This window comes from Heterodontus francisci, unplaced genomic scaffold, assembly GCF_036365525.1.
Source record: "Heterodontus francisci isolate sHetFra1 unplaced genomic scaffold, sHetFra1.hap1 HAP1_SCAFFOLD_377, whole genome shotgun sequence".
NCBI lineage: Eukaryota > Metazoa > Chordata > Chondrichthyes > Heterodontiformes > Heterodontidae > Heterodontus > Heterodontus francisci.
Window position 1 is genome coordinate 500,521 of NW_027142041.1, and position 576,716 is coordinate 1,077,236.

Consider the following 576,716-nt stretch of genomic DNA (forward strand, 5'->3'; position numbering starts at 1 on the left):
GGGGTGCACTGGGTGGAGGGGGATCAGGGGGTGCACTGGGTGGAGGGGGATCAGGGGGTGCACGGGGTGGAGGGGGATCAGGGGGTGCACTGGGTGGAGGGGGATCAGGGGGTGCACTGGGTGGAGGGGGATCAGGGGGTGCACGGGGTAGAGTCCGGGGTGTTTAGCCAGTGTATCTCGTGCCACTCTGAAACCCCGCCCCCCCAACCACTTACTGCTCACGTGCACATAATCTCGCGAGAAGCTGCCTGGCGATGTTTGGGATTGGAGTGCGGTATCGCGAGGTTTGAGGGAGTTATGGTGAATGTGGCGGCCCGGGAGTGGTTGTTGTGTCCGGGGCTTTGAGGAGGAGGGCCAGGGAGAGACTGTGCGAGGCACCCGGGTCTCGGTGCTGACCACGGTGTTGCTGTGGGAGCTGGAGCCGGCTGGTGACAGCGCTGCTCTTAGTGAGTGAAGCGGCAACCTGTCACCATGGAAACCAACGTGCAGAAGCGGAATGAGATCAAGAGGCCGCTGCGGGTGAAGGTGATCAGCCTGGGAAGCGCCGAGGTGGGCAAGGTGAGGGCGGGGCCAGGGGAGTGGGCGGGCATGGGGCGGGGCCAGGGGAGTGGGCGGGGCCTGGGGTGGGGCCAGGGGGAGTGGGCGGGGCTTGGGGTGGGGCCAGGGGCAGTGGGCGGGGCTTGATGTGGGGCCAGGGGAGTGGGCGGGGCTTGGGGTGGGGCCAGGGGGAGTGGGCGGGGCTTGGGGTGGGGCCAGGGAGGTGGGGCCAGGGGGGTGGGCGGGGCTTGGGGTGGGGCCAGGGGGAGTGGGCGGGGCTTGCAGGAGTTCAGAATAGTGAGGGGGGATCTCATAGAAACCTATAAAATTCTAACAGGACTTGACAGGGTCGATGCAGGAAGGATGTTCCTGATGGTGGGGGAGTCCAGAACCAGGGGTCATAGTCTAAGGATACAGGGTAAACCTTTCAGGACTGAGATGAGGAGAAATTTCTTCACCCAGAGAGTGGTGAGTCTGTGGATTTCGCTACCACAGAAAGCAGCTGAGGCCAAAACATTATATGTTTTCAAGAAGGAGTTAGATATAGCTCTTGGGTCTAAAGGGATCAAAGGATATGGGACGAAAGCCGGAACAGGTTACTGATTTGGATGATCAGCCAAATCATAATGAATGGCGGAGCAGGCTCGAAGGGCTGAATGGCCTACTCCTGTTCCTATTTTCTGTGTTTCTATGTTTCTATGAATCCTACATTTGGCCTGTTGTGTCCCTATTGGCTCTACGATATGCGACGCTACCATGCATACGCGATAAACACACAAGCAGATAGAGATAGAAAAAGTAGAAAAGAATAAAGGGGAAAAGTTTGAGGAAATATCTGTTAGTTATTTACTGTCCTTTGAGCTCAATGTGGAGTCTTCGGTTGCTGGTTAGTCCTGCTGTTTGTTGGGGCCCATTTCATGCTTCAACTTTGTTCGATGTCGGATCTTTTTCTCTCTTGAAGTTTACGGGTCTTCTGTGGGTCCGGTGAACAAGAACAAAGAACAGTACAGCACAGGAACAGGCCACTCGGCCCTCCAAGTCTGCGCCGATCTTGATGCCTGCCTAAACTAACACCTTCTGCACTTCCGGGGCCCATATCCCTCTATTCCCTTCCTATTCATATATTTGTCAAGATGTCTCTTAAACGTCGCTATCGTACCTGCTTCCACCACCTCCCCTGGCAGCAAGTTCCAGGCACTCACCACCCTCTTTGTAAAAAACTTGCCTCGCACATCCCCTCTAAACTTTGCCCCTCGCACCTTAAACCTATGTCCCCTAGTAACTGACTCTTCCACCCTGGGAAAAAGCTTCTGACTATCCACTCTGTCCCTGCCGCTCATAACTTTGTAAATCTCTATCGTGTCGCCCCTCCATCTCCGTCGTTCCAGTGAAAACGATCCGAGTTTTTCCAATCTCTCCTCATAGCTAATGCCCTCCAGACCAGGCAACATCCTGGTAAACCTCCTCTGTATCCTCTCCAAAGCCTCCACGTCCTTCTGGTAGTTTGGCGACTAGAATTGCATGCAATATTCTAAGTGTGGCCTAACTGAGGTTCTGTACAGCTGCAACATGACTTGCCAATTTTTATACTCTATGCCCCGACCGATGAAGGCAAGCATGTCGAATGCCTTCTTGACTACCTTATCCACCTGCGTTGCCACTTTCAGTGACCTGTGGACCTGTATGCCCAGATCTCTCTGCCTGTCAATACTCCTAAGGGTTCTGCCATTTACTGTATACCTCCCACCTGCATTAGACCTTCCAAAATGCATAACCTCACATTTGTCCGGATTAAACTCCATCTGCCATTTCTCCGCCCAAGTCTCCAACCGATCTATATCCTGCTGTGTCCTCTGACAATCCTCATCATTATCCGCAACTCCACCAACCTTTGTGTCGTCCGCAAACTTACTAATCAGACCAGCTACATTTTCCTCCAAATCATTTATATATACTACAAAGAGCAAAGGTCCCAGCACTGATCCCTGCGGAACACCACTAGTCACATCCCTCCATTCAGAAAAACACCCATCCACTGATACCCTGTTCTGTGACTGAGCTAGTTCTGTATCCATCTTGCCAGCTCACCTCTGATCCCGTGTGACTTCACCTTTTGTACCTGTCTGCCATGAGGGACCTTGTCAAAGGCTTTACTAAAGTCCATATAGATAACATCCACTGCCCTTCCTTCATCAATCATCTTCGTCACTTCCTCAAAAAACTCAATCAAATTAGTAAGACATGACCTCCCCTTCACAAAATCATGCTGTCTCTCGCTAATAAGTTCGTTTGTTTCCAAATGGGAGTAAATCCTGTCCCGAATAATCCTCTCTAATAGTTTCCCTACCACTGACGTAAGGCTCACCGGCCTACAATTTCCTGGATTATCTTTGCCACCCTTCTTAAACAAAGGCACAACATTGGCTATTCTCCAGTCCTCTGGGACCTCACCTGTAGCCAATGAGGATGTAAAGATTTCTGTCAAGGCCCCAGCAATTTCTTCCCTTGCTTCCCTCAGTATTCTAGGGTAGATCCCATCAGGCCCTGGGGACTTATCTATCTTAATGCTTTGCTACTGCTCTGGTTCCCACCCCCCTGCCACACTAGTTTAAACCCTCCCGAGTGACGCTAGCAAACCTTGCAGCCAGGATATTTGTGCCCTTCCAGTTTAGATGCAACCCGTCCTTCTTGTACAGGTCCTATCTGTCCCTGAAGAGAGCCCAATGGTCCAGATATCTGAAACCCACCCTTCTACACCAGCTGCTCAGCCACGTGTTTAGCTGCACTATCTTCCTATTTCTAGCCTCACTGGCACTTGGCACAGGGAGTAATCCAGAGATTACAACCCTAGAGGTCCTGTTTTTTTAACTTACTACCTAACTCCCTAAACTCCCCCTGCAGGACCTCATCACTCTTCCTAACTATGCCATTGGTACCGATGTGTACCACAACCTCTGGCTGTTCACCCTCCCCCTTCAGAATGCCCCCTGTCCATTCAGAGACATCCTTGACCCTGGCACCAGGGAGGCAACATACCATCCTGGAGTCTCTTTCACGTCCACAGAAGCGCCTATCTGCGCCCCTGACTATAGAATCCCCTATAACTATTGCTCTTCTGCGCATTGTCCCTCCCTGCTGAACAACAGTGCCAGCCGTGGTGCCACTGCTCTGGCTGCTGCTGTTGTTTTCCCCTGATAGGCCATCCCCCCCAACAGTATCCAAAACGGTATACTTGTTAGAGAGGGGGATAGCCACAGGGGATTCCTGCACTGACTGCCTGCCCCTTCTAGCGGTCACCCATCTATCTGCCTGCATCTTGGGTGTAACCACTTCTCTAAAACTCCTGTCTATGACGCTTTCCGCCACCTGCATGCTCCTAAGTGCATCCAGTTGCTGCTCCAACTGATCCATGTGGTCTGTGAGGAGCTGCAATTGGGTACACTTCCTGCAGATGTAGACGTCCGGAACGCTGGAAGCGTCACGGACCTCCCACATCTCACAGGTGAAGCACTTCACCCCTCTAACTGTAATTTCTAGCACTAATTAGTTAATTAATATAAAATAAATAAATACTTATTAAATCCTTACTAAATTATGATACACTTGGGAGAAAGTGAGAGAGAGACAACCAGGAGAGAGCCTTCCTTGTTCCAGCTTCAGTTGCAAACTGCCTTCTGTTCCTTACTCTGTGGCACAATTCAAATAAAAATCCCAGGTTGCCAACAGGTTAATCATGCGACTGGCCCCTTATTTGGAACAGTCTCTCCTGTGAGGTTTGTGGATTGCATTATCTTAGCAGTTCCCGGAATGCGCTTCCTTGCACCTTCAGTGTCTGGCGATCAGAATTCATTTGGGTTAATTGGAGTTGGGAATAGCCCTTTGTCTCCACAAGCAGTGTCTCTTAGTTTGCAAATGTCCTTCCAGCCCAAATGTCTGGTGATCTCTTTAACAAGTCATTTCTTCACTCCAGTAACAGTTTAAAATTAATGTTCATATGATGATTCTTAGCAGGTGGGGGTCTGCATGACGCAGTGCATTCCAGATCCTAACTCCTTGCTGCGTAAAAAGTTTTTCCGCATGGCGCCATTACTTGTTCCAGACCCCTCATGTTTTTGAACACCTCAATCAAATCTCCTTCATCTTCTCCAAGGGGAACAGACCCAGTTTCTCCAATCTACCCCTGAACCGTTCTTGTGAATCTTTTCTGCACTCTAATGCCTTCACATCCTTCCTAAAGTGTGGTTCCCAGAACTGGACACAATACTCCAGTTGAGGCCGAACTAGTGTTTTATATAGGTTTATCATAACTGCTTTCTCAACTTGCCCTGCCACCTTCAATGATTTGTACACATATATCCCCAGGTCTGTCTGCTCTTGCACCCTGTTTAGAATTGTAGCCTTCAATTTATCTCAGTGACTCCTGACAACGCAGAACATGCGCAGAATGATCGTGGACGTCATCAGTACATACAAACATTTGCCAGCTTGTAGTATGAATGCGCATGCACGTGCTGACGTCACCACCCCTCAATAGCTGTGATCACTGGCTCCATTTCCCCCGACAGTACCATGCTCCCTCCTGCCATCCCTGCTTCAGTCGCTGCTTTCAATTTCCTGCTGCCTTTCCTCAGCTACTCACTCCTGTCCTTGCGCTTCCCCCCTTCGGCCTGTCGCTCCCCACCTCGCCGCTTCCCCACCTCGGCTGCTCGCTCCTTGCCTCGTGGCTTCCCCCCCTCGGCAGCATGCTCCCCACCTCGCTGTTTCCCTGCTGCGCTGCCCGAAGAAGGGGTGGGGGCGGGGAACTAGCCGCCGAATCGGTAAGGCGGGGAGTGAGCAGCCGAGGGGTGACAGGGTAAGGCAGAGCGATCGGCTGAGGGGGGGACGCAGCGAGGTCTGGAACGAGCAGCTGGGGTAGGGGAGAGGAGGAAGTGGGGAGTGAGTAGCTGAAGCGGCAAGGCGGGGAACAAGTGCCCAGGGGCGGTGGAAGTGGTGAGGGCGCAAGTGATTGGCTGTGGGAAGGCAGCAGTGAGGCGGGAAGCGAGCGGCCAAGAGAAGTGCAATGGCAGGGGGGAGCAGGCTACTGTTGGGGGTGGGATGGAGGCGGCGATTGCAGCCATTGAGGGAATTTGGGTTTAGTTTGTTTTTTGTGACAAATTGAACAGTGCCTTTTTTATTACTGGCAGCTGTCTGAGACGTTGCAGACAGTGAAGTTTCAGTCAGTGAGGCTGCATTTGTGTTGTGCCAGTGCTGCACCACCTAGAGATCAGTAAACGCAGCCTTAATTTATATTGTCTCTGCTCTTGCAGCCCTGCAACCCTCCCAGCATTTATCCAATTCTGGCATCATATGCATTTGTGAGTTCTATCGCCTATCCTGATCAGCTGTACATTCAGCTGCCTGGGCCCTAAGCTTTGTAATTTCCTCCCTAAGGTTCTCTGCCTCTCTACCTTCCTCTCCTTTTAGAGGCTCTTTTTTTTTTATTCATTCACGGGATGTGGCCATCGCTGGCAAGGCCAGCATTTATTGCCCATTTCTATACAATTGAATGGTTTGCTCGGCCAATTCAAAGGGCAGTTAAGAGTCAACCTCACTGCTGTGGGTCTGCAGTTAGATAAGCCAGACCAGGTAAGGACAGCAAATTTCTTTCCTTAAAGGATATAGTAAACCAGGTATGTTTTTATGACACTGCTAATTTCATAGTCACCGATACTGACTGTAGCTCTTTAAAACTTACCTGTTCGTCCAACCTGTCCGAATGTCTCCTTTCAAGGCTCAATTGTTGTGATTTACATTTCCTGTGAAGCAGCTTGGGATGTTTAACTCTGTTAAAGGTGGTATATAAATGTACATTGCTGTTGAAAGGTCCAGACTTGATTAAAAGATGTGAGCTGGAGAGGAAGGATTGGAGTGAAGGGTGAGAGGAATGTACATACTGGGAATTGGACAGTAGCAGACTTTTGAATACTTTGAACAGTGACACATGACACTCTGCAAACTTGCCTTGTAGAGTTTTAAATAGTACAGGATAAATTGGAGCAATGTCAGAAATTCAAGCCGACTGCAAGATTTCAGAACACAATTCAGACTGACATTCCAGTCCGGAGCTGAGGGAGTGCTGCAGTATCAGATGATGCGCCGTCATTCAGATGATGTGTTCAACCATCTGCTTATTCATGTGGACATAAAAGATCCCAAAATGCTATTTGAAGAACAGGAGTGTTTTCCCAGTGCCCTGCCCAATATTTACACCACCAGAACAGATGAACTGATCAGATTATCTCATGTACTACTTGCTGAGACCTTGTTTGCCTGCAAAATTAATTCATTAGCTAAGAAGTGCTTTGGGATGTCCTATGATCATGAAGGACACTATATAAATGCAACAACGTAGGGATGAAGAGGGATGTGGTCCTGCAGAAAAAGTTTAGGGAGCTAGGGAAGAAATTAGCAAGCTGGACCTCAAAAGTAGTAATCTCCAGATTACTCCCAGTACTACGTGCAAGTGAGTATAGAAATAGGGGGATAGTGCAGATGAATGCGTGGCTGGAAAGATGGTGCAGGGGGGAGGGCTTTAGATTCCTGGGACATTAGGACCAGTTCTGGAGAAGGTGGGACCTGTACAGGCCGGATGGGTTGTACCTGAACAGACCTGAGACTAATATCCTTACGGGGCGATTTGCTAGTGCTGTTGGGCGGGTTTAAACTAACTTGGCAAGGGTGTGGAAACCAGGAGATACTATAGGAGAGGAACACCAAGGTGCACAGAGAATTGAAAGAGACAGTTAGCAGTAGAGTAGTGTCACGCATACCGGAAGTGCAATGATATAAATTATGGACTAACTCTTCAGTTATGAACCTTTATTTTGAAAAGTGAACAATGGTCCAAAATGGCCACTGAAAAAAGATTGGCCTTTCTGAATTCAAACTGTCTGACAAAGAGAAAGGACAAGTCTTGAAAGCTAAGAGGTGTCAGTTACACCCCATCCTAAAACATTCCAGAATTGAATGTCTCCCTCTGAAACAAAGAAGGTGTGAAGTAGCCACGTCCTGGGCCATTATGGGGATGCAGTGGCGTAGTTGTATTATCACTGGACTCGTAACCCAAGTTCAAGAGTTCACCTACCTAGGCTCAACTATCACCAGTAACCTGTGTCTCGATGCAGAAATCAACAAGCGCATGGGAAAGGCTTCCACTGCTATAGCCAGACTGGCCAAGAGAGTGTGGGAAAATGGCGCACTGACACGGAACACAAAAGTCCGAGTGTATCAAGCCTGTGTCCTCAGTGCCTTGCTCTACGGCAGCGAGGTCTGGACAACGTATATCAGCCAAGAGCGACGTCTCAATTTATTCCATCTTTGCTGCCTCCGGAGAATCCTTGGCATCAGGTGGCAGGACCGTATCTCCAACACAGAAGTCCTCGAGGCGGCCAACATCCCCAGCATATACACCTGACTGAGCCAGTGGCTCTTGAGATGGCTTGGCCATGTGAGCCGCATGGAAGATGGCAGGATCCCCAAGGACACATTGTACAGCGAGCTCGTCACTGGTATCAGACCCACCGGCTGTCCATGTCTCCGCTTTAAAGATGTCTGCAAACGTGATGTGAAGTCCTGTGACATTGATCACGTCAGTTGCCAGCGATTGCCAGAGCTGGTGGACAGCAATAAAGGCGGAGCTAAAGTGTGGTGAGTCGAAGAGACTTAGCAGCTGGCTGGAAAAAAAGACAGAAGTGCAAGAGGAGAGCCAACTGTGTAACAGCCCCGACAACTAGTTTTATCTGTGGCACCTGTGGAAGAGTCTGTCACTCTAGAATTGGCTTTTATAGCCACTCCAGGCGCTGCTTCACAAACCACTGACCACCTCCAGGTGCTTACCCATTGTCTCTCAAGACAAGGAGGCCAAAGAAGAAGAAGTAACCCAGAGACCCAGGTATTGATCTGGGGATATGGGTTCGAATCCCACCACAGCAGAAGGTGGAATTTGAATTTAATTAATAAATCTAGAATTAAAAGCTAGTCTAATGATGGCCATGAAACCATTGTCGATTGTTGTAAAAACCCATCTGGTTCACTAATGTCCTTTAGGGAAGGAAATCTGCTGTCCTTACCTGGTCTGGCCTACATGTGACTCCAGACCCACAGCAATGTGGTTAACTCTTCCATGCCCTCTGAAATGGCCTAGCATGCCACTCAGTTGTACCTAACCGCTACGAAGTCAATAAAAAGGAATAAAACCAGACGGACCACCCAGCATCGACCGAGGCACCGGAAACGATAACGGCAAACCCAGCCCTGTTGACTCTTCAAAGTCCTCCTTACTAACATCTGGGGGCACGTGCCAAAGTTGGGAGAGCTGTCCCACAGACTAGTCAAGCAACAACCTGACAGTCATACTCACGGAATCATACCTTACAGAATGTCCCAGACACTGCAATCACTATCCCTGGGTATGTTTTGTCCCACCGGCAGGGCAGATCCAGCAGAGGTGGCGGGACAGTGGTCTACATTAGGGAGGGAGTTGCCCTGGGAGTCCTCAACATCGACTCTGGACCCCATGAAGTCTCATGGCATCAAGTCAAACCTGGGCAAGGTAACTTCCTACTGATTACCACCTACTGCCCTCCCTCAGCTGATGAGTCAGTACTCCTCCATGTTGAACACCACTTGGAAGAAGCACTGAGGGAGGCAAGGGCACAAAATGTACTCTGGGTGGGGGACTTCAATGTCCATCACCAAGAGTGGCTCAGTAGCACCACTACTGACTGAGCTGGCCGAGTAAAGGACATAGCTGCCAGACTGTGTCTGCGGCAGGTGGTGGGGGAACCAACACGAGGGAAAAACATACTTGACCTTGTCCTCACCAATCTGCCTGCTGCAAATGCTTCTGTCTTTGACTGTATTGGTAGGAGTGACCACCGCACAGTCCTTGTGGAGACGAAGTCCCGCCTTCACATTGAGGATACCGTCCATTGTGTTGTATGGCACCATCACTGTGCTAAATGGGATAGATTTCGAACAGATCTAGCAATACAAAACTGGGCATCAACGAGGCACTGTGGGCTATCAGCAGCAGCAGAATTGTACTCAACCACAATCTGTAACCTCATGGCCCGGCATATCCCCCGACCAATACCATCAAGCCAGGAGACCAACCCTGGTTCAATGAAGAGTGCAGGAGGGCATGCCAGGAGCAGCACCAGGCATACCTCAAAATGAGGTGTCAACCTGGTGAAGCTACAACACAGGACTATCTGCATGCCAAACTGCGTAAGCAGCATGCAATAGCCAGAGCAATGCGATCCCATAACCAACGGATCAGATCTAAGCTCTGCAGTCCTGCCACATCCAGCCGTGAATGGTGGTGGACAATTAAACAACTAACTCGAGGAGGTGGCTCCACAAATATCCCCATCCTCAATAATGGGGGAGCCCAGCACATCACTACGAAAGATAAGGCAGAAGCATTTGCAAGTCTTCAGCCAGAAGTGCCAAGTTGATGATCCATCTCGGCCTCCTCCTGAAGTCCCCAGCATCACAGATGCCAGTCTTCCGCCAATTTAATTCACTCCGCGTGATATCAAGAAACGCGTGATATCAAGAAATGACTGAAGGCACTGGATACTGCAAAGGCTATGGGTCCTGACAATGTTCCGTCAATAGTACTGAAGACCTGTGCTCCAGAACTTGCCGCACCCCTAGCCAAGCTGTTCCAGTATAGCTACAACACTGGCATCTACCCGGCAATGTGGAAAATTGCCCAGGTATGTCCTGTACACAAAAAGCAGGACAAGTCCAACCCAGCCGATTACCGCCCCATCAGTCTACTCTCAATCATCAGCAAAGTGATGGAAGGTGTCATCAACAGTGCCATCAAACAGCACTTGCTTAGTAATAACCTGCTCAGTGATACTCAGTTTGGGTTCCGCCAGGGCCACTCAGCACCTGACCTCATTACAGCCTTGGTTCAAACATGGACAAAAGAGCTGAACTCAAGAGGTGAGGTGAGAGTGACTGCCCTTGACATCAATGCAGCATTTGACCATGTATGGCATCAAGGATCCCTCGCAAAACTGGAGTCAATGGGAATCAGTGGGAAGACTCTCTGCTGGTTAGAGTCATACCTAACACAAAAGGAAGATGGCTGTGGTTGTTGGAGGTCAATCATCTGAGCTTCAGGACATCACTGCAGGAGTTCCTCAGGGTAGTGTCCTCGGCCCAACCATCTTCAGCTGCTTCATCAATGACCTTCCTTCAATCATAAGTTCAGAAGTGGGGATGTTCGCTGATGATTGCACAATGTTCAGCACCGTTCACGACTCCTCAAATACTGAAGCAGTCCGTGTAGAAATGCAGCAAGACCTGGACAATATCCAGGCTTGGACTGATAAGTGGCAAGTAACATTCACGCCAAACAAGTGCCAGGCAATGACCATCTCCAACAAGAGAGAATCTCACCATCTCCTTGATATTCAATGGCATTACCATCGCTGAATCCCCCACTATCAACATCCTAGGGGCTACCATTGACCAGAGACTTACATGACCTGCGGGAAGAACACGGAGCGGATAGAGCCTGAGGATCGTGGACTAGAGCACTTAGCTTCCGGGAGCGGAGAGGAGTTCAGGAGCGCTGGAGTTTGAAAGCCAAGTGAGCAACTGGAGGGCGGCACAGTGGCGCAGTGGTTAGCACCGCAGCCTCACAGCTCCAGCGACCCAGGTTCAATTCTGGGTACTGCCTGTGTGGAGTTTGCAAGTTCTCCTTGTGTCTGCGTGGGTTTCCTCCGGGTGCTCCGGTTTCCTCCCACAGCCAAAAGACTTGCAGGTTGATAGGTAATTGGCCATTATAAATTGCCCCTAGTATAGGTAGGTGGTAGGGGAATATAGGGACGGGTGAGGATGTGGTAGGAATATGGGATTAGTGTAGGATTAGTATAAATGGGTGGTTAATGGTCGGCACAGACTCGGTGGGCCGAAGGGCTTGTTTCAGTGCTGTATCTCTAAATCTAAAATCTAAACAATACCGTGGCTACAAGAGCAGGTCAGAGGCTCAGAATCCTGCGGCGAGTAACTCACCTGACTCCCCAAAGCCTGTCCACCATCTACAAGGCACAAGTCAGGAGTGTGATGGAATACTCTCCACTTGCCTGGATGGGTGCAGCTCCAACAACACTCACGAAGCTCGACACCATCCAGGACAAAGCAGCCCGCTTGATTGGCACACCATCCACAAACATTCACTCTCTCCACCACCAGTGCACAGTGGCAGCAGTGTGTACCATCTACAAGATTCACTGCAGCAACGCACCAAGGCTCCTTCGACAGCACCTTCCAAACCCGTGACCTCTACCACCTCGAAGGACAAGGGCAGCAGATGCATTGGAACACCACCACCTGCAAGTTCCCGTCCAAGTCACACACCATCCTGACTTGGAACTATATCGCCGTTCCTTCACTGCTGCTGGGTCAAAATCCTGGAACTCCCTTCATAACAGCACTGTGGGTGTACCTACCTCACATGGACTGCAGCGGTTCAAGAAGGCAGCTCACCACCACCTTCTCAAGGGCAATTAGGGATGGGCAATAAATGCTGGCATAGCCAGTGATGCCCACATCCCATGAATGAATTTAAAAAAAAAAAAATTGCGATCACCATGGGTTAGAGATCAGGATATCACCTCCCAGGAGATTAGAACTAACACAGCTTTACCTTTGTTAAAGAGAGAGAGGCAGAGAAAGAGAGAGAAGCAACATCCAGCAGCTTGTTTTCCAGCAAGCCAGAAGGTACTTGCCCTGCTGTAAAATCCTACATCTACATTAGAAAGCAGTGAACTACAAGTGTCCCACCATCTTCAACTGAACTTTCAATCAAGAGAGAAATCTACAATCATCGCAGGCCTGCACTCATCGAGAACTTAATTTCCAGGAGAATTCAACAGGTTTATTCAGACCTCCCCCCACCCCCCCCACTTAAAAAAAGGCTTTCCTTTTTTCCATTCACTATCTGTCTCTTCTTGTGTGTGTGTGGGAGAATGCGTGAGTGGATGCGGTTGTGACAATTTTGGGATAAGGCGTATTGATCAATAAACAATTGATTTTCTGTTTTTTTTTAAACCTACAAGAAAGTCTGTTGCTATCTGCTTATTTGAAAAATACAACACCAAGTCGTCATACCATTAAGAAGGCTAGTGGTATGTTAGCCTTTATTGCAAGAGGATTTGAGTATGGGAGTAGTTAAGTCTTGCTTCAATTGTATAGGACCTTGGTTAGATGGCACCTGGAGTACTGTGTGCAGTTTTGGTCCCCTTACCTTCAGAAGGATATTGCTACCATAGAGTGAGTGCAACGAAGGTTCACCAGACTTGTTTCCGGGATGGTGGGACTGTCCTATGAAGAGAGATTGGGGAAACTGGGCCTGTATTCTCCAGAGTTTCGAAGAATGAGAGGTGATCTCATTGAAACCTACAAAATACTGAAAGGCTTAGACAGGGTAGATGCAGGTAAGATGTTTTCCCTGGTTGGGGAGTCTAGAGCCAGGGGACAAAATTTCAAAATAAGGCGGAAGCCACTTAGGACAGAGATAAGGAGAAATTACCTTCTGGGAGAGCAGTGGAGAGGAGCGGACCTGCGGGAAGAACATGGAGCAGATAGAGCCTGAGGATCGTGGCCTAGAGAACTTAGCTTCCAGGAGAGCAGCGGAGAGGAGTTCAGGAGCGCTGGAGTTTGAAAGCCAAGTGAGCAATGGCGTCACATGAAAGCTACAAGGTGATTGGTTGGTGAGTAACTGCTGTTAGGGAAGAACTCTAAATAGCTGAGTGAGTATACTGCTGTTAGGGTGAGTATGTAAATCGCTTAATAAGGAATAAGTGAGTAGCTGTTTATTTTTGAGTAGGGTTAATTTTAATTCGTAAGTTGTATTGATTTTTAGTCGGATTTATCAGTACTAGTAAGGTTTTATTAATTCTAAGCTGTTGTAGTGTTGGTAAGGTTTTTCGGGGCAGTAGCAAAGAGTCAACTTATAAATGAAGAAATGGCAGGGTTGCTTCAACATCGAGAGTGCCCCTGCTGTGCTATGTGGGAGCACCACCTATAAAATTCTAACAGGACTTGACAGGGTAGATGCAGGAAGGATGTTCCCGATGGTGGGGGAGTCCAGAACCAGGGGTCATAGACTAAGGATACGGGTAAACCTTTCAGGACTGAGATGAGGAGACATCTCTTCACCCAGAGAGTGGTGAACCTGTGGAATTCGCTGCCACAGAACGCAGTTGAGGCCAAAACATTGAATGTTTTCAAGAAGGAGTTAGATATAGCTCTTGGGTCTAAAGAGATAAAAGGGTATGGGGCGAAAGCAGGAACAGGCTACTGAGTTGGATGATTAGCCACGATCATAATGAATGATGGAGCAGGCTCGAAGGGCCATATGGCCTTCTCCTGCCCCTATTTCTATGTTTCCAGGATGCCTCCCGTATCTTGGAGAACTATTTGTGCAGGAAGTGTTGTCAATTGAAGCAGCTTGAGCTCCGGGTTTTGGAACTTGAGCGGCAACTGGTGACACTGCGGTGCATTCATGAGGATGAAAGCTATGTGGATAGCACGTTTATAGATGTGGTCACCCCACAGCTTAAGAGTATGCAGAGAGAGAGGGAATGGGTGACCACCAGACAGTAAAAAAGAAGCAAACAGGTAGTGCAGGAGACCCCTGAGTGCATCTCATTCTCCAACAGGTATTCAGTTCTGAATATTGAGGAAAATGATGCTTCACCTGGGGAGTGCAGCCAGACCCAAGTCCATGGCACCACGGGTGGCTCAGCTGCACAGGGGTGTACAGGGAAGACTGGAAGAGCCATAGTGATAGATGATTCAATTAGGCTGGGAACAGACAGGCATTTCTGTGGCCGCAGACGTGAATCCAGGATGGTGTGTTGTCGTCCTGGTGCCAGAGTCAAGGATGTCACCTAGCGGCTGCAGAGCATCCTGAAGGGGGAGGGTGAACAGCCAGCAGTCGTGGTCTACATCGGAACCAAAGACTTGGGGACAAAGAGGGATGTGGTCTTGCAGTCAGAATTTAGGGAGTTAGGTAAGAAATTGGCAAGCAGGACCTCAAAAGTAATAATCTCCGGATTACTCCCAGTGTCACGTGCAAGTGAGTATAGAAATAGAAGGATAAGACAGATGAATGCGAGGCTGGAAAGATGGTGCAGGAGGGAGGACTTCAGATTCCTGGGACATTGGGACCAGCTCTGGGGGAGATGGCATCTGTACAGGCCGGACTGGTTGCACCTGAACAGAGCTGGGACTGAGTTCCTTGCAGGATGTTTTGCTTGTGCTGTTGGGGAGGGTTTAAATAAGTTTGGCAGGGGAGGGTGGGAACCTGAGGGTAGAATGAGCTGGGACAAAATCAAATTAAAATGGAAGGTGGAAAATTAATGGATGAGTCTGGAAGACCGAGGAAAAAAGGGTTAGAAAATAAAAAAAAAAGAGTTTGGCAGTGCTCAAAGGTATCTAGTTCAATGCAAGGAGTATAGCAAATACAGCAGATGAGCTGAGGGCACAGATAGACAGGTGGCAGTATGATATCATAGCTATTACAGAAACATGGCTTAAGGAAGGACAGGAATGGCAGCTCAACATTCCTGGATTTTCAGATGTGATGGGGAGGGGGAGTGGCAATTTTGGTCAAGGAAACTATTACAGCTGTGAGGAGGGATGATATGTTGTAAGATTCATCAAATGAGGCCATACGGATTGAGCTAAGGGACAAAATAAAGGGTCAATCACACTGCTGGGAGTGTACTATAGACCCCCAAACAGTCAGAGGGAAATAGAAGAGCAGATGTTTAGGCAAATCTCTGAGAAGTGCAAGAACAATAGGGCAGTAATAGTAGGGGATTTTAATTACCCCAGTATTACGTGGATAGTTTTAGTGTGAAAGGAATTGAGGGAGCAGCATTCTTGAGATGCATTCAGGAGAACGTTTTTGCCCAGTATGTATCAAAGCCAACAAGAGAGGGTGCAGTTTTAGACTGAGTTTTAGAAAATGAAGATGGGCAGGTGGAAGGAGTGGCAGTGGGAGAGCATTTTGGTGTAGTGATCATAATTCAGTCAGTTTTAGCATAATTATGGAAAAGGACAGAGATAGAACAGGAGTTAGAGATCTCAATTGGGGCAAGGCCAATTTTACTAAATTGAGGAGTGATTTAGCGAAAGTGGACTGGAAACAGCTACTTGAAGGTAAATCAGTGTCAGAACAGTGGGAGGCATTCAAAGGGGAGATTCAAGGGGTTCAGAGAAAACATGTTCACACAAAGAAAAAGGGTGGGACGGCCAAATCTAGAGCCCCATGGATGTCAACGAGCTTACAGGGTAAGATAAAGCAGAAAAGGAAAGCTTATGTCTGACACCGGGAACTCAATACTACAGAATGCCGAGAGGAGTATAGAAAGTGGAGAGGTGAAATCAAAAGGAAATCAGGAAAGCAAAGAGATGGCATGAAAGAATATTGGCAAACAAAATCAAGGTGAACCCAGAGATATTTTTTCAGTACATTAAGAGTAAGAAGATAACTAAAGAGAGAGTAGGGCCCATAAAAGAACAAAAAGGTAATCTGCGTAGGAGCAGAAGCTATTGGTATGGTTCTTAATGAATGATTTGCATCCGTCTTCACAAAAGAGGGGGATGATACAGATATTGTAGTTAAGGAGGAAGAGTGTGCAGTATTGGATGTGATATACATAGGGAGCGAGGAAATATTAATGGGGTTAGCATCCTTGAAAGTTGATAAACCACCAGGGCCAGATGAAATGTATCCTAGGCTGTTAAAAGAAGGAAGAGAGGAAATAGCAGAGGGTATGACCATCATTTTCCAGTCCTCGCTGGATACAGGTGTGGTGCCGAAGGATTGGAGAATTGCTACCGTCGTACCTGTGTTTAAAAAGGGAGCAAAGGATAGACCAAATAATTACAGGCCAGTCAGTCTGGCCTCCATAGTGGGCAAATTATTGGAATCTATTCTGAGAGACAGGATAAACTGTCACTTAGAAAGGCAAAGGTTAATCAAGGCTAGTCAGCATGGATTTGTTAAGGGAAGATCTTGTTTGACCAACTTGATCGAATTTTTCGAAGAAGTAACAAGAAAGATAGATGTGGGCAGTGTAGTTGATGTGGTCTGCATGGATTTTAGCAAGGCTTTTGACAAGGTCCCACATGGCAGACTGGTTTAAAAAAAAAAATCCTATGGGATGCAGGGAAATGCAGCAAGGTGGATATAAACTTGGCTCAGTGGCAGAAAACAAAGGGTAATTGTTGACAGCTGTTTTAGCGACTGGAGGGCTGTTTCCAGTGGCGTTCTGCAGGGCTCAGTACTGGGTCCCCTGCTTTTTGTGTTGTATATTAATGATTTGGATGTAAATGTAGGGGGCATGATCAAGAGTTTGCGGACGACACAAAGATTGGCCGTGTGGTAGGTAGCGAGGAGGATAGCTGTAGGCTGCAGGAAGATATTGATGGTCTGGTCAGATGGGCAGAAAAGTGGCAAATAGAATTCAACCTGGAGAAGTGTGAGGTGATGCATTTGGGGAGGTCAAACAAGGCAAAGGAATACACGATTAATGGGAAAATACTGAGAAGTGTAGAGGAAGTGAGGGACCTTGGAGTGAATGTCCACAGATCCCAGAAGGTAGCAGGACAGGTTGATAAGGTGGTTAAGAAGGCATATGGATTCCTTTTCTTTATTAGTCGATGTATAGAATATAAGAGCAGGGAGGTTATGCTGGAACTGTAGAATTCATTGGTTATGCCACAACTTGAGTACTGTGTGAAGTTCTGGTCACCTCATTACAGAAAGGATGCAATTGCACTAGAGAGGGTACAGAGGAGATTTACAAGGATGTTGCCAGGACTGGAAAAATGCAACTATGGGGAAAGACTGGATAGGCTGGTGTTAGCGGGAATGAATGTAGAAGAATCACTCAACACTCAGGTCTGCTCCAATGTCAAACAGTTTATTTAGTTATGCCAGCGGGGAGCAGGTCACTGGTCTGTCCAGATGCCTCTCCACCGAACAAAGGAAAATCATCAATACTTATACATTTTCAAACAGTTACTCAGCCCATCCTGGCTGGACATGGTCCAATCACAATGATTATAGATCATATACATTGATTATTAGAGCCAACAGAAGTGGTTACTAGGCATGGAGGGACTGTACAACCGCCCCATAGACAGATAGGGGATTACTCATGATGTTTTCCATTCCCTCTTATCCAGTATCCCTGGTTCTCATGTACGCATACCATCTTATCTTGACCTTGTTACAGGCTGGTACCTTTGTCAGCATTCCACAGGGACATCTGCTTTCCATTTAATGAGTCTTTGTTTGAATTTATGTTACTCAGCTCCTGTGTGGAATGTGGTCAAGTTGGCTAAGCCCTATGATGCCTTGCAACCTCTTCATTGTTCACTAAGATTATACGTTACTGGTTATTCAAATAACATTTAAACAGTATGATATTTACTGCAGGTGCCTCTGCGCTTGGGAATACCCTACAACAGCTGGGGTTGTTTTCCTTGAAACAGAGAAGGCTGATTGAAATTGAAATGCCTAGATAGAGTGGAGGTGAAGGGTCTACTCACCTTAGCAGAGAGGTCAGTGATGAGGGGGCATAGATTTAAAGTGATTGGTAGAAAAAATAGAAGGGTGATGAGGAAAAACCTTTTCACCCAAAGGGTGGTGGGGGTCTGGAACTCGCTGCCTGAAAGGGTAGTTGAGGCAGAGACCCGCAACTCATTCAAAAGAAGTCTGGATATGCACCTCAAGTTCCGTAGCCCTGCAGGGCTACGGACCAAATGCTGGACGTTGGGATCAGAATAGATGGATCATTTATCGGTTCGCACAGACACGATGGGACAAGTGGCCTCTTATGTGTCTTAAACTTTAGGGCATTATGAATCTTTGGAATTCTCTACCCCAGAGGGCTGTGGAAGCTCAGTCATTGAGTATGTTTAAAGCACAGATTGATAGATTTCTAAATACAAATGACATAAGGGCGACATGAGGTTAGTGTGGGAAAAAGGCGCTGAAGTGGAAGATCAGCCATGATCATATTGAATGGCAAGGCAGGCTTGATGGGCTGAATGGCCTACTCCTGCTCCTATGTTAACTCTAATAAAACACTTGCTGCGGTCTGATTGGGAGTTGAACAGTAGGAACCACCCACATCGCACCACATGGCCATAACAGTAGGAAATAGTAAAGTATTAGGTGGGGGCAGAGTGACAGCATTAGTACTAGAGAAGGGAGTAGCTCTGTATTAGATGGGAGTGTACTGAGAAGAACTACGCGGAATGCAAAGACAGGATTACAATGCATGTGTATAAATGCCCAAAGTGTGGTGAATAAGTTTGGTGTTCAAATAGCTGTGTGGGAATGTGATGTAGTGACAACAATGGAAATGTGGCTTAAAAATGATGAGTACTGGGAAATTAACATTCAGGGATACAAAGTGTTCAGAAAAGATAGGGTAAGGAAAAAGGGAGGTGGTGTGGCAGTCCTGATTAGAGAAGGCATTGCAGTCCTGGAAAGGGAGGATGTCCTTGAAGAGGAACGGACAGAATCCATCTGGTTAGAGTTGAGGAGCAAAAAGAATATGATCATGGTACTAGGGGTATTCTATAGGCCTCCAAATAGTGAGTGATAGAGGAGCAAATCTACAGGGAAATCACAGAGATGTGCAAGAACTATAGAGTGGTGATATTGGGGGACTTTAATTACCCAAATATCTATTGGGTTAATTTTAGAGTAAAGGGCAAGGAGGGGGAGGAATTGTTAAAATGTGTTCTGTCGAACTTCCTTGATCAGTATGTTCTCAGCCCAACTAGAATAGTGGCATTTCTGGATCTGGTGCTGGGGATTGAGGTGGGCCAAGTGGACCAAATGAAGCAGCGATTTACTTGCACTTCTTTCAATTTAGTTTACTGTATTCGCTGCTCACAATGCAGTTGCTCCCACATTAGGGAGATCAAATGCAGATTGGGTGACTGCTCTGTGGACACGTCCGCTCAGTCCGCAAGCATGACCCTGAACTTCGGTTGCTTGCCGTTTTAATTCGCCACCCTGCTCTCATGCTTACATTTCTGTCCTTGGCCTGCTGCAATGTTCCAGTGAACCTCAAAGCAAGTTTGAGGAACAGCACCTTCTCTTCCGATTAGGCACTCTACTGCTTTCTGGACTCAACATTGAGTTCAACAACTTCAGAGAATGACTGCCTTTTTAAAAAGTTTTTTTTTAATCATGTGCCTGTCTTAGACTTGTTTTTCATGTTTGTGTTTTTGGACAGAGCTGTTCATTATTCTGCCATTAACACTCCCTCTGGACTAAAGGCCAGTTCGGGTCTGCAAATTAAAGCTGACTTGAGCCCGACAGAACCACATCCGACCCTGAGCCCGACCCGACCCGACCATCAGTTTGCCTACCTTCCGTTTTTCACTTAGCACAAGCTTAAAATAACTATAACAAAACCACCTTTCAAGTCCAAAAAGTACATTAACATTGGAGCCACTTGCCAGAGGTGGTGATAGAGCGTGTCTGACCCTACCCGGCCCGAATGCCAGACCCGGAAGTGCGACCCAACTCGATCCAAACCTGACACATCATGTTGGGATCGGGTCAGGTAGCTGGCCTTTACTCTGGACTAATGCTTTGTCTTTTATTACGACTATTATCACTCCCTTTGCCTTTGTTCCATGACAACTTTGTTATTTAATCTCTCCTGCCCTCTGCCCGATCATACACCTTACCTTTTGTTCTTCTTCCCTTCCCTCTCCCCTTTTGCTTGCGCAGAGCTTATTACATTTCGAACTTTTGCCAATTCTGATGAAAGGTCACAGAACTGAAATGTTAACTCTGCTTTTCTCTGCACAAATGCTGCCAGACTTGCTGAGTATTTCCAGCACTTTCTGTTTTTATTTCAGAATATGAGAATAGGATGGCAGTCAACATAAAAGTGAGCCCAAAGATCTTCTATCAGCATGTAAATAGTAAGCCAGTAGTGAGAGGTGGAGTGGGGTTGACAGGGGACCAAGAGGGTAATATATGCTCAGAGGTGCAGGGCAAGGCTAATATACTTAATGAGTACTTTGTATCAGTGTTCACTAAGGAAACAGAAGCTAGCAAAATATCAGTAGAAGCAGAGAGAGTAGAGGCATTGGATAGAATAAAAATTGAGAGGGGTAAGGCTGGCTATGCTTAATGTAGGTCAATCCGGATGGCTCGCATCCTAGATTAGAAAGGAAGTGGGGATGGAGATAGCGGAAGGGCTTGCCATAATCTTCCAATCTTCCTTGGATACGGGGGGAGGTGCCAGAGGATTGGAGAGTGGTGAATGTGGGCCCCTTATTCAAGGAAGAGTGTAGGGACAGTCCTAACAACTACAGGCCAGTTAGTTCAACATCTAGTGGGTAAGGTTTCAGAAACAATAATCGGAAAATATCAACGGTCACTTGGAGAGGTTTGAGTTAATAAAGGAGAGTCTGTATGGATTTGTAAAAGGCAGATCATGCTTGACTAATATAATTGAATTTTTGATGAAGTAACAGAGAAGGTTGATGAAGGGAATGCAGTGGATGTTGTTTATTTTATTTTATTTAGAGATACAGCACTGAAACAGGTCCTTCGGCCCACCGAGTCTGTGCCGACCATCAACCACCCATTTATACTAATCCTACCACATCCCCACCACCTATCTATACTAGGGGCAATTTATAATGGCCAATTTACCTATCAACCTGCAAGTCTTTGGCTGTGGGAGGAAACCGGAGCACCCGGCGAAAACCCACGCAGTCACAGGGAGAACTTGCAAACTCCGCGCAGGCAGTACCCAGAATTGAACCTGGGTCCCTGGAGCTGTGAGGCTGCGGTGCTAACCACTGTGCTACCCATGGATTTTAAGAAAGCATTTGATAAGGTACCACATAAAAGGCTGGTTAACAAAATTGTGGCTCATGGAATAAGAGGGTAAATGTCCAATTGGATAAAAACTTGGCTTAAGGACAGAAAACGGCGAGTTGCAGTAAATGGTTGCTTTTCACACTGGAGGATGGTAGACAGTGGCGTTCCCCAAGGGTCAGTGTTAGGACCACTACTTTTTTTCCTATATATAAATGCAGAGGCACTAGAGGAGTATAGAAAGTGTCGGGGGTGGGGGGGTACTTAAAAAAAAAAGTAATTAGGAGAGTGAAGAGGGGACATAAAAAAACACTGGCGGACAAGATACAGGACACTTCTCAGGCATTTTATAAGCATATTAAGGGCAAGAGGATAACCAGGGAAAGAGTAGGGCCCATTACGGACCAAAGAGGCAATCTGTGTGTGGATCCGGAGGACTTAGGTGAGGTTTTAAATGATTACTTTTCATCTGTGTTCACTCTGGAGAAGGACGATGTAGGTGTAGAGATCAGGGATGGGGATTGTGATATACTTGACTGTATTAGCATTGAAAGAGAGGAAGTATTAGCTGTTTTAACAGGCTTAAAAGTGGATAAATCCCCAGGCCTATATGAGATGTATCCCAGGCTGTTATGTGAGGCAAGGGAGGAGATAGCAGGGGCTCTGACACAAATATTCAAATCCTCTCTGGCCACAGGAGAGGTACCAGAGGACTGGAGGACAGCGAATGTGGTAACATTATTCAAGAAGGGTAGCAGGGATAAACCAGGTAATTACAGGCCAGTGAGTCTAACATCAGTGGTTGGGAAACTATTTCACTCAGAGGGTGGTTGGAATCTGGAATGCACTACCTGAAGAGGTGGTAGAGGGGGGAACCCTCACAACATTTAAGAAGTATTTAGCTGAGCACTTGAAATGCCATAGCATACAAGGCTACGGGCCAAATGCTAGAAAATGGGATTAGAATAGTTAGGTGCTTGATGGCTGGCACAGACACGATGGGCTGAAGGGCCTGTTTCTGTGCTGTATAACTATGACTTGGATCTTGGAATATAGAGTAGAAACTCAAAATTTGCTGATGACACCAAACTTGGAGGTGCGGCAAACAGTGAGGATGATATGAACCGCCTGGAACAGGGCATAGATTGGCTAGCGGAATGGGCAGATGGAATTTAATACTGACAGGTATGAGGTGATGCATTTTGGCAGAAGGAATAGGGAGAGGCAATATGGACTTAAAGAGTGCAGGAACCGAGGGACCTGGGGTTGCACGTGCATCGATCTTTGAAGTTGGCAGGACATATTGAGAGAGTGGTTAGTAAAGCATATGGGATCTTGGGCTTCATAAATAGAGGCATTGAGTACAAAAGCAGGGAGGTTATGCTGAACCTTTGTAAAGCTCTGATTAAGCCCCAACTGGTGTATTGCGTCCAGTTCTGGTCACCACAATCAGAAAGGATCTGAGGGACCTTGAGGGGGTGCAGAGGAGATTTACCAGAATGGTTCCAGGGATGGGGGATTTTAGTTACAAGGTTAGGTTGGAAAGGTTGTGTTTGTTCTCCTTACAACAAAGGAGATTGAGGGGAGATTTAATAGAATGTGTAAGATTATGACAGGCTTAATTAATTTAGACAAGGAAAAAATGATGCCATTAACAAATTGTCCAAGAACTAGGGGACACAGATTGAAGCTTTTGGCCAAAAGATGTAGGGGGAATATGAGAAGCAATTTTTTACGCAGTGAGTGTTAATGACCTGGAACTTGTTCCCCACAATGCTGGTGGAAGCGGAAGCAATTAATCACTTCATGAGGAAGTTGGATGGCCAATGGAGAGAACTAGACTTGCAAGGCTACGGGGATCAAGCGGAGGAGTAGGACTGACTGCATAGCTCCATGGAGAGCTGGCACGGACTTGATGGGCTGAATGGCCTCCTTTTGTGCAGTAAATTACTGAGTTCCCCTCTCCAATGTTGCAGTCCAGTGAAGTATAGAAATACCACGGTTGCCGAACATCTGGAACTATAACAGTACTTTTACACTGATGTACACAGCTGTTATAAACTCTGACTCTGTCTCTGGTGACAGTTTTGAACTATTTGCATATGTGACTTAAAAGCAGAAAATGCTGGAAATACTCAGGTCTGGCAGCATCTGGAGAGAGGAACATAGTTAACGTTTCAGTTCTGTGACCTTTCATTGGAATGTAAAAGACCCAATAGCACTATTTCAAAGACGACCAGTTCTGATGAAAGGTCACAGACCTGAAACATTAACTCTGTTTCTGTAACAATTGATACTTGCAGACCTGCTGAGTATTTCCAGCATTTTCTGTTTTTAATTTCAGATATCCAGTATTTGCTGTATTTTGCGTTAGTATTAGTCCATAATATGACTGCTGTTTGTGTCTAAAATTTCTGTACTACAGTTCAAACATACAAGCTCCTCAGTTTTGCTGCTCAGCACAGTACATATTTAACCTTACGCCACATAGGAAAGAAGAAATGCCACCAGAAATACAGTCTCACTCCCCCTCTGCTGCAGTTATCCAAAAAATGCCACTGACTAAAATGACAAAATGCAAAGGGGAAAAAAATTGCATTTATATAGCGGGACCACCAGACATCTCAAAGTGCTTAACAGCCACTGAAATATTTCTGATGACTGCATAGTGTTCAGTACCATTCGCACTCCTCAGATACCGAAGCGGTCTGTGCATGCATGCAGCAAGACCTGGACAACATTCAGGCTTATGCTGATAAGTGGCAAGTAATATTCACACCACACAAGTGCCAGGCAATGACCATCTCCAACAAGTGCTGTTAGATGCAGACTAAAAATTCCATGGTTTTTCTTGAAGTACAGAGAGTTTTCCTGGGTACCAACATCAACAAACACCAGAGGAACTGCTTGCTCGCTCATTTGTTTGCTGGGGTACAATGGCTGCTGCATTTGCAAGCGTTCCTGCACTTGACCAAATATTGGTTGGGAAAATGTTCGAGTAAAGGGAAAAGGGAGGTAGTGGTGGAAATTTCTGAAATGCATTCAGGAGAACTTTCTTGTCTGGTATGGCGTGGTCCAACTAGGAAGAAGGCATTGCTGGATCTGGTACTGGGGACTGAGGTCGACCAAGTGTCTCGGGGAACACTTAGATAAGAGTGATCATCGTATCATAAGGCTTAGATTAATAATGGAGAAGAGCAAGGAACTGTCTAAAGTAAAACTTCTAAATAGGATGAGAGGGGATCTAGCCAGGGTAAAATGGAACCAAAGACTGATGGGAAAAACTAATGGAACAATGGGCTATCTTTAAGGAAGAGATGCTTCAGGTACAGGCTAGGTACATTTCAATAACGCTGAAAGCTGGGGAAACAAAGCTAGGCTCCTTGGATGTCGAGCGGGATAGAGAATATGATGCAACTGCCCCACACGATCCCCTTAGCCCTGCAAGTTTATTTTCTTCAAGTGCCCATCCAATTTCCTTTGGAAACCATTGATTGTCTTCGCTTCCACCACCCTCATAGGCAGCGAGTTCCAGGTAATTACCACTTGCTGCATTAAAAAAAACTCTTCCTCACATCCCCCCCTGCATCTCTTGCCCAAAACCTTCAATCTGTATCCCCTCGACCTTGCACCATCAGTTAATGGGAACAGTTTTCCTTGTGTAACTTATGTAAACCTGTCATAATCTTATACACCTCTTATTAAATCTCCCCTCAATCTCCTTTGTTCCAGGGAGAACAACCCCTGAGCCTCAATTTTGTTAACCAGCCTTTTATGTGGTACCTTATCACATGCTTTCTTAAAATCCACATAAACCACATCCACCGCATTACCTTCATCGACCTTCTTTGTTATTTCATCAAAAAATTCAATTATATTAGTCAAGCATGATCTGCCTTTTACAAATCCGTAGTGGCTATTATTAATTAACTCAAACCTCTCCAAGTGCCTGTTGACTTTTTTTCTCTGATTATTGTTTCTAAAACTTTACCTTCTAAAACTTTACTAAAACTGATGTTAAACTAATTGGTCTGTAGTTGTTAGGATTGTCCTTATACCCTTTCTTGAATAAGGTCGTCACATTTGCCACTCTCCAATCTTCTGGCACCTTCCCCCATATCTATGGAAGATTGGAAGTTTCTAAGCTCCTACCATTGACTTATTTTTTGGGTTCCCTTGTACTGCTCTATGTCGGAGATCTAACATGTCAATGTTGGGTTCATATCCATTTATGTTGTGTTTAGCCTGTATGTACCTGGTTTGGGTGAGCTTGATGTTGCTGTTGGGTGACAGTTACAAAAAATCATTGATTCTCCAGCACAAAATTTCTAGTCCCCTTAATTTCTGTAATTTGCTCACAACTGAGCTCCTTGTGAACTATGTGGCTCAGCTTTCTTGCAGCTGGATCTTAGCTTTCCTTCCTGTGCCATCCTCACCTGGTCTGGCCGACATGTAACTCCTTACCCACAGCAATGTGGTTGACTCTTAACTGCCCGCTGAAATAGCCTAGCAAGCCACTCATGGTTCAAGGACAGTTAGGCAACAAATGCTGGTCTTGCCTGTGACGCCCAGATCCCATGAAAGAATAAAAAAAAAGTAGTAGGATACTGTGATAATATGGAAGGGTTGAAATTGTGGAAGGAGAAGACTCAGTGGGCTGAAGGGCTGTGTTCATTCGTTGTGATCGTGTGATCTGCTGGATGGAGACAGCATGCTGAAGTTTTTGGAAGTTTATATATTATACACACTGGGGTAGTTTTTTTTTGCTTCAGTGTTCTAGGTCGGGAGCCTAGCCCACTGTGAGTGCATTTGGAAATTCAGGTGGAATTCAGCACAGACTGTCCAACTATGGGGCCAGCATTGTAAGTCCACTGTTCATACCCTTCTACCTATTACTGTAAATAGCCTTTTCTGTCAAAACAATGATCTATGAAACAGTTCAATTTTATAAATGTAACCAAGCTGGTTTCACAGATGCAATACTGAAAGTTGGAGTCCTGGAGGGTGAGGGGTGGCATAAGAATCACTTGGCATTTCTTCGCAGACGAAGATTTTGGGAAGGTTGCAGGCCCGCTGGTGGCTAGTTAGGCCTATCTGTGACCGGCAGATTCTCCCACAATGAGTAAAAGTGAAGTTGTAGTTGCTGCTGGGAGAAATAGGATCTATCCTTCTCCTTTTCTCCTTCATGCTGGTTCTTCGTTCAGTCTCAAAGGTGTCTATAGCCCTCCTGATGTAGCATCTCCAGGCATCATGATCTATGGCCTGCGTCTCCCACTGCCGATGGTCAATGTGACACACAGAGAGGGACTTCTTCAGGGAGTCCTTGAAACGTTTGCATGGGGCCCCTCTGTTCCTTTTACTCATGGTCAGCTCTCAATACAACACGATCTTGGGCAGGCGACTGTCATCCATCCAGGCAACGTGACCCGCCCAAGCAGTTGGCTTTGCAGGAAGATGGCCTCGATGCTGGTGATGTTGGCTGTTTCCAGGACTTCAATGTTTGAGATGCGGTCCTGCCAGTGGATCCTGAGAATGCTGCAGAGGCAGCGCTAATGGAAGCACTTTAGAAGGCGTACATGATGGCGGTATAGGACCCATGGCTCGGCGCCAAGCAGAAGAGTGGTGAGGACTATGGCTTTGTACACTTTGAGTTTAGTCTGTGCTCTGAGGCTGTGGTTGCTCCACACACATTTGTACAGTCTGCCGAATGTTTTGTTTGCTTTTGAAAGCCTTTGGTCCACTTCCTTGTCTATGGTGGCATCAAACGAGATGATGCTCCCCAAATACGTAAATTGCTTGATGGCATTCAGCTCGGATCCCTCGATGACAATGCTTGGTGGTCTATATTCTTCTTGGGGTGCAGGCTGATGCAGGACTTCAGTTTTCTTTGAACTGATTTTTAGTTAAAAAAGGGTTGTGCTGCCTTGGAAAAATGTGTTGTTATAAGTTGCAGGTCTGACTGACTGTGGGCCAGGAGAGCAGTCATCGGCAAAAAGAAGTTCACGGATGAGTTTTTCTTGTGTCTTTGTGAGAGCCTGAGGTTGGAAAGGCCTCCATTAGTCTGGAAGCGTACATAAACTCCCTCATTGCGGTCTTAAGTTGCCTGCTGCAGCATCATGCTGAAAAAGATGGTGAATAGGGTCGGAGCCAGCACACATCCCTGCTTCACACCATTGGAGATTTGGAAGGGACTGGAGAGGTCGCTGTTTTGCTTGACTTGTCTACTGATTTTCATGAAACTGCTTCCCCATGGCCAGGAACCTGGGTGGGCATCCAAGTTTTACAAGGATTTTCCAAAGTCCATCTCTGCTCACAGTGTCGAATGCCTTGGTGAGGTCTACGAAAGTGACATACAGGCCTTTGTTTTGCTCACGACACTTTTCTTGTAATTGCCTGAGTGCAAATACCATGTCTGTGGTGCCTGTTTGCTCTGAAACCACACTGGCTCTCTGGGAGGTTTTCTTCCGCAATGGTAGGCACAAGCCTGTTCAGAAGTATTCTAGCCAGGATCTTCCCAACGATAGAAAGGAGGGTGATCCCACAGTAGTTGGAGCAGTCTGATTTTTCTCCTTTGTTTTTGTACAAGGTGATGATAATGGCATCACGAAGATTCTGTGGAATCCTGCCCTGTTCCCAGCAGGCGGTGAAAAACTCATGGAGCTTGGCGGATAGGGCAGGGCCAACATGCTTCAAGGCTTCGGATGGAATTCCATCGGCTCCAGGGGCTTTATTGTTTTTCATCTGGTTGATGGCGGTCACAGTTTCCTCCGGAGTTGGGCTTTCATCCAGTTCTTCTTTGACAGGCTGTTGTTGGATGTGATTGTTGGCAGTATCATGCACTGGGCACTTGGCGCTGAAGAGAGTTTCAAATTGCTCCGACCAACGATCCAGGACTGACTCCTTGTCGGTATGTAGGGTCTTGCCATCAGTGCTCCTCAAGGGGTTTTGGGTTTGATGTGCTGGTCTCTAGACAGATTTTAGTGCTTCATAGAAACTTCTTATGTTGCTAGTATCAGCGTATAGTTGAGTTTTTTCCACAAGTGCAATCCACCAGTCGTTTTGGATGTTCCTCCGTTTACATTGAAGGGTGCTGCATGCTTGACGATAGGCTGTCTTTTTCTCTTGGCTGGTGGCTGAGCCAGGTGGGCCTGATGAGCTGACACAGACATTAAAACACAGAAACTGTCCAATCCACCCAACCAGTAGGACTACTGGATGACGTCATTACCAAACCTAGTCCCATCCTTTCCTGACATCTACATGCACACTGGAATCACTGGGTAATGAGTACAGGCCAGGGATAGAGCCTGGACACTTCCTGCTCTGTGTGGGGCTCAGTGTCACACTGGGTGAGATCAACGAACTCAGCAAAGACCAGGGATGGAACCTGAGTACTTTAAGTTCTGTGTGGCTCAGGTAAGTGGTGCTTTTTTTGGTGTAGATGGAAGTGCTGACTGTAATTTATTTTCCAGAGCTGTATCATTAAGCGATACTGTGAGAAGAGGTTTGTCCCAAAATATTTGGCAACTATCGGAATCGACTATGGAGTTACAAAGTGAGTACTTTGTGGGATGCTAATTTTCTCCCCATCTTTGGTGATCTGGGTTTGCTTATAGTAAATTGTTTGAGTGTTAATTATCATAGAAACATAGAAAAATAGGAGCAGGAGTAGGCCATTTGGCCCGTCGAGCCTGCTCCACCATTCAATACTATCATGGCTGATCATCCAAACTCAGTAACCTGTTCCCGCTTTCTCCCTGTATCTCTTGATCCCATTAGCCCGAAGAACTATATCTAATTCTTTCTTGAATATATTTAATGATTTGGCCTCAACTGCTTTCCGTGGTAGAGAATTCCACAGATTTACTACTCTCTGGGTGAAGAAATCCCTCCTGATCTCAGTCCAAATAGCTTACCCCTTATCCTTAGACTCTGACCCCCTGGTCCTGGACTCCCCTGTCATTGGGAACATCCTTCCTGCATCTAGTCTGCCCAGTCCTGTTAGAATTTTGTAGGTTTCTATGAGATCCCCTCTCATTCTTCTAAACTCTAGTGAATACAAGCCTAATCGACCCAATCTCTCTTCTTACGTCAGTCCTGCCATCCCAGGAATCAGTCTGGTGAACCTTCGCTGCACTCCCTCCATAGCAAGAACATCCTTCCTCAGATCATGACTGTTAATGAAAAGAGAATTCATACACTTTACTTATTTGAAATAGGCATGTGTTTGATTTAAATATGAGAATGCATTATTACTGATTGGAAACGTGGTTAGAGATGCAGTTACCCCAGCTATGGAGATCAGGACGCTCCCCCTGCCCCCCCACCGTACCATTCCTGATCTTTGCTGATCTGGTTACTCTTGGCTCGGGTGGTGTTTGGGTGCTATAATTGGCCTCAGTTCTCTGTGTTAGGGAGGGGAGCAATCAGTCAGTGTCCTGTTCCAAGATAACAGAATAATTAGAAGTAACACAGCTGCATTTATATAGCGCCTTTAACAGAAAGTTTCACCATGGCTTTACAAAGAGGCATTGGGAAACCAGTCCCAGGATATCACTGCAGGAGTTACTCAAGGTTGCGTCCTAGGCCCAGCCATCTTCAGCTGCTTCATCAATGACCTTCTCTCCATCATAAGGTCAGAAGTGGGGATATTCGCTGATGATTGCACAATGTTCAGCACCATTCGCCACTCCTCAGATACTGAAGCAGTCCGTGTCCAGTCCGGATCTGGAGTGGCGGCTGGGGACACTGTGGAGCATCCGCGAGGCTGAGATCGTGGATAGCACGTACAGGGAGGTGGTCGCACCGCAGGTAAAGACTGCTCAGGCAGAAAGGGAATGGGTGACCACCAGGCAGAGTAAAAGAACTAGGCAGTAGTGCAGGAGTCCCCTGGTTCCATCTCCTTCTCTAACAGAGTTTCCCCTTTGAATACTGTTGTGGGAGATAGCTTCTCAGGGGAGTGCAGCAAGAGCTAAGTCTGTGGCACCACAGGTGGCTCAGCTGCACAGGAAGGGAGGAAAAAGAGTGGGAGAGTTATAGTGATAGGGGATTCTATCGTAAGTGGTACAGATGGGCGTTTCTGTGGCCACAAACGTGACTGCAGGATGGTATGTTGCCTCCCTGGTGCTAGGGACGTGGTTGTCATGGAGCAGCTGCAGGACATTCTGAAGGGGGAAAGTGAACAGTCAGAGGTCGTGGTTCACATTGGTACCAACGACACTTTGGCAGGGGGTGGAAGTACAGTAGGGGGGTATGGGTGTGGATGCACAGCAAATCATAGAAAATAAACTAAGTCAGTCTGGAAGGCAGAGCAAATATAGACCTGTTAAGGCACAAGCGAATAATGCAAGGCTGGATTGCATCGATTTTAATGCCATGAATCTTACTAATAAGGCAGAGGAATTGAGAGCAATGATTAACATATGGGAATATGATATTTCTATCACAGAGACATTGTTGAGGGAAGGGCAGGACTGGCAGCTTAACATTCCAGGGTATAGAATCTTCAGGTGTGACAGGGTGGGGGAGGGGGTGTGTAAAAGAGGAGGTGGCATTGCACTATTGATCAAGGAGTCAATTACTGTAGTAAGGAGGGATGATATCTTAGATGGTTCCTGAAATGAGGCCATATGGGTAGAACTTAAAAACAAAAAGTGGGCAATCACTTTGCTGGGAGTGTACTATAGGCCTCCAAACAGTCAGGAAGAGATAGAGGAGCAGAAATGTAGGCAAATCTCACAGAGGTGTAAAAATAATAGGGTAATGATAGTAGGATATTTCAACTTCCCCAATATTAACTGGGATAGTCTTATTGCAAAAGGCTTAAAGGGGGCGGAATTCTTAAAATGCATCCGGGAGAGCTTTTTGAGCCAGTACGTAGAAAGTCCGACAAGAGAAGGGGCAGTACTGGAACCTAACCTAGGGAATGAAGCTGGACAAATGGTAGAAGTGTCAGTGGGGGAGCATTTTGGGGAGAGTGACCATAACTCTGTAAGATTTAAGGTAATAATGGAAAAGGACAAAGGTGGACTGAAAATAAAGGTACTGAATTGGGGGAAGGCCAATTTCAATATGATAAAACAGGATCTGGCCAAAGTGGACTGGGAGCAGCTACTTGTAGGAATGTTTACATCAGACCAGTGGGAGTCATTCAAAAAGAAATAGTGAGAGTTCAGGGCCAACATGTTCCCGTAAAGGTGAAGGGTAGGACCAATAAGTCCAGAGATTCTATCGACTCTGGAACAGTTCCTACAGATTGGAGGGTAGCTAATGTATCCCCACTATTTAAAAAGGGAGGTAGAGAGAAAGCAGGGAATTATAGACCAGTCCGCCTGACATCAGTAGTGGGGAAAATTCTAGAATCCATTATCAAAGATTTTATAGCAGAGCACTTGGAGAACAGTGGTAGAATTAGGCCGAGTCAGCATGGATTTACGAAAGGGAAATCATGCTTGATAAATCTACTAGAATTTTTCGAGGATGTAACTAGTAGAGTTGATGAGGGGGAACCAGTGGGTGTGGTTTATTTGGACTTTCAGAAGGCTTTCGACAAAGTCCCACATAAGAGATTAGCATGTAAAATTAAAGCGCATGGGATTGGGGGTAGTGTATTGCAATGGATAGAAAATTGATTGGCGGACAGGAAACAAAGAGCAGGGATAAATGGGTCTTTTGCCGAATGGCAGGCAGTGACTAGTGGGGTACTGCAGGGATCGGTGCTCGGACCCCAGCTATTCACAATATATATGAATGATTTAGATGAGGGAACTAAATATAATATTTCCAAATTTGCAGATGACACAAAACTGGGTGGGAGGGTGAGTTGTGAAAAGGGTGCAGGACAAGTTGAGTGAGTGGGCTAATGCATGGCAGATGCAGTGTAATGTGGATAAATGTGAGGTTATCCACTTTGGTAGCAAAAACAGGAAGGCAGATTATTATCTGAATGGCTATAAACTGAGAGAGGAGAATATGCAGCGAGACCTGGGTGTTCTCGTACACCAGTCGCTGAAGGTAAGCATGCAGGTGCAACAGGTGGTAAAAAAGGCAAATGGCATGTTGGCCTTCATAGCGAGAGGATTCGAGTACAGGAGCAGGGATGTCTTGGTGAGGCCACACCTGGAATATTGTGAAATGTGTGAAATGAAATCCTTATCTGAGGAAGGATGTTCTTGCTATAGAGGGAGTGCAGCGAAGGTTTACCAGACTGATTCCTGGGATGGCGGGTCTGACGGATGAGGAGAGATTGAGTTGGTTGGGATTATATTCGCTGGAGTTCAGGAGAGTGAGGGGGGATCTCATAGAAACCTATAAAATTCTAACAGTACTTGACAGGGTAGATGCAGGAAGGATGTTCCCGATGGTGGGGGAGCCCTGAACCTGGGTCATTGTCGAAGGATAGGGGGTAAACCTTTCAGGACTGAGATGAGGAGAAATTTCTTCGTCCAGAGAGTGGTGAGCCTGTGGAATTCACTACCACAGAAAGCAGTTGAGGCCAAAACATTATATGTTATCAAGATGGCGTTAGATATAGCTCTTGGGTCTAAAGGGATCAAAGAGTATGGGGCGAAAGCGGGAACAGGTTACTGAGTTGGATGATCAGCCATGATCATAATGAATGGCGGAGCAGGCTTGAAGGGCTGAATGGCCTACTCCTGCTCCTATGTTTCTATGTTTAACCCTGGACGTCAAGGGATATAGAGGATTGGATAAGGGGAAAAAAAGGAGGCTTATGGCATATTCAGAGCCCTGAAAACAGCGGAGACCCTAGAGGAGTATACAAAGTATAGGGGCTATAACTTTAAAAAAAGTAATTAGGTAAGCAAAGAGGGGGCATCAAAAACACTGGCAGGCCAGAGAAAGGAAAATCTCAAGGTAGTTTATAAGTATATTAAGGGCAAGAGGATAACCAGGGAAAGGGTAGGGCCCATTAGGGACCAAACTGGCAATCTGGCAATCTGTGTGTGGAGCCGGAGGACATAGGTGAGGTTTTAAATGATTACTTTTCATCAGTGTTCTCTATGGAGAAGCACGATGTAGTTGTAGAGATCAGGGATGGGGATTGTGATATACTTGAACAAATTTGCATTGAAAGGGAGGAGGTATTAGCTGTTTTAGCAGGCTTAAAAGTGGATAAATCTGTAGGCCTAGATGAGATGTATCCCAGGCTATGTGAGGCAAGGGAGGAGATAGCAGGGGCTCTGACACAAATTTTCAAATCCTCTCTGGCCACAGGAGAGGTGCCAGAGGACTGGAGGACAGCGAATGTGGTACCATTATTCAAGAAGGGTAGCAGGGATAAACCAGGTAATTACAGGCCAGTGAGTCTAACATCAGTGGTTGGGAAGCTATTGGAAAAAGTTCTGAGGGACAGGATTAATCTCCACTTGGAGAGGCAAGGATTAATCAGGGATAGTCAGCATGGGTTTGTCAGGGGGAGATCATGTTTAACAAATTTGATTGAATTTTTCATGGAGGTGACTAGATGTGTAGATGAGGGTAAAGCAGTTGATGCAGTCTATATGGACTTCAGTAAGGCTTTTGATAAGGTCCTGCATGGGAAATTGGTCACAGAGTCATACAGCACAGAAACAGGCTCTTCGGCCCATCGTGTCTGTGCCAGTCATACAGCACCCAACTATTCTAATCCCATATTCCTGCACTTGGCCCGTAACCCTGTATGCTGTGGCGTTTCAAGTGCTCATCTCAATACTTATTAAATGTGATGAGGGTTCCTCCCTCACCACCTCTTCAGGCAGTGTGTTCCAAATTCCAACCACCCTCTGGGTGAAAAAATGTTTCCTCAAATCTCCCCTAAACCTCCTGCCCCTTACCCTAAATCTGTGCCCCCTGGTTCTTGACCCCCTCCGCTAAAGGAAAAAGTTTCCTCCTATCTAACCTATCAATGCCCCTCATAATCTTGTACACCTCAATCATATCTCCCCTCAGCCTTCTCTGCCCTAAGGAAAACGACCCCAGTCTTTTCATTCTCTCTTCATAGCTGAAATGCTCCAGCCCAGGCAACATCCTGGTGAATCTCCTCTGCACCCTCTCCAGTGCAATCACATCCTTCCTAAAGTGTGGTGACCAGAACTGTACACAGTACTCCAGCTGTGGCCTAACTAGCGTTTTATACAGCTCCATCATATGCCTCGGCTAATAAAGGCAAGTATCCCATATGCCTTCCTAACCACCTTATCTACCTGTGCTGCTACCTTCAGTGATGTATGGACAAGTATACCAAGGTCCCTCTGACTTTCTGTACTTCCTAGAGTCCTACCATCCATTGTATATTCCCTTGCCTTGTTAGTCCTCCCAAAATACATTACCTCACACTATTCAGGATTAAATTCCATTTGCCACTACTCCGCCCATCTTACCAGCCCTTCTGTATCTCCCTGTAATCTAAGGATTTCCTCCTCACTATTTACAACACCACCAATTTTCATGTCATCTGCGAACTTACTGATCATACCTCCGATATTCACGTCTAAATCATTAATGTACACAACAAACAGCAAGGGTCCCAGAACCGGTCCCTGTGGTACACCATTGGTCACAGGCTTCCAATCGCAAGAACAGCCCTTGACCATTACCCTCTGCCTCCTGCCACTAAGCCAATTTTTGATCCAATTTGCCAAATTGCCCTGGATCCCATGGACTCTTACCTTCTTAACCAATCTCCCATGCGGGACCTTATCAAAAGCCTTACTGAAATCCATGTAGACTACGTCTACTGCTTTACCCTCATCGGCACATCTAGTCACCTCCTCAAAAATTCAATCAAGTTAGTTAGACACGATCTCCCCCTGACAAAGCCATGCTGACTATCCCTGATTAATCCCTGCCTCTCCAAGTGGGGATTAATCCTGTCCCTCAGAATTTTTTCCAATATTTTCCCAATCACTGATGTTAGACTCACTGGCCTGTAATTACCTGGTTTATCCCTGCTACCCTTCTTGAATAATGGTACCACATTCACTGTCTTCCAGTCCTCTGGTACCTCTTTTGTGGCCAGAGAGAGGATTTGAAAATTTGTGTCAAAGCCCCTGCTATCTCCTTCCTTGCCTCACATAACAGCCTGGGATACAGCTCATCTGGGCCTGAGGATTTATCCATTTTTAAGCCCACTAAAACAGCTAATATTTCCTCCCTTTCAATGCTAATATGTTCAAGTATATCACAATCCCCCTCCCTGATCTCTACACCTACATCGTCCTTCTCCATAGTGAACACTGATGAAAAGTAATCATTTAAAACCTCACCTATGTCCTGCGGCTCCACACACAGATTGCCACTTTTGTTCCTAATGGGCCCTACTGTTTCCCTGGTTAACCTCTTACCCTTAATATACATCCCCAGCATATACACCCGACTAAGCCAGCGGCACCTGAGATGGCTTGGCCATGTGAGCCGCATGGAAGATGGCAGGAGCCCCAAGGACACATTGTACAGCGAGCTCGTCACTGTTATCAGACCCACCGACCGTCCTTGTCTCCACTTTAAGGACGTCTGCAAACACGACATGAAGTCCTGTGACATTGATCACAAGTCGTGGGAGTCAGTTGCCAGTGATCGCCAGAGCTGGTGGGCTACCATAAAGGCGGGGCTAAAGCGTGGCGAGTCAAAGAGACTTAGCAGTTGGCAGAAAAAAAGACAGAAGTGCAAGGGGAGAGCCAACTGTGTAACAGCCCTGTCAACCAATTTTATCTGCAGCACCTGTGGAAGAGCCTGCCACTCTAGAATTGGCCTTTATCGCCACTCCAGGCGCTGCTTCACAAATCACTGACCACCTCCAGGCGCTTACCCATTGTCTCTCGAGACAAGGAGGCCAAAGATGAGATGCGATGAAGATAATATACTTATAAAACACCTTGGGATTTTCTTTTATCTGGCCTGCCAGTGGTTTTTTTCATGCCCCCTCTTCGCTCACCTAATTACTTTTTGAAGTGCCACCCTACACTTTCTATACTCCTCTACTGCCTCCACTGTTTTCAATGCTTGGGATCTGCCATAAGCCTCCTTTTTTTTTTCCTGATCCAATGCTCTATATCCCTTGACATCCAGGGTTCCCTGGGCCTGTTCGTCCTACCCTTCACCTTAACGGGTACATGTTGGCTCTGAACTCTCACTATTTCCTCTTTGAATGACTCCCACTGCTGTGATGTAGACTTTCCTACAAGCAGCTGCTCCGAGTGCACTTTGGCCATATTCTGTTTTATCATATTGAAACCGGCCTTCCCCCAATTCAGTACCTTTATTTCTGGTCCATCTTTGTCCTTTTCCATAAGTACCTTAAATCTTACAGCGTTATGGTCACTATCCCCGAAATGCACCCCCACTGACACTTCTACCACTTGTCCAGCTTCATTCACTAGGATTAGGTCCAGTCCTGCCCCTTCCCTTGTAGGACTTTCTACATACTACATTCTGCATGGGGAGGCGGTAGCATCGTGGTATTGTCACTGGACTAGTAACCCAGAGACCCAGGGTATTGCTCTGGGGACATGGGTTCAAATCCCACTACAGCAGAAGGTGGAATTTGAATTCAATTCATAAAAAATCTGGAATTAAAAAAAAAGCTAGTCTAATCTAATCTAAAAAGCTAGTCATCTAATGATGGCCATGAAACCATTGTCAATTGTTGTAAAAATCCTTCTGGATCACTAATGCTGAAGGCTAATTATAATAATATGAGGCAGAAACTGAAGAATTTCGATTAGGGGCAGCTGTTTGAGGGTAAATCAACATCTGACATGTGGGAGTCTTTCAAACATCAGTTGATTAGAATCCAGGGCCAGCATGTTCCTGTGAGGAAGAAGGATAAGTTTGGCAAGTTTCGGGAACCTTGGATAACAAGGGATATTGTGAGCCTCGTCAAAAAGAAAAAGGAAGCATTCGTAAGGGCTGGAAGGCTAGGAACAGACGAATCCCTTGAGGAATATAAAGAAAGTAGGAAAGAACTTAAGCAAGGAGACAGTAGGGCTAAAAGGGGTCATGAAAAGTCATTGGCAAACAGGATTAAGGAAAATCCCAAGGCTTTTTATAAGTATATAAAGAGCAAGAGGGTTACCAGGGAAATGGTTGGCCCACTCAAGGACAGAGAAGGGAATCTATGTGTGGAGCCAGAGGAAATGGGTGAGGTACTAAATGAGTACTTTGCATCAGTATTCACCAAAGAGAAGGACTTGGTGGATGATGAGCCTAGGGAAGGGAGTGTAGGTAGTCTGGGTCATGTCATTATCAAAAAGGAGGAGGTGTTAGGCGTCTTGCAAAGCATTGATGTAGATATGTCCCCAGGGCCTGATGGGATCTACCCCAGAATACTGAGGGAGGCAAGGGAAGTAATTTCTGGGGCCTTGACAGAAATCTTTGTATCCTCATTGGCTACAGGTGATGTCTCAGAGGACTAGAGAATAGCCAATGTTGTTCCTTAGTTTAAGAAGGGTAGCAAGGATAATCCAGAAAGCTATAGGCAGGTGAGCCTTACATCAACTGCACTACCCTCTTCTACACACCTGGTCACATGCTCAAAATATTCAATCGAATTTTTTAGGCATGACCTCCCTCTGACAAAGCCATGCTGACTATTCTTAATCAAATTTTGCCTCTCCAAGTGGTTATAGATTCTCTCCTTCAGAATTTTCTCCAATAGTTTCCCTACCACTGTCAAGTGCCAGGCAATGACCATCTCAAACAAGAGAGAATCTCTTCCGAAGAAGGGTCACTGACCCGAAACGTTAACTCTGCTTCTCTTTCCACAGATGCTGCCAGACCTGCTGAGTGAATCCAGCATTTCTTGTTTTTGTTTCAGATTTCCAGCATCCGCAGTATTTTGCTTTTATATAAGAGAGAATCTAACCATCTCCCCTTGACATTCAGTGGCATTACCATCGCTGAATGCCCCACTATCAACATCCTAGGGGCTACCTTGGACCAGAAACTGAACTGGAGTAGCCACATAAATACTGTGGCTACAAGAGCAGGTCAGAGGCTCGGAATCCTGCGGCGAGTAACTCACATCCTGACTCCCCAAAGCCTGTCCACCATCTACAAGTCACTAGTCAGGAGTGTGATGGAATACTCTCCACTTGCCTGGATCGGTGCAGCTCCAACAACACTCAAGAAGCTCGACACCCATCCAGGACAAAGCAGCCCGCTTGATTGGCACCCCATCTACAAACATTCACTCCCTCCACCACCGACGCACAGTGGCAGCAGTGTGTACCATCTACCAGATGCACTGCAGCAATGCACCAAGGCTCCTTAGACAACACCATCCAAACCCGTGACCTCTACCACCTAAAAGGACAAGGGCAGCAAATGCATGGGAACACCACCACCTGCAAGTTCCTCTCCCAAGTCACACACCATCCTGACTTGGAACTACATTGCCGTTCCTTCACTGTCGCTGGGTCAAAATCCTGGAACTCCCTTCCTAACAGTACCGACCCCACATGGACTGCAGCGGTTCAAGAAGGCAGCTCACCACCACCTTCTCAAGGGCAATTAGGGATGGGCAATAAATGCTGGCCTGGCCAGCGACACCCACATCCCATGAATGAATAAAAAAAAATACTGGCTCAAAAAGCTCTCCTGCATGCATTTTAAGAATTCTGCCCCTTTTAAGCCTTTTGCACTCAGGCTATCCCAATTAATATTGGGGAAATTGAAATCCCCTACAATTATTACCCTATTATTTTCACACCTCTCAGAGATTTGCCTACATATCTGCTCCTCTATCTCTTCCTGACTGTTTGGAGGCCTGTAGTAGACACCCAGCCAAGTGATTGCCCCCTTTTTGTTTTTAAGTTCTACTCAAGCGGCCTAATTTTAGGAACTTTCTAAGATGTCATCCCTCCTTACTACAGTAATTGACTCCTTGATCAACAGGACATTGCCACCTCCTCTTTTACCCCCTCCCCTGTCGCGCCTGAAGATTCTATACCCTGGAATATTGAGCTGCCAGTCCTGTCCCTCCCTCAACCATGCCTCTGTGATAGCAATCACATCAAAATCCCAAGTGCTAATCAACACCCTCAATTCGTCTGCCTTACGAGTAAGACTCCTTGCATTGATGTAGATGCAATCCAACCTTGCATTTTCCCTTGTGCCTTACCAGGTCTATATTTGCTCTGCCTTCCAGGCAGACTCAGTTTCTGTTCTATATTACCCGCTACTTTACCTCCACTCTGTATCCCATCACCTTGCCAAATTAGTTTAAAACCCCCCCCCAACAGCACTAGCAAATCTCCCAGCAAGGATGCTTGTCCCATTCCGGTTCAGGTGCAACCCGTCCAACTTGTACAGGTCCCACCTTTGCCAGAAACAGACCCAGTGATCCCGGAAACTAAAGCCCTCCCTCTTGCACCATCTCCTCAGCCACACATTCATCTGCTCTATCCTCCTATTTCTATTATCACTAGCATGTGGCATCGGGAGTAATCCAGAGATTACAACCTTAGAGGTCCTGCTTTTTAATCTGCTACCTAGCTCCCTAAATTTTTGTTGCAGGACCTCATCCCTTTTTCTACCTATGTCGTTGGTATCAATGTGTACCACGACCTCTGGCTGCTCACCCTCCCCCTTCAGAATGTTCAGCAGCCACTCCGTGACATCCTTGACCCTAGCACCAAGGAGGCAACATACCATCCTGGAGTCACGTTTGTGGCCACAGAAACGCCTATCTGTACCCCTCACAATAGAATCCCCTATCACTATAGCTCTTCCACTCCTTTCCCTCCCCCTGCTATGCAGCAGAGCCATCCTTGGTGTCACGAACCTGGCCGTTGCTGCTTTCCCCTGGGAGGTCATTTACCCCCCCCCCCCCAAACAGTATTCTAAGCGGTATATCTGTCAAGAAGGTAAGAGCCCATGAGATCCAGGGCAATTTGGCAAATTGGATCCAAAATTAGCTTAGTGGCTGGAGGCAGAGGTTGACGGTCGAGGGTTGTATTTGCGATTGGAAGCCTGTGACCAGTGGTGTACCGCAGGGATCGGTGTTGGGACCCTTGCTGTTTGTAGTGTACATTAATGATTTAGACGTGAATATAGGAGGTATGATCAGTAAGTTCGCAGATGACACGAAAATTGGTGGTGTTGTAAATAGTGAGGAGGAAAGCCTTAGATTACAGGACGATATAGATGAACTGGTAAGATGGGCGGAGCAGTGGCAAATGGAATTTAATCCTGAGAAGTGTGAGGTGATGCATTTTGGGAGGACTAACAAGGCAAGGGGATATACAGTGGATGGTAGGACTCTAGGAAGTACAGAGGGTCAGTGGGACCTTGGTGTACTTGTCCATAGGTTATTGAAGGCAGCAGCACAGGTAGATAGTGGTTAGGAAAGCATATGGGATACTTGCCTTTAATAGTCCAAGCACAGAAAATAAGAGCAGGGAGGTTATGATGGAGCTGTATGAAAGGCTAGTTAGGCGACAGCTGGAGTACTGTGTCCAGTTCTGGTCACCACACTATAGGAAGGATCTGATTGCACTGGAGAGGGTGCAGAGGAGATTCACCAGGATGTTGCCTGGGCTGGAGCATTTCAGCTATGAAGAGAGACTGGATAGGCTAGGGTTGTTTTCCTAAGAGCAGAGAAGGCTGAGGGGAGACCTGATTGAGCTATACAAAATTATGAGGGGCATAGATAGGGTAGATAGGAAGAAATTTTTTCCCTTAGCGGAGGTGTCAATAACCAGGGAGCATAGATTTAAGGTAAGGGACAGGTGGTTTAGAGGGGATTTGAGGAAAAAAATTTTCAGCCTGAGGGTGGTTGGAATCTGGAACACACTGCCTGATGGGGTGGTAGAGGCAGGAACCCTCACAACATTTAAGAAGTATTTAGATGAGCACTTGAAATGCCATAGCATACAGAGCAACGGGCCAAGTGCTGGAAAATGGGATTAGAATAGATAGGTTCGATGGCCGGCGCGGACATGGTGGACTGAAGGGCCTGTTTCTGTGCTGTATAACTCTGTGACTCTCTGAGATGCTGCAAGACCTGGACAACATGCAGGCTTGGGCTGATAAATGGCAAGTAACATTCGCCACACTAGTGCCAGGCAATGACCATCTCCAACAAGAGAGAATCTAACCATCTCCCTTTGACATTCAATGGCATTACCAACGCTGAATCCCCCACTATCAACATCCTAGGGTTACCGTTGATCAGAAACTGAACTGGACCAGCCACATAAATGCTGTGGCTACAAGAGCAGGTCAGAGGCTAAGAATTCTGTGGCAAGTAACTCCCCTCCTGACTCCCCAAAGCCTGTCCACTATCTACAAGGCACAGTCAGGAGTGTGATGGAATACTCTCCACTTGCCTAGATGGGTGGAGTTCCAACAACACTCAAGAGGTTCGACACCATCCAGGACAAAGTTTGATTGGCATCCCATTCACCACCTTCAACATTTACTCCCTTCACACTGCTGCCACCGTGCATTGGTGGTGAACCTAATGCAAGATGCACTGCAGCAACACACCGAGTCCAGTGTCCAGAGCCTTTTGGGGGAGAGAGTTCCAAATTTCAACTACCATTTGCGAGTAGATGTGCTTGCTGACGTTACCCTTGAATAGCCTAACTCTAATTTTAATATTGTATCCCCTTTTCCTGGATTTCCCCAGCAACAGAAATACTTCGTCATTTTAACTCATCAGATTTGCCCTCATCCTTCTATATTCTAGGGAACAGAAGCCTAGTTTGTGTAACATTTTAAGTCCCGGTATCATTCCGGTGAATCTGTGCTGCACCCTTCCTTCCTGAGGTACGGTACCAGGAACTGAAGAGATTTTTTTAGGGCCGGAGATGGGTGGGGAGAGGTGGAGAGATTTAGGGAGGGAGTTCCAAGGTCTGTTAGCATGGTTGAGGAAGAGAAGGGGGCTAGAATGCACGAAAAGGCCAGAATCACGGAAGGGCAAGGCCATGGAGATGAGGAACATGATGATGTAAAATTTCATGTGTTGGATGAAGGGGAGGCAGTGCAGGTCTGTGAGCACAGGGCTGTTGGGTGAGCGGGATGTAGTGTGGGATGGGATATGTATTTTGGATGAGCTGAAGTTTTTCGAAGGGTATAGCATGGGAAGCTGGCCAAGGGAGTATTGGAAGAGTCGAGTCTGAAGTTAATGGACATGAGTGTTTCAGGGGTTGAGGTAGGAGCAGGTGTACATAGTGTTCTGGAGGTGGTCTTTGTGATGGGTGGATATTGGGCTGGAAACTCAGCATGGTGTTGGGATAGGATGCCAAGCTTGTGAACAGTCTGGTTTAGTTTACAAGATTGGAGGGACAGGATAGGATCACTGGAAAAAGAATGGAGCTTGTGGCGAGTGCTGAAGTCTCTCGTTTCCTGCTTCCCATACAAGCTTGGTGATGCTATCCAGAGACAATTAAAGGGCAGCAGTGTACTTGTAACCTACAAGGAATCATAGTAAAACATGGACTGCAGTATGAAGAGGCCTTGAATATTCAGTCTAATTAGGTGTCGACAGTGGTTTAGCAGTTGGGCTGAAGCCCCGTTTTTTGTAGAAAAATATCATAACTCCATGGTATCGTCAATATCCAAGAGTGGATCCACTGAAAGCAAGGGGAATTACAAAATGGGACTGCAGGCCCCTGGGATAATGTGTTCCCAGCCTAGGGGAGGTTCCAGTCCCATGGGGCCCTGGGAAAGTGCGTTCGTTCAAGGAGAGTTTCAGTCCCACAGGACCTGAGGAAAGTGTGCTCCAGTTCAGGAGAGGTTCTGGAACAACGGGGCCCTGGGAAAGTGCTCCTAGTCCAGGAGAGGTTCTGGAGCCTTGGGAAAGTGTAGGCTGGAGATGTAGTTTGGATAAATGTTGCAGGACAGAAGTGTAATTGAGCACCAGTAATGCAAAGCTGTTCACCAGATGGTTTCATTTTTGTTTTTTGCCCCCTCAGGGTACAGGTGAGAGATCGAGAGATTAAAGTTAACATCTTTGATATGGCAGGTCATCCTTTCTTCTATGAGGTAGGTAAGATAGATAAAGATTGTGCATTTGTATGGCTGCTTTCACCTCCAGGGGTGACCGAAGTATAGTCACTATTGTGTAGGCAAATGCACGAGCCGGTTTGCACACAGCAAGGTCCCATAGCTTGCAATGAGATGACCGGTTCATCTGTTTTAGCTGTTGGTTGAGGGATAATTATGGTCACCAGGAGAACTCTCCTGCTTTTCAAATAGTGTCATGGGATCTTTGACATTAAAATTACACAGATATTTTATCAGAGCTGGCTGTTCAGCCTAGCAAGTCCTTGTTGGTGGTTATCCTCCACACGAGCAGTATCCTAATCCTGTGTACCCATCTTATCCCTTTATCTCCCATTCCATCAACTGCCTCTCTAACCTGTGCTTAAATATTGACCTGATCTCTGCTTCAATCACTAACTGTGGGAGTAAGTTCCAAAGCCTCATAATTATCATTTTTTTTACAAAGCTTATCCTGCTTTCTGTCTTATTTAATCTTGTATCTATCATCCCAGTTCAAGACTGGAATCGTTCTGTCTCCTTTATCTTATCCCTTCATAATTTTAAACATCTCTGTCAAATTATCCTTTTATCTGCCTTCTAATCAAAACAACCCCAATTTTTCAAGTCTTCTGTTTATTCCCATCACAGAATCACAGAGTTGCAGAACTATTACTATCGTATTTGCACCAGCTCGCTCAACAAGCAGTACACTTAGTGCCATTCCCCCGCCTTCTCCCGAAACCCTGCACATTCTTCCTTTTCAGATAACTGTCTAATTCCCTTTAGAATGCCTCGATTGAACCTGGCTGCACCAAGCTCTCAGGCAGTGCATTCCAGACCTTAACCACTCACTGCATGAAAAAGTTTTTCCTCATGTTGCTTTTGTTTCTTTTGCCAATTACTTTAAATCTGTGCCCTCTTGTTCTCAACCCTTTCACAAGTGGAAACAGTTTCTCTTTATCTACTCTATCCAGACCACTCATGATTTTGTATATCTTTATCAAATCTCCTTTCAGCCGTCTCTTCTCCAAGGAAAACAGTCCCAACTTCTCCAATCTGTCTTAACAATTGAAGTTACTCATCCCTGGAACCATTCTTGTGAATCCTTTCTACATTCTATCCAATGCCCTCACATCTTTCTTAAAGTGTGGCGCTTAGAACTGGACACAATACTCCAGCTGAGGCCAAACTAGTGCTTATATAAGTTCACCATAACCTCTTTGTTCTTGTACTCTTATGACCCAATTAATAAAGCCCAGGATACTGTATGTTTTATGAACCACTCTCTCAACCTATCCTGCCATCTTCAATGACTTATGCACATCCCCACCATTCTCCTACCACCTACCTACACTAGGGGCAATTTACAATGGCCAATTTACCTAACAACCTGCAAGTCCTCCTTATCAATTACAAGGACGCAAGAGGGCACTGGCAAGCAAGAATTTGGTTTAAAGTGTGTCTACTTCAACGCCAGGAGCATCCGGAATAAGGTGGGTGAGCTTGCAGCATGGGTTGGTACCTGGGATCTCGATGTAGTGGCCATTTCGGAGACATGGGTAGAGCAGGGGCAGGAATGGATTTTGCAGGTTCCGGGATTTAGATGTTTCAGTAAGAACAGAGAAGATGGTAAAAGAGGGGGGGGTGTGGCATTGTTAATCAAGGAGAGTATTACAGCGACAGAAAGGACGTTTGAGGACTCGTCTACTGAGGTAGTATGGGCCGAGGTTAGAAACAGGAGAGGAGAGGTCACCCTGTTGGGAGTCTTCTATAGACCTCCAAATAGTTCCAGAGATGTAGAGGAAAGGATAGCGAAGATGATTCTCGACAGGGGCGAGAGTAACAGGGTAGTTGTTATGGGGGACTTTAACTTTCCAAATATTGACTGGAAATACTATAGTTCGAGTACTTTAGATGGGTCAGTTTTTGTCCAGTGTGTGCAGGAGGGTTTTCTGACACAGTATGTAGACAGGCCAACCAGGGGCGATGCCACATTGGATTTGGTACTGGGTAATGAACCCGGCCAGGTGTTAGATTTAGATGTAGGTGAGCACTTTGGTGATAGTGATCACAATTCGGTTAGGTTTACCTTAGCGATGGGCAGGGACAGGTATATACCGCAGGGCAAGAATTATAGCTGGGGGAAAGGAAATTATGATGCGATTAGGCAAGATTTGGGATGCGTAGGATGGGGAAGGAAACTGCAGGGGATGGGAACAATCGAAATGTGGAGCTTATTCAAGGAGCAGCTACTGCGTGTCCTTGATAAGTATGTACCTATCAGGCAGGGAGGAAGTTGTCGAGCGAGGGAGCCGTGGCTTACTAAAGAAGTTGAAGCGCTTGTCAAGAGGAAGAAGAAGGCTTATGTTAGGATGAGACGTGAAGGCTCAGTTAGGGCGCTTGAGAGTTACAAGCTAGCCAGGAAGGATCTAAAGGGAGAGCTAAGAAGAGCAAGGAGAGGACACGAGAAGTCATTGGCGGATAGGATCAGGGAAAACCTTAAGGCTTTCTATAGGTATATCAGGAATAAAAGAATGACTAGAGTTAGATTAGGGCCAATCAAGGATAGTAGTGGGAAGTTGTGTGTGGAATCAGAGGAGATAGGGGAAGCGTTAAATGAATATTTTTCGTCAGTATTTACAGTAGAGAAAGAAAATGTTGTCGAGGAGAATACTGAGATTCAGACTACTAGGCTAGATGGGATTGAGGTTCACAAGGAAGAGGTGTTAGCAATTTTGGAAAGTGTGAAAATAGATAAGTCCCCTGGGCCAGATGGGATTTATCCTAGGATTCTCTGGGAAGCTAGGGAGGAGATTGCAGAGCCTTTGTCCTTGATCTTTATGTCGTCATTGTCGACAGGAATAGTGCCGGAAGACTGGAGGATAGCAAATGTTGTCCCCTTGTTCAAGAAGGGGAGTAGAGACAGCCCTGGTAATTATAGACCTGTGAGCCTTACTTCGATTGTGGGTAAAATGTTGGAAAAGGTTATAAGAGACAGGATTTATAATCATCTTGAAAAGAATAAGTTCATTAGCGATAGTCAGCACGGTTTTGTGAAGGGTAGGTCGTGCCTCACAAACATTATTGAGTTTTTCGAGAAGGTGACCAAACAGGTGGATGGGGGTAAAGCAGTGGATGTGGTGTATATGGATTTCAGTAAGGCGTTTGATAAGGTTCCCCACGGTAGGCTATTGCAGAAAATACGGAAGTATGGGGTTGAAGGTGATTTAGAGCTTTGGATCAGAAATTGGCTAGCTGAAAGAAGACAGAGGGTGGTGGTTGATGGCAAATGTTCATCCTGGAGTTTAGTTACTAGTGGTGTACCGCAAGGATCTGTTTTGGGTCCACTGCTGTTTGTCATTTTTATAAATGACCTGGAAGAGGGTGTAGAAGGGTGGGTTAGTAAATTTGCGGATGACACTAAGGTCGGGGGAGTTGTGGATAGTGCCGAAGGATGTTGTAGGGTACAGAGGGACATAGATAGGCTGCAGAGCTGGGCTGAGAGATGGCAAATGGAGTTTAATGCGGAAAAGTGTGAGGTGATTCACTTTGGAAGGAGTAACAGGAATGCAGAGTACTGGGCTAATGGGAAGATTCTTGGTAGTGTAGATGAACAGAGATATCTTGGTGTCCAGGTACATAAATCCCTGAAAGTTGCTACCCAGGTTAATAGGGCTGTTAAGAAGGCATATGATGTGTTAGCTTTTATTAGTAGGGGGATCGAGTTTCGGAGCCACGAGGTCATGATGCAGCTGTACAAAACTCTGGTGAGACCGCACCTGGAGTATTGCGTGCAGTTCTGGTCACCGCATTATAGGAAGGATGTGGAAGCTTTGGAAAGGGTGCAGAGGAGATTTACTAGGATGTTGCCTGGTATGGAGGGCAGGTCTTACGAGGAAAGGCTGAGGGACTTGAGGTTGTTTTCGTTGGAGAGAAGGAGGAGGAGAGGTGACTTAATAGAGACATATAAGATAATCAGAGGGTTAGATAGGGTGGATAGTGAGAGTCTCTTTCCTCGGATGGTGATGGCAAACACAAGGGGACATAGCTTTAAGTTGAGGGGTGATAGATATAGGACAGATGTTAGAGGTAGTTTCTTTACTCAGAGAGTAGTAGGGGCGTGGAACGCCCTGCCTGCAACAGTAGTAGACTCGACAACTTTAAGGGCATTTAAGTGGTCATTGGATAGACATATGGATGAAAATGGAATAGTGTAGGTCAGATGGTTTCACGGGTCGGCGCAACATCAAGGGCCGAAGGGCCTGTACTGCGCTGTAATGTTCTAATTCTAAAAAATCCTTCTAATGTATTAATTACCTCTTCTTTCACAGTGGCCTGGGTAGCATCTTCTTCCTTGGTAAAGACAGATGTAAAGTATTCGTTTAATACCTCAGCTATTTCCCCTACCTCCATGTGTAAATCTCCTTTTTGGTCCCTAATTGGCTCTACTCCAACTTTTGCCACCTTTTATACTACTAATTTGCCCATAGAAGACTTTGGGATTTCCTTTTATGTTAGCTACCAGTCTGTTTTCATACTTCCTCTCTGCTTCTCTTATTTGCTTTTTCACTTCCCTCTGAACCTTCTATATTCAGCCTGGTTCTCCATTGTATTATCCACCTGACATCTGTCATAAGCACACTTTTTCTTCTTCATCTTAATATGTATCTCTTTTGCCATCCAGGCAGCTCTGGATTTGTTTGCCCCATCTTTCCTTCATGGGAATATACCTTGTCTGTGTCTGAACTATCTCTTCTTTGAAGGTAGCCCATTGTTCAGTTACCATTTTTCCTGCCAACTTGTTGTCCCTTCCTTCCTGGTTTACCTGACTTCATTTCTTCATAATGCACTTGGGGAGGGCAAACAAAGTGAGGGAATACACAATAAACGAAAGGATATTGAGAGGGGTAGAAGCAGTGAGAGACCTTGGAGTGCATGTCCACAAGTGTCTGAAGGTGGCAGGACAGGTAGACAGAATAGTGAAGAAGGCCTATGGAATGTTTCCCTTTATTGGCTGAGGTATAGAATACAAAAGTAGAGATGTAATGCTGGAACTGTATAAAATGCTGGAGTATTGCATACAGTTCTGGTCACCACATTACAAGAAGGACATGGTTGCTATGGAGAGAGTACAGAGGAGATTCACAAGAATGTTGCCAGGGCTTGAAAATTGCAGCTGTGATGAAAGATTGAATCGGCTAGAGTTGTTTTCCTTAGAACAGAGGAGGCTGAGGGGTGACTTGATTGAGGTGCACAAAATTATGAAGGGCCTAAATAGAGTAGACAGGAAGGACCTGTTTCCCCTAGCGGAGAGGTCAATTACTAGGGGGCACAGATTTAAGGTGAACGGTAGAAGGATTAAAGGGGACATGAGGAAAAACCTTTTCACCCAGAGGGTGGTGGGTGTCTGGAATTCACTGCCAGGATTGGTGGTGGAGGCAGAAACCCTCAACTCATTTAAAAGGTACCTGGACATGCACCTGAAGTGCTGTAACCTGCAAGGCTATGGACCAGGTGCTGTAAGGTGGGATTAGATTGGGCGGGTAGTTTTTTCGGCCGGTGCAGACACGATGGGCTGAATGGCCTCCTTCTGTGCCGTAAATTTTCTATTATTCAATGTATCGATTCTTCCAGTTTATTAGCTGCTACCCCATTCAGATGTAACCTATCTTTGCGGAATAGCGCTCATCTTCCTTACAACTGGTGGTAATGAGCCATTAGTTGGAAGGCCTGTTATTTTGTGTCCAGCTATGGCTCAGTTGGTAGCATTCTCAACTCTGAGTCACAAGGTTCTTGGTTCAAGTCCCACTGCAGGGCTTAAACACAAAAATCAAGGCTGGCACTCCAGTGCAGTACTGAGGGAGTGCTGCTCTGTTAGAGGTGCCGCCTTTCAGATCAGATATTAAACCGAGGCCCCATCTGCTGTTCAGGTGCTTGTAAAAGATCCCATGGTGCTATTTTGAAGAAGAGCAGGGAAGTTAGCCCCAGTACCCTGGCCAATATTTATCCCTCAATCAACATCATAAAAACAGATTATCTGGTCACTATCACATTGCTGTTTGTGAGAGTTTGCTGTGTGCATACTGGTTGCCATGTTCCCTGCATTACAATAGTGATTACACTTCAAAAAGTACTTCATTGGTTGTAAAGCACTTTGAGACGTCTGGTCATGAAAATGGCTATATAAATGCAAGTCTCTATCTCTATCTCCCCTGCCCCCTCCCTCCCTGCTTTGTGCTCCCAAATACTCCCATTCTGGACTGCAAAAGATAACACTCACTCATCTATCGGGACCCCCATTTCCACTGCTAATGTTAGTAGCACTGCTTGGTTTAAATTGCTTGATTTTTAGTCATGGTTTTGTTCGTAACAGGTGCGCAATGAGTTTTACAAAGACACTCAAGGGGTGATCCTTGCCTATGATGTCGGACAGAAGGACTCCTTCGATGCGCTGGACACTTGGCTCGCTGAGATGAAGCAAGAACTGGGGCCTCATGGGAATATGGAAAACATTGTGTTCATTGTCTGCGCTAACAAGGTAACAAGTCATTGAGCCAGCTGGTTTCGCTCTCTATTCAGACTTTGGACAGTGCAGAGGGAGCTTTACTCTGTATCTAACCCATGCTGTACCTGTCCTGGGAGTGTTTGGGACATGGGGTGCTTGGAATGAAAAATATTGCTTTCTCTGGTGCTCACCTTCCCATTTCAGCACGAAAGGAATCGAAGAAATGAAAGCCTCTGCCTAATGTGTGTGGAATGGGCATCATTTTCCTGTTCTTATGTTGTGTGATTTTTCTTGCCGTAGGTTGACTGTGGGAAACGGCGTGTGGTCGATGAGAGCGAGGGGCGGCTCTGGGCAGAGAGCCGGGGCTTCCACTACTTCGAAACGTCAGCGCAGTCTGGAGAGGGCATCAACGAGATGTTCCAGGTACCCACGTAGGGTGGAGTTGTTCCCACAGTGCCAGTGACTAGAGGAAAGTTGGAGAGGTATCTGAGGCTGAGGAGCATTTGGGAGCAGGGAGCCACAGATTGTGGGTGGCCTATTCATGTGTCTGTGATCAGAGGGCATTCACATTCCCTACTTTGGGCATAATACAGAATCCCATTCCCATATAAGCATGTCCCCTTGCTCCCCTCCCCCTGTCTATGATTCCCAGGAGCGGGGTGTCTGGGCAGCACTGTGACCCATGGGAGCGTCACGCTGTGATTCCCAGGAGCAGGGTTTTGGGCAGCATTGTCATCCTTGGCAGCTCCATGCCGTGATCCCTGGGAATGGAGTGTCCGGGCAGTGCTGTGACCCTCGGAAGTGGGGGATTTGGGCAGTGCTGTGATCCTCGGAAGTGGGGGATTTGGGCAGTGCTGTGATCCTCGGAAGTGGGGTATTTGGGCAGTGCTGTGATCCTCGGAAGTGGGGTATTTGGGCAGTGCTGTGACCCTCGGAAGGGGGTATCTGGGCAGTGCTGTGACCCTCGGAAGTGGGGTATCTGGGCAGTGCTGTGATCCTTGGAAGTGGGTTAACTGGGCAGTGCTGTGACCCTCGGAAGTGGGGTATCTGGGCAGTGCTGTGACCTTTGGAAGTGGGGTATCTGGGCAGTGCTGTGACCTTTGGAAGTGGGGTATCTGGGCAGTGCTGTGACCCTCGGAAGTGGGGTATCTGGGCAGTGCTGTGACCTTTGGAAGTGGGGTAGCTGGGCAGTGCTGTGACCTTTGGAAGTGGGGTATCTGGGCAGTGCTGTGATCCTCGGAAGTGGGTTAACTGGGCAGTGCTGTGACCCTCGGAAGTGGGGTAACTGGGCAGTGCTGTGACCTTTGGAAGTGGGGTATCTGGGCAGTGCTGTGACCTTTGGAAGTGGGGTATCTGGGCAGTGCTGTGACCCTCGGTAGTGGGGTATCTGGGCAGTGCTGTGATCCTCGGAAGTGGGGAATCTGGGCAGTGCTGTGACCATTGGAACTGGGGTATCTGGGCAGTGCTGTGATCCCAGGAAGTGGGGGATCTGGGCAGTGCTGTGATCCCAGGAAGTGGGGCATCTGGGCAGTGCTGTGATCCCAGGAAGTGGGGTATTTGGGCAGTGCAATGATCCTCGGAAGTGGGGTATCTGGGCAGTGCTGTGATACTCGGAAGTGGGGTATCTGGGCAGTTCAATGATCCTCGGAAGTGGGGTATCTGGGCAGTGCTGTGATCCCAGGAAGTGGGGAATCTGGGCAGTGCTGTGAGCCTCGGAAGTGGGGTATCTGGGCAGTGCAGTGATTCTCGGAAGTGGGGCATCTGGGCAGTGCTGTGATCCCAGGAAGTGGGGTATCTGGGCAGTGCAAGGATCCACGGAAGTGGGGTATCTGGGCAGTGCTGTGATCCCAGGAAGTGGGGTATCTGGGCATTGCTGTGATCCCAGAAAGTGGGGAATCTGGGCAGTGCTGTGATCCCAGAAAGTGGGGTATCTGGGCAGTGCAATGATCCTCGGAAGTGGGGTATCTGGGCAGTGCTGTGATCCTCGGAAGTGGGGTATCTGGGCAGTGCTGTGATCGCAGGAAGTTGGGTATCTGGGCAGTGCTGTGATCCCAGGAAGTGGGGTATCTGGGCAATGCTGTGATCCCAGGAAGTGGGGTATCTGGGCAGTGCTATGATCCTTGGAAGTGGGGTATCTGGGCAGTGCTGTGATTCTCGGAAGTGGGGTATCTGGGCAGTGCTGTGATCCCCGGAAGTGGGGTATTTGGGCAGTGCTGTGATCCCTGGAAGTGGGGTATCTGGGCAGTGCTGTGAGCCCAGGAAGTGGGGTATCTGGGCAGTGCTGTGATCACAGGAAGTCGAGTATCTGGGCAGTGCTGTGATCCCAGGAAGTGGGGTATCTGGGCAGTGCTGTGATCTCAGGAAGTGGGGTATCTGGGCAGTGCTGTGATCCCTGGAAGTGGGGTATCTGGGCAGTGCTGTGATCCCTGGAAGTGAGGTATCTGGGCAGTGCTGTAACCTTTGGAAGTGGGGTATCTGGGCAGTGCTGTAAACTTTGGAAGTGAGGTATCTGGGCAGTGCTGTAACCTTTGGAAGTGGGGTATCTGGGCAGTGCTGTGATCCCAGGAAGTGGGGTATCTGGGCAGTGCTGTGATCCCTGGAAGTGGGGTATCTGGGCAGTGCTGTGATCCCTGGAAGTGGGGTATCTGGGCAGTGCTGTGATCCCTGGAAGTGAGGTATCTGGGCAGTGCTGTAACCTTTGGAAGTGGGGTATCTGGGCAGTGCTGTAAACTTTGGAAGTGAGGTATCTGGGCAGTGCTGTAACCTTTGGAAGTGGGGTATCTGGGCAGTGCTGTGATCCCAGGAAGTTGGGTATTTGGGCAGTGCAGTGATTCTCGGAAGTGGGGTATCTGGGCAGTGCTGTGATCCTCGGAAGTGGGGTATCTGGGCAGTGCTGTGATCCCAGGAAGTTGGGTATTTGGGCAGTGCAGTGATCCTCGGAAGTGGGGTATCTGGGCAGTGCTGTAACCTTCGGAAGTGGGGTATCTGGGCAGTGCAGTGATTCTCGGAAGTGGGGTATCTGGGCAGTGCTGTGATCCCAGTAAGTGGGGTATCTGCGCAGTGCTGTGATCCTCGGAAGTGGGGAATCTGGGCAGTGCTGTGATCCCTGGAAGTGGGGAATCTGGGCAGTGCTTTGATCCCAGGAAGTGGGGTATCTGGGCAGTGCTGTGATCCTCGGAAGTGGGGTATCTGGGCAGTGTTGTGATCCTCGGAGGTGGGGTATCTGGGCAGTGCTGTGATCCTCGGAAGTGGGGTATCTGGGCAGTGCTGTGATCCCAGGGAGTGGGGTATCTGGGCAGTGCTGTGATCCCAGGGAGTGGGGTATCTGGGCAGTGCTGTGATCCCAGGAAGTGGGGTATCTGGGCAGTGCTGTGATCCTCTGAAGTGGGGTATCTAGGCAGTGCTGTGATCCCAGGGAGTGGGGTATCTGGGCAGTGCTGTGATCCCTGGAAGTTGGGTATCTGGGGAGTGCTGTGATCCCAGGAAGTGGGGTATCTGGGCAGTGCTGTCATCCCAGGAAGTGGGGTATCTGGGCAGTGCTGTGATCCTCGGAAGTGGGGTATCTGGGCAGTGCTGTGATCCTCGGAAGTGGGGTATCTGGGCAGTGCTGTGATCCCAGGAAGTGGGGTATCTGGGCAGTGCTGTGATCCTCGGAAGTGGGGTATCTGAGCAGTGCTGTGATCCCAGGGAGTGGGGTATCTGGGCAGTGCTGTGATTCCAGGAAGTGGGGTATCTGGGCAGTGCAGTGATCCTCGGAAGTGGGGTATCTGGGCAGTGCTGTGATCCCCGGAAGTTGGGTATCTGGGCAGTGCTGTGATCCCAGGAAGTGGGGTATCTGGGAAGTGCTGTGATCACAGGAAGTGGGGAATCTGGGCAGTGCAGTGATCCTCGGAAGTGGGGTATCTGGGCAGTGCAGTGATTCTCGGAAGTGGGGTATCTGGGCAGTGCTGTGATCCCAGTAAGTGGGGTATCTGCGCAGTGCTGTGATCCCTGGAAGTGGGGAATCTGGGCAGTGCTTTGATCCCAGGAAGTGGGGTATCTGGGCAGTGCTGTGATCCTCGGAAGTGGGGTATCTGGGCAGTGCAGTGATCCTCGGAGGTGGGGTATCTGGGCAGTGCTGTGATCCTCAGAAGTGGGGTATCTGGGCAGTGCTGTGATCCTCGGAAGTGGGGTATCTGGTCAGTGCAGTGATTCTCGGAAGTGGGGTATCTGGGCAGTGCTGTGATCCTCGGAAGTGGGGTATCTGTGCAGTGCTGTGATGCCAGGAAGTGGGGTATCTGGGCAGTGCTGTGATCCCAGGGAGTGGGGTATCTGGGCAGTGCTGTGATCCCCGGAAGTTGGGTATCTGGGCAGTGCTGAGATCCCAGGAAGTGGGGTATCTGGGCAGTGCTGTGATCCACGTAAGTGGGGTATCTGGGCAGTGCTGTGATCCTTCGGAGGTGGGGTATCTGGGCAGTGCTTTGATCCCAGGAAGTTGGGTATCTGGGCAGTGCTGTGATCCTTCGGAAGTGGGGTATCTGGGCAGTGCTTTGATCCCAGGAAGTTGGGTATCTGGGCAGTGCTGTGATCCTTCGGAAGTGGGGTATCTGGGCAGTGCTTTGATCCCAGGAAGTTGGGTATCTGGGCAGTGCAGTGATCCACGTAATTGGGGTATCTGGGCAGTGCTGTGATCCACGTAAGTGGGGTATCTGGGCAGTGCAGTGATCCCAGGAAGTGGGGTATCTGGGCAGTGCTATGATCCTTGGAAGTGGGGTATCTGGGCAGTGCTATGATCCTTGGAAGTGGGGTATCTGGGCAGTGCTGTGATCCACGTAAGTGGGGTATCTGGGCAGTGCTGTGATGCCCGAAACTGGGGTATCTGGGCAGTGCTGTGATCCCAGGAAGTGGGGTATCTGGGCAGTGCTGTGATCCCAGGAAGTGGGGTATCTGGGCATTGCTGTGATCCTTGGAATTTGGGTATCTGGGCAGTGCTGTGAGCCTCGTAAGTGGGGTATCTGGGCAGTGCTGTGATCCCAGGAAGTTGGGTATCTGGGCATTGCTGTGATCCCAGGAAGTGGGGTATCTGGGCAGTGCTGTGATCCCAGGAAGTGGGGTATCTGGGCATTGCTGTGATCCCAGGAATTTGGGTATCTGGGCAGTGCTGTGATCCCAGGAATCTGGGTATCTGGGCAGTGCTGTTATCCCAGGAAGTGGGGTATCTGGCCAGTGCTGTGATCCCAGGAAGTTGGGTATCTGGGCAGTGCTGTGATCCCTGGAAGTGGGGTATCTGGGCGGTGCTGTGATCCCTGGATGTGGGGTATCTGGGCAGTGCTGTAACCTTCGGAAGTGGGGTATCTGGGCAGTGCAGTGATTCTCGGAAGTGGGGTATCTGGGCAGTGCTGTGATCCCAGTAAGTGGGGTATCTGGGCAGTGCTGTGATCCTCGGAAGTGGGGAATCTGGGCAGTGCTGTGATCCCTGGAAGTGGGGAATCTGGGCAGTGCTTTGATCCCAGGAAGTGGGGTATCTGGGCAGTGTTGTGATCCTCGGAGGTGGGGTATCTGGGCAGTGCTGTGATCCCCGGAAGTGGGGTATCTGGGCAGTGCTGTGATCCCAGGGAGTGGGGTATCTGGGCAGTGCTGTGATCCCAGGGAGTGGGGTATCTGGGCAGTGCTGTGATCCCAGGGAGTGGGGTATCTGGGCAGTGCTGTGATCCCAGGAAGTGGGGTATCTGGGCAGTGCTGTAATCCTCTGAAGTGGGGTATCTGGGCAGTGCTGTGATCCCAGTGAGTGGGTATCTGGGCAGTGCTGTGTTCCCTGGAAGTTGGGTATCTGGGCAGTGCTGTGATCCCAGGAAGTGGGGTATCTGGGCAGTGCTGTCATCCCAGGAAGTGGGGTATCTGGGCAGTGCAGTGATTCTCGGAAGTGGGGTATCTGGGCAGTGCTGTGATCCTCGGAAGTGGGGTATCTGGGCAGTGCTGTGATCCCAGGAAGTGGGGTATCTGGGCAGTGCTGTGATCCTCGGAAGTGGGGTATCTGGGCAGTGCTGTGATCCCAGGGAGTGGGGTATCTGGGCATTGCTGTGATCCTTGGAATTTGGGTATCTGGGCAGTGCTGTGAGCCTCGTAAGTGGGGTATCTGGGCAGTGCTGTGATCCCAGGAAGTTGGGTATCTGGGCATTGCTGTGATCCCAGGAAGTGGGGTATCTGGGCAGTGCTGTGATCCCAGGAAGTGGGGTATCTGGGCATTGCTGTGATCCCAGGAATTTGGGTATCTGGGCAGTGCTGTGATCCCAGGAATCTGGGTATCTGGGCAGTGCTGTTATCCCAGGAAGTGGGGTATCTGGCCAGTGCTGTGATCCCAGGAAGTTGGGTATCTGGGCAGTGCTGTGATCCCTGGAAGTGGGGTATCTGGGCGGTGCTGTGATCCCTGGATGTGGGGTATCTGGGCAGTGCTGTAACCTTCGGAAGTGGGGTATCTGGGCAGTGCAGTGATTCTCGGAAGTGGGGTATCTGGGCAGTGCTGTGATCCCAGTAAGTGGGGTATCTGGGCAGTGCTGTGATCCTCGGAAGTGGGGAATCTGGGCAGTGCTGTGATCCCTGGAAGTGGGGAATCTGGGCAGTGCTTTGATCCCAGGAAGTGGGGTATCTGGGCAGTGCTGTGATCCTCGGAAGTGGGGTATCTGGGCAGTGTTGTGATCCTCGGAGGTGGGGTATCTGGGCAGTGCTGTGATCCCCGGAAGTGGGGTATCTGGGCAGTGCTGTGATCCCAGGGAGTGGGGTATCTGGGCAGTGCTGTGATCCCAGGGAGTGGGGTATCTGGGCAGTGCTGTGATCCCAGGGAGTGGGGTATCTGGGCAGTGCTGTGATCCCAGGAAGTGGGGTATCTGGGCAGTGCTGTAATCCTCTGAAGTGGGGTATCTGGGCAGTGCTGTGATCCCAGGGAGTGGGTATCTGGGCAGTGCTGTGTTCCCTGGAAGTTGGGTATCTGGGCAGTGCTGTGATCCCAGGATGTGGGGTATCTGGGCAGTGCTGTCATCCCAGGAAGTGGGGTATCTGGGCAGTGCAGTGATTCTCGGAAGTGGGGTATCTGGGCAGTGCTGTGATCCTCGGAAGTGGGGTATCTGGGCAGTGCTGTGATCCCAGGAAGTGGGGTATCTGGGCAGTGCTGTGATCCTCGGAAGTGGGGTATCTGGGCAGTGCTGTGATCCCAGGGAGTGGGGTATCTGGGCAGTGCTGTGATCCCAGGAAGTGGGGTATCTGGGCAGTGCAGTGATCCTCGGAAGTGGGGTATCTGGGCAGTGCTGTGATCCCCGGAAGTTGGGTATCTGGGCAGTGCTGTGACCCCAGGAAGTGGGGTATCTGGGCAGTGCTGTGATCACAGGAAGTGGGGAATCTGGGCAGTGCAGTGATCCTCGGAAGTGGGGTATCTGGGCAGTGCAGTGATTCTCGGAAGTGGGGTATCTTGGCAGTGCTGTGATCCCAGTAAGTGGGGTATCTGGGCAGTGCTGTGATCCTCGGAAGTGGGGAATCTGGGCAGTGCTGTGATCCCAGGAAGTGGGGAATCTGGGCAGTGCTTTGATCCCAGGAAGTGGGGTATCTGGGCAGTGCTGTGATCCCAGGAAGTGGGGTATCTGGGCAGTGCTGTGATCCTCGGAAGTGGGGTATCTGGGCAATGCTGTGATCCTCGGAGGTGGGGTATCTGGGCAGTGCTGTGATCCTCGGAAGTGGGGTATCTGGGCAGTGCTGTGATCCTCGGAAGTGGGGTATCTGGTCAGTGCAGTGATTCTCGGAAGTGGGGTATCTGGGCAGTGCTGTGATCCTCGGAAGTGGGGTATCTGGGCAGTGCTGTGATCCCAGGGAGTGGGGTATCTGGGCAGTGCTGTGATCCCAGGGAGTGGGGTATCTGGGCAGTGCTGTGATCCCCGGAAGTTGGGTATCTGGGCAGTGCTGAGATCCCAGGAAGTGAGGTATCTGGGCAGTGCTGTGATCCACGTAAGTGGGGTATCTGGGCAGTGCTGTGATCTTTCGGAGGTGGGGTATCTGGGCAGTGCTTTGATCCCAGGAAGTTGGGTATCTGGGCAGTGCTGTGATCCTTCGGAAGTGGGGTATCTGGGCAGTGCTTTGATCCCAGGAAGTTGGGTATCTGGGCAGTGCTGTGATCCTTCGGAAGTGGGGTATCTGGGCAGTGCTTTGATCCCAGGATGTTGGGTATCTGGGCAGTGCAGTGATCCACGTAATTGGGGTATCTGGGCAGTGCTGTGATCCACGTAAGTGGGGTATCTGGGCAGTGCAGTGATCCCAGGAAGTGGGGTATCTGGGCAGTGCTATGATCCTTGGAAGTGGGGTATCTGGGCAGTGCTATGATCCTTGGAAGTGGGGTATCTGGGCAGTGCTATGATTCTTGGAAGTGGGGTATCTGGGCAGTGCTGTGATCCACGTAAGTGGGGTATCTGGGCAGTGCTGTGATGCCCGAAACTGGGGTATCTGGGCAGTGCTGTGAAACCAGGAAGTGGGGTATCTGGGCAGTGCTGTGATCCCAGGAAGTGGGGTATCTGGGCATTGCTGTGATCCTTGGAATTTGGGTATCTGGGCAGTGCTGTGAGCCTCGTAAGTGGGGTATCTGGGCAGTGCTGTGATCCCAGGAAGTTGGGTATCTGGGCATTGCTGTGATCCCAGGAAGTGGGGTATCTGGGCAGTGCTGTGATCCCAGGAAGTGGGGTATCTGGGCATTGCTGTGATCCCAGGAATTTGGGTATCTGGGCAGTGCTGTGATCCCAGGAATTTGGGTATCTGGGCAGTGCGGTTATCCCAGGAAGTGGGGTATCTGGCCAGTGCTGTGATCCCAGGAAGTTGGGTATCTGGGCAGTGCTGTGATCCCTGGAAGTGGGGTATCTGGGCGGTGCTGTGATCCCTGGATGTGGGGTATCTGGGCAGTGCTGTAACCTTCGGAAGTGGGGTATCTGGGCAGTGCAGTGATTCTCGGAAGTGGGGTATCTGGGCAGTGCTGTGATCCCAGTAAGTGGGGTATCTGGGCAGTGCTGTGATCCTCGGAAGTGGGGAATCTGGGCAGTGCTGTGATCCCTGGAAGTGGGGAATCTGGGCAGTGCTTTGATCCCAGGAATGGGGTATCTGGGCAGTGCTGTGATCCTCGGAAGTGGGGTATCTGGGCAGTGTTGTGATCCTCGGAGGTGGGGTATCTGGGCAGTGCTGTGATCCCCGGAAGTGGGGTATCTGGGCAGTGCTGTGATCCCAGGAAGTGGGGTATCTGGGCAGTGCTGTGATCCCAGGGAGTGGGGTATCTGGGCAGTGCAGTGATTCTCGGAAGTGGGGTATCTGGGCAGTGCTGTGATCCCAGTAAGTGGGGTATCTGGGCAGTGCTGTGATCCCAGGGAGTGGGGTATCTGGGCAGTGCTGTGTTCCCTGGAAGTTGGGTATCTGGGCAGTGCTGTGATCCTAGGAAGTGGGGTATCTGGGCAGTGCTGTCATCCCAGGAAGTGGGGTATCTGGGCAGTGCAGTGATTCTCGGAAGTGGGGTATCTGGGCAGTGCTGTGATCCTCGGAAGTGGGGTATCTGGGCAGTGCTGTGATCCCAGGAAGTGGGGTATCTGGGCAGTGCTGTGATCCTCGGAAGTGGGGTATCTGGGCAGTGCTGTGATCCCAGGGAGTGGGGTATCTGGGCAGTGCTGTGATCCCAGGAAGTGGGGTATCTGGGCAGTGCTGTGATCCTCGGAAGTGGGGTATCTGGGCAGTGCTGTGATCCCCGGAAGTTGGGTATCTGGGCAGTGCTGTGATCCCAGGAAGTGGGGTATCTGGGCAGTGCTGTGATCACAGGAAGTGGGGAATCTGGGCAGTGCAGTGATCCTCGGAAGTGGGGTATCTGGGCAGTGCAGTGATTCTCGGAAGTGGGGTATCTGGGCAGTGCTGTGATCCCAGTAAGTGGGGTATCTGGGCAGTGCTGTGATCCTCGGAAGTGGGGAATCTGGGCAGTGCTGTGATCCCTGGAAGTGGGGAATCTGGGCAGTGCTTTGATCCCAGGAAGTGGGGGTATCTGGGCAGTGCTGTGATCCCAGGAAGTGGGGTATCTGGGCAGTGCTGTGATCCTCGGAAGTGGGGTATCTGGGCAGTGCTGTGATCCTCGGAGGTGGGGTATCTGGGCAGTGCTGCGATCCTCGGAAGTGGGGTATCTGGGCAGTGCTGTGATCTTCGGAAGTGGGGTATCTGGTCAGTGCAGTTATTCTCGGAAGTGGAGTATCTGGGCAGTGCTGTGATCCTCGGAAGTGGGGTATCTGGGCAGTGCTGTGATGCCAGGAAGTGGGGTATCTGGGCAGTGCTGTGATCCCAGGGAGTGGGGTATCTGGGCAGTGCTGTGATCCCCGGAAGTTGGGTATCTGGGCAGTGCTGAGATCCACGTAAGTGGGGTATCTGGGCAGTGCTGTGATCCACGTAAGTGGGGTATCTGGGCAGTGCTGTGATCCTTCGGAGGTGGGGTATCTGGGCGGTGCTTTGATCCCAGGAATTTGGGTATCTGGGCAGTGCTGTGATCCTTCGGAAGTGGGGTATCTGGGCAGTGCTTTGATCCCAGGAAGTTGGGTATCTGGGCAGTGCTGTGATCCTTCGGAAGTGGGGTATCTGGGCAGTGCTTTGATCCCAGGAAGTTGGGTATCTGGGCAGTGCAGTGATCCACGTAATTGGGGTATCTGGGCAGTGCTGTGATCCACGTAAGTGGGGTATCTGGGCAGTGCAGTGATCCCAGGAAGTGGGGTATCTGGGCAGTGCTATGATCCTTGGAAGTGGGGTATCTAGGCAGTGCTATGATCCTTGGAAGTGGGGTATCTGGGCAGTGCTATGATCCTTGGAAGTGGGGTATCTGGGCAGTGCTGTGATCCACGTAAGTGGGGTATCTGGGCAGTGCTGTGATGCCCGAAACTGGGGTATCTGGGCAGTGCTGTGATCCCAGGAAGTGGGGTATCTGGGCAGTGCTGTGATCCCAGGAAGTGTGGTATCTGGGCAGTGCTGTGATCCCAGGAAGTGGGGTATCTGGGCATTGCTGTGATCCTTGGAATTTGGGTATCTGGGCAGTGCTGTGAGCCTCGTACGTTGGGTATCTGGGCATTGCTGTGATCCCAGGAAGTGGGGTATCTGGGCAGTGCTGTGATCCCAGGAAATGGGGTATCTGGGCATTGCTGTGATCCCAGGAATTTGGGTATCTGGGCAGTGCTGTGATCCCAGGAATTTGGGTATCTGGGCAGTGCTGTTATCCCAGGAAGTGGGGTATCTGGCCAGTGCTGTGATCCCAGGAAGTTGGGTATCTGGGCAGTGCTGTGATCCCTGGAAGTGGGGTATCTGGGCAGTGCTGTGATCACAGGAAGTGGGGTATCTGGCCAGTGCTGTGATCCCAGGAAGTGGGGTATCTGGGCAGTGCTGTGATGCCCGAAACTGGGGTATCTGGGCAGTGCTGTGATCCCAGGAAGTGGGGTATCTGGGCAGTGCTGTGATCCCAGGAAGTGGGGTATCTGGCCAGTGCTGTGATCCCAGGAAGTGGGGTATCTGGCCAGTGCTGTGATCCCAGGAAGTTGGGTATCTGGGCAGTGCTGTGATCCCTGGAAGTGGGGTATCTGGGCAGTGCTGTGATCCTCAGAAGTGCGGTATCTCGGCAGTGCTGTTGTCCCTGGAAGTGGGTTATCTGGGCAGTGCTGTGATCCATGGCACCGAGGAGCACCATGATCTGGGACGGACTGTGTACCACATCCCTGTTTCACCTCTGTTTTTCCTTCCTCTACATTCCATCTGGATCCAGGTGTTCTTCTCGGCGATTCTTGACTTGTGTGAGAATGGTAAACGGCCTCAGTCCAGCGTGAGCCTGGGATTTACCAAGGAGCAGGCAGATACCATCCGCAGGATACGAAACAGCAAGGATAGCTGGGAAATGCTGGGAATGAAGCCTGGAGCATCCAGGTAAAGCAAACTCCCATTGGTCCTATCACCACTGGGTAAAGAGAAATTTGTCTGAGACAGTAGAGCTTGCTTGTGGCTCAGTATCAGTTCCAGAACATGTACAGTATGCAATGAACAAGCTTTATGACCATATACATAGGAACGTAAGAAATAGAAGCTGGAGTAGGCCATTTGGCTCTTCGAGCCTGTTCCACCATTCGACAAGATCTTGGATAATCTACCTCAGTTCCACCTTGCTGCTTCATCCCCATATCCCTTAATTCCCAAATATCTGTTAACTTCAACATTGAATACACTTAATGACTGAGCATCCACAGCTCTCTGGAGTAGAGAATTTCGAAGAATTTCTCCTCATCTCTGTCCTAAATGGCCGACCTCTTATTCTGGGACTGTGACACTGTGTTCTAGATTCCCCAGCCAGGGGAAACATGTTCTCAGCATCTACCCTGTCAAGTGTTACGACCGAGGTGGGAGGAGCGCACTGTTCTCGTTCCACTTCTCCACAGCTCCCAACATATATTTAAAATTTTTCCCACTTACGAATACGGTCAATCATAGACTCTATTTTTATCCCAGAATATAACACACCAACCAGGTTTCTTTAATAAACAACACAAATTATCCATTTATTATAAAACAACTCTTAACCAGTAATGAAGCAAAGCATATAAACACAGATTGAAATATAGAAGTTTCCTTTTTACCTTAGCCCCTCACACACACACCAACATACACACACATGCACATAGACTGGTTAGCTGAAAAAAAAGAGATTGACTCTTTCGAGCTCTAGTCCAAAAAACACTGAAAAAGAATAAGTTGGCCAAAATACTTGCTAATTCTTGAAGAAAAAAAAGAGATGTAAAAGTCCTTTTTTGTTTGGCGTCCCAATTATGTATAGACCACTGCCACTGGGATCTTCTGAGCCTAGTTCTTGTAAAGCGGCGTTGTCGATCAGTTTGGGCAGGCTTTCCAGGGAAAATGCAGTATCAGGGGTTTCAGGCAGTTTCTTATACTTGCTTGATTAAGAGTTGCTTGCAAGATTAAAAAATGTTATAACATTTACACACTCATGCTCATTCACTTTTTATCTGTAGTCAATACAATTCTTCTTTGTACCATCTTTGCATTCAGATAGCTCAAAGCAGCATTAGATTCTAGATAAAGCATCTGCAATGACATTATTTTTTGTCCGCAATGTGGATAATCTTTAAGTGATAGGGCTGTAATAGTAAACCCCATCAGAATTCTGGCATTCTGTTTTTTAAATGTTTCCACAAAAGCTGGGGGGTTATGATCAGTATATACCAGTGTCTCTCTATAGTCGTGGTGGACATAGACTTTAAAATGCTTAAGAGCCAATAATAAACCTAGGGTTACTTTTTCCACTACTGAATATCTTTTCTGGTATCAATTTAGCTTTTTGGAAAAGTATTGCACTGGCTTTTCTATGCCGGATTCATCATTTTGTAACAGGACTGCAAGGACCCCAGGTCACTAGCATTAATTGCTACCTTGAATGGCTTAGTGAAATTTGGAGCAGCCAACACTGGTTCATTAATCAAAATGGCTTTCAGCCTCTCAAAAGATGCTCAGCACTTGCCTGACCACTCTACCTTGGTTTTCTTTCTCTGGAGCAAATCTGTCAGTGGAGCAGCTAAAGTACTAACATTTGGTGCAAACTTTCGGTAGAAACCACACATCCCCAAAAACCTCATGATTTCTTGCTTAGTCCTAGACTAGGGAACTCCACCAATGCATGCACTTCTGCTGTTCTTGGCAACAATTGTCCTTGCATTACTATATGCCCGAGGTAGGTCACTCTCCCTTTCGCACATTCACTTTTGGCCAGGTTTATTACTAAATCAGCCGATTTAAATTTTCTAAACAGAGCTTCTAGTTGTTTCAAGTGATCCTTCCAAGTGTCACTGTATACCAGCACATCATCAAGGTAAACTACACAGGAGCACTGGCTACCACTTGGTTCATTAGTCTCTGAAAGATTGCTGGGGCATTTTTTAGCCTGAATGGCATCACTCGGCATTGGAAAAGACCGTCTGGTGTGACAAAGGCCGATATTTCTTTAGCTTGGGTTGTTAAAGGAACTTGCCATTATCTCTTTAACAAATCTATTTTTGTAAGGAATGTTGCACTGCCCACTCTGTCAATACAGTCTTCCAAGTGAGGAATTGGGTAGGAATCTGCCTTTATTACTGCATTAACCTTTCTGTAGTCTTTGCAGAGTGTAGTTGAACTGTCAGGTTTAGGCACCAATACCACTGGGGATCTCCAGCTGCTTTGACTGTGTTCAGTTCGGTGGTTTTTGAACATATATTGGATTTTTGCTTTTACCTGGGCCTGTTTCTCTGGACTTAAATGATAAGAATGCTGTTTCATAGAAAAGGATTCCCCTACATAGGGTGGCGCAGTGGTTAGCACTGCAGCCTCACAGCTCCAGCGACCCGGGTTCGATTCTGGGTACTGCCTGTGCGGAGTTTGCCAGTTCTTCCTGTGACCGCGTGGGTTTCCGCCGGGTGCTCCGGTTTCCTCCCACAGCCAAAGACTTGGAGGTTGATAGGTAAATTGGCCATTGTAAATTGCCCCTAGTGTAGGTAGGTGGTAGGAGAATGGTGGGGATGTGGTAGGGAATATGGGATTAATGTAGGATTAGTATAAATGGGTGGTTGTTGGTCGGCACAGACTTGGTGGGCCTAAGGGCCTGTTTCAGTGCTGTACCTCTAAATAAAAATAAAAAAATAAATAAAAATACATCCATATCATATATGGCTGAGGTTGGACATCCTGGCTTATCCCTACAAACTCTTTTAAATGCTGTGAGTAGCCTTGTTAGGTCTTCTTGTTGTTCTGCATCTAAATATAAAAGCATTGTGTCCAATCTCCCTAACAATTCAGTATTAGCTATCCGGATAGTAGGAGGTTCAATTTGAGAAATGTATAGGCCTCCTTCAGCCTCATCCTCACTATCCCTTTCATCTTTCTCTGTCCTTACTATCTGACATACCTGTGCTTGCTTATCCTCCTCTTGATGATAATATTATTTCAACATATTAATATGACACAGCCGCTTCTTTTTCCGGTGATCTGGGGTGTCAGTCAAATAATTTACTTTACCAATTCTTTTGACCACCTTATATGGACCACTGAACCGTGCTTTCAGTGGTTCACCCTGTAAAGGCAGTAATACTAATACCTCATCCCCTGGTTGAAATGTCTGGGTCTTCGCATGCTTGTCTGCTCATTTCTTCATAGTTATTTGAGACGCTTTAAGGTGTTCCTGAGCCACTTAGGCTCTCATGCGCAGCTCCCGGAACACAGATACATAATCTAGCACAGAAGATTCATCCCTCTGCTATAAAAACCTTTCTTTAATTAGTTTTAGAGGACCTCTTATCTCATGTCCATAACTTAATTCAAAAGGACTAAAACCGGTAGACTCATTAGGTGAATTCCTAGTGATAAAACAAAAGAAATTCTAGCCCTTTATCCCAATCATGGGGATATTCATGACAGTATGCTCTGATCATCGTTTTGAGGGTCTGATGGTACCTTTCTAAAGCACTTTGTGTTTGTGGGTGGTATACTGAAGACTTTAACTGTGTTATACCCAAATTGCTCATAGCTTGCCGAAAAATTTTAGACATAAAATTGGAACTTTGACCCGACTGAATCTCAATTGGTAATCCATATTTGGTGAAGAACTGGGTTAACGTCTCTACCACCATCTTAGCAGAAATTGTTCCCAAGGAATGGCCTCTGGGAACCAAGTAGCCATATCCATGATATTGAGTATATATTGGTGTCTCACTTTTGTTTTCGGTAAAGTTCCTACACAGTCTACCAACACGCTACCAAATGGTTCACAAGAACACAAGAAATAGGAGAAGACATAGTCCATATGGCCCATCGAGCCTGCTCTGCTATTCAGTACAATCATGGCTGATCTTGGGCTTCAATTTCACCTTCCTGCCCACTCCCCATATCCCTTGATTCCCTGCAAGATCAAAAATCTATCTATCTTCGCCTTAAATGTATTCAATGATGGAGCATCCACAACCCTCTGGGGCAGAGGATTCCAAAGATTCACAACCCTTTGAGTGTAGTAATTTCTCCTCATCTCAATCCTGAATGATCAGCACCTTATCCTGAGACTGTGTCCCCACGTTCTAGATTCCCCGACCAACGGAAACAATCTCTCAGCTTCTACCCTATAAAGCCCTTTCAGAATCTTGTATATCTCAATTAGTTCAGAGAACATAGGTCCAATTTACTCAGCCTCTCATGGTAGGACAACCCCCTAATCCCAGGGACCAATTTAGTAAATCTTCACTGCACTGCCTCCAGTGCAAGTATATCCTTTCTTAAATGTGGAGACCTGATGCGGTCTCCCCAAAGCCCTGCATAGTTTTAGTAAGACTTCTTTATTCCTGTACTCCAATCCCCTTGCAATAAAGGCTAACATGCTATTTGCATTCCGAATAGCCTGCTGCACCTGCATGTTAACTTTGTGTGTTCCTTGTACGAGAACCACCAAGTCTCTCTGAACATCAACACTTACCAGTTTCACACCTTTTAAAAGATATTCTGCTTTTCTATTTTACAACCTAAGTGAACAACTTCACACTTCCCTACATTATACTCCATTTGCCATCTTGTTGTCCACTCACTTAACCTGTCTATATCTCTTGGCAGCTTCTCTATGTCCTCCCCACAGCTTACCTTTCCACCCAGCTTTGTATCATCAGCAAACTTAGATACATCACTCTCTGTCTCTTCATCCAAATCATAAATATAGAGTGTAAATAGCTGAGGCCGCAGTACTGATCCTTGTGGCACCCCACTATTCACTTTCTGCTAACTTGAAAATGCCCCATTTATGCCCACTTTCTGCTTCCTGTCTGTTAACCAATCCTCTATCCACACTAATATATTACCCCCAACACCATGCCTATTAATCTTTTATATGGTGCCTTATCGAATGCCTTTTGGAAATCCACATATACTAGATCTCCTGGTTCCCCTTGATCTACCCTACTAGTTACATCCTCAAAAAACTCTAATAAATTTGTCAAACAGGATCTCCCTTTAGTCATAAATAATAAAAGCAAAATACTGCAGATGCTGGAAATCTGAAATAAAAACAAGAAATGCTGGAAGTACTCAGCAGGTCTGGCAGCATCTGTGGAGAGAGAAGCAGAGTTAACGTTTCAGCTCTGTGACCCTTCATCTCCCTTTAGTAAAACCATGTTGACTTGTTCTAATCATACTATGCTATTCCAAGTGCAATGTTAATACTTCTTTAATAATCGTTTTCAGCTTCTTTCCAACAACTGATGTTAGGCTAACTGGCCTGTCGTTCCCTTATCCATATATTGGGTCTCGAATATTGAGGGGTATATCACATTCAAGAAGAACAGGAAGCTAGGTAAAGGTGGAGGGGGAGCACTGTTAATCAAGGATGGCATTGGTGCAATAGTTAGAGATGACCTTGGTTCAGGAGGTCAGGATATAGAATCGGTTTGAGTGAAGATGAGGAATTGTAGGGGAAAGAAGTCACTAGTGGGAGTGGTCTACCGGCCCCCTAACAGTAACCACAATGTAGGACGAGGTATACAAGAAGAAATATTGGGTGCTTGTGATAAAGGGACGGCAATGATTATGGGTGATTTTAATCTACATATAAACTGGAAAAATCAGATTGGCAATAGTAGCTTGGATGAGGAGTTCATAGAATGCTTTCGAGATAGTTTCTTGCAGCAGCACGTTCTGGAACCAACCAGAGAGCAGGTTATATTAGATTTGGTTTTGTGTAATGTGACAGGATTAATTAATGACCTCAGAGTAAAGGCACCTCTGGGTAGCAGCGACTACAATATGATTGAATTTTACATCCAGTTTTAAAGAGAGGAAAATGGGTCTAAGACGAGTATTTTAAACTCAAATAAGGGCAACTACGTAGGCATGAAAGCTGAGCTAGCTGAAGTGAGCTGGGTTACTAGGCTAGGAGATAGATCAATAGAGAAGCAGTGGCAGACATTTAAAGGGATATTTCAGAATACTGAGGATAAGTGTATTCCTACTATAAAGAAAAATTATGAAGGAGGGAAATCATGTTTAACCAATTTATTGGAGTTCTTTGAAGGAGTAACATGCGTTGTGGATAAAGGGGAGCCCGTTGACGTAGTGTACTTGGATTTCCAGAAGGCATTTGACAAGGTGCCACATAAAAGGTTACTGCACAAAGTAGGAGCTCATGTTGTAGGGGGTAACACATTAACATGGATAGAAGATTGGCTGGCTGGCAGAAAACAGAGTATGCAGAAATGGGTCCTTTTCTGATTGGCAGGATGTAACAAGTGGAGTCCTGCAGGGGTTCTGTGCTGGGGCCTCAACTTTTTACAATTTATATCAATGACTTCGATGAAGGGAGTGATGGCATGGTAGCTAAATTTGCAGATGACACAAAGACAGGTAGGAAAGTATGTTGTGAAGAGGACATAAGGAGGTTTCAGACTGATATCGATAGGTTGAGTGAGTGGGATAAAAATCTGGCAGATGGAGTATAATGTGGGAAAATGTGAAGTTGTTCACTTTGGCAGGAAGAATTAAAAAACAGAGTGTTATTTAAATGGAGAACGACTGCAGAATTCCGAGGTACAGAGGGATATAGCTACTGCCTGATCTGCTGTACGCTTGGTCAGGGCCCCTTTCTCTACATGAGCTTTGTGTACCTCAATACATCCCATGGGTTTACCCAGCCACTTCCAGCATTCTGCACGAAGGTGTCCTACCTTGTGACAATGGTAACAGTTAGGCTTGCGGACGTCTCTTTCATCCTCAGCATCTTCCTTTTCTGGCCTGAGGAGGAAATCGCGGAGCATTCCCAGCTGTCCCTTCTTGTCCCCGCTTCTTGCCTTCCTTTCACCTTCCCACGTTCTCACCTTCTATCCTTCTCGGGTTTGTGGGGGTGACGGACAAAGTGTTTGGGCTTATAAACAAGCTCATAATCATCATCAATTTCAGTTGCCTGTTTGGCTGTTGAAACCTTCTGGTTCTCTACATGGGTTCTTATTAATGGAGGGAGTGAACTTTTAAATTCTTCCAGGCAAATTAGTTCCCGAAGGTTCTCATACGTGGCCTCTACCGTTAGTGCCCGTATCCAATGATCAAAATTAATTTGCTGTATCCTCTCAAATTCTATGCAAGTCTACCCAGACAGTCTCCAGAGGTTCTGAAATTTCTGCCTATACACTTCAGGGACCAGCTCATAAGAAGTGAGAATGATCTTTTTTGCCATCTCATAATCTGCAGAAGCCTCCTCAGAAAGCATGGTGTAAACTTGATGAGCTCTGCCTGTGAGCCTACTTTGCATAAGCAGTGTTCAGCTTTCCTTTGGCCACTTCATCTGTTTGGCAATCTTTTCAAAAGAAATGAAAAATAGAAACATAGAAAAATTACCGCACAGAAGGAGACCTTTCAGCCCGTTGTGTTGGTGCTGGCCGAAAAACTAGCCGCCCAATCTAATCCCACCTTCCAGGACCTTGTCCATAGCCTTGCAGGTTACAGCACTTCAGGTGCATGTCCAGGTACGTTTTAAAAGATTTGAGGGTTTCTGTCTCTACCACCATTCCTGGCAGTGAATCCCAGACACCCATCACCCTCTGGGTGAAAAGTTTTTCCTCATGTCCTCTCTAATCCTTCTACCAATCACCTTAAATCTGTGCCCCCTGGTAATTGACCTCTCTGCTAGGGGAAACAGGTCCTTCCTGTCTACTCTATCTAGACTCCTCATAATTTTGTGCACCTCAATTAAATGACCCCTCAGCCCTCTGTTCCAAGGAAAACAACTCTAGCCTATTCAATCTTTCCTCATAGCTGCAACTTTCAAGCCCTGGTGATTCTTGAGAATCTCCTCTGCACTGTCTCCAGAGCAACCATGTCCTTCCTGTAATGTGGTGACCAGAACTGTATGCAATACTCCCTGGTGGCTGAACCAGCAACTTATACAGTTCCAGCATTGTTTAGTTTAGTTTAGAGATACAGCACTGAAACAGGCCCTTCGGCCCACCGAGTCTGTGCCGACCATCAACCACCCACTTATACTAATCCTACACTAATCCCATATTCCTACCACATCCCCACCTGTCCCTATATTTTCCCTACCACCTACCTATACTAGGGGCAATTTCTAATGGCCAATTTACCTATCAACCTGCAAGTCTTTGGTTTGTGGGAGGAAACCGGAGCACCCGGAGGAAACCCACGCAGACACAGGGAGAACTTGCATCCCTTCTTTTGTATTCTATACCTCGGCAAATAAAGGAAAGCATTCCATATGCCGTCTTCACCACTCTATCTACCTGTCCTGCCACCTTTAGGGATCTGTGGACATACACTCCAAGGTCTCTCACTTTTTCTACCCCTCTCAATATCCTCCTATTTATTGTATATTCCCTCACTTTATTTGCCCTCCCCAAGTACATTATCTCACACTTCTCCAGATTGAATTCCATTTTCCACTCAACCAAACTGTTATTCTGGAGTCTACAGCTATCCTTTTCACTATCAACTACACAACCAATTTTTGTGTCATCAACACATTTCCCAATCATGCCTCCCACATTTAAGTCCAAATCATTAATATATACCACAATCAGCAAGGGACCCAACACAGAGCCCTGTGGAATGCCACTGGAAACGGCTTTCCATTCACAAAAACATCCGTCCACTACTACCCTTTGCTTCCTGCCACTGAGCCAATTTTGGATCCAACCTGCCACAAAATGCCTCTATGACCCTTTCCTCAAACTTAGGGAGGGCTTGCACAAATTTAAACAGCTCTCCAGGGGGTCCTGGGCTGGAGCCAGATCTTTCCTCACCAGAACTTTCACCGGACTCAAGACCACCCCTTTGTCTTAGTTCCATCTTTTTATCTTCGAATTCGCTTCCTTTTCTTTCTCCTTGAAATGCTTTCTCTTTTTCCCTTTCCTCTTTTTCAACTTCAAGCTTCAATTCTCTTTCAAGCTCAAGTTTTTCAATTCTATTTCCTCCTTTTTCTGTTCAAGCTTCAGTTTTTCCATTTCCTGTTCCTGCTCAGGTTTTCTCATTTGTAATTGAATTTTAACTAATTCAACTGCACTCACCTCCGGTTTGCCACCTCCTCCTTCCAATTTCAAATGTTGTGTTATTACTTCAATTATGTTTACTTTCTTAACTCCTGGTTTAAACTCTAACACCAACAGGTCTGCCAAATCCTTTAGTTTAGCCTTGGTTATGTTTCTCATCACTCAGGGATACATCCTCCTTCTCCAGAAAAGTCACAGCAAATGATAAGACAGTCTGGTATTCTGTTACTGGTATTCTGGTAACTTTATTCTGTTGCACAAGAAACCTGTTTGTTTTCCTTTACTTTTCAATTATTATTACAATTGCATGTCGTTGGCATTGGATTATCCTGCAAAGAGGCATATTAATTCTGCCACATGGACATTAAATTTCAAATTGTTGCTGGGAAGAAGAGAAGGCCTGTTGCAAGGGGTTGCCAGGCCCCTGGCTGGAAAGACATTTTTGCATATTAACAGACAGTGCTAGTAGATAAAGGAGCTATTCCCTGCTCCAATTCAATCTACAAACAGACGTGGTCAGACCAGTTGGTCACGTGACTGGCTGGCTGTTGCAGAGTTTTGAACTGAGAGCCTGCAGAAAGCTCTTTGCTCCTGGATTGAAAAGACCTCTCCTGGCTGGCTCGCCACAGCCTCTCCTGCCTGCTCCAATCTCTTTCTTACAGAGCTCCATAAAACCGACTGAAGACACATGAACCCCCAAGAGAGAAAAGTCTCCTACAGTGAACAAGTTTTAAGAAGAATAGTGGGCCCCAACGAAAAGCAAGATCCACCTACAAACAAGGACTCTTCAGTGAACTCGAAGACCCGTAACAAAAACTCTTCAGATATTGCCTCAAACCTTTCCACTTTATTTTTCTTTTCTGTCTCTATTTGCATGTGTGTATCGCGTATGCAGGCTAACGTGGGCGCATTATGTATCCGCAGGTGTGAACCAAATTAGAGTTTAAGTTTAATAAAATTTCACCTTTCTTCTTTAAACCCAAGAAAGCTTGTTTGTGCTTATTTCTTCACCTTATAAATGGAAAGCGGTGAACAACGATTCACCAAGGGGGAGCTAAAAACAGTGTGTTTAAAAAATAAAACCCTGTTACACTAAGACCAGGTGAAGGCTGAAAGACCCTCGACCTCTTTCTCAACTAGTTGTAACAAAAATTTGGGTGCTAGCATCCAGAATTGACCCTCAGACAAATGAGAGAAATTGGAAGTGGGAAGCCAAATTGTTTCCAATCAAAAAAAGAGCAAGTTTTCAATACATGTTTTCTTGTGGTTGTGTGCGATTGAATACTAACATGTCTGCAACTGAAGCGAGTAGCTCTCCAAGCCAGGGTGAAGTAACTTGGGATAAGTTAAAAACACTGTCTATGGAGGAGTTGAGGAAAACAGCTGAGCAGTGTGGGGTCACTGTACGTGGCAAGGCTAGGAAGTCTGACCTCCTAAGGCTAGCGGCCAACCATTTTTCCCTTGAATGTGAAGAAGCAGAAACAGGGTTAGAAGCAGACTCCGACAGGGTATTGTTAGCAAAGATACAATTGGAACAGAGGAAACTTGAATTAGAAGAAAGAGAAAGGGAGAGGGAGAGAGAGCCTTCCAAACGGAAAGTGAAGAGAAAGAAAGAGCCTTCCAGAAGAAACGTGAAGAAAATGAAAGGCAGAAGAGAGAGAAAGAATATTCCAGAAAGAATGCAAAGAAAGAGAGTTGAAGCAACTTGTGTTAACTAGGGGGCAACAGAGTAACCTCAGTGATAGCATGTCCAAAATGGAGGAGCGTAATTCAGGGCTGGATACGGAATTGTTAAAATTAGCTCATCTAATCCCAAAATTCAATGAGGAGGATATAGAAGTATTTTTTGTGTTCTTTGAGAAACTGGCAAGGCAGCTAAAATGGCCAGCTGAGATCTGGTCTCTTATACTACAAAGCAAGCTAACTGGAAAAGCCCATGAGATTTATTCCCTGTTGCCAGATGAGAGTTCATCGAATTATGAACTGACCAAAAATGCTATCCTCGGGGCATATGAATTAGTACCCCAGCCTATCGCCAAAATGTTAGAACCCTCAAGAAGCAAGCTAATCAAACCTAACTAGAGTTTGAAAGAGGTAAGCAGCTGGCTTTTGACCGGTGGCTGAGAGCTCTTAAAGTACAGCTCAGCTATGAGAATCTCAGAAAAGTAATTCTGTTAGAGGAATTTAAACACTCCCTCCCACTCTCCATAAAGACCCATGCAGAGGAGCAATGGGTTCAGAGATCCCGGCAAGTGGCCGTTCTGGCCGATGAGTTTGCTTTAATTTATAAGTCGGTTTCCAAGGGGAGAGCCTTTTCTAATCATCCCCACAAATCCAAAAAGGACAAACAGTAGGAAGGTGCTATCCGCTCAAGCAGTCCTGGGAGAGAAAGGAAAGCAGGAGACACAGAGGGCCCTCCTCCACCCAAAAAGGAAGGTGCTGTGAGCAAGAGTGAGTCTCGGAGACCTGTGTGCTTCCATTGTAATAAAGCAGGGCATTTAAAAGCTGACTGCTGGAAACTAAAGGGAAGTTAATCAGGGCACACCCGTTCAGTGAAGGGGAGAACCTGATGGAAAGCACAGCAGAACAAGCTGTGGCTTTAACTGCAGTGAGAGAGAGACCCAGGAAGCTTATGGCTGCAAGTGCAGGAAAATTTAATAGGATTCCTGAGGGTTATCAAGGTTTTGTGCCTGAAGGGAAAGTAACCGCATACCCATCAAGTGGGGCAAGCAAGCCCATTTTCTTGGGGTCACAGATTCTCAGGGACACGGGCCACTAGATCCTTTTACTGGGAAAAGGCCTGACCTTTCTCCAGGAGAGTGCAGTGAACACCAAAATGATGATGAATGGTATTGGAGGGCAGTGTATGCCCATACCTGTACACCGAGTGCACCTGGAGTGCGACCTAGTTTCGGGACCGGTGACCGCAGGGATTGTCCCTAGTCTGCCTGTGGATGGGGTTGACTTGCTCCTAGGTAATGATCTGGCGAGAGTGAAGGTGGTAGCCCCCTCCCCCAGTCATGAAAGAAAGAGGGTAGGAAGTCAGAGAAACAGGGCAGTGGCGGGAGACAGACCCCTGCAGTTTCCCTGAATGTGTAGTGGATCAGGCCATGATCAAACCCAGAGGACACTGAAGTAACACTGCAGGAACGTGATCGGGTCTGTCTGTTTGAGACTTTTTTTGGAAAGTTAGGAGACCCAGGGAATGAATTAAATGGATTTTCGTTAGCTGAGGCTCAGCAAGCCGACCCAGTATTATGAGAGTTCCGAAGAAGGGTCACTGACCCGAAACGTTAACTCTGCTTGTCTTTTCACAGGTGCTGCCAGACCTGCTGAGTGATTCCAGCATTTCTTGTTTTTATTTCAGATTTCCAGTATCTGCAGTATTTTGCTTTTATATTATTATGAGATTTAGCACAGGCTACCCAGTCTGAAAGTGAAGCAGAGGGAGTCCCTGATTACCACTATTTAAAGAATGAGGGACTGATGAGGAAATGGAGTTCTCTTCACACACCTGAGAGTAAGGGGTGGACAGTAGTTCACCAGTTAGTGGTGCCACAGAGATACCAGAGAGAAATATTAAGAAGGGCTCAAGAGACTACAGTGGCTGAACCTGCTGGTATACGAATGACCAAAGCCCGCATAAGACAGCAGTTTGACTTGCCAAAACTTCACAAAGATGTGGTGGAGTACTGCAGGAGTTGCCACATGTGCCAGGTTGAGGGGAAACACCAAGCTACAGTGAAACCTGCACCCCTAAATCCTGTACTGGTGTTAGGAGGATCCTCCAGCAGAGGGCTGGTGAACTGTAAGGGACCCCCACCGAGAACAAAAGGGGACAGGCAGGTACACAGCTGGCAAAAGTTTAGAAAGGGAAGGGGAAAAAGTGACCAAGAAGGCAGGTTAAAGGAAGTCTGGGAGGAATCACAGATGAAATCCCCCTACTGTCCGGTCAGCCAACCCCGAAAAATGTGAAAAGTTAGACCCCACCTCCTCCTATGTAATGCAGACACTAGAAGCACCCCACCGGAATTGCTAACACCATTTAAAGGAACGGGCAGAGACCTCGAGGGAGCACAGAAACCTGGAGGGTGATGCTTCACCTAGTCGAAGTGTTACAGGGCAGTGCAGTAGAGTCTGCACAGATACCTGCAGGCAGGACTGTCCCAGAGAACAAAGGGGAGAATCCTCCCCTACAATCGGAGAAAAAGGGAACCACCAGTCCCTTGAAGTCAAAAGCCTTTGCATGAATCAGCAAAGCCCTGAAAGCGAGTTCAGGATAGACCTGCCCACTACTGCCGCTCTTGGGAAAAATTCCAATTTCGGGCTCATTAAATTTAGGATGCCAAAAAGGGACAATTAAAGCTGCACTGTCACCAAGAAAAGGCAGGCAATTTTAATATGTTTTAGGATTTATGAATGAATGGGAGAAATCCATTTTTGTTCCTGTATCTTATATTTTTTATCAAGCCTTTTAATGAAATGTGCCTTTTCTCAATTGGCATTTCATTCCCCTGGATGTGGAGGTGTCATGTAGGCCCCCACCTGCCAAGAATGAGGCATATTAATTGCGCCACATGGATATTAAATTTCAGATTGTTGCTGGGAAGAAGAGAAGCCTGGTACAAGGAGTTGCCAAGCCCCTGGTTGGAAAGACATTTTTGCATATTAACACAGTGCTTGTAGACAAAGGAGCTATTCCCTGCTCCAATTCAATCCACAAACAGACGTGGTCAGACCAGTTAGTCATATGACTGGCTGGCTGTTGTCGAGTTTTGAACTGAGAGCCTGCAGAAAGCTCTTTGCTCCTGGATTGAAAAGACCTCTCCTGGTTGGCTCGCCACAGCCTCTCCTGTCTGTTCCCATTTCTTTCTCACGGAACTCCAAAAAACTGACTGAAGACACATGAACCCCAGAGAGAGAAGTCTTCCACAGTGAACAAGCTTTAAGAAGAATACTCGGCCCCAGCGAAAGGCAAGATCCACTGACAAACAAGGACTGTATAGTGAGCTCGAAGAACAGTAACAAAAACTCTTCAGATATTGCCTCAAACCTTTCCACTTTATTTTTTTTCGGCTCTTTTCTGTCTCTATTTGCTTGTGTGTATCGCATATGCATGCTAACTTGGGCATGTTTTGTATCCGTTACCGAATTCGAGTTTAAGTTTAATAAAATGTCATCATCTTTAAACCTTAGAAATCCTGTTTGTGCTGGTTTCTTTGCCTTTTAATTGGAACGCGGTGAACAACAATTCCCCAAGGGGGAGCTAAAAACAGTGTGTTTAAAAATAAAACCCTGTTATGGTAAGACCAGGTGAAGGCTGAAAGAGAACCCGAGGCTTCTTTCTCACCTGATCATAACAGCCCCCAATTCTAATTCCCCACTATCAACATCCTGGGGTTACCATTGACCAGAAACTGAACTGGAGTAGCCATCTAAAAACAGTGCTGACAATAGTAGGTCAGAGGCTAGTAATACTGCAGCAAATAACTCACCTCCTGACTCCCCAAAGCCCATCCACCATCTACAAGGCACAAGTCAAGAGTGTGACAGCATGGTTTTGTATCCTCATTGGCTACAGGTGAGGTCCCAGAGGACTGGAGAATAGCCAATGTTGTGCCTTTGTTTAAGAAGGGTGGCAAGGATAATCCAGGAAATTATAGGCCGGTGAGCCTTACATCAGTGGTAGGGAAACTATTAGAGAGGATTCTTCGGGACAGGATTTACTCCCATTTGGAAACAAACAAACTTATTAGCGAGAGACAGCATGGTTTTGTGAAGGGGAGGTCGTGTCTTACTAATTTGATTGAGTTTTTTGAGGAAGTGACGAAGATGATTGATGAGGGAAGGGCGGTGGATGTTGTCTATATGGACTTTAGTAAAGCCTTTGACAAGGTCCCGCATGGCAGACTGGTGCAAAAGGTGAAGTCACACGGGATCAGAGATGAGCTGGCAAGATGGAAACAGAACTGGCTTAGTCACAGAAGACAGAGGGTAACAGTTGATGGGTGTTTTTCTGAATGGAGGGATGTGACTAGTGGTGTTCCGCAGGGCTCAGTGCTGGGACCTTTGCTGTTTGTAGTATATATAAATGATTTGGAGGAAAATGTAGCTGGTCTGATTAGTAAGTTTGCGGACGACACAAAGATTGGTGGAGTTGCGGATAATGATGAGGATTGTCAGAGGATACAGCAGGATATAGATCGGTTGGAGACTTGGGCGGAGAAATGGCAGATGGAGTTTAATCCGGACAAATGTGAGGTAATGCATTTTGGAAGGACTAATGCAGGTGGGAGGTATACAGTAAATGGCAGAACCCTTAGGAGTATTGACAGGCAGAGAGATCTGGGCGTACAGGTCCACAGGTCACTGAAAGTGGCAACGCAGGTGGGTAAGGTAGTCAAGAAGGCATACGGCATGCTTGCCTTCATCGGTCGGGACATAGAGTATAGAAATTGGCAAGTCATGCTGCAACTGTACAGAACTTTAGTTCGGCCACACTTAGAATATTGCGGGCAATTCTGGTCGCCACACTACCAGAAGGACGTGGAGGCTTTGGAGAGGGTACAGAGGAGGTTTACCAGGATGTTGCCTGGTCTGGAGGGCATTAGCTATGAGGAGAAGTTGGAAAAACTCGGATTGTTTTCACTGGAACGACGGAGGTGGAGGGGCGACATGATAGAGATTTGCAAAGTTATGAGCGGCATGGACAGAGTGGATAGTCAGAAGCTTTTTCCCAGGGTGGAAGAGTCAGTTACTAGGGGACATAGGTTTAAGGGGCGAGGGGCAAAGTTTAGAGGGGATGTGCGAGGCGTTTTTACACAGAGGGTGGTGAGTGCCTGGAACTTGTTGCTAGGGGAGGTGGTGGAAGCAGATACGATAGCGACATTTAAGAGACATCTTGACAAATATATGAATAGGAAGGGAATAGAGGGATATGGGCCCCGGAAGTGCAGAAGGTGTTCGTTTCGGCAGGCATCAAGATCGGCGCAGGCTTGGAGGGCCGAATGGCCTGTTCCTGTGCTGGACTGTTCTTTGTTCTTTGTGATGGTATACTCTCCACTTGCCTGCATGGGGGCAGCTCCAACAACATTCAAGAAGCTTTATACCATCTAGGACAAAGCAGCCCGCTTGATTGGCACCCCATTCACAAACATTCACTCTCTCCACCACAGCTGCCACACAGTGGCAGCAGTGTGTACCATTTACAAGATGCATTGCAGCAACACACGAAGGCTCCTTAGACAGTCGAGCATGGCTATCCGATCTGAACCGAATGGGACCCGATGACGTGTCGGGCTCGGGTCAGGTCACTCTTCTGGGTCCGGCATTCGGGCTCGGCTCGGGTTGGGCCGGGTCGGACACACTCCATCACCTCCTCCGGTACATGGGAGAGCATTTCGGTGATAGTGATCACAACTCCCTGACCTTTACTATAGTCATGGAGAGGGACAGGAGCAGACGGGATGGGAAAATATTTAATTGGGGGAGGGGGAATTACAATGCTATTAGGCAGGAACTGGGGAGCATAAATTGGGAACAGATGTTCTCAGGGAAATGCACGACAGAAATGTGGAGGTTGTTTAGGGAGCACTTGCTGCGACTGCTGGATAGGTTTGTCCCGATGAGGCAGGGAAGGGATGGTAGGGGGAAGGAACCTTGGATGACGAGATGTGGAACAGCTAGTCAAGAGGAAGAAGGAAGCTTACTTAAGGTTGAGGAGGCAAGGATCAGACAGGGCTCTAGAGGGTTACAAGATAGCCAGGAAGGAACTGAAGAATGGACTTAGGAGAGCTAGAAGGGGACATAAAAAAGTCTTGGCGGGTAGGATTAAGGAAAATCCCAAGGTGTTCTACACTTATGTGAGGAACAAGAGGATGGCCAGAATGAGGGTAGGGCCAATCAGGGATAGTGGAGGGAACTTGTGCCTGGAGTCGGAGGAGGTAGGGGAGGTCCGAAATGAATACTTTGCTTCAGTATTCACTAGTGAGAGGGACCTGGTCATTTGTGAGGACAGCGTGGAACAGGCTGATATGCTCGAACAGCTTGAGGTTAAGAGGGAGGATGTGCTGGAAATTTTGAATGATATGAGGACAGATAAGTCCCCGGAGCCAGACGGGATATACCCAAGGATATTACGGGAAGCGAGGGAAGAGATTGCTGCGCCTTTGGCGATGATCTTTGCGTCTTCACTGTCCACTGGAGTAGTGCCAGATGATTGGAAGGTGGCAAATGTTGTTCCCTTGTTCAAGAAAGGGAATAGGGATAACCCTGGGAATTATAGACCAGTCAGTCTTACGTCGGTAGTGGGCAAATTATTGGAGAGGATTCTGAGAGACAGGATTTATGATTATTTGGAAAAGCATGGTTTGATTAGAGACAGTCAGCATGGCTTTGTTAGGTCATGCCTCACAAGCCTTATTGAATTCTTTGAAGATGTGACAAAACACATTGATGAAGGAAGAGCAGTGGATGTGGTGTATATGGATTTTAGCAAGGCGTTTGATAAGGTTCCCCATGGTAGGCTCATTCAGTAAGTAAGGAGGCATGGGATTCAGGGAAAGTTGGCTGTCTGGATACAAAATTGGCTGGCCCATAGAAGTCAGAGGGTGGTAGTAGATGGAAAGTATTCAGCATGGAGCTCGGTGACCAGTGGTGTTCCACAAGGATCTGTTCTGGGACATCTGCTGCTCTTTGTGATTTTTATAAATGACTTGGATGAGGAAGTGGAAGGCTGGGTTAGCAAGTTTGCCGATGACACGAAGGTTTCTGGAGTTGTGGATAGTGTGGAAGGCTGTTGTAGGTTGCAACGGGACATTGACAGGATGCAGAGCTGGGCTGAGAAGTGGCAGATGGAGTTCAACCTGGAAAAGTGTGAAGTGATTCATTTTGGAAGGTCGAATTTGAATGCAGAATACAGGCTTAAAGACAGGATTCTTGGTAGTGTGGAGGAACAGAGGGATCTTGGGGTCCATGTCCATAGATCGCTCAAAGTTGCCACCCAAGTTGATAGGGTTGTTAAGAAGGCGCATGGTGTGTTGGCTTTCATTAACAGGGGGATTGAGTTTAAGAGCCGCGAGGTTATGCTGCAGCTCTATAAAGCCCTGGTTCGACCACACTTGGAATATTGTGTTCAGTTCTGGTCGCCTCATTATAGGAAGGATGTGGAAGCTTTAGAGAGGGTGTAGAGGAGATTTACCAGGATGCTGCCTGGACTGGAGGGCATGTCCTACGAAGAAAGATTGAGGGAGCTAGGGCTTTTCTCATTCGAGCGAAGAAGGATGAGAGGTGACTTGATAGAGGGGTACAAGATGATGAGAGGCATAGATAGAGTGGATAGCCAGAGACTTTTTCCCAGGGTGGAAAGGGCAATCACCAGGGGGCATAATTTTAAGGTGATTGGAGGAAGGTTTCGGGGAGATGTTCTTTAGGTTCTTTACACAGAGAGTGGTGGGTGCGTGGAATGCACTGCCAGCGGTGGTAGTAGAAGCAGATACATTAGGGGCATTTAAGCGACTCTTGGATAGGTACATGGATGATAGTAGAATGAAGGGTAGGTAGTTAGTTTGATCTTAGAGTAGGTTAAAGGTTCAGCACAACATCGTGGGCCGAAGGGCCTGTACTGTGCTGTACCGTTCTATGTTCTATGGCTCCAATCTTAATATACTTTTTAAACAACCTTTCAAGTCCAGTTACAGTTTTTGTTGCTTATCTGCACAAGCTTAAAAGCTGAAAAACGGAAGCTAGGTTTCACTGAACATTCCAATGGTTGAGTCGGGCATGGGAAAAAATGAAAGGACTCGGGCCGGATCTGGCTCGGGTCAGCTGTGGTTATGTCGGGCATGGCTCGGGTTTCATTTGCAGACCCGAGCAGGCCTTTATTAGACAGCACCTTCCAAACCCATGACCTCTTCCACCTAGAAGGACAAGGGCAGCAGATGTTTAGGAACACAACCACCTGCAAGTTCCCCTTCAAGCTGCACACCATCCTGACTTGGAACTATATCACCATTCCTTCACTGTCGCTGGGTCAAAATCCTGGAACTCTCTTCCTAACAGCACTGTGGGTGTACCTACCCCACATGGACTGTAGCGGTTAGTGATGGGCAATAAATGCTGGCCTAGCCAGTGTCACCCACATCGAAAGAATGAATTTTTAAAAATGTTATGACTGAGGCAGGAGGAACAAACTGTTTATTCTCGTTCCACGTCTCCACAGGTCACAACATATATTTACATTTTTTCCCACTTACTGATGCGGTCAATAATAGACTCTATTTTCATCCCAGAATAAAACACACCAACCAGGTTTCTTTAAATAACAAAAATGACCAGTTTATTCTAAAACAAGTTTTAACCAGTAATGAAGCAAAGCATAAGCACACAGATCGAAATATAAAAGTTCCCTTTTATTTTATTTTTTTAAATTTAGAGATACAGCACTGAAACAGGCCCTTCGGCCCACCGAGTCTGTGCCGACCAACAAGCACCCATTTATACTAATCCTACATTAATCCCATATTCCCTATCACATTCCCACCATTCTCCTACCACCTACCTGCACTAGGGGCAATTTACAATGGCTAATTTACCTATCAACCTGCAAGTCTTTGGCTGTGGGAAGAAACCGGAGCACCCGGCGGAAACCCACGCCTCTTCACCTCTCACGCAACACACATACTGAAAAAACGAGATTTACGCTTTAGAGCTCTAGTACAAAAACACACAAAGAAAAGAACGTGTTGGCCAAAATACTTGCTCATTCTTGAAGCAAAAAAGAGAAGATATGAAAAGATGTCAGAGTCCTTTTTTGTTTGACATCCCAAATACATACAGACGGCTGTCACTGGGACCTTCCTGGAACAGTGCTTGTCAGGCGATGTTGAAGATCAGTTTGGGCATGCTTTCCAGGGAAAATGCAGTATCAGAGGTTTCAAGCAGTTTCTTACACTTGCTTCTCAGCTTTTCAAGAGATGGAAAACTGGCAGGCTTTTTCAAAGAGCTGGAACAGACTGAGGCGTGGTTTGGCTTTCTTGGCAAGTTTTCTCCAACTGTCTTTTCAAACAATTGTCCATATCTCAACTCGCTGTCCAAATGAAACCATAAACAGTGTCACATGAGTCAAGCCTCCTGACCCCTCTAAATCTTGACCTGTCACTTCTCTGTAAACATCTTCTCCAAGTCAAAAACAACCCCCACTGGGTAATTATTTGAAAACAGGTGCCTTCCAGTAACTGTTTACAGTCCAGACCTTTCAGTGACTCTTGTAAAAAGAAAAATCCATGGACTGCTTTTCAGTTTTACACCACAAATCATCAAAATTTAATTTAAAAAATGGAAGCACTCGTAACACAAGTCATTTAAGCATTTTATATGTTTCAATTAGATCACCTCTCAGTCTCTCAACTTCAGGGTATACAGGCCTTGTGTATGCAATATGGTGCTCTGGAGGGCTTCACCACTCATCTTGTCCTTGGTTATGTGTACTTTCTGCCAGCAGTCACTTCACAGTGATCAGATTGGCAATGCATGCTGGTGCCCCTCCAAACAAAAAAGACACTGAAGCCAATTGTAGTGCCCCCCAAAAAATCCGTTAACTCAGTACAGGCCAGGGATAGAGCCAGGCCTTTTCCGCTCTGTCTTGGGCTCAGTACCACACCGGGTGCAATCAGCTAACTCAGCACAGGCCGGGGATGGAGCCTGGACCTTTCCTTCTCTGTTAGGCCCACCGAGCTGTCTGCGCACAATTGCAATTTGTCCTTCCTGTGGATTAAAGGTGCCATTATATCTCAAAAGCCGACCCCTAACTCAGAGCTTTGGCTCCAGGTTATAGCTCTGTTTGTAAACTTTGAACATTTGGAATTGATCATAAAAAATTTATAGATGTGATTGGCAGCTTGTATTTGTGACTTGAGCTTTTAATCAACTGTTTTATAGAAGGACTTGTGCCATGCCTCAGCCCACTCCCAGATGGAATGTTTGTTTAACTTTTTGATTGCTGGTATGCAATCACTAGAATTGAATGCAATAAATCAGATCATTTGTGACTCACATTAGAAAAAGGACCCCAAAACTGCTGGATTTTGTAAAAACCTATTTGGTTCACTGAGGGACCTGACACACAGCAGACTGATGGTGGGTGAGAGTGAACTCCATCACATCACTGAAACTGCAGAACACAGTACCATCCGCCACCCTTCCCGCCCACCCCTCCCCCCGTTCCCCTAGAACACTACACCACGAGATACAGCTTCCACAGGGCCACTGGAGGTTACCTGAAACTTTGCACATGGACACTTTTAGTGTTGGCACTAGCACGCCAATTGCGCCTTTCAGCATGAGATTAGAGAACTGCGGACTGGCACTGATTGTTTAACTCCTGCCGTCACCTGCGATTACCAGGTTGCAGCTGTATTTTATACAACTGTATGTGGCTCCAAATACACCTCTATGAGGTATAGGCACCCAATAGGCCTGGACTGCAAGACTGTTTCCTCTCCTCCCCACTGAATATCCACCTAACTGTGGTATCTTAGTGAGCTATAAAAATGATAAGGCCATTTGTTTACATTCATTCGTGGGACATGGTTATCACCGACCAGGCTGGCGTTTGTTGTCCATTCCTGGTTGCCCTGGCAAGGTAGTCATGGACCACCTTCTTGAGCTGCTTGTGATTTTATACAACTGAGTGGCTTGTTGGGCCATTTCAGAGGGAATTTAAGAGTCAGCCACATTGGTCTGGGACTACAGTCACATCAGCCAATCCCAATAAGGATGGCAGGTTTCCTTCCCTTGAGAACATTAGTGAACCAGTTGGGTTTTTAATGACAATCTGACAGCTTCTTGGTCACTTTTACTGAGACCAGCTTTTTAATTTCAGATTCTTTAAATTAAATTCAAATTCACAAACTGTCCTGGTGAGATTTGAACTGATGTTCCAACCATGTTCAAACTCATTGATTATTAGTCCAGTAACAGAACCACTGCAGGGATCACAAAAAAAGAAAATAATGGAAAAACACAACAGGCCCATAAGCGTTGGAAAGATGGAAGACCATTTGAGATCAGAACTGAGTTGCGTCCAAAATGTTTGTGCTCCCTGTGTCCTCTCGTACTAAGTGAGCATCTGTGTATTTTAAGCTATATTATGTGTAATGGGGTTGAGTGTGGATCCTGAGACTGTCACTTTTACAGGGACGAGGTAAACCGAGCCTATCGGAAGATGGCCATGCTCCTTCACCCAGACAAGTGCCTCGCACCGGGGAGCGAAGATGCCTTCAAAGCAGTCGTCAACGCACGGACTGTGTTGTTGAAAAACATCAAGTAAAAAAGGGGAGTACTATCAAAATCCACTTTGACTAGATAAGAAACCACCCATTCCCTGGACTGAGTGTTACACCATCTGCACATTGGATTTCAGTGGAAATAAGGACTAAGAAAATGTCATTTAATTCTTGGATGTAGGTTGCAGGATTAATAAACCTGAACATTTACACTTAGTGTAATTCTTACACTGATTGGCATAACTATGCTTCATTCATCCAAAAACCTTGTAACGGGAGGCAAGTGGCCACTATGTCCTTTAAAGGGAAAGTGGTTCAGAGAAGGTGGGCCACACATGAAGAGCATTAAAGGGGCCCAGTGTTGGAGGGAGATTTGCATTCTGGGTTGACAAAGGCAGAGGTTGAAAAGGAACTTTAGACATACCGAAGCAAGCATTTCAAGAAGCACAGACAAGCATTGGAGCAATGTTATATGCATTCTTCTCCATCTCAATACTCGCTATACTAATTCAGGTGTCCTACTTAGAAACCTCCTTCCTTCAATACACAATCTCTCACTGATATCAGCCAAAGAGCTTCAACACTCTACATTTGCCTAGATTTCATGGGAGGTTTTTCTGCTGTTGCAGGATACAGTGCAGGTGACGGTAATGGCAGCAGCTGCCTGATGTAGCACAGATGGGCACTTGTCACAGCGGCTGCATTGACAGGTGCTAACTCAAGTCTCCTACACAAGATACCTGAGCCACTCAAGGGAAGAGGAGGTGAGCTGCTTTCCCGTGGTCTTCATCACGATTTTATCTTCAGGGAACCTTCTGCTGCAACTAAGGCTAAAGAGCCCATCTTCCCTATAATATGGAGAGGGCATCCACATCCATCGGACACAAGTATCTCCTGCTGCTTGTTGAAGCTGATGTCCCAGACACTGGTCGCCAGGACTGTCTGGAGTGGGGTTTGAACCCTTCACCCCTGAGCTAGTTGTCACTCCATGATGTGTTTTTGCCTCTTTTGAAATGTTCTTCATCTTTCCTTACTGTTCATCTGGTTTGCACCTTTATTACCTGCTGAAAGTTGATTGAATTGATTTGGAGGATGTTTCTGCTTTAATTTTTTTACATTCCTGAAAGCACTCAGTGTTGCTGGCTCACAGTTACGGGTGATGCACCTTTCCAGTACCTTTGCTGATTTACCTTTTTTCACTTGTGACCAAGACATCGAATATCGCCAGATTGTTTAACAGCTGATCCAACCCTATCGGACTCTGTCTGCACATGAATTCACTGACTAGCAATCGGGAGAAACAATTTCCCTCCCCTCCCCCATAGGAATCATAGCACTTCACTCGGTGCCCTATCTGAATGCAGAACAGGCCTCCAGCCTGCAGTCTTTTGCTGTGAATAACTTAGTGCTACAGTGGAGAGTGTGTTTATCACTAATCCATTGGGGGCCCTGACCGCATGGTGTCTTCATGATGAAGTAGTGCTGGGTTGGACATTAGGAATTAGAATAGAATAGACAGGATCAGGCTGATGAAATGCCAAGATTTTAAAACAATTGCAAATAAATAGTCCATAATACAACTGAGAACCAGGTGGTGTATAGAAGGTTCAGAGGGGAAGCAGAGAGTATAAAAGAGACTGGCAGCTAATATAAAAGGGAATCCCCAAGTCTTCTATGGGCAAATCAATAGTAAAAGGATGGTGAAAGTAGGAGGGGGGATGATTAAAAAGGAGATTTACACATGGAGGCAGGAGACATGGCTGAGGTATTAAATGAAGACTTTGCAACTATCTTTACCAAGGAAGAAGATGTTGTGCAGGTCATGGTGAAAGAGGAGGTAATTCAGACACTTGGAGGCAGTATTGGACAGGCTAGCTGTACTTAAAGTTGATAAGGCACCAGGACTGGATGAGATGCATAAAAGGAGACTGAGGGAAGTGAGAGTGACTAGTGGTATTCCGCAGGGATCAGTGCTGGGACCTTTGCTCTTTGTAGTATATATAAATGATTTGGAGGAAAATGTAGCTGGTCTGATTAGTAAGTTTGCGGATGACACAAAGGTTGGTGGAGTTGCGGACAGTGATGAGGATTGTCAGAGGATACAGCAGGATATAGATCGGTTGGAGATTTGGGCGGAGAAATGGCAGATGGAGTTTAATCTGGACAAATGTGAGGTAATGCATTTTGGAAGGTCTAATGCAGGTGGGAAGTATACAGTAAATGGCAGAACCCTTAGGAGTATTGACAGGCAGAGAGATCTGGGCGTACAAGTCCACAGATCACTGAAAGTGGCAACGCAGGTGGATAAGGTAGTCAAGAAGGCATACGGCATGCTTGCCTTCATCGGTCGGGGCATAGAGTATAAAAATTGGCAAGTCATGCTGCAGCTGTACAGCACCTTAGTTAGGCCACACTTGGAATATTGCATACAATTCTGGTCGCCACACTACCAGAAGGACGTGGAGGCTTTGGAGTGGGTACAGAAGAGGTTTACCAGGATGTTGCCTGGTCTGGAGGGCATTAGCTATGAGGAGAGGTTGGATAAACTCGGATCGTTTTCACTGGAACGACGGAGGTGGAGGGGCAACATGATAGAGGTTTACAAAGGCATGGACAGAGTGGATAGTCAGAAGCTTTTTCCCAGGGTGGAAGAGTCAGTTACTAGGGGACATAGGTTTAGGTGAGAGGGGCAAAGTTTAGAGGGGATGTGCGAGGCAAGTTCTTTACACAGAGGGTGGTGAGTGCCTGGAACCTGCTGCCGGGGGAGGTGGTGGAAGCAGGTACGATAGCGACGTTAAAGAGGCATCTTGACAAATACATGAATAGGATGGGAATAGAGGGATATGGTCCCCGGATGTGCAGAAGGGTTTAGTTTAGGCAGGCATCAAGATCGGAGGAGGCTTGGAGGGCCAAATGGCCTGTTCCTGTGCTGTACTGTTCTTTGTTCTTGTTCTTTTGAGAGTGAAAATTGCAGAGGCATTGGCCATAATTTTCCAGTCTTCCTTAGCCTCGGGTGTTGCCAGAGAACTGGAGAATTACAAATGTTACACCCTTGCTCAAAAAAGGGTGTAAAGATAAGCAACTACTTGCCAGTCAGTTTAACCTCAGTGTTGGGGAAGCTTCTAGAAGCGATAATTCAGGACAAAATTAATAGTCGCTTGAGCAAATGTGGGTTAATTAGGTATATTCAGCACAGATTTGTGAAGGGCAAATTGTGTTTAACTAACTTGCTGGAGTGTTTTGGTGAACAAAGAACAAAGAAAATTACAGCACAGGAACAGGCCCTCCGGCCCTCCAAGCCTGCGCCGATCCAGATCCTCTATCTAAACATGTTGCCTATTTTCTAAGGGTCTGTATGTCTTTTCTTCCTGCCCATTCATGTATCTGTCTAGATACATCTTAAAAGACGCTATCGTGCCCGCGTCTACCACCTCCGCTGGTAACGCGTTCCAGGTACCCACCACCCTCTGCGTAAAGAACTTTCCACGCATATCCCCCCTAAACTTTTCCCCTCTCACTTTGAACTCGTGACCCCTAGTAATTGAATCCCCCACTCTGGGAAAAAGCTTCTTGCTATCCACCCTGTCTATACCTCTCATGATTTTGTACACCTCAATCAGGTCCCCCCTCAACCTCCGTCTTTCTAATGAAAATAATCCTAATCTACTCAACCTCTCTTCATAGCTAGCGCCCTCCATACTGAACCTCCTCTGCACCCTCTCCAAAGCATCCACATCCTTTTGGTAATGTGGCGACCAGAACTGCACGCAGTATTCCAAATGTGGCCGAACCAAAGTCCTATACAAAGAACAAAGATAATTACAGCACAGGAACAGGCCCTTCGGCCCTCCAAGCCTGCGCCGATCCAGATCCTCTCTCTAAAAATGTCGCCTATTTTCTAAGGTTCTGTATCTCTTTACTTCCTGCGCATTCATGTATCTGTCTAGATACATCTTAAAAGACTCCATCGTGCCCGCATCTACCACCTCCGCTGGCAATGCGTTCCAGGTGCCCACCACCCTCTGCGTAAAGAACTTTCCACGCATATCCCCCCTAAACTTTTCCCCTTTCACTTTGAACTCGTGTCCTCTAGTAATTGAAACCCCCACTCTGGGAAAAAGCCTCTTGCTATCCACCCTGTCTATTCCTCTCATGATTTTGTACACCTCAATCAGGTCCCCCCTCAACCTCCGTCTTTCTAATGAAAATAATCCTAATCTGCTCAACCTCTCTTCATAGCTAGCGCCCTCCATACCAGGCAACATCCTGGTGAACCTCCTCTGCACCCTCTCCAAAGCATCCACATCCTTTTGATAATGTGGCGACCAGAACTGTACGCAGTATTCCAAATGTGGCCGAACCAAAGTCCTATACAACTGTAACATGACCTGCCAACTCTTGTACTCAATGCCCCGTCCGATGAAGGAAAGCATGCCGTATGCCTTCTTGACCACTCTATTTACCTGCGTTGCCACCTTCAGGGAACAGTGGACCTGAACACCCAAATCTCTCTGGACATCAATTTTCCCCAGGACTTTTCCATTTACTGTATAGTTCACTCTTGAATTGGATCTTCCAAAATGCATCACCTCGCATTTGCCCTGATTGAATTCCATCTGCCATTTCTCTGCCCAACTCTCCAATCTATCTATATTCTGCTGTATTCTCTGACAGTCCCCTTCACTATCTGCTACTCCACCAATCTTAGTGTCGTCTGCAAACTTGCTAATCAGACCACCTATACTTTCCTCCAGCAGTAAGGAGGTAACAGAGAGGGTTGATCAGGGCAATGCTGTTGATGTGGTGTACATGGACTTCCAAAAAAGCATTTGATGAAGTGCCGCACAACAGACTTGTAAGCAAAGTTATAGCTCATGGAATAAAAGGGACAGTAGCAACATGGATATGGAATTGGCTGAGTGACAGGAAACAGAGTAGTGGTTAATGGATGTTTCTCGGGCTGGAGGAACGTTTGTAGTGGAGTTCCCCAAGGGTCAGTGTTGGGACCCTTGCTGTTCCTGATATATATCAATGATCTAGACCTTGGTGTACAGGGCACAATTTCAAAATTTGCAGATGATACAAAACTTGGAAAGATTGTGAACTGTGAGGGGGATAGTGTAGAATTTCAAAAGGACATAGACAGGTTGATGGAATGGTTATACAAGTGACAGATGAAATTTCATGCAGAGCACTGTGAAGTGATTCATTTTGGTAGGAAGTCTGCAGAGAAACAATATAAAATAAAGTGCAATTCTAAAGGGGGTGCAGGGGCAGAGGCAGCTGGGTGTATAGTGCATAAATCATTGAAGGTGGCAGGACAGGTTAGAGCAGTTCATAAAGCAGACAGCATCCTAGGCTTCATTAATAGGGGCATAGAGTACAAATGCGAGCATGTTAAACTTGTATAGATCACTGGTTAGGCCTCAACTGGAGTACTGAGTCCAGTTCTGGGTGCCACACATCAGGAAAGATGTGAAGGCATTGGAGAGACTGCAGAAAAGGTTCATGAGAGTGGTTCCAGGGATGAGGAACTTCAGTTACGTGGATAGATTGGAGAAGTTGGGGCTGTTTTCTTTGAAGAGAACGTTGAGAGGAGATTTGATAGAGGTATTCAAAATCATGAGGGGTCTGGAGAGAGTAGATAGGGAAAAACTGTTCCCAGTTGTAGAGGAAATGAGAACAAGAGGGCACAGATCTAAGGAAACTAGCAAAAGAAGCAATAGCGACATGAGTAAGAACTTTTTCATGCAGTGAGTGGTTAGGATCTGGAATGCTCTGCCTGATAGTGTGGTGGAGGCAAGTTCAATTGAGGCATCTAAGAGGGAATTGGATTGTTATTAGAATTAGAACATTACAGCGCAGTACAGGCCCTTCGGCCCTCGATGTTGCGCCGACCTGTGAAACCATCTGACCTACACTATTCCATTTTCATCCATACGTCTATCCAATGACCACTTAAATGCCCTTAAAGTTGGCGAATCTACTACTGCTGCAGACAGGGCGTTCCTCGCCCCTACTACTCTCTGAGTAAAGAAACTACCTCTCACATCTGTCCTATATCTGTCACCCCTCAACTTGAAGCTATGTCCCCTCGTGTTTGTCATCACCATCCGAGGAAAAAGACGCTCACTATCCACCCTATCTAACCCTCTGATTATCTTATATGTCTCTATTAAGTCACCTCTCCTCCTCCTTCTCTCCAACGAAAACAACCTCAAGTCCCTCAGCCTTCCCTCCATACCAGGCAACATCCTAGTAAATCTCCTCTGCACCCTTTCCATACCTTCCACATCCTTCCTATAATGCGGTGACCAGAACTGCACGCAATACTCCAGGTGCGGTCTCACCAGAGTTTTGTACAGCTGCAGCATGACCTCGTGGCTCCGAAACTCGACCCCCCTACTAATAAAAGCTAACACACCATATGCCTTCTTAACAGCCGTATTAACCTGGTTAGCAACCTTCAGGGATTTATGCACCTGGACACCAAGATCTCTCTGTTCATCTACACTACCAAGAATCTTCCCATTAGCCCAGTACTCTGCATTCCTGTTACTCCTTCCAAAGTGAATCACCTCACACTTTTCCGCATTAAACTCCATTTGCCATCTCTCAGCCCAGCTCTGCAGCCTATCTATGTCCCTCTGTACCCTACAACATCCTTCGGCACTATCCACAACTCCACCGACCTTAGTGTCATCTGCAAATTTACTAACCCACCCTTCTACACCCTCTTCCAGGTCATTTATAAAAATGACAAACAGCAGTGGCCCCAAAACAGATCCTTGCGGTACACCACTGGTAACTAAACTCCAGGATGAACATTTGCCATCAACCACCACCCTCTGTCTTCTTTCAGCTAGCCAATTTCTGATCCAAAGCTCTAAATCACCTTCAACCCCATACTTCCGTATTTTCTGCAATAGCCTACCGTGGGGAACCTTATCAAACGCCTTACTGAAATCCATATACACCACATCCACTGCTTTACCCTCATCCACCTGTTTGGTCACCTTCTCGAAGAACCTGAAAAGGAAGAATGTGCAGGGTTATGGGGAGAAGGCATGGATGTGGCACTCGGTAATTTGCTGTTTCATAGAGCCCACGCAGACACGACGGGATGAATGGCCTCTTTCTGTGCTGTAACAGTTCTGTGATTCTGTAAACCATGAGGTAGTATGACAGGAGTGATAGCTAGATGAGAGTAGTCCATTCACGGACAGTGTCTCACTCCTCTTGCTATTCATATTCATGGCATCACTGCATCGGGCCAGACCCCTCTCTCCCCCACCAGACCTGGTTTTAAGATCAGGGTGCCAGTCAGTGCCAATGTGATGAAGGTTGGAAACTGCTGCTTGTTGCAGAATGGTACTGATGATAGTTACATCCACTTGTGCCACCAGTTCTTGCCCTGGCACATTTTATCAAGTTGAGGGTGTCAGACATCTATTGCCTGTTTATGTTTGACCAGGAAGTCCACTCGCATGCCTGCTTGTTAAATAGGGAATACCTGATCCATTCTGATTTTTGGGCTTGAGAACTGCTGATCCACAGAGAGGACTAGAAAGGTAAATAGGTTTTCAGCACAAACTATACTGTGCAGTGAAGACTTGCTTGGTGCTGCTGATTACTGGTTTTTATTAACATGATTGATGTGCACTGTGTTCAGCATTCTTTGGGGAACTGTATAGTGAAAGCTGCTTTTCTGATCGAGGGAAGCATTAAAATATGTGATTACTACAGTGAGGGTTGCAGTGCCCCCTTTCAGTTTACTCTGTGCTTGTCAGTTTTTTTTATTCATTCTTGGGATGAGTGTCGCTGGCTTGGCCAGCATTTATTGCCCATCCCTAATTGCCGTTGAGAAGGTGATGGTGAGCCACCTTCTTCAACCGCTGCAGTCCATGTGGTGTTGGTTCACCCACAGTGCTGTTAGGAAGGGAGTTCCAGAATTATGATCCAGCCACAGTAAAGGAACAGTGATATATTTCAAGTCAGGATGTTGTGTGACTTGCAGGGGAACTTCCAGGTGGTGGTGTTCCCATACGTCTGCTGTCCTTGTCCTTCTAGTTGGTAGAGGTCGCGGGTTTGGAAGGTGCTGTCGAAGGAGCCTTTGTGTGTTGCTGCAGTGCATCTTGTAGATGGTACACACTGCTGCCACTGCGTGTCGGTGGAAAAGGGAATGAATATTGAAGATGGTAGATGGGGTGCCAATCATGTGGGCTGCTTTGTCCTGGATGGTGTTGTGCTTCCTGAGTGTTGCTGGAGCTGCACACATCCAGGCAAGTGGAGAGTATTCCATCACACTCCTGACTTGTGCCTTGTAGATGGTGGACAGGCTTTGGGGAGTCAGGAAGTGAGTTACTCGCCGCAGGATTTCTAGCCTCTGACCTGCTCTTGTAGCCACAGTATTCCTGTGGCTACTCCAGTTCAATATCTGGTCAATGGTGACCCCCAGGGTGTTGATAGTGGGGGATTCAGCGTCATAATGCTATTGAATGTCAAGAGAAGATGGTTGGATTCTCTTTTGTTGGAGATGGTCATTGCCTGACACTTATGTGGTGTGAATGTAACTTTCTTGTTACAATATAGTTTATTCATTCTGATGAGTGCAAAGTTTTACAGTCTGCATACAGTGTGTACGGTGCTGTGTAACAACTAACAGTAGGATCTGGAGTGAAGTACTGGTGGTTACAGGTCAGTCGCTGTATAATGTGAATACAGTACTGGTGGTTACAAGTCTGACACTGTATAACACTTGGGTACAGTACCGTTGGCTACAACTCTGTCACTGTATGACACTGGGATGTAGTGTCATTGGGTACAGGCCTGTCGCTCTTTGACACTGGGGTACAGCACCAGTGAGTACAAGCCTGTCACTGTATGACCTTGGGGAACAGCACCAGTGGGTACAGGTCTTACACTGTTTGACCTTGGGGAACAGTACCAGTGGGTACAGGTCTTACACTGTTTGACCTTGGGGAACAGTACCAGTGAGTACAGGTCTGTCACTTTGTGACACTCGGGTACAGGTCACTATAATACTGGGCTACTTTAATGGTGGGTACGGGTCTAAGACTGTGATGCTGGAGTTCAGTAAATAGGGGTACAGGTCTGTCACAATATACTGGGTACAATTCTGTCACTGTATGACAATTGGGTGCAGTACCGGTGGTGCATGTCTATCACTGTACACCGGGGTATAGGTCTGTCACTATATAACACAGGTGTTTCCAGTATTGATAGGTACAGGTCTGCCACTGTATAACACTGGGGTTCAGTACTGATGAGCATAAATTTGTCACGGGGTGTAAGTGGCAGAGCAATCTGAAGAAATGTCTTGGGGAATTTCACAGCCATGAATTGCACCATTCATGGACATTGGCTTAAATGTGATCATTTTCCCTGTGGACTCATTGGTGTCAATATAATATCCCAGTGGTCACTGCTTAACGCTCTCCATAAGTATCATTCTGAATGCTAATTTGTGAATTGTTCATGATAATAAATGGTGGCAATCTCCTCAAGCTGTTTGATTGTGCTGTGTGTGTCAACAATACTGTAGCTGAGGGATGAGCCGTACGATGCAGGGTTGAAACGTAGCGAGAAGGTTGGGAGCACTCCTGACTACTTCACAACTTAACAAAGGTAAGGCGTGTTGAGAAACTTTTGCTGAGGTGTATCATAGATTCAGTAATTTTTACACATTTAGTTCTAGCTACTAACAGTTTTACTTTTTACAACAATAATGAATGATTAACTCCCACTCCTAATAGAGCAGATTTGACAACTGATGACGAGGCCAATGACTTTGCTACCTCATCAGCTGAAGTCAAGCAAGCCTTTGACCTGCTCATCTACTAAACAAAGTACTATTAAGGTAACAAAAGGGAGGGAGTGCTGTTAAATGAAAGAAGGCAGTCTTGAAAGTTGAAGTCTTTACAGGACAACCAAGAGCTGCTGCAAAAGTGGGTTTTGATGCAATTTGTCTTGAGACCAGGAGGGTTCTCAGGGAGATGAAGCAAGATCAGTGAAAAGAGTGAAAAATTCCACAAAAATGATCCTAGATTATTTTCTGCTAGTTAAAAGTCTGTTGTTAACCATGGTTAACAAAATGGTTCCTCTAGTCTAATGCCAATGGCTTACGGGTACGGTACCTGTCAACATCTCCATCACAGGATCCTTGGGTCTGGAGAGAACACCATGCTGGTGACTGACCCAACAGGCTATTGCAAGGAACCATCCCATCTGTGTCAAGGTTGAAAAGGCTGATGGAGTGTGTTGCACAAAGTGGAGGTCTTAAAGAACAGTTCAATGGGAGAAAGTGGACTCTAGTGTTGGTAATGAGGTTACAGAACAATGCCAGGAGCTGCCAACTCACCTTACAGTTTCCCTTCAGAGGCTTTATACAATTCTAAATGAACCACAGAGTGTTGCAGAGTACAGTTGTGGTTCCTACCTGCAAGAAAAGGGATCCTACTGAGCCTGTAAATAACCACTGAAGCCCATATTTAGCAGTGCCTTTTCTGGGTCGCCTTGGTACCTATGTCAGAAAGGAATAGGCAGAGTTTTAATCACAAGTATGTAAGAGGAGGTTGTGGCTTTATAGAGTCATTTCAGCACAGGAGGAGGCCATTCGGCCTAGCGAGTCCATGCCAGCTCTCTGTATCACAGTCCAGTCGGTCCTATTCCTCTGCTCTATCCCCATATCCCTGCAAGTTTATTTCAGTCAAGTACCTATTCAATTTTGTTTCAAAATTGTTGATCATTTCCGCTTCAACAACCCTCCTCGGCAACGAGTTCCACGTCATTACAGCTCGCTATGTAAAAAAAAGTTCTTCCTCACATCCTCCCTGCATCTCTTGTCGAAAACCTTAAATCTGTGTCACCTAGTCCTTGTACCATCAGCTAATTTTTTTTTTGTTTGTGGGACATGGGCGTCGCTGGCTAGGCATTTATTGTCCATCCCTAATTGCCCTTGAACTGAATGACTTGCTAGGCCATTTCAGAGGGCATTTTAACAGTCAACCACATTGCTGTGGGTCTGGAGTCACATGCAGGCCAGACCAGATAAGGACAGCAGATTTCCTTCCCTACAGGACATTAGTGAACCAGATGGGTTTTTACAACAATCGACAATGGTTTCATGGTCACCATGATGGGAACACTTTTCTTTGTCTATCTTATCTAAAGCTGCCAGAATCTTGTACACATCTTTCAAATCTCCTTTACTCCAAGGAGATCAACCTAACCTTGTAGCTAAAATCCCCCATCCCTGGAACCATTCTGGTATATCTCCTCTGCACCCTCTCAAAAACCCTCACATCCTCCTTAAAGTGTGGTGACCAGAACTGGATGCAATACTCCAGTTGTGGCCTAACCAGAGCTTAATAAAGGTTCAGCATAACTTTCCTATTTTTGTACTGTTACGACCAGGTGAGAAAGATGTCTAGGGGTCTCTTTCAGCCTTCACCTGGTCTTGCCGGAACAAGGTTTAATGTTAAACACACTGTTTTTAGCTCCCCCTTGGTGAATCCTTGTTCACCGCTTTCCAATTATAAGGCAAAGAAATCAGCACAAACAGGTTTTCTTAGGTTTAAAGAAGAAAAGTTGAAATTTATTAAACTTGAATTTAAACTCTAATTCGGTTGACGCCTACAGATACACACCGCACCCACGCTGGCATGCATATGCGATACACACATACAAATACAGAGAGAAAAGAGCAGAAGAAAAATAAAGTGGAAATGTTTGAGGCAATATCTGAAATGTTGTTGTTATGGTTGTTTGAGCTCACTGTAGAGTCCTTGATTGTAGGTAGATCTTGCTTTTCGATGGGGCCCAGTATTATTCTTAAACCTTGTTTTTTGGAGGACACTTTTCTCTCTTGGGGTTTATGTGTCTTCAGTGGATTCAGAGGCTTGTCAGAAAGAGATGGTAGCAGACAGGAGAGAAATCTTCTCAGTCCAGGAGCAAACAGACTTTCTGCCCAAACTGTTTCTACAAATTCAAAAAACTCATGTTGCCCAGCAGGTTAGTCAACTGACTACCAGGTTTGACTATGTACTTTTGTGTATTCGGCCATCTGGACAGCCAACCTGGAATGTGAGCTCCCCCACCTTCAATGTCTGGTGATCAAAAGTTCATTGTGGGTTGAATGTGTCAGGGAATGGCTGCTTTGTCCTTCCAAACACTGTCTGTTAATATGCAAATGTTTTTTCCAGCTACAGCTGATCTGTTTAACAAGTCCTTTCTTCACTCCAGTAACAGTTTAAAATCAACGTTCATGATGTGCCTCATTCTTGCCAGATGTGGGCCAAGCATGACAGCTCCACACCCAGCGGAATGAAATGCAATTTGAGAAAAGCGCATTTAGTTAAAAGGGTCGAGAGAATAATATAAGATACAGAAAAAAAATATGTATTTCTCTCATTCATTCACAAATTCTAAAATGAATTAAAATCGTTGCTTTTTTGACATCCCAATAAACATGTGGTTCTTTTTTGGGGAAGTTTCTCTTCCGTTTGCCCATTTCCCTGGCTGCCTCGGGTCTTTGTTCCTGCTGAGGTAACTTTTTTTTTTAAAAAGGAGTCAGTAATGGGTGGGTTTATCCTGAACTCTCTTTCAGTGCTTTGCTGAGTCATGCAAAGGCTTTTGACTTTAGGGGGGATGGGGTTTTTTTTCTGACTGTGGGGGAGGATTCTTTGCTAATCTCTCCTTTGTCCCAGAGGACACACCTGCCTGCAGGTATTGTGCAGACTCTACTGCACTCCCCTGTGGCACTTCAACTAGGTGAGGCATCACCCTCACGGTTTCTCTGCTCCCCAGAGGACTCTCTTTGTCTCTGCAGGTTCCTGTAAATGCTGTTAACAACTTTGGTGGGGTGTTTTTAGTGTCTGCATTTATGTAGGAGGGTGTGGGATCTAACCTTTCACATTTTTGGGGTTGCTGACCGGACAGTAGGGGTTTACATCTTGGATTCCTCCTGGACTTCCTTTAACTTGTCCTCTTGGTCACTTTTCCCCTTTCCCTTTCTAAACATTTGCCAACCTTGTGTCTGCTTGCCCCCTTTTGTTCTCAGTAGGGTCCCTTATAGTTTACCAGCCCTCTGCTGGAGGGTCCTCTGAACACTGGTACAGGGCTTAGGGTGCAGGTTTCACTGCAGGTTGGTGTTTCCCATCAAACCTGGCACATGTGGCAACTCCTGCAGTACTCCTCCACATCTTTGTGGAGTTTTGGCCAGTCAAACTGCTGTCTTATGCGGGCTTTGGTCTTTCTAATACCGGCATGTACAGCCACTGTAGTCTCGTGGACCCTTCTTAATATTTCTCTCCGGTACCTCTGTGGCACCACTAACTGGTGAACTACTGTCCACTCCTTGCTCTTCGGTCTCTGAGGAGAACTCCATTTCCTCATCAGTATCTCATTCTTTAAATAGTAGCAATCAGGGACTCCCTCTGCTTCACTTTCAGTCTGGGCAGCCTGTGCTAACTCTCGCAAGACTAGGTTGGCTCGCTGAGCCTCAGGTAGGGAAAATCCATTTAATTCATTCCCTGGGTCTTCTAACTTTCCAAAGAATGTCTCGGACAGGCAGACCTCATGGTCATCTGCCTGCAGTGCCAATGCAGTCTCCTCTGGGGGAGCTGGTTTGATCATGGCCTCACCCACTACACATTCAGGGAATCTGCAGGGGTCCATCTCCCGCCATTGCCCTGTCTCTCTGACTTCCTGTGGTCTTTCACTACTGGGGGTTGGGGGCGGGGGGGCGTGGTGGCTACCACCTTCACCCCGCCAGATCATTACCTAGCAGCAGGTCAACCCCGTCCACAGGCAAACTAGGGACAATCCCTACGGTCACCGATCCTGAAACAAGGTCGCACTCTAGGTGCACCTGGTGTACAGGTACAGGCATACACTGCTTACCACCATTTTGGTGTTCACTGCACTCTCTGGGGGAAAGGTCAGGCCTTTTCCCAGTAAAAGGGATCTAGTGGCCCCTGTGTCCCTGAGAATCACTCTGGGCTTGCTTGCCCCACTTGATGGGTATGGGGTTACTCTCCCTTCAGACACAAAACCCTGATAACCCTCAGGAATCCTATTAAATTTTCCTGCACTTGCAGCGGTAGACTTCACTGAGTGGGTGTGCTCTGATTAACCCGAGAGGCTTTCCCTTTATTTTCCAGTCTTCAGCTCTTAAATGCCCTGCTTTATTACAATGGAAGCACATGTCTCCGGGTCTCGCTCTTGCTCACTGCATCTTCCTTTTTGGCGAGAGGGGGCCCCCTATATCTCCTGCTTTCCTTTGTCTCCCCGGACTGCTTGGGCTCCTATCACCTTCCCATCCTTTGTTACTTTTCGATTTGTGGGGGTGACTAGGAAAGGTTCTCCCCTGGGAAACCAACATAAATTAAAGCAAACTCATTGGCCAGGACCTGCTGCTCCTCTACATGGGTCTTTATGGCAAGTGAGAGAGAGTGTTTAAATTCCTCTAACAGAATTACTCTCTGAGATTCTCATAGCTGAGCTGTACTTTAAGAGCTCTTAGCCACTGGTCAAAAGCTAGCTGCTTACTTCTTTCAAACTCCAGATAAGTTTGATTAGCTTGCTTCTTGAGGGTTCTAAACTTTTGACGATAGGCTTCGGGTACTAATTTATATGCCCCAAGGAAAGCATTTTTGGTCAGTTCATAATTTGATGATCTCTCATTTGGCAACTGGGAATGAACCTCATGGGCTTTTTAGTTAGCTGGCTTTGTAGTAAAAGAGACCAGATCTCAGCTGGCCATTTTAGCTGTCTTGACAGTTTCTCAAAGAACACAAAAAAAACTTCTTCATCCTCCTCATGGAATTTTGGAATTAGTTGAATTAGTTTTATCTATTTTGTATCCAACCCTGAATTATGTTCCTCCATATTGGCCATGCTTTCACTGGAGTTACTCTGTCACCCTCTAGTTAACTCAAGCCACTTCAACTCTCTCTCTTTGCATTCCTTCCAGAATATTCTTTCTCTCTCCCTCTCCTCAATTTCAAGTTTTCTCTGTTCCAATTGTATCTTTGCTAACAATACCCTGTCGGAGTCTGCTTCTAACCCTGTTTCTGCTTCTTCAGGTTCAAAGGAAAAATGGTTGGCCACTAGCCTTAGGAGGTCAGACTTCCTAGCCTTGCCACGTACAGTGATCCCACACTGCTCAGCCATTTTCCTCAACTCCTCCATAGACAGTGCTTTTAACTTATCCCAAGTTACTTCACCCTGGCCTGGAGAGCTACTCGCTTCAGTTGCAGATATGTTAGTATTCACTCACACACAACCAGAAGAAAACCTGTATTGAAATCTTGTTCTTTTTTGACTGGGAACAATTAAGCTTCCCGCTTTCAATTCTCTCGTTTGTTTGTTTGTGGGTCAATTCCGGACATGAGCACCCAAATTTCTGTTACGACCAGGTGATAAATGGGTCCCTTTCAGCCTTCACCTGGTCTTACCAGAACAGGGTTTAATTTTAAACACACTGTTTTTAGCTCCCCCTCGGTGAATCCTTGTTTACCGCTTTCCAATTATAAGGCAAAGAAACCAGCATAAACAGGCTTTCTTTGGTTTAAAGAAGAAAAGTTTAAATTTATTAAACTTAAATTCTAATTCGGTTGACACCTACGGATGCACGACGCGCCCAAGCTAGCATGCATACATGATACACACATACAAATAGAGACAGAAAAGAGCAGAAGTAAAATAAAGTGGAAATGTTTGAGGCAATATCTGAAGCGATATTGCAATGGTTCTTTGAGCTCACTCTGGAGTCCTTGATTGTAGGTAGATCTTGCTTTTCATTGGGGCCCAGTATTCTTCTTAAACCTTGTTTGCTGTATGACACTTTTCTCTTTTGGGGGTTCATGTGTCTTCAGTGGATTCAGATTCTTGTGAGAAAGAGATGGGAGCAGACAATAGAGAAATCTTCTCAGTCCAGGAGCAAACAGACTTTCTGTCCAAACGGTTTGTACAAATTCAAAAAACTCATGTTGCCCAGCAGGTTAGTCATGTGACTAACTGGTTTGTCCATGTCCAAACTTGCCCATGTTTCAACTTAAACAAGGGCAATTATGGAGGTATGAAGAAAGAGTCGTCTAAAGCAGGCTGGAAAGATAGACTACAGGGGAAGTCAGTAGATGAGCAGTGGTAGACATTTAAGCTGATATTTCATAATACACAGCAAACATTTATTCCAGTCAGAAGGAAGGATTCGAAGAGAACGATGAACCACCCGTGGATAACAAAGGAAGTTAAGGAGTATCAAATCAAAAGCAAAGACGTACAATGTGGCTCAAATAACTGGTAGGCCAGAGGATTGGGAAGCTTTTAGAAACCAGCAGCGGATGACTAAAAAACTAATAAAGAGGGAGAAAATTGATTATGAGATTAAGTTGGCAAGAAATATAAAAACAAACAGTAAGAGCTTCTATGGGTATATTAAAAGGAAGAGAGTAGCTAAAGTAAGTGTGGGGCCCATAGAGGATGAGAATGGGGAATTAATAAATAGGAACAGGAAAATGGCAGATAATTTAAACCAATATTTTGCATCAGTCTTCACGGTGGAGGACACTATAAACATCCCAACAATAATAGATGAACAAGGTGCAAATGGGAGGGAGGAACGTAACAATCTCTATCACAAGGGAAAAGGTTCTGGACAAACTGATGGGACTAAAAGCAGACAAGTCGCCAGGACCTGATAGCCTGCATCCAAGGGTTTTAAAAGAAGTGGCTGCAGAGATAGTGGAGGCATTGGTCATAATATACCAGAACTCACTGGATTCCGGTAGGGTACCAGCAGATTGGAAAACCGCTAATGTGACACCCCTATTCAAGAAAGGAGGGAGACAAAAAGCAGGAAACTATAGACCAGTTAGCATAACATCAGTCATTGGGAAAATGCTTGAGTCGATTATTAAGGAAGAAATAGCAGGTCATTTAGAAAAACATAATGCAATCAAACAGAGTCAACATGGTTTTATGAAAGGGAAATCATGTTTGACAAATTTGTTAGAGTTCTTTGAGGATATAACAAGCAGAGTGGATAAAGGGGAACCAGTAGATGCGTATTTGGATTTTCAGAAGGCGTTTGATAAGGTGCCACATAAAAGGTTATTGCACAAAATAAGAGCTCAGGGTATTGGGGGTAATGTGTTGGCATGGATTGAGGATTGGCTAACACACAGAAGGCAGACAGTCGGGATCAATGGGTCTTTTTCAGGTTGGAAAGCCATAACTAGTGGGGTGCCACAAGGATCGGTCATAGGGCCTCAACTATTTACTATCTACATTAGAGGAAGGGACAGAGTGTAGAGTATCTAAGTTTGCTGATGATACAAAAATAGGTGGGAAGCATGTTGTGATGATGACACAAAGAATCTGCAAAGGGTTATAGATAGGTTAAGTGAGTGGGCAAAAAGTTGGCAGATGGTGTTCAATGTGGGAAAGTGTGAGGTAATCCACTTTGGTAGGAAGAATAAAAAGGTTGATTATTATTTAGATGGAGAAAGACTACAAAATACTGCAGTACAGAAGGATCTGTACATGAAACACAAAAGGTTAGCATGCAGGTGCAGCAAGTAATTAGGAAGGCAAATGGAATTTTGGCCTTTATTGCTAGGGGGGTTAGAGTTTAAAAATAGGGAAGTCCTGTTACAACTGTACAGGGTGTTGGTGAGGCCACACCTGGAGTACTGTGTACAGTTTTGGTCCCCGTATTTAAGAAAGGATATACTAGCATTGGAGGCAGTTCAGAAAAGGTTCACTAGGCTGATTCCTGGGATGAAGGGGTTGTCTTACCAAGAGCGTTTAAGCAGGTTAGACCTTTATTTATTGGAGTTTAGAAGAATGAGAGGTGATCTTATCGAAACATATAGGATTTTAAGGGGGCTCGGCAGGGTAGATGTTGAGAAGATGTTTTCACTAGTGGGGGAATCTCGAACTAGGGGGCATAATTACAGAATAAGGGGACACACATTTAAAACTGAGATGTGAAGGAATTTCTTCTCTCAGAGGGTGGTGAATGTCTGGAATTCTCTGCCTCAGAGAGTTGTGGAGGTTAGGTCACTAAATGTATTTAAGGAGGAGGTAGATAGATTTTTGAAGTCTCGGGGAGTCGAGGGTTAGGCAGAGCAGGCCCGAAAGAGGAGTTGAGGCCTGGGACAGATCAGCCGTAATCTTATTGAATGGCGGGGCAGGCTTGAGGGGCTGAATGGCCTACTCCTGCTCCTATTTCTTATGTTCTTATGTCTGTTTTTGTATTCGGCGATCTGGACAATCAACCTGGAATGCGAGCTCCCCCACCCCTTCAACGTCTGGTGACCAAAAGTCCATTGTGGGTTGAATGTCAGGGAATGGCTGCTTTGTCCTTCCAAACACTGTCTGTTAATATGCAAATGTCTTTTCCAGCCATGGCTGATCTGTTTAACAAGGCCTTTCTTCACTCCAGTAACAGTTTAAAATCAATGTCTCCCGACAAAGTTCATGTGCCTCATTCTTGGCAGGTGGGGGCTGAGCATGACAGCACTTAATAGCTTTATTTAAAAAGCCCGCAATCCCATATGCTTTGCTAAGTACTCTCTTAATATGTGCTGCCACCTTCAAAGATCGATGCACATGAACCCCGGGTCCCTCTATTCCTGCACTCTGTTCAGAACTGTACCATTAAATCTATATTGTCTCTCCCTAAAACCTTCTGCCAAAATGCATCCCCTCACACATCTCTGTATTAAATTCTACCTGCCACTTGTCTGCCCATTCTGCTAGCCTATAAATGTTTTGTTTCAGTCAATTGGTATCGTCCTCACTGTTTTCCACACCTCCAAGTTTGGTATTGTCCACAATTTTTGAACTTTTACTCTATTCCAATAAAGTAATTTGTCTGTATCAAAAAAGCAGTGGCCCTAGCACTGTCCCTTGGGGAACACCACTGTCTATCATAATCCTGTCTGAAAAACAACGATTTACCATGCCTTGATGAAGGGTCACTGACCTGTTACATTAACTCTGCTTCTCTCTCCACAGATGCTGCCAGACCTGCTTAGTATTTCCTGCATTTCTTGTTTTTATTGCATTTACCACGCCTTGCTGTTTTCTGTCCTTAAGCCAATTTTTTTATCCAAGCTGACACTAATCCTCCTATTCCATGATTGTCAATTTATGAGATTGCAGGGTTTTATAAGGCTAGGTAAAATTCCAGTTCCATGGTCTCCAATGAATTTTGTAAGGCTTTCTCTGTGGGGCTTTGATGCATATGTGAAGAAGCTGGAAACTATGGACATTGACAGCCAAATATTTGGATCTTACACAGCATGTCCCTCTGTAACCAAGATTACTGTAGTGGTAGATGATACTCACTGAATCGAACTGGTGAAAGAGTGAGGTCTTAAAAGTTTAGAATCTGTAAATACATTTTACTCAACCCATGGCTTAATTTTTCAATCATGAATCAGTGGTAGCACTTTTGCCTCAGTCAGAAGGTTATAGGTTCAGTTTACACTCCAGACTTGAGCACATAATCCAGGCTCATACTTCTAATACTTCAGAGGTGCTGCCTTTGAGAAGTGAGACCGCAGCCCTGTCTACCTTCTCAGGTGGGTGTAAACTATCTAACAGCACTATTCAAAGAAGAGCAAGAGAGTTCTCACTGGTGTCCTGGTCAATATTTTTCCTTCAATCAACATCATTAAAGCAGATTATCTCGTCATTTATCTCATTGTCATATGCTCTGTGCAAAGGCTGCAGTGATATCTTCATTACAACAGTGGCTACATTTCAAAAGTACTTAATTGGCTATAAAGCATTTTAGGATGTTCTGAGGTCATGAAAGGTGATAAATAAATACAAGTCTGTTTTAAAATCATGAAAATCAGAAAAAGAAGAAATACTGAATTCGTTTCACATTTCATTGCCGATACTTTTACCTGCGTTGCATGTTTGATGTTTTCAGGCTTAGCTTTGACACTTTCCACATCTTAGAATGATGGTGTTCCAACTGGTATCACTTAGTTGCGCCTGTTGACTGTACCGTGGGCTCCATTGCTATCAGTAAATCATAACAGCAAAATACTGCGGATGCTAGAACTCTGAAATGAGAACAGAAAGTGCCGGAATTACTCAGCAGGTCTGGCAGCATCTATGGAGAGAGAAGCAGAGTTAACGTTTCGGGTCAATGACCCTGTAACAGAACTGTTCTGCCTGCAAGTGTTAATCCATCTGAGAGGGTCTTATTACTGTACCACTATGTCGCCAACAGAAATAACCAAAAGAAACTTCATCCTGACCAATACGTGTGGAACTTCCTTATGTCTGCCCCAATCTCAAACAGCATTTGATGCCTTACCACTATTGTGAGTAATTGGTTTTAGTTGTCCATGTAGGATTGGAACTTTCACTACTGTGAATAGTCGGTTACATTCAGGGTGTGAGAGTACTGGCGTTGCTCATCGTGGCTCTTCGTCTCTCTGGTTCTTTCCCCGCAGCCAGATCCTTCATCGACCCATTGCACGTGTTTATTCTAAACCAATGAGTTCAGGAGTTAGCTGCCCAATGGGATTTAGCCATGTCAGAGCTTTAATCTCATTGGCGCTCACCAATAGGATCGGCCGACGCCAACAATGGGATTTGGCGTGTGAGCTGAGACCCTGAGCAATCGCATTGTGACTGGTTAACGGTGGGTTAGTGTCGCAAGTGAGGTGTGGGCAGTAGCAGAAGAGAATCGGTGGAGTGAACATCTTAGTCAAGGGGGGGTAACCACTCTTCAGCACCCTGGATAGCGACAGCTCTTCACAAACCGTGGCAGCCCCCACAAGGAATCATCGAATGGCTCAATGGAGCAGCTGAAACACACCAGAAAGTGGGCGCACGACTTTTGGTCTTATTTAAATACCTGAACTTCGTTTTAATAAAACATGTAATTCAGTCTCAAATCATTTGATTTGAAGTTGGCAGTTAATTTTGAAGTGTTTTGATGTTAATTTAGGTAAACAGAAGTTGGGAGCAGTCGAACAGTCCTTGAAGAATGATGTCGTTTCAGAATTCGGCAGGATTTGAAGATTGAGAAAGCGGTTGTTTCCCCCTCTCGCCCTCATTGTGTTTTTCGATAGTCACCGGGACAGCAGATTGAAGCCATTAATCGGCGGTACATTGAGAGTGTGAAATATGCAAACCTTAGTAGAGTCTACGGAACTGGAAATCCTCTCTGACCCAACCTCTCACCAGAGCCCCACAACTTCCCGGCAGTGGCAAAATATCGTCAATGTTATCAGTCAGCCCAAAGAGCTGTTGACTGACATTGACGGGGTCCCAAAACACAGTTTCACAATCAAAAATGAATACATCCACGACATCAACCGGCAAATTCTGTCCAAGCTCACCGGTAAGGACAGGGGCTCTATCTACCCAACCCTGCAGCAATCCACCGTCAGCCGGAGGATCTCGGATGTCTTCGTGTCGGCCGGCTACACATGCCGGGGAGTGCTGCTGCCCACCTTCCAACTGACCTTCAGGTCCAAGGAACTAGAGAAGCTATACCAGCGCTACTTTGCCCGTCAGAGACGGATCTCTCTCATAATGATGAACTTAATAGACTCTTTCACCAAGTTTAACATTTTAATGGTGTTTTTTTTTGTTACGCCCGAACTGATCGAGCCTATACTGAGTGGGGTGTCGGGGCTTTTCATCCTCTTGTCCTCCGTGCTGTGTTTTCTAGTCCACGCCGGCAAAGATGCCGTATCACACAACTATCTGCAATATATCGGACTTGCCACCTGGTTCTACCAGACTCTGCAGGTTCTCGCGAACTTGGGCATGGGCTTGTACACCAACGAGACCTGGTACATTTTATTCATTGTATTCGGCACTTACACCATGCTCCCGATCCCACTGCTCTGGTGTATCCTTGTTAGTTCCATCTCCTCAGTAGCTCACTTGCTGATAGAAGGATTCCGGTATCTCAAAGGCATCATTCTCCTCCATCAGGTACTTTTTAATTTTTACCTTTTTTCTCCCAATCAGCTTATAACTCCAGGTTGGCTTCAACTAATAATTTAGCTTAATTACAGAGCTGTTTTAATCAGCCACAGAACCCAGGCTGGCACCTAGCTAAATTAAAGTTTGATTGCAAGGCAAATTAGATTATATAAAATTAATAAAAAATCTGGAATTGAAAGCTAGTCTCAGTAATGGTGCCATGAAACTATCATCAATTGTCGTAAAAACCCATCTGATTCAGTAATGTCCTTTAGGGAAGGAAATCAATACATTAAGAGTAAGAGGATAACTCAGGAGAGAGTAGGGCCCATAAAAGACCGAAAAGGTAACCTATGTGCAGAGGCGGAAGATGTTGGCCTGGTTCTTAATGAATACTTTGTATCTCTCTTCACAAAAGAAAGGGATGATGCTGTTACAGGGAGTTCAGTCACCCTCCCTTGCCTTTCGGGAGTTCAATCACCCTCTCTTATTTGCAACCCGTGCGGGAGTTCAATCAGTCTCCCTTATCCCTGGTACTTGCAGGAGTTTAGTCACCCTCCCTTGTTTTGCTACCCATGAGTGTTCGTTCTTCCTCTCCACGTGCAAGTGGTTACCAGGCAAGACTCAAGACTCAAGTTTCTTTTGTTTGAACACCGGTTTATTCAAGCATGCAGGGGAGCCACACGAATCAAGTAGAAACGTGCAAGCTCACTGAAACACAATGGACAAACATGTTTATCAGACATCGTTTACATACACCAATCAGATTATACAGAGTGATTTAAAAGAGCCAATCACGACTCATATATCCCTGCGCCACATTTGACATGGTCAAGGAAAAATAACTAAGTAGTTAGTAGATAGTGGGGCCCCTCGATGGCTGTCCTGTCGGCCTATACAAAGCTCCAATTAGCAATTGACCTAGGCACATCTCTTGAGCACCAGTTTATTATCAGAAACCCACTCCTCTCCCCTGCTGCTCTGTTCCTGCCTGCCTCAGCAATTTCTTACATCCAAGGTCTTTTTTAAAGTCTGTTCTGTGTTTGATGTATCCTTCAGCTAATTCTTTGTGTCATTTATCCTTTTAGCTTATTCTTGTAATTTTCTTTTGCCATGAAACTATCATCGATTGTAGTAAAAACACATTTGATTCACTAATGTCCTTTAGGGAAGGAAATCAATACATTAAGAGTAAGAGGATAACTAAGGACAGAGTAGGGCCCATAAAAGACCAAATAGGTAACCTATGTGCAGGGGTGGAAGATGTTGGCCTGGTTCTTAATGAATACTTTGCATCTGTCTTCACAAAAGAGGGGGACGATGCAGATAGTGTAGTTCAGGAGGAAGAGTGTGAAGTATTGGATGTGATAAACATAGGGAGAGACGAAGTATTAATGTGATTAGCATTCTTGAAAGTTGATAAATCACCAGGACAAATGAAATGTATCTTAGGCTGTTAAAAGAAGCAAAAGGGGAAATAGCAGAAAGTCTGATCAGCATTTTCCAGTCCTTACTGGATACAGGTGTTGTGCTGGAGGATTGGAGAACTGCTAACGTTGTACCTCTGTTTAAAAAGGAAGTGAAGGATAGACTGAATAATTACAGGCCAGTCAGTCTAACTTCAGTAGTGGGCAAAATATTGGAATCTATTCTGAGAGACAGGATAAACTATCACTTAGAAAGGCACAGGTTAGTCAAGGATAGTCAGCATGGATTTGTTAAGGGAAGATCTTATTTGACCAACTTGATCGAATTTTTTTGAAGAAGTAACAAGGAAGATAGATGAGGGTAGTGCAGTTGATGTGGTCTACATGGATTTTAGCAAAGCTTTTGACGAGGTCCCACATGGCAGACTGGTTAAAAAAATAAAATCCCATGGGATCCAGGGAAATGCAGCAAGGTGGATACAAAATTGGCTCAGTGGCAGGAAGCAAAGGGTAATTGTTGACGGCTGTTTTAGCGACTGGAGGGCTGTTTCCAGTGGCGTTCCGCAGGGCTCAGTACTGGGTCCCCTGCTGTTTGTGGTATATATTAACAATTTGGATGTAGATGTAGGGGGCATGATCGAAAAGTTTGCAGATGACACAAAGATTGGCCGTGTGGTAGATAGCGAGGAGGATAGCTGTAGGCTGCAGGAAGATATTGATGGTCTGGTCAGATGGGCAGAAAAGTGGCAAATGGAATTCAACCTGGAGAAGTGTGAGATGATGCATTTGGGGAGGTTAAACAAGGCAAAGGAATACACGATTAATGGGAAAATACTGAGAAGTGCAGAGGAAGTGAGGGACCTTGGAGTGAATGTCCACAGATCCCTGAAGGTAGCAGGACAGGTTGATAAGGTGGTTAAGAAGACATATGGAATCCTTTCCTTTATTAGCCGAGGTATAGAATATAAGAGCAGGGAGGTTATGCTGGAACTGTATAACTCATTGGTTAGGCCATAACTTGAGTACTGTGTTGCAGTTCTGGTTACCTTAGTACAGAAAGGATGTAATTGCACTAGAGAGGGTACAGAGGAGATTTATGAGGATGTTGCCAGGACTGGAAAAATGCAGCTATGAGGAAAGATTGGATAGGCTGGGGTTGTTCTCCTTGGAACAGAGAAGACTGAGGGGAGATCTGATTGAAAAGTACAAAATTTTGAGGACCTGGATAGAGTGGAGGTGAAGGATCTATTCACCTTAGCAGAGAGGTCAGTGACGAGGGGGCATAGATTTAAAGTGATTGGTAGGAAAAGTAGAGGGGAGATGAGGAAAAACCTTTTCACCCAGAGGGTGGTGGGGGTTTGGAACTCACTGCCTGAAAGGGTAGGTGAGGTAGAGACCCGCAACTCATTCAAAAGGAGTCTGGATATGCACCTCAAGTTCCGTAACCTGCAGGGATATGGACCAAATGCTGGACGGTGGGATCAGAATAGATGGATTGTTTTTCGGCCGGCACAGACACGATGGGCCAAGTGGCCTCTTTCTGTGCCATAAACTTTCTATGATTTTATGAAATTTGCCGTCCTCACCTCGCCTGACCTACATCCAGACCCACAGCAATATGGTTGAATTTTAACTGCCCTCTGAAGTGGCCCAGCAAGTTGTCAAGGGCAATTAGGGATGGGCAACAAATGCTGGCCTTGCCAGCGACACCCACATCCCATTAAAGAATAAAAAAAAGTTTAGTTATAGAGGCATTGAGATTTTAGTACTGAGAGAGGGTGGTGCCTCTGTTAGCCCTTCCACATGGGTTGTCTACTCTATTCCCATTTCCCCGCTCTTCCAGTATTTTAACAGTTGTTTAACTAATTCCGTCTTCAATATTTTGACTGAGTTGGCCACAATTGCTACTTCCATTGAGCAGTCTTTGGTTTAGTCCCAGCATTTCTGCCTCTGTATCAGGAGGTGGAAGGTTCAAATTCAGAGCTGGTACTCCAGGTTTTCCTTCTTGTTTTTGCTCCTTTTTTGGAACCAATTTTCTCCGCTCCGCTGAAGGGGTTGACTGCCTGACTTGGTACATTTCACCAATACTGCTCTTCCTCTTGCACTAAGTGACCATTCTTGAATGAGATTAGACAATTGAGCCGAGATTTCTGTAATTAGTGTAACTTAGGCCTGAATGGCTGTAGGTAGGTTTTAGTCAGTATGATAGAATTATGGTGTTTGTAAACAATTTTCTGAGGTTATCTCATTTACATGGAGTCATGCAATGATACAGCACAGAAGGAGGCCATTCAGCACATTAAGCCTTGCTGGCTCAAGGTAGATCTATACAATTAGAGTCATAGACAGAGGGTCATTGCAGCACAGAAAGAGGCCAGTCAGCCCATTGAATCCATGCCAGCACTTTGTAGAGCAATTCAGTTAGTCCCATTTCCTCACTGTATGCCCAAAGCCCTGCAGTTTATTTCCTTCAAGTGCCCATCCAATTTCCTTTTGAAATCATGAATTGTCTTTGCTTCCATCACCCTCCTAGACAGCAAGTTTCAGGTCATTACCACTCACTGCATAAAACAAGTTCTTCCTCACATCCCCTCCTACATCTCTTGCCCAAAACCTTCAATCTGTGTCATCTAGTCCTTGCACCATCAGCTTATCATTGCCTACCTTATCAAAAGCGATCAAATCTCCCCTCAATCTCCTTTGCTCCAAGGAGAACAACCCCAGCTTATAGAAACATAGAAAATAGGAGCAGGAGTAGACCAATCGGCCCTTTGAGCCTGCTCCGCTATTCATTATGATCATGGCTGATCATCCAACTCAGCAACCTGTTCCCGCTTTCGCCCCATACCCTTTGATCCCTTCAGACCCAAGAGCTATATCTAACTCCTTCTTGAAAACATAAATGTTTTGGCCTCAACTGCTTTCTGTGATAGCGAATTCCACAGGCTCACCACTCTCTGGGTGAAGAAATTTCTCCTCATCTCAGTCAAAGAACAAAGAACAGTACAGCACAGGAACAGGCCATTCGGCCCTCCAAGCCTGCGCCGATCTTGATGCCTGCCTTAACTAAAACCATCTGCACTTCCGGGGACCGTATCCCTCTATTCCCATCCTATTCATGTATTTGTCAAGATGTCTCTTAAACGTCGCTATCGTATCTGCTTCCACCACCTCCCCTGGCAGCAAGTTCCAGGCACTCACCACCCTCTGTGTAAAGAACTTGCCTCGCACATCCCCTATAAACTTTGCCCCTCTCACCTTAAACCTATGTCCCCTAGTAACTGACTCTTCCACCCTGGGAAAAAGCTTCTGACTATCCACTCTGTCCATTCCACTCATAACTTTGTAAACCTCTATCATGTCGCCCCTTCACCTCCATCGTTCCAGTGAAAACAATCCGAGTTTATCCAACCTCTCCTCAGAGCTAATGCCCTCCAGACCAGGCAACATCCTGGTAAACCTCTTCTGTACCCTCTCCAAAGCCTCCACATCCTTTTGGTAGTGTGGCGACCAGAATTGCACGCAATATTCTAAGTGTGGCCTAACTAAAGTTCTGTACAGCTGCAGCATGACTTGCCTATTTTTATACTCTATTCCCCGACCGATGAAGGCAAGCATGCCGTATGCCTTCTTGACTACCTTATCCACCTGCGGTGCCACCTTCAGTGACCTGTGGACCTGTACGCCCAGATCTCTCTGCCTGTCAATACTCCTAAGGGTTCTGCCATTTACTGTCTACTTCCCACCTGCATTAGACCTTCCAAAATGCATTACCTCACATTTGTCCGGATTAAACTCCATCTGCCATTTCTCCGCCCAAGTTTCCAACCGATCTATATCCTGCTGTATCCTCTGACAATCCTCATCACGATCCGCAACTCCACCAACCTTTGTGTCATCCGCAAACTTACTAATCAGACCAGCTACATTTTCCTCCAAATCATTTATATATACTACAAAGAGAAAAGGTCCCAGCACTGATCCCTGCGGAACACCACTAGTCACATCCCTCCATTCAGAAAAGCACCCTTCCACTGCTACCCTCTGTCTTCTATGACTGAGCCAGTTCTGTATCCATCTTGCCAGCTCACCTCTGATCCCGTGTGACTTCACCTTTTGTACCAGTCTGCCACGAGGGACCTTGTCAAAGGCTTTACTGAAGTCCATATAGATAACATCCACTGCCCTTCCTTCATCAATCATCTTTGTCACTTCCTCAAAAAACTCAATCAAATTAGTGAGACAGACCTCCCCTTCAACAAAACCATGCTGCCTCTCGCTAATCAGTTCGTTTGTTTCCAAATGGGAGTAAATCCTGTCCCGAAGAATCCTCTCTAATAGTTTCCCTACCACTGACGTAAGGCTCACCGGCCTATAATTTCCTGGATTATCCTTCTTAAAGAAAGGAACAACATTGGCTATTCTCCAGTCCCCTGGGACCTCACCTGTAGCCAATGAGGATGCAAAGTTTTCTGTCAAGGCCCCTGCAATTTCTTCCCTTGTTGAGACTATCGACACTCCCTTCCCTAGGCTCATCATCCACCAAGTCCTTCTCTTTGGTGAATACTGATGCAAAGTACTCATTTAGTACCTCGCCCATTTCCTCCGGCTCCACACATAGATTCCCTTCTCTGTCCTTGAGTGGGCCAACCCTTTCCCTAGTTACCCTCTTGCTCTTTATATACGTATAAAAAGCCTTGGGATTTTCCTTAATCCTGTTTGCCAATGACTTTTCATGACCCCTTTTAGCCCTCCTGACTCCTTGCTTAAGTTCCTTCCTACTGTCTTTATATTCCTCAAGGGATTCGTCTGTTCCTAGCCTTCCAGCCCTTACGAATGCTTCCTTTTTCTTTTTGACTAGGCTCACAATATCCCGCGTTATCCAAGGTTCCCGAAACTTGCCAAACTTATCCTTCTTCCTCACTGGAACATGCTGGTCCTGGATTCTAATCAACTGACATTTGAAAGACTCCCACATGTCAGATGTTGATTTACCCTCAAACAGCCGCCCCCAATCTAAATTCTTCAGTTCCTGCCTAATATTGTTATAATTAGCCTTCCCCCAATTTAGCACCTTCACCCGAGGACTACTCTTATCCTTATCCACAAGTACCTTAAAACTTATGGAATTATGGTCACTGTTCCCGAAATGCTCCCCGACTGAAACTTCGACCACCTGGCCGGGCTCATTCCCCAATACCAGGTCCAGTACGGCCCCATCCCTAGTTGGACTATCTACGTATTGTTTCAAGAAGCCCTCCTGGATGCTCCTTACAAATTCTGCCCCATCCAAGCCCCTAGCACTAAGTGAGTCCCAGTCAATATAGGGAAAGTTAAAATCACCCACCACTACAACCGTGTTACCTTTACATCTTTCCAAAATCAGTCTACATATCTGCTCTTCTACCTCCCGCTGGCTGTTGGGAGGCCTGTAGTAAACCCCCAACATCGTGACTGCACCCTTCCTATTCCTGAGCTCCACCCATATTGCCTCGCTGCACGACACCTCCGAGGTGTCCTCCCGCAGTACAGCTGTGATATTCTCCTTAACCAGTAATGCAACTCCCCCACCCCTTTTACATCCCCCTCTATCCTGCCTGAAGCTTCTAAATCCTGGAACATTTAGCTGCCAATCCTGTCCTTCCCTCAACCAAGTCTCTGTAATAGCAACAGCATCATAGTTCCAAGTACTAATCCAAGCTCTAAGTTCATCTGCCTTACCTGTTATACTTCTCGCATTGAAACAAATGCACTTCAGACCACCAGTCCCGCTGTGCTCTGCAACATCTCCCTGCCTGCTCTTCCTCTTAGTCTTTCTGGCCTTATTTACTAGTTCCCCTTCATTTATTTCACTTGCTGTCCTACTGCTCTGGTTCCCACCCCCTGCCACACTAGTTTAAACTCTCCCGAGTGACGCTACCAAACCTCGCAGCCTGGATATTTGTGCCCCTCCAGTTTAGATGCAACCCGTCCTTCTTGTACAGGTCCCACCTGTCCCTGAAGTGATCTCAATGGTCCAGATATCTGAAACCCTCCCTTCTACACCAGCTGTTCAGCCATGTGTTTAGCTGCACTATCTTCCTATTTCTAGCCTCACTGGCACGTGGCACAGGGAGTAATCCCGAGATTACAACCCTAGAGGTCCTGTCTTTTAACTTTCTACCTAACTCCCTAATCTCCCCCTGCAGGACCTCGTCACTCTTCCTGCCTATGTCATTGGTACCGATATGTACCACAGCCTCTGGCTGTTCACCCTCCCGCTTCCTGAAAGGTTTTCCCCGTATCCTTAGACTATGACCCCTGGTTCTGGACTTCCCCACCATCGGGAGCATCCTTCCTGCAGCTTCCTGGAGGTTCCAAGTTGGAAGGTAAGTAAAGGGATGGTTGGGTTGGGCTTGGGTCGGGGTCGGGCTCGGTCCAGGTCGGGTTGAGCTCGGGTCTGCTGTGGTTCGGTCGGGTTCGGGTCTGGTTCTTTTTCCCGGCCTGAGTCGGGCTTTACCTCTGTCCCTGCACTCTCTTTAGAACTGTGCCATTAAATATATATTGCCCCTCCCTATTATCTTTGCCAAAGTGCATCACCTCACATTTCTCTGTATTAAATTCCATCTGCCACATGTCTGCCCATTCTGCTAGTCTGGCCCTGTTCTTTGCAGTTGATTGGTATCATCTTCGCCGTCTGCCACACCTTCAGATTTGGTATCATCGGCAAATTTTTAAATTTTACTCTGTATTCCAATGTCCAAGTAATTTATATATATCAAAAAAGCAGTGGTCCTAGCACTGAACCTTGGGGAACACCACTGTCTACCTTGCTCAAGTTTGCAAAACAACCATTTATCATGACTCACTGCTTTCTGTCCTTGAGCCAATTTTTTTTTCCAACCTGACACTGACCCTTCGATTCCATGTGCCTCAATTTTGTTAACCAGCTTTTTACGTGGTCCTTTGTCAAAAGCTTTCTTAAAATCCATATCGCCAACATCCACTGCATTTCCTTCATCGACCTTCTCTGTCACTTCATCGAAAAATTCATGTAGATTAGTCAAGCATGATCTCCCTTTTACAAATCCATGCAGTCTGTCCTTAATTAACTCAAACCTCCCCACTTGTCTGTTGATTTTTTCCCCCTGATTATTATTTCTAAAACCTTACCCACCACTGATGTTAACCAGACTGGCCTATAGTTGCTCGGAATGTCATTATACCCATTCTTGAATAAGGGGTCACATCAGCCACTTTCCTATCCTCCAGCACCTTTCCCATATTCTGGGATGACTGGAAGATTATGGCCAGTCTTTCTACTATCTCCACTCTTACTGCCTTTAGCAACCTGGGATGCAAGCTATCCAGACCAGGCGACTTAACCATTCTGAGCATAGCCAGCTTTTCCAATACATTATGCCTATCAATTTTCACCCCATCTTTTGCCTTTACCGTCTCTGCTTCTACTGATATTTTATCAGCACCCTCTTCCTTAGTAAATACCGATACAAAGTACTCATTGAGTATTCTCACCTTGTCCTGTGTGCCTCTAAGCATATATCATCTTGAGTATTCCTGAATAGATTCTAGCATTTTCCCAATGACTGATGTAAACCTGACAGGTCTGTAGTTCCCTGTTTTCTCTCTCCCTCCCTTCTTAAATGGTGGGGTAACATTTGTGACCTTCCAATCTGCAGGAACCACTCCAGAATCTATAGAATTTTGGAAGATGATCACCAATGCATCCACTATCTCCATAGCTACCTCTTTCAACACACTGGGATGTGGAATATCAGGTCCTGGGGACTTATCAACCTTCAGCCCCATTCATTTCTCTAATATAACCATCTTAGTAATACTAATTTCCTTCAATTCCTCATTCCTCATAATCTCTTGGATCTCTAATTCTGGGAGATTTCTTGTATCTTCCTCAGTGAAGACAAACACAAAGTAATCATTTAGCTTCTTTGCTATTTCTCTATTCGCCATTATAAATTCTCCTGACTCTGCCTGTAATGGACCCATATTTGTCTTAGCCAAACATTTCCTTTTTACTTACCTAGAGAAGATTTACAGTCTGTTTTTATATTTTTTGCTAGCTTACATTCATATTCTGTTCTCCCTTACTTTATCAGTTTCTTTGTCCTTTGCTGTATTCTAAAATCCTCCCAATCCTCAGGTTTATTACTATTCCTGGCAACTTTATTGGCTTTTTCTTTTAGTCTTATACAATCCTTAATTTCCGTTGTTATCTACGGTTGACTGCCTTAACATTTGGGGTTTTTGTGCCTTGAAGGGATGTATAGTTGCTGTAAACTATGTAATATGTCTTTAAAGACTATCCATTACCCATGTACTGTCACACCTTTTAATGTATTTTCCAAATCCACCTCAGCCAATTTTCTCCTCATACCTTCATAATTTCCTTTGTTCAAATTTAACACCCTGGCTTCAGATTGAACTACCTCACTTTCAAGCATAATGTAAAATTCTACCATATTATGGTCACTCATCCCTAAAGGTTCTTTTACAACAAGATTATTAATTAGCCCTTTCTCATTACATAATATTAGATCTAAAATAGCCTGCTCTCTCGTCGGTTTCTCAGCATACTGCTCTAGAAAACCATCCTTAACACACTCCAGAAACACGTCCTCCACAGCATTCGTGCTCATTAGGTTTACGCAGTCTATACGCAGATTGAAGTTCCCCATGATTACTGTATTACCCATGACACATACTTCTCTAATCTCCTGATCAATGCCGTGCCCTACACTACCACTACTGTTTGGTGGCCTATAAATAACTCCTACCAATGTTTGCTGCCCTTGCTGTTTCTTAGCTCCACCCAAACAGATTCCACATTTTGTTCTTCCGATCTGAGATCCTCCCTTATTAATGTACTGATCCCATCCCTTATTACCAGCGCAACACCACCTCCTTTTCCTTTTTGCCTGTCCTTCCTAAATGTCAAATATCCTTGAATATTCAGTTCCCAGACTTGGTCACCCTGTAGCCACTTTTCTGTTCTGTTCAGTTAGATCATACCCATTTACCGCGATCTGGATCTTTAAGTCATCTACCTTGTTGCGAATGCTGTGTGCATTCAGGTAGAGTGCCCTAAACCTTGTCTTCTTGACAGTTATTCTAAGCTTAGTTGATGCTCACCTTTGTTTTGCCGGCCTTCTAATGTCACTTGCTACTTTTCTACCTCCTGTTACCAGCTTTGCTTCTAATTTGAGCTACCCCTCAGGTTCCCATCCCCCGGACAAGCTGGTTTAAACCCTCCCAAAAGAACTAGCAAATCTCTCTGCAAGCATATTCATGCTGGTCCTGTTAAATAAATGCTGGCCTAATGATATCCACATTCCACATGCGTAATGAGGCAGGGTTAATTAGTAATCTCATAGCAAAAGATCCTCTGGAAAAAGTGATCATAATACAGTTGAATTCCACATTAATTTTGAGTGTGACATACTGGAGTCCAAAACAAGAATCTTAAATTTAAAGCCAATTACATAGGTATGAGGCAAGAGCTGGCTAAGATTGATTTGAGTAAATAGACTCAAAGGTTTGGCAGTAAATAAACAGTGGGAAACATTTTTTTAAAAAGGTTCAAAATGTTCAACGAAAACATGTTTCATTAAAAAAGAAACAAAATCTCAGTGAGAAAGATCCATCCATGGCTTAGGAGGCAAGATAAGGATAGTATTAGATTAAAAAAAGAGGCTTATAATATCGTGAAGAATTGTAGTTATCCTAAGGATTTGGAGGGTTTTAGAAACCAGCGAAGGGTGACCAAGAAGTTATTATAAAAAGTAAAAACAGAATGAGAGTAAACTAGCCAGTAATGTAAAATCAGATTGTAAGAGCTTTTACAAATAGAGAAAAAGAAGAGTAGCTAAAGTAAATATTGGTCCCTCAGAGGCACGGACAGGAGAAAGTATCATGGGAAATGAAGAAATTCCAGAGATGCTGAACAAATATTCTGTATCTTCACACTCCTGACTTGTGCCTTGTAGATGGTGGGAAGGATTTGGGGACCCAGGAGGTGAGTCACTTGCCACAGAATACCCAGCCTCTGACCTTCTCTTGTAGCCACATGTAGCTGCCACCTGCCATGTGTCTGGCATTTCACCTATGTATCCATATCCTCCTGATGTTTGTACCATCCACCTCATTGTTTACTATATTTCTGACTTCTGTATCATCTGTAAACTTTGAAATTATGCCCTGTATACCCAAGTCCAGGCCATTAATACATATCAAGAAGAGTTGTGGTCATAACACTGACCCCTGGGGAGCACCACTGTATACATCCGTTCAGCCTACAAAAAAACATTCATCACTACTCTCTGCTCCTGTCCATTAGCCATTTTTATATCCATGTTGTCACTGACCTTTAATTCCAGGGGCTTTAATTTTGATATTTTATCAATATGTGGTACTTTAGTCAGGCCACACTTAGAATATTGCGCGCAATTCTGGTCGCCACACTACCAGAAGGACGTGGAGGCTTTGGAGAGGGTACAGAAGAGGTTTACCAGGATGTTGCCTGGTCTGGAGGGCATTAGCTATGAGGAGAGGTTGGATAAACTCGGATTGTTTTCACTGGAACGACGGAGGTGGAGGGGCGACATGATAGAGGTTTACAAAGTTATGAGTGGAATGGACAGAGTGGATAGTCAGAAGCTTTTTCCCAGGGTGGAAGAGTCAGTTACTAGGGGACATAGGTTTAAGGTGAGAGGGGAAAACTTTAGAGGGGATGTGCGAGGCAAGTTCTTTACACAGAGGGTGGTGAGTGCCTGGAACTTGTTGCCGGGGGAGGTGGTGGAAGCAGGTACGATAATGACGTTTAAGAGGCATCTTGACAAATACATGAATAGGATGGGAATAGAGGGATACGGTCCCCGGAAGTGCGGAAGGTGTTAGTTTAGGCAGGCATCAAGATCGGCGCAGGCTTGGAGGGCCGAATGGCCTGTTCCTGTGCTGTACTGTTCTTTGTTCTTTGTTCTTTATCACTCGTCTGTTGAAAGTCCAGATACACAATGTCAACTGCATTACCTTTATCAACCCTCTCCATTACTTCATAAAAGAACTTAATCAGGTTTGCTTTAACATTCTCCACCTCTTCACCTCGCTTTCCTCCTTTAAGACACTCCTTAAAACCTACCTCTTTGACCAAGCTTTTGGTTATCTGACCTAATATCTCCTTTTGTGGCTCAGTGTCATGCTTTGTTTTATAAATAGGTGGCACAGTGGCGCAGTGGTTAGCACCGCAGCCTCACAGCTCCAGCGACCCGGGTTCAATTCTGGGTACTGCCTGTGCGGAGTTTGCAAGTTCTTCCTGTGTCTGCGTGGGTTTTCTCTGGGTGCTCTGGTTTCCTCCCACAGCCAAAGACTTGCAGGTTGATAGGTAAATTGGCCAATATAAATTGCCCCTAGTGTAGGTAGGTGGTAGGGGAATTGTGGGGATGTGATAGGAATATGGGGTTAATGTAAGATTAGTATAAATGGGTGGTTGATGGTCAGCACAGACTCGGTGGGCCGAAGGGCCTGTTTCAGTGCTGTATCTCTAAATATAAAATATAGAATAAATAAAAATATAAGTGCTCCTGTGAAGCACCTTGGGACACTTTATTACGTTAAAGGCGCTATATAAATATAGACTCATAGAATGGTTACTGCACAGAAGGAGGCTATTCAACCCATCATGTCTGTGCTGACTCTCTGAAAGAGCAACTTGCCTGGTCCCAATTCACTGGCTTTTCCCTGTAGCCCTGCAAATTTTTTCTCTTCAGTTAAATATCCAATTCTCTTTTGAAAACCATGATTGAATCTACCTCTACCATGCTCTCGGGCAGGAGATTCCAGATTCTAACCACTTGCTGCGTAAGAAAGGTTTTTCCTCATGTCGCCATTGCTTCTTTTGCCAATTACCTTAAATTGGTGCCTTCTGGTTCTTGATCCTTTCACAAGTGGGAACAGTTTCTCCGTATCTACTCTGTCCAGTCCCCTCACGATTTTGAACACACCTATCAAATCTCCTTTTAATCTTCTCTTCTACAAGGAGAACAGCCTCAGCTTCTCCAAACTATTCAAATAACTCTAGAACCATTCTCATGAATCTTTTCTGCATCCTCTCTAATGCCTTCACATTCTTCTTAAAGTGTGGTGCCCAGAACTGGACAATCCTCCAGTTGAGGCCAAACTAGTGTTTTATACAGGTTTATCATAACTTCCTTGTTTTTATACTCTATGCCCCTATTTATAAAGCCCAGGATCCCGTAAGCTTTATTAACAGCTTTCTCAGCCTGCTCTGCCACCTTCAATGATTTGTGCACATATACCCCCCCCAGGTCCCTCTGCTCCTGCACCCCATTTGAATTGTACCCTTTATTTTATATTGCCTCTCCTTGTTCTCCCTACCAAGTGAATCACTTCACACTTTTCTGCAATAAATTTCATCTGCCACATGTCTGCCCATTTCACCAGCCTGTCTATCTCCTCTTCTGTGACATAACTGACTGAGTACCTTCAGAAAATCAAAATATAGTATGGACCAGAATCTCCTCCACCCTTGAACAGAAGGAGGGTAGGACTTCCATCCGCCCATGTGAACCACAGCCAACTTTACTGTGGGGGTGAAGGGGCTCATTTTATGCATTGTTTCTTTTGATTTACTGGTTGTGGGAGAGAAGGAAATGCAGTGCAGCTGCAGCATTTAAAATGCTGCAATTTCTTGGAGAACCAGAAGCACAGGAAACGGGAAAAAATGACAGAAGGAGGAGCTGGACCTGGGGCTAAGACTCTTTAGCTGATGTGTTAATTGATAGGATAAAGGTGAGGAGAGATAATCTCCTCAGCATTTAAGAAAGGCAGCTACAGAAAAAGGTCTTGGGGACTTTCTGGAGGGAGGTGTCTGAGGCAGTGGGTGCCACCTCCATCACCCATCAGATTACCACATAGTTTTTAGTTTTTTAGTTTTAGAGATACAGCACTGAAACAGGCCCTTCGGCCCACCGAGTCTGTGCCGACCATCAACCTCCCATTTATACTAATCCTACACTGATCCCATATTCCAACCACATCCCCACCTGTCCCTATATTTCCCTACCACCTACCTATACTAGGGGCAATTTACAATGGCCAATTTACCTATCAACCTGCAAGTCTTTGGCATGTGGGAGGAAACCTGAGCACCCGGAGGAAACCCACGCAGACACAGGGAGAACTTGCAAACTCCACACAGGCAGTACCCAGAATCGAACCCGGGTCGCTGGAGCTGTGAGGCTGCGGTGCTAACCACTGCGCCACTGTGCCGCCCATAGTGCAGGAAAAGGCTTAGTTGCCTTACGGGACTGTGAAGGCACCAGCACCTTGCAGATTTTTGGAATGTTGTTAGAAGCATGACTTACCAGCTTGTTAATTTGTAAATAACAGAATGGATATTACAGGAAAATATCAACGTCCTCACCGTCATGGTGAGCCAGTGACTTCTGCCTGAGAGCAAAGGTGGCAGTGTAATGCTCCCATGAGGGATGATTGATGCTACACTGAACCTGGAAGCTTTATTCCCAGAGAATGGAGTCAGATTCCTGATAAAAGGTTAATGTCATGCTAAGAAAGTGCCATTCTCGCTCTGTGTTCTCTTTGTAAAGGAGAAAATGGCCTATGATAGGCCATGAGGTGAGCAATATCTGTCCTGAGAGCCCTGGCTGCTCAGGAGGAATAGGCTGTGCAGTTAACTGACTGTGGGAGAGGAAGTGGGAGATGAGGAAGTGGGAGTTGAGTTGCTTGGATTGGATTGGGAAATGATGCTGAAAATCTGCAGTTCAGTAAGGAAAATACCTGGTCTTATGTCAGAGCATAGAACCATTGTCTACTTAAGCAATGAACTGTTTCCTTTGATACTGTCAGGGTCAGTCTGAGCTGCACAGGGTCACTGCTTTGCCCACACCATGGTGGCACCTTATTCACTCAGCTACCAGTCTATATACACACATTAAGTGGGTTCCTGGGGGTGAGGGGGGGTGGTGGTGGGTTGGGAAGTGGAGAGAAATGTTTTAGTGAATCAAAGGGAATGTAGAAACCGGAATAAGCCATTCAGCAGCCCCTTGGGTCTGCTGTGTCTAACCGATTCCTGCTCCGCCTGTACTCGGCCCAACGGTCCCCTGCTCCGCCTGTGCTCGGCCTGACAGTCCCCTGCTCCGCCTGTACTCGGCCCAACGGTCCCCTGCTCCGCCTGTGCTCGGCCCGACAGTCCCCTGCTCCGCCTGTGCTCGGCCCAACAGTCCCCTGCTCCGCCTGTGCTCGGCCCAACAGTCCCCTGCTCCACCTGTGCTCAGCCCGACAGTCCCCTGCTCCGCCTGTGCTCAGCCCAACAGTCCCCTGCTCCGCCTGTGCTCGGCCCGACGGTCCCCTGCTCCGCCTGTGCTCGGCCCGACAGTCCCCTGCTCCGCCTGTGCTCGGCCCGACGGTCCCCTGCTCCGCCTGTGCTCAGCCCGACAGTCCCCTGCTCCACCAGTGCTCGGCCCGACGGTCCCCTGTTCTGCCTGTGCTCGGCCCGACGGTCCCCTTCTCCGCCTGTGCTCGGCCCGACAGTCCCCTGCTCCGCCTGTGCTCGGCCCAACAGTCCCCTGCTCCGCCTGTGCTCGGCCCGACAGTCCCCTGCTCCGCCTGTGCTCAGCCCGACAGTCCCCTACTCCGCCTGTGCTCGGCCCAACAGTCCCCTGCTCCGCTTGTGCTCGGCCCAACAGTCCCCTGCTCCGCTTGTGCTCGGCCCGATGGTCCCCTGCTCCGCCTGTGCTCGGCCCAACGGTCCCCTGCTCCGCTTGTGCTCGGCCCGATGGTCCCCTGCTCCGCCTGTGCTCAACCCGACGGTCCCTGCTCCGCCTGTGCTCGGCCTGACGGTCTCCTGCTCCGCCTGTGCTCGGCCTGACGGTCTCCTGCTCTGCCTGTGCTCGGCCTGATGGTCTCCTGCTCCATTTGTGCTCAGCCCGACAGTCCCCTGCTCCGCCTGTGCTCGGCCCAACAGTCCCCTGCTCCGCCTGTGCTCGGCCCGACGGTCCCCTGCTCCACCTGTGCTCGGCCCGACTGTCCCCTGCTCCGCCTGTGCTCGGCCCAACAGTCCCCTGCTCCGCCTGTGCTCGGCCCGATAGTCCCCTGCTCCATCTGTGCTCAACCCGACAGTCTCCTGCTCCGCCTGTGCTCGGCCCAACAGTCCCCTGCTGCACCTGTGCTCGGCCCGACAGTCCCCTGCTCCGCCTGTGCTCGGCCCGACAGTCCCCTGCTCCGCCTGTGCTCGGCCCGACAGTCCCCTGCTCCGCCTGTGCTCCGCCTGACGGTCTCCTGCTCCGCCTGTGCTCGGCCCGACGGTCTCCTGCTACGCCTGTGCTCGGCCTGACGGTCTCCTGTTCCGCCTGTGCTCGGCCCAGTGTGCTCCCTCAGGTGAATGTGAAATATCTCACAGGGTTTTGGAAGAACAGCAGGTGGAGTTCTTCCCAGTGCACTGGGGGATATTTATCATCACTAAAACAAATTATTAGTGCATTATCACATTGCTATTTGTGGGATCTTGCTGTGTGAAAATTGGCTGCCACGTTTCCTATATTGCAGCAGTGACTATGCTTAAGTGCCAAAGTATTGAATTGGCTGTAAAGAGCTTTGGAACGTGATAGCCTGGATAGAAATGCACGTCTTTGTTATTACCATTCTCTATGTAATGCAGCTGATCTGGACTAGCAGTACAGCCAACTAGTGTTAGATATATGCAGCAAGGGTGAGATGCCTTGCCATTGTCTTCACATTTTCTAATCAGAATGCTCTTTGTTGCTGTGGCAGGTTTTTGTCAAAATGCTGTTGCTGGTTTGTTTGAATATAGCCAGTCTTTGGATAGGCTACCTCTCTGTCCGGGCACAACGAATAGCATTCCTGGAGACGAGGAAAAATATTGAGGGCCGACTGCTATTGGAAGATGAAAATGAAAGACAGGTAACACAAGAGGGGAAGAAGAGAGATTTCCACATGACACTGTTTCATAGAGTGCACCTGCTTCTGAGCATCTCCCTCAATCCCACCCTCCTTCTCACCGTATCCCTCAGTCTCACCTTCTCACCAAATCCCTCAGTCCCACCTTCTCACCAAATCCCTCAGTCCCACCTTCTCACCGAATCCCTCAGTCCCACCTTCTCACCGTATCCCTCAGTCCCACCTTCTCACCAAATCCCTCAGTCCCACCTTCTCACCGAATCCCTCAGTCCCACCTTCTCACCGCATCCCTCAGTCTCACCTTCTCACCAAATCCCTCAGTCCCACCTTCTCACCAAATCCCTCAGTCCCACCTTCTCACCGAATCCCTCAGTCCCACCTTCTCACCGTATCCCTCAGTCGCACCTTCTCACCAAATCCCTCAGTCCCACCTTCTCACCGAATCCCTCAGTCCCACCTTCTCACCGAATCCCTCAGTCCCACCTTCTCACCAAATCCCTCAGTCCCGCCTTCTCACCAAATCCCTCAGTCCCGCCTTCTCACCGAATCCCTCAGTCCCACCTTCTCACCGTATCCCTCAGTCCCACCTTCTCACCAAATCCCTCAGTCCCACCTTCTCACCGTATCCCTCAGTCCCACCTTCTCACCAAAATCCCTCAGTCCCACCTTCTCACCATATCCCTCAGTCCCACCTTCTCACCGTATCCCTCAGTCCCACCTTCTCACCGTATCCCTCAGTCCCACCTTCTCACCAAATCCCTCAGTCCCACCTTCTCACCATATCCCTCAGTCCCACCTTCTCACCGTATCCCTCAGTCCCACCTTCTCACCAAAATCCCTCAGTCCCACCTTCTCACCAAATCCCTCAGTCCCACCTTCTCATCAAAATCCCTCAGTCCCACCCACCTTCTCACCAAAATCCCTCAGTCCTACCTTCTCACCAAATCCCTCAGTCCCACCCACCTTCTCACCAAAATCCCTCAGTCCCACCTTCTCACCGTATCCCTCAGTCCCACCTTCTCACCAAATCCCTCAGTCCCACCTTCTCACCAAATCCCTCAGACCCACCTTCGCATCGTATCCCTCAGTCCCACCTTATCACCGTATCCCACAGACCCACCTTCTCACCAAATCCCTCAGTCCCACCCAACTTCTCACCAAAATCCCTCAGTCCCATCTTCTCGCCAAATCCCTCAGTCCCACCTTCTCACCAAATCCCTCAGTCCCACCCACCTTCTCACCAAAATCCCTTAGTCCCACCTTCTCACCAAATCCCTCAGTCCCACCTTCTCACCGTATCCCTCAGTCCCACCCACCTTCTCACCGTATCCCTCAGTGCCACGTTCTCACCGTATCGCTCGGTCCCACCTTATCACCGTATCCCACAGTCCCACCTTCTCACCAAATCGCTCAGTCCCACCTTCTCACCATATCCCTCAGTCCCACCCAACTTATCACCGTATCCCTCAGTCCCACCCACCTTCTCACCGTATCCCTCACTCGCACCTTCTCACCGTATCCCTCACTCGCACCTTCTCACCAAATCCCTCAGTCCCACCTTCTCACCAAAATCCCTCAGTCCCACCTTCTCGCCGTATCCCTCAGTCCCACCTTCTCACCAAATCCCTCAGTCCCACCTTCTCACCAAATCCCTCAGTCCCACCTTCTCACCAAATCCCTCAGTCCCACCTTCTCGCCGTATCAGTCCCACCTTCTCACCAAATCCCTCAGTCCCACCTTCTCACCAAAATCCCTCAGTCCCACCTTCTCGCCGTATCGCTCAGTCCTACCTTATCACCGTATCCCACAGTCCCATCTTCTCACCAAAGGCCTCAGTCCCACCTTATCACCGTATCCCTCAGTCCCACCCTCCTTCTCAACGTATCCCTCAGTGCCACCTTCTCACCAAATCCCTCAGTCCCACCTTCTCGCCGTATCCCTCAGTCCCACCTTATCACCGTATTCCACAGTCCCACCTTCTTACCAAATCCCTCAGTCCCACCTTATCACCGTATCCCTCAGTCCCACCTTCTCACCGTATCCCTCAGTCCCACCTCACCAAATCCCTCAGTCCCACCTTCTCACCAAATCCCTCAGTCCCACCTTCTCACCAATTCCCTCAGTCCCACCTTCTCACCGAATCCCTCAGTCCCACCTTCTCACCAAATCCCTCAGTCCCACCCACCTTCTCACCAAATCCCTCAATCCCACCCACCTTTCACCAAATCCCTCAGATCCACCCACCTTCTCACCAAAATCCCTCAGTCCCACCTTCTCAACGTATTCCTCAATCCCACCCACCTTCTCACCGTATCCCTCAGTCCGACCCACCTTCACACCAAAATCCCTCAGTCCCACCTTCTCGCCATATTCCTCAGTCCCACCTTCTCACCGTATCCCTCAGTCCCACCTTCTCACCAAATCCCTCAGTCCCACTTTCTCACCGTTTCCCTCAGTCCCATCCACCTTCTCACCATATCCCTCAGTCCCACCTACTTTCTCACCGTATCCCTCAGTCCCACCTTCTCACCGTATCCCTCAGTCCCACCCACCATCTCACCGTATCTCTCAGTGCCACCTTTTCACCAAAATCCCTCAGTCCCACATTCTCACCGTATCCCTCAGTCCCACCTTCTCACCAAATCCCTCAGTCCCACCCACCTTCTCACCAAAATCCCTCAGTCCCACCTTTTCACCAAATCCCTCAGTCCCACCCACCTTCTCACCAAAATCGCTCAGTCCCACCTTCTCACTGTATCCCTCACTCCCACCTTCTCACCGTATCCCTCACTCCCACCTTCTCACCGTATCCCTCAGTCCCACCTTATCACCGTATCCCACAGTCCCACCTTCTCACCAAATCCCTCAGTCCCACCTTATCACCGTATCCCTCAGTCCCACCCTCCTTCTCAACATATCCCTCAGTGCCACCTTCTCACCAAATCCCTCAGTCCCACCCACCTTTCACCAAATCCCTCAGATCCACACACCTTCTCACCAAATCCCTCAATCCCACCCACCTTTCACCAAATCCCTCAGATCCACCCACCTTCTCACCAAAATCCCTCAGTCCCACCTTCTCGCCATATTCCTCAGTCCCACCTTCTCACCGTATCCCTCAGTCCCACCTTCTCACCAAATCCCTCAGTCCCACTTTCTCACCGTTTCCCTCAGTCCCACCTACTTTCTCACCGTATCCCTCAGTCCCACCTTCTCACCGTATCCCTCAGTCCCACCCACCATCTCACCGTATCCCTCAGTCCCACCTTCTCACCAAATCCCTCAGTCCCACCCACCTTCTCACCAAAATCCCTCAGTCCCACCTTCTCACCAAATCCCTCAGTCCCACCCACCTTCTCACCAAAATCGCTCAGTCCCACCTTCTCACCGTATCCCTCACTCCCACCTTCTCACCGTATCCCTCACTCCCACCTTCTCACCGCATCCCTCACTCCCACCTTATCACCGTATCCCTCATCCAACCTTCTCACCAAATCCCTCAGTCCCAGCTTCTCACCGTATCCCTCACACGCACCTTATCACCGTATCCCTCAGTCCCACCCACCTTCTCACCGCATCCCTCAGTGCCACCTTCTCACCGTGTCCCTCACTCGCACCGTCTCACCAAATCCCTCAGTCCCACCTTCTCACCAAATGCCTCAGTCCCACCTTCTCACCAAAATCCCTCAGTCCCACCTTCTTGCCGTATCCCTCAGTCCTACCTTATCACCGTATCCCACAGTCCCATCTTCTCACCAAAGGCCTCAGTCCCACCTTCTCACCAAATCCCTCAGTCCCACCTTCTCGCCGTATCCCTTAGTCCCACCTTATCACCGTATTCCACAGTCCCACCTTCTCACCAAATCCCTCAGTCCCACCTTATCACCGTATCCCTCAGTCCCACCCTCCTTCTCAACATATCCCTCAGTGCCACCTTCTCACTAAATCCCTCAGTCCCACCTTCTCACCAAATCCCTCAGTCCCACCTTCTCACCGAATCCCTCAGTCCCACCTTCTCACCAAATCCCTCAGTCCCACCCACCTTCTCACCAAATCCCTCAATCCCACCCACCTTTCACCAAATCCCTCAGATCCACCCACCTTCTCACCAAAATCCCTCAGTCCCACCTTCTCGCCATATTCCTCAGTCCCACCTTCTCACCGTATCCCTCAGTCCCACCTTCTCACCAAATCCCTCAGTCCCACTTTCTCACCGTTTCCCTCAGTCCCATCCACCTTCTCACCATATCCCTCAGTCCCACCTACTTTCTCACCGTATCCCTCAGTCCCACCTTCTCACCGTATCCCTCAGTCCCACCCACCATCTCACCGTATCTCTCAGTGCCACCTTCTCACCAAAATCCCTCAGTCCCACATTCTCACCGTATCCCTCAGTCCCACCTTCTCACCAAATCCCTCAGTCCCACCCACCTTCTCACCAAAATCCCTCAGTCCCACCTTCTCACCAAATCCCTCAGTCCCACCCACCTTCTCACCAAAATCGCTCAGTCCCACCTTCTCACCGTATCCCTCACTCCCACCTTCTCACCGTATCCCTCACTCCCACCTTCTCACCGTATCCCTCAGTCCCACCTTATCACCGTATCCCACAGTCCCACCTTCTCACCAAATCCCTCAGTCCCACCTTATCACCGTATCCCTCAGTCCCACCCTCCTTATCAACATATCCCTCAGTGCCAGCTTCTCACCAAATCCCTCAGTCCCACCCACCTTCTCACCAAATCCCTCAATCCCACCCACCTTTCACCAAATCCCTCAGTCCCACCCACCTTATCACCGGATCCCTCGGTCCCACCTTCTCACCAAATCCCTCAGTCCCACCCACCTTCTCACCAAATCCCTCAGTCCCACCCACCTTATCACCGGATCCCTCGGTCCCACCTTCTCACCAAATCCCTCAGTCCCACCCACCTTCTCACCAAATCCCTCAGTCCCACCCACCTTGTCACCATATCCCTCAATCCCACCCACCTTCTCACCGTATTCCTGAATCCCACCCACCTTCTCACCGTATCCCGCAGTCCGACCCACCTTCTCACCAAAATCCCTCAGTCCCACCTTCTCGTCATATTCCTCAGTCCCCCCCACATTCTCACCGTATCCCTCCGTCCCACCCACATTCTGACCGTATCCCTCAGTCCCACCCACCGTCTCACCATATCCCTCAGTCCCACCCACCCTCTCACCGTATTCCTCAGTCCCACCTTCTCACCATATCCCTCAGTCCCACCCACCCTCTCACCGTATTCCTCAGTCCCACCTTCTCACCGTATCCCACAGTCCCACCTTCTCACCAAATCCCTCAGTCCCACCTTATCACCGTATCCCTCAGTCCCACCCTCCTTCTCAACATATCCCTCTGTGCCACCTTTCACCAAATCCCTCAGTCCCACCCACCTTCTCACCAAAATCCCTCAGTCCCACCTTCTCGCCATATTCCTCAGTCCCACCTTCTCACCAAATCCCTCAGTCCCATCTTCTCACCATATCCCTCAGTCCCACCTTCTCACCATATCCCTCAGTCCCACCTACTTTCTCACCGTATCCCTCAGTCCCACCTTCTCACCGTATCCCTCAGTCCCACCTTCTCACCGTATCCCTCACTCGCACCTTCTCACCAAATCCCTCAGTCCCACCTTCTCACCAAAATCCCTCAGTCCCACCTTCTCACCGTGTCCCTCAGTGCCACCTTCTCACCGTATCCCTCACTCGCACCTTCTCACCGTGTCCCTCAGTGCCACCTTCTCACCGTATCCCTCACTCGCACCTTCTCACCAAATCTCTCAGTCCCACCTTCTCACCAAAATCCCTCACTCCCACCTTCTCGCCGTATCCCTCAGTCCCACCTTATCACCGTATCCCACAGTCCCACCTTCTCACCAAATCCCTCAGTCCCACCTGATCACCGTATCCCTCAGTCCCACCCTCCTCCTCAACATATCCCTCAGTGCCACCTTCTCACCAAATCCCTCAGTGCCACCTTCTCACCGTATCCCTCACTCGCACCCTCTCACCAAATCTCTCAGTCCCACCTTCTCACCAAAATCCCTCAGTCCCACCTTCTCGCCGAATCCCTCAGTCCCACCTTATCACCGTATCCCACAGTCCCACCTTCTCACCAAATCCCTCAGTCCCACCTGATCACCGTATCCCTCAGTCCCACCCTCCTCCTCAACATATCCCTCAGTGCCACCTTCTCACCAAATCCCTCAGTCCCACCTTCTCACCGTATCCCTCAGTCCCACCCACCTTCTCACCAAAATCCCTCAGTCCCACCTTCTCACCAAATCCCTCAGTCCCACCTTCTCACCGAATCCCTCAGTCCCACCTTCTCACCAAATCCCTCAGTCCCACCCACCTTCACCAAATCCCTCAATCCCACCCACCTTTCACCAAAATCCCTCAGTCCCACCTTCTCACCGCATCCCTCAGTGCCACCTTCTCACCGTATCCCTCACTCGCACCTTCTCACCAAATCTCTCAGTCCCACCTTCTCACCAAAATCCCTCAGTCCCACCTTCTCGCCGTATCCCTCAGTCCCACCTTATCACCATATCCCACAGTCCCACCTTCTCACCAAATCCCTCAGTCCCACCTTCTCACTGTATCCCTCAACCCACCCAACTTATCACCGCATCCCTCAGTCCCACCCACCTTCTCACCGTATCCCTCAGTGCCACCTTCTCACCATATCCCTCAGTCCCACCGTCTCACCGTATCCCTCACTCGCACCTTCTCACCAAATCTCTCAGTCCCACCTTCTCACCAAAATCCCTCAGTCCCACCTTCTCGCCGTATCCCTCAGTCCCACCTTATCACCGTATCCCACAGTCCCACCTTCTCACCAAAATCCCTCAGTCCCACCTTCTCGCCGTATCGCTCAGTCCTACCTTATCACCGTATCCCACAGTCCCATCTTCTCACCAAAGGCCTCAGTCCCACCTTATCACCATATCCCTCAGTCCCACCCTCCTTCTCAACGTATCCCTCAGTGCCACATTGTCACCAAAATCCCTCAGTCCCACCTTCTCACCAAATCCCTCAGTCCCAGCCACCTTCTCACCAAAATCCCTTAGTCCCACCTTCTCACCAAATCCCTCAGTCCCACCTTCTCACCGTATCCCTCAGTCCCACCCACCTTCTCACCGTATCCCTCAGTGCCACGTTCTCACCGTATCGCTCGGTCCCACCTTATCACCGTATCCCACAGTCCCACCTTCTCACCAAATCGCTCAGTCCCACCTTCTCACCATATCCCTCAGTCCCACCCAACTTATCACCGTATCCCTCAGTCCCACCCACCTTCTCACCGTATCCCTCACTCGCACCTTCTCACCGTATCCCTCACTCGCACCTTCTCACCAAATCCCTCAGTCCCACCTTCTCACCAAATCCCTCAGTCCCACCTTCTCACCAAATCCCTCAGTCCCACCTTCTCACCAAAATCCCTCAGTCCCACCTTCTCGCCGTATCGCTCAGTCCTACCTTATCACCGTATCCCACAGTCCCATCTTCTCACCAAAGGCCTCAGTCCCACCTTATCACCGTATCCCTCAGTCCCACCCTCCTTCTCAACGTATCCCTCAGTGCCACATTGTCACCAAAATCCCTCAGTCCCACCTTCTCGCCGTATCCCTCAGTCCCACCTTATCACCGTATTCCACAGTCCCACCTTCTCACCAAATCCCTCAGTCCCACCTTATCACCGTATCCCTCAGTCCCACCTTCTCACCAAATCCTTCAGTCCCACCTTCTCCGTGTCCCTCACTCCCACCTTATCACCGTATCCCTCAGTCCCACCTTCTCACCGTATCCCTCAGTCTCACCTTCTCACCAAATCCCTCAGTCCCACCGACCTTATCACCGTATCCCTCAGTCTCACCTTCTCATCAAATCCCTCAGTCCCACCCACCTTCTCACCAAATCCCTCAGTCCCACCTTCTCACCAAATCCCTCAGTCCCAGCCACCTTCTCACCAAAACCCTCAGTCCCACCCACCTTCTCACCAAATCCCTCAGTCCCACCCACCTTCTCACCAAATCCCTCAGTCCCACCTTCTCACCAAATCCCTCAGTCCCACCTTATCACCGTATCCCTCAGTCCCACCCTCCTTCTCAACATATCCCTCAGTGCCACCTTCTCACCAAATCCCTCAGTCCCACCTTCTCACCAAATCCCTCAGTCCCACCTTCTCACCGAATCCCTCAGTCCCACATTCTCACCAAATCCCTCAGTCCCACCCACCTTCTCACCAAATCCCTCAAACCCACCCACCTTTCACCAAATCCCTCAGATCCACCCACCTTCTCACCAAAATCCCTCAGTCCCACCTTCTCAACGTATTCCTCAATCCCACCCACCTTCTCACCGTATCCCTCAGTCCGACCCACCTTCACACCAAAATCCCTCTGTCCCACCTTCTCGCCATATTCCTCAGTCCCACCTTCTCACCGTATCCCTCAGTCCCACCTTCTCACCAAATCCCTCAGTCCCACTTTCTCACCGTTTCCCTCAGTCCCATCCACCTTCTCACCCTTTCCCTCAGTCCCACCTACTTTCTCACCGTATCCCTCAGTCCCAACTTCTCACCGTATCCCTCAGTCCCACCCACCATCTCACCGTATCTCTCAGTGCCACCTTCTCACCAAAATCCCTCAGTCCCACATTCTCACCGTATCCCTCAGTCCCACCTTCTCACCAAATCCCTCAGTCCCACCCACCTTCTCACCAAAATCCCTCAGTCCCACCTTCTCACCAAATCCCTCAGTCCCACCCACCTTCTCACCAAAATCGCTCAGTCCCACCTTCTCACCATGTCCCTCACTCCCACCTTCTCACCGTATCCCTCACTCCCACCTTATCACCGTATCCCTCATCCAACCTTCTCACCAAATCCCTCAGTCCCACCTTCTCAACGTATCCCTCACTCACACCTTATCACCGTATCCCTCATCCAACCTTCTCTCCAAATCCCTCAGTCCCACCTTCTCAACGTTTCCCTCAGTCCCACCCACCTTCTCACCGTATCCCTCATCCAACCTTCTCACCAAAATCCCTCAGTCCCACCTTCTCGTCATATTCCTCAGTCCCACCCACCTTCTCACCGTATCCCTCCGTCCCACCCACCTTCTCACCGTATCCCTTAGTCCGACCCACCTTCTCACCAAAATCCCTCAGTCCCACCTTCTCGCCATATTCCTCAGTCCCACCTTCTCACCGTATCCCTCAGTCCCACCTTCTCTCCAAATCCCTCAGTCCCACCTTCTCAACGTTTCCCTCAGTCCCACCCACCTTCTCACCGTATCCCTCATCCAACCTTCTCACCAAAATCCCTCAGTCCCACCTCGTCATATTCCTCAGTCCCACCCACCTTCTCACCGTATCCCTCCGTCCCACCCACCTTCTCACCGTATCCCTCCGTCCCACCCACCTTCTCACCAAAATCCCTCAGTCCCACCTTCTCGCCATATTCCTCAGTCCCACCTTCTCACCGTATCCCTCAGTCCCACCTTCTCACCAAATCCCTCAGTCCCACTTTCTCACCGTTTTCCTCAGTCCCATCCACCTTCTCACCATATCCCTCAGTCCCACCTGCTTTCTCACCGTATCCCTCAGTCCCACCTTCTCACCGTATCCCTCAGTCCCACCTTCTCACCATATCCCTCTGTCCCACCCACCTTCTCACCAAAATCGTTCAGTCCCACCTTCTCACCGTATCCCTCACTCCCACCTTCTCACCGTATCCCTCAGTCCCACCCACCTTATCACCGTATCCCTCAGTCCCACCTTCTCACCAAATCCCTCAGTCCCACCCACCTTCTCACCAAATCCCTCAGTCCCACCCACCTTCTCACCAAATCCCTCGTCCCACCTTCTCACCGTATCCCTCACTCGCACCTTATCACCGTATCCCTCAGTCCCACCCACCTTATCACCGGATCCCTCAGTCCCACCTTCTCACCAAATCCCTCAGTCCCACCTTCTCACCGTATCCCTCACTCCCACCTCATCACCGTATCCCTCAGTCCCACCCACCTTATCACCGTATCCCTCAGTCCCACCTTCTCACCAAATCCCTCAGTCCCACCCACCTTCTCACCAAATCCCTCAGTCCCACACACCTTCTCACCAAATCCCTCAGTCCCACCCACCTTCTCACCAAATTCCTCAGTCCCACCTTCTCACCGTATCCCTCACTCGCACCTTATCACCGTATCCCTCAGTCCCACCCACCTTATCACCGGATCCCTCAGTCCCACCTTCTCACCAAATCCCTCAGTCCCACCTTCTCACCGTATCCCTCACTCCCACCTCATCACCGTATCCCTCAGTCCCACCTTCTCACCAAATCCCTCAGTCCCACCCACCTTCTCACCAAATCCCTCAGTCCCACCCACCTTCTCACCAATATCCCTCAGTCCCACCTTCTCACCATATCCCTCAGTCCCACCTTCTCAACGTTTCCCTCAATCCCACCCACCTTCTCACCGTATCCCTCAGACGCACCCAACTTCTCACCGTATGCCTCAGTCCCATCCACCTTCTCACCGTATCCCTCAGACGCACCCAACTTCTCACCGTATCCCTCAGTCCCACCTTCTCACCTTATCCCTCAGTCTCACCTTCACACCAGAATCCCTCAGTCCCACCTTCTCGCCATATTCCTCAGTCCCACCTTCTCACCGTATCCCTCAGTCCCACCTACTCACCGTATCCCTCAGTCCCACCTTCTCACCAAATCCCTCAGTCCCACATTCTCACCGTATCCCTCAGTCCCACCTTCTCACCAAATCCCTCAGTCCCACCCACCTTCTCACCAAATCCCTCAGTCCCACCCACCTTCTCACCAAATCCCTCAGTCCCACCCACCTTCTCACCAAATCCCTCAGTCCCACCTTCTCACCGTATCCCTCACTCGCACCTTATCACCGTATCCCTCAGTCCCACCCACCTTATCACCGGATCCCTCAGTCCCACCTTCTCACCAAATCCCTCAGTCCCACCTTCTCACCAAATCCCACACTCCCACCTCATCACCGTATCCCTCAGTCCCACCCACCTTATCACCGTATCGCTCAGTCCCACCTTCTCACCAAATCCCTCAGTCCCACCCACCTTCTCACCAAATCCCTCAGTCCAACCCACCTTCTCACCAAATCCCTCAGTCCCACCCACCTTCTCACCAATATCCCTCAGTCCCACCTTCTCACCATATCCCTCAGTCCCACCTTCTCAACGTTTCCCTCAATCCCACCCACCTTCTCACCGTATCCCTCAGACGCACCCAACTTCTCACCGTATGCCTCAGTCCCATCCACCTTCTCACCGTATCCCTCAGACGCACCCAACTTCTCACCGTATCCCTCAGTCCCACCTTCTCACATCCCTCAGTCTCACCTTCACACCAAAATCCCTCAGTCCCACCTTCTCGCCATATTCCTCAGTCCCACCTTCTCACCGTATCCCTCAGTCCCACCTACTCACCGTATCCCTCAGTCCCACCTTCTCACGAAATCCCTCAGTCCCACCATCTCACCGTATCCCTCAGTCCCACCCACCTTCTCACCAAATCCCTCAGTCACACATTCTCACCAAATCCCTCCGTCACACATTCTCACCAAATCCCTCAGTCACACATTCTCACCATATCCCTCAGTCACACATTCTCACCAAATCCCTCAGTCCCACCTTCTCACCAAATCCCTCAGTCCCACCTTCTCACCAAATCCCTCAGTCACACATTCTCACCAAATCCCTCAGTCCCGCCTTCTCACCAAATCCCTCAGTCCCGCCTTCTCACCAAATCCCTCAGTCCCACATTCTCACCAAATCCCTCAGTCCCACCTTCTCACCAAATCCCTCAGTCCCACCTTCTCACCAAATCCCTCAGTCCCACCTTCTCACCAAATCCCTCAGTCCCACATTCTCACCATATCCCTCAGTCACACATTCTCACCAAATCCCTCAGTCCCACATTCTCACCAAATCCCTCAGTCCCACCTTCTCACCAAATCCCTCAGTCACACCTTCTCACCAAATCCCTCAGTCACACATTCTCACCAAATCCCTCAGTCCCACCTTCTCGCCGCATCCCTCAGTCCCACCTTATCACCGTATTCCACAGTCCCACCTTCTCACCAAATCCCTCAGTCCCACCTTATCACCGTATCCCTCAGTCCCACCCTCCTTCTCAACATATCCCTCAGTGCCACCTTCTCACCAAATCCCTCAGTCCCACCTTCTCACCAAATCCCTCAGTCCCACCTTCTCACCGAATCCCTCAGTCCCACCTTCTCACCAAATCCCTCAGTCCCACCCACCTTCTCACCAAATCCCTCAATCCCACCCACCAATCACCAAATCCCTCAGATCCATCCACCTTCTCACCAAAATCCCTCAGTCCCACCTTCTCAACGTATTCCTCAGTCCGACCCACCTTCACACCAAAATCCCTCAGTCCCACCTTCTCGCCATATTCCTCAGTCCCACCTTCTCACCGTATCCCTCAGTCCCACCTTCTCACCAAATCCCTCAGTCCCACTTTCTCACCGTTTCCCTCAGTCCCACCTTCTCACCAAATCCCTCAGTCCCACCCACCTTCTCACCAAAATCCCTCAGTCCCACCTTCTCACCAAATCCCTCAGTCCCACTTTCTCACCGTTTCCCTCAGTCCCACCTTCTCACCAAATCCCTCAGTCCCACCCACCTTCTCACCAAATCCCTCAGTCCCACTTTCTCACCGTTTCCCTCAGTCCCACCTTCTCACCAAATCCCTCAGTCCCACCCACCTTCTCACCAAATCCCTCAGTCCCACTTTCTCACCGTTTCCCTCAGTCCCACCTTCTCACCAAATCCCTCAGTCCCACCCACCATCTCACCGTATCTCTCAGTCCCACCTTCTCACCAAAATCCCTCAGCTCCACATTCTCACCGTATCCCTCTGTCCCACCTTCTCACCAAATCCCTCAGTCCCACCCACCTTCTCACCAAAATCCCTCAGTCCCACCTTCTCACCAAATCCCTCAGTCCCACCCACCTTCTCACCAAAATCGCTCAGTCCCACCTTCTCACCGTATCCCTCACTCCCACCTTCTCACCGTATCCCTCACTCCCACCTTCTCACCGTATCCCTCAGTCCCACCTTATCACCGTATCCCACAGTCCCACCTTCTCACCAAATCCCTCAGTCCCACCTTATTACCGTATCCCTCAGTCCCACCCTCCTTCTCAACATATCCCTCAGTGCCACCTTCTCACCAAATCCCTCAGTCCCACCCACCTTCTCACCAAATCCCTCAATCCCACCCACCTTTCACCAAATCCCTCAGATCCACCCACCTTCTCACCAAATCCCTCAATCCCACCCACCTTTCACCAAATCCCTCAGATCCACCCACCTTCTCACCAAAATCCCTCAGTCCCACCTTCTCGCCATATTCCTCAGTCCCACCTTCTCGCCGTATTCCTCAGTCCCACCTTCTCACCGTATCCCTCAGTCCCACTTTCTCACCAAATCCCTCAGTCCCACTTTCTCACCGTTTCCCTCAGTCCCATCCACCTTCTCACCATATCCCTCAGTCCCACCTACTTTCTCACCGTATCCCTCAGTCCCACCTTCTCACCAAATCCCTCAGTCCCACCCACCTTCTCACCAAAATCGCTCAGTCCCACCTTCTCACCAAATCCCTCACTCCCACCTTCTCACCGTATCCCTCACTCCCACCTTCTCACCGTATCCCTCAGTCCCACCTTATCACCGTATCCCACAGTCCCACCTTCTCACCAAATCCCTCAGTCCCACCTTATTACCGTATCCCTCAGTCCCACCCTCCTTCTCAACATATCCCTCAGTGCCACCTTCTCACCAAATCCCTCAGTCCCACCCACCTTCTCACCAAATCCCTCAATCCCACCCACCTTTCACCAAATCCCTCAGATCCACCCACCTTCTCACCAAATCCCTCAATCCCACCCACCTTTCACCAAATCCCTCAGATCCACCCACCTTCTCACCAAAATCCCTCAGTCCCACCTTCTCGCCATATTCCTCAGTCCCACCTTCTCGCCGTATTCCTCAGTCCCACCTTCTCACCGTATCCCTCAGTCCCACTTTCTCACCAAATCCCTCAGTCCCACTTTCTCACCGTTTCCCTCAGTCCCATCCACCTTCTCACCATATCCCTCAGTCCCACCTACTTTCTCACCGTATCCCTCAGTCCCACCTTCTCACCAAATCCCTCAGTCCCACCCACCTTCTCACCAAAATCGCTCAGTCCCACCTTCTCACCAAATCCCTCAGTCCCACCCACCTTCTCACCAAAATCGCTCGGTCCCACCTTATCACCGTATCCCTCATCCAACCTTCTCACCAAATCCCTCAGTCCCACCTTCTCACCGTATCCCTCACACGCACCTTATCACCGTATCCCTCAGTCCCACCCACCTTCTCACCGCATCCCTCAGTGCCACCTTCTCACCGTATCCCTCACTCGCACCTTCTCACCAAATCCCTCAGTCCCACCTTCTCACCAAATGCCTCAGTCCCACCTTCTCACCAAAATCCCTCAGTCCCACCTTCTTGCCGTATCCCTCAGTCCTACCTTATCACCGTATCCCACAGTCCCACCTTCTCACCAAATGCCTCAGTCCCACCTTCTCACCAAAATCCCTCAGTCCCACCTTCTTGCCGTATCCCTCAGTCCTACCTTATCACCGTATCCCTCAGTCCCACCTTCTCACCATATCCCTCAGTCCCACCCACCTTCTCACCAAAATCCCTCAGTCCCACCTTCTCGCCGTATACCTCAGTCCCACCTTATCACCGTATCCCACAGTCCCACCTTCTCACCAAATCCCTCAGTCCCACCTTATCACCGTATCCTTCAGTCCCACCCACCTTCTCACCATATCCCTCAGTCCCACCCACCTTCTCACCAAAATCCCTCAGTCTCACCTTCTCACCGTATCCCTCAGTCCCACCTTCTCACCAATTCCCTCAGTCCCACCTTCTCACCATATCCCTCACTCGCACCTTATCACCGTATCCCTCAGTCCCACCCACCTTATCACCGTATCCTTCAGTCCCACACACCTTCTCACCATATCCCTCAGTCCCACCCACCTTCTCACCAAAATCCCTCAGTCTCACCTTCTGACCGTATCCCTCAGTCCCACCTTCTCACCAAATCCCTCAGTCCCACCTTCTCACCATATCGCTCACTCGCACCTTATCACCAAATCCCTCAGTCCCACCTTCTCACCAAATCCCTCAGTCCCACCCACCTTCTCACCAAATCCCTCAGTCCCACCCACCTTATCACCAAATCCCTCAGTCCCACCTTCTCACCGTATCCCTCAGTCCCACCTTCTCACCAAATCCCTCAGTCCCACCCACCTTCTCACCAAATCCCTCAGTCCCACCCACCTTATCACCGTATCCCTCAGTCCCACCTTCTCACCAAATCCCTCAGTCCCACCCACCTTCTCACCAAATCCCTCAGTCCCACCCACCTTCTCACCAAATGCCTCATTCCCACCCACCTTGTCACCATATCCCTCAATCCCACCCACCTTCTCACCGTATTCCTGAATCCCACCCACCTTCTCACCGTATCCCGCAGTCCGACCCACCTTCTCACCAAAATCCCTCAGTCCCACCTTCTCGTCATATTCCTCAGTCCCACCCACCTTCTCACCGTATCCCTCCGTCCCACCCACATTCTGACCGTATCCCTCAGTCCCACCCACCGTCTCACCATATCCCTCAGTCCCACCCACCCTCTCACCGTATTCCTCAGTCCCACCTTCTCGCCGTATCCCTCAGTCCCACCTTCTCACCGTATCCCACAGTCCCACCTTCTCACCAAATCCCTCAGTCCCACCTTATCACCGTATCCCTCAGTCCCACCCTCCTTCTCAACATATCCCTCTGTGCCACCTTTCACCAAATCCCTCAGTCCCACCCACCTTCTCACCAAAATCCCTCAGTCCCACATTCTTGCCATATTCCTCAGTCCCACCTTCTCACCAAATCCCTCAGTCCCATCTTCTCACCATATCCCTCAGTCCCACCTGATCAACGTATCCCTCAATCCCACCTACTTTCTCACCGTATCCCTCAGTCCCACTTTCTCACCGTATCCCTCACTCGCACCTTCACACCAAATCCCTCAGTCCCACCTTCTCACCAAAATCCCTCAGTCCCACCTTCTCACCGTATCCCTCAGTGCCACCTTCTCACCATATCCCTCACTCGCACCTTCTCACCGCATCCCTCAGTGCCACCTTCTCACCGTATCCCTCACTCGCACCTTCTCACCAAATCTCTCAGTCCCACCTTCTCACCAAAATCCCTCAGTCCCACCTTCTCGCCGTATCCCACAGTCCCACCATCTCACCAAATCCCTCAGTCCCACCTGATCACCGTATCCCTCAGTCCCACCCTCCTCCTCAACATATCCCTCAGTGCCACCTTCTCACTGCATCCCTCAGTGCCACCTTCTCACCGTATCCCTCACTCGCACCTTCTCACCAAATCTCTCAGTCCCACCTTCTCACCAAAATCCCTCAGTCTCACCTTCTCACTGTATCCCTCAACCCACCCAACTTATCACCGCATCCCTCAGTCCCACCCACCTTCTCACCGTATCCCTCAGTCCCACCGTCTCACCGTATCCCTCACTCGCACCTTCTCACCAAATCTCTCAGTCCCACCTTCTCACCAAAATCCCTCAGTCCCACCTTCTCGCCGTATCCCTCAGTCCCACCTTATCACCGTATCCCACAGTCCCACCTTCTCACCAAAATCCCTCAGTCCCACCTTCTCGCCGTATCGCTCAGTCCTACCTTATCACCGTATCCCACAGTCCCATCTTCTCACCAAAGGCCTCAGTCCCACCTTATCACCGTATATCTCAGTCCCACCCTCCTTCTCAACGTATCCCTCAGTGCCACATTGTCACCAAAATCCCTCAGTCCCACCTTCTCACCAAATCCCTCAGTCCCACCCACCTTCTCACCAAAATCCCTTAGTCCCACCTTCTCACCAAATCCCTCAGTCCCACCTTCTCACCGTATCCCTCAGTCCCACCCACCTTCTCACCGTATCCCTCAGTGCCACGTTCTCACCGTATCGCTCGGTCCCACCTTATCACCGTATCCCACAGTCCCACCTTCTCACCAAATCGCTCAGTCCCACCTTCTCACCATATCCCTCAGTCCCACCCAACTTATCACCGTATCCCTCAGTCCCACCCACCTTCTCACCGTATCCCTCACTCGCACCTTCTCACCAAATCCCTCAGTCCCACCTTCTCACCAAATCCCTCAGTCCCACCTTCTCACCAAAATCCCTCAGTCCCACCTTCTCGCCGTATCGCTCAGTCCTACCTTATCACCGTATCCCACAGTCCCATCTTCTCACCAAAGGCCTCAGTCCCACCTTATCACCGTATCCCTCAGTCCCACCTTCTCACCAAATCCCTCAGTCACACATTCTCACCAAATCCCTCAGTCACACATTCTCACCAAATCCCTCAGTCCCACATTCTCACCAAATCCCTCAGTCCCACCTTCTCACCAAATCCCTCAGTCCCACCTTCTCACCAAATCCCTCAGTCCCACATTCTCATCATATCCCTCAGTCCCGCCTTCTCACCAAATCCCTCAGTCCCACCTTCTCACCAAATCCCTCAGTCCCACCTTCTCACCAAATCCCTCAGTCCCACCTTCTCACCAAATCCCTAAGTCCCACCTTCTCACCAAATCCCTCAGTCACACCTTCTCACCAAATCCCTCAGTCCCGCCTTCTCACCAAATCCCTCAGTCACACATTCTCACCAAATCCCTCAGTCCCGCCTTCTCACCAAATCCCTCAGTCCCACATTCTCACCAAATCCCTCAGTCCCACCTTCTCACCAAATCCCTCAGTCATACATTCTCACCAAATCCCTCAGTCACACATTCTCACCAAATCCCTCAGTCCCACATTCTCACCAAATCCCTCAGTCCCACCTTCTCACCAAATCCCTCAGTCCCACCTTCTCACCAAATCCCTCAGTCCCGCCTTCTCACCAAATCCCTCAGTCCCACATTCTCACCATATCCCTCAGTCACACATTCTCACCAAATCCCTCAGTCCCACCTTCTCACCAAATCCCTCAGTCACACATTCTCACCAAATCCCTCAGTCCCACCTTCTCACCAAATCCCTCAGTCCCACCTTCTCATCAAATCCCTCAGTCCCACCTTCTCACCAAATCCCTCAGTCCCGCCTTCTCACCAAATCCCTCAGTCCCACCTTCTCACCAAATCCCTCAGTCCCACCTTCTCACCAAATCCCTCAGTCACACCTTCTCACCAAATCCCTCAGTCACACATTCTCACCATATCCCTCAGTCACACATTCTCACCAAATCCCTCAGTCCCACCTTCTCACCAAATCCCTCAGTCCCACCTTCTCACCAAATCCCTCAGTCACACATTCTCACCAAATCCCTCAGTCCTGCCGTCTCACCAAATCCCTCAGTCCCACATTCTCACCAAATCCCTCAGTCCCACCTTCTCACCAAATCCCTCAGTCCCACCTTCTCACCAAATCCCTCAGTCACACATTCTCACCAAATCCCTCAGTCCCACCTTCTCACCAAATCCCTCAGTCCCACCTTCTCACCAAATCCCTCAGTCCCACCTTCTCACCAAATCCCTCAGTCACACATTCTCACCAAATCCCTCAGTCACACATTCTCACCAAATCCCTCAGTCCCACCTTCTCACCAAATCCCTCAGTCACACATTCTCACCAAATCCCTCAGTCACACATTCTCACCAAATCCCTCAGTCCCACCTTCTCACCAAATCCCTCAGTCCCACATTCTCACCATATCCCTCAGTCACACATTCTCACCAAATCCCTCAGTCCCACATTCTCACCAAATCCCTCAGTCCCACCTTCTCACCAAATCCCTCAGTCACACATTCTCACCAAATCCCTCAGTCCCGCCTTCTCACCAAATCCCTCAGTCACACATTCTCACCAAATCCCTCAGTCCCGCCTTCTCACCAAATCCCTCAGTCCCACATTCTCACCAAATCCCTCAGTCCCACCTTCTCACCAAATCCCTCAGTCCCACCTTCTCACCAAATCCCTCAGTCACACATTCTCACCAAATCCCTCAGTCACACATTCTCACCAAATCCCTCAGTCCCACATTCTCACCAAATCCCTCAGTCCCACCTTCTCACCAAATCCCTCAGTCCCACCTTCTCACCAAATCCCTCAGTCCCACATTCTCATCATATCCCTCAGTCCCGCCTTCTCACCAAATCCCTCAGTCCCACCTTCTCACCAAATCCCTCAGTCCCACCTACTCACCAAATCCCTCAGTCCCACCTTCTCACCAAATCCCTCAGTCCCACCTTCTCACCAAATCCCTCAGTCACACCTTCTCACCAAATCCCTCAGTCCCGCCTTCTCACCAAATCCCTCAGTCACACATTCTCACCAAATCCCTCAGTCCCGCCTGCTCACCAAATCCCTCAGCCCCACATTCTCACCAAATCCCTCAGTCCCACCTTCTCACCAAATCCCTCAGTCATACATTCTCACCAAATCCCTCAGTCACACATTCTCACCAAATCCCTCAGTCCCACATTCTCACCAAATCCCTCAGTCCCACCTTCTCACCAAATCCCTCAGTCCCGCCTTCTCACCAAATTCCTCAGTCCCACATTCTCACCAAATCCCTCAGTCCCACATTCTCACCATATCCCTCAGTCACACGTTCTCACCAAATCCCTCAGTCCCACCTTCTCACCAAATCCCTCAGTCACACATTCTCACCAAATCCCTCAGTCCCACCTTCTCACCAAATCCCTCAGTCACACATTCTCACCAAATCCCTCAGTCCCTCCTTCTCACCAAATCCCTCAGTCTCACCTTCTCACCAAATCCCTCAGTCCCACCTTCTCACCAAATCCCTCAGTCCCGCCTTCTCACCAAATCCCTCAGTCCCACCTTCTCACCAAATCCCTCAGTCCCACCTTCTCACCAAATCCCTCAGTCACACCTTCTCACCAAATCCCTCAGTCCCGCCTTCTCACCAAATCACTCAGTCACACATTCTCACCAAATCCCTCAGTCCCGCCTTCTCACCAATTCCCTCAGCCCCACATTCTCACCAAATCCCTCAGTCCCACCTTCTCACCAAATCCCTCAGTCATACATTCTCACCAAATCCCTCAGTCACACATTCTCACCAAATCCCTCAGTCCCACATTCTCACCAAATCCCTCAGTCCCACCTTCTCACCAAATCCCTCAGTCCCACCTTCTCACCAAATCCCTCAGTCCCGCCTTCTCACCAAATCCCTCAGTCCCACATTCTCACCAAATCCCTCAGTCCCACATTCTCACCATATCCCTCAGTCACACATTCTCACCCAATCCCTCAGTCCCACCTTCTCACCAAATCCCTCAGTCTCACATTCTCACCAAATCCCTCAGTCCCACCTTCTCACCAAATCCCTCAGTCATACATTCTCACCAAATCCCTCAGTCACACATTCTCACCAAATCCCTCAGTCCCACATTCTCACCAAATCCCTCAGTCCCACCTTCTCACCAAATCCCTCAGTCCCACCTTCTCACCAAATCCCTCAGTCCCGCCTTCTCACCAAATCCCTCAGTCCCACATTCTCACCATATCCCTCAGTCACACATTCTCACCAAATCCCTCAGTCCCACCTTCTCACCAAATCCCTCAGTCACACATTCTCACCAAATCCCTCAGTCCCACCTTCTCACCAAATCCCTCAGTCCCACCTTCTCATCAAATCCCTCAGTCCCACCTTCTCACCAAATCCCTCAGTCCCGCCTTCTCACCAAATCCCTCAGTCCCACCTTCTCACCAAATCCCTCAGTCCCACCTTCTCACCAAATCCCTCAGTCACACCTTCTCACCAAATCCCTCAGTCACACATTCTCACCATATCCCTCAGTCACACATTCTCACCAAATCCCTCAGTCCCACCTTCTCACCAAATCCCTCAGTCCCACCTTCTCACCAAATCCCTCAGTCACACATTCTCACCAAATCCCTCAGTCCTGCCATCTCACCAAATCCCTCAGTCCCACATTCTCACCAAATCCCTCAGTCCCACCTTCTCACCAAATCCCTCAGTCCCACCTTCTCACCAAATCCCTCAGTCACACATTCTCACCAAATCCCTCAGTCCCACCTTCTCACCAAATCCCTCAGTCCCACCTTCTCACCAAATCCCTCAGTCCCACCTTCTCACCAAATCCCTCAGTCACACATTCTCACCAAATCCCTCAGTCACACATTCTCACCAAATCCCTCAGTCCCACCTTCTCACCAAATCCCTCAGTCACACATTCTCACCAAATCCCTCAGTCACACATTCTCACCAAATCCCTCAGTCCCACCTTCTCACCAAATCCCTCAGTCCCACATTCTCACCATATCCCTCAGTCACACATTCTCACCAAATCCCTCAGTCCCACATTCTCACCAAATCCCTCAGTCCCACCTTCTCACCAAATCCCTCAGTCACACATTCTCACCAAATCCCTCAGTCCCGCCTTCTCACCAAATCCCTCAGTCACACATTCTCACCAAATCCCTCAGTCCCGCCTTCTCACCAAATCCCTCAGTCCCACATTCTCACCAAATCCCTCAGTCCCACCTTCTCACCAAATCCCTCAGTCCCACCTTCTCACCAAATCCCTCAGTCACACATTCTCACCAAATCCCTCAGTCACACATTCTCACCAAATCCCTCAGTCCCACATTCTCACCAAATCCCTCAGTCCCACCTTCTCACCAAATCCCTCAGTCCCACCTTCTCACCAAATCCCTCAGTCCCACATTCTCATCATATCCCTCAGTCCCGCCTTCTCACCAAATCCCTCAGTCCCACCTTCTCACCAAATCCCTCAGTCCCACCTACTCACCAAATCCCTCAGTCCCACCTTCTCACCAAATCCCTCAGTCCCACCTTCTCACCAAATCCCTCAGTCACACCTTCTCACCAAATCCCTCAGTCCCGCCTTCTCACCAAATCCCTCAGTCACACATTCTCACCAAATCCCTCAGTCCCGCCTGCTCACCAAATCCCTCAGCCCCACATTCTCACCAAATCCCTCAGTCCCACCTTCTCACCAAATCCCTCAGTCATACATTCTCACCAAATCCCTCAGTCACACATTCTCACCAAATCCCTCAGTCCCACATTCTCACCAAATCCCTCAGTCCCACCTTCTCACCAAATCCCTCAGTCCCACCTTCTCACCAAATCCCTCAGTCCCGCCTTCTCACCAAATTCCTCAGTCCCACATTCTCACCAAATCCCTCAGTCCCACATTCTCACCATATCCCTCAGTCACACGTTCTCACCAAATCCCTCAGTCCCACCTTCTCACCAAATCCCTCAGTCACACATTCTCACCAAATCCCTCAGTCCCACCTTCTCACCAAATCCCTCAGTCACACATTCTCACCAAATCCCTCAGTCCCTCCTTCTCACCAAATCCCTCAGTCTCACCTTCTCACCAAATCCCTCAGTCCCACCTTCTCACCAAATCCCTCAGTCCCGCCTTCTCACCAAATCCCTCAGTCCCACCTTCTCACCAAATCCCTCAGTCCCACCTTCTCACCAAATCCCTCAGTCACACCTTCTCACCAAATCCCTCAGTCCCGCCTTCTCACCAAATCACTCAGTCACACATTCTCACCAAATCCCTCAGTCCCGCCTTCTCACCAATTCCCTCAGCCCCACATTCTCACCAAATCCCTCAGTCCCACCTTCTCACCAAATCCCTCAGTCATACATTCTCACCAAATCCCTCAGTCACACATTCTCACCAAATCCCTCAGTCCCACATTCTCACCAAATCCCTCAGTCCCACCTTCTCACCAAATCCCTCAGTCCCACCTTCTCACCAAATCCCTCAGTCCCGCCTTCTCACCAAATCCCTCAGTCCCACATTCTCACCAAATCCCTCAGTCCCACATTCTCACCATATCCCTCAGTCACACATTCTCACCCAATCCCTCAGTCCCACCTTCTCACCAAATCCCTCAGTCTCACATTCTCACCAAATCCCTCAGTCCCACCTTCTCACCAAATCCCTCAGTCCCACCTTCTCACCAAATCCCTCAGTCCCACCTTCTCACCAAATTCCTCAGTCCCGCCTTCTCACCAAATCCCTCACTCCCACATTCTCACCAAATCCCTCAGTCCCACATTCTCACCATATCCCTCAGTCACACATTCTCACCAAATCCCTCAGTCCCACATTCTCACCAAATCCCTCAGTCCCGCCTTCTCACCATATCCCTCAGTCCCACCTTCTCACCAAATCCCTCAGTCCCACCTTCTCACCAAATCCCTCAGTCCCACATTCTCACCAAATCCCTCAGTCCCACATTCTCACCATATCCCTCAGTCACACATTCTCACCAAATCCCTCAGTCCCACCTTCTCACCAAATCCCTCAGTCACACATTCTCACCAAATCCCTCAGTCCCACCTTCTCACCAAATCCCTCAGTCCCACCTTCTCACCAAATCCCTCAGTCCCACCTTCTCACCAAATTCCTCAGTCCCGCCTTCTCACCAAATCCCTCACTCCCACATTCTCACCAAATCCCTCAGTCCCACATTCTCACCATATCCCTCAGTCACACATTCTCACCATATCCCTCAGTCACACATTCTCACCAAATCCCTCAGTCCCACCTTCTCACCAAATCCCTCAGTCCCACATTCTCACCATATCCCTCAGTCACACATTCTCACCAAATCCCTCAGTCCCACCTTCTCACCAAATCCCTCAGTCACACATTCTCACCAAATCCCTCAGTCCCACCTTCTCACCAAATCCCTCAGTCCCACCTTCTCACCAAATCCCTCAGTCACACATTCTCACCAAATCCCTCAGTCCCACCTTCTCACCAAATCCCTCAGTCCCACATTCTCACCATATCCCTCAGTCACACATTCTCACCAAATCCCTCAGTCCCACCTTCTCACCAAATCCCTCAGTCACACATTCTCACCAAATCCCTCAGTCCCACCTTCTCACCAAAGCCCTCAGTCCCACATTCTCACCATATCCCTCAGTCACACATTCTCACCAAATCCCTCAGTCCCACCTTCTCACCAAATCCCTCAGTCACACATTCTCACCAAATCCCTCAGTCCCACCTTCTCACCAAATCCCTCAGTCACACATTCTCACCAAATCCCTCAGTCACACATTCTCACCAAATCCCTCAGTCACACATTCTCACCAAATCCCTCAGTCACACATTCTCACCAAATCCCTCAGTCCCACCTTCTCACCAAATCCCTCAGTCACACATTCTCACCAAATCCCTCAGTCCCACCTTCTCACCAAATCCCTCAGTCCCACCTTCTCACCAAATCCCTCAGTCCCACATTCTCACCATATCCCTCAGTCACACATTCTCACCAAATCCCTCAGTCCCACATTCTCACCAAATCCCTCAGTCCCACCTTCTCACCAAATCCCTCAGTCCCACCTTCTCACCAAATCCCTCAGTCACACATTCTCACCAAATCCCTCAGTCCCGCCTTCTCACCAAATCCCTCAGTCACACATTCTCACCAAATCCCTCAGTCCCGCCTTCTCACCAAATCCCTCAGTCCCACATTCTCACCAAATCCCTCAGTCCCACCTTCTCACCAAATCCCTCAGTCCCACCTTCTCACCAAATCCCTCAGTCACACATTCTCACCAAATCCCTCAGTCACACATTCTCACCAAATCCCTCAGTCCCACATTCTCACCAAATCCCTCAGTCCCACCTTCTCACCAAATCCCTCAGTCCCACCTTCTCACCAAATCCCTCAGTCCCACATTCTCATCATATCCCTCAGTCCCGCCTTCTCACCAAATCCCTCAGTCCCACCTTCTCACCAAATCCCTCAGTCCCACCTACTCACCAAATCCCTCAGTCCCACCTTCTCACCAAATCCCTCAGTCCCACCTTCTCACCAAATCCCTCAGTCACACCTTCTCACCAAATCCCTCAGTCCCGCCTTCTCACCAAATCCCTCAGTCACACATTCTCACCAAATCCCTCAGTCCCGCCTGCTCACCAAATCCCTCAGCCCCACATTCTCACCAAATCCCTCAGTCCCACCTTCTCACCAAATCCCTCAGTCATACATTCTCACCAAATCCCTCAGTCACACATTCTCACCAAATCCCTCAGTCCCACATTCTCACCAAATCCCTCAGTCCCACCTTCTCACCAAATCCCTCAGTCCCACCTTCTCACCAAATCCCTCAGTCCCGCCTTCTCACCAAATTCCTCAGTCCCACATTCTCACCAAATCCCTCAGTCCCACATTCTCACCATATCCCTCAGTCACACATTCTCACCAAATCCCTCAGTCCCACCTTCTCACCAAATCCCTCAGTCACACATTCTCACCAAATCCCTCAGTCCCACCTTCTCACCAAATCCCTCAGTCACACATTCTCACCAAATCCCTCAGTCCCACCTTCTCACCAAATCCCTCAGTCCCACCTTCTCACCAAATCCCTCAGTCCCACCTTCTCACCAAATCCCTCAGTCCCGCCTTCTCACCAAATCCCTCAGTCCCACCTTCTCACCAAATCCCTCAGTCCCACCTTCTCACCAAATCCCTCAGTCACACCTTCTCACCAAATCCCTCAGTCCCGCCTTCTCACCAAATCCCTCAGTCACACATTCTCACCAAATCCCTCAGTCCCGCCTTCTCACCAAATCCCTCAGCCCCACATTCTCACCAAATCCCTCAGTCCCACCTGCTCACCAAATCCCTCAGTCATACATTCTCACCAAATCCCTCAGTCACACATTCTCACCAAATCCCTCAGTCCCACATTCTCACCAAATCCCTCAGTCCCACCTTCTCACCAAATCCCTCAGTCCCACCTTCTCACCAAATCCCTCAGTCCCGCCTTCTCACCAAATCCCTCAGTCCCACATTCTCACCAAATCCCTCAGTCCCACATTCTCACCATATCCCTCAGTCACACATTCTCACCCAATCCCTCAGTCCCACCTTCTCACCAAATCCCTCAGTCACACATTCTCACCAAATCCCTCAGTCCCACCTTCTCACCAAATCCCTCAGTCCCACCTTCTCACCAAATCCCTCAGTCCCACCTTCTCACCAAATTCCTCAGTCCCGCCTTCTCACCAAATCCCTCACTCCCACATTCTCACCAAATCCCTCAGTCCCACATTCTCACCATATCCCTCAGTCACACATTCTCACCAAATCCCTCAGTCCCACATTCTCACCAAATCCCTCAGTCCCGCCTTCTCACCATATCCCTCAGTCCCACCTTCTCACCAAATCCCTCAGTCCCACCTTCTCACCAAATCCCTCAGTCCCACATTCTCACCAAATCCCTCAGTCCCACATTCTCACCATATCCCTCAGTCACACATTCTCACCAAATCCCTCAGTCCCACATTCTCACCAAATCCCTCAGTCACACATTCTCACCAAATCCCTCAGTCCCACCTTCTCACCAAATCCCTCAGTCCCACCTTCTCACCAAATCCCTCAGTCCCACCTTCTCACCAAATTCCTCAGTCCCGCCTTCTCACCAAATCCCTCACTCCCACATTCTCACCAAATCCCTCAGTCCCACATTCTCACCATATCCCTCAGTCACACATTCTCACCAAATCGCTCAGTCCCACATTCTCACCAAATCCCTCAGTCCCGCCTTCTCACCATATCCCTCAGTCCCACCTTCTCACCAAATCCCTCAGTCCCACCTTCTCACCAAATCCCTCAGTCCCACCTTCTCACCAAATCCCTCAGTCCCACATTCTCACCATATCCCTCAGTCACACATTCTCACCAAATCCCTCAGTCCCACCTTCTCACCAAATCCCTCAGTCACACATTCTCACCAAATCCCTCAGTCCCACCTTCTCACCAAATCCCTCAGTCCCACCTTCTCACCAAATCCCTCAGTCACACATTCTCACCAAATCCCTCAGTCCCACCTTCTCACCAAATCCCTCAGTCCCACATTCTCACCATATCCCTCAGTCACACATTCTCACCAAATCCCTCAGTCCCACCTTCTCACCAAATCCCTCAGTCCCACCTTCTCACCAAATCCCTCAGTCACACATTCTCACCAAATCCCTCAGTCCCACCTTCTCACCAAATCCCTCAGTCCCACCTACTCACCAAATCCCTCAGTCCCACCTTCTCACCAAATCCCTCAGTCCCACCTTCTCACCAAATCCCTCAGTCACACCTTCTCACCAAATCCCTCAGTCCCGCCTTCTCACCAAATCCCTCAGTCACACATTCTCACCAAATCCCTCAGTCCCGCCTGCTCACCAAATCCCTCAGCCCCACATTCTCACCAAATCCCTCAGTCCCACCTTCTCACCAAATCCCTCAGTCATACATTCTCACCAAATCCCTCAGTCACACATTCTCACCAAATCCCTCAGTCCCACATTCTCACCAAATCCCTCAGTCCCACCTTCTCACCAAATCCCTCAGTCCCACCTTCTCACCAAATCCCTCAGTCCCGCCTTCTCACCAAATTCCTCAGTCCCACATTCTCACCAAATCCCTCAGTCCCACATTCTCACCATATCCCTCAGTCACACATTCTCACCAAATCCCTCAGTCCCACCTTCTCACCAAATCCCTCAGTCACACATTCTCACCATATCCCTCAGTCCCACCTTCTCACCAAATCCCTCAGTCACACATTCTCACCAAATCCCTCAGTCCCACCTTCTCACCAAATCCCTCAGTCCCACCTTCTCACCAAATCCCTCAGTCCCACCTTCTCACCAAATCCCTCAGTCCCGCCTTCTCACCAAATCCCTCAGTCCCACCTTCTCACCAAATCCCTCAGTCCCACCTTCTCACCAAATCCCTCAGTCACACCTTCTCACCAAATCCCTCAGTCCCGCCTTCTCACCAAATCCCTCAGTCACACATTCTCACCAAATCCCTCAGTCCCGCCTTCTCACCAAATCCCTCAGCCCCACATTCTCACCAAATCCCTCAGTCCCACCTTCTCACCAAATCCCTCAGTCATACATTCTCACCAAATCCCTCAGTCACACATTCTCACCAAATCTCTCAGTCCCACATTCTCACCAAATCCCTCAGTCCCACCTTCTCACCAAATCCCTCAGTCCCACCTTCTCACCAAATCCCTCAGTCCCGCCTTCTCACCAAATCCCTCAGTCCCACATTCTCACCAAATCCCTCAGTCCCACATTCTCACCATATCCCTCAGTCACACATTCTCACCCAATCCCTCAGTCCCACCTTCTCACCAAATCCCTCAGTCACACATTCTCACCAAATCCCTCAGTCCCACCTTCTCACCAAATCCCTCAGTCCCACCTTCTCACCAAATCCCTCAGTCCCACCTTCTCACCAAATTCCTCAGTCCCGCCTTCTCACCAAATCCCTCACTCCCACATTCTCACCAAATCCCTCAGTCCCACATTCTCACCATATCCGTCAGTCACACATCCTCACCAAATCCCTCAGTCCCACATTCTCACCAAATCCCTCAGTCCCGCCTTCTCACCATATCCCTCAGTCCCACATTCTCACCATATCCCTCAGTCACACATTCTCACCAAATCCCTCAGTCCCACCTTCTCACCAAATCCCTCAGTCCCACCTTCTCACCAAATCCCTCAGTCCCACCTTCTCACCAAATTCCTCAGTCCCGCCTTCTCACCAACTCCCTCACTCCCACATTCTCACCAAATCCCTCAGTCCCACATTCTCACCATATCCCTCAGTCACACATTCTCACCAAATCCCTCAGTCCCACATTCTCACCAAATCCCTCAGTCCCGCCTTCTCACCATATCCCTCAGTCCCACCTTCTCACCAAATCCCTCAGTCCCACCTTCTCACCAAATCCCTCAGTCCCACCTTCTCACCAAATCCCTCAGTCCCACCTTCTCACCAAATCCCTCAGTCCCACATTCTCACCATATCCCTCAGTCACACATTCTCACCAAATCCCTCAGTCCCACCTTCTCACCAAATCCCTCAGTCACACATTCTCACCAAATCCCTCAGTCCCACCTTCTCACCAAATCCCTCAGTCCCACCTTCTCACCAAATCCCTCAGTCCCACCTTCTCACCAAATCCCTCAGTCACACATTCTCACCAAATCCCTCAGTCCCACCTTCTCACCAAATCCCTCAGTCCCACATTCTCACCATATCCCTCAGTCACACATTCTCACCAAATCCCTCAGTCCCACCTTCTCACCAAATCCCTCAGACACACATTCTCACCAAATCCCTCAGTCCCACCTTCTCACCAAATCCCTCAGTCACACATTCTCACCAAATCCCTCAGTCCCACCTTCTCACCAAAGCCCTCAGTCCCACATTCTCACCATATCCCTCAGTCACACATTCTCACCAAATCCCTCAGTCCCACCTTCTCACCAAATCCCTCAGTCACACATTCTCACCAAATCCCTCAGTCCCACCTTCTCACCAAATCCCTCAGTCACACATTCTCACCAAATCCCTCAGTCCCACCTTCTCACCAAATCCCTCAGTCACACATTCTCACCAAATCCCTCAGTCCCACATTCTCACCATATCCCTCAGTCACACATTCTCACCAAATCCCTTAGTCCCACCTTCTCACCAAATCCCTCAGTCACACATTCTCACCAAATCCCTCAGCCCCACCTTCTCACCAAATCCCTCAGTCACACATTCTCACCAAATCCCTCAGTCCCACTTTCTCACCGTATCCCTCAGTCCCACCCACCCTCTCACCGTATCCCTCACTCCCACCTTCTCACCAAATCCCTCAGTCCCACCTTCTCAACAAAATCCCTGAGCCCCACCTTCTCACCAAATCCCTCTGTCCCACCCTCTCACCGTATCCCTCACTCCCACCTTCTCACCAAATCCCTCAGTCCCACCTTCTCACCATGTCCCTCAGTCCCACCTTCTCACCAAATCCCTCAGTCCCACCTTCTCACCATATCCCTCTGTCCCACCTTCTCACCAAATCCCTCAGTCCCACCTTCTCACCGTATCCCTCACTCCCACCTTCTCACCGTATCGTTCAGTCCCACCCACCTTCTCACCGTATCCCTCAGTCCGACCCACCTTCTCACCAAAATCCCTCAGTCCCACCTTCTCGCCGTATCCCTCAGTCCCACCTTCTCACCAAATCCCTCAGTCCCATCCACCTTGTCACCATATCCCTCAGTCCCACCTTCTCACCAAATCCCTCAGTCCCACAATATCACGGTATCCCTCAGTCCCACCTTCTCACCGTATCCCTCACTCCCACCTTCATCACCAAATCCCTCAGTCCCACCTTCATCACCAAATCCCTCAGTCCCACCTTCTCACCAAATCCCTCAGTCCCACCTTCATCACCAAATCCCTCAGTCCCACCTTCTCACCAAATCCCTCAGTCCCACCTTATCACCAAATCCCTCAGTCCCGCCTTCTCACCAAATCCCTCAGTCCCACCTTCATCACCAAATCCCTCAGTCCCACCTTCTCACCGTATCCCTCACTCCCACCTTATCACCGTATCCCTCAGTCCCACCTTCTCACCATATCCCTCAGTCCCACCTTCTCACCGTATCCCTCACTCCCACCTTATCACCGTATCCCTCAGTCCCACCTTCTCACCGTATCCCTCAGTCCCACCCACCTTATCACCGTATCCCTCAGTCCCACCTTCTCACCAAATGCCTCAGTCCCACCTTCTCACCAAAATCCCAGTCCCACCTTCACACCAAAATCCCTCAGCCCCACCTTCTCACCAAATCCGTGTGTCCCACTTTCTCACCAAATCCCTCTGTCCCACTTTCTCACCGTATCCCTCACTCCCACCTTCTCACCGTATCGTTCGGTCCCACCCACCTTCTCACCATGTCCGTCAATCCCACCAACCTTCTCACCGTATCCCTCAATCCCACCTTCTCACCGTATCGTACGGTCCCACCCACCTTCTCACCATATCCCTCAGTCCCACCCACCCTCTCACCATGTCCCTCATTCCCACCTTCTCATCGTATCCCTCAGTCCCACCCACCCTCTCACCGTATCCCTCACTCCCACCTTCTCACCAAATCCCTCAGTCCCGCCTTCTCACCGAATCCCTCAGTCCCACCTTCTCACCAAAATCCCTCAGTCCCACCTTCTCACCAAATCCCTCAGTCCCACCTTCTCACCGTATCCCTCAGTCCCACCTTCTCACCGTATCGTTCGGTCCCACCCACCTTCTCACCGTCCCTCAGTCCCACCCACCTTCTCACCTTATCCCTCATTCCAACCTTCTCACCAAATCCCTCAGTCCCACCTTCTCACCGTATCCCTCAGTCCCACCTTCTCACCGTATCGTTCGGTCCCACCCACCTTCTCACCATGTCCGTCAATCCCACCCACCTTCTCACCTTATCCCTCATTCCAACCTTCTCACCGTATCCCTCTATCCCACCTTCTCACCGTATCGTACGGTCCCACCCACCTTCTCACCGTCCCTCAGTCCCACCTTCTCACCGTATCCCTCAGTCCCACCTTCTCACCAAATCCCTCAGTCCCACCTTCTCACCGTATCCCTCACTCCCACCTGATCACCGTATCCCTCAGTCCCACCTTATCACCGTATCCCTCAGTCCCACCTTCTCACCGTATCCCTCAGTCCCACCCACCTTCGCACCGTATCCCTCAGTCCCACCTTCTCACCGTATCCCTCAGTCCCACCCACCTTCGCACCGTATCCCTCAGTCCCACCTTATCACCGTATCCCTTAGTCCCACCTTCTCACCGTATCCCTCAGTCCCACCTTCTCACCAAAATCCCTCAGTCCCACCTTATCACGGTATCCCTCAGTCCCACCTTCTCAACGTATTCTTCAATCCCACCCACCTTCTCACCGTATCCCTCAGTCCGGCCCACCTTCTCACCAAAATCCCTCACTCCCACCTTCTCGCCGTATCCCTCAGTCCCACCTTCTCACCAAATCCCTCAGTCCCATCCACCTTGTCACCATATCCCTCAGTCCCACCTTCTCACCAAATCCCTCAGTCCCACAATATCACGGTATCCCTCACTCCCACCTTCATCACCAAATCCCTCAGTCCCACCTTCATCACCAAATCCCTCAGTCCCACCTTCTCACCAAATCCCTCAGTCCCACCTTCATCACCAAATCCCTCAGTCCCACCTTCTCACCAAATCCCTCAGTCCCACCTTATCACCAAATCCCTCAGTCCCACCTTCTCACCAAATCCCTCAGTCCCGCCTTCTCACCAAATCCCTCAGTCCCACCTTCATCACCAAATCCCTCAGTCCCACCTTCTCACCGTATCCTTCACTCCCACCTTATCACCGTATCCCTCAGTCCCACCTTCATCACCAAATCTCTCAGTCCCACCTTCTCACCAAATCCCTCAGTCCCACCTTCTCACCGTATCCCTCACTCCCACCTTATCACCGTATCCCTCAGTCCCACCTTCTCACCATATCCCTCAGTCCCACCTTCTCACCGTATCCCTCAGTCCCACCTTCTCACCGTATCCCTCAGTCCCACCCACCTTATCACCGTATCCCTCAGTCCCACCTTCTCACCAAATCCCTCAACCCCACCTTCTCACCAAATCCGTGTGTCCCACTTTCTCACCAAATCCCTCTGTCCCACCTTCTCACCGTATCGTTCGGTCCCACCCACCTTCTCACCATGTCCGTCAATCCCACCAACCTTCTCACCGTATCCCTCAATCCCACCTTCTCACCGTATCGTACGGTCCCACCCACCTTCTCACCATATCCCTCAGTCCCACCCACCCTCTCACCATGTCCCTCATTCCCACCTTCTCATCGTATCCCTCAGTCCCACCCACCCTCTCACCGTATCCCTCACTCCCACCTTCTCACCAAATCCCTCAGTCCCGCCTTCTCACCGAATCCCTCAGTCCCACCTTCTCACCAAAATCCCTCAGTCCCACCTTCTCACCAAATCCCTCAGTCCCACCTTCTCACCGTATCCCTCAGTCCCACCTTCTCACCGTATCGTTCGGTCCCACCCACCTTCTCACCGTCCCTCAGTCCCACCCACCTTCTCACCTTATCCCTCATTCCAACCTTCTCACCAAATCCCTCAGTCCCACCTTCTCACCGTATCCCTCAGTCCCACCTTCTCACCGTATCGTTCGGTCCCACCCACCTTCTCACCATGTCCGTCAATCCCACCCACCTTCTCACCTTATCCCTCATTCCAACCTTCTCACCGTATCCCTCTATCCCACCTTCTCACCGTATCGTACGGTCCCACCCACCTTCTCACCGTCCCTCAGTCCCACCTTCTCACCGTATCCCTCAGTCCCACCTTCTCACCAAATCCCTCAGTCCCACCTTCTCACCGTATCCCTCACTCCCACCTGATCACCGTATCCCTCAGTCCCACCTTTTCACCGTATCCCTCAGTCCCACCTTCTCACCGTATCCCTCAGTCCCACCCACCTTCGCACCGTATCCCTCAGTCCCACCTTCTCACCGTATCCCTCAGTCCCACCCACCTTCGCACCGTATCCCTCAGTCCCACCTTATCACCGTATCCCTTAGTCCCACCTTCTCACCGTATCCCTCAGTCCCACCTTCTCACCGTATCCCTCAGTCCCACCCACCTTCGCACCGTATCCCTCAGTCCCACCTTCTCACCGTATCCCTCAGTCCCACCTTCTCACCAAATCCTTCAGTCCCACCTTCTCACCGTGTCCCTCACTCCCACCTTATCACCGTATCCCTCAGTCCCACCTTCTCACCGTATCCCTCAGTCCCACCTTCTCACCAAATCCCTCAGTCCCACCTTCTCACCGTATCCCTCAGTCCCACCTCACCAAATCCTTCAGTCCCACCTTCTCACCGTGTCCCTCACTCCCACCTTATCACCGTATCCCTCAGTCCCACCTTCTCACCGTATCCCTCAGTCTCACCTTCTCACCAAATCCCTCAGTCCCACCCACCTTCTCACCAAATCCCTCAGTCCCACCTTCTCACCAAATCCCTCAGTCCCACCCACCTTCTCACCAAATCCCTCAGTCCCACCTTCTCACCAAATCCCTCAGTCCCACCCACCTTCTCACCAAATCCCTCAGTCCCACCTTCTCGCCATATTCCTCAGTCCCACCTTCTCACCGTATCCCTCAGTCCCACCCACCTTCGCACCGTATCCCTCAGTCCCACCTTCTCACCGTATCCCTCAGTCCCACCCACCTTCGCACCGTATCCCTCAGTCCCACCTTATCACCGTATCCCTTAGTCCCACCTTCTCACCGTATCCCTCAGTCCCACCTTCTCACCAAAATCCCTCAGTCCCACCTTATCACGGTATCCCTCAGTCCCACCTTCTCAACGTATTCTTCAATCCCACCCACCTTCTCACCGTATCCCTCAGTCCGACCCACCTTCTCACCAAAATCCCTCACTCCCACCTTCTCGCCGTATCCCTCAGTCCCACCTTCTCACCAAATCCCTCAGTCCCATCCACCTTGTCACCATATCCCTCAGTCCCACCTTCTCACCAAATCCCTCAGTCCCACAATATCACGGTATCCCTCACTCCCACCTTCATCACCAAATCCCTCAGTCCCACCTTCATCACCAAATCCCTCAGTCCCACCTTCATCACCAAATCCCTCAGTCCCACCTTCTCACCAAATCCCTCAGTCCCACCTTCATCACCAAATCCCTCAGTCCCACCTTCTCACCAAATCCCTCAGTCCCACCTTCTCACCAAATCCCTCAGTCCCACCTTCTCACCAAATCCCTCAGTCCCGCCTTCTCACCAAATCCCTCAGTCCCACCTTCATCACCAAATCCCTCAGTCCCACCTTCTCACCGTATCCTTCACTCCCACCTTATCACCGTATCCCTCAGTCCCACCTTCATCACCAAATCTCTCAGTCCCACCTTCTCACCAAATCCCTCAGTCCCACCTTCTCACCGTATCCCTCACTCCCACCTTATCACCGTATCCCTCAGTCCCACCTTCTCACCATATCCCTCAGTCCCACCTTCTCACCGTATCCCTCACTCCCACCTTATCACCGTATCCCTCAGTCCCACCTTCTCACCGTATCCCTCAGTCCCACCCACCTTATCACCGTATCCCTCAGTCCCACCTTCTCACCAAATCCCTCAACCCCACCTTCTCACCAAATCCGTGTGTCCCACTTTCTCACCAAATCCCTCTGTCCCACCTTCTCACCGTATCGTTCGGTCCCACCCACCTTCTCACCATGTCCGTCAATCCCACCAACCTTCTCACCGTATCCCTCAATCCCACCTTCTCACCGTATCGTACGGTCCCACCCACCTTCTCACCATATCCCTCAGTCCCACCCACCCTCTCACCATGTCCCTCATTCCCACCTTCTCATCGTATCCCTCAGTCCCACCCACCCTCTCACCGTATCCCTCACTCCCACCTTCTCACCAAATCCCTCAGTCCCGCCTTCTCACCGAATCCCTCAGTCCCACCTTCTCACCAAAATCCCTCAGTCCCACCTTCTCACCAAATCCCTCAGTCCCACCTTCTCACCGTATCCCTCAGTCCCACCTTCTCACCGTATCGTTCGGTCCCACCCACCTTCTCACCGTCCCTCAGTCCCACCCACCTTCTCACCTTATCCCTCATTCCAACCTTCTCACCAAATCCCTCAGTCCCACCTTCTCACCGTATCCCTCAGTCCCACCTTCTCACCGTATCGTTCGGTCCCACCCACCTTCTCACCATGTCCGTCAATCCCACCCACCTTCTCACCTTATCCCTCATTCCAACCTTCTCACCGTATCCCTCTATCCCACCTTCTCACCGTATCGTACGGTCCCACCCACCTTCTCACCGTCCCTCAGTCCCACCTTCTCACCGTATCCCTCAGTCCCACCTTCTCACCAAATCCCTCAGTCCCACCTTCTCACCGTATCCCTCACTCCCACCTGATCACCGTATCCCTCAGTCCCACCTTTTCACCGTATCCCTCAGTCCCACCTTCTCACCGTATCCCTCAGTCCCACCCACCTTCGCACCGTATCCCTCAGTCCCACCTTCTCACCGTATCCCTCAGTCCCACCCACCTTCGCACCGTATCCCTCAGTCCCACCTTATCACCGTATCCCTTAGTCCCACCTTCTCACCGTATCCCTCAGTCCCACCTTCTCACCGTATCCCTCAGTCCCACCCACCTTCGCACCGTATCCCTCAGTCCCACCTTCTCACCGTATCCCTCAGTCCCACCTTCTCACCAAATCCTTCAGTCCCACCTTCTCACCGTGTCCCTCACTCCCACCTTATCACCGTATCCCTCAGTCCCACCTTCTCACCGTATCCCTCAGTCCCACCTTCTCACCAAATCCCTCAGTCCCACCTTCTCACCGTATCCCTCAGTCCCACCTTCTCACCAAATCCTTCAGTCCCACCTTCTCACCGTGTCCCTCACTCCCACCTTATCACCGTATCCCTCAGTCCCACCTTCTCACCGTATCCCTCAGTCTCACCTTCTCACCAAATCCCTCAGTCCCACCCACCTTCTCACCAAATCCCTCAGTCCCACCTTCTCACCAAATCCCTCAGTCCCACCCACCTTCTCACCAAATCCCTCAGTCCCACCTTCTCACCAAATCCCTCAGTCCCACCCACCTTCTCACCAAATCCCTCAGTCCCACCTTCTCGCCATATTCCTCAGTCCCACCTTCTCACCGTATACCTCAGTCCCACCCACCTTCTGACCGTATCCCTCACTCCCACCTCCTCACCGTTTGCCTCAATCCTACCCACCCTCTCACCGTATCCCTCAGTCCCACCCACCTTCTCACCATATACCTCAGTCCCACCCACCTTCTCACCGTATCCTTCAGTCCCACCCACGTTATCACCAAATCCCTCACTCCCACCTTCTCACCGTATCGTTCGGTCCCACCCACCTTCTCACCATATCCCTCAGTCCCACCCACCCTCTCACCATGTCCCTCAGTCCCACCTTCTCACCGTTGGAGAAAAACATGCTGTTGCTCATGTTCCCCTTTCTCATCCTCTTCAACTATTTATCCAACTCTCTTGTGAAGGTTGCTGTTGAATCCATTTGCACCAGCATTTCAGAGCTCCGTGTAAAAAAAAAAGCATGTTTTCTCATCCCATCTCTTTTTGTTTTGACAATTAACTTAAATCTCTGTGCTCTGGTTACTGGCACTTTTTAAAAAAAAATTACAGCATTGAAACAGGCCCTTTGGCCCACCGAGTCTGTGCCGACCATCAACCACCTATTTACATTAATCCTGCACTGATCTCATGTTCCTACCACATCCCCACATTTCCCTATCACCTACCTATACGAGGGGCAATTTATAATGGCCAATTTACCTACCAACCTGCAAGTCTTTTGGCTTGTGGGAGGAAACCAGAGCACCCAGAGAAAACCCACACAGACAGAAGGAGAACTTGCAAACTCCACACAGGCAGTACCCAGAATTGAACCTGGGTCGTTGGAGCTGTGAGACTGCGGTGCTAACCACTGTGCCGCCCATAACCACTTCTGCCACTGGAAATAGTTTCTCCTTAGTTAATCAACGTTCAGGCTTCGGCTGATAAGTAGCAAGTACACTCACGCCACACAAGTTCCAGGCAATGACCATCTCCAACAATTGAGAATGTAACCATCTTCTAGGTGGTTGAAGTCACGGGTCTGGAAGGTGCTGTCGAAGGAGCCTTGGCGCATTCCTGCAGTGCATCTTGTAGGTGGAACGTGCTGCTGTCACTGTGTGTCTGTGGTGAAGGGAGTGAGTGCTGAAGGTGGTGAATGGGATGCTGATCAAGCAGACCACTTTATTTTGTATGGTCATAGAGTCATGAAATAATAGTTATTCCTTGAGTGTTTGTTGGAGTGCACTGATCCAAAAAGTGGAGAGTATTCCAACATGCTCTTGACTTATGCCTTATAGATGTTGGACAAACTTTGGGAAGTCATGAGGTGAGTTACCCGCTGCAGAATTGCCAGCCTCTGATCTGCTCTTGTAGCTATAGTATTTATGTGGTTGGTCCAGTTAAATTTCTGGCCAATGGTAACCCCCAGGATGTTGATAATGGGGCATTGAGTGATGGTAAAGCCATTGCATGTCAAAGGATGATGGTTAGATTCTCTCCTGTTGGATATGGCCATTGCCTGGCACTTGCATGATGCAAATGTTAATTGCTACTTATCACCCCAACCCGGAATGTCATCCAGGTCTTGATGCATGCAGGCATGGACTTGTATTGGAGGCAGTTCAGGGAAGGTTCACTTGGTTGATTCCTGGGATGATCTCTTGGCATTTCTTCATGGACGAAGATTTTGGGAAGATTGTACTCATCGGTTGCAGGCCCGCTGGTGTCTAGTCAGGCCTATCTGTGACTGTCAGATTCTCCCACAGTGGGTACAATGAAGGTGTAGTCACTGCTGGGGGCAATTGGATCAATCCTTCTCCTCCTTTTTTCTTTCATGCTGGTTCTTCTCTCTATCTCAAAGATGTCTGTACTACTCCTGATGTAGCTTCTCCAGGCATCACGATCTGCGCTTCCCACTGGCAATGGTTGATGTGGCACACAGAGAGGGGCTTCTTCAGGGAGTCCTTGAAACATTTGTGTGGGGCCCCTCTGTTTCTTTTATCTGTGGTCAGCTCTCCATACAACACGATCTTCGTCAGGAGACTGTTGTCCATACAGGCAACGTGACCCACCCAACACAGTTGGCTTTGCAGGAGGCTGTCTCAATGCTGGTGATGTTGGCTGTTTCCAGGACATGAATGTTTGTGATGCGGTCCTGCCAGTGAATCTTGAGGATGCTGTGCAGGCGCGCTGATGGAAGCACTGTAAAAGGCGTCCATGATGGCGGTATAGGACCCATGACTCGGCGCCATACAGAAGGGTGATGAGGACTATGGCTTTGTACACTTTGAGTTTGGTCTGTGCTCTGAGGCTGTGGTTGCTCCACACACATTTGTAGAGTCTGCCGAATGTACTGTTTGCTTTTCAAAGCCTATTGTCCTCTTCCTTATCTACGGTGGCATCAAACGAGATGACGCTTCCCAAATAAGTAAATTGCTTGATGGTGTTATGATCCTGTAATTTTTTTGTGAAGAATGCGGTGTGCCTATAAGGCTGGAAAAAGAACTGTACTGCTTTAAGGCAGCGAGCTCTAAAGACTGAGTCATAGGGTGCATTCTCATTGCCTTGGATACAGCCACTCGGATTGAGCATCGAGAGATACATTTGTTACAATTTAATTTTGAACTGGCTTATAGTGCAAAAAACCTGTTCTAACAGAGGAAACAGACAGACAGCTGCATGTTAGCACTTGAAAGAAGAGCTCTCAGCCCATTTAAACTGAAGAAACAGAATTTAGTCTGTTTACTTATTATTCTCTCTCAAAATTCTAAAAAGTCAAGCCAAAACAGAGACCTCTGATAATTTAAACTGAAGGAAGTTAGACTGTGACAATCTTTTGTCCCTCAAACATTCTAAAGCCAGATTGATTCTATTGAGCATGGTTGCGAGTTGTTGATCTACTGTGGTGATCGCTGGAAGAAAGAAGAGTTTGAAACTTCGGGTGTTGGACTGTTTTCCTTTCCTCATCGGACCCCGGAAGATTGCGCGTGGACTTTAATTGTTCATCGGGAAGTGTAAATTTGCAAGGACTGTAATTTTTTCTATTTTAAATGTTGTTTATATCTTCATAGTGTTTAAGAATTTAGTTTTTCTAATTAAACAGTTAATTTGTTGATTTGAAGACACCTGGTTTGGTTAGCCTCATTTGGGGGTTATTAGATGGCTGAGTCTTTCTTTAAATTTGGAAAGTTTAAGATGATAAGTTAGACGATCAGTGGAGGGACGGGATTGAATTAACAGTGCGTTTCTCTCACCACAATCAGAATTGTATATTTTGATTGGGGACTTTGACTGGAGTGGTCGGTCGTAACAACGGCATTCAGCTCGGTTCCCTCGATGACAATGCTTGGTGGTCTATATTCTTCTTGGGGTGCAGGCTGATGCAGGACTTCAGTTTTCTTTAAACTGATTTTTAGTTCGAAGAGTTGTGCTGCCTTGGAAAAATGTGTTGTTATATGTTGCAGGTCTGACTGACTGTAGGCCAGGAGAGCACAGTCATCGGTGATAAGAAGTTCATGGATGAGGTTTTCTTGTGTCTTTGCGTGAGCCTGAAGACACCTAAGGTTGAAAATGCCTCCCTGGGTTTGGAAACATACGTAAACTCCCTCCTTAAGGTCTTCCGTTACCTGCTGCAGCATCATGCTGAAAAAGATGGTGAATAGGGTCGGAGCCAGCACACATCCCTGCTTCACGCCATTGGAGATTCAGAAGAGACTCGAGAGGTCGCTGTTTTGCTTGACTTGTCTACTGATTTTCATGAAACTGCTTACCCATGGCCAGGAACCTGGGTGGGCATCCAAGTTTTACAAGGATTTTCCAAAGTCCATCTCGGCTCACAGTGTCGAATGCCTTGGTGAGGTCTACGAAAGTGACATACAGGCCTTTGTTTTGCTCACGACACTTTTCTTGTAATTGCCTGAGTGCAAATACCATGTCTGTGATGTCTCTGTTTGCTCTGAAACCACACTGGCTCTCTGCGAGGTTTTCTTCCGCAATGGTAGGCACAAGCCTGTTCAGAAGTATTCTAGCCAGGATCTTCCCAACGATAGAAAGGAGGGTGATCCCACAGTAGTTGGAGCAGTCTGATTTTTCTCCTTTGTTTTTGTACAAGGTGATGATAATGGCATCACGAAGATTCTGTGGAATCCTGCCCTGTTCCCAGCAGGCGGTGAAAAACTCATGGAGCTTGGCGTATAGGGCAGGGCCAACATGCTTCAAGGCTTCGGATGGAATTCCATCGGCTCCAGGGGCTTTATTGTTTTTCATCTGGTTGATGGCGGTCACAGTTTCCTCCGGAGTTGGGCTTTCATCCAGTTCTTCTTTGACAGGCTGTTGTTGGATGCGATTGATGGCAGTATCATGCACTGGGCACTTGGCACTGAAATGTTTCAAAGTGCTCTGACTGGGTCTGGTGGCCTCGTTGGAAGTATCCAGTACTGCAGCTTTGATGTGTTCTCAGAGTTCTTCTGGAGTGGAATCAGCAGTGAGATCAGGATGTTCCAGTCTAGTCTGTAAGGTTGTTTGATATCTATCTCTGCAAGATGAGGTTTGCAGGTTGCTGACTCAAAATTTCTTTAATGGGTCGTCTCTAGGCCTGTTCTTGGGCTTAGGCTTGAAGTGGAAGTTCAGCTTTGAAAGAACGAGTCAGTGGTCTGTATGACAGTCAGCGCTGGGCATGACTCTAGTATGCAGGACATCCTTTAGGTCACACTGTTGCACCAAGATGTAATCTAAGACCAGCATGATCTTATTGAATGGCAGAACAGGATTGAGGAGCCAAATGGCCTACTCCTGCTCCTATTTCTTATGTTCTTATGACATAGTGAACAAATTTTTGTTCTGTCTACAAAAAAACAGGACTACTCGAATTCTGCCAATTACCTCCCCAAAAGCCTACTTTCAATCATCAGCAAAGTGATGGAAGGGGTCATCGACAGTGCTATCAAGCAGTACTTAGAGCTCAACAACCTGCTCACTGATACTCAGTTTGGGTTCCACCAGGACCATCCAGTTCCAGACCTCAACACAGCCTTGGTCCAAACAGGGACAAAAAAAGCTGAATTCCAGAGGTGAGATGAGAGTGACGACCGTTGACGTCAAGGCAGCTTTTGACTGAGTCTGGTATCAAGGAATCCTGGGAAAATTCAAGTCAGTGGGAATTGGTTGTGGGGGCTGGGATGTCTTCAATAGCTCGATGGCTGAATGGCTTCCTGCTAGGCCATAAATGGCTCTATGACTCAATAACTCATACCTAGCACAAAGAAAGATGGCTGTGGCTGTTGGAGGCCAAACGTCTCAGCCCCAGGACATCGCAGCATGAATTCCTCAGGGTAGTGTCCGAGGATCAACCATCTTCAGCTGCTTCATCAATAACCTTCCCTCCATCATAAACTGAGAAGTGGGGATATTCGCTGATAACTACTCTGTGTTCAGCACCATTCACAACTCCTCAGAGACTGAAGCAGCCCATGACCGCATACAGCAAGACCTGGACAACATTCAGGCTTGGGCTGATAAGTGGCAAGTCATATTTACGCTACATAAGTGCCAGGCAATGACCATCTGCAACTAGAGAGAAAATCTAACCACCTTCCCTTGACATTCAATGGCATACCATTGCTGAATCCCCCATCATCAACGTCCTGGGGGTTACCATTGACCAGGAACTGAACTGGAGTAGCCATATAAATACTGTGGCTACAAGAGCAGGTCAGAGGCTGGAATTCTGCAGCGAGTAACTCACTTCCTGACTCCCCAAAAGCCTGTCCACCATCTACAAGACACAAGTCAGGAGTGTGATGAAATACTCTCCACTTGCCTGGATGGGTGCAGCTCCAACAACACTCAAGAAGCTCGATACCATTCAGGACAAAGTAGCCTGCTTGATTGGCACCCCATTGAACACCGTAAACATCCCCTCTCTCCACTACTGCCACATAGCAGCAGCAGTGTGTACCATCTACAAGATGTACTGCAGCAACTCACCAAGGTTCCTTCGACAGCACCTTCCAAACCCGCACTCTCTATCACTTAAAAGAACAAGGGCAGCAAACGCATGGGAACACTACCACCTGCAGGTTCCCCTCCAAGTTACACCCTGTCCTGACTTGGAACTATATTGCTATTCCTTCATCTTTGCTGGGTTAAATTCCTGGAACTCACTCCCTAACAGCACTGTGGGTGTACTGACACCACACGGACTGCGGCTCACCACCACCTTCTCAAGGGCAATTAATGATGGACAATAACTGCTGGGCTTACCAGTGACGCTCACATCCTGTGAATTCATAACACAAAACTTGTGCCACCTACATGACAAAAGTGGCTGACATTCCAACTGCATGCATTTGTTCTGAATCACTTTGCATTGCTCAAAGCTGTGATGAGATTGATGAGATGTGATACAGGTTCAGGATTTTTTTTTTGTACTGCGAGGTTCATCTCTGTCTCTGTGAGAGCTCCTTTCCATTAATTCTGTACATTATCTTGGCGTCCAATTTGACCTCACACTGAACTTCTGACTCCGTATTCTTTCCATCATAAAGATTATCTACTTCCACCTAGGTAGCTGGTAGTTTCACCTGTCTCCACCCCTGCCTCAGCCCATCTGAGACTGAAACCCTCATTCATTCCTTTATTACCTCCAGACTGAACTATTCCAATATTCTCCTGGCCAGCCTCCCTTATTCCACCCTTTGCAAACTTCAGGTCATCCAAAACTCTGCTGTCAATATGCTAACTCGCACTAAGTCTTGTTCCCCCAGCACCTCTGTGCTTGCTGGCCGATATTGGTTCCCAGTGCACCATCGCCTCAAATATAAAATTATCATTCTCGTGTTTTGATCCCTCCATGGCTGTCATCCCTCCTGTCTCTGCCCCCTTCTCCAATTTACAGCCCTCCAAGAACAGTGCACTTTTCCACTTCCGGTCACTTGCACACCCCCGCTTCAATTGCTCCATCATTGGTGGCCATGCCTTCAACTACCTGGGCTCTAAGCTTTGGAATTCCCTCCCTTATCCTCTCTGTCTCTCTGTCTCCTCCTTCAAGACACTCCTTAAAACCTACAACTTTGACCAAGCTTTTGGTCACCTGTTCTAATATCTCTTTATTTGGCTTAATGTTAAAGCTCCTGTGAAATGAAATGGGACTTTTTATTACCTTAAAAGTGCTATATAAATGCAAGTTGTTAAAAATGCACATTCCTTTCTACCAAAGTGCACTGTTTTCAGTGTTTGATTTCATTTGATTTTTGCACAATTGACCAAGTGTCAGGGGTTCCTTTATACTAGTTTCTGGGTGTGAAATGGCCACCATGCATGGAGGGTACACACTGCAACTAGAAGGCCCAGGGCAAGCCTTAAATTGGGCTTCAGGCCCCATTAACATTATTTGGGTGAGCAGCTGGGGCCTGGAACGTCGCCACAGGCAGCTTGCTTTATTTAAAATCATCAATGTTGACTGTTTAACATGCAAGCAGAGGTCTCGAATTAAGTGGGGGAGGTGGATGAAGAGAGGAGAACTGCGGGGGGGGTGGGGGGGGCGGGGGGGTGAATGCGAGCTATTACAGGGCCCAGGGTAAAGCCCGCGAACAGGTGGAGTGGTAATGGGAGGGGTGTTGTGGAGTTGAGGGAGCACACTTGTTCCTCCTGGCTCCACAGCAATGATTTTGTTTTTAAATGTGCCCAACAAGGGCCAGTGTCTCCCCCTAGATCTTTCTACAGATCCTTTTCATGCACCCTCAGCCTCTTGTACTCTTTCTATTTTGTTAACCTTGAGCTGTTTTGCTCCATTCTCAGAACTGTATCAGTTCCGTTAAGACGCCCAGCTGCTCTCTGTCCGAAGCTGATCAACTTCCATTGCATTCCGGACAAATTTTTTTTGCTGCGAGTATTTGTTTGCATTATTTTTACGTCTGGAAGATGAAGGAAAAATGATTTTTTTAAAAATTCATTCATGAATTCCTGTGCTTCTACCTGGTCCCCTTCTAAAAATAACTTTTCTGTATCTTGTCATTTTTTTGAACAGGAGAGGTTGGTTCTCTCAGTGCTGCCGCGGTTTATGGTGTTGGAGATGATTAATGATATGTCTGATGCAGTGGAAAAGCACGGAGCATTCCACAAAATCTATGTTCATCAATATCACAATGTAAGGTGAGTGTGTGTAGGAGAACATTGAGATAGAGCTAAACACTGTTTAAAAGTAGGGCCAGACAGGCGTCTGTAGGAGTTAGTCATTAAGGCACAGGAGGAGGCCATTTGGCCCATCGAGTCATGCTGGCATTCTGGAGAACAGTCCATCAGTCCCATTCCCCCTCCCTAATTCTGTCGTCCTGCAAGTTTATTTCCCGCAAGTGTCCATCCAATTTCCTTTTGAAATCATTCATTGTCACCACTTCCACCACCCTCGTCGGGAGCAAGTTCCAGGTCATTACCACTTACTGCATGAAAAAAGTGCTTCCTCACATCCCCCCACATCTCTTGCCCAAACCTTAAATTTGTGTCTCCTTAATCCTTGTACCATCAGCTAATGGGAACAGCTTTTCTTTGTCTACCTTAACGAAACCTGTCATAATCTCGTACACCTCTATCAAATCTCCCCTCAATCTTCTTTGCTCTAAGGAGAACAACCTCGGCTTCATCCCCCTCTCCAATCTAATCTCAAATGCTGACATTGTTTCTGCCTCAACCACTAACCCTGGAAGTAAATTCCACAGCCCATAACCCTCTGTGTGAAGAAGTTTCTCATGTCCTCTGTTCTAAAATTCTTATATTTAATCTTGTATCTATGGCCCCTCATTCTAGACCCTTCAACTACAGGCAACAGTCTGATTCTACCTACCATCTCATCCTTACAGAATTTTACACATCTTGATCATATTGTCCTGTAATAGGTATTGTTCAAATGAAAAAAAATCCCAGATTCATAAATATTTATGTCTGGCCACCCCATCCTACCAACACCATCAGGCCCAGTGTCTGGTTAGGAAAAGGAAGCTGAAGGGATATTGGGATCAGGAGGGGTAAATATGATTGAAACTATTTGCTCATGTGGAGGGTAAAGGTCAACATGAACTGGTTGGGCTGAATGACCTGTGTCAGACTTATGACTACTGTGCTGTGTATTTTTATGATTTGGCTGCTTCAATAGGGAGTGTGCTGTAGATGCTGGAGGTTGCTACCAGTGTCTGTATTGGGGTCATTTGTCCACTGGTGCTGTTTGGATAAATGGAATTTGCTTTCAGGTAATTGAACAATTAACCTCTACTCCCACTTTCAGAGGGATATTCTCTGCACAGACTCAGGACTGCATGTTTTTTTGAATGGTAGGAGGTGGCAGCAGGGGTTGGGGAGTGGTGGGGGGTGGAGGGAAATTAACCTTCAAAAGGTCATTGTAACCAACAACCTGTTCTTCAGCATTTTATTTGCAGATATCAAGGGTTTCACCAACTTGTCGATGGTTCTGACGGCACAGGAGTTGGTCCACTTGCTGCATGAACTTTTTGTGCAGTTCGACGATCTGGCTGAGGTTAGTTGAGTTCTGTTCTCTACGTCTGGGCCTGTGTGATGGGTGATTCAGTGATTGAGCCAAAAGTGAAGCTATGTGGTCACCCCACTTAACAAAGTGGGAGGGAGGCTTTCCTGTCCCAGTGGGAGAGGTTGGAGCAAGTACAGCGGCTCCTGGGGGAGCAGGATGGTTAAACCTAGGCAGCTTGACGATTGGGAGGCAGGAAGTTGGGTGCTAAGGTAGGTTCTTGAAGGGTTTGCGGCATTCTAAAGGGGAGGTATGTATTTCCTTTGTCGTCAAAAGAAAGAAGCTCAACTGTGAAGCTCTGGGAAGATGTCTGGGCAAAAAAACATCCAGCGGGCCCTGAGTTTTTCATGTGGAGATGCGGGTGGAGTAAGAAAACAAAAGGGGACGATCTGATTACACCTGTGATTCCATGGCAATTGATGGACAGTCCTAGCAAGAAGTGGCACAATATGTCAATGCAAGCACATTATCTCCAGGATCTTTAGGGAAGGAAATCTGCCATCCTGACCCAAAGTGATGGACTCTTATCTGCCCTCTGAAATGGCTTAACAAGCCATTCAGTTGTCAAGGGAATTTAGGGATGGGCAACAAATGCTGGCTTTGCCAGTGACACCCACATCCCATGAAAGAATAATTTAAAAAATAATTAGTTGTTTGGTAGTGCAGAACTTATTTTGTTTAGCTGAAACAGATGCAAAGTGTGTACATGTTCTTTCTGTCTGCAAAGAACAGGGCCCTGTGTATTAATATATGCAGCTTCTAGTACGCGCAAATGCGCCACACTGCGAGCCCAACTGACAATCTTAAATTGGTTGTTATTGTAATTCCTAGCACACTGAGGATTATTTAGCAAATGTTGTCCAATCGCTGACAGCATGTCCCTTTCACTGTTCGCAACGGGTGAGGTACAGACCGTACCCAACCAGCCCGTGCTTGCAAAACACAAAACACAGTGTCCAACATTAGATGTTAAGTGACAGCCATTTGCTGGTTCATTCCTCAGGGCAATGCCTTGACCAATCAGAGCCAAGCTGCCTGGCTTAAATTTCAAACAAGACTTGGCAGTTAACTGGAAGTCACCATAAGCTGGTGCATTCTCCATGGCAACGCCTCTACCAATCAGAGTCCACTTGCCAACCAATCAGCACTGTCTTCTCCTACAGTATAAATTTGTTACTTTCCCTTACATTGGTATTCTTGCAAATTGTCCTGATGAATGCAAGACGAAAAGCTTGGACAAAATGTCTGTTTTCAGGCATACTCAAAAAACAAAATTACTTGGGTATGTGGGGGGAGCTGGCTAAGGTTGATTGGTTTACCAGACTAAAAGGTATATCGGTAAATAAACAGCGGGAAACATTTTAAGAAATGATTCAAAATATTCAAAAAAAGTTCCATTTAAAAAAACAAAAACTCTGAGAAGGATCCATTCGTGGCTTACGAAGGAAGTTAAGAGTAATAAATTAAAAAAGGCTTATAAAGTTGCTTCTTCTTTGGCCTCCTTATCTCGAGAGACAATGGATACGCGCCTGGAGGTGGTCAGTGGTTTGTGAAGCAGTGCCTGGAGTGGCTATAAAGGCCAATTCTAGAGTGACAGACTCTTCCACAGGTGCTGCAGAGAAATTTGTTTGTCGGGGCTGTTGCACAGTTGGCTCTCCCCTTGCGCCTCTGTCTTTTTTCCTGCTAACTGCTAAGTCTCTTGGACGCGCCACACTTTAGCCCCACCTTTATGGCTGCCCGCCAGCTCTGGCGAACGCTGGCAACTGACTCCCACGACTTGTGATCAATGTCACAGGATTTCATGTCACGTTTGCAGACGTCTTTATAGCGGAGACATGGACGGCCGGTGGGTCTGATACCAGTGGCGAGCTCGCTGTACAATGTGTCTTTGGGGATCCTGCCATCTTCCATGCGGCTCACATGGCCAAGCCATCTCAAGCGCCGCTGACTCAGTAGTGTGTACAAGCTGGGGATGTTGGCCGCCTCGAGGACTTCTGTGTTGGAGATATAGTCCTGCCACCTGATGCCAAGTATTCTCCGGAGGCAGCGAAGATGGAATGAATTGAGATGTCGCTCTTGGCTGGCATACATTGTCCAGGCCTCGCTGCCATAGAGCAAGGTACTGAGGACACAGGCCTGATACACTCGGACTTTTGTGTTCCGTGTCAGTGCGCCATTTTCCCACACTCTCTTGGCCAGTCTGGACATAGGAGCGGAAGCCTTTCCCATGCGCTTGTTGATTTCTGCAACAAGAGACAGGTTACTGGTGATAGTTGAGCCTAGGTAGGTGAACTCTTGAACCAGTTCCAGAGCGTGGTCGCCAATATTGATGGATGGAGCATTTCTGACATCCTGCCCCATGATGTTCGTTTTCTTGAGGCTGATGGTTAGGCCAAATTCATTGCAGGCAGCCGCAAACCTGTCGATGAGACTCTGCAGACACTCTTCAGTGTGAGATGTTAAAGCAGCATCGTCAGCAAAGAGGAGTTCTCTGATGAGGACTTTCCGTACTTTGGATTTCGCTCTTAGACGGGCAAGGTTGAACAACCTGCCCCCTGATCTTGTGTGGAGGAAAATTCCTTCTTCTGAGGACTTGAACGCATGTGAAAGCAGCAGGGAGAAGAAAATCCCAAAAAGTGTGGGTGCGAGAACACAGCCCTGTTTCATACCACTCAGGATAGGAAAGGGCTCTGATGAGGAGCCACCATGTTGAATTGTGCCTTTCATATTGTCATGGAATGAGGTGATGATACTGAGTAGCTTTGGTGGGCATCCAATCTTTTCTAGTAGTCTGAAGAGACCACATCTGCTGACGAGGTCAAAGGCTTTGGTGAGATCAATGAAAGCAATGTTGAGGGGCATCTGTTGTTCACGAAGGGAGAACAGCATGTCAACGGTCGATCTCTCTGCACGAAAGCCACACTGTGCCTCAGGGAAGGCGCGCTCGGCCAGCTTCTGGAGCCTGTTCAGAGCGACTCGAGCAAAGACTTTCCCCACTATGCTGAGTAGGGAGATTCCACGGTAGTTGTTGCAGTCACCGCGGTCACCTTTGTTTTTATAGAGGGTGATGATATTGGCATCGCGCATGTCCTGGGGTACTGCTCCCTCGTCCCAGCACAGGCATAGCAGTTTATGTAGTGCTGACAGTATAGCAGGCTTGGCACTCTTGATTATTTCAGAGTTGCTTATGATATAATGAATACTATCGTGAAATAATGTTGTAAGCCTGAGGAATGGGAGAGTTTTGGAAACCAGCAAAAGGTGACCAAGAAGTTGATGAGGGAAAAGATAGAATGAGAATAAACTAGCCAGGAATATAAAAGCAGATTGTAAGAGCTTTTACAAGTAGAGACAAAGGAGGAGAGTAGCTAAAGTAAACATTGGTCCCTTAGAGGCCGAGACAGGAGAAATTATAATGGAGAATGAGGAAATGGCAGAGATGTTGAACAAATGTTTTGTATCTGTCTTCACCGTAGAAGACACAAATTATCTAACAGAAATAGAGGGTAACGAAGGGGCTGTTAAGGGTGAGGAACTTGAGGTAATTAATATCAGTAGCGAAAAAGTATTAGATAAACGTAAGGGACTTAAAAGTGGACAAATCCCCAGTACCTGACGGCCTACATCCTCGGTTTCTAAAATGGGTCACTTCAGGGATTGTGGATGCTCTGGTTGTGGGTTTCAAAAATTCCCTGGATTGTAGAATGGTCCCAGCGGTTTGGAAGTTAGCAAATTAAACACCACTTTTCAAGAAAGGAGGGAGAGAGAAAACTGGGAACTACAGGCCAGTTAGCCTGATATCAGTCATTGAAAAGATGCTGGAATCTTCTGGAGAGTCATAGAATGGTTGCAACACAGAAAGAGGCAATTCGGCCCATTGAGTCTGTGTGAGCTCTCTGCTTTCAAAAGACATTTGATACAATGCCACACAACAGACTTGTGAGCAAAGTTATAGCTCTTGGAATAAAAGGGACGGAAGCAACTTGGATATGAAATTGGCTGAGTGACAGGAAACAAAGAGTGGTGGCTAAAGGATGTTTTTCGGGCTGGAGGAAGGTTTGTAGTGGAGTTCCCCAGGAATCAGTGTTGGGACCCTTGCTTTTCCTTATATATATTAATGACCTAGACCTTGGTGTACAGGGCACAATTTCAAAGTTTACAGATGATACGAAACTTGCAATCATTGTGAACTGTGAGGAGGATAGTGTAGAACTCCAAAAGGATATAGACAAGTTGGTGGAATGGGCAGACAGGTGGCAGATGAAGTTCAATGCGGAGAAATGTGAAGTGATCCATTTGGTAGGAAGAACATGGAGAGACAATATATAATAAAGGGTACAATTCTAAAGGGGGTGCAGGAGCAGAGGGACCTGGGTGTATATGTGCATAAGTTATTGAAGGTGGCAGGGCAGGTTGAGAGAGCGGTTAATAAAGCATACAATATCCTGGGCTTTATTAATAGGGGCATAGAGTACATAGGAAGGAGGTTATGTTGAACTTGTAGAAGACACTGGTTTGGCCTCAGCTGGAATATTGCGTCCAGTTCTGGGCACCGCACTTTAGGAAGGATGTGAAGGTGTTAGGGTGCAGAACAAATTCATGAGAATTATTCCAGGGTTGAGGAACTTCAGATATGAAGATAGATTGGAGAAGTTAGGACTGTTTTCCTTGGAGAAGAGAAGGCTGAGAGGAGATCTGATAGAGGTATTCAAAATCATGAGGGGTCTGGACAGAGAAGATGGAGAGAAACTGTTCCCACTTGTGAAAAGATCGAGAACAAGAGGGCACAGATTTAAAGTATTTGGCAAAAGAAGCAAAAGTGACATGAGGAAAAACTTTTTAATGCAGCGAGTGGTTAAGGTCTGGAAAGTGCTGCTGAGAGATTGGTGGAGGCAGGTTCAATTGAAGCATTCAGAAGGGAATTAGACAGTTCTATGGAAAGGAAGAATGTGCAGGGTTGCAGGGAGAATGCGGGGGAATGGGACTGAGGGAATTGCTGATTTGGAGAGCCGGTGCAGACATGATGGGAGGAATGGCCTCCTTCTGCACTCCAACAAATCTGTGATTCTAAGAACATTTCAGCTGGTCCCACTCCCCTGTCCTTTTCCCATAACCCTGCACATTTTTGAAACTTCAGTTGCTGATCCAATTCCGTTTTGAAAGCCTCGATTGAACCTGCCTCCACCGCACTCTCAGACAGTGCATTCTAGATCCGAAACACTCACTGAACCTGCCTCCACCACACTCTCAGACAGTGCATTCTAGATCCGAAACACTCACTGAACCTGCCTCCACCACACTCTCAGACAGTGCATTCCAGATCCTAAACACTCACTGAACCTGCCTCCACCACACTCTCAGTCAGTGCATTCCAGATCCTAAACACTCACTGAACCTGCCTCCACCACACTCTCAGACAGTGCATTCCAGATCCTAAACACTCACTGAACCTGCCTCCTCCACACTCTCAGACAGTGCATTCCAGATCCAAAACACTCACTGAACCTGCCTCCACCACACTCACAGACAGTGCATTCCAGATCCTAAACACTCACTGAACCTGCCTCCACCACACTCTCAGACAGTGCATTCCAGATCCAAAACACTCACTGAACCTGCCTCCACCACACTCTCAGACAGTGCATTCCTGATCCTAAACACTCACTGAACCTGCCTCCACCACACTCTCAGACAGTGCATTCCTGATCCTAAACACTCACTGAACCTGCCTGCACCACACTCTCAGACAGTGCATTCCTGATCCTAAACACTCACTGAACCTGCCTCCACCACACTCTCAGACAGTGCATTCCTGATCCTAAACACTCACTGAACCTGCCTCCACCACACTCACAGACAGTGCATTCCAGATCCTAAACACTCACTGAACCTGCCTCCACCACACTCTCAGACAGTGCATTCCAGATCCAAAACACTCACTGAACCTGCCTCCACCACACTCTCAGACAGTGCATTCCTGATCCTAAACACTCACTGAACCTGCCTCCACCACACTCTCAGACAGTGCATTCCTGATCCTAAACACTCACTGAACCTGCCTGCACCACACTCTCAGACAGTGCATTCCTGATCCTAAACACTCACTGAACCTGCCTCCACCACACTCTCAGACAGTGCATTCCAGATCCTAAACACTCACTGAACCTGCCTCCACCACACTCTCAGACAGTGCATTCCAGATCCTAAACACTCACTGAACCTGCCTCCACCACACTCTCAGACAGTGCATTCCAGATCCTAAACACACACTGAACCTGCCTCCACCACACTCTCAGACAGTGCATTCCAGATCCTAAACACTCACTGAACCTGCCTCCACCACACTGTCGGACAGTGCATTCCAGATCCTAAACACTCACTGAACTGCCTAAACAGTTGCTGCACAAATATATATTTTTTCTGATGTTGCCTTTGGTTCTTTTGCCAATTACCTTAAATTGGTGTCCTATGGTTCTCGACCCATCTGGCAAAGGAAATAGTTTATTTCCCTCTAATCTGTCCAGACCTCTCATTACTTTGAACATTTCTATCAAATCTCCTTTCATCCTTCTCTCAGGAGAACAGCCCCAAATTGTCCAATCTGTCCTTGTAGCTATATTTCCTCATCCCTGGAACCATGATTGTCAATCTTTTCTGCACCCTCTCCAATGCCTTCACATCTTTTCAAAGGTATGGTGCCCAGAATTGGACACAATACTCCAGTTGAGCGTTTTATAAAGGTTCATCATAGCTTCTTTGCTTTTGTACTGTATGCCTCTATTGAGAAAGCCCAGGATCCATATGCTTTCTCAACCTGCCCTGCTACCTTCAATAATATGTGCACATATACCTCCAGGTTTCTCTGTTCCTGCACCCCCTTTAGAATTGTTCCCTTCATTTTATATTGCCTTTCCTCATTATTCCTATCAAAATATATCACCTCACATTTCTCTGCATTAAATTTAATCTGCCACTTGTTTGCCCATTCCACCAACCTGCCTGTGTCCTCTTGAAGTTTCTCACTATTCTTCTCATAGTTCACAGTACTTCTAAGCTTTGTGTCATCTGCAAATTTTGAATGTGTGCCCTGTACTAATATCATCTTACTATTATTAAGGAAGACTTAAAAATGCACTTTGAAAATCATAGTATGATCAAAGTCAACATGGTTTTTTGAAAGGGAAATCATGTTTGCCCAATGTATTAGCAATTTTTCAGGATGTAACTAGATAAAGGGGAACCAGTAGATAAAATATATTTAGATTTCCAAAAGGCATTCGATAAGGTGCCACGACTGAAACGACTGAAGGCACTGGATACTGCTAAGGCTATGGGCCCTGACAATATTCCGGTAATAGTACTGAGAACCTATGCTCCAGAACTTGGGGAGTCCCTAGCTGAGATGTTCCAGTACAGCTACAGCACTGGCATCTACCCGGCAATGTGGAAAATTGCCCAGGTATGTCCTGTACACAAAAAGCAGGACAAATCCAACCCGGTCAGTTACTGCCCCATCAGTCTACTCTCTATCATCAGTAAAGTGATGGAAGATGCCGTCGACAGTGCCATCAAATGGCACTTGCTTCGCAATAACCTGCTCAGTGACACTCAGTTTGGGTTCCGCCGGGGCCACTCAGCTCCTGACCTTATTACCTTATTAATGGTTCGAACATGGACAAAAGAGCTGAACTCAAGAGGTGAGGTGAGAGTGACTGCCCTTGACATCAAGGCGGAATTTGACTGAGTATGGCATCAAGGAACCCTAGCAAAAATGGAGTGTGATGGAATACTGTCCACTTGCCTGGATGGGTGCAGCTCCAACAACACTCACGAAGCTCGACACCATCCAGGACAAAGCAGCCTGCTTGATTGGCACCCCATCCACAAACATTCACTCCCTCCACCACCGATGCACAGTGGTAGCAGTGTGTACCATCTACAAGATGCACTGCAGCAACGCACCAAGGCTTCTGAGACAGCACCTTCCAAACCCACGACCTCTACCAACTAGAAGGACAAGGGCAGCAAATGCATGGGAACACCACCACCTGCAAGCTCCCCTCCAAGTCACACACCATCCTGATTTGGAACTATTTCGCCGTTCCTTCATTGTCACTATGTCAAAATCCTGGAACTCCCTTCCTAACAGCACTGAGGGTGTACCTACCTCACATGGACTGCAGTGGTTCAAGAAGGCAGCTCACCACCACCTTCTCAAGGGCAATTAGGGATGGGCAATAAATGCTGGTCTGGCCAGCGACGCCCACATCCCATGAATGAATAAAAAAAAGTTTACTGCTTTCTGTCTCCCTCCCTTTTTGACTAAAGGAGTTATGTTGGCTATTTTCCAATCTAATGGAACCTTCCTGAATCTAGGGAATTTTGGAAAATTAACACCAATGCATCTCACTAGCCACTTCTTTTAAGACCCTAGTTTGAAATCCATCAGGACCTGGGGACTTGTCAGCCCACAGCTCCCACAATTTGCTCAGTACCACTTCCCTGGTGATTGTAATTATCTTGAGTTCCTCCCTCCCTTCCATTTCCTGATTTTTCTGGAATGTTACTTGTCTCTTGTCTAGTGAAGACTGATGCAAAATACCTGTTCAATTCATCTGCTATCTCCTTATTTTCCCTTATTAATTCCCCAGACACACTTTCTACAGGACCAACACTCACTTTGTGAACTCTTCTTTTTTAAATATCTATAGAAACTCTTACTATCTGTTTTTCTATTTCTAGCTAGATTTCTCTCATACTCTAATTTTTTCCTCCTTATCAATCTATTTGTCATTCTTTGCTTTTTTTATATTCTGTCCAATCTTCTGACTTGCCACCTATCTTTGCGTAATTATATGCTTTTTCTTTAAGTTTGATACTATTCTAGTTAACCACGGATGGCGGGTCCACCCCTTGAAATTTTTCTTTCTCGTTGGAATGTATCTGTGTATTCTGAAATATCCCCTTAAATGTCTGCCACTGCATCTCTATTGACTTATCCCTTAACCTAATTTGCCAGTTCATTTTAGCTAGCTCTTTTTTCATGCCCTCATAATTCCCCTTATTTAAGTTATTTAATCACAAACATGAATCTTAAACATAAAGCCAATTACGTAGGCATGGGGGAGAACTGACCAAGGTAAATTGGGTAAATAGACAGTGGGAAACCTTTAAAGAAACAGTTCAAAATGTTCAATAAAAATACATTCCACTGAAAAACAAAAAACTCAGCAAGAAAGAACCACACCTGGCTCAGTCAGGAATTTAAGGATATTATTAGATTAAAGAAGATGCTTACGATGTTGCAAAAAAGAGTAACACGTCTGAAGATTGGGAATGTTTTAGAAACCAGCAAAGGGCCACCAAAAAGTTGGTAAAAAAGGAAAAAAAATGAGAGTAAACTAAACAGTAATATAAAGACAGATTGTAAGAGCTTTTATAGGTATATAACAAGTAAGAGAGTAGCGAAAGTAAATGTTGGCCCCTTAGGAGCAGAGACGGGAGAAATTATCATGGGGAATGAGGAAATGGCAGAGGCATTGAACAAATATTTTGTGTCTGGCTTCACAGTAGAATTCACAAGTTTTATACCAGAAATAAATGGTAACCGAGGGGCTAATAAGAGTGAGGAAATTAATATCAGTAGAGTGAGGAAATTAATATCAGGTTGATGGGTAAATTGGCCATTATAAATTGCCCCTAGTATAGGTAGGTGGTAGGGAAATATAGGGACAGGTGGGGATATGGTAGGAATATGGGATTAGTGTAGGATTAGTAAAAATGGGTGGTTGATGGTCAGCATAGACTCGGTGGGCCGAAGGGCCTGTTTCAGTGCTGTATCTCTAAATAAAAATAAATAAATAAATAAAAAATTGTTGGAGAAACTTAAGGGACTAAAATCTGACAAATCCCCGGGACCTGATGGCCTACACCCTCGGGTTCTAAAAGCAATAGCTGCAGAGATAGTGGATGCATTGGCTATAATTTTCCAAAATTCCTTCGATTCGGGAACATCCCTTCAGTTTGGAAGTTGGCAAATGTTACACCGCTTTTCAAGAAAGGAGAGAGAAGCGGAACTGCAGGCCAGTTAGCCTAACGTCAGTATTTGGGAAAATGCTGGAATCTGTTATTAAGGAATTCTTAACAATGCACTTAGAAAAACACAGTATGATTGGAACAAGTCAACATGGTTTTATTAAAGGGAAATCCTGTTTGACAAATTTATTAGAGTTTTTTGAGGATGTAACGAGTAGGGTAGATAAAGGGAAATCAGTCGATGTAGTTTTCCTGGATTTCCAAAAGGCATTCAATAAGGTGCCACACAAATAGGCAAGATAAAGGCTCATATTAGCGTGGATAGAGGATTGGTTAATGGACAGGAAACAAAGAGTGGGTATAAACAGAGCATTTTCAAGTTGGCAGGCAGTGAATAGTGGAGTGCTGCAAGGATCAGTGCTGCGACCTCAGCTATTTACAATTTATATTAATGACTTAGATGAAGAGACAGAGAATAATGTATCTAAGTTTTATGATGATACAAAAATAGGTGGAAAGGTAAGCTGTGGGGAGGATGCAGAGAGGCTTCAAAGAAATGTAGACAGGTTAAGTGAGTTTATTTATTTATAATTTAGAGATACAGCACTGAAACAGGCCCTTCGGCCCACCGAGTTTGTGCCGACCTTCAACCTCCCATTTATACTAATCCCATATTCCTACCACATCCCCACCTGTCCCTATATTCCCCTACCACCTATCTATACTAGGGGCAATTTATAATGGCCAATTTACCTATTAACCTGCAAGTCTTTTGGTGGTGGGAGGAAACCGGAGCACCCGGAGGAAACCCACGCAGACACAGGGAGAACTTGCAAACTCCACACAGGCAGTACCCAGAATTGAACCCGGGTCGCTGGAGCTGTGAGGCTGCGGTGCTAACCACTGCGCCACTGTGCCGCCCTAGATGGCAACTAGTTGGCAGATGGAGTATAATGTAGGGAAGTGTGAAGTTATTCACTTTGGTCGTAAGAATAGAAAACCAGAAAAGTTTTTAAAAGGTGTGAAACTTGTAAGTGCTGCTGTTCAAAGAGACTTGGGTGTGCTAGTACAAGGAACGCAGAAGGTTAGCAGGTACAGCAAGCAATTAGGAAGGCAAATGGCATGTTGGCCTTTCTTGAAACGAGATTAGAGAACATGAATGAAAAAGCCTTGCTACAATTGTACAGGGTTTTGGTGAGACCACATCTGGAATACTGTGTGCAGTTTTGGTTTCCACTTTTAAGAAAAGATATACTTGCATTGGAGACAGTATAGCGAAGGTTTACTAAATTGGTCCCTTGGATGAGAGGCTGAGTAAATTGGACCTATATTCTCTGGAATTTAGAAGAATGAGGCAATCTCATTGAAACACAGAAGATTCTGAAGGGGCTGAATAGGGTAGACACTGAGAGATTGTTTCTGCTGGTCAGGGAAATTAAAACACAGAGACACAGTCTCAGGATAAGGGGCCAATCATTTAGGACTGAGATGAAGAGAAATTACTTCACTCAAAGGGTTGTGAATCTTTGGAATTCTCTACCCCAGAGGGTTGTGGATTCTCCATCGTTAAATGTATTTAAGTTGGGATACAGTTTTTTGGTCTCTCAGGGAATCAAGGGATAGGGCAGCTGGCAGGAAAGTGGAGTGAAGCCTAAGATCAGCCATGATCGTATTGAATGGCAAAGCAGACTCGATGGGCCATATGGTCTACTCCTGCTCTTAGTTCTTGTGTTTGTGAGTGCCACTAGGATCGGTGCTGGGGTCTCAACTGCTTACAATTTATATTAATGTCTTAGACGAAGAGACTGAGAGTAATGTATCCCTGTTTGTTGACAATACAAAGTTACGTGGGAATGTAAGCTGGGAGGAGGACACAAAGAGATAGAAAGAGACAGGTTAAGTGAGTGGGCAACAAGGTGGAAGATGGAGTTTAATGTGGGGAAGTGTGAGGTTATTCACTTTGTTAGTAAGAATAGAAAATCAGAATTTTTTTTAGAAGATGTGCAAGTTCTAAATGTTGATGTTCAAAGAGACTTCAATGTACTCTTACAATTAATACAGAAAATTAGCATGTGTGTACAGCGAGCAATTAGGAAGACAAATGTTAGCCTTTATTGCAAGGGGATTGGAGTACAAGAATAAGGAAGTTTTGCTATGGTTTTATAAGGCTTTGGTGAGACCATACCTGCAATACTGTGCACAGTTTTTCTCTCCATATTTAAGGAAGGATATACTTGCCTTGGAGGTAGTACAGCGAAGGTTCACTGGATTGGTTCCTGGGATGGAGTGTTGTCCAGTGATGAAAGGCCAGTTAAATTGGGCCTATTCTGTTTGGAGTTTAGTAGAATGAGAGGTGATCTCATTGAAATGTACAAGATTCTGAAAGGGTTTGACAGGGTAGACACTGAGAGGTTGTTTCCCCTGGCTGGGGAATCGAGAAAAAAGGGGCACAGCCTCAGGGTAAGAGATAGATCATTGAGGACTTTGAGGAGAAACTTCTTCACTCAAATGCCAAATTCCAGAAAGCTTGTTATGGAAGGATAATGCTGGAGCCTATATTTACTCAGTTTCACATTTATTGTGCAGAATAAAAGGATTACAAACATGTAGCTCCTCACTGAAAACCCTCCACCAGTCTCAGTCAGTGTTCGCTTATAAGTGCTGAAGTAAGACCCCAATTAACACCCTCCACCTACATATAATCAAACAATTGATACACAATTAACAGATAAACATCTGAGGCTTGCGAACCTTTGAAATTCTCTATCCTAGAGGATTGTGGGTGCTTCTTTGTTGAGATAGGCAGATATTTGGGGAGCAGGCAGGAAAGTGGAGTTGAGGCAGATGATCAATCACAATTGTATTGAATGGCAGAGTAGGTGAGGGCTATAAGGTCTACTCCTGCTCTGATTTGTTATGTTCTTATGTTCGCTTTACCTCCCCACCCCACCCCACATACACGCACACACATTGCAAACATATGCTCCAGAACTAGCCACGCCCCGAGCCAAGCTGTTCCAGTACAGCTCCAACACTGGCATCTACCCAACAATGTGGAAAATTGCCAGGTATGTCCTGTACACAAAAAGCAGGACAAATCCAACCCGGCCAATTACCGTCCCATCAGTCTACTCTCAGTCATCAGATAAGTAATGGAAGATGTCATCGACAGATCTATCAAACAGCACTTACTCATCAATAACCTGCTCACCTGTGTTCAGTTTGGGTTCTGCCAGGCCACTTGACTCCAGATGTCATTACAGTCTTGGTCCAAACATGGACAAAAGAGCTGAACTCAAGAGGTGAGGTGAGAGTGACTGCCCTTGACATCAAGGCAGCATTTGGCCGAGTATGGCATCAAGGAGCCCGAGCAAAACTGGAGTCAGTGGGAATTGGGGAAAGCTCTCCACTGGTTGGAGTCACACCTAGCACAAAGGAAGATGGTTGTGGTTGTTGAGGGCCACTCATCTCAGTTACAGGACATCGCTGCAGGAGTTCCTCAGGGAGGTGTCCCAGCCCCAACCATAGAGTCATAGAGTGATACAGCACTGAAACAGGCCCTTCGGCCCACCAAGTCTGTGCTGACCATCAACCACCCATTTATACTAATCCTACATTAATCCCATATTCCCTACCACATCCCCACCTTCCCTCAATTCTCCTACAACCTACACTGTGGGCAATTTATAATGGCCAATTTACCTATCAACCTGCAAGTCTTTGGCTGTGGGAGAAAACCAGAGCACCCGGCAGAAACCCACGCGGTCACAGGGAGAACTTGCAAACTCTGCACAGGCAGTACCACTGCGCCACTGTGCCGCCCTGTGCAAACAGGTTTACAGGTGAACAGATGTGCGAACCATCTTCAGCTGCTTCATCAATGACTTTCCCTCCATCATAAAGCCAGAAGTGGGAATGTTCGTTGATGATTGCAGAGTGTTCAGTTCATTTCGCAACTCCTCAGATACTGAAATAGTCCGTGCCCACATGCAGCAAGGCCTGGACAACATCCAGGCTTGGACTGATAAGTGGCAAATAACATTCGCACTACACAAGTGCCAGGCAATGACCATCTCAAACAAGAGAGAGAGTCGAGCCACCTCCCCTTGACATCTGACCGCATTATCATCGCCGAATCCCCCATCGTTAAGACAGCGGAGGTCACCATTGCTCAGAAACTTAACTGGACCAGGTGCATAAAGCCTGCAGCTATAAGAGCACATGAGAGGCTGGGTGTTTTGTGGTGAATGGCCCACCACCTGACTCCTCAAAGCCTGTCCACCCACATACAAGGCTCAAGGTGAGTGTCTCCACTTATCTGGATCAATGCAGATGCTAAAACACTCAAGAAGTTCCACACCATCTAGGACAAAGCAGCCTGCTTGATTGTCACCTCTTCCACCGTCTTAAACATTCACTTCCTTCAGCGCACAGTGGCAGCAGTGTGTACCATCTATAGATGCACTGCAGCAACTCACCAAACCTCCTTCGACAGCACCTTCCAAACCCATGACCTCAACTTCCTAGAAAGACAAGGGCAGTAGACACATGGGTACACCGCCTGTAGGTTTCTCTCCAAGTCACACACCACCCTAACATGGAAATATATAACTCTTTCTTCACTGTTGCTGGTCCAAAATCCTGGAACTGCCTCCTGAACAGCACTGTGGATGTAGCTACACTACACGAACTGCAGCAGTTTAAGAAGGTGGATCACCACCACCTTCTCGAGGACAATTAGGGTTGGGGAATAAATGCTGGCCTTGCTGGCGTGACCACATTCCATGAACAAATAATAAAAATAAATAATTTAAAGGCTCTTGTCTGTTTGGGATGAGCGCTTCTCATCTGCTCTGCGGAGGCTCCTGGAAATGTTTGTGAAATGCAAGGAAGGTAGTGGCCCAGACCACTCGAACTTCCTTTGCTGAACTTCCAGAACCAGCAGAAACAGGGTGTTAAAACCAGCCTGGATAGAAAGTGCATAAAGATCTCTCCATTTTCTTTGACAGACTGGGTGGGTCAGATATGCTGTGGGATACTCTCTGGGCTGAAGGACTCCTGTATCTAGTTTTGTGACACTCCAATAATTTAAGTTAACAAGGGACAAAACCCTGCAGCTCTTGAAAAAACCCCACACAAGTTGACCAAAAAAGTGAGATTGATTAAAAGAAGAAGCTGCTTTTTGTGATAGACATGTTGGTGACAGAATAGTGGAGTTATAAATTCTACCTTTCTGCTTAACAGGAACACAGCTGTCTGCGAATAAAGATTCTGGGAGACTGCTACTACGCTGTTTCAGGACTGCCTGAACCACGCGATGATCATGCCCACTGCTGCGTGGAACTGGGCCTGGGGATGATCCGAGCAATTCGGTAAGAAAGCAGATCAACATCCACTGCATGGCCACTTCACTCTGGTATCTGTATTATGTCTGACTTGGTACAGTTACTGGAAACTCAACTTGTACTGTTTTAAACAAGAATCATTAATTTCTTTTGTTTCTCAGAATCACAGAATTGTTACAGTGCAGAAGGAGGCCATTCGGCCCATCATGTCTACACCTGCTCGCTGAAAGAGCAATTCCCTCAGTTCCATTCCCCTGCCTTCTCCCTATAACCCTGCACATTCTTCCTTTTCATATAATTGTCCAAGTCCCTTTTGAATGCTTCAATTGAACCTGCCTCCACCACGTTCTCAGGCAGCTCATTCCAGACCTTAACCACTCGCTGTGTGAAAAAGTTTTTCCTCATGTCACTTTTACTTCTCTTACAAAATACTTTAAATCTGTGCCCTCTTGTTCTCAGTCCTTTCACGAGTGGGAACAGTTTCTCTCTATCTACTCTGTCCAGACCCCTCATGATTTTGAATACCTCTATCAAATCACCTCTCAGCCTTCTCCAAGGAAAACAGTCCTAACTTCTCCAATCTGTCTTCATATCTGAAATTCCTCATCCCTGGAACCATTCTCGTGAATCTTTTCTGCACTCTCTCCAATGCCCTCACGTCTTTTCTCAAGTGTGGCGCCCAGAATTGGATGCAATACACCAGCTGAGGATGACCTAGTGTCTTATACAAGTTCAACATAACTTCCTTGCTCTTGTGCTCTATGCCCCTATTAATAAAGCCCAGGATACTGTATGCTTTATTAACCGCTCTCTCAACCCATCCTGCCACCTTTAATGACTTATACACATATACACCCAGTTCCCTCTGCTCCTGCACCCCCTTTAGAATTGTACCCTTTATTTTATATTGTCTCGCCATGTTCTTCCGACCAAAATGAATCACCTCACATTTCTTTGCATTGCATGTCATCTGCCACCTGTCTGTCCATTCCACCAACTCCTTTTGAAGTTCTACACTATCCTCCTCACAGTTCACAATGCTGCCAAGTTTCGTATCATTTGCAAACTTTGAAATTGTGCCCTGTACAGCAAGATGTAGGTCATTAATATATATCAGGAAAAACACTGATTCCTGGGGAACTCCACTACAAACCTTCCTGCAGCCCGGAAAACATCCATTAACCACTATTCTTTGTTTCCTGTCACTCAGCCAGTTTTGTATCCATGTTGCTACCGTCCCTTTTATTCCATGAGCTATAATCTTGCTCACAAGTCTGTTGTGTGATACTGTAACAAATGTCTTTTGAAAGTCCATGTACACCACATCAACAGCATTGTCCTCACCAACCCTCTCAGTTACCTCCTCAAAAAACTCCAGCAAGTTAGTTAAACATAATTTTCCTTTAAGAAATCCATGCTGGTTTTCCTTAATTAACTCACATTTGTCCATGTGACTTGATTTTGTCACGAATTTATCTTTTCTAGAGGTTTTCCGACCACCCGAAGTTAAACTGACTGGCCTGTAGTTGCTGGGCTTAACCTTACAACCTTTTTTGAACAAGGGTGTAATGTTTGCAATTCTCCAGTCCTCTGGCACCACCCCCGAGTCTAAGGAGGACTGAAAAATTATGGCCAGTGCCTTTGCGAATTCCATCCTCATTTCCCTCAGTATCCTTGGATGCATCTCATCGGCCCTGGTGTTTTATCCAATTTAAGTTCAGCCAGTCTGTCTAATACTTCCTCTTTATCAGTTTTAAACACCTCTAGTGTCTGACTTATCTCCTCTTTCAACGTTGTCTGGGTTATTTAATACCTCAGCGACAGCCTCTGCCTCCATGTGTAAATCCCCTTTCTGGTCTCTAATCAGCCCCACTCCTCCTTTTACAACCGTTTTACTATTTATATGCCTCTACAAAACTTTGGGATTTCCTTTAATGCGAGCTGCCAGTCTCCTCTCATGCTCTCTCTTTGCTTCATTTATTTGCTTTTTCACTTCTCATTTGGACCTTCTATATTCAGCCTGGTTCTCAATAGTATTTTCTACCTGGCATTTTTCTTAAGCACACTTTTTCTTCTTTATCTTAATCTTTACTTCTTTTGTCATCCAGGGAGTTCTGGATTTGTTTGCTCTACTTTTCCCCTTCGAGTGTACAAACCTTGACTGTGCCCGAACTATCTCTTCTTTGAAGGTAGCCCATTGTTCATCTACTGGTTTTCCTGCCAGCTTTTGACTCCAATTTATTCACCCCAGCTCCATTCTTACCTCATTGAAGTTGGCCTTCCCCCAGTTAATTATTCTTACCCTGGATTGTTCTTTGTCCTTTTCCATAGTTAGCCTAAATCTTATGATACAGTGTCCTCGAAATGCTCCTCGACTGATACTTGATCCACTTGGCCCACCGCATCCCAAGAACCAGGTCTAGCAGTGCCTCCTTTCTTGTTGGACGAGCAACATGCTGTTGTAGAAACTGTTCCTGAAAACACTCAAAGAACAAAGAACAAAGAACAGTACAGCACAGGAACAGGCCATTCGGCCCTCCAAGCCTGTGCCGATCTTGATGCCTGCCTAAACTAACACCTTCTGCAGTTCCGGGGCCCATATCCCTCTATTCCCTTCCTATTCATATATTTGTCAAGATGTCTCTTAAACGTCGCTATCGTACCTGCTTCCACCACCTCCCCTGGCAGCAAGTTCCAGGCACTCACCACCCTCTGTGCAAAAAAAACTTGCCTCGCACATCCCCTCCAAACTTTGCCCATTGCACCTTAAATCTATGTCCCCTCATAACTGACTCTTGCACCCTGGGAAAAAGCTTCTGACTATCCACTCTGTCCATGCCACTCATAACTTTGTAAACCTCTATCATGTCGCCCCTCCACCTCCGTTGTTCCAATGAAAACAATCCGAGTTTTTCCAACCTCTCCTCATAGCTAATGCCCTCCAGACCAGGCAACATCCTGGTAAACCTTCTCTGTACCCTCTCCAAAGCCTCCACGTCCTTCTGGTAGTGTGGCGACCAGATTTGCACGCAATATTCTAAGTGTGGCCTAACTAAGGTTCTGTACAGCTGCAACATGACTTGCCAATTTTTATACTCTATGCCCCGACCGATGAAGGCAAGCATGCCGTATGCCTTCTTGACTACCTTATCCACCTGCGTTGCCACTTTCAGTGACCTGTGGACCTGTACGCCCAGATCCCTCTGCCTGTCAATACTCCTAAGGGTTCTGCCATTTACTGTATACCTCCCACCTGCATTAGACCTTCCAAAATGCATTACCTCACATTTGTCCGGATTAAACTCCATCTGCCATTTCTCCGCCCAAGTCTCCAACTGATCCATATCCTGCTGTATCCTCTGACAATCCTCATCATTATCCGCAACTCCACCAACCTTTGTGTCGTCCGCAAACTTACTAATCAGACCAGCTACATTTTCCTCCAAATCATTTATATATACTACAAACAGCAAAGGTCCCAGCACTGATCCCTGCAGAACACCACTAGTCACATCCCTCCATTCAGAAAAACACCCATCCACTGCTACCCTCTTTCTTCTGTGACTGAGCCAGTTCTGTATCCATCTTGCCAGCTCACCTCTGATCCCGTGTGACTTCACCTTTTGCACCAGTCTGCCATGCGGGACCTTGTCAAAGGCTTTACTAAAGTCCATATAAATAACATCCACTGCCCTTCCCTCATCAATCATCTTCATCACTTCCTCAAAAAACTCAATCAAATTAGTGAGACACGACCTCCCCTTCACAAAACCATGCTGTTTCTCGCTAATATGTTTGTTTCCAAATGGGAGTAAATCCTGTCCCGAATAATCCTCTCTAATAATTTCCCTACCACTGATGTAAAGCTCACCGGCCTATAATTTCCTGGATTATCCTTGCCACCCTTCTTAAACAAAGGAACAACATTGGCTATTCCCCAGTCCTCTGGGACCTCACCTGTAGCCAATGAGGATGCAAAGATTTCTGTCAAGGCCCCAGCAATTTCTTCCCTTGCCTCCCTCAATATTCTAGAGTAGATCCCATCAGCCCCTGGGGACTTATCTACCTTAATGCTGTGCAAGACACCCAACACCTCCTCCTTTTTGATAATGAGATGACTGCGACTATCTACACTCCTGTGCTCATCATCCACCAAGTCCTTCTCCTTGGTGAATACTGATGCAAAGTACTCATTTAGTACCTCGCCCACTTCCTCTGGCTCCACACATAGATTCCCATCTCTGTCCTTGAGTGGGCCAACCATTTCCCTGGTGACCCTCTTGCTCTTTATATATGTATAAAAAGCCTTGGGATTTTCCTTAATCCTGTTTGCCAATGACTTTTCATGACCCCTTTTAGCCCTCCTAACTCCTTGCTTAAGTTCCTTCCTCCTGTCTTTATATTCCTCAAGTGCTTCATCTGTTCCTAGCCTTCCAGCCCTTACAAATGCTTCCTTTTTCTTTTTGACTAGGCTCACAATATCCCATGTTATCCAAGCTTCCCGAAACTTGCCAAACTTGTCTTTCTTCCTCACAGGAACATGCTGGTCCTGGATTCTAATCAGCTGACATTTGAAAGACTCCCACATGTCAGATATTGATTTACCCTCAAACAGCCGCCCCCAATCTAAATTCTTCAGTTCCTGCCTAATATTGTTATAATTAGCCTTCCCCCAATTTAGCACCTTCTCCCGAGGACTACTCTTATCCTTATCCACAAGTACCTTAAAACTTATGGAATTATGGTCACTGCCCCCAAAATGCTCCCCCACTGAAACTTCGACCAGCTGTCCGGGCTCATTCCCCAATACCAGGTCCAGAATGGCCACATCCCTAGTTGGACTATCTACATACTGTTTCAAGAAGCCCTCCTGGATGCTCCTCACAAATTCTGCCCCATCCAAGCCCCTAGCACTAAGTGAGTCCCAGTCAATATAGGGGAAGTTAAAATCATCCACCACAACAACCCTGTTGCTTTTACATCTTTCCAAAATCTGTTGACATATCTGCTCCTCTACCTCCTGCTGGCTGCATGACCTCTCTGAGGTGTCCTCCCGCAGTACAACTGTGATATTCTCCTGAACCAGTAATGCAACTCCCCCACCCCTTTTACATTCCCCTCTATCCTGCCTGAAGCTTCTAAATCCTGGAACATTTAGCTGCCAATCCTGCCCTTCCCTCAACAAAGTCTCTGTAATAGCAACAACATCATATTTCCAAGTACTAATCCAAGCTCTAAGTTCATCTGCCTTACCTGTTATACTTCTCGCATTGAAACAAATGCACTTCAGACCACCAGTCCCGCTGTGCTCGGCAACATCTCCCTGCCTGCTCTTCCTCTTAGTCCTACTGGCCTTATTTACTATGTCCTCCTCATTTACTTCACTAGCTGTCCTACTGCTCTGGTTCCCACCCCCCTGCCACACTAGTTTAAACCCTCCCGAGTGACGCTAGCAAACCTTGCAGCCAGGATATTAGTGCCCCTCCAGTTTAGATGCAACCCGTCCTTCTTGTACAGGTCCCATCTGTCCCTGAAGAGAGCCCAATGGTCCAGATATCTGAAACCCTCCCTTCTACACCAGCTGCTCAGCCACCTGTTTAGCTGCACTATCTTCCTATTTCTAGCCTCACTGGCACGTGGCACAGGGAGTAATCCCGAGATTACGACCCTAGAGGTCCTGTCCTTTAACTTTCCACCTAACTCCCTAATCTCCCCCTGCAGGACCTCGTCACTCTTCCTGCCTGTGTCATTGGTACTGATGTGTACCACAACGTCTGGCTGTTCACCCTCCCCCTTCAGAATGCCCTCTGTCCGTTCAGAGACATCCTTGACCCTGGCACCAGGGAGGCAACATACCATCCTGGAGTCTCTTTCACGTCCACAGAAGCGCCTATCTGTGCCCCTGACTATAGAGTCCCCTATAACTATTGCTCTTCAGCGCTTTGTCCCTCCCTGCTGAACAACAGTGCCAGCCGTGGTGCCACTGCTCTGGCTGCTGCTGTTGTTTTCCCCTGATAGGCCATCCCCCCCAACAGTATCCAAAACGGTATACTTGTTAGAGAGGGGGATAGCCACAGGGGATTCCTGCACTGACTGCCTGCCCCTTCTAGCGGTCACCCATCTATCTGCCTGCATCTTGGGTGTAACCACTTCTCTAAAACTCCTGTCTATGACGCTTTCCGCCACCTGCATGCTCCTAAGTGCATCCAGTTGCCGCTCCAACTGATCCATGCGGTCTGTGAGGAGCTGCAACTGGGTACACTTCCTGCAGATGTAGTCGTCCGGAACGCTGGAAGCGTCACGGACCTCCCACATCTCACAGGTGAAGCACTTCACCCCTCTAACTGACATTTCTAGCACTAATTAGTTAATTAATATAAAATAAATCCGTACTAAATTGTTATAATTAACTATATGGTCCCTCGTGCTAGATTTCTACTATAAATATTAAATGCTAACTAAATACAGTAATCTCCTCCCTCTGGTTTAGTTACTCTACTTATTAATTAGTTAATTATTGTTTTTATCAATTTTTATCAGTTTTATTTTCAAATTCGGTACAGATTCCCTACCAGCCAATCAGAAACTCTTGCCCTTCACTGCCCTTTACACTACTATTATCCCAGTCTATATTTGGATCATTAAAGTCCCTCATTATAACTACCCTATAATTTTTGCACCTCTCTGTAATTTCCTTGCAAATTTGTTGCTCCAAGTCCGTCCCACTTAGCTGGTATCCTGTAGACAACACTGAGCAATGTAACTGCACCATTTCTGTTAGTTAGCACTAGATAAATAGATTCTGTCCTCGACCCCTCCTGGGCATCCTTTTTCTCCAACACTGCAATGCTCTCCTCAATCAATACTGCCACCCCTCCCCCCTTTTCCCTTTCCTAACTTTCCTGAACACCTTGTATTCAGGAGTATTTAACACCCAGTCCTGCCCTTCTTTGAGCCAGGTCTCTGTTATATCCACAACATCATATTTCCACATGTCAATCTCTGCCTGTACCTCACCAGTCTTATTAACCACACTCATTCACAAACATGCACATTAACCCTGATTCAGACTTTATTACTTTCTCCCTTACTCTGACCCCACCTAATAATGTACTATTCCCTACTCTTGTGCTATCTACCTTCCCCAGTATTCTGTGCACCTTGGTATTCCTCTCTGATACTAGCTAATGGTTCCCACACCCCTGACAAGTTAGCAGTTTAGCTTCCCTCCAATCTGAGCTCCCTCTCAGGTTCCCATCCCCCTGACAATTTAATTTAAACCCTTCCCAACAACACTGGCAAATCTCCCTGGAAGGATATTCATCCCAGTCCTGTTAAACTGCAACCTGTCCATCTTGTACAGGTGCCACCTGCCCCAGAACTGGTCCCAATGTCTCAGAAATCTGATGCCCTCCCTCCTACACCAGTTCTCCAGCCATCTGTTCAATCGATCAATTCTCCTATTCCTATGCTCACTAGCACATGACACTGGGAGTAATCCTGAGATTACTGCTTTTGAGGACCTTCTTTTTAATTTCCTTCCTAGCTCCCTAAAATCTGCTTTCAGGACCTCATCTCTCTTCCTACCTGTGTCATTGCTACCAATGTGGACCACGACCTCTGGCTGTTCACCCTCCCCCAGAAGGATGTCCTGCAGCCGCTTCGTGACATCCTTGACCCTGGCACCAGGGAGGCAACACACCATCCTGGAATCATGTTTACTGCCGCAGTAACGCCTGTCTAATCCCCTAACTGATGAATCCCCTATCATTATTGCCCTTCCACTCTTCTTCTTCCCCTCATGTGCAGCTGATCCACCTGTGCCTGTTTAAGTTTAAATAAGCCATTCTGTTGCACGGTAGAAGTTATAAATTGGGAATAAAAGAAATGGAAAGGATTTGCATTTCTGTAGCTCCTTTTACCACCTCAGAAAGTCCAAAAGCATTTTAAAGTCAATGAAGTACATTTGAAGTGTAGTTACTGTTGAGATTTCGGAAATGTGGTAGCTGATGTGTGCTGAACAAGGTCCTGCAAACAGCAAAGAAATAAATGACAAGATAATGTGTTTCAGTAATGTGGACTGAGGGATAAATGTTGGCCACAACACCAGGAAAAACTTTCTCTGCTCTTCTTCGAAGAGTACCAGAGGATATTTTATGTCCACCTGAGAGAGTAGATGGCACCTCCAACAGTGCAGCACTCCCTCAGTACTGCACTGAAGTGTCAGCAAGGGTTATGGGCTCAAGTTTCTGCAGTGGGACTTGAACCCATTGACCTTCTGAGTCGGGTGATGATATTTCCAATTGCCAATGACATCCTTCACCGACCCCATCAGATATCATGGGGTCAGCTCATTTGCTTATTATACACAGAAAACGTCCCATGTAAGATAGGAGCACATTTGCTGTGGCGAGGATGCAGTTACAGGATTTAATTTAGTGACAGCAGCTTTCTGCAGGGAATGTAAATAAGTTACTGGGGGAATCATCATGCCTCATTTCCAAGTCTAGGACGATGGTATCAATGCCCAGCACTGGCAGAGCAACCCAATACCATTCTCAGGAAACTGGCAGGAGGCCAAAGTGGCCAAATCCACAACTTTTTGTGATGCAACACCCCCCAGCTCCTCACAGGTGTTAGTGCAATGGAGGAAAGACCGCCTACCAGACTCAGAGGCTGGAAGTCAGTGAAAGGAGTTGCCATGGGCAGGTGGATGGAAGTGATGCTGACAAGGGCGGGCAAGGTTTGAAAACTGATTTCTCTCTTTCACTTCATGGGATCCTCCAAAACTGATCACCTTCACTCCTTAAATGGAATGTCAAATCATCCTCTAACCAATCAACCAAATCAAAGCCTCTTTCAGTGGAGATTGGTGGTAGACAATAAAGCAACCAGTAGGAGGAGGAGGCTGCAGTCCTGTCCTCGACCATGGTGGAGCCCAGAAAGTGGGTACAATATATGAGGCAGAAGTGTTTACAAATGTCTTCATCCAGCTCTGGCTCCTTCCAAGGTCCCCACCATGATTGATTCCAGTTCACTTCATGTGACATTAAGAAGCAGCAGAATGCACTAGACACAGTAAAGGCTTAGCACTCAGACCACATCTTAGCTGTAGTGTTAGATCTGATGTTCCAATACAGCAATGACACTGAGATCTACTCAAGAATATGGAAGATTGCACACGTATGTCCTATCCAGTAGAAATCTAACCTCCTTCCAATCATCAGTAAAGTGATGGCAGTAGTCCTCAATTGTGCCACCTACTCAGGAGCTCAAGCAATTTTTTTTTTATGCAGCAAGTTGTTGTGATCTGGAATGTACTGCCTGAAATAGTGAGAAAGCAGATTCAATAGTAACTTTACATTAGATTAGATTAGATTAGAGATACAGCACTGAAACATCTACTGCTGAAACTCTCCATACTTCTATTATCTCCAGACTCGTCTATTCCAATGCTCCCCTGGCCAGCCGCCAACCTTCCACCCTCTGTAAACTTCAGCTAATCCAAAACTCAGCTGCCAGTGACCTAAGTTGCATCATCCCATTCATCCATCACCATGCGTTCATTGACCTAGATTGTTCCCTTGTCTGGCAGTTCCTCAAATTTTCAATTCTCATTTTTGTTTTCAAATTGCTTCCTGTCTCTGTAATCTCCTCTGTGCCCCTCTAATTTGGAGGATGGTTGGTGCTTCCCAGTTCTCATAAGGAAGGTTTTGTTTGTATAAGGATTCACGGATTTAATTAGCATTAGCTTTATCGGCTTACCAGAGTTCAGTCTGTCTACTAACTCTACTTTGAGGGCACATTTAATAACTACTTGCATTTATATAACATCTTTCACATAATAAAACATCCCAGGATGTTTCTCAGGATCGTTATCAGACAAAAATTGACATCAAGCCACATAACACCGAGTCATTTATGGCGCAAAAGGAGGCCATTCAACCCATCAAGTCCATGCTGGCTCTTCACGAAGTTATCCTGTCATTCCCACTCCCGGCTTGATTCCCCGTAGCCCTGCAAATCTATTTTTCTCAGGTGACCATCCAACTTGCTCTTGAAGTCATTGATTGTCTCCACTTCCACCAACCTTGTGGGCAGCGAGTTCCAGGTCATTACCACCCGCTGTATAAAAAATTGCTTCCTCACATCCCCCCCTCATATCTTACGCAAAACCTTCAATCTGTGTCCCCTCGTCCTTGTACCATTTGTTAATGGGAACAGCTTTTCCTTGTTTAACTTATCTAAGCCTGTCATAATCTTGTACATTTCTATTAAATCTCCACTCAATCTCCTTTGTTCTAAGGAGAACAAACCTAGCTTTTCCAACCTAACCTTGTAACTAAAATCTTCCATCCCTGGACCCATTCTGGTAGATCTCTTCCGCACCCTCTCAAGGACCCTCACATCCTTCCTAAAGTGTGGTGACCAGAACTGAATGCAACACTCTAGTTGGGGCCCAAGCAGAGCTCTACAGAGGTTCAGCATAACCTCCCTGCTTTTGTACTCAATGCCTCCATTGATGGTCCAAGTTCCCATGTGCTTTACTAACCACTCTCTCAATATGTCCTGCCAGGTTCCTCTGTTCCTGCACACTCTTTAGAACTATGCCATTAAGTATATATTGCCTCCCCCTCTTCCTTCTCCATATTAAATTCCATCTGCCCATTCTGCTAGTCTATCTATGTCCTGTTCCAGGCGGTTCATGTCATCCTCACTGTTTGCCACACCTCCAAGTTTGGTGTCATCAGCAAATTTTGAGATTCTACTCTGTATTCCAAGATCCAACTCATTTATGTATATCAGAAAATGCAACAACAACTACTTAGATGTATATAGCTCCTTTAACATAACAGAACGTCCCAAGGTGCTTCACAGGAGCTTTATAAAGCAAAATTAGGCAGAGCCACATAAGGCGACATGAGAGCAGATGGCCAGAAACCTGATCAAAGAGGTAGATTTTAAGGAGCGTGTAAAAGAAAAAAAAAAGAAAGGTAGGGAGGAGAAGAGGTTTAGAGACGGAATCTTGGAGCTTGGGGCCCAGGCAGCTGGCGGCACGGCTGCCAATATTGAAACAGTTAAAATCAAGGATGCTCAAGAGGCCAGATTTAGATGAGCACAGATATCGAGGATTGTGAGGCTGGAGGTGATCACAGAGATATGGAGGGGCGAGGCCATGGGTGGATTTGAAAACAAGGATATGAATTTTGTAATCAAGGCTTTGCTTGACCAGGAGCCCATATAGGTCAGCGACTACAAGGGTGGTAGGTGAATGGGACTTGGTGTGAGTAAAACAAGGGCAACCCAGTATTGGATGGCACCAGTTTGTGGAGGGTAGAATGTGGGAGGAGAGCAGTGCAATAGTTAAGAGGTAACACAGGCATGAATGAGAGTTTCAGTAGCAGATGAACTGTGGTAGGGCGACGTTCTGGAGATGGGAATAGGCGGTCTTAATGATGGCGCTGGTTAGATGGCTGGAAGCACATTTCCGGATCAAACATGACACCGAGATCCTGAACAGTCTGGTTTCATCTCAGACAGTTACCAGTAGCTAGGGAATGCATTTTGGAGTGGGAACTGAAAACAATGCTTTCAGTCTTCAAATATAATTGGAGGAAACCTTCTGCTCATCCAGTACTGAATGTAGGATAAGCTGTCTGATAACTCAGCAACAGTGGAGAGAGGGAGAGAGTGTGAGTGGAGAGAGAGTGGGAGAGTGGAGAGAGAGAGAGATTGGGAGAGTGCAGAGAGAGAGAGCGTGGAGAGAGAAAGTGAGTGGAGAGAGAGTGTGTGGAGAGAGAGAGTGGGAGAGTGGAGAGAGAGAGATTGGGAGAGTGCAGAGAGAGAGAGAGCGTGGAGAGAGAAAGTGAGAGATTGGAGAGAGAGAGAGTGAGAGATTGGAGAGGGAGAGAGAGATTGGAGAGAGAGAGAGAGTGAGTGGAGAGAGTGAGCAGCGAGAGAGTGGGTGAGTGGAGAGAGAGAGAGTGGGAGAGAGAGAGAGCGGGAGAGTGGGTAGAGAGCGGGAGAGTGGTGAGAGAGAGCGGGAGATTGAAGAGAGGGAGAGAGATTGGAGAGCGAGAGAGAAAGAGATTGGAGAGAGAGAGATTGGAGAGAGAGAGAGATTGGAGAGTGGAGAGTGAGGGTGGGAGAGTGGAGAGAGTGAGGGTGGGAGAGTGAGGGTGGGAGAGTGGAGAGAGTGAGGGAGGAAGAGTGAGTGGAGAGAGTGAGAGTGATTGAGTGGAGAGTAAGGGAGAGAGTGATTGGAGGTAGAGAGTGATTGGAGGGAGAGAGAGAGTGAGTGGAGAGAGAACGAGTAAGTAGAGAGAGAGAGAGAGAGTGAGTGGAGAGAGAGAGAGAGAACGAGTGAGTGTGGAGAGAGAGAGAGAGTGAGTGTGGAGAGAGAGAGAGAGAGAGAGAGTGAGTGTGGAGAGAGAGAGAGAGAGAGAGAGTGAGTGTGGAGAGAGAGAGAGAGAGAGAGAGAGTGAGTGTGGAGAGAGAGAGAGAGTGAGTGGAGAGAGAGAGAGTGAGAGAGAGAGAGTGAGAGAGAGAGGGTGAGTGAAGAGAAAGAGTGAGTGGAGAGAGAGATGAAGAGTGAGTGGAGAGAGTGAGAGTGAGTGGAGAGAGTGAGAGTGAGTGGAGAGAGTGAGAGTGAGTGGAGAGAGATGGGAAGAGAGAGTGAGTGGAGAGAGAGAGTGTGGGGAGAGAGTGAGTGGAGAGGGAGCGAGTGAGTAGAGAGGGAGAGAGTGAGAGGAGAGAGAGAGAGTGAGTGAGTGGAGAGTGAGTGAGTGGAGAGTGAGTGAGAGAGTGATTGGAGGGAGAGAGTGAGTGGAGGGGGAGAGAGAGAGAGCGCTGAGTGGAGAGAGAGAGAGAGAGTGGAGAGAGAGAGAGTGAGTGGAGAGAGAGCGGAAGAGTGAGTGGAGAGAGGAAGAGAGTGTAGGGAGAGCGAGTGAGTGGAGCGAGTGAGAATGAGTGGAGAGAGTGAGAGTGAGAGGAGAGAGTGATGGTGAGTGGAGAGTGATGGTGAGTGGAGAGTGAGGGTGAGTGGAGGTTGAGAGTGTGGGTGAGTAGAGAGTGAGAGTGTGTGAGTGGCGAGTGAGAGAGAGTGATTGGAGAGAGAGAGAGAGAGAGAGAGATAGTGGGTGGAGAGAGAGAGAGAGCGCGTGAGTGGAGAGAGTAGTGAGAGTGGTGAGAGAGAGAGAGAGTGGTGAGAGAGAGAGAGAGTGGAGAGAGAGAGAGAGAGTAGAGAGAGAGAGTGAGTGAATGGAGAGAGAAAGTGAGTGGAGAGAGAGAGTGAGTGGAGAGAGAAAGTGAATGGAGGGAGAGAGAGAGTGAGTGAGTGGAGAGAGAAAGTTAGTGTGAAGAGAGAGAAAGTGAGTGGAGAGAGAGAGAGAACGTGAGTGGAGAGAGAGAGAGAACGTGAGTGGAGAGAGAGAGAGAACGTGAATGGGGAGAGAGAGAGAGTGAGTGGGGAGAGAGAGAGTGAGTGAGTGAAGAGAGAGTGAGAGAGAGAGTGAGTGGAGAGAGAGAGAGTGAATGTAGAACTGAGACAGGATTTATATGCATCTGGAAAGGCAAGGTTTGATTAGGGATAGTCAGCATGGCTTTGTGCGTGGGAAATCATGTCTCATGAATTTGATTGAGTTTTTTGAGGAGGTGACCAAGAGGATTGACGAGGGCAGGGCGATGGACGTTGTCTACATGGACTTTAGCAAGGCCTTTAACAAGGTCCCGCATGGTCGGCTGGTTCAGAAGTTTCGAACACATGGGATCCAGGGTGAGCTAGAAAATTGGATACAAAATTGGCTTGGTGATAGGAGGCAGAGGGTGGTAGTGGAGGGTTGTTTTTCAGATTGGAGGCCGGTGACCAGTGGTGTGCCGTAGGGATCGGTGCTGGGCCTTCTGTTGTTTGTCACATATATTAATGACTTGGATGTGAATGTAAGGGGCATGATTAGTAAGTTTGCAGATGACACCAAAATTGGTGGTATAGTGGACAGTGAAGAAGGTTGTCTCAGGTTACGACAGGATATAGATAAACTGGGAAAGTGGGCAAGGGATTGGCAAATGGAATTTAACGCAGACAAGTGCGAAGTGATGCGTTTTGGGAAGTTAAACCAGGACAGGACATATAGTGAATGGCAGGGCCCTGGGGAGTGTTGTTGAGCAGAAAGACCTTGGGGTGCAAGTACATAGTTCCCTGAAAGTGGCAACACAGGTAGACAGGGTGGTGAAGAAGGTGTATGGCATGCTTGCCGTTATCGGCCGAGGCATTGAGTACAAGAGTTGGGACGTCATGTTACAGTTGTACACAACGTTGGTTAGGCTGCATTTGGAGTACTGTGTGCAGTTCTGGTCGCCGCACTGCAGGAAAGATGTGTTTAAGCTAGAGAGGGTGCAGAAAAGATTCACAAGGCTCTTTCCTGGTTTGGAGGGCTTGAGTTATAAAGAGAGATTGGATAGGCTGGGTCTGTTTTCCCTGGAACGAAGGAGGCTGAGAAGGGACATGATAGAGGTATATAAAATTATGAGAGGCATAGATAGGGTAGATTGCCAGAGTCTGTTTCCCATGGTAGGGGGTGACTAAAACTAGAGGGCATAGATGTAAGGTGAGAGAGAGGAGGTTTAAAGGTGATCAAAGGGGTAAATTTTTCACACAAAGAATAGTGGGTATCTGGAATGAGCTGCCAGAGGAGGTGGTGGAGGCAGGAACAGTAGCAACGTTTAAGAGGCATCTGGACAGGCACTTGAATGAGCAAGGCATAGAGGGATATGGAATTAATGCAGGCAGGTGGGATTAGTATAGATAGGCTTTATGGTCAGCATGGACACGGTGGGCCGAAGGGCCTGTTTCTATGCTGTACGACTCTATGACTCTACTGAATGTAGGATAAGCAGTCTAATAATTCAGGAACAGTGGAGGATTTAGAGAGAGTGAGTGGAGAGAGAGAGAGAGAGTGAGTGGAGAGAGAGAGAGTGAGTGGAGAGAGAGAGAGAGAGTGAGTGGAGAGAGAGAGAGAGAGAGTGAGTGGAGAGAGAGAGAGAGAGAGTGAGTGGAGAGAGAGAGAGAGAGAGTGAGTGGAGTGAGAGAGTGAGTGGAGAGAGAGAGAGAGGAGTGAGAGAGTGAGTGGAGAGAGAGAGAGAGAGTGAGTGGAGAGAGAGAGAGAGTGAGTGGAGAGAGAGAGAGAGAGTGAGTGGAGAGAGAGAGTGAGTGGAGAGAGAGAGAGAGAGTGAGTGGAGAGAGAGAGTGAGTGGAGAGAGAGAGAGAGAGTGAGTGGAGAGAGAGAGTGAGTGGAGAGAGAGAGAGAGAGTGAGTGGAGAGAGAGAGAGTGAGTGGAGAGAGAGAGAGAGAGAGTGAGTGGAGAGAGAGAGTGAGTGGAGAGAGAGAGTGAATGTAGTACTGAATGTAGGATAAGCAGGTTGATAATTCAGGAACACTGGAGGATTCAGGGAGGTGGTGCTGAGGTGTTAGCAACATTCATGTTAAAAATAACAGTTTTCAATTGGTGTCGCTGAAGGGCAGCATGTAGATGAGAAATGTGAGGGGGCCAAGGATTGATCTTGGGCGACACCAGATGGAAGAGCGTGGGAGTAGGAAAGAAGCTATTGCAGGTGATGCTCTGGCTATGATTAAATAGATAAGAACGGAACCAGGTGAGTGTAGTTCCGCCCAGCTGGACGACAGTGGAGAGGTGTTAGAGGAGGACGGTGTGGTGAACTGTGTCAAAGGCTGCAGACAGGTAGACAAGGAAAAGGAGGGTTAGTTTACCTTTGTCACAGTCACGCAGGATGTCATTTTTTACTTTGAGAAATGTGGTTTTGGTTCCGTGGTCGGGGCGGAAACCTGATTGGAGGGATTCAGACATGGAGCCCTGGAGATATTAGGACAGGTGAGGTTGGTTTTAAAGCAAGGCGAGAGGAATAGAGAGGCGGAGACAGTTTGGGCTTCAGCATCTGAAGGCACGTCTGCCAATAGTGGGGCGAATAAATCTGGAAAGCACAAGAGGCCAGTGTCTGAACAGGGTTATCAGGGGAAAACTGTTCCCATTGGTGGAGGGACTGAGAACAAGAGGGTGCAGATATAAGGTAATTGGAAAAGAAGCAATAGCGACTTGAAGAAGGCGGCACAGTGGTTAGCACCGCAGTCTCACAGCTCCAGGGACCCGGGTTCAATTCTGGGTACTGCCTGTGTGGAGTTTGCAAGCTCTCCCTGTGTCTGCGTGGGTTTTCTCCGGGTGCTCCGGTTTCCTCCCACAGCCAAAAGACTTGCAGGTTGGTAGGTAAATTGGCCATTGTAAATTGCCCCGAGTATAGATAGGTGGTCGTGAAATATAGGAACAGGTGGGGATGTGGTAGAAATATGGGATTAGTGTAGGTTTAGTATAAATGGGTGGTTGATGGTCGGCACAGACTCGGTGGGCCGAAGGTCCTGTTTCAGTGCTGTATCTCTAAATGAATTTAAAAAAAAATAAAAACATTTTCACTCAGCGAGTGGTTAGGATCTGGAATACACTACCTGAAAGTGTGGTGGAGGCAGGTTTAATCAGGGCATTCAAGAGGGAATTGGATTATTATCTGAAAAGGAAGAATGTGCAGGGCTACAAGGAGAAAATGGGGAAATGGCACGAGATAAATTTCTCCTTCGGACAGCCAGCACTGACCTGATGGGTTGAATGGCCTCCTGTGCAGTAACACTTGTGTGATATGTCCAGAAGTCCCTGGGACCTGATATAATACTTCCTAGAGTGTTGATAGAGGTAACTATGGAGGTAGTGGATACATTGGTGATCATCTTCCAAAATTCTATAGATTCTGGAACGGTTCCTGCAGATCTGAAGGTTGCAAATGTCATCCCACTATTTAAGAAGGGAGGGATGGAGAAAACAGGGAACTACAGACTTGTTAGCCTTACATCAGTAGTAGGGAAAATGCTAGAATCCGGATGGATGTGATAAATGGACACTTGGATAATAATGATCTGATTGGGCATAGTCAACATGGATTTATGAATAGGAAATCATGTTTGACGAACCTGTTGGAGTTTTTTGAGGATGTTCGAACAGAATTAATAAAGGGGAGTCGGTGGATGTGGTATACTTGGATTTTCAGAAGGCTTTTGATAAAATCCCCCACAAGAGGTTGGTTAACAAAATTAAAGCACATGGGATAAGAGGTAATATACTGGCATGGATTAAGGATTGGTTAACAGGCAGAAAGCAGAGAGTAGGAATAAACTGGTCATTCTTGCATTGGCAGGCTGTGACTAGTGGGGTACCACAGGTGCTTGGGCCCCAGCTGTTCACAATATATATCAATGATTTGGATGCAGTTCCAAGTTTGCAGATGACAGAAAACTAGGTGGGAATGTGTGTTGTGAGGAAGATGCAAAGCAGCTTCAAGGGGTTTTGAACAGACTTTGTGAGTGGGCAAGAACTTGGCAGATGGAATATAATGTGGAAAAATGTAAAGTTATCTACTTTGGTAGGAGGAATAGGTGTGCAGAGTATTTCTTAAATGGTAAGAGATTAGGAAGTGTAGATGTATAAAAGGATTTGGGTGTCCTCATCAATAAGTCTCTGAAAGCTAACATGCAGGTGCAGCAAGCAATTAGGAAACCTCATAGTATGTTAGCCTTTATCACAAGAGGATTTGCGTGCTTCAATTGTATAGAACCTTGGTTAGACGGCACCTGGAGTACTGTGTGCAGTTTTGGTCCCCTTACCTTAGGAAGGATATTATTGCCATAGAGGGAGTGCAATGAAGGTTCACCAGACTTGTTCCCGGGATGGTGGGACTGTCCTATGAAGAGAGACTGGGGAAACTGGGCCTGTATTCTCTAGAGTTTCGAAGAATGAGAGGTGATCTCATTGAAACCTACAAAATACTTAAAGGGATAGACAGGGTAGATGCAGCTAAGATGTTTCCCCTGGTTGAGGAGTCTAGAACCATGGGACACAATTTCAAAATAAGGGGGAAGCCTCCTAGCACCGAGATGAGGAGAAATTTCTTAACTCAGAGGGTTGTGAATCTTTGGAATTCTGTACCCCAGAGGGCTGTGGAAGCTCAGTCATTGAGTATGTTTAAAGCAGAGATTGACAGATTTCTAAATACCAATGACATGAGGAGATATGGGGATAGTGTGGGAAAAAGGCATTGAAGTGGATGATCACCCATGATAATATTGAGTGGCAGGGCAGACTTGATGGGCTGAATGGCCTACTCCTGCTCCTATATTCATAAGTGTTTCTATCTCATTACTCTGTCCGAGTGCTGCACATCTTTCTTAGCTCATTGGCTCTCTCCACACATCAACCACAGCTGTCGGCAGTAGGGAGGGCAGACAATGTTGAGAAGTATGAAGAAGATCAGAACTGTTGTCTGAAGATATTTAAATGGTGAAAAGCTAAAAACAATGAAGGTCCAAAGAGATTTAGAGTGCATGTACACAGATCGCTAAAAAAAGTCAAAATTGCTAATGGAATGTTAGCCTTTATAACTAAAGGACTGGAATATAAAGGGGAGGAAGATTTGCTGCAACTATACAAATGCTAGATTCTGGAAAGGTTCCAGCAGATTGGAAACTGCAAATGTATCACCTCTGTTCGAGACAGAAAGCAGGAAACTACAGGCCAGTTAACCTAATATCTGTCAGTGGGAAAATGCTAGAATCCATTATTAAGGAATTAGTAGCAGGACATTTTGAAAATCATAATGCAATCAGGCAGAGTCAACAGTTTTATGAAAGGGAAATTGTGTTTGACAAATTTATCAGAGTTCTTGGGCCAAGTGGCCTCTTTTTGTGCTGTAAACTTTCTATGATTCTTTGAGGATGTAACAAGCAGGGTGGATAAAGGGGAACCAGTAGATGTATTGTATTTGGATTTCCAAAAGGCATTTGATAAGGTGCCACACAAAAGGTTACTACACATGATAGGAGTTCATGGTGTTGGGGTAGTATATTAGCATCGATAGAGGATTGGCTAACAGGAAGCAGAGCATTTTTAGGTTGGAAAACTGTAACTAGTGGAGTGCCACAGGGATCAGTGCTGGGGCCTCAACTATTTGCTATTTATATTAATGACTTGGATGAAGGGACTGAGTGTATTGTAACCAAATTTGCCGATGAAACAAAGATAAGTGGGAAAGCAAGTTATGGGGAGGACGCAGAGCCTGCAAAGGGATTTAGATAGATTGAGTGAGTGGGCAAAAATTTTGCAGATGGAGTATAATGTGGGAAAATGTGAGGTTGTTCACTTTGGAGGGAAGAATAGAAAAGCAGACTATTACTTAAATGGCGAGAGACTGCAGAATGCTGCAATGCAGTGGGATCTGGGTGTCCTTGTACAGGAATCTCAAAAAGTTAACATGCAGGTACAGCAAGTAATTAGGAAGGCAAATGGAATATTGGCCTTCATTGCAAGGGAAATGGACTATAAAGGTAGGAAAGTCTTGCTACAAATGTACAGGGCATTGGTGAGACCACACCTAGAGTACTGTGTACAGTTTTGATCACCTTATTTAAGGAGGGATATACTTGCCTTGAAAGCAGTTCAGAGAAAGTTCACTGGGCTGATTTCTGGGATGAAGGGGTTGTCTTATGAGGAAAGGTTGAGCAGGTTGTGCCTATATTCATTAGAGTTTAGAAGAATGAGAGGTGATCTTATTGAAACATGTAAGATTCTGAGGCGGCTTGACAGGGTAGATGCTGAGAGGATGTTTCCCCTCGTGGGGGAATCTAGAACTAGGAGGCACAGTTTCAGAATAAGGGGTCTTCATTTAAGATGGAGATGAGAAGGAATTTCTTCTTTGAGGGCCGTTAATCTTTGGAATTCTCTTCCCAGTGAGCAGTGGAGGCTGGGTCATTGAATATATTCAAGGCTGAGTTAGACAGAGTTTTCATCTACAAGGGAGTGAAGGGTTGTGGTGGTAGGGGGTGGGGGTTGGGGGGTGGGAGTTGGGGGGTGGGAGTTGTGGTGGTAGGGGGTGGGGGTTGGGGGTGGGGGTTGGGGGGTGAGGGTTGGGGGGGTGTGGGCGGCGGTGGGCAGACAGGAAAATGGAATTAAGGCCATAATCAAATCAGCCATTATCTTATTGAATGGCAGATCAGGAGCTGAATGACCTCCTCTTATTTCTTAAATTCTTAGGACCTCTCATTAGACCATATCTGGAGTATTGTGCACAGTTCTGGACACAGCACTTGAGCAAGGATCTATTGACCTTGGAGGAAGTGCAGTGCAGATTCATCAAAATGTTCCTAGGGCTCCAAAGGTTAGATTCCAAGGATAGATTGCATAAACTATGTTGGAATTTTTTTCATTTGTTCATGGGATGTGGGTGTCGCTGCCCAGGCCAGCATTTATTGCCCAACCCTTTTTACCCTTGAGAAGGTGGTGGTGAGCTGCCTTCTTGAACCGCTGCAGTCCATTTGGGGTAGATACACCCACAGTGCTGTTAGGAAGGCAGTTCCAGGATTCTGACCCAGCGACAGTGAAGGAACGGCGATATATTTGGGTCACCACTGAGATTAGTGACTGGAAATTTTATTTGATGCAAAATGGTGCCTGCATTACAATTTTACCCCATGAAAAATAGTGAGTAATTTCCAGACCAGCATTTGCAATTTTAGAATTTTACCTTCAAGAGGATGTGGCTGAGCTGAAGCAAAAAGTCATGCACTTGTGCAGCATTTTATCACATGCCAAAGTATAATCACTTTGAAGTACAGCCATGGTTATGCAGGCCAGCGCAGCAGTCAATAGGGAGGAAGTTAGAGTAAGACCGCAAAAATAGTAATCTCTTGATTATTGTCTGCGCAGCGTGCTGGCGAGAGTAGAAATAGGAAGCTAGGGAGGATCAATGTGTGACTTGAAGCAAGGTGCAGGAGGGAGAGTTTCGGATTCGTGAGGCATTGGGACCAGTTCTGGGGCAAGAGACACCAATACAAAACGGTCGGGTTGCACCTCAACGGACTGGGACCAGTGTCCTCGCTGGGAGGTTCACCAGTGTGGTTGGGGAGGGTTTAAACTAAATTGGCAGGGGGGGAGGGGGTGGGCACCAGCATATAGAAATAGTAAAGAGGAATAAAAGATGTATAATGTGAGAGTGTTGGACAAATCCTGTCGGGACGGGATTCACTCCCATTTGGAAACAAACGAACTTATTAGCGAGAGACAGCATGGTTTTGTGAAGGGGAGGTCATGTCTCACTAACTTGATTGAGTTTTTTGAGGAAGTGACGAAGATGATTGAGGAAGGAAGGGCAGTGAATGTTGTCTATATGGACTTCAGTAAAGCCTTTGACAAGGTCCCTCATGGCAGACTGGCACAAAAGGTGAAGTCGCACGGGATCAGAGGTGAGCTGGCAAGATGGATACAGAACTGGCTCAGTCATAGAAGACAGAGGGTATCAGTGGAAGGGTGCTTTTCTGAATGGAGGGATGTGACTAGTGGTGTTCCGCAGGGATCAGTGCTGGGACCTTTGCTCTTTGTAGTATATATAAATGATTTGGAGGAAAATGTAGCTGGACTGATTAGTAAGTTTGCGGGTGACACAAAGGTTGGTGGAGTTGCGGATAATGATGAGGTAATGCATTTTGGAAGGTCTAATGCAGGTGGGAAGTATACAGTAAATGTCAGAACCCTGAGGAGTATTGACAGGCAGAGAGATCTGGGCGTACGGGTCCACAGGTCACTGAAAGTGGCAACGCAGGTGGATAAGGTAGTCAAGAAGGCATACGGCATGCTTGCCTTCATCGGTCGGGACATAGAGTATAAAAATTAGCAAGTCATGCTGCAGCTGTACAGAACCTTAGTTAGGCCACACTTAGAATATTGCGTGCAATTCTGGTCGCCACACTACCAGAAGGACCTGGAGGCTTTGGAGAGGGTACAGAAGAGGTTTACCAGGATGTTGCCTGGTCTGGAGGGCATTAGCTATGAGGAGAGGTTGGATAAACTCGGATTGTTTTCACTGGAACGACGGAGGTGGAGGGGCGACATGATAGAGGTTTACAAAGTTATGAGCGACATGGACAGAGTGGATAGTCAGAAGCTTTTTCCCAGGGTGGAAGAGTCAGTTACTAGGGGACATAGGTTTAAGGTGCGAGGGGCAAAGTTTAGAGGGGATGTGCGAGGCAGGTTCTTTACGCAGAGGATGGTGAGTGCCTGGAACTTGTTGCCGGGGGAGGTGGTGGAAGCAGATACGATAGCGATGTTTAAGAGACATCTTGACAAATATTTTTAGAATTTTAGAATATTACAGCGCAGTACAGGCCCTTCGGCCCTCGATGTTGCGCCGAGCTGTGAAACCATCTGACCTACACTATTCCATTTTCATCCATGTGTCTATCCAATGTCCACTTAAATGCCCTTAAAGTTGGCGAATCTACTACTGCTGCAGGCAGGGCATTCCACACCCTTACTACTCTCTGAGTAAAGAAACTACCTCTCACATCTGTCCTATATCTGTCACCCCTCAACTTAAAGCTATGTCCCCTCGTGTTTGCCATCACCATCCGAGGAAAAAGACGCTCACTATCCACCCTATCTAACCCTCTGATTATCTTATATGTCTCTATTAAGTCACCTCTCCTCCTCCTTCTCTCCAACGAAAACAACCTCAAGTCCCTCAGCCTTTCCTCGTAAGACCTTCCCTCCATACCAGGCAACATCCTAGTAAATCTCCTCTGCACCCTTTCCATAGCTTCCACATCCTTTCTATAATGCGGTGACCAGAACTGCACGCAATACTCCAGGTGCGGTCTCACCAGAGTCTTGTACAGCTGCAGCATGACCTCGTGGCTCCGAAACTCGACCCCCCTACTAATAAAAGCTAACACACCATATGCCTTCTTGACAGCCCTATTAACCTGGTTAGCAACCTTCAGGGATTTATGCACCTGGACACCAAGATCTCTCTGCTCATCTACACTAACAAGAATCTTCCCATTAGCCCAGTACTCTGCATTCCTGTTACTCCTTCCAAAGTGAATCACCTCACACTTTTCCGCATTAAACTCCATTTGCCATCTCTCAGCCCAGCTCTGCAGCCTATCTATGTCTCTCTGTACCCTACAACATCCTTCGGCACTATCCACAACTCCACCGACCTTAGTGTCATCTGCAAATTTACTAACCCACCCTTCTACACCCTCTTCCAGATCATTTATAAAAATGACAAACAGCAATGGCCCCAAAACAGATCCTTGCGGTACACCACTAGTAACTAAACTCCAGGATGAACATTTGCCATCAACCACCACCCTCTGTCTTCTTTCAGCTAGCCAATTTCTGATCCAAAGCTCTAAATCACCTTCAACCCCATACTTCCGTATTTTCTGCAATAGCCTACCGTGGGGAACCTTATCAAACGCCTTACTGAAATCCATATACACCACATCCACTGCTTTACCCTCATCCACCTGTTTGGTCACCTTCTCGAAAAACTCAATAAGGTTTGTGAGGCACGACCTACCCGTCACAAAACCGTGCTGACTATCTCTAATGTACTTATTCTTTTCAAGATGATTATAAATCCTGTCTCTTATAACCTTTTCCAACATTTTACCCACAACCGAAGTGAGGCTCACAGGTCTATAATTACCAGGGCTGTCTCTACTCCCCTTCTTGAACAAGGGGACAACATTTGCAATCCTCCAGTCTTCCGGCACTATTCCTGTCGACAATGACGACATAAAGATCAAGGACAAAGGCTCTGCAATCTCCTCCCTAGCTTCCCAGAGAATCCTAGGATAAATCCCATCTGGCCCTGGGGACTTATCTATTTTCACACTTTCCAAAATTGCTAACACCTCCTCCTTGTGAACCTCAATCCCATCTAGCCTTGTAGCCTGAATCTCAGTATTCTCAACAACATTTTCTTTCTCTACTGTAAATACTGACGCAAAATATTCATTTAACACTTCCCCTATCTCCTCTGATTCCACACACAACTTCCCACTACAATCCTTGATTGGCCCTAATCTAACTCTAGTCATTCTTTTATTCCTGATATACCTATAGAAAGCCTTAGGGTTTTCCCTGATCCGATCCACCAATGACTTCTCGTGTCCTCTCCTTGCTCTTCTTAGCTCTCCCTTTAGATCCTTCCTGGCTAGCTTGTAGCTCTCAAGCGCCCTAACTGAGCCTTCACGTCTCATCCTAACATAAGCCTTCTTCTTCCTCTTGACAAGCGCTTCAACTTCTTTAGTAAACCACGGCTCCCTCGCTCGACAACTTCCTCCCTGCCTCACAGGTACATACTTATCAAGGACACGCAGTAGCTGCTCCTTGAATAAGCTCCACATTTCGATTGTTCCCATCCCCTGCAGTTTCCTTCCCCATCCTACGCATCCTAAATCTTGCCTAATCGCATCATAATTTCCTTTCCCCCAGTTATAATTCTTGCCCTGCGGTATATACCTGTCCCTGCCCATCGCTAAGGTAAACCTAACCGAATTGTGATCACTGTCACCAAAGTGCTCACCTACATCTAAATCTAACACCTGGCCGGGTTCATTTCCCAGTACCAAATCCAATGTGGCATCGCCCCTGGTTGGCCTGTCTACATACTGTGTCAGAAAACCCTCCTGCACACACTGGACAAAAACTGACCCATCTAAAGTACTCGAACTATAGTATGTCCAGTCGATATTTGGAAAGTTAAAGTCCCCCATAACAACTACCCTGTTACTCTCACCCCTGTCGAGAATCATCTTCGCTATCCTTTCCTCTGCATCTCTGGAACTGTTCGGAGGTCTATAAAAGACTCCCAACAGGGTAACCTCACCTCTCCTGTTTCTAACCTCAGCCCATACTACCTCAGTAGACGAGTCCTCAAACGTCCTTTCTGTCGCTGTAATACTCTCCTTGATTAACAATGCCACACCCCCCCCTCTTTTACCATCTTCTCTGTTCTTACTGAAACATCTAAATCCCGGAATCTGCAACATCCATTCCTGCCCCTGCTCTACCCATGTCTCCGAAATGGCCACTACATCGAGATCCCAGGTACCAACCCATGCTGCAAGCTCACCCACCTTATTCCGGAAGCTCCTGGCGTTGAAATAGACACACTTTAAACCAGGTTCTTGCTTGCCAGTGCCCTCTTGCTTCCTTGTAACCATATCCCTGACCTCACTACTCTCAACATCCTGTACACTGGCACTACAATTTGGGTTCCCATTCCCCTGCTGAATTAGTTTAAACCCCCCCGAAGAGCACTAGCAAACCTCCCCCCCAGGATATTGGTACCCCTCTGGTTCAGGTGAAGACCATCCTGTTTGTAGAGGTCCCACCTACCCCAGAAAGAGCCCCAATTATCCAGGAAACCAAATCCCTCCCTCCTGCACCATCCCTGCATGAATAGGATGGGAATAGAGGGATATGGACCCCGGAAGTGCAGAAGGTGTTAGATTAGGCAGGCATCAAGATCGGCGCAGGCTTGGAGGGCCGAATGGCCTGTTCCTGTGCTGTACTGTTCTTTGTTCTTTGTTATTTGTTCTTAGTACTAGAGAAGGGAGTGGTTCCATGTTAAATAGGAGTGGACTGAGAAGGACTACGAAGAATGCAAAGACAGGATTACAATGCACGTGTGTAAACACACTAAGTGTGATGAATAAGGTTGGTGAGCTGCAAACACAAATAGCAGTATGGAAATATGATGTAATGGCAATCATGGAAGCGTGGCTTAAAAATGGTGAGGACTGGACGCGAAATGCACAAGAATGTAAATTGTTCAGAAACGTTAGAGAAGGTTAAAAGGGTGGTGGGGAAGACATCGTAGTTTTAGAAAGAGGGAAAGAGAAACATTCAGGGTATGATGAGAAGGAAAAGAGAGGCTTTTAGCAAATACAAGGAGAGCAAATCAATGGAAGCATTAGTGGAGTACAGAAAGTGTAGGATGGAGCTTAAGAAAGCAATTAGGAGAACAAAGAGGGGTTATGAGAAAGCTCTGGCTGGTAAAAGTAGGGAAAATCCCAAGATATTCTGTAAGTATATCAATGGGAAGAGGATAAGCAGGTAAAGAGTAGGACCCATTAGGGACCAAGGGGGAAATCTGTGGGTGGAGCCAGAGGACATTGGTAGGGTGTTAAATGAATACTTCACATCTGTCTTCACCCAAGAGAATGAGGATGTAGATATGGAACTTAGAGAGAGAGACTGTGAGGTTCTTGAGCAAATTGTCATAGGGAGTGACAAGGTATTGGAGCTTTTGGAAGGCTTAAAAGTGGACAAATCTCCAGGTCTGGACGATTTGTGTCCCAGGATGCTGTGGGAGGTGAGGGTGGTGATTGCAGGGGCTCTGACCCTAATTTTTAATTCCTCTCTGGCCACGGGGGAGGTGCCAGAGGACTGGAGAACAGCTAATGTGGTCCCACTATTTAAGAAAGGTTGTAGAGATAAGCCAGGGAACTACAGACCAGTGAGTGTCACGTCAGTGGTAGGGAAACTATTGGAGAAAATTCTGAAGGAGAGAATCTATCTCCACTTGGAGAGGCAAAATTTGATTAGGAATAGTCAGCATGGCTTTGTCAGAGGAAGGTGATGCCTAACAAATTTGATTGAATTTTTTGAGCATGTGACCAGGTGTGTAGATGAGGGTAGTGCAGTTGATGTAGTTTACATGGATTTCAGCAAAGCCTTTGACAAGGTCCCACATGGGAGACTTATCAAGAAAGCAAATGTACATGGGATACAGGGTAACTTGATAAGGTGGATTCAAAATTGGCTTAGCTGTAGGAGACAGAGAGTGATGACAGACGGCTGTTTTAGTGACTGGAAGCCAGTGTCCAGTGGCGTACCACAGGGATCTGTGCTGGGTCCCCTAATGTTTGTCATTTATATAAACGACATAGCTGACTATGTGGGGGGTAGGATCAGTAAGTTTGCGGATGACACAAAGATTGGCCGAGTGGTTAATAGTGAGGTTGAGTGTCTTGGGTTACAGGAAGATATAGACGGGATGGTCAAATGGGCAGAAAAGTGGCAGATGGAATTTAACCCTGAAAAGTGTGAGGTGATACACTTTGGAAGGAGTAATGTGACACAGAAGTATTCAATGAATGGCCTGACACTGGGAAGTTCCGAGGAACAAAGGGACCTTGGCTTGTTTGTCCATAGATCTCTGAAGGCAGAAGGGCAGGTTAATAGGGTGGTGAAAAAGGCATATGGGACACTTGCCTTTATCAATCGAGGCAAAGATTTCAAAAGCAGCGAGGTCATGTCGGAGATGTACAGAACTTTGGTAAGGCCACAGCTGGAGTACTGTGTGCAATTCTGGTCGCCACATTAGAGGAAGGATGTGATTGCGTTGGAGGGGGTGCAGAGGTGATTCACCGGGATGGTGCCTGGGATGGGACATTTAAGCTATGAAGAGAAGTTGGATAGGCTTGGGTTGTTTTCACTGGAGCAGAGAAGACTGAGGGGTGACCTGATTGAGGTGTACAAGATAATGAGGGGCATGGACAGGGTGGATAGGGAGCGGCATTCCCCTTAGTTGAAGGGTCAGTTACGAGGGGTCACAAGTTTAAGGTGAGGGGCGGGAGGTTTAAGGGGACTTGAGGAAGAACTTTTTTACCCAGAGGGTGGTGACGGTCTGGAATGCACTGCCTGGGAGGGTGGTAGATGCAGGTTGCCTCACATCCTTTAAAAAGTACCTGGATGAACACTTGGCACGTCATAACATTCAAGGCTATGGGCCAAGTGCTGGCAAATGGGATTAGGTGGACAGGTCAGGTGTTTTAATGCATCGGGTGCAGACTCGATGGGCCGAAGGGCCTCTTCTGCATTGTATTATTCTGTGATTCTGTGATTCTGTGATGTCTTTGAGGGGGGAAGGACAGAATCCATTTGGTTAGAGATGGCAAGCAAAAAGAATATTATCACACTACTAGGGGTATTCTGTAGGCCTCCAAATAGTGAGAGAGATAGGGGAGGAAATCAGAGATGTGCAAGAACTGTAGAGTTTTTTTTATTATTCCTTCATGGGATGTGAGTGTCATTGGCTCGGCCAGGATTTATTGCCGATCCCTAATTGCCCTTGAAAAGGTGGTGGTGAGCTGCCTCTTGAACCATGCAGTCCTTGGGGTGTAGGTATCTCCACAGTGCTGTTCGGAAGGGAGTTCCAGGATTTTGACCAAGTGACAGTGAAGGAACGGCGATATAGTTCTCAGTCAGGATGATATGCGTGTGATGGAATATAGGTATAATAGGCTCAATTCAGTAGAATTTGGAAATAGTTAGTATATTATGCCTTTGAGAAGTAATGATTGAATAAATGGTCAGTTTTTAGAACTTACTGACGTTCCCCTTTAAGGAGGTAGGGTTAAATATTTCAAGGTCCCTGTTAGAATAGAATTTCTGTTGCCAGGGAATTAGAAGATAAACACACACATTGAAATATCCTGTGTGGGATCAGTAAGAGGTAGCAACAAACTTAATTAGTTTTTGGGGTTGTTGATGCAGACAAATCGGCTCCAGAGGTTACTTTCAGGCACCATAAAAAAGGCAATTATAGAAAATGGACTCAACAGGAATAAGAGGTGAAGTAAACACAATTATAAACATTTTGACCAGATAAAGGCTTACAACTTCAGAAAACAGGGGGTTTCCAGTAAAACATTAAGTGGAGAGTTAGTTCATGATATTATCAAATATGGATTTTAAAAGGAACACAGGAAGGTCACATCAATGCTGGAAGTCAGATGACACCTTAGAAATAGTATTAAAAGGAGAGGTTTTGAAAGCAAAGTTTAGGGGTGTTGTATCCTCAAACAATACTTCTCATCCCATGCCTTGTTTGGGGGATTTAAAGTAAAAGTTTACTTTAAATTTTGATGGATATTCTGGATATTCCAGGATAATGTTGGTGTAACATTAGCAAGGTTAAACGTTTGGATTCTATGTTAGAAATAAGAATGTGTGTTACATCTCTCAGTAATGCTTGATATTGTGATATACTCATCCACTTAAGAGGTTTATTACATGTTAAATTCTTTAATAGATCTATAAAAGTTAATAGCCTCATGTAGTATTCTGTATACAACTACAAGAACCTCTTTAAGTGGAGAGATACATATTGAAGAGAGCTTCCCAGACTCTTATAATATCTGGGATATTTATGACTTCGCCATAAATAATAAAAATAGGCTATCCGAAAGATGGAAATATTCTCTGTTGGTTTTCTTTCTTTGAGGGAAAGTTAATACAGTTCTTTGGACCCAGATAAGTGTCTGAGAATTTGTCTGGTTTGATCTTGATTAGAGGAGATTTATCGGGATGTACTCCTGATTTGGTTTAGTCCCTATAAAGAGTTAAAGCCATAAATCACTTCATGCGGCTTGGAGGGGAGCTTGCTGATGGTGCTGTTCCCATGTATTTGCTGCCCTTGTCCTTCTAGTGGGTAGAGGTCGCTGGATTGGAAGGAGCTGTTGAAGGAGCCTTGGTGCGTTGCTGCAGTGCATCTTGTAGATGGTACACACTGCTGCCACTGTGCGTCAGTGGTGAATATTTGTGGATGGGGTGCCAATCAAGCAGGTTGCTTTGTCCTGGATGGTGTTGAGCTTCTTCGGTGTTGTTGGAGCTGCACCCATCCAGGCAAGTGGAGAGTATTCCATCACACTTCTGACTTGTGCCTTGTAGATGGTGGACAGGCTTTGGGGAGTCAGGAGTTGAGTTACCCACTGCAGAATTCCTAGCCTCTGACCTGCTTTTGTAGCCACAGTATTTATGTGGCTGGTCCAATTTAGTTTCTGGTCGATGGTGACCTCCAGGATGTTGATAGTGGGGAATTCAGCGATCGTAATGCCATTGAACATTAAGGGGAGATGGTTAGATTTTCTCTTGTTTGAGATGGTCATTGCCAGGTACTTGTGTGTACTTTTGGGGGAGATGGTGGCATAGTGGTAATGTCACTGCTAGTAGTAATCCGGAAGCTGGGGCTAATGCCCTGGGGACAGTGGTTCAAATCCCACCTCGGCAGCTGGTGGAATTTAAATTCAATTAATTCAAATCTGGAATTGAAAGCGACTCTCAGTAATGGTCCCATGAAGCTATGGGTTGTAAAAACCCATCTGGTTCACTGATGTCATTTAGGGAAAGAAATCTGCTGTCCTTACCTGGCCTGGCCTACATGTGACTCCAGACCCACAGCAATGTGGTTGACTCTAAATGCCCTCTGAAATGGCCTAGCAAGCCACTCGGTTCAAGGGCAATTAGGGATGGGCGACACATGCTGGCATGTCAGTGACACCCACACCCTCAGAACAAATAAAAAAATATGTTACTTGTCACTTATCAGCCCAAGCCTGGATGTTGTCCAGGTCTTGCTGCATCTGGACACGGACTGCTTCAGTATCTGAGGAGTCACGAATGGTGCTGATCATTGTGCAATCATCAGCGAACATCCCCACTTCTGACCTTATAATGGAGGGAAGGTCATTGATGAAGCAGCTGACGATGGTTGGGCCTAGGACATTACCCTGAGGAACAACTGCAGTGATGTCCTGGGACTGAGATGATTGACCTCCAAGAACCACAACCATCTTCCTTTGTGCTCAGTATGACTCCAACCAGTGGAGAGACCCCCCCCCCTGCTGATTCCCATTGATTCTAGTTTTGCTTGGACTCCTTGATGCCATATTTGGTCAAATGCTGCCTTGATGTCAAGGGCAGTCACTCTCACCTCACCTAGAATCATAGAACGTTTACGACACAGAAAGAAGCCACTTGGCCCATTGTGTCTGTGCCAGCCAAAAAATGTTCCATTCATTCTAATCCCACCATCCAGCATTTGGTTCGTAGCCCTGCATATCCAGACTTCTTTTGAATGAGTTGAGGGTTTCTGCCTCAACTACCCTTTCAGGCAGTGAGTTCCAAACTCCCACCACCCTCTGGGTGAAAAATCTTTTCCTCATCTCCCCTCAAATCTTTCTACCAATCACTTTAAATCTATGCCCCTTTGTCACTGACCTCTCTGTTAAGGCCCTTCCCCTCCCCTCAGTTTTCTCTATTCCAAGGAGAACAACCCAGCCTATCCAATCTTTCCTCATAGCTACATTTTTCCAGTCCCAGCAACATCCTTGTAAATCTCCTCTATACCCTCTCCAGTGTAATTTCTGTAACGAGGTGACCAGAACTGCACACAGTACTCAAGTTGTGGCCTAACCAATGAGTTATACAGTTCCAGCATAACCTCCCTGCTCTTGTATTCTATACCTTGGCTAATAAAAGAAAGGATTCCATATGCCTTCTTAACCACATTATCAACCTGTCCTGCTACCTTCCGGGATCTGTGGACATTCACTCCAAGGTCCCTCACTTCCTCTACACTTCTCAGTATTTTCCCATTTATCGTGTTTTCCTTTACCTTGTCCGACCTCCCCAAATGCATCACCTCACACTTCTCCATGTTGAATTCCATTTGCCACTTCCCACCTGACTAGTCCATCAATATCTTCCTGCAGCCTACAGCTATCCTCCTTGCTATCTACCACACGGCCAATCTTTGTGTCGTCTGCAGACTTCTTGATCATGCCCCCTACATTTTTAGATTAGATTAGAGATACAGCACTGAAACAGGCCCTTCGGCCTATATACCACAAAAAGCAGGGGACCCAGTACTGAGCCCTGCGGAACATCACTGGAAACAGCCCTCCAGTCGCTAAAACACTCGTCAAAAATTACCCTTTGTTTCCTGCCACTGAGCCAGTTTTATATCCACTTTGCTGCATTTCCCTGGATCCCATGGGATTTTATTTTTTAACCAGTCTGCCATGTGGGACCATGTCAAAAGCCTTACTAAAATCCATGTAGACCACATCAACTGCACTACCCTCATCTATCTTCCTTGTTACGTCTTCAAAAAATTCAATCAAGTTGGTCAGTCAAAATCTTCCCTTATCAAATCCCTGCTGACTATCCTTGATTAACCTGTGCCTTTCTAAATGACAGTTTATCCTGAGTCTCAGGATAGATTCCAATAATTTCCCCACTACTGAGCTTAGACTGACTGACCTGTAATTATTTGGTCTATCCCTCACTGCCTTTTTAAACAGAGGTACAATGTTAGCAGTTCTCCAATCCTTCGTCACCACACCTGTATCCAGTGAAGACTGGAAAATGATGGTCAGACCTTCCACTATTTCCTCTCTTGCTTCTTTTAACAGCCTGGGGTACATTTCGTCTGGCCCTGGTGATTTATCAACTTTCAAGGATGCTAATCCCATTAATATGTCCTCTCTCCCTATGTTGATCACATCCAATACTTCACCCACTTCTTCCTTAACTACAATATCTGCATCATCCCTCTTTTGTGAAGACAGACACAAAGTATTCATTTAGACTAATGCCAACATCTTCCGCCCCTACAAATAGGTCACCTCTTGGAGTTCAGCTCTTTTGTCCATGTTTGAACCAAGGCTGTAATGAGGTCAGGAGCTGAGTGGCCCTGGCGGAACCGAAACTGAGTGTCACTGAGCAGGTTATTGCTAAGCAAGTGCTGCTTGATGGCACTGTTGATGACACTTTCCATCACTTTACTGATGATAGAGAGTAGGCTGATGGGGCGGTAATTGGCCAGGTTGGATTTGTCCTGCTTTTTGTGTACAGGACATACCTGGGCAATTTTCCACATTGCCGGGTTGATGCCAGTGTTGTAGCTGTACTGGAACAGCTTGGCGAGGGGTGTGGCAAGTTCTGGAGCACAGGTCTTCAGTCCTGTTGCTGGAATACTGTCAGGGCCCAAAGCTTTTGCAATATCCCGTGCCTTCAGTCATTTCTTGATATCATGTGGAGTGAAACGAATTGGCTGAAGACTGGCATCTGTGATGCTGGGGACTTCAGGAGGAGGCCAAGATGGATCATGCACTCGGCACTTCTGGCTGAAGATTGTTGCAAATGCTTCAACCTTGATTTTTTTCAATGATGTGCTGAGCAGCCAGGTATGCCTGGTGTTGCTCCTGGCATGCCCTCCTGCACTCTTCATTGAACCAGGTTGGTCCCTTGGCTTGATGGTAATTGTAGAGTGGGGGATATGCCGGGCCACGAGGATACAGATTGTGTTTGAGTACAATTCTGCTGTTGCTGATGGCCTACAGCACCCCTCATGGATGCCCAGTTTGGAGTTGCTAGATCTGTTCGACATCTATCCCATTTAGCATGGTGGTAGTGTCACACAACACGATGGAGGGTATCCTCAATGTGAAGATGGGCCTTTGTCTCCACAACGACTGTGCGGTGATCACTCCTACCATTACTCTCATGGTCAGATGCATTTGCACCAAGCAGATGGGTGAGGATGAGGACACATATGTTTTTCCCCTTTTTGTTGGTGCCTTCACCATCCTACAATCCACCATCCCAGAGCCAGTCAGCAGCTATGTCCTTTAGGACTCGGCCAGCTCGGTCGGTAGTGGTACTACCCAGCCATCTTGGTGATGGACATTGAAGTCCCCCACCCAGAGTACAATCTGTGCCTTGCTACCCTAAGTGCTTATTCCAGTTGGTGTTCAACATGGAGAAGCACTGATTCATCAGCCGAGGTGGGGGGGGGGTTTGCGTGGGGCAGTAGGTGGTAATCAGCACATGTTTGACCTGATGCCATGAGACGTCATGGGGTCCAAGGTCGATGTTGAGGACGCCCAGGGCAACTCCCTCCCTACTGTATACCACTGTGCTGCCACCTCTGCTAGCTCTGTCCTGCCGGTGGGACAGGACATACCCGGGGATGGTAATGGCAGTGTCTGGGACATTGTCTGTAAGGTATGATTCCGTGAGTATGACTATGTCAGGCTGTTGCTTGACTAGTCTGTGGGACAGCTCTCCCAACTTTGGCACAAGCCCCCAGATGTTAGTAAGGATAACTTTGCAGGGTCGACAGGGCTGGGTTTGCCACTTTGTTTCTGGTGCCTAGGTCGATGTCAGGTGATCCATCCGGTTTCATTCCTTGTCAACTTTGTAGCGGTTAGGTATAACTGAGTGGCTTGCTAGGCCATTTCAGAGGGCAGTTAAGAGTCAACCACATTGCTGTGGGTCTGGAGTCACATGTAGGCCAGATCAGGTAAGGACAGCAGATTTCCTTCCCTGAAGGACATTAGTGAAACAGATGGGTTGCCAGAATGTGTCTACTTTGTCACCTCTTTGAAGGCCTCCAATTGCTCGTTTACTGTTTTGCCTACCAATCTTTGATTCAAACCCAACTGGGCCTTTTCAACTCATTAATAAAAGCTCTCCTAAAGTTGAATATTTTTACATTTGATTTCTGCTTATTCTTGTCCTTGTTTAGAGGGGATTTGAGGAAAAACTTTTTCACTCAGAGGGTGGTTGGAATCTGGAACACACTTCCTGAAGAGGTGGTAGAGGCAGGAACCCTCACAACATTTAAGAAGTATTTGGATGAGCACTTGAACCGCCATAGCATACGAGGCTACGGGCCAAGTGCAGGAATATGGGATTAGAATTGTTAGGTGCTTGATGGCCGGCACAGACACAATGGGTCGAAGGGCCTGTTTCTGTGCTGTATAACTCTTTGACTCTGTGACTCTATAATAGAAACATAGAAAAATAGGAGCAGGAGTAGGCCATTTGGCCCTTTGAGCCTGCTTCGCCATTCAATACGATCATGGCTGATCATCCAAACTCAGTACCCTGTTCCTGCTTTCTCCCCATATCCCTTGATTCCTTTAGCCCTAAGAGCTATATCTAACTCTTTCTTGAATATATTTAATGATTTGACCTCAACTGTTTTCCGTGGTAGAGAAATCCACAGGTTCACCACTCTCTGGGTGAAGAAATCTCTCCTCATCTCAGTCCTAAATGGCTTACACCTTATGCTTAGACTGTGACCCCTGGTCCTGGACTCCCCCGCTCTAAACCTAATGAAGGTTCGTTCGACTCCTTCCTCGGATGAGGGTATTGTCCTATTAGGAGAGATTAAGTAAACTAGAGCTGAGAAGATTTAGAGATGAAACATAAAATTCTTTAGGGTGTTGACAGGATAGCTGCTGGGCGGATGTTTGCTCTAGCTCGGGAATCTAGAGCACGGGATCAAAGCCTAAGCATGAGGTTGGCTATTTCGGACTATGATGAGGAGAAATTTCTTCAGTCAGATTTGTGAACCTTTGGAATTCCCCACTCCAGAGAGCTGTGGATGCTCAATTGTTGAGTATAGTCAAGTCAGAGATGGAAAGATTTTTGGGCACTGAGGGATTCGAGGGATATGGCGATAGTGTGGGAAAGTGTAGCTGAGATAGAAGATCAACCTTGATCTTAATGAATGGTGGATCAGGCACGAAGGATGAATGACCTACTCCTGCTTCGATTTCTTAAGTTCTGATATTCTGATCACTGTTTCCTAAATGCTCTCCCACTGAACCATGATCCACTGGGCCAATTTCATTCCTCAGCATTGTTTCCTTCCTCATTGGGCTGGAAAGACTCTGATCAAGAAAGTTCTTTGGTATACATTGCAGGAATTTCTGCCACTCTCTGCCCATTATCCCATTATTTTCTCAGTCGACACTATGTCATGCAGGCCCCCACCTGCCAAGAATGAGGCACATTAATTTCACCACATGGACACTAAACTTCAAATTTTTGCTGGGAAGAAAAGAGGGCCTATTACAAGGAATTGCCAGTCCCCTAGCCGGAAAGAATTTTTTGCATAATAGCAGACATTGTCGGAACAAAGGAACCAATCCCTGCTCCCAATGCACAGAACGGACGTGGTCAGACCAGATTAGTCACATGAATAACTGGCTGTTGCAGAGTTTTGAACTGAGAGTTTTAATTTGTAGAGAAAGAATTTGAACTCAGAAAGCTGTTTGCTCCTGGACTGAAATGACCTCTCCTGGCTGGCTTGCTGCAGCCTCTCCTGCTTGCTTCCATCTCTCTTTCATCAGCTTTGGAATCCGTTGAAGACAGATGAACCCCAAGAGAGAAAAGTCTCCTACAGTGAACAAGGTTTAAGAAGAATAGCGGGCCCCACCAAAAAGCAAGAATTATCTACAAGCAAGGACTACCTACAAAAGAACTCTACAGTGAGCTTGAAGCACGGTAACAAGAAATTGTTCAGATATTGCCTCAAACTTTATTTTTCTTCTCTTTTCTGTCTCTATTTGCATGTGTTTATCGCGTATATGCATGCTAGCTGGGGGCACGGCGTGTATCCGTAAGCGTTAACCGAATTAGAGTTTGTTTTAATAAGTTTCAACTTTTCTTCTTTAACTCTAAGAAAGCCTGTTTGTGTTGATTTCTTTGCCTTATAATTGGAAAGCAGTGAACAAGGATTCAACAAGGGGGAGCTAAAAACACAATGTGTTTAGAATTAAACCCTGTTGCAGTAAGACCAGGTGAAGGCTCAAAAGGACCCCTGGACACCTTTCTCACCTGGTCATAACAATTAGGATATTAGAAGACTCCATTACCGCCACTCCAAAGTGACTTACGAACTTTCAGTAATGCTAATCTTGGTTGAAAAGGTTGAAAATGCTCTTTAGGTATAGATAAAATAACTTGCTGTTTTACAAGAGCAAAGTGCTGTGGATGCAGATGTTTTTATTGCTCTTTTACAATGTGTTCTTATTTATTGCCCATCTCTAGCTGCCCTGAGGGCATTTAATGTCAACCATTTAGTGCGGGCTGGAGTCACGTGTAGGTCAGACCAAGTAGGGGTTGAGGTTTCGACTCCCTGAAGGACAGTTATGAACCAGTAGGCTTTATAACCTGTTTGCTTATTGATGGAATAGAGAGATAACGATCTAGCTATATACCCTTGGATTGAATATATTGCAGTTAACTAGACCATTTTGCCTGGACTTTGGCTGGAGCTGCTGTGGTAGATCTGGGGTGGTCATGAGCAGAAGTGTGCTTAGTAACACACTTTGCCAATCTCCTGCCTACTGATGCGTGCACCCATTACCTAGTGGTCGGCGTGTGTTTGTGTTTGCTCATTACACAAATGTCAAAGAGGGAAATATGCCCTTTTCATTTGCATCATGGTTGCATCCTGGATTCCAAGGATATCTGTTGGGCCAAGGCACCTGGTATTGGATGGTCAGCAGGGATTGGGGAATCTATCTGCCAATGCCTATACAAGTGCTGACAGAGGATGGGCTTGTACTCAGGCAGGTTGAGATAGGCAATAAAGACTAATCAGCCAGTGTTATTCACTGGAGAGGTTTTGGTTTTGCATGTAGCCCCCAAAATGAGGCAGGCCACAGGGAATCATTGTGGTGGGAAGGTCGGCTGGGTTAGGGGTTTCATCGGGATGGAATTCCTGCTTTCCTCCAAGATGCATCCCAGTCTGTGGAAAAACAATTGTGGGGTTGGGGGTAGGGGAAAGGGAGCTGAGACTCCAGAATAAAATAAATTGGAGTTTATAGATAGAAGAGAACTGGAGTTAAAATACTTAGAAATTGGATTACACCTGAATTGGTGCTGGGAAGGGATGGTCATTGATGTTGACTTCAGGTAGGCATTAGGCTGCTGTTTAAATGACCATTTAACTCCTGGGCCTCATGTTGACTTACCCTTCGCCTCAGTTGTAAAAGGGGCTATCATCTCCGACGCTGTGGCATATCCTTGGCCTTCTCTTCCTCCGACAGTCAACAGGCGTTTAATTCTTGCCCTGGTGCCAGCAGATCACTAGTCTCAGTTTCTCCATTAAAAGAAACATATTGGATAACAATTCTCCCACTTGCATTTCTCTGTCATTTAGGAAGATTCGATCGAGCTTTCAATCAGATATCGATATGCGGATAGGGATCCACTCCGGCTCTGTCCTGTGCGGAGTACTAGGCCTGCGGAAGTGGCAATTTGATGTGTGGTCATTGGATGTGCACATTGCTGACAAGCTAGAAACTTCCGGTGAACCTGGGTAAGAGTGAACCAGGGTTGGAGAGACAAAGAGTTAAAGTGAGCGTGCATGACCGAGAAACAGAGAGTGTGACTGAGGCATAGATGATGTAACTGAAGGACAGAGTAAGAGTCAAAAAGAATGATTTGCATTTATATTGTTCTTTTTCTGACTTCAGGCCATCCCAAAGCATTTCACAACCCATGAAGTACTTTTGAAGGACAGTCACTGTAGGAAAGTTGGCAGCCAAACTCCATCAAGTAGCAATGTGATAGAGACCTCTCCCTGATAATCTGTTTTGAGAACTCCCCTGCTCTTCTTGGATCATTTACATTCCCCTGAGAGGCCAGATCAGGCCTTGGTTTAATATCTCATCTGAAAATGACATCTCTGACAATTAAGTGCTCCCTCAGGATTGCATTGGAATGTAGCATAGAACATAGAACCTAGAACATAGAACAGTACAGCACAGTACAGGCCCTTCGGCCCACGATGTTGTGCCGAACCTTTAACCTACTCCAAGATCTAAGTAACTACCTACCCTTCATTCTACTATCATCCATGTACCTATCCAAGAGTCGCTTAAATGTCCCTAATGCATCTGCTTCTACCACCGCTGGCAGTGCATTCCACGCACCCACCACACTCTCTGTAAAGAACCTACCTCTGACATCTCCCCGAAACCTTCCTCCAGTCACCCTAAAATTATGCCCCCTGGTGATGGCCCTTTCCACCCTGGGAAAAAGTCTGTGGCGATCCACTCTATCTATGCCTCTCATCATCTTGTACCCCTCTATCAAGTCACCTCTCATCCTTCTTCGCTCCAATGAGAAAAGCCCTAGCTCCCTCAATCTTTCTTCGTAGGACATGCCCTCCAGTCCAGGCAGCATCCTGGTAAATCTCCTCTGCACCCTCTCTAAAGCTTCCACATCCTTCCAATAATGAGGCGACCAGAACTGAACACAATATTCCAAGTGTGGTCGAACCAGGGCCTTATCGAGCTGCAGCATAACCTCGCAGCTCCTAAACTCAATCCCCCTGTTAATGAAAGCCAACACACCATACGCCTTCTTAACAACCCTATCAACTTGGGTGGCAACTTTGAGCGATCTATGGACATGGACCCCAAGATCCCTCTGTTCCTCCACACTACCAAGAATCCTGTCTTTAAGCCTGTATCCTGCATTCAAATTCGAACTTCCAAAATGAATCACTTCACACTTTTCCAGGTTGAACTCCATCTGCCACTTCTCAGCCCAGCTCTGCATCCTGTCAATGTCCCGTTGCAACCTACAACAGCCTTCCACACTATCCACAACTCCAGCAACCTTCGTGTCATCGGCAAACTTGCTAACCCAGCCTTCCACTTCCTCATCCAAGTCATTTATAAAAATCACAAAGAGCAGAGATCCCAGAACAGATCCTTGTGGAACACCACTGGTCACCGAGCTCCAGGCTGAATACTTTCCATCTACTACCACCCTCTGTCTTCTATGGGCCAGCCAATTTTGTATCCAGACAGCCAACTTCCCCTGTATCCCATGCCTCCTCACTTTCTGAATGAGCCTACCATGGGGAAACTTATCAAACGCCTTGCTAAAATCCATATACACCACATCCACTGCTCTTCCTTCATCAATGTGTTTTGTCACATCTTCAAAGAATTCAATAAGGCTTGTGAGGCATGACCTGCCCCTCACAAAGCCATGCTGACTGTCTCTAATCAAACCATACTTTTCCAAATAATCATAAATCCTGTCTCTCAGAATCCTCTCCAATAATTTGCCCACTACTGAAGTAAGACTGACTGGTCTATAATTCCCAGGGTTATCCCTATTCCCTTTCTTGAACAAGGGAACAACATTTGCCATCCTCCAATCATCCGGTACTACTCCAGTGGACAGTGAGGACGCCAAAGGCGCAGCAATCTCTTCCCTCGCTTCCCGTAATATCCTTGGGTATATCCCGTCTGGCCCCGGGGGCTTATCTGTCCTCATATCATTCAAAATTTCCAGCACATCCTCCTCCTTAACATCAACCTGTTCGAGCATATCAGCCTGTTCCACGCTGTCCTCACAAAAGACCAGGTCCCTCTCACTAGTGAATACTGAAGCAAAGTATTCATTTAGGACCTCCCCTACCTCCTCCGACTCCAGGCACAAGTTCCCTCCACTATCCCTGATCGGCCCTACCCTCATTCTGGCCATCCTCTTGTTCCTCATATAAGTGTAGAAAGCCTTGGGATTTTCCTTAATCCTTGGCCTATCTACATATTGAGTCAGGAAACCTTCCTGGACACACCTGACTAAAACTGCTCCATCCAAACTATTTGCACTAAGGAGGTTCCAATCAATATTAGGGAAGTTGAAGTCACCCATGACAACAACCCTGTTACTTCTGCACCTTTCCAAAATCTGCCTCCCAATCTGTTCCTCCATTTCTCTGTTGCTATTGGGGGGTCTATAGAAAACTCCCAATAAAGTGACTGCTCCTTTCCTGTTTCTGACTTCCACCCATAATGACTCAGTAGACAAACCCTCCTCGATCACCTCCCTTTCTGCAGCTGTGATACTATCCCTGATTAGCAATGCCACTCCCCCACCTCTTTTACCTCCCTCCCTATTCCTTTTGAAACATCTAAACCCTGGAACATCCAACATCCATTCCTGCCGCTGTGATGTCCACGTCTCCGTAACGGCCACAACATCGTAGCTCCAAGTACTGATCCATGCTCGAAGTTCATCACCCTTATTCCTGACACTTCTTGCGTTAAAATAGACACACTTCAACCCATCATACTGGCTGCAACTTTGTCGTGTCAATTGTCTAACCTTCCTCACAGACTCTCTGCACTCGGTATCTGCCTGTTCAACAGCTACCCCATCCACTGATCCGTAGCTCCGGTTCCCATCCCCCTGCCAAACTAGTTTAAACCCTCCCGAAGAGCTCTAGCAAACCTCCCGCCCAGGATATTGGTGCCCCTCCAGTTCAGATGCAACCCGTCCTTCTTGTACAGGTCCCACCTTCCCCAGAAGGTATCCCAATGTTCCACATATCTGAATCCCTCCCTCCTACACCAGCTCTGTAGCCACGTGTTCAGCTGCACTCGCTCCCTGTTTCTAGCCTCACTAGCACGTGGCACCGGTAACAATCCTGAGATTACTACTCTGCTCGTCCTGCCTTTCAACTTCCAACCTAACTCCCTATATTCACTTTTCAGGTCCTCATCCCTTTTCCTAGCTATGTCATTGGTCCCGATATGTACCACGACCTCTGGCTGCTCCCCCTTAAGAATCCTATAGACTTGATCCGAGACATCCCTGACCCTGGCACCCGGGAGGCAACATACCATCCGGGAGTCTCGTTCGCGACCACAGAATCTCCTGTCTGTTCCTCTAACCATTGAATCTCCTATCACTATCGCTCTCCTATTCTCCCCCCTTCCCTTCTGAGCCACTGAGCCAGGCTCAGTGCCAGAGACCTGGCCACTGTGGCTTTCCTCTGGTAGGTCCCCCCCCCCCCAACCGTATCCAAAACGGTATACGTATTATTGAGGGGAACGGCCACAGGGGATCCCTGCACTGTGCGCCGATTCCCTTTCCCTCCCCTGACGGTCACCCAGCTACCTTTATCCTGTAACTTAGGTGTCACTACTTCCCTATAACTGCTCGCTATCACCCCCTCAGCCTCCCGAATGATCCGAAGTTCATCCAGCTCCAGCTCCAGTTCCCTAACGCGATCTGCGAGGAGCTGGAGTTGGGTGCACTTCTCACAGGTGAAGTCAGCAGGGACACTAGTGGTGACCCTTACCTCCCACATCCTGCAAGAGGAGCATGCAACTGCCCTAGCTTCCATCCCCTCTGCTCTAAATTGACAACAGAGATTTTAAAAAAAGGAATTCCTTACCTCACCAAACCCTCCACGCAAGAGTCCTTTTTTTTGGTTAGAGGAGGAGGATTGGTGGGAGACACTACACGTGTAGTGTTTCGGGTTTAGCCACTGCCCAAATATATAGGTTTACTTACCCAGCATTCCCCTGGTCCGCCGAAACAAAAGGTAATTTACTTTAAGCTGAAACTCACCTTCCCAGCTGATACCTCGCTCGCACTATCGCTGCTTCAGAAAAAGCTGCCTAAATCTTTGTGGTCAAGTGGAGTGGGACTTGAACCCAGAACCTTCTGATTTATAGGTGAGAGTGCTGCTCACTAAGCCACAGCTGACACTGAAAATAGGTGATGGCGGGACGGAGAGCATGGGGTTGGGGGTCTGTGAGAGAGAGACTGAGAAAAGGAGGGCAGCCGAAGGACAGTGTGTCTGAAATTCAATGGAAAGTCAATGGGCTGAATTTTATGGGCCGCCTCAGGACAGGAAATGGAGGCGGGGCCCCCATAAAATTGTGTCGGAAGATTGGGGGAGGAGGTGGTGGTGGGTCGCAGTGTTTGTCGCCTTCCCAATGTCTTCCAATTTAGTCCAGGGCAGGGAAGGCCGAGGGCGGCCTACCTTCCCCAGGCCAATTAATGGCCACTTACGTGCCACTTCCCACCTCCGTCTCAATTTAATGCAATGCAGTAAATACTGGCGGCCTCCTAGCGGGGTCATGGGGTCCCTCCTTTGGGGACAATCCAGACACCCAGATGGTCACTACCCCGGCAGCAATTGCCACCACCCCAGCTAGAGCCCCTACCCACCCTGTCACCAGGGCCTGTCTGAATGGCCCCGGCGAACCTGACCCCACTCATCTCTCCCGGGGTGTCCTCCTCTCTTGTGGCCAATGCTCCCAGTGGCGCTGCTGACACTGCAGAGCTGCCAGCCTTCCGATTGGCCCTTAGCTTTTGGAAGCAGGAGCAAGTCCCTTAAAGGGACAGTGGGCAGCTCACTATGGAATTGCAAAGGCAGTTCCATTGAGGGGCAAGGCAAGGTTTCCCGCCACCTTCCGGCCCACTGCCGGACCCCTGTCTTCAGAACAAAACTCAGCCCAATGTAACTAATGAACAGAGAAAATCTGAATGATGGAGAGCAGCTGCTGTACAGGAAGGAGAGATGGTGGTGTAGTGGTAATGTTACTGGGCTAGTGCCTAAAAGGCCAGGCTAATTCCCTGATGACATGGGTTCAAATTCCAGCACAGCAAGTGGGATTTAAATACAATTCATTCATAAAAATCTGTAATTGAAAGCTAGTCCTGGTAATGGTGCTATGCAGTTATTATTGTTTGTCATGAAAACCCATCTGGTTCACTAATGTCCTTTAGGGAAGGAAATCTGCCGTCCTTACCTGGTCTGGCCTACATGTGACTCCAGACCCACAGCAATGTGGTTGACTCTAAATTGCCCCCTGAAATGGCTTAGCAGGTCACTCAGTTCGAAAGCAATTTGGGATAGGCAGTAAATGCTGGTCTTGCCAGTGATGCACACATCCCATGAAAGAATTTTTTTTTTTAAATGCGTGACTGAGGGATAGAGTGTAACAGTCAGACAGAGAGAGAATAGATCAGAAGACAGAAAGTCATAGCGTCATAGAGAGATACAGCACTATCAAGAGAGCAGTCAGAGGTGCAGAGAGAGAGACTGAAACAGAGACCTGGGACATTGAGTGACTGGAGACCGAGAGGGACAAAGAGAGGACAAACAAAGGGTCTAGAGTCAACAAACAAAAACAAAGAACAGTACAGAACAGGAACAGGCCATTCGGCCCTCCAAGCCTGCGCCGATCTTGATGCCTGCCTAAACTAAAACCTTCTGCACTTCCAGGGACCGTATCCCTCTATTCCCTTCCTATTCATGTATTTGTCAAGATGTCTCTTAAACGTCGCTATCGTATCTGCTTCCACCACCTACCCTGGCAGCAAGTTCCAGGCACTCACCACCCTCTGTGTAAAGAACTTGCCTTGCACATCCCCTCTAAACTTTGACCCTCGCACCTTGAACCTATGTCCCCTAGTAACTGACTCTTCCACCCTGGGAAAAAGCTTCTGACTATCCACTCTGTCCATGCCGCTCATAACTTTGTAAACCTCTATCATGTCGCCCCTCCACCTCCGTCGTTCCATTGAAAACAATCCGAGTTTATCCAACCTCTCCTCATAGCTAATGCCCTCCAGACCAGGCAACATCCTGGTAAACCTCTTCTGTACCCTCTCCAAAGCCTCCACGTCCTTCTGGTAGTGTGGCGACCAGAATTGCACGCAATATTCTAAGTGTGGCCTAACTAAACTTACGTACAGTTGCAGCATGACTTGCCACTTTTTATACTCTATGCCCCGACCGATGAAGGCAAGCATGCCGTATGCCTTCTTGACTATCTTATCCACCTGCGTTGCCACTTTCAGTGGCCTGTGGACCTGTACGCCCAGATCTCTCTGCCTGTCAATACTCCTCAGGGTTCTGCCATTTACTGTATACAAAGGAACAACATTGGCTACAGGTGAGGTCCCAGAGGACTGGAGAATAGCCAATGTTGTTCCTTTGTTTAAGAAGGGTAGCAAGGAGAATCCAGGAAATTATAGGCCGGTGAGCCTTATGTCAGTGGTAGGGAAATTATTAAGAGAGGATTCTTCGGGACAGGATTCACTCCCATTTGGAAACAAACGAACTTATTAGCGAGAGGCAGCATGGTTTTGTGAAGGGGAGGTTGTGCCTCACTAATTTGATTGAGTTTTTTGAGGAAGTGACGAAGATGATTAATGAAGGAAGGGCAGTGGGTGTTATCTATACGGATTTCAGTAAAGCCTTTGACAAGGTCCCTCATGGCAGACTGGTACAAAAGGTGAAGTCACACGGGATCAGCGGTGAGCTGGCAAGATGGATACAGAACTGGCTCGGTCATAGAAGACAGAGGGTAGCAGTGGAAGGGTGTTTTTCTGAATGGAGGGATGTGACTAGTGGTGTTCCGCAGGGATCAGTGCTGGGACCTTTGCTTTTTGTAGTATATATAAATGATTTGGAGGAAAATGGAGCTGGTCTGATTAGTAAGTTTGCGGACGACACAAAGGTTGGTGGAGTTGCGGATAATGATGAGGATTGTCAGAGGATACAGCAGGATATAGATCGGTTGGAGACTTGGGCGGAGAAATGGCAGATGGAGTTCAATCCGGACAAATGTGAGGTAATGCATTTTGGAAGGTCTAATGCAGGTGGGAAGTATACAATAAATGGCAGAACCCTTAGGAGTATTGACAGGCAGAGAGATCTGGGCGTACAGGTCCACAGGTCACTGAAAGTGGCAACGCAGGTGGGTAAGGTAGTCAAGAAGGCATACGGCATGCTTGCCTTCATCGGTCGGGGCATAGAGTATAAAAATTGGCAAGTCATGCTGCAACTGTACAGAACCTTAGTTAGGCCACACTTAGAATATTGCGTGCAATTCTGTTCACCACACTACCAGAAGGACGTGGAGGCTTTGGAGAGGGTACAGAGGAGGTTTACCAGGATGTTGCCTGGTCTGGAGGGCATTAGCTATGAGGAGAGGTTGGATAAACTCGGATTGTTTTCACTGGAACAACGGAGATGGAGGGGCGACATGATAGAGGTTTACAAAGTTATGAGCGGCATGGACAGAGTGGATAGTCAGAAGCTTTTTCCCAGAGTGGAAGAGTCAGTTACTAGGGGACATAGGTTTAGGTGAGAGGGGCAAAGTTTAGAGGGGATGTGCGAGGCAAGTTCTTTACACAGAGGGTGGTGAGTGCCTGGAACTTGCTGCCAGGGGAGGTGGTGGAAGCAGGTACAATAGTGATGTTTAAGAGGCATCTTGACAAATACATGAATAGGAAGGAAATAGAGGGATATGGGCCCCGGAAGTGCAGAAGGTTTTAGTTTAGACAGGCATCAAGATCGGCGCAGGCTTGGAGGGCCGAGTGGCCTGTTCCCGTGCTGTACTGTTCTTTGTTCTATTCTCCAGTCCTCTGGGACCTCACCTGTAGCCAATGAGGATACAAAGATTTCTGTCAAGGCCCCAGCAATTTCTTCCCTTGCCTCCCTCAATATTCTGGGGTAGAGCAACTAAGGGGCAACTACAATGGATAGCGAGTAACTGAAAAACAGTTACCAATTGTTAGAGAGAGACAGTGAATGGGAGGCAGAAAGAGATCATGAAAGAGATGGGGAAGCAATCAGATAGATAGGGAGAAAAGATGTAGCTGAGAGATGGGCAGAGAGAAAGAAGCAGTTGTGATAAATTTGTAAAATAAGGTTTTAAAAAAATGTTGTCTCTTGTGTCTCAGGCGCATCCACATCTCTGAAGCAACCTTGAACTGCTTGGGTGGTTACTATGAAACTGTAGCAGGTCATGGCCAAGAACGCAATGCTTTCTTGGAGCAGTATAATATTAAAACTTTCTTCATCGAGCAGAACGATGATATCTATGGGGAACTGCCCCGATTACGAGTCAGCATTGCGAAATCAGATACTGCGCCTCCAAGAACACTCTTTGAGCGTAGGAGAACAGAGACCATATTCAGCAGCACTTTTCACATTGATGCCAGTCTGATGCACCTCATGGAGACTGAGACCCCATGGAGGCTTGACCATCCCTTCAACAGAATAATTGGCTTGACTAACGTGAGTAAAATCAGATAGCCTCCAGGATTATTTTTGCCCTCCAGCTGTCCTTTGGCAGCTGCACAGCACCGTGTCACTGTGATTCCCTTTTAGTCCTTGGGATGTGATTGGGAAAGAGTAATCAACAATATACCTTTAAACTAAACAGTGTGGATTGGACAAGACAAACTATTGAAAAGACTGAGATTGTGAACTGTGCAGTATGCTGACCACCTGGCCAAACTGGGAGGGGTAAGATGGGGACACCGGTTTTGACTGGTAGTGAGTCATGGGGAGGTTGTGGGGAATGGACCAATGGAAGGTGAGGCCTGAATCCAAGCACATCCATGTCATTTGCAACAGGGCTCACTTGATCAGAGACTGGACCTTTGACTGATTTTTCCTCTTCCCTACTCCATGGCACAGTGAGGCCAATTGTAAAGAAAGCAACATCAGGATTCCCAAAGCACTTCACACCCAATGAAGCACCTTCTGAAGTGTAGTCACTGTTGTAAGGTAGCAGCAGGTTTGAGCACAACAAGATCCTACAAACAGCAATGAGATAAATGATCAGATAATCTGTTTTCTGGCGATGTTGATTGAGAGGATAAATATTGACTGGGGCACAGAGAGAACACACCTGCTTTTTTTCAAAATAGTGCCATGTAATGTTTTATATCCACCTGAGAGAGCAGAAGGTGCCTCAATTTGATGTCACATCCAAAAGCCACCATCTCTGACACTCCAGTACTGAGGAAGTGCTGCACTGGGAGTGTCAGCCTGGATTTTGCTCAAGTCTCCTGAGTGGGGCTTTGAATCTATGACCTTCTGATGGAGAGGTGTGAGCTCTGCCAGCTGAGTCACAGCCAGTGCTAGTGGTACCTCAACCTGAGGTCGGTGAACTAAGCACAGAAAGGGGGGATTGAAGCTGACACCCTCCTGATGTGTATGACCTCATAACTCTCAGTCCACACTAATTAAGCCACTAGTTCTATAACTGGCTCTCCCTCTGCTCCACGATGGTACATAGTTAAGAACTTTCAGGTGCTTCTTTTCCTTTTTGTTACTCCTCCAGATCATGGCAGGTCTGCTGAGAAAACAATCTCATAAATCCGACAAGAACTTGGCCAAGGTTCCCACATCCCCCAGGTTTGAGGAAATCAACAAGAGAGTCGAGCATGCCATTGAGGTGCGCAGCAGTGACAAGCTGCGGGCTGCCTACATTAATGAGTTCACACTGGCTTTTAAAGACTCTGATATTGAAAGGAAGGTAATACGACTGCATCTTGTTGGGTGCCTGTTTGAAGGTGTGAATTATAGTTTGACTCAAATATAGTCCAATGATTGCAAGACCAGTATATGTGGGCAAAGGGGTTGGAAATTCCTTGTGGCGTGTTTTTGGGCTTGAAATGAGTTACACGCACAAAGTGCACTCTGACTGGGAGACCTGGGGCCAGCCAGAAATAAACATTATTTCTGTGAGCTTTTTTCATCCTTATCCAATTTACCAGCGGGGTTTAAAACAAACATTCAAGCTGCTCATTTATCTATGTAATGCCTGTTTGAGGTGACTGCCAAATGAGGTCTGCAAAATGGCTCAACCTAATATTTTTGGTCCCCAGATTTTGTCCCCTTGTTGCACCTATTTGGCTTTTTCAATTAATTTTTTTCTAATTTCCATCCCTGTGAATGTCTATCAGAGCAATAAGCCTTTCAAGGCAGGGGAGACCTGCTTCTCCACCCATCTGCATCCGTTGTGTGAACTACACGATTGGCTGCTTTTTCTTCCATTCTCTAAGCAAATCCAACTGAGGTGGGAAAAATCCTTGCTTATGAAATGGCTTCAGTAAAGCTAAGATGGAAATGTAATACTCTGCGTTCAGAGATTTATGCTCTGTGCTGGAATTTGTATCTTTTCAATCAATCCTCAAGGGCTCTGCTTGTTTTAAATAGCCACCAGAGAATTTCTAACAAATACATGACGAACAGGAGAATTTTTGGGAACAGGAAAAAGATGACTGACACATCAAATCCATCTGATTCTCAGTAATAGGAACAGGAGTATAATCATCGAATCATAGAAAGTTTACGAGAGGCCACTTGGCCCATCGTGCCTGCACCAGTCAAAAAAATGAGCTACCCAGTCCAATCCAACCTTCCAACATTTGGTCTGTAGCCCTGCAGGTTACAACATTTGAGGTGCATATCCCGACACTTTTTAAATGAGTTGAGGGTTTCTGCCTCTACTACCCTTTCAGGCAGTGAGTTCCTGACCCCCCACTACCCTCTGGGTGGAAAAGAAATGTTCACATCTCCTCTCTAATCTAGAGTAGGCTATGTCTTGAGCCTGTTGCACTTGAGACTGATTTGTGACCTAATTCCATATATTGGACCCTTTTCTCCAAATCTGTTGATAACTTTGATTAATAAAATCTATTAATCTCTGACTTAAATTTAATAATTGATCTAGGATCAATGGCCATTTGCAGAAGAAAGTTCAAAACTTCTACAACCTTTTGCATGTAGAAGTGTTTCTTAATTTCATTCCTGAAAGGTCTGGCTCTAGATTTTCGACTATATCCTCTAGTCCTAGACTTTGCAACCAGCAGAAATAGTTAATAAAAACAGAAAATGCTGGAAATACTCAGCAGGTCAGCCTCCAAGAGCTACTGGCCATCGGAAGGCTGGCAGTGCCATCCTCGGCCTTCCCAGTCCTGGACTAAATTGGAAGGTGTCGGGAAGGCAATGGGCACTCCATTCCCTGCCTTCCAATACATTAATATGGACCTATCTCCCTTTTCTTCCCAAGCCTCCGCTCCCATCCCGAGGGGGCCCATAAAATTCAGCCCAGTGTTTCAGCTCGATGACACTTCGTCCCATGTAGGCCAGACTGGGTAAGGCTGGCAGATTTTCTTGGCTAAAGGATATTAGTGAACTAGATGGGTTTTTAATGACAACCTGGTAGTTTCATGGTCACCACTACTGAGACGAGCTTATTTTGTTAATTCCAGATTTATTTAATTTAAAATAATTGAAAACTTGCATTTATGTAGCACCTTTTCATGACCTCAGGACGTCCCAAAGTGCTTTACAATGAAGTTCTTTTTGAAGTGAAGTCACTTTGCACACAGCAAGCTCCCACAAACAGTAGTATGGTAATGACCAGATAATTTGTTTTTGTGATGTTGATTGTGGGATATATATTTGCCAGGACATCAGGGCTAACTTCACTGCTCCTTTAAAGCGGTATCATGGGAATCTTTTACGTCCACTTGGGAAGGCAGACAGGACCTCGGTTTAAGGTCTCATCCAAAAGACGGTCTCCAGCTTCTGTGGTGAGATTTGAAGTCACGTCTGCCAGATCATTAGTCAAAGCTTCTGGATTACTAGTCTAGTAACACAAATTCTATGCTACTGAACCCCCATCTGTAAATGAATGTGATGCTGAGTGCTGTAGTTTGCTCTCAGGCATGCACTAAGCTGCTCCACACAGTTTTCCTTTCCTGTATATTTTAACCTCTTCATCACTGATCAGCTCTCTCTATTCATTCTCCCAACTGCTTCTCAGTTTCCCAATCGCTCTGTCCTCTGTCTCCATTGCTTTCACCCATCTGTCTCCCAGTCTCTCACTGCCAGTCTGAGCAGGGCTGGAAGAAATAGTGTACATTAACACTCTGAGGAACTGTATTGAGTGATGAGAGCATTTTCTGGGGTTTGTCGGGGTGCATGGAGTTTTCAGCTTTCTGGTTTGAGAGCAGAAGGCTGACGGGTAATGCCTTATGTCTCAGTACGTAGAGAGCCTGTGTTCTTTTTCTAAATGGCATAGCCAGTGTTATGATGTGGCTCTGATCACTAAATGAAGTCAGTATTCTGGGCACTCACTGTATGTTCTTTTTGATATTCAGTATCGCAAGGTACGAGATGAGGTTTTTGCGTCTAACTTGGTCTGCTCCTTCATCGTGGTGCTGTTTATTGTCGGTACGCAGACCATGTTCTCAGTGCCTGAGTGAGTATTAACTGTCATTGACTCATTCTGTATACGCAGCCCAGACTAAGGCCCACTCCAGTGTAAGTACAGTCAACACTAGAGTGTAAAGTACATTGGTGAGTGACATCTATGAAACAGGAAACCTCAATGGGTTTCAAGAAGGAGCGTGACAGATTCTGGTCAAAATAGGATTCTGGATTATTATCTGGATGGACTGAAGGTGATCTTCTGCCTGAAAAGGTACTATATTACTATGTTGCTATGTCACAATCTCACTACAACTTCTGGTCTTTGAGAGGCTGCAGAGTAGTTTAGAGATACAGCACTGAAACAGGCCCTTCGGCCCACTGAGTCTGTGCGAACCATCAACCACCCATTTTTACTAATCCTACACTAATTCCATATCCCTACCACATCCCCACCTGTCCCTATATTCCCCTACCACCTACCTATACTAGGGGCAATTTATAATGGCCAATTAACCTACCAACCTGCAAGTCTTTGGCATGTGGGAGGAAACCGGAGCACCCAGAGGAAACCCACGCAGACACAGGGAGAACTTGCAAACTCCACACAGGCAGTACCCAGAATTGAACCCGGGTCGCTGGAGCCATGAGGCTGCGGTGCTAACCACTGCGCCACTGTGCCGTCCTGGGAGAGCAGTTTAAGACTAAATGGAATTTGCAGTGTAGCTTTTCTATGCCAGACTATAATCAAGAATGTTTTGATCACATGAAATCATACTCTGATAGGAGCCAGTTGGGTTCTGTGCTAATTTTGCTTTTTTGGGGAAAAATATGATCTGTGCCCATGTCATTGGCAAATTTAATAGGGAGGAAGTGGGATTTTCACAATATTGTGACAGAATCAAACCCATTTCTCTGGAGATCCTTCCAGATTGATAGAAATACTTGGATATGCATTTGGAGTGCCATAACCTACAGGGCAATGGACTGAGAACTGGAAAGTGCGATTAGGCTGGATATTACAGTTAGGATGGGCCAGATGATGTCCTTCCATGACATAAATTTCTATTATTAATATTTTATAATTATTATCATTATATATGATGGATTTACAAAAGGGAAATCATGCTTGACAAATCTACTGGAATTTTTTGAGGATGTAACTAGTATAATAGATAAGGGAGAACCAGAGGATGTGGTGTCTTTGGACTTTCAGAAGGCTTTCGATAAGGTCCCACATAAGAGATTAGTGTGAAAAATTAAAGCACATGGGATTGTGGGTAAGGTACTGACATGGATAGAGAACTGATTAGCAGACAGGAAACAAACAGTAGGAATAAACAGGTCTTTTTCCGAGTGGCAGGCAGTGACTAGTGGGGTACTGCAGGGATCAGTGCTAGGACCCCAGCTATTACAATATATATTAATGATATAGATGAGGGAATTAAATGTAATATATCAAAGTTTGCAGATGTCACAAAGCTCGGTGGGAGTGTGAGCTGTGAGGAGGATGCAGAGAAGCTCCAGTGTGATTTGATCAGGTTGAGTAAGTGGGCAAATACATGACAGATGCAGTATAATGTGGATAAATGTGAAGTTAACCACTTTGGTGGCAAAAACAGAAAGGCAGATTATTATCTGAACGGCGATAGATTGGGAAAGGGGGAGGTGCAGCGAGACCTGGGTGTCCTTGTGCACCAGTCGCTGAAAGTAAGCATGCAGGTGCAGCAGGCAGTTAAGAAAGCAAATGGTATGTTGGCCTTCATAGCGAGAGGATTCGAGTACAGGAGCAAGGATGTCTTGCTGCAATTATACAAGGCCTGGGTGAGACCACATCTGGAGTATTGTGTGCAGTTTTGGTCTCCTTATCTGAGGAAGGATGTTCTTGCATTGGAGGGAGTGCAGCGAAGGTTCACCAGACTGATTCCTGGGATGGCAGGACTGACGTATGAAGAGAGATTGGGTCGATTAGGCTTGTATTCACTAGAGTTTAGAAGAATGAGAGGGGATCTCACAGAAACCTACAAAATTCTAACAGGACTGGACAGACTAGATGCAGGAAGGATGTTCCCGATGGCGGGTCCAGGATAAGGGGTCACAGTCTAAGGATAAGGGGTAAGCCATTTAGGACTGAGATGAGGAGGGATTTCTTCACCCAGAGAGTGGTGAACCTGTGGAATTCTCTACCACAGAAAGCAGTTGAGGCCAATTCATTAAATATATTCAAGAAAGAGTTAGATATAGTTCTTAGGGCTAGAGGGATCAAGGGATACAGAGAGAAAGCGGGAACAGGTTACTGAGCTTGGGCGATCAGCCATGATCGTATTGAATGGCAGTGCAGGCTCGAAGGGCTGAATGGCCTACTCCTGCTCCTATTTTCTATGTTTCTATGATTGATTATCTCTCCTCCCAATCCCCACTCCTCATTCCTGTCCAGTTCTGGACTAGGTAGTAAGTGGCAGCATTATTTAGCACAGTCCTTTAACCATTGTGAGCTGGAGTTGAAATCCACCCACAGTCATTGATGAAAGTCTCCTCGACTCTAATGAATAATCACACATCAGCACTGATCATTAATTCGAAGAAAGACAGGCATGTGTTGGTGTCTAGTGCTTCTGGGCAAGATGCGCGCGATGTTTCAATTACATTCCTTTCGATAAGGGGTGAGGCCATGGAGGGATTTGAACAAGATGAGAATTCTAAAATCAAAGCATTGCTGCACTGGGAGCCAATGTAGTTTAGCAAGCACAGGGGTAATGGGTGAATGGGGATTGGTACGAGTTAGGACACGGTCAGTAGAGTTTTGGATGAATTGAGGATTATGGAGGGTAGAACATGGAAGGCCATCCAGGAGCGTATTTGAATAGTTGAATCTGGAGGTGACAAAAGCACAGAGAAGGATTTCAGCAGCAGATGAGCTGAGGCAGGGTCAGGGATGGGCAATGGTATGGAGCTAAGATGTTTCCCCTGGCTGGGGAGTCTAAAACCAGGGGACACAATTTTAAAATAAGGAGGAAGCCATTTAAGACAGTGTTATGACCGACTGCTCCAGTCAAAGCCCCCAATCAAAATATACGATTTTGATCGTGGTTAGAGAAGTGCACTGTTAATTCAATCCCATCCCTCCACAGATCACCTAACATATCATTTTAAACTTTCCAAATAAAAGAATGACCCAGCCAAATTGTACCATCCATTAATCCCCGAATGAGGCTAACCAAACCAGGTGTCTTTAAATCAACAACTTAACTGTTTAATTAGAAAAACTAATTTCTTAAACACTATGAAGATATAAACAACATTAAAATAGAAAAAATTAAGAGTCCTTGCAAATTTATGGTCCAGTGTTACTTGAAGTCCTCACAGCCGTCCGATGGGGAGAAAAAGGTTCTTCCACAGTAGAACAGTCCGTAGTCTAATTCCAGCAGTAAGTGATGCTTTCCTTCTCCGGTGACACAAAACACATGAATGTGCAGAAACTGAAGCAGGAATAATTGACAGGTCTTGCCTGCAGATGCCCACTCATCCATGGTACCTGGGGAGCCCTGCCATGCCACAGACTCCACCCGGAGCTCAGAGAGTGGGCCTATGAGATGGATACACAGATGTTGTTCAGTGCCTTGCATCCTCTCCTCCAACCAGTAGTTTATAACACTATTCCAGCAAACATTGACTTAGGAGTCATCGCAGAGCAAAGCCCTGGGCTGCCAGTCGGTCCTTCACCCTGACAGAGGCGCCAGTTGCATTGCTCCTGTTTGTTAATCGCTTCAGCGAAATCCCTGTTTTGTAGAATGCAGAGGAGGGATTTGGTCTTTTCCAGCCTGTACCCCACTTGCAGCCCAAGGGGCTGAACATAACACACAAGAAATAGGAACAGCAGAAGGCCATTCAGCCCCTCATTAACAACTTGCAAACACTTTCAGTAGAATCAATCTGACTTTAAAGTTTTTGAGGGGTAAAAGATTGTCACAGTCTAACTTCCCTTTCTTCAATTTAAATTATCAGAGATCTCTGTTTTGGCTTATCTTTTTTAGATTTTTGAGAGATAATAAATAAACAGACTAAATTCTCTTACTTCAGTTTAGTGGTCTGTTTCTCCTTTCAGGTGCTAACACACAGCTGTCTCTCTGTTTCTCCTGTTAGAACAGGCTGTTTGCGCTAAAAGCCAGTTCAAAATTAAATTGTAACAAATGTATCTCTCGATGCTCAGTCCGAGTGGCTGTATCCAAGGCAACGAGAATACACCTTCTTGGTAACTCCTGAGGCCTGATTATTCTTAAAGCAGTACTGATCCTTTGCTGTCTTAAAGACACACCACATTTCCCGAAAAAAAAACTACAGGATCATAACAACTGAGATGAGGAGAAATTTTCTGCCTTGAAGGGATGTATAGTTCCTGTAAACTATGTAAAATTTCTTTAAAGACTATCCATTGCCTATGTACTGTCATATCTTTTAATGTATTTTCCCAATCCACCTCAGCCAATTTGCTCCTCATATCTTCATAATTTCCTTTGTTCAAATTTAACACCTTGGCTTCAGATTGAACTACTTCACTTTCAAACATAATGTAAAATTCTATCATATCATCCCTAAAGGTTCTTTTACAAGATTATTAATTAGCCCTTTCTCATTACATAATAGATCTAAAATAGCATACTGCTCTAGAAAACCATCCCTAACACACTCCATAAACTCGTCCTCCAAAGCATTCGTGCTCATTAGGTTTACCCAGTCTATATGCAGATTTAAGTCACCCATGATTACTGTATTACCCATGCCACATGCTTCTCTAATGTCTTGATTAATGTCATGCCCCACACACTACCACTACTGTTTGGTGGCCTATAACTCATTCCAACCAATGTTTGCTGCCCCTTGCTGTTTCTTAGCTCAACCCAAACAGATTCCACATTTTGTTCTTCCGATCTGAGATCCTCCTTTACTAATGTACTGATCCCTTCCCATATCAGTGCAACATGGCCTCCTTTTCCTTTTTGCCTGTCCTTCCTAAATGTCGAATATTCAGTTCCCGGTCTTGGTCACCCTGTAGCCACGTTTTTGTTATGGCAATTAGATCATACCCATTTACCTGTATTTGGGCCTTCGAGTCATCTACCTTGTTGCGAATGCTGTGTGCACTCAGGTCGAGTGCCCTTAAACTTGTCTTCTTGACATTTTGCATTCTAAGCCTTTGTTTCACCTGCCTTCTAATGTCACTTTCTACTTTTCTACCTCCTGTTACCAGTTTCACTTCCTTCCAATTTGAGTTACCCCTCACGTTCCCATCCCCCGGACAAGCAGGTTTAAACCCTCCCTAACAAATCTCCCTGTTAGTTAGTTCCAGTCCTGTTAAGGTGTAGCCCATCTATCTTGTACAGGTCCCACCTGCCCCACAACCGGTCCCAATGCCTCAGATGTCTGATGCACTCCCTCCTACACCAATTCTCCAGCCATGTGTTCAATCGATCAATCCTCCTATTCCTATGCTCACTAGCACTTGGCACTGGGCACTGCTTTGGAGGTCCTGCTTTTTAATTTCCTTCCTAACTCCCTAAAATCTGCTTTCAAGACCTCATCCCTCTTCCACCCTATGTCATTGCTGCCAATGTGGACCATGACCTCTGGCTATTCACCCGCCCCCAGAAGGATGTCCTGCAGCTGCTCCGTGATATCCTTTGCCCTGGCACCAGGGAGGCAACACATCATCCTGGAGTCATATTTACTGCCACAGAAACGCCTGTCTGATCCCCTGACTATCGAATTCCCTATCATTACTGCTCTTCCACTCTTCTTCCAGGGGTGGGGTTTGGCAGGGGTGTTGGAACCAGGGGTTAATACAAGAGAGGAACACCAAGATGCACAGAGAATTGGAAGAGATAGGTTGCACTGGAGTAGGAAATAATAAAGTATTAAATGGGGTGAGAGTGTGGGACAGTATTAGAGAAGGGAGTAGTTTCGTATTAGCTGGAAGTGGACTGAGAAGGACTACGAGAAATGCAAAGACAAGATTACATGCATCTGTGTAAACATGCAAAGTGTGATGAATAAGGTTGTTGACAACGGAAACGTGGCTTAAAAATGGTGAGGACTGGGTGCTTAATATACAAGGATATAAAGTGTTCAGAAAGGATAGAGAAGGAAAAAATGGAGGTGGGTGGCAGTCCTGATTATGGAGGACATTGTAGCGTTGAAAAGAAGGGATGTCCTTGAAACGGCAAGGACAGAATCCATCTGGTTAGAGTTGTGGCGTAAAACGGGTATGATCACTTTACTAGGGGTTTTCTACAGGCTTCCAAATAGAGAGAGAGAAGAGCAAATTTGCAAGGAAATCAGAGATGTGCAAGAACTATAGAGTGGTGATATTGGGGGACTTTAATTACCCAAATATCGATTGGGATAATGTTAGTGTAAAGAGAAAGGAGGGGGAGGAATTTTTGAAATGTATTCAGGAGAACTTCCTTGATCAGTATGTTCTCAGTCCAACTAGAAAGGAGGCATTGCTGGATCTGGTGCTGGGAAGTGAGGTGGGCCGAGTGGACCGAGTGTCTGTGGGGGAGCACTTGGGCAAGAGTGATCATATTATATGGTTTAGACTAGTAATGCAGAAACGCAAGGAACTAAATACAGTAGAATATCTAGATTGGAAGAGGGCTAATTTCAACGCGATGAGAAGGGATCTAGCCAGGGTAATATGGAACAACAGACTGGTGGGAAGAGCTGTATTGGAACAATAGGTTATCTTTAAGGAAGAGATGTTTCAGGTACTGGCTAGGAACATTCCAATAAGGGTGAAAGGTAGGGGAACCAAGAATACAGCTCCTAGGATGATGAGGGAGATAGAGATTATGATGAAACTAAAAAGGCGGGTGTGCGATACATGTCAGGTGAACTCATCAGGTGAGAATCAGGCTAAATACAATAAGTTGTGAGGGGAGACAAAGAGGAAAATAAGACTGGCAAAGAAAGAGCATGAGAATAGAATGGCAGTCAACGTAAAAGGGAATCTTCTACCGGCGTATAAATAGTAAGCGAGTAAATGGTGGAATGGGGCCTATTAGGGACAAAGAGAGTAATATATGCTTAGAAGCGCAGGGCAAGGCGAGAATACTTAATGAATACTTTGTATCAGTGTTCTCTAAGGAAATGGAATCTGAAAAAATATCAGTAAAAGTGGAGAGAGGAGAGTCAACAGGATAAAAATTGCAAAGTGGGAGGTACTAAAAAGGCTGGCTGTGTTTAGGGTAGATAAGTCACCTGGTCCAGTTGGCTTGCATTCCAGGTTGTTAAAGAGGTGGGGATGGAGATAGTGGAAGGGCTTGCCATAATCTTCCAATCTTCCCTGAATATGGGGAAGATGCCAGAGGATTGGAGAATGGAAAATGTGACCCCGTTTTCAGGAAAGGGTGTGAGGACAATCCCAGCATCGACAGGCTAGTTAGTTTAACATCAGTTGTGGTATGGTTTTAGAAACAATTATCAAGGGAAAGCATCAACAGGCAGTTGGAGAGATCTGGCTGACATGTGACTCCAGACCCACAGGCCTAGCAAGCCAATCAGTTGTATCAAACTGCTACAAAGTCAATAAGGAATGAAACCGGACCGAACACCCGACCTAGGCATCGGAAACGAGAATGGCAAACCCAGTCCTGTGGACCCTGCAAAGTCCTCCTTAATAACATCTGGGGGCTTGTGCCAAAGTTGGGAGAGCTGTCCCACAGACTGGTCAGTCAACAGCCTGACATAGTCATACTCACGGAATCATACCTTACAGACAATGGGCTGAATTTTTCCCACTCGGCGGCGAGCTTCAAAAATGGCGGGGCGCATACGCAACATTTACTGCACGGAGCTGCCACAATATTTAGCGCGTCGGCACATTTACATGGCCGGGGCTGACTGCCGCCGCTGATGACGTGGGAGAGGGCGGGGGTTCCGTCCTCGGCAACGGAGTCCGCTCCACCGTGCAGGTGCGGCGCCATTTTTAAAGGGCTTCAAGCCCTTCCAATTCATTTAAATCTTTTAAATTATAGGGAATGTGGTTATAAAATGGGAAATTTAATAAATGTTTCGATACCCTCTCCCACCATCCCCCAACGACAAAACAAATCATTATTTGCCCTCCCTGCAAAAAAAACTTACCTTTCGGTCCTGACCTCCCCCCGACCCCCACCAAAGTTGATAAACTTTGAACCTCACCCCTTTCCACAACTCCCGAGACCAATAGGAAATGTTTCACTCTGTTCCCCCTGCCTGCCCTGAAAACTTACCTCCTCTGCCTTCCCCACCAGTGTCCCACATCTGATCTCCAGTTGGAGATCTGAAGGCGCAGGAGTCCTGGCAACCTGAATATGGCAGCGGTATGGCCGATGGGAGCAGGATCTTTAATTCATTAATGACCTATCTTTAAATCCTGCTCCCGTCGCCGAGCGGCAGGGGACCACCATGAGGCCTCACTGCCACCAGTAATATGGGGCGGGGCCTTCTTGGCATAAAACCCCTTGGCAGGCCTCTCCTGGAGGCATTTTCTGGGCCATGGCCCCAATGTCCCGGACACCGCCATCACAATCCCCGGCTATATCCTGTCCCACTGGCAGGACAGACCCAGCAGAGGTGGCAGCACAGTAGTAGACAATCGGAAGGGAGTTGCCCTGGGAGCCCTCAACATTGACTCCGGACCTCATGAAGTCTCATGGCATCAGGTTAAACATGGGCAAGGAGATCTCCTGCTGATTACCACCTACCGCCCTCCCTCAGCTGATAAATCAGTACTCCTCCATGTTGAACACCACTTGGAGGAAGCACTGAGGGTAGCAAGGGCACAGAATGTACTCTGGGTGCAGGACTTTAATGTCCATCATCAAGAGTGTCTTGGTAGCACCACTACTGACCGAGCTGGCTGAGTCCTAAAGGACATAGCTGCTAGACTGGGTCTGTGGCAGGTGGTGAAGGAACAAACAAGAGGGAAAAACATACTTGACCTCATCCTCACCAGTCTGCCTGGTGCAGATGCATGTGTCCATGATAGTACTCGTATGAGTGACCACCGCACAGTCCTTGTGGAGACAAAGTCCCATCTTCACATTGAGGATACTCTCCATCTTGTTGTGTACATTACCACCGTGCTAAATGGGATAGATATCGAACAGATCTAGCAATGAAAATCTGGGCATCCATGAGGCGCTTTGGACCATCAGCAGCAGCAGAATTGTACTCAACCACAATCTGTAACCTTGTGGCGTATTCCCCACTCTACCATTACCATCAAGTCAGGGGATGAACCCTGGTTCAATGAAGAGCGCAGGAGGGCATGCCAGGAGCAGCACCAGTCATACCTCAAAATGAGTTATCAACCTGGTGAAGCTGCAACACAGGACTATCTGCGTGCCAAACTGCGTAAGCAGCATGCAATAGACAGAGCTAAGCGATCGCACAACCAACGGATCAGATCTAAACTCTGCAGTCCTGCCACATCCAGCCGTGAATGATGGTGGACAATTAAACAACTAACAGGAGGAGGTGGCTCCACAAATATCCCCATCCTCACAGATGCCAGTCTTCAGCAAATCCGATTCACTCAGTGCGATATCAAGAAAGGACTGAAGGCACTGGATACAACAAAGGCTATGGGCCCTGACAATATTCCAGCAATAGTACTGAAGACCTGTGCTCCAGAACTTGCCGCACCCCTAGCCAAGCTGTTCCAGTATAGCAACAACACTGGCATCTACCCTGCAAGGTGGAAAATTGCCCAGATATGTCCTGTACACAAAAAGCAGGTCAAGTCCAACCCGGCCAATTACCGCCTGATCAGTCTACTCTCAATCATCAGTAAAATGATGGAAGGTGTCGTCAACAGTGCTGAGCAATAACCTGCTCAGTGACGCTCAGTTCGGGTTCCGCCAGGCCCACCCAGCTCCTGAGCTCATTACAGCCTTGGTTCAAACATGGACAAAAGAGCTGAACTCAAGAGGTGAGAGTGACTGCCCTTGACATCAAGGCAGCATTTGACCGGGTTTGGCATCAAGGAACCCTAGTGAAACTAGGAACTAGGGGGAAAACTCTCCGCTGGTTGGAGTCGTACCTAGCGCAAAGGAAGATGGTTGTGGTTTTTGGAGGTCAATCATCTGAGCTCCAGGATATCACTGCATGAGTTCCTCAGGGTAGTGTTCTGGGCCCAACCATCTTCAGCTGCTTCATCAATGACTGTCCTTCAATCATAAGGTCAGAAGTGGGGATGTTTGCTGATGATTGCACAATGTTCAGCACCATTCATGACTCCTCAGATACTGAAGCATTCCGTGTGGAAGTGCAGCAAGACCTGGACAATATCCAGGCTTGGGCTGATAAGTGGCAAGTAACATTCTCTCCAAACAAGTGCCAGCCAATGACTATCTCAAACAAGAGAGAATCTAACCATCTCCACTTGACATTCAATGGCATTACCATCACTGAATCCCAACCTATCAACATCCTGGGGGTTACCATTGACCAGAAACTGACCAGGAGTAGCCATATAAATACCATGGCTACAAGAGCAGGTTAGAGGCGAGGAATCCTGCGGCAAGTAACTCACCTCCTGACTCCCCAAAGGCTGTGACCATCTACAAGGCACAAGTCAGGAATGTGATGGAATACTCTCTACTTGCCTGGATGGGTGCAGCTCCAACAACACTCAAGAAGCTCAACACCATCCAGAACAAATCAGCTGTTTGATTGGCACCTCATCCACAAACATTTACTCTCTCCACCACTGACGCACAGTGGCAGCAATGTGTACCATTTACAAGGTGCACTGCAGCAATGCACCAAGGCTCCTTAGACAGCACCTTCTAAACCTGCGAGCTCTACCAACTAGAAGGACAAGGGCAGCGGATGCATGGGAACACCACCACCTGCAAGTTCCCCTCCAAGTGGGACCCAAAGTAGTAGTCTCTCAGATGAGATAGTTGAGGCAAATGTAGAGGTTAAAGCAAGCAAGTCCAGTAGGCAGGCCGGGCAGGGGCAGGACAGGGAGTGTGGAAAGTCTGGTAGGCTAAACTGCATTTACTTTAATGCAAGAAGCCTTACAGGTAAGGCAGATGAACTCAGAGCATGGATCGGTACATGGGATTGTGATATTATAGCTATTACGGAAATGTGGTTGGGGGATGGGCAGGACTGGCAGCTCAATGTTCCGTGGTACCGATCTTTCCGGCATGACAGAGGTGGAGGTATGTTCCTGTTAGATGGAAGGGCAAGGCTGGCAAGTTTAGGGAACCTTGGTTGACGAGGGATATTGAGGGTCTGGTCAGGACAAAGAAGGAGGCATATGTCAGGTATAGGCAGCTGGGATCAAGCGAGTCCCTCGAGGAGTATAGGGGATGTAGGCCTACACTTAAGAAGGAAATTAGGAGGGCGAAAAGGGGCCATGAGATTTCCCTGGCAGATAAGATAAAGGAGAATCCTAAAACATTCTGTAAGTATATTAAGAGTAAAAGGGTAGCTAAGGAGAGAGTAGGTCCCCTTAAGGATCAGTGTGGTAATCTATGTGTGGAGCCACGGGAAATGGGCGAGGTCTTAAATGAATATTTCTCGTCCGTATTTACCGTGGAGAAGGTCATGGAAGCTAGTGAGTTCAAGGGAGGGAACAGCGATATCCTGGAGCATATCAACATTACAAAGGAGGTTTTGAAGCGCATTAAGGTGGATAAATCCCCAGGGCCTGACCAGGTGTATCCCAGGATGCTATGGGAAGCAAGGGAGGAGATTGCTGGGGCCCTGGCAGAGATTTTTGTATCATCGTTAGCCACGGGTGAGGTACCGGAAGACTGGAGGATAGCTAATGTTGTACCTTTATTTAAGAAGAGCAGCAGGGATGAGCCAGGGAACTACAGGCCAGTGAGCCTTCCATCAGTGGTGGGAAAGTTATTGGAAGGGATTCTGAGAGACAGGATTTATATGCATTTGGAAAGGCATGGTCTGATTAGGGATAGTCAGCATGGCTTTGTGCGTGGGAAATCCTGTCTCACGAATTTGATTGAGTTTTTTGAGGAGGTGACCAAGAGGATTGACGAGGGCAGGGTGATGGACGTTGTCTACATGGACTTTAGCAAGGCCTTTAACAAGGTCCCGCATAGTAGGCTGGTCCAGAAGGTTCGAACACATGGGATCCAGGGTGAGCTCACAAATTGGATACAAAATTGGCTTGGTGATAGGAGGCAGTGGGTGGTAGTGGAGGGTTGTTTTTCCGATTGGAGGCAGGTGACCAGTGGTGTGCCGCAGGGATCGGTGCTGGGCCCTCTGTTGTTTGTCATATATATTAATGACTTGGATGTGAATGGAGGGGGCTTGATTAGTAAGTTTGCAGATGACACCAAAATTGGTGGTATAGTGGACAGTGAAGAAGGTTGTCTAAGGTTACAACAGGATATAGATTAACTGGGAAAGTGGGCAAGGGATTGGCAAATGGAATTTAACGCAGACAAGTGTGAAGTGATGCATTTTGGGAAGTTAAACCAGGGCAGGACATATAGTGAATGGCAGGGCCCTGGGGAGTGCTGTTGAGTGGAGAGACCTTGGGGTGCAAGTACATAGTTCCCTGAAATTGGCAACACAGGTAGACAGGGTGGTGAAGGCGGTGTATGGCATGCTTGCCTTCATCGGCCGAGGCATTGAGTACAAGAATTGGGACGTCATGTTACAGTTGTACATAACGTTGGTTCGGCCGCATTTGGAGTACTGTGTGCAGTTCTGGTCGCTGCACTGCAGGAAAGATGTGATTAAGCTAGAAAGGGTGCAGAAAAGATTCACAAGGATGTTGCCTGGTTTGGAAGGCTTGAGTAATAAAGAGAGATTTGATAGGCTGGGTCTGTTTTCCCTGGAGCGAAGGGGGCTGAGAGGGGACATGATAGAGGTATATAAAATTATGAGAGGCATAGATAGGTAGATAGCCAGAGTCTGTTTCCCATGGTAGGGGTGACTAAAACAAGAGGGCATAGATTTAAGGTGAGAGGGAGGAGGTTTAAAGGGGATCAAAGGGGTAAATTTTTCACACAAAGAATACTGGATATCTGGAATGAGCTGCCTGAGGAGGTGGTGGAGGCAGGAACAGTAGTAACATTTAAGAGGCAACTGGACAGGTACTTGAATGAGCAAAGCATAGAGGGATATGGAATTAATGCAGGCAGGTGGGATTCGTATCGATAGGCATTATGGTTGGCATGGACGCGGTGGGCCGAAGGGCCTGTTTCTATGCTGTACGACTCTATGACTCTAAGTCACACACCATCCTGACTTGGAACCATATCGCCATTCCTTCACTTAAACTGGATCACAGTCCTGGAACTCCCTTCCTAACAGCACTGTGCGTGTACCTACCCCACATGGACTGCAGCGGTTCAAGAAGGCAGCTCACCACCACCTTCTCAAGGGCAATTAGGGATGGGCAATAAACGCTGTCAGAGCCAACGATGACCACATCCCATGAACCAATAAAAAAAAAGCTTTGTGTTGATTAAGGATAGCCAGTATGGATTGGTAAAAGGCAGACAATGCTTGACTAATCTAATTGAATTTTGTGAATAAATAACAAAGAAGGTTGATGAACGGAATGCGGTGCATGTTGTTTGCACGGATTTTGAGAAAGCATTTGATAAGCTACTATATAAAAGGCTGGCTAACAAAATAGAGGTTCATGGTGTTACGACCGACCGCTCCAGTCAAAGCCCCCAATCAAAATATACGATTCTGATTGTGGTGGGAGAAACACACTGTAAAATCAACCCCGTCCCTCCACATATCACCTAACATATCATTTAATACTTTTCAAATTAAAGAAAGACCCAGCCAAATTGTACCATGTATTCATCCCCAAATGAGGCTAACCAAACCAGGTGTCTTTAAATCAACAAATTAACTCTTTAATTAGAAGAACTAAATTCTTATTCTTCACTATGAAGATACAAATGACATTTAAATTAGAAAAAATTAGAGTCATTGCAAATTTACAGTCCAATGTTGCTTGAAGTGCTCACAGTCGTCCGATGCGGGAACAAAGGTTCTTCCACAGTAGAACAGTCCATAGTTTAATTCCAGTAGTAGGTGATGCTTTCCTTCTCCAGCGAATTTCAACAATTAATGACTTGCAAACACTTTTAATAGAATCAATCTGACTTTAGAGTTTTTGAGGGATAAAAGATTGTGACAGTATAACTTCCCTTTCTTCAATTTAAATTACCAGAGATTTTTTTTTTGGCTTGACTTTCTTAGAATTTTGAGAGATAATAATTAAACAGACTAAAATCCTATTCCTTCAATTTAAATGGCTGAGAGCTCTTTTTCAGGTGCTAAACATCACAGCTGTCTGTGACGTGTGTCCTCTGTGTCTGTGTTCTGTTAGAACAAACTGTCTTCAACTAAAAAGCCAGTTCAAAATTGAATTGTAACAAATGTATCTCGATACTCACTCCCAGTGGCTGTATCTATGGTTACGAGAATGCACCATTTGAATCGCAGTCTCCAAATGGCTGTTTCTAAGGCAATGGAAATTTTATTTCATCAATTCACTTATGTCCTTTAGAGAAGGAAATCTACTCTCCTAACTAAACTAAACTAAACACCTTCCTATAACTCCTGAGGCTTGCTGGTTCTTAAAGCAATACTAATCCTTTGCAAGCCTTAAAGGCAAGCTGCATCTTCCCGGAAAAAAACTACAGGTGGTGACAATGGAATAGGAGGGTCAGTGTCAGCTTGGATAAAACATTAGCCTAAGGATAGAAAACAGTGAGTCATAGTAAATAGTTGCTTTTCATACTGTAGGATGGTAGACAGTGATGTTCTCCAAGGGTCAGTGCTGGGACCTGTGCTTTTTTGCCATGTATAAATGACTTGGATCTTGGAATACACAGTAGAATCTTAAAATATGCCGATGACAACAAACTTGGAGGTGCAGCAAACAAGGAGGATGATATGAACCGCCTGAAACAGGACATAGGCTAGCAGAGTTGGCTGAGATGTGGCAGATGGAAGCTAACACTGGCAAATGTGAGGTGATGCATTTTGACAGAAGGAATAGGGAGAAGCAATATAGTTTTAATGGCACAGTTCTTAAGAGTAAAAGACAGAGGGACCTGGGGGGTGCATGTGCATCGATCTTTTAAGGTGGCAGGACATATTGAGAGAGTGGTTAGTCAAGCATATGGGATCTTAGACTTCATGGAGGCATTGAGTACAAAAGCAGGGAACTTATGCTGAAAGTTTATAAAGCTCTGGTTAGGCCACGACTGGTGTATTGCATCCAGTTCTGGTGAACACGCTTCAAGAAGGATGTGAGGATCCTTGAGAGGGTGCAGAGGAGTTTTACCAGATTGGTTCCAGGGATGGAGGATTTTAGTTACAAGGTTAGATTGGGAAAGCTGGGTTTGTTCTCCTTAGAACAAGGAGGTTGAGGGGAGATTTAATGGAAGTGTACAAGATTATGAAAGATTTAGTTAAGTTAAACAAGGAACAACTGTTCCCATTAACTAATGGTACAAGGATGAAGGCACACAGATTAAAAATTTTAGGCAAGAGATGCAGGGGGAATATGAGGAAGCACTTTTTTACGCAGTGGCTGGTAATGACCTGAAACTCACTGCCCACAAGGGTGCTGGGAGCGGAGACAGTCAGTGCATTCGAGAGGAAGCTGGATGGCCTCTTGGGGGAAATAGACTTGCAGAACCACAGGGATTGGGACTGACTGGATAGCTTCATGGAGAGCTGGCATGGAATCTATGGGCTGAATTACCACCTCCTGTGCCATAAATGAATCTATGCCTCTTGTGGGATTATGCCATGTGCAGGATGGCTGTCTTATTCAGCCATGTGTCAACAGGCACTGGATCATGTTGTATGTGGAGGTTTTGGAGAGATGTCTTGCACACAAATCCACCCATGTATCTTCTACCTACAGGCATCAAATGAGGATCGGCCATTTCATCTCCATCATGTTTATTTACTGCTGGCTACAGTTCTGTAGTTTGGCTGAAGCGTTCAGCTGTCTCCCGAAGGCCTTGCACGAACTATGCGGCTGGATTCAGGAGACGTACAATGTCAGAATGACCCTCATGCTTCTCTCCATCGTGGTCAACTTTATCTCATCTATATATGACATGGTGAGTGTGTAGTAGATTATAATCCCAGTTGAATCAGGCAGATCTCAGATGATCACTCTCAATTTAAGATTGAGAAAGACAGATTCCAAAGATACTTGAATTGGTCTGAAGGATTGATCCGATGCTCCCTATAGGAAAGGAACCAGCTGACAATTTTACTGTCCTCCATATAGCCTTTTTATCAAGTTTCAGCCAGATTATAATAACCCAGATATTATGAGGGTCCGGGAATCTGTCCTCAGCAATGTACCTCCCCATTAAAGAGTGTATGGTGGTGGGTTCACATGTTAGAAGACTGTGAGACAATATAAGTTCTGCTTTATATAAAAGTTTATTAAAAAAACAAGCATGCAATGCACAGTCAGTGAGACAGTCAATTGCAATTCTAATAATTCTAGGAAAAAATAGAATGTACAATCTGGTTTCTAGTAGAGAATCCAATTTTTAAATATGGATATTTTAAAAGTAGGATATCCATCAATTATTAAAGTAACATTTACCTTAAATCTTTGACTGTAGAGTTAGCGAGATACCTCTTTCCCTGTTAAGGGGAGAACTATCATCACTTTCCTCCAGTAGTCATACCATTACCTTGAGAAACGTTGGCGCAAGTCCAACAGATCCAAAACTCCACTGTGTGCTTCCAATATTTAGACTGTTTCAAGTTGCATAAATAATTTCTTACGTATGGGGGTGTTACCTCAACTGCAAGTAAGTTTGTCCCCCTTTATTTCCCAAATAAGGCTGTATAACTCTTAATTTCTAGGTAAGGTTCATCCTATTTAATTCCAAAGAAAGGTTGTATAACTATTAATTACTAGGTAAGGTCGGCCCTCTTTGATTTCTAAGAAAGACAAGCTGCGAGCCTTGTGATGGTCTATTTTTCATTAGTCATCTAACTTTATTTCAAAATTTTTGGGTTTGGTTAGCTTTTTCAGAAATTCAGTTGGTTGTGGTTTAAGGCTATCAACTATTACACTGTGGTAGTTTTGCAAACTATCACAAAAGCTATGTTGTTAATGTTTTATTGTGTAGTGAGCTTTGTGACATTAGGAACAGATCCCTCTTCTCAGAAGCTGCCTTTATGGTTTAAAGATGAGGCAAGCTTTTTAACCCAGAGGCATGTCCATGAATTTTTTTAACCTTTTAGGAAGATTAACGCTTTTTAAATTTTTAATCCCTCATTCATAGGAAAATAATTCCTTTAACGTTATAACCCCTCAATATGGACGGATTCCTTCACAAGTGGCAGAGCTCATGGGATCCTCTCCACTGGGGTTTGGCAGGGGCTCAGCTCTTTGCATTCTGGCACATCACATATAATATTGCCAGCTGAGTACACGACACAGAGCCAAGGATTTTATTTTATTCTTTCTCAGGATGTTGGCATCAGTGGCAAGACTAATATTTATTGCCCATCCTCAGTTGCTTTTGAGAAGGTAATCCATCCAAAACTACAGGTTGATACAGGGCTATGGAGAGAGAGTAGGGCCGTGGTGGTATATTCCAGAAAGTCTGGTGATGAAGGATAGAATAGGAGCTAATCTTTACACACCTTTTTGTAGGTTTTTATTTACAGAGATACACATTGCAAACATGCACCTCCGAACTCAACTAGCGCAGTTTCAGTCTGTTCCTATTTACAGGAGCACAAGGTAATGCCCATCACCTGCATATAATTAAACATGATTATTTTATATTAAACAGATTTCTTTCTCTCTCTTCAAATAAAAATTAAACTACCAACATTTCAAAACCAATTAAATCAAATGTTCTATGCAAAGAATTATGTTGTGAGATGCCCCTCCTGTAGGACCCCTAACAGTTTCTTTGTACATGCATTTCTTTTTGCAAAACATTCAGATAATTCATGAGCGTAATCCATCTATTTAATTTTAAGATTTCCTTTCTCTCCAGCATTTGTTTCAAGCCATCCCACGAGGAATGATTATCTACATAATATTCGATGGGTATACTATCTTCAGTATGGTCGTTGTACAGAATCTCACTTTAATGTTTGACAAAAAGAATCCCATATCCTTATGAGCAAGTATTTCAGCAGCCAAAGTACTTTTAACAACCCTTTTTATTTTCTTAGCTTCCTAAGCTAAAGGACAACATTTCCCATTCTCACTTAACAGAAGTATTATGAAATAAAATTGCTGCAGATGCTGGAAATCTGAAACAAAACAAAAATACTCAGATGCTGGAAATACTCAGCAGGTCTGGCAGCATCTATGAAGAGAGAAAAAAAGTTAATGTCACATAGGCCCCCACCTGCCAAGAATGAGGAATATTAATTTCGCCACAGGAACATTAATTTTGAACTGTTACTGGAGTGAAGAAAGACAGGTTTAAAAAACCAACAATGGATTCTTGGCCGGAGAGACATTTTTGCATATTAAAAGAGAGTACTTGGAAAGAACAAAGGGGCTACTCACCGCTCCAATTTAATCCACAATGGACTTTTGATTACCAGGCATTGAGGGTGGGGGAGGTTGCATTCCAGGTTAACTGTTAAGATGGCTGAATATACAAACGGACATGGTCACACCAGCTAGCCACGTGACTAACCTGCTGGGTCACCTCAGTTTTTTTTAAATTTGAACTGCTCTCATCCCTTTCTCGCCCACTTTGGAATCCATTGAAGACACAGGAACCCCAAAAGAGAGAAAAGTCTCCTACAGTGAACAAGGTTTAAGAAGGATACTGGGCCCCAATGAAAATCAAGATCAACCTACAAAAGGACCCGACAATGAGCTCGAAGCACAGTAACAAAAGCCCCTCCTCAGAGATTGCCTCAAACTGTTCCACTTTATCTTTTCTTCTGCTCTTTTCTGTCTCTATATGCATGTGCATATCGTGTATGCATGCTAACGTGGGGTGCGGCGTGTATCTGTAGGCGTTAACTGAATTAGAGTTTAAGTTTTAATAAATTTCACTTTCCGTCTTTACACCTAAGAAAGCCTGTTTGTGTTCATTTCTTTGCCTGAAAATTGGAAAGCGGTGAACAAGGATTCACCAAGGGGGAGCTCAGAACACAGTGTGTTTAAAATTAAACCCTGTTAGAGTAAGACCAGGTGAAGGCTGAAAGGGACCCCCAGCCACCTTTCTCACCTGGTCGTAACAGAAATTTGGGGGCTAGCGTTCAGAATTTTACCCACAGACAAATGAGAGAAATTGGAAGTGGGAAGCCAAATTGTTCCCAATCAAAAAAGGGCAAGATTTCAATACAGGTTTTCTTGTGGTTGTGTGTGATTGAATACTAACATGTCTGCAACTAAAGCGAGTAGCTCTCCAAGCCAGGGTGTAATAACTTGGGAGAAGTTAAAAGCACTGTCTATGGAGGAGTTGAGGAAAATGGCTGAACAGTGTGGGATTACTGTATGTGGCAAGGCTAGGAAGTCCGAACTCCTAAGGCTAGTGGCCAACCATTTTTCCTTTGAATCTGAAGAAGCAGAAACAGGGTTAGAAACAGACTCTGATAGAGTATTGTTAGCAAAGATACAATTGGAGCAGAGGAAACTTGAATTAGAGGAGAGGGAGAAAGAGAGAGCCTTACAGAAGGAACGTGAGGAAACAGAAAGACAGGAGAAATAACAAGAGAGGAGAGAGAGAGAGAGAGAAAGAATATTTCAGAAAGAATTCGAAGTAAGAGCTGAAGCGCCTTGAGTTAACTAGAGGGTGACAGAGTAACCCCAGTGAAAGCATGGCCAATATGGAGGAGCGTAATTCAGGGCTGGGTACAAAATTGCTAAAACTTGCTCAGCTAATTCCAAAGTTCAATGAGGAAGATGTGGAAGAATTTTTTGTGTCTTTTGAGAAACTGGCAAGGCAGCTAAAATAGCCAGCTGAGACCTGGCCTCTTTAACTACAAAGCAAGCTAACTGGAAAAGTCCATGATGTTTATTCCTTGTTGCCAGATGACAGTTCATCAAATTATGAACTGACCAACAATGCTATCCTCGGGACATATTGTTACGACCGACCGCTCCTGTCAAAGCCCCCAATCAAAATATACAATTCTGATTGTGGTGGGACCAACGTACTGTTAATTCAATCCCGTCGTTCCACAGATCAGCTAACATATCATTTAAAACCTTACAACTTAAAGAGAGACCCAGCCAAATTGTGCCATCTACTCCGCCAATGCCATTAACTAAAACTTTAGTGTTCAAGGTGCTCTCTGGTGGAAACCTCATATCTTTCCCCAGCAAGAGAGTTTGGGTTGCTCCTGTACCCTGAGTATAATGATAGATTTTCCTGTCTCACTTACAGGATACGGAGTTATTCTCCCCTTTGACCAAAATTCATCATAACTGTCAGGTATTTTATTCTTAACCACTACACTCCTCTTAGTTTTAGTATCTGGTTTCACATTCACAGCTGTCGTTAAAGCTATAGCCTGGTCTGCTGTACTGTCAGTCAGTGTCTTTTCCTCTGCACTAACTTTGCATACCCTAACAAGTCCTGTGGGTTTACCTCGCAATTTCCAGCATTCTGAATGAAAATGACCCGTTCTGTTGCAATGATAACACTTTGTCTTGCGAACCTCACTTCTATCCTCAGCACCTTCCTTTCTGACCTGAGGAGGTGATCCTGGGGCATTCCCAGCTGTTCCTTCTTGTCCCCGGCTACTTGCCTTCCTTTCACATTCCCACTTTCTATCCTTCTTGGGTTTATGGGGTGATGGACAAAGTAGGTTGACTTAGTCACAAGCACAAAATTATCAGCAATTTCTGCTGCTTGCCTAGCTTTCAAAACTTTCAGGTTATCTATATGAGTCCTCACTACTGAAAGAATGGAGTTTTTAAACTCTTCTAAAAGAATCAGTTCTCGAAGGTTCTCATATGTGGTTTCTATCTTTAAAACCCGTATCCAATGGTCAAAATTCAATTGCTTCACCTTCTCAAATTCTAAATATGTCTGCCCAGCCAATCTCTAAGTTCTGAAACTTCTGACGGTAAGCTTCAGGGACTAACTCATACACAGCGAGAATAGCCTTTTTTGCCATCTCATAATCTTCAGAAGCCTGGTATGGCGGCACAGTGGCGCAGTGGTTAGCACCGCAGCCTCACAGCTCCAGCGACCCGGGTTCAATTCTGGGTACTGCCTGTGTGGAGTTTGCAAGTTCTCCCTGTGTCTGCGTGGGTTTTCGCCGGGTGCTCCGGTTTCCTCCCACATGCCAAAGACTTGCTGGTTGATAGGTAAATTGGCCATTAGAAATTGCCCCTAGGATAGGTAGGTGGTAGGGAAATATAGGGACAGGGTGGGGATGTGGTAGGAATATGGAATTAGTGTAGGATTAGTATAAATGGGAGGTTGATGGTCAGCACAGACTCGGTGGGCCGAAGGGCCTGATTCAGTGCTGTATCTCTAAACTAAACTTCATGAGCTCTGCATGAGCAATATCCAGCTTTCTTTCGGCCATTGCATCTGTTTGGCTATTTTTTCAAAAGATATGATAAATACCTCTACGTCCCTTTCCTCGGACTTAGGAAGAGCTGTATAAATTTAAACAGCTTATCGCTGGGTCCTGATCTAAATTCAGATTCTTCCTGACCCGAATTTTCCCTGGATTCAAGACTACCCTTTTGTCTTAATTCCATCTCTTTTAACTTAAATTCCCTCTCTTTTTCACTTTTTCTCCAAAATGCTCCTTCTTTCTCTCTTTCCTCCTTTTCCAATTCAAGTTTTCAGAATTCTTTTTCTGCCTCAAGTTTTTTTGTTTCTTTTTCCTGCTGAAGCTCCAGTTTTTTCATTTCTAACTGAATCCTAGCCAATTCCACTGCATCACTCTCGAACCTATTACCTTCATGTCTTTTGTATTCACTTTCTTGTTTCTCGTATTGCTCTTCATCTGTATTACCCTCATCATCATCATCTTCTACTAATTCCAGATGTTCAGCTATTAATCCAATTATCTTTGCTTTTTTGGCACCTGATTTCAATTCCAACCCCAATTTCGCTGCCAATTCTTTTAATTTGTTCTTAGTTAAAGTTATCAAGTCACTCAGGGAAACATTCTGCTTTCCCAAAAACTCTGCTACAACTACTAATGCCATAACAATGGTATAGACTGTACCTTATTATACAGGAGACCTGGTTCTTTTAATTTCTTTGTAATTGGTGTCAAATTTAGATCCCAACAATCAAGTTTCCAATTGATAAGATCCCAGACTCGAGAGCAATTAATCTGATGCCAAACGCAAGACTTCAATTTAAATATGTTATCCCAGAGATGAGTAATTACTATGATTCCAAATGTGAGCCCTCCAAATTAGTCTGATTCTGATCCCAGGTGCGAGCTACCGAATTAAATATGATTCAACTGCGAGCGAGCACCCAATTGCGATATGATTCAAATCCAGAAACCCAATTAATATGTGATTCAAATCTTGTATAATCCCCCAATTAATATGTTATTCAAGTCGCGGACGAGCCCCCAATCAATATGTTATGACCGACCACTTCTGTCAAAAGACCCCAATCAAAATATATAATTCTGATTATGGTGGGACCAACGCACTGTTAATTCAATCCCGTTGTTTCACCGATCGGCTAACCTATCATTTAAAACCTTCCAAATTAAAGAGAGACCCAGCCAAATTGTGCCATCTATTAACCTCCGAATGAGGCTAACCAAACCAGATGTCTTTAAATCAACAAATTAACTCTTTAGTTAGAACAATTATATTCTTAAATACTATAAAGATATAAAAAACATTTAAAATAGAAAAAATTAGAGTCCTTGCAAATTTACAGTCCAGTGTTGCTTAAACTCCCCACAAGATGTTTCTCGAAGTCCTCACAGAATGTTGCTTTCCTTCTCCAGCGAATTTCAACAATTAACAACTTGCAAACACTTTCAACAGAATCAATCTGACTTTAGAGTTTTTGAGGGATAAAACATTGTCACAGTATAACTTCCCTTTCTTCAATTTAAATTACCAGAGATTTTTTTTTTGGCTTGACTTTCTTAGAATTTTGAGAGATAATAATTAAACAGACTAAAATCCTATTCCTTCAATTTAAATGGCTGAGAGCTCTTTTTCAGGTGCTAAACATCACAGCTGTCTGTGTCTGTGTGTCCTCTGTGTCTGTGTTCTGTTAGAACAAATTGTCTTCAACTAAAAAGCCAGTTCAAAATTGAATTATAACAAATGTATCGCTTGATTCTCACTCCCAGTGGCTGTATCTATGGTAACGAGAATGCACCAGTTGAATCGCAGTCTCCAAATGGCTGTTCCTAAGGTAACAAAAAGGCACGTGCCCTCCCTATAACTCCTAAGGCTTGCCGGCTCTTAAAGCAATACTGATCCCTTGCAAGCCTTAAAGACAAAGCGCATATTCTGAAAAAAAAACTACAGGCCAGTGACAATATGAATTAGTACCCGAAGTCTATCGCCAAAAGTTTAGAACCCTCAAAAAGCAAACTAATCAAACATATCTGGAGTTTGAAGGAAGTAAGCAGCTGGCTTTTGAGCAGTGGCTGAGCAATCCTAAAATATAGCTCAGCTATGAGAATCTCAGGGAAGTAGTTCTGTTAGAGGAATTTAAAAATTCTCTCCCACTCTCAATAAAGACCCATGTAGAGGAGCAGAGGGTTCAGAGAGCCCAGCAAGTGGCTGTTCTGGCTGATGAGTTACCTTTAATTTATAAGTCGGTTTCACGGGGCGAACCTTTCCAAATAACCCCCACAAATCCGAAAAGGATAAAGGGTGGGAAGGTGATCTCCGCCCAGGCAGTCCTGGGAGAGAAAGGAAAGCAGGAGACACAGGGGGCCCTCCTCCAGCCAAAAAGGAAGGTGCTTTGAGCAAGAGTGAGACCCAGAGACCTGTGTGCTTCCATTGTAATAAAGCAGGGCATTTAAGAGCTAACTGCTGGAAACTAAAGGGAAAATGATGGGGTTAATCAGGGCACACCCACTCAGTGCCGACGGGACCCTTATGGAAAGCACAGCAAAACAAGCTGTGGCTTTAACTACAGTAAGAGTGAGACCCAGGAAGCTTACTATGGCCCGTGCAGGAAAAGGAAGGCTATCAGAGTTTTGTGTTTGAAGGGAAAGTAACCCCATACCCCTCGAGTGGAGCCAGCAAGTCCATAGTGATTCTTAGGCACACAGGGGCCACAAGATCCCTTTTACTGGGAAAAGGCCTGACCTTTCCCCCAGAGAGTGCATTGAACACCAGAATGGTGCTGAATGGTATTGGAGGGCAGTGTATGCCTGTCCCTGTACACCTGGTGCACCTGGAGTGCAACCTAGTTTCGGGATCAGTGACCATAGGGATTTTCCCTAGTTTGCCTGTGGACGGGTTTGACCTGCTCTTGGGTAATGATCTGGCGGGGGTAAAGGTGGTAGTACCACACACCCACCCCCCCCCCCCCCCCCCGCCCCCAGTAGTGAAAGAGAGATCGCAGGAAGTCAGAGAGACAGGGCAGTGGCAGGAGATGGTCCCCTGCAGTTTCCCTGAATGTGTAGTGGATCAGGCCATGATCAAACCAACTCCCCCAGAGGAGACTGCATTGGCACTGCAGGCAAATGACCATGAGGTCTGCCTGGCTGAGACTTTCTTTGGAAAGTTAGAAGACCCAGGGAATGAATTAAATGGATTTTCCCTAGCTGAGGCTCAGGGAGCCAATCCAGTATTGCAAGAGTTAGCACAGGCTGCCCATTCTGAAAGTGAAGCAGAGGGAGTCCCTGATTGCTACTATTTAAAGAAAGAGATACTGATGAGGAAATGGAGTTCTCCTCAGAGACCTGAGAACAAGGAGTGGGCAGTCGTTCACCAGTTAGTGGTGCCACAGAGGTACCGGAGAGAAATATTAAGAAGGGCCCATGAGACTACAGTGGCTGTACATGCCGGTATTAGAAAGACCAAAGCCCGCATAAGACAGCAGTTCGACTGGCCAAAACTCCACAAAGAGGTGGTGGAGTACTGCAGGAGTTGCCACATCTGCCAGATTGAGGGGAAACACCAACCTACAGTGAAACCTGCACCCCTAAGTCATGTACTGGTGTTAGGAGGATCCTCCAGCAGAGGCTGGTGAACTGTAAGGGACCCCTGCCGAGAACAAAAGGGGACAGGCAGGCACAAGGCTGGCAAAAGTTTAGAAAGAGAAAGGGAAAAAATGACCAAGAGGGCAGGTTAAAGGAAGTCCGGAAGGAATCCCGGATGAAAACTCCTACTGTCCGATCAGCCAACTGCGAAAAATTTGAAAAGTTATACCCCACTTCCTGTAAAGTAAATACAGACTCTAGAAACACCCCACCAGAGCTGATAACAGCATATACAAGAACCTGCAGAGAAAAAGAAAGACCTCTAGGGGGCAGAGAAACTGTGAGGGTGATACCTCACTGAGTGGAAGTGCCACAGGGGAGTGCTGTAGGGTCTGCACAGATACCTGCAGGCAGGAATGTCCCAGAGAACAAAAGGGAGATTAACAAAGAATCCTCCCCCACAGTCAGAGAAAAAGAGAACCACCAATCCCCTGAAGTCAAAAGCCTTTGCATGACTCAGCAAAGCACTGAATGAGAGTTCAGGATAGACTCGCCCACTACTAACTCTCCAGGAAAAAAATTACCTTAGCAGGAACCAAGACCCGAGGCAGTCATGGCGCTGGGCAAAGTGAAAAAAAGCTTCCCCAAAGAACCACATGGTTACTGGGATGCCAAAAGGGGAAATTAAAGCAGCACTGGCACCCAAAAATGACAATTTTAATAGGCTTTAAGATTTATGAATGAATGGAAATGAATGAGAGAAATGCACGGTTTTTCTTTCTGTATCTTATAATTTCTTTCAAACCTTTTAATAAAATGCACCTTTTTTTTCAAATCACATTTCGTTCCCCTGCATGTGGAGGGGGCCAAGAATGAGGAATATTAATTTCGCCACATGAATATTAATTTTGAACTGTTACTGGAGTGAAGAAAGAACTGGTGAAAAAAATGCACAATGGATCCTTGGCTGGAGAGACGTTTTTGCATATGAACAGGCAGTACTTGGAAAGGACAAAGGAGCTACTCCCTGCCCCAATTTAATCCACAATGGACTTTTGATTACCAGACATTGAGGATGGAGGAGGTCGCATTCCAGGATAGCTGCTAAGCTGGCTGAATACACAAATGGACATGGTCACACCAGCTAGTCACATGACTAACCTGCTGGGCCACCTGAATTTTTTTTGAATTTGAACTTGCCACAGAGTTTTGAACTCAGAAAGCTCCTGGCTCCTGTTTGCTCTCATCTCTTTCTCACCTGCTTTGGAATCCATTGAAGACACAGGAACCCCAAAAGAGAGAAAAGTCTCCGACAATGAACAAGGTTTAAGAAGAATACTGGGCCCCAATGAAAAGCAAGATCAACCTACAAAAGGACTCTACAGTGAGCTCGAAGCAGAGTACCAAAAGCCCCTCTTCAGAGATTGCCTCAAACTGTTCCACTTTATCTTTTCTTCTGCTCTTTTCTTTCTCTATTTGCATGTGTATATCGCATATGCATGCTCGCATGGGGTGTGGCATGTTAGCCGAATTAGAGTTTAAGTTTTAATAAATTTCACTTTTCTTCTTTGCCTTATAATTGGAAAGCGGTGAACAAGAATTCACCAAGGGGGGGGGGCTCAGAAAACAGTGTGTTTAAAATTAAACCCTGTTAGAGTAAGACCAGGTGAAGGCTGAAAGGGAACCCTAGACCCCTTTCTCACCTGGTTGTAACATTAACGTTTAAGGTCTGTGACCTTTCATCAGAACAATTCTGGTCACAGACCTGAAACTTTAACTTTGTTTTTCTCTCCACAGATGCTGCCAGACCTGCTGAGTATCTCCAGAAGTATTATGAAACTAGCTGCGTTAGAATACCCAGTTCAACTTACCAATCAGGCTTCACAATTGCTCTATTTCTTCTTTAGATATAATATCATCTTTCTATGATGACTTAGTATGATTAACTGGAATGGGCGTACAACTCTTTAAATAGGATTGTTGATTTAAAGTTATTCCAGACCTACTTTACTTTATATCTAAACTAATATATTTTGAACCCCACAAGCCTGACTCCCATTTTAAATTCTACTCCAATCTTATTAATAACACATTTCTCGAATTCTGCAGTGCCGCCCCATAAGAAATCACCAACTCGCATCCTGAAGATACCTGAAAGTTTTTCTTTATGATACCAATAAAACATTGTGCGTTCTGCTTTTAGTTACATAATTTCTTTTCATCAAAACAGATCTCACTGAAAAATGCCATACCCTGGAAGCATCATTCAGGCTATAGTTGCATTTGTTTAGTTCCTATAGTGTTCCTTCTGTATCTCCAGTTTCTTTGGGTGATTTCAGTAACACTTAACTCTTTGTAAAGGATTACCCTGCAGAAATGTGGCTTTTATGTTGATTGATCTATCCTCCCATGAAGATGTGGCCAAAAGAGATTTTTAATATTACTTTTCCAGGTGTGGGAGAATCTACTCTAACATCTGCATCACCCAGTAACTCTTCAAACCCTTAGCAACTAGCTTCACTTCAGCCTTATAAATCCCATCTGCAACGACCTTTTCAGTACAGATCCACCTATGTGACAACGTTGGTTGCCCCTTATCTGGTACCTTAGAATAAACTCCAAACTCTCTCCAACTCTCTCTCATTCCCTTTGTTTTGCCTCATATTAGTTTATCCTCAACTTTATTGCCATCTACCAAAACTTCAAGATCATGAGGATTTCTGCTTCAAGTTCTGTTCAGAGACTGTTCTCTGGCCTTTATTTCATTGTCTAATCTATTCTAGCTTCACCCTCTATTTCCACTTTTGTGTCTATCAGGACTACTACTGTGAGATCGTCATCTTTCTTTTAATACTTGCACTTCACTTTCTAACTCTCCACTCTTTCACTCCATTCTGCCACTCCATGGATTCGCTTCTTGGCCATCATCCTGAATATTCAACCAATATTTAAACTTGCCAGTAGCTTTTCCTGCATGTTCCACAATGGTCACATCCCTCCATTCACTCGACCCCTCTGGAATATATATATCCCCCAAGAACCCATTCTTGGCAATTGGCCTTTGGAAATGATAGCTCTGTCCTCTGTGTCATGATGACTCATATTTATCACTATCTAGCAATTGATCCACCATATTCTGTTTCTTGGGACCTTCATCACAAAACACATGAGCATTTGAGATTTATTTCTATCAGCTGCTCAGAGTCTGAAATGTTGTAATTCCGATTAATCGTGAGGAATGAACTTTAACTGTTTGCCATTTTTGATAACTACTGTCTTACCATCACAACCAGTTACCTTACCAGGGCATTTCCATCGCCTATAATTGTCCCTTTTATAATATACTCAATCTCCTGAATTGAAGTCTGTCTCAGATGGTCTTGCATGATGTCTTAGGGCCCTTCAAATTTTCTCCAACCTCAGCCCCGATGAAAGCCTGTCTCCATGCATGCAAAACATTCAAATGTGCATAAAAATGGAACTTATAGTCCTTCTGTTTTAGCAGGTATTACAATCACACAAAACAGAAGGCAATTTGAGATTTCGTCCATAGACTAATTGATAGCAGTGTACCACTCATGCCAGATTATTAGCTTGCAGTTTGGTTGATTGCGAACATACGAATTAGGAGCAGAAGTAGACCATTCGGCCCCTCGCACCTGCTCCACCATTCAATAAGATAATGGCTGATCTGTTTGTGTCTCGAATTCCACACTCCTATCTACCCCCGATAACCTTTGATTCCCTTGCCTAACAAGAATCTATCTACCCCTGCCTTAAAAATATTCAATGACCCCGCCTCCACCACCTTCTGAGGCAGAGAATTCCAAAGTCACACAACCCTCTGAGAGAAAAAATTTCTCCCCATCTCTGTCCTCAAAGGGCAACCCTTAATTTTAAAACAGTGACCCCTAGTTCTGGACTCACCCACAAGAGGAAACATCCTTTCCACATCCACCTTGTCGAGACTATTCAGGATCTTATAAACTTCAATCAAGTCTCCCCTCACTCTTCTAAACTCCAGTGAAAACAAGCCCAGTCTGTTGAACCTTTCCCCATAAGACAACCCGCTCATTCCAGGTATCAGTCTAGTAAACCTCCTCTGAACTGCCTCCAATGCATTTACATCCTTCCTTAAATAAGGAGGCCAAAACTGCGCACAGTATTTGAGATGTGGCTTTACCAATGCCCTGTATAATTGAAGCATAACATCCTTACTTTTATTTTCAATTCCTCTTGTAATAAAGGATAGGATTCTATTAGCCTTCTTTATTACCTGCTGTACCTGCATAGTAACTTTTTGTGACTCCTGCACTAGAACACCTATATCCCTCTGCACCTCGGAATTCTGCAGTCATTCTCCATTGAAGTAATACTCTGCTTTTTTATTCTTCCTGCCAAAGTGAACAACTTCACATTTTCCCACATTATACTCCATCTGCCAGATTTTTACCCACTCACTCAACCTATCTATATCGGTCTGAAAACTCCTTATGTCCTCTTCATAACATACTTTTTTACTTATCTTTGTGTCATCTACAAATTTAGCTACCCTGCCATCGCTCCCCTCATCGAAGTCATTGATATAAATTGTAAAAAGTTGAGGCCCCAGCACAGAACCCCTGTGGGACTCCACTCATCACATCCTGCCAATCAGAAAAATACCCATTTCTGCATACTGTCTGTTTTCTGACAGCCAGCCAATCTTCTATCCATGCTAATATATTACCCACTACGTCATGAGTTCCTACTTTGTGCAATAACCTTTTATGTGGTACCTTGTCAAATGCCTTCTGGAAATCCAAGTACACTACGTCAACAGGCTTCCCTTTATCCACAGCACATGTCACTCCTTCAAAGAACTCTAACAAATTGGTTAAACATGAGTGCCCAGCTACAAACTCCTTTATGATTGATTCTAACACTTTCCCCATGACAGAAGTCAAGCTAACTGGCCTATCGTTACCTTTTTTAGTCTAAATGTTCATAAACATTAAGATTCACTTCCTGATGTTTTTCTTGTTGCTGTGAATTCCTCTCTGTTTTATTCTCTTTAATTGTTGGACTAACATTTTTGTTTCATGTACTTTTAGTTAATCTGCGCAATTTGATTCTAAATGATAATTAGAAGTAATGGGTCATTAAAATGTATCTTCTGTTTTTCATCCACAAAGATCTTGATAGCAGATATATTTTATTTGGGTGGGGGTTTCTTTATAAATTTGTTTTGGCCAACACACGTGGGAATCCATCTCCATATTTGAGTCTTTACACCAAACTATTAAGGAATCCACACAAAAAGAATTTATATTTGCCTGATAAGAGAGCGCACTCATTGTGTAGGGAAACAGTCCACTCACTTAAATCACCCGTTCAGCTAAGATTTTATGCAGCATTTCATCAATTGCCTCATGATTCCTTTCACAGAGTCCGTTGCTTGAAAGGACTTTTAGCTGCGGTATTCATGACCACAAAGTTCATCTTTTACACATGCCTTCGATAAACTCATCATTGGCAAATGCCCCTCCACCATCAGTCAGAAGCTCAGCTGGTGCTCCAAGTCTGGTCCCTATCCATTTCTCCATGATTTTATTTATAATCACCCCTTTGTCCTTGCCATATATTATTGTAGAAAGATTAAATCTAGTCGCCAGGTCTACAAAATGTAGACTGAGAATATTTATGTCTTTGTTCCACACATTTAGATCTATGGCAGCTACCTCATTAAAGTCCCATGCCAATGGAAGACTTACAATAGGACATGGTGGCATCCTCTGATACTTTCTACAGTTTGCACACTTCTCATTAATCTCTTCTATTCGCCTTGCATAATCTTCATCAATCACACCTTCATCCTTTATCAGGATTTTTAAATCTTTGACAAGTCGGGTGAGCAAGTTCAGATTGAAACAGGGCTATAGGGAGAGAGTGGGGCAGTGGGATTAGTTTGGGATCAATAGGGGCTATTGGGAGAGATTGGGACTTGTTTAGGATTGATATAGGACTGTGGGGAGAGTACGGGGTATTGGGATTAGTTTTGGATTATACAGGGCTATGGGAAAAAATGGGGCTGTGGGATTGTTTGAGTTGCTTCATGAAAGAACCAGCACAGCATGATAGGTAAATGACCTTCTCTGATACTGTAATCATGCACGGTTGTAAATTTGAAAATTCATCCTCCAGGGCTCTGGTGATTCTGACTTGTGTTATCTCTCCTTAGATTTGGTGCACCAATTTGAACCCATTTGCAGATATTCATTATAACATCACCAACTGGAATGAGCTTGGTGTGTGGTCAACGAGCATCTGTAATCAGACTGAGGTATGTTGCGCATTGGTTTACACAACTCTGTCTCATCACTGATTTCCTTTTATTGAGGGAGGTTGATTGAGGGCCCATGCCATATTACTGTGAACAGCAGAGATAAGGAACATCACGTGTTTAAATAACTCTCCTTGCTCTGTCTCAGGTAGTAGAACTGAGATGAGAGAAGGGGAAGTGTCTGTTTTTGCCGAAGTCAAACTGACAATAGGAAAAGATAAGGGTCTTTAGGAGGAAGAAAGAGAGTAGAGTTAAGTGGTTTATGGACGGAATTTGAGGACACGGGCATTGCGACTGGTTGCAGTGGCAAGGAAGGAATACCTGCTGTAGAAAGAGTGGAGATCACTCAGATATTGTGGAGTGAGACCTGGGATTGGATATTCAAAACAGGGTCAGGAACCCAACGCCCAGATAATTTCCAGGCCCCGACCCTGCGCCTCACCTTTGTCACTCATGCGATGCTATCTTGAAATGTAAATGCCCTAATTGGGCAGGAGGAGAACTTGAAGCCCAATTAGTGGCACCGAGCACCTCCAGGAGGCGAGAGCTGTCTCCAAAGCCTGAGTGGCAAAGGCATGATGGGGCCTGCTGCTGCCTTGCCAAAGAGAGCAGGCATCTTGCTAGAGAGCCGGCAACATAAAACAAGACAGTGTGCAAACATCCATATCTAAGGTCATGCACATGATCCTGTGGAAGATCTCTGAGGGTTCCGACTGTTGTGCACTGGAATGTTGGTGTTTGTTGGAATCCATATTGAGAATTCCAGTGCCGACCTCCCCTGTCCCTTAACGAGTTCCTCGAGGAGCTTTTACTGGGCTGTTAATTGAAGGCGAGCGAGTTCCTCATTCCCTCCCTGCTGCCCTCACTTTAAACACTGGAGTCTGTCCCAAATGTGTTGGGATCCAGAGACACCCTCGGGGACCAAGATTTGTTTTAATCACGTCTGTACTTGCTCACAATCCTGCTGCATTTGAAAATGCTGCCCCTGCATGATTTGGAAAACAAAGCTGACGATCCTGTGATCTAACTTAGTGAGACACAGAGAGACAGACATGCTGGGAGAGGGCAACAGTGAGAGGTGCATAGGACTTTGTTGGGGATAGGAGCTGCTTTAAAGACTTGACTGCACTGGAGATTGAGGGCTGGACAATGGTTGTGAAGAGTTCAATACTCAAGGCAATGAAAGCGTGGGTTAGGGTTTCTGCACCATTGAGGGAGAGGGGTAAGGAACCAACTGGACAATGTTCTTGAGGCAATAGATCATATAGAAGCTCAAAAGTTCAGCTTGGAGATTAAGCAGGCCACTTAGCTTGTGTTACTGTAGATTTAACTTGAGGGAGTAATGAAGAGTGTGAATTTTTTTTATATTTGTTCATGCAATATGGCATCACTGGCCAGGCCAACATTTATTGCCCATCCCTAATTGCCCCAGAGAAGGTGGTGGTGAGCTGCCTTCTTGAACAGCTGCAGTCCATTTGGGATAGGTATACCCACAGTGCTTTTAGGAAGGGAGTTCACGGATTTTGACCCAGCGACAGTGAAGGAACGGTGATATAGTTCCAAGTCAGGATGGTGTGTGACTTGGAGGAGAACTTGTAAGTGATGGTGTTCCCATACATTTGCTGCCCTTGTCCTTCTAGTTGGTAGAGGTCGCGTGTTTGGAAGGTGCTGTCTAAGGAGCCTTGGTGAGTTGCTGCCGTGCATCTTGTAGATGGTACACACTGCTGCCACTGTGCGTCAGTGGTGGAGGGAGTGAATGTTTGTTGATGGGGTGCCAATCAAGCAGGTTGCTTCATCCTGGGTGGTGTCGAGCTTCTTGACTGTTGTTGGAGCTGCACCCATCCGGGCAAGTGGAGAGTATTCCATCACACTCCTGACTTGTGCCTTGTAGATGTTGGACAGGGATTGGGGATAAAGCCTGGCTACCCGACCCGAACCCGACCAAACCTGACTACATGTATCGGGTTCGGGTCGGGTTGGGTCTCTATTCTGTGTCCAGCATTTTGGCTCGTGCTGGGTCGGGCTCGGGTTGGCTGTGGTTGGGTTTTATTTTGTATTGTTTCTTTTTAATCTACGTTTTGACACAATTTTTTTTCTGTACTAATAACCTGTTTGATATTTTCAGATCGGGTCGGGCATGAAAAAAAAATTGAAGGACTCGGGCCTAGCTTGGGTTCGGCTTGGCTGTGGTCGGGTCAAGCCGGGGTCGGGTTTTAATTTTATACCCGAGCCAGACTTTAATTGGGGAGGCAGGAAGTGAGTTATTTGCCACAGACTTCCCAGCCTCTCCTGCTCTTGCAGTCACAGTACTCATATGTCTGGCTTAGTTCAGTTTCTGGTCCATGGTAAGCCCCAGGATGTGTATAGTGGGAGGTTCAGCGATGGTAATGCCATTGAAAGTCAAGGGGAGATGGTTAGATTCTCTTGTGTTGGAGATAGTTATTGCTTGGCATTTGTGTGGCGCAAATGTTTCTTGCCACTTATCAGCCAAAGCCTGGTTGTTGTCCGGGTCTTGCTGCATATGGACTCGGACTGCTTCAGTATCTGGGAGTCACAAAATGGTGCTGAACATTGTGCAATCATCAGCAAGCATCCCCATTTCTGTCCTGATAATGGAAAGAAGATCATTGATGAAGCAGCTGAAGATGGTTGGGCCTAGGACACTACCCTGAGGAACTCCTGCAGTGATGTCCTGGGACTGCGATGATTGACCTCCAACAACCACAACCATCTTCCTTTGTGCTGGGTATGACTCCAACCAGCGGAGAGTTTTCCCCCGATTCCCATGAACTTCAATTTTGTTAAGGTTCCTTGATGCCACACTCGGTCAAATCATAGAATCATAGAGTTATACAGCACAGAAACAGGCCCTTTGGCCCATCGTGTCCGTGTCGGCCATCAAGCACCTATCTATTCTAATCCCATTTTCCAGCACTTGACCTATAGCCTTGTATGCTCATCTAAATATTTTAAGTGCTCATCTAAATACTTCTTAAATGTTGTGAGGGTTCCTGCCTCTACCACCCCTTCAGGCAGTGTGTTCCAGATTCCAACCACCCTCTGAGTAAAAAAGTTTTCCTCAAATCCCCTCTAAACCTCCTGCCCCTTACCTTAAATCTATGCCCCCTGGTTATTGACCCCTCCGCTAAAGAAAAAAGTTTCTTCCTGTCTATCCTATCTATGCTCCTCATAATTTTGTATACCTCTATCAGGTCTCTCCTCAGACTTCTCTGCTCTAAGGAAAACGACCCTAGCCTATCCAGTCTCTCTTCATAGCTGAAATGCTCCAGCCCAGGCAACATTCTGGTGAATCTCCTCTGCACCCTCTCCAGTGCAAGTACATTCTTCCTATAGTGTGGTGCTCAGAACTGTACACAATACTCCAGCTGTGGCCTAACTAGCATTTTATACAGCTCCATCATAACCTCCCTGCTCTTATATTCTATGCCTCGGCTAATAAAGGCAAGTATCCCATATGCTTTCCTAACCACCTTATCTACCTGTGCTGCTGCCTTCAGTGATCGATGGACAAGTACACCAAGGTCCCTCTGTACTTCCTTGGGTCCTATCATCCATTGTATATTCCCTTGCCTTGTTAGTCCTCCCAAAATGCATTACCTCACACTTCTCAGGATTACATTCCATTTGCCACTGCTCCGCCCATCTTACCAGCCCTTAATGCCAAGGGTAGTCACTCTCACCTCACCTCTGGAATTCAGTTCTCTTGTCCATATTTGGACAAAGATTGGAATGAGGAATGAGTGGCTCTGGTGGAACCCAAACTGAGCATCAAGGAGCAGGTTACTGATAGTACTGTCAGTGACACCTTCCATCACTTTGTTGATGAATGAGAATAGGCTGATGGGGTGCTAATTGGCCTGATTAGATTTGCACTGCTTTTTGTGGACAGGACATACCTTGGCACTTTTCCACATTGTCGCATAGATGCCAGTGTTGTAGCAGTATTGGAGCAGCTTGGTTTGGGCCGCTTCTGGTTCTGGAGCACAAGTCTTCATGACAACTGGGATGCTGTCAGGGCCCATTGCCTTAGCTGTGTTCACCCGTTCCTTGATATCATATAGTGAATCAAATTAGCCGAAGGCTGGCAACTGTGGTCGAGGGGACCTCAGAAGGAGGCAGAGATGGATCATCCACTTGGCACTTCTGTCTTAATTTGGCTGCAGATGCTCGAGCCTTGTCTTTTGCACTGATGTGTTGGGCTCCTCTATCATTGAGGATGGGGATATTTGAGGAGCCTCATCTTCCTCTGGTTAGTTGGTTAATTGACCACCACCATTCATGACTGGATGTGGCAGGACTGCTGAGCTTTGATCTGATCCGTTGTTATGGGATCGCTTTGCTCTGTCTATTGCATGCTGCTTCTGCAGTTTGGCATGCAAGTAATTCCTGTGTTATATTTTCACCAGGTTGACACCTCATTTTGAGGTTTGCCTGGTGCTGCTCCTGGCATGCCCTCCTGCACTCTTCATTGAACCAGGGTTGATCCCCCAGCTTGATGGTAATGGTAGAGTAATGGGGGATATGCCGGGCCATGAGATTACAGATTGTGGTTGAGTACAATTCTGCTGCTGCTGATGACCCACGGTGCCTCATGGATGCTCAGTTTTGAGCTGCTATATCTGTTCTGAATATGTCCCATTTAGCACGGTGATAGTGCCACATGACACAATGGAGAGTACGCTCAGTGTGAAGATGAGACTTTGTCTCCACAAGGACTGTGTGGTGCCCACTCCTACCAATACTGTCATAGACAGATGCATCTGTGACCGGTAGGTTGGTGAGGACGAGGTCAAGTATGTTTTTCCTTCTTGTTGGTTCTCTCACCATCTGCCACAGACCCAATCTAGCAGCTGTGTCCTTCAGGCCTCGGCCAGCTTAGTCAGTAGTGATGCTACCAAGCCACTCTTGATGATGAACGTTGAAGTCTCCCACCCAGAGTACATTCTGTGCCCTTGCTACCCTCAGTGTTTCCGCCAAGTACTGCTCAACATCATCTGAGGGAGGACGTTAGGTGGTAATCAGCAGGAGGTTTCCTTGCCCATGTTTGTCCTGATGCCATGAGACTTCAGGAGGACTCCCAGGGCCACTGCCTCCTGACTCTATGCCACTGTGCTGCCATCTCTGGGGGCCGTGGGGGGGGGGGTGGTGTGCTTCTGTCCTGCCGGTGGAACAGTACATATCCAGGAATGGTAGTGGAAGAGTGTGGGACGTTAGTTGTACGGTATGATTCAGGGAGTATGACTGTGTCAGGCTGTTGCTTGAGTAGTCATAAGACAGCTCTCCCAATTCTAGCACAGGTCCCCAGATATTGGTGAGGAGGACTTTGCAGTACTATCTGGGTAGGGTGTGCCTTTGTTGTGTCCGGCGGCTGAGCCAATGCCGGGTGGTCTGTCTGCTTTTAATCTTATTTTTTTTACACAGAGGGTGGTGAGTGCCTGGAACTTGCTGCCGGGGGAGGTGGTGGAAGCAGATACGATAGCGACGTTTAAGAGACATCTTGACAAATATATGAATAGGATGGGAATAGAGGGATATGGGCCCCAGAAGTGCAGAAGGTGTTAGTTTAAGCAGGCATCAAGATCGGCGCAGGCTTGGAGGGCCGAATGTCCTCTTCCTGTGCTGTACTGTTCTTTGTTCTTATTTGACTTTTATGTAGCAGTTTGATGCAACTGAGGGCTTGCTAGGCCATTTCAATCAAATTGCTATTGGTCTGGAGTCACATGTCGGCCAGACTGGGTATGGATGGCAGATTTCCTTTCCTGAAGAACAGTAATGAGCCAGGTAGGTTTTTAGGACAGTCCGGTGGTTTCATTGTCACCGGGAGTAGTTTTTTATTCCAGATTTATTAATTAATTGAATTTAAATTCCCGCAGCTGCCATGGTGGGATTTGAACCCATGTCTCTGGAACATTAGTCCTGGCTTCTGGATTACTAGTCTAGTAACATAATGATGTTGAAACTAGAGGCATGTAGGTGCTTGTGGGAATGGTTGTTTTGCTTTTACTGACAGGCTTATGAATGGGCACCAGTTGGTCACAGATGACAATGAATATTCTTTGCCGTAGTGCGATGTATGGCTTACTTTTATGAGAAGTGACTCGCCTTGGATTTTTAAAAAATCTGCTCTTGGGATGTGGGTAAAGATGGCAAGAATATACTTATCGCCTGTCCCTTGTTGCACTGAGAAGGGGTGGGGGTCCTTCTCCTTGGATTGTTGCAGTGGTGTTGGTGTTCCCACAGTGGTATTAGGTTGGGAGTTCCAGGATATTTTCTTGGGCACATTGAAGGAAGAGTGATATCTTCACTCTCATTCTATCCTGACACCAAGTCAGGATGCTGTGTGACTTAGAGGGGACACTTTAGCCAACGGTGTCACCGTGACATTGATACTTCTGCGGTTCTCGACGGTAGAGGTCACGGGGGAGGAGAGCTATCGAAGTAACCTTAATGAGTTATATTTTGCAGATTTTGCACACTGAAACTATAGTATGCTGGTGGTGGAGAGTGTAGTGATAAAGATGATAATGCTAGAGATTAACTCCTCTTGCAGGATACCATGTTCCTTGAGTTCTGCTGCAGATGCACGTTCAGGAATGAGCCACTTGTCACAGAGTACTTGCTCCCAGCCTCTAGAGATCTTATTGTTTTAGCCACAATGTTGCTCTGACTGGTCCAGTTAATGTTTTGCTGTTGTCAATGATAATCCAAGGCTATGGTGGGGCACTTGGCACTAATGGAGCTATTGAAGGTGATGGGGAGATGGTTGAACTTTCTCTCATTTCAGATCGTCATTGCCTTGCATCTGTGTGGCATGACCTGCCATTGGTCGACTTAATTCTGGATGTTATTTTCTTGTTGGTGGCATAACCTGGGGAGGATTAATAAAATTAATAAAATGTCCCTGTGATCTGATCTGGATATCCATGCCTTTTGGCCTGTGTGCTTCTTCAATCACTATGAAGGCGGATGTTATCATTACACATTTGGTGAAATTTGGTTTGAATTGTAAGCTGCTTTATTCCACGGGAAGGAGAACATACAGTTTGATAGGTATGATCAGAGTCACTTGTTTCAATCAATTCAACATGGCTTTGCGTAATGGTATAAAAATAATGAATATGCAATGCTGTTCCACTTTGGTGATTTGCCTTAAAGTAAATTAACCCTCGATATTCCCTGCTGCCACAGTCCCAGGTGGAAAAACTCTTTGCAGTCTCTCACCTTTTTCAGCCTTTTGCTGCGGGACTGTCAGGGCAGTCCTAGTTCTGAAAGACATAATGTCTGACTGACTGCAGTGGCAGCTTTTAGGTAAGGCTGAATTTACTGCCCACCCAAAGTCTAGCAGCATCATTTGAATTCAAATGAGCAACATTATCGCAGCAGCAATGAATATGGCCGATCACTTGAGCAGTAGTTCTCAGATTTTTCGTCCACAGACCACATTGGCGGGGCAAATGATCCCACGGACCTCCAACTGGTCCTACCCCACTCCTACTGGTCCTACCCCACACCCACTGGTCCTACCCATCTCCGACTGGTCCTACCCCACTCCCATTGGTCCTACCCCACTCCTACTGGTCCTACCCCACTCCCACTGGTCCTACCCATCTCCTACTGGTCCTACCCCACACCCACTGGTCCTACCCATCTCCGACTGGTCCTACCCCACTCCCATTGGTCCTACCCCACTCCTACTGGTCCTACCCCACTCCCACTGGTCCTACCCCACTCCTACTGGTCCTACCCCACACCCACTGGTCCCACCCATCTCCTACTGGTCCTACCCCACTCCCATTGGTCCTACCCCACTCCCATTGGTCCTACCCCACTCCTACTGGTCCTACCCCACTCCCACTGGTCCTACCCCACTCCTACTGGTCCTACCCCACTCCCACTGGTCCTACCCCACTCCTACTGGTCCTACCCCACTCCCACTGGTCCTACCCCACTCCTACTGGTCCTACTCCACTCCCACTGGTCCTACCCCACTCCTACTGGTCCTACCCCACTCCCACTGGTCCTACCCCACTCCTACTGGTCCTACCCCACCCCCACTGGTCCTACCCCACTCCTACTGGTCCTACCCCACTCCTACTGGTCCTACCCCACTCCTACTGGTCCTACCCCACTCCCACTGGTCCTACCCCACTCCTACTGGTCCTACCCCACTCCCACTGGTCCTACCCCACTCCTACTGGTCCTACCCCACTCCCACTGGTCCTACCCCACTCCTACTGGTCCTACCCCACTCCCACTGGTCCTACCCCACTCCTACTGGTCCTACCCCACTCCCACTGGTCCTACCCCACTCCTACTGGTCCTACCCCACTCCCACTGGTCCTACCCCACTCCTACTACTCCTACCCCACTCCCACTGGTCCTACCCCACTCCCACTGGTCCTACCCCACTCCCACTGGTCCTATCCCACTCCCACTGGTCCTACCCCACTCCTACTGGTCCTACCCCACTCCCACTGGTCCTACCCCACTCCTACTGGTCCTAACCCACTCCCACTGGTCCTACCCCACTCCTACTACTCCTACCCCACTCCCACTGGTCCTACCCCACTCCTACTGGTCCTACCCCACTCCCACTGGTCCTACCCCACTCCTACTAGTCCTACCCCACTCCCACTGGTCCTACCCCACTCCTACTGGTCCTACCCCACTCCTACTGGTCCTACCCCACTCCCACTGGTCCTACCCCACTCCTACTACTCCTACCCCACTCCCACTGGTCCTACCCCACTCCTACTGGTCCTACCCCACTCCTACTAGTCCTACCCCACTCCCACTGGTACTACCCCACTCCTACTACTCCTACCCCACTCCCACTGGTCCTACCCCACTCCTACTGGTCCTACCCCACTCCCACTGGTTCTACCCCACTCCTACTACTCCTACCCCACTCCCACTGGTCCTACCCCACTCCTACTGGTCCTACCCCGCTCCCACTGGTCCTACCCCACTCCCACTGGTCCTACCCCACTCCTACTAGTCCTACCCCACTCCCCCTGGTCCTACCCCACTCCCACTGGTCCTACCCCACTCCCACTGGTCCTACCCCACTCCCCCTGGTCCTACCCCACTCACTTTTGCCACAAAAAAATTCATCATAATTAATGGGAAGAATGGTGCTATTTTTGATGAGATACCAATGAGGTGATATAAAAACAGAAGGTGCTGAAATACTCAGCAGGTCAGGCAGCATCTGTGGAGAGAGAAGCAGAGTTAACGGTTCAGGTCAGTGGCTTTTCATCAATGAGGTGATGTCAGGTTCCAAGCTGGAAAGCTTCAGTCTCACGTCGGGCTCCACATTCAGCCAGTTCCTTCTCAGTAACGTAAATCTTGCTTATAAAATGATGCTGTTGTTACTGACGCTTATAACAACTTGTGCCGCAAGCATGGGAGCCGGTCTGGTTGTGTGACGTTGTGTGAGTGAGGGTTCTGGCCTGGTTCCCGCGAGGCCTCAAACTACCTCTCATTGTCTCCAGGCTGCTGCTCTCAAGTGCCCTGTCTGAAATCCAGTACACGTTAGTGTAAACCCTGTGAAACAAATCTTCAAATAATTCATACCTCAATCGTTTCCATAGAAAAATGGTCCAAAATCCACAATAGCGTCAGTCTCACAAATGCGCAACAAATGGTGTCAACTTCAGGGACAGCTTTCCCACAATTGGGAATGATTGACCTGGCAAGTGGGTGAAGATTAGTCCCTAGAATTACAACAATAATAGCTGGTAAAGGACAGTCTATACAATGGCCATTGCTGAACTAGAAGGTGACAATGGAGCATGGTCCAGCACCTTGAGGGGAGCACACAAAACCTGGACTGAATAATGAAGCAGATGCAGACAAGTGGAATGTGTGAAGTTGCTCTAATCCTGACATTGTGTCTTTTCTCAGTATTTTGAGCTGAGTGGGGTGTCATCAATGATCAGCTGTGCTGTCTTTCTTCATCTACACTCGATTGTGAAGCTTGTGTCTCTCATAGTAATCGTTGCCATCAACTCCTACATCACCCACATCAGTTTCATACACTTGAAGGCGGACCTGCTTGATTTGCCCAGGTAATCAATCTCACAGGGATCAGCTGATCGGATAGTGTTCAGAAATCACAAACATCCTTCCAATAGTGTGGGTCACAAAATTGCACATTGTGCTCCAACTGTGGTCTGAGTAAGATTTTGCATAGATTCACCATTACATCTCAACCTTTATATTATGTCATTAGAAGGTTACTGAAGAAATAAATAGTTCATTGAAAATGGAGGCAAAGTATCTTCTCAGTATCCCTGCTATTTCAGAATCATCTGTAATTTTAACTTACTCATCCCTCAATGGCCTTGTCCCCATTATCAAAGAATGGTTGCAGCCCAGAAGGAGGCCATTCAGCCCGTCGTGTCCGTGCTGTCTGTCTGCAAGAGCAATTCACCTAGTCCCGCCCCCTCCCCACTATTTTCCCATAGCCCTGCAAATTATTTCTCTTCAGATAATTGTCCAATTCTCTTTTGAAGGTCAAGATGGAATCTGTTTCCACCACACACTCAGGCAGAGCATTCCAGATCCTAACCACTCGCTGCATAAGAAAGTTTTTCCTCATGTCACCTCTGGTTCTTTTGCCAATCACCTCAAATAGGTGACTTCTGGTTCTCAATTCTTCTGCCAATAGGAACAGTTTCTCCCTATCTACCCTGTCTAGACCCTTCATGATGTTGAACACCTCTATCAAATCTCCTCTTAATCTTCTCCAACGAGAACAGGCCCAGCTTCTCCAAACTATCCACGTAACTGAAGTCCCTCATCCCTGGAACCATTCTCCTAAATCTTTTCTGCACCCTCTCTAATGCCTTCACATTCTTCCTAATATGTGGCTCCCAGAACTGAACACAATACTCCAGTTGTGGCCGAACCAGTGTTTTATACAGGTCATATAATAACTTCCTTGCTTTTGTCCTCTGTGCCCCTACTTATCGAGTCTGTATTTTGTGTGCTTTATTAACCGCCTTCTCAACCTGCCTACAACCTGCAATGATTTGTGCACATATACCCCCAGGTCTCCCTGTTCCTGCATCCCCTTTAGAACTGTACCCTTTATTTTACCTCTCCTCATTCTTCCTACCAAAATGAATCATTTCACACTTCTCCACTAAATTTCATCTGCCACTTGTCCACCCATTCCACCAGCCTGTTTATGTCCTTTTGAAGCTTATCACTGTCCTCCTCACAGTTCACAATACTTCCAAGGTTTGGGCCATCCACAAATTTTGAAATTGTGTCCTGTACACCCAAGTCTAGGTCATTCATATAGATCAGGAAAAGCAGTGATCCTAACACTGACCCTTGGGAAACCCCACGATATACCTGCCTCCAGTTTGAAAAACAAACGTTTTACTATGTGAAAGGTGCTATATAAGTGCAAGTTTTTGTTGTGTTGAAAATAATAATCTATTTGGTTAGAGATAAGAAATGATAGAGGGACCATTAATTACATTGCTGGGTATGTTCTACAGGCCACCATTTACACACACAGTCTCGGGCAGATGCCTGAAGATGACTGGGCTCCTGGGGCAACACTGACCTCCAGGGCCTAACTCTGGGCTCCTGGGGAACTGGTCACCTCCTAGGCCATGTCCTAACCAGAGCTCCCTGGGAAACACTTGTCTCCTAGGCCTGGGCTGCTGTGGAAAAGTCACCTCCAAGGCCTAGGCCTGGGCCGCCAGGGAAACCGACCTCCTGGGCCTGGGCAATGAGAATTTGTGACATTTTTGCAGATGTGTCTAATTATGTTTTTGTTTCTTTCTCTCTCTACTTTCAGCGCCTCCAACAAATGGCATCGGGGGATCACTTTTATACTGATGTTCATGTTTATCGTGGCAGTCTTTTACCAAGGACGGCAGGTAAGCTAACCTCCTTTCTCAGCCTGTCCACTTGTGTGACTCTCTGTTGACTGCAACTGTAGAACTGTGTTCAGGAATGTATCAGCCTTGTCCTATGCCTGTTCCAACACCTCCCTGCTTGCTTTCCTGCTGTTCTGCTGAAGGGGGTTATTTCTCTCAGGTGAGGTTGGGTAATTCTAACAGATGGTGACTGCTCCCCCCACCCCTCCCCCCAGTATAGGAAGCTTGTAACTGATCCACTGAGATCAGAAAGTGGGAGGTTCACATGCTACATTCAATTCCCTGGTCAGTGCTGAGTTAGCTCATCTCAACCGCATTGCTCCAACCAGCCTGTCCCGAGGGAGAGAGGGTGTGCCGGTCCCAGTGGGGGCAGGTGGGGGTGGTAGGGGGGAGCTCATCCCGGAGGGAGAAGCATTCCTAGGGAAGGTTGGGTGGGGGGTGGTGCTCAGGGGGTGTGCCAGTCTTGCGGGGAGTGCCGGTCCCAGTGGGAGAATGCAGGTCCTGCAGGGCCCATATAAACACAGACATGCCACAATGCTGCCAGTGTTCAGACTGACCAAACCTCTTTCTCCTCTGTGGCCAACAGATTGAAGCGACAGCCCGACTGGATTTCCTGTGGAGGCTGCTGGCCAGACAGGAAATGGACGAGATGGCGGAGCTGCGGAAACACAACGAGAGTCTCCTTAACAACATGCTACCCAGTCACATTGCAAGGCATTTCCTCGACAGAGACCCAGGCGATGATGTATGACAATATCCCCATTGTAAATTTAGCAGCAAGTATCAGCCGAGCTCTTAATCCCTTAGATTAAGCTCACACCTGCAGAGCAAATTTATCACGTAATACCCCCAAACACTCCAGTTGACAGCATGGGGTTAGATACAGAGTAAAGCCCTTTAGAAGAGCTGTCCAGTTTGATCCAATGCCCACTCATTCCCCATGGTTCTGCTAATGTTTCCTTGAAAGTATTTATCCAATTCCCTTTTGAAAGCCACTATTGAATCTGCTTCCACCATCCTTTCAGGCAGTGTATTCCAGATCATCATAACTCACTGCATCCAAAATATTTCTTCATTTTGTCTCTGGCTATTTTGCCAAATACTCCTGGTTACTGACCCTTTTGCCACTGGAAACAGTTTCTCCTTGTTAACGGTATAATAACTGTTCATAGTTTCGAACATCTACAAACATACGAATTAGGAGCAGGGGGAGGCCACTCAGCCCCTCTAGTCTGCTCTGCCATTAAAAAGACCATGGCTGATCTGATTGTAACCTCAACTCCACATTTCCACCTATCCCCAATAACCTTTCAACCCCTTGCTTACCAAGAATCTATCTACCTCTGCCTTAAAACTATTTGAAGACTCTGCTTCCACCACCTTTTGAGGAAGAGAGTTCCAAAGTCTCATCTCTGTCTTAAATGGGCGACCCCTTATTTTTAAACAGTGACCCCTAGTCCTAGATTCTCCCACAGTGGGAAACATCCTTTCCACATCCACCCTGTCAAGACCCCTCAGAATCTAATGTTTCAATCAAGTTGCCTCTTACTCTTCTAAACTCCAGTGGATACAAGCCTAGCCTGTCCAATCTTTCCTCATAAGACAGCCCGCCCATTCCAGGTATTAGTCTAGTTAACCTTCTCTGTACTGCCTCCAACGCATTTACATCCTTCCTTAAATAAGGAGACCAACACTGTACACAGTACTCCAGATGTGGTCTCACCAATGCCCTGTATAACTGAAGCATAACCTCCCTACTTTTGTATTCAATTTCCCTCGCATTAAATTAATTAAATGAACCTGTGTACTAACCTTTTGTGATTCATGCACTAGGCCACCCAGATCCCTCTGCATCTTAAAGCTCTGCAATCTCTCACCATTTTGATTATCTGCTTCTTTTTTTATTCTTGCTGCCAAAATGGACAGTTTCACATTTTCTCACATCATACTCCATTTGCCAGATCATTGCCCATGCAATATCCCTTTGTAGGCTCCTTATGTCCTCTCCACAAGTTACTTTCCTACCTATCTTTGTGTCATCAGCAAATTTAGCAACCATACCTTCGGTCCCTTCATCCAAATCATTTAGATAAATTGTAAAAAGTTGAGGTCCCAGCACTGATCCCTGTGGCACACCACTCTTTACATCTTGCCAACCAGAAAATGACCCATTTATGCCTACTTTCTGTTTCCTGTTAGCTAGCCAATCTTCTATCCATGCCAATATGTTACCCCCGACACCATGAGCTTTTATTTTCCGCAATAACCTTTGATATAGCAGTTTATCAAATACCTTCTGGAAATCTAAGTACAGTACATCCACCGGTTCTCCTTTATCCACAGCACATGTAACTCCCTCAAAGAAGAACAAAAAAAAGAACAAAGAAAATTACAGCACAGGAACAGGCCCTTCGGCCCTCCAAGCCTGCGCCGATCAAGATCCTCTATCTAAACCTGTCGCCTATTTTCTAAGGGTCTGTATCTCTTTGCTTCCTGCCCATTCAAGAATTCCAATAAATTGCTGCAACATGATTTCCCTTTCACAAAACCATGTTGACTCTGCCTGATTACCTTGAATTTTTCTAAATGCCCTGCTATAACAGATGTTAAGCTAACTGGCCTGTAGTTTCCTGCTTTCTGTCTCCCTCCCTTTTTGAATAAAGGAGTTACATTGGCTATTTTCCAATCTAATAGAACCTTCCCTGAATCTAGGGAATTTTGGGAAATTAAAACTAACGCATCAACTATCTCACTAGCCAGTTCTTTTAAGACCCTAGGATGAAGTCCATCAAGACCTGTCAGCCCGCAGCTCCAACAATTTGCTCAGTCCCACTTCTCTGTTTTACAAAGGTTTAGTCTAACATCCTGCTTTTGAACTCTGTTGTGTTCGTCCTTCGAGACAAGGATGACCATGTCCATCGTCTGGGTGTTTGGTAGGGTTCCAGCGGTTATGTAGGTGACTGCTAAGGCTGATCTGCATCTGTTAGGTTTTGTTGCAAATAGGACAGGATACCACAGATGACTGGGTTTTGAATGAGCTGCTGGCTGAGGATTTCCTCTTCTTGCGTTTTCTCTCTGCCTCTGATATACGCTTGCTTTCGAAGGAGGCTGCACCTTTTTCCTATTTGGTTGCGCCAGGTGCAGCCATCCTGGACAAGCTTCTCTCAGGACTTGGGGACGATATCAAAATTCCTAAGCAAAGCCTTCAGAGTGTCCTTGTAACTCTTCCTTTGACCGCCATGAGAGTGTACCCCAGACTCAAGCTCACCCTAGACGATTGGCTTTGGTAAGCGAGTGTCAGGCATTCTGGCTACATGAGCAGCCCAACTCAATTGTGACTGTGAAAATATGGTGTGGATGCTTGGCATGGCTAGCTCAGGTGAGCACCTCAGTGTCTGGTATTTTGTCCTGCCATCTGATCTTCAGAAGCTTTCAAAGGCAGCTCAAGTGAAAGTGGTTGAGCTTCTTCACATGACATTGGTACACAGTCCAAGTCTTATGTGTAGAGCAGACTGGGCAGGACTATTGCTCTGTAGACCTGCAGTTTGGTCGGCAGAATTACTCCTCTTCATTTCCAGACTGATGTTCAAAGTCTGCCAAAGGCTACACTTGCTTTGGCAATTCTTGCATATGTCTCGTCATGGGTCTGGACAGCTCAGGAGACTGCTGTCAAGATAAGTGAACTTATCCACTGCTGACAGGTTCTCATCATGGACTGAAACCTTAGGCAGAAGATAGGGCTTTTCTGCAGCAGGCTGCTACAATATTTCTGTTTTCTCTGCACTGATCGTAAGGCCAAAGTTGTTCCATGCAATGCAGAATAAGTCCACGCTGCATTGCATGTCCAGCTCTGAACCGATAACTAGTGCACAGTCACGGCAAACAGGAAATCGCAAAGTATGTCTTTGGAGACCTTGGACATTGCTCAGCATTGTCTCAGATTGAGCAGCTTCTGGTCCATGCAATATCTGATTTCAATGCCAGGATTACCATCATGGCATGCATTGGAGAGCATGGCAATGAAAAACATGCTGAAGAGGGTTGGTACTAGCACACAGCCCTGCTTAACTCCTTGAGTAACTGCGAATGGGTCAGAGACTCACTATCATCCAGGAAACATGTGAGCATGCGTCATGGAACTATTGAACCATTGTGATGAATTTCTCAGAGCAGCCAAATTTCTCCATTCCCTTCTAAAGGCACTCATGACTGACTGTGTCGAAGGCTTCGGTCAGGCCAACAAACGTAGTGTATAGGTCCGTGCTCTGTTCTTGGCATTTCTCCTGGAGTTGTCTAACTGAAAACACCATATTAGTGGCTCCTCGACCTGTTCTGAAATGACCCTCACTCTCTAGCATCAGATCCTGGTCCACATGTCCAGAACGATTCTGGTGAAGATTTTGCAGGTGATGGAAATGAGTGAGATTCCTTTGTGATTGTTGCAAGATTGGCAAGTTTCTTTCTGCTTGTACAGGTGGACAATGGAGGCATCTTTGTATTCTTGCGGAATGGTTCCTTGCTCCCACATCGACTGAAGGAGGTCAGTGAGATTCTTGACCAGGCATTGGCCTCCAGCCTTGTAGACCTCAGCTGGGATATCATCAGCACCTGGAGCTTTACCGTTTGACAGGAGTTCCATAGCTTCAAAAAAAAGTTTGGCACAGTGGCTCGGTGGGTTAAGCACCTATCTTGTAAATGGGGCATCCAAATGTTGGTCTCCACATTTCATGGCTTTGTACTTCTATGATTCATTTATCTTTGTACTCTATTTCTAAAGACTAGGATCTCGTATTTTTGAACAGCTTTATCAAGATGTCCTCCCAGAAAATTTGTGTATGTACACTCCCAGGTCTCCCCGTTCCTGCACTCCCTTTAATATTGTGCCATTAGTTCATGTTGCCTCTCCCCATTCTATACCTCGGCTAATAAAGGAAAGGATTCCATATGCCTTCTTAACCACCTTATCGACCTGTCCTGCTACTTTCTGGGATCTGTGGATATTTACTCCAAGGTCCCTCAGTTCCTCTACACTTCTCAATATTTTCCCATTTATCGTGTATTCCTTTACCTTGATTGACCTCCCCAAATGCATCACCTCACACTTCTCCAGGTTGAATTCCATTTTCCACTTTTCTGTCCATCTGACCAGACGATCAATATCTTCCTGCAGCCTACAGCTATCCTCCTCGCTATCTACCACACGGCCAATCTTTGTGTCGTCTGCAGACTTCTTGGTCATGCCCCCTACATTCACGTCCTTGATTAACCTGTGCCTTTCTAAGTGACAGTTTATCCTGTCTCTCAGAATAGATTCCAATAATTTGCCCACTACTGAGGTTAGACTGACTGGCCTGTAATTATTCGGTCTATCCTTCGCTCGCTTTTTAAACAGAGGTACAATGTTGGCAATTCTCAATCCTCTGGCACCACACCTGTATCCAGTGAGGACTGGAAAATGATGGTCAGACCCTCTGCTAGTTCCTCTCTTGCTTCTTTTAACAGCCTAGGATACATTTCATCTGGCCCTGATGATTTATCAACTTTCGAAGATGCTGATCACATTAATACTTCCTCTCTCCCTATGTTTATCACATCCAATACTTCATACTCTTCCTCCTTAACTGCAATATCTGCATCGCCCTCCCCCTTTCTGTGAAGACAGACGCAAAGTATTCATTAAGAACCATACCAATATCTTCCGCCCCAACACGTAGGTTACCTTTTTGGTCTTTTATGGGCGCTACTCTCTCCTTAGTTATCCTCTTACTCTTAATGTATTGAAAAAATATCTCTGGGTTCACCTTGATTTTGTTTGCCAATATTCTTACATGCCCTCTCTTTGCTTTCCTAATTTCCTTTTTGATTTCACCCCTTCTATACTCCTCTTGGCTTTCTGTAGTATTGAGTTCTCGGTGTCGGACATAAGCTTTCCTTTTCTGCCTTATATTACTCTGTAAGCTCCTTGACATCCATGGGGCTCTAGATTTGGCCGTCTCACCCTTTTTCTTTGTGGGAACATGTTTTCTCTGAACCCCTTGAATCTCCCATTTGAATGCCTCCCACTGTTCTGACACTGATTTACCTTCAAGTAGCTGTTTCCAGTCCACATTTGCTAAATCACTCCTCTGTTTAGTAAAATTGGCCTTGCCCCTATAGATTCTTGATAAGCAAAGGGGTGGAAGGTGGAATAATCAGTTCAGACATGAACTTAGGCTCAAGGGGCTTACTCCTGCACCGAATTTGTATGTTCATATTCCCCTCCTTTTTGAACAGGGGTGTAACATTTGTACTTTGTCAGTCCTCTGACACCTCTCCCATGTCTAAGGACGATTGAACACTTCTGGCCAGAGCCTCCACAACATCTGCCGTTGCTTCGCTCAGTAACCAAGCAACCCATGTTTTACTACTTTGAGTACTGTTAATCTTTTAAGTACCTCCTCTTGATTTTTATCCTATGCAGTTTTTTTTATTATTTGTTCATGGGATGTGGGCATCACTGACTAGGCTAGCATTTATTGCCCATCCCTAATTGCCCTTGAACTGAGTGGCTTGTTAGGCCATTTCAGAGGGCAGTTAGAGTCAACCACATTGCTGTGGGTCTGGAGTCACATGTAGGCCAGACCAGGTAAGGATGGCAGATTTCCTTCCCAAAAGGACATTAGTGAACCAGATGGGTTTCTACAACATTGGCAGTGGTTTCATGGTCACCATTAGACTAGCTTATTTTTAAATTCCAGATTCATTAAGTGAATTTAAATTTCACCATCTGCCATGGTGAGATTCGAACCCATGTCCCCAGAGTATTAGACTAGGCCTCTGAATAACTAGTCCAGCAACATTACTACTACACCACCACCTCTCCTCCTTTACTGTGATATTGGCAGCATCCTCTTCTTTAGTGAAGACAGATGCAAAGTATTCAGTCTGTACCTCAGCCATGCCCTCTGCCTCCATAAGAAGTTCCCCTTTTTGGTCTCTAATTGGCCCCAGGCTTCCTTTAACTATCCTTTTATTCTTTATGCTTGCAAAATTGACTGGCTTGTAATGACATTGTGGAGGCATGGTGCTGTTCTACCTGTCTGTTCCACTGCTGGCTGATGCATGGCATTGCTGCATAAGAAGGGCGCATGAAGATGTGTCCTCTGTGTGCACTGGAAGACCTTGAATGAATGCTGTCCTGACGTCACATAGCCCAACCAGCTGATAAGATACCAGGATTCCAAATTTGGACAACGAATGTGCAGGCAGCCTCTTGGCTGTTTACTCTGCAAGCAAGAAAAGTGAAGCTGCAGGATGGGCCCTGTGCTAGCATTATTTAAAGGGCCAGGTTGCCCAACTTGCAGGTAAAGTAACAAAAGAACAAAGAACAGTACAGCACAGGAACAGGCCATTCGGCCCTCCAAGCCTGCGCCGATCTTGATGCCTGCCTAAACTAAAACCTTCTGCACTTCCGGGGACCGTATCCCTCTATTCCCTTCCTATTCATATATTTGTCAAGATGTCTCTTAAACGTCGCTATTGTACCTGCTTCCACCACCTCCCCCGGCAGCAAGTTCCAGGCACTCACCACCCTCTGTGTAAAGAACTTGCCTCGCACATCCCCTCTAAACTTTGCCCCTCGCACCTTAAACCTATGTCCCCTAGTAACTGACTCTTCCACCCTGGGAAAAAGCTTCTGACTATCCACTCTGTCCATGCCGCTCATAACTTTGTAAACCTCTATCATGTCGCCCCTCCACCTCCGTCGTTCCAGTGAAAACAATCCGAGTTTATCCAACCTCTCCTCATAGCTAATGCCCTCCAGACCAGGCAACATCCTGGTAAACCTCTTTTGTACCCTCTCCAAAGCCTCCACATCCTTCTGGTAGTGTGGCGACCAGAACTGCATGCAATATTCTAAGTGTGGCCTGACTAACGTTCTGTACAGCTGCAGCATGACTTGCCAATTTTTATACTCTATGCCCCGACCAATTAGGGCAAGCATGCCGTATGCCTTCTTGACTACCTTATCCACCTGAATTGCCACTTTCAGTGACCTGTGGACCTCTCTGCCTGTCAATACTCCTAAGGGTTCTGCCATTTACTGTATACTTCCCACCTGCATTAGATCTTCCAAAATGCATTACCTCACATTTGTCCGGATTAAACTCCATCTGCCATTTCTCCGCCCAAGTCTCCAACCGATCTATATCCTGCTGTATCCTCTGACAATCCTCATCACTATCCGCAACTCCACCAACCTTCGTGTCGTCCGCAAACTTACTAATCAGACCAGCTACATTTTCCTCCAAATCATTTATATATACTACAAAGAGCAAAGATCCCAGCACTGATCCCTGCGGAACACCACTAGTCACATCCCTCCATTCAGAAAAGCACCCTTCCACTGCTACCCTCTGTCTTCTATGACCGGGCCAGTTCTGTATCCATCTTGCCAGCTCACCTCTGATCCCATGTGACCTCACCTATTGTACCAGTCTGCCATGAGGGACCTTGTCAAAGGCTTTACTGAAGTCCATATAGATAACATCCACTGCCCTTCCTTCATCAATCATCTTTGTCACTTCCTCAAAAAGCTCAGTCAAATTAGTGGGACACGACCTCCCCTTCACAAAACCATGCTGCCTCTCGCTAATAAGTTTGTATGTTTCCAAATGGGAGTAAATCCTGTCCCGAAGAATCCGCTCTAATAATTTCCCTACCACTGACGTAAGGCTCACCGGCCTATAATTTCCTGGATTATCCTTGCTACCCTTCTTAAACAAAGGAACAACATTGGCTATTCTCCAGTCCTCTGGGACCTCACCTGTAGCCAATGAGGATGCAAAGATTTCTGTCAAGGCCCCAGCAATTTCTTCCCTTGCCTCCCTCAGTATTCTGGGGTAGATCCCATCAGGCCCTGGGGACTTATCTACCTTAATGCTTTGCAAGACACCCAACACTTCCTCCTTTGTGATAATGAGATGACTGAGAGTATCTACACTCCCTTCCCTAGGCTCATCATCCACCAAGTCCTTCTCTTTGGTGAATACTGATGCAAAGTACTGATTTAGTACCTCGCCCATTTCCTCTGGCTCCACACATAGATTCCCTTCTCTGTCCTTGAGTGAACCAACCCTTTCCCTAGTTACCCTCTTGCTCTTTATATACGTATAAAAAGCCTTGAGATATTCCTTAATCCTGTTTGCCAATGACTTTTCATGACCTCTTTTAGCCCTCCTAACTCCTTGCTTAAGTTCCTTCCTACTGTCTTTATATTCCTCAAGTGCTTCATCTGTTCCTAACCTTCCAGCCCTTACAAATGCTTCCTTTTTCTTTTTGACTAGGCTCACAATATCCTGCATTATCCAAGGTTCCCGAAACTTGCCAAACTTATCCTTCTTCCCCACAGGAACATGCTGGTCCTGGATTCTAATCAACTGACATTTGAAAGAGTCTCACATGTCAGATGTTGATTTACCCTCAAACAGCCGCCCCCAATCTAAATTCTTCAGTTCCTGCCTAATATTGTTATAATTAGCCTTCCCCCAATTTAGCACCTTCACCCGAGGACTACTCTTATCCTTATCCACAAGTACCTTAAAACTTATGGAATTGTGGTCACTGCTGCCGAAATGCTCCCCTACTGAAACTTCGACCACCTGGCCGGGCTCATTCCCCAATACCAGGTCCAGTACGGCCCCATCCCTAGTTGGACTATCGACATATTGTTTCAAGAAGCCCTCCTGGATGCTCCTTACAAATTCTGCCCCATCCAAGCCTCTCGCACTAAGTGAGGACCAGTCAATATAGGGGAAGTTAAAATCACCCACCACTACAACCGTGTTACCTTTACATCTTTCCAAAATCTGTCTACATATCTGCTCCTCTACCTCCCGCTGGCTGTTGGGAGGCCTGTAGTAAACCCCCAACATCGTGACTGCACCCTTCCTATTCCTGAGCTCCACCCATATTGCCTCGCTGCATGACCTCTCTGAGGTGTCCTCCCGCAGTACAGCTGTGATATTCTCCTTAACAAGTAATGCAACTCCCCCACCCCTTTTGCATCCCCCTCTATCCTGCCTGAAGCTTCTAAATCCTGGAACATTTAGCTGCCAATCCTGTCCTTCCCTCAACCAAGTCTCTGTAATAGCAACAACATCATATTTCCAAGTACTAATCCAAGCTCAAAGTTCATCTGCCTTACCTGTTATACTTCTCGCATTGAAACAAATGCACTTCAGACCACCAGTCCCGCTGTGCTCAGCAACATCTCCTTGCCTGCTCTTCCTCTTAGTCTTACTGGCCTTATTTACTAGTTCCCCTCATTTATTTTACTTGCTGTCCTACTGCTCTGGTTCCCACCCCCCTGCCACACTAGTTTAAACCCTCCGAGTGACGCTAGCAAACCTCGCAGCCAGGATATTTGTGCCCCTCCAGTTTAGATGCAACCCGTCCTTCTTGTACAGGTCCTATCTGTCCCTGAAGAGATCCCAATGGTCCAGATATCTGAAACCCTCCCTTCTACTCCAGCTGCTCTGCCACGTGTTTAGCTGCACTATCTTCCTATTTCTAGCCTCACTGGCATGTGGCACAGAGAGTAATCCTGAGATTACAACCCTTGAGGTCCTGTCCTTTAACTTTCTACCTAACTCCCTACACTCCCCCTGCAGAACCTCGTCACTCTTCCTGCCTATGTCATTGGTACCGATGTGTACCACAACGTCTGTGTTCACCCTCCCCCTTCAGAATGCCCCCTGTCCGTTCAGAGACATCCTTGACCCTGGCACCAGGGAGGCAACATACCATCCTGGAGTCTCTTTCACGTCCACAGAAGCGCCTATTGTGCCCCTGACTATAGAGTCCCCTGACTTTAGAGTCGCCGGCGGAAAGGGCTATCACCAGGGGGCATAATTTTAAGGTGATTGGAGGAAGGTTTCGGGGAGATGTCAGAGGTACGTTCTTGACACAGAGAGTGGTGGGTGCGTGGAATGCACTGCCAGCGGTGGTAGTGGAAGCAGATACATTAGGGACATTTCAGCGACTCTTGGATAGGTACAGGGATGATAGTAGAATGAAGGGTATGTAGGTAGTTTGATCCTAGAGTAGGTTAAAGGTTCGGCACAACATCGTGGGCCGAAGGGCCTGTACTGTGCTGTACTGTTCTATGTTCTATAACTATTGCTCTTCTGCGCTTTGTCCCTCCCTCAGTGCCAGCCATGGTGCCACTGCTCTGGCTGCTGCTGCTGTTTTCCTGATAGGCCATCCCCCCCAACAGTATCCAAAACGGTATACTTGTTAGAGAGGGGGATAGCCACAGGGGATTCCTGCACTGACTGCCTGCCCCATCTATCGGTCACCTTGGATGTAACCACTTCTCTAAAACTCCTGTCTATGACGCTCTCCGCCACTTGCATGCTCCTAAGTGTATCCAGTTGCCGCTCCAACTGATCCATGCGGTCTGTGAGGAGCTGCAACTGGGTACACTTCCTGCAGATGTAGTCGTCCGGAACGCTGGAAGCGTCACGGACCTCCCACATCTCACAGGTGAAGCACTTCACCCCTCTAACTGACATTTCTAGCACTAATTAATAAATTAATTTAAGATAAATAAATACTTATTAAATCCTTACTAAATTGTTATAACTATATGGTCCCTAGTGCTAGATTCATACTATAAATGTTAAATGCTAACTAAATACAGTAATGTCCTCCCTCTGGTTTAGTTACTCTACTTATTAATTAGTTAATTAGGGTTTTAATCAATTTTTATCAGTGTTTTATTTTCAAATTCAGTTAAAAAAAATTCCCTACCAGCCAATCAGGTCACAGCTTTCCTGTGAAGTCACTCAGTTTTTTTTTACCAGAGGTAAGTTTTTTATACTTACTGGTCCGGAACTCTGCCCTCCGTGTCTTCTTCCAGTCAGCTGTGTTCTTTGGAAGCTCTGGGCTCCCCTCACTGAGGACAGGTAGGAAATGAAAGGATCTCCTCACTCCCTCCTTACCGAACTTCCTCACTTCCCAAACTTCCACTGCAGCACTCTACTGCAACCCACTGTAACTTTTTTACTTTTTCTATTGCAAACAGTACTCAGGATTGTTTTTGAAGATGTTGTGGTGCGTTTTTGGATTTGCCAGAGAATGTTTCTGCATTCTCACAGTGGTGTGGCCAGAGGAATGGGTAGCCTGACCAAGCAAAGGCTGCAAAAGAAATGGGGACAGCAGTGGAATTGCTTCTGGGTCTGGTCATTAAGGCCTAGGTCATTAATATATATATCAGGAAAAGCAAGGGTCCCAACACTGATCCCTGGGGAACTCCACTACAAACCTTCCTCCAGCCCGAAAAACATCCATTAACCACTACTCTTTGTTTCCTGTCACTCAGCTAATTTTGTTTCCATGTTGTTACCGTCACTTTTATTCCATGAGCTACAAGTTTGCTCACAAGTCTGTTGTATGATACTGTATCAAACGTCTTTTGAAAGTCCATGTACACCACATCAACAGCATTGCCCTCATCAACCCTCTCTGTTATTTCCTCAAAAAACTCCAGCAAGTTAGTTAAACATGATTTTCCCTTAAGAAATCCATGCTGGCTTTCCTTAATTAACTCGCATTTGCCCATGTGACTATTGATTTTGTCCCGAATTATTTTTTCTCGAAGTTTTCCCACCATGAAGTTAAACTGACTGGCCTGTAGTTCCTGGGCTTATCTTTACACCCTTTTTTGAACAATGGTGTAATATTTGCAATTCTCCAGTCCTCTGGCACCACCCCCGAGTCTAAGGAAGACTGAAGGGGCCTCTGCGATTTCCACCCTCACTTTCCTCAGTATCCTTGGATGCATTTCATCCGGCCCTGGTGTTTTATCCACTTTAAGTACAGACAGCCTATCTAATACTTCCTCTTTATCAATTTTAAACCCCTTTCGTGTCTGAATTACCTCCTCTTTCAACATAGCCTGGGTTGAATCTGCTTCCTTGGTAAAGACAGATGCAAAGTATTCATTTAAAACCTCAGCTATGCCCTCTGCCCTTTCTGGTCCCTAATCGGCCCCACTCCTCCTTTCACCACCCTTTTACTATTTATATGCCTATAGAAAACTTTGGGATTTCCTTTAATGCTAGCTACCAGTCTCTTTTCATGCTCTCTCTTTGCTTCTCTTATTTGCTTTTTCACTTCCCCTCTGGACCTTCTATATTCAGCCTGGTTCTCAATAGCATTTTCTAGCTGGCATCTGTCATAAGCACACTTTTTCTTCTTTATCTTAATCTCTACCTCTTTTGTCATCCAGGGAGCTCTGGATTTGTTTGCCCTACTTTTCCCCTTCGAGGAAATATTTTGACTGTGCCCGAACTATCTCTTCTTTGAAGGTAGCCCATTGTTCATCTACTGGTTTTCCTGCCAGCTTTTGACTCCAATTTATTCACCCCAGCTCCATTCTGATCCCATTGAAGTTGGCCTTCCCCCAATTAATTATTCTTACCCTGGATTGCTCTTTGTCCTTTTCCATAGTTAGCCTAAACTTTATGATACAATGATCACTATCCCCTAAATTCTCTCCTACTGATACTTGATCCACTTGGCCCACCTCATTCCCAAGAACCAGGTCTAGCAGTGCCTCCTTTCTCATTGGACTAGCAGCATACTGTTGTAGAAAATGTTCCTGAACACACTCTAGGAACTCTTGCCCCTCACTGCCCTTTACACTACTATTATCCCAGTCAATGTTTGGATAATTGAAATAACTACTCTGTAATTTTTGCACTTCTCTGTAATTTCCTTGCACATTTGTTCCTCCATGTCCCTCCCACTAACTGGTGGCCTGTAGACAACACCGAGCAATGTGACTGCACCTTTTCTGTTCCTTAGCTCTAGTCAATTAGATTCTGTCCTCGACCCTTCTGTGACATCCTTTTTCTCCAGCACTGCAATGCTCTCCTTAATCAATAATGCCACCCCTCCTCCTTCGTTCTCTTTCCTATGTTTCCTGAATACCTTGATCCAGGAGTATTTAACACCCAGTCCTGCCTTTCTTTGAGCCAGGTCTCTGTTATAGCCACAACATCATATTTCCACATGGCAATCTCTGCCTGTACCTCACCAGTCTTATTAACCACACTCATTCACAAACATGCACATTAACCCTGATTTAGACTTTATTACTTTGTCCCTTACTCTGACTCCACCTATTCCCTACTCCAGTGCTATCTATCTTCCCCAGTATTCTGTGCACCTTGGTATTCCTCTCTGATACTTGCTCCTGGTTCCCACACCCCTGACAAGTTACCAGTTTAGCTTCCCTCCAATCTGAGCTCCCTCTCAGGTTCCCATCCCCTGAGAATTTAATTTAAACCCTCCTCAACAGAACTAGCAAATCTCCCTGGAAGGATATTCATCCCAGTCCTGTTAAGCTGCAACCCGTCCATCTTGTACAGGTCTCGCCTGCTCCAGAACCGGTCCCAATGTCTCAGAAATCTGATGCCCTCCCTCCTACACCAGTTCTCCAGCCACGTGTTCAATCGCTCAATTCTCCTATTCCTATGATCACTAGCACGTGGGATTGGGAGTAATCCTGAGATTACTGCTTTTGAGCTCTTGCTTTTTAATTTCCTTCCTAGCTCCCTAAAATCTGCTTTCAGGACTTCAATCCCCTTCTTACCTGTGTCATTGGTACCAATGTGGACCACGACCTCTGGCTGTTCACCCTCCCCCAGAAGAATGTCCTGTAGCCGCTCCGTGACATCCTTGACCCTGGCACCAGGGAGGCAACACACCATCCTGGAATCATGTTTACTGCCGCAGAAACGCCTGTCTGTTCCTCTAACTAACGAATCCCTTATCACTACTGCTCTTCCACTCTTCTTCCTCCCCTCCTGTAAAGCTGATTCACCTGTGGTGTTACAAACTTGGCTCTGATTCCACTCCTCTGCGGAACCATCACTTTCAGCAGTATCCAAAGTGAAAAAATGATTAGCGAGTGAGATCATATTAGGACTCCTGCGCTACCTGCCTCGTTCTTTTAGACTGACTGGTGGTCACCCATTCCCTATCTGCCTACATTGCTCCTAACCTGTGGTGTAACCACCTCCCTAAACGTGCTATCCACGTAGTCCTCTGCCTTGCAATGACTCCAGCCACCACTCGAGTTCCGAAACCCAGAGCTCAAGCTTCTGCAGCCGGTGACACTTCCTGTCGATGTGTTTGTCTAGGACACATGGTGTGTCCATAACTTCCCACATACCACAGGCTGTACATTCCACTCAGCAGAGCTGCCCTGCCATACCTTAACTTTACAGACTATTTATTATAAGTAGAATAGCTTACCAGGTACTCACCAAACAGCTCCTTCCACTGCACTGAAGCAAGAACCAAATACTGGAGGGTTAAAAAGTAGAAAATGGAGCACCTCCTGCCTCTTGAAAGAACTCACCACTCACCAAACTCCAATCTCCACACTCAGCTTGCAATCTGCACTCCGTTTGCACCCAGACCTCTGTATTTATGCCTTTTGAAGCTGAAACTGCAGCAAGCAGATTTGACCGGTCAACTACTTAACTAATCAGCTACTCTGCAGTAGAGCCTGTTAATCCCTACTTAAGACTGCAAGAAACTTCCTTTACTTTCATAACCCTAGTTTATGCAGAGAGAAAATCCCACTGAAATGCTAACTGCAGACCAGACTTTTCTCAAGAGAACAACACTTTAAATCCCCAGTCACTAAACTCCCATCTCCACTCTCAGCTTGCAATCTGCACTCCGTTTACAGTGTTCCCAATATATAGTTGAAATAAATTTCTACTAATCAATATTTAAGCTCCTTCTCAAAATTCACAGCAAACCTAATGTGTCAGTTATTTAACGAACTGTGCATTGATACTCACCCCCCTCTGTGCGTTGATACTCATCCCCCCCCGTGCGTCGATACTCATGCCCCGCCCCCGTGCATTGATACTCACCCCCCTCTGTGCGTTGATACATCTCCCTCCGTGCGTTGATACTCATGCCCCGCCCCCGTGCATTGATACTCACCCCCCTCTGTGCGTTGATACATCTCCCTCCGTGCGTTGATACTCACCCCCCTCTGTGCGTTGATACTCATCCCCCCCCGTGCGTCGATACTCATGCCCCGCCCCCGTGCATTGATACTCACCCCCCTCTGTGCGTTGATACATCTCCCCCCGTGCGTCGATACTCACGCCCACTCCATGCGTTGATACTCAACCCCCTCCGTGTGTTGATACTCACGCCCCCTCCGTGCGTTGATACTCACGCCCCCTCCGTGTGTTGATACTCACCCCCTCAGTGCGTTGATACTCACGCCCCCTCCGTGCATTGATACTCAACCCCCTCTGTGCGTTGATACTCACCCCCTTCCGTGCGTTGATACTCACGCCCCCTCCGTGCATTGATACTCACCCCCCTCTGTGCGTTGATACTCACCCCCTTCCGTGCGTTGATACTCACGCCCCCTCCGTGTGTTGATACTCACGCCCCCTCCGTGTGTTGATACTCACGCCCCCTCCGTGCATTGATACTCATCCCCTCTGTGCGTTGATACTCACCCCCTTCCGTGCGTTGATACTCACGCCCCCTCCGTGTGTTGATACTCACGCCCCCTCCGTGCATTGATACTCATCCCCTCTGTGCGTTGATACTCACCCCCTTCCGTGCATTGATACTCACGCCCCCTCCGTGTGTTGATACTCACGCCCCCTCCGTGTGTTGATACTCACCCCTTCCGTGCGTTGATACTCACGCCCCTTCCGTGTGTTGATACTCACCCCTTCTGTGCGTTGATACTCACGCCCCCTCCGTGTGTTGATACTCACCCCTTCCGTGCGTTGATACTCACGCCCCTTCCGTGTGTTGATACTCACCCCTTCCGTGCGTTGATACTCACGCCCCCTCCGTGCGTTGATACTCACGCCCCCTCCGTGCATTGATACTCACCCCCCTCCGTGTGTTGATACTCACGCCCCCTCCGTGTGTTGATACTCACGCCCCCTCCGTGCATTGATACTCATCCCCTCTGTGCGTTGATACTCACCCCCTTCCGTGCATTGATACTCACGCCCCCTCCGTGTGTTGATACTCACGCCCCCTCCGTGTGTTGATACTCACGCCCCCTCCGTGTGTTGATACTCACCCCTTCCGTGCGTTGATACTCACGCCCCTTCCGTGTGTTGATACTCACCCCTTCTGTGCGTTGATACTCACGCTCCCTCCGTGCGTTGATTCTCACCCCCTTCCGTGTGTTGATACTCACCCCTTCCGTGCGTTGATACTCACGCCCCCTCCGTGCGTTGATACTCACGCCCCCTCCGTGCATTGATACTCACCCCCCTCAGTGCGTTGATACTCACGCCCCCTCCGTGCACTGATACTAACCCCCCTCTGTGCGTTGATACTCACCCCCTTCCGTGCGTTGATACTCACCCCCCCTCTGTGCGTTGATACTCACCCCCTTCCGTGCGTTGATACTCACGCCCCCTCTGTGCGTTGATACTCACCCCCTTCCGTGCGTTGATACTCACGCCCCCTCTGTGCGTTGATACTCACCCCCTTCCGTGCGTTGATACTCACGCCCCCTCTGTGCGTTGATACTCACGCCACCTCCGTGCATTGATACTCACCCCTCTCTGTGCGTTGATACTCACGCCCCCTCCGTGCGTTGATACTCACGCCCCCTCCGTGCGTTGATACTCACCCCCTTCCGTGCGTTGATACTCACGCCCCCTCCGTGCATTGATACTCACCCCCCTCAGTGCGTTGATACTCACGCCCCCTCCGTGCATTGATACTCACCCCCCTCTGTGCGTTGATACTCACCCCCTTCCGTGCGTTGATACTCACCCCCCTCTGTGCGTTGATACTCACCCCCCTCCGTGTGTTGATACTCACCCCCTTCCGTGCATTGATACTCACCCCCCTCTGTGCGTTGATACTCACCCCCCTCCGTGTGTTGATACTCACCCCCTTCCGTGCGTTGATACTCACCCCCCTCTGTGCGTTGATACTCACCCCCTTCCGTGCGTTGATACTCACCCCACTCTGTGCGTTGATACTCACCCCCCTCTGTGCGTTGTTACTCACCCCCTTCCGTGCGTTGATACTCACCCCCCTCTGTGCGTTGATACTCACGCCACCTCCGTGCATTGATACTCACCCCCCTCTGTGCGTTGATACTCACGCCCCCTCCGTGCATTGATACTCACCCCCCTCAGTGCGTTGATACTCACGCCCCCTCCGTGCATTGATACTCACCCCCCTCTGTGCGTTGATACTCACGCCCCCTCCGTGCGTTGATACTCACGCCCCCTCCGTGCGTTGATACTCACCCCCTTCCGTGCGTTGATACTCACGCCCCCTCCGTGCATTGATACTCACCCCCCTCAGTGCGTTGATACTCACGCCCCCTCCGTGCATTGATACTCACCCCCCTCCGTGTGTTGATACTCAGCCCCTTCCTTGCATTGATACTCACCCCCCTCTGTGCGTTGATACTCACCCCCCTCCGTGTGTTGATACTCACCCCCTTCCGTGCGTTGATACTCACCCCCCTCTGTGCGTTGATACTCACCCCCCTCCGTGTGTTGATACTCACCCCCTTCCGTGCATTGATACTCACCCCCCTCTGTGCGTTGATACTCACCCCCCTCCGTGTGTTGATACTCACCCCCTTCCGTGCGTTGATACTCACCCCCCTCTGTGCGTTGATACTCACCCCCCTCCGTGCATTGATACTCACCCCCCTCTGTGCGTTGATACTCACGCCCCCTCCGTGCATTGATACTCACCCCCCTCTGTGCGTTGATACTCACCCCCCTCCGTGCGTTGATACTCACCCCCTTCCGTGCATTGATACTCACCCCCCTCCGTGTGTTGATACTCACCCCCTTCCGTGCATTGATACTCACGCCCCCTCTGTGCGTTGATACTCACCCCCTTCCGTGCGTTGATACTCACGCCCCCTCTGTGCGTTGATACTCACGCCCCCTCCGTGCATTGATACTCACCCCCTTCCGTGCGTTGATACTCACGCCCCCTCTGTGTGTTGATACTCACCCCACTCCGTGCGTTGTTAGTTGTTACTCACCCCCCTCCGTGCGTTGATACTCACCCCACTCCGTGCGTTGTTAGTTGTTACTCACCCCACTCCGTGCGTTGTTAGTTGTTACTCACCCCCCTCCGTGCGTTGATACTCACGCCCCCACCGTGCGTTGATACTCACCACCCTCCGTGCGTTGATACTCAACCCCCTCCGTGCGTTGTTAGTTGTTACTCACCCCCCTCCGTGCGTTGATACTCACGCCCCCACCGTGCGTTGATACTCACCACCCTCCGTGTGTTGATACTCACCCCCCACCGTGAGTTGATACTCACCACCCTCCGTGCGTTGATACTCACCCCCTTCCGTGTGTTGATACTCACGCCCCCTCCGTGCATTGATACTCACCCCCCTCTGTGCGTTGATACTCACGCCCCCTCCGTGCGTTGATACTCACGCCCCCTCTGTGCGTTGATACTCACCCCCTTCCGTGTGTTGATACTCACCCCCTTCCGTGCGTTGATACTCACGCCCCCTCCGTGCATTGATACTCACCCCCCTCAGTGCGTTGATACTCACGCCCCCTCCGTGCATTGATACTCACCCCCCTCTGTGCGTTGATACTCACCCCCTTCCGTGCGTTGATACTCACCCCCCTCTGTGCGTTGATACTCACCCCCCTCCGTGTGTTGATACTCACCCCCTTCCGTGCATTGATACTCACCCCCTTCCGTGCGTTGATACTCACCCCCCTCTGTGCGTTGATACTCACCCCCCTCCATGTGTTGATACTCACCCCCTTCCGTGCGTTGATACTCACCCCCCTCTGTGCATTGATACTCACGCCCCCTCCGTGCATTGATACTCACCCCCCTCAGTGCGTTGATACTCACGCCCCCTCCGTGCATTGATACTCACCCCCCTCTGTGCGTTGATACTCACCCCCTTCCGTGCGTTGATACTCACCCCCCTCTGTGCGTTGATACTCACCCCCCTCCGTGTGTTGATACTCACCCCCTTCCGTGCATTGATACTCACCCCCCTCCGTGTGTTGATACTCACCCCCTTCCGTGCATTGATACTCACGCCCCCTCTGTGCGTTGATACTCACGCCCCCTCCGTGCATTGATACTCACCCCCTTCCGTGCGTTGATACTCACGCCCCCTCTGTGCGTTGATACTCACCCCACTCCGTGCGTTGTTAGTTGTTACTCACCCCCCTCCGTGCGTTGATACTCAACCCTCTCCGTGCGTTGTTAGTTGTTTCTCACCCCCCTCCGTGCGTTGATACTCACGCCCCCACCGTGCGTTGATACCACCCTCCGTGTGTTGATACTCACCCCCCACCGTGAGTTGATACTCACCCCACTCTGTGCGTTGATACTCACGCCCCCTCCGTGTGTTGATACTCACGCCCCCTCCGTGAGTTGATACTCACCCCACTCTGTGCGTTGATACTCACGCCCCTTCCGTGCGTTGATACTCACGCCCCCTCTGTGCGTTGATACTCACCCCCTTCCGTGCGTTGATACTCACCCCCTTCCGTGCGTTGATACTCACGCCCCCTCCGTGCATTGATACTCACCCCCCTCAGTGCGTTGATACTCACGCCCCCTCCGTGCATTGATACTCACCCCCCTCTGTGCGTTGATACTCACCCCCTTCCGTGCGTTGATACTCACCCCCCTCTGTGCGTTGATACTCACCCCCCTCCGTGTGTTGATACTCACCCCCTTCCGTGCATTCATACTCACCCCCCTCTGTGCGTTGATACTCACCCCCCTCCGTGTGTTGATACTCACCCCCTTCCGTGCGTTGATACTCACCCCCCTCTGTGCATTGATACTCACGCCCCCTCCGTGCATTGATACTCACCCCCCTCTGTGCGTTGATACTCACGCCCCCTCCGTGCATTGATACTCACCCCCCTCTGTGCGTTGATACTCACCCCCCTCCGTGCGTTGATACTCACCCCCTTCCGTGCATTGATACTCACCCCCCTCCGTGTGTTGATACTCACCCCCTTCCGTGCATTGATACTCACGCTCCCTCTGTGCGTTGATACTCACCCCCTTCCGTGCGTTGATACTCACGCCCCCTCTGTGCGTTGATACTCACGCCCCCTCCGTGCATTGATACTCACACCCTTCCGTGCGTTGATACTCACGCCCCCTCTGTGCGTTGATACTCACCCCACTCCGTGCGTTGTTAGTTGTTACTCACCCCCCTCCGTGCGTTGATACTCACCCCACTCCGTGCGTTGTTAGTTGTTACTCACCCCACTCCGTGCGTTGTTAGTTGTTACTCACCCCCCTCCGTGCGTTGATACTCACGCCCCCACCGTGCGTTGATACTCACCACCCTCCGTGCGTTGATACTCAACCCCCTCCGTGCGTTGTTAGTTGTTACTCACCCCACTCCGTGCGTTGATACTCACGCCCCCACCGTGCGTTGATACTCACCACCCTCCGTGTGTTGATACTCACCCCCCACCGTGAGTTGATACTCACCACCCTCCGTGCGTTGATACTCACCCCCTTCCGTGTGTTGATACTCACGCCCCCTCCGTGCATTGATACTCACCCCCCTCTGTGCGTTGATACTCACGCGCCCTCCGTGCGTTGATACTCACGCCCCCTCTGTGCGTTGATACTCACCCCCTTCCGTGTGTTGATACTCACCCCCTTCCGTGCGTTGATACTCACGCCCCCTCCGTGCATTGATACTCACCCCCCTCAGTGCGTTGATACTCACGCCCCCTCCGTGCATTGATACTCACCCCCCTCTGTGCGTTGATACTCACCCCCTTCCGTGCGTTGATACTCGCCCCCCTCTGTGCGTTGATACTCACCCCCCTCCGTGTGTTGATACTCACCCCCTTCCGTGCATTGATACTCACCCCCTTCCGTGTGTTGATACTCACCCCCCTCTGTGCGTTGATACTCACCCCCCTCCGTGTGTTGATACTCACCCCCTTCCGTGCGTTGATACTCACCCCCCTCTGTGCATTGATACTCACGCCCCCTCCGTGCATTGATACTCACCCCCCTCAGTGCGTTGATACTCACGCCCCCTCCGTGCATTGATACTCACCCCCCTCTGTGCGTTGATACTCACCCCCTTCCGTGCGTTGATACTCACCCCCCTCTGTGCGTTGATACTCACGCCCCTCCGTGTGTTGATACTCACCCCCTTCCGTGCATTGATACTCACCCCCCTCCGTGTGTTGATACTCACCCCCTTCCGTGCATTGATACTCACGCCCCCTCTGTGCGTTGATACTCACGCCCCCTCCGTGCATTGATACTCACCCCCTTCCGTGCGTTGATACTCACGCCCCCTCTGTGCGTTGATACTCACCCCACTCCGTGCGTTGTTAGTTGTTACTCACCCCCCTCCGTGCGTTGATACTCAACCCTCTCCGTGCGTTGTTAGTTGTTACTCACCCCCCTCCGTGCGTTGATACTCACGCCCCCACCGTGCGTTGATACCACCCTCCGTGTGTTGATACTCACCCCCCACCGTGAGTTGATACTCACCCCACTCTGTGCGTTGATACTCACCCCACTCTGTGCGTTGATACTCACGCCCCTTCCGTGCGTTGATACTCACGCCCCCTCTCTGCGTTGATACTCACCCCCTTCCGTGCGTTGATACTCACGCCCTCTCTGTGCATTGATACTCACGCCCTCTCTGTGCGTTGATACTCACCCCCTTCCGTGCGTTGATACTCACGCCACCTCCGTGCATTGATACTCACCCCCCTCTGTGCGTTGATACTCACGCCCCCTCCGTGCGTTGATACTCACGCCCCCTCTGTGCGTTGATACTCACGCCCTTCCGTGCGTTGATACTCACGCCACCTCCGTGTGTTGATACTCACCCCCTTCCGTGCATTGATACTCACGCTCCCTCTGTGCGTTGATACTCACCCCCTTCCGTGCGTTGATACTCACGCCCCCTCTGTGCGTTGATACTCACGCCCCCTCCGTGCATTGATACTCACACCCTTCCGTGCGTTGATACTCACGCCCCCTCTGTGCGTTGATACTCACCCCACTCCGTGCGTTGTTAGTTGTTACTCACCCCCCTCCGTGCGTTGATACTCACCCCACTCCGTGCGTTGTTAGTTGTTACTCACCCCACTCCGTGCGTTGTTAGTTGTTACTCACCCCCCTCCGTGCGTTGATACTCACGCCCCCACCGTGCGTTGATACTCACCACCCTCCGTGCGTTGATACTCAACCCCCTCCGTGCGTTGTTAGTTGTTACTCACCCCACTCCGTGCGTTGATACTCACGCCCCCACCGTGCGTTGATACTCACCACCCTCCGTGTGTTGATACTCACCCCCCACCGTGAGTTGATACTCACCACCCTCCGTGCGTTGATACTCACCCCCTTCCGTGTGTTGATACTCACGCCCCCTCCGTGCATTGATACTCACCCCCCTCTGTGCGTTGATACTCACGCGCCCTCCGTGCGTTGATACTCACGCCCCCTCTGTGCGTTGATACTCACCCCCTTCCGTGTGTTGATACTCACCCCCTTCCGTGCGTTGATACTCACGCCCCCTCCGTGCATTGATACTCACCCCCCTCAGTGCGTTGATACTCACGCCCCCTCCGTGCATTGATACTCACCCCCCTCTGTGCGTTGATACTCACCCCCTTCCGTGCGTTGATACTCGCCCCCCTCTGTGCGTTGATACTCACCCCCCTCCGTGTGTTGATACTCACCCCCTTCCGTGCATTGATACTCACCCCCTTCCGTGTGTTGATACTCACCCCCCTCTGTGCGTTGATACTCACCCCCCTCCGTGTGTTGATACTCACCCCCTTCCGTGCGTTGATACTCACCCCCCTCTGTGCATTGATACTCACGCCCCCTCCGTGCATTGATACTCACCCCCCTCAGTGCGTTGATACTCACGCCCCCTCCGTGCATTGATACTCACCCCCCTCTGTGCGTTGATACTCACCCCCTTCCGTGCGTTGATACTCACCCCCCTCTGTGCGTTGATACTCACGCCCCTCCGTGTGTTGATACTCACCCCCTTCCGTGCATTGATACTCACCCCCCTCCGTGTGTTGATACTCACCCCCTTCCGTGCATTGATACTCACGCCCCCTCTGTGCGTTGATACTCACGCCCCCTCCGTGCATTGATACTCACCCCCTTCCGTGCGTTGATACTCACGCCCCCTCTGTGCGTTGATACTCACCCCACTCCGTGCGTTGTTAGTTGTTACTCACCCCCCTCCGTGCGTTGATACTCAACCCTCTCCGTGCGTTGTTAGTTGTTACTCACCCCCCTCCGTGCGTTGATACTCACGCCCCCACCGTGCGTTGATACCACCCTCCGTGTGTTGATACTCACCCCCCACCGTGAGTTGATACTCACCCCACTCTGTGCGTTGATACTCACCCCACTCTGTGCGTTGATACTCACGCCCCTTCCGTGCGTTGATACTCACGCCCCCTCTCTGCGTTGATACTCACCCCCTTCCGTGCGTTGATACTCACGCCCTCTCTGTGCATTGATACTCACGCCCTCTCTGTGCGTTGATACTCACCCCCTTCCGTGCGTTGATACTCACGCCACCTCCGTGCATTGATACTCACCCCCCTCTGTGCGTTGATACTCACGCCCCCTCCGTGCGTTGATACTCACGCCCCCTCTGTGCGTTGATACTCACGCCCCCTCCGTGCGTTGATACTCACGCCCCCTCCGTGCATTGATACTCACCCCCCTCAGTGCGTTGATACTCACGCCCCCTCCGTGCATTGATACTCACCCCCCTCTGTGCGTTGATACTCACGCCCCCTCTGTGCGTTGATACTCACGCCCCCTCTGTGCATTGATACTCACGCCCCCTCCGTGCATTGATACTCACCCCCCTCAGTGCGTTGATACTCACGCCCCCTCCGTGCATTGATACTCACCCCCCTCTGTGCGTTGATACTCACCCCCTTCTGTGCGTTGATACTCACGCCCCCTCCGTGCATTGATACTCACCCCCCTCTGTACGTTGATACTCACCCCCTTCCGTGCGTTGATACTCACCCCCCTCTGTGCGTTGATACTCACGCCCCCTCCGTGCGTTGATACTCACCCCCCTCTGTGCGTTGATACTCACCCCCTTCCGTGCATTGATACTCACCCCCCTCTGTGCGTTGATACTCACCCCCCTCCGTGCATTGATACTCATGCCCCCTCCGTGCATTGATACTCACCCCCCTCCGTGCATTGATACTCACCCCCCTCTGTGCGTTGATACTCACCCCCTTCCGTGCGTTGATACTCACCCCCCTCTGTGCGTTGATACTCACCCCCTTCCGTGCGTTGATACTCACGCCCCCTCCGTGCATTGATACTCACCCCCCTCTGTGCGTTGATACTCACCCCCTTCCGTGCGTTGATACTCACGCCCCCTCCGTGCATTGATACTCACCCACTTCCGTGCGTTGATACTCAACCCCCTCTGTGCGTTGATACTCACGCCCCCTCCGTGCGTTGATACTCACCCCCCTCTGTGCGTTGATACTCACCCCCTTCCGTGCATTGATACTCACCCCACTCTGTGCGTTGATACTCACCCCCCTCCGTGCATTGATACTCACCCCCTTCCGTGCGTTGATACTCACCCCTCTCTGTGCGTTGATACTCACGCCCCCTCCGTGCATTGATACTCACCCCCCTCTGTGCATTGATACTCACCCCCTTCCGTGCGTTGATACTCACCCCCCACCGTGTGTTGATACTCACGCCCCCTCCGTGTGTTGTTACTCTCCCCCCTCCGTGCGTTGTTACTCACCCCACTCCGTGCGTTGATACTCACCCCACTCCGTGCGTTGATACTCACGCCCCCTCCGTGTGTTGTTACTCTCCCCCCTCCGTGCGTTGTTACTCACCCCACTCCGTGCGTTGATACTCACCCCACTCTGTGCGTTGATACTCACGCCCCCTCCGTGTGTTGTTACTCTCCCCCCTCCGTGCGTTGTTACTCACCCCCCTCCGTGCGTTGATACTCACCCCACTCCGTGCGTTGATACTGACGCCCCCTCTGTGCGTTGTTACTCTCCCCCCTCCGTGCGTTGTTACTCACCCCCCTCCGTGCGTTGTTACTCTCCCCGCTCCGTGCGTTGTTACTCTCCCCCCTCCGTGCGTTGTTACTCACCCCCTCCGTGCGTTGTTACTCTCCCCCCTCCATGCGTTGATACTCACCCCACTCCGTGCATTGATACTGAAGCCCCCTCCGTGCGTTGTTACTCACCCCCCTCCATGCGTTGTTACTCTCCCCCCTCCGTGCGTTGTTACTCTCCCCCCTCCGTGCGTTGTTACTCTCCCCCCTCCGTGCGTTGTTACTCACCCCCCTCCGTGCGTTGATACTGACGCCCCCTCTGTGCGTTGATACTCACCCCACTCCGTGCGTTGATACTGACGCCCCCTCTGTGCGTTGTTACTCTCCCCCCTCCGTGCGTTGTTACTCTCCCCCCTCCGTGCGTTGATACTCACCCCACTCCGTGCATTGATACTGACGCCCCCTCTGTGCGTTGTTACTCTCCCCCCTCCGTGCGTTGTTACTCACCCCCCTCCGTGCGTTGTTACTCTCCCCCCTCCGTGCGTTGATACTCACCCCACTCCGTGCGTTGATACTGACGCCCCCTCCGTGCGTTGTTACTCACCCCCCTCCGTGCGTTGATACTCACCCCACTCCGTGCGTTGATACTGACGCCCCCTCTGTGCGTTGTTACTCTCCCCCCTCCGTGCGTTGTTACTCTCCCCCCTCCATGCGTTGATACTCACCCCACTCCGTGCGTTGATACTGACGCCCCCTCCGTGCGTTGTTACTCTCCCCCCTCCGTGCGTTGTTACTCACCCCCCTCCGTGCGTTGTTACTCTCCCCCCTCCGTGCATTGTTACTCTCCCCCCTCGGTGCGTTGTTACTCACCCATTCCGTGCGTTGTTACTCTCCCCCCTCCATGCGTTGATACTCACCCCACTCCGTGCGTTGATATTGACGCTCCCTCTGTGCGTTGTTACTCTCCCCCCTCCGTGCGTTGATCCTCACCCCACTCCGTGCGTTGATACTGACGCCCCCTCTGTGCGTTGTTACTCTCCCCCCTCCGTGCGTTGATACTCACGCCCCCACCGTGCGTTGATACTCACCACCCTCCGTGCGTTGATACTCAACCCCCTCCGTGCGTTGTTAGTTGTTACTCACCCCACTCCGTGCGTTGATACTCACGCCCCCACCGTGCATTGATACTCACCACCCTCCGTGTGTTGATACTCACCCCCCACCGTGAGTTGATACTCACCACCCTCCGTGCGTTGATACTCACCCCCTTCCGTGTGTTGATACTCACGCCCCCTCCGTGCATTGATACTCACCCCCCTCTGTGCGTTGATACTCACGCGCCCTCCGTGCGTTGATACTCACGCCCCCTCTGTGCGTTGATACTCACCCCCTTCCGTGTGTTGATACTCACCCCCTTCCGTGCGTTGATACTCACGCCCCCTCCGTGCATTGATACTCACCCCCCTCAGTGCGTTGATACTCACGCCCCCTCCGTGCATTGATACTCACCCCCCTCTGTGCGTTGATACTCACCCCCTTCCGTGCGTTGATACTCGCCCCCCTCTGTGCGTTGATACTCACCCCCCTCCGTGTGTTGATACTCACCCCCTTCCGTGCATTGATACTCACCCCCTTCCGTGTGTTGATACTCACCCCCCTCTGTGCGTTGATACTCACCCCCCTCTGTGCGTTGATACTCACCCCCCTCCGTGTGTTGATACTCACCCCCCTCTGTGCATTGATACTCACGCCCCCTCCGTGCATTGATACTCACCCCCCTCAGTGCGTTGATACTCACGCCCCCTCCGTGCATTGATACTCACCCCCCTCTGTGCGTTGATACTCACCCCCTTCCGTGCGTTGATACTCACCCCCCTCTGTGCGTTGATACTCACGCCCCTCCGTGTGTTGATACTCACCCCCTTCCGTGCATTGATACTCACCCCCCTCCGTGTGTTGATACTCACCCCCTTCCGTGCATTGATACTCACGCCCCCTCTGTGCGTTGATACTCACGCCCCCTCCGTGCATTGATACTCACCCCCTTCCGTGCGTTGATACTCACGCCCCCTCTGTGCGTTGATACTCACCCCACTCCGTGCGTTGTTAGTTGTTACTCACCCCCCTCCGTGCGTTGATACTCAACCCTCTCCGTGCGTTGTTAGTTGTTACTCACCCCCCTCCGTGCGTTGATACTCACGCCCCCACCGTGCGTTGATACCACCCTCCGTGTGTTGATACTCACCCCCCACCGTGAGTTGATACTCACCCCACTCTGTGCGTTGATACTCACGCCCCCTCCGTGTGTTGATACTCACGCCCCCTCCGTGAGTTGATACTCACCCCACTCTGTGCGTTGATACTCACGCCCCTTCCGTGCGTTGATACTCACGCCCCCTCTCTGCGTTGATACTCACCCCCTTCCGTGCGTTGATACTCACGCCCTCTCTGTGCATTGATACTCACGCCCTCTCTGTGCGTTGATACTCACCCCCTTCCGTGCGTTGATACTCACGCCACCTCCGTGCATTGATACTCACCCCCCTCTGTGCGTTGATACTCACGCCCCCTCCGTGCGTTGATACTCACGCCCCCTCTGTGCGTTGATACTCACGCCCCCTCCGTGCGTTGATACTCACGCCCCCTCCGTGCATTGATACTCACCCCCCTCAGTGCGTTGATACTCACGCCCCCTCCGTGCATTGATACTCACCCCCCTCTGTGCGTTGATACTCACGCCCCCTCTGTGCGTTGATACTCACGCCCCCTCTGTGCATTGATACTCACGCCCCCTCCGTGCATTGATACTCACCCCCCTCAGTGCGTTGATACTCACGCCCCCTCCGTGCATTGATACTCACCCCCCTCTGTGCGTTGATACTCACCCCCTTCTGTGCGTTGATACTCACGCCCCCTCCGTGCATTGATACTCACCCCCCTCTGTACGTTGATACTCACCCCCTTCCGTGCGTTGATACTCACCCCCCTCTGTGCGTTGATACTCACGCCCCCTCCGTGCGTTGATACTCACCCCCCTCTGTGCGTTGATACTCACCCCCTTCCGTGCATTGATACTCACCCCCCTCTGTGCGTTGATACTCACCCCCCTCCGTGCATTGATACTCATGCCCCCTCCGTGCATTGATACTCACCCCCCTCCGTGCATTGATACTCACCCCCTTCCGTGCGTTGATACTCACCCCCCTCTGTGCGTTGATACTCACCCCCTTCCGTGCGTTGATACTCACGCCCCCTCCGTGCATTGATACTCACCCCCCTCTGTGCGTTGATACTCACCCCCTTCCGTGCGTTGATACTCACGCCCCCTCCGTGCATTGATACTCACCCACTTCCGTGCGTTGATACTCAACCCCCTCTGTGCGTTGATACTCACGCCCCCTCCGTGCGTTGATACTCACCCCCCTCCGTGCGTTGATACTCACCCCCTTCCGTGCATTGATACTCACCCCACTCTGTGCGTTGATACTCACCCCCCTCCGTGCATTGATACTCACCCCCCTCCGTGCATTGATACTCACCCCCTTCCGTGCGTTGATACTCACCCCTCTCTGTGCGTTGATACTCACGCCCCCTCCGTGCATTGATACTCACCCCCCTCTGTGCATTGATACTCACCCCCTTCCGTGCGTTGATACTCACCCCCCACCGTGTGTTGATACTCACGCCCCCTCCGTGTGTTGTTACTCTCCCCCCTCCGTGCGTTGTTACTCACCCCACTCCGTGCGTTGATACTCACCCCACTCCGTGCGTTGATACTCACGCCCCCTCCGTGTGTTGTTACTCTCCCCCCTCCGTGCGTTGTTACTCACCCCACTCCGTGCGTTGATACTCACCCCACTCTGTGCGTTGATACTCACGCCCCCTCCGTGTGTTGTTACTCTCCCCCCTCCGTGCGTTGTTACTCACCCCCCTCCGTGCGTTGATACTCACCCCACTCTGTGCGTTGATACTCACGCCCCCTCCGTGTGTTGTTACTCTCCCCCCTCCGTGCGTTGTTACTCACCCCCCTCCGTGCGTTGATACTCACGCCCCCTCCGTGCATTGATACTCACCCCCCTCTGTGCGTTGATACTCACGCCCCCTCTGTGCGTTGATACTCACGCCCCCTCTGTGCATTGATACTCACGCCCCCTCCGTGCATTGATACTCACCCCCCTCAGTGCGTTGATACTCACGCCCCCTCCGTGCATTGATACTCACCCCCCTCTGTGCGTTGATACTCACCCCCTTCTGTGCGTTGATACTCACGCCCCCTCCGTGCATTGATACTCACCCCCCTCTGTACGTTGATACTCACCCCCTTCCGTGCGTTGATACTCACCCCCCTCTGTGCGTTGATACTCACGCCCCCTCCGTGCGTTGATACTCACCCCCCTCTGTGCGTTGATACTCACCCCCTTCCGTGCATTGATACTCACCCCCCTCTGTGCGTTGATACTCACCCCCCTCCGTGCATTGATACTCATGCCCCCTCCGTGCATTGATACTCACCCCCCTCCGTGCATTGATACTCACCCCCCTCTGTGCGTTGATACTCACCCCCTTCCGTGCGTTGATACTCACCCCCCTCTGTGCGTTGATACTCACCCCCTTCCGTGCGTTGATACTCACGCCCCCTCCGTGCATTGATACTCACCCCCCTCTGTGCGTTGATACTCACCCCCTTCCGTGCGTTGATACTCACGCCCCCTCCGTGCATTGATACTCACCCACTTCCGTGCGTTGATACTCAACCCCCTCTGTGCGTTGATACTCACGCCCCCTCCGTGCGTTGATACCCCCCTCTGTGCGTTGATACTCACCCCCTTCCGTGCATTGATACTCACCCCACTCTGTGCGTTGATACTCACCCCCCTCCGTGCATTGATACTCACCCCCCTCCGTGCATTGATACTCACCCCCTTCCGTGCGTTGATACTCACCCCTCTCTGTGCGTTGATACTCACGCCCCCTCCGTGCATTGATACTCACCCCCCTCTGTGCATTGATACTCACCCCCTTCCGTGCGTTGATACTCACCCCCCACCGTGTGTTGATACTCACGCCCCCTCCGTGTGTTGTTACTCTCCCCCCTCCGTGCGTTGTTACTCACCCCACTCCGTGCGTTGATACTCACCCCACTCCGTGCGTTGATACTCACGCCCCCTCCGTGTGTTGTTACTCTCCCCCCTCCGTGCGTTGTTACTCACCCCACTCCGTGCGTTGATACTCACCCCACTCTGTGCGTTGATACTCACGCCCCCTCCGTGTGTTGTTACTCTCCCCCCTCCGTGCGTTGTTACTCACCCCCCTCCGTGCGTTGATACTCACCCCACTCCGTGCGTTGATACTCACGCCCCCTCCGTGTGTTGTTACTCTCCCCCCTCCGTGCGTTGTTACTCACCCCCCTCCGTGCGTTGTTACTCTCCCCGCTCCGTGCGTTGTTACTCTCCCCCCTCCGTGCGTTGTTACTCACCCCCTCCGTGCGTTGTTACTCTCCCCCCTCCATGCGTTGATACTCACCCCACTCCGTGCGTTGATACTGAAGCCCCCTCCGTGCGTTGTTACTCACCCCCCTCCATGCGTTGTTACTCTCCCCCCTCCGTGCGTTGTTACTCTCCCCCCTCCGTGCGTTGTTACTCTCCCCCCTCCGTGCGTTGTTACTCACCCCCCTCCGTGCGTTGATACTGACGCCCCCTCTGTGCGTTGATACTCACCCCACTCCGTGCGTTGATACTGACGCCCCCTCTGTGCGTTGTTACTCTCCCCCCTCCGTGCGTTGTTACTCTCCCCCCTCCGTGCGTTGATACTCACCCCACTCCGTGCGTTGATACTGACGCCCCCTCTGTGCGTTGTTACTCTCCCCCCTCCGTGCGTTGTTACTCACCCCCCTCCGTGCGTTGTTACTCTCCCCCCTCCGTGCGTTGATACTCACCCCACTCCGTGCGTTGATACTGACGCCCCCTCCGTGCGTTGTTACTCACCCCCCTCCGTGCGTTGATACTCACCCCACTCCGTGCGTTGATACTGACGCCCCCTCTGTGCGTTGTTACTCTCCCCCCTCCGTGCGTTGTTACTCTCCCCCCTCCATGCGTTGATACTCACCCCACTCCGTGCGTTGATACTGACGCCCCCTCCGTGCGTTGTTACTCTCCCCCCTCCGTGCGTTGTTACTCACCCCCCTCCGTGCGTTGTTACTCTCCCCCCTCCGTGCATTGTTACTCTCCCCCCTCGGTGCGTTGTTACTCACCCATTCCGTGCGTTGTTACTCTCCCCCCTCCATGCGTTGATACTCACCCCACTCCGTGCGTTGATATTGACGCTCCCTCTGTGCGTTGTTACTCTCCCCCCTCCGTGCGTTGATCCTCACCCCACTCCGTGCGTTGATACTGACGCCCCCTCTGTGCGTTGTTACTCTCCCCCCTCCGTGCGTTGTTACTCTCCCCCCTCCGTGCGTTGTTACTCACCCCCCTCCGTGCGTTGTTACTCACCCCCCTCCGTGCGTTGTTACTCTCCCCCCTCCGTGCATTGTTACTCTCCCCCCTCGGTGCGTTGTTACTCACCCCACTCCGTGCGTTGATATTGACGCCCCCTCCGTGCGTTGTTACTCACCCCACTCCGTGCGTTGATACTCATCCCACTCCGTGCGTTGATACTGACGCCCCCTCTGTGCGTTGTTACTCTCCCCCCTCCATGCGTTGATACTCACCCCACTCCGTGCGTTGATATTGACGCCCCCTCTGTGCGTTGTTACTCTCCCCCCTCCGTGCGTTGATACTGACGCCCCCTCTGTGCGTTGTTACTCTCCCCCCTCCGTGCGTTGTTACTCACCACCCTCCGTGCGTTGTTACTCTCCCCCCTCCGTGCGTTGATACTCACCCCACTCCGTGCGTTGATACTGACGCCCCCTCTGTGCGATGTTACTCTCCCCCCTCCGTGCGTTGATACTCACCCCACTCCGTGCGTTGATACTGACGCCCCCTCTGTGCGTTGTTACTCTCCCCCCTCCGTGCGTTGATACTGACGCCCCCTCCGTGCGTTGTTACTCTCCCCCCTCCGTGCGTTGATACTCACCCCACTCCGTGCGTTGATACTGACGCCCCCTCTGTGCGTTGTTACTCTCCCCCCTCCGTGCGTTGATACTGACGCCCCCTCCGTGCGTTGTTACTCTCCCCCCTCCGTGCGTTGTTACTCACCCCTCTCCGTGCGCTGTTACTCTCCCCACTCCGTGCGTTGTTACTCTCCCCCCTCCGTGCATTGTTACTCACCCCCCTCCGTGCGTTGTTACTCTCCCCCCTCCGTGCATTGATACTCACCCCACTCCGTGCGTTGATACTGACGCCCCCTCTGTGCGTTGTTACTCTCCCCCCTCCGTGCATTGTTACTCACCCCCCTCCGTGCGTTGTTACTCTCCCCCCTCCGTGCATTGATACTCACCCCACTCCGTGCGTTGATACTGACGCCCCCTCTGTGCGTTGTTACTCTCCCCTCTCCATGCGTTGTTACTCACCCCCCTCCGTGCGTTGTTACTCACCCACCTCCGTGCGTTGATACTGACGCCCCCTCTGTGCGTTGTTACTCTCCCCCCTCCATGCGTTGTTACTCACCCCCCTCCGTGCGTTGTTACTCACCCACCTCCGTGCGTTGATACTGACGCCCCCTCTGTGCGTTGTTACTCTCCCCCCTCCGTGTGTTGATACTCACCCCACTCCGTGCGTTGATACTCACCCCAATCCGTGCGTTGTTACTCACCCCCCTCCGTGCGTTGTTACTCTCCCCCCTCCATGCGTTGTTACTCACCCCCCTCCGTGCGTTGTTACTCACCCACCTCCGTGCGTTGATACTGACGCCCCCTCTGTGCGTTGTTACTCTCCCCCCTCCATGCGTTGTTACTCACCCCCCTCCGTGCGTTGTTACTCACCCACCTCCGTGCGTTGATACTGACGCCCCCTCTGTGCGTTGTTACTCTCCCCCCTCCGTGTGTTGATACTCACCCCACTCCGTGCGTTGATACTCACCCCAATCCGTGCGTTGTTACTCACCCCCCTCCGTGCGTTGTTACTCTCCCCCCTCCGTGCGTTGTTACTCTCCCCCCTCCGTGCATTGTTACTCTCCCCCCTCCATGCGTTGATACTCACCCCACTCCGTGCGTTGATATTGACGCCCCCTCTGTGCGTTGTTACTCTCCCCCCTCCGTGCGTTGATACTGACGCCCCCTCTGTGCGTTGTTACTCTCCCCCCTCCATGCATTGTTACTCTCCCCCCTCCATGCGTTGTTACTCACCCCCCTCCGTGCGTTGATACTCACCCCACTCCGTGCGTTGATACTGACACCCCCTCTGTGCGTTGTTACTCTCCCCCCTCCGTGCGTTGTTACTCACCCCCCTCCGTGCGTTGTTACTCTCCCCCCTCCGTGCGTTGTTACTCACACCCCTCCGTGCGTTGTTACTCTCCCCCCTCCGTGCGTTGATACTCACCCCACTCCGTGCGTTGATACTGACGCCCCCTCTGTGCGTTGTTACTCTCCCCCCTCCGTGCGTTGATACTCACCCCACTCCGTGCGTTGATACTGACGCCCCCTCTGTGCGTTGTTACTCTCCCCCCTCCATGCGTTGATACTGACGCCCCCTCCGTGCGTTGTTACTCTCCCCCCTCCGTGCGTTGTTACTCACCCCCCTCCGTGCGTTGATACTCACCCCACTCCGTGCGTTGATACTGACGCCCCCTCTGTGCGTTGTTACTCACCCCCCTCCGTGCGTTGATACTCACCCCACTCCGTGCGTTGATTACTGACGCCCCCTCTGTGCGTTGTTACTCTCCCCCCTCCGTGCGTTGTTACTCTCCCCCCTCCGTGCGTTGTTACTCTCCCCCCTCCGTGCGTTGTTACTCACCCCCCTCCGTGCGTTGTTACTCTCCCCCCTCCATGCGTTGTTACTCTCCCCCCTCCGTGCGTTGATACTCACCCCACTCCGTGCGTTGATACTCACCCCACTCCGTGCGTTGATACTGACGCCCCCTCTGTGCGTTGTTACTCTCCCCCCTCCGTGCGTTGTTACTCACCCCCCTCCGTGCGTTGTTACTCTCCCCCCTCTGTGCGTTGATACTCACCCCACTCCGTGCGTTGATACTGACGTCCCCTCTGTGCGTTGTTACTCTCCCCCCTCCGTGCGTTGTTACTCACCCCCCTCCGTGCGTTGTTACTCTCCCCCCTCCGTGCGTTGTTACTCTCCCCCCTCCGTGCATTGTTACTCACCCCCCTCCGTGCGTTGTTACTCTCCCCACTCCGTGCATTGATACTCACCCCACTCCGTGCGTTGATACTGACGCCCCCTCCGTGCGTTGTTACTCACCCCCCTCCGTGCGTTGTTACTCTCCCCCCTCCGTGCATTGATACTCACCCCACTCCGTGCGTTGATACTGACGCCCCCTCCGTGCGTTGTTACTCTCCCCCCTCCATGCGTTGATACTCACCCCACTCCGTGCGTTGATACTGACGCCCCCTCTGTGCGTTGTTACTCTCCCCCCTCCGTGCGTTGTTACTCACCCCCCTCCGTGCGTTGTTACTCTCCCCCCTCCGTGCATTGATACTCACCCCACTCCGTGCGTTGATACTGACGCCCCCTCTGTGCGTTGTTACTCTCCCCCCTCCGTGCGTTGATACTCACCCCACTCCGTGCGTTGATACTGACGCCCCCTCTGTGCGTTGTTACTCTCCCCCCTCTGTGCGTTGTTACTCTTCCCCCTCCGTGCGTTGATACTCATCCCACTCCGTGCGTTGTTACTCAACCCCCTCCGTGCGTTGATACTCACCCCACTCCGTGCGTTGATACTGACGCCCCATTTGTGCGTTGTTACTCTCCCCCCTCCGTGCGTTGATACTCACCCCACTACGTGCGTTGATACTGACGCCCCCTCTGTGCTTTGTTACTCTTCCCCCTCCGTGCGTTGTTACTCACCCCCCTCCGTGCGTTGATACTCACCCCACTCCGTGTGTTGATACTGACGCCCCCTCTGTGCGTTGTTACTCTCCCCCCTCCGTGCGTTGTTACTCACCCCCCTCCGTGCGTTATTACTCTCCCCCCTCCGTGCGTTGATACTGACGCCCCCTCTGTGCGTTGTTACTCTCCCCCCTCCATGCGTTGTTACTCACCCCCCTCCGTGCGTTGATACTCACCCCACTCCGTGCATTGATACTGACGCCCCCTCTGTGCGTTGTTACTCTCCCCCCTCCGTGCGTTGTTACTCACCCCCCTCCGTGCGTTGTTACTCTCCCCCCTCCGTGCGTTGTTACTCACCCCCCTCCGTGCGTTGTTACTCTCCCCCCTCCGTGCGTTGATACTCACCCCACTCCGTGCGTTGATACTGACGCCCCCTCTGTGCGTTGTTACTCTCCCCCCTCCGTGCGTTGTTACTCACCCCACTCCGTGCGTTGTTACTCTCCCCCCTCCGTGCGTTGTTACTCACCCCCCTCCATGCGTTGATACTGACGCCCCCTCCGTGCGTTGTTACTCTCCCCCCTCCGTGCGTTGTTACTCACCCCCCTCCGTGCGTTGATACTCTCCCCACTCCGAGCGTTGATACTGACGCCCCCTCTGTGCGTTGTTACTCTCCCCCCTCCGTGCGTTGTTACTCACCCCACTCCGTGCGTTGTTACTCTCCCCCCTCCGTGCGTTGTTACTCACCCTTCTCCGTGCGTTGTTACTCTCCCCCCTCCGTGCGTTGATACTCACCCCACTACGTGTGTTGATACTGACGCCCCCTCTGTGCGTTGTTACTCTCCCCCCTCCGTGCATTGATACTCACCCCCCTCCGTGCGTTGATACTCACCCCACTCCGTGCGTTGATACTGACGCCCCCTCTGTGCGTTGTTACTCTCCCCCCTCCGTGCGTTGATACTCACCCCACTCCGTGCGTTGATACTGACGCCCCCTCTGTGCGCTGTTACTCTCCCCCCTCCGTGCGTTGATACTCACCCCACTCCGTGCGTTGATACTCACCCCCCTCCGTGCGTTGTTACTCAACCCGCTCCGTGCGTTGTTACTCTCCCCGCTCCGTGCGTTGATACTGACGCCCCCTCTGTGCGTTGTTACTCTCCCCCCTCCGTGCCTTGATACTCACCCCACTCCGTGCGTTGATACTGACGCCCCCTCTGTGCGTTGTTACTCTCCCCCCTCCGTGCGTTGATACTCACCCCACTCCGTGCGTTGATACTGACGCCCCCTCTGTGCGTTGTTACTCTCCCCCCTCCGTGCGTTGTTACTCACCCCGCTCCGTGCGTTGATACTCACCCCACTCCGTGCGTTGATACTGACGCCCCCTCTGTGCGTTGTTACTCTTCCCCCTCCGTGCGTTGTTACTCACCCCCCTCCGTGCGTTGATACTCACCCCACTCCGTGCGTTGATACTGACGCCCCCTCTGTGCGTTGATACTCACCCCCCTCCGTGCATTGATACTCATGCCCCCTCCGTGCATTGATACTCACCCCCCTCCGTGCATTGATACTCACCCCCCTCTGTGCGTTGATACTCACCCCCTTCCGTGCGTTGATACTCACCCCCCTCTGTGCGTTGATACTCACCCCCTTCCGTGCGTTGATACTCACGCCCCCTCCGTGCATTGATACTCACCCCCCTCTGTGCGTTGATACTCACCCCCTTCCGTGCGTTGATACTCACGCCCCCTCCGTGCATTGATACTCACCCACTTCCGTGCGTTGATACTCAACCCCCTCTGTGCGTTGATACTCACGCCCCCTCCGTGCGTTGATACTCACCCCCCTCTGTGCGTTGATACTCACCCCCTTCCGTGCATTGATACTCACCCCACTCTGTGCGTTGATACTCACCCCCCTCCGTGCATTGATACTCACCCCCTTCCGTGCGTTGATACTCACCCCTCTCTGTGCGTTGATACTCACGCCCCCTCCGTGCATTGATACTCACCCCCCTCTGTGCATTGATACTCACCCCCTTCCGTGCGTTGATACTCACCCCCCACCGTGTGTTGATACTCACGCCCCCTCCGTGTGTTGTTACTCTCCCCCCTCCGTGCGTTGTTACTCACCCCACTCCGTGCGTTGATACTCACCCCACTCCGTGCGTTGATACTCACGCCCCCTCCGTGTGTTGTTACTCTCCCCCCTCCGTGCGTTGTTACTCACCCCACTCCGTGCGTTGATACTCACCCCACTCTGTGCGTTGATACTCACGCCCCCTCCGTGTGTTGTTACTCTCCCCCCTCCGTGCGTTGTTACTCACCCCCCTCCGTGCGTTGATACTCACCCCACTCTGTGCGTTGATACTCACGCCCCCTCCGTGTGTTGTTACTCTCCCCCCTCCGTGCGTTGTTACTCACCCCCCTCCGTGCGTTGATACTCACGCCCCCTCCGTGCATTGATACTCACCCCCCTCTGTGCGTTGATACTCACGCCCCCTCTGTGCGTTGATACTCACGCCCCCTCTGTGCATTGATACTCACGCCCCCTCCGTGCATTGATACTCACCCCCCTCAGTGCGTTGATACTCACGCCCCCTCCGTGCATTGATACTCACCCCCCTCTGTGCGTTGATACTCACCCCCTTCTGTGCGTTGATACTCACCCCCCTCTGTGCGTTGATACTCACGCCCCCTCTGTGCGTTGATACTCACGCCCCCTCTGTGCATTGATACTCACGCCCCCTCCGTGCATTGATACTCACCCCCCTCAGTGCGTTGATACTCACGCCCCCTCCGTGCATTGATACTCACCCCCCTCTGTGCGTTGATACTCACGCCCCCTCCGTGCATTGATACTCACCCCCCTCTGTACGTTGATACTCACCCCCTTCCGTGCGTTGATACTCACCCCCCTCTGTGCGTTGATACTCACGCCCCCTCCGTGCGTTGATACTCACCCCCCTCTGTGCGTTGATACTCACCCCCTTCCGTGCATTGATACTCACCCCCCTCTGTGCGTTGATACTCACCCCCCTCCGTGCATTGATACTCATGCCCCCTCCGTGCATTGATACTCACCCCCCTCCGTGCATTGATACTCACCCCCCTCTGTGCGTTGATACTCACCCCCTTCCGTGCGTTGATACTCACCCCCCTCTGTGCGTTGATACTCACCCCCTTCCGTGCGTTGATACTCACGCCCCCTCCGTGCATTGATACTCACCCCCCTCTGTGCGTTGATACTCACCCCCTTCCGTGCGTTGATACTCACGCCCCCTCCGTGCATTGATACTCACCCACTTCCGTGCGTTGATACTCAACCCCCTCTGTGCGTTGATACTCACGCCCCCTCCGTGCGTTGATACTCACCCCCCTCTGTGCGTTGATACTCACCCCTTCCGTGCATTGATACTCACCCCACTCTGTGCGTTGATACTCACCCCCCTCCGTGCATTGATACTCACCCCCCTCCGTGCATTGATACTCACCGCCTTCCGTGCGTTGATACTCACCCCTCTCTGTGCGTTGATACTCACGCCCCCTCCGTGCATTGATACTCACCCCCCTCTGTGCATTGATACTCACCCCCTTCCGTGCGTTGATACTCACCCCCCACCGTGTGTTGATACTCACGCCCCCTCCGTGTGTTGTTACTCTCCCCCCTCCGTGCGTTGTTACTCACCCCACTCCGTGCGTTGATACTCACCCCACTCCGTGCGTTGATACTCACGCCCCCTCCGTGTGTTGTTACTCTCCCCCCTCCGTGCGTTGTTACTCACCCCACTCCGTGCGTTGATACTCACCCCACTCTGTGCGTTGATACTCATGCCCCCTCCGTGTGTTGTTACTCTCCCCCCTCCGTGCGTTGTTACTCACCCCCCTCCGTGCGTTGATACTCACCCCACTCCGTGCGTTGATACTCACGCCCCCTCCGTGTGTTGTTACTCTCCCCCCTCCGTGCGTTGTTACTCACCCCCCTCCGTGCGTTGTTACTCACCCCGCTCCGTGCGTTGTTACTCTCCCCCCTCCGTGCGTTGTTACTCACCCCCTCCGTGCGTTGTTACTCTCCCCCCTCCATGCGTTGATACTCACCCCACTCCGTGCGTTGATACTGAAGCCCCCTCCGTGCGTTGTTACTCACCCCCCTCCATGCGTTGTTACTCTCCCCCCTCCGTGCGTTGTTACTCTCCCCCCTCCGTGCGTTGTTACTCTCCCCCCTCCGTGCGTTGTTACTCACCCCCCTCCGTGCGTTGATACTGACGCCCCCTCTGTGCGTTGATACTCACCCCACTCCGTGCGTTGATACTGACGCCCCCTCTGTGCGTTGTTACTCTCCCCCCTCCGTGCGTTGTTACTCTCCCCCCTCCGTGCGTTGATACTCACCCCACTCCGTGCGTTGATACTGACGCCCCCTCTGTGCGTTGTTACTCTCCCCCCTCCGTGCGTTGTTACTCACCCCCCTCCGTGCGTTGTTACTCTCCCCCCTCCGTGCGTTGATACTCACCCCACTCCGTGCGTTGATACTGACGCCCCCTCCGTGCGTTGTTACTCACCCCCCTCCGTGCGTTGATACTCACCCCACTCCGTGCGTTGATACTGACGCCCCCTCTGTGCGTTGTTACTCTCCCCCCTCCGTGCGTTGTTACTCTCCCCCCTCCATGCGTTGATACTCACCCCACTCCGTGCGTTGATACTGACGCCCCCTCTGTGCGTTGTTACTCTCCCCCCTCCGTGCGTTGTTACTCACCCCCCTCCGTGCGTTGTTACTCTCCCCCCTCCGTGCATTGTTACTCTCCCCCCTCGGTGCGTTGTTACTCACCCATTCCGTGCGTTGTTACTCTCCCCCCTCCATGCGTTGATACTCACCCCACTCCGTGCGTTGATATTGACGCTCCCTCTGTGCGTTGTTACTCTCCCCCCTCCGTGCGTTGATCCTCACCCCACTCCGTGCGTTGATACTGACGCCCCCTCTGTGCGTTGTTACTCTCCCCCCTCCGTGCGTTGTTACTCTCCCCCCTCCGTGCGTTGTTACTCACCCCCCTCCGTGCGTTGTTACTCACCCCCCTCCGTGCGTTGTTACTCTCCCCCCTCCGTGCATTGTTACTCTCCCCCCTCGGTGCGTTGTTACTCACCCCACTCCGTGCGTTGATATTGACGCCCCCTCCGTGCGTTGTTACTCACCCCACTCCGTGCGTTGATACTCATCCCACTCCGTGCGTTGATACTGACGCCCCCTCTGTGCGTTGTTACTCTCCCCCCTCCATGCGTTGATACTCACCCCACTCCGTGCGTTGATATTGACGCCCCCTCTGTGCGTTGTTACTCTCCCCCCTCCGTGCGTTGATACTGACGCCCCCTCTGTGCGTTGTTACTCTCCCCCCTCCGTGCGTTGTTACTCACCCCCCTCCGTGCGTTGTTACTCTCCCCCCTCCGTGCGTTGATACTCACCCCACTCCGTGCGTTGATACTGACGCCCCCTCTGTGCGATGTTACTCTCCCCCCTCCGTGCGTTGATACTCACCCCACTCCGTGCGTTGATACTGACGCCCCCTCTGTGCGTTGTTACTCTCCCCCCTCCGTGCGTTGATACTGACGCCCCCTCCGTGCGTTGTTACTCTCCCCCCTCCGTGCGTTGATACTCACCCCACTCCGTGCGTTGATACTGACGCCCCCTCTGTGCGTTGTTACTCTCCCCCCTCCGTGCGTTGATACTGACGCCCCCTCCGTGCGTTGTTACTCTCCCCCCTCCGTGCGTTGTTACTCACCCCTCTCCGTGCGCTGTTACTCTCCCCACTCCGTGCGTTGTTACTCTCCCCCCTCCGTGCATTGTTACTCACCCCCCTCCGTGCGTTGTTACTCTCCCCCCTCCGTGCATTGATACTCACCCCACTCCGTGCGTTGATACTGACGCCCCCTCTGTGCGTTGTTACTCTCCCCCCTCCGTGCATTGTTACTCACCCCCCTCCGTGCGTTGTTACTCTCCCCCCTCCGTGCATTGATACTCACCCCACTCCGTGCGTTGATACTGACGCCCCCTCTGTGCGTTGTTACTCTCCCCTCTCCATGCGTTGTTACTCACCCCCCTCCGTGCGTTGTTACTCACCCACCTCCGTGCGTTGATACTGACGCCCCCTCTGTGCGTTGTTACTCTCCCCCCTCCATGCGTTGTTACTCACCCCCCTCCGTGCGTTGTTACTCACCCACCTCCGTGCGTTGATACTGACGCCCCCTCTGTGCGTTGTTACTCTCCCCCCTCCGTGTGTTGATACTCACCCCACTCCGTGCGTTGATACTCACCCCAATCCGTGCGTTGTTACTCACCCCCCTCCGTGCGTTGTTACTCTCCCCCCTCCATGCGTTGTTACTCACCCCCCTCCGTGCGTTGTTACTCACCCACCTCCGTGCGTTGATACTGACGCCCCCTCTGTGCGTTGTTACTCTCCCCCCTCCATGCGTTGTTACTCACCCCCCTCCGTGCGTTGTTACTCACCCACCTCCGTGCGTTGATACTGACGCCCCCTCGGTGCGTTGTTACTCTCCCCCCTCCGTGTGTTGATACTCACCCCACTCCGTGCGTTGATACTCACCCCAATCCGTGCGTTGTTACTCACCCCCCTCCGTGCGTTGTTACTCTCCCCCCTCCGTGCGTTGTTACTCTCCCCCCTCCGTGCATTGTTACTCTCCCCCCTCCATGCGTTGATACTCACCCCACTCCGTGCGTTGATATTGACGCCCCCTCTGTGCGTTGTTACTCTCCCCCCTCCGTGCGTTGATACTGACGCCCCCTCTGTGCGTTGTTACTCTCCCCCCTCCATGCATTGTTACTCTCCCCCCTCCATGCGTTGTTACTCACCCCCCTCCGTGCGTTGATACTCACCCCACTCCGTGCGTTGATACTGACACCCCCTCTGTGCGTTGTTACTCTCCCCCCTCCGTGCGTTGTTACTCACCCCCCTCCGTGTGTTGTTACTCTCCCCCCTCCGTGCGTTGTTACTCACACCCCTCCGTGCGTTGTTACTCTCCCCCCTCCGTGCGTTGATACTCACCCCACTCCGTGCGTTGATACTGACGCCCCCTCTGTGCGTTGTTACTCTCCCCCCTCCGTGCGTTGATACTCACCCCACTCCGTGCGTTGATACTGACGCCCCCTCTGTGCGTTGTTACACTCCCCCCTCCATGCGTTGATACTGACGCCCCCTCCGTGCGTTGTTACTCTCCCCCCTCCGTGCGTTGTTACTCACCCCCCTCCGTGCGTTGATACTCACCCCACTCCGTGCGTTGATACAGACGCCCCCTCTGTGCGTTGTTACTCACCCCCCTCCGTGCGTTGATACTCACCCCACTCCGTGCGTTGATTACTGACGCCCCCTCTGTGCGTTGTTACTCTCCCCCCTCCGTGCGTTGTTACTCTCCCCCCTCCGTGCGTTGTTACTCTCCCCCCTCCGTGCGTTGTTACTCACCCCCCTCCGTGCGTTGTTACTCTCCCCCCTCCATGCGTTGTTACTCTCCCCCCTCCGTGCGTTGATACTCACCCCACTCCGTGCGTTGATACTCACCCCACTCCGTGCGTTGATACTGACGCCCCCTCTGTGCGTTGTTACTCTCCCCCCTCCGTGCGTTGTTACTCACCCCCCTCCGTGCGTTGTTACTCTCCCCCCTCTGTGCGTTGATACTCACCCCACTCCGTGCGTTGATACTGACGTCCCCTCTGTGCGTTGTTACTCTCCCCCCTCCGTGCGTTGTTACTCACCCCCCTCCGTGCGTTGTTACTCTCCCCCCTCCGTGCGTTGTTACTCTCCCCCCTCCGTGCATTGTTACTCACCCCCCTCCGTGCGTTGTTACTCTCCCCACTCCGTGCATTGATACTCACCCCACTCCGTGCGTTGATACTGACGCCCCCTCCGTGCGTTGTTACTCACCCCCCTCCGTGCGTTGTTACTCTCCCCCCTCCGTGCATTGATACTCACCCCACTCCGTGCGTTGATACTGACGCCCCCTCCGTGCGTTGTTACTCTCCCCCCTCCATGCGTTGATACTCACCCCACTCCGTGCGTTGATACTGACGCCCCCTCTGTGCGTTGTTACTCTCCCCCCTCCGTGCGTTGTTACTCACCCCCCTCCGTGCGTTGTTACTCTCCCCCCTCCGTGCATTGATACTCACCCCACTCCGTGCGTTGATACTGACGCCCCCTCTGTGCGTTGTTACTCTCCCCCCTCCGTGCGTTGATACTCACCCCACTCCGTGCGTTGATACTGACGCCCCCTCTGTGCGTTGTTACTCTCCCCCCTCTGTGCGTTGTTACTCTTCCCCCTCCGTGCGTTGATACTCATCCCACTCCGTGCGTTGTTACTCAACCCCCTCCGTGCGTTGATACTCACCCCACTCCGTGCGTTGATACTGACGCCCCATTTGTGCGTTGTTACTCTCCCCCCTCCGTGCGTTGATACTCACCCCACTACGTGCGTTGATACTGACGCCCCCTCTGTGCTTTGTTACTCTTCCCCCTCCGTGCGTTGTTACTCACCCCCCTCCGTGCGTTGATACTCACCCCACTCCGTGTGTTGATACTGACGCCCCCTCTGTGCGTTGTTACTCTCCCCCCTCCGTGCGTTGTTACTCACCCCCCTCCGTGCGTTATTACTCTCCCCCCTCCGTGCGTTGATACTGACGCCCCCTCTGTGCGTTGTTACTCTCCCCCCTCCATGCGTTGTTACTCACCCCCCTCCGTGCGTTGATACTCACCCCACTCCGTGCGTTGATACTGACGCCCCCTCTGTGCGTTGTTACTCTCCCCCCTCCGTGCGTTGTTACTCACCCCCCTCCGTGCGTTGTTACTCTCCCCCCTCCGTGCGTTGTTACTCACCCCCCTCCGTGCGTTGTTACTCTCCCCCCTCCGTGCGTTGATACTCACCCCACTCCGTGCGTTGATACTGACGCCCCCTCTGTGCGTTGTTACTCTCCCCCCTCCGTGCGTTGTTACTCACCCCACTCCGTGCGTTGTTACTCTCCCCCCTCCGTGCGTTGTTACTCACCCCCCTCCATGCGTTGATACTGACGCCCCCTCCGTGCGTTGTTACTCTCCCCCCTCCGTGCGTTGTTACTCACCCCCCTCCGTGCGTTGATACTCTCCCCACTCCGAGCGTTGATACTGACGCCCCCTCTGTGCGTTGTTACTCTCCCCCCTCCGTGCGTTGTTACTCACCCCACTCCGTGCGTTGTTACTCTCCCCCCTCCGTGCGTTGTTACTCACCCCCCTCCGTGCGTTGTTACTCTCCCCCCTCCGTGCGTTGATACTCACCCCACTACGTGTGTTGATACTGACGCCCCCTCTGTGCGTTGTTACTCTCCCCCCTCCGTGCATTGATACTCACCCCCCTCCGTGCGTTGATACTCACCCCACTCCGTGCGTTGATACTGACGCCCCCTCTGTGCGTTGTTACTCTCCCCCCTCCGTGCGTTGATACTCACCCCACTCCGTGCGTTGATACTGACGCCCCCTCTGTGCGCTGTTACTCTCCCCCCTCCGTGCGTTGATACTCACCCCACTCCGTGCGTTGATACTCACCCCCCTCCGTGCGTTGTTACTCAACCCGCTCCGTGCGTTGTTACTCTCCCCGCTCCGTGCGTTGATACTGACGCCCCCTCTGTGCGTTGTTACTCTCCCCCCTCCGTGCCTTGATACTCACCCCACTCCGTGCGTTGATACTGACGCCCCCTCTGTGCGTTGTGACTCTCCCCCCTCCGTGCGTTGATACTCACCCCACTCCGTGCGTTGATACTGACGCCCCCTCTGTGCGTTGTTACTCTCCCCCCTCCGTGCGTTGTTACTCACCCCGCTCCGTGCGTTGATACTCACCCCACTCCGTGCGTTGATACTGACGCCCCCTCTGTGCGTTGTTACTCTTCCCCCTCCGTGCGTTGTTACTCACCCCCCTCCGTGCGTTGATACTCACCCCACTCCGTGCGTTGATACTGACGCCCCCTCTGTGCGTTGTTACTCTCCCCCCTCCGTGCGTTGTTACTCTCCCCCCTCCGTGCGTTGTTACTCACCCCCCTCCGTGCGTTGTTACTCTCCCCCCTCCGTGCGTTGTTACTCTCCCCCCTCCGTGCGTTGATACTCTCCCCCCTCCGTGCGTTGATACTCTCCCCCCTCCGTGCGTTGTTACTCACCCCCCTCCGTGCGTTGTTACTCACCCCCCTCCGTGTGTTGATACTCACCCCACTCCGTGCGTTGATACTGACGCCCCCTCTGTGCATTGTTTCTCTCTCCGCTCCGTGCGTTGATACTCACCCCCCTCTGCATTGTTACTCTCCCCCCTCCGTGCGTTGATACTCACCCCCCTCCGTGTGTTGATACTCACCCCACTCCGTGCGTTGATACTGACGCCCCCTCTGTGCGTTGTTACTCTCCCCCCTCCGTGCGTTGTTACTCACCCCCCTCCGTGCATTGTTACTCACCCCCCTCCGTGCGTTGTTACTCACCCCCCTCCGTGCGTTGTTACTTTCCCCCCTCCGTGCGTTGATACTCACCCCACTCCGTGCGTTGTTACTTTCCCCCCTCCGTGCGTTGATACTGACGCCCCCTCTGTGCATTGTTTCTCTCCCCCCTCCGTGCGTTGTTACTCACCCCACTCCGTGCGTTGATACTGATGCCCCCTCTGTGCGTTGTTACTCTCCCCCCTCCGTGCGTTGTTACTCACCCCCCTCCGTGTGTTGATACTCACCCCACTCCGTGCGTTGATACTGACGCCCCCTCTGTGCGTTGTTACTCTCCCCACTCCGTGCGTTGTTACTCACCCCCCTCCGTGTGTTGATACTCACCCCCCTCCGTGCATTGATACTCACCCCCCTCCGTGCATTGATACTCACCCCCTTCCGTGCGTTGATACTCACCCCTCTCTGTGCGTTGATACTCACGCCCCCTCCGTGCATTGATACTCACCCCCCTCTGTGCATTGATACTCACCCCCTTCCGTGCGTTGATACTCACCCCCCACCGTGTGTTGATACTCACGCCCCCTCCGTGTGTTGTTACTCTCCCCCCTCCGTGCGTTGTTACTCACCCCACTCCGTGCGTTGATACTCACCCCACTCCGTGCGTTGATACTCACGCCCCCTCCGTGTGTTGTTACTCTCCCCCCTCCGTGCGTTGTTACTCACCCCACTCCGTGCGTTGATACTCACCCCACTCTGTGCGTTGATACTCACGCCCCCTCCGTGTGTTGTTACTCTCCCCCCTCCGTGCGTTGTTACTCACCCCCCTCCGTGCGTTGATACTCACCCCACTCCGTGCGTTGATACTCACGCCCCCTCCGTGTGTTGTTACTCTCCCCCCTCCGTGCGTTGTTACTCACCCCCCTCCGTGCGTTGTTACTCTCCCCGCTCCGTGCGTTGTTACTCTCCCCCCTCCGTGCGTTGTTACTCACCCCCTCCGTGCGTTGTTACTCTCCCCCCTCCATGCGTTGATACTCACCCCACTCCGTGCGTTGATACTGAAGCCCCCTCCGTGCGTTGTTACTCACCCCCCTCCATGCGTTGTTACTCTCCCCCCTCCGTGCGTTGTTACTCTCCCCCCTCCGTGCGTTGTTACTCTCCCCCCTCCGTGCGTTGTTACTCACCCCCCTCCGTGCGTTGATACTGACGCCCCCTCTGTGCGTTGATACTCACCCCACTCCGTGCGTTGATACTGACGCCCCCTCTGTGCGTTGTTACTCTCCCCCCTCCGTGCGTTGTTACTCTCCCCCCTCCGTGCGTTGATACTCACCCCACTCCGTGCGTTGATACTGACGCCCCCTCTGTGCGTTGTTACTCTCCCCCCTCCGTGCGTTGTTACTCACCCCCCTCCGTGCGTTGTTACTCTCCCCCCTCCGTGCGTTGATACTCACCCCACTCCGTGCGTTGATACTGACGCCCCCTCCGTGCGTTGTTACTCACCCCCCTCCGTGCGTTGATACTCACCCCACTCCGTGCGTTGATACTGACGCCCCCTCTGTGCGTTGTTACTCTCCCCCCTCCGTGCGTTGTTACTCTCCCCCCTCCATGCGTTGATACTCACCCCACTCCGTGCGTTGATACTGACGCCCCCTCCGTGCGTTGTTACTCTCCCCCCTCCGTGCGTTGTTACTCACCCCCCTCCGTGCGTTGTTACTCTCCCCCCTCCGTGCATTGTTACTCTCCCCCCTCGGTGCGTTGTTACTCACCCATTCCGTGCGTTGTTACTCTCCCCCCTCCATGCGTTGATACTCACCCCACTCCGTGCGTTGATATTGACGCTCCCTCTGTGCGTTGTTACTCTCCCCCCTCCGTGCGTTGATCCTCACCCCACTCCGTGCGTTGATACTGACGCCCCCTCTGTGCGTTGTTACTCTCCCCCCTCCGTGCGTTGTTACTCTCCCCCCTCCGTGCGTTGTTACTCACCCCCCTCCGTGCGTTGTTACTCACCCCCCTCCGTGCGTTGTTACTCTCCCCCCTCCGTGCATTGTTACTCTCCCCCCTCGGTGCGTTGTTACTCACCCCACTCCGTGCGTTGATATTGACGCCCCCTCCGTGCGTTGTTACTCACCCCACTCCGTGCGTTGATACTCATCCCACTCCGTGCGTTGATACTGACGCCCCCTCTGTGCGTTGTTACTCTCCCCCCTCCATGCGTTGATACTCACCCCACTCCGTGCGTTGATATTGACGCCCCCTCTGTGCGTTGTTACTCTCCCCCCTCCGTGCGTTGATACTGACGCCCCCTCTGTGCGTTGTTACTCTCCCCCCTCCGTGCGTTGTTACTCACCCCCCTCCGTGCGTTGTTACTCTCCCCCCTCCGTGCGTTGATACTCACCCCACTCCGTGCGTTGATACTGACGCCCCCTCTGTGCGATGTTACTCTCCCCCCTCCGTGCGTTGATACTCACCCCACTCCGTGCGTTGATACTGACGCCCCCTCTGTGCGTTGTTACTCTCCCCCCTCCGTGCGTTGATACTGACGCCCCCTCCGTGCGTTGTTACTCTCCCCCCTCCGTGCGTTGATACTCACCCCACTCCGTGCGTTGATACTGACGCCCCCTCTGTGCGTTGTTACTCTCCCCCCTCCGTGCGTTGATACTGACGCCCCCTCCGTGCGTTGTTACTCTCCCCCCTCCGTGCGTTGTTACTCACCCCTCTCCTTGCGCTGTTACTCTCCCCACTCCGTGCGTTGTTACTCTCCCCCCTCCGTGCATTGTTACTCACCCCCCTCCGTGCGTTGTTACTCTCCCCCCTCCGTGCATTGATACTCACCCCACTCCGTGCGTTGATACTGACGCCCCCTCTGTGCGTTGTTACTCTCCCCCCTCCGTGCATTGTTACTCACCCCCCTCCGTGCGTTGTTACTCTCCCCCCTCCGTGCATTGCTACTCACCCCACTCCGTGCGTTGATACTGACGCCCCCTCTGTGCGTTGTTACTCTCCCCTCTCCATGCGTTGTTACTCACCCCCCTCCGTGCGTTGTTACTCACCCACCTCCGTGCGTTGATACTGACGCCCCCTCTGTGCGTTGTTACTCTCCCCCCTCCATGCGTTGTTACTCACCCCCCTCCGTGCGTTGTTACTCACCCACCTCCGTGCGTTGATACTGACGCCCCCTCTGTGCGTTGTTACTCTCCCCCCTCCGTGTGTTGATACTCACCCCACTCCGTGCGTTGATACTCACCCCAATCCGTGCGTTGTTACTCACCCCCCTCCGTGCGTTGTTACTCTCCCCCCTCCATGCGTTGTTACTCACCCCCCTCCGTGCGTTGTTACTCACCCACCTCCGTGCGTTGATACTGACGCCCCCTCTGTGCGTTGTTACTCTCCCCCCTCCATGCGTTGTTACTCACCCCCCTCCGTGCGTTGTTACTCACCCACCTCCGTGCGTTGATACTGACGCCCCCTCTGTGCGTTGTTACTCTCCCCCCTCCGTGTGTTGATACTCACCCCACTCCGTGCGTTGATACTCACCCCAATCCGTGCGTTGTTACTCACCCCCCTCCGTGCGTTGTTACTCTCCCCCCTCCGTGCGTTGTTACTCTCCCCCCTCCGTGCATTGTTACTCTCCCCCCTCCATGCGTTGATACTCACCCCACTCCGTGCGTTGATATTGACGCCCCCTCTGTGCGTTGTTACTCTCCCCCCTCCGTGCGTTGATACTGACGCCCCCTCTGTGCGTTGTTACTCTCCCCCCTCCATGCATTGTTACTCTCCCCCCTCCATGCGTTGTTACTCACCCCCCTCCGTGCGTTGATACTCACCCCACTCCGTGCGTTGATACTGACACCCCCTCTGTGCGTTGTTACTCTCCCCCCTCCGTGCGTTGTTACTCACCCCCCTCCGTGCGTTGTTACTCTCCCCCCTCCGTGCGTTGTTACTCACACCCCTCCGTGCGTTGTTACTCTCCCCCCTCCGTGCGTTGATACTCACCCCACTCCGTGCGTTGATACTGACGCCCCCTCTGTGCGTTGTTACTCTCCCCCCTCCGTGCGTTGATACTCACCCCACTCCGTGCGTTGATACTGACGCCCCCTCTGTGCGTTGTTACTCTCCCCCCTCCATGCGTTGATACTGACGCCCCCTCCGTGCGTTGTTACTCTCCCCCCTCCGTGCGTTGTTACTCACCCCCCTCCGTGCGTTGATACTCACCCCACTCCGTGCGTTGATACTGACGCCCCCTCTGTGCGTTGTTACTCACCCCCCTCCGTGCGTTGATACTCACCCCACTCCGTGCGTTGATTACTGACGCCCCCTCTGTGCGTTGTTACTCTCCCCCCTCCGTGCGTTGTTACTCTCCCCCCTCCGTGCGTTGTTACTCTCCCCCCTCCGTGCGTTGTTACTCACCCCCCTCCGTGCGTTGTTACTCTCCCCCCTCCATGCGTTGTTACTCTCCCCCCTCCGTGCGTTGATACTCACCCCACTCCGTGCGTTGATACTCACCCCACTCCGTGCGTTGATACTGACGCCCCCTCTGTGCGTTGTTACTCTCCCCCCTCCGTGCGTTGTTACTCACCCCCCTCCGTGCGTTGTTACTCTCCCCCCTCTGTGCGTTGATACTCACCCCACTCCGTGCGTTGATACTGACGTCCCCTCTGTGCGTTGTTACTCTCCCCCCTCCGTGCGTTGTTACTCACCCCCCTCCGTGCGTTGTTACTCTCCCCCCTCCGTGCGTTGTTACTCTCCCCCCTCCGTGCATTGTTACTCACCCCCCTCCGTGCGTTGTTACTCTCCCCACTCCGTGCATTGATACTCACCCCACTCCGTGCGTTGATACTGACGCCCCCTCCGTGCGTTGTTACTCACCCCCCTCCGTGCGTTGTTACTCTCCCCCCTCCGTGCATTGATACTCACCCCACTCCGTGCGTTGATACTGACGCCCCCTCCGTGCGTTGTTACTCTCCCCCCTCCATGCGTTGATACTCACCCCACTCCGTGCGTTGATACTGACGCCCCCTCTGTGCGTTGTTACTCTCCCCCCTCCGTGCGTTGTTACTCACCCCCCTCCGTGCGTTGTTACTCTCCCCCCTCCGTGCATTGATACTCACCCCACTCCGTGCGTTGATACTGACGCCCCCTCTGTGCGTTGTTACTCTCCCCCCTCCGTGCGTTGATACTCACCCCACTCCGTGCGTTGATACTGATGCCCCCTCTGTGCGTTGTTACTCTCCCCCCTCTGTGCGTTGTTACTCTTCCCCCTCCGTGCGTTGATACTCATCCCACTCCGTGCGTTGTTACTCAACCCCCTCCGTGCGTTGATACTCACCCCACTCCGTGCGTTGATACTGACGCCCCATTTGTGCGTTGTTACTCTCCCCCCTCCGTGCGTTGATACTCACCCCACTACGTGCGTTGATACTGACGCCCCCTCTGTGCTTTGTTACTCTTCCCCCTCCGTGCGTTGTTACTCACCCCCCTCCGTGCGTTGATACTCACCCCACTCCGTGTGTTGATACTGACGCCCCCTCTGTGCGTTGTTACTCTCCCCCCTCCGTGCGTTGTTACTCACCCCCCTCCGTGCGTTATTACTCTCCCCCCTCCGTGCGTTGATACTGACGCCCCCTCTGTGCGTTGTTACTCTCCCCCCTCCATGCGTTGTTACTCACCCCCCTCCGTGCGTTGATACTCACCCCACTCCGTGCGTTGATACTGACGCCCCCTCTGTGCGTTGTTACTCTCCCCCCTCCGTGCGTTGTTACTCACCCCCCTCCGTGCGTTGTTACTCTCCCCCCTCCGTGCGTTGTTACTCACCCCCCTCCGTGCGTTGTTACTCTCCCCCCTCCGTGCGTTGATACTCACCCCACTCCGTGCGTTGATACTGACGCCCCCTCTGTGCGTTGTTACTCTCCCCCCTCCGTGCGTTGTTACTCACCCCACTCCGTGCGTTGTTACTCTCCCCCCTCCGTGCGTTGTTACTCACCCCCCTCCATGCGTTGATACTGACGCCCCCTCCGTGCGTTGTTACTCTCCCCCCTCCGTGCGTTGTTACTCACCCCCCTCCGTGCGTTGATACTCTCCCCACTCCGAGCGTTGATACTGACGCCCCCTCTGTGCGTTGTTACTCTCCCCCCTCCGTGCGTTGTTACTCACCCCACTCCGTGCGTTGTTACTCTCCCCCCTCCGTGCGTTGTTACTCACCCCCCTCCGTGCGTTGTTACTCTCCCCCCTCCGTGCGTTGATACTCACCCCACTACGTGTGTTGATACTGACGCCCCCTCTGTGCGTTGTTACTCTCCCCCCTCCGTGCATTGATACTCACCCCCCTCCGTGCGTTGATACTCACCCCACTCCGTGCGTTGATACTGACGCCCCCTCTGTGCGTTGTTACTCTCCCCCCTCCGTGCGTTGATACTCACCCCACTCCGTGCGTTGATACTGACGCCCCCTCTGTGCGCTGTTACTCTCCCCCCTCCGTGCGTTGATACTCACCCCACTCCGTGCGTTGATACTCACCCCCCTCCGTGCGTTGTTACTCAACCCGCTCCGTGCGTTGTTACTCTCCCCGCTCCGTGCGTTGATACTGACGCCCCCTCTGTGCGTTGTTACTCTCCCCCCTCCGTGCCTTGATACTCACCCCACTCCGTGCGTTGATACTGACGCCCCCTCTGTGCGTTGTTACTCTCCCCCCTCCGTGCGTTGATACTCACCCCACTCCGTGCGTTGATACTGACGCCCCCTCTGTGCGTTGTTACTCTCCCCCCTCCGTGCGTTGTTACTCACCCCGCTCCGTGCGTTGATACTCACCCCACTCCGTGCGTTGATACTGACGCCCCCTCTGTGCGTTGTTACTCTTCCCCCTCCGTGCGTTGTTACTCACCCCCCTCCGTGCGTTGATACTCACCCCACTCCGTGCGTTGATACTGACGCCCCCTCTGTGCGTTGTTACTCTCCCCCCTCCGTGCGTTGTTACTCTCCCCCCTCCGTGCGTTGTTACTCACCCCCCTCCGTGCGTTGTTACTCTCCCCCCTCCGTGCGTTGTTACTCTCCCCCCTCCGTGCGTTGTTACTCTCCCCCCTCCGTGCGTTGTTACTCTCCCCCCTCCGTGCGTTGATACTCTCCCCCCTCCGTGCGTTGATACTCTCCCCCCTCCGTGCGTTGTTACTCACCCCCCTCCGTGCGTTGTTACTCACCCCCCTCCGTGTGTTGATACTCACCCCACTCCGTGCGTTGATACTGACGCCCCCTCTGTGCATTGTTTCTCTCTCCGCTCCGTGCGTTGATACTCACCCCCCTCTGCATTGTTACTCTCCCCCCTCCGTGCGTTGATACTCACCCCCCTCCGTGTGTTGATACTCACCCCACTCCGTGCGTTGATACTGACGCCCCCTCTGTGCGTTGTTACTCTCCCCCCTCCGTGCGTTGTTACTCACCCCCCTCCGTGCATTGTTACTCACCCCCCTCCGTGCGTTGTTACTCACCCCCCTCCGTGCGTTGTTACTTTCCCCCCTCCGTGCGTTGATACTCACCCCACTCCGTGCGTTGTTACTTTCCCCCCTCCGTGCGTTGATACTGACGCCCCCTCTGTGCATTGTTTCTCTCCCCCCTCCGTGCGTTGTTACTCACCCCACTCCGTGCGTTGATACTGATGCCCCCTCTGTGCGTTGTTACTCTCCCCCCTCCGTGCGTTGTTACTCACCCCCCTCCGTGTGTTGATACTCACCCCACTCCGTGCGTTGATACTGACGCCCCCTCTGTGCGTTGTTACTCTCCCCACTCCGTGCGTTGTTACTCACCCCCCTCCGTGTGTTGATACTCACCCCCCTCTGCATTGTTACTCTCCCCCCTCCGTGCGTTGATACTCACCCCCCTCCGTGTGTTGATACTCACCCCACTCCGTGCGTTGATACTGACGCCCCCTCTGTGCATTGTTTCTCTCCCCCCTCCGTGCGTTGATACTCACCCCACTCCGTGCATTAATGAATACATGACTGTTGTGATGATGTCGATGATTATTTTGATCTGATTAGAAATTTAGTGTGATTTTCCTGCTCTTTTTGCTCTGTTTCCAGGAACTCTGTTGTGAATCGCATGAGCATGTTGGAGTGCTGTTTGCATCAATCCCGGAATTTTCTTCTTTTTACTCAGACGCTGAGGGCAATCAACAAGGAATTGGGTGCTTGCTGCTGCTTAATGAGATCATTGCTGACTTTGATGATGTAGGTATCCTAGCTAGAATCAGATGTGATGGTGACTCGTGTGGCTCATCCATGGCAGGTTGTCTTTACTCAGGTGTCCCCACGTACCTGCTTCTGTTCAGGGTGTTGAACCACAGAATCACGGTATTGTAACAGTGCAGAAAGAGGCCATTTGGTCCATCATGTCCGTGCCAGCTCTCTGAAAGAGCTATTCAGCTAGTGCCATTTCGCCACCTTCTCCCCGTAACCCTGCACATTCTTCCTTTTCATATAACTGTCCAATTCCCTTTTGAATGCTTCAATTGAACCTGCCTCCACCACTTTCTCAGCAGCACATTCCAGACCTTAACCACTCGCTGCGTTAAAAAGTTTTTCCTCATGTCACTTTTGCTTCTCTTACCAAATACTTTAAATCTGTGCCCTCTCGTTCTCGGTCCTTTCATGGGTGGGAACAGTTTCTCTCTATCTACTCTGTCCAGACCCCTCATGATTTTGAATACCTCTATCAAATCACCTCTCAGCCTTCTCCTGTCCAAGGAAAACAGTCCTAACTTCTCCAATCTATCTTCATAACTGAAATTCCTCATTTTTGGAACCATTCACGTGAATCTTTTCTGTACTCTCTCCAATGCCCTTATGTCTTTCCTCAAGTGCGGCACCCAGAACTGGACACAATATTCCAGCTGAGGATGAACTAGAGTCTTATACAAGTTCAAAATAACTTCCTTCTTCTTGTGCACTATTCCCCATATTAATAAAGCCCAGGATACTGTATGCTTTATTAACTGCTCTCTCAACCTGTCCTGCCGCCTTCAAAGAGTTCTACACTATCCTCCTCACAGTTCACAATGCTTGCACGTCTCGTATCATCTGTAAACTTTGCAATTGTGCCCTGTACACCAAGGTCTAGGTCATTAATATATATAAGGAAAAGCAAGGGTCCCAACACTGATTCCTGGAGAACTCCACTACAAACCTTCCTCCAGCCTGAAAAACATCCATTAACCTCTACTCTTTGTTTCCTGTCACTCAGCCAATTTCGTATCCATGTTGCTACCGTCCCTTTTATTCCATGAGCTACAAGTTTGCTCACAAGTCTGTTGTGTGATACTGTATCAAACGTCTTTTGAAAGTCCATGTACACCACATCAACAGCATTGCCCTCATCAACCCTCTCTGTTACCTCCTCAAAAAACTCCAGCAAGTTAGTTAAACATGATTTTCCCTAAAGAAATTGATACTGGCCTTCCTTAATTAACTCGCATTTGTCCATGTGACTATTGATTTTGTCCGAATTATTTTTCCTAGAGTTTTTCCCACCACCAAAGCTAAACTGACTGGCCTGTAGTTGCTGGGTTTATCTTCACAACCTTTTGAACAAGGGTGTAATATTTGCAATTCTCCAGTCCTCTGGCACCACCCCCGAGTCTAAGGAAGACTGAAGGGGCCTCTGCGATTTCCACCCTTACTTCCTTCAGTATCCATGGATGCATTTCATCCGGCCCTGGTGCTTTATCCACCTTAAGTACAGACAGCCTATCTAATACTTCCTCATTATCAATTTTAAACCCCTCTAGTGTCTGAATTATCTCCTCTTTCACCATTGCCTGGGTTGCATCTTCTTCCTTGGTAAAGACAGATGCAAAGTATTCATTTAGTACCTCAGCTATGCCCTCTGCCTCCGTGCGTAAATCGCCTTTGTGGTCCCTAATCAGCCCCACTCGTCCTTTTACTAATTATATGTCTATAGAAAACTTTGGAATTTCCTTTAATGCTAGTTGCCAGTCTCTTTTCATGCTCTCTCTTTGCTTCTCTTATTTGCTTTTTCACTTCCCCTCTGGACCATCTATATTCAGCCTGGTTCTCAATAGTATTTTCTACCTGGCATCTGTCATAAACACATTTTTTCTTCTTTATCTTAATCTTTACCAGTTTGTCATCCAGGGAGCTCTGGATTTGTTTATTCTACCTTTTCCCTTCGAGGGAACATGCCTTGACTGTGCCCGAACTATCTCTTTGAAGGTAGCCCATTGTTCCGCAACCGTTTTCTCTGCCACTTTTGACTCCAATTTATTTGTCCCAGCTCCCTTTTATCCATTGAAGTTGGCTTTCCCCCAGTTAATTATTCTTACTCTGGATTGTTCTTTGTCCTTTCCCATAGTTAGCCTAAGCCTTATGATACAAATGATCACTATCCCCTAAATGATCTACTGATACTTGATCCACTTGGCCCACCTCATTCCCAAGAACCAGTTCTAGCAGTGCCTCCTTTCTCATTGGACTAGATACTGTTCTAGAAAGTATTCCTGAACACACTCTAGGAACTCTTGCCCCTTACTGCCCTTTGTACTGCTAGTATCCCAGTCTATGTTTGGATCATTAAAGTAGCTACCCTATAATTTTTGCACCTCTCTGTAATTTCCTAGCAACTTTGTTCCTCCACGTCCTTCCCACTAGCTGGTGGCCTGTAGACAACACCGAGCAATGTAACTGCACCATTTCTGTTCCTTAGCTCCAGCCAAATTGATTCTGTCTTGACCCCTCTGGGACATCCTTTTTCTCCAGCACTGCAATGCTCTCCTTAATCAATACCAACACCCCTCCTCCTTTTATCCTGAACACCAGTATCCTGCAATGTTCAACACCCAGTCTAGTCCTTCTTTGACACAAAAACAAAAAGTGCTGGACATACTCAGCAGGTCTGTTAGCATCAGTGGAGAGAGTAGCAAAGTTAACGTTTCAGGTCTGTGACCTTTCATCAGGGACTCCTCACAGGGAATCAAGGGATATGGGGAGCGGGCAGGAAAATAAAATTGAAGCAGCCATAATCGTATTGAATGGCGGAGCAGGCTCAATGGGCCGAATGGTCTACTTCCGTTCCTATTACTTGTGTTCTTGTGCCCCCACATAATAACTTACTATTCTCTACTCTAGTGTTAGAAGGGGATGGCTATAGAGATAGTGGATGCATCTTTCAAAATTCGATAGATTCTGGAATGGTTCCTGCAGATTGGAAAGTAGCAAATGTAACCCCACTATTTAAGAAGGGAGTGAGAGAGAAAATGGGGAATTCCAGAACTGTTAGTTTGATGTCAGTAGTAGGGAAAGTTAGAATCTATCATAAAGTATGTGATAACTCTTTTGGGCCTCCTTATCTCGAGAGACAATGGATACGCGCCTGGAGGTGGTCAGTGGTTTGTGAAGCAGCGCCTGGAGTGGCTATAAAGGCCAATTCTGGAGTGACAGGCTCTTCCACAGGTGCTGCAGAGAAATTTGTTTGTTGGGGCTGTTGCACAGTTGGCTCTCCCCTTGCGCCTCTGTCTTTTTTCCTGCCAACTACTAAGTCTCTTCGACTCGCCACAATTTAGCCCTGTCTTTATGGCTGCCCGCCAGCTCTGGCGAATGCTGGCAACTGACTCCCACGACTTGTGATCAATGTCACACGATTTCATGTCGCGTTTGCAGACGTCTTTATAACGGAGACATGGACGGCCGGTGGGTCTGATACCAGTGGCGAGCTCGCTGTACAATGTGTCTTTGGGGATCCTGCCATCTTCCATGCGGCTCACATGGCCAAGCCATCTCAAGCGCCGCTGACTCAGTAGTGTGTATAAGCTGGGGATGTTGGCCGCTTCAAGGACTTCTGTGTTGGAGATATAGTCCTGCCACCTGATGCCAAGTATTCTCCGAAGGCAGCGAAGATGGAATGAATTGAGACGTCGCTCTTGGCTGGCATACGTTGTCCAGGCCTCGCTGCCGTAGAGCAAGGTACTGAGGACACAGGCCTGATACACTCGGACTTTTGTGTTCCGTGTCAGTGCGCCATTTTCCCACACTCTCTTGGCCAGTCTGAACATAGCAGTGGAAGCCTTACCCATGCGCTTGTTGATTTCTGCATCTAGAGACAGGTTACTGGTGATAGTTGAGCCTAGGTAGGTGAACTCTTGAACCACTTCCAGAGCGTGGTCGCCAATATTGATGGATGGAGCATTTCTGACATCCTGCCCCATGATGTTCGTTTTCTTGAGGCTGATGGTTAGGCCAAATTCATTGCAGGCAGACGCAAACCTGTCGATGAGACTCTGCAGGCATTCTTCAGTGTGAGATGTTAAAGCAGCATCGTCAGCAAAGAGGAGTTCTCTGATGAGGACTTTCCGTACTTTGGACTTCGCTCTTAGACGGGCAAGGTTGAACAACCTGCCCCCTGATCTTGTGTGGAGGAAAATTCCTTCTTCAGAGGATTTGAACGCATGTGAAAGCAGCAGGGAGAAGAAAATCCCAAAAAGTGTGGGTGCGAGAACACAGCCCTGTTTCACACCACTCAGGATAGGAAAGGGCTCTGATGAGGAGCCACCATGTTGAATTGTGCCTTTCATATTGTCATGGAATGAGGTGATGATACTTAGTAGCTTTGGTGGACATCCGATCTTTTCTAGTAGTCTGAAGAGACCACGTCTGCTGACGAGGTCAAAGGCTTTGGTGAGATCAATGAAAGCAATGTAGAGGGGCATCTGTTGTTCACGGCATTTCTCCTGTATCTGACGAAGGGAGAACAGCATGTCAATAGTCGATCTCTCTGCACGAAAGCCACACTGTGCCTCAGGGTAGACGCGCTCGGCCAGCTTCTGGAGCCTGTTCAGAGCGACTCGAGCAAAGACTTTCCCCACTATGCTGAGCAGGGAGATTCCACGGTAGTTGTTGCAGTCACCGCGGTCACCTTTGTTTTTATAGAGGGTGATGATGTTGGCATCGCGCATGTCCTGGGGTACTGCTCCCTCGTCCCAGCACAGGCATAGCAGTTCATGTAGTGCTGAGAGTATAGCAGGCTTGGCACTCTTGATTATTTCAGGGGTAATGCTGTCCTTCCCAGGGGCTTTTCCGCTGGCTAGGGAATCAATGGCATCACTGAGTTCCGATTTGGTTGGCTGTATGTCCAGCTCATCCATGACTGGTAGAGGCTGGGCTGCATTGAGGGCAGTCTCAGTGACAGCATTCTCCCTGGAGTACAGTTCTAGGTAGTGCTCAACCCAGCGGTCCATCTGTTTGCGTTGGTCAGTGATTATGTCCCCCGATTTAGATTTGAGGGGGGTGATCTTCTTGATGGTTGGCCCAAGAGCTCTCTTCATGCCATCATACATTCCTCTGATGTTTCCGGTGTCTGAGGCCAGCTGAATATGACTGCATAGGTGTTGCCAGTAGTCGTTTGCGCAACGCCTAGCTGTTCTTTGTGCAGTACTTCTGGCTGCTTTAAGTGCTGCGGATGTTAAATCGCTGGGGGCTTTCTTGTAGTTCAAAAGTGCAATGCGCTTAGCGGCTATGACAGGTTCCAGCTCTTCATTATGAGATTGAAACCAGTCTGCATTTCTCTTCGCACTTTTGCCGTAGGTGGTCAAAGCTGACTCATAGATGGCGTCTCTGATGTGGGCCCACTTGGTCTCAGCATCCCCTGTGGGAGTGTTTTGAAGGGCTGTTACAAGTGAATTTAGAAATTTTTGTAACAGCTGTGGGTGAGAAATTCTGCTCGTGTTGATGCGCGGGTGGCCCTTCTGCTTGGAATGATGCAACTTCTTTGGTCTGAGTCTAACCTTGCTGCACACCAGGGAGTGGTCGGTGTCGCAGTCCGCACTGTGGAAGCTGCGTGTGATTTGAACACTGTTTAAGGCGGCTCGCCTTGTGACAATGAGGTCTAGCTGGTGCCAACGACGTGATCTTGGGTGCCTCCATGAAACCTGGTGACAGGGTTTAGTGTGAAAGAACGAGTTGGTGATGCAGAGGTTATGATAGGTACACAACTCAAGCAGTCTCTGCCCGTTCTCATTCATCCTTCCAACGCCATAGCGCCCAAGGCAGGAGGGCCATGAGTCATGGTCGGCCCCAACCCTGGCATTAAAGTCCCCCAGCAGGAATAGGTGTTCGGTGTTGGGGATGCTGCTAATGATGTTATGGAGTTGTTCATAGAACTGGTCTTTAGCTTCAGGTGCGGAACAGAGTGTTGGAGCATAGATGCTGAGTAGGTGTACTGGACCAGAGGTGGTGAGCAGTCGGATGGACAGTATGCGTTCCGAGCCATTTGAGGGAGGCTCTATCATGCTGAGCAAGGAGTTTCTGATGGCGAAGCCCACTCCATGCTGTCTTGGTTCTTCAGGATCCCTGCCCTGCCAGAAGAAGGTGTAGTCTTGCTCTGCTAGAGAGCCACTCGCGGGGAGGCGAGTCTCCTGAAGTGCTGCAATGTCCACATTGAGTCTACTGAGCTCGTTGTTAATGATGGCGGTCTTCCGAGAATCGTTGATTTGTGTAAGGTCTTCCGACAGGCCAGGACACATAGTTCTGACGTTCCAGCTTGCAAAGCGAAGGGCTGGTACCTTCTTTCCTTTTTTCATGTTGTTTGGTGCGGTGTATCAGTCCACCTTTCGGGCAATGACCCTGAGCTCCAAGCACCCATTGAAGCAGGCAGACTGTGGCGGGACAGAACCTTATTGACCGGGGGCTGCCCGGTTTGAGGCGGGCGGTAGCTGTCCAGTGAGGTGCAATGACCTCTCCCACCGACAAAGGCAACCCGTGGCGCCCAGTTTCTACGCCAATTTATCTGGACTTATAACCCGTAACTGCTGCCTTCCGTGTTGTTTCAGTCGCTGTGAGGCAACTATGGAGTGACCTCTCCATGGCGCATGCCTGGGCAAATTTATGGAGGTTGAGAGTTGCCTAGTCGTCAAAACCCCCCTCTCGGCCTTTCTGGTGGGGTCCAAAGGAGTGCAGGACACGACGTTTGGCACCAGTATGGCTGCAGGAACTGCCGGAAACATGCCAAAGGTGACACATGACCGCCTACGGGGTTGGAAACCTAGACGCTTGGAAAATAATGATATGATTGGGCAGAGTCAACATGGATTTATGAAAGGGAAATCATGTTTGTCAAACCTATTGGAGTTTTTTGAGGATGTTACTTGTAGCATAGATAAAGGAGAACCAGTGGTTGTGCTGTATTTGGATTTTCAGAAGGCTTTCGATAAAGTCTCACACAGGAGGTTAGTAAACAAATTCGAGCACATGGGATTGGGGTAATATACAGGTATGGATTGAGAATTGGTTAATAGACAGAAAGCAGTGAGTAGGAATAAACAGGTCATTCTCAGAATGGCAGTCTGTGACTAGTGGGGTACCGCAAGGATCAGTGCTTGGGCCACAGCTGTTTACAATCTACATAAATAATTTGGATGTGGTGACCAATTGAAATATTTCCAAATTTGCTGATCACGCAAAACTAGGTGGGAATGTAAATTGTGAGGAGGATGCAAGGAAGCTTCAAGGGGATTTGGACAGGTTAAGTAATTGTGCAAGAACATTGCAGATGGAATAAAATGTGAATAAATGTAAAATGATCCACTTTGATAGAAAAATAGAAAAGTATTTCTTAACTGGTGAGAGGTTGGGAAGTGTTCATGTCCAAAGAGACCTGGGTGTCCTTGTTCATGAGTCACTAAAAGCTAGTAAGCAGGTGCAGCAAGCAATTAGGAAGGTAAATGGTATGTTGGCCTTCATTGCAAAGGGGTTTGACGACAGGAGTAAAGATGTCTTCTGCAATTGCATAAATCCTTGGTGAGACTGCACCTGGAGTTTTGGTCTCCTTATCTCAGGAAGGATATATTTGCCATAGAGGGAATGTAACAGAGATTCACCTGACTAATCCCTGGGAAGGCAGGATTGTCTTATGAGGAGAGATTGAGGAGACTGGGCCTGTATTCTATAGAGTTTCAAAGAATGAGAGGTGATCTCATTGAAATGTACAAAATTCTTACAGGGTGTAACAGGGTAGATGTGTATAGGATGTTTCCTCTGGCTGGTGAGTCTAGAACCAGGGGACACAGTCTCAGAATGAGGGGGAGGACATTTAAGACTGAGGTGAGGAGGAATTTCTTCACTCAGAGTGTGGTGAATCTGTGGAATTCTCTACCTCAGCGGGCTGTGGAAGCTCAATCATTGAGTATGTTCAAGACAGGAATCAACAGATATCTGGATACTAATGACATCAAGGGATATGGGGATAGTGCAGGTAAGTGCATTGAGATAGATGATCAGCTGTGATCAAATTGAATGTCGGAGCAGGCTCGACAGGCTGAATGGCCTACTCCTGCTCCTATGTTCAATCTCAGCATTTACACAGGTGTCTCGAATATCCCCATTAGCACTTACTGTTCCCTCTGCACTGTGGAGTCGGGAATGGCTCGACACTGCCTCACACTCCTTGTGCTAACATTCTCAGGCATTCGAATTATTACTACTTATTGTCAGTTGACTCTGCTGCTTCCATGCCCTATCCCTGAACCCACATCTCTATCTAATTTCTCTCCTATCTCCCCTCATGTCCTCATGTTTAGCTTGTCCATGACATTTACCTCTTGCTCCATCGACCTTATTCCCACTAAACTACTGACCACTCCACTTCCTTTCCTGACCCCCATGCTAACTGACATTGGAAATGGTTCCTTTGCGTCAGGCCAACATCCTGAATCTTTGGAATTCTCTACCTCAGAGGGCTGTGGAAGCTCAATCATTAAGCATGTTCAAGACAGAATGGGGTTTACCATTGACCAGAAGATAAACTGGACCAGCCACATAAATGCCGGGGCTACAAGAGCAGGTCAGAGGCTGGGAATTCTGTGGCGAGTAACTCACCTCCTGACTCCCCAAAGCCTGTCCATCATCTACAAGGCACAAGTCAGGAGTGTAATGGAATACTCTCCACTTGCCTGGATGGGTGCAGCTCCAACAACACACAGGAAGCTTGACACCATCCAGGACAAAGCAGCCCGCTTGATTGGCACCCCATCCACCACCTTCAACATTCACTCCCTTCACCACTGACGCACAGTGGCAGCAGTGTGTACCATCTACAAGATGCACTGCAGCAACTCACCAAGGCTCCATCGACAGCACCTTCCAAACCCATAACCTCTACCAACTAGAAGGACAAGGGCAGCAGATGCACGGGGATGTCACCACCTGCAAGTTCCCCTCCAAGTCACACACCATCCTGACTTGGAAATATATCGACATTCCTTCACTGTCGCTGGGTAAAATCCTGGAACTCTCTAAAAGCATCCGACACCCCTATGACTGCAGTGGTTCAAGAAGGCAGCTCACCACCACGTTTGCAAGAACAGTAGGGCCGGGGATTTTAATTACCCCAATGTTAACTGGGATTGTTCTAGTGTGAAAGGAATTGAGGGAGCAGAATTCATGAGGTGCATTCAGGAGAACTTATTTTGCCCAGTATGTAGCAAGTCCAACAAGAGAGGGCACAGTTTTAGACTTAGTTTTCGGAAATGAAGCTGAGCAGGTGGAAGGAGTGGCAGTGGGAGAGCATTTTGGTGGTAGTGATCATGATTCAGTCAGTTTTAACATAATTATGGAAAAGGACAGAGATAGAACAGGAGTTAGAGATCTCAATTGGGGCAAGGCCAATTTTACTAAACTGAAGAGTGATTTAGCGAAAGTGGACTGGAAACAGCTACTTGAAGGTAAATCAGTGTCAGAACAGTGGGAGGCATTCAAAGGGGAGATTCAAGGGGTTCAGAGAAAACATGTAAACAAAGAAAAAGGGTGAAACAGTCAAGTCTAGAACCCCATGGATGTCAAGGAGCTTACAGGGTAAGATAAGGCAGAAAAGGAAAGCTTATGTCCGACACCGAGAACTCAATACTACAGAAAGCTGAGAGGAGTATAGAAAGTGGAGAGGTGAAATCAAAAGGAAATCAGGAAAGATAAAAGAGGGCATGAAAGAATATTAGCAAGCAAAATCAAGGTGAACCCAAAGATGTTCTAACAATATATCACCAGTAAGGGGATAACTAAGGAAAGAGTAGGGCCCATAAAATACCAAAAAGGTAACCTATGTATATGGGCAGAAGATGTGGATATGGTTCTTAATAAATACTTTGCACATGTCTTCACAAAAGAGGGGGACAATGCAGATATTGTAGTTGAGGAGGAGTGTGAAATATTGGATGTGATAAACATAGAAAGATAAAGGAAGTATTAATGGTATTAGCATCCTTGAAAGTGGATAAATCACCAGGGCCGGACCACTGCTGTTTGTCATTTTTATAAATGACCTGGAAGAGGGTGTAGAAGGGTGGGTTAGTAAATTTGCGGATGACACGAAGGTCGGTGGAGTTGTGGATAGTGCCGAAGGATGTTGTAGGGTACAGAGGGACATAGATAGGCTGCAGAGCTGGGCTGAGAGATGGCAAATGGAGTTTAATGCGGAAAAGTGTGAGGTGATTCACTTTGGAAGGAGTAACAGGAATGGAGAGTACTGGGCTAATGGGAAGATTCTTGGTAGTGTAGATGAACAGAGAGATCTTGGTAATAAAAGCAAAATACTGCGGATGCTGGAAATCTGAAACAAAAACAAGAAATGCTGGAATCACTCAGCAGGTCTGGCAGCATCTGTGGAAAGAGAAGCAGAGTTAACGTTTCGGGTCAGTGACCCTTCTTCAGAACTGACAAATATTAGAAAAGTCACAGATTATAAGCAAGTGAGGTGGGGGTGGGGCACGAGATAACAAAGGAGAAGGTGCAGATTGGACCAGGCCACATAGTTGACCAAAAGGTCACGGAGCAAAGGCAAACAATATGTTAATGGTGTGTTGAAAGACAAAGTATTAGTACAGATTAGGTGTGAATACACTGAATATTGAACAGCTGGCCAATTTACCTTTCAACCTGCAAGTCTTTGGCTGTGGGAGAAAACCAGAGCACCCGGCGGAAACCCACGTGTCACAGAGAGAACTTGCAAACTCCGTACAGATAGTACCCAGAACTGAACCCAGGTCACTGGAGCTGTGAGGCTGCATTGCTAACCACTGTGCCACTCTCATGTTAATGTCCTACAAGCTGAATATAGGGAGTTCGGATGAACATTAAAAAGTAGGACCTCAAACATAGTAATCTCAGGATTAGTGAGAGCAGAAATAGCAGGATATATCAGATGAATACGTGGCTGGAGAAATGGTGCAGTGGGGAGGGATTCAGATTCCTGGAACATTGGGACCGGTTCTGGGGAAGGTGGGACCAGTACAAGCTGGACGGGTTGCATTTGGGCAGGACTGGGACCAATTTCCTCGGGGCGGGGGGTTTAAACTACAATGGCAGGGGGTTGGGAATCTGAGTGGGGAGACAGAGGAGAGGGAAACAAGAATAGAAATGAAAGACAGGAAGGTAAGAAGCAAAAGAGGAAGGCAGAGAAAACAAGGGCGAGAAACAAATGGGGCCACAGTGCAAAATAAAGCTAAGATGACTAACAATGTTAAAAAGACAAGTCTAATGGCATTGTGTCTTCATGCGCGGAGCATTCGTAATAAGGTAGATGAATTAACAGCGCAAATAGATATGAACGGTTATGATTTAGTAGCGATTATGGAGACATGGCTGCAAGATGACCAAGAATGGGAACTGAACATCCAGGGGTATTCAATATTTAGGAAATATTCAATATTTAGGAAGGACAGGCAAAAAGGGAAAGGAGGTGGAGTAGCATTGTTAGTAAAGGAGGAAATCAATGCAATATTGAGGAAGGATATTGGCTCGGAAGATCATGATGTGGAATCTGTATGGCTGGAGCTAAGAAACACCAAGGGGCAGAAGACGTTGGTGGGGGTTGTCTATAAGCCCTAAACAGTAGTGGAGATGTAAAGGATGGCATTAAACAGGAAATTAGAGACGCGTGCAATAAGGGTACAACTGTAATCATGGGGACTTTGATCTACATATAGATTGGTCAAACCAGGGGTGACAGTCTCAGGATACGGAGTATGCCATTTAGAACCGAGATGAGGAGAAATTTCTTCACTCAGAGGGTGGTGAACCTGTGGAATTCTCTACCACAGAAGGCAATGGAGGCAAAATCATGAAATATATTCAAGAAGGAAATAGATATGTTTCTTAATGCCAAAGGGATCAAGGGATATGGGGAGAAAGCGGGAACAGGGTACTGAATTAGACGATCAGCCATGATCTTTTTTGAATGGCGGAGCAGGCCCGAAGGGCCAATGGCCTACTCCTGCTCCTATTTTCTATGTTTCCATGTTCTAAGAGGTTGGAAGACGACACAAAGATTGGCCGTGTGGTAGATAGCGAGGAGGATAGCTGTCGGCTGCAGGAAGATATTGATGGTCTGGTCAAATGGGCATAAAAGTGGCAAATTGAATTCAACCTGGAGAAGTGTGAGGTGATGCATTTGGGGAAGTCAAACAAGGCAAAGGAGTACACGATTAATGGGAAAATACTGAGAAGTGTAGAGGAAGTGAGGAAACTTGGAGTGAATGCCCACAGATCCCTGAAGGTAGCAGGACAGGTTGATAGGGTGGTTAAGAAGGCATATGGAATCATTTCCTTTATTAGCCGAGGTGTAGAATACAAGATCAGGGAGGTTATGCTGGAACTGTATAACTCATTGGTTAGGCCACAACTTGAGTACAGTGTGCAGTTCTGGTCACCTCATTACAGAAAGGATGTAATTGCATTAGAGAGGGTACAGAGGAGATTTACGAGGATATTACCAGGACTGGAAAAATGCAGCTATGAGGAAAGATTGAATAGGCTGGGGTTGTTCTCCTTGGAACAGAGAAGGCTGAGGGGAGATCTGATTGAAATGTACAAAATTGTGAAGGGCCAATTTACCTTAGCAGAGAGGTCAGTGACTAGAGGGCATAGAATGCTAGAATTTCAAATTCAGTTTGAGGGCATGAAACTGGAGTTCCACACTAGTGTTCTGGAGTTAAACAAAGGTAATTACATAGGCATGAGGACAGATTTGGCCCCAGTGGACTGGGCAGGAAGACTAAAAGGTAAGACAGTTGATGAGCAGTGGCAGATGTTTAAGGAGATATTCAATTCCTCCCAACTAAAATATTTTCCAGAGAGGAAGAAAGATTGTAAGAGGGGAAAAAACATCCATGGCTAAGCAAGGAAGTTAAGGATAACATAAAGACAAAAACTAAGGCACACCATATTGCAAAGGCCAGTGGCAGGCTGGAAGATTGGGAAACTTTTAAAGATCAACAAAGGTTTACTAAAAAAGTAATAAAAAGAGCAAAGGTAAATTATGAAAGAAAACGAGCGCAAAATATAAAAACAGATAGCAAAAGCTCCTATATGTATATAAAAGGGAAGAGAGTAGCTAAAGTGAATGTTGGTCCCTTGGAGGATTTGACTGGGGAGTTAATAGAAGGGACACAGAAATGGCGTAGACACTAAATCAGTATTTTGCCTCAGTTTTCACAGTGGAGGACACTAGTACCATCCCAATAGTAACAGGTAATGCAGAGGTTATAGAAAGAGAGGAACTTAGAACAATCATCATCACTAGGGAAAACGTACTGAGCAAACTATTGGGATTGAAGGCAGACAAGTCCCCAGGGCCTGATGGCCGACATCCTAGGGTCTTAAAGGAAGTGGCAGTGGAGATAGTGGATCCATTGGTTATAATATTCCAAAATTCGCTGGATACGGGAAAGGTTCCAGTGGATTGGAAAAATGCTAATATAACGCCCTTATTCAAAAAGGGAGGGAGGCAGAAAGTAGGAAACTATAGATCAGTTAGTTTAATATCTGTCGTTGGGAAATTGTTAGAATCCATTATTAAGGAAGTAATAACAGGACATTTAGAAAGTCAAAATCCAATCCATCAGAGTCAGCGTGGTTTTATAAAGGGTAAATCATGTTTGACTAATTTAGTCATAGAGAGATACAGCACTGACACAGGCCTTTTGGCCCACTGAGTCTGTGCCAACCATCCATTTATACATATCCTACATGAATCCCATATTCCCTACCACATCCCCACAATTCTCCTACCTATGCTAGGGGCAATTTACAATGGTCAGTTTACCTATCAACCTGCAAGTCTTTGTCTGTGGGAGGAAACCGGAGCACCTAGCAGAAACCCACACAGTCACAGGGAGAACTTACAAACTCCGCACAGATAGTACCAAGAACTGAATCTGGGTCGCTGGAGCTATGAGGCTGCAGTGCTAACCACTGTGCCACCCATTAATTTACTCGTGTTTTTCGAAGATGTAACAAGTAAAGTGGATAATGGGGATCCTGTAGATGTAGTATATCTGGACTTCCAGAATGCATTTGATAAGGTGCCGCACAAAAAGTTAATACCCAAGATAAGATCACATGGGGTTAGGGGCAATTTATTAGCTTTGATAGAGGATTGGCTAACCAACAGAAAACAGAGTCGAGATAAATGGGTCTTTTTCTGGTTGGCAAGATGTAACTAGTGGGGTGCCACAGGGTTCGGTCCTCGGGCCCCAACTATTTACAATCTATATTAATGACTTGGATGCAGGGATAGAAGGTACTATAGCCAAATTTGCAGATGACACTAAAATAAGTGAGATAGTAAGTTGCAATAAAGAAATAAGAAATTTACAAATGGATATGGATAGGTTAGGTGAATGGGCCAAAATTTGGCAGATGGAGTTTAATGTGGATAAGTGTGAGGTTATTCATTTTGGTTGGAAGATTAGAAAAGCAAATTATTATCTAAATGGAGAGAAACTTCAGAGTGCTTTGGTGCAGAGGGATCTGGGTGTCCTCGTGCATGAATCGCAGAAAACTAGTTTGCAGGTGCAGCAGGTAATAAGGAAGGCAAATGGAATTTTGGCATTTATTGCTAAAGAAATAAGAGTATAAAAGTAGGGAAGTGTTGCTGCAACTGTACAAGGCATTAGTGAGACCGCACCTGGAGTATTGCGTACAGTTTTGGTCCCCTTACTTGAGGAGGGATGTAGTTGAATTGGAGGCAGTTCAGAGGAGGTTCACTAGATTGATTCCAGAGATGAGGGGTTTGTCTTATGAAGAGAGATTGAGCAGTTTAGGCCTTTACTCCCTAGAGTTTAGAAGAATGAGAGGAGATCTAATTGAGGCATAGAAGATGATTAAGGGGATTGACAAAGTAGTCAAAGAGAGGATGTTTCCTCTGCTGGGGCAATCTAGAACGAGAAGTCATAGTTTTAGGATAAGGGGTAGCAGATTTAAAATAAAGATGAGGAGAAATTACTTCTCTCAAAGAGTCATGAGTCTGTGGAATTCACTACCCCAGAGTGCAGTGGTTGCCGGAACATTGGGTAAATTTAAGGAGGAGATAGACAGATTTTTAATTAGTAATGGGTTGAAGGGTTATGGAGAACAGGCAGGAAAGTGGAGTTGAGGCCGAGATGAGATCAGCCATGATCGTATTGAATGGCAGAGCAGGTTTGAGGGGCTGAATTGCCTACTCCTGCTCCTAGTTCTTATGTTCTTATAGATTTAAAGTGATTGGTAGAAAGATTCAAGGGGAGATTAGGAAATTCTTTTTCACTCAGAGGGTAATGGAGGTCTGGAACTCACTGTGTGAAAGGGTAGTTGAGGCAGAAACCCTCAACTCATTCAAAAGGAGTCTGGATATGCATCTCAAGTGTTGTAATCTGCAGGGCTACGGACCAAATGCTGGAAGTTGGGATTAGAATGGGTGGATGGTTTTTCGGCCGGCACAGACACGATGGGCCAAGTGGTCTCTTTCTGTGCTGTAAACGTTCTGTGATTCTAAGCCTTTATTGCCTCTAGACTATTCCAATGGTTTCCTGGCCAGTCATCCATCTTCCGTCCTCTGTAAACTTCAGCCCATCTAAAACACTGTTGCCCATACCAGACTCTCACTAAGCCCCATTCACCCATTACCCTTGTGTTTGCTGCCCTACAATGGTTCCTGGTCCAGCAACACCTCAGTTAAGAATTAAAATATAATATTTTAAAATTATTTTTCCTCCTTGACCTTGCTTCTCCCTATCTCTATAACCTCCTCCAGCCCTATAACCCTCTGAGAGCTGTGTGCTGCTTCGACCCTGACCTCTCACATATTGATCTTCCCTTTCCCCACCATTGATGGCTATGCCTTCTGTTGTCGATGCCCAGACTAGAATTTCCTTTCTCAACCACTGTACTTCTTTCTCTTTCAAAACCCACATCTTTGACCAAACTATTGGTGACCTATCCCAATATCTCCTTTTGATTATGTCTCTTTGAAGATGCATGGGGATGTTGCTTTATGTGAAAGTCGCTATTGAAACACAAGTTATTGCTTTTTTTGAGTGGTAATGTTGATCTGAATTGATTCTGTTTCCCATGGTTTATTTCTGTAGCTGCTGGGTGATGAACGTTTTGAGAATATTGAAAAGATCAAGACCATTGGGAGTACGTACATGGCAGTGTCCGGCCTACACACAGAACAGCAGGTATTCCTGCACCTACACGTTAGACCCTTTGTAGCACTCGGCTGGTTAAATGCATGTTTCTTTTTCTTTTGGGCCTCCTTATCTCGAGAGACAATGGATAAGCACCTGGAGGTGGTCAGTGGTTTGTGAAGCAGCGCCTGGAGTGGCTATAAAGGCCAATTCTGGAGTGACAGGCTCTTCCACAGGTGCTGCAGAGAAATTTGTTTGTCGAGGCTGTTGCACAGTTGGCTCTCCCCTTGCGCCTCTGTCTTTTTTCCTGCCAACTACTAAGTCTCTTCGACTCACCACAATTTAGCCCTGTCTTTACGGCTGCCCGCCAGCTCTGGCGAACGCTGGCAACTGACTCCCACGACTTGTGATCAATGTCACAGGATTTCATGTCGCGTTTGCAGACGTCTTTAAAGCGGAGACATGGACGGCCGGTGGGTCTGATACCAGTGGCAAGCTCGCTGTACAATGTGTCTTTGGGGATCCTGCCATCTTCCATGCGGCTCACATGGCCAAGCCATCTCAAGTGCCGCTGACTCAGTAGTGTGTTTAAGCTGGGGATATTGGCCGCCTCGAGGACTTCTGTGTTGGAGATACGGTCCTGCCACCCGATGCCAAGTATTCTCCGGAGGCAGCAAAGATGGAATGAACTGAGACGTCGCTCTTGGCTGGCATACGTTGTCCAGGCCTCGCTGCCGTAGAGCAAGGTACTGAGGACACAGGCCTGATACACTCGGACTTTTGTGTTCCGTGTCAGTGCGCCATTTTCCCACACTCTCTTGGCCAGTCTGGACATAGCAGTGGAAGCCTTACCCATGCGCTTGTTGATTTCTGCATCTAGAGACAGGTTACTGGTGATAGTTGAGCCTAGGTAGGTGAACTCTTGAACCACTTCCAGAGCGTGGTCGCCAATATTGATGGATGGAGCATTTCTGACATCCTGCCCCATGATGTTCGTTTTCTTGAGGCTGATGGTTATGCCAAATTCATTGCAGGCAGCTGCAAACCTGTCGATGAGACTCTGCAGGCACTCTTCAGTGTGAGATGTTAAAGCAGCATCGTCAGCAAAGAGGAGTTCCCTGATGAGGACTTTCCGTACTTTGGACTTCGCTCTTAGACGGGCAAGGTTGAACAACCTGTCCCCTGATCTTGTGTGGAGGAAAGTTCCTTCTTCAGAGGACTTGAACATGTATGCTAACACATATGTGATAACACACTCCTTGTAACAATTGTTTTGTAGCATATTAGCCCAGAATTTGCTGAAAAGTTATGCCAAGGTTGTGGCATTTATTAAATTTTAAATTGATTTAAAATCATTTAAAAATTTAACCATTTAAAGTATTCCTCAATTCAGTTGAAGAACTCTGGTGCTGGAGACACAGCATTGACTTGATTTCTGGCCCGTGGGTGGTTTTATTTCCCAGGGTTTGGGAGTCTGCGCAGAGAATGAGTCAGCCCACACATGCTCTCATCTGTTAACCCAGATTTGCATGTGATGAACATTATTGGGAAGCGATCTAAGCAGTTGGTGAGATATATTCACGTCTGCTGACTCTGCATCGAAGAGAAATGTCATCACAGATGGTGACTTTTATGCTGCCCTTCAAGGGAAGGCAGCGATTGGTTGCATGATCCAAGGCAGACAGTAGAGATACCTGAAATTAAAAGACTCACAAATTAATAATTGCTTTCATTTATCAGGACCTAGTCCAGCCAGGATTCTTTGAAAATAGAAACCGTATTAGAAATATTATTGTAATAGTTTCCAGATGTAGGGAGTGGCCTGGTGCACAATTAGCTTGAACAATAATACATCATTGACCACGCCTTTTCTGATTCACTGATATTTTAATCAATTCTCTCGCAAATTTTGGTGTAATTTCGCCATTTTAGGATCATGGTCCAACTTATGGTGTTCAGCACCAATATCACTATTACAGTGAATTCCAGGTCAATATCACCATTACAGTGAATTCCAGGTCAATATCACCATTACAGTGAATTCCAGGTCAATATCACCATTACAGTGAATTCCAGGTCAATATCACCATTACAGTGAATTCCAGGTCAATATCACTATTACAGTGAATCTGTACAGCTATTGATTAGAATATTGTTTCCAGTTTGAGGTGCCTTATTTCATGAAGGATGTCAAAGCTGTGTCTGCCGTGGCTCAATGGGTAACGCTACTGCTTCTTGAGTCAGAGGCTGGGGGTTCAAGCACCTACTCCAGAAATATAGGCACCTCTAGGCTGACACGCTTAGTGCCAATGCTGAGGGAGCGCTTCAGTGTCAGAGGTGTCTTTCATATGTGATGTTAAACTAAGGCCCTGTCTGCCCTCTCAGGTGAACAGAAAAGATCCCATGGCCACTATTTGAAGAAGATCAACAGAGTTGTCCCTGGCGTTGTGGTCAATAGTCATCCCTCAATTAACATCTTTAAAATGTAATAAAAGGAAATAGGAGCTGGAGTCGGTCATCTGGCCGCTCGAGCCTGCTCTGTCACTCAATAAGATCTTGGCTGATCTGATTGTGGCCTTTACTCCACTTTCGTGCCAACCCACCCCACCACCCCACCCCCATCAGCCTTGACTCCCTTGTCAATCAAAAATATGTCTAAAATAAAAGCAAAATACTGCGGATGCTGGAAATCTGAAATAAAAACAAGAAATGCTGGAAATACTCAGCAGGTCTGGCAGCATCTGTGGAGAGAGAAGCAGAGTTAACGTTTCAGGTCAGTGACCCTTCATCAGAACTAGCAAATATGAGAAATGTGAAAGATTATAAGCAAGTAAAGCAGGGGTGGGACAAGAGATAACAAAGGAGAAGATGTAGATCGGACAAGGTCACAGAATAGCTGACCAGAAGGTAGTGGAGCAAAGGCAAACAATATGTTAATGGTGTGTTGAAAGACAAAGCTATCGTGCCCGCATCTACCACCTCCGCTGGCAATGCGTTCCAGGCACCCACCACCCTCTGCCTAAAGAACTTTCCACGCATATCCCCCCTAAACTTTTCCCCTTTCACTTTGAACTCGTGTCCCCTTGTAATTGAATCCCCCACTCTGGGAAAAAGCTTCTTGCTATCCACCCTGTCTATCCCTCTCATGATTTTGTACACCTCAATCAGGTCCCCCCTCAACCTCCGTCTTTCTAATGAAAATAATCCTAATCTACTCAACCTCTCTTCATAGCTAGCACCCTCCATACCAGGCAACATCCTGGTGAACCTCCTCTGCACCCTCTCCAAAGCATCCACATCCTTTTGATAATGTGGCGACCAGAACTGCACGCAGTATTCCAAATGTGGCCAAACCAAAGTCTTATACAACTGTAACATGACCTGCCAACTCTTGTACTCAATACCCCGTCCGATGAAGGAAAGCATGCCATATGCCTTCTTGACCACTCTATTGACCTGCGTTGCCACCTTCAGGGATCAATGGACCTGAACACCCAAATCTCTCTGTACATCAATTTTCCCCAGGACTTTTCCATTTACTGTATAGTTCACTCTTGAATTGGATCTTCCAAAATGCATCACCTCGCATTTGCCCTGATTGAACTCCATCTGCCATTTCTCTGCCCAACTCTCTAATCTATCTATATTCTGCTGTATTCTCTGACAGTCCCCTTCACTATCTTCTACTCCACCAGTCTTAGTGTCGTCTGCAAACTTGCTAATCAGACCACCTATACTTTCCTCCTGACCTGACCTGACCTGACCTGAAACGTTAACTCTGCTTCTCTCACTGCAGATGCTGCCAGACCTGCTGAGTATTTCCAGCATTTCTTCTTGTTATTTCAAAAATCTGTCTAACTCAGTCTTGAATATATTCAATGACTCAGCCTTCACTGCTTTCCAAAGGTTCCAAAGATTCACAACCCTCAGAGAAGAAATTTCTCCTGATCTCCATCTTAAATGGGAGACCTCTTATTTTTGAAACTGTGCCCCCGAAGGGGAAACATACTTTCAGCATCTACCCTGTCAAGCCCCCTCAGAATCTTACACATTTCAATAAGATCAGAGCAGAGTAGATCAAACAGATTATCTGATCGTTACCACATTGTCATTTGAGGAATCTTGCTGTGCACAAATTGAATGAAAGAATGATTACAGCAGAGAAGGGGGCCATTTGGCCTGTCATGTCTGTCCCGGCTCTCTGAAAGGGCAGTGTACTGAGTCCCACACCCCATCCTTTTCCCTGTAGCCATGTAAATTCTTTCTCTTCAGATAATTATCCAATTCTCTTTTGAAGGCCCTGATTTGAATCTGCCTCCACCATACTCTCAGGCAGTGTATTCCAGACCCTAACCACTCGCTGTGTAAAAATGTTTTTCCTCCTGTCGCTGTTGCTTCTTTTGCCAATCACCTTAAATCAGTGTCCTCTGATTCTCAACTCTTCCAATGACAGAAACAGTTTCTCTCTATCTACTCTGTCCAGACCCCTCATGATTTTGAACATTTCTTTCAAATCACCTCTTAATCTTCTTTTCCCCAAGGTAGACAGCCCCAGCAGCTTCTCTAATCTGTCCACATAACTGAAGTTCCTCATTCCTGGAACTATTCTCATGAATCTTTTCTACCCCCTCTCTAATGCCTTCACATCCATCCTGATGTGTAGTGCCCAGAACTGGACACAATACTCCTTTTGAGGCTGAACCAGTTTTTTATACAGGTTTATTATAACTTCCTTGTTTTTGTACTCTATGCCTCTACTTATAAATTCCAGGACCCCATATGCTCTAGTAACCATTTTCTCAACCTGCCCTGCCACCTTCAATGATTTGTGTACATATACTCCCAGGTCCCTCCACTCCTGCACCCACTTTACAGTTGTATCCGTTATTTTATATTGCCTCTCCTCATTCTTCCTACCAAAATAAATCACTTCCACCTTTTCTGCATTAAATTTCATCTGCCACTTGTCTGCCCATTCCACCCTTCTGTCTGTTTTCTCTTGAAGTTTATCACTTTTCTCCTCACAGTTCACAATACTTCCAAGTTTTGTGTCATCTGCAGATTTTGAAATTGTGCCCTGTACACCCAAGTCTAGGTCATTAATATAGATCAGGAAAAACAGGCGTCCAACATCAGCCCCTGGGGAGCCCCACTCTATACCTTCCTGCAGTCCGAAAACCAATTGTTCAGCACTACTCTGTTTCCTTTCACTCAGTCAGTTTCATATCTATGCTGCTACTGTCCTTTTTATTCCATGGGCTCTAACTTTGCTGACAAGCCTGTTATGTGGCACTTTATTAAAAGCCTTTTAGAAATCCATGTACACCACATCAACCACATTACCCTCATCAGCCCTCTCTGTTACCTCATCAAAAAACTCAAGTAAGTTGGTTAAACACCATTTTCCCTTAACAAATCTGTGCTGACTTCCCTTAGTTAATCCACATTTGTCCTCGTGACTGTTAATTTTGTCCCGAATTATCGTTTCTAAAATCTTTCCCACCAACGAGGTTGAACTGACTTGGCTTTATCCTTACATCCTTGTTCAAGAAAGGATATAACATCTATATAGGGCGGCACAGTGGCGCAGTGGTTAGCACCGCAGCCTCACAGCTCCAGGGACCCGGGTTCGATTCTGGGTACTGCCTGTGTGGAGTTTGCAAGTTCTCCCTGTGTCTGCGTGGGTTTTCTCCGGGTGCTCCGGTTTCCTCCCACAAGCCAAAAGACTTGCAGGTTGATAGGTAAATTGGCCATTATAAATTGTCACTAGTATAGGTAGGTGGTAGGGAAATATAGGGACAGGTGGGGATGTTTGGTAGGAATATGGGATTAGTGTAGGATTAGTATAAATGGGTGGTTGATGTTCGGCACAGACTCGGTGGGCCGAAGGGCCTGTTTCAGTGCTGTATCTCTAATCTAATCTAATCTGCAATTCTCTAGTCCTCTGGCACCACCTCTGTATCTAAGATTTGGGAGATTATGGCCAGTGGCTCTGCAACTTCCACCCTTACTTCCCTCGGTATCCTTAGATGCATCTCATTAACTTTAAGTACAGACAGCCTATCTAATACCTCCTCTTTATTAATTTTTAGCTCATCCATTGTCTCAACTACCTCCTCTATCACTATGACTTGGGCAGCATCTTCTTCCTTGGTAAAGACAGATGCAAAGTACTCATTTAGTACTGCAGCTATGCCCCCTGTCTCCATGCACAAATCTCCTTTTTGGTCTCTAATTCACCCCACTCCTCCATTTACCATCCTTTTACTATTTTTATGCCGATAGAAGAGTTTTGGATTCCCTTTTATGTTAGCCGACAGTCTTTTCTCATACTCTCTCTTTGCTTCTCTTTTTCACTTCTCCGCTGAACCTTCTATATTCATCCTGGTTCTTACTTGTATTTATCTGTCTGACATCTGTCATATGCACCCTTTTTCTGTTTCATCTTACTCTCTAACTCTTTTGCCATCCAGGGAGCTCTGGATTTGTTCGTCCTATCTTCCCACCTTGTGGGAATGTACATTGACTATACCTGAACTGCCTCCTCTTCAAAGGCAGCCCATTGTTCCATGACAGTTTTGTCTTCCAGTCTTTGATTCCCGTTGACATCGGATGAGAACGGAGCTGGTTCATTGAAGTTAACTCTTCCCCAATGAATTATTTTTACTCTGCGTTGGTCCTTGTTTTTTCCATAGCCAACCTAAACCGATGGTACGATGATCACTTTCCCTAAATGTTCCCCCACTGACACTTGATCCACTGACCCATCTTATTCCCCAGTACCAAATCCAGCAATGCCTCCTTGCTTGTTGGACTGGAAACATAATGATGTAGAAAATTCTCATGAACACACTCTAGATACTCTTGTCCTCCTCTGCCCTTTACACTATTACTATCCCAGTCTATATGAGGATGATTAAAGTCCCTCCATTATAACTACTCTTATAATTCTTGTATCTCTCTAATTTCCTTGCAAATTTGTTCCTCTATATCTTTGCTGCTAGTTGGTGGCCTATAGAATACACCCAGCAGTGTAATGGGACCTCTATTTTTTCTTAGCTCTAACCAAATAGATTCTGTCTTCGACCCCTCCAGGACATCCTCTCTCTCCAGCACTGTAATGTTCTCCTTAATCAATACTGCCACCCCTCCTCCTATCTTTCCTTCTGTATCTTTCCTGAGCACCTTGTAACCAGGAATATTTAGTAACTAGTTATATCCTTTTTTTGAATCAGGTCTCCATTATTGCCATGACAAATTGGCTGCTGCATTTCCTACATTACAACAGTGACTACACTTCGAAACATTTAATTGATAGTATAGCGCTTCGGGATATCCTGAGGTCATGAAAGGTGCTATATAAATGTCAGTCTTTCTTTCCTTTCATGGAGAGAGTGCACAAGAGTTTCATGAAGACTCCAGAGATGAAAGGCCTTAATTTTAAGCTTCATTCGAATAGAGAAGATTGAGATTTGATAGATGTGTGAAAAGTCCTGAGGAGCTATAAAAGTATAAACAGGGTGAAGGCTTTCCCACTCGGAAGCAAGGCAGTAACAAGCTAGTATAAATTTCAGACTATCTCCAGCAAATAAAAGAAGAATTAGGAGAATGCTTTTGAAATTTTTACTTAGGCAGAGGGCTGTTAGGACATAGAATTTCTTACCAGAAATAATTTGGGGTGTAGAATTAATAAAAGCTTTTAAAAGGGAAAGGAATCAATACATCCAAAGGAAAATATATTAAAAGGATATGAGGAAATGGCACAGATTGAGACTGAGGGGAGAGCTCTCAAAGAGAGGGCACGGGGGCGATGAGGGAATGGGAAGGGGACTGAGGGGAGAGCTGTCAGAGAGAATGTTTAGGAAGTATCTCCAGCTGCTTCAGCTCGAGCTCAGGATTTTTGAGCATGAGTGGCAGTGTGGAGTCACTGCGGAGCATCAGGGAGCAGGAGAGTTTCCTGGATTATACTTTCCCGAAGGTGGTCACCCCACAGGCAGTAAGAGTTCAGGATACTAGGTGGGTGGCCATCCATAAGACGAGGAAGAGGCAGGAGGTGTAGGAGTCTTTGGGGTTTGTGCCACTCTCAAACAGGTACTCAGCATTGGTGACTGCTGGGAATGACGATACCCTGAAGGAGTGCAGTCAATTTCATGACACCAATGGGCAAGGGACTGAACAGGCGGGAACAGCAAAATGTAGAAATGATGTTGTCGTTGGAGATTCCATAGTCAGGGGAACAGATTGGCATTTCTGTAATCGTTATCGTGAGTCTTGCATGGTGTGTTGCTCCCTGGTGCCGAGTAATGGATATTTTGCAGGGGGAAGGGAGTGAGCCAGAAACAAAAACAAGAAATGCTGGAAGCCAGAAGTTGTGGTACACGTTTTTCAAGATTTTCAGATTTTTCAGGAGCTAAGGAGGAGGTTAAAGAGTAGCACCTCAAAGGTTTTTCTTTAATTTGTTTCATGGGATGTGGGCGTCGCTGGCTCGGCCAGCATTTGTTGCCCATCCCTAATTGCCTTGAGAATGTGGTGGTGAGTTGCCTTCTTGAATCGTTGCAGTCCATCTGGTGCGGGTGCACCCACAGTGCTGTTAGGGAGGGACTTCCAGGATTTTGACCCAGTGACAGTGAAGGAACGGCGATATAGTTCCAAGTCAGGATGGTGTGTGACTTGGAGGGGAACTTGCAGGTGGTGATGTTCCCATGCATCTGCTGCCCTTGTCCTTCTAAGTGGAAGAGGTTGTGCGTTTTGAAGATGCTGTCAAAGGAGCCTTGGTGAGTTGCTGCAGTGCAACTTGTAGATGGTACACACTGCTGCCACTGTGCGTCATTGGTGGAGGGAGTGAATGTTTAAGGTGGTGGGTGGGGTGCCAATCAAGTGGGCTGCTTTGTCGTAGATGGTGTTGAAATTCCTGCGTGTTGTTGGAGCCACACCCATCCAGGCAAGTGGAGAGTATTCCATCACACTCCTGATTTGTGCCTTGTAGATGGTGGACAGGCGCTTGGGAGTCAGGAGGTGAGTTACTCGCTGCAGGATTCCCAGCGTCTGACCTGCTTTTGTATCCATAATATGTGGCTGGTCTAGTTACGTTTCTGGTCAAGAGTGACCTCCAGGATGTTGATAGTGGGAGATTCAGCGATAGTAATGCCATTGAATGTCAAGGGGAGATGGTTAGATTCTCTCTTGTTGGAGATGGTCATTGCCTAGCACTTGTGTGGTGTTACATATGGACCCGGACTGCTTCAGTATCTGAGGAATCACGAATGGTGCTGAACGTTGTGCAATCATTAGCAAACATCTCCACTTCTGACCTCATGATTGAAGGAAGGTCATTGATGAAGCAACTGAAGATGGTTGGGCCAAGGACACTACCCTGAGGAACTCCTACAGTGATGTCCTGGAGCTCAGATGATTGACCTCCAACCACCACAACCATCTTCCTCTGCGCTAGGAATGACTCCAACCAGCAGAGGGTTTTCCCCCTGATTCCCATTGACCTCAGTTTTGCTGATGCCATTCTCGGTCAGATGTTGACTTGATGTCAAGGGCAGTCACTCTCACCTCACCTCTTGAGTTCAGCTCTTTTGTCTATGTTTGAACCAAGGCTGTAATGAGGTCAGGAGCTGGGTGGCCCTGGCGGAACCCAAACTGAGCAGGTTATTGCTAAGCAAGTGCTGCTTGATAGCGCTGTTGATGACACCTTCCATCACTTTACTGATGATTGAGAGTAGGCTGATGGGGCGGTAATTGGCCGGGTTGGACTTGTCCTGCTTTTTGTGTACAGGACATACCTGGGCAATTTTCCACATTGTCAGGTAGATGCCAGTGCTGTAGCTGTACTGGAACAGCTTGGCTAGGGGCGTGGCAAGTTCGGGAGCACAGGTCTTCAGTACTATTGCCGGAATATTGTCAGGGCCCATACTCTTTGCAGTATCCAGTGCCTTCAGTCATTTCTTGTTATCACTCTGAGTGAATCGAATTGGCTGAAGATTGGCATCTGTGATGCTGGGGACTTCAGGAGGAAGCCGAGATGGATGATCAACTTGGCACTTCTGGCTGAAGATTGTTGCAAATGCTTCAGCCTTATCTTTTGCACTGATGTGCTGGGCTCCCCCATCATTGAGGATGGGGATATTTGTGGAGCCACCTCCTCCAGTTAGTTGTTTAATTGTCCACCACCATTCACGGCTGGATGTGGCAGGACTGCAGAGCTTAGATCTGATCCGTTGGTTATGGGATCGCTTAGCTCTATCTGTCGCATGCTGCTTACGCAGTTTGGCATGCAAGTAGTCCTGTGTTGTAGCTTCACCAGGTTGACATCTCATTTTGAGGTATGCCTGGTGCTGCTCCTGGCATGCCCTCCTACACTCTTCATTGAACCAGGGTTGGTACCCCGGCTTGATGGTAATGGTAGAATGGGGAATATGCCGGGCCATGAGGTTACAGATTGTGGTTGAGTACAATTCTGCTGCTGCTGATGGCCCACAGCACCTCATGGATGCCCAGTTTTACATTGCTGTTTGAAATCTATCCCATTTAGCACGGTGATAGTGCCACACAACACGAAGGAGGGCATCCTCAATGTGAAGGCAGGACTTTGTCTCCACAAGGACTGTGCGATGGTCACTCCTACCAATACTGTCATGGACAGATACATCTGTGGCAGGTAGATTGGTGAGGACGAGGTCAAGTATAGGTTGGAGAAGCTGGGGCTGTTCTCCCTGGAGCAAAGAGGATTGAGGGGAGATTTGTTAGAGATGTACAAGATTATGACAGGTTTAGATAAGTTAGACAAATAAAAGCTGTTCCCATTAGCTGATGGTACAAGGACTAGGGGACACAGATTGAAGGTTTTGGGCAAGAGATGCAGGGGGAAAAGAACTTTTTTAACACAGAGTGATAATGACCTGGAACTTGCTGCCCATGAGGGGGAAATGGAGACAATCAATGATTTCAAAAGGAAATTGGATAGGCACTTGAGAGAAGTAAACTTGAAGGGTTATGGGGATCCAGCAGGAGACTGCAGCTGACTGGATTGTTTCATGGAGAGCTGGCAAGGACTCAGTGGGCTGAATGGCCTCCTCCTATGCCGTAAATGACTCTATGACTCTCTGGCAGGGGATCGATGGGGGATGGGACTGAGAGGAGAGCTCTCAGAGAGTGGGCATGGTGGCGTTGGGGGAATGATGAAAGGGAATGGGTTTTTTTATTCATTCATGGGATATGGGTGTCGTTGGCAAGGCCAGCATTTGTTGCCCATCCCTAAATGCTCTTGGCAACTGAGTGGCTTGCTAGGCCATTTCAGGGGTCATTTAAGATACAACCATGTTGCTGTGGGTCTGGAGTCACATGTAGGCCAGACCAGGTAAGGATTCAGATTTCCTTCCCTAAAGAACATTAGTGAACCAAATGGGTTTTTACAACAATCAATGAAAGTTTCTTGGCACGATTCCTGAAACTAGGGCCGGGATTTTACCCTAGGCGGATGGGAGCCGGCCGCTGACTGAAAAGTCAGTGGTGAACCCGCTTCTGCCTCGCCTGGGGATCTGACCCATATTGTGCGGGCCCCTGGCTTCAATTGGTGTGAGGCGGGACTTCCAACCGCTTGAGGTAGGATGTCCCGCCTAATAGAGCTGCTGGCCAATCAGCGGGCCGGCAGCTTTTAGTCCCAGCAGCGCCACCGGGAGTGGTGGCCACTGCTGGGACTACAGCCCAGTGTGAAAAGATGTCGGGGAGCCTGGAGCAAAGTTAAGTTTTGGTTGCCTTGCCGGGAGTAATCGGTTGGGTGGAGCACCCGCCCGAAGCCTGAAGCCGCAGAGTGGTCAATTGGGGAGAAGGGGGGGGGTATTGGGTGTTGGGGGTGGTTGGGTTAGTGGGGGCGGCCCTCCATCGGGCACAGGGTGCCCGATCATGAGGGCACCCCCCCCCCAAATGTTTGTTGGTTTTATCAGGCAGCTTCTGTCAGTCCTCGGCCGTCCAACCAGCCACGGGTAAAATCCCTTGATTGGCCTGGGGCGGGCGGGCCATTTTTCACTGCCGCCACCAACCGTAAAGTGGCAGCAGAAGCAAGAGCGGCAGGAGGGCCCCCGGAGCCTCCCACTCCATGTTACGGCAGCCCCCACGCCACCATCCCACTCTTTGGGGTGGCATAAAATTCCGGCCAAGCATTCAATTCCAGATTTTTATGAATTAATTGAATTGAAATTCCAGTGGCTGCCGTGGTTGGATTTGAACCCATGACCCCTGGGACTTAGCCTGGGCCTTTGGATTACCAGTTCAGTGACATTTCCACTACGCTACCATCTCCTCTGAGGGCTGAGCTCTCACAAAGATGGCACAGGGGCAATGGGGGAATGGGACTGAGGGGAGACCTCTCCCAGGGGGAGGGCACAGGGGTGATGGGGGAATGGGACTGAGGGGAGACCTCTCCCAGGGGGAGGGCATAGGGGTGATGGGGAATAGGGAAAAGGGAATGGGACTGAGGGGCGAGCTCTCCCAGAGAGCAGGTACAGGGGAATTGGCCTCCTTCTGTGCTTTGTAATTCTCTGATTGTAATTGTGATAACTGTTGATTTTACTAATAAGACCCAACCATTCACATTTTGCTTATGACTCCACTCTACATTCATCAAGTTCTTTCAGATCTTATGGTCTCAGTGCTCACAACCCCTAGTCCTCTGAGTGCAATGGGTGAATCACAGCCACTTGCTTTATAAACCCTTGAATTGAATCCATTCCAGGCTAAAGCAGGAGGCGTATGTCAGCAAAGCTCCAAAAGAGCAAACCACCAGTCAACACAAAAAGTTGTAATTGTGCAGCATGGGTTGACTGCCCCTTTGAATTGCTCCTTGTTCCCATGAGGGTGTGGCTGGGTCTACACTCAGTGCTTCCCACAACAACACAACAGAGCTCAGTAACTCTCCATGCTGGGAATTATGCCCCAGCATTCCAGATGATGGCACATTGCTGCTCTGAGATGTGGCATCATCACTGTTGCCCAGTGTAAGAAAAGAATAATGCTGATATTTTGTTTCAGGATGATGATGATGATGATGATGAGTGGGCACACCTCTGTACCCTGGCAGACTTTGCACTTGCTCTGGAGAATACCATGCTAGAGATTCACAGACATTCCCACATCAACTTTAATCTCCGCGTTGGTAAGTCTCTGCACAAGATAAGTCGATGCAGATAGAGAAAAAAAGGAAAGATGCAGTATGGATAGAACACAGAATGGAGGGATTTAAGGATCGGTACAGATAAAGAACAGGATGCAGAGATACTGTAATAGTAACAACTTGTATTTATATAGCACCTTGGTGCTTCACAGGAATGTTATCAAACAAACATTGAGACCAGGCCACAGAATTACATAATTGGACAGATGACCAAATACTTGGTCAAAGAGGTAGGTTTTAAGGAGTGTCTTCAAGGATGCGAGAAAGTTACAGACGTTTAGGGAGGGATTAGAATAGGGAATCCATAGAGGGCAGAATTGGGGGAACGCAGTGATCTTGGAGGTTTGTGGGACTCGAGGAAACAGGATGAGAATTTTAAATTCAGGATGTTGTTGGACCAGGAGCAGGTCAATGAGCACAGATATGTGTGAATGGGACTTGGTGTGAGTTAGGATACAGGCAGCAGAGTTTTCAATGAACTCAAATTGACGGAGCACACAAAGTGGTAAGGCCAGCGAGGAGAACATTGGAATAGTCGAACCTAGAGACAACTAAGACATGGATAAGAGTTTCAGCAGCAGATGGGCTGAGGCAGGGTCGGAGACAGACGATGATATGAAGATGGAAGTAGGTGGTCTTGGAGGTGGGGAGGATATGGAGTCAGAAGATATGGGGTGCATATAGAGAATGGGATGCAAGGATATAAGGATCAGCATAGACACATCTACTTCCTCCCCCTCAACCAAGAAGGGATGGTCACCAGTTAGATGATAGAGAGCTGGTGTGAACTGGTTTGAACCTTTGCTAGTGTTTAGCAGATACTGTCAAACAGCAGCAATAGCACTATAACTCAGCATAAGATGTGTGTGTGTGTGTGTCACCATCCTTGTCACTGCAACAGGAACGTATAATTGACAAGAGGTCCCAGCAGTTTCAGTTTCACTGCCCTCTGCCATATAAGCACCATAGGTAACATTGCAGCAGTTTGTTCCAAGTCCAAGGGGGAATTTGATGTGCTCCTCCGCGGTGGGTTTGGAGGCAGGGTTTGGATGGGATGGTGGCGGGGGTGGACCCCACCAGCTTCCCACCTCTGCCAAAATTAAGTCTGGGGTGGGAAGGTTTCTGAACGGCCTTCCTGTCCCACTGCCAATTGAGGCACATCAGTGGGCAATTAACCCCAATTGAGGGCCTCATCCCACCACTGCCACAACTAGCCGAGCGGTGGCTGTGCCTGTTGCTGCAGGGGAAGCACGGCAAGAAAAACCATGTGGGTTGCTTGCTGGCTGCGGTGGGGGTGTGTGCCATGTTAAAAGGTGAGTGCCTGAATGAGGGACCCGGAATTGGGAAGGGGGTCCTATTGAAAGCCACCCCATGCCCTTACTGTCAACCCCCCTACACACCCCATCTCGTGCGACCCCTCCTGCCCTGACTTACCTGTGACCTGGGCCTGGCGCCACTCTGCGGCTTCAGGCTTCGGGTGGGTGCTCCACCAGCAGCAGCCAATACCTCGGCAGTGGCACTGCTCAGTTACAGAGCTGTTGGCCTGTAAGATTTAGGTATGGGGGTCACAGATACACAACGAAGGGTTTGAAAACCTCTGAGTCATTTAAAGAATTTTATTAAGTTTATTAAGAAGCAACAGTTCAAATACAATGAATATTAAGAAGTAGCAGTTTAAATATGATGATGCATTAGCTAAATAGACAGAATAAGTATACGACCTGTGACAAATGATTTTGCAGCTGACCTCTGCAGCTGGAAGGGCAGTCTTCTCTCTCCATGCTCTCTCTCTCTCTCTCTCTCTCTCGCTTTCTCTCACATTCTCTCTCTCGGCTGGTAGTTCACCCTATGTCAATCACTTGTTCGAACCCTTCTAACCAATGACTACAGCACAGATAATTGAGGTGTTGGGTGGTCACCTCCCCCTTGTCCATTACTTCAGCTCAAGGTCATGGTTCAGTTTACTTCACACTGGAGGTCAAATGTTAGCTTTCGTACACAAGGCTCCCTTGTATCAGCTTAGGAATGTTTCTGGTGTCTAGAGGCTTCTAGATGACCCCCCTTGGGAATGTCATGCTCTTCTCCCCCTATCTTATTTACACCAGTGATGACCCTGGTGTGAGGAACTGCTTCACTGTCTCTTCTGAGAGAGGAAGGAAAACAGTCTCTCTGTGGGTAATAAAAACAAGAAATGCTGGAAATACTCAGCAGGTCAGGCAGCATCTGTGGAGAGAGAAACAGAGTCAACGTTTCAGGTCAGTGACCCTTCATCATAGAAACATAGACAATAGGAGCAGGAGTAGGCCATTCGGCCCTTCGAGCCTGCTCCGTCATTCAATACGATCATGGCTGATCATCCAACTCAGTAACCTGTTCCCGCTTTCGTCACATACCCTTTGATCCCTTTCGACCCAAGAGCGAGATCTAACTCCTTCTTGAAAACATACAATGTTTTGGCCTCAGCTGCTTTCTCTGGTAGCGAATTCCACAGGCTCACCACTCTCTGGGTGAAGAAATCTCCTAATCTCAGTCCTGAAAGGTTTACCCCGTATCCTTAGACTATGACCCCACCATCGGGAACATCCTTCCTGCATCTACCCTGTCAAGTCCTGTTAGAATTTTATATGTTTCTATGAGATCCCCCCTCACTCTTCTGAACTCCAGCGAATATAATCCTAACCGACTCAATCACTCCTCATACGTCAGTCCCGCCATCCCAGGAATCAGTCTGGTAAACCTTCGCTGCACTCCCTCTATAGCAAGAACATCCTTCCTCAGATAAGGAGACCAAAACTACACACAATATTCCAGGTGTGGCCTCACCAAGGCCCTGTATAATTGCAGCAAGACATCCAGCCCCTGTACTCGAATCCTCTCGCTATGAAGGCCAACATACCATTTGCCTTTTTTACCGCCTGTTGCACCTGCATGCTTACCTTCAGCGACTGGTGTACGAGAACACCCAGGTCTCGTTGCATATTCCCCTCTCTCAGTTTATAGCCTAATAGATAATAATCTGCCTTCCTGTTTTTGCTACCAAAGTGGATAACCTCACATTTATCCACATTATACTGTATCTTCCATGCATTTGCCCACTCACTCAACTTGTCCAAATCACCCTGAAGCCTCTCTGCATCCTCCTCATAACTCACCCTCCCACCCAGTTTTGTGTCATCTGCAAATTTGGAGATATTACATTTAGTTTCCTCATCTAAATCATTAATATATATTGTGAATAGCTGGGGTCCTAGCACCGATCCCTGCGGTACCCCACTAGTCACTGCCTGCCACTCGGAAAACGACTCATTTATTCCTACTCTTTGTTTCCTGTCAGCCAACCAATTTTCTGTCCATCACAATACACTACCCCCAATCCCATGCGCTTTAATTTTACATGCTAATCTCTTATGTGGGACTTTGTCGAAAGCCTTCTGAAAGTCCAAATAAACCACATCCACTGGCTCCCCCTCATCAACTCTACTCGTTACATCCTCGAAGAATTCTAGTAGATTTGTGAAGCATGATTTCCTTTTCGTAAATCCATGCTGACTCTGCCCAATTCAACCACTTCTCCAAGTGCTCTGCTATAAAAACTTTGGTAATGGACTCTAGAATTTTCCCCACTGCCGATGTCAGGCTGACTGGTCTATAATTCCCTGCTTTCTCTCTACCTCCCTTTTTAAATAGTGGGGTTACATTAGCTACCCTCCAATCTGTAGGAACTGTTCCAGAGTCTATAGAATCTTGGAAGATGACCACCAATGCATCCACTATTTCTGGGGCCACTTCCTTAAGTATTCTGGGATGTAGATTATCAGGACCTGGGGATTTATCAGCTTTCAGTCTCATCAATTTCCCCAGCACCATTTCTCTACTAATACTGATTTCTTTCAGTTCTTCTCTCTCACTAAACCCTGTGTTCCCCAACATTTCTGGTATGTTATTTGTGTCCTCCTTTGTGAAGACAGAACCAAAGTATGCATTTAGTTGGTCAGCCATTTCTTTGGTCCCCAAAATAAATTCCCCTGTTTCTGACTGTAAGGGACCTACATTTGTCTTCACCAATCTTTTTCTCTTCACATACCTATAGAAACTTTTCCAGTCAGTTTTTCTGTTCCCCACAAGCTTACTCTTGTACTCTATTTTCCCCTTCTTAATCAATCCTTTGGCCCTCCTTTGCTGAATTCTAAACTGCTCCCAATCCTCAGGTCTGTTGTTTTTTCTGGTGAATTTGTGTGCCTCTTCCTTGGATCTAATGCTATCTCTAATTTCCCTTGTAAGCCATTGTTTGGCTACCTTTCCCGTTTTACTTTTGCGCCAGACAGGAATAAACAACTGTTGCAGTTCATCCATGCACTCTTTAAATGTTTGCCATTGCCTATCCACTGTCATCCATTTGAGTAACATTTTCCAAACCGTCATTGCCAACTCACGCCTCATACCTTCGTAGTTTCCTTTTCTAAGATTCAGGACCCTTGTCTCAGAATCAACTACGTCACTCTCCATCTTGACAAAGAATTCTAACATATTCTGGTTGCTCGTCAGAACTGGCAAAACTGACATTAGAAATGTAAAAGGTTTTAAGCAAATAAAGCAGGGGTGGGGCAAGAGATAACAAAAGAGGTGTTGATAGGACAAGGTCACAGAGAATAACTGACCAGAAGGTCATGGAACAAAGGCAAACGGTATGTTAATGATGTGCTGAAAGACAAAGCGTTTGTACAGAGAGGGTGTTAATGGACAGAAAAATGAACAGCCCTGGTCCCAAGCACAAACATGAAAAAAAACAGTGGGTAGGCACAGTAGAACCAAACTAAACAGACCAAAATAAAATAAACCAATAGAAAAGAAAAATGAAAAAAGTAACTAAAAATAAAAAGGGGGGCCGGTCATGCTCTGAAATGATTGAACTCAGTGTTCAGTCCGGCAGGCTGTCGTGTGCTTAATTGGTAAATGAGATGCTGTTCCTCGAGCTTGCATTGATGTTCACTGGAACTCCGCAAATTCTAGCGGAGTTTGCAAGTTCTCCCTGTGTCTGTGTGGGTTTTCGCCGGGTGCTCCGGTTTCCTCCCACATCCAAAGACTTGCAGGTGGTAGGTAAATTGGCTGTTATAAATTGCCCCTAGTGTAGGGTGGTGATAGGGAATATGGGATTACTGTAGGGTTAGTATAAATGGGTGGTTGCTGGTCGGCACAGACTTGGTGGGCCGAAGGGCCTGTTTCAGTGCTGTATCTGTAAAAAAAAATTTAAAAAAGATAAAAGCCCAGGACAGAGATGTGGGCATGAGAGCAGGGGGGAGTGTTGAAATGGCAAGCAACCGGAAGCTCAGGGTCATGCTTTCGGACTGAGCAGAGGTATTCCGCAAAGCGGTCACCCAGTCTGCATTTGGTCTCCCCAATGTCGAGGAGACCACATTGTGAGCAGCGAATACAGTATACTACATTGAAAGAAGTACAAGTAAATTGCTGCTTCACCTGAAAGGAGTTTTTGGGGCCTTAGATAGTGAGGAGAGAAGAGGTAAATGGGCAGGTATTATACCTCCTGCGATTGCAGGGGAAGGTACTGTGGGAAGGGAATGAGGTGGTGGGGGTAATGGAGGAGTGAACCAGGGTGTCGTGGAGGGAATAAACCCTTTAGAACGCTGACAGGGGAAGGGAGGGGAAGATGCGTTTGTTAGTGGCATCACGCTGGAAGTGGCGGAAATGGCGGAGGATGATCCTTTGGATATGGAGGCTGATGGGGTGGAAAGTGAGGACAAGGGGAACCCTGTCACGGTTCTGGGAGGGAGGGGAAGGGGTGAGGGTAGAGGTGTGGGAAATGGGCCGGACACGGTTGAAGGCCCTGTCAACCACAGTCGGGGGGAATCCTCGGTTGAGGAAAAAGGGGAAGATGTATCAGAAGTGCCATTGTGGAAGGTTGCATCATCAGAGCAGATGCGTCGGAGACGGAGAAACTGGGAGAATGGAATGGAGTCCTTACAGGAGGCAGGGTGTGAAGAAGTGTAGTCGAGGTAGCTGTGAGAGTCGGTGGGTTTATAATGGATATTAGTTGACAGCCCATCACCAGAGATGGAGACAGAGAAGTCGAGGAAGGGAAGGGAAGTGTCGGAGATGGACCATGTAAAGGTGAGAGAAGGGTGGAAATTAGAAGCAAAGTTTATAAAGTTTTCCAGTTCGGGGCGGGAGCAGAAAACGGCTCCGATACAGTCATCAATGTACTGGAAAAAGAGTTGGCGGAGGGGGCCTGAGTAGGACTGGAACATGGAATGTTCGACATATCCCACAAAAAGACAGGCATAACTAGGACCCATGCGGGTACCCATGGCAACACCTTTTACTTGAAGGAAGTGCGTGGAGTTGAAGGAGAAGTTGTTCAATGTGAGAACAAGTTCAGCCAGGCGGAGGAGGGTGGTGGTGGATGGGGACTGGTTGGGCCTCTGTTCCAGGAAGAAGCGGAGAGCCCTCAAACCATCCTGGTGGGGGATGGAGGTGTAGAGCGATTGGACGTCCATAGTGAAGAGGAGGCGGTTATGGCCAGGAAACTGGAAATTGTCAAAATGATGTAGGGCGTCAGAAGAGTCACGGATGTAGGTGGGAAAAGACTGGACCAGCAGAGAAAAGATAGAGTCAAGATATGAAGAAATAAGTTCAGTGGGGCAGGAGCAGGCTGACACAATGGGTCTGCCGGGACAGTCCCGTTTGTGGATTTTGGGAAGGAGGTAGAAGCGGGCTGTCCAGGGTTGTGGGACTATGAGGTTGGAAGCTGTAGAGGGAAGATCTCCAGAGGAGATGAGGTCAGTGACAGTCCTGTGGACAGAAGCTTGATGTTCGATGGTGGGGTCATGGTCCAGGGGCAAGTAGGAAGAAGAGTCTGTGAGTTGGCGCTGAGCCTCTGCAAGGTAGAGGTCGGTACGCCAGACAACAACAGCACCACCCTTGTCTCAGGTTTGATGACCATGTCGGGGTTAGACCTGAGAGAATGGAGTGCGGGAAGTTCAGAGGGAGACAGGTTAGAGTGAGTGAGGGGGGCAGAGAAATTGAGATGACCAATGTCTCGCCGACAGTTTTCAATGAAGAGATCAAGAGCGGGTAAGTGGCCAGGGGGAGGGGTCCAGGTAGAGGGAGAATGCTGGAGGCGGGTGAATGGGTCTGCTGGTCGGGGGGAGGACTCCTGGTCAAAGAAGTGAGCCCGGAGGCGGAGGTGACGGAAGAAGAGCTCAACGTCATGCCGAGCGCGAAATTCATTGAGGTGGGGGCGTAAGGGGATAAAACTGAGACCTTTGCTGAGTACAGAACATTCATCATCAGATGGGGAAGGTCAGAGGGTATAGTGAATACACGGCAAGGGGTCAGATCAGAAGGGGTGGGGTGAGAGGGAGGTGAAGGGGAAGAAGGATCTGGAGGGGTATTCGTCTCCATCAGCTTCTTTGTGGGTTTATTTCATACTATGCCTACTGTTTTTATAAGAAGTTTCTATCACTCTGAGACGTATCATTTATTAAAGGGTCCCATTTCTTACAGGCCTCTAATTGGCTGACAGCTCTGAGGGCGGGACTTCTATCTCCGGGGTCCTTGATCCCATGGAAGGCCCTCCACTGTCCAGTTAAGTGCCTAATTGACAATTAATTTGGCAGGCCTACCACAGAAGAGGCTACACGGGGTTCTTGACGGAGGTCGAGGACGGGAGCAGATGGAATGTAATGTGAATAAGTGTGAAGTGATCCACTTCGGTAGAAAAACAGCAAAACAGAGTATTTCTTAAATGGTGAGAGATTGGGAAGTGTTGATGTCCAAAGGGACCTGGGTGTCCTTGTTCATGAGTCACTAAAAGCTAGCATGCAGGTACAGCAAGCAATTAGAAAGGTAAAAGGTATGTTGGCCTTTATTGCAAGGGGTTTTGAGTACAGGAGTAAGGAAGTCTTGCTGCATTTGTATGGAGCCTTGGTGAGACTACACTTTGAGTATTGTGTACAGTTTTGGTCTCCTCATCTAAGGAAAGGTAGATTTGCCATCGAGGGAGTGCAACGGAGGTTCACCAGACTAATCCTTGGGATGACGGGATTGTCTTATGAGGAGAGATTGGGGAAACTGGGCCTGTATTCTTTAGAGTTTAGAAGAATGAGAGGTGATCTCATTGAAACTTACAAAATTCTTACAGGGTGTAACAGGGTGGATGTAGATAGAAGGTTTCCTCTGGCTGCTGAGTCTAGAACCGGGGACACAGTCTCAGAATGAGGGGTAGACATTTAAGACTGAGATGAGGAGGAATTTCTTCACTCAGAGGGTGGTGAATCTGTGGAATTGTCTACCCCAGAGGGCTGTAGAAGCTCAATCATTGAGCATGTTTAAGACAGAAATCAATAGATATCTGAATGCTAATGACATCATAGTCTATGGGGATAGCGTGGGAAAGTGGCATTGAGGTAGATGATCATCCATGATCGTATTGAATGGCAGAGCAAGCTTGACAGGCTGAATGGCCTACTCCTGCTTCTATGTTCCTATCCATGATGCCAGGAAAAAAATCCCGGCCCAAGGGTTTCTTTGGTTTGACCATGGATATTGGCTTCAGCCTGGTGGAAGGGCCTGAGCACGACAGTTTTTGGCATTTCAGCCATCTTGGTTCCCTAAACATCCAAATCATTAAAAGATGAATTCAGGTCGATGGGACTCCCCTCTCCTTCCATTTCCTCCCTCCCTCCCCTCCCCCTCTCTGTCCCCCTTCCCCATCCCCTCTGCCTGCCCCAAACCACTCCCCCTCCCCTCCTTCCACCCCTCCCAGAAAAGTGTAGGCCCATGGTTGACTGTAGGTGAGTAGCTGAGTGAGGTTGGTTGAGAATGTTTCTAATTGCTGCCCTTTTCCCCTTTGCCAGGGATCACACAGGGACCTGCAGTTTCTGGAGTTATTGGAGCCAATAAGCCACAATTTGACATCTGGGGTGCAACAGTGAACCTTGCCAGTCGCATGGACAGTACTGGCATCAGTGGCAAGATCCAGGTGCCAAAGGAAACCTACACCATTCTCCAGACCCGTGGCTTTACCTTCCAGTACAGGGGTGCAATCTATATCAAGGGTGTGTCTGAAAGGTGGGGGGAAGTCGACACATATTTCCTGGACGGGAGAGTCACAGAGGTGATAAAGCATAAGTGGATGAGGAGGCAAAGCGCCCAGCACTCCTTCTCTGTGATCCTCTCTGGCTTATCACAGAAAAAGAAGCCAAAGAGGTTCGCTCTATGAGCAGATAAAGTGATGCACATACTAATTGAACAAATGGTCCAAGCGCCTTGGACTAGTTGGGCATTTCACGTTGAAGGAAGCTGCCACCAAATTTAATTAATTTCGAAATCTCATGGACACAATAATGTTAACAAATTTATAGAGGAAAGCCAATGTAAATGATTATATATTGCTGGACTTGTCTGTGATTAGATGGTATGGTGCGAGACCAGGCTGTGAAAGGACAATACAGTCTTGGGATTCGGGTGTGAATCAAAAATTCTCTCATAGTACAAGTACAATCAGTGGCTCAGTGGGTAAAGGCTGAGAATAACAGCCCCTGAGAAGGTGTCAGGTTCCCCTGGGCTATGCTTAATTAGCTGACTCTAGCTGGGTTGTGAGTTGAGCTGTTACATTTGGCTGGATGAGCTGGGTCTGAGCAGCCTGGGTTGCAGCAATCAATATCTGGAGACCCCTGATGGTGCATACATGTGGAAACACTGTCTGAGAACAGGAATGTCCAAGAGCAGTGATAGCCACTGTTTCACACCATGAATACAGACAGCTGGGTGAGATGCTAGAGGAGTTGGCATCCACCAAAACACACCCTAGTACAGACTGGCAGCTGCACTACAGCAGCAAATGGAAATGGGAGATTGAAGGGAGAAAATCAGAAGACAAATCTGAGGAGAGAAAAAAAGAGCATAGGCTAACATGCCTGTATACAATGGAATAACAGTTGAGACGGTGAGTATTTTATTGAGATAAGCATTGGGTTGAGGATTGTTACGTAGGGAACGATAGCTGAAGATACATTTACACTGGAAAGAATCGATAAAGGACTCATGGACATTAAACCTGGCTTCAAAAGAATTGGATAACTTTGTGGTCGAATCATTTTACTGCGACATTCCCATTCCCTTCATTGAAAAGAATTGGTTATTCCATTCCCATAGCCCAGAATTCCTACATCATAGGGCACAGGCACAGCTGCCCATGGTGGAGTCCATTAAAATCTGAGAGGTGCAAGAAGTCAGAATTGGAGAAGAGTGCACACATCTCAAAGATTTGTAGGGCTGGAGGAGGTTAATTGAGGCATTGCTGCACTTGGAGCCAATATATGTCAGGGAACACAGGTGTATGTGAATGGGATGGAGTAGAGGGAGGGAAAAGCAGGGAGGAAAGAAGGATAGGGCAAGGGAAGGCAGAGAGGATGAGGGGGGCAAGGGAGTAGGAGGTGGTGAAGTGTGGTGGAGGAAAGCAGTGATCAGGGTAGACCTGTTGGGAGGGAGATTGTGGGCCAGAAGATTTCCACTGGGTATTTAAATTTAATTTTAAGCTTCCTTGTGAGCCAGCAAGAGCAGGAACCTCCCTTGCCCTGGCCCCTGAACCACTTATCAACCCCCCCAATCGCCTCCAATTCATGTACCAACTTCTCCCCTCCCCCTTCCTTGCCCCCTTCCCGCACTATTCCCTGCACTGATGGCAGGGGACCATTCCTGCAGGTCCCTGGCTGTGGCCTCCTGAAACCTGGCCCACGGATAGATTAGGCCAAGTTCATAACTGTGGGGGCATTGTTTCAAACGAGAACTGGCTATTAAGATGGTCAGGTCCTTCACCAGGCAGCACCCCTCAGAGTTTGCATCAGGACTTGGCATCATATTGATGCCCCTTAAAAATTGGGATCAATCGGAAAAAGGGGATCCTCAAATCCAGATCTTTGGGCAATGGGAATTGGCAGATATCCACAGTGATTCCATAGTATGGTGGAGTCAGACATACAGCAGTAAAGACCCAGGAGGCCAAAAGATCTGCTGGAGGAGGGAATGCAAGTGAATCTTCAGGCAGCTTCAATGTCAGAGAGCCTCAGAAATCTGGAGGCCTTTGCATTCTTATATATGCCATAGACTCATAATACCACAGCAGGAGGCCATTCAGCCCACTGAGACCATGCCAGCTCCCTGTTGAGCAATCCAATCAATCCCATTCCCCCACTTTATCCCTGTAGCCCTGCAAGTTTATTTCCTTCAAGTGCCCATCCAATTTCCTTTTGAAATCATTGATTGTCTCTGCTTCCACCGCCCTAGTAGGCAGCGAGCTCCAGCTCATTACCACCCTCTGCATAAAAAAAAGTCATTTCCCATGTTCCTCCTGCATCTCTTGCCCAAAACCTTCAATCTGTGTCCCCTAGACCTTGTACCATCAGCTAATGGGAACAGCTTTTTTTTGTCTACCTTATCTAGACATGTCAGAATCTTGTACACCTCTATCAAATCTCCCCTCAATATCCTTTGCTACAAGGAGAACAGCCCTAGTTTCTCAAACCTAACTTTGTAGCTAAAATTCCTCATCCCTGGAACCATTCTAGTAAATCTCCTCTACATCCTCTCAAAGACCCTCACACCCTTCCTAAACTGTGGTGACCAAAACTGGACACAAAACTCGAGCTGTGGCCGAACCAGAGCTTTATAAAGGTTCAGCACAACTTCTCTGCTTTTGTACTCAATACCACTATTTATGAAGCCCAAGATTTGCTAACTACTCTCTCAATATGTCCTGCCAACTTTAAAGACCTATGCACATGAATCCCCAGGTCCCTCTGTTCCTGCACACATATAACTGTGCCATTGAGTCCATATTGTCTCTCCCTATCCCTTCTGCCAAAATGCATCCTCTCACATTTCTTTGTATTAAATTCCATCTCCTACCTGTCTGCCCATTCTGCTAGCCTATCTATGTCCTGTTGCAGATTATTAGTATTTTCCTCACTGTTTGCCACACTTCCTAGTTTGGTATCATTGTTAAATTTTGAAATTTTATTCTGTATTCAATATCTAAGTCATTTATTTATATCAAAATAATGCAGTGGTCCCAAATTTATCCTTGGGGAATACCACTGTCTACCATCCTGCAGTCTGGAAAAAATTTTTATCACGACTCACTGTTTTCTGTCCTTAAGCCAATGTTTTTTTTATCCAAGGTGACACTGACCCTCCTGTTCCAAGAGCCTCAATTTTGTTAACTAGCCTTTTATGCACTACTTTGTCAAAGTCGTTCTTAGTCCATGTAGACAAGAGCCATTGCTTTCCCTTCATCAACCTTCTCTGTTACTTCATCAAAAAAAAGATTAGATTCGTCAAGCATGATCTGCCTTTTACAAATCTGTGCTGGCTCTCTTTAATAAACTCAAAGCTCTCCAAGTGTGTGTTAACTTTTTTCACTGATTATTGTTTCTAAAATCTTACCCACTTTCTCCGCCATCAATCATTGGCAAAATTCAGGGAAAATGGGGAAAGAGGCTTAAGTGTTACGGTCCAGGCACAGTGAAGGCCCCTGGAAATGCCAGGAGAGAGACTTGATGAGATAGGTCTCTAGCCACAACTCTTCTTCAATCCAAAGTCCTCTATGTCCAGACTGTGGGCCGTGTCCAGACTATGGGCCGTGTCCAGACTGTGGGCCGTGTCCAGACTGTGGGCCGTGTCGAGACTGTGGGCCGTGTCCAGACTGTGGGCCGTGTCCAGACTGTGGGCCATGTCCAGACTGTGGGCCGTGTCCAGACTGTGGGCCATGTCCAGACTGTGGGCCATTCCCAGACTGTGGGCCATGTCCAGACTGTGGGCCGTGTCCAGACTGTGGGCCGTGTCGAGACTGTGGGCCGTGTCCAGACTGTGGGCCGTGTCGAGACTGTGGGCCATGTCCAGACTGTGGGCCGTGTCCAGACTGTGGGCCGTGTCGAGACTGTGGGCCGTGTCCAGACTGTGGGCCGTGTCCAGACTGTGGGCCGTGTCCAGACTGTGGGCCGTGTCGAGACTGTGGGCCATGTCCAGACTGTGGGCCGTGTCCAGCCTGTGGGCTGTTCCCAGACTGTGGGCCATTCCCAGACTGTGGGCCATGTCCAGACTGTGGGCCGTGTCCAGACTGTGGGCCGTGTCCAGACTGTGGGCCGTGTCCAGCCTGTGGGCCGTGTCCAGACTGTGGGCCATGTCCAGACTGTGGGTCATTCCCAGACTGTGGGCCATGTCCAGCCTGTGGGCCATGTCCAGCCTGTGGGCCGTTCCCAGACTGTGGGCCATGTCCAGACTGTGGGCCATGTCCAACCTGTGGGCCGTTCCCAGCCTGTGGGCCGTTCCCAGCCTGTGGGCCGTGTCCAGACTGTGGGCCATGTCCAACCTGTGGGCCGTTCCCAGCCTGTGGGCCGTGTCCAGACTGTGGGCCGTCCAGAATGTGGGCCATGTCCAGCCTGTGGGCTGTTCCCAGACTGTGGGCCGTGTCCAGACTGTGGGCCATGTCCAGCCTGTGGGCCATGTCCAGACTGTGGGCCATGTCCAGACTGTGGGCCGTTCCCAGACTGTGGGCCATGTCCAGCCTGTGGGCCGTTCCCAGACTGTGGGCCATGTCCAGACTGTGGGCCATGTCCAGCCTGTGGGCCATTCCCAGACTGTGGGCCATGTCCAGACTGTGGGCCGTGTCCAGCCTGTGGGCCATTCCCAGACTGTGGGCCATGTCCAGACTGTGGGCCATGTCCAGACTGTGGGCCGTGTCGAGACTGTGGGCCATGTCCAGACTGTGGGCCGTGTCCAGACTGTGGGCCGTTCCCAGACTGTGGGCCATGTCCAGACTGTGGGCCATGTCCAGCCTGTGGGCCATTCCCAGACTGTGGGCCATGTCCAGACTGTGGGCCGTTCCCAGACTGTGGGCCGTGTCCAGACTGTGGGCCGTGTCCAGACTGTGGGTCATGTCCAGCCTGTGGGCCGTTCCCAGACTGTGGGCCGTGTCCAGACTGTGGGCCGTGTCCAGACTGTGGGCCATGTCCAGACTGTGGGCCGTTCCCAGACTGTGGGCCATGTCCAGACTGTGGGCCGTTCCCAGACTGTGGGCCATGTCCAGACTGTGGGCCATGTCCAGACTGTGGGCCGTGTCCAGACTGTGGGCCATGTCCAGACTGTGGGCCGTGTCCAGACTGTGGGCCGTGTCCAGACTGTGGGCCATGTCCAGACTGTGGGCCGTTCCCAGACTGTGGGCCATGTCCAGACTGTGGGCCATGTCCAACTGTGGGCCATGTCCAGCCTGTGGGCCATGTCCAGACTGTGGGCCATCCAACTGTGGGCTGTGTCCAGACTTTGGGCCGTGTCCAGACTGTGGGCCGTGTCCAGACTGTGGGCCATGTCCAGACTGTGGACCGTTCCCAGACTGTGGGCCGTGTCGAGACCGTGGGCCATGTCCAGCCTGTGGGCCGTTCCCAGACTGTGGGCTGTGTCCAGACTGTGGGCCATGTCCAGACTGTGGGCCGTGTCCAGACTGTGGGCTATGTCCAGACTGTGGGCCATGTCCAGACTGTGGGCCATGTCCAGCCTGTGGGCCGTTCCCAGACTGTGGGCCCTGTCCAGACTGTGGGCCATGTCCAGACTGTGGGCCGTGTCCAGACTGTGGGCCATGTCCAACTGTGGGCCGTGTCCAGACTGTGGGCCATGTCCAGCCTGTGGGCCGTTCCCAGACTGTGGGCCGTGTCCAGACTGTGGGCCATGTCCAGCCTGTGGGCCCTGTCCAGACTGTGGGCCATGTCCAGACTGTGGGCCGTGTCCAGACTGTGGGCCGTGTCCAGCCTGTGGGCTATGTCCAGACTGTGGGCCATGTCCAACTGTGGGCCGTTCCCAGACTGTGGGCCGTGTCCAAACTGTGGGCCATGTCCAGCCTGTGGGCCGTTCCCAGACTGTGGGCCATGTCCAGCCTGTGGGCCATGTCCAGCCTGTGGGCCGTTCCCAGACTGTGGGCCATGTCCAGCCTGTGGGCCATGTCCAGCCTGTGGGCCGTTCCCAGACTGTGGGCCGTTCCCAGACTGTGGGCCATGTCCAGCCTGTGGGCCGTTCCCAGACTGTGGGCCGTTCCCAGACTGTGGGCCATGTCCAGACTGTGGGCCATGTCCAGCCTGTGGGCCGTTCCCAGACTGTGGGCCATGTCCAGCCTGTGGGCCATGTCCAGCCTGTGGGCCGTTCCCAGACTGTGGGCCATGTCCAGACTGTGGGCCATGTCCAGCCTGTGGGCCGTTCCCAGACTGTGGGCCGTGTCCAGACTGTGGGCCATGTCCAGCCTGTGGGCCGTTCCCAGACTGTGGGCCGTCCAGACTGTGGGCCATGTCCAGACTGTGGGCCGTGTCCAGTCTGTGGGCCGTGTCCAGTCTGTGGGCCGTGTCCAAACTGTGGGCCATGTCCAGACTGTGGGCTGTGTCCAGTCTGTGGGCCGTTCCCAGACTGTGGGCCGTGTCCAGACTGTGGGCCGTTCCCAGACTGTGGGCCGTGTCCAGACTGTGGGCCATGTCCAGTCTGTGGGCCGTGTCCAGTCTGTGGGCCGTGTCCAGACTGTGGGCCATGTCCAGCCTGTGGGCCGTTCCCAGACTGTGGGCCGTGTCCAGACTGTGGGCCATGTCCAGCCTGTGGGCCGTTCCCAGACTGTGGGCCGTGTCCAGACTGTGGGCCGTGTCCAGTCTGTGGGCCGTTCCCAGACTGTGGGCCGTGTGCAGACTGTGGGCCGTGTGCAGACTGTGGGCCGTGTCCAGACTGTGGGCCGTGTCCAGACTGTGGGCCATGTCCAGACTGTGGGCCGTTCCCAGACTGTGGGCCGTGTGCAGACTGTGGGCCGTGTGCAGACTGTGGGCCGTGTCCAGACTGTGGGCCGTGTCCAGTCTGTGGGCCGTTCCCAGACTGTGGGCCGTGTGCAGACTGTGGGCCGTGTGCAGACTGTGGGCCGTGTCCAGACTGTGGGCCGTTCCCAGACTGTGGGCCGTGTCCAGACTGTGGGCCGTGTCCAGTCTGTGGGCCGTTCCCAGACTGTGGGCCGTGTCCAGTCTGTGTGCCGTGTCCAGTCTGTGGGCCATTCCCAGTCTGTGGGCCGTTCCCAGACTGTGGGCCGTGTCCAGTCTGTGTGCCGTGTCCAGTCTGTGGGCCATTCCCAGACTGTGGGCCGTGTCCAGTCTGTGGGCCATTCCCAGACTGTGGGCCGTGTCCAGACTGTGGGCCATGTCCAGTCTGTGGGCCGTTCCCAGACTGTGGGCCGTGTCCAGACTGTGGGCCGTGTCCAGTCTGTGGGCCGTTCCCAGACTGTGGGCCGTGTCCAGTCTGTGTGCCGTGTCCAGTCTGTGGGCCATTCCCAGTCTGTGGGCCGTTCCCAGACTGTGGGCCGTGTGCAGACTGTGGGCCGTGTCCAACTGTGGGCCGTGTCCAGTCTGTGGGCCGTGTCCAGACTGTGGGCCGTGTGCAGACTGTGGGCCGTGTCCAGTCTGTGGGCCGTTCCCAGACTGTGGGCCGTGTCCAGTCTGTGTGCCGTGTCCAGTCTGTGGGCCATTCCCAGTCTGTGGGCCGTTCCCAGACTGTGGGCCGTGTGCAGACTGTGGGCCGTGTCCAACTGTGGGCCGTGTCCAGACTGTGGGCCGTGTCCAGACTATGGGCCGTGTCCAGACTGTGGGCCGTGTCCAACTGTGGGCCGTGTCCAGTCTGTGGGCCGTGTCCAGACTGTGGGCCGTGTGCAGACTGTGGGCCGTGTCCAGACTGTGGGCCGTGTCCAGACTGTGGGCCGTGTGCAGACTGTGGGCCGTGTCCAGACTGTGGGCCGTGTCCAGACTGTGGGCCGTGTCCAGACTGACCCTTTGAAAATAAACCTGCTGCCACCTGAAACAACTGAAGGACTGAAAAGGAGACAATTTTATAATAAACTTTTATTAATTTCAGCTTGGAGAAACTGTAAAAGAGATCAGCAGAGTGGGATAACTAGCACATTGCATATAATACCAACTTCACAAAGCAACTTCACTGTGCAGCCCTGCCCCTGTTAGACAGTTAGATAATGTTAGCCAGTATTACATCATTGATTATTAATAGAATATAGGCAATGGAAGTGATTAACTACAGCTTTTGGGGTAATGGAACTGAGGGTGGGTAAGTGGCCAGAATTGAAGGAGCCAATTGCAGAGATCCCAGGAGATTGTACAGCTGGAAGAGATTCGAGAGATAGGGAGGGGCGAGGTCATTTCGTGTTCCACAGGATATGGGTGGGGGGAGAAATCGGGAACTACTATGGTGGGGGAACAAGAAAACCTGGGGAGACGAAATACCCAGGGGAGGGATCAGGAAATAGCTGGGGGTGTGGTGGTGGGGGGACAGGAAATACCCAAATAATGATCCTTTCCCTGATTTATTTGCCTTTTCTGGTCCCCATTGTGTGACCGGAATTTTACATTGCTGTGGTAGTCCCGCCCACTGGCTAAAAGGTCAGTGGTGAGCCTGCCTCCACCGGGCCTGGAAACCATGCAACAGTTTTGCGTGGTCTAGGCACTTAATTGGCCTTGGTTGGTACTTCCGTCCCTCCTCCAAGAGCTGCCAGCCAACAACAAGAGCACAAACATTAGTAGGCCATTTGGCCCCTGGAATTTGCTTCGCCATTCAATAACATCATGGCTGATCTGATTCTGGCTGAAACTCCACTTTCCCGTCTCTCCCCTGTCAGAGTGCTGGCAGCTCTTCAGTCCTAGCAGTGTCACCGGAAGTGGTGGCCATTGCTGGGACTGCAGTCAGCCAGGACAGCAACAATGGAGGGGGTCTCGGAAAAGGTAGGTGAGAATCTGGCCTCGCTGGGGATAATTGGCTGGGCCTGGCGAGGTGGTGGGGTGGGGTGTTCCAGTGTGGGTAGCTTGTGTCGCTGGCAGTGTCCTCTGTGGGGCACAGGGTGCCTGATCAAGAGTGCTCTCCACAGCTCGCAAAGAGGCAATAGTAACAATTAAAAAACCTCAATTGGGCTGTTTGCCACCTCCCCTGCCGCTGGTAAAATAGTAATGGGGGCGGATAGTCAACGGGAATGGCACCCCCCCATCTCGTGTTTGATTTTACATCCCCCCCGCCGCCACCTCCCAGCCTGCTCCCTGGGCTGGGGGGTGGGGGGTGCAGAGAGGGAGGTGTAAAATTCCGGCCTGTATTTCTCTATATGTTCTGAATGTTTTTAAACATTGAGGTTTTCTCATCCAGCTCATTGAGCTTACTGAGAACGCGGGAATCACACAGCAGCTCCTGATTAAAGCTCTCCTTTTGGATGAGGGTGAAGATTTTCAGCAGAAGGTCTTTGATTACTGTCATCCCATAAAAGGTCTCGTCACTGCACTGACTGTACAACACCTGCAGTTTACCCTGCAGATTACTGAGGTAACTCAGATTATCAAACACCTTTCCCTTTGCGTCAAATAGCTCAGTGACCTCTGCCTTCTGGATCACCAATTCCTTTTCCTCCTTCCGCAGACTCTCACTTTCCACTCTCTTTTGCTTCAGTTCTGTTATCTTGTTGTAGCACTTATCCAGGTTGCTTTCCTCACTTTCAAGACTCACATGAAGACTTCCAATTCTTTCTTCAGTGGACTTGGATAATCCTAGAGCTCGCTGTATTTCTTTCAAAGTACCAATCAACATTGGGATTCCTACAGAAGAGAGTGAATGGGGAAGCTTAGTGAAGGGGAGAGAGTGAATGAATCACAGAATCTCAGAATTATTAGAGCACAGAAGGAGGCCATTTGGCCTGTCTTCTCTGTGCTGGCCCTCCAAAGGAGCAATTTATCTAGTGGCACTCCTTGACCGTCTCCCTGCAACCCTGCGCATTCTTCCTTTTCAGATAATTATCCAATTCCCTTTTGAAGGCCCTGATTGAATCTGCCTCCACCACACTCTCAGGCAGAGCATTCCACACCTTAACCACTCACTGTGTAAAAAGTTTTTCCTCATGTCACTTTTGCTTCTTTAGCCAATTACTTTAAATCTGTACCCTCTCGTTCTCGATCCTTTCACAAGTGGGAACAGTTTCTCTCCATCTACTCTGTCCAGACCCCTCATGATTTTGAATACCTCGATCAAATCTTCTCTCAACCATCTCTTCAAAGAAAACAGTCCCAGCATCTCCAATCTATTTTCATAACTGAAGTTCCTCATCCTTGGAACCATTCTCGTGAATCTTTTCTGCATTCTCTCCAATGCTTTCACATCTTTCCTAAAGTGTGGCGTCCAGAACTGGGCACAATACTCCAGTTGAAGCCAAACGTGTGTTTAACATAACTTCCTCGTTTTTGTACTCTATTCCCCTATTAATAAAGCCCAGGATACTGTATGCTTTATTAACCGCTCTCTCAACCTGACCTGCCACCTTCAATGACTTATGCACTCTTCAGAATTGCACCCTTTATTTTATATCGTTTCTCTGCATTCTTCCTACTAAAATGAATCACTTCACAGTTCTCTGCATTACATTTCATCTGCCACTTGTCCACCCATTCCACCCACCTGTCTATGTCCTTTTGAAGTTCTGTACTATTCTTTTCACTGTTCACGATGCCTCCAAGTTTCATATCATCCACAATTTTTGAAATTATGCCCTGGACACCAAGGTGTCGTGGTAATGTCACTGGACTAGTAATATAGAGGCCCAAGCTAATACTCTGGGGACATGAGTTTGAATCTCTAGGTAAGGACAGCAGATTTCCTTCCCTAAAGGACATTAGTGAACCAGATGGGTTTTTATGACAATCGACAATAGTTTCATGGTCACCATTAGACTAGCTTTTAATTCCAGATTAATTGAATTCAAATTTCACCATCTACTGTGGTGAGATTCGAACCCATGTCACCAGTGGTTGGCTGTTAAATGCCCTGGTCTGGTCTACATGTGACACCAGACCTACAGCAATGTGGTCAACTGTTAAATGCCCTCCGAAATGGCCCAGCAAACCACTCAGTTGTCGAGGGAAATTAGGGATGGCAATAAATGCTTGCAATACCCACAGTCCATGAATGACTAAAACAAAAAAGTCATTAATATATATCAGGAAAAGCAAGGGACCAACACTGATTCCTGGGGAACTCCACTACAAATCTTCCTCCAGCCCAGAAAACATCCATTAACCACTACTCTTTGTTTCCTGTCACTCAGCCAATTTCGTATCCATGTTGCTACCGTCCTTTTTATTCCATGAGCTATAACTTTTCGCACAGGTCTGTTGTGTGGCATTGTATCAAATGCCTTTTGGAAGTCCCTTCACAATTCTGTGCTGCCTTTCCCTAATTAACCCACATTTGCCCATGTGACTATTTGTTTTGTCCTGCATTATCATTTCATGAAGCTTCCCCACCACTGAAGTTAAACTGACTGGCCTGCAGTTGCTGGGCTTATCCTTACATCCTTTTTTGAACAAGGGACTGATTAATAAGAGGGGGAGAGTGAATGAGACTAGGGAGAGAGAGGGGAGAGTGAATGGGACTGGGGAGAGTGAGGGGAGAGTGAATGAGACTGGGGAGAGTGAGGGGAGAGTGAATGGGACTGGGGAGAGAGAGGGGAGAGTGAATGGGACTGGGGAGAGTGAGGGGAGAGTGAATGGGATTGGGGAGAGTGAATGGGATTGGGGAGAGTGAGGGGAGAGTGAATGAGACTGGGGAGAGTGAGGGGAGAGTGAATGGAATTGGGGAGAGTGAATGGGACTGGGGAGAGTGAGGGGAGAGTGAATGGGATTGGGGAGAGTGAATGGGACTGGGGAGAGTGAGGGGAGAGTGAATGGGACTGGGGAGAGAGAGGGGAGAGTGAATGGGATTGGGGAGAGTGAATGGAATTGGGGAGAGTGTGGAGAGAGTGAATGGGATTGGGGAGAGAACATAGAACATAGAACAGTACAGCACAGTACAGGCCCTTCGGCCCACGATGTTGTGCCGAACCTTTAACCTACTCTAGGATCAAACTACCTACATACCCTTCATACTACTATCATCCATGTACCTATCCAAGAGTCGCTTAAATGTCCCTAATGTATCTGCTTCTACTACCACCGCTGGCAGTGCATTCCACGCACCCACCACTCTCTGTGTAAAGAACCTACCTCTGACATCTCCCCGAAACCTTCCTCCAATCACCTTAAAATTATGCCCCCTGGTGATAGCCCTTTCCACCCTGGGAAAAAGTCTCTGACTATCCACTCTATCTATGCCTCTCATCATCTTGTATCCCTCTATCAAGTCACCTCTCATCCTTCTTCGTTCCAATGAGAAAAGCCCTAGCTCCCTCAATCTTTCTTCGTAGGACATGCCCTCCAGTCCAGGCAGCATCCTGGTAAATCTCCTCTGCACCCTCTCTAAAGCTTCCACATCCTTCCTATAATGAGGCGACCAGAACTGAACACAATATTCCAAGTGTGGTCGAACCAGGGCTTTATAGAGCTGCAGCATAACCTCGCGGCTCTTAAAATCAATCCCCCTGTTAATGAAAGCCAACACACCATACGCCTTCTTAACAACCCCATCAACTTGGGTGGTAACTTTGAGCGATCTATGGACATGGACCCCAAGATCCCTCTGTTCCTCCACACTACCACACTCCTGTCTTTAAGCCTGTATTCCGCATTCAAATTCGACCTTCCAAAATGAATCACTTCACACTTTTCCAGGTTGAACTCCATCTGCCACTTCTCAGCCCAGCTCTGCATCCTGTCAATGTCCCATTGCAACCTACAACAGCCCTCCACACTATCCAGAACTCCAGCAACCTTCGTGTCATCGGCAAACTTGCTAACCCAGCCTTCCACTTCCTCATCCAATTTTGTATCCAGACGGCCAACTTTCCCTGAATCCCATGCCTCCTTACTTTCTGAATGAGGCTACCATGGGGAACCTTATCAAACGCCTTGCTAAAATCCATATACACCACATCCACTGCTCTTCCTTCATCAATGTGTTTTGTCACATCTTCAAAGAATTCAATAAGGCTTGTGAGGCATGACCTGCCCATCACAAAGCCATGCTGACTGTCTCTAATCAAACTATGCTTTTCCAAATAATCATAAATCCTGTCTCTCAGAATCCTCTCCAATAATTTGCCCACTACCGACGTAAGACTGACTGGTCTATAATTCCCAGTGTTATCCCTATTCCCTTTCTTGAACAACGGAATAACATTTGCCACCTTCCAATCATCCGGTACTACTCCAGTGGACAGTGAGGACGCAAAGATCATCGCCAAAGGCGTGGCAAGGGGGGAGAGAGGGGGAGAGTGAATGGGATGGTGGAGAGTGAGGGGAGAGTGAATGGGACTGGGGAGAGAGAGGGGGAGAGTGAATGGGACTGGGGAGAGTGATTGGGACTGGGGAGAGTGAGGGGAGAGTGAATGGGACTGGGGAGAAAGAGGGGGAGAGTGAATGGGACTGGGGAGAGTGATTGGGACTGGGGAGAGTGAATGGGACTGGGGAGAGTGAGGGGAGAGTGAATAGGACTGGGGAGAGAGGGCCGAGAGTGAATGGGATTGGGGAGAGTGAATGGGACTGGGGAGAGTGAATGGAATTGGGAAGAGTGAGGAGAGAGTGAATGGGATTGGGAAGAGAGAGGGGGAGAGTGAGAGGGAGAGTGAATGGGACTGGGGAGAGACAGGGGGAGAGTGAATGGGATTGGGGAGAGTGAGGGGAGACTGAATGGAATTGCGGAGAGTGAATGGACTGGTGAGAGTGAATGGGACTAGGGAGAGCGAGGGGGAGAGTGAATGGAATTGGGGAGAGTGAGGAGATTGTGAATGGGATTGGGGAGCGAGAGAAGGAGAGTGAGGGGGAGAGGGAATGGGATTGGGAAGAACTAGGGGAGAGTGAATGGGACTGGGGAGAGAGAGGGGAGAGTGAATGGGACTGGGGAGAGTGAGGAGGAGAGTGAATGGGACTGGGGAGAGTGAGGAGGAGAGTGAATTGGATTGGGGAGAGTGAGGGAGAGAGTGAATGGGACTGGGGAGAGTGAGGGGGAGAGTGAATGGGACTGGGGAGAGATAGGAGAGTGAATGGGATAGGGGAGAGAGAGGAGAGAGTGAATGGGATTGGGGAGAGAGAGGGGGAGTGAGGGGGAGAGTGAATGGGACTAGGGAAAAATAGGAGAGTGAATGGGATTGGGGAGAGAGAGGAGAGAGTGAAAGGGATTGGGGTGAGAGAGGGGGAGAGTGAATGGGATTGGGGAGAGACAGGAGAGTGAATGAGATTGGGGAGAGAGAGGAGAGAGTGAATGGGATTGGGGAGAGAGAGGAGCGAGTGAATGGGATTGGGGAGAGAGAGGAGCAGAGTGAGGGGAAGAGTGAATGGGAGAGTGAATTAGACTGGAGAGAGTGTGGGAGAGTGAGGGGGGGAGTGAATTGGATTGTGAAGAGCGAGGGAGAGTGAGGGGGAGAGTGAATTGGATTGTGGAGAGCGAGGGAGAGTGAGGGGGAGAGTGAATGGGACTGGGGAGAGAGAGGGGGAGAGAGAGGGGGAGAGTGAATGGGATTGGGGAGAGATAGGAGAGAGTGAATGGGATTGAGGAGAGAGAGGAGAGAGTGAATGGGATTGGGGAGAGAGAGTAGCAGAGTGAGGGGGCGAGTGAATGGGAGAGTAAATTACACTGGAGAGAGTGAGTGAGAGTGAGGGGGAGAGTGAATTGGATTGTGGAGAGCGAGGGAGAGTGAGGGGGAGAGTGAATTGGATTGTGGAGAGCGAGGGAGAGTGAGGGGGAGAGTGAATGGGACTGGGGAGAGATAGGAGAGTGAATGGGATTTGGGAGAGAGGAGAGAGTGAATGAGATTGGGGTGAGAGAGGAGGAGAGTGAGGGGGAGAGTGAATGGGACTGGGGAGAGAGGAGAGAGTGAATGGGATTGGGGAGAGAGGAGAGAGTGAATGGGATTGGGGTGAGAGACGGGGAGAGTGAGGGGGAGAGTGAATGGGATTGGGTAGAGAGAGGAGGAGAGTGAGGGGGAGAGTGAATGGGACTGGGGAGAGATAGGAGAGTGAATGGGATTGGAGAGAGAGGAGAGAGTGAATGGGATTGGGGAGAGAGAGAAGGAGAGTGAAGGGGAGAGTGAATGGGACTGGGGAGAGATAGGAGAGTGAATGGGATTGGAGAGAGAGGAGAGAGTGAATGGGATTGGGGAGAGAGAGAAGGAGAGTGAAGGGGAGAGTGAATGGGAGAGAGAATTGGATTGGGGAGAGCGAGGGAGAGTGGGGGGGAGAGTGAATGGGACTGGGGAAAGATAGGAGAGTGAATGGGATTGGGGAGAGAGGAGAGAGTGAATGGGATTGGGGAGAGAGAGGGGGAGAGTGAGCGGGAGAGTGAATGGGATTGGGGAGAGTTAGGAGAGTGAATGGGATTGGGGAGACAGAGGAGAGAGTGAATGGGATTGGGGAGAGAGAGGAGAGAGTGAATGGGATTGGGAAGAGAGAGGAGCAGAGTGAGGGGGCGAGTGAATGGGAGAGTAAATTACACTGGAGAGAGTGAGTGTGAGTGAGGGGGAGAGTGAATGGTACTGGGGAGAGATAGGTAAGTGAATGGGACTGGGGAGAGAGGAGCAGAGTGAGGGAGAGTGAGGGGGAGAGTGAATTGGATTGTGGAGAGTGAGGGGGAGAGTGAATTGGATAGTGGAGAGTGAGGGAGAGTGAGGGGGAGAGTGAATTGGATTGTGGAGAGTGAGGGGGAGAGTGAATTGGATTGTGGAGAGTGAGGGGGAGAGTGAATTGGATTGTGGAGAGTGAGGGAGAGTGAGGCGGAGAGTAAATTGGATTGTGAAGAGTGACGGGGAGAGTGAATTGGATTGTGGAGAGTGAGGGGGAGAGTGAATTGGATTGTGGAGAGTGAGGGAGAGTGAGGGAGAGTGACGGGTAGAGTGAATTGGATTGTGGAGAGTGAGGGAGAGTGAGGGGGAGAGTGAATTGGATTGTGGAGAGTGAGGGAGAGTGAGGGGGAGAGTGAATTGGATTGTGGAGAGTGACGGGGAGAGTGAATTGGATTGTGGAGAGTGAGGGAGAGTGAGGGGGAGAGTGAATTGGATTGTGGAGAGTGAGGGAGAGTGAGGGGGAGAGTTGAATTGGACTGTGGAGAGTGAGGGGGAGAGTGAGTTGGATTGTGGAGAGTGAGGGAGAGTGAGGGGGAGAGTGAATTGGATTGTGGAGAGTGAGGGAGAGTGAGGGGGAGAGTGAATTGGATTGTGGAGAGTGTGGGAGAGTGAGGGAGAGAGTGAATTGGATTGTGGAGAGTGAGGGAGAGTGAGGGGGAGAGTGAATTGGATTGCGGAGAGTGAGGGAGAGTGAGGGGGAGAGTGAATTGGATTGTGGAGTGTGACGGGGAGAGTGAATTGGATTGTGGAGAGTGAGGGAGAGTGAGGGGGAGAGTGAATTGGATTGTGGAGAGTGAGGGAGAGTGAGGGGGAGAGTGAATTGGATTGCGGAGAGTGAGGGAGAGTGAGGGGGAGAGTGAATTGGATTGTGGAGTGTGACGGGGAGAGTGAATTGGATTGTGGAGAGTGAGGGAGAGTGAGGGGGAGATTGAATTGGATTGTGGAGAGTGAGGGAGAGTGAGGGGGAGAGTGAATTGGATTGTGGAGAGTGAGGGAGAGTGAGGGGGAGATTGAATTGGATTGTGGAGAGTGAGGGAGAGTGAGGGTGAGAGTGAATTGGATTGTGGAGTGTGAGGGAGAGTGAGGGGGAGAGTGAATTGGATTGTGGAGAGTGAGGGAGAGTGAGGGGGAGAGTGAAATGGATTGTGGAGAGTGAGGGAGAGTGAGGGAGAGAGAGAATTGGATTGTGGAGTGTGAGGGGGAGAGTGAATTGGATTGTGGAGAGTGAGGGAGTGTGAGGGGGAGAGTGAATTGGATTGTGGAGAGTGAGGGGGAGAGTGAATTGGATTGTGGAGAGTGACGGGGAGAGTGAATTGGATTGTGGAGAGCGAGGGAGAGTAAGGGGGAGAGTGAATTGGATTGTGGAGTGTGAGGGAGAGTGAGGGGGAGAGTGAATTGGATTGTGGAGAGTGAGGGAGAGTGAGGGGGAGAGTGAATTGGATTGTGGAGAGTGAGGGGGAGAGTGAATTGGATTGTGGAGAGTGAGGGAAGGTGAGGGGGAGAGTGAATTGGATTGTGGAGAGTGAGGGAGTGTGAGGGGGAGAATGAATTGGATTGTGGAGAGTGAGGGAGAGTGAGGGGGAGAGTGAATTGGATTGTGGAGAGTGAGGGAGAGTGAGGGAGAGTGAGAGGGAGAGTGAATTGGATTGTGGAGAGTGAGGGAGGGAGTGAATTGGATTGTGGAGAGTGAGGGAGAATGAAGGGGAGATTGAATTGGATTGTGGAGAGTGAGGGAGAGTAAGGGGGAGAGTGAATTGGATTGTGGAGTGTGAGGGGAAGAGTGAATTGGATTGTGGAGAGTGAGGGAGAGTGAGGGGGAGAGTGAATTGGATTGTGGAGAGTGAGGGAGAGTGAGGGGGAGAGTGAATTGGATTGTGGAGAGTGAGGGAGAGTGAGGGGGAGAGTGAATTGGATTGTGGAGAGTGAGGGAAGGTGAGGGGGAGAGTGAATTGGATTGTGGAGAGTGAGGGAGTGTGAGGGGGAGAATGAATTGGATTGTGGAGAGTGAGGGAGTGCGAGGGGGAGAGTTGAATTGGATTGTGGAGAGTGAGGGAGAGTGAGGGGGAGAGGGAATTGGATTGTGGAGAGTGAGGGAGAGTGAGGGGGAGAGTGAAATGGATTGTGGAGAGTGAGGGAGAGTGAGGGAGAGAGAGAATTGGATTGTGGAGTGTGAGGGGGAGAGTGAATTGGATTGTGGAGAGTGAGGGAGTGTGAGGGGGAGAGTGAATTGGATTGTGGAGAGTGAGGGAGAGTGAGGGGGAGAGTGAATTGGATTGTGGAGAGTGAGGGAGAGTGAGGGGGAGATTGAATTGGATTGTGGAGAGTGAGGGAGAGTGAGGGTGAGAGTGAATTGGATTGTGGAGTGTGAGGGAGAGTGAGGGGGAGAGTGAATTGGATTGTGGAGAGTGAGGGAGAGTGAGGGGGAGAGGGAATTGGATTGTGGAGAGTGAGGGAGAGTGAGGGGGAGAGGGAATTGGATTGTGGAGAGTGAGGGAGAGTGAGGGGGAGAGTGAAATGGATTGTGGAGAGTGAGGGAGAGTGAGGGAGAGAGAGAATTGGATTGTGGAGTGTGAGGGGGAGAGTGAATTGGATTGTGGAGAGTGAGGGAGTGTGAGGGGGAGAGTGAATTGGATTGTGGAGAGTGAGGGAGAGTGAGGGGGAGAGTGAATTGGATTGTGGAGTGTGAGGGAGAGTGAGGGGGAGATTGAATTGGATTGTGGAAAGTGAGGGAGAGTGAGGGTGAGAGTGAATTGGATTGTGGAGTGTGAGGGAGAGTGAGGGGGAGAGTGAATTGGATTGTGGAGAGTGAGGGAGAGTGAGGGGGAGAGTGAAATGGATTGTGGAGAGTGAGGGAGAGTGAGGGAGAGAGAGAATTGGATTGTGGAGTGTGAGGGGGAGAGTGAATTGGATTGTGGAGAGTGAGGGAGTGTGAGGGGGAGAGTGAATTGGATTGTGGAGAGTGAGGGGGAGAGTGAATTGGATTGTGGAGAGTGACGGGGAGAGTGAATTGGATTGTGGAGAGCGAGGGAGAGTAAGGGGGAGAGTGAATTGGATTGTGGAGTGTGAGGGAGAGTGAGGGGGAGAGTGAATTGGATTGTGGAGAGTGAGGGAGAGTGAGGGGGAGAGTGAATTGGATTGTGGAGAGTGAGGGGGAGAGTGAATTGGATTGTGGAGAGTGAGGGAAGGTGAGGGGGAGAGTGAATTGGATTGTGGAGAGTGAGGGAGTGTGAGGGGGAGAATGAATTGGATTGTGGAGTGAGGGAGAGTGAGGGGGAGAGTGAATTGGATTGTGGAGAGTGAGGGAGAGTGAGGGAGAGTGAGAGGGAGAGTGAATTGGATTGTGGAGAGTGAGGGAGGGAGTGAATTGGATTGTGGAGAGTGAGGGAGAATGAAGGGGAGATTGAATTGGATTGTGGAGAGTGAGGGAGAGTAAGGGGGAGAGTGAATTGGATTGTGGAGTGTGAGGGGAAGAGTGAATTGGATTGTGGAGAGTGAGGGAGAGTGAGGGGGAGAGTGAATTGGATTGTGGAGAGTGAGGGAGAGTGAGGGGGAGAGTGAATTGGATAGTGGAGAGTGAGGGAGAGTGAGGGGGAGAGTGAATTGGATTGTGGAGAGTGAGGGAAGGTGAGGGGGAGAGTGAATTGGATTGTGGAGAGTGAGGGAGTGTGAGGGGGAGAATGAATTGGATTGTGGAGAGTGAGGGAGTGCGAGGGGGAGAGTTGAATTGGATTGTGGAGAGTGAGGGGGAGAGTGAATTGGATTGCGGAGAGTTAGGGGGAGAGTGAATTGGATTGTGGAGAGTGAGGGAGAGTGAGGGGGAGAGTGAATTGGATTGTGGAGAGTGAGGGAGAGTGAGGGGGAGAGTGAATTGGATTGTGGAGAGTGAGGGAGAGTGAGGGGGAGTGTGAATTGGATTGTGGAGAGTGAGGGAGAGTGAGGGGGAGAGGGAATTGGATTGTGGAGAGTGAGGGCGAGAGTGAATTGGATTGTGGAGAGTGAGGGAGAGTGAGGGGGAGAGTGAATTGGATTGTGGAGTGTGAGGGAGAGTGAGGGGGAGAGTGAATTGGATTGTGGAGAGTGAGGGAGAGTGAGGGGGAGAGTGAATTGGATTGTGGAGAGTGAGGGGGAGAGTGAATTGGATTGTGGAGAGTGAGGGAGAGTGAGGGGGAGAGTGAATTGGATTGTGGAGAGTGAGGGGGAGAGTGAATTGGATTGTGGAGAGTGTGGGAGAGTGAGGGGGAGAATGAAATGGATTGTGGAGAGTGAGGGAGAGTGAGGGGGAGAGTGAATTGGATTGTGGAGAGTGAGGGGGAGATTGAATTGGATTGTGGAGAGTGAGGGGGAGAGTGAATTGGATTGTGGAGAGTGAGGGAGAGTGAATTGGATTGTGGAGAGTGAGGGAGAGTGAGGGGGAGATTGAATTGGATTGTGGAGAGTGAGGGAGAGTGAGGGGGAGAGTGAATTGGATTGTGGAGTGTGAGGGAGAGTGAGGGGGAGAGTGAATTGGATTGTGGAGAGTGAGGGAGAGTGAGGGAGAGTGAGGGGGAGAGTGAATTGGATTGTGGAGAGTGAGGGAGAGAGTGAATTGGATTGTGGAGAGTGAGGGAGAATGAGGGGGAGATTGAATTGGATTGTGGAGAGTGAGGGAGAGTAAGGGGGAGAGTGAATTGGATTGTGGAGTGTGAGGGGAAGAGTGAATTGGATTGTGGAGAGTGAGGGAGAGTGAGGGGGAGAGTGAATTGGATTGTGGAGTGTGAGGGGGAGAGTGAATTGGATTGTGGAGAGTGAGGGTGAGGGGGAGAGAGAATTGCATTGTGGAGAGTGAGGGGGAGAGTGAATTGGATTGTGGAGAGTGAGGGAGAGTGAATTGGATTGTGGAGAGTGAGGGTGAGGGGGAGAGTGAATTGCATTGTGGAGTGTGAGGGGGAGAGTGAATTGGATTGTGGAGTGTGAGGGGGAGAGTGAATTGCATTGTGGAGAGTGAGGGAGTGTGAGGGGGAGAGTGAATTGGATTGTGGAGAGTGAGGGGGAGAGTGAATTGGATTGTGGAGTGTGAGGGGGAGAGTGAATTGGATTGTGGAGAGTGAGGGAGTGTGAGGGGGAGAGTGAATTGGATTGTGGAGAGTGAGGGAGAGTGAGGGGGAGAGTGAATTGGATTGTGGAGAGTGAGGGAGTGTGAGGGGGAGAATGAATTGGATTGTGGAGAGTGAGGGAGTGTGAGGGGGAGAGTGAATTGGATTGTGGAGAGTGAGGGAGAGTGAGGGGGAGAGTGAATTGGATTGTGGAGAGTGAGGGGGAGAGTGAATTGGATTGCGGAGAGTTAGGGGGAGAGTGAATTGTATTGTGGAGAGTGAGGGAGAGTGAGGGGGAGAGTGAATTGGATTGTGGGGAGTGAGGGAGAGTGAGGGGGAGTGTGAATTGGATTGTGGAGAGTGAGGGAGAGTGAGGGGGAGAGTGAATTGGATTGTGGAGAGTGAGGGGGAGAGTGAATTGGATTGTGGAGAGTGAGGGAGAGTGAGGGGGAGAGTGAATTGGATAGTGGAGAGTGAGGGGGAGAGTGAATTGGATTGAGGAGAGTGAGGGAGAGTGAGGGGGAGAGTGAATTGGATTGTGGAGAGTGAGGGGGAGAGTGAATTGGATTGAGGAGAGTGAGGGAGAGTGAGGGGGAGAGTGAATTGGATTGTGGAGAGTGAGGGGGAGAGTGAATTGGATTGTGGAGAGTGAGGGAGAGTGAGGGGGAGAATGAAATGGATTGTGGAGAGTGAGGGAGAGTGAGGGGGAGAGTGAATTGGATTGTGGAGAGTGAGGGGGAGATTGAATTGGATTGTGGAGAGTGAGGGAGAGTGAGGGGGAGAGTGAATTGGATTGTGGAGAGTGAGGGAGAGTGAGGGGGAGAGTGAATTGGATTGTGGAGAGTGAGGGAGAGTGAGGGGGAGAGTGAATTGGATTGTGGAGAGTGAGGGGGAGAGTGAATTGGATTGTGGAGCGTGAGGGAGAGTGAGGGGGAGAGTGAATTGGATTGTGGAGAGTGAGGGGGAGAGTGAATGGGTAGTAAACTTGTGAATGCTGCTGCTGTGGGTTTACGACTGCTTTGAGTGTGGGTCATTTTGTGATTTGTGTTTAAAGCTGCTGACTATAGGGGGCTGTGTTTATTTGACAGGGAGCAGCTGAAGAATATGAGAAATGAATAGCTTTGTGGGCTGTGCCGCAGGAATTGTTCCTGGGTTTACTGATGCTCCAATCATTCTAGCAATAATAATGTGCAGTTGAGATGTTCTCCTGTTCAGAAACCCCATGGAGGGTAGCCCAGGCTGACTGAGGGATGAGGTTAGTGACAGTGAGACTGGCGCTCACCATCCTGTGTAGAAAGAGGGTAGAGAGGGTTGTGCACAAATTGGCTGACACATTTCCTACATTACAGCAGTGACTATTATTCAAAAATAATTCATTGTCTGTAAAGTGCTTTGGGAAATCTGGTGGTCATGAAAGGCGCTAAATAAATGGAAATCTTCTTTTAGAAGCTTGACTCGCCTCTGTACCAGTCACATCATCTCGGTGTTGAATGACAGGAAAACTGAGCCATTCCCAGACAAAACAATATTCCAACACTTTAACTGGACATTAAAATTTGGGCCACAGTGGGGTTTGTAGTCTTTAAGGAGAAGTGTTTAAAGTGAGGTGCACTTGCCTGTCTGATAACGATATGCATGAAGATATATGGGTGAAAAAGAGTGTCGCAAGTTGAGGAGGCAACCAAGCAGGAGAGTCTGGAGGAGATGAGAAAGAAGAATCATGGTTGTAAAGTGAGGTCAAGGGGGAAAATAAGAAGTTTGCAGCTTCATCTGGTTTGTCAAAATACAACAGAGGCCATTGACGTGCCCTCTCTTTCTTTAAGAAGTCAGTTAAACATGCTTACGAATTTATGAAATCCCACGGAATGGCTTGGAGGAAGAGGCCAGCTCCCTTGGGAGCAAATAGTGAACCAAATGGTTGTCATTGAGCAGTAGTAAGTGTGAGGGCTTGAGAGATGGGGGTGAGTGCCGTTTCCTGCATGATGGGGGAGAAACAACCTCCTTTGGTTGAGACGGAGTCGGATATTCAAAAGAATCATGATTAAGGAGCACCAATTTTATGTGAAACTGGTGGAGAGATTTCTGTGAATATGGTTGAGATGATAGACAATAGGGTGTGGGTGATTGGATCTTGTACCTACATCTGCAACACATTGCAAGGTTTCTCAACAGAACACCAAGGATGATGTGCCACAGCAGGAGGTGGTTCCAAGGGCATTGCTGGATTTCAGAGTAGCAGTTCACAGTGCTGCCATCAATACTTTGCAAGTTAGCTTGAACACACTTTTCAGCCACTGCTTCAGAATCATCATGGAATACAGAGATAAGACCTGGCTTCTTTTCTCCGCTACCAACCAACTTCTTAACCCACTCTCCACTGTCCCTTTCACACTCAACAAGAGTGGGGAGCTCATGAATTCTTTGTCACTCGGAGTCAGAGCATCCCTCGGAACATAGGAAGATAGGAACAGGAGTAGGCCATTCAGCCCCTCGAGCCTGTCCCGCCATTTAATGAGATCATGGCTGCTTCCTGCTCCAACATTCCTCCCCCCTTCCACGAACACATCAAGCCAAGGATTCCCTTGCCCTAACCCTGAACTCGTCTTTCTCCAGTTTCTCTCCTATCTTCCTCATGCTCTCTCTGGGCTCATCTTGTCCATGAAATTGACCTCCTGCTCCCTCTTTCCTGCTGACCATCCAACCACCCTTCCTGACCCCCATGCTAACTTTCATTATAAATTATTAATTCTCCTCAGGTACTGTTCTCTCCCTTTCAAATTTTCCTATCTCCCATCGTCCGTCCCTCCTCAAAAATCTCACCTTGAACCCTCTACCTTTGCAAACATTGTCCCATCTTGACCCTCCCTTTCCTCTCCAAAGTACTTGAATGTGTTGTCACCTCCCAAATCCATGCCTCTCTTTCCTGCACCTGCAATTGGACACTGACCCTCCTATTCCATGAGCCTCAATTTTGTTAACCAGCCTTTTATGTGGTACTTTCTCAAACTGCACTCTCTCCGTGATGTCCTTTACCCTGACACCAGGGAGAGGACACACCATTCAGGACTCCTGATGAACACCTACTTCTCAAGTTCTAAGATTTGGAGCTGGAGATATGTGAGTTGGAAACTCTTCCCACAGACATGTTCTCCAAACTCAACACCAGGTACTTGAAACTTCCACATCATGCAGGGATGACATATCACTGTGTCATCCTGTTGTATTGGGTCATTGCCCGACAAGTGGACTGGAACACCGCACCAAACAGCACGACAAAAAAAGGAAAGAAGGCACCAGCCCTTCGTTTTGCAAGCTGGAACGGCAGAACTATGTGTCCTGGCCTGTCGGAAGATCTTACACAAATCAACGATTCTCGGAAGACTGCCGTCATTAACAACGAGCTCAGTAGATTCAATGTGGACATTGCAGCACTTCAGGAGACACGCCTCCCTGCGAGCGGATCTCTAAGAGAGCAAGAATACACCTTCTTCTGGCAGGGTAGGGATCCTGAAGAACCAAGACAGCATGGAGTGGGCTTCGCCATCAGAAACTCTTTGCTCAGCATGATAGAGCCTCCCTCAAATCGCTCGGAACGCATACTGTCCATCCGACTGCTCACCGCCTCTGGTCCAGTACACCTACTCAGCATCTATCCTCCAACACTCTGCTCCCCACCTGAAGTTAAAGACCAGTTCTACGAGGAACTCCATAATATCATTAGTAGCATCCCCAATACCGAACACCTGTTCCTGCTGGGGGACTTTAATGCCAGGGTTGGGGCTGACCATGACTCATGGCCTTCCTGCCTTGGGTGCTATGGCATTGGAAGGATGAATGAGAATGGACAGAGACTGCTTGAGTTGTGTACCTATCATAATCTCTGCATCACCAACTTATTCTTTCACACTAAACCCTGTCACCAGGTTTCTTGGAGGCACCCAAGATCACGTCGTTGGCACCAGTTGGACCTCATCGTCACAAGGCGAGCCTCTTTAAACAGCGTTCAAATCACATGCAGCTTCCACAGTGCGGACTGCGACACCGACCACTCCCTGGTGTGCAGCAAGGTTAGACTCAAACCAAAGAAGCTGCATCACTCCAAGCAGAAGGGCCGCCCGCGCATCAACACCAGCAGAATTTCTCACCCACAGCTGTTACATAAGTTTCTAAATTCGCTTGAAAAAGCCCTTCAAAACACTCCTACAGGGGATGCAGAGACCAAGTGGGCCCACATCAGAGACGCCATCTATGACTCAGCAATGACCACCTTTGGCAAACATGTGAAGCAGAATGCAGACTGGTTTCAATCTCACTTTGAAGAGCTGGAACCTGTCATAGCCGCTAAGCGCATTGCACTGTTGAACTACAAGAAGGCCCCCAGTGAGTTAACATCCATAGCACTTAAAGCAGCCAGAGGTGCTGCACAAAGAACAGCCAGGTGCTGTGCAAATGACTACTGACAACACCTATTCAGTCATATTCAGCTGGCCTCAGACACCGGAAACATCAGAGGAATGTATGATGGCATTAAGAGAGCTTTTGGGCCTACCATCAAGAAGATCGCCCCCCCCCCCTCAAGTCTAATTCAGGGGAAACGATCACTGACCAATGCAAGCAAATGGACCGCTGGGTGGAGCACTACCTAGAACTGTACTCCAGGGAAAATGTTGTCACTGAGACTGCCCTCAATGCAGCCCAGTCTCTGCCAGTCATGGATGAGCTGGACGAACAGCCAACAAAATCGGAACTCAGTGATGCCAAAGATTCTCTAGCCAGTGGAAAAGCCCCTGGGAAGGACGGCATTACCCCTGAAATAATCAAGAGTACCAAGCCTGCTATACTCTCAGCACTACATGAACTGCTTTGCCTGTGCTGGGACGAGGGAGCAGTACCTCAGGACATGCGCGATGCCAATATCATCACCCTCCATAAAAACAAAGGTGACCGCGGTGACTGCAACAACTGCTGTGGAATCTCCCTGCTCAGCATAGTGGGGAAAGTCTTCGCTCGTGTCATTTAAACGGGCTCCAGAAGTTGGACGAGCACGTCTACCCTGAGGCACAGTGTGGCTTTCGAGCAGAGAGATCGACCGTTGACATGCTGTTCTCCCTTCGTCAGATACAGGAGAAATGCCGTGAACAACAGATGCCCCTCTACATTGCTTTCATTGATCTCACCAAAGCCTTTGACCTCGTCAGCAGACGTGGTCTCTTCAGACTACTAGAAAAGATCGGATGTCCACCAAAGCTACTAAGTATCATCACCTCATTCCATGACAATATGAAAGGCACAATTCAGCATAGCGGCACCTCATCAGACCCCTTTCCTATCCTGAGTGGCGTGAAACAGGGCTGTGTTCTCACACCGACACTGTTTGGGATCTTCTTCTCCCTGCTGCTCTCACATGCGTTCAAGTCTTCCGAAGAAGGAATTTTCCTCCACACTAGATCAGATGGCAGGTTGTTCAACCTTGCCCGTCTAAGAGTGAAGACCAAAGTACGGAAAGTCCTCATCAGGGAACTCCTCTTTGCTGACGATGCTGCATTAACATCTCACACTGAAGAGTGCCTGCAGAGTCTCATTGACAGGTTTGTGGCTGCCTGCAATGAATTTGGACTAACCATCAGCCTCAAGAAAACGAACATCATGGGACAGGAGGTCAGAAATGCTCCATCCATCAATATCGGTGACCACGTTCTGGAAGTGGTTCAAGAGTTCACCAACTAGGCTCATCTATCACCAGTAACCTGTATCCCGATGCAGAAATCAACAAGCACATGGGAAAGGCATCTGCTGCTATGTCCAGACTGGCCAAGAGAGTGTGGGAAAATGGCACACTGACACGGAACACAAAAGTCCGAGTGTATCAGGCCTGTGTCCTCAGTACCTTGCTCTACGGCAGCGAGGCCTGGACAACGTATGTCAGCCAAGAGCGACGTCTCAATTCATTCCATCTTCGCTGCCTCCGGAGAATCCTTGGCATCAGGTGGCAGGACCGTATCTCCAACACAGAAGTCCTCGAGGCAGCCAACATCCCCAGCTTGTACACACTACTGAGTCAGCGGCACTTGAGATGACTTGGCCATATGAGCCGCATGGAAGATGGCAGGATCCCCAAGGACACATTGTACAGCGAGCTCGCCACTGGTATCAGACCCACCGGCCGTCCATGTCTCCGCTTTAAAGACGTCTGCAAACGCAACATGAAGTCCTGTGACATTGATCACAAGTCGTGGGAGTCAGTTGCCAGCGTTCGCCAGAGCTGGCGGGCAGCCATAAAGGTGGGGCTAAAGTGTGGCGCGTCGAAGAGACTTAGCAGTTGGCAAGAAAAAAGACAGAAGTGCAAGGGGAGAGCCAACTGTGTAACAGCCCCGACAACTAGTTTTCTCTGCAGCACCTGTGGAAGAGCCTGTCACTCTAGAATTGGCCTTTATAGCCACTCCAGGCGCTGCTTCACAAACCACTGACCACCTGCAGGTGCTTACCCATTGTCTCTCGAGACAAGGAAGCCAAAGAAGAAGAAAGTTGATATAGAACATAGAACATTACAGCGCAGTACAGGCCCTTCAGCCCTCGATGTTGCGCCGACCTGTGAAACCATCTGACCTACACTATTCCATTTTCATCCATATGTCTATCCAATGACCACTTAAATGCCTTTAAAGTTGGCGAGTCTACTACTGTTGCAGGCAGGGCGTTCTACGCCCCTACTACTCTCTGTGTAAAGAAACTACCTCTGACATCTGTCCGATATCTATCACCCCTCAACTTAAAGCTATGTCCCCTCGTGTTTGCCATCACCATCCGAGGAAAAGGCTCTCACTATCCACCCTATCTAACCCTCTGATTATCTTATATGTCTCTATTAAGTCACCTCTTCTCCTCCTTCTCTCTAACGAAAACAACCTCAAGTCCCTCAGCCTTTCCTCGTAGGACCTTCCCTCCATACCAGGCAACATCCTAGTAAATCTCCTCTGCACCTTTTCCAAAGCTTCCACATCCTTCCGATAATGCGGTGACCAGAACTGCACGCAATACTCCAGGTGTGGCCGCACCAGAGTTCTGTACAGCTGCAGCATGACCTCGTGGCTCCTAAACTCGATCCCCCTACTAATAAAAGCGAACACACCATATGCCTTCTTAACAGCTCTATTAATCTGGGTGGCAACTTTCAGGGATTTATGTACCTGGACACCAAGATCTCTCTGCTCATCTACACTACCAAGAATCTTCCCATTAGCCCAGTATTCTGCATTCCTGTTACTCCTTCCGAAGTGAATCACCACACACTTTTCCGCATTAAACTCCATTTGCCATCTCTCAGCCCAGCTCTGCAGCCTATCTATGTCCCTCTGTAACCTACAACATCCTTCGGCACTATCCACAACTCCACCGACCTTCGTGTCATCCGCAAATTTACTAACCCACCCTTCTACACCCTCATCCAGGTCATTTATAAAAATGACAAACAGCAGTGGCCCCAAAACAGATCCTTGCGGTACACCACTAGTAACTAAACTCCAGGATGAACATTTGCCATCAACCACCACCCTCTGTCTTCTTTCAGCTAGCCAATTTCTGATCCAAAGCTCTAAATCACCTTCAACCCCATACTTCCGTATTTTCTGCAATAGCCTACCGTGGGGAACCTTATCAAACGCCTTACTGAAATCCATATACACCACATCCACGGCTTTACCCTCATCCACCTGTTTGGTCACCTTGTCAAAAAACTCAATAAGGTTTGTGAGGCACGACCTACACTTCACAAAACCGTGCTGACTATCTCTAATGAACTTATTCTTTTCAAGATGATTATAAATCCTATCTCTTATAACCTTTTCCAACATTTTACTCACAACCGAAGTAAGGCTCACAGGTCTATAATTACCAGGGCTGTCTCTACTCCCCTTCTTGAACAAGGGGACAACATTTGCTATCCTCCAGTCTTCCGGCACTATTCCTGTCGACAATGACGACATAAAAATCAAGGACAAAGGCTCTGCAATCTCCTCCCTGGCTTCCCAGAGAATCCTGGGATAAATCCCAGGGGACTTATCTATTTTCACACTTTCCTAAATTGCTAACACCTCCTCCTTGTGAACCTCAATCCCATCTAGCCTAGTAGTCTGTATCTCAGTAATCTCCTCGACAACATTTTCTTTCTCCACTGTAAATACTGACGAAAAATATTCATTTAACACTTCCCCTATCTCCTGCGATTCCACACACAACTTCCCACTACTATCCTTGATTGGCCCTAATCTAACTCTGGTCATTCTTTTATTCCTGATATACCTATAGAAAGCCTTAGGGTTTTCTTTTTAGATTAGAGATTCAGCACTGAAACAGGCCCTTCGGCCCACCGAGTCTGTGCCGAACATCAACCACCCATTTATACTAATCCTACACAAATCCCATATTCCTACCAAACATCCCCACCTGTCCCTACATTCCCTACCACCTACCTATACTGGTGACAATTTACAATGGCCAATTTACCTATCAACCTGCAAGTCTTTTGGCTTGTGGGAGGAAACCGGAGCACCCGGAGAAAACCCACGCAGACACAGGGAGAACTTGCAAACTCCACACAGGCAGTACCCGGAATCGAACCAGGGTCCCTGGAGCTGTGAGGCTGCGGTGCTAACCACTGCGCCACTGTGCCGCCCTATCTTCTTTGATCCTATCCACCAATGACTTCTCGTGTCCTCTCCTTGCTCTTCTTATCTCTCCCTTTAGATCCTTCCTGGCTCGCTTGTAACTCTCAAGCGCCCTAACTGAGCCTTCACGTCTCATCCTAACATAAGCCTTCTTCTTCCTCTTGACAAGCTCTTCAACTTCTTTAGTAAACCACGGCTCCCTCGCTCGACAACTTCCTCCGTGCCTGACAGGTACATACTTATCAAGGACACGCAGTAGCTGCTCCTTGAATAAGCTCCACATTTCGATTGTGCCCATCCCTGCAGTTTCCTTCCCCATCCTACGCATCCTAAATCTTGCCTAATCGCATCATAATGTCCTTTCCCCCAGCTATAATTCTTGCCCTGTGGTATATACCTGTCCCTGCCCATCGCTAAGGTAAACCTAACCGAATTGTGATCACTATCACCAAAGTGCTCACCAACTTCTAAATCTAACACCTGGCCGGGTTCATTACCCAGTGCCAAATCCAATGTGGCATCGCCCCTGGTTGGCCTGTCCACATACTGTGTCAGAAAATCCTCCTGCACACACTGGACAAAAACCGACCCATCTAAAGTACTCGAACTATAGTATTTCCAGTCGATATTTGGAAAGTTAAAGTCCCCCATAACAACTACCCTGTTACTCTCGCTCCTGTCGAGAATCATCTTTGCTATCCTTTCCTCTACATCTCTGGAACTATTTGGAGGTCGATAGAAAACTCCTAACAGGGTGACCTCTCCTCTCCTGTTTCTAACCTCGGCCCATACTACCTCAGTAGACGAGTCCTCAAACGTCCTTTCTGCCGCTGTAATACTCTCCTTGATTAACAATGCCACACCCCCCCCATCTTTTACCATCTTCTCTGTTCTTAGTGAAACATCTAAATCCCGGAACCTGCAACATCCATTCCTGCCCCTGCTCTACCCATGTCTCTGAAATGGCCACTACATCGAGATTCCAGGTACCAACCCATGCTGCAAGCTCACCCACCTTATTCCGGATGCTCCTGGCGTTGAAGTAGACACATTTTAAACCAAGCTCTTGCTTGCCAGTGCCCTCTTGTGTCCTTATAACCTTATCCCTGATCTCACTACTCTCAACATCCTGCACACTGGAACTACAATTTAAGTTCCCATTCCCCTGCTGATTTAGTTTAAACCCCCCCGAAGAGCACTAGCAAATCTCCCCCCCAGGATATTGGTACCCCTCTGGTTCAGGTGAAGACCATCCTGTTTGTAGAGGTCCCATCTACCCCAGAAAGAGCCCCAATTATCCAGGAAACCAAAACCCTCCCTCCTACACCATCCCTGCAGCCACGTGTTCAACTCCTCTCTCTCCCTATTCCTCGCTTCGCTATCACGTGGCACGGGCAACAACCCAGAGATAACAACTCTGTTTGTTCTCGCTCTAAGCTTCCACCCTAGCTCCCTGAATTTCTGTCTTAAATCCCCATCTGTCTTCCTACCTATGTCGTTGGTGCCTATGTGGACCACGACTTGGGGCTGCTCCCCCTCCCCCTTGAGGATCCCAAACAATATATATGACTTATATATTCCATCAGATAGTCTACTCAGTATTGCTTCTGCCTCTGTACCTATTTTCCACTCTCGCCAAATTCTACTTTTACACATTGTTACTCTCAACCGCTTGAAGCTCACTTTGTCAGCAACTCATTCTGATGACATCTTTGTTTCAAGCTCTTACCAATAAAGGGGATGAGAATAAGGCCGATACCCACGTTGCGAATAGTTTCTTTCTCTGCTTTCCGAGCATTAGTTGTGTTCTGAGTTTCTGTTGCATGTAATAGCTCAGCGTGGACATTCCGAAGCTTATCTCTGATCTTCTCTTTTTGAATTTCCTGTGATATTAATTCCTTTTCCACATCCTGCAGCTCCTTTCTCATATTGTCTATCTTGTCCTGAAGAACCTTGCGCTCCATCGAAGTATCAGTGGCCTCATCGTCCACATCAGATTGGATCTCCTTTCCTTCATTCACCGCCTCTTGAATTTCCTCGTAAGCTAATTTCACCTCAGCTTTTAACTTCGTCTCCTCTGTTTCACTGAGGTTTTGGTCACAAGCATAAATGGCGATATCAGCGAGAGACACTATTGATGTTATCACATTTAGATAACGTGGTAGGATTTTGTGCCTGAAATTCTTCTGGTGTTCCATCTTGGTGCTTTAGTGTGGTACCAACTGTGAGTGATTAATAGGGATGAATCTCACTGTCCACTGCTGACACCTCCAGCCAAGTCCTGAGCAGCTGTGACCTGGTGCGAGAGGACTGCGATTTCTCTCTCTTGTTCTGTAACCCACAGCCCGAGCAGTGAGTGTGACAGCAGGATGTGGTGTAGCTGCGACTATATTAGGCTGAGTAATGGTAGGAGACTCTGTAGAGCGTGTGGATGGCGGAGATGATTATATATCTACAGGAAGGGTTTCTTCACATCTAGAGCTGTCAACATTAGGCTTTGTTGTTTGGTCCAACCAGCTTCCCTGCTCCTGACATCCATTTTCTGGTAAAACCAAGTCCCCTTGCACAAATTCATTCATTCCCACTCTTCACATTCCTCAGCCTCCTGTCTTCCTGCAGTTTCTGTAGGTTTAAAACTAGCCTTGTGGTTCCTGAATAACAGTCTCCCGACCTTTCCTGCCCAGAGGTCATCATTCTGAGCCTTGAATCTTCACCCAGGTTTCTCAACATGAAAATCAATTAATACTCAACACACACCAAAATAATCATTTCTTTTCAATGGGATGTTTAAGATTCCCAATTAATCACCTTTCCCAATAGAATGTGTTCATCGTTGGAAAATCGCTTAGTCTTTCTATCAGGAAAGATTTTTCCTTTCTGCTGAGTGTAAAGTTTATTATAATACCTGATGCTCACACACACACATGCTCACAGTCTCTCCGACACACATTCTATTAAACAGGGGAATTTATTATGGGGAACAAAGAAATGGCTGACCAACTAAATGCATACTTTGGTTCTGTCTTCACAAAGGAGGACACAAATATCATACCAGAAATGTTGAGGAACACAGGGCTTAGTGAGAGAGAGGAACTGAAAGAAATCAGTATTAGTGGAGAAATGGTGTTGGGGAAATTGATGGGATTGAGGGCCGTTAAATCTCCAGGGCCTGATGGTCTGTATCCCAGGGTACTTAAGGAAGTGGCCCTAGAAATAGTGGATGCATTGGTGGTCATCTTCCAAGATTCTATGGACTCTGGAACAGTTCCGACAGATTGGAGGGTAGTTAATGTAACCCCACTATTTAAAAAGGGAGGTAGAGAGAAAGCAGGGAATTATAGACCAGTCAGCCTGACGTCGGTAGTGGGGAAAATTCTTGAGTCCATTATCAAAGATTTTACAGCAGAGCACTTAGAGAACAGTGGTAGAATCGGACAGAGTCAGCATGGATTTACAAAAGGGAAATCATGCTTGATAAATCTACTAGAATTCTTCGAGGATGTAACTAGTAGAGTTGATGAGGGGGAGCCAGTAGATGTGGTTTATTTGGACTTTCAGAAGGCTTTCGACAAAGTCCCACATAAGAGATTAGCATGTAAAATTAAAGCGCATGGGATTGGGGGTAGTGTATTGCAATGGATAGAAAATTGGTTGGCGGACAGGAAACAAAGAGTAGGGATAAATGGGTCTTTTTCCGAATGGCAGGCAGTGACTCGTGGGGTAGAGCAGGGATCGGTGCTAGGATCCCAGCTATTCATAATATATGTTAATGATTTAGATGAGGGAACTAAATGTAATATCTCCAAATTTGCAGATGACACAAAACTGGGTGGGAGGGTGAGTTATGAGGAGGATGCAGAGAGGCTTCAGGGTGATTTGGACAAGTTGAGTGAGTGGGCAAATGCATGGCAGATGCAGTATAATGTGGATAAATGTGAGGTTATCCACTTTGGTAGCAAAAACAGGAAGGCAGATTATTATCTGTTTGACTATAAACTGAGAGAGGGGAATATGCAGCGAGACCTGGGTGTTCTCATACACCAGTCACTGAAGGTAAGCATGCAGGTGCAATGGGCGGCAAAAAAGGCAAATGGTATGTTGGCCTTCATAGCGAGAGGATTCGAGTACAGAAGCAGGAATGTCTTGCTGCAGTTATACAGGGCCTTGGTGAGGCCACACCTGGAATATTGAGTGTAGTTTTGGTCTCCTTATCTGAGGAAGGATGTTCCTGCTATAGAGGGAGTGCAGCGAAGGTTTACCAGACTGATTCCTGGGATGGCGGGACTGACGTATAAGGAGAGATTGAGTCGGTTAGGATTATATTCGCTGGAGTTCAGAAGAGTGAGGGGGGATTCTGATAGAAACCTATAAAATTCTAACAGGACTTGACAGGGTAGATGCAGGAAGGATGTTCCCGATGGTGGGGTCATAGTCTAAGGATACGGGGTGAACCTTTCAGGACTGAGATGAGGAGAAATTTCTTCACCCAGAGAATGGTGAGCCTGTGGAATTCACTACCACAGAAAGCAGTTGAGGCAAAAACATTGTATGTTTTCAAGAAGGAGTTAGATATAGCTCTTGGGTCTAAAGGGATCAAAGGATATGGGGCGAAAGCGGGAATAGGTTACTGATTTGGATGATCAGCCATGATCATAATGAATAGCGGAGCAGGCTCAAAGGGCTGAATGGCCTACTCCTGCTCCTATTTTCTATGGTTCTATTCAATAGCTTTCCCTCCATCAAAACTCTTTCTAATTCTAAAAATCTCTATTAAATTCTTCTTAACCTTCTCTCCTCCAATGGAAAGATACCTAGTATCTTGACTTTCTCCTCAGAGCTCTAATTCTTCAATTGTGGCTCAGTGGGCAGCCCTTTCTCATTTGAGTTATGAGGTCCTGGGTTCAAGACCCACACCAGAGATTTGGCCATGAAATCCAGACTGACAATACCAAAGCAGTACTGAGGGACTACGACACTGTCAGAGGGTTAGTACTTAGAGAGAAAATAAATATGACCAGAAGTAGCCCTTTTGCCCCCTCAAGCCTGCTCTGCCATTAAAACAGATCATGGCTGATTTGATTGTGGCCTTGACTCTACTTTACTGTCTGCACCACCTCCCCCCCCACCATAATCTTGTAGACTGCCTTGTAGATCAAGAATCTGTCCAATTCAGCCTGAATATATTTAATGACCCAGCCTCCATTGCTGTCTGGAGTAGAGGATTCCAAAGATCAATGGCCCTCTGAGAGAAGAAATTCTTCCTCATCTTAGTCTTAAATGGGAGATCCCTTGCTTTGAAACTGTACCCCCTTGTTCTAGATTCCCCATGAGGGGAAATGTCTTCTTAGCATCTACCCTATCAAATGCCCTCAGAATTTTATATGTTTCGATAAGATCATCGCTCATTCTTCTAAACTCCAATGAGTAAAGGCCCAACCTGCTCAACCTTTCTTCATAAGACAACCCCTTCTTCCCAGGAATCAGCTCAGTGAACCTTTTCTGAACTGCTTCCAATGTAAGTATGTCCCTCCTTAAGTAAGGAGACAAAAACTGTACACAGTACTCTAGATGCAGTCTCAGCAATGCCCCGTACAGTTGGAGCAAGACTTCCCTACTTTTATACTCCACTCCCCCTTGCAATAAATACCCACATTCCATTTGCCTTCCTAATTACTTGCTGTACCTGCATGCTGACTTTTTGTGATTCGTGTACAAGGACACCCAGATCCCTCTGTACTGCAGCATTCTGCAGTCTGTCTCTATTTAAATAATATTTTGCTTTTCTGTTCTTCCTACCAAAGTGAACAACCTCACACTTTACCACATTATACTCCATCTGCCTAATTTTTACCCACTCAACTAACCTATCTATATCTCTTTGCAAACTTCTTGGGCTGAATTTAATGGGGCCCCCGCAATGAGCTAGGAGGTGGGGAAGCCCATAGAATTGTGATGGAAGGTGAGGGGGCGGAGGGCCTGTTGACTTCCTGTTGCACCAAGATTAAGTCAGGGACGGGAAAGGCCGAAGTTGGCCTTAAGTGACCAATCAGTAGCCACTTAAGGGCCTCTTCTCACCGCCACTGGAATTAAACCAGTGGCGGGAGAGGAATCTGCCACATGGGAAGGTCACCCAGTAAAGCGAGGTGACCTTCCTGTGGGCTTGGGGGAAGGGCACCTCCTCCATTGGCAATCTGTGGCCACAGAGGTCCCCTGGTAACAACGCCCCCCCCACCACCATCGCTCTCATCACCCCTCCCAACCCACCACCGTTGCCGGGGTCTGCCAGTTTGGCCCCAGTGACCCTGCCACACTTAGCTGGGGACCAGGCACCCAGCGCTGGGCCTGGGTCCAAGGCTGCCGGTAATACCGGCAGCCGCACCCAGTGGCACTGCCAATACTACTGTGCTGCCGGCCCTCTGATTGGCTTCGAGATGGGATCCCCATCTTTAAATGGACGAGGGTTCCGGGACTGGGCACTTGTGCCTGAGCACCATTGAATTGTGCCGGAGGTCTCCAAATGGCTGAGGCGAGGTTCCCCTCACCTTTTTGGCATGTTGCAGGAGCCCCTCTGGCATGACTAAATTCATCCCTTTATGTTCTCCTCACAACTTCCTTTCCTACCTATCTTTGTATTGTCTGCAATTTTGGCTACAATACACTCGGTCTCTGCATCCAAGTCATGAATATAGATTGTAAATAGTTGAGGCCCACCGAGTCTGTACCGACCAACAACCACCCATTTTATACTAATCCCAGTAGCACTCCACTAATTACAGTTGGCCAACCTGAAAATGACCCATTTATCTCGACCCTCTGTTTCTTGTTAGTTAGCCAATCCTCTATCCGTATTAATATATTACCCTTCACACCATGAGTTCTTATCTTGTGTAGTAACATTTTATGTGGCACCTTATTCAATGTCTTTTGGAAATCAAATACATGGCATCTCCTGCTTCCCCTTTATCCAGCATCCTTGTAACATCCTCGAATAAATTTGTCAAACATTATTTCCCTTTCATAAAACCATGCCTGATTGCATTCGGATTCTACTTCCTCAATAATGGATTCCAGCATTTTCCCAATGACAGATGTTAATCTAACTGGCCGAGAGTTTCCTGCTTTCTGTCTCCCTCCTTTCTTGATTAGAGGTTTTACATTTGCAGTTTTCCAATCTGCTGGGACCATTGCAGAATCTAGGGAATTTGGGAAGATTACAATCTCTGCAGTCACTTCCTTTAAGACTCTTACCTTCCGGAAGTGGAGCGGAGTGGACCTGTGGGGAGAACACCAAGAGCGGAGCCTATAAATCGAGCCCCAGTCACTTACCTTCCAGGACTGGAGTGGAGCAGACCTGTGGGGAGAATGCCGAGAGCAGAGTCATAGAGAGATACAGCAGTGAAACAGGCCCTTCGGCCCACCGAATCTGTACCGACCAACAACCACCCATTTTATACTAATCCTACATTAATCCCACATTCCCTACCACATCCCCACCATTCTCCTACCACCTACCTACACTTGGGGCAATTTACAATGGCCAATTTGTCTATCAACCTGCAAGTCTTTGGCTGTGGGAGGAAACCGGAGTCCCGGCAGAAGCCCACGTGGTCACAGGCAGTACCCAGAACTGAACCCGGGTCGCTGGAGCTGTGAGGCTGCAGTGCTAACCACTGCGCCACTGGGCCGCCCTGGAGCCTATAAATCGAACCCAAGGATCGAGGCCCAATCACTTACCTTCCAGGAGCGGAGAGGAGCGCTTCCAGCGTGCCGGAGTTTTGAAAAAAAAAGCCAACAGTGATGTCACAAGAGAGCTGCAAGGTGATTGGTTGGTGAGTCACTGCTGTTAGGAAATAGCTCTAAATAGCTGGGTAAGTATCTAAGGTAAGAAAAGTTTAAAGTTGATTTCAAATATAGTAAGTAGAGTTATTTTTTAGGGAGTTCTGTAGTAACAAGGACCAGGGAAGAAGGGCCCTAGAGTAACTGATATTATTGGACATTAAGATCTTCCAGAAGGTTTAATTTAATTTAAAGGGTTAAGTCATGGCAGGAGAGCTCAAAGCCATGGTGTGCTCCTCGTGCTCTATGTCGGAAGCCGGGAACAATTCCAGTGCCCGGGACCAGCATGTGTGCAGGAAGTGTCTCCAGCTGCAGCTCCTGGAAGACCGGGTTTCGGAGCTGGAGCGGCAGCTGGGGACACGATGGAGCATCCATGAGACGGAGAGTATCGTGGATAGCACGTATAGAGAGGTGGTCACACCACAGGCTCAGACCCCACAGGCAGGAAGGGAATGGGTGACCACCAGGCAGAACAAGAGGACTAGGCAGGCAGTGCAGGAATCTCCTGTGGCTATTCCCCTGCAAAACAGATATACTACTTTGGATACTGTTGGGGGGAATGGCCTCTCAGGGGAAAGCAGCATCAACCCAATTCGTTGCACCACAGTTGGCTCTGCTGCACAGGGGAGGAGTAAAAAGTGTGGGAATGCAATAGTTATAGGGGATTTAATTGTAAGGGGAATAGACAGGCTTTTCTGTGGCTGCAAATAACACTCCAGGATGGTATGTTGCCTCCCTGGTGCTAGGATCAAGGATGTCTCAGAGGACATTCTGAAGGGGGAGGGTGAACAGCCAGTGGTCGTGGTACACATTGGTACAAACGACATGAGAAAAAAAAAGATGAGGTCCTAAAAGCAGAATATAGGGAGTTAGGAAGTAAGTTGAAAAGCAGGACCTCAAAGGTAGTGATCTCAGGTTTACTACCAGTGCCATGTGCTAGTCAGAGTAGAAATAGCAGGATATATCGGATGAACACGTGGCTGAAGAGATGGTGTGAGGGGGAGGGTTTTAGATTCCTGGGGCATTGGGACCGTTACTGGGGGAGGTGGGACCAGTACAAACTGGACGGGTTACACCTAGACAGGACCGGGATTAATGTCCTAGGGGGAGTATTTGCGAGAGTGGTTGGGGAGGGTTTAAACTAAAATGGCAGAGGGATGGGAACCTTTGCAAAGAGTCAGAGAAGGGAGGATCAAAGACAAGAACAAAAGACAGTAAGGGGAATAAGAAAAGTGAGCGGCAGAGAAATCAAGGGCTCGAATCAAACAGGGACACGGTGCAAAATAGTGGGAAGAGGACAAGTAATGTTAAAAAGACAAACCTTAAGGCTTTGTGCCTTAACGCGCGGAGCATTCGCAATAAAGTGGATGAATTAATCGCGCAAATAGATATAAACGGGTATGATATAGTCGGGATTACGGAGACATGGCTGCAGGGTGACCAGGGATGGGAAATGAACATCCAAGGGTATTCAGTATTTAGGAAGGACAGACAAAAAGCAAAAGGCGGTGGAGTTGCATTGCTGGTTAAAGAAGAAATTAACAGAATAGTGAGGAAGGATATTAGCTCTGATGATGTGGAATCTGTATGGATAGAGCTGAGAAACACTAAGGGGCAAATGACGTTAGTGGGGTTGTATATAGACCCCCAAACTGTAGTGGTGATGTTGGGAATGGCATTAAACAGGAAATTAGAGATGCATGCAATAAAGGAACATCTGTAATTATGGGTGACGTTAATCTTCATATAGATTGGGCAAATCAAATTAATCACAATACAGTAGAGGAGGAATTCTTGGACTGTATATGGGATGGTTTTCTGGACCAATACGTTGAGGAACCAACTAGAGAACAGACCATCCTAGACTGGGTATTGTGTAATGAGAGAGGAATAATTGACAATCTAGTGGTGCGAGACCCCTTGGGGACGAGCGACCATAATATGATAGAATTCTTCTTCAAGATGGAGAGTAACGTAGTTAATTCTGAGACTAGAGTCCTAAATCTTAGTAAAGGAAATTACCAAGGTATGAGGTGCGAGTTGGCCATGACGGATTGGGAAACGTTACTCAAAGGGATGACGGTGGATAGGCAATGGCAAACATTTAAAGAGCGCATGGATGAACTGCAACAATTGATTATCCCTGTCTGGCGCAAAAGTAAAACGGGAAAGGTAGCCAAACAATGGCTTACAAGGGAAATTAGAGATAGCATTAGATCCAAAGAAGAGGCATATAAATTTGCCAGGAAAATCAAGAGACCTGAGGATTGGGAGCAGTTTAGAATTTAGCAAAGGAGGACCGAGGGATTGATTAAGAAGGGGAAAATAGAGTACGAGAGCAAGCTTGTGGGGAACAGAAAAACTGACTGGAAAAGTTTCTATAGGTATGTGAAGAGAAAAAGATTGGTGAAGAGAAATGTAGGTCCCTTACAGTCAGAAACAGGGGAATTTATTATGGGGAATAAAGAAATGGCTGACCAACTAAATGCATACTTTGGTTCTGTCTTCACAAAGGAGGACAAAAATAACATACCATAAATGTTGGGGAACACAGGGTTAGTGAGAGAGAGGAACTGAAGGAAATCAGTATTAGTAGAGAAATGGTGTTGGGGAAATTGATGGGATTGAAGGCCGATAAATCCCCAGGGCCTGATGGTATGCATCCTAGAGTACTTAACGAAGTGGCCCTAGAAATAGTGGATGCATTGGTGGTCATCCTCCAAGATTCTATAGACTATGGAACAGTTCCTACAGAGTGGAGGGTAGCGAATGTAACCCCACTATAGGGCGGCACAGTGGCGCAGTGGTTAGCACCGCAGCCTCACAGCTCCAGCGACCCGGGTTCAATTCTGGGTACTGCCTGTGTGGAGTTTGCAAGTTCTCCCTGTGACGACATGGGTTTCCTCCGGGTGCTCCGGTTTCCTCCCACATGCCAAAGACTTGCAGGTTGGTAGGTTAGTTGGCCATTATAAATTGCCCCTAGTATAGGTAGGTGGTAGGGAAATATAGGGACAGGTGGGGATGTGGTAGGAATATGGGATTAGTGTAGGATTAGTATAAATGGGTGGTTGATGGTCGGCACAGACTCGGTGGGCCGAAGGGCCTGTTTCAGTGCTGTATCTCTAAACAAAACTAAACTAAAAAGGGAGGGAGAGAGAAAGCAGGGAATTATAGACCAGTCAGCCTGACGTCGGTAGTGGGAAAATTCTCGAGTCCATTATCAAAGATTTTATAGCAGAGCCCTTGGAGAACAGTGGAAGAATCTGACAGAGTCAGCATGGATTTACGAAAGGAAAATCATGCTTGACAAATCTACTAGAATTCTTCGAGGATGTAATTAGTAGAGTTGATGAGGGGGAGCCAATGGATGTGGTTTATTTGGACTTTCAGAAGGCTTTCAATAAAGTCCCACATAAGAGATTAGCATGTAAAATTAAAGCGCATGGGATTGGGGGTAGTGTATTGCAATGGATAGAAAATTGGTTGGCGGACAGGAAACAAAGAATAGGGATAAATGGGTCTTTTTCCGAATGGCAGGCAGTGACTAGTGGGGTACAGCAGGGATCGGTGCTAGGACCCCAGCTATTCACAATATATATTAATGATTTAGATGAAGGAACTAAATGTAACATCTCCAAATTTGCAGATGACACAAAACTGGGTGGGAGGGTGAGTTGTGAGGAGGATGCAGAGAGGCTTCAGGGTGATTTGGACAAGTTGAGTGAGTGGGCTAATGCATGGCAGATGCAGTATAATGTGGATAAATGTGAGGTTATCCACTTTGGTAGCAAAAACAGGAAGGCAGATTATTATCTATTAGGCTATAAACTGAGAGAGGGGAACATGCAGCGAGACCTGGGTGTTCTCGTACACCAGTCGCTGAAGGTAAGCATGCAGGTGCAACGGGTGGTAAAAAAGGCAAATGGTATGTTGGCTTTCATAGCGAGAGGATTTGACTACAGGAGCAGGGATGTCTTGCTGCAATTATACAGGGCCTTGGTGAGGCCACACCTGGAATATTGTGTGCAGTTTTGGTCTCCTTATCTGAGGAAGGATGTTCTTGCTATAGAGGGAGTGCAGCGAAGGTTTACCAGACTGAATCCTGGGATGGTGTGACTGACGTATGAGGAGAGAGTGAGTTGGTTAGGATTATATTCGCTGGAGTTCAGAAGAGTGAGGGGGGATCTCATAGAAACCTATAAAATTCTAACAGGACTTGACAGGGTAGATGCAGGAAGGATGTTCCCGATGGTGGGGGAGTCCAGAACCAGGGGTCATAGTCTAAGGATACGGGATAAACCTTTCAGGACTGAGATGAGGAGACATTTCTTCACCCAGAGAGTGGTGAGCCTGTGGAATTCACTCCCACAGAAAGCAGTTGAGGCCAAAACATTGTATGTTTTCAAGAAGGAGTTAGATATAGCTCTTGGGGTGAAAGGGATCAAAGGGTATGGGGGGAAAGCCGGAACAGGTTATTGAGTTGGATGATCAGCCATGATCATAATGAATAGCGGAGCGGGCTCGAAGGGCCGAATGGTCTACTCCTGCTCCTATTTTCTATGTTTCTATGACCCTCAGATGCAGGCCATCAGGTCCAGGGGATTTATTAGCCTTTAATCCCAGTAGCTTTCCTAGTACTTATTCTCTAGTGATTGTGATTGTTTAAAGGAACATAGGGAACAGGAGCAGGAGTAGTCTATTTGTCCCCTTGAGCCTACTTCGCCATTCAACTAGATCAATGCTGATCTTCTACCTCAACACCATTTTCCCGCATTATCTCCTTTGCCCTTGATATCATTAATGTCTAGAAATCTATTGATCTCAGTCTTGAACATACTCAATGACTGAAACTCCACAGCCCTCTGGGGCAGAGAATTCCAAAGATTCACAACCCTCTCAGTGAAGAAATTCCTCCTCAACTCAATCCCAAATGGTGTACCCATTATTCTGAGACTGTGTCCCCTGGTTCTCATCCCCCAGAAAGGGGAAACATCCTCCTGCATCTACCCTGTTGAGCCCTGTAAGAATTTTGTAAGTTTCAATTCGACCACCTCTGATCTCTGGAGAACATAGGCTCAGTCTCCTCAATCTCTCCTCACAGGACTTTCCCGCTATCCCAGAGATCAGTCTGGTGAACCTTCATTGCATTCCTTCTATAATATGTATATCTATCCTTCTTTAGGTAAGGAGGCCAAAACTGTACACAATACTCCAGGTGCGGTCTCACAAAGGCTCTATACAATTGCAGCAAGACTTCTTTACTCCTGTACTCAAATCCCCTTGCAATGGCCAACATACCATTTGTCTTCCTAATTGCTTGCTGAACCTGAAGGTTACCTTTCAGTGACTTATGAACAAGGACCCCAGGTCACTTTGGACATCGACACTTTCCAATCTCCACTCCTCTTGCTTTTATACTATCCTTAGGATACTTTTTGTGTCTTCTATTCTGAAGACAGATATAAAATACTTGTTCAAAGTGTTATGAAAACCCGATATGCCAAATGGGAAATATTAATTTCATAGGTTGGAACCTTATATTAGACTTGAAATGGAAAAATCCTGCAAGTTAACTTTAAACAAAAAACTGGAAGCCAAGATGGCAACTGCAATTTATATTTGAAACTCCAGAAGATTAAACTGGAGATGAAAAGTATCACCAAGCCCAGCCAGAACAATGGTTTGCTCTCAGTGACTGAATTACCCAGAATGGCTTTATCAACACAGTCATCAAGGCCATCTACACCCATTGACTTTGAAAGAGCCAATCCCCTCCATGTGTGACTGGACATCTTGAGGCATGTAGCACCTTGAATCTCAGAGAAGATTCCAGAAAAAACCTCATTAAAAACAAAAGGGTTTGATCGAGCTGTGTGACTGCCTGCACAGCTCTGAAGAAACTGTAAGCTTTGTCACACAAACAGCCATCAAACAAACAAACTAACGGAAAAGCCTTCAACGAAGCAGGCTCGCACTCTGTCCCCAGAAAATATCGAGACACATTCCGGCTGTGACTGAAACCCACCCCCTCCCCTTCCCTAAGCCTACAGACCGCCACAGCCAGCAACCAGGGGATGAGAATCAACCCCCTCTTCAGCCTTCAGGAGCCCTGAGCAAAGCAAGCCCAACACCATGCACGTGGCCCAGCGAGGACTTCTGGAATATAATTTCAGCTGAGGACTATTGAACTTACAAACTGTATTTAAATTTCATTTATTCTGGACTTTAATCCAACCAACAAATCTGTTTCCCTCTGTAATCTATTTGTGTGTGTGTGACTGTCATGTGAATCTTCCGCTTTGGCCTCCTTGTGTCGAGAGACAATGGGTAAGCGCCTGGAGGTGGTCAGTGGTTTGTGAAGCAGCGCCTGGAGTGGCGATAAAGGCCAATTCTAGAGTGACAGACTCTTCCACAGGTGCTGCAGATAAAATTAGTTGTTGGGGGTTACACAGTTGGCTCTCTCCTTGCGTCCGTGTTGTTTTGGTTGCTGTGAGGCGACTATGGAGTGACCTCTCCATGGCGCATGCCTGGGCGGATATATGGAGGTTGTGAGTTGCCCAAGTGTCAAAACCCCCCTCTCGGCTTTCCTGGTGGGGTCCAAAGGAGCGCAGAGCACGACGTTTGGCACCGGTATGGCTGCAGGAACTGCTGGAAACATGCCAAAGGTGACACACGATCGCCTTCGGGGTTCCGCTCCGCATTTTCTGTTCAGGTTTACTGCCTTAGCCTTGGTCTCTCCCGAGACTCCCACAAGGCAGTGGGGTTATTAGGGCCCCTACACAGGGGTAGGTGGATGCCGGTGGGGGGGAGGGGGTGTGGTGGGGGAGGGGGTGCGAGGAAGAGGAGTGCGATGGGAAGGGGTGGAGGGAAGGGGGTGCGAGGGGGAGCTGGGAAGGGGGCTTCAGGGGGTAGGGGAGAGGGGTGCAGGGGAAGGGGGTGCGAGGGGAAGATGGTGCGAGGGTGCAGCTGGGAAGGGGGTGCGAGGGGGGTGAGCTGGGATCGGGGTGGGGGGGGGGGGGAGGGGGTGCAGGTAATAAAACATTGCATCAGCTCCCACCATTGTCCCTTTTATAATGGTGTACTACTTCTGGGATCCGGATCCAGATCCGGGAGCCGAGCTGGAGTTGAGGGAAAGTTTGTGTGGAAGCAGCGCGGAGTCGCAGAGTGAGCGGGAGCCGCTGCCGGGACCATGTGGCCGCTCTTCCTCCTGTTCGTCGCCGTGGACGGGCTCCCCGAACATAGCCAAATGGCCTTCCAAGCTTGGCCACAACTGGCAGGGTCTTCATCAGCAGTCCTTTCCCGGATTGCCAGCCGTTCACCCTCTCTCTGCGGTGAATTCCTCTCCCAGCCTTACGTGACCACCATCCTGGACACCGCCATCAGTCATACTGTGACTGTGTAGAGGTATGGTACAGTCTCATGTGAATATGTGCGTGAATATGTGGCATATTTTTAGTATTTTAACTTGTTTAGAGTGTTAAGGTGAATAAACTTACATCTTTTTTGTTTAAACTCAAGAAAACCTGTCTGATTGGTTCATTTGCAATTACATTGGAGGAATAGGAGCAAGTGCTCACTGAGGTGATAAGCTCAATCAGTGTGGTAAAAAAGGATAAACCCTGTTGCGATCAAACCAGAGACAGGGTGAAAGGGGAACCCGAGACCCCCTCCTCACCTGGTCATAACAAAAGTCTCTGCCATTTCCTTGTTTCCCATTATTAATTCAGCAGTCTCATCCTCCAAGGACCAATGCTTACTTTAGCTAGTCTTTTCCTTTTTTTATATACTAGTAGAAGCTTTTCTTGTCTGTTTTTACATTTCTTGTCGGTTTACTCTCATACTCCCTCCTTTTTTTAAAGACATCTTTTGCTGGTTTCTAAAATGTTCCCAATATTATGGCCTACCACTAATCTTTGCAGCATTGTATGCTTTTTCTTTCAATTTGATACAATCCTCAACTTCCTTAGTTTGCCACAGATCCTTCTCATAAGATTTTTCTTCCTGAATGGAATATATCTTTGTTGGATGTTATGAAATAGCTCCTTAAATGTCTGCCATTGCTTCTCTTCGAGAATTTGAACCTATTTTCTCAGTCCACTTCAGCCAACTCTGTATTTGTACCTTTGTTTTTGCTTTTAAAGTTTAAGACACTAGTTTCAGACCCATATTTCTCACTCTCATACTGAATGTGAAATTCATCATTATGATCACTCTTGCCTAGAGGATCCTTTACTATGAGGCCATTAATTAATCCTGTCACATTAGACATTAGCAGGTCTACAATAGCCTGCTCCCTGGTTGGTTCCAGAATGTATTGTTCTAAGAAGCTGTCCTGAATACACTCTATGAACTCATCCTCCAGGCCACCTTTGCCAATTTGATTCATCCAATCAATATGAAGATTAAATCACCCACTGTTATTACAGTACCTTTCTTATGAGTGCCTAGTATTTCTTGATTTATATTCTGTCCTACAGATACTCTTACTACTCCCACCAGTGACTTCTTTCCTTTGCTATTTTTTTTATCTTCGCTCATATTGCTTCTACATCTTGATCTTCCAAGCCAAGATCATTTCACACCACTGTACTGATCTCATCCTTTATTAACAGAGCAACCCCACCTCCTTTTCCTTTCTTCCGATCCTTCCAGAATGTTAAATACCCTTGAATATTCAGTTCCCAGCCTTGGTCACCTTGTAACCATGTCTCAGTAATGGCTACCAGATCATACCCATTTATTTCTATTTGTGCCATTGATTCATCTATCTTGTTTGCAATGCTGCGTGTATTCAGATAAGTAGCCTTTAATTCTGTCTTTTTACCATTTTGCATAACTCTGATTTCATTTGCTGGTGCACTCTTATGTTTGGATGCTCTGTTGCTTCCTGTCACATTCTGGTTATCATTACTTATATCGCGACTCTGCACTATAGCCTTGTCCTTTCTCAGTAACATTCCACATCTCCCCTCACATGAACCCTCCCCAACTATTTAGTTTAAAGCCCTCTCCACTGCCATAGTTATACGATTACCAGGACACTGGTCCCAGCACAGGTCAGGTGAAGGCCATCCCACCAGTACAGCTCCCTATTTCCCCAGTACTGGTCTCAGTGCCCCATGAATCAAAATCCATTTCTCCCACACCAATCTTTGAGCCACACATTCAACTCTCTGATCTTATTGACCTTGTTCTAATTTGCTTGTGGCTCGGGTAGTAATCCAGAGATTATTGCCTTTCTGTTTCTGCTTTTTAAATTTAGCCCCTAGCTGCTCACACTCCCTCAGCAGAACCGCTTTCTTAGTCTTACCTATGTCATTAGGACTGACATGGACCACAACAACTGGATCCTTCCTCTCCTCCCAAGTTCTTCTCTAGCCCCGAGGAAATGTCTTTAACCCTGGCACCAGCCAGGTTCACGGCCTTTGGGACTCTCACACTCAGCTGCAGAGAACAGTATCTATCCCCCTAACGACACCGTCCACTACGACTAATAATATTCCTTTTTACTTTCCACACATGAATGGCTCGGTGCTGTGATCAGTTTGCCCATCCTTCCTGCAGCCCCTGCTCTCGTCTACAAAGGCTGCAAGAACATTGAACCTGTTGGACAAGTCCAAGGGTCTGCGGCTCCTCCATTGCTAACTTCTGAATCCCCAGACCTGTCTCACTCAGAGTCACACTATCTCTCTCCCTGAAGGACCTAGCATAAGGAGTGTGACTGCTTCGTGGAACAAAGTGCACAACTTACTTACCCCTCTTTGATGAATCAGTGTCTGACCTGCAAACTCCAGCTCACCAACTCTGAACTGAAAGGCTGCACCAAAGGGTCAGTACTGAGGGAGTGACGCACTGTCGGAGGGTCAGTACTGAAAGAGTGACGCACTGTCGGAGGGTCAGTACTGAGGGAGTGCTGCAATGTCGGAGGGTCAGTGCTGAGGGAGTGCTGCACTGTCGCAGGGTCAGTACTGAGGGAGTGCTGCACTGTTGGAGGGTCAGTACAGAGGGAATGCTGCACTGTCGGGGGGTCAGTACTGAAGGAGTGCTGCACTGTTGGAGGGTCAGTACAGAGGGGATGCTGCACTGTCAGAGGGTCAGTACAGAGGGAGTGCTGCACTGTCAGAGGTTCAGTGCTGAGGAAGTGCTGCACTGTCGCAGGGTCAGTACTGAGGGAGTGCTGCACTGTTGGAGGGTCAGTACAGAGGGGATGCTGCACTGTCAGAGGGTCAGTACAGAGGGAGTGCTGCACTGTCAGAGGTTCAGTGCTGAGGAAGTGCTGCACTGTCGGGGGGTCAGTACTGAAGGAGTGCTGCACTGTTGGAGGGTCAGTACAGAGGGGATGCTGCACTGTCAGAGGGTCAGTACAGAGGGAGTGCTGCACTGTCAGAGGTTCAGTGCTGAGGAAGTGCTGCACTGTCGGAGGGTCAGGACTGAGAGAGTGACGCACTGTCGGAGGGTCAGTACTGAGGGAGTGCTGCACTGTCGGAGGGTCAGTACTGAGGGACTGACGCACTGTCAGAGGGTCAGTACTGAGAGAGTGACACACTGTCGGAGGGTCAGTACTGAGGGAGTGCTGCACTGTCGGAGGGTCAGTACTGAGGGAGCGCTGCACTGTCGGGGGGTCAGTACTGAGGGACTGACGCACTGTCAGAGGGTCAGTACTGAGAGAGTGACACACTGTCGGAGGGTCAGTACTGAGGGAGTGCTGCACTGTCGGGGAGTCAGTACTGAGGGAGTGCTGCACTGTCGGAGGTTCAGTACTGATGGAGTGCTGCATTGTCGGAGGGTCAGTACTGAGGGAGTGACACACTGTCGGAGGGTCAGTACTGAGGGAGCGCTGCACTGTCGGGGGGTCAGTACTGAGGGACTGACGCACTGTCAGAGGGTCAGTACTGAGAGAGTGACACACTGTCGGAGGGTCAGTACTGAGGGAGTGCTGCACTGTCGGGGAGTCAGTACTGAGGGAGTGCTGCACTGTCGGAGGTTCAGTACTGATGGAGTGCTGCATTGTCGGAGGGTCAGTACTGAGGGAGTGACGCACTGTCGGAGGGTCAGAACTGAGGGAGTGACGCACTGTCCGAGGGTCAGTACTGTGGGAGTGCTGCACTATTGGGGGGTCAGTACTGGGGGACTGACGCACTGTCAGAGGGTCCGTCCTGAGGGAGTGCTGTACTTTCGGGGGGTCAGTACTGAGGGAGTGCTGCACTGTCGTGGGGTCAGTACTGAGAGAGTGACGCACTGTCGGAGGGTCAGAACTGAGGGAGTGCTGCACTGTCAGAGGTTGAGTAATGAGGGAATGCTGCACTGTCGGGGGGTCAGTACTGAGGGAGTGCTGCACTGTCGGGGCATCAGTACTGAGAGAGTGACGCACTGTCGGAGGGTCAGTACTGAGGGAGTGCTGCACTGTCGGAGGGTCAGTACTGACGGAGTGCTGCACTGTCGGGGCATCAGTACTGAGAGAGTGACGCACTGTCGGAGGGTCAGTACTGAGGGAGTGCTGCACTGTCGGAGGGTCAGTACTGACGGAGTGCTGCACTGTCGGGGGGTCAGTACTGAGGGAGTGCTGCACTGTGGGGGGGTCAGTACTGAGGGAGTGCTGCACTGTCGGGGCATCAGTACTGAGAGAGTGACGCACTGTCGGAGGGTCAGTACTGAGGGAGTGCTGCACTGTCGGAGGGTCAGAACTGAGGGAGTGCTGCACTGTCAGAGGTTGAGTAATGAGGGAATGCTGCACTGTCGGGGGGTCTGTACCGAGGGACTGACGCACTGTCATAGGTTCAGTCCAGAGGGAGTGCTGCACTGTCGGGGGGTCAGTACTGAGGGAGTGCTGCACTGTCGGGGCATCAGTACTGAGAGAGTGACGCACTGTCGGAGGGTCAGTACTGAGGGAGTGCTGCACTGTCGGAGGGTCAGTACTGACGGAGTGCTGCACTGTGGGGGGGTCAGTACTGAGGGAGTGCTGCACTGTCGGAGGGTCAATACTGAGGGAGTGCTGCACTGTCAGAGGTTCAGCACTGAGGGAGTGCTGCACTGTCGGAGGGTCAGTACTGAGGGAGTGCTGCACTGTCGGGGGGTCAGTACTGAGGGATTGACGCACTGTCGCGGGTCAGTACTGAGAGAGTGATGCACTGTCAGAGGGTCAGTACTGAGGGAGTGACGCACTGTCGGGGGGTCAGTACTGAGGGAGTGCTGCACTGCCAGAGGGTCAGGACTGAGGGAGTGACACACTGTCGGGGGGTCAGTACTGAGAGAGTGATGCACTGTCAGAGGGTCAGTACTGAGGGAGTGACGCACTGTCGGGGGGTCAGTACTGAGGGAGTGCTGCACTGTCAGAGGGTCAGTACTGAGGGAGTGCTGCACTGTCAGAGGGTCAGTACTGAGGGAGTGACGCACTGTCGGAGGGTCAGTACTGAGGGAGTGCTGCAATGTCAGAGGGTCAGGACTGAGGGAATGTTGCACTGTCAGAGGGTCAGTACTGAGGGAGTGCTGCACTGTCAGAGGGTCAGTACTGAGGGAGTGACGCACTGCCAGAGGGTCAGGACTGAGGGAATGCTGCACTGTCAGAGGGTCAGTACTGAGAGAGTGATGCACTGTCAGAGGGTCAGTACTGAGGGAGTGACGCACTGTCGGAGGGTCAGTACTGAGGGAGTGCTGCATTGTCGGAGTCAGTACTGAGGGCTTGCTGCACTGTCAGGGGGTCAGAACTGAGGGAGTGACGCACTGTCCGAGGGTCAGTGCTGAGGGAGTGCTGCACTGTCGGACGGTCAGTACTGAGGGAATGACGCACTGTCGGAGGGTCAGTACTGAGGGAGTGCTGCACTGTCGGAGGGTCAGTACTGAAGGAGTGCTGCATTGTCGGACGGTCAGTAATGAGGGAGTGACGCACTGTTGGAGGGTCAGTAGTGAGGCATTGCTGCACTGTCAGAGGGTCAGTACTGAGGGAGTGTTGCACTGTTGGAGGGTCAGTAGTGAGGGAGTTCTGCACTGTCGGAGAGTCTGTACTGAGGGAGTGCTGCACTGTTGTGGGGTCAGTACTGAGGGAGTGCTGCACTGTCAGAGGGTCTGTACTGAGGGAGTGCTGCACTGTCGGAGGGTCAGTACTGAGGGAGTGCTGCACTGTCAGAGGGTCTGTACTGAGGGAGTGCTGCACTGTCGGAGGGTCAGTAATGAGGGAGTGACGCACTGTCGGAGTGTCAGTACTGAGGGAGTGCTGCACTGTCGGAGGGTCAGTAGTGAGGGAGTGCTGCACTGTCAGAGGGTCAGTACTGAGGGAGTGACGCACTGTCGGATGGTGAGTACTGAGGGCGTGTCGCACTGTTGGAGGGTGTGTAGTGAGGGAGTGCTGCACTGTTGGGGGTCAGTACTGAGGGAGTGCTGCACTGTCGGAGGGTCAGTACTGAGGGAGTGCTGCACTGTCGGAGGGTCAGTACTGAGGGAGTGCTGCACTGTCGGAGGGTCAGTACTGAGGGAGTGCTGCACTGTCAGAGGGTCAGTACTGAGGGAGTGCTGCACAGTCACAGGGTCTGTACTGAGGGCGTGTCGAACTGTCGGAGGGTCAGTACTGAGGGAGCGATGATCTGTCGGAGGGTGTGTGGTGAGGGAGTGCTGTATTGTCAGTGGTGCCATCTTTTGGGACCTGACTTTAAATGAAGTCTCTGACACCATCTCTTTTTGGATGTAAAATATCCCACAGCCGATATTTCAATGAAGAGCTTCTGAGTTCTCCGTGCTGTCATGACCAATAGGAACTATTTAATTGGTTGTAAGGAACTTTGGGAAATCCTGTGATGGTTAAAGGCGCTATATAAATGCAAGCTTTTTCTTTTTCAAAGAAATATCGGATTGATTTGAATGTCTCTACTTCTCTTGTTCAAAACTCTGTTAATTTGATGATAAAAACTTTGAAAAGTGAATCAGGAAAAGAATGGGTGACACACTGTCGGCTGTTAAGTGGAAATAATGTCACTTCCTTTATTTACTTTCAGATTTCAAAATCAGTTTAAAAGCGGATACAGAGTAAGCAAGAACTAATCAAATCTTATTGCATATTGCAGAATCATTTAACAGTTTGCATTAATTCAAAGAATTCTCCAAACTCGTCGCTGGATTAAATATCGGCATCCAAATTTCCCCATTTAGAGGCTTCATTCAAACCTGAAATGGGAGGTCACCTGTGTGGAGAGACAGTCGATGATTGGATTAGAGATTCCAGGGGTTTGGAGAGACAGTCGATGATTGGATTAGAGATTCCAGGGGTTTGGAGAGGCGGTCGATGATTGGAATAGAGATTCCAGGTGTTTGGAGAGACAGTCGATGATTGGATTAGAGATTCCAGGGGTTTGGAGAGACAGTCGATGATTGGATTAGAGATTCCAGGGGTTTGGAGAGGCGGTCGATGATTGGATTAGAGATTCAAGGGGTTTGGAGACACGGTCGATGATTGGATTAGATATTCCAGGGGTTTGGAGAGGCGGTCGATGATTGGATTAGAGATTCCAGGGGTTTGGAGAGGTGGTCGATGATTGGATTAGAGATTCCAGGGGTTTGGAGAGGCGGTCGATGATTGGATTAGAGATTCCAGGTGTTTGGAGAGGCGGTCGATGATCGGATTAGATATTCCATGGGTTTGGAGAGGCGGTCGATGATTGGATTAGAGATTCAAGGGGTTTGGAGACACGGTCGATGATTGGATTAGATATTCCAGGGGTTTGGAGAGGCGGTCGATGATTGGATTAGATATTCCAGGTGTTTGGAGAGGCGGTCGATGATTGGATTAGAGATTCCAGGGGTTTGGAGAGGCGGTCGAGGATTGGATTAGATATTCCAGGTGTTTGGAGAGGCGGTCGATGATTAGATTTGATATTCCAGGGGTTTGGAGAGACAGTCGATGATTGGATTAGAGATTCCAGGGGTTTGGAGAGGCGGTCGATGATTGGATTAGAGATTCAAGGGGTTTGGAGACACGGTCGATGATTGGATTAGATATTCCAGGGGTTTGGAGAGGCGGTCGATGATTGGATTAGAGATTCCAGGGGTTTGGAGAGGTGGTCGATGATTGGATTAGAGATTCCAGGGGTTTGGAGAGGCGGTCGATGATTGGATTAGAGATTCCAGGTGTTTGGAGAGGCGGTCGATGATCGGATTAGATATTCCAGGGGTTTGGAGAGGCGGTCGATGATTGGATTAGAGATTCAAGGGGTTTGGAGACACGGTCGATGATTGGATTAGATATTCCAGGGGTTTGGAGAGGCGGTCGATGATTGGATTAGATATTCCAGGTGTTTGGAGAGGCGGTCGATGATTGGATTAGAGATTCCAGGGGTTTGGAGAGGCGGTCGAGGATTGGATTAGATATTCCAGGTGTTTGGAGAGGCGGTCGATGATTAGATTAGATATTCCAGGGGTTTGGAGAGGCGGTCGATGATTGGATTAGAGATTCCAGGGGTTTGGAGACACAGTCGATGATTGGATTAGATATTCCAGGGGTTTGGAGAGGCGGTCGATGATTGGATTAGATATTCCAGGTGTTTGGAGAGGCGGTCGATGATTGGATTAGAGATTCCAGGGGTTTGGAGACACGGTCGATGATTGGATTAGATATTCCAGGGGTTTGGAGAGGCGGTCGATGATTGGATTAGGGATTCCAGGGGTTTGGAGAGGCGGTCGATGATTGGATTAGAGATTCCAGGGGTTTGGAGACACAGTCGATGATTGGATTAGATATTCCAGGGGTTTGGAGAGGCGGTCGATGATTGGATTAGATATTCCAGGTGTTTGGAGAGGCGGTCGATGATTGGATTAGAGATTCCAAGGGTTTGGAGACACGGTCGATGATTGGATTAGATATTCCAGGGGTTTGGAGAGGCGGTCGATGATTGGATTAGATATTCCAGGGGTTTCGAGAGGCGGTCGATGATCGGATTAGATATTCCAGGGGTTTCGAGAGGTGGTCGATGATCGGATTAGAGATTCCAGGGGTTTGGAGAGGCGGTGGATGATCGGATTAGATATTCCAGGGGTTTGGAGAGGCGGTCGATGATCGGATTAGATATTCCAGGGGTTTGGAGAGGCGGTCGATGATCGGATTAGAGATTCCAGGGGTTTGGAGAGGCGGTGGATGATCGGATTAGATATTCCAGGTGTTTGGAGAGGCGGTCGATGACTGGATTTGATATTCCAGGGGTTTGGAGAGGCGGTCGATGATCGGATTAGAGATTCCAGGGGTTTGGAGAGGCGGTCGATGACTGGATTTGATATTCCAGGGGTTTGGAGAGGCGGTCGATGATTGGATTAGATATTCCAGGGGTATGGAGAGGTGGTCGATGATTGGATTAGATATTCCAGGGGTTTGGAGAGGCGGTCGATGATTGGATTAGATATTCCAGGGGTATGGAGAGGTGGTCGATGATTGGATTAGATATTCCAGGGGTTTGGAGAGGCGGTTGATGATTGGATTAAATATTCCAGGGGTTTGGAGAGGTGGTCGATGATTGGATTAGAGATTCCAGGGGTTTGGAGAGGTAGTCGATGAGTGGATTAGATATTCCAGGGGTTTGGAGAGGTGGTCGATGATTGGATTAGAGATTCCAGGGGTTTGGAGAGGTGGTCGATGATTGGATTAGATATTCCAGGGGTTTCGAGAGGCGGTCGCTGATCGGATTAGATATTCCAGGGGTTTCGAGAGGTGGTCGATGATCGGATTAGAGATTCCAGGGGTTTGGAGAGGTGGTTGATGATCGGATTAGATATTCCAGGGGTTTGGAGAGGCGGTCGATGATTGGATTAGATATTCCAGGGGTTTCGAGAGGCGGTCGATGATTGGATTTGATATTCCAGGGGTTTGGAGAGGCGGTCGATGATTGGATTTGATATTCCAGGGGTTTGGAGAGGCGGTCGATGATTGGATTTGATATTCCAGGGGTTTGTAGAGGCGGTTGATGATCGGATTAGATATTCCAGGGGTTTGGAGAGGCGGTCGATGATTGGATTAGAGATTCCAGGGGTTTGGAGAGGCGGTCGATGATCGGATTAGAGATTCCAGGGGTTTGGAGAGGCGGTCGATGATCGGATTAGATATTCCAGGGGTTTGGAGAGGCAGTCGATGATTGGATTAGAGATTCCAGGGGTTTGGAGAGGCAGTCGATGATTGGATTAGAGATTCCAGGGGTTTGGAGAGGCGGTCGATGATCGGATTAGATATTCCAGGGGTTTGGAGAGGCGGTCGATGATAGGATTAGATATTCCAGGGGTTTGGAGAGGCTGTCGATGATCGGATTAGAGATTCCAGGTGTTTCAAGAGGCGGCCGATGATCGGATTAGAGATTCCAGGGGTTTGGAGAGGCGGTTGATGATCGGATTAGATATTCCAGGGGTTTGGAGAGGCGGTCGATGATCGGATTAGATATTCCAGGGGTTTCGAGAGGTGGTCGATGATCGGATTAGAGTTTCCAGGGGTTTGGAGAGGCGGTTGATAATCGGATTAGATATTCCAGGGGTTTGGAGAGGCGGTCGATGATTGGATTAGAGATTCCAGGGGTTTCGAGAGGTAGTCGATGATTGGGTTAGATATTCCAGGAGTTTGGAGAGGCGGTTGATGATCGGATTAGATATTCCAGGGGTTTCGAGAGGCGGTCGATGATCGGATTAGAGATTCCAGGGGTTTGGAGAGGCGGTTGATGATCGGATTAGATATTCCAGGGGTTTGGAGAGGCGGTCGATGATCGGATTAGATATTCCAGGGGTTTCGAGAGGCGGTCGATGATCGGATTAGAGATTCCAGGGGTTTGGAGAGGCGGTTGATGATCGGATTAGATATTCCAGGGGTTTCGAGAGGTGGTCGATGATCGGATTAGAGTTTCCAGGGGTTTGGAGAGGCGGTTGATGATCGGATTAGAGATTCCAGGGGTTTGGAGAGGCGGTCGATGATCGGATTAGAGATTCCAGGGGTTTGGAGAGGCGGTTGATGATGGGATTAGAGATTCCAGGGGTTTGGAGAGGCGGTCGATGATTGGATTAGAGATTCCAGGGGTTTGGAGAGGCGGTCGATGATTGGATTAGAGATTCCAGGGGTTTGGAGAGGTGGTCGATGATGGGATTAGAGATTCCAGGGGTTTGGAGAGGCGGTCGATGATTGGATTAGAGATTCCAGGGGTTTGGAGTCATGGTCGATGATTGGATTAGATATTCCAGGGGTTTGGAGAGGCGGTCGATGATTGGATTAGATATCCCAGGTGTTTGGAGAGGCGGTCGATGATTGGATTAGAGATTCCAGGGGTTTGGAGAGGTGGTCGATGATTGGATTAGATATTCCAGGTGTTTGGAGAGGCGGTCGATGATTGGATTAGAGATTCCAGGGGTTTGGAGACACGGTCGATGATTGGATTAGAGATTCCAGGGGTTTGGAGAGGCGGTCGATGATTGGATTAGAGATTCCAGGGGTTTGGAGACACGGTCGATGATTGGATTAGAGATTCCAGGGGTTTGGAGAGGCGGTTGATGATCGGATTAGATATTCCAGGGGTTTGGAGAGGCGGTCGATGATCGGATTAGAGTTTCCAGGGGTTTGGAGAGGCGGTTGATGATCGGATTAGATATTCCAGGGGTTTGGAGAGGCGGTCGATGATTGGATTAGAGATTCCAGGGGTTTCGAGAGGTAGTCGATGATTGGGTTAGATATTCCAGGGGTTTGGAGAGGCGGTCGATGATCGGATTAGATATTCCAGGGGTTTCGAGAGGCGGTCGATGATCGGATTAGAGATTCCAGGGGTTTGGAGAGGCGGTTGATGATCGGATTAGATATTCCAGGGGTTTGGAGAGGCGGTCGATGATCGGATTAGATATTCCAGGGGTTTCGAGAGGCGGTCGATGATCGGATTAGAGATTCCAGGGGTTTGGAGAGGCGGTTGATGATCGGATTAGATATTCCAGGGGTTTGGAGAGGCGGTCGATGATCGGATTAGATATTCCAGGGGTTTCGAGAGGCGGTCGATGATCGGATTAGAGATTCCAGGGGTTTGGAGAGGCGGTTGATGATCGGATTAGAGATTCCAGGGGTTTCGAGAGGTGGTCGATGATCGGATTAGAGTTTCCAGGGGTTTGGAGAGGCGGTTGATGATCGGATTAGAGATTCCAGGGGTTTGGAGAGGCGGTCGATGATCGGATTAGAGATTCCAGGGGTTTGGAGAGGCGGTTGATGATGGGATTAGAGATTCCAGGGGTTTGGAGAGGCGGTCGATGATTGGATTAGAGATTCCAGGGGTTTGGAGAGGCGGTCGATGATTGGATTAGAGATTCCAGGGGTTTGGAGAGGCGGTCGATGATTGGATTAGATATTCCAGGGGTTTGGAGAGGTGGTCGATGATGGGATTAGAGATTCCAGGGGTTTGGAGAGGCGGTCGATGATTGGATTAGAGATTCCAGGGGTTTGGAGACACGGTCGATGATTGGATTAGATATTCCAGGGGTTTGGAGAGGCGGTCGATGATTGGATTAGATATCCCAGGTGTTTGGAGAGGCGGTCGATGATTGGATTAGAGATTCCAGGGGTTTGGAGAGGCGGTCGATGATTGGATTAGAGATTCCATGGGTTTGGAGACACGGTCGATGATTGGATTAGAGATTCCAGGTGTTTGGAGAGGCGGTCGATGATTGGATTAGAGATTCCATGGGTTTGGAGACACGGTCGATGATTGGATTAGAGATTCCAGGGGTTTGGAGAGGCGGTCGATGATTGGATTAGAGATTCCAGGGGTTTGGAGACACGGTCGATGATTGGATTAGAGATTCCAGGGGTTTGGAGAGGCGGTCGATGATTGGATTAGATATTCCAGGTGTTTGGAGAGGCGGTCGATGATTGGATTAGAGATTCCAGGGGTTTGGAGAGGCGATGATTGGATTAGATATTCCAAGTGTTTGGAGAGGCGGTCGATGATTGGATTAGAGATTCCAGGGGTTTGGAGACGCGGTCGATGATTGGATTAGAGATTCCAGGGGTTTGGAGAGGCGGTCGATGATTGGATTAGATATTCCAGGTGTTTGGAGAGGCGGTCGATGATTGGATTAGAGATTCCAGGGGTTTGGAGACACGGTCGATGATTGGATTAGAGATTCCAGGGGTTTGGAGAGGTGGTTGATGATCGGATTAGATATTCCAGGGGTTTCGAGAGGTGGTCGATGATCGGATTAGAGATTCCAGGGGTTTGGAGAGGCGGTCGATGATTGGATTAGATATTCCAGGGGTTTGTAGAGGCGGTTGATGATCGGATTAGAGATTCCAGGGGTTTGGAGAGGCGGTCGATGATTGGATTAGATATTCCAGGGGTTTGGAGAGGCGGTCGATGATGGGATTAGATATTCCAGGGGTTTGGAGAGGCTGTCGATGATCGGATTAGAGATTCCAGGTGTTTCGAGAGGCGGCCGATGATCGGATTAGAGATTCCAGGGGTTTGGAGAGGCGGTCGATGATTGGATTTGAGATTCCAGGGGTTTGGAGAGGCGGTGGATGATCGGATTAGATATTCCAGGGGTTTGGAGAGGCGGTCGATGATCGGATTAGAGATTCCAGGGGTTTGGAGAGGCGGACGATGACTGGATTTGATATTCCAGGGGTTTGGAGAGGCGGTCGATGATCGGATTAGAGATTCCAGGGGTTTGGAGAGGCGGTCGATGACTGGATTTGATATTCCAGGGGTTTGGAGAGGTGGTCGATGATTGGATTAGATATTCCAGGGGTTTGGAGAGGCGGTCGATGATTGGATTAGATATTCCAGGGGTTTGGAGAGGCGGTCGATGATTGGATTAGATATTCCAGGGGTTTGGAGAGGCGGTCGATGATTGGATTAGAGATTCCAGGGGTTTGGAGAGGCGGTCGATGATTGGATTAGATATTCCAGGGGTTTGGAGAGGCGGTCGATGATTGGATTAGAGATTCCAGGGGTTTGGAGAGGCGGTCGATGATTGGATTAGATATTCCAGGGGTTTGGAGAGGCGGTCGATGATAGGATTAGATATTCCAGGGGTTTGGAGAGGCGGTCGATGATCGGATTAGAGATTCCAGGGGTTTGGAGAGGCGGTCGATGATTGGATTAGATATTCCAGGGGTTTGGAGAGGCGGTCGATGATAGGATTAGATATTCCAGGGGTTTGGAGAGGCGGTCGATGATCGGATTAGATATTCCAGGGGTTTCGAGAGGCGGTCGATGATCGGATTAGATATTCCAGGGGTTTCGAGAGGCGGTCGATGATTGGATTAGAGATTCCAGGGGTTTCGAGAGGCGGTCGATGATTGGGTTAGATGTTCGAGGGGTTTGGAGAGGCGGTCGATGATCGGATTAGATATTCCAGGGGTTTCGAGAGGCGGTCGATGATCGGATTAGAGATTCCAGGGGTTTGGAGAGGCGGTGGATGATCGGATTAGAGATTCCAGGGGTTTCGAGAGGTAGTCGATGATTGGGTTAGATATTCCAGGAGTTTGGAGAGGCGGTCGATGATCGGATTAGATATTCCAGGGGTTTCGAGAGGCGGTCGATGATCGGATTAGAGATTCCAGGGGTTTGGAGAGGCGGTTGATGATCGGATTAGATATTCCAGGGGTTTGGAGAGGCGGTTGATGATTTGATTAGAGATTCCAGGGGTTTGGAGAGGCGGTTGATGATTGGATTAGAGATTCCAGGGGTTTGGAGAGGCGGTCGATGATTGGATTAGAGATTCCAGGGGTTTGGAGAGGCGTTTGATGATTGGATTAGATATTCCAGGGGTTTGGAGAGGTGGTCGATGATTGGATTAGAGATTCCAGGGGTTTGGAGACACGGTCGATGATTGGATTAGATATTCCAGGGGTTTGGAGAGGCGGTCGATGATTGGATTAGATATTCCAGGTGTTTGGAGAGGCGGTCGATGATTGGATTAGAGATTCCAGGGGTTTGGAGAGGCGGTTGATGATCGGATTAGATATTCCAGGGGTTTCGAGAGGTGGTCGATGATCGGATTAGAGATTCCAGGGGTTTGGAGAGGCGGTTGATGATCGGATTAGAGATTCCAGGGGTTTGGAGAGGCGGTCGATGATTGAATTAGATATTCCAGGGGTTTGGAGAGGCGGTCGATGATGGGATTAGATATTCCAGGGGTTTGGAGAGGCTGTCGATGATCGGATTAGAGATTCCAGGTGTATCGAGAGGCGGCCGATGATCGGATTAGAGATTCCAGGGGTTTGGAGAGGCGGTCGATGATTGGATTAGATATTCCAGGGGTTTGGAGAGGCGGTCGATGATTGGATTAGAGATTCCAGGGGTTTGGAGAGGCGGTGGATGATCGGATTAGATATTCCAGGGGTTTGGAGAGGCGGTCGATGATCGGATTAGAGATTCCAGGGGTTTGGAGAGGCGGACGATGACTGGATTTGATATTCCAGGGGTTTGGAGAGGTGGTCGATGATTGGATTAGATATTCCAGGGGTTTGGAGAGGCGGTCGATGATTGGATTAGATATTCCAGGGGTTTGGAGAGGCGGTCGATGAACGGATTAGAGATTCCAGGGGTTTGGAGAGGCGGTCGATGATTGGATTAGATATTCCAGGGGTTTGGAGAGGCGGTCGATGAACGGATTAGAGATTCCAGGGGTTTGGAGAGGCGGTCGATGATCGGATTAGAGATTCCAGGGGTTTGGAGAGGCGGTCGATGACTGGATTTGATATTCCAGGGGTTTGGAGAGGTGGTCGATGATTGGATTAGATATTCCAGGGGTTTGGAGAGGCGGTCGATGATTGGATTAGATATTCCAGGGGTTTGGAGAGGCGGTCGATGATTGGATTAGATATTCCTGGGGTTTGGAGAGGCGGTCGATGATTGGATTAGAGATTCCAGGGGTTTGGAAGGCGGTCGATGATTGGATTAGAGATTCCAGGGGTTTGGAGAGGCGGTTGATGAACGGATTAGAGATTCCAGGGGTTTGGAGAGGCGGTTGATGATTGGATTGGCTCCTGGAACAGAGGCCCAACCAGTCCCCATCCACCAACACCCTCCTCCGCCTGGCTGAACTTGTTCTCACATTGAACAACTTCTCCTTCAACTCCATGCATTTCCTTCAAGTAAAAGGTGTCGCTATGGGTACCCGCATGGGTCCTAGTTATGCCTGTCTTTTTGTGGGATATGTCGAGCATTCTTTGTTCCAGTCCTACTCAGGCCCCCTCCCCCAACTCTTTTTCCGGTACATTGATGACTGTATCGGTGCCGTTTCCTGCTCCCGCCCCGAACTAGAAAACTTTATCAACTTTGCTTCCAATTTCCACCCTTCTCTCATCTTTACATGGTCCATCTCTGACACTTCCCTCCCCTTCCTCGACTTCTATGTCTCCATCTCTGGGGATAGGTTGTCTACCAATATCCATTATAAGCCCACTGACTCCCACAGCTACCTCGACTACACTTCTTCACACCCTACCTCCTGTAAGGACTCCATTCCATTCTCCCAGTTTCTCCGTCTCCGACGCATCTGCTCTGATGATGCTACCTTCCATGACGGTGCTTCTGATATGACCTCCTTTTTCCTCAACCGAGGATTTCCCCCCACTGTGGTTGACAGGGCCCTCAACCGTGTCCGACCCATTCCCCGCACCTCTACCCTCACCCCTTCCCCTCCCTCCCAGAACCGTGACAGGGTTCCCCTTGTCCTCACTTTTCATCCCACCAGCCTCCATATCCAAAGGATCATCCTCCGCCATTTTCGCCACCTCCAGCGTGATGCCACTACCAGTCGCATCTTCCCCTCCCTTCCCCTGTCAGCATTCCGAAGGGATCGTTCCCTCCGCGACACCCTGGTCCACTCCTCCATTACCCCCACCACCTCGTCCCCGTCCCAGGGCACCTTCCCTTGCAATCGCAGGAGGTGTAATACCTGCCCATTTACCTCCTCTCTCCTCACTATCCCAGGCCCCAAACACTCCTTTCAGGTGAAGCAGCGATTTACTTGTACTTCTTTCAATGTAGTATACTGTATTCGCTGCTCACAGTGTGGTCTCCTCTACATTGGGGAGACCAAGCGCAGACTGGGTGACCGCTTTGCGGAACATCTCCGCTCAGTCCGCAAGCAGGACCCTGAGCTTCCGGTTGCTTGCCATTTCAACACTCCCCCCTGCTCTCATGCTCACATCTCTGTCCTGGGATTGCTGCAGTGTTCCAGTGAACATCAACGCAAGCTCGAGGAACAGCATCTCATCTACCGATTAGGCACACTACAGCCTGCCGGACTGAACATTGAGTTCAATAATTTCAGAGCATGATAGCCCCCCACTTTACTTTCATTTTTAGTCATTTTTAGTTATTTTTTCTTCCTTTTTTTTTTTTTGAATTCCTTTTTACATTTTTTACAATCTTTTTTTGCATTTATTTCATTTCATCTTAGTTTGTTCAGTTTGCTTACCCACTGTTTTTTTCAGGTTGTTTTTCTTCAGGTTTGCACTTGCTGATGTTCATTATTCAGTATATTCACACCTAATCTGTACTAATGCTTTGTCTTTCAACACACCATTAACATATTGTTTGCCTTTGCTCCGTGACCTTTTGGTCAGCCATGTGGCCTGGTCCAATCTGCACCTTCTCCTTTGTTATCTCTTGCCCAACCCCCACCTCACTAGTTTATAATCTGTGACTTTTCTAATATTTGTCAGTTCCGAAGAAGGGTCACTGACCCGAAACGTTAACTCTGCTTCTCTTTCCACAGATGCTGCCAGACCTGCTGAGTGAATCCAGCATTTCTTGTTTTTGTTTCAGATTTCCAGCATCCGCAGTATTTTGCTTTTATTTTAGATATTCCAGGGGTTTGGAGAGGCGGTCGATGATTGGATTAGATATTCCAGGGGTTTGGAGAGGTGGTCGATGATCGGATTAGATATTCCAGGGGTTTCGAGAGGCGGTCGATGATCGGATTAGAGATTCCAGGGGTTTCGAGAGGCGGTCGATGATTGGATTAGAGATTCCAGGGGTTTCGAGAGGTAGTCGATGATTGGGTTAGATGTTCCAGGGGTTTGGAGAGGCGGTCGATGATCGGATTAGATATTCCAGGGGTTTCGAGAGGCGGTCGATGATCGGATTAGAGATTCCAGGGGTTTGGAGAGGCGGTGGATGATCGGATTAGAGATTCCAGGGGTTTCGAGAGGTAGTCGATGATTGGGTTAGATATTCCAGGAGTTTGGAGAGGCGGTCGATGATCGGATTAGATATTCCAGGGGTTTGGAGAGGCTGTCGATGATCGGATTAGAGATTCCAGGTGTTTCGAGAGGCGGCCGATGATCGGATTAGAGATTCCAGGGGTTTGGAGAGGCGGTTGATGATCGGATTAGATATTCCAGGGGTTTGGAGAGGCGGTCGATGATTGGATTAGAGATTCCAGGGGTTTGGAGAGGCGGTGGATGATCGGATTAGATATTCCAGGGGTTTGGAGAGGCGGTCGATGATCGGATTAGAGATTCCAGGGGTTTGGAGAGGCGGTGGATGATCGGATTAGATATTCCAGGGGTTTGGAGAGGCGGTCGATGATCGGATTAGAGATTCCAGGGGTTTGGAGAGGCGGTCGATGATCGGATTAGAGATTCCAGGGGTTTGGAGAGGCGGTCGATGATCGGATTAGAGATTCCAGGGGTTTGGAGAGGCGGTCGATGACTGGATTTGATATTCCAGGGGTTTGGAGAGGTGGTCGATGATTGGATTAGATATTCCAGGGGTTTGGAGAGGCGGTCGATGATTGGATTAGATATTCCAGGGGTTTGGAGAGGTGGTCGATGATTGGATTAGATATTCCAGGGGTTTGGAGAGGCGGTCGATGATTGGATTAGATATTCCAGGGGTTTGGAGAGGCGGTCGATGATCGGATTAGATATTCCAGGGGTTTCGAGAGGCGGTCGATGATCGGATTAGAGATTCCAGGGGTTTGGAGAGGCGGTGGATGATCGGATTAGAGATTCCAGGGGTTTCGAGAGGTAGTCGATGATTGGGTTAGATATTCCAGGAGTTTGGAGAGGCGGTCGATGATCGGATTAGATATTCCAGGGGTTTCGAGAGGCGGTCGATGATCGGATTAGAGATTCCAGGGGTTTGGAGAGGCGGTTGATGATCGGATTAGATATTCCAGGGGTTTGGAGAGGCGGTTGATGATTTGATTAGAGATTCCAGGGGTTTGGAGAGGCGGTTGATGATTGGATTAGAGATTCCAGGGGTTTGGAGAGGCGGTCGATGATTGGATTAGAGATTCCAGGGGTTTGGAGAGGCGGTTGATGATTGGATTAGATATTCCAGGGGTTTGGAGAGGTGGTCGATGATTGGATTAGAGATTCCAGGGGTTTGGAGACACGGTCGATGATTGGATTAGATATTCCAGGGGTTTGGAGAGGCGGTCGATGATTGGATTAGATATTCCAGGTGTTTGGAGAGGCGGTCGATGATTGGATTAGATATTCCAGGTGTTTGGAGAGGCGGTCGATGATTGGATTAGAGATTCCAGGGGTTTGGAGACACGGTCGATGATTGGATTAGAGATTCCAGGGGTTTGGAGAGGCGGTCGATGATTGGATTAGATATTCCAGGTGTTTGGAGAGGCGGTCGATGATTGGATTAGAGATTCCAGGGGTTTGGAGAGGCGGTCGATGATTGGATTAGATATTCCAGGTGTTTGGAGAGGCGGTCGATGATTGGATTAGAGATTCCAGGGGTTTGGAGAGGCGATGATTGGATTAGATATTCCAGGTGTTTGGAGAGGCGGTCGATGATTGGATTAGAGATTCCAGGGGTTTGGAGACACGGTCGATGATTGGATTAGAGATTCCAGGGGTTTGGAGAGGCGGTCGATGATTGGATTAGAGATTCCAGGGGTTTGGAGAGGTGGTCGATGATTGGATTAGATATTCCAGGTGTTTGGAGAGGCGGTCGATGATTGGATTAGAGATTCCAGGGGTTTGGAGACACGGTCGATGATTGGATTAGAGATTCCAGGGGTTTGGAGAGGTGGTTGATGATCGGATTAGATATTCCAGGGGTTTCGAGAGGTGGTCGATGATCGGATTAGAAATTCCAGGGGTTTGGAGAGGCGGTCGATGATTGGATTAGATATTCCAGGGGTTTGTAGAGGCGGTTGATGATCGGATTAGAGATTCCAGGGGTTTGGAGAGGCGGTCGATGATTGGATTAGATATTCCAGGGGTTTGGAGAGGCGGTCGATGATGGGATTAGATATTCCAGGGGTTTGGAGAGGCTGTCGATGATCGGATTAGAGATTCCAGGTGTTTCGAGAGGCGGCCGATGATCGGATTAGAGATTCCAGGGGTTTGGAGAGGCGGTTGATGATCGGATTAGATATTCCAGGGGTTTGGAGAGGCGGTCGATGATTGGATTAGAGATTCCAGGGGTTTGGAGAGGCGGTGGATGATCGGATTAGATATTCCAGGGGTTTGGAGAGGCGGACGATGACTGGATTTGATATTCCAGGGGTTTGGAGAGGCGGTCGATGATCGGATTAGAGATTCCAGGGGTTTGGAGAGGCGGTCGATGACTGGATTTGATATTCCAGGGGTTTGGAGAGGTGGTCAATGATTGGATTAGATATTCCAGGGGTTTGGAGAGGCGGTCGATGATTGGATTAGATATTCCAGGGGTTTGGAGAGGTGGTCGATGATTGGATTAGATATTCCAGGGGTTTGGAGAGGCGGTCGATGATTGGATTAGATATTCCAGGGGTTTGGAGAGGCGGTCGATGATTGGATTAGAGATTCCAGGGGTTTGGAGAGGCGGTCGATGATTGGATTAGAGATTCCAGGGGTTTGGAGAGGCGGTCGATGATTGGATTAGATATTCCAGGGGTTTGGAGAGGCGGTCGATGATTGGATTAGATATTCCAGGGGTTTGGAGAGGCGGTCGATGATCGGATTAGATATTCCAGGGGTTTCGAGAGGCGGTCGATGATCGGATTAGAGATTCCAGGGGTTTCGAGAGGCGGTCGATGATTGGATTAGAGATTCCAGGGGTTTCGAGAGGTAGTCGATGATTGGGTTAGATGTTCCAGGGGTTTGGAGAGGCGGTCGATGATCGGATTAGATATTCCAGGGGTTTCGAGAGGCGGTCGATGATCGGATTAGAGATTCCAGGGGTTTGGAGAGGCGGTGGATGATCGGATTAGAGATTCCAGGGGTTTCGAGAGGTAGTCGATGATTGGGTTAGATATTCCAGGAGTTTGGAGAGGCGGTCGATGATCGGATTAGATATTCCAGGGGTTTCGAGAGGCGGTCGATGATCGGATTAGAGATTCCAGGGGTTTGGAGAGGCGGTTGATGATCGGATTAGATATTCCAGGGGTTTGGAGAGGCGGTTGATGATTTGATTAGAGATTCCAGGGGTTTGGAGAGGCGGTTGATGATTGGATTAGAGATTCCAGGGGTTTGGAGAGGCGGTCGATGATTGGATTAGAGATTCCAGGGGTTTGGAGAGGCGGTTGATGATTGGATTAGAGATTCCAGGGGTTTGGAGAGGCGGTCGATGATTGGATTAGAGATTCCAGGGGTTTGGAGAGGCGGTCGATGATTGGATTAGAGATTCCAGGGGTTTGGAGAGGTGGTCGATGATTGGATTAGAGATTCCAGGGGTTTGGAGAGGCGGTCGATGATTGGATTAGAGATTCCAGGTGTTTGGAGAGGCGGTCGATGATCGGATTATATATTCCAGGGGTTTGGAGAGGCGGTCGATGATTGGATTAGAGATTCCAGGGGTTTGGAGACACGGTCGATGATTGGATTAGATATTCCAGGGGTTTGGAGAGGCGGTCGATGATTGGATTAGATATTCCAGGTGTTTGGAGAGGCGGTCGATGATTGGATTAGAGATTCCAGGGGTTTGGAGAGGCGGTCGATGATTGGATTAGATATTCCAGGTGTTTGGAGAGGTGGTCGATGATTGGATTAGATATTCCAGGGGTTTGGAGAGGCGGTCGATGATTGGATTAGAGATTCCAGGGGTTTGGAGAGGCGGTCGATGATTGGATTAGATATTCCAGGTGTTTGGAGAGGCGGTCGATGATTGGATTAGAGATTCCAGGGGTTTGGAGACACGGTCGATGATTGGATTAGATATTCCAGGGGTTTGGAGAGGCGGTCGATGATTGGATTAGAGATTCCAGGGGTTTGGAGAGGTGGTCGATGATTGGATTAGATATTCCAGGGGTTTCGCGAGGCGGTCGCTGATCGGATTAGATATTCCAGGGGTTTCGAGAGGTGGTCGATGATCGGATTAGAGATTCCAGGGGTTTGGAGAGGTGGTTGATGATCGGATTAGATATTCCAGGGGTTTGGAGAGGCGGTCGATGATTGGATTAGATATTCCAGGGGTTTCGAGAGGCGGTCGATGATTGGATTTGATATTCCAGGGGTTTGGAGAGGCGGTCGATGATTGGATTTGATATTCCAGGGGTTTGGAGAGGCGGTCGACGATTGGATTTGATATTCCAGGGGTTTGTAGAGGCGGTTGATGATCGGATTAGATATTCCAGGGGTTTGGAGAGGCGGTCGATGATTGGATTAGAGATTCCAGGGGTTTGGAGAGGCGGTCGATGATTGGATTAGATATTCCAGGGGTTTGGAGAGGCGGTCGATGATAGGATTAGATATTCCAGGGGTTTGGAGAGGCTGTCGATGATCGGATTAGAGATTCCAGGTGTTTCAAGAGGCGGCCGATGATCGGATTAGAGATTCCAGGGGTTTGGAGAGGCGGTCGATGATCGGATTAGAGATTCCAGGGGTTTGGAGAGGCGGTTGATGATCGGATTAGAGATTCCAGGGGTTTGGAGAGGCGGATGATGACTGGATTTGATATTCCAGGGGTTTGGAGAGGCGGTCGATGATCGGATTAGATATTCCAGGTGTTTGGAGAGGCGGTCGATGATTGGATTAGAGATTCCAGGGGTTTGGAGACACGGTCGATGATTGGATTAGAGATTCCAGGGGTTTGGAGAGGTGGTTGATGATCGGATTAGATATTCCAGGGGTTTCGACAGGTGGTCGATGATCGGATTAGAGATTCCAGGGGTTTGGAGAGGCGGTCGATGATTGGATTAGATATTCCAGGGGTTTGTAGAGGCGGTTGATGATCGGATTAGAGATTCCAGGGGTTTGGAGAGGCGGTCGATGATTGGATTAGATATTCCAGGGGTTTGGAGAGGCGGTCGATGATGGGATTAGATATTCCAGGGGTTTGGAGAGGCTGTCGATGATCGGATTAGAGATTCCACTTGTTTCGAGAGGCGGCCGATGATCGGATTAGAGATTCCAGGGGTTTGGAGAGGCGGTTGATGATCGGATTAGATATTCCAGGGGTTTGGAGAGGCGGTCGATGATTGGATTAGAGATTCCAGGGGTTTGGAGAGGCGGTGGATGATCGGATTAGATATTCCAGGGGTTTGGAGAGGCGGTCGATGATCGGATTAGAGATTCCAGGGGTTTGGAGAGGCGGACGACGACTGGATTTGATATTCCAGGGGTTTGGAGAGGCGGTCGATGATCGGATTAGAGATTCCAGGGGTTTGGAGAGGCGGTCGATGATTGGATTTGATATTCCAGGGGTTTGGAGAGGCGGTCGATGATTGGATTAGATATTCCAGGGGTTTGGAGAGGTGGTCGATGATTGGATTAGATATTCCAGGGGTTTGGAGAGGCGGTCGATGATTGGATTAGATATTCCAGGGGTTTGGAGAGGCAGTCGATGATTGGATTAGAGATTCCAGGGGTTTGGAGAGGCGGTCGATGATTGGATTAGAGATTCCAGGGGTTTGGAGAGGCGGTTGATGATTGGATTAGATATTCCAGGGGTTTGGAGAGGCGGTCGATGATTGGATTAGATATTCCAGGGGTTTGGAGAGGCGGTCGATGATCGGATTAGATATTCCAGGGGTTTCGAGAGGCGGTCGATGATCGGATTAGAGATTCCAGGGGTTTCGAGAGGCGGTCGATGATTGGATTAGAGATTCCAGGGGTTTCGAGAGGTAGTCGATGATTGGGTTAGATGTTCCAGGGGTTTGGAGAGGCGGTCGATGATCGGATTAGATATTCCAGGGGTTTCGAGAGGCGGTCGATGATCGGATTAGAGATTCCAGGGGTTTGGAGAGGCGGTGGATGATCGGATTAGAGATTCCAGGGGTTTCGAGAGGTAGTCGATGATTGGGTTAGATATTCCAGGAGTTTGGAGAGGCGGTCGATGATCGGATTAGATATTCCAGGGGTTTCGAGAGGCGGTCGATGATCGGATTAGAGATTCCAGGGGTTTGGAAAGGCGGTTGATGATCGGATTAGATATTCCAGGGGTTTGGAGAGGCAGTTGATGATTTGATTAGAGATTCCAGGGGTTTGGAGAGGCGGTTGATGATTGGATTAGAGATTCCAGGGGTTTGGAGAGGCGGTCGATGATTGGATTAGAGATTCCAGGGGTTTGGAGAGGCGGTCGATGATTGGATTAGAGATTCCAGGGGTTTGGAGAGGTGGTTGATGATTGGATTAGAGATTCCAGGGGTTTGGAGAGGCGGTCAATGATTGGATTAGAGATTCCAGGTGTTTGGAGAGGCGGTCGATGATCGGATTATATATTCCAGGGGTTTGGAGAGGCGGTCGATGATTGGATTAGAGATTCCAGGGGTTTGGAGACACGGTCGATGATTGGATTAGATATTCCAGGGGTTTGGAGAGGCGGTCGATGATTGGATTAGATATTCCAGGTGTTTGGAGAGGCGGTCGATGATTGGATTAGAGATTCCAGGGGTTTGGAGAGGCGGTCGATGATTGGATTAGATATTCCAGGTGTTTGGAGAGGTGGTCGATGATTGGATTAGATATTCCAGGGGTTTGGAGAGGCGGTCGATGATTGGATTAGAGATTCCAGGGGTTTGGAGACACAGTCGATGATTGGATTAGATATTCCAGGAGTTTGGAGAGGCGGTCGATGATTGGATTAGATATTCCAGGTGTTTGGAGAGGCGGTCGATGATTGGATTAGAGATTCCAGGGGTTTGGAGACACGGTCGATGATTGGATTAGAGATTCCAGGGGTTTGGAGAGGCGGTCGATGATTGGATTAGAGATTCCAGGGGTTTGGAGAGGCGGTCGATGATTGGATTAGATATTCCAGGGGTTTCGAGAGGCGGTCGCTGATCGGATTAGAGATTCCAGGGGTTTGGAGGGGTGGTTGATGATCGGATTAGATATTCCAGGGGTTTGGAGAGGCGGTCGATGATTGGATTAGATATTCCAGGGGTTTCGAGAGGCGGTCGCTGATCGGATTAGATATTCCAGGGGTTTCGAGAGGTGGTCGATGATCGGATTAGAGATTCCAGGGGTTTGGAGGGGTGGTTGATGATCGGATTAGATATTCCAGGGGTTTGGAGAGGCGGTCGATGATTGGATTAGATATTCCAGGGGTTTCGAGAGGCGGTCGATGATTGGATTTGATATTCCAGGGGTTTGGAGAGGCGGTCGATGATTGGATTTGATATTCCAGGGGTTTGGAGAGGCGGTCGATGATCGGATTTGATATTCCAGGGGTTTGTAGAGGCGGTTGATGATCGGATTAGATATTCCAGGGGTTTGGAGAGGCGGTCGATGATAGGATTAGATATTCCAGGGGTTTGGAGAGGCTGTCGATGATCGGATTAGAGATTCCAGGTGTTTCAAGAGGCGGCCGATGATTGGATTAGAGATTCCAGGGGTTTGGAGAGGCGTTTGATGATTGGATTAGATATTCCAGGGGTTTGGAGAGGTGGTCGATGATTGGATTAGAGATTCCAGGGGTTTGGAGAGGCGTTTGATGATTGGATTAGATATTCCAGGGGTTTGGAGAGGTGGTCGATGATTGGATTAGAGATTCCAGGGGTTTGGAGACACGGTCGATGATTGGATTAGATATTCCAGGGGTTTGGAGAGGCGGTCGATGATTGGATTAGATATTCCAGGTGTTTGGAGAGGCGGTCGATGATTGGATTAGAGATTCCAGGGGTTTGGAGAGGCGGTTGATGATCGGATTAGATATTCCAGGGGTTTCGAGAGGTGGTCGATGATCGGATTAGAGATTCCAGGGGTTTGGAGAGGCGGTTGATGATCGGATTAGAGATTCCAGGGGTTTGGAGAGGCGGTCGATGATTGAATTAGATATTCCAGGGGTTTGGAGAGGCGGTCGATGATGGGATTAGATATTCCAGGGGTTTGGAGAGGCTGTCGATGATCGGATTAGAGATTCCAGGTGTATCGAGAGGCGGCCGATGATCGGATTAGAGATTCCAGGGGTTTGGAGAGGCGGTCGATGATTGGATTAGAGATTCCAGGGGTTTGGAGAGGCGGTGGATGATCGGATTAGATATTCCAGGGGTTTGGAGAGGCGGTCGATGATCGGATTAGAGATTCCAGGGGTTTGGAGAGGCGGACGATGACTGGATTTGATATTCCAGGGGTTTGGAGAGGTGGTCGATGATTGGATTAGATATTCCAGGGGTTTGGAGAGGCGGTCGATGATTGGATTAGATATTCCAGGGGTTTGGAGAGGCGGTCGATGAACGGATTAGAGATTCCAGGGGTTTGGAGAGGCGGTCGATGATTGGATTAGATATTCCAGGGGTTTGGAGAGGCGGTCGATGAACGGATTAGAGATTCCAGGGGTTTGGAGAGGCGGTCGATGATCGGATTAGAGATTCCAGGGGTTTGGAGAGGCGGTCGATGACTGGATTTGATATTCCAGGGGTTTGGAGAGGTGGTCGATGATTGGATTAGATATTCCAGGGGTTTGGAGAGGCGGTCGATGATTGGATTAGATATTCCAGGGGTTTGGAGAGGCGGTCGATGATTGGATTAGATATTCCTGGGGTTTGGAGAGGCGGTCGATGATTGGATTAGAGATTCCAGGGGTTTGGAAGGCGGTCGATGATTGGATTAGAGATTCCAGGGGTTTGGAGAGGCGGTTGATGATTGGATTGGCTCCTGGAACAGAGGCCCAACCAGTCCCCATCCACCAACACCCTCCTCCGCCTGGCTGAACTTGTTCTCACATTGAACAACTTCTCCTTCAACTCCATGCATTTCCTTCAAGTAAAAGGTGTCGCTATGGGTACCCGCATGGGTCCTAGTTATGCCTGTCTTTTTGTGGGATATGTCGAGCATTCTTTGTTCCAGTCCTACTCAGGCCCCCTCCCCCAACTCTTTTTCCGGTACATTGATGACTGTATCGGTGCCGTTTCCTGCTCCCGCCCCGAACTAGAAAACTTTATCAACTTTGCTTCCAATTTCCACCCTTCTCTCATCTTTACATGGTCCATCTCTGACACTTCCCTCCCCTTCCTCGACTTCTATGTCTCCATCTCTGGGGATAGGTTGTCTACCAATATCCATTATAAGCCCACTGACTCCCACAGCTACCTCGACTACACTTCTTCACACCCTACCTCCTGTAAGGACTCCATTCCATTCTCCCAGTTTCTCCGTCTCCGACGCATCTGCTCTGATGATGCTACCTTCCATGACGGTGCTTCTGATATGACCTCCTTTTTCCTCAACCGAGGATTTCCCCCCACTGTGGTTGACAGGGCCCTCAACCGTGTCCGACCCATTCCCCGCACCTCTACCCTCACCCCTTCCCCTCCCTCCCAGAACCGTGACAGGGTTCCCCTTGTCCTCACTTTTCATCCCACCAGCCTCCATATCCAAAGGATCATCCTCCGCCATTTTCGCCACCTCCAGCGTGATGCCACTACCAGTCGCATCTTCCCCTCCCTTCCCCTGTCAGCATTCCGAAGGGATCGTTCCCTCCGCGACACCCTGGTCCACTCCTCCATTACCCCCACCACCTCGTCCCCGTCCCAGGGCACCTTCCCTTGCAATCGCAGGAGGTGTAATACCTGCCCATTTACCTCCTCTCTCCTCACTATCCCAGGCCCCAAACACTCCTTTCAGGTGAAGCAGCGATTTACTTGTACTTCTTTCAATGTAGTATACTGTATTCGCTGCTCACAGTGTGGTCTCCTCTACATTGGGGAGACCAAGCGCAGACTGGGTGACCGCTTTGCGGAACATCTCCGCTCAGTCCGCAAGCAGGACCCTGAGCTTCCGGTTGCTTGCCATTTCAACACTCCCCCCTGCTCTCATGCTCACATCTCTGTCCTGGGATTGCTGCAGTGTTCCAGTGAACATCAACGCAAGCTCGAGGAACAGCATCTCATCTACCGATTAGGCACACTACAGCCTGCCGGACTGAACATTGAGTTCAATAATTTCAGAGCATGATAGCCCCCCACTTTACTTTCATTTTTAGTCATTTTTAGTTATTTTTTCTTCCTTTTTTTTTTTTTGAATTCCTTTTTACATTTTTTACAATCTTTTTTTGCATTTATTTCATTTCATCTTAGTTTGTTCAGTTTGCTTACCCACTGTTTTTTTCAGGTTGTTTTTCTTCAGGTTTGCACTTGCTGATGTTCATTATTCAGTATATTCACACCTAATCTGTACTAATGCTTTGTCTTTCAACACACCATTAACATATTGTTTGCCTTTGCTCCGTGACCTTTTGGTCAGCCATGTGGCCTGGTCCAATCTGCACCTTCTCCTTTGTTATCTCTTGCCCAACCCCCACCTCACTAGTTTATAATCTGTGACTTTTCTAATATTTGTCAGTTCCGAAGAAGGGTCACTGACCCGAAACGTTAACTCTGCTTCTCTTTCCACAGATGCTGCCAGACCTGCTGAGTGAATCCAGCATTTCTTGTTTTTGTTTCAGATTTCCAGCATCCGCAGTATTTTGCTTTTATTTTAGATATTCCAGGGGTTTGGAGAGGCGGTCGATGATTGGATTAGATATTCCAGGGGTTTGGAGAGGTGGTCGATGATCGGATTAGATATTCCAGGGGTTTCGAGAGGCGGTCGATGATCGGATTAGAGATTCCAGGGGTTTCGAGAGGCGGTCGATGATTGGATTAGAGATTCCAGGGGTTTCGAGAGGTAGTCGATGATTGGGTTAGATGTTCCAGGGGTTTGGAGAGGCGGTCGATGATCGGATTAGATATTCCAGGGGTTTCGAGAGGCGGTCGATGATCGGATTAGAGATTCCAGGGGTTTGGAGAGGCGGTGGATGATCGGATTAGAGATTCCAGGGGTTTCGAGAGGTAGTCGATGATTGGGTTAGATATTCCAGGAGTTTGGAGAGGCGGTCGATGATCGGATTAGATATTCCAGGGGTTTGGAGAGGCTGTCGATGATCGGATTAGAGATTCCAGGTGTTTCGAGAGGCGGCCGATGATCGGATTAGAGATTCCAGGGGTTTGGAGAGGCGGTTGATGATCGGATTAGATATTCCAGGGGTTTGGAGAGGCGGTCGATGATTGGATTAGAGATTCCAGGGGTTTGGAGAGGCGGTGGATGATCGGATTAGATATTCCAGGGGTTTGGAGAGGCGGTCGATGATCGGATTAGAGATTCCAGGGGTTTGGAGAGGCGGTGGATGATCGGATTAGATATTCCAGGGGTTTGGAGAGGCGGTCGATGATCGGATTAGAGATTCCAGGGGTTTGGAGAGGCGGTCGATGACTGGATTTGATATTCCAGGGGTTTGGAGAGGTGGTCGATGATTGGATTAGATATTCCAGGGGTTTGGAGAGGCGGTCGATGATTGGATTAGATATTCCAGGGGTTTGGAGAGGTGGTCGATGATTGGATTAGATATTCCAGGGGTTTGGAGAGGCGGTCGATGATTGGATTAGATATTCCAGGGGTTTGGAGAGGCGGTCGATGATCGGATTAGATATTCCAGGGGTTTCGAGAGGCGGTCGATGATCGGATTAGAGATTCCAGGGGTTTGGAGAGGCGGTGGATGATCGGATTAGAGATTCCAGGGGTTTCGAGAGGTAGTCGATGATTGGGTTAGATATTCCAGGAGTTTGGAGAGGCGGTCGATGATCGGATTAGATATTCCAGGGGTTTCGAGAGGCGGTCGATGATCGGATTAGAGATTCCAGGGGTTTGGAGAGGCGGTTGATGATCGGATTAGATATTCCAGGGGTTTGGAGAGGCGGTTGATGATTTGATTAGAGATTCCAGGGGTTTGGAGAGGCGGTTGATGATTGGATTAGAGATTCCAGGGGTTTGGAGAGGCGGTCGATGATTGGATTAGAGATTCCAGGGGTTTGGAGAGGCGGTTGATGATTGGATTAGATATTCCAGGGGTTTGGAGAGGTGGTCGATGATTGGATTAGAGATTCCAGGGGTTTGGAGACACGGTCGATGATTGGATTAGATATTCCAGGGGTTTGGAGAGGCGGTCGATGATTGGATTAGATATTCCAGGTGTTTGGAGAGGCGGTCGATGATTGGATTAGATATTCCAGGTGTTTGGAGAGGCGGTCGATGATTGGATTAGAGATTCCAGGGGTTTGGAGACACGGTCGATGATTGGATTAGAGATTCCAGGGGTTTGGAGAGGCGGTCGATGATTGGATTAGATATTCCAGGTGTTTGGAGAGGCGGTCGATGATTGGATTAGAGATTCCAGGGGTTTGGAGAGGCGGTCGATGATTGGATTAGATATTCCAGGTGTTTGGAGAGGCGGTCGATGATTGGATTAGAGATTCCAGGGGTTTGGAGAGGCGATGATTGGATTAGATATTCCAGGTGTTTGGAGAGGCGGTCGATGATTGGATTAGAGATTCCAGGGGTTTGGAGACACGGTCGATGATTGGATTAGAGATTCCAGGGGTTTGGAGAGGCGGTCGATGATTGGATTAGAGATTCCAGGGGTTTGGAGAGGTGGTCGATGATTGGATTAGATATTCCAGGTGTTTGGAGAGGCGGTCGATGATTGGATTAGAGATTCCAGGGGTTTGGAGACACGGTCGATGATTGGATTAGAGATTCCAGGGGTTTGGAGAGGTGGTTGATGATCGGATTAGATATTCCAGGGGTTTCGAGAGGTGGTCGATGATCGGATTAGAAATTCCAGGGGTTTGGAGAGGCGGTCGATGATTGGATTAGATATTCCAGGGGTTTGTAGAGGCGGTTGATGATCGGATTAGAGATTCCAGGGGTTTGGAGAGGCGGTCGATGATTGGATTAGATATTCCAGGGGTTTGGAGAGGCGGTCGATGATGGGATTAGATATTCCAGGGGTTTGGAGAGGCTGTCGATGATCGGATTAGAGATTCCAGGTGTTTCGAGAGGCGGCCGATGATCGGATTAGAGATTCCAGGGGTTTGGAGAGGCGGTTGATGATCGGATTAGATATTCCAGGGGTTTGGAGAGGCGGTCGATGATTGGATTAGAGATTCCAGGGGTTTGGAGAGGCGGTGGATGATCGGATTAGATATTCCAGGGGTTTGGAGAGGCGGACGATGACTGGATTTGATATTCCAGGGGTTTGGAGAGGCGGTCGATGATCGGATTAGAGATTCCAGGGGTTTGGAGAGGCGGTCGATGACTGGATTTGATATTCCAGGGGTTTGGAGAGGTGGTCAATGATTGGATTAGATATTCCAGGGGTTTGGAGAGGCGGTCGATGATTGGATTAGATATTCCAGGGGTTTGGAGAGGTGGTCGATGATTGGATTAGATATTCCAGGGGTTTGGAGAGGCGGTCGATGATTGGATTAGATATTCCAGGGGTTTGGAGAGGCGGTCGATGATTGGATTAGAGATTCCAGGGGTTTGGAGAGGCGGTCGATGATTGGATTAGAGATTCCAGGGGTTTGGAGAGGCGGTCGATGATTGGATTAGATATTCCAGGGGTTTGGAGAGGCGGTCGATGATTGGATTAGATATTCCAGGGGTTTGGAGAGGCGGTCGATGATCGGATTAGATATTCCAGGGGTTTCGAGAGGCGGTCGATGATCGGATTAGAGATTCCAGGGGTTTCGAGAGGCGGTCGATGATTGGATTAGAGATTCCAGGGGTTTCGAGAGGTAGTCGATGATTGGGTTAGATGTTCCAGGGGTTTGGAGAGGCGGTCGATGATCGGATTAGATATTCCAGGGGTTTCGAGAGGCGGTCGATGATCGGATTAGAGATTCCAGGGGTTTGGAGAGGCGGTGGATGATCGGATTAGAGATTCCAGGGGTTTCGAGAGGTAGTCGATGATTGGGTTAGATATTCCAGGAGTTTGGAGAGGCGGTCGATGATCGGATTAGATATTCCAGGGGTTTCGAGAGGCGGTCGATGATCGGATTAGAGATTCCAGGGGTTTGGAGAGGCGGTTGATGATCGGATTAGATATTCCAGGGGTTTGGAGAGGCGGTTGATGATTTGATTAGAGATTCCAGGGGTTTGGAGAGGCGGTTGATGATTGGATTAGAGATTCCAGGGGTTTGGAGAGGCGGTCGATGATTGGATTAGAGATTCCAGGGGTTTGGAGAGGCGGTTGATGATTGGATTAGAGATTCCAGGGGTTTGGAGAGGCGGTCGATGATTGGATTAGAGATTCCAGGGGTTTGGAGAGGCGGTCGATGATTGGATTAGAGATTCCAGGGGTTTGGAGAGGTGGTCGATGATTGGATTAGAGATTCCAGGGGTTTGGAGAGGCGGTCGATGATTGGATTAGAGATTCCAGGTGTTTGGAGAGGCGGTCGATGATCGGATTATATATTCCAGGGGTTTGGAGAGGCGGTCGATGATTGGATTAGAGATTCCAGGGGTTTGGAGACACGGTCGATGATTGGATTAGATATTCCAGGGGTTTGGAGAGGCGGTCGATGATTGGATTAGATATTCCAGGTGTTTGGAGAGGCGGTCGATGATTGGATTAGAGATTCCAGGGGTTTGGAGAGGCGGTCGATGATTGGATTAGATATTCCAGGTGTTTGGAGAGGTGGTCGATGATTGGATTAGATATTCCAGGGGTTTGGAGAGGCGGTCGATGATTGGATTAGAGATTCCAGGGGTTTGGAGAGGCGGTCGATGATTGGATTAGATATTCCAGGTGTTTGGAGAGGCGGTCGATGATTGGATTAGAGATTCCAGGGGTTTGGAGACACGGTCGATGATTGGATTAGATATTCCAGGGGTTTGGAGAGGCGGTCGATGATTGGATTAGAGATTCCAGGGGTTTGGAGAGGTGGTCGATGATTGGATTAGATATTCCAGGGGTTTCGCGAGGCGGTCGCTGATCGGATTAGATATTCCAGGGGTTTCGAGAGGTGGTCGATGATCGGATTAGAGATTCCAGGGGTTTGGAGAGGTGGTTGATGATCGGATTAGATATTCCAGGGGTTTGGAGAGGCGGTCGATGATTGGATTAGATATTCCAGGGGTTTCGAGAGGCGGTCGATGATTGGATTTGATATTCCAGGGGTTTGGAGAGGCGGTCGATGATTGGATTTGATATTCCAGGGGTTTGGAGAGGCGGTCGACGATTGGATTTGATATTCCAGGGGTTTGTAGAGGCGGTTGATGATCGGATTAGATATTCCAGGGGTTTGGAGAGGCGGTCGATGATTGGATTAGAGATTCCAGGGGTTTGGAGAGGCGGTCGATGATTGGATTAGATATTCCAGGGGTTTGGAGAGGCGGTCGATGATAGGATTAGATATTCCAGGGGTTTGGAGAGGCTGTCGATGATCGGATTAGAGATTCCAGGTGTTTCAAGAGGCGGCCGATGATCGGATTAGAGATTCCAGGGGTTTGGAGAGGCGGTCGATGATCGGATTAGAGATTCCAGGGGTTTGGAGAGGCGGTTGATGATCGGATTAGAGATTCCAGGGGTTTGGAGAGGCGGATGATGACTGGATTTGATATTCCAGGGGTTTGGAGAGGCGGTCGATGATCGGATTAGATATTCCAGGTGTTTGGAGAGGCGGTCGATGATTGGATTAGAGATTCCAGGGGTTTGGAGACACGGTCGATGATTGGATTAGAGATTCCAGGGGTTTGGAGAGGTGGTTGATGATCGGATTAGATATTCCAGGGGTTTCGACAGGTGGTCGATGATCGGATTAGAGATTCCAGGGGTTTGGAGAGGCGGTCGATGATTGGATTAGATATTCCAGGGGTTTGTAGAGGCGGTTGATGATCGGATTAGAGATTCCAGGGGTTTGGAGAGGCGGTCGATGATTGGATTAGATATTCCAGGGGTTTGGAGAGGCGGTCGATGATGGGATTAGATATTCCAGGGGTTTGGAGAGGCTGTCGATGATCGGATTAGAGATTCCACTTGTTTCGAGAGGCGGCCGATGATCGGATTAGAGATTCCAGGGGTTTGGAGAGGCGGTTGATGATCGGATTAGATATTCCAGGGGTTTGGAGAGGCGGTCGATGATTGGATTAGAGATTCCAGGGGTTTGGAGAGGCGGTGGATGATCGGATTAGATATTCCAGGGGTTTGGAGAGGCGGTCGATGATCGGATTAGAGATTCCAGGGGTTTGGAGAGGCGGACGACGACTGGATTTGATATTCCAGGGGTTTGGAGAGGCGGTCGATGATCGGATTAGAGATTCCAGGGGTTTGGAGAGGCGGTCGATGATTGGATTTGATATTCCAGGGGTTTGGAGAGGCGGTCGATGATTGGATTAGATATTCCAGGGGTTTGGAGAGGTGGTCGATGATTGGATTAGATATTCCAGGGGTTTGGAGAGGCGGTCGATGATTGGATTAGATATTCCAGGGGTTTGGAGAGGCAGTCGATGATTGGATTAGAGATTCCAGGGGTTTGGAGAGGCGGTCGATGATTGGATTAGAGATTCCAGGGGTTTGGAGAGGCGGTTGATGATTGGATTAGATATTCCAGGGGTTTGGAGAGGCGGTCGATGATTGGATTAGATATTCCAGGGGTTTGGAGAGGCGGTCGATGATCGGATTAGATATTCCAGGGGTTTCGAGAGGCGGTCGATGATCGGATTAGAGATTCCAGGGGTTTCGAGAGGCGGTCGATGATTGGATTAGAGATTCCAGGGGTTTCGAGAGGTAGTCGATGATTGGGTTAGATGTTCCAGGGGTTTGGAGAGGCGGTCGATGATCGGATTAGATATTCCAGGGGTTTCGAGAGGCGGTCGATGATCGGATTAGAGATTCCAGGGGTTTGGAGAGGCGGTGGATGATCGGATTAGAGATTCCAGGGGTTTCGAGAGGTAGTCGATGATTGGGTTAGATATTCCAGGAGTTTGGAGAGGCGGTCGATGATCGGATTAGATATTCCAGGGGTTTCGAGAGGCGGTCGATGATCGGATTAGAGATTCCAGGGGTTTGGAAAGGCGGTTGATGATCGGATTAGATATTCCAGGGGTTTGGAGAGGCAGTTGATGATTTGATTAGAGATTCCAGGGGTTTGGAGAGGCGGTTGATGATTGGATTAGAGATTCCAGGGGTTTGGAGAGGCGGTCGATGATTGGATTAGAGATTCCAGGGGTTTGGAGAGGCGGTCGATGATTGGATTAGAGATTCCAGGGGTTTGGAGAGGTGGTTGATGATTGGATTAGAGATTCCAGGGGTTTGGAGAGGCGGTCAATGATTGGATTAGAGATTCCAGGTGTTTGGAGAGGCGGTCGATGATCGGATTATATATTCCAGGGGTTTGGAGAGGCGGTCGATGATTGGATTAGAGATTCCAGGGGTTTGGAGACACGGTCGATGATTGGATTAGATATTCCAGGGGTTTGGAGAGGCGGTCGATGATTGGATTAGATATTCCAGGTGTTTGGAGAGGCGGTCGATGATTGGATTAGAGATTCCAGGGGTTTGGAGAGGCGGTCGATGATTGGATTAGATATTCCAGGTGTTTGGAGAGGTGGTCGATGATTGGATTAGATATTCCAGGGGTTTGGAGAGGCGGTCGATGATTGGATTAGAGATTCCAGGGGTTTGGAGACACAGTCGATGATTGGATTAGATATTCCAGGAGTTTGGAGAGGCGGTCGATGATTGGATTAGATATTCCAGGTGTTTGGAGAGGCGGTCGATGATTGGATTAGAGATTCCAGGGGTTTGGAGACACGGTCGATGATTGGATTAGAGATTCCAGGGGTTTGGAGAGGCGGTCGATGATTGGATTAGAGATTCCAGGGGTTTGGAGAGGCGGTCGATGATTGGATTAGATATTCCAGGGGTTTCGAGAGGCGGTCGCTGATCGGATTAGAGATTCCAGGGGTTTGGAGGGGTGGTTGATGATCGGATTAGATATTCCAGGGGTTTGGAGAGGCGGTCGATGATTGGATTAGATATTCCAGGGGTTTCGAGAGGCGGTCGCTGATCGGATTAGATATTCCAGGGGTTTCGAGAGGTGGTCGATGATCGGATTAGAGATTCCAGGGGTTTGGAGGGGTGGTTGATGATCGGATTAGATATTCCAGGGGTTTGGAGAGGCGGTCGATGATTGGATTAGATATTCCAGGGGTTTCGAGAGGCGGTCGATGATTGGATTTGATATTCCAGGGGTTTGGAGAGGCGGTCGATGATTGGATTTGATATTCCAGGGGTTTGGAGAGGCGGTCGATGATCGGATTTGATATTCCAGGGGTTTGTAGAGGCGGTTGATGATCGGATTAGATATTCCAGGGGTTTGGAGAGGCGGTCGATGATAGGATTAGATATTCCAGGGGTTTGGAGAGGCTGTCGATGATCGGATTAGAGATTCCAGGTGTTTCAAGAGGCGGCCGATGATCGGATTAGAGATTCCAGGGGTTTGGAGAGGCGGTTGATGATCGGATTAGATATTCCAGGGGTTTGGAGAGGCGGTCGATGATCGGATTAGAGAGTCCAGGGGTTTGGAGAGGCGGTGGATGATCGGATTAGATATTCCAGGGGTTTGGAGAGGCGGTCGATGATCGGATTAGAGATTCCAGGGGTTTGGAGAGGCGGATGATGACTGGATTTGATATTCCAGGGGTTTGGAGAGGCGGTCGATGATCGGATTAGAGATTCCAGGGGTTTGGAGAGGCGGTCGATGATTGGATTAGATATTCCAGGGGTTTGGAGAGGTGGTCGATGATTGGATTAGATATTCCAGGGGTTTGGAGAGGTGGTCGATGATTGGATTAGATATTCCAGGGGTTTGGAGAGGCGGTCGATGATTGGATTAGAGATTCCAGGGGTTTGGAGAGGCGGTCGATGATCAGATTAGATATTCCGGGGGTTTGGAGAGGCGGTCGATGATTGGATTAGAGATTCCAGGGGTTTGGAGAGGCGGTTGATTATTGGATTAGAGATTCCAGGGGTTTGGAGAGGCGGTCGATGATTGGATTAGATATTCCAGGGATTTGGAGAGGCGGTCAATGATTGGATTAGATATTCCAGGGGTTTGGAGAGGCGGTTGATGATTGGATTAGGGATTCCAGGGGTTTGGAGAGGAGGTCGATGATCAGATTAGATATTCCGGGGGTTTGGAGAGGCGGTCGATGATTGGATTAGAGATTCCAGGGGTTTGGAGAGGCGGTCGATGATCAGATTAGATATTCCGGGGGTTTGGAGAGGCGGTCGATGATTGGATTAGAGATTCCAGGGGTTTGGAGAGGCGGTTGATTATTGGATTAGAGATTCCAGGGGTTTGGAGAGGCGGTCGATGATTGGATTAGATATTCCAGGGATTTGGAGAGGCGGTCAATGATTGGATTAGAGATTCCAGGGGTTTGGAGAGGCGGTCGATGATCGGATTAGATATTCCAGGGGTTTGGAGAGGTGGTCGATGATTGGATTAGGGATTCCAGGGGTTTGGAGAGGAGGTCGATGATTGGATTAGAGATTCCAGGGGTTTGGAGAGGTGGTCAATGATTGGATTAGATATTCCAGGGGTTTGGGGAGGTGGTCGATGATTGGATTAGATATTCCAGGGGTTTGGAGAGGCGGTCGATGATTGGATTAGATATTCCAGGGGTTTGGAGAGGCGGTCGATGATTGGATTAGATATTCCAGGGGTTTGGAGAGGCGGTCGATGATTGGATTAGATATTCCAGGGGTTTGGAGAGGCGGTCGATGATTGGATTAGATATTCCAGGGGTTTGGGGAGGTGGTCGATGATTGGATTAAATATTCCAGGGGTTGGAGAGGCGGTCGATGATTGGATTAAATATTCCAGGGGTTTGGAGAGGCGGTCGATGATCGGATTAGATATTCCAGGGGTTTGGAGAGGTGGTCGATGATCGGATTTGAGATTCCACTGGTTTGGAGAGGTGGTCGATGATTGGATTAAATATTCCAGGGGTTTGGAGAGGCGGTCGATGATTGGATTAGATATTCCAGGGGTTTGGAGAGGCGGTCGATGATCGGATTAGAGATTCCAGGCATTTGGAGAGGCGGTCGATGATTGGATTAGATATTCCAGGGGTTTGGAGAGGCGGTCAATGATTGGATTAGATATTCCAGGGGTTTGGAGAGGCGGTCGATGATCGGATTAGAGATTCCAGGCATTTGGAGAGGCGGTCGATGATTGGATTAGATATTCCAGGGGTTTGGAGAGGCGGTCAATGATTGGATTAGATATTCCAGGGGTTTGGAGAGGCGGTCGATGATCGGATTAGAGATTCCAGGCATTTGGAGAGGCGGTCGATGATTGGATTAGATATTCCAGGGGTTTGGAGAGGCGGTCGATGATCGGATTAGAGATTCCAGGCATTTGGAGAGGCGGTCGATGATTGGATTAGATATTCCAGGGGTTTGGAGAGGCGGTCGATGATTGGATTAGAGATTCCAGGGGTTTGGAGAGGCGGTCGATGATCGGATTAGATATTCCAGGGGTTTGGAGAGGCGGTCGATGATTGGATTAGAGATTCCAGGGGTTTGGAGAGGCGGTTGATTATTGGATTAGAGATTCCAGGGGTTTGGAGAGGCGGTCGATGATTGTAGCTGATTCAATGTGTTGTGTGTAGTTTGTATAATTTTTCTCTGTCTCAGTCGCTCCCTGAGAATATGTTTCATTCTGGGATATTCATTCACTTCCTGGGGTCCATCAGATTTGTGAGTTTCCCAATGACTTCACTTCCATTCTTGTTAAACACTTCCTGATTCTCAGTGATCCTGCGTTGTATTTCAGCTCTTGCTTTAAGACATTTCTTCTGGATCTGTTTAAACTTGCGTTCAGTCCCCTGCTCACTCAGCAGTCGGCCCATGTCTCTCAGTGGATCTTTAAGGTAATTGTCATAAATCTCCACATAGGTTTTTATCATATCACCAATCAGGCTCATGATTCTGACTGCCTGGGATACTTGGAACTGACCATTGGACAACATACCTGGAATTCCCTGTGTGGCTCCATCATTCCCAGCACCAAGCCTCTCAAATATCTTCTGGCAATCTTCAGTTATCCTGGGTATCATTAGAATGAAGTTAAGCATCTGTGACCAGTTGGACTTGATGCTCCCAAGTGCCCCCAGTCCTTTCACCATCAGCTCCATACTTGTACTGATGTCCTTCTCCTGTGCCTGATTGTCCGTCATCTCTCTCAATAACTTCTCACTCTCATCACCCAAACATTTCATCTTTTGCAGACATTCATTGTAGTTATTTTGCGACTCCTGCAACTTGTCTTGGACTTCCTTGATCTTCAGTTCTGCTTGTTCTCTCACCGTCTTGAGGAGGTTGCTGACTTCAGCGTTAGATTCAGAGGATTCTTTGCTGCTGAGTTCAGACACCAGGCGGACGAGAAACATTAACCCTTTCCCCAGCTCCACTGCGAGATTCACTGGATTGGTCACATTGCTGAAAAGATCAACAATCTTTGGGAGCAGATTCTTCAACTGCTTAAGTCCCTCCACACAGAACTGGTCAATGAGGGCACTCGAACTCACATCAGCACATTCATTGTTCAGTGCCTCACGTTTCTGGGAAACCTCAATCCATTCATTCTCTAAATCCCTCTTCTCTTCCTCTATTGACTCATTCCTTTGTTGAGTTTCCTCCAGGATTTTCCTTACTTCTCCCAGTTTATCCTGACTGGCAATCTGGGAAGCTTCACAGTTCTCCAGCAGCTCACTGAATAGTTCACTGAGAGAGGAGAGCTCCTTTACCACAGTTTCAGCCTTATTCGTGCAGTCAGCTGCACATTTCTAAATGTTCTCCTGCAGCTTGGGAAAGTCTTTGTTCTGAACTGACCCTTCACCCACATTCTTCACTTGTTTAGTAAGGAGCTCACAATACATCTGGATTTGGTCCAGATTATTGCGGGTCTCTTGAAACGAGTTTACAGTTCCAGTGCAAACCTCCATCAGGCAACTCCAGAATGACTCTGGATTTCTAAACTGGGATTTCTTGCTTGCATTGCTCTGGTTTAGTTTGATGTCTTTCACCCTGGCAGTCTGATGCACCAGTTCACCTAAAATAGCGACAGATGTAGTTGTCGGCAGCAGAAACATCTCCCAGTTAACCTGGGACAGAACCATCACATCAAAGCATTTCGAAACATGCTGCTGGCTGGTGAGCTGGGGCTCGAGCTGTGTAGCCTGGAACCGCTTCACCGACATGCTGCTATTTCCTGTAACGAGAATGAACACAGCTGGAAGAACTCAAACATCCTTTGCTTCAGGGAGAACAATCCCAGCTTTTCCAATCTAACCTTGTAACTAAAATCCCCCATCCCTGGAACCATTTGGTAAATCTCCTCTGCAACCTCTCAAGGACCCTCTCTGCTTCTGAAAGTTTGGTGACTAGAACTGGATTCAATACTTTAGCTGTGACATTACCAGTTTTATAAAGGCTGAGCATAACTTCCCTGATTTTGTACTCAATACCTCTTCTCATGAAACAGAAGATCCCATAGGCATTGCTAACTACTCCTTCAATATGTCCTGCCACCTTCAAAGATGGAGGTAGTGAAAAGGAATATAGCTGAGGTAGGGACAGTTATAGTTAGGAGGAGAGATACTGACTTGAATTTTACATCCCCCCAAGGGAGTGGGCTGGAGGTGGGGTGGGGGGGGGGTGAGGGGTGTAAGATTGAGTGGGGGGGGCGGGAGAGGGTATAAGATTGTGTAGGAGGTGAGGAGGAGGTGTAAGATTGGGGGGTGGGGGAGGGGGTGTTAGATTGGGAGAGGTGATTGTGTAGGAGAGGGAAGGGGGTATAAGATTGTGTTGGTGGGGGGAGATTGAGGAGGGAGGGTGGGCCAGGTGCCGTTCCTGTCGCCTTCCTGCCCAGGCTGCAATTTTATGATCGGGGAGGAGGGGCCAAACGGCCCACCCACCCCAGGCCAATTGAGGGCCTTAATTAATTTCTACTTGAGTGCCTCCTCCTATATTACCAGTGGTTGATGGGCACTTCATCAGCTGTGGAGGCCTCCCAGTAATACCAGGCAGCCCCCTTGCTGGCCCGAGGTGGGGGGGCCCTCCTGATCGGGCACCCTGTTGCCCATGGAGGGCGCCCCAGCAACGCCTGCTGACCCCACTGATACACGTCGCCCTGCCCTCCTGATCAACCCCCACCGCCTAGCTGATTATCCCCAGCGAGGCCCGAAACCGCACTTACCGGCGTCCACAATCGTCCTGAAGCTGGGTGCAGTCCCAGCAGAAGTCACTGCTCCTGGTGGCACTGCTGGGACTGAGAAGCTGCCAGACTGTTGATTGGCCAGCAGCTCCTGGTGGCAGGACTTCCTGCCTCAGAGGAAGGGAGTCCTGCCCGAGGCCAATTAAGGGCCTGGGCCACGTAAAAATCTCTGAGTGGCTTAGAGGCCTGGCGGATGCAGGCTCACCCTTGACTTGGAAGCCAGTTGGCGAGGCTTCCGCCTCAACGTAAAATTTCGGCCACTGTTCTTTGCAGTCGAGAGTGGGCATCCTGAAAGTTGTGTTGTCTGCCCAATGCCAGTGTTAGGGACCTTTCCTTGGGGCTGGAGAGGAACTTGGAGTGTGAGGGGGAAGGATCCAGTTGTTGTGGTCCATGTAGGTATCAATGGCATAGGTAAAATTAAGAGTTCTGTTGAGGGAGGATGAACAACTTGGAGCGACATTAAAAAGCAGAAGCACAAAGGCAATAAACTCTGGATTACTACCCGAGCTGCAAGAAAATTGACACAAGGTGAATAAGATCAGAAAGTTGAATGTGTGGCTCAAAGATTGGTGTGGGAGAAATGGATTTTGATTCATGGGGCACTGACACCAGTACTGGGGAAAGAGTGAGCTGGACTGGTGGGACAGTTTTGTCCTGAACCATGCTGGAACCAGTGTCCTGGCAAATCGTATAACTTGGGCTTTAAACTAAATAGTGGGGGGTGGGGGGGAAGAATTGAAGTAAGCGGGAATTTAGAAAGTTAACGAGAATGGACAAGGCAATAGTGCAGGGTACTGATATGGGTAATGGATGACCAGCATGTTACAGAGCGTACAAACATCAGAGTGCACCAGCAAATAAGGCCAGAGTTGGGAAAAATGGTAAAAAGACAGAATTAAAGGCTATTTATCTGAATGCACGCAACATTCTAACAAGATGGATGAATTAATGGCACAAATAGAAATAAATGGGTATGATCTGATAGCCATTCCAGAGACGTGGTTGCAAGGTGACCAAGGCTTGGAACTAAATATTCAAGGATATTTGAAATTTCAGAAGAAATTTTGGAAGAAAGGAAAAGGAGGTGGGATAGCTCTGTTAATAAAGGATGAGATCAGTACAGAAATAATCTTGGCTCGGAAGATCAAGATGTAGAATTAGTTTTTGTGGAGACAAGAAATAGCAAAGGAAAGAAATCACTGGTGAGAGTAGTTTATAGAGCCCCTAACAGTAGCTACACTGTAGAACAGAGTATAAATCAAGAAATAATGGTAGCTTGTAAGAAAGCTACTGCAATAATTGTGGGCGATTTTAATCTTCATATACATTGGACCAGTCAAATTAGCAAAGGTAGCCTGGAGGATGAGTTGATAGATTGTATTAAGGACAGTTTCTTAGAACAATGCATTGTGAAACCAACCTGTGAGCAGGCTATTTTAGACCTGGTAATGTTTAATGACTAGGGCCCTACCAAATTCATGGTCACATTTTACAAATTTCATGGTCACAGCATTTTAAGAATCGTGAATTTCACAATTTCACATACTGAAATCATAAATTTTAGGGTATCGCAAAAAAACATGAAAATGATCTATTTAAAACAAAAAAAAGACAAGGGAGGTTTCTGGTTTCGAATGGCATTTATTGGATTCTCAAACTATTTTAAAAAGCTGACTATAAACAGGTCACATTCTTCACTCACTGGGTGAATGTGTGCACGGAATAACCTGCAACTCTCTCGTTCTTCATTCCCTGTCTCTGTACTGTGAAGACCTGTCCACGTTTAGACACAGCTCTCTCCACAGCTGCAGAGTTTGTTGGAATTGTCAGACAGTGCCGTAGTAGCCTTACCATATGGGGATTCTGCATTCCACGGAGTTCCAAAACTGCAGCACAGGCAAAGTACACTCTGCTTCTTTTGCAATGCTTTCATAAGCAGGAATCTCCAGCCTACAGTTCTTGCGAAAGCCAGGAATCTCATCAAATGGTTTAAATCCACCATCAACAGGTGCATTTGTGCAGGGTCAAAGTGGCACAGTGGTTAGCACCGCAGCCTCACAGCTCCAGTGACCCGGGTTCAGTTCTGGGTACTGCCTGTGCAGAGTTTGCAAGTTCTCCCTGTGACCGCGTGGGTTTCTGCTGGGTGCTCCGGTTCCTTCCCACAGCCAAAGACTTACAGGTTGATAGGTAAATTGGCCATTGTAAATTGTTCCTAGTGTAGGTAGGTGGTAGGAGAATGGTGGGGATGTGGTAGGGAATATGGGATTAATGGAGGATTAGTATAAATGGGTGGTTGTTGGTTGGCACAGATTCGGTGGGCCGAAAGGCCTGTTTTAGTGCTGTATCTCTCTATGACTCTATACACACAGATTCAGCCCAGAACAGTAGATCCATTGCTTTGTGGAATGTGACGTGCTGAGATTCAAACCAAGTGATTAAATCCATCAGTCGTGTAGCATTCTTGGCAACAAACTGAACCTTCTCATTAAGCTGAGCATTGTTTAGAAAGGTCACAATGTCGTTAAAACCTATGTTTAAGGTGTCAGTGTGAGCTCTTCTGAGATGAAGTCTGAGAAGTATTTCAGGTGAGCCGCATGATACTATACTACCTGAAGCCAAGAATTCCAATGTGTTATTTCTGGCTCTGGAGGAAGGGCGATGTTTTGTTCCCCAATTTCAGCTGCATTTGCAATGTGTTACCTGAATCAAAACTTGCAGCTAGGGCAGTGTTTGAAGATCTCTTTAATGTAGCAGACCAGACTCTACCAAAACTCGCTTTTCCACAGCTCACTAACAGGAGAAATTATGGGTTGAATTTTATGGGTCCCCCTAAGATGGGTCAGAAGCAGGGGGGACCCATAGAATTGCCACAGGACTTGGGGTGGGGGAATGCCGGAGGGGCCACACCCCCCCATTACATCAGATGAACTGATAACGAAATAGAAATAAATAAGTATGATCTGATAGTCATTACAGAGACATGGCTGCAGGATGACATAGATTGGGAACTGAATAATGATGGGTACATGATATTTAGGAAGGACAGGAAACTAGGAAAAGGTGGCTCTGTTAATTAATAATGGTATTAGCGCAATGGAGAGGGATGACCTAAGTTCAGGACACCAGGGTGTAAAAGCAGTTTGGGTTGAGATGAGAAATGATAAAGGCAAGAAGTAATTTGTGGGAGTGGTGTACAGGCCCCTTAACAGTAACCACACGGTAGGACGTGGTATAAAAGGAAGAAATAATGGGTGCTTGTCAGAAAGGTATGGCGATAATCAAGGGGGATTTTAATCTACATATAGACTGGAAAAACCAGATGGGCAAAGCTAGCCGAGATGAGGAGTTCATAGAGTGTTTCTGGAATTGTTTCTTAGAACAGCACATTCTGGAGCCAACCAGAGAGCAGGCTATACTCGACCTGGTGTTGTGCAATGAGATAGGATTAATTAATTAATGACCTCACGGTGAAGGCACCCCTAGGCAGCAGTGATCATAATATGATTGAATTTTACATTCAGCTTGAGGGAAAAAAAAGTGGGTCTAAGACAAGTATTTTAAACTTAGATAAGGGTAATTATGAGGGCATGAAAGCAGAGCTAGCAAAAGTGAACTGGAAAAGTAGGTTAAGGGACTCAATAGAAATACAGTGGCATTCATTTAAGAGGATATTTCAGAATACACATAACAGATAACATTCCAACAAGAAAGAAAAATTCCAAGGAGAGGACCCAGCATCCGTGATTAACTAAAAAGTTAAAGATAGTATCAAACTTAAAGAAAAAAGCATATGATTGTGCAAAAATGGGAGGCAGGTCAGATGACTGGACAGAATCAAAAGAACAGCAAAGAATGACTAAAAGGTTCATAAAGAGGGAAAAATTAGAGTACGAGAGAACGCTGTCTAGAAATATAAAAACAGATAGTCAGAGTTTCTATAGATATTTAAAAAAGAAAAAAAAGAGTTAACAAAGAGAGCATTGGTCCTACAGATAGTGAGTTAATAAGGGAAAATAAGGAGATGGCTGATGAATTGAAAAAGTATATTGCATCGGTCTTCACCATAAAGGATACAAGTAACATCCTAGAAATAGCGGTAAATCAGGAAATGGAAGGGAGGGAGGAACGCAAGAAAAGTACAATCACCAGAATATAGATAGACTGGAGAGTTGGGCAGAGAAATGGCAGATGGAGTTCAATCAGGGCAAATGCGAGGTGATGTATTTTGGAAGATCCAATTCAAGAATGAACTATACAGTAAATGGAAAAGTCCTGGGGAAAATTGATGTACAGAGAGATTTGGGTGTTCAGGTCCATTGTTCCCTGAAGGTGGCAACGCAGGTCAATAGAGTGGTCAAGAAGGCATACGGCATGCTTTCCTTCATCGGACGGGGTATTGAGTACAAGAGTTGGCAGGTCATGTTACAGTTGTATAGGACTTTGGTTCGGCCACATTTGGAATACTGCGTGCAGTTCTGGTCGCCACATTACCAAAAGGATGTGGATGCTTTGGAGAGGGTGCAGAGGAGGTTCACCAGGATGTTGCCTGGTATGGAGGGCGCTAGCTATGAAGAGAGGTTGAGTAGATTAGGATTATTTTCATTAGAAAGACGGAAGTTGAGGGGGGACCTGATTGAGGTGTACAAAATCATGAGAGGTATAGACAGAGTGGATAGCAAGAAGCTTTTTCCCAGAGTGGGGGATTCAATTACAAGGGGACACGAGTTCAAAGTGAAAGGGGAAAAGTTTAGGGGGGATATGCGTGGAAAGTTCTTTACGCAGAGGGTGGTGGGTGCATGGAACGCATTGCCAGCGGAGGTGGTAGACGCGGGCACGATAGCGTCTTTTAAGATGTATCTAGACAGATACATGAATGGGCAGGAAGTAAAGAGATACAGACCCTTAGAAAATAGGCGACATGTTTAGATAGAGGATTTGGATCGGCGTAGGCTTGGAGGGCCGAAGGGCCTGTTCCTGTGCTGTAATTTTCTTTGTTCTTTGTTCACCAGGGAAGTGGTACCGAGCAAATTGTTGGAGCTGCGGGCTGACAAGTCCCCGGGTCCTGATGGACTTCATCCTTGGGTGTGAAAAGAAGTGACTAGTGAGATAGTTGGTTTTCCAAAATTCCCTAGATTTGGGGAAGGTTGCATCAGATTGAAAAATAGTGAATGTAACTCCTTTATTAAAAAGGGAGGGAGACAGAAAGCAGGAAACTACAGGCCAGTTAACTTGACATTGTCTTAGGGAAATGTTCGAAGCTATTATTAACGTTTTAATAGCAGGGCATAAAGGAGGGGTTAAAGAGTGGCGAGTTGAAGAGATTTAGCAGTTGGCAGGAAAAAAGACAGAAGCGCAAGGGGAGAGCCAACTGTGTAACAGCCCCGACAACCAATTTTATCTGCAGCACCTGTGGAGGAGTCTATCACTCTAGAATTGGCCTTTATAGCCACTCCAGGCGCTGCTTCACAAACCACTGACCACCTCCAGGCGCTTACCCATTGTCTCTCGAGACAAGGAGGCCAAAGAAGTATAGCAGGGCATTTAGAAAAATTCAAGGTCATCAGGCAGAGTCAACATGGTTTTGTGAAATGGAAATCATGATTAACCAATTTATTGGAGTTCTTTGAAGAAATAACATGTGCTGTGGATAAAGGGGAAATCGGTGGATGTACTGTATGTAGATTTCCAGAAGGCATTTGATAAGGTGCCACATCAAAGGTTATTGCAGAAAATAAAAGCTCATGGTGTAGGGGGTAACATTTTGGCATGGATAGAAGATTGGCTAGCTAACAGGAAACAGAGTAGACGTAAATGGGCTATTTTCTGGTTGGCAAGATGTAACGAGTGATGTGCCACAGGGATCAGTGCTGGGGCCTCAACCTTTTACAATTTATATAAATGACTTGGATGAAGGGACTGAAGGTATGGTTGCTAAATTTGCTGATGTTGCAAAGATAGGTAAGAAAGTAAGTTGTAAAGAGGACATCACAGTGGCACAATAGGGCAGCACAGTGGTTAGCACCGCAGCCTCACAACTCCAGCGACCCGAGTTCGATTCCGGGTACTGCCTGTGTGGAGTTTGCAAGTTCTCCCTGTGACCGCGTGGGTGTCCTCCGGATGCTCCAGTTTCCTCCCACAGCCAAAGACTTGCAGGTTGATAGATAAATTGACCATTGTAAATTGCTCCTAGTGTCGGTAGGTGGTAGGAGAATGGTGGGGACGTGGTCGGGATTATGGGATTAATGTAGGATTAGATTTAATGGGTGGTTGTTGGTCGGCACAGATCCGAAGGGCCTGTTTCAGTGCTGTATGACTATGACATGAGGGGGCTACAAAGGGATATAGATAGGTTAAGTGAGTGGGCAAAAACCTGGCAAATGGAGTATAATGTGGGAAAGTGTGAAATTGTCCACTTTGGCAGGAAGAATAAAAAAAGCATATTATCTAAATGGTGAGAGATTGCAGAGCTCTGAGATGCAGAGGGATCTGGGTGTCCGAGTGCATGAATCGCAAAAGGTTAGTATGCAGGTACAGCAAATAATAAAGGCTCATAGAATGTTATCATTTATTGTGAGGGGAATTGAATACAAAAGTAGGTAGTTATGCTCCAGTTATACAGGGCATTGGTGAGACCACATCTGTAGTACTCTGTACAGTACTGGATCCTTATTTAAGGAAGGATGTAAATGCGTTGGAGGCAGTACAGAGAAGGTTTACTAGACTAATACCTGGAATGGGCGGGTTGTCTTATGAGGAAAGATTGGACAAACTAGGCTTGTATCCGCTGGAATTTAGAAGAGTAAGAGGCGACTTGATTGAAACATATAAAATTCTGAGGGGTCTTGACAGGGTGGATGTGGAAAGTATGTTTCCCCTTGTGGGAGAATCTAGAACTGAGGGTCACTATTGAAAAATAAGGGGTCGTCCATTTAAGACAGAGGTCAGCAGAATGTTTTTCTCTCAGAGGGTTGAGAGTCTTTGGAATTCTGTTCCTCAAAAGACAGTGGAAGCAGAGTCTTTAAATATTTTTAAGGCAGAGGTAGATAGATTCTTGATAAGCAAGGGGGTGGAAGGTTATTGGGGATAGGCGGGAATGTGTAGTTGAGGTTACAATCAGATCAGCCATGATCTTTTTAATAGCAGAGCAGGCTCGAGGGGCCGAGTGGCCTCCTCCTGCTCCTAATTCCTGCTGCCGCTGGGATTTAACCAGTAGTCGGGGAGGTGGGGAGGTGGGGGGTGCCTCCGCCACCCGGGGAGGTCGCTCAGTAAAGATCTCCTTGCAGACTTGGGAAGGAGGGCTCTCCTCTGTGGGCAATCTGTGGCCCACCGTGGGCCCCTGGCAGGAGAAAATCCCCTACACTACATGCCCACCCTCCTCCCACTCACCGGGGCCTGCCATCTGGCCTTGGCGACCCATCTCACTTACCCGAGGTCCAGGATTCCAGCGCTGGCCCGGTGGCGCGGCCAATGCTGCTGAGCTGCTGGTCCTGTGATTGGCCGGCAACCTTTGGAGGTGGGATGCCAGTCTTTAAAGGGACAGAGATCCTGGCACCGGGCACTTAAGTGCCTGCACACCATTGGATTGCACTGTGAGGGTCTCTGAAAGGCTGAGGCAGGGATTCCCCTCACCTTTACAGGCTGGTGCTGGGAACCCTGCTGGTGCGACAAAATACAACCCTATATGTGCATTATGTGTAATATTGACCACATTAAACCTTGGAGCACGGATTTAAAAGATTTTGTCATGTCAGTTACATTGTCACTAACAAAAGCCATCACTTGGTTGAAATCTGCACCGTATTTTGAAACAATTTTGATTATCGCTTTGGAAACTATGGTGTAATTAACAGCTTTGAAGAGAATGCAGTCTGGGAGCACTGTTGTTAGCTTTCCTTACCATCCAGACACAAAATCAAACAAAACATGCAGCACATGGTTGTCCTGCTCATCAATGGACTCATCATAAATAATTGGAAAAGATTCACATGCACTAATCTGAGACTTCATCTCCTCACAATGTGTAGCAAAACCCTTCAGCTGGTCATCCTGTCATAGTTTATTTGCACTTGACTAGCAACCACCATTTTACACATTACGTTGAATGAATCCCTGCAGCTTTGGGTGATCAAAAGTTTTTCCATTGTAACCAACTGACAATTTTCAGAAAAGTCTCAGTCGACTTCTTAAAAAGAGGTCCAATTCGTCCTTGTTTTTTTGGCGTGTCCATTTTCCAGCAGTGCGTTGCGATAGTTTTTGGGCTCTAAGTGGCGCTGAACAGTTGCCCACCGTGTGTGATCCGACGAAACATTGCAGCTTGTACAAACTGTGTTCCACCACTGACATGAATAATTTGGTTTCCAAATTCTTTCATTTGATGTACTGCAGTAATGGTTGTGGCTGTTTTTGATTTGCTCATTCTGGCCGTCTCACTTGTCTGTTAGTACTTGAGAGACTGCTTCTCTCAAAAATGCACCGGAAGCCCTCCCTCATCTACCAATCAGCAGATTGAGCCTTGTGTCAATCACTGAAACACATGATGCTCACAACATGCTCAGCAATCAGCGAGGTGAGTCTCATGTCGATGAATAAGATGCCTGAGGTTCACAAAATGGACGATTTCACAGAGGACCCAAAAACTCGTGGAGGACCCAAGAGTTCATTGTCCATGACACATTTTTCACAGCTGTGAATTCGATAGGGCACTAGTAATGAGACAGCATTAATAAATGGCTGTGTACTAAAGGATCCTCTAGTCAAGAGTGATCATAACAGAATTTCACATTTAGTTTGGGGTGAGAAGTTTGCATCTGAAACTAGTGTCTTAACCTTAAATAAAGGCGATTACAAGGGTATGAAGACAGAGTTGGCTAAAGTGGTCTGGATAAAAAAGTTAAAAGGTAAGACAGTAGAGAAACAGTGGCAGACATTTAAAGAGATATTTTATAACTCTCAACAAAGATACATTCCATTGAGAAAGAAAGATTCTCTGACAAGGATGTACCATCCGTGGCTAACTAAGGAAGTTAAGAATGATACCAAATTGAAAGTAAAGGTGTACAATGCTGCAAAACTTAGGCCAGAAGATTGGAAAATTTTAGAAACCAGCAAAGGGTGACTCAAACAAAAGAAAAAAATTAGAGCATGAGGATAAACTAGAAAGAAATATAAAAACAGACAGTAAAAGCTTCTACAAATATATAAAAAGGAAGAGAGTAGCTAAAATAAGTGCTGGCCCCTTAGAGGATGAAATGTAGGAATTAATAATGGGAAACAAGTAAATGGCAGACACTTTGCACAAATATTTTGTATCTGTCTCCATGGCAGAAGATGCAAAAAGCATCCCAATCATCGTAGAAAATCAGGGAGCAAAGGGAGGGAGGAACCTAAAATCAGGAAGAACAGAAGGTCAGAGGGACCTTGGTGTACTTGCCCATAGATCACTGAAGGCATCAGCACAGGTAGATAAGGTGGTTAGGAAGGCATATGGGATACTTGCCTTTATTAGCCGAGGCATAGAATATAAGAGCAGGGAGGTTATGATGGAGCTGTATAAAACACTAGTTAGGCCACAGCTGGAGTACTGTGTACAGTTCTGGTCACCACACTATAGGAAGGATGTGATGCACTGGAGAGGGTGCAGAGGAGATTCACCAGGATGTTGCCTGGGCTGGAGCATTTCAGCTATGAAGAGAGACTGAAAAGGCTGCGGTTGTTTTCCTTAGAGCAGAGAAGGCTGAGGGGGATATGACTGAGGTATACAAAATTATGAGGGGCATTGATAGGTTAGATAGGAAGAAACTGTTTCCCTTAGCGGAGGGATCAATAACCAGGGGACATAGATTTAAAATAAGGGGCAGGAAGTTTAGAGGGGATTTGAGGAAACATTTTTTCACCCAAAGGGTGGTTGGAATCTGGAATACCCTGCCTGAAGAGATGGTAGAGGCAGGAACCCTCACAACATTTAAGAAGTATTTAGACGAACACTTAAAATGCCATAGCATACAAGGCTAAGGGCCAAGTGCTGGAAAATGGGATTAGAATAGTTAGGTGCTTGATGGTCGGCACAGACACGATGGGCCGAAGGGCCTGTTTCTGTCCTGTATAACTCTATGACTCTAAAACACATGGGACTAAAGGCTGACAAGTCCCCTGGACCTGATGGCCTGCATCCTAGGATCTTAAAAGAAGTGGCTGCAGAGATAGTAGATGCATTGGTTGTAATCTTTCAAAATTCCCTAGATTCTGGAAAGGTCCCAGTGGATTGGGAAACTGCAAATGTAACAACTCTATTCAAGAAAGGAGGGAAACAGAAAGCAAGAAACTATAGGACAGTTAGCCAAACATCTGTCATTGAGAAAATGCTCGAATCCATTATTAAGTAGTAGCAGGACATTTAGAAAATCAGAATGTAATCAGACAGAGTCAACATGATTTTATGAAACGGAAATCATGTTTGACAAATTGATTAGAATTCTTGGTGGATGTAACAAGCAGGATGGATAAAGGAGAACCAATAGATGTAGTGTATTTGAATTTCCAAAAGGCATTTGATAAAGTGCCACATAAGAGGTTACTGGACATGATAGAGCTGGTGGTGTTGGGGGTAATATATTAGCATGGATAGAGGATGGACTAACTAACAGGATAAATGGGGCATTTTCAGGTTGACAAGCTGTGGATTGCCGCAGGATCAGTGTTGGGGCCTTAGCTATTTACAATCTATATTAATGACTTGGAATTCGCGGTGCGGGAAGCCAGTAAACTTTGCGGGGAGAAGCCCACATTGACCCGCGACGTCAAGAAGGGCCTGCCACATATTACCGTCGGCGGGGGGGACCTCGGTGAAGCCCCCCCACTGCCTGGCGACGGGACCTTCATCTACATAATGGAATTAAACTAAATATGGAGAAGCTGGGATTGAGGGATATGGAGAGAAACTGAGATTGAGGGATACGGAGAAACTGGGATTGAGGGATACGGAGAAACTGAGATTGAGGGATACGGAGAAACTGGGATTGAGGGATACGGAGAGAAACTGAGATTGAGGGATATGGAGAAACTGGGATTGAGGGATACGGAGAGAAACTGAGATTGAGGGATATGGAGAAACTGGGATTGAGGGATACGGAGAGAAACTGAGATTGAGGGATATGGAGAAACTGGGATTGAGGAATATTGAGAGAAGGTTGAACTGAGGGATATGGTAAAAAACTGGGATAGAGAGAGACAGTGATAAGGCGGGGGTAATCTATGAAAAATGGAGTGTCTTGTATCCAAGAGTTTCCAAATTTGAAGCTTTCTGTAACCATAGAAAATGGTGACCATGATTCTTGAAGACCGTTTGCAGCCTCATTCTCAGTATCTGAATAAGGGACAAAAAGCTGAAGAGTTTAGGAAAACACTGTGTAATTCTTCTCATCCTTTAACCAAAGGCAAATTGCAGGGTCACATCTCTTGAGATGAGTGAACAGAGCCCAGAGTGGCAGTCAAGCCTGGGGCCTTCTGGTCGATATGGCTTTGTACTCCTGATGTGGGCAAACGAGAACTTTGTACAGCTGTAGCATAACTTCTCATTATATTCTAGCCCACTAGTTAGAAAGGCTACCATTCCATTCGACTCTCATTATTTTTTGTACCCGACTGCTACATTTTATTGATCTGTGCAATTGCATTCAAAATCTCTTTGGAACCCCACTGCTCCTAGATTTTCACCATTTTAATAAATATTGAATCATAAAAATGGTTAGAGCAAAGAATGAGGCCATTTGGACCATCATTTCCGTCCTGGCTTTCTGCAAGAGCAACTCACCTTGTCCCACTCCACCGCATCTTCCCCACAGACCTGCAATTTTTTCTATTAAGATAATTATCCAATTCCGTTATGAAAACCTTGATTGAATCTGACTCCACCACACTCTCAGACAGTGCATTCCAGATCCTAAACACTCACTGAACCTGCCTCCACCGCACTCTCAGACAGTGCATTCCTGATCCTAAACACTCACTGAACCTGCTTCCACCACACTCTCAGACAGTGCATTCCAGATCCTAAACACTCACTGAACCTGCCTCCACCACACTCTCAGACAGTGCATTCCAGATCCTAAACACACACTGAACCTGCCTCCACCGCACTCTCAGACAGTGCATTCCAGATCCTAAACACTCTCTGAACCTGCCTCCACCGCACTCTCAGACAGTGCATTCCAGATCCTAAACACTCACTGAACCTGCCTCCACCACACTCTCAGACAGTGCATTCCAGATCCTAAACACTCACTGAACCTGCCTCCACCGCACTCTCAGACAGTGCATTCCAGATCCTAAACACTCTCTGAACCTGCCTCCACCACACTCTCAGACAGTGCATTCCAGATCCTAAACACTCACTGAACCTGCCTCCACCACACTCTCAGACAGTGCATTCCAGATCCTAAACACTCACTGAACCTGCCTCCACCACACTCTCAGACAGTGCATTCCAGATCCTAAACACTCACTGAACCTGCCTCCACCACACTCTCAGACAGTGCATTCCAGATCCTAAACACTCACTGAACCTGCCTCCACCACACTCTCAGACAGTGCATTCCAGATCCTAAACACTCACTGAACCTGCCTCCACCACACTCACAGACAGTGCATTCCAGATCCTAAACACTCACTGAACCTGCCTCCACCACACTCTCAGACAGTGCATTCCAGATCCTAAACACTCACTGAACCTGCCTCCACCACACTCTCAGACAGTGCATTCCAGATCCTAAACACTCACTGAACCTGCCTCCACCACACTCTCAGACAGTGTATTCCAGATCCTAAACACTCACTGAACCTGCCTCCACCACACTCTCAGACAGTGCGTTCCAGATCCTAAACACTCACTGAAACTGCCTCCACCACACTCTCAGACAGTGCATTCCAGATCCTAAACACTCACTGAACCTGCCTCCACCACACTCTCAGACAGTGCATTCCAGATCCTAAACACTCACTGAATCTGACTCCACCACACTCTCAGACAGTGCATTCCAGATCCTAAACACTCACTGAACCTGCCTCCACCACACTCTCAGACAGTGCATTCCAGATCCTAAACACTCACTGAACCTGCCTCCACCACACTCTCAGACAGTGCATTCCAGATCCTAAACACTCACTGAACCTACCTCCACCACACTCTCAGACAGTGCATTCCAGATCCTAAACACTCACTGAACCTGCCTCCACCACACTCTCAGACAGTGTATTCCAGATCCTAAACACTCACTGAACCTGCCTCCACCACACTCTCAGACAGTGCGTTCCAGATCCTAAACACTCACTGAAACTGCCTCCACCACACTCTCAGACAGTGCATTCCAGATCCTAAACACTCACTGAACCTGCCTCCACCACACTCTCAGACAGTGCATTCCAGATCCTAAACACTCACTGAATCTGACTCCACCACACTCTCAGACAGTGCATTCCAGATCCTAAACACTCACTGAACCTGCCTCCACCACACTCACAGACAGTGCATTCCAGATCCTAAACACTCACTGAACCTGCCTCCACCACACTCTCAGACAGTGCATTCCAGATCCTAAACACTCACTGAACCTGCCTCCACCACACTCTCAGACAGTGCATTCCAGATCCTAAACACTCACTGAACCTGCCTCCACCACACTCTCAGACAGTGTATTCCAGATCCTAAACACTCACTGAACCTGCCTCCACCACACTCTCAGACAGTGCCTTCCAGATCCTAAACACTCACTGAAACTGCCTCCACCACACTCTCAGACAGTGCATTCCAGATCCTAAACACTCACTGAACCTGCCTCCACCACACTCTCAGACAGTGCATTCCAGATCCTAAACACTCACTGAACCTGCCTCCACCACACTCTCAGACAGTGCATTCAAGATCCTAAACACTCACTGAACCTGCCTCCACCACACTCTCAGACAGTGCATTCCAGATCCTAAACACTCACTGAACCTGCCTCCACCACACTCTCAGGCAGAGCATTCCAGATCCTAAACACTCACTGAACCTGCCTCCACCGCACTCTCAGACAGTGCATTCCAGATCCTAAACACTGACTGAACCTGCCTCCACCACACTCTCAGACAGTGCACTCCAGATCCTAAACACTCACTGAACCTGCCTCCACCACACTCTCAGGCAGTGCACTCCAGATCCTAAACACTCACTGAACCTGCCTCCACCACACTCTCAGACAGTGTATTCCAGATCCTAAACACTCACTGAACCTGCCTCCACCACACTCTCTGACAGTGCATTCCAGATCCTAAACACTCACTGAACCTGCCTCCACCACACTCTCAGACAGTGTATTCCAGATCCTAAACACTCACTGAACCTGCCTCCACCACACTCTCAGACAGTGTATTCCAGATCCTAAACACTCACTGAACCTGCCTCCACCACACTCTCAGACAGTGCGTTCCAGATCCTAAACACTCACTGAACCTGCCTCCACCACACTCTCAGACAGTGCATTCCAGATCCTAAACACTCACTGAACCTGCCTCCACCATACTCTCAGACAGTGCATTCCAGATCCTAAACACTCACTGAACCTGCCTCCACCACACTGTCGGACAGTGTATTCCAGATCCTAAACACTCACTGAACCTGCCTCCACCACACTCTCAGACAGTGTATTCCAGATCCTAAACACTCACTGAACCTGCTTCCACCACACTCTCAGACAGTGCATTCCAGATCCTAAACACTCACTGAACCTGCCTCCACCACACTCTCAGGCAGAGCATTCCAGATCCTAAACACTCACTGAACCTGCCTCCACCACACTCTCAGACAGTGCATTCCTGATCCTAAACACTCACTGAACCTGCCTCCACCACACTCTCAGACAGTGTATTCCAGATCCTAAACACTCACTGAACCTGCCTCCACCACACTCTCAGACAGTGTATTCCAGATCCTAAACACTCACTGAACCTGCCTCCACCACACTCTCAGACAGTGCATTCCAGATCCTAAACACACACTGAACCTGCCTCCACCACACTCTCAGACAGTGCATTCCAGATCCTAAACACTCACTGAACCTGCCTCCACCACACTCTCAGGCAGAGCATTCCAGATGCTAACCACTCACTGAACCTGCCTCCACCACACTCTCAGACAGTGCATTCCAGATCCTAAACACACACTGAACCTGCCTCCACCACACTCTCAGACAGTGTATTCCAGATGCTAACCACTCACTGAACCTGCCTCCACCACACTCTCAGACAGTGCATTCCAGATCCAAAACATATAATATTCCGAGGGGGCTTGACAGGGTAGATGCTGAGAGGATATTTCCCCTCATGGGGGAATCTCGGACTACAGGGCACAGTTTCAAAATAAGAGGTCCGCCTTTTAAGAAGCAGATGAGGAGTTTTTTCTCTCAGAGGGTTGTTAATCTTTGGAATTCTCATCCCCAGAGAGCAGTGGAGGCTGGGTCATTGAATATATTCAAGGCGGAGTTAGAGTTTTGATCCACAAGGGAGTCAAAGGTTATGTGGGGTGGGGGGGGGGGTGCGGTTAGGGTGTGCTGGTGGGGGGCAGACAGGAAAGTAGAGTTAAAGCCACAATCAGATCAGCCATGATCTTATAGAATGGCAGAGCAGGCTCGAGGGGCCAAATGGCCTACTCCTGCTCCTAATTCATATGCTGTTATATTCTTAAGATCTATGCACATGAAACCTCAGAAAACTCTCTTCCTGCATTCTCTTTAGAACTGTACCATTGAGTAAATATTGTCTCTCCCTATCCCTTCTGCCAAAATGTATCACCTCACACTTCTCTATATTAAATTCCCTCGCCACTTTTCTGCCCATTCTGCTAGCCTATCGATGTCCTGCTGCAGTCGATTGGTATCATCCTCACTGTCTGACACATCTCTAAGTTTGGTATCCTCGTCAAATTTTGAAATTTTACTCTGTATTCCAATATCGAAGTCATTCCTATATATATCAAAAAAAAGAGTGGTCCCAGTACTGACCCTTGGGCAACACCACTGTCTACCATCCTCCAGTCTGAAAAACAACCATTTACCACGACTCACTGTTTTCTGTTCTTAAGCCAATTGGACACTGACCCTCCTATTCCATGAGCCTCAATTTTGTTAACCAGCCTTTTATGTGGTTTGTCAAACGCTTTTTAAAATCCATATAGACAACATCCACCATTCCTTTCATCAACCTTCTCTGTTACTTCATCAAACTGTTCAATTAAATTGACCAAACATGATCTGCCTTTTTACAAATCCATTCTGACGCTCCTTAATTAACTCAAACCTCTCCAAGTGCCTGTTGATTTTTTCCCAGATTATTGCTCCTCAAAACCTTACCCACCGCTGATGTTAAACTACTTTAGTTTAACCGGCCTGTAGTTACTAGGACTGTCCTTACACCCTTTCTTGAATAAGAGGGTCACATTTGCCACTCTCCAATCCTCTGGCACCTCCCTTGTATCTAGCGAAGATTGGAAGATTATGGAAAGCCCTTCGGCTATCTCCACTCCCACTTCCTTTAGAAAGCAGGGATGCAGGTCATCCGGACCAGGGGACTTATCCACTCTAAGCATATCCTGCCTGTCATTTTTTACCCCATCCATTACCTCCACAATCTCAACTCTACCAATATTTTTGTCACCATCCTCTTCCTTACGAAACACCGATACAAAGTACTCATTAAATATTCTTGCCTTGTCCTGTGCCTCTAAGCACATATCATCCGCTTTGTCCCTAATAGGCCACACCCACATCTTACCACCTGCTTACTATTTACATACTGGTAGAAGATTTTTGGGTTAATTTTTATCTTAACAGCCATTCTATTCTCATATTCTCTCTTTACCAACCTTATTTTCCTCTTTACTTCCCTTCTTCTTGTATTTCGTCTGGTTCTCACTTGAACTATTCCCCCTGACATGCAACATATACCCTCTTTTTCTCAATCTCCCTCATCATCCAAGGAGCTCTGTCTTTGGTTTACCCACTTTTCATCCTTGTTGGAATGTACCTAACCTGTACCTGAAGCATCTTCTCCTTAAAGATCACCCATTGTTCTGCTACCATTTTTCCAGTCAGTCTTTGGTTCTATTTAACCCTGGCTAGATCCCCTCTCATCCCATTGGAATTAACCCTCTTCCAATTTCAAAGTTCTACTTTCAATTGTTCATTGCTCTTCTCCATTTCTAATCTAAACCTTATGATACAATGATCACTCTTGCCCAAGTGCTCTCCCACAGACACTTGGTCCACCTCATTTCCCAGCACCAGATCCAGCAATGCTTCCTTTCTAGTTGGACCGAGAACATGACGTTCTCCTGAACACATTTCAGAAATTCTTTCCCCTCCTTACCCTTTACTCTGACATTGCCCAAATTGATATTTGATGAATTAACGTCCCTCAATAGCACCATGCTAAACCTGTCTTTGTATTCCTCATAGTCCTTCTTAATGTGCTCCTATTTAATGTGGTACTACATTCTCCTCTAGTACTCTCCAACACTCACACTTTATGCACCTTATTCCTCTTTACTACTTCTATATGTTGGTGCCCATCTCCCTGCCAATTTAGTTTAAACCCACCCCAACCACACTCGTGAACCTCCCATTGGTCCCAGTCCTGTTGAGGTGCAACCCGTCCATGTTGAATAGTTGCTTCTGCCCCAGAACTGGTTCCAATGCCCCAAGAATCTGAAGCCCTCCCTCCTGTACCGTGCTTCAAGCTATACATTGATCCTCCCTAGCTTCCTATTTCTACTCTCGCTAGCACGTGGCACTGGGAGTAATCCAGCGATTACTACCTCCGAGGTCCTACTTTTTAACTTCTTCCCTAGCTCCAGGAAATCTGACTGTCGGACCTCAATACCTGCTCTCTCTATGTCGTTGGCACCAATGTGTACCACAACTTCTGGCTCACTCCCTTCCCCTGCAGAATATTCTGCTCCTTCTCCATGATGTCCTTTACCCTGACACCAGGGAGGCTACACACCAATGTGGACTCACAATGACGGTTACAGAAATCCCTATCTTACCCTGTTACTATGGAATCTCCTATAACGACTGCATTTCTACTCTTTGCTGTTCCCTCCTGTACAGTCCCTTGCCCAGTGGTGCCCTGGTCTGGACTGCACTCCTTCAAGGTGTCGCTACTCCCAGCAATCTCTAAAGCTCGGTACCAGATTGAGAGTGGCATATACCCCAAAGACTCCTGCACTTCCTGCCTCTTCCTACTCTTCCGGATGGCCACCCACCTACTATCCTGAACTCCTACTGCCTGTGGGGTGACCACCTGCTGGAATATACAATCCAGGAAACTCTCCTGCTCCCTGATGCTCCGCAGTGACTCGAATTGCTACTCAAGCTCGGAAATCCTGAGCTCAATCTGGAGCAGATGGAAATGCTTCCAACACACCTGGTCCCCCAAGACATAGGAAGTGTCCTGAAGTTCCCACATGGTACAGGAATTGCAGCAATGGTCTCAGCTTTCCATCCATGATCTGAAAAAAAAACCCTATTTCCTCTTTTAAAATCTGTTTAGTAGCTTGCTTAACTATTAATTTTGATTACAGTCTCCAGACCTGCTCTGTGCGAATACTCTTACTACTAACTCACTTGCTGTTATACTTACCCCACTGGTATTGATAATACTTTAATTTTTTTTTACCTTGCTCCCGATGCTCAGACTCACTCTGCTCTGTCACTGAATCATAGAAAGTTTAACACAGAAAGAGGCCACTTGGCCCATCGTGTCTGTGTCGGCCGAAAAACGATCCACCTATTCTAATCCCACCTTCCAGCATTTGGTCCGTAGCCCTGCAGATTACAGCACTTGAGGTGTATATCCAGACTCCTTTTGAATGAGTTGAGGGTCTGTACCTTACCTACCCTTTCAGGCAGTGTTTTTCCTTATCTCCCCTCTAATTTTTCTACCAATCACTTTCAATCTATGCCCCCTCATCACTGACCTCTCTGCTAAGGTGAATAGACCCTTCACCTCCACTCTATCCAGGCCCTTCACAATTTTGTACATTTCAATCAGATCTCCCCTCAGCCTTCTCTGTTCCAAGGAGAACAACCCCAGCCTATCCAATCTTTCCTCATAGCTGCATTTTTCCAGTCCTGAAAACATCCTCACAAATCTCCGCTGTACCCTCTCTAGTGCAATTACATCCTTTCTGTAACGAGGTGACCAGAACTGCACACAGTACTCAAGTTGTGGCCTAACTAATGAGTTATACAGTTCCAGCATAACCTCCCTGCTCTTATATTCTACACCTCGACTAATAAAGGAAAGGATTCCATATGCCTTTTTAACCACCTTATCAACCTGTCCTGCTACCTTCAGGGATCTGTGGACATTCACTCCAAGGTCCCTCACTTCCTCTACACTTCTCAGTATTTTCCCATTAATCTTGTATTCCTTTGCCTTGTTTGACCTCCCAAATGCATCACCTCACACTTCTCCAGGTTGAATTCCATTTGCCACATTTCTGCCCATCTGACCAGACCATCAATATCTTCCTGCAGCTACAGCTATCCTCCTCGCTATCTACCACATGGCCAATCTCAGTGTCATCCGCAAACTTATTACTCATGCCCCCTACATTTACATCCAAATTCTAATATGGACCACGAAAAGCAGGGGACTCAGTACTGAGCCCTGTGGAACGCCACTGGAAACAGCCCTCCAGTTAAAGGTCTGTAAAGGAAACCCGACCGAGCCCGTATGCTGGACCCAGAGGTGCGACCCGATCCGAACCAGACGCATGTCGTCGGGTCCTGTCAGGGTCGGGTCAGGTAGCAGGCCTGTGCATCAGTACAGGCCTGCTACCTGACCCGACCCCAACAGGACCCATGTGTTGGGTACGGGTTGGGACGGGTTGCACTTCCGGGTCTAGCATTCGGTCTCTGTCGGGTTTCTTTTGCAGACCTTTACCTCACATATAACGCTATGCAACAGGGCATTGCAGTGCCTTACTTCCAGTCACTAAAACACCCGTCAACAATTATCTTTTGTTTCCTGCCACTGAGCCAATTTTGTATCCACCTTGCTGCATTTCCCTGGATCCCATGGGATTTTAATCTTTTAACCAGTCTGCCATGTGGAAACTTGTCAAAAGCCTTGCTAAAATCCATGTAGACCACTTCAACTGCACTACCCTCATCTATCTTCCTTGTTACCTCCCCAAAAATTCAATTAAGTTGGTCAAACAAGATCTTCCCTGAACAAATCCATGCTGACTATCCTTGATTAACCTGTGCCTTTCCAAGTGACAGTTTATCTTGTCTCTCAGAATAGATTCCAATAATCTTCCCACTACTGAAGTTAGACTTACTGGCCTGTAATTAGTCAGTCCACTCTTCGCTCCTTTTTAAACCGAGGTACAATGTTAGCAGTTCTCCAATCCTCCGGCACCACACCTGTATCCAGTGAGGACGGAAAAATGATGATACTCCCACAGTCTCACTCTCTCTGTCTCCTACTGACTCCCTGCCACTGCTTGTATCTATATTCAGATGGAGAATCAACGTGTTTACGTACCCACCTTCTCCACGCCCTCCCCACTACCCCAATATTCCAATATAACACACCCCCTCCCCTTTAGCCACTGTGCATGTCCCAGATCTCTGAAAGTGTTATTAAATTTGATCTCATACCCTACTAATTTTTTCTTTTCTTATATCTTTTGGACTGAAGTGGAATTTCACTGTAAAGAAGATATCAGGGAGAAAGAGTACAACACAGCCTGTATAGCACAGGATGCAGCTGGATACCAGGTTACAATGGGATTACAGATCTATCAGAACCAGGGTCAGGGCCAGGGCCAGGGAAGCTTTGCGAAGAGGTGCAGAATATCTGGCAGTTTTCCTCCTTCCCCATTACGCAGCTTTCATCCAACTACTCCAGAGAGTGACAATCTAACCCCACAGCCCACTCGTCCCAGTCCCAAGACCCCATTAGATCAAAACTACTAATTGTCTTGTTTCTGGAAGTGAGTTTGTAAAACGTGTTGGGAACCCACAGCCATGTGAACAGAACTTACAAGCAAATCAGATGTGTAAATCTACACGATTACACATACAAATCAATATTACCTCCTGGAACCCAGTGGTGCTGGTTAGAGACAGGTCTGCAGGGGTTTCGTGTTCCTTCCCAGCACTTCTCTTCAATTGCTCTCCATTCAGCTACAAAAGCTCATGGAATTCCTGTTAAATTCCCCTCTTATTCTTACAGACAGCTGGCTCAGGCTCCCACTCGACTCTGTACTGTGTAAAAGAAAAAGACTTGCAGTTACATGACCAACAGACATTTACAGCTAATGAAGTATTTTTCAAAGTGTAGTTAATCTAATGAGACCAGTCTTGAGAATGGGACATTATCAGCTAACACACATCTCCCAGCATGCCCATCAGTGGAATTTGCTACTCTCTCCCAGTCTGGCCCGTGATCTCACTGTGGGAGCCTTGCCAAAAGGAACAGGAGGGATTCAAATTGTGGTGTGGATTTTTCTCAGCAGAGAATGGAACAGTGTGGTTGGATGTTGCTGGTCACTCTGAGACAGCCATCCTGGGTTTGGTTGCCTTGGCCTATGGGTTTTCTTTAGAGATGAATCAGCAGAACACTGAGTCAGGTACATGGTTATTTCCTGTCTCACTGCCCAAATATCCCAGTGATGTGTCAGTATCAGAGAACTTTCAGAATAAGAAACGCAAAAGACATGAGAAGGGAGAAGATATCGCAGCAAACAGAGCAGCCTAGGAAACAAACAAACTAACCAGAAAGTAGCTAACATGAGAGCACAGGGTTTGACATTGAAACTTCATGGAGTTAACATTGCTGCTCCTCCGATTGAGGGAAAAGTACATAAAAAACTGAGGAAATTTAAAAACTGAAAGGACAAAATTGGGAGTGAATTTTAGGAGGTCTCCAGATTGCTGGGATACATTGAATGTTTACATTAAAAATGATGTATTCAGGATCATTCTAAACACATTTATGTTTTACAGTTGATAGATTTTTAAAAATCTAAAACCAGGAAAACAAAGTGACATTTAGGTTTTTGATGGATCACATTTCCACTGGGGAAGATGCTCACTGCTGTGATCAATAATTGAAGGTGGGCCTGACAAGATGCACAGGACCCTCAAATAAAATATTCACCCCTTTAAATAATCCCCAGGTGCACTCCTGGCACCAGTGCATCTGCTGTATCTGATATGGCAGCTGGAAAGAGAGCACAACTCCTGCCCATTATACTGGGACCTTAATAGGTCAACAGCCTCATGTTAGGCTGGGGAAGTCAGATTGAAGGATATTGAGAGAAACTGGGACTGAAGGATATGGAGGGGGCCTTTGACAAGGTCCCTCATGGCAGACTGGTACAAAAGGTGAAGTCACACGGGATCAGAGGTGAGCTGGCAAGATGGATACAGAACTGGCTCAGTCATAAAAGACAGAGGGTAGCAGTGTAAGGTGCTTTTCTGAATGGAGGGCTGTGACTAGTAGTGTTCCGCAGGGATCAGTGCTGGGACCTTTGCTGTTTATAGTATATATAAATGATTTGGAGGAAAATGTAGCTGGTTTGATTAGCAAGTTTGGTGGAGTTGCGGATAGTGATGAGGATTGTCAGAGGATACAGCAGGATATAGATCGGTTGGAGACTTGGGCGGAGAAATGGCAGATGGAGTTTAATCCGGACAAATGTGAGGTAATGCATTTTGGAAGATCTAATGCAGGTGGGAAGTATACAGTAAATGGCAGAACCCTTAGGAGTATTGACAGGCAGAGAGATCTGGGCGTACAGGTCCACAGGTCACTGAAAGTGGCAATTCAGGTGGATAAGGTAGTCAAGAAGGCATACGGCATGCTTGCCTTCATCGGTCGGGGCACAGAGTATAAAAATTGGCAAGTCATGCTGCAGCTGTACAGAACTTTAGTTAGGCCACACTTAGAATATTGCGTGCAATTCTGGTCGCCACACTACCAAAAGGATGTGGAGGCTTTGGAGAGGGTACAGAAGAGGTTTACCAGGATGTTGCCTGGTCTGGAGGGCATTAGCTATGAGGAGAGGTTGGATAAACTCGGATTGTTTTCACTGGAACGACGGAGGTGGAGGGGCGACATGATAGAGGTTTACAAAGTTATGAATGGCATGGACAGAGTGGATAGTCAGAAGCTTTTTCCCAGGGTGGAAGAGTCAGTTATGAGGGGACATAGGTTTAAGGTGCAAGGGGCAAAGTTTAGAGGGGATGTGCAAGGCAAGTTCTTTACACAGAGGGTGGTGAGTGCCTGGAACTTGCTGCCGGGGGAGGTGGTGGAAGCAGGTACAATAGCGACGTTTAAGAGGCATCTTGACAAATACATGAATAGGAGGGAATAGAGGGATATGGACCCCGGAAGTGCAGAAGGTTTTAGTTTAGGCAGGCAAAACGATTGACGCAGGCTTGGAGGGCCGAGTGGCCTGTTCCTGTGCTGCACTGTTCTTTGTTCTTTGTTCTTTGTTGAGAGAAACTGGGATTGAGGAATATTGAGAGAAGGTTGAACTGAGGGATATGGTAAGAAACTGGGATAGAGAGAGACAGTGATAAGGCGGGGGTAATCTATGAAAAATGGAGTGTCTTGTATCCAAGAGTTTCCAAATTTGAAGCTTTCTGTAACCATAGAAAATGGTGACCATGATTCTTGAAGACCGTTTGCAGCCTCATTCTCAGTATCTGAATAAGGGACAAAAAGCTGAAGAGTTTAGGAAAACACTGTGTAATTCTTCTCATCCTTTAACCAAAGGCAAACTGCAGGGTCACATCTCTTGAGATGAGTGAACAGAGCCCAGAGTGGCAGTCAAGCCTGGGGCCTTCTGGTCTATATGGCTTTGTACTCCTGATGTGGTCGAACGAGAACTTTGTACAGCTGTAGCATAACTTCTCATTATATTCTAGCCCACTAGTTAGAAAGGCTACCATTCCATTCGACTGTCATTATTTTTTGTACCCGACTGCTACATTTTATTGATCTGTGCACTTGCATTCAAAATCTCTTTGGAACCCCACTGCTCCTAGATTTTCACCATTTTAATAAATATTGAATCATAAAAATGGTTAGAGCAAAGAATGAGGCCATTTGGACCATCATTTCCGTCCTGGCTTTCTGCAAGAGCAACTCACCTTGTCCCACTCCACCGCATCTTCCCCACAGACCTGCAATTTTTTCTATTAAGATAATTATCCAATTCCGTTATGAAAACCTTGATTGAACCTGACTCCACCACACTCTCAGACAGTGCATTCCAGATCCTAAACACTCACTGAACCTGCCTCCACCACACTCTCAGACAGTGCATTCCAGATCCTAAACACTCACTGAACCTGCCTCCACCACACTCTCAGACAGTGCATTCCAGATCCTAAACACTCACTGAACCTGCCTCCACCACACTCTCAGACAGTGCATTCCAGATCCTAAACACTCCCTGAACCTGCCTCCACCACACTCTCAGACAGTGCATTCCAGATCCTAAACACTCACTGAACCTGCCTCCACCACACTCTCAGACAGTGCATTCCAGATCCTAAACACTCACTGAACCTGCCTCCACCACACTCTCAGACAGTGCATTCCAGATCCTAAACACTCACTGAACCTGCCTCCACCACACTCTCAGGCAGAGCATTCCAGATCCTAAACACTCACTGAACCTGCCTCCACCACACTCTCAGACAGTGCATTCCAGATCCTAAACACTCACTGAACCTGCCTCCACCACACTCTCAGGCAGTGCATTCCAGATCCTAAACACTCACTGAACCTGCCTCCACCACACTCTCAGACAGTGCATTCCAGATCCTAAACACTCACTGAACCTGCCTCCACCACAATCTCAGACAGTGCATTCCAGATCCTAAACACTCACTGAACCTGCCTCCACCACACTCTCAGACAGTGCATTCCAGATCCTAAACACTCACTGAACCTGCCTCCACCACACTCTCAGACAGTGCATTCCAGATCCTAAACACTCACTGAACCTACCTCCACCACACTCTCAGACAGTGCATTCCAGATCCTAAACACTCACTGAACCTGCCTCCACCACACTCTCAGACAGTGCATTCCAGATCCTAAACACTCACTGAACCTGCCTCCACCACACTCTCAGACAGTGCATTCCAGATCCTAAACACTCACTGAACCTACCTCCACCACACTCTCAGACAGTGCATTCCAGATCCTAAACACTCACTGAACCTGCCTCCACCACACTCTCAGGCAGTGCACTCCAGATCCTAAACACTCACTGAACCTGCCTCCACCACACTCTCAGACAGTGCATTCCAGATCCTAAACACTCACTGAACCTGCCTCCACCACACTCTCAGGCAGAGCATTCCAGATCCTAAACACTCACTGAACCTGCCTCCACCACACTCTCAGACAGTGCATTTCAGATCCTAAACACTCACTGAACCTGCCTCCACCACACTCTCAGACAGTGCATTCCAGATCCTAAACACTCACTGAACCTGCCTCCACCACTCTCTCATACAGTGCATTCCAGATCCTAAACACTCACTGAACCTACCTCCACCACACTCTCAGACAGTGCATTCCAGATCCTAAACACTCACTGAACCTGCCTCCACCACACTCTCAGACAGTGCATTCCAGATCCTAAACACTCACTGAACCTGCCTCCACCACACTCTCAGACAGTGCATTCCAGATCCTAAACACTCACTGAACCTGCCTCCACCACTCTCTCAGACAGTGCATTCCAGATCCTAAACACTCACTGAACCTGCCTCCACCACACTCTCAGGCAGAGCATTCCAGATCCTAAACACTCACTGAACCTGCCTCCACCACACTCTCAGACAGTGCATTCCAGATCCTAAACACTCACTGAACCTGCCTCCACCACACTCTCAGACAGTGCATTCCAGATCCTAAACGCTCACTGAACCTGCCTCCACCACACTCTCAGACAGTGTATTCCAGATCCTAAACACTCACTGAACCTGCCTCCACCACACTCTCAGACAGAGCATTCCAGATCCTAAACCCTCACTGAACCTGCCTCCACCACACTCTCAGGCAGAGCATTCCAGATCCTAAACACTCACTGAACCTGCCTCCACCACACTCTCAGACAGTGCATTCCAGATCCTAAACACTCACTGAACCTGCCTCCACCACACTCTCAGACAGTGCATTCCAGATCCTAAACACTCACTGAACCTGCCTCCACCACACTCTCAGACAGTGTATTCCAGATGCTAACCACTCACTGAACCTGCCTCCACCACACTCTCAGACAGTGCATTCCAGATCCAAAACATATAATATTCCGAGGGGGCTTTACAGGGTAGATGCTGAGAGGATATTTCCCCTCATGGGGGAATCTCGGACTACAGGGCACAGTTTCAAAATAAGAGGTCCGCATTTTAAGAAGCAGATGAGGAGTTTTTTCTCTCAGAGGGTTGTTAATCTTTGGAATTCTCTTCCCCAGAGAGCAGTGGAGGCTGGGTCATTGAATATATTCAAGGCGGAGTTAGAGTTTTGATCCACAAGGGAGTCAAAGGTTATGTGGGGTGGGGGGGGGGGGGGGGTGCGGTTAGGGTGTGGTGGTGGGGGGCAGACAGGAAAGTAGAGTTAAAGCCACAATCAGATCAGCCATGATCTTATAGAATGGCAGAGCAGGCTCGAGGGGCCAAATGGCCTACTCCTGCTCCTAATTCATATGCTGTTATATTCTTAAGATCTATGCACATGAAACCTCAGAAAACTCTCTTCCTGCATTCTCTTTAGAACTGTACCATTGAGTATATATTGCCTCTCCCTATCCCTTCTGCCAAAATGTATCACCTCACACTTCTCTATATTAAATTCCCTCGCCACTTTTCTGCCCATTCTGCTAGCCTATCGATGTCCTGTTGCAGTCGATTGGTATCATCCTCACTGTCTGACACATCTCTAAGTTTGGTATCCTCGTCAAATTTTGAAATTTTACTCTGTATTCCAATATCGAAGTCATTCCTATATATATCAAAAAAAAGAGTGGTCCCAGTACTGACCCTTGGGCAACGCCACTGTCTACCATCCTCCAGTCTGAAAAACAACCATTTACCACGACTCACTGTTTTCTGTTCTTAAGCCAATTGGACACTGACCCTCCTATTCCATGAGCCTCAATTTTGTTAACCAGCCTTTTATGTGGTTTGTCAAACGCTTTTTAAAATCCATATAGACAACATCCACCCATTCCTTTCATCAACCTTCTCTGTTACTTCATCAAGCTGTTCAATTAAATTGACCAAACATGATCTGCCTTTTTACAAATCCATTCTGACGCTCCTTAATTAACTCAAACCTCTCCAAGTGCCTGTTGATTTTTTCCCAGATTATTGCTCCTCAAAACCTTACCCACCGCTGATGTTAAACTACTTTAGTTTAACCGGCCTGTAGTTACTAGGACTGTCCTTACACCCTTTCTTGAATAAGAGGGTCACATTTGCCACTCTCCAATCTTCTGGCACCTCCCTTGTATCTAGCGAAGATTGGAAGATTATGGAAAGCCCTTCGGCTATCTCCACTCCCACTTCCTTTAGAAAGCAGGGATGCAGGTCATCCGGACCAGGGGACTTATCCACTCTAAGCAGAGCCAGTTTTTCCAGTATATCCTGCCTGTCATTTTTTACCCCATCCATTACCTCCACAATCTCAACTCTACCAATATTTTTGTCACCATCCTCTTCCTTACGAAACACCGATACAAAGTACTCATTAAATATTCTTGCCTTGTCCTGTGCCTCTAAGCACATATCATCCGCTTTGTCCCTAATAGGCCACACCCACATCTTACCACCTGCTTACTATTTACATACTGGTAGAAGATTTTTGGGTTAATTTTTATCTTAACAGCCATTCTATTCTCATATTCTCTCTTTACCAACCTTATTTTCCTCTTTACTTCCCTTCTTCTTGTATTTCGTCTGGTTCTCACTTGAACTATTCCCCCTGACATGCAACATATACCCTCTTTTTCTCAATCTCCCTCATCATCCAAGGAGCTCTGTCTTTGGTTTACCCACTTTTCATCCTTGTTGGAATGTACCTAACCTGTACCTGAAGCATCTTCTCCTTAAAGATCACCCATTGTTCTGCTACCATTTTTCCAGTCAGTCTTTGGTTCTATTTAACCCTGGCTAGATCCCCTCTCATCCCATTGGAATTAACCCTCTTCCAATTTCAAAGTTCTACTTTCAATTGTTCATTGCTCTTCTCCATTTCTAATCTAAACCTTATGATACAATGATCACTCTTGCCCAAGTGCTCTCCCACAGACACTTGGTCCACCTCATTTCCCAGCACCAGATCCAGCAATGCTTCCTTTCTAGTTGGACCGAGAACATGACGTTCTCCTGAACACATTTCAGAAATTCTTTCCCCTCCTTACCCTTTACTCTGACATTGCCCAAATTGATATTTGATGAATTAACGTCCCTCAATAGCACCATGCTAAACCTGTCTTTGTATTCCTCATAGTCCTTCTTAATGTGCTCCTATTTAATGTGGTACTACATTCTCCTCTAGTACTCTCCAACACTCACACTTTATGCACCTTATTCCTCTTTACTACTTCTATATGTTGGTGCCCATCTCCCTGCCAATTTAGTTTAAACCCACCCCAACCACACTCGTGAACCTCCCATTGGTCCCAGTCCTGTTGAGGTGCAACCCGTCCATGTTGAATAGTTGCTTCTGCCCCAGAACTGGTTCCAATGCCCCAAGAATCTGAAGCCCTCCCTCCTGTACCGTGCTTCAAGCTATACATTGATCCTCCCTAGCTTCCTATTTCTACTCTCGCTAGCACGTGGCACTGGGAGTAATCCAGCGATTACTACCTCCGAGGTCCTACTTTTTAACTTCTTCCCTAGCTCCAGGAAATCTGACTGTCGGACCTCAATACCTGCTCTCTCTATGTCGTTGGCACCAATGTGTACCACAACTTCTGGCTCACTCCCTTCCCCTGCAGAATATTCTGCTCCTTCTCCATGATGTCCTTTACCCTGACACCAGGGAGGCTACACACCAATGTGGACTCACAATGACGGTTACAGAAATCCCTATCTTACCCTGTTACTATGGAATCTCCTATAACGACTGCATTTCTACTCTTTGCTGTTCCCTCCTGTACAGTCCCTTGCCCAGTGGTGCCCTGGTCTGGACTGCACTCCTTCAAGGTGTCGCTACTCCCAGCAATCTCTAAAGCTCGGTACCAGATTGAGAGTGGCATATACCCCAAAGACTCCTGCACTTCCTGCCTCTTCCTACTCTTCCGGATGGCCACCCACCTACTATCCTGAACTCCTACTGCCTGTGGGGTGACCACCTGCTGGAATATACAATCCAGGAAACTCTCCTGCTCCCTGATGCTCCGCAGTGACTCGAATTGCTACTCAAGCTCGGAAATCCTGAGCTCAATCTGGAGCAGATGGAAATGCTTCCAACACACCTGGTCCCCCAAGACATAGGAAGTGTCCTGAAGTTCCCACATGGTACAGGAATTGCAGCAATGGTCTCAGCTTTCCATCCATGATCTGAAAAAAAAACCCTATTTCCTCTTTTAAAATCTGTTTAGTAGCTTGCTTAACTATTAATTTTGATTACAGTCTCCAGACCTGCTCTGTGCGAATACTCTTACTACTAACTCACTTGCTGTTATACTTACCCCACTGGTATTGATAATACTTTAATTTTTTTTTACCTTGCTCCCGATGCTCAGACTCACTCTGCTCTGTCACTGAATCATAGAAAGTTTAACACAGAAAGAGGCCACTTGGCCCATCGTGTCTGTGTCGGCCGAAAAACGATCCACCTATTCTAATCCCACCTTCCAGCATTTGGTCCGTAGCCCTGCAGATTACAGCACTTGAGGTGTATATCCAGACTCCTTTTGAATGAGTTGAGGGTCTGTACCTTACCTACCCTTTCAGGCAGTGTTTTTCCTTATCTCCCCTCTAATTTTTCTACCAATCACTTTCAATCTATGCCCCCTCATCACTGACCTCTCTGCTAAGGTGAATAGACCCTTCACCTCCACTCTATCCAGGCCCTTCACAATTTTGTACATTTCAATCAGATCTCCCCTCAGCCTTCTCTGTTCCAAGGAGAACAACCCCAGCCTATCCAATCTTTCCTCATAGCTGCATTTTTCCAGTCCTGAAAACATCCTCACAAATCTCCGCTGTACCCTCTCTAGTGCAATTACATCCTTTCTGTAACGAGGTGACCAGAACTGCACACAGTACTCAAGTTGTGGCCTAACTAATGAGTTATACAGTTCCAGCATAACCTCCCTGCTCTTATATTCTACACCTCGACTAATAAAGGAAAGGATTCCATATGCCTTTTTAACCACCTTATCAACCTCTCCTGCTACCTTCAGGGATCTGTGGACATTCACTCCAAGGTCCCTCACTTCCTCTACACTTCTCAGTATTTTCCCATTAATCTTGTATTCCTTTGCCTCGTTTGACCTCCCAAATGCATCACCTCACACTTCTCCAGGTTGAATTCCATTTGCCACTTTTCTGCCCATCTGACCAGACCATCAATATCTTCCTGCAGCTACAGCTATCCTCCTCGCTATCTACCACATGGCCAATCTCAGTGTCATCCGCAAACTTATTACTCATGCCCCCTACATTTACATCCAAATTCTAATATGGACCACGAAAAGCAGGGGACTCAGTACTGAGCCCTGTGGAACGCCACTGGAAACAGCCCTCCAGTTAAAGGTCTGTAAAGGAAACCCGACCGAGCCCGTATGCTGGACCCAGAGGTGCGACCCGATCCGAACCAGACGCATGTCGTCGGGTCCTGTCAGGGTCGGGTCAGGTAGCAGGCCTGTGCATCAGTACAGGCCTGCTACCTGACCCAACCCCAACAGGACCCATGTGTTGGGTACGGGTTGGGACGGGTTGCACTTCCGGGTCTAGCATTCGGTCTCTGTCGGGTTTCTTTTGCAGACCTTTACCTCACATATAACGCTATGCAACAGGGCATTGCAGTGCCTTACTTCCAGTCACTAAAACACCCGTCAACAATTATCTTTTGTTTCCTGCCACTGAGCCAATTTTGTATCCACCTTGCTGCATTTCCCTGGATCCCATGGGATTTTAATCTTTTAACCAGTCTGCCATGTGGAAACTTGTCAAAAGCCTTGCTAAAATCCATGTAGACCACTTCAACTGCACTACCCTCATCTATCTTCCTTGTTACCTCCCCAAAAATTCAATTAAGTTGGTCAAACAAGATCTTCCCTGAACAAATCCATGCTGACTATCCTTGATTAACCTGTGCCTTTCCAAGTGACAGTTTATCTTGTCTCTCAGAATAGATTCCAATAATCTTCCCACTACTGAAGTTAGACTTACTGGCCTGTAATTAGTCAGTCCACTCTTCGCTCCTTTTTAAACCGAGGTACAATGTTAGCAGTTCTCCAATCCTCCGGCACCACACCTGTATCCAGTGAGGACGGAAAAATGATGATACTCCCACAGTCTCACTCTCTCTGTCTCCTACTGACTCCCTGCCACTGCTTGTATCTATATTCAGATGGAGAATCAACGTGTTTACGTACCCACCTTCTCCACGCCCTCCCCACTACCCCAATATTCCAATATAACACACCCCCTCCCCTTTAGCCACTGTGCATGTCCCAGATCTCTGAAAGTGTTATTAAATTTGATCTCATACCCTACTAATTTTTTCTTTTCTTATATCTTTTGGACTGAAGTGGAATTTCACTGTAAAGAAGATATCAGGGAGAAAGAGTACAACACAGCCTGTATAGCACAGGATGCAGCTGGATACCAGGTTACAATGGGATTACAGATCTATCAGAACCAGGGTCAGGGCCAGGGCCAGGGTCAGGGCCAGGGAAGCTTTGCGAAGAGGTGCAGAATATCTGGCAGTTTTCCTCCTTCCCCATTACGCAGCTTTCATCCAACTACTCCAGAGAGTGACAATCTAACCCCACAGCCCACTCGTCCCAGTCCCAAGACCCCATTAGATCAAAACTACTAATTGTCTTGTTTCTGGAAGTGAGTTTGTAAAACGTGTTGGGAACCCACAGCCATGTGAACAGAACTTACAAGCAAATCAGATGTGTAAATCTACACGATTAGACATACAAATCAATATTACCTCCTGGAACCCAGTGGTGCTGGTTAGAGACAGGTCTGCAGGGGTTTCGTTTTCCTTCCCAGCACTTCTCTTCAATTGCTCTCCATTCAGCTACAAAAGCTCATGGAATTCCTGTTAAATTCCCCTCTTATTCTTACAGACAGCTGGCTCAGGCTCCCACTCGACTCTGTACTGTGTAAAAGAAAAAGACTTGCAGTTACATGACCAACAGACATTTACAGCTAATGAAGTATTTTTCAAAGTGTAGTTAATCTAATGAGACCAGTCTTGAGAATGGGACATTATCAGCTAACACACATCTCCCAGCATGCCCATCAGTGGAATTTGCTACTCTCTCCGAGTCTGGCCCGTGATCTCACTGTGGGAGCCTTGCCAAAAGGAACAGGAGGGATTCAAATTGTGGTGTGGATTTTTCTCAGCAGAGAATGGAACAGTGTGGTTGGATGTTGCTGGTCACTCTGAGACAGCCATCCTGGGTTTGGTTGCCTTGGCCTATGGGTTTTCTTTGGAGATGAATCAGCAGAACACTGAGTCAGGTACATGGTTATTTCCTGTCTCACTGCCCAAATATCCCAGTGATGTGTCAGTATCAGAGAACTTTCAGAATAAGAAACGCAAAAGACATGAGAAGGGAGAAGATATCGCAGCAAACAGAGCAGCCTAGGAAACAAACAAACTAACCAGAAAGTAGCTAACATGAGAGCACAGGGTTTGACATTGAAACTTCATGGAGTTAACATTGCTGCTCCTCCGATTGAGGGAAAAGTACATAAAAAACTGAGGAAATTTAAAAACTGAAAGGACAAAATTGGGAGTGAATTTTAGGAGGTCTCCAGATTGCTGGGATACATTGAATGTTTACATTAAAAATGATGTATTCAGGATCATTCTAAACACATTTATGTTTTACAGTTGATAGATTTTTAAAAATCTAAAACCAGGAAAACAAAGTGACATTTAGGTTTTTGATGGATCACATTTCCACTGGGGAAGATGCTCACTGCTGTGATCAATAATTGAAGGTGGGCCTGACAAGATGCACAGGACCCTCAAATAAAATATTCACCCCTTTAAATAATCCCCAGGTGCACTCCTGGCACCAGTGCATCTGCTGTATCTGATATGGCAGCTGGAAAGAGAGCACAACTCCTGCCCATTATACTGGGACCTTAATAGGTCAACAGCCTCATGTTAGGCTGGGGAAGTCAGATTGAAGGATATTGAGAGAAACTGGGACTGAAGGATATGGAGGGGGCCTTTGACAAGGTCCCTCATGGCAGACTGGTACAAAAGGTGAAGTCACACGGGATCAGAGGTGAGCTGGCAAGATGGATACAGAACTGGCTCAGTCATAAAAGACAGAGGGTAGCAGTGTAAGGTGCTTTTCTGAATGGAGGGCTGTGACTAGTAGTGTTCCGCAGGGATCAGTGCTGGGACCTTTGCTGTTTATAGTATACATAAATGATTTGGAGGAAAATGCAGCTGGTTTGATTAGCAAGTTTGGTGGAGTTGTGGATAATGATGAGGATTGTCAGAGGATACAGCAGGATATAGATCGGTTGGAGACTTGGGCGGAGAAATGACAGATGGAGTTTAATCCGGACAAATGTGAGGTAATACATTTTGGAAGGTCTAATGCAGGTGGGAAGTATACAGTAAATGGCACAACCCTTCGGAGTATTGACAGGCAGAGAGATCTGGGCGTACAGGTCCACAGGTCACTGAAAGTGGCAACACAGGTGGATAAGGTAGTCAAGAAGGCATACGGCATGCTTGCCTTCATCGGTCGGGGCACAGAGTATAAAAATTGGCAAGTCATGCTACAGCTATACAGAACTTTAGTTAGGCCACACTAAGAATATTGCGTGCAATTCTGGTCGCCACACTACCAGAAGGACGTGGAGGCTTTGGAGAGGGTACAGAAGAGGTTTACCAGGATGTTGCCTGGTCTGGAGGGCATTAGCTATGAGGAGAGGTTGGATAAACTCGGATTGTTTTCACTGGAACGACGGAGGTGGAGGGGCGACATGATAGAGGTTTACAAAGTTATGAGCGGCATGGACAGAGTGGATAGTCAGAAGCTTTTTCCCAGGGTGGAAGAGTCAGTTACTAGGGGGATTAGGTTTAAGGTGCGATGGGCAAAGTTTAGAGGGGATGTGCGAGGCAAGTTCTTTACACAGAGGGTGGTGAGTGTCTGGAACTTGCTGCCAGGGGAGGTGGTGAAAGCAGGTACAATAGCGACGTTTAAGAGGCATCTTGACAAATACATGAATAGGATGGGAATCGAGCGATACGGACCCCGGAAGTGCAGAAGGTTTTAGTTTAGGCAGGCAAAACGATTGACGCAGGCTTGGAGGGCCGAGTGGCCTGTTCCTGTGCTGTACTGTTCTTTGTTCTTTGTTCTTTGTTCTTTGTTGAGAGAAACTGAGATTGAGGGATATGGAGAAACTGGGATTGAGGGATATGGAGAGAAACTGGGATTGAGGGATATGGAGAAACTGGGATTGAGGAATATTGAGAGAAGGTTGAACTGAGGGATATGGTAAAAAACTGGGATAGAGAGAGACAGTGATAAGGCGGGGGTAATTTATGAAAAATGGAGTGTCTTGTATCCAAGAGTTTCCAAATTTGGAGCTTTCTGTAACCATAGAAAATGGTGACCATGATTCTTGAAGACCGTTTGCAGCCTCATTCTCAGTATCTGAATAAGGGACAAAAAGCTGAAGAGTTTAGGAAAACACTGTGTAATTCTTCTCATCCTTTAACCAAAGGCAAATTGCAGGGTCACATCTCTTGAGATGAGTGAACAGAGCCCAGAGTGGCAGTCAAGCCTGGGGCCTTCTGGTCTATATGGCTTTGTACTCCTGATGTGGTCGAACGAGAACTTTGTACAGCTGTAGCATAACTTCTCATTATATTCTAGCCCACTAGTTAGAAAGGCTACCATTCCATTCGACTCTCATTATTTTTTGTACCCGACTGCTACATTTTATTGATCTGTGCAATTGCATTCAAAATCTCTTTGGAACCCCACTGCTCCTAGATTTTCACCATTTTAATAAATATTGAATCATAAAAATGGTTAGAGCAAAGAATGAGGCCATTTGGACCATCATTTCCGTCCTGGCTTTCTGCAAGAGCAACTCACCTTGTCCCACTCCACCGCATCTTCCCCACAGACCTGCAATTTTTTCTATTAAGATAATTATCCAATTCCGTTATGAAAACCTTGATTGAACCTGACTCCACCACACTCTCAGACAGTGCATTCCAGATCCTAAACACTCACTGAACCTGCCTCCACCACACTCTCAGACAGTGCATTCCAGATCCTAAACACTCACTGAACCTGCCTCCACCACACTCTCAGGCAGTGCATTCCAGATCCTAAACACTCACTGAACCTGCCTCCACCACACTCTCAGACAGTGCATTCCAGATCCTAAACACTCACTGAACCTGCCTCCACCACTCTCTCAGACAGTGCATTCCAGATCCTAAACACTCACTGAACCTGCCTCCACCACACTCTCAGGCAGAGCATTCCAGATCCTAAACACTCACTGAGCCTGCCTCCACCACACTCTCAGACAGTGCATTCCAGATCCTAAACACTCACTGAACCTGCTTCCACCACACTCTCAGACAGTGCATTCCAGATCCTAAACACTCACTGAACCTGCCTCCACCACACTCTCAGACAGCGCATTCCAGATCCTAAAGACTCACTGAACCTGCCTCCACCACACTCTCAGACAGTGCATTCCAGATCCTAAACACTCACTGAACCTGCTTCCACCACACTCTCAGACAGTGCATTCCAGATCCTAAACACTCACTGAACCTGCCTCCACCACACTGTCGGACAGTGTATTCCAGATCCTAAACACTCACTGAACCTGTTTCCACCACACTCTCAGACAGTGTATTCCAGATCCTAAACACACACTGAACCTGCCTCCACCACACTCTCAGACAGTGCATTCCAGATCCTAAACACTCACTGAACCTGCCTCCACCACACTCTCAGGCAGAGCATTCCAGATGCTAACCACTCACTGAACCTGCCTCCACCACACTCTCAGACAGTGCATTCCAGATCCTAAACACACACTGAACCTGCCTCCACCACACTCTCAGACAGTGTATTCCAGATGCTAACCACTCACTGAACCTGCCTCCACCACACTCTCAGACAGTGCATTCCAGATCCAAAACATATAATATTCCGAGGGGGCTTGACAGGGTAGATGCTGAGAGGATATTTCCCCTCATGGGGGAATCTCGGACTACAGGGCACAGTTTCAAAATAAGAGGTCCGCCTTTTAAGAAGCAGATGAGGAGTTTTTTCTCTCAGAGGGTTGTTAATCTTTGGAATTCTCATCCCCAGAGAGCAGTGGAGGCTGGGTCATTGAATATATTCAAGGCGGAGTTAGAGTTTTGATCCACAAGGGAGTCAAAGGTTATGTGGGGTGGGGGGGGGGGGTGCGGTTAGGGTGTGCTGGTGGGGGGCAGACAGGAAAGTAGAGTTAAAGCCACAATCAGATCAGCCATGATCTTATAGAATGGCAGAGCAGGCTCGAGGGGCCAAATGGCCTACTCCTGCTCCTAATTCATATGCTGTTATATTCTTAAGATCTATGCACATGAAACCTCAGAAAACTCTCTTCCTGCATTCTCTTTAGAACTGTACCATTGAGTATATATTGCCTCTCCCTATCCCTTCTGCCAAAATGTATCACCTCACACTTCTCTATATTAAATTCCCTCGCCACTTTTCTGCCCATTCTGCTAGCCTATCGATGTCCTGCTGCAGTCGATTGGTATCATCCTCACTGTCTGACACATCTCTAAGTTTGGTATCCTCGTCAAATTTTGAAATTTTACTCTGTATTCCAATATCGAAGTCATTCCTATATATATCAAAAAAAAGAGTGGTCCCAGTACTGACCCTTGGGCAACACCACTGTCTACCATCCTCCAGTCTGAAAAACAACCATTTACCACGACTCACTGTTTTCTGTTCTTAAGTCAATTGGACACTGACCCTCCTATTCCATGAGCCTCAATTTTGTTAACCAGCCTTTTATGTGGTTTGTCAAACGCTTTTTAAAATCCATATAGACAACATCCACCATTCCTTTCATCAACCTTCTCTGTTCCCTCATCAAACTGTTCAATTAAATTGACCAAACATGATCTGCCTTTTTACAAATCCATTCTGACGCTCCTTAATTAACTCAAACCTCTCCAAGTGCCTGTTGATTTTTTCCCAGATTATTGCTCCTCAAAACCTTACCCACCGCTGATGTTAAACTACTTTAGTTTAACCGGCCTGTAGTTACTAGGACTGTCCTTACACCCTTTCTTGAATAAGAGGGTCACATTTGCCACTCTCCAATCCTCTGGCACCTCCCTTGTATCTAGCGAAGATTGGAAGATTATGGAAAGCCCTTCGGCTATCTCCACTCCCACTTCCTTTAGAAAGCAGGGATGCAGGTCATCCGGACCAGGGGACTTATCCACTCTAAGCAGAGCCAGTTTTTCCAGTATATCCTGCCTGTCATTTTTTACCCCATCCATTACCTCCACAATCTCAACTCTACCAATATTTTTGTCACCATCCTCTTCCTTACGAAACACCGATACAAAGTACTCATTAAATATTCTTGCCTTGTCCTGTGCCTCTAAGCACATATCATCCGCTTTGTCCCTAATAGGCCACACCCACATCTTACCACCTGCTTACTATTTACATACTGGTAGAAGATTTTTGGGTTAATTTTTATCTTAACAGCCATTCTATTCTCATATTCTCTCTTTACCAACCTTATTTTCCTCTTTACTTCCCTTCTTCTTGTATTTCGTCTGGTTCTCACTTGAACTATTCCCCCTGACATGCAACATATACCCTCTTTTTCTCAATCTCCCTCATCATCCAAGGAGCTCTGTCTTTGGTTTACCCACTTTTCATCCTTGTTGGAATGTACCTAACCTGTACCTGAAGCATCTTCTCCTTAAAGATCACCCATTGTTCTGCTACCATTTTTCCAGTCAGTCTTTGGTTCTATTTAACCCTGGCTAGATCCCCTCTCATCCCATTGGAATTAACCCTCTTCCAATTTCAAAGTTCTACTTTCAATTGTTCATTGCTCTTCTCCATTTCTAATCTAAACCTTATGATACAATAATCACTCTTGCCCAAGTGCTCTCCCACAGACACTTGGTCCACCTCATTTCCCAGCACCAGATCCAGCAATGCTTCCTTTCTAGTTGGACCGAGAACATGACGTTCTCCTGAACACATTTCAGAAATTCTTTCCCCTCCTTACCCTTTACTCTGACATTGCCCAAATTGATATTTGATGAATTAACGTCCCTCAATAGCACCATGCTAAACCTGTCTTTGTATTCCTCATAGTCCTTCTTAATGTGCTCCTATTTAATGTGGTACTACATTCTCCTCTAGTACTCTCCAACACTCACACTTTATGCACCTTATTCCTCTTTACTACTTCTATATGTTGGTGCCCATCTCCCTGCCAATTTAGTTTAAACCCACCCCAACCACACTCGTGAACCTCCCATTGGTCCCAGTCCTGTTGAGGTGCAACCCGTCCATGTTGAATAGTTGCTTCTGCCCCAGAACTGGTTCCAATGCCCCAAGAATCTGAAGCCCTCCCTCCTGTACCGTGCTTCAAGCTATACATTGATCCTCCCTAGCTTCCTATTTCTACTCTCGCTAGCACGTGGCACTGGGAGTAATCCAGCGATTACTACCTCCGAGGTCCTACTTTTTAACTTCTTCCCTAGCTCCAGGAAATCTGACTGTCGGACCTCAATACCTGCTCTCTCTATGTCGTTGGCACCAATGTGTACCACAACTTCTGGCTCACTCCCTTCCCCTGCAGAATATTCTGCTCCTTCTCCATGATGTCCTTTACCCTGACACCAGGGAGGCTACACACCAATGTGGACTCACAATGACGGTTACAGAAATCCCTATCTTACCCTGTTACTATGGAATCTCCTATAACGACTGCATTTCTACTCTTTGCTGTTCCCTCCTGTACAGTCCCTTGCCCAGTGGTGCCCTGGTCTGGACTGCACTCCTTCAAGGTGTCGCTACTCCCAGCAATCTCTAAAGCTCGGTACCAGATTGAGAGTGGCATATACCCCAAAGACTCCTGCACTTCCTGCCTCTTCCTACTCTTCCGGATGGCCACCCACCTACTATCCTGAACTCCTACTGCCTGTGGGGTGACCACCTGCTGGAATATACAATCCAGGAAACTCTCCTGCTCCCTGATGCTCCGCAGTGACTCGAATTGCTACTCAAGCTCGGAAATCCTGAGCTCAATCTGGAGCAGATGGAAATGCTTCCAACACACCTGGTCCCCCAAGACATAGGAAGTGTCCTGAAGTTCCCACATGGTACAGGAATTGCAGCAATGGTCTCAGCTTTCCATCCATGATCTGAAAAAAAAACCCTATTTCCTCTTTTAAAATCTGTTTAGTAGCTTGCTTAACTATTAATTTTGATTACAGTCTCCAGACCTGCTCTGTGCGAATACTCTTACTACTAACTCACTTGCTGTTATACTTACCCCACTGGTATTGATAATACTTTAATTTTTTTTTACCTTGCTCCCGATGCTCAGACTCACTCTGCTCTGTCACTGAATCATAGAAAGTTTAACACAGAAAGAGGCCACTTGGCCCATCGTGTCTGTGTCGGCCGAAAAACGATCCACCTATTCTAATCCCACCTTCCAGCATTTGGTCCGTAGTCCTGCAGATTACAGCACTTGAGGTGTATATCCAGACTCCTTTTGAATGAGTTGAGGGTCTGTACCTTACCTACCCTTTCAGGCAGTGTTTTTCCTTATCTCCCCTCTAATTTTTCTACCAATCACTTTCAATCTATGCCCCCTCATCACTGACCTCTCTGCTAAGGTGAATAGACCCTTCACCTCCACTCTATCCAGGCCCTTCACAATTTTGTACATTTCAATCAGATCTCCCCTCAGCCTTCTCTGTTCCAAGGAGAACAACCCCAGCCTATCCAATCTTTCCTCATAGCTGCATTTTTCCAGTCCTGAAAACATCCTCACAAATCTCCGCTGTACCCTCTCTAGTGCAATTACATCCTTTCTGTAACGAGGTGACCAGAACTGCACACAGTACTCAAGTTGTGGCCTAACTAATGAGTTATACAGTTCCAGCATAACCTCCCTGCTCTTATATTCTACACCTCGACTAATAAAGGAAAGGATTCCATATGCCTTTTTAACCACCTTATCAACCTCTCCTGCTACCTTCAGGGATCTGTGGACATTCACTCCAAGGTCCCTCACTTCCTCTACACTTCTCAGTATTTTCCCATTAATCTTGTATTCCTTTGCCTCGTTTGACCTCCCCAAATGCATCACCTCACACTTCTCCAGGTTGAATTCCATTTGCCACATTTCTGCCCATCTGACCAGACCATCAATATCTTCCTGCAGCTACAGCTATCCTCCTCGCTATCTACCACATGGCCAATCTCAGTGTCATCCGCAAACTTATTACTCATGCCCCCTACATTTACATCCAAATTCTAATATGGACCACGAAAAGCAGGGGACTCAGTACTGAGCCCTGTGGAACGCCACTGGAAACAGCCCTCCAGTTAAAGGTCTGTAAAGGAAACCCGACCGAGCCCGTATGCTGGACCCAGAGGTGCGACCCGATCCGAACCAGACGCATGTCGTCGGGTCCTGTCAGGGTCGGGTCAGGTAGCAGGCCTGTGCATCAGTACAGGCCTGCTACCTGACCCGACCCCAACAGGACCCATGTGTTGGGTACGGGTTGGGACGGGTTGCACTTCCGGGTCTAGCATTCGGTCTCTGTCGGGTTTCTTTTGCAGACCTTTACCTCACATATAACGCTATGCAACAGGGCATTGCAGTGCCTTACTTCCAGTCACTAAAACACCCGTCAACAATTATCTTTTGTTTCCTGCCACTGAGCCAATTTTGTATCCACCTTGCTGCATTTCCCTGGATCCCATGGGATTTTAATCTTTTAACCAGTCTGCCATGTGGAAACTTGTCAAAAGCCTTGCTAAAATCCATGTAGACCACTTCAACTGCACTACCCTCATCTATCTTCCTTGTTACCTCCCCAAAAATTCAATTAAGTTGGTCAAACAAGATCTTCCCTGAACAAATCCATGCTGACTATCCTTGATTAACCTGTGCCTTTCCAAGTGACAGTTTATCTTGTCTCTCAGAATAGATTCCAATAATCTTCCCACTACTGAAGTTAGACTTACTGGCCTGTAATTAGTCAGTCCACTCTTCGCTCCTTTTTAAACCGAGGTACAATGTTAGCAGTTCTCCAATCCTCCGGCACCACACCTGTATCCAGTGAGGACGGAAAAATGATGATACTCCCACAGTCTCACTCTCTCTGTCTCCTACTGACTCCCTGCCACTGCTTGTATCTATATTCAGATGGAGAATCAACGTGTTTACGTACCCACCTTCTCCACGCCCTCCCCACTACCCCAATATTCCAATATAACACACCCCCTCCCCTTTAGCCACTGTGCATGTCCCAGATCTCTGAAAGTGTTATTAAATTTGATCTCATACCCTACTAATTTTTTCTTTTCTTATATCTTTTGGACTGAAGTGGAATTTCACTGTAAAGAAGATATCAGGGAGAAAGAGTACAACACAGCCTGTATAGCACAGGATGCAGCTGGATACCAGGTTACAATGGGATTACAGATCTATCAGAACCAGGGCCAGGGTCAGGGCCAGGGCCAGGGTCAGGGCCAGGGAAGCTTTGCGAAGAGGTGCAGAATATCTGGCAGTTTTCCTCCTTCCCCATTACGCAGCTTTCATCCAACTACTCCAGAGAGTGACAATCTAACCCCACAGCCCACTCGTCCCAGTCCCAAGACCCCATTAGATCAAAACTACTAATTGTCTTGTTTCTGGAAGTGAGTTTGTAAAACGTGTTGGGAACCCACAGCCATGTGAACAGAACTTACAAGCAAATCAGATGTGTAAATCTACACGATTAGACATACAAATCAATATTACCTCCTGGAACCCAGTGGTGCTGGTTAGAGACAGGTCTGCAGGGGTTTCGTGTTCCTTCCCAGCACTTCTCTTCAATTGCTCTCCATTCAGCTACAAAAGCTCATGGAATTCCTGTTAAATTCCCCTCTTATTCTTACAGACAGCTGGCTCAGGCTCCCACTCGACTCTGTACTGTGTAAAAGAAAAAGACTTGCAGTTACATGACCAACAGACATTTACAGCTAATGAAGTATTTTTCAAAGTGTAGTTAATCTAATGAGACCAGTCTTGAGAATGGGACATTATCAGCTAACACACATCTCCCAGCATGCCCATCAGTGGAATTTGCTACTCTCTCCGAGTCTGGCCCGTGATCTCACTGTGGGAGCCTTGCCAAAAGGAACAGGAGGGATTCAAATTGTGGTGTGGATTTTTCTCAGCAGAGAATGGAACAGTGTGGTTGGATGTTGCTGGTCACTCTGAGACAGCCATCCTGGGTTTGGTTGCCTTGGCCTATGGGTTTTCTTTAGAGATGAATCAGCAGAACACTGAGTCAGGTACATGGTTATTTCCTGTCTCACTGCCCAAATATCCCAGTGATGTGTCAGTATCAGAGAACTTTCAGAATAAGAAACGCAAAAGACATGAGAAGGGAGAAGATATCGCAGCAAACAGAGCAGCCTAGGAAACAAACAAACTCACCAGAAAGTAGCTAACATGAGAGCACAGGGTTTGACATTGAAACTTCATGGAGTTAACATTGCTGCTCCTCCGATTGAGGGAAAAGTACATAAAAAACTGAGGAAATTTAAAAACTGAAAGGACAAAATTGGGAGTGAATTTTAGGAGGTCTCCAGATTGCTGGGATACATTGAATGTTCACATTAAAAATGATGTATTCAGGATCATTCTAAACACATTTATGTCTTACAGTTGATTGTTTTTCCTGGTTTTAGATTTTAAAAAATCTAAGTGACATTTAGGTTTTTGATGGATCACATTTCCACTGGGGAAGATGCTCACTGCTGTGATCAATAATTGAAGGTGGGCCTGACAAGATGCACAGGACCCTCAAATAAAATATTCACCCCTTTAAATAATCCCCAGGTGCACTCCTGGCACCAGTGCATCTGCTGTATCTGATATGGCAGCTGGAAAGAGAGCACAACTCCTGCCCATTATACTGGGACCTTAATAGGTCAACAGCCTCATGTTAGGCTGGGGAAGTCAGATTGAAGGATATTGAGAGAAACTGGGACTGAAGGATATGGAGGGGGCCTTTGACAAGGTCCCTCATGGCAGACTGGTACAAAAGGTGAAGTCACACGGGATCAGAGGTGAGCTGGCAAGATGGATACAGAACTGGCTCAGTCATAAAAGACAGAGGGTAGCAGTGAAAGGTGCTTTTCTGAATGGAGGGCTGTGACTAGTAGTGTTCCGCAGGGATCAGTGCTGGGACCTTTGCTGTTTATAGTATATATAAATGATTTGGAGGAAAATGTAGCTGGTCTGATTAGTAAGCTTGCGGACGACACAAAGGTTGGTGGAGTTGCGGATAGCGATGAGGATTGTCAGAGGATACAGCAGGATATAGATCGGTTGGAGACTTGGGCGGAGAAATGGCAGATGGAGTTTAAGCCGGACAAATGTGAGGTAATGCATTTTGGAAGGTCTAATACAGGTGGGAAGTATACAGTCAATAGCAGAACCCTTAGGAGTATTGACGGGCAGAGAGATCTGGGTGTACAGGTCCACAGGTCACTGAAAGTGGCAACGCAGGTGGATAAGGTAGTCAAGAAGGCATACGGCATGCTTGCCTTCATCGGTCGGGGCATAGAGTATAAAAATAGGCAAGTCATGTTGCAGCTGTACAGAACTTTAGTTAGGCCACACTTAGAATATTGCGTGCAATTCTGGTTGCCACACTACCAGAAGGACGTGGAGGCTTTGGAGAGGGTACAGAAGAGGTTTACCAGGATGTTGCCTGGTCTGGAGGGCATTAGCTATGAGGAGAGGTTGGATAAACTCGGATTGTTTTCACTGGAACGACGGAGGTGGAGGGGCGACATGATAGAGGTTTACAAAGTTATGAATGGCATGGACAGAGTGGATAGTCAGAAGCTTTTTCCCAGGGTGGAAGAGTCAGTTATGAGGGGACATAGGTTTAAGGTGCAAGGGGCAACGTTTAGAGGGGATGTGCAAGGCAAGTTCTTTACACAGAGGGTGGTGAGTGCCTGGAACTTGCTGCCGGGGGAGGTGGTGGAAGCAGGTACAATAGCGACGTTTAAGAGGCATCTTGACAAATACATGAATAGGAGGGAATAGAGGGATATGGACCCCGGAAGTGCAGAAGGTTTTAGTTTAGGCAGGCAAAACGATTGACGCAGGCTTGGAGGGCCGAGTGGCCTGTTCCTGTGCTGCACTGTTCTTTGTTCTTTGTTCTTTGTTGAGAGAAACTGGGATTGAGGAATATTGAGAGAAGGTTGAACTGAGGGATATGGTAAAAAACTGGGATAGAGAGAGACAGTGATAAGGCGGGGGTAATCTATGAAAAATGGAGTGTCTTGTATCCAAGAGTTTCCAAATTTGAAGCTTTCTGTAACCATAGAAAATGGTGACCATGGTTCTTGAAGACCGTTTGCAGCCTCATTCTCAGTATCTGAATAAGGGACAAAAAGCTGAAGAGTTTAGGAAAACACTGTGTAATTCTTCTCATCCTTTAACCAAAGGCAAACTGCAGGGTCACATCTCTTGAGATGAGTGAACAGAGCCCAGAGTGGCAGTCAAGCCTGGGGCCTTCTGGTCTATATGGCTTTGTACTCCTGATGTGGGCAAACGAGAACTTTGTACAGCTGTAGCATAACTTCTCATTATATTCTAGCCCACTAGTTAGAAAGGCTACCATTCCATTCGACTCTCATTATTTTTTGTACCCGACTGCTACATTTTATTGATCTGTGCACTTGCATTCAAAATCTCTTTGGAACCCCACTGCTCCTAGATTTTCACCATTTTAATAAATATTGAATCATAAAAATGGTTAGAGCACAGAATGAGGCCATTTGGACCATCATTTCCGTCCTGGCTTTCTGCAAGAGCAACTCACCTTGTCCCACTCCACCGCGTCTTCCCCACAGACCTGCAATTTTTTCTATTAAGATAATTATCCAATTCCGTTATGAAAACCTTGATTGAACCTGACTCCACCACACTCTCAGACAGAGCATTCCAGATCCTAAACACACACTGAACCTGCCTCCACCACACTCTCAGACAGTGCATTCCAGATCCTAAACACTCACTGAACCTGCCTCCACCACACTCTCAGACAGTGCATTCCAGATCCTAAACACTCACTGAACCTGCCTCCACCACACTCTCAGACAGTGTATTCCAGATCCTAAACACTCACTGAACCTGCCTCCACCACACTCTCTGACAGTGCATTCCAGATCCTAAACACTCACTGAACCTGCTTCCACCACACTCTCAGACAGTGCATTTCAGATCCTAAACACACACTGAACCTGCCTCCACCACACTCTCAGACAGTGTATTCCAGATCCTAAACACTCACTGAACCTGCCTCCACCACACTCTCAGACAGTGTATTCCAGATCCTAAACACTCACTGAACCTGCCTCCACCACACTCTCAGACAGTGCATTCCAGATCCTAAACACTCACTGAACCTGCCTCCACCACACTCTCTGACAGTGCATTCCAGATCCTAAACACTCACTGAACCTGCCTCCACCACACTCTCAGACAGTGCATTCCAGATCCTAAACACTCACTGAACCTGCTTCCACCACACTCTCAGACAGTGCATTCCAGATCCTAAACACTCACTGAACCTGCTTCCACCACACTCTCAGACAGTGCATTCCAGATCCTAAACACTCACTGAACCTGCCTCCACCACACTCTCTGACAGTGCATTCCAGATCCTAAACACTCACTGAACCTGCCTCCACCACACTCTCAGACAGTGCATTCCAGATCCTAAACACTCACTGAACCTGCTTCCACCACACTCTCAGACAGTGCATTCCAGATCCTAAACACTCACTGAACCTGCTTCCACCACACTCTCAGACAGTGCATTCCAGATCCTAAACACTCACTGAACCTGCCTCCACCACACTCTCAGACAGTGCATTCCAGATCCAAAACATATAATATTCCGAGGGGGCTTTACAGGGTAGATGCTGAGAGGATATTTCCCCTCATGGGGGAATCTCGGACTACAGGGCACAGTTTCAAAATAAGAGGTCCGCATTTTAAGAAGCAGATGAGGAGTTTTTTCTCTCAGAGGGTTGTTAATCTTTGGAATTCTCTTCCCCAGAGAGCAGTGGAGGCTGGGTCATTGAATATATTCAAGGCGGAGTTAGAGTTTTGATCCACAAGGGAGTCAAAGGTTATGTGGGGTGGGGGGGGGGGGGGTGCGGTTAGGGTGTGGTGGTGGGGGGCAGACAGGAAAGTAGAGTTAAAGCCACAATCAGATCAGCCATGATCTTATAGAATGGCAGAGCAGGCTCGAGGGGCCAAATGGCCTACTCCTGCTCCTAATTCATATGCTGTTATATTCTTAAGATCTATGCACATGAAACCTCAGAAAACTCTCTTCCTGCATTCTCTTTAGAACTGTACCATTGAGTATATATTGCCTCTCCCTATCCCTTCTGCCAAAATGTATCACCTCACACTTCTCTATATTAAATTCCCTCGCCACTTTTCTGCCCATTCTGCTAGCCTATCGATGTCCTGCTGCAGTCGATTGGTATCATCCTCACTGTCTGACACATCTCTAAGTTTGGTATCCTCGTCAAATTTTGAAATTTTACTCTGTATTCCAATATCGAAGTCATTCCTATATATATCAAAAAAAAGAGTGGTCCCAGTACTGACCCTTGGGCAACACCACTGTCTACCATCCTCCAGTCAGAAAAACAACCATTTACCACGACTCACTGTTTTCTGTTCTTAAGCCAATTGGACACTGACCCTCCTATTCCATGAGCCTCAATTTTGTTAACCAGCCTTTTATGTGGTTTGTCAAACGCTTTTTAAAATCCATATAGACAACATCCACCCATTCCTTTCATCAACCTTCTCTGTTACTTCATCAAGCTGTTCAATTAAATTGACCAAACATGATCTGCCTTTTTACAAATCCATTCTGACGCTCCTTAATTAACTCAAACCTCTCCAAGTGCCTGTTGATTTTTTCCCAGATTATTGCTCCTCAAAACCTTACCCACCGCTGATGTTAAACTACTTTAGTTTAACCGGCCTGTAGTTACTAGGACTGTCCTTACACCCTTTCTTGAATAAGAGGGTCACATTTGCCACTCTCCAATCTTCTGGCACCTCACTTGTATCTAGCGAAGATTGGAAGATTATGGAAAGCCCTTCGGCTATCTCCACTCCCACTTCCTTTAGAAAGCAGGGATGCAGGTCATCCGGACCAGGGGACTTATCCACTCTAAGCAGAGCCAGTTTTTCCAGTATATCCTGCCTGTCATTTTTTACCCCATCCATTACCTCCACAATCTCAACTCTACCAATATTTTTGTCACCATCCTCTTCCTTACGAAACACCGATACAAAGTACTCATTAAATATTCTTGCCTTGTCCTGTGCCTCTAAGCACATATCATCCGCTTTGTCCCTAATAGGCCACACCCACATCTTACCACCTGCTTACTATTTACATACTGGTAGAAGATTTTTGGGTTAATTTTTATCTTAACAGCCATTCTATTCTCATATTCTCTCTTTACCAACCTTATTTTCCTCTTTACTTCCCTTCTTCTTGTATTTCGTCTGGTTCTCACTTGAACTATTCCCCCTGACATGCAACATATACCCTCTTTTTCTCAATCTCCCTCATCATCCAAGGAGCTCTGTCTTTGGTTTACCCACTTTTCATCCTTGTTGGAATGTACCTAACCTGTACCTGAAGCATCTTCTCCTTAAAGATCACCCATTGTTCTGCTACCATTTTTCCAGTCAGTCTTTGGTTCTATTTAACCCTGGCTAGATCCCCTCTCATCCCATTGGAATTAACCCTCTTCCAATTTCAAAGTTCTACTTTCAATTGTTCATTGCTCTTCTCCATTTCTAATCTAAACCTTATGATACAATAATCACTCTTGCCCAAGTGCTCTCCCACAGACACTTGGTCCACCTCATTTCCCAGCACCGGATCCAGCAATGCTTCCTTTCTAGTTGGACCGAGAACATGACGTTCTCCTGAACACATTTCAGAAATTCTTTCCCCTCCTTACCCTTTACTCTGACATTGCCCAAATTGATATTTGATGAATTAACGTCCCTCAATAGCACCATGCTAAACCTGTCTTTGTATTCCTCATAGTCCTTCTTAATGTGCTCCTATTTAATGTGGTACTACATTCTCCTCTAGTACTCTCCAACACTCACACTTTATGCACCTTATTCCTCTTTACTACTTCTATATGTTGGTGCCCATCTCCCTGCCAATTTAGTTTAAACCCACCCCAACCACACTCGTGAACCTCCCATTGGTCCCAGTCCTGTTGAGGTGCAACCCGTCCATGTTGAATAGTTGCTTCTGCCCCAGAACTGGTTCCAATGCCCCAAGAATCTGAAGCCCTCCCTCCTGTACCGTGCTTCAAGCTATACATTGATCCTCCCTAGCTTCCTATTTCTACTCTCGCTAGCACGTGGCACTGGGAGTAATCCAGCGATTACTACCTCCGAGGTCCTACTTTTTAACTTCTTCCCTAGCTCCAGGAAATCTGACTGTCGGACCTCAATACCTGCTCTCTCTATGTCGTTGGCACCAATGTGTACCACAACTTCTGGCTCACTCCCTTCCCCTGCAGAATATTCTGCTCCTTCTCCATGATGTCCTTTACCCTGACACCAGGGAGGCTACACACCAATGTGGACTCACAATGACGGTTACAGAAATCCCTATCTTACCCTGTTACTATGGAATCTCCTATAACGACTGCATTTCTACTCTTTGCTGTTCCCTCCTGTACAGTCCCTTGCCCAGTGGTGCCCTGGTCTGGACTGCACTCCTTCAAGGTGTCGCTACTCCCAGCAATCTCTAAAGCTCGGTACCAGATTGAGAGTGGCATATACCCCAAAGACTCCTGCACTTCCTGCCTCTTCCTACTCTTCCGGATGGCCACCCACCTACTATCCTGAACTCCTACTGCCTGTGGGGTGACCACCTGCTGGAATATACAATCCAGGAAACTCTCCTGCTCCCTGATGCTCCGCAGTGACTCGAATTGCTACTCAAGCTCGGAAATCCTGAGCTCAATCTGGAGCAGATGGAAATGCTTCCAACACACCTGGTCCCCCAAGACATAGGAAGTGTCCTGAAGTTCCCACATGGTACAGGAATTGCAGCAATGGTCTCAGCTTTCCATCCATGATCTGAAAAAAAAACCCTATTTCCTCTTTTAAAATCTGTTTAGTAGCTTGCTTAACTATTAATTTTGATTACAGTCTCCAGACCTGCTCTGTGCGAATACTCTTACTACTAACTCACTTGCTGTTATACTTACCCCACTGGTATTGATAATACTTTAATATTTTTTTACCTTGCTCCCGATGCTCAGACTCACTCTGCTCTGTCACTGAATCATAGAAAGTTTAACACAGAAAGAGGCCACTTGGCCCATCGTGTCTGTGTCGGCCGAAAAACGATCCACCTATTCTAATCCCACCTTCCAGCATTTGGTCCGTAGCCCTGCAGATTACAGCACTTGAGGTGTATATCCAGACTCCTTTTGAATGAGTTGAGGGTCTGTACCTTACCTACCCTTTCAGGCAGTGTTTTTCCTTATCTCCCCTCTAATTTTTCTACCAATCACTTTCAATCTATGCCCCCTCATCACTGACCTCTCTGCTAAGGTGAATAGACCCTTCACCTCCACTCTATCCAGGCCCTTCACAATTTTGTACATTTCAATCAGATCTCCCCTCAGCCTTCTCTGTTCCAAGGAGAACAACCCCAGCCTATCCAATCTTTCCTCATAGCTGCATTTTTCCAGTCCTGAAAACATCCTCACAAATCTCCGCTGTACCCTCTCTAGTGCAATTACATCCTTTCTGTAACGAGGTGACCAGAACTGCACACAGTACTCAAGTTGTGGCCTAACTAATGAGTTATACAGTTCCAGCATAACCTCCCTGATCTTATATTCTACACCTCGACTAATAAAGGAAAGGATTCCATATGCCTTTTTAACCACCTTATCAACCTCTCCTGCTACCTTCAGGGATCTGTGGACATTCACTCCAAGGTCCCTCACTTCCTCTACACTTCTCAGTATTTTCCCATTAATCTTGTATTCCTTTGCCTCGTTTGACCTCCCAAATGCATCACCTCACACTTCTCCAGGTTGAATTCCATTTGCCACATTTCTGCCCATCTGACCAGACCATCAATATCTTCCTGCAGCTACAGCTATCCTCCTCGCTATCTACCACATGGCCAATCTCAGTGTCATCCGCAAACTTATTACTCATGCCCCCTACATTTACATCCAAATTCTAATATGGACCACGAAAAGCAGGGGACTCAGTACTGAGCCCTGTGGAACGCCACTGGAAACAGCCCTCCAGTTAAAGGTCTGTAAAGGAAACCCGACCGAGCCCGTATGCTGGACCCAGAGGTGCGACCCGATCCGAACCAGACGCATGTCGTCGGGTCCTGTCAGGGTCGGGTCAGGTAGCAGGCCTGTGCATCAGTACAGGCCTGCTACCTGACCCGACCCCAACAGGACCCATGTGTTGGGTACGGGTTGGGACGGGTTGCACTTCCGGGTCTAGCATTCGGTCTCTGTCGGGTTTCTTTTGCAGACCTTTACCTCACATATAACGCTATGCAACAGGGCATTGCAGTGCCTTACTTCCAGTCACTAAAACACCCGTCAACAATTATCTTTTGTTTCCTGCCACTGAGCCAATTTTGTATCCACCTTGCTGCATTTCCCTGGATCCCATGGGATTTTAATCTTTTAACCAGTCTGCCATGTGGAAACTTGTCAAAAGCCTTGCTAAAATCCATGTAGACCACTTCAACTGCACTACCCTCATCTATCTTCCTTGTTACCTCCCCAAAAATTCAATTAAGTTGGTCAAACAAGATCTTCCCTGAACAAATCCATGCTGACTATCCTTGATTAACCTGTGCCTTTCCAAGTGACAGTTTATCTTGTCTCTCAGAATAGATTCCAATAATCTTCCCACTACTGAAGTTAGACTTACTGGCCTGTAATTAGTCAGTCCACTCTTCGCTCCTTTTTAAACCGAGGTACAATGTTAGCAGTTCTCCAATCCTCCGGCACCACACCTGTATCCAGTGAGGACGGAAAAATGATGATACTCCCACAGTCTCACTCTCTCTGTCTCCTACTGACTCCCTGCCACTGCTTGTATCTATATTCAGATGGAGAATCAACGTGTTTACGTACCCACCTTCTCCACGCCCTCCCCACTACCCCAATATTCCAATATAACACACCCCCTCCCCTTTAGCCACTGTGCATGTCCCAGATCTCTGAAAGTGTTATTAAATTTGATCTCATACCCTACTAATTTTTTCTTTTCTTATATCTTTTGGACTGAAGTGGAATTTCACTGTAAAGAAGATATCAGGGAGAAAGAGTACAACACAGCCTGTATAGCACAGGATGCAGCTGGATACCAGGTTACAATGGGATTACAGATCTATCAGAACCAGGGCCAGGGTCAGGGCCAGGGCCAGGGTCAGGGCCAGGGAAGCTTTGCGAAGAGGTGCAGAATATCTGGCAGTTTTCCTCCTTCCCCATTACGCAGCTTTCATCCAACTACTCCAGAGAGTGACAATCTAACCCCACAGCCCACTCGTCCCAGTCCCAAGACCCCATTAGATCAAAACTACTAATTGTCTTGTTTCTGGAAGTGAGTTTGTAAAACGTGTTGGGAACCCACAGCCATGTGAACAGAACTTACAAGCAAATCAGATGTGTAAATCTACACGATTAGACATACAAATCAATATTACCTCCTGGAACCCAGTGGTGCTGGTTAGAGACAGGTCTGCAGGGGTTTCGTGTTCCTTCCCAGCACTTCTCTTCAATTGCTCTCCATTCAGCTACAAAAGCTCATGGAATTCCTGTTAAATTCCCCTCTTATTCTTACAGACAGCTGGCTCAGGCTCCCACTCGACTCTGTACTGTGTAAAAGAAAAAGACTTGCAGTTACATGACCAACAGACATTTACAGCTAATGAAGTATTTTTCAAAGTGTAGTTAATCTAATGAGACCAGTCTTGAGAATGGGACATTATCAGCTAACACACATCTCCCAGCATGCCCATCAGTGGAATTTGCTACTCTCTCCCAGTCTGGCCCGTGATCTCACTGTGGGAGCCTTGCCAAAAGGAACAGGAGGGATTCAAATTGTGGTGTGGATTTTTCTCAGCAGAGAATGGAACAGTGTGGTTGGATGTTGCTGGTCACTCTGAGACAGCCATCCTGGGTTTGGTTGCCTTGGCCTATGGGTTTTCTTTGGAGATGAATCAGCAGAACACTGAGTCAGGTACATGGTTATTTCCTGTCTCACTGCCCAAATATCCCAGTGATGTGTCAGTATCAGAGAACTTTCAGAATAAGAAACGCAAAAGACATGAGAAGGGAGAAGATATCGCAGCAAACAGAGCAGCCTAGGAAACAAACAAACTAACCAGAAAGTAGCTAACATGAGAGCACAGGGTTTGACATTGAAACTTCATGGAGTTAACATTGCTGCTCCTCCGATTGAGGGAAAAGTACATAAAAAACTGAGGAAATTTAAAAACTGAAAGGACAAAATTGGGAGTGAATTTTAGGAGGTCTCCAGATTGCTGGGATACATTGAATGTTCACATTAAAAATGATGTATTCAGGATCATTCTAAACACATTTATGTTTTACAGTTGATAGATTTTTAAAAATCTAAAACCAGGAAAAACAAAGTGACATTTAGGTTTTTGATGGATCACATTTCCACTGGGGAAGATGCTCACTGCTGTGATCAATAATTGAAGGTGGGCCTGACAAGATGCACAGGACCCTCAAATAAAATATTCACCCCTTTAAATAATCCCCAGGTGCACTCCTGGCACCAGTGCATCTGCTGTATCTGATATGGCAGCTGGAAAGAGAGCACAACTCCTGCCCATTATACTGGGACCTTAATAGGTCAACAGCCTCATGTTAGGCTGGGGAAGTCAGATTGAAGGATATTGAGAGAAACTGGGACTGAAGGATATGGAGGGGGCCTTTGACAAGGTCCCTCATGGCAGACTGGTACAAAAGGTGAAGTCACACGGGATCAGAGGTGAGCTGGCAAGATGGATACAGAACTGGCTCAGTCATAAAAGACAGAGGGTAGCAGTGAAAGGTGCTTTTCTGAATGGAGGGCTGTGACTAGTAGTGTTCCGCAGGGATCAGTGCTGGGACCTTTGCTGTTTATAGTATACATAAATGATTTGGAGGAAAATGTAGCTGGTTTGATTAGCAAGTTTGGTGGAGTTGCGGATAATGATGAGGATTGTCAGAGGATACAGCAGGATATAGATCGGTTGGAGACTTGGGCGGAGAAATGGCAGATGGAGTTTAATCCGGACAAATGTGAGGTAATACATTTTGGAAGGTCTAATGCAGGTGGGAAGTATACAGTAAATGGCAGAACCCTTCGGAGTATTGACAGGCAGAGAGATCTGGGCGTACAGGTCCACAGGTCACTGAAAGTGGCAACACAGGTGGATAAGATAGTCAAGAAGGCATACGGCATGCTTGCCTTCATCGGTCGGGGCACAGAGTATAAAAATTGGCAAGTCATGCTACAGCTATACAGAACTGTAGTTAGGCCACACTAAGAATATTGCGTGCAATTCTGGTCGCCACACTACCAGAAGGACGTGGAGGCTTTGGAGAGGGTACAGAAGAGGTTTACCAGGATGTTGCCTGGTCTGGAGGGCATTAGCTATGAGGAGAGGTTGGATAAACTCGGATTGTTTTCACTGGAACGACGGAGGTGGAGGGGCGACATGATAGAGGTTTACAAAGTTATGAGCGGCATGGACAGAGTGGATAGTCAGAAGCTTTTTCCCAGGGTGGAAGAGTCAGTTACTAGGGGGATTAGGTTTAAGGTGCGATGGGCAAAGTTTAGAGGGGATGTGCGAGGCAAGTTCTTTACACAGAGGGTGGTGAGTGTCTGGAACTTGCTGCCAGGGGAGGTGGTGAAAGCAGGTACAATAGCGACGTTTAAGAGGCATCTTGACAAATACATGAATAGGATGGGAATCGAGGGATACGGACCCCAGAAGTGCAGAAGGTTTTAGTTTAGGCAGGCAAAACGATTGACGCAGGCTTGGAGGGCCGAGTGGCCTGTTCCTGTGCTGTACTGTTCTTTGTTCTTTGTTCTTTGTTCTTTGTTGAGAGAAACTGAGATTGAGGGATATGGAGAAACTGGGATTGAGGGATATGGAGAGAAACTGGGATTGAGGGATATGGAGAAACTGGGATTGAGGAATATTGAGAGAAGGTTGAACTGAGGGATATGGTAAAAAACTGGGATAGAGAGAGACAGTGATAAGGCGGGGGTAATTTATGAAAAATGGAGTGTCTTGTATCCAAGAGTTTCCAAATTTGAAGCTTTCTGTAACCATAGAAAATGGTGACCATGATTCTTGAAGACCGTTTGCAGCCTCATTCTCAGTATCTGAATAAGGGACAAAAAGCTGAAGAGTTTAGGAAAACACTGTGTAATTCTTCTCATCCTTTAACCAAAGGCAAACTGCAGGGTCACATCTCTTGAGATGAGTGAACAGAGCCCAGAGTGGCAGTCAAGCCTGGGGCCTTCTGGTCTATATGGCTTTGTACTCCTGATGTGGGCAAACGAGAACTTTGTACAGCTGTAGCATAACCTCATTATATTCTAGCCCACTAGTTAGAAAGGCTACCATTCCATTCGACTCTCATTATTTTTTGTACCCGACTGCTACATTTTATTGATCTGTGCACTTGCATTCAAAATCTCTTTGGAACCCCACTGCTCCTAGATTTTCACCATTTTAATAAATATTGAATCATAAAAATGGTTAGAGCAAAGAATGAGGCCATTTGGACCATCATTTCCGTCCTGGCTTTCTGCAAGAGCAACTCACCTTGTCCCACTCCACCGCATCTTCCCCACAGACCTGCAATTTTTTCTATTAAGATAATTATCCAATTCCGTTATGAAAACCTTGATTGAACCTGACTCCACCACACTCTCAGGCAGTGCATTCCAGATCCTAAACACTCACTGAACCTGCCTCCACCACACTCTCAGACAGTGCATTCCAGATCCTAAACACTCACTGAACCTGCCTCCACCACACTCTCAGACAGAGCATTCCAGATCCTAAACACTCACTGAACCTGCCTCCACCACACTCTCAGACAGTGCATTCCAGATCCTAAACACTCACTGAACCTGCCTCCACCACACTCTCAGACAGTGCATTCCAGATCCTAAACACTCACTGAACCTGCCTCCACCACACTCTCAGACAGTGCATTCCAGATCCTAAACACTCACTGAACCTGCCTCCACCACACTCTCAGACAGTGCATTCCAGATCCTAAACACTCACTGAACCTGCCTCCACCACACTCTCAGGCAGTGCATTCCAGATCCTAAACACTCACTGAACCTGCCTCCACCACACTCACAGACAGTGCATTCCAGATCCTAAACACTCACTGAATCTGCCTCCACCACACTCTCAGGCAGTGCATTCCAGATCCTAAACACTCACTGAACCTGCCTCCACCACACTCTCAGACAGTGCATTCCAGATCCTAAACACTCACTGAACCTGCCTCCACCACACTCTCAGACAGTGCATTCCAGATCCTAAACACTCACTGAACCTGCCTCCATCACACTCTCAGACAGTGCATTCCAGATCCTGAACACACACTGAACCTGCCTCCACCACACTCTCAGACAGTGCATTCCAGATCCTAAACACACACTGAACCTGCCTCCACCACACTCTCAGACAGTGCATTCCAGATCCTAAACACTCACTGAACCTGCCTCCACCACACTCTCAGACAGTGTATTCCAGATCCTAAACACTCACTGAACCTGCCTCCACCACACTCTCAGACAGTGCATTCCAGATCCTAAACACTCATTGAACCTGCCTCCACCACACTCTCTGACAGTGCATTCCAGATCCTAAGCACTCACTGAACCTGCCTCCACCACACTCTCAGACAGTGCATTCCAGATCCTAAACACTCACTGAACCTGCCTCCACCACACTCTCAGACAGTGCATTCCAGATCCTAAACACTCACTGAACCTGCCTCCACCACACTCTCAGACAATGCATTCCAGATCCTAAACACGCACTGAACCTGCCTCCACCACACTCTCAGACAGTGCATTCCAGATCCTAAGCACTCACTGAACCTGCCTCCACCACACTCTCAGACAGTGCATTCCAGATCCTAAACACTCACTGAACCTGCCTCCACCACACTCTCTGACAGTGCATTCCAGATCCTAAGCACTCACTGAACATGCCTCCACCACACTCTCAGACAGTGCATTCCAGATCCTAAACACTCATTGAACCTGCCTCCACCACACTCTCTGACAGTGCATTCCAGATCCTAAACACTCACTGAACCTGCCTCCACCACACTCTCAGACAGTGCATTCCAGATCCTAAACACTCACTGAACCTGCCTCCACCACACTCTCAGACAGTGCATTCCAGATCCTAAACACTCACTGAACCTGCCTCCACCACACTCTCAGACAATGCATTCCAGATCCTAAACACGCACTGAACCTGCCTCCACCACACTCTCAGACAGTGCATTCCAGATCCTAAGCACTCACTGAACCTGCCTCCACCACACTCTCAGACAGTGCATTCCAGATCCTAAACACTCACTGAACCTGCCTCCACCACACTCTCTGACAGTGCATTCCAGATCCTAAGCACTCACTGAACATGCCTCCACCACACTCTCAGACAGTGCATTCCAGATCCTAAGCACTCACTGAACCTGCCTCCACCACACTCTCAGACAGTGCATTCCAGATCCTAAACACTCACTGAACCTGCCTCCACCACACTCTCAGACAGTGCATTCCAGATCCTAAACACTCACTGAACCTGCCTCCACCATACTCTCAGACAGTGCATTCCGGATCCTAAACACACACTGAACCTGCCTCCACCACACTCTCAGACAGTGCATTCCAGATCCTAAACACTCACTGAACCTGCCTCCACCACACTCTCAGACAGTGCATTCCAGATCCTAAACACTCATTGAACCTGCCTCCACCACACTCTCTGACAGTGCATTCCAGATCCTAAACACTCACTGAACCTGCCTCCACCACACTCTCAGACAGTGCATTCCAGATCCTAAACACTCACTGAACCTGCCTCCACCACACTCTCAGACAGTGCATTCCAGATCCTAAACGCTCACTGAACCTGCCTCCACCACACTCTCAGACAGTGCATTCCAGATCCTAAACACTCATTGAACCTGCCTCCACCACACTCTCTGACAGTGCATTCCAGATCCTAAACACTCATTGAACCTGCCTCCACCACACTCTCTGACAGTGCATTCCAGATCCTAAACACTCACTGAACCTGCCTCCACCACACTCTCAGACAGTGCATTCCAGATCCTAAACACTCACTGAACCTGCCTCCACCACACTCTCAGACAGTGCATTCCAGATCCTAAACACGCACTGAACCTGCCTCCACCACACTCTCAGACAGTGCATTCCAGATCCTAAGCACTCACTGAACCTGCCTCCACCACACTCTCAGACAGTGCATTCCAGATCCTAAACACTCACTGAACCTGCCTCCACCACACTCTCTGACAGTGCATTCCAGATCCTAAGCACTCACTGAACCTGCCTCCACCACACTCTCAGACAGTGCATTCCAGATCCTAAACACTCACTGAACCTGCCTCCACCACACTCTCAGACAGTGCATTCCAGATCCTAAACACTCACTGAACCTGCCTCCACCACACTCTCAGACAGTGCATTCCAGATCCTAAACACTCACTGAACCTGCCTCCACCATACTCTCAGACAGTGCATTCCGGATCCTAAACACACACTGAACCTGCCTCCACCACACTCTCAGACAGTGCATTCCAGATCCTAAACACTCACTGAACCTGCCTCCACCACACTCTCAGACAGTGCATTCCAGATCCTAAACACTCATTGAACCTGCCTCCACCACACTCTCAGACAGTGCATTCCAGATCCTAAACACTCACTGAACCTGCCTCCACCACACTCTCAGACAGTGCATTCCAGATCCTAAACACTCACTGAACCTGCCTCCACCACACTCTCAGACAGTGCATTCCAGATCCTAAACACTCACTGAACCTGCCTCCGCCACATTCTCAGACAGTGCATTCCGGATCCTAAACACACACTGAACCTGCCTCCACCACACTCTCAGACAGTGCATTCCAGATCCTAAACACTCACTGAACCTGCCTCCACCACACTCTCAGACATTGCATTCCTGATCCTAAACACTCACTGAACCTGCCTCCACCACACTCTCAGACAGTGCATTCCAGATCCTAAACACTCACTGAACCTGCCTCCACCACACTCTCAGACAGTGCATTCCAGATCCTAAACACTCACTGAACCTGCCTCCACCACACTCTCAGACAGTGCATTCCAGATCCTAAACACTCACTGAACCTGCCTCCACCACACTCTCAGACAGTGCATTCCAGATCCTAAACACTCACTGAACCTGCCTCCATCACACTCTCAGACAGTGCATTCCAGATCCTAAACACACACTGAACCTGCCTCCACCACACTCTCAGACAGTGCATTCCAGATCCTAAACACACACTGAACCTGCCTCCACCACACTCTCAGACAGTGCATTCCAGATCCTAAACACTCACTGAACCTGCCTCCACCACACTCTCAGACAGTGCATTCCAGATCCTAAACACTCATTGAACCTGCCTCCACCACACTCTCTGACAGTGCATTCCAGATCCTAAACACTCACTGAACCTGCCTCCACCACACTCTCAGACAGTGCATTCCAGATCCTAAACACTCACTGAACCTGCCTCCACCACACTCTCAGACAGTGCATTCCAGATCCTAAACACTCACTGAACCTGCCTCCACCACACTCTCAGACAGTGCATTCCAGATCCTAAACACTCACTGAACCTGCCTCCACCACACTCTCAGACAGTGCATTCCAGATCCTAAACACTCACTGAACCTGCCTCCACCACACTCTCAGACAGTGCATTCCAGATCCTAAACACTCACTGAACCTGCCTCCACCACACTCTCAGACAGTGCATTCCAGATCCTAAACACTCACTGAACCTGCCTCCATCACACTCTCAGACAGTGCATTCCAGATCCTAAACACACACTGAACCTGCCTCCACCACACTCTCAGACAGTGCATTCCAGATCCTAAACACACACTGAACCTGCCTCCACCACACTCTCAGACAGTGCATTCCAGATCCTAAACACTCACTGAACCTGCCTCCACCACACTCTCAGACAGTGTATTCCAGATCCTAAACACTCACTGAACCTGCCTCCACCACACTCTCAGACAGTGCATTCCAGATCCTAAACACTCATTGAACCTGCCTCCACCACACTCTCTGACAGTGCATTCCAGATCCTAAACACTCACTGAACCTGCCTCCACCACACTCTCAGACAGTGCATTCCAGATCCTAAACACTCACTGAACCTGCCTCCACCACACTCTCAGACAGTGCATTCCAGATCCTAAACACTCACTGAACCTGCCTCCACCACACTCTCAGACAGTGCATTCCAGATCCTAAACACTCACTGTGGAAAGAGGTTTTTCCTCATGTTGTTGTTGCTTCTTTTCCCAATCACTTTAAATCAGTGTCCTGTGGTTCTGGATCCTTTCACCAATGGCATCAGGTTTTCTCTATCTACCTTGTCCTGACCCCTCATGATTTCATGACCTCTTATCAAATCTCCTCTTAATCCTCTCCTCCAAGGAGAACAGCCCAGTGTCTCTAATCTATCCATGTAACTAAAGTTCCTCATCCCTGGAACCATTCTCGCAAATCTTTTCTGCGTCTTTTCTAATTACTTAATATCCTTCCTAAAGTACGGTGCCCAGAGCTGGACACAATACTCCACTTGAGGTCAAACCACTGTTTTCTACAGGTTTATCATAACTTCCTTGTTCTTGTACTCTTTGCCGCTATTTATAAGTCCCAGGATCCTGAATGTTTTATTAACCTCTTTTTCAACCAACCATGCAACCTTCAGTAATTTGTGTACATACACCCCCAGATCCTTCTGCTCCTGCACCCCCTTTAGAATTGTATCTTTTATTTTTTATTGCCTCTGCTCATTCTTCCGATCAAAATGAATCATTTCACACTTTTCTGCATTAAATTTCATCTACCGTGTGGCCCCCCATTCCACCGGCCTGTCTATTGCCTCTTGGAGTTTATCAATATCCTCCTCACAGTTCACAATACTTCCAAGTTTTGTGCCATCTGCAAATTGTGCCTTGCACACCCAAGTCTCGGACATTAATATATATTGAAAAAAACAGGGGTCCTAAACCAACCCTTAGTAAATCCCACTATATACCTTTCTCCAGTCCAACAAACAACCGTTCACCACGTCTCTCTGTTTCGTGCTGAACGGGGACTGTCTTTATAGAGGAGATAGTTCAGGTACATTCCCATGAGGGGTAAAGGTATAGCAAACAAAATGAACAAACATTTTGCTTCTGTCTTCACTATAGAGGATACAAAAAACTTTCCAGAAATCGCTGTAAATCAGGAGGTGGAAGGAAGAGAGGAACTTGGTAAAATTACAATCACCAGGGAAGTGGTACCAGAAAACTGATGGAGCAGTGGGCTGACAAGTCCTGATGGACTTCATCCTAGGGTCTTAAAAGAAGTGGCTAGTGAGATAGTTGATGTGTTAAATTTTCCAAAATTCCCTTGATTCGGGGATGGTTCCATTAGATTGGAAAATAGCCAATGTGACTCCTTTATTCAAAAAGGGAGAATCACGGAATCACAGAATAATACAGTTCAGAAGAGGCCCTTCAGCCCATCGAGTCTGCACCGATGAATTAAATCACCTGACCTGTCTACCTAATCCCATTTGCCAGCACTTGGCCCATAGCCTTGAATGTTATGACGTGCCAAGTGCTCATCCAGGTACTTTTTAATGGATGTGAGGCAACCCACCTCTACCACCCTCCCAGGCAGGGCATTCCAGACCGTCACCCCCTCTGGGTAAAAATGTTCTTCCTCAAATCCCCCTTCAACCTCCCGCCCCTCACCTTAAACCTGTGTCCCCTAGTAACTGACCCTTCAACTAAGGGGAACAGCTGCTCCCTATCCACCCTGTCCATGCCCCTCATTATCTTGTACACCTCGATCAGGTCACCCCTCAGTCTTCTCTGCTCCGGTGAAAACAACCCAAGCCTATCCAACCTCTCTTCAGAGCTTAAATGTTCCATCCCAGGCAACATCCTGGTGAATCACCTCTGCACCCCCTCCAATGCAATCACATCCTTCCTATAATGTGGTGACCAGAATTGCACACAGTACTCCAGCTGTGGCCTTACCAAAGTTCTGTACAACTCCAACATGACCTCGATTGATAAAGGCAAGTGTCCCATATGCCTTTTTCACCACCCTATTAACCTGCCCTTCTGCCTTCAGAGATCTATGGACAAACACGTCAAGGTCCCTTTGTTCCTCGGAACTTCCCAGTGTCAGGCCATTCATTGAATACTTCCGTATCATATTACTCCTTCCAAAGAGTATTACCTCACACCTTTCAGGGTTAAATTCCATCTGCCACTTTTCTGCCCATTTGATCATCCCGTCTGTATCTTCCTGTAACCCATGACACTCAACCTCACTGTTAACCACTCGGCCAATCTTTGTGTCATCTGCGAACTTACTGATCCTACCCCCCACATAGTCATCTATGTCATTTATATAAATGACAAACAATAGGGGACCCAGCACAGATCCCTGTGGTACGCCACTGGACACTGGCTTCCAGTCACTAAAACAGCCGTCTGTCATCACTCTCTGTCTCCTACAGCTAAGCCAATTTTGAATCCACCTTATCAAGTTACCTTGTATCCCATGTGCATTTGCTTTCTTGATAAGTCTCCCATGTGGGGCCTTGTCAAAGGCTTTGCTGAAATCCATGTAAACTACATCAACTGCACTACCCTCATCTACACACCTGGTCACATGCTCAAAAAATTCAATTAAATTTGTTCGGCATCACCTCCCTCTGACAAAGCCATGCTGACTATTCCTAATCAAATTTTGCCTCTCCAAGTGGAGATAGATTCTCTCTTTCAGAATTTTCTCCAATAGTTTCCCTACCACTGACATGAGACTCACTGGTCTGTAGTTCCTTGGCTTATCTCTACAACCTTTCTTAAATAGTGGGACCACATTAGCTGTTCTCCAGTCCCCTGGCACCTCCCCCGTGGCCAGAGAGGAATTTAAAATTTGGGTCAGAGCCCCTGCAATCTCCACTCTCGCCTCCCACAGCATCCTGGGACACAAATCGTCCCGACCTGGAGATTTGTCCACTTTTAAGCCTGCCAAAAGCTCCAATACCTTGTCACTCCCTGTGACAATTTGCTCAAGAACCTCACAGTCTCTCTCTCTGAGTTCCAAATCTACATCCTCATTCTCTTGGGTGAAGACAAAAGTGAAATATTCGTTCAACATCCTACTAATGTCCTCTGGCTCCACCCACAGATTTCCCCCTTGGTCCCTGATGGGTCCTACTCTTTACCTGGTTATCCTCTTCCCATTGATATAGAATATCTTGGGATTTTCCCTACTTTTACCAGCCAGAGCTTTCTTATATCCCCACTTTGCTCTCCTAATTGCTTTTTTAAGCTCCATCCTACACTTTCTGTACTCCACTAATGTTTCCATTGATTTCCTCTCCTTGTATTTACTGAAAGCCTCTCTTTTCCTTCTCATCGTTCCCTGAATGTTTCTGTTCATCCATGGTTCTCTGGGCTTGTTGCTCCTACCTATTACCCGAGAGGGAACATGTTGGGCCTGTGCCCTCCCCATTTCCTTTTTGAATGCCCCCCACTGCTCCTCTGTAGATTTCCAGGCAAGTAACTCTTTCCAGTCTACCTTGGCCAGATCCTGCCTTATTTTACTAAAATCCGCTCTCCCCTAATCCTAAACCTTTCTTTGCAACTTGTCTATTTCTTTCTCCATAACGAGCTTAAATTGTACCATGTTGTGGTCGCGATCACCAAAATGCACCCCCACCAACACATCAACCACCTGTCCGGCTTCATTCCCCAGAATTAGGTCCAGCACTGCACCCTCTCTTGTTGGATCCTCTACATATTGAGCTAAAAATTTCTCCTATATACATTTTAAGAACTCCACTCCATCTAAGCCCTTAACACGATGACTACCCCAATTAATGTTGGGAAAGTTGAAATCACCTAATATTATTACCCTATTATTTTTACACACCTCTTCAAATTGCGCACAAATTTGCTCCTCAATTTCCCGCTGACATATCTAGGGGTCTATAATAAACACCTAGCAATGTGGCTGTCGATTTTTTGTTCCTAAACTCTACCCATAAAGCTTCATTTGATGTCCCCTCCAAGATATCATCTCTCCTTACATGCCGTAACTGACTCCTTAACTCATATTGCAATGCCCCCTCCTCTTTTATCCCCTCTGTCTCGCCTGAAGATTCTATATCCCGGGACATTGAGCTGCCAATCCTGCCCCTCCCTCAACCATGTCTCCGTGATGGCTACTATATCACAATTCCACGTGTCAATCCTTGCCCTTAACTCATCCGTTTTACCTGTAATACTCCTGGCATTAAAGTAGAGGCCATCCATCCTGGTCTTACTCCCTTGAAACTTACTTCCGCTGTATTCCCTCTGACTTGTTTGCTTTCCTGTGTTTAGCTATGTCCCAATTCTGCAAGGAGTCTGCATCCCCTCCCCCTGCCAAATTAGTTTAAACTCTTCCCAATAGCACTAGCAAACCTGCCAGCAAGGATGTTAGTCCCCCTCTGGTTCAGATGTAGACCGTCCCGCTTGTACAGGTCCCACCTTCCCCAGAAACGGTCCCAGTGGTCCAGGAATCTAAAATCCTCCCTCCTGCACCAACTCTTAAGCCATGCATTCATCTATGCTATTCTCCTATTTCTATACTCACTAGCATGTGGCACTGGGAGTAATCCAGAGATAACAACCTGAGAGTTCCTGCTTTTTAGTATGCTGCCTAACTCCCTGAATTCTTGATGCAAGACCCCATCCCTCTTTCTACCTATGTCATTGGTACCACCTCTGCCTTATCACCCTCCCAGTTTGAGATGCACTGCAGCCGTTCAGTGACATCCCGGACCCTGGCACCAGGGAGGCAACACACCATCCTGGAGTCATGTTGATGGCCACAGTAGCGCCTATCTGTTCCCCTGACTATAGAATCCCCTATTACTATTGCTCTTCCTCTCTTTCCCCCTTCCTGTGCAGACAGGCTGCTTGCAGTGCCAGAAGCTTGGCTCTATCCGCACGCCCTGGAGGAACCAGCCTCATCAGCCTCCAAAATTGAATACCGATTTACAAACGGGACCCCAGGGGACTCCTGAACTACCTGCCTGATTCTCTTGGACTGCCTGGTGGTCACCCATTCCCTTCCTTCCTCAAGTCTCTTCAGCTGCGGTGTGACCACCTCTCTACACATGCTATCCACAATGCTCTCCGACTCACGGATGCTCCACAGTGTTTCCAGCCGCCGTTCCAGCTCTGAATCCCGAGCTTCCAGGAGCTGCAGCTGGACACACTTCCTGCACACATGCAGGTCCCTGGGACTGGAAATGTTCGCGGATTCCCTCATACAGCAAGAGGAGCAAACCACGGCTTCAAGTTCTCCTGCCATGACTAAACTCTTTAAATTTAAAACTTTAGAAGACTATTATAATGAAACAATAAATCAACTAAGTCTTGCTAAAACAATGACTTACAATTCAATGCAGTTTGAAAAATACCCACCAGGACTTACTCACCAGTCAGCTGTGCTCTTTGGAAACTCTCGGCTCCCCTCATGCTCCTTGAGGACAGGTAGGAAATGAAAGGAGCTCCTTGCTCCCTCCTCACCAAACTCCCTCAGTCACCAAACTCCCACTTTAGCACTTTAATGCAGCCCCAAGTCAGCACTCCAGGACAAACGAAGTCAGCACTGTAAGATGGCCCACTTTTATACTGTCTGATTCTAGCCCCTGAAAACTGGTTTAAGCCAGTTATCTAATTAACAAGGTGCAGCTGTAAGCAGAGCCTGAGTGAACTCTGTTTAAAGCTGGTCTAAAACTCACCTTCTCCAACCCAAACAGCAACTGTAAAGTTAATTTGCTAAATAAAAGAAAGATTAGTCTTTAGATAAAACTAACCCTTAATTACCCTCAGTCACAAAACTCCCACTTTAGCACTCTAATGCAGCCCCAAGTCAGTACTCCAGTGCAAGCGAAAACAGGAAACTACAAGTCAGTTAGACCAGCATCTATCATCAGGAAAATGCTAGAATCTATTATTAAGGAGGTTGTAGCAGGGAACCTAGAAACTTTTAATGCAATCAGGTGGAGTCAACATGGTTTTGTGAAAGGGAAATTGTGTTTAACTGATTTATTAGAGTTCTTTGAGCAAGAAACAAGCAAGGTGGATGAAGAGGAACCTGTAGATGTGGAGCACATGGATTTCCAAAAGGCATTTGATAATGTGTCACATCAAAGTTTGATACACAAAATAAGAGCTCATGATGTAGTGGGTATCATATTAGCATGGATAGAGGATTGGTTAGCGAACAGGAAGCAGAGAGTAGAGATAAATGGAGCATTTTCAGGTTGGCAAGTTGTAACTAGTGGGGTGCCACAGGTTTAAATGCTGGGGCCTCAACACTTTACAATCTATATCAATGACTTGGATCATGATTTGCTAAATTTGCTGATGACACAAAGATAGGTAGGAGAGTAAGTTGTGAAGAGGTCATAAAAAGTCTTCAAAGAGATATAGATAGGTTAAGTGAGTGGGCAAAAAATTGGCAGATGGAGTATAATGTTCACTTTGGCAGGAAGAATAGAAAAACAGTATTTATTTAAATGGAGAGAGATTGCAGAACTCTGGGTGTCCCCGTAACCCTGCACATTCTTCCTTTTCATATAACTGTCTAATTCCCTTCTGAATGCTTCAATTGAAAATGCCTCCACCATGCTCTCAGGCAGTGAATTCTGGATCTTAACCACTCGCTGCATGAAAAAGTTTTTCCTCATGTCATTTTTACTTCTCTTACCAAATACTTTAAATCTGTGTCCTCTCGTTCTTGATCCTTTCACGAGTGGGAACAGTTTCTCTCTATCTACTCTGTCCAGACCCCTCATGATTTTGAATACCTCTATCAAATCTCCTCTCAGCCTTCTCTTCTCCAAGGAAAACAGTCCTAACTTCTCCAATCTATCTTCATAACTGAAATTCCTCATCCCTGGAACCATTCTCATGAATCTTTTCTGTACTCTCTCCAATGCTCTCACATCTTTCCTAAAGTGCGGTGCCCAGAACTGGACGCTATACTCCAGCTGAGGACAAACTAGTGTCTTATACAAGTTCAACATAACCTCCTTCCTCTTGTGCACTATGCCCCTATTAATAAAGCTCTCTCAACCTGTCCTGCCACCTTCAAAGAATTATGCACATATACACCCAGGTCCCTCTGCTCCTGCACCCCCTTTAGAATTGTACCCTTTATTTTATATTGTCTCTCCATGTTCTTCCTACCAAAATGGATCATTTCACATTCTCTGCATTGAACTTCATCTGCCACCTGTCTGCCCATTCCACCAACTTGTCTATATCCTTTTGGAGTTCTACACTATCCTCCTCACAGTTCATAATGATTGCAAGTTTCGTATCATCTGTAAACTTTGAAATTGTGTCCTGTACACCAAGATCTAGGTCATTAATATATATAAGGAAAAGCAAGGGTCCCAACACTGATTCCTGGGGAACTCCACTACAAACCTTCCTCCAGCCTGAAAAACATCCATTAACCACTACTCTTTGTTTCCTGTCACTCAGCCAATTTTGTATCCATTTTGTGACTGTCCCTTTTATTCCATGAGCTTTAATCTTGCTCACAAGTCTGTTGTGTGGCACTGTATCAAATGCCTTTTGAAAGTCCATGTACACCACATCAACAGCATTGTCCTCACCAACCCTCTCTGTTACCTCCTCAAAAAACTCCAGCAAGTTAGTTAAACATCATTTTCCCTAAAGAAATCCATGCTGGCTTTCCTTAATTAACTCGTATTTATCCATGTGAGTATTAATTTTGTCCCAAAGTAATCTTTCTAGAAGTTTCCCCACCACCAAAGTTTAGCTGACTGACCTGTAGTTGCTGAATTTATCTTTACACCCTTTTTTGAACAAGGGTGTAACATTTGCAATTTTCCAGTCCTCTGGCACCACCCCTGTGTCTAAGGAAGACTGAAATATTATGGCCAGTGCCTCTTCAATTTCCACTCTCACTTCCCTCTTTATCCTTGGATGCATCTGTTCCAGTCCTGGTGCCTTATCCACTTTAAGTACAAACAGCCTGTCCAACACCTCCTCATCATCAATTTTAAACCCTTCTAGTGTCTGAATTGCCTCCTCTTTCACCAATGCCTGGGTTGCATCTTCTTCCTTGGCAAAGACAGATGCAAAGTATTCATTTAATATCTCAGCTTTGCGCTCTGCTTCCGTGTGCAAATTCCCTGTTGATCCCTAATTGGCCTCACTCCTCCTTTTATCAACTTTTTACTCCGAATATATCTTTAGAAAACCTTGGGATTCCCTTTTATGTTAGCTGCCACTTTCTGTTCATACACTCTCTTTGCTTCTCTTATTTGCTTTTTGACTTCCCTTCTGGACCTTCTATATTCAGCCTGGATCTTAATTGTATTTTCTACCTGGCAATTGTCATAAGCACACTTTTTCTTCTTTTTCTTTATCTGTTTCATTATCCAGGGAGCTCTGGATTTGTTTATCCTAACTTTCCCCTTCGAGTGAACATGCCTTGACTGTGCCCGAACTATCTCTTCTTTGAAGGCGACCATTTTTCCTGCCAACCTTTGACTCCAATTTATTCATCCCTGATCTGTTCTTAGCCCATTGAAGTTGGCCTTCCCCCAGGTAATTATTCTTACTCTAGATTGTTCTTTGTCCTTTTCCATAATCAGTTGAAACCTTATGATGCAGTGATCACTGTCCCCTAAATGATCTTCTACTGATACTTGATCCACTTGGCCCGCCTCATTCCCAAGAACCAGGTCCAGCAGTGCCTCCTTTCTCATTGGACTAGAAACATACTGTTGGAGAAAATTTTCCTGAACAAACTCTAGGAACTCTTGCCCTTCACTGCACTTTACACTACTATCAATGTTTGCAAAATTAAGTTCCTCCATTCTAACCACCCTATAATTTTTGCCCCTCTCTGTAATTTCCTTGCACATTTGTTCCTCCACGTCCTTCCCACTAGCTGGTGGCCTGTAGACAACACCGAGCAATGTAACTGCACCTTTTTTGTTCCTTAGCTCCAGCCAAATTGATTCTGCCCTCGACCCCTCTGGGACATCCTTTTTCTCCAGCACTGCAATGCTCTCCTTGATCAATGCTGACACTCCTCCCCCTTTTTTCCCTTCCCTATCTTTCCTGAACACCTTGTATCCAGGAATATTTAACATCCAGTCCTGTCCCTCTTTGAGCCAGGTCTCTGTTATTGCCATAACATCATATTTCCACATGTCAATCTGCAGATGTAATTGAGCAATCTTATTAACCACACTGTGCATTCACATACATGCACATTAACCCTGATTTAGACATTATTACTTCCTTCCTTACTGTGACCCCATCTAATAACTTACTATTCTCGACTCTAGTGCTATCTATCTCTCTCAGTATTCTATGCACCTTGGTATTCCTCTCTGATATTTCCTCCTAGTTTCCACACCCCCTGCCAAGTTAGTTTAATCCCTCCCAACAGCACGAGCAAATCGCCCCATAAGGATATTAGTCCTAGGTCTGTTCAGGTGCAATCTGTCCGGCCTGTACAGACCCCACCTTCTCCAGAACTAATCCCAATGTACCAGGAATCTAAAGCCCTACCTCCTGCACCATCTTTCGAGCCATGCATTCATCTGCTCTATCCTCCTATTTCTATACTCAGTTGCACGTAGTACTGGGAGTATTCTGGAGATTACTGCTTTTGAGGTCCTGCTTGCTAATTTCTTCCCTAGCTCTCTAAATGTTTTCTGCAGGACCACATCCCTCTTCCTACCTATGTCATTGGTACCAATGTGGACCACGCTTACTGGCTGTTCACCCTCCCCCCTCAGTGCATCCCCAGATGAACCATCACGTTCCTCCGTTTTCAGTACTGAATACCAGTTGGAGGGTGAGACACAGTCAGGGGTCTCCTGCACTACCCGTTTGTTTTTTTCTTGACTGTCTGGCGATCATCCATTCCCTCTCTCTCTGCATACTCTTAAGCTGTGGGGTGACCACATCTATAAATGTGCTATTCATGAAGCTGCAGTGATTCCAGCTGCTGCTCAAGTTCCAGTATCCAGCACTACAGATATTGCAACGGATGACACTTCCCACGCATATAGTTATCCAGGACACGGGAAGTGGCCAGGAGCTCCCACATAGCACAGGATGTGCACTCCAGAGGTTGGAGAAGTCCTGTCATTCCTCCATCTATTAGATAATAAACTTTGGTACAACAAATTAACCCTGCTACTAATAAACCCTGATACTAATAAACCCTGATACTAATAAAACCTATCAATAGTAATAAACCTTATCAATAGTAATAATAACCTTACTATTGCTAATACTAAACTTTAGCAATACTAATAAACCTTACCATTATTAATACACCTTACAAATACTAAAATGTTAGCAATAGTATTAATAACCTCACCAATAGTAATAAACCTTAATTAAAAATCAAAGATAAGACTCACCAGCTACTCACTAGTTACTTGTGATTAATATTTGATATTTTTAACATTTTGAAACTCCCAGTTGTTTAGACTCAGTCCCTAAGTAGCAAGACTCAGCAGCCAATCAACTCACCGCTTTCCTGTGATGTCATGGTGCGTAGAGGTAGCAGGTTCCTTGCAGGGTCTGCCACTGCCACCACTGCTACCAACAAGTTCCAGGTGAGCGGAAGGCCCCGAGCCTGGGTCTGGATTTATTCTCTCCCTGCTAGGTTCCTTGTAGCTCTGCGCTGCCATTGCTACTCCCAGCTCCCTCCAGGTAAGGTGTTAGTTCATGCCTGCAGATCGGCATCATTAACATGTAATGGGTTACTTTCAACTTTAATGGGGTTTTCCCCCAGAACTAATTCAGATGCAGTTAATGAGTTTTGTCTTTGGAGACAGACTTGTTTATTGACACTACAGGAAGGGGTCACCTGACATTTACTCCATATTGCCTGTGATATAAATGTGCCCATTTTCTTGTGGTTCTGTTCAACAATTGACTTTTTAATTGTCATAATTCCTCCAGTTAATTGTTTATTTCATCATGGTTCCTTCCGAGCATGACCACAGATTTTTTTTTAATGAAAAGGGGATGTTTGGATAAATACTTTCGTACACTTTGTCTTGCCCTACACATGTGACCTCTGAGGTCATGGTAGTAGCCCTTTTATATACCACATAGAACAACACAGAAACAGACAGAGAGATGGAGAGACGGAGATGGAGAGACGGAGATGGAGAGACGGAGATGGAGAGACGGAGATGGAGATGGAGGGCTGAATTTGCAGGCCCTGTCGAGGTAGGGAACAGAAGCAGATGGGATCTGAAAATACTGCACTGGCTGGTGTGCTGGTTTCCTGACCACATTCCTGGTGCAGTCCATTTTTGCGAAGGCAGGTTTTGGCCTGGGAGGCCTACCTACCCCCACAAAGCAGATAGCCGATTAGACTCGTTACGAGCCGTGTTATCTGCAATTAAAGGAGGTCAACTGCAATTTTCCAGTTAACCTCCAGTTTCCTGAAACAACAGGGGGCAGTTGAACTGCCTGCAGACAGGTACCCAGTGATAGGTCCGGGTTCCAGTGCTCCAGGCAGGCCCTCCGTCCCTCCCTCCCTGCCTGCCTGACTGGCAGTGTCTTCAGCTAAAGGCTATAGAGGGATTAACGACCCCCCCATCCGCACCATCATTGGTGGCCTGTCTGCTGTATCTGTTTTTTAAAAGTTGGTGAGAGGGCACTGCCATGTTGAACTACTTCTCAGTTACTTACCATCCATTGCAGACTGCTTCTTATTGGCCTCTTATTGGCCCTCCTGCTTTGAAAGGCCACTCACCACCCTCAGTTGGACAGGAAAACTGGGGGGAGCGGATTCAGGAACCAGAAACAGTCTCGACTCCTGTTTCCTGCCCCAGAGGTAAAATCCAGCCCAGAGAGAGAGAGAGATAGACAGAGAGAGAGAGACAGATAGAGAGAGAGAGACAGACAGACAAAGAGAGATAGACAGAGAAAGAGAGAAAGACAGAGAGATAGAGACAGAGATTACAGAAGTTAACCTGTTACCGCTGTACCAACCAGATACTTCCAGCTTTAACTGCATCATTTGGAAGCAACATGTCTCCCTGAAATCAAAGGAAGTGAGATTTAAGGCAACTATTACCAACGTGATTGTGGAATTTGCTCCGAAGCAGAGGACCTGAGTGGGCACGTACCACCTCACACACACACATTCCTCTGATGTTTCGGAAAGTGAACACTATCATTCAGAGGAAGGTGAGACACCAGCTGAGCTTTGCCATCCCATAAGGACAAGGTCATTTAAATTCTGGAAGAATCTAGGTCCTGGAATTCAGCCTGTTTTTGGGTGCATGGTGTGGGTTGAGAGTAGGGGGACACATAGAGCACTCCCTGTGTCTGAATGATGAGCAGCTGAGGCTCTCAGGATATTGGGCCTTGTGTTTCAATGGGTTCGGCTCAGCGATGAGATCCCTTGTGAAGTGGAGCACAGGAAGAGCTCATTGTGAGTGTCACAGTTACTCTCAGGTAAGTGGATCTGGGTGTCAGGTCAATGTTCGGGACCACGGGTCAGATCCAGGAATCACAGAACAACGTTAGCTGTTAACACAATGGAATTCCTTATCCTGATGTTTATCAAATTTCCTGGTGATTGCCTCTGGAATCATTTATTTACATGGTATAGAGAGATTTGCATTTATTTACATGGTATAGAGAGATTTGCATTTATTTACATGGTATAGAGAGATTTGCTCTCTCACTGAAATTGGAGTTTGCCTGTTTGTGCAAGCTGACACTTCAGTAAATATGTTTTGAAGCAATGTGCTCAGACTGGTTAATTTCCAAACACCAAGTGTTGATAACACATTACACACAATCAGTGAGCAAACACCTCACAATGTGACAGGAAGCATGCTTGTGAAAGTTAAACCTGAACTTACATCAAAGCTCAGGCAGATATTTTAATGGCGTTCAGTAACAGTTATCCTCTCTCCACTCTCCTGAAGGTTCAGCTATTGCTGATTCATGATGTGTGATCAGGTGAGACTGCACCAGAGGTGGACTCTCCACATCTGTCATCACTCTCTATGTCTGGCAGGTACAGTTCCCTACTGATTCTCATTGAATCTTACAGCACAAGAGGAGGCCATTTGGCCCATCGAGCATGTGCAGCTCTTTAGTGAAGCTATCCAGTTGATCTTCCTCTCCTGCTCTTTCTCGTAGCCCCGCAATGTTTTTCTTTTCAAGTATTTATCAATTCCTTTTTGAAAGTTACTATTGAATCAAGGGATCAAAGGGATATGGGGAGAAAGCGGGAACGGGGTACTGAATTAGACAATCAGCCATGATCTTTTTTGAATGACGGAGCAGGCCCAAAGGGCCGAATGGCCTACTCCTGCTCCGGTTTTCTGTTTTTCTGTTTCTCTGAACCTTCTTCCACTGCCCTTTCAGACAGCGCGTTCCAGATCACAACAACCTGCTGTGTGAAAATCATTTTCCTCATCTCCCCCTTGGTTCTTTTGTGAATTATCTAAAATCTGTGTCCTCTGGATACTGAGCCTCCTGCAGCCAGAGACAGTTTCTCCTTTGATTATGTACTGAGCTGGCTGCCCAGAGGTCGACTTTCAATCCATGTCAAGATGGTCCAACATCTCCCTCATTATCTGCTGCCATCAAGCTGGGAAAGCAGCCCAGGTACAATGAGGTGTCGGAGGGTAATTACTCTCATCTCTCCTCTGCCATTCAGCTCTTGTAGCCACGTCTGGATCAAGGCTGTGATGAGGTCTGGAGCTGAGTGGTTCTGGCAGAACTTGAACTGAGAATTGGTGTCATTTATTGGTGACTAAGTGTCATTGGAAGACACAATTGATGACATCATCCTCCACTTTACTGATGATTGAATAGAGAATGATAGGTTGTCAGATTAGAATTATTCTTTTGTTGTCGATGGGAGCTGTGTAGCAGAGAGGTCAATAACCAGGGGCAGAGATTTAAAGTAATTGGTAGAAGGATTCGAGGGGAGTTGAGGAGTAATCTTTTCACCCAGAAGGTGCTTGGGATCTGGAGCTCACTGCCTGATAGGGTGGTCGAGGCAGAAACACTCATCACGTTTAAGAAGTACTTGGATGTGCACTTGGGATCTGTAACCTACAGGGCCACTGACCAATAGCTGGAAAGTGCGATTAGGCTAGAAAGCTCTTTTTCAGCCAGCACAGATATGATGGGCGGAATAGCCTCCTTCTGTACTGTTAGTTCTCTATGTTTCAGTATGGGGGGCATGATCAAGAAGTTTGCGGATGACACAAAGATTGGCCGTGTGGTAGATAGCGAGGAGGATAGCTGTTGGCTGCAGGAAGATATTGATGGTCTGGTCAGATGGATGAAGAGTGGCCTGCTGGCAACAGTTTCTGCCTTCATGTAAAATCCAGCCCAACGTTTACTCTCGTGGGGAACCTCGAATTTGGGGGCACAGTTTCAGAATAAGGGATCTCCCATTTAAGACAGAGATGAGGAGGAATTTCTTCTCTCAGAGGGTCATAAATTCCCCCGAGAGCAGTGGAGGCTGGGTCATTGAATATACTCAAGGCTGAGTTAGACACATTTTTGATTGACAGGGGAGTCAAGGGTTATAGAGTTGAGGCCACAATCAGCTCAGCCTTGATCATATTGAAAGGTGGAGTAGGCTTGAGTGAGCCGAATGGCCTACACCTGCTCCAATATCTTATGTTCTTATGTTCTCATGCTTCAACACTGCAAAGCAATTTACAAGAGGATTGTCATGAGCAGACAAAGCACAATGAAAGGTAACTGTGTGTTAATTCTCACTGTATGAAGGAAAGCACAAAATGCTGCCTCTCATACACCATTTTCTTTCAGCAAGGTAGAATTTTTTTCTTCTCCCTTCTGATTGGTCCTTTTACTGCACAATGCCGTATATAATAATCTCTATCTTAATTCTCAGTATCTTGTTTTATTCAGCGTGGATCCAGCAACCTTTAATCTTCATGTGATCACAGCTGCAGTTACAGTGTCTCTGTGGTAACTGTCACACTCTGGAACATTCTATTGGCAGGACTTTAAATTTCAGCCCCAAGGCCTTGCTTAATAATCTGGTGAGGTTTGAACACAATAACTGTTACAGACTGATCTTTAACTCTTCCTGTCTCACTGTCTCTCTCATGTATCAACACGCCTTATATTCTTCTTTGGCCTCCTTGTCTCGAGAGACAATGGGTAAGCGCCTGGAGGTGGTCAGTGGTTTGTGAAGCAGCGCCTGGAGTGGCTATAAAGGCCAATTCTAGAGTGACAGACTTTTCCACAGGTGCTGCAGATAAAATTGGTTGTTGGGGCTGTTACACAGTTGGCTCTCCCCTTGCACTTCGGTCTTTTTTCCTGCCAACTGCTAAGTCTCCCCGGCTCTGCCCCAGTTCTCAGAGCACTGATTCTGAATACAATAATGTATTCTGATACTCTTTCAGGATACTGCTTCCTTGTTGATTCATGTTTGCCAATGTTCCTTTATATTGCTTCTTCATTACCTCATTGTGTACCTACACATTCTGTATATCCTGTTTCTTCCTGTTAACCTGCCATGGCACCGATTCCGAGACATTCTATCAACCCTCACTTTCTTTGTGTTTTCAAGAGATTTTCCTTATATTTCCCATCTTTCTCAATCTGTAGTTCCTGTTTTTTTATTATTTGCAAACAACCTTTACTAGTTGTCCCAGTATTGTATCAATTAAATGTGAATCACTCACTTCACATAATCCGGTTCTCTGATTCAAGTTCATGTTTAACACAATAAGTACAACGTCAAAACGTGCCTCGTTATTTAATATATCACTTGATTCACTTAGTTCTTGTCCATTAACACGTATTTTTTTGTGGGATTGTTGCAGTCCGGAACTGAAAGGACATCAAGTTTCAGCCCCAAACCTTGCTTAATAAATTGGTTAATCTACACACACAGATCATAATGTAGGTTCATCTTTAACTCATGCTCCCTTACTCATGTATCATCACCATCCCACCAATGGTGCAGCATTCCCTCAGTATTGACCCTCCGACAGTGCAGCACTCCCTCAGTACTGACCCACCGACAGTGCAGCACTTCCTCAGTACTGACCCTCCGACAGTGCAGCACTCCCTCAGTACTGACCCTCCGACAGTGCACCACTCCGTCAGTTCTGACCCTCCGACAGTGCAGCACTCCTTCAGTACTGACCCTCTGACAGTGCAGCACTCCTTCAGTACTGACCCTCCGACAGTGCAGCACTCCCTCAGTACTGACCCTCCAACAGTGCAGCACTCCCTCAGTGCTGACCCTCCGACAGTGCAACACTCCTTCAGTACTGTCCCTCTGACACTGCAGCACTCCTTCAGTACTGACCCTCCGACAGTGCAGCACTCCCTCAGTACTGACACTCCAACAGTGAAGCACTCCCTCAGTACTGACCCTCCGACAGTGCAACACTCCTTCAGTACTGTCCCTCTGACAGTGCAGCACTCTCTCAGTACTGACCCTCCGACAGTGAAGCACTCCCTCAGTACCGATCCTCTGACAATGCAGCACTCCCTCTGTGCTGCCCCTCTGACAGTGCGCTATCCCTCAGTTTTGCATACTATTTGACATAATTCTGCTCTACCTTCCCCTCCTTCCCTGATCCCCTCTATCCCTCCTCTACCATATCCCACAATCTCAAACTGAACTCTATCCTATCCCTTCCATCACACTCCACTCTAGCTTTGATCTGATCTCAATCTTCCGTAAGCCAATGGGCGGCACAGTGGGGCAGTGGTTAGCATCACAGCCTCACAGCTCCAGGGACCCGGCTTTGATTCTGGGTACTGTCTTTGCGGAGTTTGCAAGTTCTCCCTGTGACCGTGTGGGTTTTTGCTGGGTGCTCCGATTTCCTCCCACAGCCAAAGACTTGCAGGTTGATAGGTAAATTGGCCATTGTAATTTGCCCCTCGTGTAGGTAGGTGGTAGGGAATATGGGATTACTGTAGGGTTAGTATAAATGGGTGGTGGTTGGTCGACAGACTCGGTGGGCCGAAGGGCCTGTTTCAGTGCTGTATCTCTAAATAAAATAAATAAATCATCACTCACTTGGTGATGACTAGAATTGGTGTTGGACTCCATGGGCAACGTGATGGTTGATTGGCGAGTGGAGTAACAATAATACAATGGACAGGATTACATAAGAAATAGGAGCAGGAGTAGGCCATTCAGCCCCTCAAGCCTGCCCCGCCATTCAATAAGATCAGGGCTGATCAGTCCCAGGCCTCAACTCCTCTTTCGGGCCTACTCTGCCTAACCCTCGGCTCCCCGAGATTTCAAAAATCTATCTACCTTCTCCTTAAATACTTTTAGTGACCTAAGCTCCACAACTCTCTGAGGTAGAGATTTTACTGTGGGATTCAGGATCCCAACATCGGGATGAAATGGGATTCTGAGCCTGCCTTTACCGGCAGTGGGAATGGCCCAGCAATTTTCTCAGAGGGGGTTCCTAATTGGCTGCCTCGTGGTTCAGGTGTGATGTAGATACTGTTCGCCTACTGAGGAAATTTAAAAATTGAAAGGACAAAATTGGGAGTGAATTTTAGGAGGTCTCCAGATTGCTGGGATACATTGAATGTTTACATTAAAAATGATGTATTCAGGATCATTCTAAACACATTTATGTTTTACAGTTGATAGATTTTTAAAAATCTAAAACCAGGAAAACAAAGTGACATTTAGGTTTTTGATGGATCACATTTCCACTGGGGAAGATGCTCACTGCTGTGATCAATAATTGAAGGTGGGCCTGACAAGATGCACAGGACCCTCAAATAAAATATTCACCCCTTTAAATAATCCCCAGGTGCACTCCTGGCACCAGTGCATCTGCTGTATCTGATATGGCAGCTGGAAAGAGAGCACAACTCCTGCCCATTATACTGGGACCTTAATAGGTCAACAGCCTCATGTTAGGCTGGGGAAGTCAGATTGAAGGATATTGAGAGAAACTGGGACTGAAGGATATGGAGGGGGCCTTTGACAAGGTCCCTCATGGCAGACTGGTACAAAAGGTGAAGTCACACGGGATCAGAGGTGAGCTGGCAAGATGGATACAGAACTGGCTCAGTCATAAAAGACAGAGGGTAGCAGTGTAAGGTGCTTTTCTGAATGGAGGGCTGTGACTAGTAGTGTTCCGCAGGGATCAGTGCTGGGACCTTTGCTGTTTATAGTATACATAAATGATTTGGAGGAAAATGCAGCTGGTTTGATTAGCAAGTTTGGTGGAGTTGTGGATAATGATGAGGATTGTCAGAGGATACAGCAGGATATAGATCGGTTGGAGACTTGGGCGGAGAAATGACAGATGGAGTTTAATCCGGACAAATGTGAGGTAATACATTTTGGAAGGTCTAATGCAGGTGGGAAGTATACAGTAAATGGCACAACCCTTCGGAGTATTGACAGGCAGAGAGATCTGGGCGTACAGGTCCACAGGTCACTGAAAGTGGCAACACAGGTGGATAAGGTAGTCAAGAAGGCATACGGTATGCTTGCCTTCATCGGTCGGGGCACAGAGTATAAAAATTGGCAAGTCATGCTACAGCTATACAGAACTTTAGTTAGGCCACACTTAGAATATTGCGTGCAATTCTGGTCGCCACACTACCAGAAGGACGTGGAGGCTTTGGAGAGGGTACAGAAGAGGTTTACCAGGATGTTGCCTGGTCTGGAGGGCAGTGGCTATGAGGAGAGGTTGGATAAACTCGGATTGTTTTCACTGGAACGACGGAGATGGAGGGGCAATATGTTAGAGGTTTACAAAGTTATGAGCGGCATGGACAGAGTGGATAGTCAGAAGCTTTTTCCCAGGGTGGAAGAGTCAGTTACTAGGGGACATAGGTTTAAGGTGCGATGGGCAAAGTTTAGAGGGGATGTGCGAGGCAAGTTCTTTACACAGAGGGTGGTGAGTGCCTGGAACTTGCTGCCGGTGGAGGTGATGGAAGCAGGTACAATAGCGACGTTTAAGAGGCATCTTGACAAATACATGAATAGGATGGGAATCGAGGGATACGGACCCCGGAAGTGCAGAAGGTTTTAGTTTAGGCAGGCAACACGATTGGCGCAGGTTTGGAGGGCCGAATGGCCTGTTCCTGTGCTGTACTGTTCTTTGTTCTTTGTTGAGAGAAACTGGGATTGAAGGATATGGAGAAACTGGGATTGAGGGATATGGAGAGAAACTGAGATTGAGGGATATGGAGAAACTGGGATTGAGGGATATGGAGAAACTGGGATTGAAGGATATGGAGAGAAACTGAGATTGAGGGATATGGAGAAACTGGGATTGAGGGATATGGAGAAACTGGGATTGAGGGATATGGAGAAACTGGGATTGAGGAATATGGAGAGAAACTGAGATTGAGGGATATGGAGAAACTGGGATTGAGGAATATGGAGAGAAACTGAGATTGAGGAATATGGAGAGAAACTGAGATTGAGGGATATGGAGAAACTGGGATTGAGGGATATGGAGAAACTGGGATTGAGGGATATGGAGAGAAACTGAGATTGAGGGATATGGAGAAACTGGGATTGAGGGATATGGAGAGAAACTGAGATTTAGGGATATGGAGAAACTGGGATTGAGGGATATGGAGAAACTGGGATTGAGGGATATGGAGAAGCTGGGATTGAGGGATATGGAGAAGCTGGGATTGAGGGATATGGAGAGAAACTGGGATTGAGGGATATGGAGAGAAACTGAGATTGAGGGATATGGAGAAACTGGGATTGAGGGATATGGGGAAACTGGGATTGAGGGATATGAAGAGAAACTGAGATTGAGGAATATTGAGAGAAGGTTGAACTGAGGGATTTGGTAAGAAACTGGGATAGAGAGAGACAGTAATAAGGCGGGGGTAATTTATGAAAAATGGAGTGTCTTGTATCCAAGAGTTTCCAAATTTGAAGCTTTCTGTAACCATAGAAAATGGTGACCATGATTCTTGAAGACCGTTTGCAGCCTCATTCTCAGTATCTGAATAAGGGACAAAAAGCTGAAGAGTTTAGGAAAACACTGTGTAATTCTTCTCATCCTTTAACCAAAGGCAAACTGCAGGGTCACATCTCTTGAAATGAGTGAACAGAGCCCAGAGTGGCAGTCAAGCCTGGGGCCTTCTGGTCTATATGGCTTTGTACTCCTGATGTGGTCGAACGAGAACTTTGTACAGCTGTAGCATAACCTCATTATATTCTAGCCCACTAGTTAGAAAGGCTACCATTCCATTCGACTGTCATTATTTTTTGTACCCGACTGCTACATTTTATTGATCTGTGCAATTGCATTCAAAATCTCTTTGGAACCCCACTGCTCCTAGATTTTCACCATTTTAATAAATATTGAATCATAAAAATGGTTAGAGCACAGAATGAGGCCATTTGGACCATCATTTCCGTCCTGGCTTTCTGCAAGAGCAACTCACCTTGTCCCACTCCACCGCATCTTCCCCACAGACCTGCAATTTTTTCTATTAAGATAATTATCCAATTCCGTTATGAAAACCTTGATTGAACCTGACTCCACCACACTCTCAGGCAGTGCATTCCAGATCCTAAACACTCACTGAACCTGCCTCCACCACACTCTCAGACAGTGCATTCCAGATCCTAAACACTCACTGAACCTGCCTCCACCACACTCTCAGACAGTGCATTCCAGATCCTAAACACTCACTGAACCTGCCTCCACCACACTCTCAGACAGTGCATTCCAGATCCTAAACACTCACTGAACCTGCCTCCACCACACTCTCAGACAGTGCATTCCAGATCCTAAACACTCACTGAACCTGCCTCCACCACACTCACAGACAGTGCATTCCAGATCCTAAACACTCACTGAATCTGCCTCCACCACACTCTCAGGCAGTGCATTCCAGATCCTAAACACTCACTGAACCTGCCTCCACCACACTCTCAGACAGTGTATTCCAGATCCTAAACACTCACTGAACCTGCCTCCACCACACTCTCAGGCAGAGCATTCCAGATCCTAAACACTCACTGAACCTGCCTCCACCACACTCTCAGACAGTGCATTCCAGATCCTAAACACTCACTGAACCTGCCTCCACCACACTCTCAGACAGTGCATTCCAGATCCTAAACACTCGCTGAACCTGCCTCCACCACACTCTCTGACAGTGCATTCCAGATCCTAAACACTCACTGAACCTGCCTCCACCACACTCTCAGACAGTGCATTCCAGATCCGAAACACTCACTGAACCTGCCTCCACCACACTCTCAGACAGTGCATTCCAGATCCTAAACACTCACTGAACCTGCCTCCACCACACTCTCAGGCAGTGCATTCCAGATCCTAAACACTCACTGAACCTGCCTCCACCACACTCTCAGGCAGTGCATTCCAGATCCTAAACACTCACTGAACCTGCCTCCACCACACTCTCAGACAGTGCATTCCAGATCCTAAACACTCACTGAACCTGCCTCCACCACACTCTCAGACAGTGCATTCCAGATCCTAAACACTCACTGAACCTGCCTCCACCACACTCTCAGACAGTGCATTCCAGATCCTAAACACTCGCAGAACCTGCCTCCACCACACTCTCAGACAGTGCATTCCAGATCCTAAACACTCGCTGAACCTGCCTCCACCACACTCTCAGACAGTGCATTCCAGATCCTAAACACTCACTGAACCTGCCTCCACCACACTCTCAGACAGTGCATTCCAGATCCTAAACACTCACTGAACCTGCCTCCACCACACTCTCAGACAGTGCATTCCAGATCCTAAACACTCACTGAACCTGCCTCCACCACACTCTCAGACAGTGCATTCCAGATCCTAAACACTCACTGAACCTGCCTCCACCACACTCTCAGACAGTGCATTCCAGATCCTAAACACTCACTGAACCTGCCTCCACCACTCTCAGACCATCATTCCAGACCCGAAACACTCACTGAAGCTGCCACCACCACACTCTCTGACAGTGCTTTCCAGATCCTAAACACTCACTGAACCTGCCTCCACCACACTCTCAGAGAGTGCATTCCAGATCATAAACACTCACTGAACCTGCCTCCACCACACTCTCAGACAGTGCATTCCAGATCCTAAACACTCACTGAACCTGCCTCCACCACACTCTCCGACAGTGCATTCCAGATCCTAAACACTCACTGTGGAAAGAGGTTTTTCCTCATGTTGTTGTTGCTTCTTTTCCCAATCACTTTAAATCAGTGTCCTCTGGTTCTGGATCCTTTCACCAATGGCATCAGGTTTTCTCTATCTACCTTGTCCTGACCCCTCATGATTTTATGACCTCTTATCAAATCTCCTCTTAATCCTCTCCTCCAAGGAGAACAGCCCAGTGTCTCTAATCTATCCATGTAACTAAAGTTCCTCATCCCTGGAACCATTCTCGCAAATCTTTTCTGCGTCTTTTCTAATTACTTAATATCCTTCCTAAAGTACGGTGCCCAGAGCTGGACACAATACTTCACTTGAGGTCAAACCACTGTTTTCTACAGGTTTATCATAACTTCCTTGTTCTTGTACTCTTTGCCGCTATTTATAAGTCCCAGGATCCTGAATGTTTTATTAACCTCTTTTTCAACCAACCATGCAACCTTCAGTAATTTGTGTACATACACCCCCAGATCCTTCTGCTCCTGCACCCCCTTTAGAATTGTATCTTTTATTTTTTATTGCCTCTGCTCATTCTTCCGATCAAAATGAATCATTTCACACTTTTCTGCATTAAATTTCATCTACCGTGTGGCCCCCCATTCCACCGGCCTGTCTATTGCCTCTTGGAGTTTATCAATATCCTCCTCACAGTTCACAATACTTCCAAGTTTTGTGCCATCTGCAAATTGTGCCTTGCACACCCAAGTCTAGGACATTAATATATATTGAAAAAAACAGGGGTCCTAAACCAACCCTTAGTAAATCCCACTATATACCTTTCTCCAGTCCAACAAACAACCGTTCACCACGTCTCTCTGTTTCGTGCTGAACGGGGACTGTCTTTATAGAGGAGATAGTTCAGGTACATTCCCATGAGGGGTAAAGGTAGAGCAAACAAAATGAACAAACATTTTGCTTCTGTCTTCACTATAGAGGATACAAAAAACTTTCCAGAAATCACTGTAAATCAGGAGGTGGAAGGAAGAGAGGAACTTGGTAAAATTACAATCACCAGGGAAGTGGTACCAGAAAACTGATGGAGCAGTGGGCTGACAAGTCCTGATGGACTTCATCCTAGGGTCTTAAAAGAAGTGGCTCGTGAGATAGTTGATGTGTTAAATTTTCCAAAATTCCCTTGATTCGGAGAAGGTTTCATTGGATTGGAAAATAGCCAATGTGACTCCTTTATTCAAAAAGAGAGAATCACGGAATCACAGAATAATACAGTTCAGGAGGCCCTTCGGCCCATCGAGTCTGCACCGATGCATTAAATCACCTGACCTGTCTACCTAATCCCATTTGCCAGCACTTGGCCCATAGCCTTGAATGTTATGACGTGCCAAGTGCTCATCCAGGTACTTTTTAAAGGATGTGAGGCAACCCACCTCTACCACCCTCCCAGGCAGGGCATTCCAGACCGTCACCCCCTCTGGGTAAAAATGTTCTTCCTCAAATCCCCCTTCAACCTCCCGCCCCTCACCTTAAACCTGTGTCCCCTAGTAACTGACCCTTCAACTAAGGGGAACAGCTGCTCCCTATCCACCCTGTCCATGCCCCTCATTATCTTGTACACCTCGATCAGGTCACCCCTCAGTCTTCTCTGCTCCAGTGAAAACAACCCAAGCCTATCCAACCTCTCTTCAGAGTTTAAATGCTCCATCCCAGGCAACAACCTGGTGAATCGCCTCTGCACCCCCTCCAATGCAATCACATCCTTCCTGTAATGTGGCGACCAGAATTGCACACATTACTCCAGCTGTGGCCTTACCAAAGTTCTGTACAACTCCAACATGACCTCGATTGATAAAGGCAAGTGTCCCATATGCCTTTTTCACCACCCTATTAACCTGCCCTTCTGCCTTCAGAGATCTATGGACAAACACGTCAAGGTCCCTTTGTTCCACGGAACTTCCCAGTGTCAGGCCATTCATTGAATACTTCCGTATCATATTACTCCTTCCAAAGAGTATTACCTCACACCTTTCAGGGTTAAATTCCATCTGCCACTTTTCTGCCCATTTGACCATCCCGTCTATATCTTCCTGTAACCCATGACACTCAACCTCACTGTTAACCGCTCGGCCAATCTTTGTGTCATCCGCAAACTTACTGATCCTACCCCCCACATAGTCAGCTATGTCATTTATATAAATGACAAACATTAGGGGACCCAGCACAGATCCCGGTGGTACGCCACTGGACACTGGCTTCCAGTCACTAAAACAGCCGTCAGTCATCACTCTCTGTCTCCTACAGCTAAGCCAATTTTGAATCCACCTTATCAAGTTACCCTGTATCCCATGTACATTTGCTTTCTTGATAAGTCTCCCATGTGGGACTTTGTCAAAGGCTTTGCTGAAATCCATGTAAACTACATCAACTGCACTACCCTCATCTACACACCTGGTCACATGCTCAAAAAATTCAATCAAATTTGTTAGCCATGACCTCCTTCTGACAAAGCCATGCTGACTATTCCTAATCAAATTTTGCCTCTCCAAGTGGAGATAGATTCTCTCTTTCAGAATTTTCTCCAATAGTTTCCCTACCACTGACGTGAGACTCACTGGTCTGTAGTTCCTTGGCTTATCTCTAAAACCTTTCTTAAATAGCGGGACCACATTAGCTGTTCTCCAGTCTCCTGGCACCTCCCCTGTGGCCAGAGAGGAATTTAAAATTTGGGTCAGAGCCCCTGCAATCTCCACTCTCGCCTCCCACAGCATCCTGGGACACAAATCGTCCGGACCTGGAGATTTGTCCACTTTTAAGCCTTCCAAAACCTCCAATACCTTGTCACTCCCTGTGACAATTTGCTCAAGAACCTCACAGTCTCTCTCTCTGAGTTCCAAATCTACATCCTCATTCTCTTGGGTGAAGACAAAAGTGAAATATTCGTTCAACATCCTACTAATGTCCTCTGGCTCCACCCACAGATTTCCCCCTTGGTCCCTGATGGGTCCTACTCTTTACCTGGTTATCCTCTTCCCATTGATATAGAATATCTTGGGATTTTCCCTCCTTTTACCAGCCAGAGCTTTCTCATATCCCCACTTTGCTCTTCTAATTGCTTTTTTAAGCTCCATCCTACACTTTCTGTACTCCACTAATGTTTCCATTGATTTGCTCTCCTTGTATTTACTGAAAGCCTCTCTTTTCCTTCTCATCGTACCCTGAATGTTTCTGTTCATCCATGGTTCTCTGCGCTTGTTGCTCCTACCTATTACCCGAGAGGGAACATGTTGGGCCTGTGCCCTCCCCATTTCCTTTTTGAATGCCCCCCACTGCTCCTCTGTAGATTTCCAGGCAAGTAACTCTTTCCAGTCTACCTTGGCCAGATCCTGCCTTATTTTACTAAAATCCGCTCTCCCCTAATCCTAAACCTTTCTTTGCAACTTGTCTATTTCCTTCTCCATAACGAGCTTAAATTGTACCATGTTGTGGTCGCGATCACCAAAATGCACCCCCACCAACACATCAACCACCTGTCCGGCTTCATTCCCCAGAATTAGGTCCAGCACTGCACCCTCTCTTGTTGGATCCTCCACATATTGAGCTAAAAATTTCTCCTATATACATTTTAAGAACTCCACTCCATCTAAGCCCTTAACACGATGACTACCCCAATTAATGTTGGGAAAGTTGAAATCACCTAATATTATTACCCTATTATTTTTACACACCTCTGCAAATTGCGCACAAATTTGGTCCTCAATTTCCCGCTGACTATCTGGGGGTCTATAATAAACACCTAGCAATGTGGCTGTCCATTTTCTGTTCCTAAACTCTACCCATAAAGCTTCATTTGATGCCCCCTCCAAGATATCATCTCTCCTTACTGCAGTAACTGACTCCTGGTGCCTTATCCACTTTAAGTACAAACAGCCTGTCCAACACCTCCTCATCATCAATTTTAAACCCTTCTAGTGTCTGAATTGCCTCCTCTTTCACCAATGCCTGGGTTGCATCTTCTTCCTTGGCAAAGACAGATGCAAAGTATTCATTTAATACCTCAGCTATGCGCTCTGCTTCCGTGTGCAAATTCCCTGTTGATCCCTAATTGGCCTCACTCCTCCTTTTATCAACTTTTTACTCCGAATATATCTTTAGAAAACCTTGGGATTCCCTTTTATGTTAGCTGCCACTTTCTGTTCATACACTCTCTTTGCTTCTCTTATTTGCTTTTTGACTTCCCTTCTGGACCTTCTATATTCAGCCTGGATCTCAATTGTATTTTCTACCTGGCAATTGTCATAAGCACACTTTTTCTTCTTTTTCTTTATCTGTTTCATTATCCAGGGAGCTCTGGATTTGTTTATCCTAACTTTCCCCTTCGAGTGAACATGCCTTGACTGTGCCCGAACTATCTCTTCTTTGAAGGCGACCATTTTTCCTGCCAACCTTTGACTCCAATTTATTCATCCCTGATCTGTTCTTAGCCCATTGAAGTTGGCCTTCCCCCAGGTAATTATTCTTACTCTAGATTGTTCTTTGTCCTTTTCCATAATCAGTTGAAACCTTATGATGCAGTGATCACTGTCCCCTAAATGATCTTCTACTGATACTTGATCCACTTGGCCCGCCTCATTCCCAAGAACCAGGTCTAGCAGTGCCTCCTTTCTCATTGGACGAGAAACAGACTGTTGGAGAAAATTTTCCTGAACAAACTCTAGGAACTCTTGCCCTTCACTGCATTTTACACTACTATCAATGTTTGCATAATTAAGTTCCTCCATTCTAACCACCCTATAATTTTTGCCCCTCTCTGTAATTTCCTTGCACATTTGTTCCTCCACGTCCTTCCCACTAGTTGGTGGCCTGTAGACAACACCGAGCAATGTAACTGCACCTTTTTTGTTCCTTAGCTCCAGCCAAATTGATTCTGCCCTCGACCCCTCTGGGACATCCTTTTTCTCCAGCACTGCAATGCTCTCCTTGATCAATACTGACACTCCTCCCCCTTTTTTCCCTTCCCTATCTTTCCTGAACACCTTGTATCCAGGAATATTTAACATCCAGTCCTGTCCCTCTTTGAGCCAGGTCTCTGTTATTGCCATAACATCATATTTCCACATGTCAATCTGCAGATGTAATTGAGCAATCTTATTAACCACACTGTGCATTCACATACATGCACATTAACGCAGTGGCGCAGTGGGGCGGCACAGTGGCGCAGTGGTTAGCACCGCAGCCTCACAGCTCCAGGGACCCGGGTTCGATTCCGGGTACTGCCTGTGTGGAGTTTGCAAGTTCTCCCTGTGTCTGCGTGGGTTTTCTCCGGGTGCTCCGGTTTCCTCCCACAAGCCAAAAGACTTGCAGGTTGATAGGTAAATTGGCCATTATAAATTGTCACTAGTATCGGTAGGTGGTAGGGAAATATAGGGACAGGTGGGGATGTTTGGTAGGAATATGGGATAAGTGTAGGATTAGTATAAATGGGTGGTTGATGTTCGGCACAGACTCGGTGGGCTGAAGGGCCTGTTTCAGTGCTGTATCTCTAATCTAATCTAATCTAACCCTGATTTAGACATTATTACTTCCTTCCTTACTGTGACCCCATCTAATAACTTACTATTCTCGACTCTAGTGCTATCTATCTCTCTCAGTATTCTATGCACCTTGGTATTCCTCTCTGATATTTCCTCCTAGTTTCCACACCCCCTGCCAAGTTAGTTTAATCCCTCCCAACAGCACGAGCAAATCGCCCCATAAGGATATTAGTCCTAGGTCTGTTCAGGTGCAATCTGTCCGGCCTGTACAGACCCCACCTTCTCCAGAACTAATCCCAATGTACCAGGAATCTAAAGCCCTACCTCCTGCACCATCTTTCGAGCCATGCATTCATCTGCTCTATCCTCCTATTTCTATACTCAGTTGCACGTAGTACTGGGAGTATTCTGGAGATTACTGCTTTTGAGGTCCTGCTTGCTAATTTCTTCCCTAGCTCTCTAAATGTTTTCTGCAGGACCACATCCCTCTTCCTACCTATGTCATTGGTACCAATGTGGACCACGCTTACTGGCTGTTCACCCTCCCCCCTCAGTGCATCCCCAGATGAACCATCACGTTCCTCCGTTTTCAGTACTGAATACCAGTTGGAGGGTGAGACACAGTCAGGGGTCTCCTGCACTACCCGTTTGTTTTTTTCTTGACTGTCTGGCGATCATCCATTCCCTCTCTCTCTGCATACTCTTAAGCTGTGGGGTGACCACATCTATAAATGTGCTATTCATGAAGCTGCAGTGATTCCAGCTGCTGCTCAAGTTCCAGTATCCAGCACTACAGATATTGCAACGGATGACACTTCCCACGCATATAGTTATCCAGGACACGGGAAGTGGCCAGGAGCTCCCACATAGCACAGGATGTGCACTCCAGAGGTTGGAGAAGTCCTGTCATTCCTCCATCTATTAGATAATAAACTTTGGTACAACAAATTAACCCTGCTACTAATAAACCCTGATACTAATAAAACCTATCAATAGTAATAAACCTTATCAATAGTAATAATAACCTTACTATTGCTAATACTAAACTTTAGCAATACTAATAAACCTTACCATTATTAATACACCTTACAAATACTAAAATGTTAGCAATAGTATTAATAACCTCACCAATAGTAATAAACCTTAATTAAAAATCAAAGATAAGACTCACCAGCTACTCACTAGTTACTTGTGATTAATATTTGATATTTTTAACATTTTGAAACTCCCAGTTGTTTAGACTCAGTCCCTAAGCAGCAATACTCAGCAGCCAATCAACTCACCGCTTTCCTGTGATGTCATGGTGCGTAGAGGTAGCAGGTTCCTTGCAGGGTCTGCCACTGCCACCACTGCTACCAACAAGTTCCAGGTGAGCGGAAGGCCCCGAGCCTGGGTCTGGATTTATTCTCTCCCTGCTAGGTTCCTTGTAGCTCTGCGCTGCCATTGCTACTCCCAGCTCCCTCCAGGTAAGGTGTTAGTTCATGCCTGTAGATCGGCATCATTAACATGTAATGGGTTACTTTCAACTTTAATGGGGTTTTCCCCCAGAACTAATTCAGATGCAGTTAATGAGTTTTGTCTTTGGAGACAGACTTGTTTATTGACACTACAGGAAGGGGTCACCTGACATTTACTCCATATTGCCTGTGATATAAATGTGCCCATTTTCTTGTGGTTCTGTTTAACAATTGACTTTTTAATTGTCATAATTCCTCCAGTTAATTGTTTATTTCATCATGGTTCCTTCCGAGCATGACCACAGATTTTTTTTTAATGAAAAGGGGATGTTTGGATAAATACTTTCGTACACTTTGTCTTGCCCTACACATGTGACCTCTGAGGTCATGGTAGTAGCCCTTTTATATACCACATAGAACAACACAGAAACAGACAGAGAGATGGAGAGACGGAGATGGAGAGACGGAGATGGAGAGACGGAGATGGAGATGGAGGGCTGAATTTGCAGGCCCTGTCGAGGTAGGGAACAGAAGCAGATGGGATCTGAAAATACTGCACTGGCTGGTGTGCTGGTTTCCTGACCACATTCCTGGTGCAGGCTATTTTTGCGAAGGCAGATTTTGGCCTGGGAGGCCTACCTACCCCCACAAAGCAGATAGCCGATTAGACTCGTTACGAGCCGTGTTATCTGCAATTAAAGGAGGTCAACTGCAATTTTCCAGTTAACCTCCAGTTTCTTGAAACAACAGGGGGCAGTTGAACTGCCTGCAGACAGGTACCCAGTGATAGGTCCGGGTTCCAGTGCTCCAGGCAGGCCCTCCCTCCCTCCCTCCCTGCCTGCCTGACTGGCAGTGTGTTCAGCTAAAGGCTATAGAGGGATTAACAACCCCCCCATCCGCACCATCATTGGTGGCCTGTCTGCTGTATCTGTTTTTTAAAAGTTGGTGAGAGGGCACTGCCATGTTGAACTACTTCTCAGTTACTTACCATCCATTGCAGACTGCTTCTTATTGGCCTCTTATTGGCCCTCCTGCTTTGAAAGGCCACTCACCACCCTCAGTTGGACAGGAAAACTGGGGGGAGCGGATTCAGGAACCAGAAACAGTCTCGACTCCTGTTTCCTGCCCCAGAGGTAAAATCCAGCCCAGAGAGAGAGAGAGATAGACAGAGAGAGAGAGACAGATAGAGAGAGAGAGACAGACAGACAAAGAGAGATAGACAGAGAAAGAGAGAAAGACAGAGAGATAGAGACAGAGATTACAGAAGTTAACCTGTTACCGCTGTACCAACCAGATACTTCCAGCTTTAACTGCATCATTTGGAAGCAACATGTCTCCCTGAAATCAAAGGAAGTGAGATTTAAGGCAACTATTACCAACGTGATTGTGGAATTTGCTCCGAAGCAGAGGACCTGAGTGGGCACGTACCACCTCACACACACACATTCCTCTGATGTTTCGGAAAGTGAACACTATCATTCAGAGGAAGGTGAGACACCAGCTGAGCTTTGCCATCCCATAAGGACAAGGTCATTTAAATTCTGGAAGAATCTAGGTCCTGGAATTCAGCCTGTTTTTGGGTGCATGGTGTGGGTTGAGAGTAGGGGGACACATAGAGCACTCCCTGTGTCTGAATGATGAGCAGCTGAGGCTCTCAGGATATTGGGCCTTGTGTTTCAATGGGTTCGGCTCAGCGATGAGATCCCTTGTGAAGTGGAGCACAGGAAGAGCTCATTGTGAGTGTCACAGTTACTCTCAGGTAAGTGGATCTGGGTGTCAGGTCAATGTTCGGGACCACGGGTCAGATCCAGGAATCACAGAACAATGTTAGCTGTTAACACAATGGAATTCCTTATCCTGATGTTTATCAAATTTCCTGGTGATTGCCTCTGGAATCATTTATTTACATGGTATAGAGAGATTTGCATTTATTTACATGGAATAGAGAGATTTGCATTTATTTACATGGTATAGAGAGATTTGCATTTATTTACATGGTATAGAGAGATTTGCATTTATTTACATGGAATAGAGAGATTTGCATTTATTTACATGGTATAGAGAGATTTGCATTTATTTACATGGTATAGAGAGATTTGCATTTATTTACATGGAATAGAGAGATTTGCATTTATTTACATGGTATAGAGAGATTTGCTCTCTCACTGAAATTGGAGTTTGCCTGTTTGTGCAAGCTGACATTTCAGTAAATATGTTTTGAAGCAATGTGCTCAGACTGGTTAATTTCCAAACACCAAGTGTTGATAACACATTACACACAATCAGTGAGCAAACACCTCACAATGTGACAGGAAGCATGCTTGTGAAAGTTAAACCTGAACTTACATCAAAGCTCAGGCAGATATTTTAATGGCGTTCAGTAACAGTTATCCTCTCTCCACTCTCCTGAAGGTTCAGCTATTGCTGATTCATGATGTGTGATCAGGTGAGACTGCACCAGAGGTGGACTCTCCACATCTGTCATCACTCTCTATGTCTGGCAGGTACAGTTCCCTACTGATTCTCATTGAATCTTACAGCACAAGAGGAGGCCATTTGGCCCATCGAGCATGTGCAGCTCTTTAGTGAAGCTATCCAGTTGATCTTCCTCTCCTGCTCTTTCTCGTAGCCCCGCAATGTTTTTCTTTTCAAGCATTTATCAATTCCTTTTTGAAAGTTACTATTGAATCAAGGGATCAAAGGGATATGGGGAGAAAGCGGGAACGGGGTACTGAATTAGACAATCAGCCATGATCTTTTTTGAATGACGGAGCAGGCCCAAAGGGCCGAATGGCCTACTCCTGCTCCGGTTTTCTGTTTTTCTGTTTCTCTGAACCTTCTTCCACTGCCCTTTCAGACAGCGCGTTCCAGATCACAACAACCTGCTGTGTGAAAATCATTTTCCTCATCTCCCCCTTGGTTCTTTTGTGAATTATCTAAAATCTGTGTCCTCTGGATACTGAGCCTCCTGCAGCCAGAGACAGTTTCTCCTTTGATTATGTACTGAGCTGGCTGCCCAGAGGTCGACTTTCAATCCATGTCAAGATGGTCCAACATCTCCCTCATTATCTGCTGCCATCAAGCTGGGAAAGCAGCCCAGGTACAATGAGGTGTCGGAGGGTAATTACTCTCATCTCTCCTCTGCCATTCAGCTCTTGTAGCCACGTCTGGATCAAGGCTGTGATGAGGTCTGGAGCTGAGTGGTTCTGGCAGAACTTGAACTGAGAATTGGTGTCATTTATTGGTGACTAAGTGTCATTGGAAGACACAATTGATGACATCATCCTCCACTTTACTGATGATTGAATAGAGAATGATAGGTTGTCAGATTAGAATTATTCTTTTGTTGTCGATGGGAGCTGTGTAGCAGAGAGGTCAATAACCAGGGGCAGAGATTTAAAGTAATTGGTAGAAGGATTCGAGGGGAGTTGAGGAGTAATCTTTTCACCCAGAAGGTGCTTGGGATCTGGAGCCCACTGCCTGATAGGGTGGTCGAGGCAGAAACACTCATCACGTTTAAGAAGTACTTGGATGTGCACTTGGGATCTGTAACCTACAGGGCCACTGACCAATAGCTGGAAAGTGCGATTAGGCTAGAAAGCTCTTTTTCAGCCAGCACAGATATGATGGGCGGAATAGCCTCCTTCTGTACTGTTAGTTCTCTATGTTTCAGTATGGGGGGCATGATCAAGAAGTTTGCGGATGACACAAAGATTGGCCGTGTGGTAGATAGCGAGGAGGATAGCTGTAGGCTGCAGGAAGATATTGATGGTCTGGTCAGATGGATGAAAAGTGGCCTGCTGGCAACAGTTTCTGCCTTCATGTAAAATCCAGCCCAACGTTTACTCTCGTGGGGAACCTCGAATTTGGGGGCACAGTTTCAGAATAAGGGATCTCCCATTTAAGACAGAGATGAGGAGGAATTTCTTCTCTCAGAGGGTCATAAATTCCCCCGAGAGCAGTGGAGGCTGGGTCATTGAATATATTCAAGGCTGAGTTAGACACATTTTTGATTGACAGGGGAGTCAAGGGTTATAGAGTTGAGGCCACAATCAGCTCAGCCTTGATCATATTGAAAGGTGGAGTAGGCTTGAGTGAGCCGAATGGCCTACACCTGCTCCAATATCTTATGTTCTTATGTTCTCATGCTTCAACACTGCAAAGCAATTTACAAGAGGATTGTCATGAGCAGACAAAGCACAATGAAAGGTAACTGTGTGTTAATTCTCACTGTGTGAAGGAAAGCACAAAATGCTGCTTCTCATACACCATTTTCTTTCAGCAAGGTAGAATTTTTTTCTTCTCCCTTCTGATTGGTCCTTTTACTGCACAATGCCGTATATAATAATCTCTATCTTAATTCTCAGTATCTTGTTTTATTCAGTGTGGATCCAGCAACCTTTAATCTTCATGTGATCACAGCTGCAGTTACAGTGTCTCTGTGGTAACTGTCACACTCTGGACCATTCTATTGGCAGGACTTTAAATTTCAGCCCCAAGGCCTTGCTTAATAATCTGGTGAGGTTTGAACACAATAACTGTTACAGACTGATCTTTAACTCTTCCTGTCTCACTGTCTCTCTCATGTATCAACACGCCTTATATTCTTCTTTGGCCTCCTTGTCTCGAGAGACAATGGGTAAGCGCCTGGAGGTGGTCAGTGGTTTGTGAAGCAGCGCCTGGAGTGGCTATAAAGGCCAATTCTAGAGTGACAGACTTTTCCACAGGTGCTGCAGATAAAATTGGTTGTTGGGGCTGTTACACAGTTGGCTCTCCCCTTGCACTTCGGTCTTTTTTCCTGCCAACTGCTAAGTCTCCCCGGCTCTTCCCCAGTTCTCAGAGCACTGATTCTGAATACAATAATGTATTCTGATACTCTTTCAGGATACTGCTTCCTTGTTGATTCATGTTTGCCAATGTTCCTTTATATTGCTTCTTCATTACCTCATTGTGTACCTACACATTCTGTATATCCTGTTTCTTCCTGTTAACCTGCCATGGCACCGATTCCGAGACATTCTATCAACCCTCACTTTCTTTGTGTTTTCAAGAGATTTTCCTTATATTTCCCATCTTTCTCAATCTGTAGTTCCTGTTTTTTTATTATTTGCAAACAACCTTTACTAGTTGTCCCAGTATTGTATCAATTAAATGTGAATCACTCACTTCACATAATCCGGTTCTCTGATTCAAGTTCATGTTTAACACAATAAGTACAACGTCAAAACGTGCCTCGTTATTTAATATATCACTTGATTCACTTAGTTCTTGTCCATTAACACGTATTTTTTTGTGGGATTGTTGCAGTCCGGAACTGAAAGGACATCAAGTTTCAGCCCCAAACCTTGCTTAATAAATTGGTTAATCTACACACACAGATCATAATGTAGGTTCATCTTTAACTCATGCTCCCTTACTCATGTATCATCACCATCCCACCAATGGTGCAGCACTCCCTCAGTATTGACCCTCCGACAGTGCAGCACTCCCTCAGTACTGACCCACCGACAGTGCAGCACTTCCTCAGTACTGACCCTCCGACAGTGCAGCACTCCCTCAGTACTGACCCTCCGACAGTGCAGCACTCCCTCAGTACTGACCCACCGACAGTGCAGCACTTCCTCAGTACTGAACCTCCGACAGTGCAGCACTCCCTCAGTACTGACCCACCGACAGTGCAGCACTCCCTCAGTACTGACCCACCGACAGTGCAGCACTTCCTCAGTACTGAACCTCCGACAGTGCAGCACTCCTTCAGTACTGACCCTCTGACAGTGCAGCATTCCTTCAGTACTGACCCTCCGACAGTGCACCACTCCGTCAGTTCTGACCCTCCGACAGTGCAGCACTCCTTCAGTACTGACCCTCTGACAGTGCAGCACTCCTTCAGTACTGACCCTCCGACAGTGCAGCACTCCCTCAGTACTGACCCTCCAACAGTGCAGCACTCCCTCAGCACTGACCCTCCGACAGTGCAACACTCCTTCAGTACTGTCCCTCTGACACTGCAGCACTCCTTCAGTACTGACCCTCTGACAGTGCAGCACTCCTTCAGTACTGACCCTCCGACAGTGCAGCACTCCCTCAGTACTGACCCTCCGACAGTGCAGCACTCCCTCAGTACTGACCCTCCGACAGTGCAACACTCCTTCAGTACTGTCCCTCTGACAGTGCAGCACTCCCTCTGTGCTGCCCCTCTGACAGTGCGCTATCCCTCAGTTTTGCGTACTATTTGACATAATTCTGCTCTACCTTCCCCTCCTTCCCTGATCCCCTCTATCCCTCCTCTACCATATCCCACAATCTCGAACTGAACTCTATCCTATCCCTTCCATCACACTCCACTCTAGCTTTGATCTGATCTCAATCTTCCCTAAGCCAATGGGCGGCACAGTGGGGCAGTGGTTAGCATCACAGCCTCACAGCTCCAGGGACCCGGGTTTGATTCTGGGTACTGTCTTTGCGGAGTTTGCAAGTTCTCCCTGTGACCGTGTGGGTTTTTGCTGGGTGCTCCGATTTCCTCCCACAGCCAAAGACTTGCAGGTTGATAGGTAAATTGGCCATTGTAATTTGCCCCTCGTGTAGGTAGGTGGTAGGGAATATGGGATAACTGTAGGGTTAGTATAAATGGGTGGTGGTTGGTCGACAGACTCGGTGGGCCGAAGGGCCTGTTTCAGTGCTGTATCTCTAAACAAAATAAATAAATCATCACTCACTTGGTGATGACTAGAATTGGTGTTGGACTCCATGGGCAACGTGATGGTTGATTGGCGAGTGGAGTAACAATGATACAATGGACAGGATTACATAAGAAATAGGAGCAGGAGTAGGCCATTCAGCCCCTCAAGCCTGCCCCGCCATTCAATAAGATCATGGCTGATCTGTCCCAGGCCTCAACTCCTCTTTCGGGCCTACTCTGCCTAACCCTTGGCTCCCCGAGATTTCAAAAATCTATCTACCTTCTCCTTAAATACTTTTAGTGACCTAACCTCCACAACTCTCTGAGGTAGAAATTTTACTGTGGGATTCAGGATCCCAACATCGGGATGAAATGGGATTCTGAGCCTGCCCTGACCGGCAGTGGGAATGGCCCAGCAATTTTCTCAGAGGGGGTTCCTAATTGGCTGCCTCGTGGTTCAGGTGTGATGTAGATACTGTTCGCCTACTGAGGAAATTTAAAAATTGAAAGGACAAAATTGGGAGTGAATTTTAGGAGGTCTCCAGATTGCTGGGATACATTGAATGTTTACATTAAAAATGATGTATTCAGGATCATTCTAAACACATTTATGTCTTACAGTTGATTGTTTTTCCTGGTTTTAGATTTTAAAAAATCTAAGTGACATTTAGGTTTTTGATGGATCACATTTCCACTGGGGAAGATGCTCACTGCTGTGATCAATAATTGAAGGTGGGCCTGACAAGATGCACAGGACCCTCAAATAAAATATTCACCCCTTTAAATAATCCCCAGGTGCACTCCTGGCACCAGTGCATCTGCTGTATCTGATATGGCAGCTGGAAAGAGAGCACAACTCCTGCCCATTATACTGGGACCTTAATAGGTCAACAGCCTCATGTTAGGCTGGGGAAGTCAGATTGAAGGATATTGAGAGAAACTGGGACTGAAGGATATGGAGGGGGCCTTTGACAAGGTCCCTCATGGCAGACTGGTACAAAAGGTGAAGTCACACGGGATCAGAGGTGAGCTGGCAAGATGGATACAGAACTGGCTCAGTCATAAAAGACAGAGGGTAGCAGTGGAAGGTGCTTTTCTGAATGGAGGGCTGTGACTAGTAGTGTTCCGCAGGGATCAGTGCTGGGACCTTTGCTGTTTATAGTATACATAAATGATTTGGAGGAAAATGTAGCTGGTTTGATTAGCAAGTTTGGTGGAGTTGTGGATAGTGATGAGGATTGTCAGAGGACACAGCAGGATATAGATCGGTTGGAGACTTGGGCGGAGAAATGGCAGATGGAGTTTAATCCGGACAAATGTGAGGTAATACATTTTGGAAGGTCTAATGCAGGTGGGAAGTATACAGTAAATGGCAGAACCCTTAGGAGTATTGACAGGCAGAGAGATCTGGGCGTACAGGTCCACAGGTCACTGAAAGTGGCAACGCAGGTGGATAAGGTAGTCAAGAAGGCATACGGCATGCTTGCCTTCATCGGTCGGGGCACAGAGTATAAAAATTGGCAAGTCATGCTACAGCTGTACAGAACCTTAGTTAGGCCACACTTAGAATATTGCGTGCAATTCTGGTCGCCACACTACCAGAAGGACGTGGAGGCTTCGGAGAGGGTACAGAAGAGGTTTACCAGGATGTTGCCTGGTCTGGAGGGCATTAGCTATGAGGAGAGGTTGGATAAACTCGGATTGTTTTCACTGGAACGACGGAGGTGGAGGGGCGACATGATAGAGGTTTACAAAGTTATGAGCGGCATGGACAGAGTGGATAGTCAGAAGCTTTTTCCCAGGGTGGAAGAGTCAGTTACTAGGGGGATTAGGTTTAAGGTGCGAGGGGCAAAGTTTAGAGGGGATGTGCGAGGCAAGTTCTTTACACAGAGGGTGGTGAGTGCCTGGAACGTGCTGCCGGGGGAGGTGATGGAAGCAGGTACAATAGCGACGTTTAACAGGCATCTTGACAAATACATGAATAGGATGGGAATCGAGGGATACGGTCCCCGGAAGTGCAGAAGGTTTTAGTTTAGGCAGGCAACACGATTGGCGCAGGTTTGGAGGGCCGAATGGCCTGTTCCTGTGCTGTACTGTTCTTTGTTCTTTGTTCTTTGTTCTTTGTTGAGAGAAACTGGGATTGAGGGATATGGAGAAACTGGCATTGAGGGATATGGAGAGAAACTGAGATTTAGGGATATGGAGAAACTGGGATTGAGGGATATGGAGAAACTGGGATTGAGGGATATGGAGAAACTGGGATTGAGGGATATTGAGAGAAACTGGGATTGAGGGATATGGAGAGAAACTGAGATTTAGGGATATGGAGAAACTGGGATTGAGGGATATGGAGAGAAACTGAGATTTAGGGATATGGAGAAACTGGGATTGAGGGATATGGAGAAACTGGGATTGAGGGATATGGAGAAACTGGGATTGAGGGATATGAAGAGAAACTGGGATTGAGGGATATTGAGAGAAGGTTGAACTGAGGGATATGGTAAAAAACTGGGATAGAGACAGACAGTAATAAGGCGGGGGTAATTTATGAAAAATGGAGTGTCTTGTGTCCAAGAGTTTCCAAATTTGAAGCTTTCTGTAACCATAGAAAATGGTGACCATGATTCTTGAAGACCGTTTGCAGCCTCATTCTCAGTATCTGAATAAGGGACAAAAAGCTGAAGAGTTTAGGAAAACACTGTGTAATTCTTCTCATCCTTTAACCAAAGGCAAACTGCAGGGTCACATCTCTTGAGATGAGTGAACAGAGCCCAGAGTGGCAGTCAAGCCTGGGGCCTTCTGGTCTATATGGCTTTGTACTCCTGATGTGGGCAAACGAGAACTTTGTACAGCTGTAGCATAACTTCTCATTATATTCTAGCCCACTAGTTAGAAAGGCTACCATTCCATTCGACTCTCATTATTTTTTGTACCCGACTGCTACATTTTATTGATCTGTGCAATTGCATTCAAAATCTCTTTGGAACCCCACTGCTCCTAGATTTTCACCATTTTAATAAATATTGAATCATAAAAATGGTTAGAGCACAGAATGAGGCCATTTGGACCATCATTTCCGTCCTGGCTTTCTGCAAGAGCAACTCACCTTGTCCCACTCCACCGCATCTTCCCCACAGACCTGCAATTTTTTCTATTAAGATAATTATCCAATTCCGTTATGAAAACCTTGATTGAACCTGACTCCACCACACTCTCAGACAGTGCATTCCAGATCCTAAACACTCACTGAACCTGCCTCCACCACACTCTCAGACAGTGCATTCCAGATCCTAAACACTCACTGAACCTGCCTCCACCACACTCTCAGACAGTGCATTCCAGATCCTAAACACTCACTGAACCTGCCTCCACCACACTCTCAGACAGTGCATTCCAGATCCTAAACACTCACTGAACCTGCCTCCACCACACTCTCAGACAGTGCATTCCAGATCCTAAACACTCACTGAACCTGCCTCCACCACACTCTCAGACAGTGCATTCCAGATCCTAAACACTCACTGAACCTGCCTCCACCACACTCTCAGACAGTGCATTCCAGATCCTAAACACTCACTGAACCTGCCTCCACCACACTCTCAGACAGTGCATTCCAGATCCCAAACACTCACTGAACCTGCCTCCACCTCACTCTCAGACAGTGCATTCCAGATCCTAAACACTCACTGAACCTGCCTCCACCACACTCTCAGACAGTGCATTCCAGATCCTAAACACTCACTGAACCTGCCTCCACCACACTCTCAGACAGTGCATTCCAGATCCTAAACACTCACTGAACCTACGTCCACCACACTCTCAGACAGTGCATTCCAGATCCTAAACACTCACTGAACCTGCCTCCACCACACTCTCAGACAGTGCATTCCAGATCCTAAACACTCACTGAACCTGCCTCCACCACACTCTCTGACAGTGCATTCCAGATCCTAAACACTCACTGAACCTGCCTCCACCACACTCTCAGACAGTGCATTCCAGATCCTAAACACTCACTGAACCTGCCTCCACCACACTCTCAGACAGTGCATTCCAGATCCTAAACACTCACTGAACCTGCCTCCACCACACTCTCTGACAGTGCATTCCTGATCCTAAACACTCACTGAACCTGCCTCCATCACACTCTCAGACAGTGCATTCCAGATCCTAAACACTCACTGAACCTGCCTCCACCACACTCTCAGACAGTGCATTCCAGATCCTAAACACTCACTGAACCTGCCTCCACCACACTCTCAGACAGTGCATTCCAGATCCTAAACACACACTGAACCTGCCTCCACCGCACTCTCAGACAGTGCATTCCAGATCCTAAACACTCACTGAACCTGCCTCCACCACACTCTCAGACAGTGCATTCCAGATCCTAAACGCTCACTGAACCTGCCTCCACCACACTCTCAGACAGTGCATTCCAGATCCTAAACACTCACTGAACCTGCCTCCACCGCACTCTCAGACAGTGCATTCCAGATCCTGAACACTCACTGAACCTGCCTCCACCACACTCTCAGACAGTGCATTCCAGATCCTAAACACACACTGAACCTGCCTCCACCACACTCTCAGACATTGCATTCCAGATCCTAAACACTCGCTGAACCTGCCTCCACCACACTCTCAGACAGTGCATTCCAGATCCTAAACACTCACTGAACCTGCCTCCACCACACTCTCAGACAGTGAATTCCAGATCCTAAACACTCACTGAACCTGCCTCCACCACACTCTCAGACAGTGCATTCCAGATCCTAAATACTCACTGAACCTGCCTCCACCACTCTCAGACCATCATTCCAGACCCGAAACACTCACTGAAGCTGCCTCCACCACACTCTCTGACAGTGCTTTCCAGATCCTAAACACTCACTGAACCTGCCTCCACCACACTCTCAGACAGTGCATTCCAGATCCTAAACACTCACTGAACCAGCCTCCACCACACTCTCAGAGAGTGCATTCCAGATCCTAAACACTCACTGAACCTGCCTCCACCACACTCTCAGACAGTGCATTCCAGATCCTAAACACTCACTGAACCTGCCTCCACCACACTCTCAGACAGTGCATTCCAGATCCTAAACACTCACTGAACCTGCCTCCACCACACTCTCAGACAGTGCATTCCAGATCCTAAACACTCACTGAACCTGCCTCCACCACTCTCAGACCATCATTCCAGACCCTAAACACTCACTGAAGCTGCCTCCACCACACTCTCTGACAGTGCTTTCCAGATCCTAAACACTCACTGAACCTGCCTCCACCACACTCTCAGACAGTGCATTCCAGATCCTAAGCACTCACTGAACCTGCCTCCACCACACTCTCAGACAGTGCATTCCAGATCCTAAACACTCACTGAACCTGCCTCCACCACACTCTCAGACAGTGCATTCCAGATCCTAAACACTCACTGAACCTGCCTCCACCACACTCTCAGACAGTGCATTCCAGATCCTAAACACTCACTGAACCTGCCTCCACCACACTCTCTGACAGTGCTTTCCAGATCCTAAACACTCACTGAACCTGCCTCCACCACACTCTCAGACAGTGCATTCCAGATCCTAAGCACTCACTGAACCTGCCTCCACCACACTCTCAGACAGTGCATTCCAGATCCTAAACACTCACTGAACCTGCCTCCACCACACTCTCAGACAGTGCATTCCAGATCCTAAACACTCACTGTGGAAAGAGGTTTTTCCTCATGTTGTTGTTGCTTCTTTTCCCAATCACTTTAAATCAGTGTCCTCTGGTTCTGGATCCTTTCACCAATGGCATCAGGTTTTCTCTATCTACCTTGTCCTGACCCCTGATGATTTTATGACCTCTTATCAAATCTCCTCTTAATCCTCTCCTCCAAGGAGAACAGCCCAGTGTCTCTAATCTATCCATGTAACTAAAGTTCCTCATCCCTGGAACCATTCTCGCAAATCTTTTCTGCGTCTTTTCTAATTACTTAATATCCTTCCTAAAGTACGGTGCCCAGAGCTGGACACAATACTCCACTTGAGGTCAAACCACTGTTTTCTACAGGTTTATCATAACTTCCTTGTTCTTGTACTCTTTGCCGCTATTTATAAGTCCCAGGATCCTGAATGTTTTATTAACCTCTTTTTCAACCAACCATGCAACCTTCAGTAATTTGTGTACATACACCCCCAGATCCTTCTGCTCCTGCACCCCCTTTAGAATTGTATCTTTTATTTTTTATTGCCTCTGCTCATTCTTCCGATCAAAATGAATCATTTCACACTTTTCTGCATTAAATTTCATCTACCGTGTGGCCCCCCATTCCACCGGCCTGTCTATTGCCTCTTGGAGTTTATCAATATCCTCCTCACAGTTCACAATACTTCCAAGTTTTGTGCCATCTGCAAATTGTGCCTTGCACACCCAAGTCTCGGACATTAATATATATTGAAAAAAACAGGGGTCCTAAACCAACCCTTAGTAAATCCCACTATATACCTTTCTCCAGTCCAACAAACAACCGTTCACCACGTCTCTCTGTTTCGTGCTGAACGGGGACTGTCTTTATAGAGGAGATAGTTCAGGTACATTCCCATGAGGGGTAAAGGTATAGCAAACAAAATGAACAAACATTTTGCTTCTGTCTTCACTATAGAGGATACAAAAAACTTTCCAGAAATCGCTGTAAATCAGGAGGTGGAAGGAAGAGAGGAACTTGGTAAAATTACAATCACCAGGGAAGTGGTACCAGAAAACTGATGGAGCAGTGGGCTGACAAGTCCTGATGGACTTCATCCTAGGGTCTTAAAAGAAGTGGCTAGTGAGATAGTTGATGTGTTAAATTTTCCAAAATTCCCTTGATTCGGGGATGGTTCCATTAGATTGGAAAATAGCCAATGTGACTCCTTTATTCAAAAAGGGAGAATCACGGAATCACAGAATAATACAGTTCAGAAGAGGCCCTTCGGCCCATCGAGTCTGTACCGATGAATTAAATCACCTGACCTGTCTACCTAATCCCATTTGCCAGCACTTGGCCCATAGCCTTGAATGTTATGACGTGCCAAGTGCTCATCCAGGTACTTTTTAAAGGATGTGAGGCAACCTGCCTCTACCACCCTCCCAGGCAGTGCATTCCAGACCGTCACCCCCTCTGGGTAAAAATGTTCTTCCTCAAATCCCCCTTCAACCTCCCGCCCCTCACCTTAAACCTGTGTCCCCTAGTAACTGACCCTTCAACTAAGGGGAACAGCTGCTCCCTATCCACCCTGTCCATGCCCCTCATTATCTTGTACACCTCGATCAGGTCACCCCTCAGTCTTCTCTGCTCCAGCGGAAACAACCCAAGCCTATCCAACCTCTCTTCAGAGCTTAAATGCTCCATCCCAGGCAACATCCTGGTGAATCGCCTCTGCACCCCCTCGAATGCAATCACATCCTTCCTGTAATGTGGTGACCAGAATTGCACACATTACTCCAGCTGTGGCCTTACCAAAGTTCTATACAACTCCAACATGACCTTCCTGCTTTTGTAATCTATGCCTCGATTGATAAAGGCAAGTGTCCCATTTGCCTTTTTCACCACCCTATTAACCTGCCCTTCTGCCTTCAGAGATCTATGGACAAACACGTCAAGGTCCCTTTGTTCCACGGAACTTCCCAGTGTCAGGCCATTCATTGAATACTTCCGTATCATATTACTCCTTCCAAAGAGTCACACCTTTCAGGGTTAAATTCCATCTGCCACTTTTCTGCCCATTTGACCATCCCGTCTGTATCTTTCTGTAACCCATGACACTCAACCTCACTGTTAACCACTCGGCCAATCTTTGTGTCATCCGTGAACTTACTGATCCTACCCCCCACATAGTCAGCTATGTCGTTTATATAAATGACAAACATTAGGGGACCCAGCACAGATCCCTGTGGTACGCCACTGGACACTGGCTTCCAGTCACTAAAACAGCCGTCTGTCATCACTCTCTGTCTCCTACAGCTAAGCCAATTTTGAATCCACCTTATCAAGTTACCCTGTATCCCATGTACATTTGCTTTCTTGATAAGTCTCCCATGTGGGACTTTGTCAAAGGCTTTGCTGAAATCCATGTAAACTACATCAACTGCACTACCCTCATCTACACACCTGGTCACATGCTCAAAAAATTCAATCAAATTTGTTAGGCATCACCTCCCTCTGACAAAGCCATGCTGACTATTCCTAATCAAATTTTGCCTCTCCAAGTGGAGATAGATTCTCTCTTTCAGAATTTTCTCCAATAGTTTCCCTACCACTGACGTGAGACTCACTGCTCTGTAGTTCCTTGGCTTATCTCTACAACCTTTCTTAAATAGTGGGACCACATTAGCTGTTCTCCAGTCCCCTGGCACCTCCCCCGTGGCCAGAGAGGAATTTAAAATTTGGGTCAGAGCCCCTGCAATCTCCACTCTCGCCTCCCACAGCATCCTGGGACACAAATCGTCCCGACCTGGAGATTTGTCCACTTTTAAGCCTTCCAAAACCTCCAATACCTTGTCACTCCCTATGACAATTTGCTCAAGAACCTCACAGTCTCTCTCTCTGAGTTCCAAATCTACATCCTCATTCTCTTGGGTGAAGACAAAAGTGAAATATTCGTTCAACATCCTACCAATGTCCTCTGGCTCCACCCACAGATTTCCCCCTTGGTCCCTGATGGGTCCTACTCTTTACCTGGTTATCCTCTTCCCATTGATATAGAATATCTTGGGATTTTCCCTACTTTTACCAGCCAGAGCTTTCTCATATCCCCACTTTGCTCTCCTAATTGCTTTTTTAAGCTCCATCCTACACTTTCTGTACTCCACCAATGCTTCCATTGATTTGCTCTCCTTGTATTTACTGAAAGCCTCTCTTTTCCTTCTCATCGTACCCTGAATGTTTCTGTTCATCCATGGTTCTCTGCGCTTGTTGCTCCTACCTATTACCCGAGAGGGAACATGTTGGGCCTGTGCCCTCCCCATTTCCTTTTTGAATGCCCCCCACTGCTCCTCTGTAGATTTCCAGGCAAGTAACTCTTTCCAGTCTACCTTGGCCAGATCCTGCCTTATTTTACTAAAATCCGCTCTCCCCTAATCCTAAACCTTTCTTTGCAACTTGTCTATTTCCTTCTCCATAACGAGCTTAAATTGTACCATGCGATCACCAAAATGCACCCCCACCAACACATCAACCACCTGTCCGGCTTCATTCCCCAGAATTAGGTCCAGCACTGCACCCTCTCTTGTTGGATCCTCCACATATTGAGCTAGAAATTTCTCCTATATACATTTTAAGAACTCCACTCCATCTAAGCCCTTAACACGATGACTACCCCAATTAATGTTGGGAAAGTTGAAATCACCTAATATTATTACCCTATTATTTTTACACACCTCTGCAAATTGCGCACAAATTTGGTCCTCAATTTCCCGCTGACTATCTGGGGGTCTATAATAAACACCTAGCAATGTGGCTGTCCGTTTTTTGTTCCTAAACTCTACCCATAAAGCTTCATTTGATGCCCCCTCCAAGATATCATCTCTCCTTACTGCAGTAACTGACTCCTTAACTCATATTGCAATGCCCCCTCCTCTTTTATCCCCTCTGTCTCGCCTGAAGATTCTATATCCCGGGACATTGAGCTGCCAATCCTGCCCCTCCCTCAACCATGTCTCCGTGATGGCTACTATATCACAATTCCACATGTCAATCCTTGCCCTTAACTCATCCGTTTTACCTGTAATACTCCTGGCATTAAAGTAGAGACCATCCATCCTGGTCTTACTCCCTTGAAACTTACTTCCGCTGTATTCCCTCTGACTTGTTTGCTTTCCTGTGTTTAGCTATGTCCCAATTCTGCAAGGAGTCTGCATCCCCTCCCCCTGCCAAATTAGTTTAAACTCCTCCCAACAGCACTAGCAAACCCGCCAGCAAGGATGTTAGTCCCCCTCTGGTTCAGATGTAGACCGTCCCGCTTGTACAGGTCCCACCTTCCCCAGAAACGGTCCCAGTGGTCCAGGAATCTAAAATCCTCCCTCCTGCACCAACTCTTAAGCCATGCATTCATCTATGCTATTCTCCTATTTCTATACTCACTAGCATGTGGCACTGGGAGTAATCCAGAGATAACAACCTGAGAGTTCCTGCTTTTTAGTCTGCTGCCTAACTCCCTGAATTCTTGATGCAAGACCCCATCCCTCTTTCTACCTATGTCATTGGTACCACCTCTGCCTTATCACCCTCCCAGTTTGAGATGCACTGCAGCCGTTCAGTGACATCCCGGACCCTGGCACCAGGGAGGCAACACACCATCCTGGAGTCATGTTGATGGCCACAGTAGCGCCTATCTGTTCCCCTGACTATAGAATCCCCTATTACTATTGCTCTTCCTCTCTTTCCCCCTTCCTGTGCAGACAGGCTGCTTGCAGTGCCAGAAGCTTGGCTCTATCCGCACGCCCTGGAGGAACCAGCCTCATCAGCCTCCAAAATTGAATACCGATTTACAAACGGGACCCCAGGGGACTCCTGAACTACCTGCCTGATTCTCTTGGACTGCCTGGTGGTCACCCATTCCCTTCCTTCCTCAAGTCTCTTCAGCTGCGGTGTGACCACCTCTCTACACATGCTATCCACAATGCTCTCCGACTCACGGATGCTCCACAGTGTTTCCAGCCGCCGTTCCAGCTCTGAATCCCGAGCTTCCAGGAGCTGCAGCTGGACACACTTCCTGCACACATGCTGGTCCCTGGGACTGGAAATGTTCGCGGATTCCCTCATACAGCAAGAGGAGCAAACCACGGCTTCAAGTTCTCCTGCCATGACTAAACTCTTTAAATTTAAAACTTTAGAAGACTATTATAATGAAACAATAAATCAACTAAGTCTTGCTAAAACAATGACTTACAATTCAATGCAGTTTGAAAAATACCCACCAGGACTTACTCACCAGTCAGCTGTGCTCTTTGGAAACTCTCGGCTCCCCTCATGCTCCTTGAGGACAGGTAGGAAATGAAAGGAGCTCCTTGCTCCCTCCTCACCAAACTCCCTCAGTCACCAAACTCCCACTTTAGCACTTTAATGCAGCCCCAAGTCAGCACTCCAGGACAAACGAAGTCAGCACTGTAAGATGGCCCACTTTTATACTGTCTGATTCTAGCCCCTGAAAACTGGTTTAAGCCAGTTATCTAATTAACAAGGTGCAGCTGTAAGCAGAGCCTGAGTGAACTCTGTTTAAAGCTGGTCTAAAACTCACCTTCTCCAACCCAAACAGCAACTGTAAAGTTAATTTGCTAAATAAAAGAAAGATTAGTCTTTAGATAAAACTAACCCTTAATTACCCTCAGTCACAAAACTCCCACTTTAGCACACTAATGCAGCCCCAAGTCAGTACTCCAGTGCAAGCGAAAACAGGAAACTACAAGTCAGTTAGACCAGCATCTATCATCAGGAAAATGCTAGAATCTATTATTAAGGAGGTTGTAGCAGGGAACCTAGAAACTTTTAATGCAATCAGGTGGAGTCAACATGGTTTTGTGAAAGGGAAATTGTGTTTAACTGATTTATTAGAGTTCTTTGAGCAAGAAACAAGCAAGGTGGATGAAGAGGAACCTGTAGATGTGGAGCACATGGATTTCCAAAAGGCATTTGATAATGTGTCACATCAAAGTTTGATACACAAAATAAGAGCTCATGATGTAGTGGGTATCATATTAGCATGGATAGAGGATTGGTTAGCGAACAGGAAGCAGAGAGTAGAGATAAATGGAGCATTTTCAGGTTGGCAAGTTGTAACTAGTGGGGTGCCACAGGTTTAAATGCTGGGGCCTCAACACTTTACAATCTATATCAATGACTTGGATCATGATTTGCTAAATTTGCTGATGACACAAAGATAGGTAGGAGAGTAAGTTGTGAAGAGGTCATAAAAAGTCTTCAAAGAGATATAGATAGGTTAAGTGAGTGGGCAAAAAATTGGCAGATGGAGTATAATGTTCACTTTGGCAGGAAGAATAGAAAAACAGTATTTATTTAAATGGAGAGAGATTGCAGAACTCTGGGTGTCCCCGTAACCCTGCACATTCTTCCTTTTCATATAACTGTCTAATTCCCTTCTGAATGCTTCAATTGAAAATGCCTCCACCATGCTCTCAGGCAGTGAATTCTGGATCTTAACCACTCGCTGCATGAAAAAGTTTTTCCTCATGTCACTTTTACTTCTCTTACCAAATACTTTAAATCTGTGTCCTCTCGTTCTTGATCCTTTCACGAGTGGGAACAATTTCTCTCTATCTACTCTGTCCAGACCCCTCATGATTTTGAATACCTCTATCAAATCTCCTCTCAGCCTTCTCTTCTCCAAGGAAAACAGTCCTAACTTCTCCAATCTATCTTCATAACTGAAATTCCTCTTCTCTGGAACCATTCTCATGAATCTTTTCTGTACTCTCTCCAATGCTCTCACATCTTTCCTAAAGTGCGGTGCCCAGAACTGGACGCTATACTCCAGCTGAGGACAAACTAGTGTCTTATACAAGTTCAACATAACCTCCTTCCTCTTGTGCACTATGCCCCTATTAATAAAGCTCTCTCAACCTGTCCTGCCACCTTCAAAGAATTATGCACATATACACCCAGGTCCCTCTGCTCCTGCACCCCCTTTAGAATTGTACCCTTTATTTTATATTGTCTCTCCATGTTCTTCCTACCAAAATGGATCATTTCACATTCTCTGCATTGAACTTCATCTGCCACCTGTCTGCCCATTCCACCAACTTGTCTATATCCTTTTGGAGTTCTACACTATCCTCCTCACAGTTCACAATGATTGCAAGTTTCGTATCATCTGTAAACTTTGAAATTGTGCCCTGTACACCAAGATCTAGGTCATTAATATATATAAGGAAGAGCAAGGGTCCCAACACTGATTCCTGGGGAACTCCACTACAAACCTTCCTCCAGCCTGAAAAACATCCATTAACCACTACTCTTTGTTTCCTGTCACTCAGCCAATTTTGTATCCATTTTGTGACTGTCCCTTTTATTCCATGAGCTTTAATCTTGCTCACAAGTCTGTTGTGTGGCACTGTATCAAATGCCTTTTGAAAGTCCATGTACACCACATCAACAGCATTGTCCTCACCAACCCTCTCTGTTACCTCCTCAAAAAACTCCAGCAAGTTAGTTAAACATCATTTTCCCTAAAGAAATCCATGCTGGCTTTCCTTAATTAACTCGTATTTATCCATGTGAGTATTAATTTTGTCCCAAAGTAATCTTTCTAGAAGTTTCCCCACCACCAAAGTTTAGCTGACTGACCTGTAGTTGCTGGATTTATCTTTACACCCTTTTTTGAACAAGGGTGTAACATTTGCAATTTTCCAGTCCTCTGGCACCACCCCTGTGTCTAAGGAAGACTGAAATATTATGGCCAGTGCCTCTTCAATTTCCACTCTCACTTCCCTCTTTATCCTTGGATGCATCTGTTCCAGTCCTGGTGCCTTATCCACTTTAAGTACAAACAGCCTGTCCAACACCTCCTCATCATCAATTTTAAACCCTTCTAGTGTCTGAATTGCCTCCTCTTTCACCAATGCCTGGGTTGCATCTTCTTCCTTGGCAAAGACAGATGCAAAGTATTCATTTAATATCTCAGCTTTGCGCTCTGCTTCCGTGTGCAAATTCCCTGTTGATCCCTAATTGGCCTCACTCCTCCTTTTATCAACTTTTTACTCCGAATATATCTTTAGAAAACCTTGGGATTCCCTTTTATGTTAGCTGCCACTTTCTGTTCATACACTCTCTTTGCTTCTCTTATTTGCTTTTTGACTTCCCTTCTGGACCTTCTATATTCAGCCTGGATCTTAATTGTATTTTCTACCTGGCAATTGTCATAAGCACACTTTTTCTTCTTTTTCTTTATCTGTTTCATTATCCAGGGAGCTCTGGATTTGTTTATCCTAACTTTCCCCTTCGAGTGAACATGCCTTGACTGTGCCCGAACTATCTCTTCTTTGAAGGCGACCATTTTTCCTGCCAACCTTTGACTCCAATTTATTCATCCCTGATCTGTTCTTAGCCCATTGAAGTTGGCCTTCCCCCAGGTAATTATTCTTACTCTAGATTGTTCTTTGTCCTTTTCCATAATCAGTTGAAACCTTATGATGCAGTGATCACTGTCCCCTAAATGATCTTCTACTGATACTTGATCCACTTGGCCCGCCTCATTCCCAAGAACCAGGTCTAGCAGTGCCTCCTTTCTCATTGGACTAGAAACATACTGTTGGAGAAAATTTTCCTGAACAAACTCTAGGAACTCTTGCCCTTCACTGCACTTTACACTACTATCAATGTTTGCAAAATTAAGTTCCTCCATTCTAACCACCCTATAATTTTTGCCCCTCTCTGTAATTTCCTTGCACATTTGTTCCTCCACGTCCTTCCCACTAGTTGGTGGCCTGTAGACAACACCGAGCAATGTAACTTTTTTGTTCCTTAGCTCCAGCCAAATTGATTCTGCCCTCGACCCCTCTGGGACATCCTTTTTCTCCAGCACTGCAATGCTCTCCTTGATCAATGCTGACACTCCTCCCCCTTTTTTCCCTTCCCTATCTTTCCTGAACACCTTGTATCCAGGAATATTTAACATCCAGTCCTGTCCCTCTTTGAGCCAGGTCTCTGTTATTGCCATAACATCATATTTCCACATGTCAATCTGCAGATGTAATTGAGCAATCTTATTAACCAGACTGTGCATTCACATACATGCACATTAACCCTGATTTAGACATTATTACTTCCTTCCTTACTGTGACCCCATCTAATAACTTACTATTCTCGACTCTAGTGCTATCTATCTCTCTCAGTATTCTATGCACCTTGGTATTCCTCTCTGATATTTCCTCCTAGTTTCCACACCCCCTGCCAAGTTAGTTTAATCCCTCCCAACAGCACGAGCAAATCGCCCCATAAGGATATTAGTCCTAGGTCTGTTCAGGTGCAATCTGTCCGGCCTGTACAGACCCCACCTTCTCCAGAACTAATCCCAATGTACCAGGAATCTAAAGCCCTACCTCCTGCACCATCTTTCGAGCCATGCATTCATCTGCTCTATCCTCCTATTTCTATACTCAGTTGCACGTAGTACTGGGAGTATTCTGGAGATTACTGCTTTTGAGGTCCTGCTTGCTAATTTCTTCCCTAGCTCTCTAAATGTTTTCTGCAGGACCACATCCCTCTTCCTACCTATGTCATTGGTACCAATGTGGACCACGCTTACTGGCTGTTCACCCTCCCCCCTCAGTGCATCCCCAGATGAACCATCACGTTCCTCCGTTTTCAGTACTGAATACCAGTTGGAGGGTGAGACACAGTCAGGGGTCTCCTGCACTACCCGTTTGTTTTTTTCTTGACTGCCTGGCGATCATCCATTCCCTCTCTCTCTGCAAACTCTTAAGCTGTGGGGTGACCACATCTATAAATGTGCTATTCATGAAGCTATCAATCTCATGGATGTGCTGCAGTGATTCCAGCTGCTGCTCAAGTTCCAGTATCCAGCACTCGAGATATTGCAACGGATGACACTTCCCACGCATATAGTTATCCAGGACACGGGAAGTGGCCAGGAGCTCCCACATAGCACAGGATGTGCACTCCAGAGGTTGGAGAAGTCCTGTCATTCCTCCATCTATTAGATAATAAACTTTGGTACAACAAATTAACCCTGCTACTAATAAACCCTGATACTAATAAAACCTATCAATAGTAATAAACCTTATCAATAGTAATAATAACCTTACTATTGCTGATACTAAACTTTAGCAATACTAATAAACCTTACCATTATTAATACACCTTACAAATACTAAAATGTTAGCAATAGTATTAATAACCTCACCAATAGTAATAAACCTTAATTAAAAATCAAAGATAAGACTCACCAGCTACTCACTAGTTACTTGTGATTAATATTTGATATTTTTAACATTTTGAAACTCCCAGTTGTTTAGACTCAGTCCCTAAGCAGCAATACTCAGCAGCCAATCAACTCACCGCTTTCCTGTGATGTCATGGTGCGTAGAGGTAGCAGGTTCCTTGCAGGGTCTGCCACTGCCACCACTGCTACCAACAAGTTCCAGGTGAGCGGAAGGCCCCGAGCCTGGGTCTGGATTTATTCTCTCCCTGCTAGGTTCCTTGTAGCTCTGCGCTGCCATTGCTACTCCCAGCTCCCTCCAGGTAAGGTGTTAGTTCATGCCTGCAGATCGGCATCATTAACATGTAATGGGTTACTTTCAACTTTAATGGGGTTTTCCCCCAGAACTAATTCAGATGCAGTTAATGAGTTTTGTCTTTGGAGACAGACTTGTTTATTGACACTACAGGAAGGGGTCACCTGACATTTACTCCATATTGCCTGTGATATAAATGTGCCCATTTTCTTGTGGTTCTGTTTAACAATTGACTTTTTAATTGTCATAATTCCTCCAGTTAATTGTTTATTTCATCATGGTTCCTTCCGAGCATGACCACAGATTTTTTTTTAATGAAAAGGGGATGTTTGGATAAATACTTTCGTACACTTTGTCTTGCCCTACACATGTGACCTCTGAGGTCATGGTAGTAGCCCTTTTATATACCACATAGAACAACACAGAAACAGACAGAGAGATGGAGAGACGGAGATGGAGAGACGGAGATGGAGAGACGGAGATGGAGATGGAGGGCTGAATTTGCAGGCCCTGTCGAGGTAGGGAACAGAAGCAGATGGGATCTGAAAATACTGCACTGGCTGGTGTGCTGGTTTCCTGACCACATTCCTGGTGCAGTCCATTTTTGCGAAGGCAGGTTTTGGCCTGGGAGGCCTACCTACCCCCACAAAGCAGATAGCCGATTAGACTCGTTACGAGCCGTGTTATCTGCAATTAAAGGAGGTCAACTGCGAATTTCCAGTTAACCTCCAGTTTCCTGAAACAACAGGGGGCAGTTGAACTGCCTGCAGACAGGTACGCAGTGATAGGTCCGGGTTCCAGTGCTCCAGGCAGGCCCTCCCTCCCTCCCTCCCTGCCTGCCTGACTGGCAGTGTGTTCAGCGAAAGGCTATAGAGGGATTAACGACCCCCCATCCGCACCATCATTGGTGGCCTGTCTGCTGTATCTGTTTTTTAAAAGTTGGTGAGAGGGCACTGCCATGTTGAACTACTTCTCAGTTACTTACCATCCATTGCAGACTGCTTCTTATTGGCCTCTTATTGGCCCTCCTGCTTTGAAAGGCCACTCACCACCCTCAGTTGGACAGGAAAACTGGGGGGAGCGGATTCAGGAACCAGAAACAGTCTCGACTCCTGTTTCCTGCCCCAGAGGTAAAATCCAGCCCAGAGAGAGAGAGAGATAGACAGAGAGAGAGAGACAGATAGAGAGAGAGAGACAGACAGACAAAGAGAGATAGACAGAGAAAGAGAGAAAGACAGAGAGATAGAGACAGAGATTACAGAAGTTAAACTGTTACCGCTGTACCAACCAGATACTTCCAGGTTTAACTGCATCATTTGGAAGCAACATGTCTCCCTGAAATCAAAGGAAGTGAGATTTAAGGCAACTATTACCAACGTGATTGTGGAATTTGCTCCGAAGCAGAGGACCTGAGTGGGCACGTACCACCTCACACACACACATTCCTCTGATGTTTCGGAAAGTGAACACTATCATTCAGAGGAAGGTGAGACACCAGCTGAGCTTTGCCATCCCATAAGGACAAGGTCATTTAAATTCTGGAAGAATCTAGGTCCTGGAATTCAGCCTGTTTTTGGGTGCATGGTGTGGGTTGAGAGTAGGGGGACACATAGAGCACTCCCTGTGTCTGAATGATGAGCAGCTGAGGCTCTCAGGATATTGGGCCTTGTGTTTCAATGGGTTCGGCTCAGCGATGAGATCCCTTGTGAAGTGGAGCACAGGAAGAGCTCATTGTGAGTGTCACAGTTACTCTCAGGTAAGTGGATCTGGGTGTCAGGTCAATGTTCGGGACCACGGGTCAGATCCAGGAATCACAGAACAATGTTAGCTGTTAACACAATGGAATTCCTTATCCTGATGTTTATCAAATTTCCTGGTGATTGCCTCTGGAATCATTTATTTACATGGTATAGAGAGATTTGCATTTATTTACATGGAATAGAGAGATTTGCATTTATTTACATGGTATAGAGAGATTTGCATTTATTTACATGGTATAGAGAGATTTGCATTTATTTACATGGAATAGAGAGATTTGCATTTATTTACATGGTATAGAGAGATTTGCATTTATTTACATGGTATCGAGTGATTTGCATTTATTTACATGGAATAGAGAGATTTGCATTTATTTACATGGTATAGAGAGATTTGCATTTATTTACATGGTATAGAGAGATTTGCATTTATTTACATGGTATAGAGAGATTTGCTCTCTCACTGAAATTGGAGTTTGCCTGTTTGTGCAAGCTGACACTTCAGTAAATATGTTTTGAAGCAATGTGCTCAGACTGGTTAATTTCCAAACACCAAGTGTTGATAACACATTACACACAATCAGTGAGCAAACACCTCACAATGTGACAGGAAGCATGCTTGTGAAAGTTAAACCTGAACTTACATCAAAGCTCAGGCAGATATTTTAATGGCGTTCAGTAACAGTTATCCTCTCTCCACTCTCCTGAAGGTTCAGCTATTGCTGATTCATGATGTGTGATCAGGTGAGACTGCATCAGAGGTGGACTCTCCACATCTGTCATCACTCTCTATGTCTGGCAGGTACAGTTCCCTACTGATTCTCATTGAATCTTACAGCACAAGAGGAGGCCATTTGGCCCATCGAGCATGTGCAGCTCTTTAGTGAAGCTATCCAGTTGATCTTCCTCTCCTGCTCTTTCTCGTAGCCCCGCAATGTTTTTCTTTTCAAGCATTTATCAATTCCTTTTTGAAAGTTACTATTGAATCAAGGGATCAAAGGGATATGGGGAGAAAGCGGGAACGGGGTACTGAATTAGACAATCAGCCATGATCTTTTTTGAATGACGGAGCAGGCCCAAAGGGCCGAATGGCCTACTCCTGCTCCGGTTTTCTGTTTTTCTGTTTCTCTGAACCTTCTTCCACTGCCCTTTCAGACAGCGCGTTCCAGATCACAACAACCTGCTGTGTGAAAATCATTTTCCTCATCTCCCCCTTGGTTCTTTTGTGAATTATCTAAAATCTGTGTCCTCTGGATACTGAGCCTCCTGCAGCCAGAGACAGTTTCTCCTTTGATTATGTACTGAGCTGGCTGCCCAGAGGTCGACTTTCAATCCATGTCAAGATGGTCCAACATCTCCCTCATTATCTGCTGCCATCAAGCTGGGAAAGCAGCCCAGGTACAATGAGGTGTCGGAGGGTAATTACTCTCATCTCTCCTCTGCCATTCAGCTCTTGTAGCCACGTCTGGATCAAGGCTGTGATGAGGTCTGGAGCTGAGTGGTTCTGGCAGAACTTGAACTGAGAATTGGTGTCATTTATTGGTGACTAAGTGTCATTGGAAGACACAATTGATGACATCATCCTCCACTTTACTGATGATTGAATAGAGAATGATAGGTTGTCAGATTAGAATTATTCTTTTGTTGTCGATGGGAGCTGTGTAGCAGAGAGGTCAATAACCAGGGGCAGAGATTTAAAGTAATTGGTAGAAGGATTCGAGGGGAGTTGAGGAGTAATCTTTTCACCCAGAAGGTGCTTGGGATCTGGAGCCCACTGCCTGATAGGGTGGTCGAGGCAGAAACACTCATCACGTTTAAGAAGTACTTGGATGTGCACTTGGGATCTGTAACCTACAGGGCCACTGACCAATAGCTGGAAAGTGCGATTAGGCTAGAAAGCTCTTTTTCAGCCAGCACAGATATGATGGGCGGAATAGCCTCCTTCTGTACTGTTAGTTCTCTATGTTTCAGTATGGGGGGCATGATCAAGAAGTTTGCGGATGACACAAAGATTGGCCGTGTGGTAGATAGCGAGGAGGATAGCTGTAGGCTGCAGGAAGATATTGATGGTCTGGTCAGATGGATGAAAAGTGGCCTGCTGGCAACAGTTTCTGCCTTCATGTAAAATCCAGCCCAACGTTTACTCTCGTGGGGAACCTCGAATTTGGGGGCACAGTTTCAGAATAAGGGATCTCCCATTTAAGACAGAGATGAGGAGGAATTTCTTCTCTCAGAGGGTCATAAATTCCCCCGAGAGCAGTGGAGGCTGGGTCATTGAATATATTCAAGGCTGAGTTAGACACATTTTTGATTGACAGGGGAGTCAAGGGTTATAGAGTTGAGGCCACAATCAGCTCAGCCTTGATCATATTGAAAGGTGGAGTAGGCTTGAGTGAGCCGAATGGCCTACACCTGCTCCAATATCTTATGTTCTTATGTTCTCATGCTTCAACACTGCAAAGCAATTTACAAGAGGATTGTCATGAGCAGACAAAGCACAATGAAAGGTAACTGTGTGTTAATTCTCACTGTGTGAAGGAAAGCACAAAATGCTGCTTCTCATACACCATTTTCTTTCAGCAAGGTAGAATTTTTTTCTTCTCCCTTCTGATTGGTCCTTTTACTGCACAATGCCGTATATAATAATCTCTATCTTAATTCTCAGTATCTTGTTTTATTCAGTGTGGATCCAGCAACCTTTAATCTTCATGTGATCACAGCTGCAGTTACAGTGTCTCTGTGGTAACTGTCACACTCTGGACCATTCTATTGGCAGGACTTTAAATTTCAGCCCCAAGGCCTTGCTTAATAATCTGGTGAGGTTTGAACACAATAACTGTTACAGACTGATCTTTAACTCTTCCTGTCTCACTGTCTCTCTCATGTATCAACACGCCTTATATTCTTCTTTGGCCTCCTTGTCTCGAGAGACAATGGGTAAGCGCCTGGAGGTGGTCAGTGGTTTGTGAAGCAGCGCCTGGAGTGGCTATAAAGGCCAATTCTAGAGTGACAGACTTTTCCACAGGTGCTGCAGATAAAATTGGTTGTTGGGGCTGTTACACAGTTGGCTCTCCCCTTGCACTTCGGTCTTTTTTCCTGCCAACTGCTAAGTCTCCCCGGCTCTTCCCCAGTTCTCAGAGCACTGATTCTGAATACAATAATGTATTCTGATACTCTTTCAGGATACTGCTTCCTTGTTGATTCATGTTTGCCAATGTTCCTTTATATTGCTTCTTCATTACCTCATTGTGTACCTACACATTCTGTATATCCTGTTTCTTCCTGTTAACCTGCCATGGCACCGATTCCGAGACATTCTATCAACCCTCACTTTCTTTGTGTTTTCAAGAGATTTTCCTTATATTTCCCATCTTTCTCAATCTGTAGTTCCTGTTTTTTTATTATTTGCAAACAACCTTTACTAGTTGTCCCAGTATTGTATCAATTAAATGTGAATCACTCACTTCACATAATCCGGTTCTCTGATTCAAGTTCATGTTTAACACAATAAGTACAACGTCAAAACATGCCTCGTTATTTAATATATCACTTGATTCACTTAGTTCTTGTCCATTAACACGTATTTTTTTGTGGGATTGTTGCAGTCCGGAACTGAAAGGACATCAAGTTTCAGCCCCAAACCTTGCTTAATAAATTGGTTAATCTACACATCTTTAACTCATGCTCCCTTACTCATGTATCATCACCATCCCACCAATGGTGCAGCACTCCCTCAGTATTGACCCTCCGACAGTGCAGCACTCCCTCAGTACTGACCCACCGACAGTGCAGCACTTCCTCAGTACTGACCCTCCGACAGTGCAGCACTCCCTCAGTACTGACCCTCCGACAGTGCAGCACTCCCTCAGTACTGACCCACCGACAGTGCAGCACTTCCTCAGTACTGAACCTCCGACAGTGCAGCACTCCCTCAGTACTGACCCACCGACAGTGCAGCACTCCCTCAGTACTGACCCACCGACAGTGCAGCACTTCCTCAGTACTGAACCTCCGACAGTGCAGCACTCCTTCAGTACTGACCCTCTGACAGTGCAGCATTCCTTCAGTACTGACCCTCCGACAGTGCAGCACTCCTTCAGTACTGACCCTCTGACAGTGCAGCATTCCTTCAGTACTGACCCTCCGACAGTGCACCACTCCGTCAGTTCTGACCCTCCGACAGTGCAGCACTCCTTCAGTACTGACCCTCTGACAGTGCAGCACTCCTTCAGTACTGACCCTCCGACAGTGCAGCACTCCCTCAGTACTGACCCTCCAACAGTGCAGCACTCCCTCAGCACTGACCCTCCGACAGTGCAACACTCCTTCAGTACTGTCCCTCTGACACTGCAGCACTCCTTCAGTACTGACCCTCTGACAGTGCAGCACTCCTTCAGTACTGACCCTCCGACAGTGCAGCACTCCCTCAGTACTGACCCTCCGACAGTGCAGCACTCCCTCAGTACTGACCCTCCGACAGTGCAACACTCCTTCAGTACTGTCCCTCTGACAGTGCAGCACTCCCTCTGTGCTGCCCCTCTGACAGTGCGCTATCCCTCAGTTTTGCGTACTATTTGACATAATTCTGCTCTACCTTCCCCTCCTTCCCTGATCCCCTCTATCCCTCCTCTACCATATCCCACAATCTCGAACTGAACTCTATCCTATCCCTTCCATCACACTCCACTCTAGCTTTGATCTGATCTCAATCTTCCCTAAGCCAATGGGCGGCACAGTGGGGCAGTGGTTAGCATCACAGCCTCACAGCTCCAGGGACCCGGGTTTGATTCTGGGTACTGTCTTTGCGGAGTTTGCAAGTTCTCCCTGTGACCGTGTGGGTTTTTGCTGGGTGCTCCGATTTCCTCCCACAGCCAAAGACTTGCAGGTTGATAGGTAAATTGGCCATTGTAATTTGCCCCTCGTGTAGGTAGGTGGTAGGGAATATGGGATAACTGTAGGGTTAGTATAAATGGGTGGTGGTTGGTCGACAGA

General features: G+C 47.8%; 4 protein-coding genes across 12 annotated transcripts; 2 read left to right on the forward strand and 2 right to left on the reverse strand.

Moving 5' to 3' along the window:
- The first annotated feature begins 278 nt into the window (after nucleotides 1–278).
- On the forward strand, nucleotides 279–84,542 carry LOC137366357 (dnaJ homolog subfamily C member 27). Of its 3 annotated transcripts, none has more exons than XM_068028258.1 (7): nucleotides 279–558; nucleotides 28,951–29,033; nucleotides 43,396–43,465; nucleotides 49,839–50,003; nucleotides 50,271–50,393; nucleotides 61,747–61,904; nucleotides 84,242–84,542. In XM_068028258.1, the coding sequence occupies exons 1-7, from the start codon at nucleotides 472–474 to the stop codon at nucleotides 84,372–84,374; spliced, it is 819 nt and encodes a 272-aa protein (XP_067884359.1). In that variant the 5' UTR covers nucleotides 279–471; the 3' UTR covers nucleotides 84,375–84,542. The 3 variants fall into 3 exon arrangements, with proteins under 3 accessions (XP_067884359.1, XP_067884360.1, XP_067884361.1); XM_068028259.1 differs by having other exon boundaries at nucleotides 279–549; XM_068028260.1 differs by having other exon boundaries at nucleotides 279–525.
- Nucleotides 84,543–105,513: 20,971 nt separating this feature from the next.
- On the forward strand, nucleotides 105,514–372,439 carry LOC137366348 (adenylate cyclase type 8-like). Its single transcript, XM_068028243.1, has 26 exons — nucleotides 105,514–106,332; nucleotides 123,576–123,725; nucleotides 168,513–168,637; nucleotides 169,901–170,012; nucleotides 185,298–185,425; nucleotides 223,109–223,267; nucleotides 231,463–231,799; nucleotides 232,854–232,927; nucleotides 242,223–242,421; nucleotides 243,601–243,702; nucleotides 249,308–249,469; nucleotides 251,554–251,865; nucleotides 253,245–253,304; nucleotides 267,087–267,188; nucleotides 269,314–269,444; nucleotides 271,099–271,219; nucleotides 272,866–272,978; nucleotides 273,860–273,957; nucleotides 276,387–276,550; nucleotides 277,116–277,279; nucleotides 279,028–279,109; nucleotides 279,696–279,854; nucleotides 333,664–333,810; nucleotides 349,983–350,075; nucleotides 363,060–363,183; nucleotides 372,075–372,439. Exons 1-26 carry the CDS (start codon nucleotides 105,514–105,516, stop codon nucleotides 372,437–372,439), a joined length of 4,602 nt encoding a protein of 1,533 aa, XP_067884344.1.
- Nucleotides 372,440–380,111: 7,672 nt separating this feature from the next.
- Nucleotides 380,112–403,973, reverse strand: LOC137366355 (myosin heavy chain, cardiac muscle isoform-like). The gene is made up of 2 exons (XM_068028250.1): nucleotides 403,282–403,973; nucleotides 380,112–381,872 (listed from the first exon to the last, which is right to left on the reverse strand). Exons 1-2 carry the CDS (start codon nucleotides 403,748–403,750, stop codon nucleotides 381,385–381,387), a joined length of 957 nt encoding a protein of 318 aa, XP_067884351.1. The 5' UTR covers nucleotides 403,751–403,973; the 3' UTR covers nucleotides 380,112–381,384.
- A 40,647-nt stretch (nucleotides 403,974–444,620) lies between these two features.
- LOC137366356 (uncharacterized) lies at nucleotides 444,621–510,475 on the reverse strand. 7 transcript variants are annotated; one of them, XM_068028253.1, is made up of 5 exons: nucleotides 510,195–510,475; nucleotides 500,162–500,327; nucleotides 490,068–490,238; nucleotides 478,958–479,128; nucleotides 444,621–456,815 (listed from the first exon to the last, which is right to left on the reverse strand). In XM_068028253.1, exon 5 carries the CDS (start codon nucleotides 455,992–455,994, stop codon nucleotides 455,278–455,280), a length of 717 nt encoding a protein of 238 aa, XP_067884354.1. In that variant the 5' UTR covers nucleotides 455,995–456,815; nucleotides 478,958–479,128; nucleotides 490,068–490,238; nucleotides 500,162–500,327; nucleotides 510,195–510,475; the 3' UTR covers nucleotides 444,621–455,277. The 7 variants fall into 7 exon arrangements, with proteins under 7 accessions (XP_067884354.1, XP_067884356.1, XP_067884353.1 ...); XM_068028255.1 differs by having other exon boundaries at nucleotides 490,068–490,233; nucleotides 500,162–500,332; XM_068028252.1 differs by having other exon boundaries at nucleotides 478,958–479,123; nucleotides 500,162–500,332.
- Nucleotides 510,476–576,716: the final 66,241 nt, after the last annotated feature.

Excerpts from the sequence above, each read along its gene's own strand:
- LOC137366356 (XM_068028253.1), bottom strand. The coding sequence starts at position 455,994 with ATGTTTCTCGTCCGCCTGGTGTCTGAACTCAGCAGCAAAGAATCCTCT.
- LOC137366357 (XM_068028258.1), top strand. The coding sequence starts at position 472 with ATGGAAACCAACGTGCAGAAGCGGAATGAGATCAAGAGGCCGCTGCGG. Across the intron at positions 50,004-50,270 it reads TCATTGTCTGCGCTAACAAG|GTTGACTGTGGGAAACGGCG; the intron begins GTAACAAGTCAT and ends TTCTTGCCGTAG. Across the intron at positions 50,394-61,746 it reads GCATCAACGAGATGTTCCAG|GTGTTCTTCTCGGCGATTCT; the intron begins GTACCCACGTAG and ends ATCTGGATCCAG.
- LOC137366355 (XM_068028250.1), bottom strand. The coding sequence starts at position 403,750 with ATGGAACACCAGAAGAATTTCAGGCACAAAATCCTACCACGTTATCTA. Across the intron at positions 381,873-403,281 it reads TATTCTCATCCCCTTTATTG|GAATCCCAATGTTGATTGGT; the intron begins GTAAGAGCTTGA and ends TCTCTTCTGTAG.
- LOC137366348 (XM_068028243.1), top strand. The coding sequence starts at position 105,514 with ATGCAAACCTTAGTAGAGTCTACGGAACTGGAAATCCTCTCTGACCCA. Across the intron at positions 123,726-168,512 it reads AAGATGAAAATGAAAGACAG|GAGAGGTTGGTTCTCTCAGT; the intron begins GTAACACAAGAG and ends TTTTTTGAACAG. Across the intron at positions 267,189-269,313 it reads GCATCTGTAATCAGACTGAG|ATCGGGTCGGGCATGAAAAA; the intron begins GTATGTTGCGCA and ends TGATATTTTCAG.